This window comes from Jaculus jaculus, chromosome 16 (assembly GCF_020740685.1).
Source record: "Jaculus jaculus isolate mJacJac1 chromosome 16, mJacJac1.mat.Y.cur, whole genome shotgun sequence".
In the NCBI taxonomy this organism is placed as follows: Eukaryota; Metazoa; Chordata; class Mammalia; order Rodentia; family Dipodidae; genus Jaculus; species Jaculus jaculus.
In genome coordinates this window covers 21,852,916-22,429,631 of record NC_059117.1, presented here as the reverse complement: position 1 = coordinate 22,429,631, position 576,716 = coordinate 21,852,916, and the positions used below count along the sequence as shown (strand labels likewise).

General features: G+C 40.3%; 5 protein-coding genes, 1 non-coding gene and 1 pseudogene across 52 annotated transcripts; 5 read left to right on the top strand and 2 right to left on the bottom strand.

Moving 5' to 3' along the window:
• Positions 1–16,839: 16,839 nt before the first annotated feature.
• Dnajb9 (DnaJ heat shock protein family (Hsp40) member B9) lies at positions 16,840–21,406 on the bottom strand. Its single transcript, XM_004652858.2, has 3 exons — positions 21,266–21,406; positions 18,653–18,878; positions 16,840–17,585 (listed from the first exon to the last, which is right to left on the bottom strand). Exons 2-3 carry the CDS (start codon positions 18,867–18,869, stop codon positions 17,134–17,136), a joined length of 669 nt encoding a protein of 222 aa, XP_004652915.2. The 5' UTR covers positions 18,870–18,878; positions 21,266–21,406; the 3' UTR covers positions 16,840–17,133.
• Positions 21,407–21,686: 280 nt separating this feature from the next.
• Positions 21,687–27,493, top strand: Thap5 (THAP domain containing 5). Of its 2 annotated transcripts, none has more exons than XM_004652859.2 (3): positions 21,687–21,861; positions 25,207–25,399; positions 26,018–27,493. In XM_004652859.2, exons 1-3 carry the CDS (start codon positions 21,782–21,784, stop codon positions 26,882–26,884), a joined length of 1,140 nt encoding a protein of 379 aa, XP_004652916.1. In that variant the 5' UTR covers positions 21,687–21,781; the 3' UTR covers positions 26,885–27,493. The 2 variants fall into 2 exon arrangements, with proteins under 2 accessions (XP_004652916.1, XP_044991861.1); XM_045135926.1 differs by having other exon boundaries at positions 21,837–21,861; positions 25,207–25,277.
• A 46,939-nt stretch (positions 27,494–74,432) lies between these two features.
• Positions 74,433–113,447, top strand: Pnpla8 (patatin like phospholipase domain containing 8). Of its 2 annotated transcripts, none has more exons than XM_045136019.1 (10): positions 74,433–74,567; positions 84,300–85,450; positions 85,591–85,740; positions 88,061–88,212; positions 91,762–91,856; positions 94,551–94,722; positions 97,594–97,651; positions 100,527–100,721; positions 105,024–105,219; positions 111,118–113,447. In XM_045136019.1, the coding sequence occupies exons 2-10, from the start codon at positions 84,392–84,394 to the stop codon at positions 111,390–111,392; spliced, it is 2,352 nt and encodes a 783-aa protein (XP_044991954.1). In that variant the 5' UTR covers positions 74,433–74,567; positions 84,300–84,391; the 3' UTR covers positions 111,393–113,447. The 2 variants fall into 2 exon arrangements, with proteins under 2 accessions (XP_044991954.1, XP_044991955.1); XM_045136020.1 differs by having other exon boundaries at positions 74,476–74,567; positions 84,436–85,450.
• A 24,625-nt stretch (positions 113,448–138,072) lies between these two features.
• Positions 138,073–430,325, top strand: Nrcam (neuronal cell adhesion molecule). 45 transcript variants are annotated; one of them, XR_006633805.1, is made up of 34 exons: positions 138,073–138,091; positions 193,739–193,898; positions 277,404–277,481; positions 348,374–348,575; positions 350,645–350,674; positions 353,723–353,828; positions 356,055–356,251; positions 357,823–357,945; positions 362,254–362,424; positions 362,907–362,963; positions 364,816–364,927; positions 368,422–368,606; positions 369,766–369,897; positions 379,528–379,671; positions 382,676–382,787; positions 384,068–384,234; positions 384,338–384,485; positions 386,097–386,221; positions 386,612–386,641; positions 388,161–388,262; positions 393,172–393,369; positions 393,467–393,537; positions 394,493–394,718; positions 395,240–395,355; positions 398,958–399,162; positions 400,967–401,089; positions 401,840–402,025; positions 402,985–403,020; positions 409,483–409,608; positions 410,791–410,943; positions 417,040–417,171; positions 418,344–418,422; positions 422,757–422,818; positions 427,842–427,941. XR_006633805.1 is itself a non-coding variant. In XM_045135566.1 (33 exons), exons 4-33 carry the CDS (start codon positions 348,470–348,472, stop codon positions 428,077–428,079), a joined length of 3,915 nt encoding a protein of 1,304 aa, XP_044991501.1. In that variant the 5' UTR covers positions 138,073–138,091; positions 193,739–193,898; positions 277,404–277,481; positions 348,374–348,469; the 3' UTR covers positions 428,080–430,325. The 45 variants fall into 45 exon arrangements, 44 of the variants coding, with proteins under 44 accessions (XP_044991501.1, XP_044991500.1, XP_044991498.1 ...); XM_045135566.1 differs by lacking the exon at positions 422,757–422,818 and having other exon boundaries at positions 350,657–350,674; positions 401,840–402,016; positions 427,842–430,325; XM_045135565.1 differs by lacking the exon at positions 422,757–422,818 and having other exon boundaries at positions 350,657–350,674; positions 427,842–430,325.
• LOC123455405 lies at positions 329,532–329,630 on the top strand (annotated as a pseudogene).
• A 19,394-nt stretch (positions 430,326–449,719) lies between the features above and the next one.
• On the top strand, positions 449,720–556,504 carry Lamb4 (laminin subunit beta 4). Its single transcript, XM_004652675.2, has 34 exons — positions 449,720–449,753; positions 459,256–459,413; positions 464,916–465,051; positions 467,747–467,820; positions 469,130–469,318; positions 470,075–470,138; positions 470,307–470,521; positions 472,555–472,675; positions 474,375–474,563; positions 480,626–480,805; positions 484,099–484,208; positions 486,962–487,041; positions 487,803–487,957; positions 495,553–495,716; positions 496,297–496,461; positions 497,697–497,812; positions 499,167–499,287; positions 505,222–505,399; positions 507,322–507,465; positions 510,071–510,302; positions 510,751–510,908; positions 513,466–513,690; positions 514,572–514,792; positions 519,955–520,051; positions 527,651–528,026; positions 530,568–530,728; positions 534,211–534,413; positions 535,018–535,221; positions 538,999–539,143; positions 541,226–541,433; positions 544,713–544,851; positions 549,245–549,418; positions 550,644–550,797; positions 555,987–556,504. The coding sequence occupies exons 1-34, from the start codon at positions 449,720–449,722 to the stop codon at positions 556,124–556,126; spliced, it is 5,430 nt and encodes a 1,809-aa protein (XP_004652732.2). The 3' UTR covers positions 556,127–556,504.
• LOC123455434 lies at positions 504,505–504,581 on the bottom strand. Its single transcript, XR_006633908.1, has one exon. It is a non-coding gene; the product is annotated as a small nucleolar RNA SNORD55/SNORD39 (small nucleolar RNA).
• Positions 556,505–576,716: the final 20,212 nt, after the last annotated feature.

Here is a 576,716-nt window from a genome sequence, read left to right as displayed (position 1 = left end):
AGCTGAGGTGACTGAAATCCATTATCCATGAATTGGCAGAGTATAACTATCCAAGTAATTCCAGTCATTAGACCCGATACAAACACAGAAAGCACTAACCTAGTACATATAATGAAAGCAACAGAAGAGAAATGAGGTCTGAAGGGCATGTAAGTAACTTGTGTTTTGCAACAGGGCCTAACAGCATAGCTGAGGCTGGCCTGGAACTCACAAACCTCCTTCTTCAGCTTCCCAAGTACTAGGATGCACATGCATGTCTAGCCTAGGAAGGATTTTTCATTAGTCTTAAATAAAAAATAAATAAACCTACACATACCAGGAGGTTCTTATGTGCTACAGAAGGGGAGGGTTTTGCATACTAAGGTAGAAGAATATCACTGTTATACATTCCACATAACCAGAAGTCACTTTTGAAGACTCAAGATAAAAAGATCTTTGTGGGCAGTAAGAAGAAATGACACAATGAAATTTGAAGAAAAAATGGTTGAACCTGGAACAGATCATTCTCAGGGAACTCACCCAATCACAGAAAGATTATCGGCACATGGTCTCATTCATCTGTGGCTCCTAACCTGAATCTACCCGACATGCTGACATGCCTAATAAGCATCTCGAGGACCGGGCAGTGGGGAGGGAGGGGAGGGTAAGTGGCCTCCACACTCACATGTGTGTGAGTGTGAGTGTGCACATGCACACACACACACACACACACAAAGATGGTTGCAATAATGTCTGCCACTATAGACTCTAAATTTATTGGACCAAATTTTTTTTTTTTTCTTTTGGTTTTGCCAGGTAGGGTCTCACTCTAGTTCAGGCTGACATAGAAATCACTATGTCATCTCAGGGTGGCCTTGAACTCATGGAGATCCTCCTACTTCTGCCTCCTGGGTGCTGGGATTACAGGCATGCGCCACCACACCCAGCTCCCAAAATGATAATGTTTTAACAGATTATCTTCCCAACTAGCTGACTTCCACATGGCTGACAGACAAAAACCCTATCCTCAGAACTGTGATGAAAACAAGATGGTTGGTACAAATATGCTGACTCTCCGACTCACACATAGAAGCTGCCGCAATGGTGCGGCACGTGATGATTCCCAAACATGAATCTTGTATCAGTATGAAAACACAGGACTCTGGAGAGGTATGTTTTCATAGATATCAGGAATGCCCAAGGAAGAGAGGTACCAGGCAGCCATGCACAACTGTGAACAGGAGTTAAAAATGAGGAACCTGAAGGCTGGAGAGATGGCTTAGCGGTTAAGCGTTTGCCTGTGAAGCCTAAGGACCCCGGTTCGAGGCTCGGTTCCCCAGGTCCCACGTTAGCCAGATGCACAAGAGGGCGCACGCGTCTGGAGTTCGTTTGCAGAGGCTGGAGGCCCTGGCGCGCCCATTCTCTCTCTCTCCCTCTATCTGTCTTTCTCTCTGTGTCTGTCGCTCTCAAATAAATAAATAAATAGATAGATAATTTTTTTAAAAATATGAGGAACCTGAGAAACTAATGAAAATCATCCACCTCTCTCCCCAAGGAGTTTGTGCTCCTACTAGCTAACCCTTCTGCTTCATCTACTTCCTTCATTCTGATTTGACTTATTGTCATCCCCCGCCCCAAAGGGGAGAAAGCATGCACCACGTAACAATAGAAACAGAGCAGTGAAAGACAAAGGGTGGAAAAGTCAGAACGTTAGTCATCATCTGCAGCCCTGCAGCGCGTCTCTGCTGTCTGTAGCGATGCCTCCACCTAGTGGGGAAGCAGAGGCGTCCAACACTGCTATTTGCAAGTATTGCGAAAAACTCAACCTCCCATATTACATTTGGCAGTTCTTCTAAAGCTATATGCCAACTAAATCATGCTTGACAATCATATTTGTTTCTGGCCACTTAATTCACTCATTTAGTCCAGTAATAGATATTAACAACATTATATTCCCTACAGTGATGCAAACAATCACAGGCATTTGTAATGTTCCACCTTCTGCTGTGTCACAAATGCTAATGCATCAATGAAACTAAATGAAAAAAAAAAATCTGTCCTTCAGGCAGTCAGCTAAATAGAATAAGGGTTATTTTATCTTCTCTCCTGGTAATACTGGGGGGAAATGAAGAATCTCGATGTTTTGGGGAGAAAAACATGTTTAGCCTGGAGCAACATATTTATTGCTCCATCTGATTAAAACGAATGCCATATTCAAGTCAGCCAATGCATACCAAGTGATTTTTAGAATAAGTAATTGCTGTACTGCAGTGTGTACACTTTCCATGTGGTTTATAATAGAAAACCCTTCAAGATATGTGTAGGATCACATCTGACACCAAGTCACAGTTAACAAGTAAAATTCAGTGTCCAAAAGTTTAGACTATAACTTCCCTGTGAACACTCAGGAGTAGCTGAATAAATAAGAAGGACTGTCTGGCAAAAATGTTTTTGAGTGCTACTAGTATGTTTTTTGTTTTTGTTTTGCTTTGTTTTACCCCTATTAGTAGTATTCTTCCACTTGAAGTGAAACTGAATTTAATTTTTCTGCAATTTTCAATACATGGTAGAAACTATATGCAATGTATAAAAGTCACAAATCAATTTCTAATTAAAACTTTGGAAATCTGAAGGCCCTGGCCTGCCCATTCTCTCTCGCATGCCCTCTCTCTCTCTCTCTCTCTCTCTCTCTCTCTCTCTCTCTTTCTCTTTCTCTCTCTCCCCCCCCTCTCAAATATAAATTTTAAAAAAAAAATTTTAAATCTAAAGAAAAAAAGCTTTGGAAATCTGATAATTATCTTTATTAATGTGGTACTTTAGAGTTCAGTGGAGAAAAGAGAAGAAATTGTAGATCTGAGAATGGAATGAAAAGGAACGTTTTCAACAAACTACCACCAGCAGGGTTTATAGAGGGGAGACTTGTTAAAACCCTACTGAAGGATAAATTAATAGTCTTGTATGATGAGCTACATCCTTAAGGTAGCAGTCAACAGAACATCCTCAGAAATGAGGATTAAAGAGGTTAGAAGGGCCTGGGCCTGTGATAGTCACTGAGATAATAGTGGTCAAGAATAGACCATGTGGTCTGCATAGTTAATTGGGTATTGCTCAAAGTGGAAGCATGTTACAAATGCTTAACGACAGTTCTCAACAGAAACAAGAGCAGGGCTTAATGCTAATGGGGATAGCGTCAAAAGGAGAAACACATGAACTTCACTTTACAAATCTACCAGCAAAAGAACCATTGTCAAGATTTGATAGTGATGTTTTTGTTTTTAATTTTTTGTTCATTTTTATTTATTTGAGAGCAACAGATAGAAAGAGGCAGATACAGAGAGAGAATGGGCACACCAGGACCTCCAGCCACTGCAAATGAAGTCCAGATGTATGTGCCCCCTTTATGCATCTGGCTAACGTGGGGAATTGAGCCTCGAACCAGGGTCCTTAGGCTTCACAAGCAAGTACTTAACCACTAAGTCATCTCTCCAGCCCAATATTAATGTTTTATATGTTGTTGTTGTTGATTTAATGTGGTTACTGAGGATTGAACTTCAGTTCTCATGCTTGCAAGGCAAGAACTTTACCAGCTGAGCTCTCTCTCCAATATTAATAACTGCTTGAAAACAAGTGACTTTAAAAGATTGTAAGTGAATAAAAATCAGAATTGATATATTGATTACTTATAAGAAAAATTTGAGATATAAAGTTGTTCCATGACATGCTAGTTATTGTCCAAATCAAAATAAGTCTGGTTCTGAGCTGGAAATTTAGCTTAGCAGTAAAGCTCTCCAGGGTGGTAGTTAGAACAAAATGTCTCCACATTGGCATATATGTTTTGAGTACTTGGTCCTCACCTAATGGCAATTTTGAAAGGTTGTGGCTGCTTTGAGAGATGGAGCCTTGCAAGAGGTGGACATTTATTTCTTCCCACTGCTTTGAAGATGTGACCATGCTTCCTACTCAGGCTTGCTATGCTTTTCCTACCATGATAAAACTTCCCCTCAATACTGTACGCCAAAATAAACCCTTTTGTCCCATAAGGTGTTTGGGGTCATGTGTTTTGTCCCAGTAATGAGGCAGTAACTGCAACATCCAGCAAGCATGAGACCATGGGTTTGATCCAGAGCATCAGCAAAGAAAACATATTTGAATTGCCCACTGCACACTGATGGGATGGGTCAGCATCACCATTACTAGACAACATACCTGGGAAAGGTACACTAATTCTTGGACTAATGTGGTGACAGCAGAAGGACAAGCCACATCTGCCATTGTTATTATTGCTGCTCCGTTTTGCCATGAAGCCCTGGATTTATGTTCTCCATGGAAAATTGTCATTTATTTTCTATAGCAGCTGTGACAAATTATCAGTCTTGGTGGCCTAACAGCAACGCAAATTTTATCACAATTTTGGAAGTCAGATATCCAAAATGGACCTCCATGGTCTAAAACCAAGTTGTCTGCCTGTCTATGCCCCATTCTAGAGCCAAGGGAGAGAATCCATGTCTTCCATCCCCAAAGACTGCCATGGCAGGTTATTTTTTTCCACAAAGGTACCATCTCTCAGGTTCTAACTCTTTGGCTGCCTGTTCGGCGTTCACACTGGGCCCACCTAAGTAGTCTAGAACCCTTTCATTTTGAAGTTAGCTGATTATAAACCTTTACTCTATCTGCAGCCATAAATTCCCTTTGCCATAACTGAACATAGTCATAGTTTCTGGGGATTAGAAGGTGAACATTTTGGGGGACAGATGATTCATGATGTTCACATGCCAACCTTCCCCTACTGCCTCACAAGCTCTCTTTGCACATCAGGGTGTACAGGAAAACTAATGGATTACCCTGCTGTGCCCCAGCATAGCACTGGGAAGCCCTGGAGCCAATGCCAACTAGAGGATTGGTGGCAAGTACTCACACTCCTGCTCTTGAAACTGAGACACCTAGGAACAATGTCGAACAGTGAGATAATGGGAAAGAAAGTTCTGCCATCCAGTCATCAACCTCTGCTACATCCTCACAGCTTCAGAGGAGCCCCCTCTACACCAGCCCAGCCATCCACCAGACCAGAGTCTTGCTATATTGCCAAAGCTGGTCATGATCCTCTTGTCTCTGTCTCTCATGTGATCACAGGTAGGTGTCACTCCACTCACTTCCATATTTTTTCTAATTTATCTTTATTTTTATTTATTTGAGAAAGAGAGAAATAGGGGGAGAGAAAGAAAGAATGAGCATACCAGGGCCTCCAGCCTCTGCAAACAAACTCCAGATGCATGTGTCCCCTTGTGCATTTGGCTTACGTGGGTCCTGGGGAATCAAACCTGGGTCCTTTGGCTTTGTAGGCAAGCGCCTTAATGACTAAGCCATTTCTACAGCACCCCCCACCCCACTTCCATATTCTTATTTAAGCATTAGCTTCCCTTGAGCCCTTGTTTCCTTCTTCTCTGGGGCAAGCCAGAGCAACTACACATTGCTCCTGACATATATTTAACAAAGGTCCACTTCAGTGGCAAATGCTAGAATTCAATTCAAATTGGCTTCAGAAAGATTTTGTTACTGTTCTTTTGCTTTGCTTTGCTTGTTTTTGTCTCAAGAGAAGCAATAGTTTGGGCATAGCTGAATCCAGGAACAAATAGCGCTCAAATCTTCCTTGAAAACTTTTTCAGATTCCCGAAAATAATCCTTGGGAAACAATCTCTTCTTTTAATGAGACCAGCGGGAACACAGTTTATAGATTACATGGAGATTTCTTTAGATCTAGTATATGACCCATTTCAAAATATCTTAGAAGTGCTAGAAAACATGAGACTATTTTGTTTGTAATGACAAATAATATACCATTTATAATGGCTCGAAAATGAAATGCATGTTTGTCACTGTGTCAATACAAATAACCCAAAGAAATTTCAACAGGAAAGATTTATTGTTATAAAGGTATTTTAAGAGATAATTCACACATCACCATTCCAGCTTTTAACTTCTTGATTTAATACGTTTATTTTTCAGTTTTCCTCTGAGTTTCTTATATCTGAGGGACTATATTATTAGTACTCAAAGATACACCAATATTGTTATATAAGCTGACATTGTTTTCTTTCAACCATAATGTCTTATTTTTAAAATATAGCTATGGGATGACAGTTTAGACAATAATATTTAAACTGAAAATTTTTATCATATTAAAATACCTTAAAGAAACATAATGACAGAAAACTTACACCAAAGAAATGTTATTTTAACTTTAAAAACAATTGGTGGGTGCCTAACTCAATATAGTAATAGCTTTATGAAGCAAAAATATCATTTATTTCATATAATCATAATGTCCCAATTCAAAGTCACCAAAATTGTCATATTAAGCAAAGTATTTTGCAATGTTTCAGAAAATCAGATTATGAAGAATCTGCATCTCATAAGACATCTAATGCATTCCTTCACTAAACAGCAATTGAGAATTTACTCTGGGCTGATCACAGAGGTTACATCCCTATGAGCAACATCCCACTTTAATCTCAAGCTTTCTAATGTGCATAGCAAAGAGAAACAAAGTAATGCAATGTGTGTTGCACTTTGCATCTTTAAGGTTGTGACTCTCTCTCCCCAAATTGCTCTTCTAGTAAATTTTATCCCCTGCTCAATTCTGTGGGGAACACTATGTAGCCTTTGCTTATGATGTGCCCTTACAGTAAAGTTTAAATCTGTCCTTCTTTAATTAAAGGGTATATCTAGTCCAGAATTTCCAACAAGCATCTCACATTATTTAGACTTAATTAGATGCTCCTTGACAGCTTCTGATCATATATTTTGTAAGTACCTCAAAGTATATCTGCTTCTTGGAGATGTTCAGTGTAAATTTTCAAATTAAAGGTTCTGAAAAGGAACTAAGGAGATGGTCAGGTAGGTAAAGTGCTTGCCGCACAAGCATGAGTTTGGATCCCCAGTACCACACAAAAGCTAAGCATGGCAGTGGGGCCCTGTAATCCCAGCACTAGGGAGACAGGCAGATCTCTAGGGCTTGCTAGCTAGCCAAACTGATGAGCTCTAGATTCAGTGAAAGACCCTGTCTCAAAAAGTAAGGTGGAAAATTACTGAGAAAGACAGCTCATGGCCACCTCTGGCCTCCACATTCTCTCATGTCCACCCACACCCCTGCATACATACCCATGCATGTCACATACAAAAAATAAAATAAAATAAAAACTCTGAAAAGTTTTCAGATAATTAAAAACAGAAAAACTTCTGAAGCCCAGAGTTTGCTATTCTTAACTATAGAATTTTTATATTTCATAGCACTTTGCAAAAGGGTGGTTTACAGCTATTCCTTTACAAAAAAAAAAAATGTTCCATAATAAAATCATTGAAAATTTTTTGATAAAATTCTAATATTTAAGAAAATGAATGTGAAATACACATTTCTATAGTATGTTCTACTGTCTTCACTTATTCTATTCTTACATTCAGAACACATTTTGTCTACTGGTACCACCCTATTCACTTATGAGGTATGCATTAAGTGCAACAAAACTGGACATTGTCTTCTTTTTTCCAAGTATCTACATCTTTTTGTTCTGAAGTATAGATCAACTCCATCATGCTGAATACTAACTACATTAAACCAGTGTGGTATCATATTCCCCTCCCCTTATTAGTGACAGAAAGTGCAACCCTAGAAGGCAGATTGCTAGCATTCACAATTGTCTGGCTCTAACTTACCCCATAATCTCATGGAAGATTATACTTCTAGATCCCTTCTTTTAGATGGTATCATAAGACTATAGCTTACCAGTGAAATAAGATATATATACATATATGTCACTGCTGGGCCAAAGAATTTGACAACAAGAAACTATTACTTATTTCCTTCCACAAAGATGTCTCACATAGTTAGCAAAGCTTTACTGATGAATCAGCATGGATATCCATGTCATTGTTTGGAAGAGACACCCGGACCACTGCAGAACATGTCAATAAGAACAAACTTTAGTAGCTTTAAATCACTGAGATCAGGATTGCTCTATGTTGATCATCATATCCATCTACCCACCCCAAAAGGGAACAGAGATACCCTCCCTGAGAGGGAATGTAACATATCTTTCTCTGTATCATAGATCCTACATATATGTGAGCACAGATGAGCTATACATGTGTCAAGGAATAAGAAACCATTATTACCCAAATGACAAGAATGAATACAAATAACTAGATACTATTCATATTGTAAGAATGATTCTAGATATGTGACAAGCACACAGAGCTGAATGAGACATCTACGTCACCTCCTACAAGGCTCGGGGAACAGGGTGGGAAAGGAGGTGACTATCATTACCTGCACAATACAATATTCCATTGTGACTGGTAGAGAGCGGCAAAAAAGACAGCAGAGTAGAACAAGAATTAGAAATAAGAAGGGGTTTCATGGAGGGGGGTGTGGAAGAGAGATTAAAGAAGATAGGAGATTATGACCAAAATACAGCATGTACATGAATGTCAATAAAGCTTTGTAAGAGAATGAGTAGTAATAATAGTCATAAGAAAAATGCCAAGGGAAAATTCACTTAAATATGAAAATTATGTAACACTTTTAAATAATTGCTTGGGTATTAGCAGATTTGAGTTATAACAAGGTAAATTGTGAAATATTAGCAGAGAATCTTATTTTAGTGACTTTTCCCTAATATATTTAGTGATTCATGTAATGCTTCTTCAAATGATTATGGGAAATTATATTTAAATAACAGGAAATTAAGTTTTAAAACTTGAATAAAGCTGGCCATAGTGGAGCAGACCTTTAATCCCAGCACTCTGGAGGCAGAAGTAGGAAGATATCCATGAGTTTGAGGACATCTTAAGACTCCATAGTGAATTCCAGGTCAGCCTGGGCTACAGTGAGACCCTACCTTGAAAAACAAAAACAAAACCAAAAATACCTTGAATAATGTGAAGTGTTTGCAGTACTGGTTGAAACTAATTTAATACTTGATAATCCAATGACATAACTCACAAAGACTGTGATGGGGCGTTCCTGGGACCTCAGGAAGCACAAACTAATGGAGAAAAGTAAAAACGGTTAATTTTCAGGCTAAGGGTAATAATCCAGGTGTAGATTTGACTCCGTGGCAGCCAGTTTAAAAGTCAAAGTCAGTATTCAAATACATAAAGGAAATGTAGGTTTGACTGTGGCAGAGGAAGGCAAAGTACTAAGAAATGAAAAACAAAGCATTTGGTCAGATAAATGGGTGATGAAACAACCATTTCAAGACAGAAAAGAATAGCCTTGACATTGATGAAAAGAGACAAAGGTCTCCAATACAGTGAACACCATTCAGTAAGTAATTTCTCTCGATAAATGTTCACATAATTACCTTACTTATACACCATTCATCTGGGAGAGATTATGCATGCCTTTAATCCCAGCACTAGGGAGATTGAGGTAGGAGAATTGCTGTGAGCTCAAGGCCAGCCTGAGGCTACATAGTGAACTCCAGGTCAGTCTGGGTTAAATTAAGATCCTATCTTTAAAAACCAAACTTAAACCATTCAAAGATATTTTGGTACACAGATGTTAAATAGGTAGCTAGGTTTACCTGCTACCTGAATAATGGACTACCAAGGATTGCAACTTACTTTTATGCCTCAAAAGATTCATAAAGCTTGTCATATAACTTTAATATCTGTCCAAAATAGTTCTAAAAATAGATTATACAGTATTTAAAGTGAGCTTAGTTTCTAACTGAAACAAAACTCACTAATCATGCAGAGATGAGAAGCACCCAATACTCATTAAAAACTTACTCTGATGAAAAAAAATATGATTAAAAAATAGAAATGCCCAAGCCTACTTATTTTTAAGTTTCAATATTCAACAGGTTGGAGAATATACATTATTCCCTCCATCAGGTTTCTTTTTTCCATAAAGGGCATGTGGTATGAATTAGTGTTTATATTTCCAACAGGGTCTTATTGTAGTCTTATCTAGTCAATAATTTGTTTGGTTGTGAGTTCAAAAGCATTTTACTTCTACTCTTCAAGTCACTGCTCATTCACCTGAGCACACAGCATGAGTTTTTAGAGGTCTGTTAAAGTAAAATTTTGTAGGGAAACTTCTTATTTCCCCACCAAATACTGCTCATTACTTTGCAACTCTTTCTAAAAAAAAAATCAAAAACAAAAATTCCCTGCACGCTATTTTAAAGTTGGTGTGTTTTGTTCCTCTCCTCCTGTTCTTAACCTCCCTCCCTCCCTTCCTTTTCACCCTTTGGTATGATTGTTTTTGATGTACTTAGGGATAGAGCTGGATAGGAAAAGAAAATATTTGTCTTCTCCCACAACAGACCATCTCACCAGTACTTAATAGAAACTTTGTTGTAAAAGTTTACATCAGAAATAAAACCAGTAAGTTTTGACTAATTCATACATGGAAAGTAAAAAAAAATAATAATAATTCTTGAGATTTTTTCTTAGACAAATTTTGTTTTTCTGGGCTGGCCACTGAACTCAGGCCCTTGAGCAGGTTGGCAAGTGTTCTATCACTGGGCTCCATTCTTGGCCTTTTAGTGTTTTTTTAATATTGCATTTACTTGTAAGCAAAAACACAGACAGTATAAGACAGAGACATAGAAAGAATGGGTGTGCCAGGGCCCTCTAGCCACTGCAAAGGAACTCCAGATGCATGCACTTTGTGCAACTTGCTTTATGTGGGTACTGGGAAACTGAACCCAGGATGTATGGCCTTGCAGGCAAGTGCCTAGCCTTGTGCCATCTCTCCAGCCCTATGTTAGTATTCTGAGCTGTTTCTGTTACCCATTGTTTTGCACGCTCAGTCTAAGGACATTTGTATAGGTATATGTGTGACTGTTTGTTCTGTCCCTCACTGAACATACATGCCTCAGTTCATGACTCAACTCTCAAAATGTTTGACACCACCAACTGCTAATAGTAGTACAATTAGCCAAAGGATTACCACAAGGATTTGCCTTGTATTCTAATAGTAGTAATTTGGTTCTTGTATCCTCAAATACTGTCTGTTGGTAATAGCAATGACTTTGCTGAATGGTCATTGTCTGTGTAAAATAGTCCTGAAATATTGTTATTCAAGTTACTATAGCAGTAATCAAGGTATGTTGATGAGACAAACACTAAAGGAGACAACAATGAGCTCTGAGAGGACTTGTATTTTTCAGTCATAATTAATCCACAGGCACCACAAGGATGAGATGCCATCTACTTTAAATATCTGGTATGTGTTCATTCCAAATATTCATTATGATTATTTTCACTCAATTTTATTCAGTCCAGTATTCCTTACTGTGGTACCCTTGGACATGGTTAAGTGTACATGATAAAAAACATTAGGTTCCATGGCTCAGTATGTGACCACTGGGTACCTCTACCAGAGATTCATAATATAAGCATATTGAGAGCTATAAACTCACTGTCTTAATCTGTTCAGTCTAATCTAACAAAATTCCATAGATTGGATGGCCTATAAAAGGCGAACTCATTTCCCACACTTCTAGTAGCTAGGAAGTTTAAAGGAGTTGCCTGGTGAGGGATTTCTCCCTGATTCAGAAAGCTCTCTTCTTGTGTTAAGACTTTTTGTCACTGTAACCAAATATCTGAGATCACATCTTTAAGAAAGTGTCAGTTTAGCTCCAAGCTTCACTCTACAGTTTCATGGCTTGTTTCTGGGCTTGTGGTAAGGCAGGACAGCATGGTGGAGCAGAGCTGCTTACCACATGGCAGGCAAAGAAACAGATGGGAGGGCTGGGGACAAGGTGTATCTTTCCAGCATATGCTCCACTTTGACCTGCTTAATCCAACTAGGCCCCATCTCCCAGGAATGCCACATTATGAATCCATCATGAGACTGCATCCATCCAGAGATTGATCCACTGATGGAGTCACAGTCTTCATGAGCTAATCACTTCTCAACAGCAGCATTGGCTGGGGGCCAAGCCTTCAACACAAGGGCCTTTGGAAGGACACTTCATAAACAAACAAATTACTCGAACCTCACATGGCAGAATGTGCCAATGGTTTCTCCCACCACTCTTACGAAGGCACTAATCCCACTCAAGAGGCCTCTGCTCCTTTGACTTTATTCACCCCCTAAAGGCCATACTTCCTAATGCTATCATCTTGGAGGTAAGGATCTCAACATATGGATTGTGAAGACACATAAACATTCAGACCACACTGCTCACCTATAAAGAAATATTAGTCAAGACTTGACTATTTACATCATTTTTACAAATTTGAACCTTTTTCTTATACAGTATTGTTTCATAGTATACTTAATTATACCCTGTAGCACATCATTCTGAAGAACAGCTGTTGCTATACTTGCTGAAACTACTGTCTGTAAAACTTTTGTCCAGACATAATCTCATTATAAACTCTTCCAAATAATTCCAGAGTCCTAACTTTTGTGACTATTATTTTAAAGCTGATCCATTCAGGAACCATCCCCACCCCCCACAACTTAATAGAAATTGGTCTTTTTTGTTTTGACATCTCTGATGTTGGGGGGAAAAATGGTCCAGGCTGATCATTTGCCAGATCATCAGCAGCATTTTACAAGGCTAATTACTTTCTACTTCTCTGTTTTAGCAACTCCAGGATGGACATTTCCAGTTCAGCTCTCTGGCAAACACCAGAAACATCTTCACCAATTATCATCTCAAACTCAGTTATGTCCAAACTAAACTTCTTTCCCTCTTAAGTGTCTTTTTCATAAAGCTTCCCCTATCTTAAAGATGTCTTTAGTTACTAAAGGTTTGAACTTTGTAGGAAAGTAGACCTGCATGGTGACAAACTTAATAGTTTGTATAGCCCACTTACTTTGGTTAGTTGATACATCATGTGATGAATACTTGTTCAGTTATTCTACCTGATGTCATTACAGGGGAAGAAAGCCTGTAGTAAACACATGAGATTAAGATAAGAACCTATGCATTTATTGATGCAGCATTCTACCAACAGTCTGATAGTCATGAAGTTTTGAATTGTCTTGTCCCTGGAATTACCTTTCTTTGTTGGGACTTCTATTCCTCTTTTAAATATCTTTTTTCTTGACTGTTATGTAAGACTGCAGCAAACAGCTGGTAGCTGAGAACAGTTTCTTTAGCAGTTAGATCTCCTTTGTGAGTAGAATTAACAATTCTGGCTAAATTGAGATAGTTCAACAGGAAAACCCATAGGTATGTGGTTGGCATACAGAAGGTACTCTTCCCCACATCTGCCAAAGCAAAAGGCTTTCTGTGTGGAAACAGAACACTTTTTTTTTCTCCCCTTATCTCTACTCAATAATACCCAAGTCCCTTCACCGGAAACTTGTAGGGATAGTAAACTTTCCAGAGGTTTAGTCCCTAACTGGAGAAAAAGTTATGTCTGTCAATTATTTACCAAGAAAATAGCAAGGGTTCCAAAGACAGTTCCACAAAGTAACATAATTAAACTTGTAGTTTAAGAAATCAAAGCTTCTCCAAGTCCTTGGCTGTGGTTTTTCTATGCCTTCTTGCCCAAGTTTCCTCTTCTTTATATCCCCCTGGAATATCTCAAAAACTTTTGCCTTTTGCTTTCCAGTTTTACCTTCATTCTTTTTCTGCCATTTCTTTGGGGTTAACTCACCACTATGCCTATACTCAAGCTGCCACCTGGAACCAACAATGCCAGCAATAAATATAAAACAATAAATATAAATTTTCAAAGAACCACTCCATAGTAAAATTGGCACCAATCTACCCTTTATTCTCCTAGGCAAAGATCTCATATTCTCCTGGTAAGCTCTGTAGACTGCTTAGCAAAAATTACTTCCAAAGAACCACCTTACAAATGTACAAATTGTTTTAATTCTTGGGACAGGACCTCATTGTATAGCCCAAGCTGGTCTCAAATTTGAGATATTCCATTTGAGATATCCCTGCTTCAGCCTCGGGAATACTGGGATTATAGGCATGCATCCCTATACCCAGCTAAGAATGTAGAAATTCTTTTATGAAGAATGTGCAAACTCTTGGGCTGGAGAGATGGCTTAGCAGTTAAGGCATATGCTTGTGAAGCCTAAGGACCTGGTTCAATTCTCCAGGTCCCACATAAGCCAGATGCGCATGGTGGCGCATTTGTCTGGAGTTCATTTGCAGTGGCTGGAGGGCCCGGCGCACCCATTCTCACTCACTCTCTCTCTTTTTCCCTCTCTGACTCAAATAAATAAATATAAAATCTTTAAATAAATTGTACAAACTCTTGGGCTGGAGAGATGGCTTAGCGGTTAAGGGCTTGCCTGTGAAGCCTAAGGACCCCGGTTCGAGGCTCGGTTCCCCAGGTCCCACGTTAGCCAGATGCACAAGGGGGGGCGCACGCGTCTGGAGTTCGTTTGCAGAGGCTGGAAGCCCTGGCGCGCCCATTCTCTCTCTCTCCCTCTGTCTTTCTCTCTGTGTCTGTCGCTCTCCAATAAATAAAATAAACAAATAAATAAAATAAATTGTACAAACTCTTTACTGGGTAATGTGGATATAAGAATTTTTTAATTAAGTAATCTGAATGTATAAATTTTTAAAAATATATTTTTAATTATGAGTGGGGGGGGAAGAGTATGGGCACACTGGGACCCTTCCACCACAACTTCCAGATGCATGTGCCACTTTGTGCATCTGGCTTCATGTGGATACTGGGAAATCAAAGCCAGACCATTAGGATTTGTAAGCAAATCCCTTTAACCATTGAGCCATCTCTCCAGCCCCCCGAGTATATCACTTCTTTTAAAAAAAAAATGTATAAGTTCTTAACTGGTTAAACTAACTCACATAAAACTATTATCATCATATGCTGAGCACATGCCTATAGTATTTAATTCAAGAATTATTTAACTGAGTTCAAAAAAAGTCCTATGAAAATTATACAGAAGGGAAAAAATTGATAAAGATACTACTTTTGTAGAAAGTATTTAGATATTTTACTGGTCATTTTTTGAAATACAGAACTTTCCCACTTTCTATCTTTATGCATTCAATCCACAGAAGCCATAAAGTAACTTACTGGGTAAACAGACTGGCAACCAATTTCATTCTAATTATTTATACACCAAACAACTCACATACACAATCTCTCAACTTCTCTATTCTATCATAACTAATAACTTCACTTCAACATTAGGAAATGTACTTAGATACCTCTAAGTACCCTTAGTAGTTAATCATATATTAAGATTGTATGATTCAGGGACCATTTTTCCTTGAAAAAGTTATATCAAATAGCCAAAAGAACGGTTTTAAAAAATGGAACAAATAAGGATTAAAACAATTGTACAGGGCTGGAGAGATGGCTTAGCAGTTAAGCACTTGCCAATGAAGCCTATGGATCCTGGTTGGAGGCTCGATTCCCCAGGACCCACGTTAGCCAGATGCACAAAAGCATCTGGAGTTCATTTGCAGTGGCTGTAGGCCCTGGTGTGCCCATTCTCTCCCCCCCCCCTTTCTCTGTCACTCTCAAATAAATAAAAATTAAGAAAACATTTTAAAAAGTAATTGTACAGACTTGAGTCAAAAAAAGATAAATCAGACTAATATAAAGTATCCTTAATGTGGACTTAAAACTGATATATTTGAGTCATTTGTCTTAGTAGGCTATATATGAACCTTTTCCCAATAGAGCTATTTTCTTATTATCAACAAAAAAGTAGTAGGTACAACTTCCAGGGCGGGCAGGGAAAAGCACATAAATTTAACAAATTCATTTTCTTAAAAATTCTCAAAGGGCTAAAAACGTAGCTCAGTGGTAGAATGCTATCCTGCCATGCACTGTGGTCCTAGAGTCATCCCAATAACAGCAAAAAGAGGAAAAATTCTCAAAAGTAACAATCATGACAGCTTGTGCAGTCTCTGCTTTTCCTCAACCAGGCCTAATTAGGAAAGAATTGGTAGCAGAACACAAGCTCTAGGAACACAAAGACAGATTAGTTAATAAGACTCTTCAAGCTACCAAATGTGAGAAGACATTTAACTACCAAATAGCAATAAAATAAGGGCCTACATTACAGGGTTTTCAAGTTAGACAATATAACTTAATGGCCTCTGATCAGCATATGCCCCATTGCTTTATATATCCTTCAGAATTGCACCCTTCTGTGGGTAATAAAATGACAACAGAGAATATCAGGCTGTAAATATTTGTATTTCTCTCACTCACACACAATATTATATGAGACATTACTAGTTTTAATATGCATCCATAGGACTAATACTCATATGGAGTATAATGGAAAGTGCAGAACTAAAGTCTAACTGCAAATAAAAAGCACACATTTCTTAGGATTTAAAAAATATTGCACATAATAAGGTTGCACAGAAATTACTGGCTGCTTTCACAAAAAGAATGAGGTATTAGTCAATCTCTAGATAAAGATAAGTGCAAGGAAGAGGAACTACAAACACAGACAAACCACATAAATTCATATTAAGACCTAGAGTCAACAAAAAGTAAATGTGGGAAGATTTTAAGTAGCTATGATTTCAACTTATAAAATCATTAGCCAGGCATACACATATAAAACAACTCTTGGTAGTATTTCTTAAATTTTCAATCTCTTCAGCATAACTGACTATGAGCAATACAATCATTTCCTTTAGCCAAATTCTTTCAGGGGCAATTAAACAAGACACTGGTCTCCTTTTTTCAATGACTCAAAGAATTCCATACACATTTAACAACCCAAGCCAGATGCTACAGAGCATGCAACTTTAAATTAGCAAAGGTTTCACTACAAAAATCATTCAAGTTCACACAATTTATGTCTATAATAACTTTTAAAATTTAAGGTTTAATCTTTATGTATGTATCAGACATACTCTTTTTTTTTTTTTTTTTGGTAAGAAATTGCCATATTAATAAGCCCAAGAGTAAGTAAAGGGGAAAAAAAAAAGATCTTGTAAATTTTTTCTTAAAAATAACTTTCCTAATTAGGAAAAATAATAGATTTTTGTCTACTAGCAGAATATGGCTGAATTTGTTAAAAACAACTTAAATATATGTAATAGCTGTATCAAGCTGTGTGAAGTAAGTGAAATCATGCACTTGTCAAAATAGTTCACAGAAAACTTGTCTTGCATCAAACACACTGAGGAGTTAACTAGGTGGGCTTAGTGAGAATAGAAAAAAAAACTATTGTCCCGAACAGTCAGTATATGTAGTAACCATATTTCCTCTTCGTTGAGTGACAGTCCTGCAGTGCTTGCTAGATCCATGAAATCTATTTTCAGTCTGTACTGTGTGACGGTTGTTGGTATCAAAGCCATTAAAAGAAAACATTTTCTCCATATCTTCAAACATATCATCAAACAATCCACCTCCAAAAGAAAACTCCTGAAAATGATGCCTTTGTCTACTGGAGCCATCCTGATGTGTCTGGAAGTGACTTTCAAAGTGCTTCTTAGAGCGAGTGTTTTGGTTTTGACCAAAAAAATTAAAGTCTTTAAATAAGTCATCAAAGTTGAAGTTAAATGACTGCTCAAAAGGACTTCCACTACTTCTTTGTCCTTTACCATTAGTAAAAGTACTGTGTCCAAGTGAATCATACTCTTTCCGCATATTAGCATCCGAGAGTGTTTCATATGCTGAAAGAGATAATAAAAGCCTTTTAGTAACTGAAGGTTAAAAAAAAAAAATCAAATTACATATATTCAAACCTCTTTAAGTACATAGTTTCAACTATATTTTAGGAAGAATTCACATCTCAATACCACAAACATAACAATTAAGCTACAATGAAAGTTACAAAATAAGGCAAGGACTTTGCCTTTTTTACTGCTGTATTAACAATGATAAGCACACACTTGTTGAACAAGTACCCAGTATTTGTTAATTGCTACCATTATCACAAATAATTATATGGGCAACAAGTACAGGTTCTTTAATCTCTTATTTGTGCACAATCATTATTTGTATAAAAGAGTTAAATTACCAAATATAAACTATAAGAATTAAGAATTTTCACGGGGATAGTAGTTAAGGTGCTTGCCTGTAAAGCCTAAGGACCCATGTTCAACTCTCCAGATCCCACATAAGCCAGACACACAAAAGACAAGTGCAAGGCCACACATGTCCACTAGGTGGTGTAAGCATCTGAAATTCAGCATCAGTGGCTGAGGCCCTGGCATGCCAATTCTCTCTCCCTCTCTCAAAAAGAAAAAAAGAAAGAATTTTTACTTCCTAACTAGTTGAAGTCAATGTTGAATTCCAACTCCCTAGCCAGTTACCTCTGTATTCCATTAACTACTAAATGTTCAGGATATGCAACTAGTGAAGTCAAATGTGCTTCCTATTTTTAAAGATGTAAGGTTCAGAAATGTGGAACAAGAGAAGAAACTTTGTTTACATTAATCTACATTCTTAGTAAGATACTGTTCCTGAGTTAAAATTTCTGTCTGCCTAAAATTCTTTTTTAGAGAGAAATAGTGCTTTCATAAAATAAAAAGGGAAATATTTTCAACATTTTAATTATATGTAATCAATAAAATTACTGCAATTCTTTGAGAACCAAAGAATCTATGAAAATGAACAAAGAATATCAATATTTTCATAATGCAAGTCCCAATAACCCTCCCATCTCCATAAAAATCTTGAAACACACACATACTTCTCCAAACTTCTTAATACTATTAGATCTCAGGATGTTATTTACCTTCTGCAATCTCTCTGAATTTTGCTTCAGCATCAGGGTTCTTATTTTTGTCAGGATGGTACTTCATGGCCAATTTGTGAAAAGCTTTCTTGATTTGACGTTCTGAAGCAGATTTTGGCACACCTAAGATATCATAGTAGCTTTTTGAGGCCAGAATTATTTCTGTTATCATTAAGATGCAGATTGCAAAGATGAAAACTGACTGAGGAGTAGCCATTTCCAGTACCTAAAAAAGAAAAAGAACAAACTTACCCCACAGAAATTATCTTAAAAGACTTTTTTCTTTAAAAGCAAATTTAATAAAGCATTCAGGTTATGTGGTAACTCAAGATAGTATCAAATACTATGCATAAAGCATCACAAACTTAATTCTATTGTTTTGTTAGTTTTAATATTAGTGATTTTGTCTATTCAGCCTTTGTGTTCAACTCCTGAAAAGAAAGCAGAATGAGTGCTTCCTAGGGAAGATTTCTACTAATTTAGACTTCCCAGGCTATTTACCTTGGTAATGAACTTTTTAAAAAATGTTTTTGTTCACGTTTATTTATTTGAGAGCAACACAGAGAGAAAGGGGGGGGTAGGGAAGGACGAGGAACAGAGAGAACAGGCGAGCCAGGGCCTCCAGCCACTGCAAAGGAACTCCAGATGCGTGCGTCCCCTTGTGCATCTGGCTAACATGGGTCCTGGGGAACCAAGCCTCGAGCCCAGGTCCTTGGGCTTCACAGGCAAGCGCTTAACTGCTAAGCCATCTCTCCAGCCCGGTAATGAACTTTTTAACTAGGAAGTTAAAGTCATTATTACTCCCTTCCAAATACAATTGTTTTTAAACTCAAGATAGCATCTCCCCCAAGTTGCACAAGCTTGTCTAGATCTCCTGATCTTTTTACTCTAGCCTTCTTAATGCTGTCTCTGCCACCATGCTTAGCTTCAGAATGTTATTTAAGGAAGACTTTAAAATTAAGATGTTCTGCTTAAAAAAAAAAAAAAAAAAAAAGCTATGCTTACATTTGTGTCAATCCAGAGTAAAATTAGTTATAGGAAACTTTAGGTCTTGTGGAAAGACAAAGGTAAGAAAAATGTTTCTCCATTTGGTGGAGTTCTATCCTTAAAACAAGACTGGAGAAACAGGTTAAAATATACTTGCCTGCAAAGCCTAAGGACCAAGGTTCAGTTCCCCAGTACCCATATAAGCCATTTCGCAAGGTAGTGCATGCATCTGGAATTCCTTTGCAGTGTCTAGAGGCCCTGCTCCCATTCTTTTCTCTCTCTCTCTCAAGTAAATAAATACTGTTTTTTTTAAAAAAACTATTTTAAGCCGGGAGTGGTGGCGCACGCCACCTTTAATCCAGAACTTTAATCCCAGAACTCGGAGGCAGAGGCAGGAGGCCAGCCTGAGACTACACAGTAAGTTCCAGGTCAGCCTGGGCTAGCATGAAACCTACCACAAAAAAAAAAAAAAAAAGCTATTTTAAAAAGGTTAAGACAATTTGGGGATTATATAAATGTAGGCCCCAAATGCTTAACAAATTTAGTTTCTGCTTGAGACTCACAATGGATGAAATTTAAGATTTCTATTAAGGCTACTAAAGAAATGAACTACTAGCCGGGCGTGGTGGCGCACGCCTTTAATCCCAGCACTCGGGAGGCAGAGGTAGGAGGATCGCTGTGAGTTCAAGGCCACCCTGAGACTCCATAGTGAATTCCAGGTCAGCCTGGGCTAGAGTGAGACCCTACCTCGAAAAACCAAAAAAAAAAAAAAAGAAAAAGAAATGAACTAGTTTGACGGAGAAGTGAATTAGTCGTAGACTCTCCAAACTTCTCAGTAGACAAAAGTGCTTCCTTTTTTTAAGACGCTAAAAAAAAAGTTTTGAGAATTCTTGATGATACATAGTTAATGACCTGGAACAGAATGAAGTACACTTAAAAAGAGAAGTATTGTAATACCAGAGTCGTTAATAACAACCTATGATGACACAGGCGGCTGACGAAAAGACAGCCTGGCTTGCAGAAATCTCCTGCCTTCCTCTCCTGTGGCCATTCCAGGAGTGCAATTGCAGGTGGATTACGTTTGTTTTTGTTTTCGGGGTTTTTTTTTTTTTTTTGCTTTTGATTTCTCCCCCCTCGGAGATACTCATGGTCACGGGTACCAGGGACTAAGAACTAGCCCAGGGCTGAAAGAAGCCCGCCAGAGCGTGTCGGGCGGACGCCGGCCGCATCGCCTGCCGGGTGCTCCCTGGTCCAAGGGCGGCTACCAAAGTGACCGCGGGGCACCTCGCCGGCCGGTCCACGGCTGACACGTTCACTTGCGGGGGAGCTGGGTCAACTTTGCCCATCCAGTTCATTGTGCCAACAGGGCGACGCCAAGGCCGGACCACCCGTGCCCGTGCAGGGACTCCCCGAAGGTGACACTCAGCTCGACCCCCAACACTCTCTCTCACACACACACACACACACACACACACAACCGCCCTGCCCAGCTCGGCTTCCGTCCGCAGCCCGGAGCCGTTTCGTCGACGGACGGACCCCGCGGCCACGAGCGAGCCGGGGAAGGCCGGGGATGGGGGACGCTCGGAACCCCACTCCCCGCCAGCCCCGCGGGGCCGCGAGCCTTACCCGTCCTCCGGCTCGCTGCTCGTCCTCCACACAGCGCACGGCTTCCGTCGGCTCCCGCGGCCTCTCGCAAGCACACCGACCTCTCGTCGCCGCAGCCGCCGCGGACGGACGCCGCGTCCCCCGTTCCCCCGCGGCCCGCTCCACTCACTGGCGGGCGTCCGCGTCTGGCACCACCACCTCGGGGAGAAGACCTACACGAAACGCTTCCTCATTGGCTCGCGCCTCCCGCCCACGTGACCTCGGCGCGCTACGCGCACGTGGAAAACTGTTGTTGCCGTTAGGCCTGTGCGTCACTTCCGGCAGCACTCCCACTCATCCCCGCCCCCTGCAAGAGGGCGGAACTAAATGACGGCGGAGGCGGAAGTGAGTCGACGATTCCCGCGTTGGGCACGGGGGCGAGGTCACTGCGCAGGCGCAGTGGCTTGCGCAGGCTGGAGTTGCGGCCCCGCCTTAAGCGTATAGAGCCTGGCTGCGCCCCCCGCGGTCCCTGGTCAGCCGGTGCTTTACGCTTACGTGATGCCCCGATATTGCGCAGCGATTTGCTGCAAGAACCGCCGCGGGCGAAACAATAAAGACCGGAAGCTGAGCTTCTATCCGTAAGTGGCCCGGTACCCAGAAGCATCTTCCATCCTCACCTTTACGTCTTGTTTGGAGCCGGGGAGAAAGGGGCTGACCCTGAGCTGTCACCTGTTGAGTAAATAAACGAGCGCCGCGTTTCCCTTGGCTCGTCATCGCCCGGGATGGGCAGTCACAAGGACACCTGTTCGCTGGCTAGGCATTCCGGGCCCCTCTGAGTGTTAACGCAGGCGTTTAAGACCGGAAAATTTGCGCGGTGCTCGGTGATTTGCAGAGTGCTTGGCCCGCCGCAGCTGAACTCATTTCTTTTTAAATAAGCATTACCACGGTTGCAGCACTTCGAACCTGCTAACCTTGGTCGCACGGGTTGTAGGTCATCCCATTTTCCTCCTGAGAAAACTGAGGCCAAAAGTGATTGACTAACCACGAAGCCTCAGAACTGAAATTACAGCCTGTGTCCTATTTTTGTTGGTACTGATAACAGGATAGTTAAGTTTATTCTGAATGATTCAGATCACGAAATGCTTTCCTGGAGCTATGTAAGTACTTACTGTTGCTCAGCAGATTAGGCAAGAAGTGTGTCTGGCTGCAAAACTGGACTTTCCAAATTCAAGTCCTGGTTCCATTGCATTGTACTTGAATGAACAGCAAATCATTTAAGCCTTTAGTGCTTCATACTTTGATTTGCGAGGAAGTGATGTTTTCTGGGTGGGAAGGTAAAACAGTACTTGGAGGAGATACGGCCTTGATACAGATGAAAGCACACTTAAAATAATTTCCTTTTTTTCTTGTATTTAAAAATAATTTCACGGGCCGGAGAGATGGCTTAGCAGTTAACTGCTTGCCTGTGAAGCCTAAGGACCTTGGTTCAAGGCTAGATTCCCTAGGACCCACGTAAGCCAGATGCACAAGGTGGTGCATGCTGGAGGCCCTGGTGCACCCATTCTCTCTGTCTGCCTCTTTCTCTCTCTGTCTGTCACTCTCAAATAAATAAAAATAAACAAAAAAATTAAAAATAATTTCAGGATTGGAGAGATGACTTAGTGTTTAAGGAGCTTGCTTGCAAGTCTAACATCCCAGGTTTGAACCCCCATTACCCACATAAAGACAAATGCACGAAGTGGTGCACACGTCTGGAGTTGCTTACAGTGGCAGGTGGCCTGCCTTGCCCATTCATAATTATTCTTTCTCTCAAGTTACTTAAAAATAATTTTAGATGGAGTTAACCTAATTGTTTTCTACTTCCCTCAAAGTTTTACTAGTTATTTTGTGTATTGCAGTTTACTTTGGTTCTGGAGCATTCACTCACTACTACCTCAGCTTTCTATTATCTCAAGTAATGGGGAAAAATTAAGAGCCCAAATAATTCACATACTATGGCTATATTGCCATAACTGTTTCCCTTGAATCCCTTCCAGGAGATGCAGAGTGATATTTGGGAGGGAAACAGTGGAATTCATGGCCAGTTGATGGGTAAATATTATGATATTGTTGAGATATTTGAGAGCAAGGGGGCCTCACTACCCATTTAGGTGGAGTGGCTGAGGCTCTCCAGTTCTTGTTGGATATTAAGGAGGTGAGGAGCATAAAAGAAGACTTTACTAAGGAAAGTATAGACAGAGGCTCCTGAGAGTGGGAGTGTTTCCCATAAGAGAGAGAGAGGGGCTGGAGAGATGGCTTAGTGGTTAAGCGCTTGCCTGTGAAGCCTAAGGACCCCGGTTCGAGGCTCGGTTCCCCCAGGTCCTACGTTAGCCAGATGCACAAGGGGGCGCACGCATCTGGAGTTCGTTTGCAGTGGCTGGAAGCCCTGGCGCGCCCATTCTCTCTCTCTCCCTCTATCTGTCCTTCTCTCTGTGTCGGTCGCTCTCAAATAAAAAAAAAAAAATAAATAAATAAATAAATTTTTAAAAAAAGAGAGAGAGGGTTGCAGGATTATGGCTTTGGAACTGGGAATATAAAGGTGGAAAAGGCCCTAAAGTGTCAGGATAAGCGTCCTTAGAATTCCCACCAGCATTGAAAGAAGAGAACTAGGAAAGGGAAGTTACAAGTAGGCAGACTCAGCAGTGAGGATTTTAGAGCCCTTGTACTAAGGAAGGGGCTTCTGCAGGTTTAAGCCCATTATCTCTCGTTAAGGGGAAATCTCTGTTTCCTCTTTAGCATGTCTGTAGGTGAAGAGTGGTGTCTTTCCCAGGTGAGTGATTGACGGATTCTTGGGACCAAAGAATTTTGTTCTTCTGGACAGGAGATGGGATGCTGTAAGCAAAATGTCTGTTCACCAACAACAACATAAGTGGCTCTAGCACTGAAAAAAGCTTGTTGAATGAATATTTCCCAGACTTATTTGGCCTTGAATTTGAAAAGTTGTTTGAAATGATAACAGATTTTTTAAAACACTGAATTAGTTTTTGTAGACCACAACGGGACTACTTTTTAATATTTTATTTATTTGAAAGAGAGAGACAGAGAAAAGGAGGCAGACACAGAGTGAGTATGGGCACGCCAGAGCCTCCAGCCACTGCAAAAGAATTCCAGACACATGTGCCACTTTGTTAATCTGGCGTTACGTGAGTTCTGGGGAACTGAACCTGGAACTTCAGGCTATACAAGCAAGTACCTTTAACTGCTGAGCCATTGCTCCAGCCCCAAAGGTACTATTTTAAAGGAAGAAAAAACATTAAATGAATTGTTTTTCATCAATATGTGGCAAGCCTGGGCAATACAGTGAGATTCTGTCTCAAAAATAAATAAAACCTATTAACTAAAAGAACATATAAGGCCGTAATGTTCCACACTGCTTAAAATTATAGACAGAAATCCATTTGATTTGTCATATTAGTTTAAGATACATATAAAGCCAGGTGTGGTGGCACATGTCTTTAATATCAGCACTTGGGAGGCAGAGGTAGGAGGATCACTGTGAGTTCAAGGCCACCCTGAGACTACATGGTGAATTGCAGGTCAGCCAGGGCTACAGTGAGACCCTACCTCGAAAAAAAAAAAAAAAAGATACATAAGAGTGGGAACATATAAGTTATACAACATTCTTACTTCTAGGCAAGCTATACAGTTAATCCATAGGAAAGATGAATACACTTTATCCTCTATAAGCAACACATTTTACTTGAAGAAACACAGGTGTTTTCCAAGCTATCTTCAGACAAAAATTTTGACTGCATATTGTGCCACTGACTGCAGAGATGATATGACTACAGTTGAATGAACTTCCTTGTTTGGGTAGGGAAGATTGCCTTGATTTTATAACCCTTGACAGGTAGGTTATCTAAGCATATATAGCCCAGGAATGTGGCAAAATTGTAAAAAATACATCAAAGTTTTCCTTTTTCTGTCTTTTTTTTAAATTGCAGGTTTCCTCTACATGACAAAGAAAGACTTGAAAAGTGGCTAAAGAATATGAAACGAGATTCTTGGGTTCCCAGTAAATATCAGTTCCTTTGTAGTGACCATTTTACTCCTGACTCTCTTGACATCAGATGGGGTATCCGTTATTTAAAGCAAACTGCAATTCCAACAATATTTTCTTTGCCTGAAGACCATCAGGTATTGAAGTTGTGGGGGGGGACAGGGTGGTGACGCTGACTAGAGTGGCACATTGCAGGAACAATTTTTGTACATAGTGATCAGATAGAGAAGATAGATTTGTTTTGGGGAAATGTGAGAGAAAAGCAACACTAACTTGTACTTTTATTAAAAGTAGGACAGTTTTTTAAAAAAAAAGAAAGTAATTGGGATTATAATTAAAATATGTATATGTTTGAAAATTGTCAAGTTTAAAGATTTTTTTTTTGTAAGCATAACTAAGGAGGCTGGGTAGGTAAGTGCTTACTGTACACACATGATGAACAGAGTTCTGGCTCCCAACACCCATGTAAAAGCCAGCTATGATGGTATACCCCCAGAGCATGGTGCCTAGATAGTCTAGCTGAATCAGGATAAGACTTTCTCTGAAAAAATAAGTAGGAGAGCAACTGAAAAACACTCTCATATTCACCTCTAGTCTCCACATGTACGCGCGCGCGCGCGCACACACACACACACACACACACACACACACACACACACACACTTGCATAGTACTCAGTTATAGTAAAATAGCAATATATTGAGAGTAAATCCACAAGAGTATTTTTTTTAGAATTTAAAAATATTATTTTCTAGGAAAAAGACACTTCTAAAAAAAAGGCTCAGAAGAAGAAACTGGGAGATGAAAGAGAAATGTGCCTAAAAAGTAAATCTGAAGAATCATTTTTATCAAATGAAGCCAAGAAAAATATAGTTAACATACAAATACTCCCTCAGCATGCAGAATTACTTGATTCACCTGCCATGGTGAAGCCACCAGCAGCAAAACTAGGAATGATGCAAAATAATATGTTAACTCCTAATCTAGTTAAGCAAGATACTGAAAATCCAGAATCTACCTTGGAAGCCTCAATACACCAAGATGTAGGTGTAAGTGGTTTTTTCACATCCTCTGCAAATCTAAATTCAACAACTATTACTTTGACAACTTCAAATTCAGAAGGTATAATTACCAGTCATCTTACTAATCCAAACTTTATAAATAATTCTGCGGAAATTATGTCAGCACAGGAAAATTCATTCTTCTTCAGCCCAGCTGAAGAGTTAAATACAAATAATGAATCTGTTATTGCCATTTTTGTACCCACAGAAAATTCTAAACCTTCAGTTAATCTTTTCATACCAGCCCCAAAAGTAACCATGACAATGGAAGACACAGACACTGAAGACTCCTTCTGTAAGGATGTAGACCGTGATGCAGAAGTTTTACAAATTGAACATTCTTACTGCAGACAAGACATGAAAAGGGAACATCTTTGGCAAAAGGTCTCTAAGCTCCATTCAAAGGTCACTCTTCTGGAGCTGCAAGAACAACAGACTCTAGGAAGGTTGAGATCTCTGGAAGCTCTTGTAAGCCAGCTAAAGCAGGAAAACTGGATATCTGAGGAAACTGTCAAGATTATAGAAAACCACTTCACAACATATGAAGTCACTATGATATAAAGAGGTTGTAAGGCTACCATTTTATAGATGCTTTTTCCAGCTAAACCAAATCATGTTAAGTGTTTTTTTTTTCCTGTAGATAAAGTTCTTACACCATGAAAGTGCACTAATGTTACTTAATTGCATCCTATTTTTAATATGCTTACTGTAAGATGAAAAACTAGTTGTTGGGCTGAAGAAACATTTTTATACTTGATAATTTTCCAAATTATAATTAAATTAAAACAGTAAGATTTAATTTATAAAATGGGAAAAACTACATTGTTAAAACATCCCAGACCAGATCAGTTCTGGTTCTCTCACTGGCATATCTGACATGAGCAAGATGTTTATCAAGCTTGAGCCTCAGAGGGCTGGGGGATGTAGCTCAGTGACAGTGCATGTGCCTAGCTTGTGAAAGACCTTGGGTTTGTGCAGCACTGGGAGTAGGAGAGGACCCTCAGTCCCTAATCTGTAAAATAAGGGCACATCTAGATCATTAAGAATCTATTTATGGGCTGGAGAGATGGCTTAGCGGTTAAGTGATTGCCTGTGAAGCCTAAGGACCCCGGTTCGAGGCTCGGTTCCCCAGGTCCCACGTTAGCCAGATGCACAAGAGGGCGCACGCGTCTGGAGTTCGTTTGCAGAGGCTGGAAGCCCTGGCGCGCCCATTCTCTCTCTCTCCCTCTATCTGTCTTTCTCTCTGTGTCTGTAGCTCTCAAATAAATAAATTTTTTAAAAAAAGAATCTATTTATAGTTCCCTTTCTATTAAGATACTTTACATAGAACAGATTTTTTTTTTCCCCATAATATGTACTTGGTAGAACTTGGCTAGAGTTTCATACTATTAGATGAACTCTTTCCTGTGTTCTTTGACCATTTGGATGTATTTACACATCCATATTAAGGAAAATACCACTATTAGAATTTTATTTCAGTTGAAGTAAGCTCCTAAAAGAGATAATTTAAATTTAAAAGAATATATATTACAGTATTTTATCTATGTGGACCATTATAATACATTGCCATTTAAGTTTCTCAGTATCCTGTATTTATTAAATTATAAATCAAAAACTTGATGAAGTTAATATTAAATATATATGTATTAGGAATCATTGTATCAATTTCCTATTCTACAGTTTTAAAGTGTGTGTGGCTATTATTTTTAAATCCAAAAAATAGTGTAGTACTTAATATTATATATTCCCTCTATGAATATTTTAGCAAAATTCATAAAGAAAAATCCCATAGTTAAACAGTTATGATCTTATCCTAACAGAAAGGTTTTCTTTTTTTTAGGACAGAAATATGATGGTGATACACATCAAAATAGTTTGTAGCCATGCTAATATTAAGAACAATATGTATAAAAGCAAAGACTCTGTTGTAACAGCATGAACATGAAAGACTTGCTTCCTGAAAATTGGCAGTCAGTATAACTGAGTATGTTACTGCCTGTAGTGTTAAGTTCCTGTCAGTCATAGTTTTCTTGAGTGTTAAATGAAAAGTACTATTATCTAAAAACATAGGTTTTAGAATTCTGTAATGTAATCTATGTTTTTAGACCTGAAAAATAGGAGGTGCTCAATAAATTTTAGTTGGCTCTGAATCACAGATATGCTGATTATTTTGTAAATGGGCAGTGATTATTATTAGCCATTTTCTACTTATTTCTTCAAATTATAAAATTAATTAATACTATGTGACTCAGTTAGTGGAAAAAGTATTGCAAGTGTTTTTATTAGGTGACTTTGGGGTAAAACACTTGAAATTAAGTGTTTCCATGTTGCATGTTGCTAATACATAATTTAAAATAACTAATACAAGTGACAATAACCTTGGGTGTACATCAGACTAATTTGTCTAAAGTTACACATTGTTCAGGAATTATGTATGTGTCTAGGAAAGTAAAAATTTTTCCTAGTTCTCAACCCAATTAACCTCAAATGTTATTTACATATCTAGCCTGCTTCATTTCTTCTTTGGACAATTAACAGGAAACTAAATCTTACACATGTCACCCATCTCCATATCATAGTGGATTCTGCTATTAGGTTCTTGCCTATAGACAAAAACTATAGTTAACACTGTCATCCACCTACTGTTGAATGTCAGATTACATTCTGTTACTTATAAAATAAAGCCAGATTTGTTAGCATGGTGTCTGTGATCTTTTGTACATACTGTGTACATACTGTGTATCCTCGTGTCCGCTTATCTTACTCCCTAGACTCAGCCAGTCTGGCAGAGTACTGCAGCTTTGATAAAATTGTATCCATGATTTTCAGTCATAATTTTTTTCCCTCTACTCATACAGGACTTTTGGTGTTTTTGGATTTTGTCTTTTTGAGACAAGGGTGTCCAAGCTAGCCTACATCAGCCTCCTGAGTGCTGAGATTAGAAACAAGCATGCACCATCATTCTTTTTGTTACAGTATGATAGTATTTGCTTTATGTCATGAGTAGCTCTCTCACTAGATTATAGGCTTGTTAAGACTATTCCCTGTATGCTCTTCCACAGTATGACCTTGCTGCCCTCATGCAGGTGGAGTTATGTCTACCTCCTTGAATCTAGGTAGATTCTGTGATTTGACCCATAAAATGTAGAAATTACGCTGAAACTCCAAACTTGGCTCTTAATTGGCCTGGCATTGCCCATATCCTTTGGTATCCTTCCTCTTCAAAGGCCAGATGCTGTGTAAGCTGTTCATCACACTGAGATAATACTGGAAACACCTGTGATGCAAAGAGGCTCTGAAGGACACCACAGATTCTCAAGGGTCAGCTGATCAGAAAGAAGCCAAATGTAGCCGAGTATGGTAGTGCACACCTTAGTCCCAGCACTGAGAGAGGAAGGGGCTGAGATGGGATGATAACTGTGAGTTCAAAGCCAACCTGAGCTAAAAATGAGCTCTAGGTCAACCTGGGCTTCAGTGAAGCCCTAACTCAAAAAGCAAACAAAAAAAATAAATCTAAGGGATGGAGAGGTTGACCAGTGGTTATTGCCTACAAAGCCTGACTACCAGGGTTCAATTCCCCATTGCCATGTAAACCCAGGTGCACAAAGAGGAACATGCATCTGGAATCCATTTGCAGTGGCTGGAGGCCCTGGCGCACCTATTCTTTGTCTCCTCTCTCTCTGCTTGCAAATGAATAAGATATTTTTAAATCTATATGAAAGAAACCAAATGCAGTGGAGACAAACCATTTAGCTGAGTACATCACACATTCCTTAACAAATGTGAGCAGAAGACTTGTTAAGATCATAGTTTTGTGATGGTTAACTTGGCAATAATGGATAACCAAAACAATCCCATCTAGATTGCCTTTATTCTTACTGTGTTTCTGTTGATTCTTGTTTCTCCTATAAAACTTCCAACATTGCTCTTCTATTGTTCTCACCTAGGCTACGTTCCTGGTTGAACTAAAATATCTTTTATCCTTTTCTGTTTGTACAATAGAACCTTGTGCGAACAAGGTTTGACAGTTAACAAGGTAAACAGAGGCTCTAACTGGAAGAAATCAAACAAGTGGGAAGATTATTTGAAATCCAGCACAACAAACTTCAAATGGCAGTGTTAACTCTGTCTAGTAAATCCTTCCTCTCCTGCCCTACCTTTTACTCTGCCAAGGTGATGATCTCACAGTTCATAGAGAAAAATTCAGGTGGGGGATGGCTCAGTGGATAAAGCACTTGTCATCAAAGTGTGAATCCCGAGTTCAGATCCTCAGACCCAAAACAGAAGCTAGAAGCTGTGGTGGGCTTCTGCAGTCCCAGCACACTAACAGAGAAGAGGCAGAACGTCCCCCAAAGCACAAGGGCCAGCTAGCCTGGTGAAGAACCAGGATGGGATGGTGAATTGCCATCCCTGCCTCAAAATGAGGGGAAGTGCAAGGTGAAGATAAACTTGAAAGTTGTCCTATTACTTTATGTACGTGTGGCAGGCACAGGCCCACACTCAAGAACACACACGTATACAAAAAAAAAAAAAAAAAATTGTGCCAGGCATGGTGGCACACGCCTTTAATCCCAGCACTCAGGAGGCAGAGGTAGGAGGATTGCCGTAAATTCGCAGCCACCCTGAGACTACATAGTGAATTCCAGACCTGCCTGGAATAGAGTGAAACCCTACCTTAAAAAAAAAGAAAAAAGTATACGTGTGTTGGAGTTTGAATTGAAATGTCCCCCATAGTACACTTGTTCCCCAGCTGATGGCACTATTTGGAGAAGTGGGACCTTTAGGAAATGGAGCCTTGCTGTAGGGAGTGGGTCACTGGAAATGGGACTTGAGGTTTCATAGCCTATGCACTCTACTTCCTGACTGGACACAATGCAGCCAGCCAACTTTCCACTCCTGCTGCCATGTGCTCTTTGCCATGACGAGCTATACTCTGGAACTGTAAACTGAAATAACTCTTCCCTTACCTACACTACTTCTTGTTGGATGTTTGGACCCATCCAGCAACAAGAAAAATAATAAAATGATGTATGACCTAAATTTCCTATTTTGAAGCACTAAGTTAGAAGTTGCCTGTGCTTGGAGAAAGAGAATTCAAAGAAGTAAAGTTGAGTGAGAATGTATGTGCAGGGTCCTGACAGATTAGATTAGTGTGCTCACAACACCACGCAGCTCTTTCCTCCCTGTGAGGATGCAGCAGGAAGAGCCAGTACAAGCCAGCAAGAGAGCCCTCCCAAGAATCATGTGATCTTGCTCTTTGGGCCTCCAGATCAGCAAGAAAATAGTTTCTTTTTTTTTTAATTTTTTTTTGTTTATTTATTTGACAGCAACAGACAGAGAGAGAGAAAGAGGCAGAGAGAGAGAGAGAGAGAGAATGGGCGCGCCAGGGCTTCCAGCCACTGCAAACGAACTCCAGACGCATGCACCCCCTTGTGCATCTGGCTAACGTGGGTCCTGGGGAATTGAGCCTCGAACCAGGGTCCTTAGGCTTCACAGGCATGTGCTTAACCACTAAGCCATCTCTCCAGCCCAGCAAGAAAATAGTTTCTTTAGTTGAAGCAAGTCTATGGTGTTTTGTTGTGATAGCCCAAGCTGACGCTTGTAAGTCAAACCAATGAACTATTATACAATAGTCCAAGCTAAAATGTCTGTATCATTCAAAACAGTGAGCTATTACACAATAGTTCAAAGCTATGACATCTTGATAATTCAAAAAAGCAATTGCACAATAGTTCAAATCAACTGGAGTCAAGTACCTAAAATGACATTCCAAGAGTTTTCAAGGTTCAAGAGGTTTGATAACAAAATACTACTTAATTTCATTTAAGAATATAAAAAATTATAAGTTGTATGTGTTACTATAAAAATAACATGTGTGTCTCATGTAGTTAAGGGCATGTTGGTTTAGAAATAATACCACTGAGAAAGCTAAAAGAGGGGCTAGATTTTTTCCTTTAAAAAAAAAGTATATGAGGGCTGAGGAGATAGCAGTAAAGTACTCGCTGCAGCAACATGAAGACATGAGTTCAATCCCAAGTATTTACATACAAGTCCCAAGCATGGTTGCAAGCTTGAAGGTTGAATTCTCAGGACTGGGGAGGCAAAGGCATATATCCCTGGAGCTTGTTGGCCCCCCAGTTTATCCCAGTTGGTGAACTTTAAGCTAATGAAAGACTCTGTCTCAAAAAGTCTGTCAGGCCAGGCGTGGTGGCGCACGCCTTTAATCCCAGCACTTGGGAGGCAGAGGTAGGAGCATCACTGTGAGTTCAAGGCCACCCTGAGACTACATAGTGAATTCCAGGTCAGCCTGTTATAGAGTGAGACTCTGCCTTAAAAAATCGAAAAAACAAAAATAAAGGAATAAATCACAATGAGTGCCTATCAACAGAAGCAGCTCCAGGAACAGGAAAGGCAGTGACAGTGGCAAAAGCCCCAGGCTTACTCTTGGATTAAGTGAATCCAAGTGTTAGTATTTATAATTATAGGACAATGCCATCACTGGGCAATTTATGCTTTGACTGTAATGGTTTTGTTATTGTTATTTTCTTGTTTAAAACTATATAAAAGAGAGAAGTGGGCAGGGAAATTACCTGCGACAAATCCAAGAAGGCGCTGTGGTACTTAGAATAATGCCCCCTCCACCACCACATACACACCAGGGGCTCCACAGCCTGGTCTCCAGGATTAATGAATGTTACCTTACATGGCAAAAAGTACAAAGATGCAATGAAGGCCATGGACTTACAAATGGGAACGGTTATCTTGGCTTACTTGGTGTGCCCAGTCTAATCACTTGAGTCCTTAGAAAGGGAGGGCCTTTTCCTAATGGAGTCAGAGAGATGCATTCCAAAGAGTCAACCCACTTGCTAGCATGATCTAGGAAGGAGCCCAGAAACCAAGAAACACAGCAGCATCCAAAAGCTAGAAACAGCTCTTGGTTGTAGCCAGCAAGAAAGTGATAACCTTAGTCCCATAACTACAAAGAACTCAATTCTGCTAACAATCTAAACAGAAAATCTTTCAACACCTTGATTTTAATTTAATGAGGCCTATACATTACTTCTAAAGAGTTCTGTTGTTTTAAGCCTCTATGTTTCTGGTAATTATTAACAGCATCAATAGGAGACAATTTAGTTACTTGATTTATTTGAGATCAGGTTTCCTCATGTTTGTTCTCCCCAAAATACCTTGAGTGAACCATCTTAGCTTGACGGTTAATTCACCAAAGACAATTTTCTTCTTGAAACACAATTAATGTTTTATTTGGAGATTGAAAATATTTAACATAAATGGAATGATTTGTAAACTGTGAAAGGCTGTGGAAATGTCAGACATTAACATTTGATTTTTTATAAGTATGAAAGTCAAATTTTTTTATTATTTTATATTCCTCTATTTAGTCCCAATATATACAGAGTATAAGATCCATTACTGCCCTCAGAATGAAAGATGTAGCAGTAATTTCTTCTAGATCTGCCTGATGGAATTCAATTCTTGTCACCTGGGGTAGACAAGAGGTAAAATAAACCATAGATTTGCTCTTAATAATGACATTTCTAAAGTCAAAATATTTCCTAGCACATGAAGTTAGAAAGTCAGTATATATAGCAGAACAGTATATATAAATATTTCTCAATGATAATCATAGTGAATATTCCTCAGTTTGTGAATGGGAGGAAATAAAATAATGGTGGATAGATAGACTAGATAAAAGGAGAATAGATAAGTGGATAGACAGATGGATAGATGATAGAGAGATGATACCTGATGGATAGATAGATAGAAAATAGATGATTTATTTTAATAATTGTGCTTTCCTATAAAGTATCCAGGGCTGCAAACTGTAAAGAAGAAATTGGGTAAAGATGGTTGTATAACCCCCAAACCTTTATAATCAGAAGTCTTGTGAATTGAGTCTGGATTTCTCATCCCTTTTCAATAAATCGACCTTCATTTCTAAAGTCCCTCTTGTTATACTGTGTCAGGAATCAAGAAAATGCTCATAAACAAAGTCATATTTTCTTGTTTTAAATTTAATAATTTATTTGTAATTTATATTATTTATATTAGAGAGAGAGAGAAGGAATGGCTGTGACAGGGGCCTCCAGCCTCTGCAAACAAACTCCAGATGCATGTGCCACCTTGTGCATCTGGCTTATGTGGTTCCTGGGGACTTGAACCTGGGTCCTTAGGCTTTGCAGGCAAGCACCTTAACCACTAAGCCATCTCTCCAGCCCCCAAATCAGATTTTCAACAATATAGACCAAAATACTATGGAATGTTCTCCACAATTTAGTGTTTCTGCCATTCTTCCCACTGCTATAATGCAGGTAAGGTTTTTGTTAGTAATTAAAGCCATAGTAATATGTGGAAGTAATAATGCAGAAGACTTGAGTTAGGGTTCTTTTTGTTACAAGGAAGGGAAACTCAATCCATTTCAGGAAAGGGAACAGGGAAGGGAAGGAGAATGAAAAGGATTTAAAACATCTCCCAGGAATCCAGAGAAAGGAATTGCAACTGAGCTATGTCACATGATAATTGCCACAGGAAGCCATCATGTCAGCTGCCTCTCAATAATACCTGTCCATTAACTCTCTTCTAGACAAATCTTACGAATTTAAAGACAGTGCCCCTGCATTATGAACAAAGCTTTACCTTTGAGTCATACTATTGATTAGTTAGATCCTTCAGTTTACAATTCCAAATTCCCAACAGGGGAATCCATCTTCCATCTTCCATTTATTTATTTATTTATTTATTTATTTATTTTCTGATAGAGCTTCACTCTAGCTGAGGCTGACATGGAATTCACTATATAGTCTCAGGGTGGCCTCGAACTCATGACAATCCTCTGCCTCCCGAGTGCTGGAATTAAAGGTGTGCATCACCATACCCATCTTCCCATCTTCCTTTTTTAAACTAGTGAGGCAAGTAAGACTAAGAATTAACATTCCTTAGCCGGGCGTGGTGGCGCACACCTTTAATCCCAGCACTCGGGAGGCAGAGGTAGGAGGATCTCCGAGAGTTCGAGGCCACCCTGAGACTACATAGTGAATTCCAGGTCAGCCTGAGCCAGAGTGAGACCCTACCTCAAAAAACAAAACAAAAAAAAAAAGGATAGAAAAAAAAAGAATTAACATTCCTTGAGTTTTATAGGCTGCAAATGCACCTGGTGAATAGTATGGGGAAGGATCACATGCCACAGAGCAGAACTCACCACCTACATCATTATTTTTGTTTTGTTTTGTTTTGTTTTGTTTTGTTTTGTTTTGTTTTGTTTTGTTTTGTTTTGGACAAGAAGCAATTTCCCTTAACAAGGAGGTTTTGAGTGAGCAGGTAGGTGACTGACTTTTTTAGTTCTATACAGCAGTAAAATGTGAACCATATGATATGACATTTGTATACCATTTTAATCTTTGGTAACAACTTCCAGTAGCTTCATTTCTCTCCTTGAACTTGCAATAGCATTCTTAGCTGTTACTTCCTAGAAAACAGGGCATTGCTAGATAAACACAACCTTATGAAAGTAGACTCAAAACAAATACAAATTTATCAACTAAATACTTTTTTAAATTATTTATTATTATTTTTATTAACAACTGTGATTATAAACAATATCCCATAGTAATGTCCTCCCCCCCACCCACTTTTCCCTTTGAAATTCCATTCTCCATCATATCTCCTCCCTCTTAATCAGTCTCTTTTATTTTGATGTCATGATCTTTTCCTCCTATTATGATAGTCTTGTGTAGGTAGTGTCAGGCACTGTGAGGTCATGGATATCCAGGCCATTTTGTTTCTGGTGGGAGCATGTTGTAAGGAGTCCTACCCTACCTTTGGCTCTTACATTCTTCCACAATAGACCCTGAACCTTGGAAGGCGTGATAGAGATATTGCGGTGCAGAGCACTCCTGTCACTTCTTTCCAGCACCATAATGCCTTCTGAGTCATCCCAAGGTCACTGCCATCTGAAAAGAGAAGATTCTCTACCAAAAGTGAGAGTAGCATTAATATATGGGTATGAACATTAAGAGAAGTTCTTACTGGGCAGTTTGATGAGGATAGTATATACATTTAGCCAGATAGCAGCAGACGTTACACCTCTAGGGCTCATGGCTACCCCTGTTTTAAGTATTCAGTGTCAGGAATGTATTCCCTCCCATGGAGTGGGCCTCCAGTCCAATTAGAGGGCAGTTGGTTTCTGCCATGACAGATGTCCCAATATTACGCCTGTTGGCTCATTTGGCCTGGCTGGCAAAATATGAGTTGCAGTGTCCACTGTTGAGTATCTTCACAGGTAATTTCTCTCTCTCCCACTTAACTGCGTACAGAATGGCTTCTTCCAGCTTTCTGTCAGCTGATCTACATGGAGGAGGTTATCAGCACAGTTCCAGCAGGATTTCTCAGTGGTCTTGCAGCCCAAGTATGTGGAGTCTTCAGCAATAGGGTCTTACCATCTATTTCTGGTGGAAAACCAAGGGCCTCAGCAATGGCCTGTAATGTTTTGGGGCCATCAGGGATCTCCCTGGCCACCAACTCACTGGAAGGTATCCCATCCCTGGCACTAAAAATTTTCCAGCAACAATCTATGGCTTGTGAGTGTTCCATTGTCCAAAAAAGTAGGTTTCCTTATGATTTATTTATATCCTCTTAGATTTTGATTAGCCCTTCCTCCACCTTTCCTTTACTCATTCTCTTCCACTGACCTCACTTGGGCCTTTTCATCCCCATTAATCTATTCTTGTACTTACATATATACAATACCATCCTATTAAGTTCCCCCTCCCTTCCTCTTTGCTACTGAGTTTTCTTCCTACTCACACAGAAGTCCAATCATCTGTACCTAGGATCCACATATGAGAGAGAACACGCAACATTTGGCTTTCTGGGCCTAGGCTACCTCAGTTAGTATAATTCTTTCCAGATCCATCCATTTTCCTGCAAATTTCATAACTTCATTTTTCTTTACCCCTGAGTAGAACTCCATTGTATAAGTGCTCCATATTTTCATTAACCACTCATCACTTGAGGGACATCTAGGCTGGTTCCATTTCCCAGCTATTGTGAATTGAGTGGCAATAAACTTGGTTGAGCAAGTATCTCTAAGGTAATGAGATGAGTCCATAGGATATATGCCTAGGAGTTCTATAGCTGGGTGATATGGTAGATCAATTTTTAGCTGTCTTAGGAACTTCCACACTGATTTCCACAATGGCTGGACCAGATTGCATTCCCACCAGCAGTGTAGAAGGGTTTCTCTTTTTCCGCAGCCTCGCCAGCATTTATGGTCATTTGTTTTCATGATGGTAACTAATCCGGCAGGAGTGAAATGGAATCTCAATGTAGTTTTAATCTGCATTTCTCTGATGACTAGGGATGTAGAACATTTTTTGTTTTGTTTTGAGAACTGTCTATTTAGTTCCATAGCCCATTTTTTTTTAATTTTTATTAACATTTTCCATGATTATAAAATATATCCCATGGTAATTCCCTCCCTCCCCATCCCCACACTTTCCCGTTTGAAATTCCATTCTCCATCATATTACCTCCCCATTACAATCATTGTAATTACATATATACAATATCAACCTATTAAGTAGCATCCTCCCTTCCTTTCTCCACCCTTTATGTCTCCTTTTCAACTTACTGGCCTCTGCTACTAAGTATTTTCATTCTCACGCAGAAGCCCAGTCATCTGTAGCTAGGATCCACATATGAGAGAGAACATGTGGCGCTTGGCTTTCTGGGCCTGGGTTACCTGACTTAGTATAATACTTTCCATGTCCATCCATTTTTCTGCAAATTTCATAACTTCATTTTTCTTTACCGCTGAGTAGAACTCCATTGTATAAATGTACCACATCTTCATTATCCACTCATCTGTTGAGGGACATCTAGGCTGGTTCCATTTCCCAGCTATTATAAATTGAGCAGCAATAAACATGGTTGAGCATGTACTTCTAAGGAAATGAGATGAGTCCTTTGGATATATGCCTAGGAGTGCTATAGCTGGGTCATATGGTAGATCAATCTCTAGCTGCTTTAGGAACCTCCACACTGTTTTCCACAATGGCTGGACCAGATTGCATTCCCACCAGCAGTGCAGAAGGGTTCCTTTTTTTCCACATCCCCGCCAACATTTATGATCATTTGTTTTCATGATGGTGGCCAATCTGACAGGAGTGAGATGGAATCTCAATGTAGTTTTAATCTGCATTTCCCTGATGACTAGTGACGTAGAACATTTTTTAAGATGCTTATATGCCCTTCGTATTTCTTCCTTTGAGAACTCTCTATTTAGCTCCATAGCCCATTTTTTGATTGGCTTGTTTGATTCCTTATTATTTAACTTTTTGAGTTCTTTGTATATCCTAGATATTAATCCTCTATCAGATATATAGCTGGCGAAGATTTTTTCCCGTTCTGTAGGTTGCCTCTTTGCTTTTTTCACTGTGTCCTTTGCGGTGCAAAATCTTTGTAATTTCATTAGGTCCCAGTGGTTAATCTGTGGTTTTATTGCCTGAGCAATTGGGGTTGTATTCAGAAAGTCTTTGCCAAGACCAATATGTTGAAGGGTTTCCCCTACTTTTTCCTCTAGCAGTTTCAAAGTTTCCGGTCTGATGTTAAGGTCTTTAATCCATTTGGACTTAATTCTTGTGCATGGCGAGAGAGAAGAATCTATTTTCATCCTTCTGCACATATATATCCAGTTTTCAAAACACCATTTGCTGAAGAGGCTGTCTCTTCTCCAATGAGTATTTTTGGCATTTTTATCGAATATCAGGTGGCTATAGCTACTTGGGCTTACATCTGGGTCCTCTATTCTGTTCCACTGATCTACATGTCTGTTTTTGTGCCAGTACCATGCTGTTTTTGTTACTATGGCTCTGTAGTATAGGGTAAAATCAGGTATGGTGATACCACCAGCCTCTTTTTTGTTGCTCAGTATTATTTTAGATATTCGAGGTTTTTTGTGATTCCAAATGAATTTTTGGGTTGTTTTTTCTATTTCCATGAAGAAAGCCTTTGGAATTTTGATAGGGATTGCATTAAATGTGTAGATTGCTTTAGGTAAGATTGCCATTTTCACGATATTGATTCTTCCAATCCAGGAACAAGGGATGTTTCTCCACTTTCTAGTGTCTTCTGCAATTTCTCGCTTGAGTGTTTTAAAGTTCTCATTGTATAGTTTCTTTACTTCCTTGGTTAGGTTTATTCCAAGGTATTTTATTTTTTTTGATGCAATTGTGAATGGGAGTGATTCTCTGATTTCATCCTCTGTGTGTTTGTTGTTAGCATATATGAAGGCTACTGATTTCTGTGTATTTATTTTGTATCCTGCTACATTGCTGTAGGTTTTGATCAGCTCTAACAGCTTGCTAGTAGACTCTTTAGGGTCCTTTATGTATAGAATCATGTCATCTGCAAATAATGATAACTTGATTTCTTCCTTTCCAATTTGTATCCCTTTTATGTGTGTCTCTTGCCTTATTGCTATGGCCAAGACTTCCAAAACTATATTAAATAGAAGTGGGGACAGTGGACACCCTTGTCTTGTTCCTGATTTTAGTGGAAAAGCTTCCAGTTTTTCCCCATTTAGTAATATGTTGGCTGTAGGCTTGTCATAAATAGCCTTTATTATATTGAGATATGTTCCTTCTATTCCCAGTCTCTGTAGGACTTTTATCATGAAGGGATGTTGGATTTTGTCAAATGCTTTCTCTGCATCTAATGAGATGATCATGTGATTTTTGTCCTTCAACCCGTTTATGTAATGTATTACATTTATAGATTTGCGTATGTTGAACCATCCCTGCATCTCTGGGATAAAGCCTACTTGGTCAGGGTGAATGATCTTTTTGATATACTCTTGTATTCTGTTTGCCAATATTTTGTTGAGAATTTTTGCATCTATGTTCATGAGGGAGATTGGTCTGTAATTTTCTGTTTTTGTTCTATCTTTGCCTGGTTTTGGTATCAGGGTGATGCTGGCCTCATAGAAGGAGTTTGGTAGAATTCCTTCTTTTTCTATTTCCTGGAAAAGCTTAAGAAGCAATGGTGTTACCTCTTCCTTAAAAGTCTGGTAAAATTCAATAGTGAATCCATCCGGGCCTGGGCTTTTTTTAGTTGGGAGATTATTGATAACTGTTCGGATCTCCATGTTTGTTATAGGTCTATTTAAGTGATTAATCTCATTTTGATTTAATTTAGGTAGGTCATATAGATCAAGGAAATCATCCATTTCTTTCAGATTTTCATACTTTGTGGAGTATATGCTTTTATAGTATGTCCCTATGATTTTTTGAATTTCTCTGGAATCTGTTGTGATGTTACCTTGTTCATCTCTGATTTTATTAATTTGTGTCTCTTCTCTCTTTCTTTTAGTCAGATTTGCTAAGGGTTTATCAATCTTGTTTATCCTTTCAAAGAACCAACTCTTTGTTTCATTAATTCTTTGGATTGTTCTTTTTGTTTCTATCTCATTAATTTCTGCCCTAATCTTTATTATTTCTTCCCGTCTACTAATTTTTGGTTTGCCTTCTTCTTCTTTTTCCAAGGCTTAAAGGCGAAGCATTAGGTCGTTTACTTGCGACCTTTCTAATTTCTTAATATAGGCACTTAAGGCTATAAATTTACCTCTTAGAACTGCCTTCATTGTGTCCCAGAGATTTTGGTATGTTGTGTTCTCATTATCATTTGACTCTATAAATTTTTTGATTTCCTTTTTGATTTCTTCATTGACCCACTCATCATTTAGTAGTGTATTGTTTAGTTTCCATGATTTTGTGTATGCTCTATAGCCTTTCTTGCTACTGATTTGTAGTTTAATTCCATTGTGGTCAGATAGAATGCAAGGAATTATTTCAATTTTCCTGAATTTGTTAAGATTTGCTTTGTGTCCTAATATATGGTCTATTTTAGAGAATGTTCCATGTGCTGCTGAAAAGAATGTATATTCTGCAGCCTTTGGATGAAATGTCCTGTATATATCTGTTAGGTCCATTCCTTCTATGACCTCATTTAGTCCAGATGCCTCTCTGTTTATTCTTTCCCTGGATGACCTGCCAATTGATGAGAGAGGGGTGTTAAAGTCACCCACCACCACTGTGTTTGGTGTTATCTGTGACCTTAGTTCTAATAGTGTTTGTTTGACGAATTTGGGAGCCCCCATGTTAGGTGCATATATGTTTAGGATTGTAATGTCCTCCTGTTGGAGTGTGCCCTTAATCAATATAAAGTGACCTTCCTTATCTTTCTTGACTAACGTCGGACTAAATTCTACCCTGTCTGATATTAGGATAGCAACCCCTGCTTGTTTTCTAGGCCCATTTGCTTGAAACACCATCTTCCAACCTTTCACCTTAAGATAATGTCTATCCTTTGTAGAAAGGTGAGTTTCTTGGAGACAACAAATTGTAGGATCCTGCTTTTTAACCCAGTCTGCAAATCTATGTCTTTTCGTTGGGGCATTGAGGCTGTTGATATTAAGAGATATTATTGAAAGGTGTGTATTTATGTTTGCCATTTTTTTTGTGTGTGTGTGTTTCTGGTTCTACCTGTGCTCTCTTCTGTTAACTGGTATTTGAGTATAGCTTGTTTTTTCTAGGTTCCTTATATGTGTGCTTTTCCTTTTGTTCAGCATGGAGGATTCTATCAAGTATTTTCTGTAGAGCTGGTTTTGTCTTCAAATACTCCTTTAACCTGCTTTTGTCATGGAATGTCTTTATTTCTCCATCTATTTGAATGGATAACTTTGCAGGATAAAGTAACCTCGGTTGACAGTTGTTATCTTTCAGAACTTGGAATATATCACTCCAAGCCCTTCTGGCTTTAAAAGTTTGTGTTGAATAATCTGCTGTAATCCTGATGGGCTTGCTTTTGTAGGTAACTTGATTTTTCTCTCTAACTGCTTTCAATATTTTTTCTTTGGTGTGTGTGTTTGGAAGTTTGATTATAATATGGCGAGGAGAGGTTCTTTCTGGGTTTTGTCTGGCTGGGGTTCTAAAGGCTTCCTGTATCTGTATTGGCACCTCTTTCCCAATTTGGGGGAAATTTTCCTCTATGATTTTGTTGAAGATGCCTACTATGCCTTTGGAGTGGAGTTCTACTCCTTCTACTATGCCCTGAATTCTTATATTGGATCTTTTCATAGTGTCCCGAATATCTTGAAATTCCCACTCATACTTTTCTATAAGTTTGTCTTTCTCTTTGTTGGACTGCATTAGGTCTGCCACCTGGTCTTCTAGCTTAGATATTCTGTCCTCTCCCTCATCCATCCTACTGGTGAGATTTTCTACAGAGTTTTTTATTTCATTAACTGTGTTCTTCATTGCTAGTAATTCTGACTGGTTTTTCTTTATTATTTCTATTTCCCTATTTATGTCTTGTATTGCCTTCTTTATTTCATTAAATTGGTATCCTGCCTCTTCTTTGATTCCTTTGATTTCCTCTTTGATTTCTTCTTTGATTGTTTTCATGTGTTCTTTGACCTCTTTGAACATATTTATAATTATTCTTTTGAACTCTTTCTCAGGCATTTCCTCTAACTCTTTCTCACTGGAGGACATTTCTGATGCATTAATACTTTTAGGTGGATTTATATCGTCTTGCTTTTTAGTGTTTCTTGTGTTATAATGTATATATTTTTGCATCTTGGATTAAGGTAATGCTTGGATTTTCTAGCTAGCTGTGTATTCTTAGCTATATCAATTGATTTGATGTAATATATTTTCAGGGTAGGACCTTAAGGTATTAGGTGTGGCTCTTAAGACTCTCAGAGTATCTACAAAGATGTTCTTAGGGGTTGAGTTTCCCTGCTATAGGAGTATTCAAGCAGGCTGAGTGGAATAAAATACAGGTAGATTCTAAAATTTAACTAAACACTGTACACATTCAATCAAAAACAGCCCCGAATATGTATGCAAGAGTAATTATTATAATGACCAGATCCTCTATCAACAAAGAGGTTTAGATTTCTGGTCTGAGGAGGGATCCAAGTCAGCTTGTGACCAAGTGAGACCCTTCCCTGGTGCAATCCCAGTTACCTTGGGTGATTTTGGTCTCAGTCAAGTTGCTGCCTGGGTCGTCGGGCTGCTGTTCTGATTTCTGGAGCTGGGCACTTGCTTTTCCTACGGGGCAAACCGAGCCACTGCTGCTGCCTCTGCTGCTGCCGTAGCTGCCACCACCGGAGCCACCACCGCTGCTGAAGCTGCTGCTGCCGTGTCCACCGCCGCTGCTCCCCCCGAAGCCGCTGCTGCGGGATCTGCCGCTGCTGCCGCTCCTGGGTCCGCTGCTGCTGGGGCCGCTGGTACCGGTGCTGGAGCCGCTGATGTTGCTGCCGAACTCTGCTCCTGCTTGGGTCCCGCTGTCAGCCCAAGTTGGCATGGCCGGGTCCCCAGCCGCTGCTGTGTTCGCTGGAGCTGGGCTCAGGTGGTGGGGGAGGGGAGGGAGCCGCGGCTGCTCTGGTTGTCTCGCTGCTCCACGTGTTCTTCTACCTCGCGGTCTGCTCCTCCGTTGCTCGCTGCCGCTCTCCCCTCTTGTTTCCCGAGTTGTGGAGAGCGCGGTGTGAGGGGAAAATCCCGCACCTGGCTTTTCCTGCAGCTCGAGCCGCGAGTCTGGCGGCTTTCTGCTGCGCCGCGGCTGCGGCGGTTGGCCGAGCTCCATAGCCCATTTTTAATTGGGTTGTTTGATTTCTTATTATTTAATTTTTTGAGTTCTTTGTATATCCTAGATATTAATCCTCTATCAGATGTTTAACTAGCAAAGATTTGTTCCCATTCTGTAGGTTGCCTCTTTGCTTTATTCACAGTGTTCTTTGCTGTACAAAATCTTTGTAATTTCATAAGGTCTCAGCCATTAATCTGTGGTTTTATTGCCTGAGTAATTGGGGCTATATTCCGAAAGTCTTTATCAAGACCAATATGTTGAAGAGTTTCCCCTACTTTTTCCTCTACCAGTTTCAGAGTTTCAGGTCTGATGTTAAGGTCTGTAATCCATTTGGACTTAGTTCTTGTGCATGGAGAGAGAAGAATCTATTTTCATCCTTCTATAGATACATATCCAGTTTTCCCAGCACCATTTGCTGAAGAGGCTATCTTTTCTCCAATGAATATTTTTGGCATTTTTATCAAGTCTCAAGTGGCTACAGACACCTGGACTTATATCTGGGTCCTCTATTCTGTTCCATTGATCTACATGTCTGCTTTTGTGCCAGTACCATGCTGTTTTTGTTACTATGGCTCTGCAGTATAAAATCAGGTATGGTGATATCACAGCCTTATTTTATTTTTGTTGCTCAGTATTGTTTTAGATATTTGAGATTTTTGTGATTCCAAATGAATTTTTGAATTGTTTTTTTCTATTTCTGTGAAAAATGCCATTAGAATTTTGATGGGGATTGCATTAAATGTGTAGATTGCTTTTGGTAAAATTGCCATTTTCACAACATTGATTCTTGCTATCCAAGAACAAGGGATGTTTTTCCATTTCCTCATTTCTTCTGAAATTTCTCACTTGCGTGTTTTAAAGTTTTCATTGTAGAGATCCTTCAGTTCCTTGGCTAGGTTTATTCCCAGGTACTTTATTTATTTATTTATTTATTTATTGGTGCAGTTGTGAATAGAAGTGAGTGTCTCTGATTTCACTCTCTGTATGTTTGTTGTTAGCATATCGGAAGGCTACTGATTTCTGTGTATTTATTTTGTATCCTGCTACTACCAATAGATAATAAAAGTAAAGTATTATTCACTCTAGCTTGAGGTCTGGACCATTTGAAAGCCTCCAAAAGAGCCATTGACTCCCCTAACAGGGCAAATCTTTGTGTGTGCAGCCATTTTTTTCTACAAAGAGTTATACCTTTTTTTCCCAACAGGATTTCCTGTATCCCAGGCTGGTTGGGAACTTGTTATGTAGCAAAGATGACCCTGTGCTACTACCTCTAACTCCCAAGCACTGGGATGCGAGGCATGTGCCACCGTGCTCAGCATAGTTGATGACTTCTATTTGCTTATAAAAAGAGATAAATGAATCTCTAATATTTCAGTACTACTTCTTAGGACACCAATACTTTACATTTTATCTTGTGCCACTCTTTACAGAAATATAATGCTATTTCCATAGATTATTCTCTAAGGCCCTGAAATGTGGAAGTGGGAGGGCTGCTATTGTATATTTGAATGCACAGATACCATCTCAGCTTTGTGATTTTAATTAATCAGGAATAGAAGAGGACTCAAAGAACAAGTGGCTCATATCCAAAGCAGGATGAATAAATTCCTCAGAGAATTCTTATGAATCTTAGACCAAAACTACTTCATAATTTTCTGGGAATTAAACTGTAATGTTCAAGTTACTATATGAAATGTCAGAAAAAATAAATTCTTAAGTATTCCTTTGGATCACTGAAAAATAATATGTAAGTTCAATTCTTGTTTCTTGGTTGCTGAAATATTCAAAATGAGAAGCAATGAAGCAGGACCCAATTTCAGAGAAAAGCCTAATCTTTGGTTTGTTTAGCGCATGGTTCAGGTTTTCCATTAATAAAAACATGTGATGTTTAAATATATAAAATAGATTAGAATGTCACAAATGTGAAATGAGGTTAATTTTATTGCGTTTGGAGTCTTGGTTCATCTAGATGAAAATTAATTCAATAGCAGGACACTAGAATGTACCTGAATTAATGATGAAAAATGTCAACCTATTCAGCAATGGTGTGCTATTAAAATATGAAGTCTTTGAGGGAGTAAGAAGCAGCAGGCAAAGAACACTCTTTTGAAAGATCAAACAATCCTCAGAAAGTAATTACACTAAAAAAAATTCTGCTTTTGAATGTTGATTAATATGTTAAACAAATATTTGTCATCTTACTAAAAAGCTGTGCTTTGGGAATCTATAACATGTTTTAGCATATCAACTTTACCTTCCAATGTAGTTTCCTTCATTTAGGAAATAATAAAATACAAAGAGAACAATGATTATGATGTAGGAGGGACATAAAGTAAGAAGTCAGAAGATTAAGGAAGCCGACGTGCTTTGGGATATAACCTAGTCTCCTTTGGGAGTAGCTCACAGGATCGCCTTACTGAGTGTCACCATAGCAAGGCATTTCAGAAGAAGCATACCATAAACAAAACCATCAGGGTAATTGGAATCCAAACCAAGGCCTTTGTGTACTAAGCAAGTGCTGTACACCTGAGTGGGTGTTGTGGGCACTTGTAATCCCAATACTCTGGATACAGAGATAGGAGACTCCTGGAGCAAGCTGGGTAGTTAGACGACAGGAATCACCACATAATCCTATTTTTAACTGCAATATAGAATAATTTTTAAAATATGGAGAGATGGGCACTGGGAAGACAGTTCAGTCAGTAAAAAGTGCTTGTTTCCCAAGTGTAACAATCCAAGTTCTGATCCACAGTACACCATGCCTTGGCATAGTGGTATGTGCCTGGAATAGTAGCAGTAGAGGAGAGAAGACAAGAGGATCCCTGGGGCTTGCTGAGTAAGTTCAGAGAGAAACTTTGTCTCAAAAATAAGGTACTGGAAAAATAAATAAATAAGCTACTGGGCATGGTGGTACCTACTTTAATCCCAGCACTAGGGAGTCAGAGGTAGGAGGATCACTATAAGTTTGAGGCTAATTTAGTATTACAGAGTGAGTTCCAAGTCAGCTTGGGTAGTGAGACCCTACCTCATAAAACCAACTGTTTTGTGCTTTACAAGCAACAGACTGGTTCACAAATTACTTTTGGTAAAAGCTGAACAGCTAAATTTGGCTTAGCCTAAATTCAAGTACTTGGAAATTCTATGTGAAGTAATTGAGTATGTCTATTTGAGTTGTTAAACTTCATTTTGATTTTTTCATGCAGAATAATTGTATGGTAATGGAAAATAAAATCAATATCTAAAGTCAGTGCTTTCTTTACTACCCAAGGAAGGATCATCCTTATTGGAAAATCTCATTTTAAAAAGATGGAGTTTGTTGCCATCTTTTGGGGGCCTATTGGAACTCAATACAAGATCCAAATGGAGGCTCTGGGGAGATGGTTCAACTGGTAAAGTACCTGCTTTATGTTGGGACCTGAGTTTGGCTCTCCAGAACACATGTCAAGCCAGATGAAGTAGCAAACAATTGTAATCCCATTGCTCCTAAAATGAGATGGCAAGTAGACAGGAGAATCGGTGGGAGATTGCTGACAGCTAACCTGGCATATGCCAGAGTTAAGCACTAAGAGATCCTGCAGCAAACGGGGTAGAAGAAGAGGAGCAGTGCCTGAAGTTTCCCTCTGACCTCCATGTGCATGCAGTGACACTCAGTGACACACACACACACACACACACACACACACACACACACACACCTAAAATGAATGACATTCTCCTATTAATTAACTAGCTCTGTTTAATTCAGTTTTAAGGTCGCATTGTCAAATGGCCCAGATTACTGAAACTGGTGCACAGCCCATAGACTCTAAAGAGAAACTGGCTGGAATGACTTAAACTTCCAGCTTAAGTTTACCTCAGGAAGATCACTCTCAAGGTATTTTTCTATTGCCTTACCAAAAGTCATTAGCAAGAACATAGATTTATAAATGCAATGGTTTGCAAATACCAAAAAGCATATATCCTAAAGCTTGATGTCTAGATAAGTTCATAATGATGACCACTTTAGAAAGTTCATTTCCCCATACAGAGAGCTTATGTTGGTAATAGAACTGCTTGTAAATGGCAACCATTGGTGGGAAGTAGAAAAGCTATATCACTTGAAGCTAGCAAAGCAAGAAGCATTTTACCCATTGGGCAGACCAAATGGGTTTGCCATTTACAATTACACTGTGATACAATAAAAGCTTTAATAAAATAAAAGCTACTTTGGATTATTATTTTTTCATTTTTTATTTATTTATTGTTTTGTTTTTCAAGGTAGGGTCTCACTCTAGCCCAGGCTAACTTGGAATTCACTATGTAGTGTCAGGGTGGCCTCTAACTCATGGAAATCTGCCTCCTTAGTGTTGAGATTAAAGATGTGTACCACCACACCCAGACTTACCTTAATTTTTTAAATATAGAGCAAATATTATATTATGGAATATTTCTGCACAGTGAGAAAAGCTGTTACTTTTTTTCTATATCCTGGAGAGCTGGTGAGTTTGCTGTTGTTGCTACTGCTCTTGTTTTTGTTGTTGTTGTTGTTGTTGTTGTTGTTACAGTGCTAGGGATGAAGCCTAGAGACCTGTGCAGACTAGGCAAGCATTCCACCTCTGAACTTCACTCACAGCTCATTTATTCTATTATCAACAAATCTTTAAAGAATACCTATTGCTTGAAAGAACATTGCTTTATAATTTTTTTATTTACATGCAAGTAGAGAGAGCTAGACAGAGAGAATGAGCACGTTAGTGCCTCCAGCCACTACAAACAAACTCCAGATACATGTGCTTCTTTGTGCATATGGTTTTACATGGGTACTGGGGAATTGAACCCAGGTCATTAGGCTCTTCAGGCAAATGCATTAACCACTGAGCTATCTCTCTAGCCCCTGAAAGAACATTTCGATGGTGTGACTTAACAGTAGTATACAAACAAAATAGTATCTATACTCTTATTTTTTAATCTATATTCACATTTTAACTTTCAAAAATATGTGAGTCAGTATTATGAAGAAAAATAAATCAATATTATTGAATAGAGTAGAAGATGTAAACTATTGATGAGATACTCAAGGACTGTCCCTCTAGGGAGGTGACATTTCAGCAGAGATATAAATGCAAGGGAAATTCATGGTAATATCTGTGACTATCCCAGGCAGAGGAAAGAACGAGCGTCCTTCCTTGGCTTATGCTCTGACTACACTCAGGAGGTTAATTGGATTTAGTCAATGAAGGCACTGGCACATGTTGACCCCCTTCATGCCATGTTGTGGAGGTTGGGTGCTTCACCTCCCAGGGTGTCCTTGCATACACTCTGTCCTCTGCAAGTGCTATAATATTGCTCTCCAATTGCCCCTTCATACATGGCAAGGTAAAGAAAGACTCTGCTATTACCAACTCTGACATACCATGTACACTTGATCCTTAGCTATACCCTCTAAATTCTATCCACACCCTTAAATAATCCTTTTAAAAATAAAGGCACAGGACCAGAGAGATGGCTTAATGGTTAGGACATTTGCCAGCAAAGCCAAAGGACCCAGGTTCAATTCCCTAGTGCCTATATAAGCCAGATGCACAAGGTGGAGCATGTGTCTGGAGTGTGTTGTTTGCAGGGACTACAGGCCCTGGTGTGCTCCCCCACTCTCTCTCATAAATAAATAAAATATTTAAAAAATAAAGGTACAAATATATATTATGAAAAGTTCAGGGATCTACTGTACAACTTAAGGACCATGTTAATTGTAGATTTTTGTCACAAGAATGGATTTTAGGTACCCTTGGCACCAAAGGGGGTATCTAGACCCTACTGCTGAAGACTCCAGATGCTTTGGTTTCAGGATACTGAGAAATCAAGCTAGAACTAAGCAGAATGCCTCCTTCCTACCAACTAGCTGTCTTAATGCTAGAAAGTACTATGCAGCTGACTGGGAGAGAAAAATCATCAACATTCATAACCATCAGTGGACCCTGCAAGCTATACAAGTGGTCAGCCATGCAATATTTACCCTCTAGTGCAATAGTGGCATGTTGGTATGGTGTACCCAACATCTCCCAGATTGGCATTGTGACCTACCCTATGGAAGTGAATCCATGCCTGATTCTTAAAACCTAATCAAATCTTATGGCTAGGAAGGTCATAGCTCTAGAGAGGTAGTGGGGGTAGGGAGTTACTACTGGTATTTGGCTAAATTGATATCCTGTGCCTACCAAGTTTCCCTTTAAATACTTGTTTAATGCTCCTATGTTAGTGCTACTCTCACTGTCGGTTAGAATGGTAGTGACTTCTCGGGAGATTCAAAACTCATCAAAGTGCTCAGAAGAAAAGATACCCTTGAAGGCTCAGGAACTATCTCAAAAGACGTAGCAGAAAGAATGTAAGAACCAAAGAATGTGGAGGAGTGCTTCGAAATACTATCTTCCAGATATAAAGTGGTCATTGCATTCATGACGTCATAGCTGCCATCATTACCTGAACAAGACCTGCATAATGTTGGGCTTTATTAACATGTTGTCATGGATGATGAAGGAAGGTGGGGAAAAAAAAAACATCAAAATGGAAGAAGGAATAGTTATAAATAAGAGCAGGCTTAGTGGAGTGCTGATGAGGGAGAGGCAACAAAGGAGAATTGCAGGGGTAGATTATATAAAATTTTAATAATAAATGGATATTTCAGAGGATAAGATAGCCCAAGATAATTTTGCTCCCAATTTGTAACATTCCATGCCTCTAAAACAATTACGGAAGTTTAATAAGTCAATCAGCCTTGTAGAATGCTAACATAGGGGCTTTTTTTTTTTTCCTGGATACTGTACAATTCCCCCAGTCGGTTAAGCATCACATTTTGTGCATGTAGAGTCTGAAAAGTTTTATGTCCCACAATACTAGGAAGAGACATTCATAACATCTGATAAAGACGAGGCTGATGAAATCAAATAACAATATAATGTTACTTTCATTTTCTGTTGAACAAAATGGTCTTTTTCATATACAAAATGGTTTTAGTGATAAGGATACAAACAAGATGTCAGACTTATGAGAAATCAGAATTCCATAGGTTTTAAAGTCATAACAAAATCTCACTTTATAATCAGATAGGGAAATGGGACTCAAATGGGAATCATTTTGTAATATTGCCTGTCTGATTCTCATTTAACCAAGAAAATGGGTCTTTAAGTTATAAATGCCATAAATGTTATTGTCATTGGACATTAGTTGTTGTTTTTTTACATTTTGGATAAGAAGAGTTAACCCAGGTTCTTTGGGTATTCCTAATATGAGTCAATAGGGTTAAAGTTTCTTAAAGATAGCTAGAAGACTCTATGCTATTAGGATTTTATATTTTAACTTTTTTTTTGTTTTATTCTGTTTTTCAAGGCAGGGTTTCACTCTAGCCCAGGCTTACCTGGAATTTACTATGTATTCTCCGGGTGGCCTTGAACTGACAGTGATCCTCTACCTCCCAAGTGCTAGGATTAAAGGCATGTGCCACCAAACCCAGCTCTATTTTAACTGGCTTTTTGTTGTTGTTGTTTTGTTTTTTTGAGGTAGGGTCTCATGTTAATCCAGCTGATTGAACCCAGCTAAGATTATTTTTATTTTTTTCTTAATAGTAAGAAATTTATTTGTTTGAGCTATAAGAGGTTAGATCTACAAATTTGGTATCCCAAAATGGAGTCCTTTTGGAAGATTTAAAATATCTTTGTCAATTTAAAGACTAGCTGTTTTGGTCCAAATTATACTGAATAATGAGAATGCTCTTACCAAGGGGGTAGAAAACATTCGAATCTTTTTTAAACATTTAAATATTTAAAGATTTGGTTAAAGTCAGGTAGGAGGTATTGGTAAGCAAGCAGCCATAACAAAATGGTGATGCCATCTCTCTATAATTACAGAAGTTTAAATCAGCCAATCAACCCTATAGAATGTTTAATATAAACGTGGCTTCCCCCCCCCAGAACCGAAGACCTTAACGTGATTCTGAAACTCTGAAATTGTAAGTCCTTTAAGATATAGGCAATCACTTTCTGAAAAAGACTCAAATAACTCAGGAAACACTCCCAAGAACTCACGGTGGGATTGCCTGAAGCTAAAGGCTTCTGCAGGGTAAAGAAAACAAGCACCCAGTGAAGAGACAACCCACAGAATGAGAGAAAGTCTTTGCCTGTTATACATCTGACAGCTAATTAATATCTAGAATACAGAAAGAGCTCAGTTAGCTATGGTGTTTGCAACTGTAATCCTAGTACTCTGGAGGCTGGGTCAGAAGGATCACTATGAGTTCAAGGCCAGCCTAGGTTGCAAAGTGAGACCCTCTCTCAAAAACAAAATAAAGAGGGGCTGGAAGGCCGGGCATGGTGGCACACGCCTTTAATCCCAACACTCAGGAGGCAGAGGTAGGAGGATCACCATGAGTTCCAGGCCACCCCGAGACTACATAGTGAATTAGTGAATTCTAGGCCAGCCTGGACTAGAGTGAAACCCTACTACCAAAACCAAAAAAAAAAAAAAAAAAAAAAAAAGAGGGGCTGGATAAGGCTCAGCAGTTAAGACACTTGCCTGGAAAACCTAATGACCCAAGTTCAATTCCCCAGTACCCACATAAAAACTAAATGCTCAAAGTAGCTTACATCTGGAGTTCATTTGCAGCAGCTGGAAGCCCTGGTATAACCATTCTCTCAGCCTCTCTCTCTCTCTCTCTTTCTCTCTCTCTCTCTCTTCTGGGCATGGTGGCACAAACCTTTAATTCCAGCACTTAAGAGGCTAAGGTAGGAGGATGAGTGTGAGTTAAAGGCCAGCCTGAGACCACATATTGAATTCCAGGTCAGCCTGGGCTAGAAGGAGACAGTACTTTGAAAAGCAAACCAAAAAAAAGGGGGGCGGGGGGAGAAAGAAAAGAAAAGCAAGGACCATTCTGGTACCTGCACTCCACTGCTCTTGCACCTTGGCTGGGCTCCTACGGGTGTTGTGGAGGCAACCTGCATGTCCTGGCTTCAGCTACCAGAGGCCAGGCAACTTTTCTCTGAACTTCTGGACTGTTCTTATAGAAACAGTGTTTAGTTCATGCTTGCTACCTCGTTTCTCTGACAATTCCCAAACATGTTGGAGCTGGGAGAGGGGCTGAAAAAATGCTTTTGTGAAGAGTGCACTCCCTTGGCTCCCACTTTGGATGATTTCATACTTTAACAGAATACCCAACATTTGTACCTCAAATGCAGACTATGTTGAGGACCCTTTGATTGCATTCTCAGATATTTCACAAAAGAAAAAGAGAGCAGCCTGGAGTGGTCTGAGCCATGCTTCTCATAAAGACAGGTTATAATAAAAAATTAATATTTGGAATCTATTTTCTTTTTAATCTACTATAGTGGTCAGGGCTTACGGGCCATGGCAACCAAGCAACAGAGGACACTGGAGCTACTGGCTCTGTCTTAGGACCTTTTAGCAAGGAAGTGCCTGAAAAACTGAACTAGGGGGCATGCAATGACAATATTATCAGTTAAGTCTAGTTCTAATAGAAGATGGCTAGAAATTCATAATTACCTGATAATCTAGTTTTTATGTAGAGAACATGTAAGGGCAAATAGGAGAAAACACTCTCTGATCACAGTCTGGAGATATCAGATGTTGCCTGGCCATCAGATTCTAGTCAATTTGTTTTTGTTTCCAACAATAAAACTAATTTCAGGATCTTTTTGTGACTTTGTAGAAATATAGGAGTAAAAATACGAAAGTATTTAAAGACTGCTCTTGGTGTGTGTGTGTGTGTGTGTGTGTGTGTGTGTGTGTGTGTGTACAAGAATGTGGAAGCCAGAGGTTGAAATTGGGTGTATTCCTCAACTGGTCTCCACTTTATTTTCAGAGGCAGTGTGCAGAGCCCACCCCACCATTTTAGCTAGTCTTGCAAGCCAGTTTGCCCTGAAAACAAGATCCCCAGTCTTTGCTTCCTGCTGGGATTACAGATGAGTCTGCTTTCACATGTGTGCTGAGGATCCATTCCAGTCCTCATGCTTGTGTGACAAGTACTTTATCAACTGAACCTCATCTGCTCATTTTGACCCAATTCTGCTATACATTTTAAATTGTAGTGGGCCCTTGATAGTGTTGGATAGCTATGACATCCTTTGTGGAATCTGGGATGCTGCGTTTGGTCAGTGTTAAAACACTGGTTACTGATGATAGCCCTCCTGTCTCTTGTAAAATTTTCTCTAAATGATAAATATTTTCTCACTGTAGCTCTTAAGCTGGGGCTATAGAAAAGACAGACATGCTTGCAGAAATACTCTGGATATGAAGAAAAGAGGGCCTGGTAATGGCTTAGTAAGTAATAGCACTTTCTAAAAACATGAAGGCCTCAGGCTGCCTGAGTTCAATTTTCCAGGACCCATGGTTTAAGTTGGGCAGGTTACATGCCTGTAACCCCAGTCCTGTAGGGAGAAGACACCAAAGAATTGTTGAGGCTTGTGGCAGCTGCAGATTCACAGAGACTCTTATCTCAAAGAAATACACAGATGAATGATAGAGGAAGGCATTCAACATTCTCTTCTGGCCCCCACATGCCTGCTACCACATCTGCATATATAAGTGCATACAACACACACACACACAAATCAATCAATCAATAAATACTTTAAATTAGCCAGATCCAGAAAGGCAAATATCATGTGACTCATAAGTTATGTGTGTGCAAATAACAAAATGAAATTAAAACTTGAAGAAGGCTACTTGGGAAGAAAATAGGATGAGCAGGTTATATAACAGGGTGATGGAAATACACAGTCAGAGTACATAATATACTTGAATTAATGTGTCATTATGAAAGTACAGCAAATATCCACTAATAAAAATTGAAAAAGTTACAATAGATGAACACAGTGGTGCACACCTGTACTCCCAGCATTCAAGATCTGAATTCCAGCCTAAATGTACGCAGAGAAGTGTTGAGCTCTGGCTGTGCCTACTTGTGGTGTTGGCTGTTTGGTGGTGTCTCTCTGCTTGGATCTATGAATGGGAGCCAGCTTCTTCTACCATTTGATGGAACTTGCCCTGGGTCTGTAAGCTTGCAATAAATCCTTTCCTCCTGTACACTATGTCTGATTCAGATGTTAATCCCGTCAACGGTGAGCTAATTACTGCAGAGTCCTTGATGAAATAAGACACTCTTGACTAACACATTGTGATACAATAGAGTTGTTTTACTTCCTCCTCTAAGGTACGTCATAGTTTCTAAATAGTTCAGCTGTCGATAGGCTTGCTTGGTGTACTCTGAAGTCTCTGACTCATCTACTTCAGCTGACTTTCCTACAGAGAACTAATATCCTCTGTCCTATACTTTTTCCTGTTCTATAGGTATTGAAAGTTTGTTTTAATCTGAAGTCTCTTCCAGCTTCCTCATTTTTCTCTAGAAAAATCACTTCAGGTCTCTCTAGAGCAGTAACTCCTCAACCCCCATGTGACAATATCTTCATTTAGCCAGAAAACAACTGTAACTTGAACATTCAAAATGGACTAAATTTAATTTCTCTTTTTATCTGAATTATATTGCACTATAAATAATCACTTGAAGAATCAAAGCCATTAGAAGTGTTTAGCCATTCAAGCACATTGTCATCAATACCATTTCTTTTTATTGAACTTAAGATCTACTATCCTCTTCAAGTAATATTGCAAGAAATCCTATGTGCACGACAAGAGCACTTATCACATAAGCTATGAGTTCAATTCTTAGCCACCATGTAGAAAGCAGAAGAGTATGTGAATACATTGCATGGATGGATGCATGCACCTGTATACACTGTGTTGTAGCCAGCTCCATGTTGCTGTGACAAACTTTCAGCCAGACACAGTTTATTGGAGGAAAGGATTCAGGGGAAGTTCCATCAATGGCAGAATAAGCTGGCTCTCTTTCATAGATTCAAGAAGGGAGAAACCACCAAACATCCAGCATCATAAGCAAGAAGTAGTACTAACCAGAGTTCTAACTGTTCTCTCCACACTCTTTGGCTGGAATTCAGATCTGCCCTCAAATACACCTCAGGGCTGACCTCCAGGATCTTCCCTCAGTGACACCTCCTCCATCCAGAAAGTTGGAGACCTAAGTTAAAAGTTTAATTTTAATAAAACACCTGAGTCTATGGGACCATACATTTACACTATCACACTGAAACAACCATATTCTGGACCAGATCCCCACAGACTCATGACCATCTCACGATGCAAATTGTTTTCAGTCCACATTCAAAGTTTCCCATAAGCTTTATGAACTTTAATACTGTTTCAGAGTTCAAAGTCCCATCAGAATTTAAGGCTGCCTCTTAACTGTGAATCTTGTAATCAAAACAAGTTACGTACTTATAACACATAATGGCACAAAGCAAACATTTCCATCATTATAAGGTATAACAAGGAGAGACTGAATCAATACAAAATCAATAGCCATGAGGTGAACATCAAATATCTGCAGTTTAAGCCCAGCATCTATAACCAGTGATGACAGTCTCTTGAATTCCTATTTCCACTCCTCCATCTGGGTTGAGGATCCAGGAAAACTTCCATCCCAAGCCAACAGTGCTCCATGGTAGCTCTTGCACAGTCTTGGTATGTCCAAAATATCTTCAGGTCTCTACTGCAAACCATGGTCCATCCTACAATGGCCTTACTGGCCTCTGTATATGAGGACATCATCCTGTTTCAAATGCTACATCTCTGTAGCAGCTCCTGGAACTCTGTCTGTGCACTTCAAGACCCAATTCCATGCATTTTTCATGCTTCCAAAATCAATACCAGGTGTGTAGTGGCACAGACAATTTTTTAACCCAAGGGGGGAAATATCATCACCTTGAAGAGCAGGTTTCTTCCTTTAAGTCATTTCCTTTCAAAAGAATTTGCATTCCTATTGAGCCTTTTCTGGGGGAACTTGACTCAACTCTGGAATATTGTCTATTGTTTCAATGCAAAGCAGTTTACCAATCCTTAACTGTGGTAATCTGTTTAACAATCATAGCTTTAGCAACCTAAAACAAAACTCTGTGCCAGTAACTTTAAATTTGCTTGGAGTTTTCCAACTTTAAGTCATGTATCTTTCAGTTCTGTATCTTCCACCAAACACACAAGTCTGTTACTTTTAAATTCAACCTTGATTAAACTCTTTGGGCATGGATAGCAGAATACAGCCAGCCTTTATGTCAGCAGCTCAATTCCAGCAAAGTTATCTGTCTTCATTCCTTCCCCTTTGAAAGTTCATAAACCAGCACAATTCTCTCTGTATTTATAGTATTTTGAAATTCTCACAGAAATAGCCTATAAAATTTGGCTTACTGCACTGAGAGGCTTCTGCAGTCCAAAGCACCAAGTCCATTAACATTCCTCCAACACAAGTTACAAAAGACCAAAATCCACATGGTCAGATACATCCATAGCACCATCCCAACCCTCTGGTACCAAATTTTGTTGTAGTAAGGACAAACATCCAAGCAGACACAGTATTGGGAGGAAGGGATTTATTTAAAGCTTACAGATCCAGGGTGTGGTGGTTTGATTCAGGTGTACCCCATAAACTTTGGTGTACTGAATGCTATGTTCCCAGATGATAGAGATTTGGGAATTAACACCTCCTGGAGGAAGTGTATTGTTGGGGGAAGGCTTATGGGTATTATAGCCAGTTTCCCCTTGCCAGTGTTTGGCACACTCTCCTGTTGCTATTGTCCACCTATGTTGGCCAGAGGGTAATGTCCACCCTCTGATCATGCCATCGTTTTCCCCTGCCATCGTGGAGCTTCCCCTTGAGCCTATCAGCCAAAATAAATCTCTTTTATCCAGAAGCTGCTCTTGGTTGGGTGATTTCTACCAGCAATGTGAACTGGATTGCAACAGTAAAGTGGTTCTGAGGAGTGGGATTGCAGCAAGACACCTGACTGTGTGGTTTTGACCTCTTGGAACTGATTTTCAAGAGGAATGTGGAAGGAGTTGAAACCTTGGCCTAAGAGATGTCTTGCAGTGCTGTAAGTACAGCTTGATGGACTATTCTTGTCTGTGCTGCAAGACCTGAATGCATTAAGAACTATGGACTGTAAGGTTTGGCTTATGAGGGTGAGAAAGACCTTTGCTTGGACTGGGCTAGCAGTTTGTGTGAGAAGCTTGCTCTTATGCCCACATCCTGAGAAGTTGTGCAGGGTTGCTTTGCATAGAAATAAACTGGTGTGAGCAGAGGGATATGGCACAGAAAGAAAAATATTTGGATGAATTGCTGCCCATTCAGCTGAAGTTGGCAGATTACAAACTTTGAGATTGGGCCAGCTGACCTGCACTGGGGCAACAAAAGAATGTAGACTCTTTTGAAGAGGGCGGAATGCTGAAGGACTGTCCTGCTTTTCTGTAGGGAGCCAATGCAGACGCCATTACAAGATGATGCTGGCTTCCCGCCAGTCTTGAGGTAAATACTTCCTCATTTAGGCAGCAACCTCCCTTGAGGTTGTGCATGCACTTGATGCACCTTGTCCTGAGCCTATCCTGTGGCTCCTGTGGGTGGGTGAGCCTATGGCAGCCAATCAGCAGGCGTCCCATAGTATTCTGCCCTATAAAAGCAGCTACACTCCTGGGCCCCTTGCCCCTCGCCATCAACTTTTCTGTTAACCAAGAGGCTCTCCAATAAAGTGTGATCGAGAAGGATCTTTGTCTGGTGGTCGTGCTTCTCCTGCGGGTCAGGGGCTCGCCGCACTTTTCAAAGTCTGCTTTATCCCACCCTGGATTAACAAACTGGCACCCTACCTGGTACTGTGGAGTATACAAAATGCAGGAAAGAGAGCACCATTGAGCTTGTAACATAGTCTTGTGTTTTGGAAATGGCCATGGGCAGTGTGAAGCAGGTTTACTGGATGCCTGCATGGAGACCCCATGGGACCATGAGGATCAATTGTGGGTTGCAGTGGAGACCCAGTGGAGATGCCAGACCATGAGATGGCTGCTAAGGAAAGCTGCTGGCCCCAGCGAAGTTTTCTAGGTCTGTGAATATCCTAGCTAGAGGGATGGAATTGGAACTCCAGAGTATTGTTGCTGGTTAGAATTATTGAATTTGGAGATTTGTCACTGGCTAGAGTTGTTGGACTTGAAACTACAGGGTTTGATGTTTGCCCTGGTTGTTTTAAATCTTGTATTGGCTGAATGTTTCTTTGCTATGTCCAATGCCATCTTTTGCAGTGTTAATATTTATTCTGTTTATTTATTATGGGTTTTTTTTTTAGTATTATGATTCAGTTAAAAGATCTTGGACTATGAGGATGTATGAACATCATTGAAATTGATAAAAAAAACTATGAGTTTTAAAGTTAGATGAATGCATTACATTTTACATCATGTATGGTTATCAGTTTATGGGGGGCCAGGGGAGGAATGTGGTGGTTTAATTCAGGTGTCCCCCATAAACTTAGGTGTTCTTTTTTTTTTTTTTTTTTTTGGTTTTTTGAGGTAGGGTCTCACTCTAGCCCAGGCTGATTCACTATGGAGTCTCAGGGTGGCCTCGAACTCACGGCAATCCTCCTACCTCTGCCTCCTGAGTGCTGGAACTTAGGTGTTCTTAATGCTAGGTTCCCAGCTGATAGAGATTTGGGAATTAACGTCTTCTGGAGGAAGGGTATTGTTGGAGGAAGGCTTATGGGTATTATAGCCAGTTTCCCCTTGCCAGTGTTTGGCACACTCTCCTGTGGCTATTATCCACCTATGTTGGCCAGGGGGTGGTGTCCACCTTCTGTTCATTCCATCATTTTTCCCTGCCATCGTGGAGCTTCCCCTTGAGCCTATAAGCCAAAATAAATCTCTTTTTTCCAGAAGCTGCTCTTGGTTGGGTGATTTCTACCAGCAATGTGAACCGGACTGCAACACAGGGGAAGTTTCATCAGCTATGGAGGAAACTGGCACCTTTTCTCAGATCCAAGCAGAGAGAAACCAGCAAGCAGCCAGCCTCACAAGCAAGCAGAAACACTAACTGCCAGAGCTCTAACTGCTCTCTGTACTCCCTTGGGCTGGAATTCAGTTCTATACCAAATACAGCTCAGGGCTGGACTCCAGGATTTGCCCAGAGTGATGCATCCTCTAGCCAGATAGCTTCAGACTAAAGTTACAAGTTTATTTTTAATGTACCACCTAAGTCTATGGGTTAGATATTTACACAACACATTCAAATTACCATACTATGAACACACAGATCACACACAAAAAATCAAATGAAAGAGTGATCTTAACTGAGTTTTATAAAAAGCAATCCAGGAGCTTCTTTATATCTCCATTAATTTGATAACAGCATGCCAACAATATAAGCCTAATTTATTGAGTATACACTTTGTGTGCACAGCACTAAGTTGTATAGGCACACCACACTTTATTGTACTTCTCTTTATTATACTTTTACAAATTGGAGATTTCTGTCAACCTTGCTTTCAGGAGATTTATTGTCACATTTTCTTTTCTGTTTTTTTTTTTTTTTTTTTGTTTGTTTGTTTTTGTTTGAGGCAAGCCCAACAAACTGGAAATGCAAGAGAGCAAGAGACAGGGAGGGAGTAAAAGAGAGAGTATTGGCTTGTCAGGGCCTTCAGCCAGTACAATTGAACTTCAGATGCATTCATCCCCTTGTGAGCACGTGTAACCTTGCATCAGTGTGCATCTAGCTTATGTGGAACCTGGAGAGTCAAACATGGGTCCTGAGGCCTCACAGGCAAGTTCCTTACTCGCCAATCCATCTCTCTAGCCCTCACATTTTCCAATAGCTTGCATGTACTCTATATCTCTGTGTTACAGTTTAGTAATTTTTACAATACTTAAATGGTTTTACTATTATGAATCTTATTTTTGGTTGGTGCTCTTTGTTGATCATATTGGCACTGCTTTGAGTTCCATGGACTGTGCCCATATGAGATGGTTAATTTCACTGATTAATGTCATATATGTTCTGACTGCTCCGCTGACTGGTTGTTTACACCTCACTCCCTCTCCTTAAGCCTGTCTATCCAGGATATACAATAATGAAATTAGACCAGTGACTAACTCTAAAATGGATTCTAAGTGGTCAAGTGAAAGGAAGAGGCTTTCTATTGAAATAAAGTTAGAAATGATTAAGCTTAGCGAGGAAGGCTTGTCAAAAACCAAGGCAGGCTAAAAGATTTTGCCAGTTAGCCAAATTCTGAATGCAAAAGAAAAACTTGTGAAGGAAGCTCGAAGTGCAACTCCAGCATGATGACAAGAAATTAGTTACTTCTTCAGCACTGTGACAAAAGCAACTTCAGTAAGGATGGGGTTAATTTGGCTCACAGCTTCAGGGTAGAGTCCATCACAGCAGGGAAGGTGCGGCAGCAAGAGCCATGCTACTGTGGCGCAGGCAGTAGGGCGAGGCAGCTCGTCATGTTGAGTCCATCAGCAGGAAGCAGAGAGATTAATTCTGGTGCTCCATTTTCTTTCTCCCTTGTATTCAGTCTTGGTCCTCAACCCATGGAATAGTAGGTCTTTCCATTTCACCTTTCTAGAAACACCCTCACAAACACACCCCCCCAAAATTAAGCTGATTCTAAATCCCATAAATTGACAATCAAGATTAATCATCTCAAGCCTTATGGCTGATACAGAGGAAGTTTCGGCTGTCTGGGTAAAAGATCAATACAACCATAATATTTCCCACGGAAAAACCCAATCCAGAACAAGTCAGTAATTCTCTTCAGTTTCGTGCAGATGTGAAGAGACTACTAACCACATGACCCATGAGGTAAGAAAGAAGTCCTCTCCATAGCACAGAGCTGCAAGGTGAAGCAATTGCTGTTGTAGATGCTGATGGTAGAAGATAACTGATTAAGGCAGATATATTAAATAGCTTCCATAGCTTCTGAGTTTCAGGATGACACTTGTGAAGAGCTAATGAAGGTGGTGACTAAGTTGAAGTGACTACTCATTTGCCATTCTGAAAATACAAGGACCCCTTTATTTATTTATTTATATTTATTTAATTTATCTATATTTTTTTAATTTTGAAGCAGGGACCAGCCCAGGCTAGTCTCAAATTCATGATCCTTCAGCCTCCGCTTACTGAGTACTGGATTATAGTCATGGACCACTCCCATCTGAGCTATGACCCTTAACAATTATACCAGATCAGAATAGAGAAGTGGTCAGTATTTTCCTTTTTAGTTGATGTTTAGATTATACCGACTTATTCATGTTTTCTATAATTATCCTGCCAAATGGGAGCATAAGATCCATAACTGAAAATACTGAACATGAAATGAACATGTACTAAAGGTCTATGAAGTGCTGTAGGCATTTTATTTTGTACAAAAGTCTTGATGCGGGGCTGGAGAGGTGGCTTAGCAGTTAAGCACGTGCCTGTAAAGCCTAACTTTGTTCAAGGCTCGATTCTCCAGTACCCATGTAAGCCAGATGAACAAGGTAGTGCATGCATCTGGAGTTCGTTTGCAGTGGCTGGAGGCCCTGATGTGCCCATTCTCTCTTTGTCTCTCTCTTTCTCTCTGTCACTCTCAAATAAATAAAAATAAACAAAAGTCTTGATAGAAACCAACTGCTACAAAGACATTGTTTCACGTCCAGATGAATCATCTAGGGGCACTAAATGTTTTCAAACATATCAGATAGTACATCTCATGAATCTGTTTAAAGTTATTTAAGTGGGAGGAGAGAGAAACTGGTGGATATTTATTTCAGAGATTTTATGCTTTGAAATATAGGGTATCCTTCACATTTTTCAGATCATTAATGATAGCAATAATCTAGCTCTTTATGTACTTACTATGAAATATAGCACTGAAGCCAGAATTTTAAAGAAGTGTTCCTGGGGCTAGATAGATAGTTCTGTTGTTAAAAGCACTTCCTATGCAAGTATGAGGGCCTAGAATTGGTTCCTCAGGATCAACATAAACAGCTGGGCATTGCCATGAGCCCCAACTCTGTGGAGAAGCAGAAGTGAGAATCACCAGAGCTTCCTGAAAACAAAATGGCAAGCTCCAAGTCAGTAAGAGACTCGGGCTCAAATAAGAATGGGCAGAACAATGGAGTGAGACACCAGATGGTCCTGCTTGGGCATCACAGGTTAGCATATCCCAATCTATGGGAAGAAACAGATATTTAGAAGGCATTTTGAGGGACTGGAGTAATGGCTTAGCAGTTAATGCATTTGCCTGCAAAGCCTAAGGACCCAAGTTTGATTCCCCAGGACCCATGCAAGGCAGATGCACAAGGGGGCACATGCATCTGGGGTTCATTTGCAGTGGCTACAGGCCCTAGCGCACCCATTCTCTCTCTGTCTGTCTCTCTTCTCTCTCTCTCTCTCTCTCTGTTTGCAAATAAACAAATTTTTAAAAATTTTAAAAAAGAAAGCACATTGACTGATTAACCACAATATTAGGTTACCCCCAGGACCATAGACTTTTGGCCTGATTTATAGTACCAAGAAACACTTCTCTCCTATGGAAAAACCTCAAATCAAATTGAAAAGCAGCTCTTTACTCACAACTCTCATGTCACTATTGCACAAATGCATGGGCACATCTTGTCTGACGGTTGCTTATGAAGCACACAGAATGCACAGCCAGTAGGGAGTGAGCTTCCAGTTCAGTTCCAACTTGATTTCTCTATGTCCCATAAAGCATGTGGCATTTTCAGCAATAGGAGCCTACCATCTAGTTTGGGTAGGTAACCAAGAGCAATGTCAATAGCCAATGTTGTCTTAGAGCCCTCTCTGACATCCCTGACCAACAAATCATTGGAAGGTACTTCATCCCTGGCATTAGGATTTTTGACTAATGCCCTATGGCTTCTAGAAGCATATAATTATTTAGAGGGCTGAAACTGAGACATAAAATTGTGAGTAATTTTCTCAATTAAGTTGCAAAGCTAGAACTGGAGCCTCAGTCAGCCTCACTCTAAAGCAAATGTTCTTCACAAGTACTGCACTTCCCTGACAAATCTTGAAGCTCCCCAAACCATCAAAAGCATTAAAGGAAAAGTGCTACTTGGGGCTGGAGAGATGGCTTAGTAGTTAAAGCACTTGTCTGTGAAGCCTAAGGACCCAGGTTCGATTCTGCAGGTCCCAAGTAAGCCAGATGTACATGGTGGTGCATACATTTGAAGTTCATTTGTAGTGACTAGAGGCCCTGGTGAACCCATGCTGACCCTCTGTCTCTCCCTCTCTCTGTCTCAAATAAATAAATAAAATCAGAAAAATAAAAAATAAAAAAATGAAGTGGTACTTGCTGCACTGTATCCTCACTCCAGTTAATTCATAGTTCCAGTATTCATACAACCAGTATTGATCTGCTTGCTGCATTGTCGAGCCTCTTTTTTTTCCTGCCTAGTATTCCTTTCCTCTTCTGGCCAAAGCTTTTTCCCAAGACAAATTCTGTGGTTCTGTGGGAACTATTGTTTTTTAAATTATTTTTTTCCAGAGGCCCAATATGTTAGGGCACTGCTGAAGCACTTAGAGTAGCATGATCATGCTGTTCAATCACTGAACCTCATTTCCTGGCCACAGATCACAATGCTTTTCAATGATTGGAATGGATTTTTTGAGAGTATTCACTGGCTGAAAAAGGGAAGTCAGCAAAAGTAATTACATAGACAGTAAGTATGTTACCCAGTAAGTAGGAAGATCAGGACTCTAATCTTATCTTTGAAGTTAAGTGATTCAACTTCTGATACTAGTTTATAAGAAATTGTAAATAAAGCCGGGCGTGGTGGCGCACACCTTTAATCCCAACACTCGGGAGGCAGAGGTAGGAGGATTACTATGAGTTTGAGGCTACCCTGAGACTACATAGTGAATTCCAGGTCAGCCTGGGCTAGAGTGAGACCCGGCCTTGAAAAACCAAAAAACCAAAAAAGAAAGAAAGAAATTGTAAACAAAATTGGATACTGGACCATTTTTAGATTGTTTTCCTGAATTTTTCATTTTATTATTTATTTGTAATAAAGGAGAACTGAGCACACCAGGGCCTCCTACCACTGCAATTGAACTCTAGATTCATGCACCATTCTATGCATATGGCTTTTTGCAGGTACTGGAGAGTCAAACCTACGCCATCAGGACTTGCAAGCAAACCCTTAACAGCTAAGCCATCTAACCAGTCTTTTTCTTGAAAACTTTTTTTTAAATTTATTTTTATTTATGTATTAGAGACAGAGAGAGGCAGAGAGAGGGAGAATGGGTGCACCAGGGCCTCCAGCCACTGCAAACAAACTGTAGACGCATGTGCCACCATGTGCACCTGGCTTATGTGGGACCTGGAGAATTGAAGCAGGGTCCTTAGGCTTCACAGACATACGCCTTAACTGCTAAGCCATCTCTCCAGCCCATTTCTTGAAATTTGTAACTGGATAAGGAGACTTATGAATAAGTAAGGAAAAAATAACTCTCAAAAATATGAGCTAAAGATGTGAAGATGGCGCAGTGAGTAAAGCACTTGCTGCACAAGTGCAACGAGCCGAGTCTGGGCCCGAGGACTCACATAAGGCTGGATGTAGAAGCAAGCACCTGCGCATCTGTCCTCCCAGCCATGCTGTCATGAGATGAGAGGTGCAAACTAGAGAATCCCCCAAGCTCTCACAGGCCAGGCTCCCGAAATTAACAGTGGTGAACAGCAAGAGACACAATGGCAAGCAAGGCGGGAGGTGAGGACTGATCCTCACGGTGGGCCTCCGACTTCCACTTGCACTTCCTAGCATATTTGTGCCTACACATGAACACACATACACACAAAATATTTTTTAAAATATTTTATTTATTTATTTTAGAGAGAAGAGAGAGAGAGGAAGAAGCAGAGAGAAAGAGAGAATGGGTACGCCAGGGCCTCCAGGCACTGCAAAGGAACTATAGACACATGTACCTCCTCACCCGCCCCTACCCCCACCCCGTGAATCTTATGTGGGCCCTGGGGAATTGAACCGGGGTCCTTAGGCTTCGCAGGCAAATGCCTTAACCGCTAAGCCATTTCCCCAATCCACACAAAATATCTTTAAAAATTATCTTAAAGTAAAATGCAACTCAGAAGCAAAAGCAAGTTTAACAAAATATAATGTGTCATTAAGGTTTAAATTTTAACTCTTGTGGCAAAACCTGAGATTTAATTATTCTCAGAAAATTGCCTCAAATGACTGGCCTATTTTTCCACTGGCTGAGGCCCTCTGGGTAATATCCTAACAGGAAGTTAGATAAACTGGTCTCAAGCCAGACAGAAATCTTTCCAGTACAAGGGTAGATAGGAAAACTTTAAAGTCATTTTTAAGGAGGAGAATGAATGTTTTGTTAAGAGGCCAAGGAAGAAAACCACCTAACAACAGTGCTCATCACCTCCTTCATATCTTGCCCTCACTATGCCAAAAGAAATCTACTTCAAAAAAAATTTTACCATATTGAACATTCACCTTAAAGTTAGTGACTCAGATTGCCTAGAAGATCAAGCCCAATTTCAGCTTCAACTCTTTTGCAACCCTTGTATTCACCAGCACATGAAATACACCATCACTTGTGCATGTACATCATGGTGAGCATTCATCATATTCTTATCTCATTGTCTTTCACCACGATGTCCCTTCTCCCTGTAAAGCGCTCTTCTCTTCACCTTTACTCTATCCACGATTGCCATTTACCTCCCTTCTAATGTCATCTTTTAAGACTTAGCTTAGAAGTTCTCTTCCCCAGTATGATTTTTAGTAAATATTTTGTGCCTGGGAGGTAATTATTTTATATTTTGACTTATTTATTTGAGAGAGGGAGAATGGGTGCACCAAGGCCTCCAGCTGCTACAAACGAACCCAAGATGCATGTGCCACCTTGTGGATCTGGCTTATGTGGGTCCTGGGAATTGGGTCCTTTGGCTTTGCAGGCAAGCACCTTAGCTGCTAAGCCACCCTTCTCACCCCTCAATATGTTTTTATCTTGAGTTCCATGTAGGGTTTTCAGCTCTTGACTTCCATTGAATCACTGGTGGAAGTGCATTACTAGGCACTTGATAAGGTGAAACCAATGGTTCCAATTCACTCAAAATGCATTTCCCAAATATTTATTAAATACCTCCTAAATATCAGGCCTTGTTGCTAAGGATAAAAATAGATAAAATCTTTGTCTTTTAACTATATGAAGCTAATTATATTGATTTTCTATTACCACTGAAATGAAATACTACACTTCTAGTGGCTTTCCAGATTAGAAATTCAGGTAGTGAGCTGGTTCCCCTACTGTGGGTCTCAGAAGGATGAAATCAAGGTATCAGCTGACCTGAACTTTCATTTTTTTAAATTTTTAATTTTTAAATATTTATTTGAGAGATAGAAAGAAACAGGCAGATAGAGAGAATGGGTGTGCCAGGGCCTCTAGCCACTACAAACAAACTCTAAATGCATGAGCCACCTTGTGCATCTGGCTTATATGCGTACTGAGGAGTTAAACCTGGGTTCTTAGGCTTCATAGGCAAGCACCTTAACCATACATCCACCTCTCCAGTTCCTGACCTGGGCTTTTGTATGAAGTTTCTAAGAAAAAAATGTGCTTTAATGTTTGCTAGTTAATAATTAGACCCATTGGTTTGTATAATAGTCTAATAAAGTAATTTCTTAAAAAAAAGTTTACTGAATTGATGGAAAGTTCCTTTCCTGCTGCTTGTTGGCTGTTAGCCTAGATCCTCTTTTGGCTCCTTAATGCCTTTATGAATTGACATTCCCAGAAGAAAAAAAAAAAAAAGTTGTACCTGGGTTAAAGGTTGTACACAGCTGACTGACTAATTAGGGTCTCTGTGATTATAAAGAACTGTAATATTGTAGATCTGTACCCGAATTATCTTGAGGTAACTTTAAACACCTTAAAAGCCATTCATTGCTCCCTTCTGTGCTTAAGCTAACATTTTTGTGACTATCAGCAAACTTATTTGAAATGTACTAACAGACTGCTAGGTTTGACCAATCCCAAAACTAAAAGTGTCACCAGACATCTCCTGAGATCTACAGCAGATTTCCTTGCTGGAATCTGATCTGCTCACCAGTATATATGAAAAGAACCATCATGTATGATTTTCCTTTTGTAGCGACTATAGAAGTTTTAAAAATATATTTTATTTATTTGAAATAGCAAGAGAAAGAGAGATTGCCAGGTATGGTGGCACACTCCTTCAAGCCCAGCACTCAGGAGGTAGGGGTAGGAAGACTGCCATGAGTTCATGGTTACTCTGAAATTACATAGTGAATTCCTGGTCAGCCTGGGCCAGAGCAAGACCCTACCTTGGAAAACAAAAGAAAAGAAAAAAAAAGGAGAGAGAGAGAGAGAGAGTTGGCATGCCAGAGACTCTAGCCATTGCAAATGAACTTCAAACACGTGTGCCACCTTGTGCATCTAGCTTATGTGGGTGCTGTAGATTTGAACCTGGGTCCTTAGGCTTCACAGGCTAGCACCTTAACCACTAAGCAATCTCTCCAGCTCTCTGACTATAGAAACTTTATGGAACACGGTATCTAGGGAAACCTAAATCTGTGTTCTTAAGCTGTGGTCACTCATATTTAGCTCCAGAATAAATTTTTCTAATCCTTTTGAGGTGATAGTACATTTTTAACCAAAATTTTCACTAACCCCTCCTTTCATATTGAATCTTACTTCGTTTCTGCCACATCCCTGTTCTTTAATGGGATAATGTGATTATATTGGGCCCACATGGGTAATCCAGGATAACTCACTTTCTTGAAGTCTATGGCTTTAATCACATTTCACAAGTCCCTTTTTCCATGTAACATAATTCACAGGATCCACAGATTGGTCATTGACATTTTTAGTAAGTTATTATTTTGTTTACCACACTTACTCCTATAATTATTTTTAGCATATCTCATGTGTAATTAGGGAGAACATTACAACATGAGAATACATTTATTTTGCCTACACTATTGAGTTTGGCTTGAACAATAAAGACTAGAAGTTCTTTGAAGAAGTTACTGTAAACAAGACCTTAATAGAAAGAGGGATTGATAATGGGTATAGAAGTGAGAAATATCTGGACTATGTACAGAAACAAGTGAACTTTATAAACAAATGCACATAGCAGTAAATGATATAGCAGCCACGTGGATATCTGTTTTACCTGGCTGCAGAATGTTGGCTTAAGCAACTACTGTATTTATCATTATTCCAAGTATGAACTGTTTCATTAAGGCATTAGTCTGCTACTAACACACAAGATAATCTCTTATTTTGTGCACTGCGGAAATTTATTTATTTTGGTGAAATTCTCTTTTTTCTGAAAAGTTTGCCTTATGGTCAAAGAATAATAAATTGATTTTATTTTCCATTTTAGCATAGCAAAATAATGATTTGAATAAAATTAAGTCAGTTCAGTAATACATAATTTTAAGAGCATACCAATTGTTGAGTAATATGCTAGATCAGAAGACACAAATATAATTACCTTATACCCCTTGCCTGTACAAAAATTTCCAGCAAATAAATGAATACATTACAATGCTGTGCAGTGAGGGCAATACATGAACAGGTAGAAAAGTAATTTACTAGGTACACCAATAAGGTATGAATTTTCTAGCTGAAGTACAGCTGTGTAAGAGAACAGGATAGAAGGGAACTTGAGCCAAGAGGAGGGACAGAGGAAGTAATTGTGCAGGGTTTTGCAGAAGTACAGGTGTAGCCGGGTAAAGTGTGGTGGGCAAGAGGTGAGAAGCAAAGGTTGGAAGACAACAGGATCAGTGCTTATCAGGCCTGTGTGCCTTATTTTGTTGAGACGCAGTGCTTGCAAAAGCTTCTTAACCTGGGAAAACACATGATTGGATCTGCAGTTTTGAAAGAAGGCTCTGGCTGCACAAGAAACAAGGTTAGAGGTTAGTTAGAAATTGCAGAACCTGTTTAGGTAAGACAGACAAACAAGGAGGCAGCCGGGACTCAAGCAGTGGGGATGACAATGTGGAGCTGAAGAAAGTTGCAAACAGTGAGGCAGTAGGATCCATCAAGCTTCAGGATTAAAGGCATGGTGGTAGTCAGGAGAGGAAGAAGCAACAGGAGTTGAAAGTTGCTTGGATATTTCTGACACAGACGGACATATAGATATTTGATGTTATCTAATACAATGAATGAAAGCAAAGGAGGAAGTATGGCCAAACCTTAGTATCCTAAACAGCAACAAGGACAGAGACCCAGCTCTACACTGTAACCTGTAACAGCCAGAAGGATTCCCTTAACATTTTAGTGATGTCAGACCTTAGCTGTGATGCAGAAAAGAGTTACAGATATAGATGTGTGTATGTGTCTGTGCATGTGCGCATACTTGTGTGTGGGTGTATTACTAGTGGTCTTGTCTGGACTGGATAGTTCTAGGTTACTGGTATCTTACTGAAAGAACTGGAAAACCTCACACAGCAAAGCAGCAGGAAATTTTCTTTGAAGAGACAATGACAATGCAGGACAAGGAAGCAGCAGAAGACAGCCAAGTTACTCAAGAATATCCCATTACTGCTTGCAACTTTCTTTTCCTCCTTCAGGTTGCTAGGAGTGGGGTATGAGTGGTTTTGTCTGGATTGGCAGCCTTGGTTTATGTAGCCTTTGCGCACTATACATGCCCTTTCCCATGATGCATCTAATTTTAATCATATGCACAACCAATCATACTTAGGAATAGGATGGTAAATAGAGGATTTTCCCAAAACTTCCCTCCAAGGACACGGTTTAACCTTTGCAGGCACCCAAAGTCAGTCCAGTTTGGATTAGCCTCTGGTTCTTCGTTATATTATAGGATGTGTCTGAATTGAAAGTAACAACAAAAGGGAAAGTTGCTAAGGAATTAGAATGCGTTACCAAGGCAGAGTGACTAGTTGCTTTGTTTGAAGAGGGGTGTATTTATGATGCTCAATGCAGGTAGGGATCTCCACTATATAAAAGTTTTATTTGGAAAAGGGTATATGTGTAAATCCAAGCAGAGTCCTGATAGCCTGTTTGCCTGACTCAGGGTGAGGGTGTGTGTGTGTGTGTGTGTGTGTGCATGAATGTGCACACAACTGTGTGCCACTGGACACCTGTGAGTGTTTCTCAGACATGCTAAGTTTTGTAGAGACAGAACATTTCATTAGCCTGGAATTCACTAATTAGGCTAGATTGGATAGCCAGCAAGCCACGGGGATCCTCCCATCTTCACCTCCTCAGTGCTGTGAATTACAGGCACACTCTATTGCTTGTTATTTCCTCAGGCTAATTTAATGACACTTTGATATACTTATTAAGCACACAGGTTAGGAGAAGGAAAGAGGCACTGGGGAAGAAAAGAAGACACACCTGACAGGAAGAGTATGGACTTCTCTAAGAAAGACTTGCACTTCTTTCCTTGTCTTTACAATAGTCATACATAAGATTTTGGTGAGTTTTCATGCTAGTATCTTGAAAGGTCTGCTAAGGAACATGGTTAGTCTGTTATCAGCTTGATCAGATTAGGAATCAAGGAACAGACTCATCTCTTGGGCAGTTCTAGGAGAATGTTTTCTGGAAAGACTGATGAAGAGAGGAAGACCTTCCCCCCCCCCCACAGCCCTTTGGTGGTGGACTATATATAAAATAGCTCCAGGAGACCCCAGGGCCTTTTACCTGGCTGCTTGTGCTGCGTGCGTCTACCCTATGGCTGCTATCCTTTTCCAACATGCACTGAAGACCATGGCTCGCCAGGAACATCTGAGGCCTTCAGTGCCGTCCCAACTGCTGAGGAATTCAGCCTCAGAGACTGAGCAGCTAATGAGTTCAACTCTCCAGCTTGCAGAGCTGTTGGATGGCAAAGCCAGTATGTTGTAAACTAATCTAGTAAATTCCCTTCATAATACATATTCATTCTTTAGAGAACCTAAATGAATCACAAGGTGGATCCTGAGCTGAATCTGGCAGGATCTCAGTTCATAAGGTAAAATTCTAGATGACAAGGATGCAGGAAGGTAGGCTATCTGCATTATAAACAAAATAGTCTTGAGATCCCCAGACATTTTTGGGATGAGGCTCTACTTCTTCAGCCCGGTTGTTTGCTACTGTATAGATATGACGACACTATTAGCTCTATGTCTGCAACATTCACAGAAAGTGCTACGTTGTACTGGAATTTTTGTTTAGTTAGTAAGATGCTTCAACCAGACTCAAGGATGAGGAGTTCCTTTCCCTTCCTGTATTCATACTTTTCCCTGTCTTTCTATCCTGCTCACTTTAATGCTTTTGCTTAAATGGGTGCCATCCTTGGGCTTCTAAACTCAGTGTTAGCAAAAAACTTGTAGATCAGTCTAAAAGGAAACTACTCCCTTGATAACTGGTCATCCTCACCTGCCTTCAGCAAGAATCTGGTTAAGTCTGTTTAGCAAGAGTGTCTCATCTTTAATGTCACCTTTTAGTAATTTCCCATCGACCACTCCCTTTGCTCATTGGTTCTAGCCCAGCTCTATTTCTTTGCCAGAGCCTGCCAGCTGAAAGGGTTCAAGCCTGATGGGGAGTGAGGATTAAGGAAAGACAGAAGAGTGAAAGCATGGACCCCAGTCCAGGGCTGAAGCAAGGCCTCTAGCCAGGACTGAAGACACAGTTTATTTCACAGCATTCCTTTTTATATCCTTTTACAAACAGTTTTTCCATGGACAAAGATTTTATGAGCTTTACAAGTTTCTTATCAAAAAACCTTCACGGGCTGGAGAGATGGCTTAGAGGTTAAGCGCTTGCCTGTGAAGCCTAAGGACCCCGGTTGGAGGCTCGGTTCCCCAGGTCCCACGTTAGCCAGATGCACAAGGGGGCGCACGCATCTGGAGTTCGTTTGCAGTGGCTGGAGGCCCTGGTGCACCCATTCTCTCTCTGTCTCTCTCTCTCTCTCTCTCTTTCTCTCTCTGTCTTTCTCCCTGTGTCTGTCACTCTCAAATAACTAATTAAAAAAAAACCTTCCCATTACAGAGTTTTTGCATTTCAATCATTTCTCAGTACAAAGGACCAGCTGAAGATACCTAATCTTGCTTACAGGAAGGCTGCTATGGTTATGCTAATGTCTTGCTGCCAGCCGGCTTCCTGGACACTGAAGATACACAATCTTACTTACAGAAAGGCTGCTATAGTTTTGGTAATGTCTAGCGGCTAGAAGCCCAGGGCTATGGATACAAGTCCAGCCAAAATGGCTCCTGACATTTCTTGTATTGAGACTTGAGGCTCTCCCTGTTGTAACAGACTTGAATAGTCTTTGCACCATTTTAACAAATGCCAGAAAACTTTAATGGTCAAAAATCAAGAACTAAAGTTAATGCCACACTCTTCTAAGTTTTAATTTGTGGTATATATCCTTTAACTATGGCGAAGTTAGAGAACAGGTTAACCTAATGCATCGCTGGGCTTTGCTAGCAATTATGATGGACACAGTTCAACTTCTTTGCTCTCAAATTACTTCAAGCTCCCTCTCCACTCTTCCTCCCGGGTTCCCCCTCCCCCCTGCCAGTCTTTCTATCTAGCCCCATTGGCCTCAAATTTACAATCCTCCTGCCTTAGCCTCCCTAGTACTGGTTTTCCTTAGTGGGAAAAAAAAAAAAATAACAGTGAGTTTGGCAGCTCATGGGCTTCTCTTCCAAAATTATTTACAATTATCATCACAGGGGTGGAGAGCGCTTTGGCACTGAGCCTGTAGAAAATGAACTTTATGATTACAGAATCTAATGTTTTTTGTAACTAGTTAATGCTAGAATTAACGAGGGGTGGTGGCACATACCTTTAGTCCCAGCACTTGGGAGGCAGAGATAGGAGTATTGTTGTGACTTTGAAGCCAGCCTGGAACTATACAGCGAGTTGTAGGTCAGCCTGCGTTAGAGTGCCTTAAAAAGAGAGAAAGAGAGAGAGGGAGAGAAAGAGAGAGAGAAAAGAAAGAAAAAAGAAAAGCAAACACCTGACTCATTGTGGGTTGTAGTCTGTCTTCTTGGTATGTATAAAACATCGGAATTCGAACTGAAGGTGAACTATGGGACCATTGGTGGGCAGCATGTTATCTTCAACAGGACCATATATGTAAATGCGCTTTTAGTGACATTTAGACCCGGTGACAATACCTACAAACTATGAATAAATACGTGACAGGCTCATCACACCCAGAGAATGAAGGTTAACGCAGCCCCACCCCACCACCCAGGAAGGAGGGGGGCACAGGCCACGGGCAGGGTCTTCAGGGACACGGAGGCTCAACTCGGCTGAAAAACAACAACAGCAAGCACCCTCACGAGACCACAAAAATAGGACCCCCCACTTCCCTGCAAAAAAAGGGACAAGCGGCCCCTCCGCCAACCTCGCAACTCTGGGCGCATGCACACAGGCTCTTCCTCCCGGAGCCAAGCTCCACTACGCATGCGCCGAAAGGTGATTGACAGCGTACCCGACGTCCCGGTAGTCGCTGACTACCTTGCGTCACTTCCGTGGGGCGGGGCGCAGCTCAGTGGGCGGGGCGCCGCGGGGTGGGAGGAGCTCGAGTCACGCCTGGAGCGTCTGTTTGGCTTGGGAGTCCGCAGGGGCGGTTTGCACGTCAGTCCTGACGGGAGCAGGTCGCCGCCCGCGGCGCGAGTGTCTACGGCCTGCATCCCGGTAGGTGACTGCGAGGAGGACGAGCGTGATGACCGACAGGCTGGTGGCTCCGGGTGGCGGTCCGGCTGCGGGGGAGGTCTCCCTGTGTGCCTTTGCGTGGGCGTCTCCAGGGTCCGGCTCGGGGAGAGTCCCGGCGCGGAAAGACCAGCCCCGCCGTTCAGGGAGGTGGCCCGACGCCGGAAGCGGCCGCGGGCTCGGGGCTGGGCCGGGAAGGTGGCCGCGTCGTGGGCAGCCTGTCCCCGTGGGCGTCGTGGTCCAGCCGCGCTCTGTTTGGGTTCCGCTCGCCCCGCCCCCGTCCCACCCCCCACGACTCAGGGCCGGGTTTTTCCGGATGTCGCTGGCCTAGGTGTCGCCTGTCTCGTTCCCTGGTGGCTCTTTTTCACCACGGGCTTCTCGGCTTCACGTCGCCCTTGACTTGTCAGCGCGCACCTTGGATCCCCCTCCCCCCTCCACCCCCCGATTGCTGGAGGCCTCGGCAGCTGGAGATTTGTGCGCTTTTTTAAAGGTTGCAGATGCCGATTGAATCACCGGGTTGCGTTAACCCTGTGTCATTGCTGGGCGGGGCGGGACCTGTTTTGCACGCCCAGTACTTTAAAGAAAAGTGAACTCTTCCAAGGCACATCTTAAGAGAAGTGACTTAAGGGACTATCCTGGAGCACTTTTTTTTAATACTGCTTTTCTTTTTTTTTTTTTTCAGGAACAGTTATTTTTTGGATCCGCAGTCCTAATTGTTGAGAGCTCAAAAAATGGCAAAAAAATATATATCATTACAATAATGAAATATTAAGAATGTTAAAGTCTGAGGGATTTTTAAAGGATATTAAACTGAACTGAGAGCTTAGGCTTCCTGAAAGGCAATTATAGTATCAAGTTCTCTTGACATTTTGTTTAATTGTGTATGCAAACTAGCTGTCCCTAAAATGTAAGAACATTTTGTTTCATAGTTTTCACCAATCTAACTTTGTACTGCTGACCATCTTTTTCTATTTCTGTATGACATCTAAGTTAAAATCTTGTGGGCAGTGCTCGTTTATGTATCACTTGTTCCACACGCAAAGTTGCTACCAGAACAGCTTGTACCTTGGAGTTGTTTTTCCTCCCCTAGTGGAGGCTGGGATTTTGCTGAAACCTGCGGGTTACTTCACTTGCAGAACTTTGTAGCTTTGTAAAGAGGTCAATTAGAACTCTTGACTCTAGACATCTTTCCCAACATTTTTCAGTTCTGATCTTTTATGCATTCCTCCTGTATTTTATTCTGTTTGTTCATTGCGTTAAAAACAAAAAACAACCTGCTGCTAGATTTTAAAGGAGGTCTTTTCCTCGGGCACTTTCTTGTTTGCTTGGAGTGTTTACTTCTTACTTTTTTCTACTCATTATTGTTCTTTTCCGACCAACAGTTTTAATTCGACACCCGAGGAATACTAATGAACCTGTGGATATATTGAAATGTCAAGGAAAATATAGGATTCATTTGTATTTAAACCTTTATCAAGAGTTAGGTGTTTTTATCAGGTTCTTTGATCTCTGAATACTTCTATTTTACTTTGGTAAATCCACCTGGTCTTAAGGGTTCAGCTGGCATGGAGCACATAAATCTACAGTTTGTGTACACTTGAGTGCCCATTGTAACTTCATTCTGTAGTTCAAAAGAAGATTTTTTTTCCTTTATATGAAATTGGCTGTGGTTCAAGTTTTTTTTCTTATTCATAGGAAGAGATGGTATTCCACCTACACATCTTACTTTAAAGAAATCTTAGTCTTGACACCTGTTACTCCTTATCCCATTCTTTTTTCTTTCTCACAGTCATCTCTTCTGCTTTTGTTTCATAGCCTCTTTCTACTTCACAATGTGGCTCACAGTAGCCCACTTCTCCATTTTAGTACTGTTACTTAATTCAGACCCTTGTTACCTTTTTGACTGCGTTATTGCAATCATTAAGTGACATCCTTAGCTTTCATTCATTCCATCCACAATTGGGCTTGCACCTAGCATTTCCCTTACTAAAATTTTTAGATTTTTTTTGGTTAAAACTCCGTTCCATTTGCTAACAGTAAGGCACAGTCTCTCCATCCTGTATTTACGCCTTTGCTGCATTTATACTAGTTTGAATCTTCCTTGCTTGCTCTTTTCTCAGAACCACTCACTTTTACATCATTCTCCCTATTGTTGCACTTTAGCTTTAGTAATGGCAGTTTATTCCTCTCAAAATAATTTCCCTTGCTTTTTTTTTTTTTTTTTGGTTTTTCAAGGTAGGGTCTCACTCTAGCCCAGGCTGACCTGGAATTCACTCTGTCTTCTCAAGGTACCCTCGAACTCACAGCCATCCTCCTACCTCTGCCACCCAAGTGAGTGCTGGGACTAAAGGCATGCACCACCATGCCTGGCCTCTCTTGCATTTTTAGTGTTGTTATTTGGTTACAGTGAAACTTGCAGATCATCTCTGTGTCAAGTCATTTTTCTTGATAATTGTGGCTTCTGAGAAAGTGTATTAAAATCTCTCATTGTGTTCGTGAAATTGTCTTCCTGTAATGGTTCTCAGTTTTTGCTTTATGTTCTATATTTCAATGTCAACTTAATAGGTATGTATTCATAATTAGATTTCTACTGGTGATCTCTGTGTGTTTCCAGGTTCTTGATTCCCTATTCAAAAAATTTGAAAAGATGCACATCAAAAGTAAACCATCAAGGAACTTTATTAAAGAGTAAAGCTTTATTAGAGAGTAAAGAGAATACACTGCCAAGAGGGCAAATGGCCTTCTCATATTTCTCCTTCAGTGTGAGGAAAGGTGTATGCTTACTGCCCAAGCCAAGCAGTGTCCTGGGCTGCTCAACTATTTTCTTATGCAAGATGATTGTATCTTATTGGAAAGAAGCAAGGCAGACTGTAACAGTAGTCTAAGTGTGTTTCTGCCCCAGTCTTAGATCGTTACAGTGATTCTTTTTTCCCTTCAACTGTTGCCCTTGCTGTTCCTAATAGAAAATGCTCACTTTTGTCTCCAAAATGTTGCTTGCCGTTTCTTCTAATTAGAATGGTTTTTCTAGCTTCTCTTAATAATCTGCTCCTCACTTCATTCAGATCACCACTAAAATCAATTTGTCTGACAGTACCATCCAAAATGTTGGTTTTTTTTTTTTTTTTTTTTTTTTGGTGTGTGTGTGTGTGTGTAGTGTGTGCATGTGCAGATGTGTGTGCCTCCTGCTCGTGTGTGGAAGCTAGGGGAGAATGTTGGATATCCTCTTATCACTCATCCTAATGTTTCCCTGAGATGGAGTCTCTCACTGAACTAGAGCTACTGTTTTCAATCAAACCATCAAGCCCCAGTGATTCTCGTATCTCTACCACTACAGACCTGGGTTACAAGCATGTTTAGCCATGACCAGTTGTTTACATGGGTGGTAGGGAATTAAATTCAGAGCACATTGGGCCCTCAGAAAGTGCTGCAAGTTCTTGCCTGCTGAGCTGTTTCCCCACCTAATAGTATTCTTTATGTCATCCTTCTCTGCAGACAGCTTCAATTCATAGCACTTCTTATTCTGACAAGACACACTATTTTAGTTACTTGTAAATAAATTGTCTTGTCTTACAAGACAAACAGGTTTGAGAAGTAAATGGATCATTTTTAGGTTTCCTGTTTAATCCTATGTAAATTTTCCTTAAGAGCCTTTTTTACTTTATATTGTTTAGAATATCATTATCCTCAAACCTTTATTTTCAACCGTTGTCATTAAACTATAGGTATGTTTCAGAGCTAGTATGTAGCTGAACTATTCGTTTCTGAAATTTTACTATCCCATTTTACTTTCTATTTATTTTACTTTTTATTCTTTTGCCTCTGTATTTTTATTCCTTCTGTTGTGTCTTTGAACATTTAATCTTACTTATTTCCTATTTTAAAATCTTGGTTACACATTTTCCTTTTGGCTGTATTTTCTGATCCTCTTTCTAGGTGATGGTTCATTTCTTAGCATGTTTTGTAATCTTTCCTAGTTAATATTCAGTGGTGGTTTTCTAGTGTGTGAGTCCATTGCCCAGTATTTTGGCAGTGCCATTGTGTGGTTGTTCTACTTGTCTAGGTTGGGATTCGATGGTTAGCCAGCTCTAACCAGTTTTTATTTGCATAGGATCTCACCACGGTGTAAGAAATATGACTGTAGAGCCAGGCCGGTGGCTAAACCTGTAGATTACTCCTCACTAGTTTTGAGCAAGTCTCTTAATCCACAAGTACTTTAAATATCATTCGTGTGTGTGTGTGTGTGTGTGTGTGTGTGCGCGCGCGCGTGCGCGCACACACACACCCCTTATCAAGTATTGCTATGTGGTGGAAGTTGCAGGTTGTTATGTTACTGGGCTTATCACATTCATTTCAAGTTCCCAGAAGCTTAGAGCAGTGAGCTAGGAAGGCTTGCGTCTTTATGTTCTTCCCCAGCACAGCTAAGTGTTTTAAAATAATATGTGCACATGCAGTATACAAAGGAGGATTTTATTTTTCTTTTATGTATGTGAGAATATACACATGTGTGTGTGCTCAGGCACTCATACATACACGTGTATAGGCCAAAAGACAATCTTGGGTATCATCTGTAGGAAAACCGCCAATCTTTAAGACAGGGCCTCTCATTGGCCTAAAGCTTACCTATTAGGCCAGACTGGCTGGCCAGTGGGCTCCAGGGATCATCTTTTCTCTGTCTCTGCAGTGTTGGATGTAGGTTTATGACTCCACATCTGAATTTTTTTTTTCTTTTTCTCACTTTTAAGTGGTTTGCATGCATATGTATATGTGTTGGTATGTGAATGGGTACACACGTGTGTATGTGCATGTGGAAGCCAGAGGTTGATGTCAGGTGCCCTCAGTAAATATTGTATTTGTTGAGACAGGAGCCTTCACTGAATCTAGACCTCACCAGCTAAACCATCTAGCCAGTGAGGTAGTACTTTATTATTATTATTATTATAGAGAGAGGTTAAAAAAAAGGGCAGGTAGAGAGAGAATGGGCATGCCAGGGCCTCCAGCCACTGCAAGTGAACTCCAGATGCGTGCACCCCCTTGTGCATCTGGCTTATGTGGGTCCTGGGGAGTCAAACCTGGGGCTTTTGGCTTTGCAAGCAAGCGCCTTAACCACTAAGCCATCTTTCCACCACTCCCCCCTTCTTTAAATACTTGGATGTTGGGGATTGGAATTCAGGTGCTCATGTTTGCCAGACAAATACTTTAATAACTGTGCTATCTCCCCAGCCCTAAGAAAGAATCTTAGTTTAGTTTTCCTCTTGTCTCTTCTTCATATAATCCATGTGCTGCCATGAAACATTACTTGGAACTCCTGAATGTACTCTGTGTGCTTTCTTTCTTACATGTGCTTTTTTGTTGCTGTTTTCTTAAACATAATATGCATTTTTCTCCTTCCTTTCTCATATTTATAAACAAATTTCTTTTTATTTTATTTTATTCATGTATATCTTGCAAGTCTGAAACTCATGACTCATGATCCTCCTGCCCCAGTGCCAAGTGTTGAGATTACAGTTTTTTACCATTATACCAAGAGCTTTTATGGTTATTTAATTTTTTTTTATTTATTAGAGAGAATGAGAGAGAGAGAGAGAGAGAATATGAACAGAGGCAGATAGAATGGGCATCCCAGGGCCTCCAGCCACTGCAGACATACTCCAGATGTGTGCACCACCTTGTGCATCTGGCTTATGTGGGTCCTGGGGAATTGAACCTGGGTCCTTTGGCTGCACATGCAAATGCCTTAACATCTAAGCCATCTCTCCAGCCCAGCTTTTATGGTTTTAATTGAGCATTTCATAGTTCCATCTTTTTCCTTTTCTAGAAAATTAGTCATATCTTTTAAAAACAATTTTAATGATTGCCCTAGAGTTTAGAATGCACACTTACAACTAACCTAAATATAGTTTAAGTTAGCATTGCTACTTCACAAGAACCTCACAGTAACAAAGAAACCAAAGTTCCTTCTTCCTCCTTTATATCATCATTTATTTCATCAATTTATAAGCATACTTAAGCCCTTAATCCTACAAATATGGCCAAATAAATCTCTCTTTTTTTGGTACATATCAATTATGTAAAATGATGGATTACATTGTTCACTTTCATACATGTTGTGATATATTTCAGTGCTGCCTCCCTTATTGCTCCCTCTTACCCTCCCTTCCTCCTTGTCCTGATCTTCCTTTGCCTCAATAACTCCTTTTATTTTCATGTCTGTCCTCCTGCCCCCAAGATTCTACATGAGAGAAACCTTGTGATTCTTGCTTTGTAAGACTGACTTATTTTGTCTTGACACAATGAGCCCCGTTACCAGCTATTTTCCTACAAATTGCATTAATCTTATTTTCTTTATGGCTCAATTATACTCATTTATATTATATTGTGTATATATTTATTATGTTCTGAGCAGCCAAGCTGATTACATAACTTAGCTATTGTGAATGATACCACAATAAACAGGCATGGTGGTCATCTGAATTGTGTCTATATTTTCATTCCTTTAGGTATATATCCAGTAGTGGTATACCTGGACGTACAGTAGTTTTGATTTTAGTTTTTTTTTTTTTTTTTACAAGGAGGTGGGGGGGAGAAATGTGCATGCCAGGGCCTCCCACTGTTGCAGACAAATGCAGGCACCACTCTGTGCATCTGGATTTACATGCTGGGGATCCAAACCCAGGCAGTCAGACCTTATAAACAAGTGTTTTTATCCACTGAGCTATCTCTCCAGCCCTGCTTTTAGGTTTTTTTAAAAAAATTTTTAAATTCATTTTTATTTATTTATCTGAGAGTGACAGAGAAAGAGGCAGATAGAGAGAGAATGGGCATTCCAGGGCCTCCAGCCACTGCAAGTGAACTCCAGATGCATGCGCCTCCTTGTGCATCTGGCTAGCGTGAGTACTGAGGAATCAAGCCTCGAACCAGAGTCCTTAGGCTTCACAGGCAAGTGCTTAACCTCTAAGCCATCTTTCCAGCCCCTGCTTTTAGTTTTTAAAGGAACTTACATCGTGGCTGTTTTAACTCCCATGGAGGCTATACTAATTTATATTTTCATCAACATTGGACAAGGATTCTGTTTTCCCTGAGCCCTTGCCAGGATGATGTTTTATTTTCTTGGTGACAGCCATTCACAGTTTTCTTTCTTTTTTTTTAAACTTTTAAAAAAAATTTTAATTTTTTTTTAATTTTAAAATTTTTATTAACATTTTCCATGATTATAAAAAAATATCCCATGGTAATTCCCTCCCTCCCCACCCCCACACTTTCCCCTTTGAAATTCCATTCTCCATCATATCACAGTTTTCTTAGTGCCCATTGTTAGAAGAGTTTTCTCTCAACATGTATTTCTGGCCCCTTTGTCAAGAATCAGATGGTTATAGATATGTAAGTTTGTTGTTTTTGCTTCTTTACTCTATTCCAGTAGATTTTATGCCAGTGCCATTAATTTTTGTTACTATAGCAAAATATGGTACATTTTGAAATCAGATGTTGTTATGCCTCTAGCATTACTCCTTTTGCTCAGGATTGCTCTGGATTTTGTACATATTTAGGATTTGTTTCAGTTTCCTTAGTGTATGTCATTGGTATTTTTTTCTTTTTATTTATTTATTTGAGGGAGAGAGAGAGAGAGAGAGAGTAAAAGAGGCGGATAGAGAGAATGGACATGCTAGGGCCTCCAGCTGCTGCAATCAGATTCCAGACCTTTGCACCTCCTTGTGCATCTGGCTTATGTGGGTCCTGGGAAATCGAACCTGGGTCCTTTGGCTTTGTAGGCAAGCGCCTTAACTGTGAAGCCATCTCTCCAGCTCGTCATTGGTATTTTGATGAATTGAATCTATAGTGCCTTGAATCTGTATTGTTTTTGGTAGTATGGCAATTTTAATGGTATTGTGCTGATTTATGACCAGGTAATGTCCTGATAATGTGTAGTGTCCTCTTTAATTTCTTTTTTATTGGGGGGGAGAGGAGTATTTTTTATTTTTCATTGTAGAAGTCTTTTCTCACACTTGTGTTGTTTGGTATACTGCTAGGTGTTTTATTTGGGGTTTGTTGTGAATAAAATTCATTTCATGTATTTTTTTTTCTTCCCAGGTTCATTATTGGTGTGGGGAAAAGCTATTGTTGAGCTAGGCCTGGTAGTACAGGCTTGTGATCCAGCTGTTTGGAAGGCAAAGAGATGAGGATTGTCAGGTCAAGGCCAACGTGCTACAGGGTGAATTCAAGGCTAGCATGTCCAATTTATTTTAAGTTCTTAACTAATTTATTTATTTATTTATGAGAGAGGCAGAAAGAGAGAATGGGCACACCAGGGTCTCTAGCCACTGCAATGAATGAACTTCAGTTGCATCTGCCATCTTGTGCATTTGGCTTTATGTTGGTACTGGGGAATCAAACCAGGGTCCTTACACTTTGCAGACAAATGCCTTAGCTGCTGAGTCATCTCTCCAGCCCAATTACTCACTTTTTAAAATGATTTTCTTTCATTCTTGTCCGACATTTCATCTACTGTAATGTTTTTGGATTTAGCTATTGAACATTGTACTTTTGGAGCAGATGTATTGCCTTGCTTTTTCATATTTGTATTTTCCTTCCTTGAAATTTGTGCATCTTTGAGTTGCAGCCTTCTCTACAGTGTGCTCTGGGACACCAGTGCGTTGGGTAGTGTTAAGTTTATTACTTTTTGTGGTCTAGTTTTGTATGACTGCTTGGCTATGAGTCATGAAATTTGAAGCAGCACTTAGTGTGTCAGGGTCTGAGCTGAGCGTGCTCTGCGGGTCTCACAGAGTGAGGTCCTTAGGCTTAGCCAAGGAGCTGAGGTGGGAGCAGCAAGATGCTCTGCACTCTCTGGTGCTTTGGGCTATGGCTGGCTTCTTGTCATTTGTGAACTCAAATTCCCAGGAAGAAACCACATCTGTGTCAAAGTTTCTTCAAGACTGACTGGCTTATTAGAATCTCATTATTTTGGAGAGTTATGTTGGAGATCCAGGGTCAAATTACCTTGGTCAATATGCTTGGGACATATGCTGCTATTCTTGGCTAAAATAGCTGTTTTTATCAGCATTTTCTGATGTGAAGTACTTTTCATAATTTTATTGTTTGTAAAGATTTTTCTATGACTGTTCTACTTTCCAGTTTATTCATTTTAAATGAGAGTACTCTTGTGTACGTGACTTGTAGTTTTGCACCTCTTGCATGTTACCTATTGCATGCTTTTCCTTCTTTAATGAGCAGTTATTACTAGATAGGAAAATATTCTTCATATTGCTAATTCCTGCTTTAAGGTAAAGAGGTTCCTTACAAACTTATTTGTGGCCTCAGTATCTAGTGCCAAGTCTGGTATAGATTAAGCGTTATGAAAATGATTTGCAGTAAGCAAGGTAAAGAACTTGCTCTTGTCTCCAGAGTACTTAAGGTCTGATGCTTATTGACCGACCTAGTCAAGATTGTAAAACTAATAAAGAATAATTAATATAATCAGAAAAACCTATTATGAAACTTTCCTAAACTATTTTTCCTAATCCTACTACTCACATTCTGTTCTCATGGACTTCTATACTAGAATGGTTAATTGTTTTCTATTTGCTTAAAAATTAAGTCTGTGTTGGAAATGTATAATTCCATCTTTTTGAAAGAGTATATTGACTGTGTCTCAAATAGTCCTGTATATTATCCTCAATTTTGACTTTTAATTTGAATTCTGATCTTTTCTTTTTACCATTTCAGGTAAGACCATGAATTATGGAATTTCTTAAGTGAAGCATTCTGGAATTAAATGAGAGAATGCCATATAGAAAAATAAATGATTTTTTAAAGTTATGTCTGTTAATTTGACTCTAGATATATATATTTACCTCCTTAGTAATGCAAGAAGTCTTTGTGGGACACAAAGAAGCAAACAGCTGCATTTTGTGTGTTTACCTAAACATCAGTGGAGGATAAGCCAGGTCGGTGTTCAAAGAGATTTTCATGCAAGCAAGATAAGATGTAAATGGAGTAAAAGGGAAGCCCGTTCTAGCAGTACGCACTGGCGCTCTCTGAGCAAGGATGGCTTACATTTTGGAATTTTGAGACTTAGTACTTCTGCTCCCAAGGGACTTACAAAAGTAGGCATTCGTATGTCCCGTATTAAAAGTACTTTGAGTTCTGTATCAAAGGCTATTTTTGGCAATCAAAATGAAAGGATTACACGTTTAACTCAATTTAGACCAAGTTTTCAAATATTTAAAAAAGTATCAGATAGTGGCTGGTTAAAACAAAAAGATGTTAAACAAGCCATCAGATCTCTAAAAAAATATAGTGACAAAGCAGCAGAAAAGAGTTCTCTTGCAGAAAAAAAAATTTACAGCACAGATAAAGAAGAAGATTTTGGTAAACAAAGCCTGTTTCATTATGCATCTGGTATAACCTCAAAATTTGGAGATTCATTTTACTTTTTATCAAATCACATTAATTCATACTTCAACCGAAAGGAAAAAATGTCTCAAGAAAAGGAAGATAAACAGCTCCAGTACAAACCAGAACCTGAAAGTGAAAAGCCTGAAGAAGGGAAACCTGTTTCTCCTAGCCCTGGCTCCTTGACCAGTACGCCAGGCTCGGAATCGTCCATGGATGCTGGGAACAAGCCTTCAAGTCCAAGTGGGATGCCAGAAGTCCTTCCTGTATCTACAAAGCAAAGTATTGCTAACTTCCTTTCTCGTCCCACTGAAGGGGTACAGGCTTTTGTAGGTGGTTATATTGGTGGACTTGTCCCCAAATTAAAGTATGATTCAAAGAGTCAGCCAGAAGTACAGGAAGAACCCACTAAACCTGAACAGGCTGTTAGCAAAGACAAAAGCGCCGAGGAGAAAAAGCATGTATCTCTTCAGCGAGAAAAGGCAAGTTGTTCCTCAGTGTGATTTTAAGTTGCATTGATTTTGATCAAATGTAAAAACTTTTATTTCCTAAGGGGACTTAAGAAACAACCTTTTAGAGTAGTTTTTTATTGTAATTAGATACATTTAATATGTCTTTGTAGATTATTGCAAGAGTGAGTATTGACAATAGAACTCGAGCATTAGTCAAGGCACTGAGAAGAACAGCTGACCCAAAGCTTTGCATTACTCGAGTTGAAGAATTGACTTTTCATCTTCTAGAATTTCCTGAAGGAAAGGGAGTGGCTGTCAAGGTAATTTCTTTAATATTGTTTTACCTTGAAATAAAAATGCTAATAAACCTTTTTAAGCTTTTATTTGAATTTTTTGTATTTTATCGTATTTAGTGTATTCAGGAATTTCTTCATTTTATTCTGTGATACACATGCTAATGAATCCCTTTCATTCTGTGGTTTAAATTAGGCTATTAGTGTGAATATTTGAGACTAATATTTATAAGATAGAACATAAATATCCATATGTTACTTACATTGCCTAATAGTCCAAATTTTCTTAAGTACATGATAAGTATTTTATTATGAAGTTACTTGGGAGGCTGAGGCAGGAGGCTCACAAACCAGACTGACTATATTACAAGAGCCTGTCTCCAGAAAAACGTAATTAATATACAAAACATTTGCTGATTATTTTCCATGGTCTTCTCATGTTTGAGATCCTAAAATTTTTACTAACTTAATAAGATTGATTTGATAATCATTAAGCAAACCACCTAGTTTTGCTTGTTATTGAAAATAGTGAACAAAGAAGTGTTAGATCCTATAAATAGACTGTTTTAAAAGAATGCCATAGAAGACAACTAATGTAGTTGTCTTTCTATACCTGTACTAAGTTGACTTTTAATAGTGACTTATAAATATATAATAATAGAGGTTAAAATTTCACTATTTTTAGTCAGCCGTTCAGAAAACTGTTAACTGAGTTCATGCTTTTTGATAGTTACCTTGCTGAAAAAGCATTTAATTCTTCAAATAATGCATTCTTCAATAAATTTATATTGTATAATATACATATTATGATATATAGCTATACTATCTAATGATCCTAAAGTTTGACTATCTTTCATATTTGTGTAATATCTGACCTAAAAGATAAATTTACCAAATGTAGTTTTCTATATATTTCACATCTTAGTGATAAACAGAAAATAGAGATATAAAATAAAATCACTGTTCAGTCCACCCAGCTGCTATAACAAACTGTGTTAGACTGGGTAGGGTACACATAACAGAAATTTATTTCTCCCGGTCTGGATACTGAGATGCCCATGATAAGGTGCTTATAAATTATGTGTCTGGCGAAGGTTTATCCCTCACGTACTGTGACTTGTGGAAAATTCACATTGGAAACGGGGCCAGAAAACTGTTCCTTTCAAATACAGGAGGTAAAGTCTTCATGACTTTATGCATTTCCCAAAAATCACTGGGTACGAAGTACCTTCATAAGGATTTTATGAGGGACATTAACATTCAGAACACAGCATATGCTTTAAAACTATCTCATGCAAGCATGTTATTCAAGAGCAAAACACATGCCTTTGCAAGTATATGGAGTTCATTGTCAGAATACATCCATATAACCAGTGCCCAGAGGAAGAAAGGGAACATTACCAATGCCAAAGAAGTATTCTTTATCTCTGTTTACTAATAGTCTCCCGAAGAGGTAACCACAGATTAGTTTTGCTTCATTGTATGGTTGCCTTCTTTGAATCAGTGCAGTCATAGAAATCATTGGCAACATGATAAGTAATTATAAATTGTTTTTATTGATTGACTTTATAATTCATGGTATACCTTTTTTGTATTATTAATGAATTTTTGGAGAATTATTATCTTTGAGGCAGTCTCACTATGTAGTTCAGGCAAGCATTAATCTCACTGTGTAGCCCATGCTGGAATAATGTTATCTCTTCTCCTACCTCTGCCTCCCAATTGATAGGGTTACTGGCATGACCAACATATCTGGAGGATTGACCTTTTGTATTGATCAGGGAAATTTCATTGTATGTTATAGCAATAAGTTTCCAGAGACCTGTGTCTATTTGTGTGTTTCTTACTTGCTGATATATTCTTCTACTCTGTGGCTTACCTTTCATCCCATTTTCTGTTAGGGGAACATGATAACCACTATACTATGAAAACAACCTTCCATTTTCTGTAAACTGATTTTATAAAATTTAATTTATTTCAGTGTATATGGATTTTTCTTTGTGGGCTGTGTAAGATATTTTTGGGTATCCTAAAGTGGTATTCCATTTTCTTCTAAAATTTTGTTTTTACCTTTCACACATGTTTTTCATTAGAATAGATTTGATTTTATTATGTGATTGGTTGTATTATGTGTAAAAATTATAAGACACATCCAATTGACCCCAGAATTATTTTTTGAAAAAATTTTGTGATAATTCTCTTTGAGGCTGAATATATGAGTCTGATTTGCACATAGGATTTTGTTCCATTGATATGTTTGTCTACTTTGCTGAAGTACTGCGCTACCTCCATCATTGTAGTGTGTGATAACAAAAGTAGCAAATTACATATTTTCTTCTCATTACAGGAAAGAATTATTCCATGTTTATTAAGACTGAGACAAGTTAAGAATGAAACTCTTCAGGCAGCAGTTAGAGAAATTTTGGCCTTAATTGGTTATATGGATCCAGTGAAAGGGAGAGGAATCCGAATTCTCACAATTGATGGTGGAGGAACAAGGTGAGGCTAGAAGACTTCACAACTGAGTCAACTGATTGAATACCTCCCATGTTATTAGAACTGACTTAGCTCTTGGGGACACTTAAGTAACAAAACAGACAAAATCCATGTATGTCTTCATGATGTTTGCATAAGAAGAAAAAAGCAACAGATGAAAAACCAAAGCTATGCTGTTGGGTACTAGGGAAGAAGGACAATAAAGCAAAGGTAGGGTTACAAAGTAATGGCGCTGTTTTCAACATTGTAGTGACTGACTTAGTAAAGGACATTAAAATGCCTGTTTAAATTGTGAGAGAAGTAGAGTGAAGAAGTCATTTGTGACCAGTAAACATTTGCTCTTATTTTTATTTATTTATTTTATGAAAGAGGGAGAATTTTTGCATCAGGGCCTCTAACCACTGTAAATGAACTCCAGACACATGTGCTACCATGTACATCTGGCTTATGTGGGTTTTGGGGAATTGAACCTGGGTCCTTAGGCTTTGTAGGCAAGTACCTTAACCACTAAGTCATCTCTCCAGCCCAATATTTGCTCTTATGTTAGAATAAGCATTTGTTAGTCATGGGAGAGGAAGTTAGGAAAACCTAGGAATGTGCTAGCAGGAAGATCGGGTTGGACCAGCAGTCCTTTTGTCCCATAGAGGACATTGCCAATGTCTGGAGACACTTTGGTTGTCACACTGAAGTACTGTCACATCTGCTTTGAAGAGGACAGTTACTGCTACACATCCTGCACTACACAGGGTAGGTCTCCAAAACAAAGTGTTAGCCAGTCCAGTCTCTACTGCTGCTGTTGAGTAACTTGAGTTTAGGGACATTGAAGAGAATAACCAGAAAGGGAGGTTGGTGTTGAAAGCAGTAATATATGAGGAATTGTAAAATAACCCACAGGCTTGCCTTCAACTCATGAGCCACTTCCTGCCTCCCAGCCCAAGAGTCTTTCTCTTTTATTGTGTGTGTAAGAGAACCTGGTTGCATAGTGTTAAGCTTGTAGTAGAAAACTGGCAAATGTGTGTGTGTGTGTATACACATATATACACACATACACATACATATATGTGTGTGTGTGTATACATATATACATACATACACACACACACACACACACACACACACACACACACACTTTTTTTTGAGGTAGGTCTCACTCTGGTCCAGGCTGACCTGGAATTCACTATGTAGTCTCAGAGTGTCCTTGAACTTACGGCGATCCTCCTACCTCTGCCTCCCAAGTGCTAGGATTAAAGGCATGCATCACCATGCCCAGCAAAAAAAAAAAAAAAATATATATATATATATTATATATATATAATTTTTTGTTTATTTTTATTTATTTATCTGGGAGTGACAGAAAGAGGCAGAGAGAGAGAGAGAGAGAGAGAGAGAGAGAGAGAGAGAGAGAGAATGGGCGCACCGGGGCCTCCAGCTACTGCAAAGGAACTCTAGATGTGTGCGCTTCTTGTGTATCTGGCTAACGTGGGTCCTGGGGAATCAAGCCTTGAACCGGCATTCTTAAGCTTCACAGGCAAGCACTTAACTGCTAAGTCATCTCTCCAGCCCCAAGTTTATATCTTTTAAAATTAATTCTGAGTAATTTATAAATGTTGCATTTTTTTCCCCTTTTTAAAAATACTAGATTTTTAAATAATCCGTCATATGCACACACAATTTTATTGGTAGTTAAGGAAAGAATATAACTCAAAAATTTAATGTTAACAATATTTTGATTTATTTTCTTCAAATGTTTTTCTGTGTGAATATGTACATGGCACACTTAGTTGCTATGTAAAATGGATATCACATTGTTGAATATATTTTATCCAACATTGTCTTCATTTCTTCATGTCTTACCTGTAATTAATAATGTATCTCTTAAAAGCCATCTCCTTACCTTTCTTCAAATACACACTATTTGCCATCATTTAAAAAAAAATTTTTTTAAGGGCTGGAAAGATGGCTTCGCAATTCAGGTGCTTACCTGTGAAACCTAAGGACCCAGGTTATATTCACCAGTACTAATGTAAGCCAGATACACAAGGTGGCACATGTGTCCAGAGTTTATTTGCAGTGGCTGGAGGCCCTGGTGTGCCCATTCTTTCTCTTTCTCTCAAGTAAATAAAATATTTTTAAATCAACATTTTTGGTTTTCTACTATAACTTTTAAATATTTCCCAGTGGCTTTCTGTTGGTAAGCATCAAAGCACAATTTGAAACCCCACTTTTATTTTGTGGTGCCTGACTGCCATTGTGTTCTAGAATTGACCTGCCAGACACCGTGTATTGGGAACAGAATTTTATATTGTTTGTTAAGAATAACTAGACTGAACCTCCTGTGCTGTTTTGCCACTTCCTACTCCCCCCGAATTTGTTTACTGCCTTGGACAAAGATCTAGAGATGGACAAAGTGAGCAGCATTAACTCTTCATGTAGAAAATTGTCCTACATTTATTATCTGACTTGTGAGATGTACAAAATACAAATAATAGATATACCAGTGGTTATGTAAGACCCCCAAAACGAGGACCCCACGCTCTGCCCGGATATGGCGACACCCCAAATCACTCACGAGAAGCGATCTTGATGCAAACTGCAAGAGGATTTTATTCCAAGCGCGCTGGGGCCCACAGTCGTACACCGCACAGGGGTAGAGGACTGCAGAGCCCCGAATGCAGGAATGGGACAGTTTTTATAGGGTTTCTAACAAAGCCTGTGCATTAGACCAATCATTTTTTTAATATCAGGAGCCTGCAGGGTGCGAGCCAGTCAGTTTGTGCCACCCCATAGTTTCTAAGCCAATTAGTTTAATTTGTTCAAGCCCCTCGTGGACCAATTATTCTCTTATGACCTTGGTGGTCAGCATTTGCGCAGGTCCTTGGGTGGGAGTAAGCAGAGTGTGGTATCAGTCTCGTATGACCTTGGTGGTCTGAGGCAGGCTGCTACAGCTTATGGTGTGAGCTACTAAGGCTTACAGTGTGGGCTATTAAGGCTTATGGTGCAGGCTATTTACAGAAACCAAATAAGTGGTTCACTTCATTATTTATTTCCCATCCTTGAGGGCTATCTCATGCCCTTTTTACCTAGTTTTATATTAGGAGCGGGCTCTGATATAATGAGAAGAGGGATTCTTTACTTGCTTCCAACAGAGAGTAAAGCCTGGAGTTTGAGGTATGCAGGGGCCCGCTTAAGCTCCCTTTGGAGCGTGATAGTATTTCTGGGCTTCTGAATTCTTGGGCCTTTCAGTTACCTATATGAATAAAAGAAGAAAACAGTATATGGCAACTCAAGTGTTTTCCAGAGTTGAAATTAGCACAGCAATAAAGAGCTATTGATATATATATCTAAATGTGCTTCCATTGCACAGCTTTTATATCATTTTTAGATACTAGATTTTGAAGTAATATTGAAACTTTTGTCAGATAGTTTTTACCAATGCTATACTATTTACATGTTAGCATACAGACTTTAAAAGCAATTTATAGAATCATTTTATTAAATCAACTGACTTTTTCTTGAACCAAGAATTCTCATTTTGTATTTCTTTCTCTACAGGGGTTTGGTTGCTCTTCAGACACTTAGGAAGTTGGTTGAACTTACTCAGAAACCGATTCATCAGCTCTTTGATTACATTTGTGGTGTAAGCACAGGTAATTGTTATGTAGAAGTGCTGTGTTCTGGCAGCACATTATAGAAAAGAACTTTATACACAGGCTTAACATGTTCATTCTCTGAAAAGATTTATATTAGTATCATGGTTTTCTTGTTTGTTTTGTTTTGGTTTTGGTTTGGGTTTTTTGAGGTAGGGTCTCCCTCTAGCCCAGGCTGACCTGGAATTCACTGTATAATCTCAGGGTGACCTCGGACTCATGGCAATCCTCCTACCTCTGCCTCCTCAATGCTAGGATTAAAAGCATGTGCCACCACACCTGGCTAGTTTCGTGTTTTGATGATAAATGTCATTTAGTTAGTTTAATACAGTTTTAAAATGTTTATTATAAGTACGTTCCCATCCAAAAGTAGTTTTTAATGTGCTTTTGCATTGTTTTCAACAAGCCACATTGACAAGAATTAGTAATTGCTGCTGCTTGGCATATTCATAATAAGGAAAGTGATAAAATGAAGGTACTCATGGTACTTCAACTAATAGAAAATGAAAGATGGCTTTGGTTTTGCTTTTTATCAGGTATATCTCTCAGTGAGTAACTTGCCTCTTGTATAGTTTTTATGCATTTGTTTGATGCCAGAATTTGAGGTGATAAAGTGTCTGGTTTTACCAAGCTACTTTTAAAAATTGTAGATGAAATAGATATGAAATTGTAGTTTTATGTTCCAAAATCACTACACACATAACCAGAGTGTTCATTGCATTATTAATGCTGAATATCCCTATACCCAAAGGGCATGTCAGTTGATGTTCATTTGCTGAGTCAGAATAATGGGAACCATTGCAGTCTGATTCAGAAACACTAAGGTGAGGAATCAGTGGACCCCAAGGTGCTGGCAGGTATAGGCTATATTGGAATAAAGGAAGAAAACCAGATTTTCTTACAGAGGTCTTTTATTATGTCAAGAATTTTTTTCTTTACAGATTTCTTTTAATACATTAAAAATACATTGTAACTATTAAAATAGGGAAATAATGCATGTATCCCAAATTTATTTGACTCTGGGAACCTTTTAAAGAGCAGTTTATCATGACTAATGTTTTTTAATTAAAGCCATATTTTAATTAAACCATTTTGTTAAATTTTGGAATGGTTTTAGAAATTCAGACATCTACACATATCTGCAGACTAACTTCTTGCTTTTGCTGTACTTGTTAGAAGTCTACTGTAGTAATAAGAATCTCCAATCAGCTAGACATTCATGAAGAAAATGATCAGTTTACATAATGTGTACATTTCTACACTTATTACAACATAGTTTTCCATTGCACATCCTTAGTATATAAGGACTTTATCATTTTATCTTTCTTTCTGGTTTTATGGGGGTGTTTCAAGGTAGGGTCTTAATGTAGTCCATGCTGACCTGACCTGGAGTTCGAGGGTGGCCTTGAACTCATAGCGATCCACCAACCTCTGCCTCCCAAGTGCTGGGATTAAAGGTGTGAGCTACCATGCTCAGCTCTCATTTTATCCTTCTTTTTCCATTTTGTAATGTATTGTATATGTATGTTGTTTAAACCTGTGATTTTTATGTACCTATTTTAAGGGTAATATCTTTACTAGTATAATAAATTTAGTGTTTGAACATCTGCCCATATTTATAGTAGTTCTTTTTAAAAATAAATAAATAGGACTGGAGAAATGGCTTAGCAGTTAAGGCGCTTGCCTGCAAAGCCTAAGGACCCATGTTTGACTCTCCAGATCCCACATAAGACAGATGGAGAAAGGTGAGGCAAGCACAAGGTTGCACATGCCCACTAGGTGGCACAAGCGTTTGGAGTTCAGTTGCAATGGTTGAGTCCTTGGCGCACCAATTCTCTCTCCCTTGCTTTCAAATAGAAAAAAAAATTAATTAAAATGAATTAACATGATTTTTAACCAACTGTTGTGATTATTAGAAATTTTCTAATAATCTTGAAGAAATTTTCTACAAGTAAAATGTATTTGTATAGTTTGTGGCATAGCAACATAAGTTGTCTGATCTTTTACTGGAATAATAGCAATTATGATAAAGAACGTAATAGTTTTAAACTACATTATGATAGGATTTCATATTGATTTCTTTGTATTTTATTGCCATCCCAGGTTAAGTGGTGATAATAAAGGTCATCCTTGCTCCTTCTCCCTTTTCTCTTTAGTTCAGTTAGGCCAGTTAGAGCCACTAGATGGCAGTGTGAGCCACAAATTACAGTTTGCACTTGAAATCCACTATTTTTAAAGGAGATCTAGAGTATCTAATTTCTTTAATTACATTGGTTTTAGGACCAACCTGATGGAGTAATTGCTTAATAAATTGGTGAGTTGGAAAACATACTATGTTATATCAAACTAAGTAATTGTTAATGTTAGGTTTGTATTTACCATGATCTCATATATTATTTCAGTATAAAACAATATATTTTTCATATATTTTAAAATCAGTATCATTACCATCTTGGAATGACATTTACTTAATCCTCTTGGGATCTGATAAAACCTTTTATGTGTTATTCCAGTACAGTGGACTTGGGAATTTTAGTTTATCCCCATTTCATAGTTTCATAGATGAAAAATTGGTCCCTGCTAAGTTTTTGTTCCACATGTCTCAGGTAGAAGGTGTCCAAGCCAGATGTGGACAGTGTGTAGCTGTAAGTATAGCAACACCACTACTAATAAACGGAGAATTCTCTCTTTCAGGTGCCATCTTAGCTTTCATGCTAGGATTTTTTCATATGTCATTGGATGAATGTGAGGAACTTTATCGAAAATTAGGATCAGATGTATTTTCACAAAATGTTATTGTTGGGACAGTCAAGATGAGTTGGAGCCATGCATTTTATGACAGTCAAATGTGGGAAAAGATCCTTAAGTAAGTTATGATTATCTTTACAAATATTATATAGGTATTTATGTATACTAAAATTTGTAAAAAACAGGAAATACAAAGAATATTACTAATTTGTTAATCCATATAGTCAAAGATAGCCATTACTCTTTTAATGAGTCACATTCCAATCATAAATTTTTGGGTTCATGAGTGTAAGGTTTGCACGTACAAGTTATAATTGCCTTTTTTTAGCCATTTGTATATAGATCATATTTACATACTACTGTTTTACTTGATAGCTTAAAGCTTTTTCTCAAGTCATAGTCTAAAGCAGCTGATGATTTTAAAATTTCTTCTCAAATACTACAAAACCAAAATTGTAAGTGTAAAATACAAGTTTAAAAATACCCCAATCCTATTGTTGAAAGCTACAGAACTTATATTTCCTTTTAGTGTACATTAGATATATTTTAGGTATATTTTGTATATCTAAAATTATTTTGTAGTTGTAAATTTGTATTCTTTGCTCCTTTTCCAACTTTATTGAAACCAATAACACTTTAAGAAGACTATCACATATTCCAGTATGTAACGGCACCATATTTTCCTGATGATCACTTGTATTTATGATATTTATGGACGAGCACATCTATTTTTAAATGTGTTTTTATGTGTTTATATGTGTGTATGCATAGTATATGGTGTGTGTACAGATGTGTGTTTCCTGTGCACACCTGTGTAGGTAGAAGAGGACATACATGTCCTCCTGTGTCACTGTTCTGCATTATTTCACTGTGACAGTATCTCTTACTGAACTTGGAGCCTGCTGGGTTTTGTTGTTTGGCTGACCAGGGAGTCCCAATGATCCTTCTCTCTCTACCCCGCTCAGAACTGGAGTGACAGCTCTTTACATGGGTTCTAGAGTAGAACTCAGGGGCTCATATTTGCATAGCAAGTGCTTTTTACCTGCTGAGCCATTTACCTAGCTCAGTTTTCATATTTTTCTAAATATTTTTGTGATTAAGAACAGTGCTATGACAGAAAACTTTTAAATTTCTGCCCACATTCAGAATGTAGCAGCCTTGTCAGTTTATAAGAAGCATAATCATTCACTAAAATGTTGATATTTTTTTAGCATTGGAAATAGAGAATATATAAAGAAAATGATGAAAGTAACAATGTCTTACTAAGAATAATAGTACTATTAGCATTTCTTTTTAGAATTTATTATAGCCAAGCATCTGTGGGTACTGGGGAATCAAACCCAGGCTGTCAGTTAAAGCAAGCAAGTGCCTCTACAGCCCTAATTCTTTTAAGTCATCTGAATTTATCTTGGTGTGTATTTCACAGGTTAAAAAGCTGCTTTTCTCAAATATTACTTCAAATACCCCAATAGCATTTTTAAAAATTTTTTTTGTTCATTTTTTATTTATTTGAGAACGACAGACAGAGAGAGAAAGGCAGACAGAGAGAGAGACAGAATGGGCGCGCCAGGGCCTCCAGCCACTGCAAATGAACTCCAGACGCGTGCGCCCCCTTGTGCATCTGGCTAACGTGGGTCCTGGGGAATGGAGCCTCGAACTGGGGTCCTTAGGCTTCACAGGCAAGCACTTAACCGCTAAGCCATCTCTCCAGCCCCCAATAGCATTTATTTTTTACTTTTTTCAGGAATTTGTTCACCACTTCTATTCAGGATTTGTTTCTTTTGTTGTTGTTGTTCAGAATCTATACATTTGTTTGAACTTTGTATGTTACTCTTTCTATGTGTGTCATATGTTTGTGCATTCACATTTTTGTTTTTGTTGTGTGCATGTGTGTACAGGTTCACATGCAAGAAAAACAGCCTACAGAGGAGATTCAGGATTGGGGCCCTAAAACAGAAACCTTTACAAAGTAGAAATGTTTGCTGCTTCTTTTAAAGAAACATTTTATTAAGGATTATGATGTAAGCTGGGGAGGTGGCTCAGTTGGTAAAGCACTTGCTATCAAGTAGGAAGAGATGAATTCAGACCCCCAGCACACAAATGTGGGGAGGCACGTGAAGAGTCAACTGTAATCTCAGTGTTCATCAAATGGGCACAGGATCCTGTGTCAATCTGGCTAATGGTAGGTTAGCCAGTTGTTGAGCTCTTAAGTTCAAATGAAAGGCCTTATCTCAATAAATAAGTAGAGAGTGATCCAAGTAGACACCTGATATCAACTTCTGGGCTCCTCATATGTGTGTGTACACTGCATACACACAGGCAAACAAAACACATTGTGGATCCAAGCTCAGGTCCTCACACTTGTACAGCAAGCACTTACCCAGTGATCCCTCTCCCCAGCTCCTATATGAGGCTTCTTAATGAAATAACTAATCATTTTCCCTTCTTTATCAGAATTTGGTTAACTGTTTTCATTTAATCTTCCAAGTGAACCTTTATTACATTGAAAATTTTCACTAGAAATGATGTGAGAAGTATCAGTTATATTGTGGAATGCTGACATATTTCCAATTGTAAAATCATTCTCTCCATTGTTGCAAATTAAAAATGTTATTTTCTAGTGTTTTATGTCTATTAAGAAAAAATAATTTGCACCAGTTTTCATGAAATCATAATACTGGCTTAAGATTATTTAACTGTGCTTTAAAAATTACTGTAAAACCAACTTATGAATTATGAAATTCCTTTTTATTTTGATATTATTGATAGTATCTTCATAATACTGAATAGTGTTTGACATATATTAATTGGATTATAAACTTCTCAGAGTAGGTGGTTAGGCTTGCTTGTTCGTTTCTTTCTTTCTTTCTTTTTTAGCACCTTGTAGCATTTTAGCAAAGCTATTGGCAAGAATTAAGTAGTGTATATTCTTTGATCCCTAAGACATTAAATCCTTTTTATAAAATTCATTTATTCTTTTTTGCTAAAGGGAAAGAATGGGATCTACACTAATGATTGAAACTGCAAGAAACCCTTCCTGTCCTAAGGTAAGTGGTATATCTCTTAACAGATCATTAAAGGGTTTGGTGAAAGCATTTATTCTGAGAACTCTTTTTATTAAGAAGAAACAGATTAGGAATATCATCTGATAGCTGTTATTACTTCCTCATTTATTGGGCCATTTTATTAACATACAAAATATGATCATTAGGTCTTTTTGTATGTGGTAAAAGTATAACAAGCTTGAAAACATGAAATTAGGAGTAAAAATAAAGAACAATTATTTTATGGTAATTACTTTATTAAAATCTAGTGATTTAAGAGAAATTGTAACATTTCCCCTCCTAGATTTTTATAAAGAAATGTGTCCACCTATAATAATATGATTATGTTAAATTATGTTAAATGGAATCCAAATTAAAAAAATATTATTACTTAAATAGGTCATTCTTCATTTACTCATTTTTAAATATATGTACTGAATTATTGCTTTTTAGTATATTTAATTAATTTATTTATTTGAGAAAGAGGAAGAGGGAGAGAGAGAATGGCATGCCAGGGCCTCCAGCCACTGCAAACTCCAGATGCATGTGCCCCCTTGTGCATCTGGCTTATGTGGGTCCTGGAGAGTCGAACCAGGATCCTGTGGCTTTGCAGGCAAGGGCCTTAACTACTAAGCCATCTCTCCAGCTCTCATTTACTCATTTTGTGGAACCTGATTATCTGAGATTCCTCTAAGTCAATTGTATCTAGTAACACCTGACCAGAAGAGCTTATGGAAAGAAAGGATTTATTTTAGTCTTACAGAATCCAGGGAAACTCCATCAATGGAAGAAGAAGCTGGCTCACTTCATAGATTCATGGCAGAGTGACACCACCAAATAGCTAGCAAACACAAATAGCCTGAGCTCAGACTGCTCTGAACACTCCTTATGGCTAGACTATAAGATCTGCCCCCAGCAACACCTCCTCCTGTAGAGCTTTGCCTGCTGGAGACTCAAGTTGCAAGCGTAATCAAAAATACTTCAGCTATGGGGGACATACATTCAAAGTGCCACAGATGGATACTTTAGATATGTTAGGAAGTGCATGAAGACAGGGAGTTTACACTTCTTGAGGACAGTGCAGTTGTTAAGTAATCACACAAATGGAAGGTTTTCTGAAAGAATTGCTGTGGAGCATACTGGCTCTTCTCTGAAAGCATATGCTTAAAGGGACATAAGATAGTGAGACATGAAGACTGATGAGCAGGAGCACTCCTAACAAAGGTCAAAGAGAATGACCTGTACAGAGGACCCAGAGAATTCTGAGAGTAGAATTGCAAACTGAAGACTAGAGCCAGAGATCCCAGAATAGCATGGGAGGGATGAGGCCAGAATAGTAGACAGATTCCACCATGCATTGACCTCAGAACACAGTAAAGAAAATCCCTGGTTCTTTGTGTTTGGACTCTAGGATATGCTCTACATCTCCTGTGTGTCCCTCTGTATCTCTAGGGCTTTGTGTGTGTGTTTTGTTGCTTCCAAATTGTGAAAGTTGTCAACTTTGAGTAAAAGAATAGTTAAGAGTATGGAACCTGAGTTGTACCAAAAAGTACTTTGTTTATACTAGCAGAGCAGTGACCCACTCGTTTGTACCCACACTTTAATCTGGTTTTATTTATATACTAAATACAGAAAGACCCTTTGGGTTTTAGTGAATTGGAGTCACAATTACTTATGTAAATTTAGGTTGTGACTTTTGTTTATTAAATAAAGCAAGCAGGGCTTGACATGGGAACGAAAATTTTGCTCATATCAGTACCTTTCTGCTTCAGTATGTTTGTATTGGAGATCACCAACAAGTATGACACATTTTACATAAACTCAACAGATATCTATAGAGTTTGAAACAGGGAATGACTGATGTTAAGGTTTTTAAACAAAATTATTTTTGAGTTACTGAGTTGAATAACTATGACCTGAAAGCCTTGAGAATTTGCACTGCTTTCAGAGAGCACAGAAACAGAGACTAACCAGTAAAAAAAAAAAGACCCTGTGAAAATGCTGTATTTATTTAAGTTTTTCTTAGTGTTGCATCAGTTGTTACTTGAAACTATAAATACCTGCATTCTTTATTTAAAATTTATTTTTATTTTTTTACTTGAGAGGGGGAGAGAGAGAAAATGGGCATGCCAGGGCCTCCAACCACTGCAAACGAATTCCAGACACATGCACTTGTGCATCTGGCTTATGTGGGCCCTGGGGAATTGAACCAGGGTCCTTTGGCTTTGTAGGCAAGTGCCTTAACCACTAAGCTATCCCTCCAGCCCAATCCTTACATTCTTGAGTGCCTTTTAAACTCAAATCATGCAATCAAATCCTCTTTTTCACTGTTCTTTTCTAATGTATTTGTCAGTGGTTGTATCTATTATTCCATAAAAGAAAATTACCTATCTTAGAAGATCTAGTTCTGGGCTGAAGAGATGGCTCAGCGGTTGAGGCATTTGCCTGTGAAGCCTAAGAACTCATGTTCGAATCTCCAGGTCCTGTGCAGCTGATGCACAATGACACAAACACACAATGTCGCACTTGTGCACAAGGGGCACATGGGTCTGGAGTTCATTCACAGTGGCTGAAGGCCCTGGTATGCCCATTCTCTCTCTCAAACAAAAAGTAAATAGTAAAAAAGATCAAGTTCCTTTGCTCAGTATTTTTTGTTACATATTGATCTTGTTGGAGTTCCATATTACACAACTAAATAAATTTCATTTAGCTGGGTATAGTGCCTCCACTTGTAATCTCAGCACTGGCAAGTTGGAGGCCAGTCAAGGCTAAAGACTGAGACCTTGTTTAAAAAAAGAATAAATAGATAAATGTTGTACTGTTATAAGTTCCAGATATTGCTGTTTATAGTCATGTTGTCTACTTTATAATTGTCCAGGTAGCTGCTGTGAGCACCATAGTAAACAGAGGAATTATACCAAAAGCCTTTGTATTCAGAAACTATGGTCATTTTCCTGGAACCAACTCTCATTATTTGGGCAGCTGTCAGTATAAAATGTGGCAGGCCATCCGAGCCTCATCTGCCGCTCCAGGCTACTTTGCAGAGTATGCACTAGGCAATGATCTTCATCAAGTAAGTTGAATGTATAGCTGTCTTTGATTTTTCACATGATTATAAGAGTCAGCATTTACTAGCTATCACCAAACTTCACCAGGATCAATAAAGGAAACTTCTTCATGTTTTCATATATGCCAAAAGATGCACAGTTCAAGATACTTTTATTGCTTGTTTTTCTGTAATAAGCCTTTTGGCTTCAGAATATAGTTAGGAAATTTCTGTTCTATATTACATACTGTAATTAATAACCACTTAAAATAATGTTGATTTAAAATGACATAATAGAATTATAGGATTAGTTTCATATACATGATATTCCTCATTTGTATGGCAGTTTTGGAGAATAGCTTGAAGGAGAGGATGTAGTAAGATAATAAAAACTTTTAAATATTTTATTTATTTACTTTTTTTTGAGAGAGAAAGAGACTGGGGGGTGGAGGAATGGGCAGACCAGGGCCTCTACCCACTGCACTCCAGATGCACGCACCACCTTGTGCATCTGGCTTATAGAGTACTGGGGGATCGAACCTTAGGCTTTGCAGGCAAGCTCTTTAAGCCATCCCTCCGGCCCTAAACTCCTTCCATAGCTGTGTGCTAGGCACTTATTTAATGCTTTCTGTGTGTTGTATCATTTATTGACTGCTACTTCTAAGATAAAGCTATTCCTTTTACAAATCATAAATTATAATCTTTAAAAAGGTTAAATAATTAGATTAGTACCAAAGCTGTTAAGTGACAGGATATTTGTTAATGCACTGTTTCAAATTTATTGTTAAATTACCTGTGACTTTAAGTATTCTTTGTCATTGTTTTTCTGTATGCAGTCTACATATCTTGAAATTTTTCTGTCAACTTTTTCCTACTAGTTATGGGAATTTCATAACTTATACTAAATGGTAAAAATAAATCAAATAAAGATTTGAGCCAACACTTCCAAAATAATGTAATTTTATTTATATGTTTAATTTTCATATAATGTCTCACTTAAAGTCACACCTGAAGGAATCTTAATCCTAACATTCTCTCTAGTCACCATAGTGTGTTTATTTGATATTCCCTCTTTCTTTTTTTCTCTCTCTCTCTCTCACACACAAATGTATTTGTATATGTGTGTGTGTGCCATGGCACACATGTGGAGGTCAGAGGACCATTGAGAGGTGTCTGGGCTTCACCTTTTTGGGGATAGATTCTCTTGCTGCTGCCAGTGAACTGCCAGACTGCGAACATAGGTCACACTAGCTGACCTTTGAGCTTCTGATTCTCCTGGCTCCACCTCCCATTGCCGTAGATGCAGTTACGCCACAGATGCATGTGCCACTTTGAGTCTGGCTATATGTGGGTGCTGGGGAATTGAACCTAAGCCAGTAGGCTTTGAAAACAAGAGCCTTTAATCTCAGTAATCTACCTAGCGTAGATATTCAGATATATTTTGAGAAAAGAAATATAATATCATTGACAAGAATTTTCAGCCAACCTTGAAAGCTCATATATAGATTGCATATACTGTGTGTTGCTATGTAAACATTATACTTTACCTGTGCTAGTGTTACATCAACAGATATGTTCATCAATTTTGTTTCCTTTTATATTTTGATACTATGTTGCCATGTCATAAATATAAAAATAGCTTATTGTTTTTAAAACATAAAGCGGGGTGTGGTGGCACACCTCTTTAATCCCAACAGTTGGGAGGCAGAGGTAGGAGGATTGCTAGATTTTCAGGCCAGCCTTGGGCTACAGAATGAGATCCAGGTCAACCTGGGCTACAAGTGAGACCCTACCTTGAAAAAAACAAAACTATATATATAATAGTTAAGTTTATTAGTGATAACTTTTATTATGATTATCATGCTATATAATTTAATTGAAAGTCTTTTGGGGGGTATTTTGAGGTAGAGTCTCATTCAAGCCCAGGATAACCAGGAAATCGCTATGTAATCTCAGGCTAGCCTCACTGCTGGTATTAAAGGTGTGTACCACCATGCCCAGCCTCATTGAAAGTCTTCAATAACAAAGCTATATTTTGGTACCATGTATACTTCCAAACTTGGAAGTTATTTCACTTTCTCCTCTGTTATTTATTTATTTATAATGATCCAGGTTTGTAACCAGAGCTAGCTTGGAATTTGCTACATAGTCTAGGCTGGCCTTAGTTTACAGTCTTTCTATCCCACATCTTTATTTTCATCAAAGAGGAAGAAGCAGTTCTCCTTTTTTACAAATACGTGTATTTAAAAGCTAATAAAGCACTACAGTGGTTCCATATCCACTTCACATGCACCATTGATATCTCTCTTTATGCTTTGCAATTTTTGTATTGATGACCATAACCTCGCAGCTTATTTATTTTTTAAAAATATTTTATTTTTATTTATTTATTTGACAGAGAAAGAGAGAGAGACAGAGAGAATATAGGCATGCCAGGGCCTCCAGCTACTGCATGTGAACTCCAGACATGTGTGCCCCCTTGTGTATCTGGCCAACATGGGTCCTGGGGAATCGAACCTGGGTCCTTTGGCTTTGCAAGCAAATGCTTTAACTGCTAAGCCATCCCTTTAGCCCTCTCTTAGTTTATTTTGAGCTACAGATTAAAACATTGTCTTACAGAAATTTTATATAAGGCATATAGCTACATGACTAAGATTATACTTTCACGTCCATCAATGTTCCTCCAGAGAAAAGTGAGACATAGAACTTCATAAGAATATTCAAATGGGATCCAGAGTCTGAGAACCTATTTAAGTAAATAATTTCTTTATTAGATATATTTCTTTTTCCAAGACTTGAGGAAGAAACTGGATATTTTTCCCCTCAAATGACAATTGAAAAGATTGGTAGGAATATTCTATTCAGGGGCTGGAGATGGCTCAGTGTTTAAGAGCACTTCCTGTGCAAACATGAGAGCTTGAGGAGGTCTGGGAGATAGCTTAAGTTTGATCTTTAGGACCTACGTAAACTGATGGGTGTGATCATGCACATCTGTATCCCCAGTCGTGTAGGGGAGCAAAGACTGGAGGATTTCCTGAGCTCATGATAAAACAGCAAGCCCAGGATCAGTAAGTGACTCCAGCTCACGTTAAGAGCAAAAGAGCAGATTAAGACGCTCTCTTGTGTCCACCACAGGCAAGTGCACAGAGTACCACATGGACACATACACTTCACTTATTTACATTTTACATGTTTATATTCAGTGCTTGGAATGCAGAAACCTAAAATGATGAAATTTTACATAAATCTTGCAGGTAAAGAGAGTTTTAGCAGGGGCTCGGGAAATTACTAAGTGGTTAAAAGGGACTTGCTTGCAAGGTTCAGTTCCTCAGCCACTCACATAAAGTTGGATGGGCATTTGTTTGCAGGGGCAAAGACTATGGTGTACACACAAACACAAACACACACATATAATAAACAAAATTTTTAAAAGAATTGCTATTTAAAAAAAAGTGTTGGTCTGGAAAGATTGCCTAGTGGTTAAGGTGCTTGCCTGAGAAGCCAAAGGACCCAGGTTCAATTACCCAGGACCGATGTAAACCAGATGCACAAAGTGGTACATGTGTCTGGAGTTCGTTTGCAGCAGCTGGAGGTCCTGGTGTGCCCATTCTCTCTCTCTAGCAAATAAGATTAAATAAACATTTTTTTTTAAAAAGTGTCTTTGCAGAAAGAATCTGCCTGGTACTTATCAAATTATGCCTGTATCAGGTCACAGCTAGCAGTTTCATCATAACTAGACAAATATGTGAGTGCTTGCTCAATTCTAGGTACTGTTTTAGCTGGGAAGAACATAAAGGTTTTAGTAATAGCTAGCATACCAATGTGCTTCACGTATCCTGCAATTACACAGTAAATGGCAGTTGAACAACACAGATGTGAATGTAAATAATTACAGAATCAGGTGATAAATTCACGAATAGAATATTCACATGGTTATCACAATGTTAGCTGTTCTCTGTAATGAATGTTAAATTGTTTAAAATACAACTCTTGGGCTGGAGAGATGGCTTAGCAGTTAAGTGCTTGCCTGTGAAGCCTAAGGACCCTGGTTCAAGGCTCAATTCCCAAGGACCTACTTTAGCCAGATGCACAAGGGGGTGTGTGTGTCTGGAGTTCTTTTGCAGTGGCTGGAGGCCCTGGCACGCCCATCCTCCCTCCCTCCCTCCCTCCCTCCCTCCCTCCCTCTCTCTCTCTCTCTGTCTCTCTATCTGCCTCTTTCCCTCTCTGTCTATTGCTCTCAAATAAATAAATAAAATTAAAACAACAGTAAAATACAACTGTTGTTTAATTTTGTTCTTGAGAGTTCTGTTTTTAACTTGTGTTTTGAAGGATGGAGGTTTACTTCTGAATAACCCTTCAGCATTGGCGATGCATGAGTGCAAATGTCTCTGGCCAGATGTCCCGTTAGAGTGCATAGTATCCCTGGGTACTGGACGTTATGAAAGTGATGTGAGAAACACAGCAAAATACACAAGCTTGAAAACAAAACTTTCTAATGTTATCAGCAGTGCTACAGATACAGAAGGTGAGTGTGTTTTGGTGCTACCTTAAGACATCATCTTATAGCATTTAGTTGTTGGTAAAACACAGTCTTGACCATGAAAAAGTATGTGGTATCTATTTTGCGGGCTCAAGAAGTAATTGGAGCAAGTATTTTGTTGTTTGCTTTTTTCATGCCCTTTTATTTTTTATTTTTATATTTAAAAAAGATTTTATTTATTTGATTGAGAGAAGGAGAGAGTGAGTAAAAGAGGCAGACAGAAAGAGAACGGGTTCGCCAGAGCCTCTAGCTACTGCAAGGAATAAACTCCAGGTACATGTGCCACCTTGTGCATCTGGCTTTACATGGGTACTGGGGAATTGAACTTGGGTCCTTAGGTTTTGCAAGCAAGTGCCTTAACTGCTGAGCCATCTCTCCAGCCCTTTTGTTTGCATTTTAATACATTTTTATCCATTGTTCATTAGAAACAAAACAATTTCCAGTCCTTCAGGTGAGCACATAGACCTGAACACCAAAGAAAACGGGGCTGAAGAGAAGGCCCAGTACTTGCAATACTTGCCTCCAAAGCAAATGGAGTGCATCCTAATTCCTAGTACCACAGAGGTTTTCTTTAATGTTCCCTCTTTATTTTGTTTGTTTGTTTGGTTTTTGGTTTTTTTTCGAGGTAGGGTCTCACTCTGGCCCAGACTGACCTGGTATTCACTATGGAGTCTCAGGGTGGCCTTGAACTCACGGTGATCCTCCTACCTCTGCCTCCCGAGTGCTGGGATTAAAGGCGTGCGCCACCACGCCCGGTTTTCCCTCTTTATTTTAAGAATATAATATACTAGAACTTTGCTGGGTGTGGTGGTGTACGCCTTTAATCCCAGCGTGAGTTCAAGGCCACCCTAAGACTACATAGTGAATTCCAGGTCAGTCTGAGCTAGAGTGAGACCCTACTTTGGGGAAAAAGAAATATATATATATCTCAGAACTTTACTTCTTGTAGCTTCCCAGTATTAACTGTCTAGCTGAGACTGTCCTTCACCCCAGGAGTCACATACCTCACCTTCCTTTTTGTAACAACACTCAGCTTTTCTGGGCAAATGGTGATCAGCAGTGTCGGCCAGCTGTAGCCCATGTATGTATGCATGATTGTCAGGACTGTGAGTGAGACGAGGCGTCACTGCGGGACCTTGAGTGACAGGACTACAGTGTCTTGTAGACTAAATGACTACTCTGGTTATGAGCTCATGAGAAAAGCCTGGTAAAAGGCAAAGCACTTCTCCAGAGATCTGACCTTGAAGTGTCCTCTGCAAGTTGAGGGCTGAGAGCGCTGGAGGACTGGGCAGGTGGCTCTCCTCTCCTCTCCCTCACTTAAAATTTTTTTTTCCCTCTCTCTTTTTTTAAAAAAAATTTTATTAACATTTTCCATGATTATAAAAAAATATCCCATGGTAATTCCCTCCCTCCCCACCCCCACACTTTCCCCTTTGAAATTAAATTCTCCATCACCTCCCCATTACAATCATTGTACTTACATATATACAATATCAACCTATTAAGTATCCTCCTCCCTTCCTTTCTCTTCCTGTTATGTCTCCTTTTTAACTTACTGGCCTCTGCTACCAAGTATTTTCCTTCTCACACAGAAGCCCAATCATCTGTAGCTAGGATCCACATATGAGAGAGAACATGTGGCGCTTGGCTTTCTGGGCCTGGGTTACCTCACTTAGTATAATCCTTTCCAGGTCCATCCATTTTTCTGCAAATTTCATAACTTCATTTTTCTTTACCGCTGAGTAGAACTCCATTGTATAAATGTGCCACATCTTCATTATCCACTCATCAGTTGAGGGACATCTAGGCTGGTTCCATTTCCCAGCTATTATAAATTGAGCAGCAATAAACATTTCCATGCCCTTTTAAAATGACCCCAAAGAGGTTACTCCCTGCCTTGAAGCTGTTGCCACTTTTGCCTGCCGATGGCTGGAAAAGTATCTAAAGCAATCATGGCACCAGAGCCTACATGAAGACACCAGTTAAGAAAGGGAAAATTGGGGTTGGAAAGATTACTCGATGGTCAAGGCACTTTCCTGCAAAGCCTAAAAGACCCAAGTTTGATTTCCCAGTACCCACATAGAGCCAGATGCAGACATTGGTTGCACACATCTGGAGTTTGCAGTGGCTAGAGGTCCTAGCACACCCTTTCTCTTTGTCTCTCTCCTCTTTCTCTCTGATTGCAAATAAATAAATGGATAAATAAAGAGTTTTCTTAAAAAAAGAAAGGGGAAATTAACAGAAGGCATCAAGTTGGTTCAAATGTCTGCATAGTAACAGTACAGGGTCAGAGAATTTGATGATTACTAATATGGAAGTGAGCTGGCATTAGAGTACATTCTTTTTTTTTTAATTTTTTTGTTTTATGTTTATTTGAAAGTGACAGACAGAGAAAGAGGCAGAGAGAAAGAGAGAGAGAATGGGCACGCCAGGGCTTCCAGCCACTGCAAACAGAACTCCAGACGCATGCGCCCACTTGTGCATCTGGCTAACGTGGGTCCTGGGGAATCAAGCCTCGAACCGTGGTCCTTCGGCTTCACAGGCAAGTGCTTAACCACTAAGCCATCTCTCCAGCCCTAGAGTACATTCTTGTTTCTACTCTTGCTGTCCCTATAGTATGTTCTCATATTTCACCCTTCTCAGAATCCTTTTGGAAAAAATAGAACTTCATTTATGGGCAGTGTGGTTGTCTTTGTTGATAATCATAGAAACCTAGGAAAATGCTATTTAAACTAAAAAGTGAGTTTAGCAGAGTTGAAGAATATAAGATTAATAATCAAAATAAGTTTTATTTCTGCATACTTACAGTGAACAATTGGAAATTGAAATCAAATAGGTATATAGATCAATAGATAGCATTTATAATAACATCAAAAATATTAAATATGTAGGGAACTGTGTAGCAATGAATGAATGGTGGAAGGAAGGTGACTAATGAGGGTAATGGGAGAACCTTATTATCAAATTACAGTCTGTTCATGCATAAAACATCTAAAAATGAGGGCTGGAGAGATGGCTTAGTGGTTAAGTGCTTGCCTGTGAAGCCTAAGGACCCCGGTTCGAGGCTTGATTCCCCAGGACCCACATTAGCCAAGATGCACAGGGGAGTGCACATGCCTGGAGTTTCTTTGCAGTGGCTAGAGGCCCTGGCATTCTCTGTCTATCTGTCTCTTTCTCTTTCTGTCTGTTGCTCTCAAATAAATAAAATTTAAAAAAAAAATCTAAAGATGATATGAATGGTAGAAACTGTAAAACACTACTAAGAGAAATTAAAAGTCTAAATAAATTATATAGGCCATAAAAATGAATTATAAATATTAATATTGTTAAGGTGTCTCATCACAAGTTAATATATTGACTCAGTGTTGCTCTTATCAGAATCCAAACAGACTTTTAAGGTTATAAAATGTATATGGTTCCTAAATTACTTGAGCTAGCCAACATAAACTGGCAAAAGAAAGAAGTTGAAGAGCTTATTTTCTGTATTAAAACTCTAATAAGTAGGAAACTGGTGTTTAGATGGAGATAGACCTATAAGTCAATGGAATATAACCATCAGGAAATTGATCCATACCTGTAAACTCAAAAGCTTTTCAGAAGAGATGCTGAGGTACTAACTCAATGAAAAATGACAGTCTTTCACAGTAAACCATTCTGGAATAGTTTGGTAACACACCTAGTATGTAAAAATACCTTCAGGCTGGAGAGATGGCTTAGTGCTTAAGACACGTGCCTGTGAAGCCTAAGGACCCGGGTTTATTTCTCCAGGTCCCACATAAGCCAGATGTACATGGTGGCACATGCATGTGGAGCTTGTTTGCAGTGACTAGAGGCCCTGGAGTGCCTATTCTCACTCTCTGTCTCCCTCTCTCAAATAAATAAATCTTTTAAAAAAAAAAGAAAAAGAAAAAGAAAAATACCTTGAAGAGTTAAAACTGTACAATTTTGTATAAATACTAGATGACCTTGGGTAGGCAAAAAAATTTTGAATAGGATGCTAAACACATGAACCAAGAAAGAAGTTAACAGAGAAATTAAATTTCAAGTCAAAAATTTTGCTTTTCAGGATATTCTTAATAAAATGAAATATCAAGTCATAAACTGAAAGAAAAAGGAAGAGAAGGAGTACAGATGACTAATAAGTACATGAGATGCTTCCCAGTGTCCTCAGTCACTAGCTGAAAATTCAAACCACAGGGAGTACTCCACACCCTCTAGCATGTCACTATTTTGAGTAGTACATGGAATTTCATCCCTAGAGTTTTATCCAAGAGAAGTGGAATAATATGTCCACACATAACCTTAGTTGAAAGGCTGGAGAGATGGTTGAGTGGAGAAAGTACTTGACTCCTAGCTAGGGTGGGGACTAGAGTTCAGAACTCTGGCACCTTGTAAATGCCAGATGAACCTGCTGGTCTGCCTGTAATCCCAGTTCTCAGGAGGTGACAGGATCCTTGAGGCAAGATGACTAGCTAGACATGGCGAATAGGTGAGCTCTGGGTTTAAAACCAGGTAAGAGACTGCCTCAGGAATAAATTGGAGAACTATTGAGGAAGACTTCTGTCATTAACCTCTGGCCACCCTGTGCATACATGTGTGTGTGTGCATATGTACACACACACACACACACACACACACACACACAATTTAAATAGGTAAAGAGCAGCTAAAAAAATAAGTTGTACATGTTTATATTTGGGTTATTCCTAATAGATCAAAATGAAGAAAAAATAAGAACTGAAGGGAACAAATTGTATTAAGGCCATACAACAAAATGCTACTCAGCAGTAACTCATACTCATGATATGCTATAGTGTGAATGAATCTCAAGAGCATATGTTGGGCTAAAGAGAAGGCTTAGCGGTTAAGGCCTTTGCCTGCAAAGCTGAAGGACCCAGGTTTGATTCCCCAGGACCCACATAAGCTAGATGCAGAAGGTAGTGCATGCATCTTGGAGTTCATTTACAGTGTCTTTTTCATATCTGTCTTGCTCTCTCTCGTATGCCTCTTTCCCTTTCTCACTCAGATAACTAAAAACATTTTTAAAATATTTTTTAAAATAAGTAATAAGTAAGAAGAACTTTAGACTTGTGATTCTATTTGTCTGACATTCTTGAAGACAGAGTCCAAGGGGAATCCCCTGTAAAGAGATGCAACAACCTTTGGAGTGATGGCACTGTCCATGATTTGTTGTGGTAATTACACAAGTACACATTTACAAAATTTGTCAAGCTATACAATTAAAAATGGTGATTTTACTTATGTAAATTCTACCTCAGTAAAGATGATTCTCAATAAGTGAAACAAAAGGAAAGTTGAAAAGCATTTCAGTAGAGAGGAGACACTTGTCAAGGCTTTCTTAAGTTAGCTGATTATACAAAGTATTTGGAAAGTGAATTTCAGCTTGTAGTCTTGTATTTTCTGGTGCATGTGTGGATGTATGCATGTTCTTAGATGTGTGGGCACGTGTGTGTGCAGGCATGCATGTATGAGTGTACACATGCGTGAGACTAGAGGACAACCTTGGGTACACTGTCCACATCTTTTTGAGACAGGGTCTCTCTGTGGCCTGGAGCTCTCCAGTTAGGCTAGACTGGGTGGCAGTGATCCTGCTGTTCCTGCCTCCCCACTGCTAGGATTGCAGGGGAGCACCACCACCAGCGTCTTACATGCGTACTGGAGATCAGACTCAGGCAGGCACCTTGCCTACAGAGCTGTCTCCCCAACCCCTACTGTTAGTTTGAGTGGTAAAATAAAAGAGACTCTGTCATGTGTCTAAAATGAAAATGTTTTTTAAATAAAGAAACATTAATGAGTCATTGCAGAATAACTCATTCTAAGCCCCCCTTTTTACCCATCTCATCCCTTCTTTTGTCTTAACAGAAGTCCACGTAATACTTGATGGTCTGTTACCTCCTGACACATATTTTAGATTCAATCCTGTCATGTGTGAAAATATACCTCTAGACGAAAGTCGAAATGAAAAGCTTGATCAACTGCAACTGGAAGGTTTGAAATACATAGAAAGAAATGAATATAAGATTAATAAAGTTGCAAAAATATTATGTCAAGAAAAAACAACTCTGCAGAAGATAAATGATTGGATAAAGTTAAAATCTGACATGTATGAAGGCCTTCCATTCTTTTCAAAGTTGTGACGAGTATGTGCACATGCTTTCATAAATGAAGCCCTGTTCAGAAAAATCCACTGAATTGAGTAAGGAGTTGGGAGATTCAGCATGGAATACTTAGGAATTCTGGAGAATCCTGAAAAGATGGTGCTTTGATCAGCCTGCACAATACAGAAGTTATGTTTGGTTACCAGAATTAAACATGAAAATTGGATTTTTAAGATGTTAATAGCTAAACTTTAGACATTTTATTATTGTACTGTTTGGTTTTAGTAGATATTGGTGTTAAATTGTTTGGTGTTTAAAAGTTTATTAATATATGTGCCAAACAAGAAACTGAAAATATACTATGTTCTTTTGCTTTTGTCATCATAATCATGTTGTATTTATACAATCACTGATTTTCTTTCATGTGAAAAAGTGAATTTCTTTTTGCATTCACACTACTTAACATTTTCAGTAGCTGCATTCTGTAACCCATATGCTACCTTTCACTGTAATTCATATAAATAACTGTATAAAAATAACATTCTCTCTTAAAGTACTTTTACATTTGAAACAGGAAAGAACCAAATACATTTTCTATTCAAAATTTGCTTCTTTTAAACATTGCTTGATTAAAAGAGTGGTGAATTTTAATTTTCAATGTGCAGACCTTTCACCCTTTAAATTTCAAGATAATGCTATGTGTTAACTTTTGTAGATATGGCAGTATCCTTATCATTTGCTGTTACAAAATCAATTGAACTTACTGAAGACTATTCATGTCATTAACAAAAATAAACTATTGAAATACTTTGTTGTTAAAAGGCTAATGTCATTTTAAAATTTTGTATTGTACATAATGTGGCCCCACCCATTTCTTGTAGTATTTGAATCCATCTATCTGGAGTAACATTTAAGGAAAGAAATAAATGGCTTTTTAAAAATTAACTCATTTAACAATCTGGATTTCGTAAAAGTTAAAATAGATAAAATGAACTTGAGACATTGTTTATTAAACATATTCATCTGTGTTGTGTTAGTTCTGCATTGCAATGAAAATCCTTATACCTTGTGGAGATTTCTCAAGGTCAGTGAAACAGGTAAAATATTCTTCATTTTAAACATATAACTGATGCCCAGATGTCATGTTGCTGCTCTGCATTCTTGAGTCATCAAGGCAGAGATGTGTTTCAGAGAGCTCTGGAGGGAGGACTGTCTGCCACTCAGTCCCTCTATTTATGATCTTGAGGAAAGAAGACTATCCGTCTGAGATGAGCTGTTTCATTTGTAAAATGAGGAGAGCTAGGTGTAAAAATTTTAACCTTTTCCTTTTTAGGCATAAGGTGAGTAAATAGGCCCCCAGTATTTCTGAGTATGTGTAAAATAATCCTTTCATACCACAAGTCTATGCAAATTTTTATGCACTTAGAATAACTTATAAATGTAAGAAAAATATAAATAATTGGAAGTCTGAATATTTGGGGGAATTATAATTAGCATATTTCAAGCACAATAAACTAATATTTGTGCACCTGAGTTGACATACTTGTACCTTATCCTGAAGCTACTCTTTCCCTAACCTGCTGTGTAACAGGTTCCCTAGGTCTTGTTTGTGCTTGATCAGCTGTCATTCTCTCAAATAGTGCAGTGCACATTGTGTTCTTGTCACAGCTTTTGTCTACAGCCACACAGCGTGGTCACAGTGTCAGCTCTCAGCCCAATCAAAGGTAAATCCCTTTGTGTAGTACACCAGTTTTCACTTGTTTTGTCCCCTTTTGTGCTTGATGATAATTATCCAGAGATAACTCTTACCTACAATAAAGTCTACATTTGTCCAAGAGTAACCTTAACAGTAGATTCTGCAATCTACAAAAGAAAGATGCAGACGTAGAAATGAGTTTTCAGTGCTGTGCAGATTACATGTCTGCCTTTGTCAAAGAAACAAGGAAGAATAATGTGTTTTATGAAATGTAAATTCTCCAATTATATTAAAAAGTAGAATTAAATTATTTCGATGCTTAGATCTTTCTTGTCTCAAATCTAATGTCTTTAATAAATGATGTGCTGGTGTTAATTCAGTACTATTCTTGATGCAGATATTATTCATATTATTCATTTATTTATTATTTATCAGAGAATGAGAATGGGCACACCAGGTCCTCTAGCCACCACAAATGAACTCCAGGCACATGAGCCACCATGTGCATCTGGTTCACATGGGTTCTGGTAAGTCAAACCTGTGCTCTTAGGCTTAGAAGCAAGTGCCTCAACCACTAAACCATCTCTCCAGCCAAAGCCCAAGGTCCGAGATATTCTTTTTTTTATTATTATTATTATTATTATTATTATTATTAGTTTTTCAAGATAGGGTTTCACTCTAGCCCAAGCTGACCTCGAATTCACTATGTAGTCTGAGGCTGGCCTCAAATTCATGGCGATCCTCCTTACCTCTACCTCCTGAGTGCTGGAATTAAGGGCGTGTACCACCATGCCTGGCACTTTTTTTTTTTTTTTTTTGGAGGTAGGGTCTCACTGTAGCTCAGGCTGACCTGGAATTCACTATGTAGTGTCAGGGTGGTCTCGAACTCACAGCAGTCCTCCTTACCTCCACCTCCCAAGTGCTGGAATAAAAGGTGAGTGGCACTATATTTTAATAAAGAATAATGTCTGTAGCCAGTCATGGTGGCACATTCCTTTAATCCCAGCACTTGGGATGCAGAAGTAGGAGGATTGCCATGAGTTCTAGGCTACCCTGAGACTACACAGTGAATTCCAGGTCAGCCTGAGCCAGAGTGAAATCCTACCTTGGGGAAGAAAAAAAAAAAAAAGCACCTCAGAGTTGCCTCCACGGGCCCAAGGCCTAGATGGGAGTTACCTAAGAGGGTAGAGAGTACCCTGGGTGGGTTGTACTTGCACTGTACCCTTCGTATCCAATGTCTCAGGACTCTTAGAAGAAAGGAAGTCACAAAAAGCCTTCACACAGGCTGCAGGGATTGAGAGGAGTGTTCAGTTTAGGTGATAGGAGGGAGGAGCTTCATGGGAACTTTTCCCACCCAGTAGGTGGCAGCAGCTACTTGTAATAGAGCACTTGTAACAGAGCTAATTTGCTTAAGTATCCAGAGCTCCTAAAGTTCAAAGGCCAGAATTGTCCTAGCGCACTGTGCCCTAGAACTAGTTGTCATCATTGGCAATGTTGGCACACTTCTATAATCACAGCATGTGGGAGGCTACGCCAAAGGATTAAGAGTTTGAGTTAGTAAATTGTAGGCTAGCCAGAGTTACATAGTGAGACTGTCTCACAAAGACCATAGAGATGTAGAAGAGTTGACAGAGCAGGGAAGTGGAGGGGAGATGAAGAACAATTCTAATCATTTGTAAACCCTCCACAAGCATTAGTGCCATTAGCTAGACTAAGCACATAGCCAACATTTGAGTGATTACTGAGTACCTGGAACTGGAATAAAAGTTTTTCAGGTTGTCAAGCCTGACTGAACATACTTGTTGCTTTCTTAGAGGAAAATAAAAAAGGTGGCTAAGATGCCAAAGCTAGGAAAAGGTAGGAATAGGACCAGCCCACTCTTGGCAAAGCTGTGTCCTGTCCTCTTTCCCACAGTGTCTTCCACAGGAATGTTGTGAAGGTATTTAAAGTCCAATCTTCTGAACTGAATCTCCTGAGATTTTGGGTTTAGTAATTGAGGAAAGTACCTATCTCAAATGATACCTCAGTCCTCATGACCTCAAAAAATTTTTTTGGATAAAAAGAAAATTAGCCCAATGTGAAATTATATGGGTATTGCTACAGGTCAATGAGATGAACCTCCAGACCAGATACATTTATGGAGGAAGGGATATTAATTTGAAGTTTACAGATCCAGAAATTCCATAATGACAGAAGGAGTTGGCCCTGCTTTCACAGGTCCAAGCGGAGAGAAAGGGAGAGAGAGAGAGAGAGAAACCACAGCATACTTCAGGAACTCCAGGCCCTTTGCATATCTTCAGATTGGAAGTTCTAATCCATCACCACACCTTAGGGCACCACACCTTAGTGACACTTCCTCCAGCTAGGTGGCTGCAGATACAAACTACAAACTAATAAAACACTGAATATATTGGGGGTCATTCATTCAAACTAACACATTCTTCCACTGGTCCCCAATAAATTTAAAACCATCTCATATTATAAGTTATATTCAGTCCAATTTCAAAGACCCCTACAGTCTTGACTAACATAAGATAGTTCCAAAGTCCCAAGTCTCCTCTGAGATTTAAGATTTTCTCCTAGCTGTGAGTCCTATAAAATCAAACAAGTTACATACTTTCAACATATCATGGCACAGAGTACTTTCAACTATGCTATGCTATAAGGCATAACAAAGATAAACTAGATTAATACATACTCAACACCCATCAAGCAAACATCAGACTTCTGCAGTTCAAGTCCAATATAACCAAAGACTGACATGTTCCAGATTTTTCAATTTGGCCCCTATAGCTGGGGAGAGTAGCCAGGGAACATTTCCACTCCAGGCCAACAGTGCATTTCATGGAAGCCCTTGCACACAACTGGTATATCCAAAATATCGTTGGTCTCCATGCAACCATGGTCCATCTTCCAAAGGCTTATCCGCCTATCAGGGTTATCATGCCCTGCCTCATGCCACATCTCAGCAGTGGCTCCTGGAATCATGTGAAATTCATTATCACTCCACACATTTTTCATGCTTCCAAAACTAATACCAGGTGTGTAGGACAGAGCCGTATTCTTAATTCAGGAATGAAATAAATTGTAAACTTGGAAAGCAGGTTCCTTCTCCACTCAACTCTTTCCCAAAAGAGTTTGTATTTCTATCATAGTCTTTCCTCAGGCATCCTCTCCGTTGTCTTATTGTAAAGCAGTCGGGCCATCTTCCTTAAGATTACTAATGTGTTGACAATAGCATCTTCAGTAACCTAAAACTAGTCTCAGTGCCTGTAATTTTACCTTGCTTGAGGGTTTTGAACTTAAAATCTTAAATGTTTCAGTCCAATATCTTTAGCCAAGCACATCAGTCCATCAAAAATTTAATCAATCAAACTCTCTGGGCCCTGGGCAGCAGAATGCAGTCAGCCTTTATGCTAGTAGCCCAGTTCCAAGAAAGTCCTCTGTAGTCTTTCCTTCCCCTTAGAAAGCTCATAAGCCAAGCCTCCAAGTTCAATACTGTCTGCCCTTAGCATTCTCAAACTCTCATCAGAATAGTCCATATAACTTAGCTTACCACTTCAGATGTCTTCAGTTGAAAGCACCATGTCCATGCCCATTGCTCCAAAACAAAAGTTCCAAAATACCAAAATTCACATGATCAGATTCATCTCACCCCACTCCTGGTGCCAATTTCTGTAGCAGACAGCTACAGGTCACTGAAATGAACCTCCAGATCAGGCACTTTTATGGAGGAAGGAATATTTAATTGAAGCTTATAGATCCAGGAGAAGTTCCATAATGGCAAAAGGAGCTGGCCCTGCTTTCACAGGTACAAGCAGAGAGGGGTGGGGGAGAGTGAGAGAGAGAGAGAAACCATAACACACAGCACACTTCAGGTATTCCAGACACTTTGCAAATCTTTAGATTGGAATTTCTAATCCATCACCACACCTTAGGTCACTACACCTTAGTGACACCTCCTCCAGTTAGGTGGCTGCAGATCCAAACTACAAACTAATAAAACACTGAATATATTGAGGGCCATTCATTCAAGCTACCACAGGTATACTTCATGTCTTTGTTCATCAAGCCTGGGCTCCATAGCTCATATAGGGGTTCTGACTAGCTCTGGTTTACCCTGCTGTATAGAAGGACTTGCAGGTGTACATGAGGCAGAGGAGAGGTGATGTGGGGCACTACTGGCATGTAATACTTGATTCAGAGATGGTGAATGTTATGCAGGGAGCTCCTCATAAGGGTTAGCTCTCCCAGCAGCATGCCAGCATCCCATACTTTCAGAAGCTGGGCTGTTGGTGCACAGAATGCATGCAATGAATTTCTCTTCAGGAAACTGAATGTGTACACATTGCAGAGTTAGGATGTATAGAACTGTATGTAAATTTCCATTCTGGTTCTGTCCCAATAAATTCTTTTCATGTTCATTGCTCCATGTTTTATTCTCTTGCCACGTTTAAATACAACAGAACTATTTGCTTACTTTTACTTTAGCAGCAAATCTATGGCAATTACTCTGATGACTAGGAAATAGAAAGGATGGGGCACACATTCAAAAGCAGTTTGTTCTGTTTCTGGCAGGAGCTAGCTAGCATCCAAAAAAGATAAACAGAGTACAGATGTCCCTGAGCTAAACTGGTTGCATGTGTTGGTGCAAGGGTTTGATAAATGTGTCAATGAGAAGTCACACTGATCGCTTTGTTCACTAACCTTTATTCAGCTGATGTGAATGGTTTCCATTTCATCATAATCCACAGATACTAATTGCTAATTTGGATAATTAGTTTGTTTAATACAAAAAATTAAGCAGATGTGATGGTGCATGCCTGTAATCCCACCCAGCACTTGGGAAATCAGAGGTAGGAAGAAGGAACTTCAAGCCAGCCTGGGCTACATAATGACTGTGAAGCAAACCTGAACTGTGGAAGACTATCTCCAGATAACTTCAGTAAATGGAAGATTGTGATGTTGACTTACCTTCAATGTACAAAGCTTTAACAGGGTGCTGGAGAAATGGTTTAGCAGTTAAGGCACTTGCCTGCAAAGCCTATGGACCCATGTTCAACTTTCCGGATCCTTCATAAGCCAGACACACAAACATGCAAGCCTGCACATGCCCCCTAGGTGGCAGAAGCGTCTGGCATTCGATTGCAGTGGCTGAGGTCCTGCTCATTAATTTTCTCTCTTTGTCTCTCTCTGTCTCTCTTGCTTTCTCTAAATTTTTAAAAATATTTTTAAAAAGATACAAATCTTTAACAATGCAACTCCTGGCCTCTAAGCAATATATATTATGGGATGTATTTTAAAGATTTCTGTCTGGGGCTGGAGAGATAGCTTAGTGGTTAAGACACTTGCCTGCAAGGACAAAGGACCCAGGTTTGATTCTCCAGGACCCATGTAAACCAAATGCACAAGGTGGCACTTGCATATGGAGTTTGAATGGCTGAATGCCCTGGTACATCCATTCTCTCTATTTGCCTCTTTCTTTCTCTCTCCCTCTCAAATAATAAATAACTTAAAAAAAAAAAAAAGATTTCAGTCTGGTTGACTAGAACAGGTTAGATGGTCCAAAATGAAAGTTTTAGAAATAGTTGTAGACAACATTTATTGTCATCAGTGTTCACAACAACCTTATGAATTATAAGTATCAATCCTGTCTTATGTCATAGGGCTGGCATGATACAGTGAGAAAAGTTATACTTCCTATTTTCTCAGTACCAATGGGAAATTATGACCCACCATATAAATATGTCTATAATAATCTTCCCAAAATTATGCATTTCATCTAGAACTATAAATGTCATAACATCTTTTCAGATGCTATATTATGATCAAATCTACACCACATTTCAATGCTGGGATAGGGTTAACATGCTTCTCCCAGATCAAAATAAAGTACCTATTTTGTAAACAATAAAGTGTTTAACACATGCTTTTGCTTGTATATGTTCTTCTGTCTTTGGAGAAGACAGTGATTATCAACAACCCCCTGGACATCTGAGAAGAAAGGATAGACATATGTTACACTAATTGCATTCCCTTGTGTTCCCAACACACAATGATTTCCAAAAGATGTAGCATTTCAAGAGGGCTGTCAAAATAATTTTGAAAGGATGTGAATTCAAGGCCAAACTGGTGGTGCATGTCCCAGCACAGGGGAGATAGGTGAAAACAGGAAGAGGGCTTGTGAGTTTGGGGACAGCTTGGGGTACCTAAGACCAACTCTTAAAAAAGAAAATACAATTGAAAATATATTCCACTTTTCAGTAGACAAAGGATATTAAAAAGGAAAAAACATGAAAGTGACCGAATGTTCTGTAAAGATACATGTCTTTGGTATTCACCTGTAACACTTATTCACAAAAATGGAAGTTTTGCCGAGGGTGGTGGCACACACCTTTAATCCCAGCACTCGGGAGGCAGAGGTAGGAGGATCACTGTGAGTTTGAGGCCACCCTGAGACTACATAGTGAATTCCAATTCAGCCTGGGCTAGAGTGAGACCCTACCTCAAAAACAAAAACAAAAACAAAAACCCACAAAAAGGGGGTGTTGTCTTTCATTCTTTTTTGTTCAGTTGAGGTACTATTGGGAAAGGGAGTGTTCCAGGGTCACAAACAAGCATTGTATGTTCATGTTTATAGTAACACACATACTCTAAGAAATTCTTCGTAGTCTTTCACATTGAGAAAGTTAAAACCAATGTAATTTACACCTCTCTGAGCCTTTCACATTTAGTCTTAGCACATGAATTTTTCCTATAATGCTAGTGGAATTGAGTCATTTAGAACTATTTTGTATTTCTCAAGCATTGAAATTAGTCTTGTGCATCATCACAGGTGCTGTGATTTTGCATGAACATGTTTGTTATCAGGATACAGTTAATCTATACACATCTAAACATGTCTGGCGCATTAATTTCCTGTTTTGTTAAGGATAAAATGCTCAATGCTGATACTTGAAACTGTAGAAGCAAAAGGAATTTATAGGCTATGATGCAAGTATCTGGTTTTGTAGTGGACAACATGACAAAAGAATTATATTTTTCGAGTATTCTGGTGATGGGTAAGTAGTGTAGAAGTCTCACAGGACAGAATGCTGCAGCATTTGTAGGTTTTGAGCCTAGAAAAGCGGTGATGTCCTGCTCTTCAGACATCATCTTGGGTATTTGCAGCATGAAAGTTGCACAATATCATTCATCACAAACATAATCAGCTCAATAAGTCAGGCCCCTTTCAGACAATAAAAAGGTCAGATCACAGAGCCTGTCATTTCTTTTCACCTAGTGCCTGAGGTAAACATCTACATGGCATGTCTTATATCTCTACAGGGACTCAAATGCGACCCTTCTGAGCACAGAATAAAAGCTTTCTTTTGTCTGAAGGTTTTTTGTTTTGTTTTGTTTTTTTCCCCTCTGAGCAGTGACTGCTCATTCTAAAACCTTTTACCTGGTCCCCATCTTTGTATTCTTTCCCATCCTGTCAGGGTAAATCCTTTTATTGGGCTACCTTGTTACCTAGATCCTTAAAGACAGACGTCCTTTTAATAAGTTCATGTCAAGGTCACATTCCACCTTCAATGAACAATTACTATAAATATGTATAAGCAACACATTTGTCATTGCATGTGGATTTATTTTTCTTTTTAAAATTCCTAAACGTTCTTAAGACATGCTCACTCATGCTATTCTAACAACTGTCTTGTGATTTTTAGCACTGAAATATATAGTTATGAAAGTAATGTATGTTTCTGAAACTGTGTCATAGATCTAAGTTGTTCAACACTCCCTCTCCATTCTGAAATGATCATGGAATTATTTCAAACAACCTCATTATTTTGCACTATCTTTTATTATTCGGTTATATTGTGATATATGATGCATTGCTAAAAGCATTTGAAAGTAGTACAAGTTGAGCATCCCTAACCTGAAAATCTGGAATCCAAAACCTGCTTCCACATCAGAATGCAACAAGTGGAAAATTCTGTACCTGATTCCATGTGACAAGTCACAATGAAAGCATGTACTAAAATTACCTTTGGGCTACATGTACTTGAAAATTTTTAAATATGAATAAATTTTGTGTTTATATTTACATCCTATTCTCAAGATATCTCATTATGTCTATGCAAATATTCCAAAATATGTGAAGTTTAAAATTCTTATGGTTCTGAGCTTTTGCATAAGGAATGTTCAGTCTTTATTATAGTTTAGGGATATAAGTTGAGGATCTAAGTGATGCGTCATGGGTTTTGGCGAACAGTGCTCTTGCAGCACTCAAATGAGTCATCTCATGTTAGCCGCTTCCTTTTTCTCTGAAATTGATTTGAAAATAGAGCAGTATGCATGAACACTGAAAGCGCAGGCTTTAAATATCTATGCCTAAAAGATACCTTAATATTTTCAGCATATTTTATCTGTCCAGCAGCTTCTAAGTGTGCAGATCATGGCATTTCAAATGAAATCAGTTGGCTGTGAAGAAGTATATGCAGGGCCTTATTGTTTTTAGCACCTCAGATCTTTTTTTCTTTCTTTCTTTCTTTCTTTCTTTCTTTCTTTCTTTCTTTCTTTTTTTTTTTTTTTTTTTTTTGGCTTTTCGAGGTAGGGTCTCACTTTGGTCCAGGCTGACCCGGAATTAACTCTGTAGTCTGAGGTGGCCTTGAACTTGAACTCATGGCGATCCTCCTACCTCTGCCTCCCGAGTGCTTGGATTAAAGGCATGCGCCACCACGCCCGGCTTCAGATCTTCTTTTTAAAAATATTTATTTATTTCTTAGAGACAGAGAGAGGGAGAGATTGAGAGAGAGAGAGAGAGATCATGGGTTTGTTTGTCCCAGTTCTTTATCCATGTCTCCAAAAGTAGTTGGAGTTCTAGAGTAGCTTGTGTCCTTGTCACTGTGAAGGCAGTGAGACAGTTACGACCCTTGCTGTGGTCATAGCACTTTGATGAATACAATCTAGACTAGTGTTTACCCTTTGGTAGGTGCCATGCCACTCGTGTGGGGTTTGGAGTCAGCTAAACTCCATGAGAAGCATGCATTTTAGACAAGATAGGGACTTGGATGGGACACTCAGAGGAGGGGTTCGCATATCACCAAAGATTTCCTTCAGATTTGCATTTTCTAGGTAGACTACAACAGAGTAGGCTTAAGTCCCAGAGCCAATTAGGCATGGTCCACAGTTTCTTTATTTTTTATTTTAAATATAATTTATATATTTATTTGAGAGAGAAAAAGAGAGAGAGAGTCTGGGTGTACCAGGGGCTCCAGACACTGCAAATGAACTCCAGACGAGTGCGCCACCTTGTGCATCAGGCTTAGATGGGGCCTGGGTAATTGAACCTAGGTCCTTAGGTTTCATAGGCAAGTGCCTTAACCACTAAGCCATCTCTCCAGCCCTGAATCATATTTTGTGTTTTTTAAATATATATTTTTTAAAATTGATATTTTCTGTACTTACAGATAATAAACCATATTTCGCTCCTCTCCCCTCCCCATTTTCCCCTTCACAACTCCACTCTCTGTCATATCCCTCCCTCTCTCCATTAGTCTTTTATTTTGATGTCATTGTCTTTTTCTCATAGTATGAGGGTCTTGTGAAGGTATTGCTAGGTACTATGAGGTCATGGATATCGAGGCCAATTTCAGTCTGGACTAGTGCATTGTAAGGAGTGGTACCCTTCCTTTGGCTCTTATATTCTTTCTGCCACCTCTTATGCAATTGGCCCTGAGCCTTGGAGGGTGTGATAGAGATGTTTCAGTGCTGAGCACGCCTCCATCCCTTCTTCTCAGCACTATGTTGCCTTTTGGATCATCCCAGTTGTCACTGACATCTGAAAAGAGAGGCTTCTCTAGCCAAAAGTGAGAGTAGCATTAATATATGAACATTAAGTGTAGTGCTTTCAGGGCAGTTTTGTGAGAATAATAAATGCATTTAGCCAGACAAGAGCAGGCTTTATACTCCTAAGGCATATGACCTCCCCTTCTATAGGCTTTTGATTAGGTTTTCAGTAGCAGGTATGTATTCCCTCCCATAGAGCAGGCTTCCAGTCCAATTAGAGAGCAGTTGGTTTCCCCCCTCAAGCCAAACTAGAGGCTTCCAGTGCTCACTGTTTTCACTGCTGATGACTTCTGTCTCCCATAAGGCTGTATACAGTGCAGTTTCTTTTTTCTTTTCTAGATTTCAGTTGGCTGGGATACAGGGAGAAGGTTTTCTGTTCAGCACCAGCTTGATTTCTCAATGACTTTACTGCACAGGTATGTGAAGTCTTCAGCAATAGGGTCTTACCATCTCATTCTCATGGGAAACCAAGGGCCTTGGCAATAGCCTCTAATGTTTTGGAGGCAACAGGGGCCTCTCCCTGGCCAACAACTCACTGGAAGGTATCCTATCCCTGGCACTGAAAATTTTCTATTAACAATCTATGGCTTCTGGAAGTGCCATTATTCAAGAGAGTAGATTTTCATATATCTTATTCAGAATATCTTGAATTTTGATTGATCTACCCCCACCCCTCTTTTATACAATCTCTTTCCCTGACCTAGCTTAGACTTTTCCCCTCCCTATAATCTGTTCTTCTGCTTACATATATACAATACCATCCCCTAAAGTCCTCTCTCTTCCCTCCTTTACAGCCTTTTTGTAGCTTATGAGCCTCTGCTACTGATTTTTGGTTCCAGCTCACACAAAAGTCTATACATTGGTAGCTAGGAACCACATGAGAGAGAACATGTGACATTTGGGTTTCTGGGCCTGGGTTACCTCACTTAGTATAATCCTTTCCAGATCCATCCATTTCCCTGCTAATTTCATAATTTCATTTCCTAGCTATTGTGAACAGAGCAGCAATAAACATGGTTGTACAAGTATCTCTAAGGTAGTGAGCTTGACTGCATCCAGTCCACTTCCCACAGAGCCTATTCCACTGTCAATAAATGTAGAGATGGTGTCACTTCAAGGTGAGTCAAGGCCACATAGCAGGAAGTTTGGAAAGTGACACATGTTTCCAGAAAATACCTGCATTAATTTTTGTTTTCCTGGATCTAGAAATTTGATTTTCTTAGATCTTCTTACCATATAGATCTTTTCTTCACATACATACATGTAGCAGATGACAAAAGTCTACATGAAGCAAGAGGCAACAAGACCATCAGTGGTGCCACACAGTCAACCACCTGAATAATAAATAAACAAAGGGTTGAATCACACTTTCAGTGTCAGTCCAGGACAGAAACTCAGTGATTCTAAAGCTACAGAAGAAATATAAGAAAATACTGTTTGATGTTGGTGGTTATAGGAACAAAAAAGAAGCCCCACATTGTACAAGTATTTTTGAATTACATTAATTGTGGTTTGAATGCAAAATGTCCTCCATAGGCTCATGTGTTTGAATACGTGGTCCCTTGCTGGTGATTCTGTTCGGAAGTGGAGTAGGTCACAGGATGGGCTTTGAAGTTTTGTAACCTCATGTTCACCCTCTGCTTCCACCTGCTAATGTGATTGGCTGGCTTCCTGCTTCTGCCACCATGCATACTCCATTTTGAAACTTCTACTTGAAACTGTGAGCTGAAAATTAACCCTTTTCTTCCTTAAATTTCTTCTGGTCAGGTATTTGTTCACAGCAATGAGAAAGTAATACATTCATAAATTATAATAGTTAATCTTATTTAAAATGTAAACAGAACTATTCATCTACGTCATTTTTACAAACCAAATCCTTTTCTGGTCCCATATCCTCTAACCTCCTCATAGCCAGGTCTAGCTAGAGGTCATCAGAATTGAAGCATCTCTGCTTTTTGACCACTTTTCACCACAGCTCAAAAAAACGCCTCATCACTCCAGGAACTTCTCTGCCTCTAAGGTTGCCCATGGTGACCAGTCCTCCAGCTGACAATGGTTTTACTTCTTCTCTACCAGTCAGTAGCATTTGATTCCATGGACACTCTCCTCCTTGAAATGTGTCCTCCCCTCCCCCCCCCACAAACCTTTTCTAGAGTTTCCCTCTTTAACTTCTATGTGAGCTTTGCACTTCCTCAGCAAAGACTCCACAGGTCCTCAGCTCTGCTTAGTCCTCACTAGGCTCCCTGAGAAGCCTCCTCTTGCCACTCTTTCAACTATTTAGCAAAATTATTACCTAGATATTAATATCCAAATGTGGAATTTTCTAAGACATTTGGCTAATACAGAAAAATAATCTCAGTGTTCTTGGCCAAAACTTAAGACAGCATTAGTCATTTTTATGAAAATTTTATTGTTCTAATGAATCTTGCTTCCTTTCTGCCCACCCCCAACCTATGGGAAAATAATTAGGATTAGATACATTTATGTGTAAACTATGACTGAACAGAATTTACCTGAATCCAGAAGCAACCTTTTTACCCTTACAATAAGCTTTGTGACAACAGTACACCTATTACATTTAGAAAGTAACTCACTGAGGAATTTTTCTTAATAAATGGGGGTTGGGAGAAAGAAGGCAACAAGAGAACTATGTACCATATATTTAAATGTTTAAAATTTAAGACCTGAACTCAAGGTCAAGGTTTGGGTTTAGAAATCTTGGACTCTGAAGTTGTCTGTCAGAATGTGGTGGTGGGAGAACCAGCCCATTGCTAAGTTCTAACTTAGTTCTTGGGGTTTTAGAACCCTCCAGTTCATTCAGGGAAACACTTCAATCCATGTCCAAGTTCTGCCTCACCTTGCTAACAGGCCATACTGGTGCACTAGCCATCTGTGAGGCCACCAGATGCACACACCTGCAATACAGTATCATAAACGGTGAGGGAAAGTACTTTTACAGACCCTAATAGAAATATTCCCTTTTTGGTAGATAGGTGTGGTCTAGAAGGGATGGTATAGGTACTAGAACAACCACCAAAAGGCTTTCTAATGTACTGTTCTTGCTCGATCCTGTGGATATCTGACTCACAAAAAATATTGGAAGGTCTTAGGCCCATTATCACTACTCTCATAAAGCAAGACAAAATAAGACATGTTGACAAATGTGTCAGTTACATTCTCATTGCTGGGACAAAGTACTAAACAAGAAGCAATTTAAGGAAGGAACAGGTTTATTTTTCAGCTTACAGTTTTGAGCAAAAATTCATCATGGCAGGGAAAGTCTGGGAAGGCTGAGTAGGAAGTCTACATTCATCTCATGCGAGCAGGGTTGTGGGGGGAGAGAAGTGAAGCCGAAGGGAGTTTAGGGGACCTTAGGCAGAATAGGAAACAGGTTAGGGAATGCAGCCAGTCTTTTTGTAAAATTAATCCCAGGGCAGAAAACCATGAAAGCAATAGTTGGGAGAGAAAAGAAAGAAAAGTTAAAAGTCAGCAATCTTAGTTGTCTTGGGGTAGAGGCTAATAGCGTGGGCTGAATCCTGAATTCATCATTACCACAGCAGGAAGGAAAGGAGGGAGATCACATCCTATAAAACCTCATCTCAGAGCCCACCCAGAGGAACTTCTAGCTGGGGGCCCCACCTTTCCTCAAGGGACTGCTTTGCTTGCAATAAAGTTTGCTATTTCTGCTTCTCTATTTCTGAGTTTGTGTTTCTAGAGCTTCCAAGGCCCCCTGACCATTGGGAGATGGGGACACCAGTTTATAACTGTATCATTTCATTTTTATGAGGTACTTAGCAATAGTCAAATTCTAGACAAAGTAACTACAATGGTGGTTACTAGGACACTCAGAGAGTTATTTAATGGGTATAAAGCTTCAGTTTTATAAGATGAAAAGAGTTCTGGAAATAGAAGGTGGTGATGGTTACAAAGCAATGTAACAGTGTTCACTTCAAATGCTAAAGATGGTCAACTTTATGTTATGCGCATCTTACCATCATCTTAAAAATATTTTGAAAAGAGCTTGAAATTAAATTCCGACCAAGCCCTTAAGGAAAATATAAATAGAAGTGCAGTGTTAGTTTATATTAATTGAAGATGATGCAACAAAACAGCCAAATATTAGAAAGCCATTGAGTTACCCATTTATATGTGAAGCATGCTCTTTCCTTCCTCCACAGTGAATCTATCTTTACTGTACCTGTCATCTGCTCCCCTTAAGCTAGAAATGAAGGGCATATATCAACAGTGGCTCTCAGCATGCTTCCTGTTCTTGATGACCCCATTTGCAATGGCTGATTGCACACTGACCTTGACCGGCCTTAAATCTATACAGCACAACTGTTGTTCATTTCTGTAGATAGAAACTGTAGGAACAGTTGTCTATAGGCACATGCTTATTATTGTTTAAAAATGTTCCTCTTCTTTGCAACTTGGGTCCCCAAAGTTGGGGGTGTGTTATAATAGTGACTCATGTACTCCCAGAGGAGAAAACCCACATATGGCAGCCATAAAGGTCACATTTTTTCTCCATTTGTTGGCATGTTACATTCTTTAGATAGGTATACGGATAATGTGTTGCTAAGCAGCAGGCAAGGGATGGATTTCAAATTCTGGATTCTGTTTGACACTTGCCCAAATGGCACCAGGTTGGCACACAGAATTCTGTGGTTGTATGGCAGATGGCCAAGAGAAGCATGGTAGAGCAACTGGTGCCTTGAAACTGTGGAAACTTTCCACTTTCCACTGGTCAGGTAACTATAAAACTACACATCACACTATTATATATTATGAATGTAACTGTACATCCTGTTATTATCCATAGTGTGTAATTACCACCCACTAGGAATATTTAAGAGCTGTGGGCCAGCTGAGACTGTGGCTGGCAGCGGCTCTGAGTGGGACACAGTGGTCAGTTGAACTGGGTGCAGGAGCCAAATGTGATTTCATTTGGAAGAAAACATTGTGGAGGCTAACTTCAGACAGGTCACTTGTTTCATTTGTCTCACAATTGCTTCTTTATACAGCACTATATATATATCTTATGACTATGGCAGTTGTCTCTTTCCTGTCCAGGAAATAGATTTAATTTGTATGGGCAGGTGCAGAATCAGAATACTAAAATTCTCTTAAACAACTAAGAATTCTCTTAAACAATCAGTGAGAAATTTAGCAGCTTAACAGCAGAAACATTTCTTCCAGCATCTATGGGTCCAGAAACGAAGCACAGCTTCATTGAGTCCTCTGGCTCAGGACCTGCTAAGCGTGTGCAACTGAGGAGTCAATTTGGACAAGAGTCCTCTCAAGGCCTGGCTGGGGAAACATTGACTTTACTAACTTGATACTTGCAGCATTCAGCTCCTGTCTGGCTATTGGATCAAGGGTCTCAATTCTTTATAGGCTGCTGACCAGAAGCTACTCTCAGTTCCAGGACATCTGAAACTCTTGATTTGTCATTTCACATCATGGCACCTGGCATCTCTCAGAGCAAGAACACAAAAGAAAATGACAGAGGTCAGAGCCGTTCTGTAACCTGACACCAGGAGTAACACCCACTAATGTAGTCATTTTTGTTCATTAGAAGCACATCACTTGGTCTAAGCTTCACATACTATAACTTGAATCTGGAGTGTTCTCAAAGGGCCCTGTGAAAGACTTACCTCCCAGTTTGGTGCTATTGGGAGGTATGGAACCATTCAGAAGTAGGGCCTATTGGCAGGTCTTATAGCCATTGGAGCTGTGCCCTTGAAGGGTATGGTGGGATCCACCCCCACCAAGGTCTTCCTATATATTTTGCCTTGAGCAGTTTTGCTTCACCCCCCCTCCCCCAGCCCGCACTCTGCCATGGTGTGGTGCCACAGGCCTAAAAGCAATGGGCCAACTCATCATGGGCTGAAGCTTCTGAACATGAACATTTATGTTTATAAGTTAATTATCTTAAGTATTCATTATAGTGACAGAAAGCTAACTAATATAAGACTCAAGGGAGAATATTGCCCACGGGCCAGAGCACAGAAAAAGATGGTCTGTGTAGGTTGTGAACTTGACAGGATTTAAACTCACCATGGAAACAAATTTCTAGGAGGGTCTGTGAAGGATTATTCAGAAGATTAGTTGAGATGGAATGACCTAACTGTTGGCATCACTATTCCATGAACTGGAGTTCTGGACTGAACAAAAGGAAGAAAGCCAATTGAGTGTAGCAGTCAGCTTTACATGCTGGGATCAACTTCCAAACCAGGCACAGTTATGGAGAAAGGGAATTTATTGAAACTGACAGATAAAGGAGAAGCTCCCTAACAGCAGAAGAAGCTGGTCCACTTTCACAGGTCCATGCTCAGAGAAAAATGGGACCAACATCACCATAAACAATCAAACTTCAGGAATTCTAGCAGCACTCAGGCACTTTGCATATCTTAGGCTGGAATTCAGATCCACACCGAGTGTTGTAAAGTGAGCAAAACGTTATATTTCTCTACATTGCTTTTTACCTAGCTTAGAGAAAAATAGAAGTCACTTCCTTGTAGGAGCTCATAAATGGAATGAAACACCTGTTTAGTTTAAGCACATGGGGATGAAAGATGAACAGGAGGCTCTGCTGGTCTGAATAGCATTATCCAGGGCCTGCACTGTTGAGCAAAATCCTTAAGAGCAGATAAGTGGAGACTACTGGTCACAGGCCTATCTCACATCCCCCAGGTGCTTTTTATTACTGACCAACAGACCTGCTTACAAGTTCCTTTTGTTTTTTTCTTTCTTCCCTATCATCTTCTAAGATGCACCAAATTCCCCACGATGTTTAAAATTACTTTTATGGCTATAACTGTCACATGTAAATTGTGATTTATTGTTTAACTCCTGTTTTTTTTTTTTTCTTCTATAAACATCCTGTGGTTATTTCCAATAAAAGCTGACACTCTAAACAGTTTGGGGCTGCACCCTGAGATTGACCTCTGGAGTGCAGATCTAGTATACCAGACTTTCATTTTTATTTTCTTTCTTTTTTTATCCAATAAAACTTTGCCTCATATTCTATGAGTTGATGGCCTTACCAGACCCCATAACAGTGTCACCTCCTCCAGCCAGGTAGCTGGAATTCCAAGAAGCTTTAATAACACTCCTGAATCTATTGGGGGTCAGCTATTCAAACTACCACATTCCGCCCCTAGTCCCCAATAGATTCAGTATCATCTCACACTGTAAATTGTATTTAGTGCAATGTCAAAGGTTTCCACAGTCTTTACCAACTTTGGATAGTCCCAAAGTCCTAAGTCTCCTCTGGGATTTAGGATTTTTTCTTAGCTGTCAGTCCTGTAAAACCAAACAAGCTATATACTTTCAGCATATAAAGGCACAGAGTAAACATTTCTCACTGCTATAGGGCATAACATGGAGTGACTAGAACAATGTAAACTCAACAACCATCAGGCAAACATCAATCATCTAGAGCTCAAGTCCAATATCATAACCGGTGACTGACAGTCTCTAGATTTTCCAATTCTGTTCCTCCAGCTGAGCCGAATAGCTAGGGAAAACTTCCATTACAAGCCAGCAGCACCTCATGGTAGCCCTTGCACGGTCCTGGTATATCCAAAACATCTTCGTATCTACATGCAAAGCATAGTCCATCTTCCAAAGGTTCCACCAGCCTATCAGGGTGATCATGCCCTGTCTATATGCCACATCTCAGCAGCAGCTCCTGGAACCGTGTACACTTCATAATGCACTCTATGCATTTTTCATGCTTCCAAAAATTAATACCAGGTATCCAGGACATATCCATATTCTTAATTCAGGGAATAAACTGAGACCTTGGAGAGCATGTTCCTTCATTTTTTATCACCTTTCAAAAGAGTGCATTTCTACTACTCAGTCTTTCTGGGGTCTTTCTCAGGCATTTTCTCCATTGTTTTAATGTAAAGCAGTTAGGACCCCTTTGTTAAGATTGCCAATGTGTTTGACAATAGCAGCTTCAGCAACCTAAAACCAGTCTCTGTTCCAGTAAAATTTCAACTTGTTTGAGTTTCTCCAATTTTAAATCTTAAATTTGTGAGTCCATATCTTTAGCCAAGTACATCAGTTCATTACAAATTTAGCCTTGATCAAACACTCTAGGCATGGGCATCAGAGTGCAGCCAGCCTTTATGCCAGTAGCCCAGTTCCAACAACAATCTTTTCTGTAGTCTCCCCTTTCCCCTTAGAAATTTCTTAAGCCAAGCCTCCAAATACAATTCTCTCTCCACTTAGCATTTTCAAACTCTAATCAGAATAGTCCATAAAACTTGGCTTACAGCTCCAGAAGGCATCTTCAGTTTCAAGCACTAAGTTTCCAATTTTCCAAAAGACCAAAATCCACCTCAGCAACTCCCACTCCTCAGTACCAAATTCTGTAGCAGTCAGCTTTACATGCTGGGATGAACTTCCAAACAGGCACAGTTATGGAGGAAGGGAATTTATTAAAGCTTACAGATAAGAGGGGAAGTTCCATAGTGGCAAAAGGTGTCCTGATTTCACAGATTCATGTTGAGAGAAGTATTTCCACCATCAAGATAAGCAAGAACACTTCAGGAACTACAGCAGAACTCAGGCACTTTGCATTACCTTAGGCTGGAATTCAGATCTGCCCCCAGTGACACCTCCTCCAGCCAGGTAGCTGGAAATCCAAGAAGCTTTAATAAAACACCTGAATCTACTGGGGGACATCTATTCAAACTACCACAGTGAGCACCATTATTCATCCCACTTTCTCTGCTTCCTGTGGACTGAATGAGATCAGCTACCATCATGATTTCCCTGCCATGATGGACTGTAACCTTAAATTGCATGCTGAAATAAACCTTTTCTTAAGATGCTTTTGTCAGGATATTCGTTGCAGCAACAAGGAAAGTAATGAATACAGAAAATTGCTATTGGGAGTGGGTCCTTGCTGTAACAAACTTGAGCATGTGGTTTGTATGCCCTTGGGACTGGTTTGTGGCCAAACTATGGATAGAAAACTGCTAAATGTGGTTTAGAGGGTGGCTTAGCAGTTAACGCACTTGTCTGAAAAGCCTAATGACCCAGGTTTGTTTATCCAGTCCCTACTAAAGCCAGATACAAAAAATGGTACATGCACTTGGAGTTCATTTTCAGTGGCTAGAGGCCCTGGCATGCCCATACTATTCTCTCTCTCTCTTCCTCACCCTCCTACAAATAAATAAATAAAAAGTTTTCAAAAGAAAACTTCTAAATGGGCCATTCTGGAAGACAAGAATACTGAGAGAAACATGGATAGTGGAGGACTGATTCATGAAGTTTTAGAGGGAAATAAGAACTCTATCAGGAACTGGGCTTGAAGCAGTTTATGTTATATGTCAGTAGAAACAAACAAACAAATAAACAAACAAAAACTGGCTGCATTCTATCCATGTCCTGAGAAGTTCAATGATGCTGAACTCAAAAGCAATGGACTTAATTGTTTGATGGAGGAAATTTCAAGACAGGATATCTTTTAGACTGGTGTTGAGAAAGTAGCTATAATTATTATAGAGATTGGCACTAATGAAGAGAAAATAGCTGGGCCAATAGGGAAACAGTCTTGAGGACAAATCTGAAAATTGCAATTCACTTGAAGGAAGAAAGCCTAAGTTGGGGAGGTTTCCTACTCAAACACACCCATCTAGGAAAAAGTTTCACCAAGGACAAACTTGGAAATGGTCCAAGGGGGCCAGGCTTCATGTTATCCATGCTGGTAGCAGAACTTGGCAGTGTCATTGATGTGATAGTGGTTTTGGAGGTACACTTGTACAAAGTTGAGGGAGTCATGGAGTATTTCACCATAGTTCCAGAAGGCTACTGAGTCCAGGCAATTGTAGAGTCAGAGTCTCTACAAGGAGGCCATGAGAAGCCACTGTCTGAAGCTACAAAGATGAACTGTAAATCGTGACTACTGTAATGTAGAATGAAGACCATCCGATGCTGGAGATGTCAGAATCATAGGATGTCAGCCAGGGAAAGCTGCAAGACAGAGGTAACAAGTGCTATAGGCAGAAGAGATGGGTGAGACTGCTCCAGCCAGAATTAGACAAGTGGAACTACCAAAGACCTTTGGAGACCAGATGTTTTTTTATGAGTGCTTACTCAGTGCCAGATGTGAAGCTGCCACATTTAGTTTTCCCTGGTGGGTTTTGGTCTTGCTTTGGTCTAATTTTTCTTTGCAGTGCCCCAGTTCCTCCTTTTTGGAATGGTGACAATTATTCTCTGTCCTGGTATATTGGAAATATGTAGTTTATTAAGTTATAAGGGATCTCAGTTAAGCAATTGCTTTGAACAGTTTTGGGGCTATTGAAGTTGGACTAAATACATTTTGTACTGTGAGATGGCCAGGAGTTCATAGGGAAAAGGGGGTGGAAAGTTAAGTCTTAAAAGTGTGTAAAATATGTGTGAAAGCCGGGAGTGGTGCCACATGCCTTTAGTCCCAGCACTTGGGACACAGAGGTAAGAGGATCGCCATAAGTTCAAGGACACCCTGAGACTCCATAGTGAATTCCAGGTCAGCCTGAGCTAGAGTGAAACCCTACCTCGAAAAACCACACACACACACACACACACACACACACACACACACACACACAGTGATATGTTTGAGTTTCAATTGTTCAAGGGATAGATTTGTGAAAATTAGTCTGGGTTTTCAACTTGACAGGATTTAGAATCACCATGGAAATTAATCTCTGGGAATATCTGTAAGAGATTTTCTAGATTAGATTGAGGTGGGAGGTCATACCCTCTTTGTGGGTGTCACTTTTCCATGCCTGGCATCCCAGACTAAAAAAAAAAAAAAAAAAAAGCGAGCCAGGCAGCAGCATTCATCTCTGTTTCCTGGCTGACTGCATGTGACCCAGCTGCTTCACGCCTTCCCTGCCATGGACTGAAACCTCGAGCTATAAGCGAAAATAAAACCTTCCTTCCTCAAATTGCTTTTGTCAGGGCATTTGTCACAGCAACCAGAAGAGTAACCAATACAGCGACTTAGAAGCTAAGCTGTCCATCATAACAACTATGTTTCTTGACAACATTAGATTATAATACCCTTTCAAATAGAGGACCTTTTAAAATAACTGCTTTCAACATCTCTGTCAGAAACCATAGGATTTTGAGATAATGATGACATTGATCAAAGTCCTTTTGGTAGCAAATCACCTTGGGTTGATGCTGCTATAGGAACATTTCTTTCATGTGCCAGTCTTTCTGAGCTAGAAATCAGTCCGCTTTCCTTCTAGTTTTACTAGGACATTCACAAAAATTTCCTTGGTTACCACTAGAATCATAAAAATAACACCACTAGAAACAAATTTCCATGTTCATCTAGCCTTATTTTCATTTCACAGGGTTGGAATAGGTAGAGGAGGAAAGTCTCCTGCTGATGAACACACAGCTGATGTCTAGTGTACCTTGGACCATGCTGGGTTTCAGAGAACTTGAGAACAGGTTTTAGGACTGAGCCAAGTACACAGGTTCCTCTGGGGAGGCTGAAGCATGAATGTGGATTAGGAAAATTCAGGCGAAAAGTTAGGTAAAGGAATTAAAAAGGAAAAAAGGAGTGGAAATTTTCTAGACAGAACCAAAACAGACTAAAAGAGAAAGGCATACCACTACAGGTACCACTGGGGGGCTCTGTGGCTTTCTGAAGTAGATGCTTTAATGCAGTGACACTCCGATTCTTCAACCAAACAACACATTTTGTGTGCTATCGCTGAAAGGCAGCATGGCACACTGGTCAAGACCTTGTGGGCTCCAGAATCATATCTGAATCCCATCTCCTTGAATCCAATTTCTGCTGCTAGTTGTGTAACTTTTGCAAAATACTGAGCTGTTCTTGCCTCATTTTCTGAAAGGAAGGTGATGATACTACACACTGCATGGAACTGTCACTAGGTTAAATGAGTTAATACATGCAGAGGGTTTACAACAGCCCTGGGCGCGTGCAAAGTTCTGTTGTTACTGAGCAAGAAGGACAACAGACTGACATCATTCCCAGTCTTTATCTAGGACTGGAGATGGAATAAAGCTTGGGACAGGGCACAGGGGCAGAAAAGAAGGGCTGGGGAGAGGAAGTTACAACAGGGGGAATGAGGAGGTGATTGTGCCTATCTCTGGCAATGTGCAGCCACATCAGAATGTCTGGTGTGTCACCATGCAAGCCAAACAGCCTGCTTTAGAAAGTCCTTTGCTCATGCAGGCATCCTCCTAATCCTTTTTCAGATCATTCTATCCCCTCCTCCCATGCTCTCTAAATTTCAGCTTCTCAGGCTGCAGCTGTTTGATTCTGCCTGCTGCTCCTCCTCTCAGGAAACTAATCCCCAGCCATGTAGGGTTGTGATACAGTTGAAACAATAAACTGGAAATTGAAGCCACGTAATTTCATATTATTACAACTTTTATAAAATTTCAAAAAAATTTAATTTTAATTTCATGCTGTCACTGTGGTTCCCACTTCCTCCAAATAATCTCCCTTCCCTGCCATTTTTTATTCATGCATATATTTATTTGGCAAGCACTTTACCAAACAATTGCTGTTCAAATTAGAATTTGCTAAGTCCTAGTTACTATCCAGTGCTTTAAATTGCCCCTCATAGTAAGCCTGTGTGTCAAAGTTATTTTACCCACAGAGATGAGGAAAGGTATTGTGGGAGAACCTGTCAAATCTGAGATCCAGCCATACAGAGTAGCTCTGTATCCTAGGTGATCACAGAGATCATGGAGATGGACCTGAACCTCCCAGAACTTTCTTTTGTCTTCCCCATCCTGGCATCATAGTCCAGTACTAGGACCTAAAGAGAAAGACGAATTCCAAGCAGAAGTTGAAGGATCAGAGGAGGGTCTCTGAGACTGTAAACACTGAGGGATCCAAGCACTGTTGTGTCATTGCCCAAGCAACAAACTGCTATAAAAATCGAGCCAAAAACCTAAGAGAAAAAAAAAAAAAAGAAAGAAAAACACCAGAATGTGGCCAGGAAATCAGTCACAGTGGCTGAGGTGAAGGGATAGCTTTGGCGCATCAGAGAACAGAGCAGGACATAAAAATACATGCAGTCATGTCCCAGGACTCAGCAGTTATGAAGGGATGCAAAGTCCTTCACACAGGCGGGAATGGTGAAGTGGTGCCAGTCACTGTGGTTAGTTTGCAGCTTCATTTGTCTTGATGGGAAATTGGGCCCAGCAAAAATAAATATGTTGTCTTCAAAGAAATGACTTTTCAAGAGCTAGACATGGAAAAAGATTACTAAAAGATGCCCATGCACTATTACAATAAAACACACAGGGACTCTGGAAAGAATTCACAAAAGTGTTAACAACTTACTTGAGGCTCTAGAGGGTGGAAGAACATAATTCTATGTAAAGGGTTCTCACCTACAGAGGCTCTCTTCATTGGAAAGAAGTCTACAAGTTAGGGGCAACTTGGAAAGCACACCAGAAAGTCTGGGATTTATTTTATAGACAAAAGAAAGCAGCCTAGGTGTTTAGATGAGGGTATCATGTAATTGGTTTTCTTTTTCTCCCATCCCCACCTCATTTTTTTGGAAACATATTTATTGTAGAAAGAAATTTGGACAAGAATTGAGAGGTGTGAAGGTCCTAGGCCAATTGTGGTGGAAAAAGGACCAGGCTTATAAAAGTGAGATGACTGAGGAAACTGCATGAGCAAAGACAGAGTAGCCAGAGATGATTAACACCTCTTGAGGAAGAGAAGGAGTCAGCTTCTGTGTGAGGTAGGAGAAAGGTGGTTAAGTCTATTCCAGTGCACAGATGCACAATGTAGGTTGAAGTGAAAGTTCAGGTGTAAGCAAGGCGCTTACAGTGTTAGCACTGTAAATCTGGTCCCAGAAGGACGACTCTGATCCATTTTTAATACCTGAATTCCACCCTAGTACCTGTTTTGGAGGCTGAGGTGTGGGGGCTGTCGCCAGGCTTCCAAGAAAATGTTTTCTTGAATTAAATTAGAGAAGCGAAGGAGCCTGCTGGGAATGACCAAGCCAGACCCACACAGACTTGCAACTGTGTCTGCAGACAGGAGTTTACCCAGAGCCTTAAGCATCAGGCTATAAAACTCAGGCTGGACTCAGAGCAGAGTGGACCCCGGGGCGTGAACTGTTCAACTGGCCAGGTACTTACTCAAGGTATGCATGCATGCATGCATGCATCTGTATATATCTTAAGTTTCATTCTACATAACCCCCCGCCAAAAAAAAACCCCAGTTATTTCTCTAATACTTCCAAATCTAGAGGAAAGCTAAGAAACAGAAACCCAATTCCTACGGCCAGTGCGAGGACTATATGGAAAGAACGGTTTATAAGAGCATAATAATAAAAAACTACCCACCCTGTCCTAAGCATCCCCAACTGGAGTGTCAAAGGCTTTGCATGCTTTCAACGGGCAAGAGCGGGAGGGAGCGAGAGAGGGTTTAAGAAAGGAGACAGGGAGACAGACAGAGAATATCATGGACACCTAGACCTAGGAGAGTGGCATTTAAACCCTCCTCTTTTTTTTTTTTTTTCCCCCTTCCCTGGAACATCTTCGGTAGCGAAACGCCGGTCCCTCACGTCCCGGGGATCGCTCCCGCTCCTCGCGCCCCGCACCGGCCCCGCACCACGCCGAAGACACGCCGCCCGTGGCGCAGGGCGGCTCAGGTGCGGGGCGCGGGGCGCGGGGCGATCAACGCGCGGGTGGGGAGGGGGGGCGCGGGTGTGTGCGCGCGGGGCCCGGAGCCCATTGGCTGCAGCGGAGGCGGGAGGCACCGGGGCCGGGCGAGGCCGGGAGGACCGAGGAGGGGCGGGTCGAGCGAGGGAGAGCGAGCGAACGAGGGGCGAGCGGAGGGCGGGGGCGGCGCGCGCTCGGGTGCCTCAGACGCGCGGACTGACGCGAGGCGGCCGCAGGCGGAGGAGGCGCGGGGCTGAGGCGCCGGGCGCTCGGGCGCGCGTGTCTGTGCCTGGGTGTGCGTGTGCGCGTGCGTGCGTGCGCGCGGGGACGGCCGCGCCTCGCCTCAGGGCTTCCCCGCGCGGGGCCGTGGCGCTCGGGCTGAGCGGTGGGCGCGGCGGCGGCGGCGGCGCGAGAACGTGAGTGTCTCCGTGTGCGTCGGGCGACGGGAGGTGACACTGTCTCGGGCAACGGAGGCGGGCGCGCGGGAGGGAGGCTGCGGCGGGCTCCCCGGCGAACAGCATCCGCAGCAAGGTGGGGGCGGGCTGCAGAAAAACTGGTCGCCGGACTCCTCGCCGGGTCCTCAGGCGCGGGCGCCCTGGCTGGAGAGAGGGACGCCGGTGTCCCCGGGCCGGGGGAGGTGGAGAGGGCAGAGCCAAAGCGCCCGCCGACTCTCGGGGACCCTTGGCTAACTTCCTCCGCGCTCGCGTCCCCGCTCACGCTTTCCAGGAAGCCCCCCCCACCCTCATCCGTGCCCCAGGGTCTCCGCCGTGGCCACACGGGGGACACCGCAGCCGACAGGCGACTGGGGCCCGCGCGGGCGGCTTCCGGGAATCGGACCCTTGCTCCCATCCCTCGAGGGCGCCAGGGCTGCCCGTCCCCCCGCCTGGCGGCACCTGCCGGCCGGCGTGGAGCGGCGCGGGGACCGGCCGTGCGGGGGTCTGCGCGGCGGCGCGCGCGCGCGTCCGGGTTCCCCCCCCCCCGCGGACACCTCTGGGCGTGGGCTTTGTTCGCGTGCTGGCCCACACCTGAGCGCCCCGCTGAGTTCGAGGGCGAGGGCGACGCCCGCTGCCCCGCTTGAGTGCGTGCGACGGGGGAGGGGGCTTTGATGGCCCCCCCCAGGTGCGGACTTTGGGGGAGTCTTGGCACCACACCCAAGCCCTCCGTCCGCTGGGGACCTGCCGGGGGCTGCTGGGCTAGGCTTGGAGCTGACTGCAAAGAATTCTCCCTTCCCCGTCCGTCCGGGCTTCCAGAGGTTGGATCTGGTACCAGCATCGCCCCAGGATGCAGTGGCCTGAGCCAGGGCTCCCCCGCGATAGCGATACAGCATTCATCTAAGCTGCGAGCGCCATCTGCGTCCGGCGCCGCCCCGGTCCCCCTCCTGGCAGCGCGGGTGGGCGCCGCAGCATGCTAGTCCTGGGCGGTGGGCGGCTCCCGCGCCACTCCTGGCCCTCTAAGCTACCCTACCGCAGGCGGGGAAAGGGGGGATGCTATGGGATGTCGCGGTTGGCTAAGCCTTATTCTCTGGGATCTCCCGGTAGCAGGTGCCTTAGGAGTTCCCAGGGTCCAGGGGACTGGTGAGCAAGCCATTTGCTTGCTCCAAGGCCACCTTTCCTCCCCAGGCTCTGATTGGCGGTCCCTGGGCTGTGGTGTAAGCCAAGGGAGGTCTCCAGGCAATGTGACTTGCCTACTCCACCCCCACTTTTTTCCCTCTCTTTAGGCAACAACCGCTTAAGCCCTTGGCTATCCCGTGCGGAGATGTCTTGAGAGCAAACGTTCCTTTCCTAACCCAGTTCCCAGGGGTTAACAGTCCAAAGTGCGGGTCTGAAGGCTGGGACCTTCACCCTCCCAAGGCTCTTGGAGGCAGCGGTGGAGCTCAGTGCAATAGGGCAGGCCGCGTTGGTGCCGCACCAGGAGCTCCCTCTGGGGTTGCTCTGAGAAGGTACACAGTGGCCACTGAATACAAACTGCTTGGGATGCGCCACTTCTGTTGGGACTGCCTTACGCTATCACTAAAATACAGTGGTAATAGCTCCTGAGTGAATGAAACCTTCCAGAATCGCTGAAACAGATCTAAGCAAACGAATCCTTTCTGCTTTAATGAGAATGATACCCAGTACATATTTTCGAGAGTTTCAGGTGAGCACTGCACGTCACTACATCATCGCACTTAATTTCCACAACCCCGTGTCAAAATAGGAGACGGTGGTGCCAAGACCACATAGCTCGCGAGTAGCGCAAGTGGGATTAGCTTTTTTTTTTGGCCCAGCGCTTTACCATCCTAGTCTGTGAACATGTGGCCTTCTGGAGACTTCTAATTTAGAAGAAGTCTAAATCTGGAGTGTTCATCACCTGGCAGGTACATTGCAAGCCCATTTCATTCTGACCGCTGCCGACTTTTTAGTAGCAGGCAATACTGTTTAAAAAGAATGGGCTGTGGAATAACCTCTTAGGCTCTCTTACGCCCTCTGCTCCTAGTTCGTTTACATGCTCCTGTATCCCTGTTAGCTTTTTATGTGGGTGTTAGCCCACAATTCAGTCCATTGCAGTCATTGAAGTGTTCTTCATAACCAGGGCCCCTCTACAATTACAGAGAGATTATGTATATGTATGTATGTGTATGTATGTATATGTATATATATATGTGTGTGTGTGTATATATACATACATGCATATATACATACATACATACATACATACATACATACATATATATTCAAAGAGGGGGGAAGAGGTGCATCTATGTTGATGGAGGCCAAAGATTGACCTCGGCCATCTTCTTAGCCCACTCTTCACTTGATTTCCTGAGACAGGAATTCTCAGTTGAACCTAGAGTTGGCTGACTGGGCTAGTCTAGCCGTAGACCCCTGTCTGCACCACCTGAGTGTGGAGATCACATGCAGGCCACCACACCCACCCAGCCTAACCAGTTCTTATGCTTGTGCAGCAAGTAAGTACGTTCTTATCCAAAAAACCCTCTCCCCAGCTGCATAGCATAATATTTAACAAAATGTCTCTTATAAAAGAAAAGGCACACATTTCTATTTGCCAAATATTTCTGTTTCAAGGCTCAAATCCTGAATGCCCTTTGTAGGCTGTTTTTCTTACATAAAAGTTACTCCTCAAATTGTAGGCGGAGCTTAAATAGAAACGTAGAGCAGAAACCCCTTTAATTTCCTAGATATAGGACAATGTGTAGCAAATTTATCAAGATACTTCATGTTCACTAGTAGACAGAATATGAACAAAAGTAAAAGCAGCTATTTCTGGCATAGCTATTGGAACTGTTAGAATTAGCCAATCAATTGGAAAAAATGATTTATTTTGCACTTAGTGTGACTGGTGATCTTCCTTTAATTTTCAACTTTATTATAGGAAAGCAGCTAAAACATTTCACATATTCTTGGAATTGTAATGCTAGAACAGAACTAAGGAAACTTTGTACCTAACCGTTTGAATTTTCAAAGCAGTGTGATGAGGTTCAGAAAGGTTTCCCAGCCATGTAATGCAGGGTATGATAGGTCTTGGGATTGAATGCCAGTGGCCTTAAACCATATTGTTGTTGTTAAGCAAGTCATCTTTGGAAATGCTACTTCCTGTGAGATCCATGTGATGATAATGGTGGAGTGTGGGAGCTTCAGAAGTGAGTCAGAGGGTATTGAGAATGCATAAGAGTTGGGTTGTACACAATTTCATGTCAGTTGATGCCTTGGGGCAGGTATCACTTTCCTTATCAGTTGAATAGAATCTGTAGATATATGACATTATGTAGATGCAAAGGTGCTGTTTAATGGAGTACTACATGAACCTTTTTTTCTAAAGATCATTTCAGTCACTCTCAATTGAATTCATTCATTCATATACATGGCCTTCTGGGCTGTGGGGAGACAGTGATGACTGCAAGGGCTTCTGACCTCGAGGAGGTTAATTCTATCATATTACATATTTTTCCCATACCATAAATGTACAGCTGGGTGAACTCGCAAAACTGAACAAAATAATGTAGCTGACACATCCTGGACCACAGGATAATGGCCATCCAAGAAAGGCCCCTTTTGGCCCCTTCCAGTCACCATTGTGTCAAAGGCAACTACTGAATACCACCCAGGCTGGCATTCTCACCATGGCATCATAAAGGTCCAATGTGCAGCCTATATTAGTGGCTATTGGAGTCTCACCTCATTTCTGAAGAGCAGTCTCCATCTGAGAAGGATGGCAGCCTGGAGCAAACTTAAACTGGAACATAATATTCTCTGAGTGTTTGCATCCAAAAAGTGCTTCTTGGTCAATTTTCAACTTCTGGAAGGGCTGACGAAGAGGAAATGGTTTGAAAGCAACTTAAAATTACTAAATATTCTTAAGTGTTCCTTTTATTTTAAATGACATGCTTTCTTACTTGAAGGAGCCCTGAATTTTCCTGGCGGGTAGACACAGAAAATATACCTGAATGCTAATGGCAAGACTCTAATGTCTGGCTTTATTTAACTCCTTGTCTGCTTGGGTAAATGTGACGCTTGTTTAGTTTTTTTTTTTTTAATTTTAATTTTTATTTATTTATTTGAGAGCGACAGACACAGAGAGAAAGACAGATAGAGAGAGAGAGAGAGAGAGAGAGAGAGAGAGAAAGAGAGAGGGAGAGAGAATGGGTGCACCAGGGCTTCCAGCCTCTGCAAACGATCTCCAGACGCGTGTGCCCCCTTGTGCATCTGGCTAACGTGGGACCTGGGGAACTGAGCCTCGAACTGGGGTCCTTAGGCTTCACAGGCAAGCGCTTAACCGCTAAGCCATCTCTCCAGCCCAGCTTGTTTAGTTTTAAAATGCCTTTATTGGCATTAGAGGATGAAGTCCTCCTGACCCCAGCTCTGTTAAGGTATACGTGGCAAATAAAAATTACACATAATTAAGGTGGACATATTCATCAGCTAATGTTGCTTTACGTTTTTTGCAGTGAAAACACTTAAGATCTACTGTTTCAGCAAATTTCAAGAGTACTCACCATTTTGATCTCCAGATTTTGTTCCTCCTACCTAAGAAACTTTGTACCATTTTGTCAACATCTGTCTATCCCTCACCCACATCCCTTTTCTCAGTCTCTAGGAACTATCATTCTATGGGTGTGCCACTGAATTTATTCTTCTCTTCTCTTCTCTTCTCTTCTCTTCTCTTCTCTTCTCTTCTCTTCTCTTCTCTTCTCTTCTCTTCTCTTCTCTTCTCTTCTCTTCTCTTCTCTTCTCTTCTCAATCCTCCCCCTTCTACTACTCCTTATTTTTTCTCTTGCCTTCCTTTCCTTTCCCCTCCCTCCCCCCTCCTCTCCTCTTTTCTTTTCTCACTAGTAATTGTCCGCCCCCTCTTCCTTCTCTGTCTTCCTCTCCCCTTCCCTCTTTTCTTCCCTCCTTAACCCTCTCATTCCCTTCTCTTCTGTAGTCTTCACTCTTCCCTTACTCCTCTTTCTCATTCTTCCCCTCTACTCCCCTTTCCTCTCCTCCTCTCTTCTGTTCTCTTCCTCATTCTTCTTTCTCTTCTACTCCCTCCCCTCTTGTCTTCCCTTCTCTCTCTCCTCCTCTTTTTACCTATTTTTAAATGTTATTTATTTATTTATTTATTTGAGAGAGAAAGAGAGAAAGTGAGTATGGCCTCTTGCAACTGCAAACAAACTCCAGGTACACCGCCACTTTGTGCAGCTGGCTTTACATGGGTACTGGGGAATTGAACCCAGTCTTATCAGGCTTTTCAAGCAAGTGCCTCTAACCACTGAGTGATCTCTCCAGCTGAGTGTATTCAGATTTTTGTTGTTGTTGTTTAACATGGTAGGGTCTCACTCTTGCCCAGGTTGACCTGGAACTCACTCTGTAGTCTTGGGCTGGCCTCAAACTCATGGCAGCCCTTCTACCTCTGCCTTCACAAGTGCTGGGATTTTAGGGGTAAACCACCATATCTGGCTTCTTTCCTATTTTAGATACAGGGTCTTGCTATGTTGCCTAGGTTGGCCTCCAATTCAAAATATTACTGGTTCCACATCCAAAGTGTTGGTGTGGGCTACCAGGCCTAGCTACTGAAGTTTCTAAGAATGAAAAAAAAGTACCAAAATCAACAGGCCATTATTGGTTTTCCTTTTCAAAGTGAGAATGCTACCCACGAGAGCAACATGCTGGAATGGCATTACCTCTAGCTTTAGCAACTAAGTGCATTTGCACTGTGGGCACCCATGACCACTGTCAATCCCCAAACTGAAAACCTGTGTCCATTAAACAATAACTCCATCTTCTGTCCCCACACTGTCTGGAAACTGTTATTCTCCTTTGTGTGTCTGAGTGTGTGACACTGCATGTATGTCATATGAGTGAAAACATATAATATTTGTCCTTTTGTGACTGGCATAGTGACTTTAGGGTTCATCCATGTAACTCATTCTGCATATATGCCAGCCCCCTGTCAATGGACACTTGCATTACTTGCTGCCCTTGAGTACCTGTGTGATGCTGCTGTGACTAAGGACAGATGCATAAATATGTTTGAATGACTGCTTTCAGTTGTGTTGGATTGGGAGGTTGGATTATCTGATAATTGCATTTTAATGTTTTGAGGAACTACCATATTGTTTTCTGAAGCTGATGCATCATTTTACATCTCATGAACATATGGAAGTGTTCCCAGTTTCTCCACCAACCCTCATGACCTGCTGTTTCTTTGTTTAATATATTTTATTTATTTATTTGAGAGAGAAAAAGGTAGAGAGGGAGGGGGTGATAATGGGCATGCCAGAACCTCCAGCCACTGCAGACGAACTCCAGAGGCATGCACCCCTTTATACATCTGCCTTACATGGGTCCTGGAGAATCAAATGGTGATCCTTTGGCTTTGCAGGCAAGCCCCTTAGTTTCTTGATAAGAGCCATCAAAACAGGTATGGACTGCTGTCACTTCTTTTTAAAAAATATTTTATTTATTTATTTATTTATTTATTTGAGAGAGAGAGACAGAGAGAGATAGAAAGAAAGAGAGAGAAAGGCAGAGAGAGAGAGAAAGAGAGAGAGAGAGAGAGAATGAATGAATATATGGGCATACCAGGGCCTCCAGCCACTGTAAACAAACTCCAAATGCATGTGCCCCTTTGTGCATCTGGCTTATATGGGTCCTGGAGAATCTAACCGGGATCCTTTGGCTTTGCAGGTAAATGCCGTAATCACTAAGCCATCTCTCCAGCCCTGCCACTTCTATTTTTAAAGCTGTAAATTAATATAGCATATATTATAAAAAAGTCACTAACAAGATTTCCCAACTTTGTGATTGAAGTTTTATTAACCAGGAGTTAATATATGAGCCCCAACAAGTATTGACGGACTACATGCCTTGTGCAAAGCATGAAACAGTAGCATGTGTTTGTCAAGGTCCAGGATGAGGCAGAACTGGTAACATACATGCTTGGTGATTTGTAACATACTGAATTTGGACTGGTTATATCTGTACAGTGCACTTGTGCCAAGAGGATGCTTCTGCTTTATTGATTCACAGTGACATTATTATTATTTTAATCCAGATCAAGAGCAAATGTGCCACAGATCTGAAAATAGATAGGAATATCTTTATGCCCAACATTAGGGATATGCTGGAATTGTAAATCACAGCTCTGCATTGGGCATTTCTGCCTACCACTGAGTCTTCAAAGACGACAGCATAAACCCTTACCACCCAATTATAATTGCTTAGCTGAGCTCATAAAATGATGTGGTGTCAACTTAATTGACCTATTTTACTGGCCTACAAGATTGGAATTCCAAATTAGAAAAAAATCATTTTAATAGTCTGATGTGTGATTTTTCTTACATGACTAAAATATTAGTGAGAATAAGTAATGCCAGTGGTAAAGGAATTAGACTTACAGCCAACAGTCTTCCACTGCACATACCATCTAAATGCCTTATTCTACTTTACAAAAGGGATGGCTCATCTTGTATTATGTGTTCCTTGATTTCTTTCTCTGTACTGAAGCATATTTTTATTCATGTGAGAATGACAGTACTTGCTACTAAGCAAAAATGACACTAAAGTTCTTGTAAAATGACAACTGGAAATAGAAATTTAAATATATATGTATTCATTTGTATAGACTTATATTTTATGATGGGCATGGTGTATTGACTCAAAATCCATTCTAACCCGAAAACTATTCTCAGGGCAATATGAGGGAACCCTGTAGGAGGTCTTCCACTGGGTGATATGCAACGAATTTGATTCATCTTCCTCAAGTGGGCTGTGAGCATTCAAAAAATTCAGTATATGTATTCATCATGTAGTGCTCTTTTTTTTTTTTCAAATTTCAACTTTAAAGCTAATTCCATGCCATTTTTGAGTGCTCTTAGCGTTTGAATAGTGTGATTCGCAACATACATTTTTGATGAACATTACAAACTCACGTTAAACACCACGAACATATTCTGTCAAGGGAAGGGGAAAAGAAGAGGACGAGTGCTAATCTTCCACTAATTATGCCTCAAGGTAAGAATGGACTGTGAAAGAGTTTCATCCTGGAGGCTTTTTTTGGTTCTTTGAGGGAGGATGGCTTGCAAGCAAACAGGCTTCCAAAGCCTGGTGCGCCTTTTCAGTCCTTTACCTCAATAGAGAGCTGAAAGGACAAGAGAACAAAGGAGGCCTGTTTTGCCTGCCCCACTTGCTGGGCTGTTGTCTTGGCCCTTTTCAGTGAAGGAGGGGGGAGCTGGGTCAAAGTTGAAGAACTTTGAAAAGGAATTCAAGCTTCATGTCGAAATTTGAATTATAGCTTCAGTTTGAGTGTCGTGTAGATTAGTTTGAATTGAAAATTTTGAATCTGTGGAAGCTTAAGTGACAGATGGTGTTGGAACAACGTACATAGTGCTGGATGGCATACCCGTCATGTTGAGTGCCCAGGCAAGGCACCCGAGAAGCATCCAGTTAACTGACAAAAGTTTGAACACTGTAGGAAGTGCAGTTGGATGCTGCAGAGAGCATTAAGACATTGGACTGTGTGAATTAAGGGAGGCCGCTGCGTCGGGCGTACACTCAGATGTACTTGTCCCCCTCTAATTGCATTGCAGATATTCTCTTGACTCTTCTGTGGCTTTCCCCTCTACTATTTGATTGAATGAATATGGAAATGCCCAACCTTGTAAAATTGTATTACAGTATTTTGGTATGTCTACAGTGTATTTTGATGTACGAGGTCAATTTGTTATAAATATTGGCTAGTGTATTTTTCCTATATGAATAGGTTTATGAAGAGTGATTTTGGCTTTTGGTTCTAGTGGGAGCATCACTCATATTTGACATTGAAATTGTCAATATAGCACATGGTTTCGTACTTAAGTGGGGTACGTAGCATCCAATTAAACAATGTTTCAGCTACAATAATAATAGAGCTACTAAGAAGTGTATATTAGTGAAATGTAAACTAAATTTTAAAAATTGGGGGTAATTTGAAACTTTTGTTAGCAGTCTATAAAACTGCTACTAGAAATTGAGAAATTGCTATACAAAGTTGAAAACAGCAAATATTTGCTTTGGCATCTTTGACTCTTTAAATGACTCAATGATATCTAGTCTCTTATTATGGTGTTTATAGCATGATTATAGATATACACTTAATACAGTGAAATAAATATTTCTACTTTCAGGGAAATAATACTGGTATGGAAATAATGTGAACAAACACTACAGAGGAAATTCATAGATGATATTATAATTCAAACAAAAACTAATTGTGTTCAGAATTGGTCATATTCATCTATGTGCTATGATGTGTGCTTTATAAATTTTATTGAAACTGCATTTTAATATATCAATAGATGAAAAGGGGTTTACAAAACTCTGTGGATACACACATGCACTTACACATGTATTTCTAGTAACCATTACTATGATGCAAAATTACAGTGGATGGCATGAGCTATCAAGGGTTGACTTCTGTTTTGGAGCTATGAGGGGATTTAGTAAGTAGCAGAAAATAAGAGAGTTCATGGACTAATTCCTTTTCTGGGACTGTGAATGGGAAGTTAGAGATGAGGGAGTTGGAGGGTTCTGATGGAAGGAAGACTTGGGTGGGTGAGTTATAAAAATTGTGAAATTCTAGAGATGTGTCACATGCAAAAGTAGAGAGAGGAGCATTTTAAAATGGGCATAGACTGAAGAGCTAAGCTCCATAAATATAATAATGTAAAATCTGAAAGAAAGGCAGAATAATAAAAAAATTATGATTTTCTTGCTAGGAGAGAATAGTCTCTGCTACATAGTGTCCAATACTAAATGCATTTCATTTTATAACAGCCAATACTAAATATTTTAGGGAATTTTTAAAAATTTTTTTGTTTATTATTTATTTATTTGAGAGTGACAGAGAAAGACGGAAAGAAAGAGAGAGAGAAAGAGAGAGAGAGAGAGAGAGAGAATGGGCACGCCAGGGCCTCCAGCCACTGCAAACAAACTCCAGATGCGTGCACCCCCTTGTGCATCTGGCTAACATTTTTCCTGGGGAATCAAGCCTCGAACTGGGGTCCTTAGGCTTCACAGGCAAGCACTTAACTACTAAGCCATCTCTTCAGCCCATTTTAGGGAATTTTTAATGTTTTTTTTTTTTTGTCCATGGTAAGAGTTCACTAGCTCAGACTGACCTGGTACTCACTCTGTATCCCTAGGCTGGCCTTGAACTCACAGTGATCCTTCTACCTTTTCCTCCCGTTTGATTTCATGAAACTCTAGACCAGTGTGGACATTGACACAAGAATAACTTTTAAATTAACATGTAAAATGAAATAATGAATTTTACCTTTAAGAGAAATATAGAAGGGGTTACATAAGCATGAGGCCTTGGTTTTGATCTTCAGAACCCACATATATGCTGGACATGGTGGCATGCACCTGTAATCTTCGGGCTCAAGTGGTGGGGTCAGGTCGATCCCTGGGTAAGCAGGCTAGCTAGAGAACGTTAGATATGTGAAGCTGAATTTAGCTGGTCCACTTGGGATTATTATTTATGTCTAAGAGGAGCCTTCAGTTTTCACAATGATTTTATGAGTGATCTCATAAAATATTTCAAAGTTCAATTAAGGAGCAAATTTTCAGTAGTATTCAGATAGAGAATTTATTCAGTGTGCAGAAAGAACATAGCATAATAGAGAACCAGTGAAACCCAAGCAAATAAGGCTAAATCGAAGTAAAGAGGGAGACAGGTGGTAAATGAAGAAAAGTACTTCAATTGCATGAAATATTTGATATTGGCTGTAGATAATATTGAGGGCCATGTCTCATGTGACAAAGTAAAAAGGATAACTAAGCAGGTGTCTGAATACACTGGGCTTGCTCATAACACAGTTCTGTCAGCGCTCCCAGGGGTTTGGCTGTATAAACCAGTCTACTCTGTTCTATGGGAGTCTGAGCTGTCTTTCTCCTTGCGCATCACGGTATGCATGCGAGAGCCCCATATTTGATGAATATTCAGGTGAGAACAAGAATGAACAACTGAATGCCTTAGTGTTGTCAAATGTCAGCCTGTCTGATGGAGTTTTTGTTAGTAAGAATGGAAATGAGATCTTGTACTTAGCCCTGGTTCAAAGACAGGTAAAACCTAGACAATGAAAAATCAAGCATTTATAGTTTCATGCCTGGATTCTGTAGACTGTAACTTGCTTCCTGCTTCCAAGTTAAGCATTTGAGCAGGCAGGTGAAGTCATTCAATCCAGAAGGGTACAATTTTAAAAATGGCCACAAGTGGATCTTAAATATACTCTAACCTCAAAGACTTCCTGTGTAATTCTCTATCTTTGCTCACTGAAGATGATTCCATATTTGCACGAATCTTTCCTTCCCTTCCCTGTACTGTCTGAAGCTGTTGCTTGTCACTTCCCCCTGGAGCGGTCTGAGTGGCTGCACACTGATTGAGTTAATCATTTTCTGAGATTACGTTCCACTATGTGAATTAAAGAAATTGGAAGTGAGGCATACAGGACAGAAAGGAAAAGTGAGAGGGTACACTTGGGAAGCAGATCAGAAGGCTCTGGCTTCACTCAGATTTGAGCAATTAAGGTCCAACATAAAGGTTTCTTCATATTTATTCCAAGATGTGAATTGAGTCACTGCATGTCTTTTTCCATCTAGGTGTGGGTCACAGGGATGTCATTCAAGGCAGAGGTGCCATGTGGAGAGACAGCTATAGCAAAAAAGCTACACAAACTGATGAATGAGATGTTGAGAAATACCAATCTACTCCACATTGATCAGGACACCTCATTCTACAACATGGCTTTGGAAACGTTGTCCAAGTGCTTCTCTTCCTTTACTAGAAAATGAATGGAAAATTCAGGCTTTCTCATCACCCTATCCTACCTCAGAAAGGCATATAACTATAACAAAAGGTGACAAGAATGAAAGCGCAGAGAGAATAATCACATAAATCTATGTTTTTATTAGATGCAATGAACCAGTCATTTTTTTTTTCACCATGGCATTCTGGCAGATTTGCCTCAGGAATATGTATGTATCATATGTCCTTAGCAATAGCTGTATCTACTTGATTTTGAATAAATACTCTTGTTCTGCTGTCCAAGAGATTGATACCCTTAACTGATGCTGCAGATGGATCTTTTAAAAACACAAACTATGTTCTTCATTTTTAACAAATGGTCATTATGTATTTGAAGTATGGAATCAAGATGATAAAATAAGATTAAATTTAACAAATACTTTTCCTCACTTATATTTAATGTCAGTAATAGACTTTGGAAATCTAATTGGTTTTATTTCAAGTCATAATCCCATTTATGTATCTCAAAGGGCAGCCTGCATTTTTTTGTATTAGCCATGACTAACGAGGGACCTCACAAACCAATAAAACATGATACAATTTTAATACATTAAGTTGATCTAGCTTGCAAACTGCATATACTTAGAAATTTGATATAAATAGAAATATATGCAGTGAGACTTATGGACAGCTTGGGTCATATCATCATGGTATTTTACATTCATTCTGTTTCTGTGATCTTCAAAGAGATGAGTACTGAAAAACAGTAACCATCAAACTGGGTTGCGCACTGGGGCCAAAATATGTATATGTGTGTGTGTGTTTTCTGGGGATTAGACCTGTCTATGGCTTCATGGATGCTAGGAAAGTGCCCTACCACTAAGATAAATACCCAACTCCCAGAACCTCAGAATATAACCTTGTTTGGATATAGGGTCTTTACAGTTAAAATGAGATAATTTAGTTGTGCTCTGGCCCAGCATGACAAGTGTCCTTATTTCAAAAAAGACAACTTGGAGAATGGTAAGTGGGAGAAAGCCAGGTGAAAATGAAGACATAGATTTGGAAGCCAGGTAAGACCAAAGATTTCCAACAAAGAAGATGGACATGGAGCACAGTTTCTCTCACATCCCTCTCAAGGAACTCATCTTGTGACACTTGATCTTGAACGTCTACTTTCTAGAACTGCGAAACAACACATTTATATTGTTTAAGCTCCTCAGTTTGAGGTACCCTGCCACAACAGCCCTAGCAAGTGAATATAGAATGCAGTAGGGAGTTGACTGTACCCTACCAAAAAAAAAAAAAAAAAAAAAAGAAGGAACTATAGCTTCTCACTTACCTATGACCCTATATCTATGTCTGTATCTTTATACACTGTGGGTACCAAAGGGGTAAGTAGATACAAATCAAATGTGTAGGAAGTTGGTATTCTTTGAACTAAAGTACATACATTCCAGAATTTTGGGGACAGTGTTATTTCTACACTAGACATGAGGTTGGTAGTTTAACCAGTTGGAAATGTTTCTTATTAATGATCAAGTTGACCTCTCCTTGGCTGTCTCTGTTGGGAGTAAATTGCCATCACCTGGGAATGTAAGTGGCTGTTTGCTGAAGTGTCTGCAGGTGCCTGCTGCTCTCGCTAATCAAAAGGTTCCTTGGGCACAGTAGATGATAAGGTTGCTGAGCCTGATGTGCTGAGGGACTTGGTGCAGCCTTGGATGAGCTCCACACAACTTCACTCTGTGCTTTGAATTTTGCAGCTCACAATAGCTGGGCAGCACTGCTGACTGTTGGGAGAAGCAGGCTTTCCAAGAGCTTCGGAGCCAGCTTGTATATTGGTTTGAAGATGGAGTAAACTCTGAAACCATTTCAGCTGGTCCTTTGTGATATGTGGTGTTGATGGGGGCCCTTCATTGTCACCAGTGATAGTCTTTCCTGTCTATGAAGATCCTATGTTTAATGAGCAGCTACATCAAAAAATGAGCCTAGTTGTTTTAATAATACTAAAGGAAGATTTGGTGGGCAGATTCTTGGGAAGAATGCTAGGGACTGTACCCCTCTGTGTAAGTTAGCGATTCCATTTTAACATATACCATTTGCCAATTTGTTTTTCTCTTGGTGATAATAACTTTTCCTTGCTATCGATTGAGTTTATTTATGATCCTTTTGGGAAGGCCTAATGAGACTCCACCAGAATCCAAAAGGAAATAATTTTAAATCATGACTGCTTTAATTTTTCATCTTCTCATAGCTTTCCTTTAACATTCAAGGCAGCAAGGTACAAATTGATCTGGTGAAATGCTGAAGGCCCTGGAATAGAAGCAGACTGCAATTAATAGTTGTGTCTGAAAATCAAGGTCTCAGTGTAAACTGGATAGATCTTTTAAATATTTGTCTTGAAAGAACTTTGTGAGGATTGTTAGAAGGTTTATGGATTTGGTGAAAGAATCAAGTTTATTTGCAAACATACTCATACAGAACAGCAGTGTTTCTTTTATAATATCTGGGATAACTAATACATATATTTATTTATATAATATATGTATAAGTATAAAATATAAAATTTTTGTATTTTATATATTATTGTAAGAATATAAAATATATTTATATATTATACAAACCTGTTATATTATTTGTAGTGATTAGTCCAGGCATGTTTCACTAAACTAATACTTTACATTTTTATATACTAGACCACTCATCTTATTCCATTTTCAGATGAACAGTTCATCTTGGAAAACCAGTTATGGCTAGCTGTACCTGCTCTGGTCAATATCTAAGCATAATTTCAGTTCTTCTCATTCCCTGGCTGGCCTGCACCACACAGTTCTGAGTGGGGCCACTCATGAATATGCATGTTTCACACACCTGTGACCAACAGATCTCCCATCAAGGAATGGCAGAGTATCAATTACTTGAAATGGATGACTTGTGACAGCTGCTGTCTGTAGCTCACAGGGCCCCATTGCCCTGCTCTGCTCTGACAGCTGCATATCACATCTCACAGTTACACTACCTCAGCTACCTACATGACCAGAACATTAAAATAATAATAATAAAAGGCCAAGCCTGCTGATCCCTTCAAGGTACTACTTCATGGGCAGTCTGCTTCTGAAGTATTATATATAAACATACCTGTGAATTTTTGGAAATGAGGTCACCATGTTTTTTGACAACTTACTAATACATAATAATCATCTCAGACATTTATTGTTACTTTATCATAAGGAGCACCTTACATAAATTCTGATTTAATCTTCACAAAATACATTTATGTCAGAAACTGGCAAATTTTGTTTTGCCTTGTTTTTCTGTAAGCAAGTATCTGTCAGATACTTAATATGTTGTATTTGTAAGTTATGAGGTCTTCAGAAATAGTCATAGATAATACATAAATAATGAACATGGATATGCTCCTATAAAACTTCTAAAAAAAATTGGTACTAGATCAGATCTGGCCTCCTGGGCCATCATTTTCTTATGTAGGTGGTCCATGTGGTACATAGTAAGGTAACAGTAGTATATTTAAAAGGAGGACCTTTATTTCACTGAAGAACATCATGAAGAAGAATTTCTACTGCATTTAACATAAAACCCTTGAAAAAAAATTCCAACATCTCTTTCTAACCTCCACCAACACATTCTTTTTTGTATTATGTCCATGGTAACAGTTGAATTTTGGATTAGAATAACAAACCTATGAGGTAAATCATCCTGTTGACCTTGTTGGGCTTCCCCAAAGGAAATTAATGGTGCTTCCTAGTGTCAAGAAGCACCTCTGGGGCTTGAGAGATGGCTTAGTGGTTAAGGTGCTTGCCTAGAGAGCCTAAGGACCCAGGTTTGATTCTCCAGTGTCCACATAAGCCAGATGCACATGGTGGCACATGTGTCTGCAGTTCATTTGCAGTGGCTGGAGACCCTGGTGTACTTATTCTCTCTCATTCTATCTCAAATTAATAAATAAAATGTAAAAAACAGCACCTCAAATAGAATCACAGTAATGTACTGTGATTTAAATTTTTTTTCTATTCTATTTATTGAAAATTTTGCATTGCAAGCTCTTTAATAGTTCTTAGAAGGAGCCAAAATCAATTTTGTTTCAGACAGAAGTTCAGAAGACACAAAGTATCATAAGCAGCCAAACTTCAGGGATTTTCCCAAGGTTTCCATTAAGAGCCGTAGAGCTCACAGTTCCTCACCTCAGGGAGAATGCAGTTTAATGTGTGTAGCTGACAAAGGGTGGTCCTCACAGGACTCATTGGTATTTTGCATACTTTGAGAGAAGCTCACAATGCTGTCTCTCCCTCGTAGAGAAATCAGAGAGTGACAACTCTTGTCTCAAGGTAATTCTATTCTCTTTGGAAAGCTGAAGTCTTTCAATGCAGTTGAATCAATTCATTACCAAAAAAATCTCACTAAGGAATAAAGCCCAGCTAGCAGAAAAGTTGGCCACTGTGCCCATGTGAAATAGTTACTATAAATTAGTTGGTAAGAAATTATTAAATTATGGTTGGCGGACATAGAAAGCTTGTTTATTTTGAGTCGTTTCCTGGCAATGGTAGTCTTAGATGCAGTTCATTTAATTTGAAAAGTATCCCAGATTTGAAAATGGAATTATAATGTAATAATTTTTCCTGGTATATTTTTACAGCTTTATTCTTATAGCATAAAGCTCATCCATGACATAATAAATTTATAAATTTTGCAGGTGTGGCTAGTAGAGTTGTGAGATAGTTTCTAAGGTTCTGTCCTCTGGTGTTCATACCCTAAATCATCTTTCCCCAGAGTATGTGTGGAACCTGTAAATAAGATGATATGTTAATTAATTCCATAATTATATGTCAGTCATAAGCGGATTTGGCAGATGTAATGAAGATTCCTAGACAGTTGATTGTGAGTTAATGGAAAAGGAGATTATTTGGGATAGGCCTGAATAAATCAGGTATAAGTCTGAATGAAGGACTGCCTTAAGGGATGCTGTCCTGCTGGCACTGAAAAAGCTAACATCTCCATCATGAGTTCTTTTTTTTTTTTTTTTAATTTCTGAGGTAGGGTCTCACTCTAGCCCAGGCTGACCTGGAATTCACTATGTAGTCTCAAGGTGGCCTCAAACTCATGGTGATCCCCTTCCCTCTGCCTCCCAAGTTCTGGGATTAAAGGTGTGCGCCCCCACGGCACCCCACATGCCCAGCATTGTAGAGTATATTCTTATGTATTTATTAGCTATTGATGTATCATGTTCCCTGAAATGTCTGTTGTTCTGCCAATGTTTTCAGCTAAATCATTTTTTATTTATATTGAGTGACTTACATATATTTTATAGACACAAGTTATTAGAAAAATGATTTACAAATGTTCTCTTTTTAAAATTTATTTGCAAGCAGAGAGAGCAAAAGAGAGAGAGAGGAGAGAGACAATGGGTGCACCAGGGCCTCCAGCCACTGCAACCAAACTCCAGATGCATACAGCACTTTCTGCAGCTGGCTTTACGTGGGTACTGGGGAATCTAACCCAGGTCTACAGCCCCTCTTTTACTTTTTTATTTTGAGACAGGTTCTTACTAAGAAGTTGCCTTGGCAGGCATCAAGGCAAGGAATCAATCCTCTTGCCTCAGCCTCCCTACCTCCTGCCCTCTTAAGGATGGAATTTCACTTAATTGAGACAGTAGCTTCATTATATCTGTGGGGTTGGGTGGGTTGTCACTTGCTTACAGCATTTACAGATAACATGGAAGTTCTTACTGGAAAGCAAAGAGGAATACCCCCAGGTTGCATAACTTAAGCTGCAGTTAGTGTGGGGACACACAGAAGCCTAGTGGACTAAGCTAAGCTTTGACAGAGTTCCACTGGGTGGTTGGGACATTAGGCTGAGAAAGACTATGCAAATTAGTAGCAGAGACTGGTGGAGACCAAGTGACCCACACACTCAGGCTCAGTGGAGTGTACACACCCCCTCACACCCCCTCATATAGCTTGCACTGCTTTATAGTTGTCTTTAGGGAGAAAAACCTCACTATCTTAAATAGAAGCCCTCTTCATAACTTGGGTGTGTATGCTTGCATACATGCCTGTGTACATGTTCATGAAGTCATTCATCAGAATGGATGAGCTCAGAAATAAGTATGAGATACATACATGATCCCATTATTTGTAGGATCTGTTTGTTTTTAGAAATGTAGTATTCCAGGTTTTACAACTAGAGAAGAGAGACTGACAGTAGCCAGACCTAGATTCAACCCAGTTGCCACTGCCTGCAATGACTTGTAAACTTCAGATTAGTTCTTTTAACTTTTAACTAATAACCCCATTTTCCCTATTAGTAAGATGGGGTTTATAAAGACTAACTTACGCAATTAAAACCATGAGGGAAAGGTCTAGCGCTTAAAGAAAATCCCCAATATACATCAGTTCAACTATGGAGTATCAAGTGATTACCACTGACTTCTATTGATTATTTTTTCTCTAAAAGAAAGAGACTGAGATATTAGCACCTTCCCCCCCAATAATTAGAAAATTAGGCTTTTGAAAGGAAAGGGTGCTGGAGAGATAGCTTAGTGGTTAAGGCACTTGCCTGCAAAGCCCAAAGACCCAAGTTTGATTCCCTTTGGCGGTTTGATTCAGGCATCCCCCATAAACTTAGGTGTTCTGAATGCTAGATTGCCAGCTGATAGAGATTTGGGAGTTAATGTCTCCTGGAGGAAGTGTATTGTTGGGGGCAGGCTTCTGAGTATTATAGCCAGTTTCCACAAGCCAGTGTTTGGCACACACTCCTGTTGCTGTGGTCCACCCTATGTTCATGTTGTCATTTTCCCTACTATCATGGTGATTCCCCCTTTAGCCTGTTAGCCAAAATAACCCTTTTTTCCCACAAGCTGTTCTTGGTTGGGTGATTTCTACCAGCAATACGAACCTGACTGCAACATTCCCCATTACCCACGTAAAGCCAGATGCACAAGGTGGCACATGCATCCAGAGATTTTTGAAGTGGATAGTGGCCCTGGTGTGCCCATTCTCTCTCTCTCCCTTTCTTTGTCCTTCTCTCTCTGCTTCTTTCTCCCTCTTAAATAAATAAATGAAAGAAAGGTTAGATAAACTGGGACTGAGTTACTAGAAGAAACTGAGTCTTAAAGTGAACATTAAAGGATACTGAATTAGGAACTATAGGAATGCTGATGAGATAGACATTGGATTATGAGGAGAAAAAAAGCTAGGTAAGAAAGAGACCAGTAACAAATCTCTGCCCATGAATGGTCAGCTTCATCTAGGTAGAGAGATGGCAGTGTCACTGCACATTGAGTCTTCGCTACCTCAGAACCACCTTGTCCAGTGGTCTGCTCATGGCACCCACTTTGACTTGACATTCTGGGATGTAGCCCCTGTCCTGTATCATCCTTTCTCATTCATAGACATTTTTCAAAGACCAAATGGATTTCTGTGTGTGGGCTATCAATATAGTTATGGCAATGCTGGCCTGTGCTGACCTTCCTGTGAACCCTCTAGATGAGGAATGACACTATATTCAGAGACCACACCTATTAAGGGTTTAACTTCTTTCCATCCCAAGAATAGTTCTTGCTTGAAAATACACTTAGATCCAGGAAAGATACCTGCTGTGTCACCTCACTCACTTGAGAGATGGAAACCAAGGTCCACAGAGATCAGTGACTTGCCCAAAGTCGCAGAGTGGATATGTGGTAGAGCCAGCATTCAACTCCAAACCCCTGGTGTCAAGATGGGCCTACTACCTGGATTTTCAGTGTTTCTCAATAGACCTAACTATGCAGAGTGACAACATCCAGGTTCTTTAAAATCTTTTCAACAAAACAAGAGCTGTTTGTCTATTTATTTGGGTAAGTGGACTAATGAATTTAAGAAAGATTTTCAACAAAAATCAGAGGAAGTATTTCAGAAAAACCACAGCTAAATATAATTTTTAGTTTTGTTTAGTTCTATGGACAGTCTGATATACAAAAGATTTATAGTATCCCTCACACACTGGCTATATAGCCCATAAAAGTGACTGACTAAGGCCTTCAGGTACAGGGTTTCAGCGCAGACTAGAACAGCAGGTCAAGGATCAAGTAACATAAAGTCAACATCATCCCTCCCCAGATAATAAGTGGCAGTTAACACCCCAGGCATTTCATTTCTTAAGTAGCCTGAGAAGCAGTATTTTCAGAACACACACACACACACACACACACGCACTTGCATGCACGCACACATCATTTAAAGATAGGGACATGTTCCAAGAAGTGTACAATTAGCGAATTTTATTGTTAGGACATCATAGAATGATTTTATATAAACTTAGGTGATATAGGCCTGTAACTCCCTTTTGGCCTCTTGTTGTACTCTATAGACACAATAAACATGAGGTGTATGAGACTGATGCTGGCATAACATGATATTTAACAACTTTTAAAATAGTCATGAGTATACTCTAATAATGATGAAATGTGTACTACAATAAATTCATAGACCAGTAACAATTGCTTAGTTTCATGTGTTATGCAGTGTATGTAATTGTATATGTTAGGCTTTTATAAGACTGGCAATGCAGCAAGTTTACACCAGCATTACCACAAACTCATGAAGACTGCATCGTGCTACAATGTCAGGATGATCACCCTGTCTCCCCACAATAGGGATTTTTCAGTTTCATTTGAATTGTATGGACTATCATATATGCTGCCCACTGGGTGAAATGCTGTTTTACGGCACAGAGATACATATTCCCCACAAATACTTCATCATCATTACAGATCTTATACTTGGTCACCAGCACTCCTGCTTTTGGCCCATGGCTAGAAGACTACTGGGCTGAACTTCTTGGTTCTAGCTGTTCAGCAAGGGATGAGGAATTCAAAGGCAAGCAGACGTGTTGTTTGCTTTTCAAACTTTCTTATGTACCAGAATCACTTGTAATCTTACTACAATTCTTAATGTTCAGGTTTAGTAGGTCTGTGGTGAGACCTGATCTGAGATTTTTCATTTCTCTGTGTGTGTGTTTGCGCGTGCGTGTGCTTGTGCACATGTGTGCCGTGGCATTTGTGTGGAATTCAGAAAAGAACCTTGAATGTCAGTCCTCACCTTCTACCTTTTTTGATGTAGGGTCTCGCTCTCCTATTTCACCTTTGCATTCACCAGGCTAGCTGGCTGCTGAGCTTCTAGGAGATTCTCTTGTTTCTACCTCCGTTCTAGCCCTAGGCATGCTGCAATTACTAATGTCCACCACAGGATCCCACTTTACTTGTGTTCTGGAGGTTCAGACACACATACCCATGATTGTATGCCAATTAGTTTATCCACTGAGCCATCTATCTACTCTGCTCCAGATTCATCATTTCTAATAAACTCCCAAGTGATGACAATGTTGCTGGTCCTAGACCACACTTAGTGCAGGTCCTGGCTACCAGACCTGGCTCCATGAAATAGGAACCCCTGAGTTTCCTGCCCAAAGAACCATCCTCTACATGGAGGACCTATATGTGTCTCTGAACTGACTGCTGCTGGCATGCATACAACCACAGGCCACAGAGGCAGCTGGGAAGTAGCTAGTGTCAGGGGAGCAGCAATGCACTATGGGAATTGGATAAATATGGAAACACAGGTTGGAAAGCTTATAGACTGTGGCCTGGGATTCTGACCACAGATGCTTAAGACCTCTGGAAGTGCAGAACTGAGATGATGTGGGAAGAAAAGGGAGTCTTCATTTGTAATCTTGCTTCAGCTTGTGAGTACCTCAGAAATGTTTGGGTGAGGTTATTTTATTTGGGGCCAAATGCAATATAAACAAATTCCAGTTTTTCTGTTCTCAATGCTATTATTGCCATCTGAAAGCGGGCTTACTTCCCTTTTATCATGAACACTAAATTCTTGAAGTGCGTGGACAAAGTATCAACAGGTTGTTCATGGTGTTTTGATAACTATGGGCATTCTCCCCTTTTCTGACTCCTTAGTGCTGGGGCAAAGTGTGTCAGCTAACACTCAGTGTTTGCTAGGCTTGTTTCAATAGCAAGAGGAGGCTGGCCATATTGTGTAGTTTGTTTCTCAAACATCTGGAATCACAGCATTTGAGGATATAAGGCAGGATGGTGGTGAGTTTGAGGCCACCGTTGACTACACAGTGAAACCATGTCTCATGAAACAAATAAACAAACAGCATGGCATAATTTATCAAATTCTAATTTTATCTCTGAAGGTCCAGCGGAAATAACTAGCAATTGCTATTAGTTGCATCTTTAGGGATACAAATTAGAGGGTCAATGCCATTCACTTTTTCCTGACTTATTCTTTTTAGATTGTAGTAAATTGGACTGAGTAGACAGGAAAATGATTAGTGGTTGGGATGGTAAATGCTCTGTAAGGACAACCCCATGCAAAACAGTGGTCAAATGTAGCAAGTGACCCGGTGCCTCCACATTAAAATTCTAATATCTAGCCTTAGCAACACTTCCTCTTGCCAGTCTCCTTCCTCTCCTGACAGTCTTCTTCCACCGACTCCAAGGCTTACCAGGGTAGGCAAAGAAGTGATAGGTACCTAACCCAGTTTGCCACATGAAAGCCCATTTACCTTGGCCTCTGCCTTTTAGTTTGGCTAACATAACCCTAAATGAATCTTTTAAACTAACTTCTGGCAATATTGTCTTGGCTTGTTTTGTATTAAGCTATTTTTTTTTTCTCTAATCCTGTGGATTTAATGCTACCCTTGTCTTCTGCTCTTTTGATAGGAATTATGACTCATGATCAAAACTAAAGACAGTAGTCAATTGTTCAGAGTTGCTGTAGCCTTTGACCATGGTGTCATGCAGGGGCTGTACTTCCCAGAACCACTGTATGCAGTGAGGGGTGCTGATGTTGGCAGCCTGGTCAGAGCCCGTGGCAGGACAGTAGCACAGTCCGCTGGGGAGAGTGCTGGGTGAAGTCAGTAGGCTTTGGCTAGAGTTCAGTCTGTTATGAAATGGGCAAGTCCAGTTCCCTGAACAGCATTTCCCTCCTGACATAAACAGCAAGGAGCTTTCTTCTTAGGATTATTACTGAGCTAGAATGGAACATGAAAGGTAGTAGTGCATGCTGGTAGATTATTCACCCAGCAAACATGTACATGCCAGGCATGAGTTACTCTTACGAGTTTGCTAGATGATCCATGAGTGGGGTCTCACGGATTCTTAGTGAAGAGGATAAGCCCTAAAGCAAATCCTTTCAGGACAATGCAGGTGAGCACAGAATTTCAGCAACTACAAAATTCTGTCAGAGATCAGAAGCGGCCATGGCTTCTTATGCCTTGTGGAGTCATTAAAACCAACTAAGTGGTCTTTGAACTAGCTTCTGAAAACAGCAGAATTTGCCAGACAGAAAGGCGTTGAGAGGGCATCATGGCAGGGGCTCACCTATTCACACAAACACAGAGAATGTGCATGACATATTTTGCTGGAGTAATTGTCTGTATGCCCTTATGTGTAGGAATCTGATAGCTTCAAAGTTTAGCATTTCTTAGCTCACACTGTGCAGCTCACCCACTCTGCTCCCCAGCCTAGGCCGACTTCATCTCAGCTCATGACAACCTGTTCTTCCAGCTGCTTAGGTCAAAAATCCTTGAAGGCAGACCCTGTTCCTTTCTTTATTCAATGCTTCATGTCTAACTTGTGGGAAAATCCCTTTCTCCCTCCAAACATCCTGAATCTCGCCACTGCTCAGCAGCACCACCAGTTGTGTGCTGGAGCAAGCCCTGTCATCTCATGTCCGGATGGCTGCAGGAGCCTCCTGTTCTTTCTGCCTCCACCTTTCTGCACCATCTTATTTTCAACCTAGAGAACAGGACCCCGTACATTAATGTCAGATCCTGCTACTCTGCTTGGGCGGTCATGGTGCACTGTGATAATACTGCTCAGTTCTGTTTGATTTTCAGCTTCCCTTGTCCTTTCTCCCCGCTTTTTTTTTTCCTTTCCTTTTGTGCTAGGGCCTCAGTGTCATTTTAACTTGCAGCCTTTGTGAGTCTGTCCACAAGCTTGTATAGTCTTTCACAAGCCAAAGGTCACAAGTGCAGCCCTGATTCTCTACTCCTTTGGGCAGCAGATTGGTTCATATATTTTTCCTGAAAACATGGACTGTGGGGACATAGAGCACAAATACAGAAACATTGGAAATGTTCATTAATGAAATATATAAATTTATTTAGGCATAACTGATGGAAAGTAAATCAATAGATTTTTTCTTACCAAATATAGTTATATTAGCCAAAATTACACCTAAAGACTATCTTCTTTTCTTAACTACATGCAGAAAGATGGTGGTGGCTTTTTTTAATGATAGCATGATGCTCTAACTAATGTCAGCAAAGCTACCTATAGGTTTTATATCCCTTCTATTTCTAGGAAGGCTTAACATGTTTCTCTTTGTGCTTCATCTTGTCCTCTCTCTGGTCTTAGCCATCTATCACAAAGCCCATTTGTCATCAATGACCCATGACCCCTTCTTATTATATATACTTAAGAAGGTCAGAGATCTTAACTCTGTGCTAAAGGAGACACTTCATTTCCCTAATTTGCAGGTTGTGAGACCACAGGGGAATCTGAAATCTTGATTGATGATTAACTGCTCAAATAACATGAGACATGGCAGCAAAATAGTTAAAAACAGAAATCAAGATTGGATTACCTCTGGTAGTTTCTCAGATTTGGCATTTATCTCATAAACAGTGATTTTCATCACAAGCCAGTATTTTCTTTCTTGACAAAATATTGGTAAGATTGAAAAAAAAAACTGGTGGTAATCTCTTGATATTAAGACAATTTGAGGACCTGATATCTTTTGATTACACACACACACACGCACATGGTATATGTGTGTGTGTTTATATAAATTATGATAGAGTTCAGCCAGTTTGAATGAATGAGCATGGTAACAATAGATACATCCCTTTCTTTACCTCAAAGGTAAAATTGGTGGTACTTGTAATTAGTAATCCTCATTTAAAAATGTAGTGAAAGCAAAAAGCCCACATCTCTAAAACATTGGCTTAGAATCATGGATATCTTAAGTTTAACAAGATGTAATTATATTTATGTTGTATGCCAGGTACATTTGAAAAGTAATTTACTTTAGAAATTAGTTTTATATGTATTTGCTCCTTTGATTACATGTGACTATCACAAAAAGCTTTACCAGTGGGCTAGACAATCATATCCCAACTGTACAGATCAAGTAAAATCATGTCTTGCTAAGGCCAGGTTGTGGTTTAGTAAGAGGACTAGCCAGTAAGGCAGTTTTTCTCCTTGTCCTCTTTTTTTTCCAGTTTTTATTTGTTTGTTTGTTCTGTTGCTTCTGCCAGTTCAAATCTTCTTCTCCAGTGAACCGTGCAAATAAGTCTCACAGAGCAGTTTCCCAAGCCTGTATACCACCAGCATCACCTGGGGACTTGCTACATTTGCACATCCCCACTTCTGTCCACTAAACGACCCAGTAAGAAACTGTGGGGTTGGAATTCACTAGTATGTTTCTAACAGTTTTTTTTTTTTTTTAAGGTGGAAGCTCAAATTTGAGAACTGAAGAATACATTTTTTTGTTGGTTAAAACTTGGGGGAGGCAATTTATCCAGTGGTAATCTAATTAAGAGTTGCTCATGGGAGTCACAGGGAGCATTTTCCTTCTAGGAACCCATCCAGTTGAGGAGAGAGGACTTGCACACTAGAAACAATTACATCTCTGTGTATTGCTCACTAATTAGGCTGCAGAGAAGAGAGAGAGAGAGACAACAAAAACAGAGGGTCCTCAGGGAGGCGTGTGTTCTCGGGAGGTGACAATGGTTGGAGAAGGCTTTCTGGGAGAAAGGGAAATGGAGATGGTTATTGAAGTGTCCTAGGATATGGAATGAGGAGGCCAGAGTGAGAATCCCAGGTGAAAAGTAATTTGTGAAATACTAGAGAACTCTGGCTTGAATAGAGCAGAACTTTTTGGCTAGGAACAGAAAGAGGCAGATTGGATAAAGAAGACGAAATTGTGAGGAACTTCTTTAGTCAGAACATGACACAGTATGTGTAGTGGGGAGCCATAACTAATTTTGACTTCATGATTGAGATAATGGGCACTGTTTAAGGAACATTGAACTGCCATATGTGAGCAGGATCCATATGTAATTTGAATACCCAAAAGTGTTTTGCCCATTGTTGTTCCTTTCCTAATATATTTATGGGTTTTGAACTAAAGCTTGGATTTACAGATATTTGAAAGTCAATATATAGCCCACAATTATTTCTTTTGGGTTGTGGCAGTAATTACAAATGGTGTTTGCTTAATTAAATGAACACGTTTGCTCTTTGTTTAGACCAAATGACAGGTGGTCTTCATCTGCTGATGGAAAAGCCTTGCAGGCTTTCTCTGATCAAAAGAGCTGGCTTTCCTCTCCATCATGATGGGCCTTTTCAGTTTTTAAGTGAAGATTCAGCTCCATCTTAAATGAAGCTTCCTTCTGCTCAGAGCAAGAAAAGTGGTATAGACGTCATCTGGCCAGAATAAAGTTGTCTTCCCACATGGAATAAAGTTAAATTCTTTAAGAGCTATAAAGGAATTTGGCTAATTATTTTACATAATGAAATTAACAGGGAACATGTATCAAATACTCACTGTGTTTAATCCTTGTATCCAGGGCATAGCAAGATGAAGGTCCCCATGATAATACCTAGAATTTGTGGGCAGATTTATGCACAGTCATAAGAATCTATCAGCTGAAATATACTTGTGTAACTTCAGCTCATAGATGAACACAGAATGAGAAGTGTAACCATGTCCTGTTCACAAAGATGCACCTGTCTTCTTAGCCACATGGACATAATGAGTTCAGAGATGCTGTACCCCTTGAAAACGCCAATCAGTCCTTTAAAATAATGCACTGATGTCATTCTGGTATGGCACATAGTTTAGAATGTCTTTCTCATAAAATAAGATAGCCCTTGAGGGCAGCTGCTCCAGACTCCAAAGACACCAGAGGCAAGAGCAGCAATGAGAGAAGCCAGAGCTCTGCTTTCCTCTCTTCCTGAGGGCTGAACTGCTCTCTACCCATTTCTGCTCACAGTGTTCTCAGTGTATACAGTGTCAACAGTTTGTTTAAACTCTGGTGGTAGTGAGAACGACGCATGGTTTGCCAAATATGGTCAGTGGAGCCAACAGGCCAATATGAGAATTCTGTGTATTTGGGTGGCTGCTATTTTATGTTTTGCCTTACAAATTTGAATTTAGATCTATTGGAAGGACAGTGTATATCTCAATTATATGTAAGAACAATAACTGATCAAAGGTGATTACTGAGGTAACTACCTTGCTGGAACACATACTTGGATCTTGACTGATTTACATAACAGACTGTAAGGATAATGGCATGCTGTAAATTGAGACCTCAAAGCTATCCCAAACTCACAAATAAAATGCACCAATTAAAAATGCTGTACATAGCTGGGCATGGTGGTGCACGCCTTTAATCCCAGCACTCAGCAGGCAGAGGTAGGAGGATTGCCATGAGTTTGAGGCCATCCTGAGACTCCATAGTGAATTCCAGGTCAACCTGGGCTAGAGTGAGACCCTACCTTGGGAAAAAAAATACTGTACATAGTCACTTCTGGGGTCAGATTTTTTTTTTTCACTCAGAGTTGTAGGAGAGGAATTGGAAAGTTTAGAGTTAGGTAGCCATACTAACATATAGACACTCAGTGTCTATAGAAAAATATGCATAAATAACTTGGAAATATATTTGAAATAAATTGTTAAAAAAGAAATTGTCTTAATGGGTTCACTTCTTTGTGCTGTTCTATACCATAAATGTCCTATGTATTCTTTAAAAAAACTATAATCCGGGCTGGAGAGATGGCTTAGCAGTTAAGCGCTTGCCTGTGAAGCCTAAGGACTCTGGTTCGAGGCTCGGTTCCCCAGGTCCCACGTTAGCCAGATGCACAAGGGGGTGCACGCGTCTGGAGTTCGTTTGCAGAGGCTGGAAGCCCTGGCACGCCCATTCTCTCTCTCTCCCTCTATCTGTCTTTCTCTCTGTGTCTGTCGCTCTCAAATAAATAAATAAATAAATTAAAAAAAAAAACAAACTATAATCCTACTAAGATTCGGCAATAATGGCTCTTCCCCTTTTGGGTCATGATTATTTTTAGAACTTAAGAAAAGCAATGACATCTCACTCCAGAATATTGATTAAATGCACGTGCATGTCAAAAAAATTCATGAGGGTCTGGGAAGACAGCTCAGCAATTAAAGGTGTTTGCTTGCAAAGCCTGCCAGCTTAGGTTTAATTCCCCAGCTACCTATGTAAAGCTAGATGGGCATTGTTTGCAGTGTCAAGGGACCCTGGCACCCCCATGCATGCAAACAAATAAATACTTTCTTTTAAATTCTTTGAAATTGGGATGGTAGGGTTCATGGGCTTCATCAGACCACACTGTCCTCAGGCAGTCACTGAATGTTACCTGTGCTAGCTCTGCCGCACCCTTGAGAGAGCTGAGAAAGTCATCATCAAAACACTTTTTCTGCAGCTCTAATCTCTCATCAGGAAGAAGAACCCTGATTGAGAAAGCCAGCAGATAAAAGTAATACGCTCTGCCATGTATATGCTAACTTTAGTTATTCCATTGTTTCAAAGTAACATAGCATGGGGGTTTCATAATTCTTTGTGTTTTGAAGAGTCAATTTCCAATTTTTACATTGGAATAAATCATGTTCAATTGCACTGAGATGACTATTGCTCAGACATTTTGGTGACCTATGCAACGGTTAATGTTACCTGCATTCAATTTGTAACATCAACAAAAACAGTACAATCCCAAACTGGAAAAAGTATGTGGTTTGAAAAATGATGTGCTTTAACCTACTATGTAAAGGTCTTTATTTTCCTTCCTGAAAGGTGGCATGCCCCCTTATTTCAGTGATTAGTCAACACATTGTAATTGTCAGTTTGAAATGTCAACTGAGACCTCACTGACTTCTTTTCTGCAGGGTTCCTTGGAAGCCAAGACACAAGCAGTTTTTTTTTACAAAAAAATTTTTAGATGCATTTTTATTTATTTATTAGAGACAGTGAAAAAGGGGGAGAGAGAGGGAGAATGGGCGCACCAGGGCCTCTAGCCACTGCAAACTCCAGATGCATCCACCACCATGTGCATCTGGCTTATATGGGACATGGAGAATCGAACCTGGGTCCTTAGGCTTCGTAGGCATCTGCTAAGCCATCTCTCCAGCCCCAAGACAAAAGTAGTTTTATAGTACCTCATCTTACTGATCAGAATGGTTAATATCTCAGTTCATTTCAAAGTGAGAAGTTTTACCCCTTCTCATTGTACCCTTTGATGGTCCACTGCTGACAGGAAACCTGATAGGTCCTCACCAGGTCAGTCAATGCAGCTAAATGTAGGACCTGAGATTTGGTAGCTGTGAAAGGCTAAAGTTTCTTTTCTTTTACATGAGTGCATGAATCCAAGAGCAATGGGCTAAAAGTGGTATTAGTGATTGACAAGCAGAACAACTGCCCTGGGGCACCTTTGGGGTCCGTGATGTGAATGCTGTCTTGAATGGGAGGGAGAAGCACACAGACAAGATACTGACAGCAGTAGGTTTAGACCTGGGATTTGTCACTTCATTCAGTAGGGCAGATCTTTGAGATCAACTTCTAAGGAAGGGATTTATGCTCTCTGATGTGAACGTATGTCAGTGCCCTGGCTTCTCTGTAGCTAAGTGTTCTGCTCTTGGTCTTTTCCACTCCAGCCTAGTGAGGGAAGATGGCAGCATCTCACCCACAGCGGTAGCCTGAGTGCATCAGTCCATTCTTAGGAGAACCCTAGGTGATAGTGAAGAGGTAAGAATCCGTTTAAGGAGGTAAAGGGGACCATGTTTTAACAGCATTGACATGAAGGCAAAGGAATGCATTATCTGGAATACGGATTCTTGTGTGGTGGCTGATAAGAGAAGCCACTTGATTTTGTTTGGGACCCTCAGCAATTAAACTTCTGTCACTGGCACATCTGAATTCTCATGTAAAATAATTCAACACATTCCACCACACTTGAGTTTACTTTTTGCCTCATCATTCATTCCTAATTATCTCCCTCTCTCCTGTCTTCCTTTTTGGACATTTTGAAATGAGTTCTTACTATGTAACCCAGGCTGATCGTGAATTTACTGTGTAGCTCAAGATGTTCTTGTATTCACAGTAATCATATTGCTCTAGTCTCCCAAGTGCTGGCATTAAAAGCCTGTGAAACCACATGACAGTAATAACTACTTTTTATGTGCAGGTCCTACTTTCCCTTCTGACCTGGGTGATTTAGTGCACTGTTAAGAGATCTCTGCTGGGAGCTGAGTTGTTTTCTCTGCCTTCCTCCCCTCCATACACAGTTGACCTTGAATTTTCCCCCTGTCACTCTCCCTTTCTTCTCGCCTGCCATCTTTTTTTTTTTTATTTTTTGGCTTTCATTTACTTTCATCTCTGAATCAATATAAATCCTCCCTTTTCCCTCAGCTACCTTTGTGCTTTGTGTTATGCATTTAATAATTTCATGAGTAAAAGGGGACATAAGGGCATGGCCCACGTGTCCATTCAGCCTGAGAAATGGAATAATGGAAATAGAGTTGAAGTCTTGTCCCTTTCTGTAGCTCATGCCTTCCTCCCTAGAGGTCTCTACTCTACTTCCCATCCTGTTTGGCTTGTTCTGCAAAGAAGGGAGGGTGCTCTCCCTGTGCTTGGCATGCCCAGCAGCATTTTCTTGGCAACTAGAGCTAAGGAGAGGCAGGGACCTGAGACGAGAGAACCACTCTCCACGGTGTGGTAGGAGCTGGAACAGGTAGGAAAGTTTAGTTCTGTTATCATACATGGTGGCTGGATTGCTTCTCATTTGAGGGTCAGTTTTTCTTGCTTCTCTTGTACTTTTGGGTAGGAAAATGTCAGTGGACTTCTGTAAAGACATTCTCAGTGCTGGCCCTGTCAATGATAGGACTCTGTTCATGGTAACATAGAATCTCCTTTACCCTCATGTTCTCACTGCCTCTTGCTTTTGGATTTGAAAAACTCCACCCTACTCTGTAATACATTGTTATGTCAAAGGTGATCTGTATCTTTTAAGTTAAAATTTTAAGTTAAGGAAACACATCACCCAAGAAGTAGGTGATGTGTTTTATACTCTCTACATCTCGATATGTTTAAAAGATTTTACACTCACAGAAGTGCTTGGGACGGAGAGATATAGACCTTACCTAGACCTCAATTTGGACTTTTGGCTAGTGGCCTTACACAAGTTACTTAATTTTTTAAGCCTTAATTTTTAATATGTAAAAGTGACGGTATTAACAATACTGCCTCCCAAGTCCTTTTCTGAAATGAAACAGGTGCTTACTGCAGGGTTTGGCATTCAGAACTAGATAAAAGCTAACCATGTGTTACGGTTTGAATGTGAGTTATCCTTTGAGGCCCTTATTGATCCCCAGATGGTGGCACTGTTTTGTGGAGCCTTGCTGGAGGAAATGGTCACTGGGGTGGCCCTGAGATTTATAGCCTAACCCACTTCCTGCTTCTCTGAGATGTGAGTGTGAGTCCACCACCATGAAGGCACCTGCTGCCATGCTGTGTGAGTTACTTTCTTATTGCTGTGAACAAATACTAACCTAAAGAAGGAAAGGGTTTATTTCCAGATTACAGTTTCAAGGAGACGTCTGATCTTGGTGGGAAGGAAAGGCAAGAGCAGGTTAGCTTGTTACATTGCTTTGGCAACCAGGAAGTTAGAAAGAACAGTAAGTGAAGCCAGGCTATAAAATCTCTAGGCCTGCCCTCAGTGACACACCTCCTCAAGCAAGGCTCCTCCTCCTAATGGATCCACCCAAATGTGCCACCAGCTAGGGACCAAGTATTCAAACCCATGAACCTATAAGAAGCCATTTTACATTCAAAGTACAACACATGCCTCCCATGCTATGATAGGTAATATCCCTGTGCTCTTGAGCCAAAGAGAAACTCACTTAAGTTGCTTCAGGTCAAGTATTTGTTCTCAGTAATGAGGACGCTATAATAACAGCATTTAACATTTACTTTTTTGATATAATATAGAATTTGAAGGCTTGTGTCTGATATTATGGTGGGGGTGAGATTTAGAAAAGGGGAAAAAGATTTTGTTGAAGTACCGGGGAGACATTCACATCTGTGCTATCTATGACCTGTCCCCTTGCTACAGTGGAGGTTTAAGTCACCACTTTTCAGAGATCTTTTCCTTTTAGTCCACTCTTCATGGTGCATGTAAGCATCCCTCTGTTTCTGTGGAAGGAGCTGCCACTATTCTGTTAGTCAAATATTTCTTTGCTGCTAGATCAAATGTGATTAAATATGGCATTAATCTCCATAGGGCAGGACAGAAGACTATAAATTCCCAAGATCTCAGTAAGTATATAAAACCACAGACTTCTTGAAATAAGCTGGGTAGATTGGTCAGAAAAGCAAGATAATTGAAGAGCAAAGCAATTTTCTCTGTCAGTGGTTATTGCCCTATTGATTTTCCTGAGTTGTGGATTGAACAGCTTCTGTTCTCTGTCTGATGTAAAAGGAAGACTTGGCCTACCTTTTTTACTTAACAAACAAAACGAATGCCGTACTGCATCTACCTTTGTGTTCTGCTGTTTTTCTTCAGGAAATTTTGTTAGTAAGATGACAATAGTAGCTACTTCATGAATAAATGCTTTCATAGTCTTTTAAAAAAATTTAAGGTTCATGCTTTGTTTATTTATTTATTAGAGACAGAAAAAGGGGGAGAGAGTGTGAGTGAGAATGGGCATGGACATGCCAGGCCCTCTAGCCACTGCAAATGAACTTCAGACGTATGCGCCACCATGTGCATCTGGCTTATGTAGGACCTGGAGAATTGAACCTGGGTCTGTAGGCTTTACAGACATGTGTGTTAACCACTAAGCAATCTCTACAGCCTGTTTTCATATTCTTTATCTTGATTCATATTCAGAAAAGCCCATTGCTTATAGGTTTTAATTACATTTCTCATTTAGGAGGTTTAGTTTTTCTAATATTTTTCTACAAATGAAAGAAAATGTGTTCTTTCCATAAATATCTTCTTTCCTTTCTGTAGAAATTAGAAAGATCTTGTGATGAATTTAACAATTCACTGATCATAGGAAGGCACAGTTATTTTCTACATATTTCCTAGTTTCTCCATACTGATATTCTCACTGAAAACTTTTGACACAGTATTCGTTGTTGACTGATGAAAGTTTTCTCCCAACATTTGAAAATCTTTTCTAAATATTTCCTTATTTATTTGTTTGACAGAGAAAGAGGGAGAGGGAGAGGGAGAGGGAGAGGGAGAGGGAGAGGGAGAGGGAGAGAGAGAGAGAGGGAGAGAGAGAGAGAGAGAGAGAGAGAGAGAGAATGAATGAATGAATGAGAGAGAATGGGCATGTCAGGGCCTCCAACCACTGCAAACTAGCTCCAGATGTGTGCACCCCCTTATGCATCTGGCTAAGGTGGGTCCTGGGGAATTGATCCTGGGTCCTTTGGCTTTGCAGGCAAATGCCATCCCTCCAGCCCTTGAAAAATCTTTAAAAAATAGTTTTAAAAATTTATTCCAGAGACAGAGAAAGAGAGTATGAGTACGCCAGGGCCTCTTGCTGCCACAAACAACCTCTAGATGCATGTGCCACTTGGTGCATCTGGCCTTACTTGTATACTGGGAATTAAATCCAAGCCTGAAGGCCTTGCAAGCAAGTGCCTTTAACTGCTGACTTATTTCCCCAAACCTAACATTTGAAATTATATAATCATTTATTTTTAAACCTCTTAAAATAATATTTGTGTATTCACAATAAAATTGCATTGCCTATATTATGGAATAATTATTAACATATATGATTATAAGACGTAAGCATTCATAAATGATTTTTGATATCATAGACAATACTTTGTATGTTACGTCCAAGACATATGTTGCAAATTAACTCAGAGTTGCAAATATCAAGCTGAAATAACTTCTGTCACAATGTTTTCAGTTTATTCCATCTCATGTAACACAAGATTATCATTCTTTCTCTTTTTTTTTGGCTTTTTGAGGTAGGAATTCACTGTAGTCCAGGATGACCTGGAATTCACTGTGTAGTCTCAGGGTGGCCTCAAACTCACGACGATCCTCCTACCTCTGTCTCCCGAGTGCTGGGACTAAAGGTGTGTGTCACTACGCCCGGCTTGTTATTCTTTTACATTGCTTTGTGCACGGTCTCTTTGCGCAGGTGTTTTCTGTCATGTTGAACTTCTATAGAAGTATATTGACGTAATGAATTCTTCTTGACTGGCTGTGTAAGGTTGCTTTTTTTTTTTTTTTTGAGGCTCATGTAGGTAATAATTGTTTTTTTTTCTTTTTTACCATTATGTTTTTCAGTTTTTAGTTGATAAGCACTTGTTTCTATCAGTATCATTTTACTATATTGCATGTGCACACACACACACACACACACACACACACACATGCACACACACGATTCTTGCATAGAGTAAGCTCTGAGCTGATCATGATGCCAGATGATGGAAAGAATGTGCAAGTAAGGATATCCAAGCACTGATTGATGGAGTCTCTACCTTTGATAAAATTTCTAAAAAATGAAACCAATGAAATAGGAAGAGAAGTGAAACACACCTTAAAAATATGAGTTCACAATATAAACACACACACAGGTGTGCAAAGTGTAAAATAAGTAGTTGGAAAGTAATTTACAGGAGATGAGCAATATCTTGTGATTTGGGGACTTGTTCTGACTTCTTTCTGGAGAGCTGAGAAACTTTTCCTCTTCTAAAAAAGTCTCCAGTGTTTCTTAAACATTTACGGGCAGAAGAAAGGTAGATAAAAATTTGTTTAGTAGGGTGTGGTGCCACATACCCATAATCACAACACTCAGGAGGCTGAGACAGGAGGATTGCCAAGATTTGAAGGCCATCTCAGACTACATAGTAAGTTTCAGGCTAGTCTGAGTTACATAATGAAGCCTTGCCTCAAAAAAAAAAAAGTGACAGGGTATGGTGGTACACACCTTTAATCCCAGCACTTGGGAGGCAGAGGTAGGAAGATCACCATGAGTTCAAGGCCACCCTGAGACTACATAGTGAATTCCAGGTCAACCTACCTCGAAAAACAAACAACAAAAAATCCCAAAAAACCAACCAACCAAACAAACAAAAAAGTAAAAGGAAGGAAGGAAGGAAAGGAGGGAGGGAGAATCTTTTTCTCTTTGTTTCTGAATGTGCAACTTATGCCTTTAATCCTGGTGCACGGAGGCTGAGGTGGAAGGATTAGAAATTCAAATCCATTGTGGACTATATAACCAAGTGCAGGGTTAGCCTTGGCTACATAAAAAAGACCCCTCCAACAAAGCCAGGGGCTGGGGACCCAGCACAGTGGTTAAGCACTTACTGAGCATGCTCAGTCACCACCACCATATACCAAAACCTTGTCTGCTTTTATAATTAAAAGATTAGCTATGTATATACAGATCAGTCCAACCATTTATTCATAACACACAGATTGTTAATTTTAGCAAGATATTAGTTCACTCTTTGGTGAAAGAAGAGTAGAAATCTTCTCAGAGTAGAATTGCTTAAAAGCAATACACTCCAGTGATCAAGTTTCCACCAAGGTCTACTGCAAGTGTGCGCAAGAAGCAGACTTTGCAGACTGTCTCCTAACATAGATCACGGGGAGAGGTAAATATTGACAAAGGTCAGCAAAGATAAGATCAGTACATTTAAGTCCACTCTCTTCTCCTTCCTTGATTGTGCAGTCAGGGAGAGATATTTTAAAAGGATGTTGCTGGGCTTGGTGGCGCATGCCTTTAATCCCAGCACTCAGGAGGCAGAGGTAGAGGGATCACCGTGAGGTTGAGGCCACCCTGAGACTACATAGTAAATTCCAGGTCAGCCTCGGCTAGAGTGAGACCATACCTCGAAAAAAGAAAAAAAAAAAAGGATGTCGTTTTGAAGATTCAGGTCCTTGTAAATTAAACACACATACCCAATGAAATCATTGCGTGAATGTTAAGTACCAGTTTTCTTGGTTTGCTAATGAATAACTAAACCATGGCTCTGTCTTAACAATGGAAAAGGCAAAGTGAAATGTGCTCGGTGGTTTCTGTTTTAGCTTTGTAACAAACTCCTTTCTTACCTTTGGGACTCAATGCCCACTGGGCACTTCTGCCCTAATATCAAAACCTGTTCTCAAGAAACAGTCAACTTTAATCTATCATTGCAAACTTAAATTATTGCTTACCTGCTTTGATTTAAGCTTTATCTCCAGATATACATCAACCTTTTTTTTTTTTTTTCCCAAATCTTAGTCAGGGAAATGTTGGATATTGGCACTACTTAAGAGAAAAAAGGGTGTCTTAAAAATGAGAACGCAGGTGAGGTTCCATTCCTCTATATCTTATGTATGTCTTATTTATTATGATCTTATTTAATACATATTTTAGAATACTTTGCCAAGCTCATTACTAAAGGATCAAAGTTGGGCATGGTGCTGCCTGCCTGTAATCTTGGCATGAGGGAGGTTATGGTAGGAGGATATTGAGTTTGAGGCTAGCCTGGGCAATGAAGCAAAGCCATGTCAAAAAAATAAGGAATAAAAAAGAAAGGAAGGTGGGAAGGAAGGAAAAAAGAGAGGGAAGAAAGAAGGAAAAGAAAGAAAATGATTGCTAAATAAGCACAGACAGGAACATGCAACTTTTTAAATATATTTTGTATTGGAGACACTGAAGGCTGAAATTGCTGGCAAGTAGGTAAATAAGAAAACAGCAAAGTAGAATGAAAAAGTGTCATATATCTTCCTTAAGATGTGAGAAACATGTTAAGCAGAGGAAGATGTGCAAGAGGAAATTATATATATATATAGTATATATTTATTAGTATATAATATATATTAATTGACAACTTCTATACTTACAGACAACAAACCATGGTATTTCCCTCCCGTCTCTCACTCTCCCCTTCATAACTCTGCTCTCTGTCGTATCCCCTCCCTCTCTCAAGTAGTCTCTCTTTTAATTTGATGTCATTGTCTTTTTCTTCTATTATGAGGGTCTTGTGTAGGTATTGCTAGGCACTGCGAGGTCTTAATGTTAGCTTTTAAGGAGAGTTGTGAGTTGAGGACAGTACCTGAGACATGAAGGAAGGAATCAAACCAGAGAGATGTGAAAAGAAACCAGTATGGCAAGCACTAAACAGTATAAACACCCTCCACTTGTGGTGAAACTAACTGAGTATGCATATACCCTGTTAGAGCCTCTTACTACCATAAGAGCTAGGGGATTTTTTTTTTTTTTTTTGAGTGATGGGTAGAAAAATTCACTTCTGAAAAATACTCCAAGTAAATGTTTTGAATTCTGAGTAGAAATTTTGTCCCATGATCTTTGCTTGCCTTTAACTTATTGGACTTATTTCTTGTGTCCTATTCAAAAGGTTCTTCACTAATGGTGAAATAAGCTTCCATAATGGAAAGTAAGCAAGAAAAGGATCTTATATGATTGGATTGTTGAATATTGAAATTGTACTAATATCACTTTAATCCATCACGTTAAATATCAGTCTTGTGGTAATTTGAAAATAAGAAAAGTATATGGTATATGTTCCATGTGCTTAGTTGTTCAGTAAGTGCTGCACATGGATACACACGCACACATGCACACACCATCAGAGGTTTATGACAGATAAAAATCTCTCCTCCCAGCCAGTGTGTGGTGAGACAGTGGTGCTGAGGACCTCAGAGTGGAATGATACCACTTGTCCTATATGTTATCATGGTCTTCAGTAAACCCTTTGACTAAGGACCCAGCAGTCATTGTCTTCCCTGGAGACACTCCTCTGCATGTAATCTGTGAGTAGGCTTGTCTTTCTTCTTAAAATGTGTTTGGTATTATGTTGTGCTTCATGGACACACAGAGCTCTTCTATTTGGTGAGAGAATCTCCACTTCGGGAACACTGTTAGCATGTCCTGTTGCCCTGACCTTGAACTGTGGGGAAGAAAAAAGAAGTATAGATCTGTAGCAGCTACTGCTCTGAATAATCCAGGTGACCACAGTTCTCCCAGGCACCTAGAGGCTGTTTCCTGCGCGGTGTGTCCCAGGTGTCACCTTGATGAACTCTGAGTAAGAGCAGAAGGGTTTCCAAAGGGCCTGGCTTTCCTTCCTTGGCTTGCATGGGTGTGGCTCCCCTTGGACCGGAGTTAGTGATGGAGACCTTCCCGGCTAAAAGGCTGAGAGACTGCAATTTGGTGTGACGACGCTATTGCAGTCTGTACACAAAATGTTGGGAAGTTATGGCAGCTGCAAGGCTGCCCCGACACTGGAAAGATGTTAGTGAGTGCTTTTCAGCTAGTGATGTTTCAAAAGATAGGCACACCAGAATTACCTCTGCAATTATGAAAGAAGAAAAGAGCCATTTTCCTAGTACCCACAGGTTTGGAGACCGAGTTCTGGACATTTGAGTTAAGATTCTATAGGTGATTAAGACATGAACTTTCAGTTCAGTTGCTAGGTTGTTTACCTTAGTTACCAGAAAATTGCCTCTTTTCTCCATGTCAGTTGTAATAAGCTATTCTTGGCTGCTAGCTTTAAGGCTTAGAAGTACCAGTATTATCAAGTTGTGAGATGCAAAATGTGTAACAAAAGCAAAGAGCCATGAAGCTTTCACTCAATAACTATTTAAAGGAAAATTAGAAATTTGAAATAAATGGCCAGTAACAATAACAGCATCTCAAAAGTGATGTTCTAAAAACAGGAATTTCTCTGGAAAAATTTTTTTTTTTCTGTAACGTTATTAGCTAACTGCTGGGGGAAATGAACAGTGTGGAGCAACTGTGAGAGGAAACTGTCATAAAGCCCATGGTTCATAAAAGTAAGTCTGTTCAGTTGCAGAGGTAGAAAGACCCATAAGAAGCCTCTCCAAATTGTGAATGGCAGTGTTAGCTAATGGGATGTGTGAACGGTTCTGCAGTGATTGAAATTTCATTCAAGTTTCTTTTCCTTTTTACTGGTTTCATTCTGCTTTGTTGGTGGATTTCCCATGCATTCAGCAATGTGGACATGAAATTCAAACCATGAAAACACATAAAAATCAAAGATTTTCCCTGGAATATTAATGTATCTAGGAATGGAACGATATTGCATTATTGTTTCTTTCTGAAGGTAATAAGCATTTAGACATAAAATAAAAGGCAAAAGTATTCCCCCATGATTGCCTTCTGGCCAGATCATATGGCCCGCTGCCATAGAAACATCTCTCTGATCTCAGAAATGATGACAGGGCATAGTTCGTGGTAAAGCATGTCCCTTTGCCACGTGCCCATGATTCAACGTTTTCTTCTTTTCCCCATGAGGCGGTTCAGTCCAGCATTGTCAACCATGTCAGGTTTATGGGACTGTCTCAAAACATTAGTAAAACACTGACAAACACAGAAACCATGACACTATAAAAGAATATGCGTTGGATCTGCCGAGTGTGGTGGTGCGTGCCTTTAATCCCAGCACTCAGGAAGCAGAGGTAGTAGGATCGCTGTGAGTTTGAGGCCACCCTGAGACTACATAGTGAATTCCAGGTCAGCCTGAGCTAGAGTGAGACCCTACTTCAGAAAACCAAAAAATTAAAAAAATAATAAATAATAAAATAAATGCATTGGCTTTCCAGTTCTGCCAGACTCTGGAAATTACATTTGCAGTCTTACATAAAGTGTTTTGGCATCAGATCTCCTGTAGGTATATTTCTTGCTGGATGAAGATGAATCTCTTGGCCATGCTGATAGAAAAAGGTGGATAGATGGCCCTGTTATGTCCAAGAAGAGTCATTTTTCTAGAGTGGAAAAAACAAAATGTTCCTGAAATGTCTGTGGCATCTCTCAGAGGAAAGGAAAGTTTGTGGCAGAAATAAAGGCAGAGAAGGCCACTACAAAACAATCTAGAGTAAATAAGAAACCACGTGGGAGGAACTGCATTGAAGCCACAGAGCCTTCTCATCTCCTTTTTATGGGCACAAATTAGGATGTGGGCCAACCACTTAACTAAGAAGCATTTATGATTTCTTTTTATCATGCTTTGCTTCTTTCCTGCCTTGTCCACTTCTTGTCGCATCAGGTCTAAACTTCCTTTTGATGTTTTATGGAGTTGTTTAATAATATTACTCCCTTCCCTCAAATTTGCAACACTTGTGAAATAGCATAGAAAACTGAGATTAATGTTGAAAGAGAAATATTTGCTAGCTTTCTTACAGTGAAAGCCAACAAGGAAAAGTGATGTGGGGCCAGAAAGGGTTCCCTGGTACTTCTCCCCCTTAGATATTCTCACCCTTGTGATGCCCTCAAGACTGCTGCTCTCCCCAAGCCCTTCTTCTGGGTAAGACAGTCTCCAGGGGTTCTCTTCTTTTCTCCTTTGCCATGCCCTCTGTTGCAGCAGGGCTAGGTGCTGGCTTCACTAAGGTGACCCTTCTCCGGGAGCACTAGGGAGAACCTGCAACAGTGCTCCCTACTTCCTCTTCTTAGCCTTTTTACATCTTCATTTTTGTGTGGGGTGGGGATGTGCATGTGTGTATGTTTGTGGGTACACATGCATGTTTTGCTTGTGGAGGTAATAGGTTGACATCAGGTGTTTTCTTGGGTTTCTCTCCTCTTTCATTTTACTGAGGCAAGATCTCTCACTTGAACCCAGGGCTCACCAAGTCAGCTAGTCTAGCTAGCTTGTTTACCCCAGAAAGCCCCTGTTTCTGCCTCCTGCGTGAATGCTTGGATTGCAGGTGGGCTGCCAAGCCCACCCTGCACTGATGTGGGGACTAGGGGTCCCAACTCCAGTCTTCACACTTGTTTCAGCAGCACTTTATTCATGAATATCTCCCCAACCCACTCAGACTTTTTTTTAAATTTATTTTTAATTTTTTTTAAGAGGTAGAGAGAGAATTGGCATGCCAGGGCCTCAGCCACTGGAATCTAACTCCAGACACTTAAGCTACCTAGTGGGCCTGTGTGACCTCGTGCTTGCCTCACCTTTGTGCGTCTGGCTTATGTGGTATCTGTAAAGTTGAACATGAGTCCTTAGGCTTTGCACACAAGCACCTTAACTACTAAGGCATCTCTCCAGTCCCCACTGAGACTTTTTAAAAGCTCCTTGACCCCTGGCGTCTGCTGTGGATTAGTTCTGTTTGGTCTTCCAGGATGCTATCAAATTTATTGTGTACTATGTCCAAAGAGCACTATTTAAAAAAAGCTATTCTATTTTCTAAACCCTTGCACAATTTATTCCTATATTATGTTCTTTTTTTCCCTATCATTCATTTTGTCCTTTTTACTTATGGTTACATATGCAGGTGCCTTGCCTCCCCCAATGAGGTCATAAGATTGTTGTGGGTAGGGTCTGTTTCTTCTATACCTCCTTTGTCCTCTTTCTCAGGAGAGTCCTCCAATGCAGTATTTTATGAAGATAATGTGCTTTAGCTGGAGTTCTCTAGAAAACAGGCAAAACTCACAGAGGTTTTATGGGATAGTACAATTCCAGAACAGCAGATGTGAGGAAAGACAGCAAGACAAGCACCGGGAAGTGTGCTAGAAAACTGCTTATAGCTTCTCCCAGAAACATGGCCTGTTGTTCTGTGACAAACACTGTCACTATCTCCAAGTACCAAACAGGTCTTTGAGGCCAAGGCAGGGACTATATCTAGCTCCTTCTTGCTTCTTAGTGATCCAGGATCTCTGATTGAATTTTCAGTTGTTCTGAGGTTGTGTCCCCATCCCTGTGACCAGCCTATGGGAAGCCATATCCTGTTCTTCACAGAGAGTACTTAATTTGGATCTAGAAGTAGTTGGAGCAGCCAGAGTCTCCACAGTAACAGCTTTGTTGTATTGTGGACCAGAATCGTGGGAGCTCCTGCCATGGTGGACACGATAGACTGAGCCATTACAGGAGGCAGAGGCAGCTGCTGGTGCTCGGAGACAAGGAGGCAGGTATGCGGCCAAAGCAAAGTGTGAGGAGACACAAGTCTAAAAGGCACTAAACTTGGGTCCAATATAAAACTCAGTATATCGATATTAACTGGATAACCTAATATCATAAATGTTTGGGTGAGGGTTGAGGCTCAGAGGTAGAGCTCTTGCCTCGCAGACCTGAGGCCCTAAGTTCAATTTCCTACCACAAACAAACAATTACATGAAAGATATTCTGACTGTTTGATAAATCTTATTGACTTCTTTTGGTTACTTTGTCTCTTATGTTTCTACCTCAGTGGACCTAGTGAGAGATGGAAAAAGTGGCTTAAACCCAGTTCAGGCTAAATACAGTCATGTTGAGTGATGAGAACAGAAGTGCATGAGTCTGAGGCAGTTAACTGAGGATGGCCTCCTGGAGGAAGTGAGTTGTGAGCTGTTGTTTGAAGGCTATAGTGATAAAGATTTGTAAGGAGCAAACAGTTGTCTTCCAAGCTGTCATGGAATCTCAGTTAAAATGCCAGGTCTTAAGGCAGATTTTATGTATTTGCTGTGATAGTTCAATTAGGTTATCTTTTGCAAAATGTCAGAACCAACTAGAAAATTGCTATTTATACATTGGCAGAAATACAAAAAGTATCATTTTGCTTTGAGATTGAAAAAATTAGATCTGATGGTGTGTAGCACTGTAGGAGGTGGAGAGGCTACATTTCTTAGACATTCATTTTTGTGTATAAATTCACAACCTTTTTGGAGGGCAACTGGATTTTAAATCAAAATTTACGATGCAAATAATTATTAACCCAGAAATTTCACTTGGGGAAGTCTAGGTACATAAAACTTATGTATTTTCATTGTAGTTTTGTTTCTAATAATAAAAATGGTTTTAACTTAAATGTTTGCCACCCATGCAGTGCTAACTGGGGAGTGGGTCAGAAACTGAGGTGCATGAATGCTGTGTGATTCAGAATACAGGAGAGAATCTCAAGACATCTTGTCACACTAAAAAAGCAAGCTGTAATATATCTTACCAAAATAAAGACAAAAATCCCTACCTGAAGATGAGGCTATAAAGGCACCTTTCCTTTTTATTCTGTTTACATCTGCATGTATTCAAACCTTAAGGGGAAAAATACACCAGTGTAGCGGTACATGCCTATAATGCCAGCACTGAGCCCTGGGAAGCTGAGACATAAAGATCTCAAATTCTAGGCCAGGCTAATAGTGAGATCCAGCCCCACCTCCAAAAGGTACCATCCTTCAAGTAGAATTAACCTTGATCTCCCAGAGAAGGTTGGAGGAAATGTTTATGTTAGTGTTCAAAGAAGGAGGGGGGAGGAGAAGAACGACAAGTCAGTTACAGGTAACTTTGTGCCGATCGCATTCACACCACATTTAAGATAAGGAATTGTTTTATAAATTGGGAAAAAATCCCAACTAATTTTAAAGGCCTTTGATAGGCTGAGATAGTGGAAAATCAGGAGTATCAAAAAGTATAATGAAATGATTCATTTTATTGCAGAAGGAAAACTTCTTTGGAATTAGTAATACTGAAATGGAACAAACTGACTTTATGTACAGATTAGTAAGACGTATTTCTTTACCTTCCTGTTTTAATCGTTTTTGTTTATTTTTTATTTATTTATTTGAGGGTGACAGAGAGAGAGAAAGAGGCAGATAGTAGAGAGAGAATGAGTGCACCAGGACCTCCAGCCACTGCGAATGAACTCCTGATGCACGCGCCCCCTTGTGCACCTGGCTTACGTGAGTCTTGGGGAATTAAGCCTCAAGTGGGGGTCCTTGGGCTTCACAGAAATGATTAACTGCTAAGCCATATCTCCATCCCCCTTACTTTACCTTTCCTATTGACCTAGGTAGAAAATTTGAGCTTCAAAATTTTGAGCCACCCAGGGCAGAACCCACTCTTTACTGTCCTAGACAGGGGATCAGGCACTTAAACCTCCCTCCATCCTTGTAAGAAGACTTGGCCCATTAGAAGGTGACCTGTTACATCCTTAAACAGCTCTGCTTGTTAGAAAATTTTTAGCACTTGACTGAAGTAAAATCTACCCTAGGCAAGATTTACCTCCAATACACACTAGCATGAGCTTTACAAATTGATAGAGGCCTAGTCCCCAACCTAAACCAATTAAGCCCTTGGGAGTGCAGCCCAAGCCGCAGGGAGTTTCATGGGAAGCTAGAACTGCCAACCACTGTACACCCTCTGGGAAGCCCATTAAAATTTTAAAGAGTACACTTAGGTCTTAGCTTTTTCTCTTCTCCAGAAAATAATCTGGTCTCCATCAGCAAAGGCTGGTAATATTTGAAAAGCATGTTATGATAATACAAATCCTTACTGATATCACTATGACAGTACATAAATATAACAGTAAGAAATTTGCTCAAATACAGTCAGAGTGACTAGAATTGCATTACAATAAAACAGACCATAATATATATATATATAATTTGTTTGACAGAGAGAAAGAGAGAGGGGGGGTGAGGGAGAGAGGGAGAGAGGGAGAGAGAGAGACAATGGCTACACCAGGGCCTCCAACCACTGCAAACAAATTCCAGGCACATGGACCACCTTGTGCATCTGGCTAACGTGGGTCTTGGAGAATTGAACCTGTGTCCTTTGGCTTTGCAGGCAAATGCCTTAACTGGTAGGCCATCCCCCCAGCCCCAAAATAGACCACATTTTTAAAATTCAAGGGATATTTAGTGTGCATGCTGCTTTTTGTCTCTTCTTGAGTGGTATGTTAACTGAAACTTCTGTGCAGCAGCAGCATGTAGACTGGAGAGGCTCCTGTATCAGGACCCCGTGTACTGAGCAGGTTCCTTTGGGTTGGCTCTGTGTTTTTAGTGGTTTTGTAACAATTTCAAAACAAATTCAAAGAACTAGCAGCAATGAGTCAGAGATGAAATGCATACTTGGTTTGTCTTATAGGAAAACCAATCATTTAAATACAAGCCTTTCTAAAAAAAAAGTATATACAAAATAAATTTAGTTTAGTAGTGAAAACTAGAAGTTATGACATGAGTAACATTGGAATCTATGTTTCCTTTGAAAAATTATGCATGTAATTTTATCTGGCAGGTTAAGACAAGCAGCCTGGTGTTCATAGTTCCCCTAAGGTTTGAGGGGATTTTTTGCATGGGAGAAATTTGCTGAAGTTAAATTCAGTTCTCACTGCCAAAGTGAGAGTCTAACTCAGGTCGCTTCCAAGGTATTTTTCACACTAATAGAACGTGAGTATAGGAAGGGAAGGTATTGTGGCTCCTCCAAAGTGGGGTTCTTACACCCCTGAGCTGGGCACTGAAATGAAGATGGGTGACCCACCCTGAAGGTTCCATGCCTGACAACTGGAATGTCTTGGAAAATGGCATCAGGAGTGGCTCAGACATGAATCTAAGGAAAGACAGAGCAGCCAGGAAGTGTTAGGAGGAGTCTTGAGTTTAGTATGGAGTGGTGGCCATCCCAAGCTGTTGGTACAATGTATAGAGCTGGTTACTGAGCACAAATGTCTGCTTGGTCTTAATACCACTTTTTTTTTCTACAAGAGGCATGAGTACTTACAGCTCAGCCTTTTGTTGCTGGTATGCAGCCAGTGGCTTCCTCAACGCTGAGGTGGTGATGGCAGCCAGCGGTCAGGAAGCCATGCCTGCTAGAGGTTGACATTTCTCTTAATTCTCTGTGCGCACCAACCCCAGCCTGCCTGGGCTTCAGCCTTGATAAGAAGCCCTTTAGTGTGTGTGGTCTGTGACTCCTCAGCATCCTCCTCCTCCTCCTCAGAGGGTGTTTGATGTCTGTGTCACTGCCAGCAACTCTCTGAGCAGGTTACGCCTCCCTTTCCCAGCAGAAAGCTCCATCTCAAATTTCATCTGGCAGAGCCTTAAGGAGAAGGGGGCGAGCAGGCATTGAGACAGACCATGACTGAGAGGGCCACAGCTGTCCCACTGCTTCCCCCACAATCCTTTTGGTGAACTCAAGAAGAGAGATTCTCCTCAATGAGGGTCGGCTCCATTTCTTTTTCTCTAATTCCTTTCAGAGAGTGCTTAGCTTGGTGTGGAACAGAGCCCTATGCCATGGCCCCTTTCCAAGCTGGGTGAAGTTCCAAACTGTACTCTGTGCCAATACTAATTATATTCGGAGATTCTCATTAATAACAGAGTAAAGACATATGTGAGCTAATATTGAATATTAATTTCTCTAATAAGAAGGCCAAGCCATTTTATTACAAATATGATGCTATCTTTTATTTGAAGATGAAGACACTGGCATGGAGCCTCACCTGTCAGGAGGCAGCGATGGTGCCTCTGGCAGGAAGCTTCTAATTTTCTGGGACAGCTTTCCTAGCTTTTACTTAAAAGCTTGGGCCCAGTTCAGTGCCTTGGCAAGCAAAGCCAAACCTCTTGGATTTAAATGGCACTCTTAGAGAATCAGTGATCATCCAATCGGGCCACAGCAGGCTTGCGTCTACAATTTCTGTGTTGAGTTTTCCATAGATAAATCAATATTTAAACTATGGTATATGTAATCTAGTTTAAACGTTGAGCTCTTTGAAAGTGTCACTTCCATGCATATGTGCTGCTTACCATGATGCCAAGAACACAATAGACTCCTACAACTTTAATTAAAGAATTATTAGACCACATTAAAACAGCCTCTGAGGTTGCTCGCTCTATCCAGGGGTTGTTGGCCACTGACGTCCCAGGTGCAGGAGTGGGGGGAGCAGGGTGAGTGTGTCGGGCAGTGAACCACTTGGGAGACAGTCTGATGGGTAGCGGCTTTGTCTCATTTATTCAAAAGGGGAGCAGGTTTATAAACATTTGGAAAAGGTTGAGAAGACATATGCAGACTATATGGTGATTGGATACATGGGTTTATGGGTTGCTATCTAATTGGCTGGTGTTGGAAGGCAGAAGTTGTGAGGGAGAAGTTGCATGGGAGATAATAGAAGTGGTGGGAAAAGCTACGTGACTTTAGCCACATACTGGATGGCTATAGCAGCAGAGAGAGTGTTTACTACCATATAAGGGTCTCTTGGGCAGCTGGTCACAAGATCAGGAAGGGGGGGGGGGTACAGAACCTTAGACTATGGAATTCTCAGGTGCTTTGGGATAGGAGGGAGGGCCTGCCATCCTGTTTCCTCTGGGTGAAGATGTGGCACACTACCATCGCAGGAAGGGAGGGCCAGCTCTGGTGCCAGAGGATAAGGCCGCCTGCAACCCCCACAGCCCAAGGCCCCCGGCATGTCTGACAGCCCAGGTCAGCTTTCTCACAGTCCCAGCCTGTGTTTAGCAATGCCCGGCAAGTCCCTAGATTTCTTTGCTGAATACAATTTTATTTTAATAATTTTAGTTCTTTGATGGAGAGAATGGGTACATCAGAGCCTGTTAACACTGACACTGTAAACTTACTCTACATGCATACACCTCTTTGTGTGTCTGGCTTTATGTGGATACTGGAAAATCAAACCTGGACCAGCAAGCTTTGTAAGTAAATGCCTTTATTTGCTGAGCCATCTCTGCAGCCCCTGAAATTTTAAAACAACTTTTCTAGAGAATGTTAAAAAAAATACCATCTTGTTAACTTTATATCAATCTTATCAGTTTGTGAGTTCAAGTTTAGAGTCACTATATAGTAGATTAGTGGTTCTCAACTTTACATTAATGCCTTCTTGGGATGTTCACCTAAAACCAGCAAAATGATAATTTCTATTATGGGTTTTAGATGTGTGGGATTCTAATGTTTCAACAACTTTATTAAGGTATAATTACATTACAATTATCTTCAAGTGTTTAAAACAGACAATTTTGATAAGTTTTAACCTGTTTAGCTTCCTGTGAAACTGTCACCACATTCAAGATAATAAACAAATTATCTGTGGCTTTAAAACCTGCTCAGATGTGTTGGGGAGATGACTGGTTAAAAGTGTCTGTCTGCTGCATGAACCTGACAACCAGAGTTCAAATCCCCAGAACCCATGTAAAGCCGGGCACAAGATGTGCACATGTCTGTAATCCTAGTGTGCCTACAGCAATGGGAGATGGAATTAGAATTCCAAGCTATGAGTTTGTTAAGTGATCACTCCATCCATGTAGACAGATGACTCATGAAGCTACAGATAATAGAACAAATGTAAGAGCAAGTCTATCTTGGGAAAAGGTGAGAGCTAAGAGGGAAGTTGCGCTCACTCTGCTCTTTCATAGGCACCTGTCCTGAAACCCTCTTAGTACAGTGGACTACCAATCCGGATGAGAGAAATGGAGCTTTGTGGTTGAGTAATGCTCCACATTATCAATAGTATAACAACCATACTGGCTATTTTTCAGCCAGAACCTGTAAAATAGTGCATCTTCAGAAAAAAAAAAATTCCTCAGCAAATAGAGATAATGCTAATTGTCCAGTATTGATTAAATAGAAATGTTTTCTTTATATGGTAGAAAACTGTGCAGACACCCAAACTGATTTTATAGGTTTAGTGAGTTGGGAGAGTTAATTAAGTATTGTCAAGACAAAAGGCTATTAAATCAGTGTGTGCTAATGAATATGATTTTTTTCTAAAAAATTTTGAGACAAGGCTTTTTATAGCCCAGGCTGATCATGAACCTAAGATCTACCTATCTATAATTCCCAAGTGCTGGGATTATAAGCATGCATGACCACAGCCAGATAGTCAGATATGATTTCCATTATTTAAAATATGTATACACACTCATATATGTGTGTATATATATATATATGTATATATATATATATATCTCCACATACATACAGAGAACATTCAAAATATTTAAAATTATATTTATTTATTTATTTGAGAGCAACAGACAGAGAGAGAAAAAGGCAGACAGAGAGAGAAAGAATGGGCCAGGGCTTCCAGCCACTGTAAATGAACTCCAGGAGTGTGCGTCTCCTTGTGCATCTGCCTAACGTGGGTCCTGGGGAATCAAGCCTCGAACCGTGTTCCTTAGGCTTCACAGGCAAGCACTTAACCGCTAAGCCATCTCTCCAGCCCTCAAAATCTTTTAAAAATAAAAATTTTAATGCATATTGCAGGCAAAATGAGACACTTGGAAAACATATACAGAAGTATTGACAATTGTTATTTCTAGTGGTGGGAAAATATATTTTAATTTCTTTTTAAATTTTTTGTGTACTTTTATATTTCATACAATGATAGCACTTTTTAAAATCAGAGACAATAGAAGTTATTTAAAACTCAGTTGCAAAATTTCCCTCAACTAAAAGTAAAATCCTGTCTACAACAATCAGCGCCAAAATGATAAAAGAATATACAAATTATTACCATTCTAGCTTTGAATGAGTGTGCATTACCCAGTAGTCATTCAGTGAATGTTTCATGAGCATTTGCATAAATGACTGGAGCTAAGTAAAATAAACAAACCCCTGCTCAAGTTGGAACTAGTTCAGTTTTTTTTTTTTCAGAGTCATCAAAGCAAATTTGTTTTATTTATTCTATTAAACTCCAGTTTGGGGTTGTGAGGCATTTGTATTACTGTTGAAGTGTGTTGGCATTTCATTTCATTTTGACTGACTCCAACTGTTTCTCAGAAAGAAGACTGGGCAGTACGCAAATAAGCAGTTCTCTGTACATGGGCCCACTTTAGAAAGTTGCAATCTGACGTGCCATGAATATAGGCAGCTTTTTTCAGGCTGAAGGAGTTCACATGTTTATGATGTATGTGACTGTACAACAGGCTATCCCTCAGTTCCTGCATCTGTCTTTTTCTTAGCACTCTGCACTGAGCCTTGGCTTTGTTTACTAATTTTGTCAACTTGCAGCTTCCATTCTCTCTGCTTTTCCTTATTGTCTCTTTATTTTTTGCCTATGAATGTGCCCAATTTGCCTTTCACCCCAAAATGCTTTTTATCTGTCCTGCTCCCCCCCGGAGTTATCATTCTATTTCTACTCCCCCCCTTTTTTTCCACTGCCAATATCTCCAAGAGGTTGTTAGTGTTTACTGCCTGATTCTGGCTTGAATTCTTCTCTCCCTACCCTCCATAAGCACTGTACCTAAGTCTTCATGATGTTTGTGTCAATTACACCCTTACCTACTATGTTATTCTAGGTCAGGCTTTTCCTATTTGATGCATATCTCCTTCCACTTCTGAATTCCTAGGAAGACAGTAGGCCCTATCAGGACTGATTTGTAAGACCAGAGGATGACAATGGAAAGATTTAAGCCTGGCTGGGTGGCCCCAGCCTATGACCTCAGCTTTTAGGGAAGATAAAATAGGATTTCTAGTTCAAGGCTTGTCTGAGTAGGGGAAAGTTCAAGGCCAACCTGGACAATAAAAAAGTCAACAGAGGACTATAAATATAGCTTAGTGGTAGAGAGTTTGCCTAGCATGTGTGACATCATAGGTTCAATCTCCAGTACCACCACTACCCCCATTTTTCTTACATGTACACATGGAAAGGTTTATAGAGGCTCCCAGATATTTCCTGGAACACATTTCTACCAAGTATGCTGTGTTTTTGGCACATACCTCACACTTAAAGTTCATAGCCCTTTCAAACCTAACCATACTTTTCATTTTCATCTAGTGGCTTTCACTTCTTACTAAGGTTTTGTGTGTATTCTGATTGTTTTATTTCAACAGATATCTTCAAGAGCATGCCACAGCATAGAGACCTGGGTTCATATGCCAGCTCCAACATGGACAAGCTGTGACTTCAGGATAATTACTAGACTTCACTGTACCTCAATATTTTTGCATGGAAAATCACTGTAGTAATATCCGCTGGTGAAGTTAGTGTGAGAATTAAAAGAGAGATTATTTGGAAAGCCCTTAGCCATGGAGTTTACTTACTAAGTACTGGAACATTCTTCCTTCTTTTCTTTTACCTGTGGACATGCTCAGAATAAGGAAGGTGACTTGAGGAGTGAGTACTTAAGCAGCCAGTGAGTTTATGTAATGCAAATTTGTGTCCCATCAAATTACCAAATCAATATATTTCATGAGTCTGTTGGACATTGCCTCCTAGCTCACAAGCCATACATGCAAAGCCATGAATGCCAATGGTCCATATTTTCTGCTGTCGCCAACAGGTGTGATCTATCCAACACATATTTTAAAATAACAGAAAATATACATAGCAAGTACTAAAGCAGATGGTATTTATATGCTGCAGGCATTCTGTGCTGCTAAGTCACCCACATGTCCACAGTGGAGAGGAAGGAAAAAAAACTACATTTCCTTCTTTTTGGACTTGCCATCTTTCATCTCTGATGCCAATGTCTTCTCACAGGATTTACAAGAGAAGAAAAGTCTCACTGTTCTGGAAATGCCAGAGAACGTTCCAAAACTTGCTTAGCTTTCTTCCTAGCAACAGATACAACAACTTCCTCTACATTTCTTCTGGGTGGCATGGCTCTCACAGGGTTGATCAGTTTCTGTCACCTGCAAAGCCATACATCCTTGGGCCATTGGCCCAGTTTTGTTCCTCAGTTTTCTCATCTGTCAGATGGGGGTGATCAAATGATCTTATAAAATTGTTAGGAGGATCAAATACCCACCAGCTGGATACAGCATGGAGTAGGCAGTCAATATGCTTCTGTGTGGTCATCTTACTCACATAAGTCATAGATGGACCTGTGGGTTAGTGGGAGGAATGTGAACCAAGAATCACAAGACACCTAGAGTCCTGTGTAATTTATTACCGAGAGGCTATCAAAATATATGTCACTTACTTATGAGAGAGAGAGAGGGAGGGAGGGAGGGAGGGAGGGAGGGAGGGAGGGAGGGAGGGAGGGAGGGAGAAAACATCAAGAGAGTGTAAGTATGGGCATGCCAGGGCCTCTGCCCCTGCAAATGAACTCTAGTCACACGTGCCACTGGTATATGTAGATACAGGGAAATTGAAGCCCAGAAATTGAAATTGTTAGGCATTGCAAAAAAGCAACTTCAATTACTGAGCCATCTCTCTACCCCCTGAAATTTATTTTTTAATATGTAGAGAAATATTCTTGTTTTTCAGTACTAAACGAGAATACTTTCTGTGGAAAAAAAAAATCTCCAGACACCATTGAGCGCAAAATGGTATTATCTCTTACCTCTGTTTTGAATAAAAGCTTTAGACTTATTTGTCAAAGTGCAAGCACTTCTTATGGCTTGCAGGAACTTGCCTTTGGTGAATCAAGAACAAAAAAAAATAATAATTCAATATTGCTGAGGAAAAAGAAATAATCCAAGAAGTCTGCCTGATCAATAGAGGTGATGTGAAATCCACTCCTCATGTGTTCTCATGTGTTCATGTGTTCCCAACAGACACTCTTGAACCAGCCTTGGGAGGATCAGGGGTTCCCAACTGGAGCAAGAAGGAGTTGGGCTGTTCTCAACAGGACACTGGTCACCTGAGAACCAGCAGCTTCACAGCCTGACAATGATGCTTAGAGACAGAGACACTAAAAAAAAACCCAGAAATGGGAACTTTAAGAGCCCATGAGGCTTTTTACTGTAATAAGAGATCCCACGAGGATTACTGAAAATGAAATTAGACAATGCAATTGAGATCTTCTTAGAAAAACAGTTTCACTTTGGCAGGGGTATACCAGATGACCTAAAATGACAGATTCTGCTAATTTCCATGATTGCCTCAGGGAAGGTTGAAACTAACCTGGCTCAGTTTTTGTAATATGTTTCTCAAACATAACTTCTTGGTCTACTGCACAGGTAATTACTGTAACCAAAGAGTTCATGTTGCCAATTATCTCAACGGTGGCCTTATTTTCTCTTCTGTTGTGCAGGCCTAATTCTTCTGGGTTTGGCAGTCTTTAACCAGTAAATTTTAAAATCTTTATCCAGCAAACAAATTGCTTGGTCTGTCAGTTTATGTAGCACTTTTGTATCGTCAGAATAATTTGAAGTCCCTTTGGAACACTGGTAATTTTTTATTTTTAGTAACAGTCAGGATACTAGTATAAATTTATTTTTATTTATTAACAATTTATTGTTTATTGCTTGCTTTTATGCTATTGTAGCATGAATGTCATTCTCAGTGGTATGCTTCTCTAATTTGTAGGTAATATTAAAGAGATAGGTGTAACAAATGTAAGAGCAGAATGTGAAGTTAAGAACTTGGTTAAAAAAAAAGACCTATGAGGTAGAGGGGTTCACTATACAGCTTCCTGTCAGGATCTGGGAGGTAGGAAATTGTCAGGGTCTTAGGTAACCAAAGGACTCTCTGCTCCTCTGTCTCTCTTCTGTATTAGTAGGTTGCTCATGCCTGCATATTCAGTAGGTTTTCCTGTGACTCAAAGTAGCCTGTTCAAATCCCAGAGAAACCTATCTTGATGGACTTGGCTGGCTGTCATCTCCTTTGTGGGACAGAAATCTGTGCACACAGCTTCCTTCTGTGCCATTTGCCCATATCTGAGGTGCTTCTGAACCTGTGACCCATCCACTGGCCACCTTTGCTAAAGAAACAACTAGCTCCTCTTTTTTTTTCTTTTCTAGACAGTGGGCTGTGGTTGATGTATTTGACATTGAAGTGAGAATCTGGGTATAATTCCTAGGGACAAAATTAGAACCAGTCAGTGACATGTACAGCAAGAGAAATTCATTGCCATGTAGAAGTCCTAAAACATGGAATAAATCACTACCAAATTTAACCTTCCAGCCTCCTTCTACTCTCCCAAATTGTGTTTCTGTTTTTCTTGTATTCTTTTCTTTTCCAGGGTATCCAATGAAAACTTCCTTTTTATATTAAGATGAGCCATAAGATAATGCTGATGCAGTATAATTAAGATAAGCCCAAGGTATCGGAAACAGTAATGGTTTTGCCTTGGCTTCTTGCATAAATCTCTTTTATATGTGAAAAATTTATAAATTAAATTTTATTGTAGCAAATAGCAATTTGCTGTACAATGAAAGGAGATAATCTACAGAATGTAATGTATTGGAGCAGCAAACTGCCCACAGGTCCTACTTGAAGATGATTGAAGATAAGTCTAAGAATGTTTGGGAAAAGTTCTCCAAATGTATTATAAATGATGTCCCAGAGGTTTCAGTTCATTAAGATGCACATATCAGATGGGCTGAGTCATTTAGGGTAGATTTCAGTGATGACTGTTCTGGTCGTTGTCTGAGCTAAAAGAGTGTAATTAAATCTCAGCACCCAGCTTTTGCTAATTTGGAGTTGTGTTTGTGTGCATTTAGGGGAGAATGAGTCCATGAAATATTAACCCTTTGTCAAGCAATGGAAATTAGTTATCTCCTGAGACAAAATATGATATTACCAGGGAGATGCTTAGGTTGCATCTGTTCCTGCTTTTCAATGTAAGAATGGGTCCACACAGATAAGATAAGTAGACTATAAGGACAGAGTGGTCTTGCAGCGTCTGCCTGGCTGCCATGTTTCTATAAAGTAATGTACGGTCACGGAAACCAGCTTTGTTAAAGTCCAAGGCCACCATTTTTGAGATAAAATTTAGCTCTTTTGGCATCGATTTAATCATTTATAAACTGAGGGTGATACATGTACCTGGACGAGAGTCCTCTTGGGGACTAAAGCACTTCTTGGCACACTGTCTAGCTCCTACACAGTGCTCAGCAGTTCAGCTTCTAGAATTACTAGCTTTATTGTTCCGTAAGGGATCCAGAAAGCCAAGAGCATCTTCATTCTCCAGAAGGTAGTGTGACTTTGTCTTCTTTGTCTTCTGCTCTTCCTCAGCCCTGCCTGAACCAGAGTTGTGTCCAGGCTCCAGCTCACAGTCTGCTTTTATTCTCCCCACACATCCATCCCACTGCTGCTACATTGCTTGGTCCTTGTGTACATGACTGTACCACTCAACCCTCAGTTTCATCCTGATGACAATTGGGAAACTATTTTATAAAGTTTTAAAATTTTGAACTCTATTAATTAAAACTGTATGTGTTTATAAACAAATGAGCTGTTGGGTGCCACAAGTATAGAGAGTTATCAAAAACATCCTCCATGATGTTTTTGCTTTGGAAAAAGTACTGATGCTTGGGTACTACCCCTCCGGAGATTCCGATTTAATTAACCAGGGATTTGTGTGTACTGGTTGGGTTTCAGCCATCAGTATTTTTTTTTTAAGCTCCTCAAGGTACTAAGTGCAGGTATGATTGAGGAGCATTTAGCAAGCCAAGGTCATGCTGTTGTTGTAAAGGCAGTCTAGAACTCCTGGCTTCTACAAGTCTCCCTGCAAGTCCTGGTTCAACAGAAATTTTCTGAACAATTATTTCTGTGACTTTACTTTTTCTCATAAGAGAAAGGTATTAAATAAACACACTATTCAAGCCCTTCTGTTTGTTGGCTTCCATTTAATTAAGGCTTCATTCTGTGTATTTCTGCCTTAATCTTATGCTGTTTTCTTACAATGGTGTGTTCAGCAACCCATTTATTCTCAGGTGCTTTCTTTAATAACTGCCTTCAAAGCCAACTCTAAAATGTAATTGCATTGCTGAGTTCCTCCATGACATCGTCAACCTTGATCAAATCCCAAGTTCTTCATTGTTTGTTCTTTTCAGCCTGTATTAGTTTTTTCCAGACTTGCTTGTATTATGTGATTGTAAAACATGGTGTGTTCCCAAGAAGTATTTGAGCAGACTACAGTCAAGTGCTTTCTTTTTCTTTTCTGTGTACAGTTATTTCCTGCTATTTAGAAGTGATTCAAATTTCCCTGCCACTCTGAAGAGTAAATGGAATTAAGTTACCTTTTTAAATTAACCGTGGCTTTTAAATTGCTTAAAGTTTCTTAGATGTGGTGATGTCCATAAGAACAATAATTCTTGGTAAAAAATTAATCATAGAATTTCATATGTATTAAGATTCCCTTGATAGTTTGTTAGGATGGTAAAATAAAATCTCAGGTTCCTGGAATTAAACAACCCTAAACAATTTACCTTACCCTTTGTGTTGTCTTGCCTTTCCAGAAATCTCCGTGCTATTCTTCCTCGAAGACGCCAGTTAACCCTTGTTTGCTGAAGACTTTGACCAAGGCTGCTCTCAACTTTTAACATCAACTTGAGGAAAGACTGGTTTTAGAATTCAGGAAAACAGTGGAAGTTTCTTGGCCCATTTGACCTGCCGAAGGTGAGAACAACTCACTACTCTTTATTCTTAGAAATTTAAATTAGCTGGTCCACCTTCCAAAATCTACTTCTTCAAAGAAATGAGTAAGTTCCCGAAAGCTCTCTGCAAACCTTCAGATTTTCTGTTTGGGGAGAATTTTTGTTGATAAGAAAAAAAGCAGCTGGGAATTTAAACCAAATGGGAATTTATTTGAGTTTTTATCTATAAAGACAAGTTTGAACACACACACACACCTTGAAAAAAATCAAGAGCAGCTGTCAGAGAAAAGTCTTGTGAGTTTGGGATCTGTCATCCTTGGTATGTGCCTATTTGTCTATCTGGGGTTGGGGTATAAATTCTGTGAAAGAACTTTGTAAACCAAGAGGTATTATTTGCATAAGAAAGCCAAAATATTCTCATACCCTTCAGTTTTTCCTCATAGTTTCATATATCTCTGGTCAGTTCAGTAAAATGTTGTAGGCTCCCAAGAAGCAAAGATGCTAATTCCTTTGAGGACTATCTTGTTAAATGCTAGTGATAGATATGGGCAGCTTCACTGTGGTACAGGTGTCCTAGGAGTGAATTAAGGAGTAGAATAAGCATCAAATGCAGCTTGGGGCTGGAGGATGTTGTATGGTAAAGCAGGCTTCCTGGAGAGGTAGAGAAATGACTTTTGAAAGAACAGAAGTTATCCAGGTAAAGAGCAGGGGTAGAGACCACTGCAGGCAGGAGCAATTGGATGGGGTATAAAATCTGCATGTGAAGCAGTAAACTATTTGGGGTTGTGGAACCATGACGTCTCATGTATGTGTGTATGGTGGGGGCAGGAAGCACTGAGACACTGGAAGTCACTGGCATTTCAGTGGTACAACCCTGTAGTGGGTATAGAGTAAAGAATCAAGTGGAGGAGCTTGGTGTGGTGACACACGCCTTTAATCCCAGCACTCAAGAGGCAGAGGTAGGAGGATTGCCATGAGTTTGAGGCTCCCTGAGATTACATAATGAATTCCGGGTCAGCCTGGACCAGAGTGAGAGCCTATCTTGAAAAACCAAAAAAAAAAAAAAAAAAAAAAAATCAAGTGGAGGTGATGACCTAACTTCCTTCTACTAAGCTCTACCTCTTAAAGGAGGTGGCTCCTGAGCCTTTACTCTGTGAGATCTAAAGAGACATCTAAGATCCAAGCCATTGCCTGGGAATGCAGCTTGGTTGTAGAATGCTTGCCTAGCATGGGTGAGACTCTAATTTCAATCCCCAGCTCTACAACATCAAAAACAAACTAAAAAAAGTACTGGGATTCAAACCAGGTAATAAACAAGTCTTTTTATAAAATATAAATTTAAAATTTTATTTAACCCTTCAATATTATTTTTCATATCCTGAAGCACAGCTTACTACACTATCAATTTCCACTTTAACATTATTTGGTTATTTGTATATGTAGTTCCTGACCTTATTTTTTCTTGACATAATAAATTAGGTTGCTTCCTAAGGACTGGTGTGTTGACCTTTTCAGTTTGTTTTAAAAAAGAAATTTAAGGGCTGGAGAAATGGCTTAGCAGCTGAGGCTTGCCTGCAAGACCTAAGGACCCATCTTTGACTCTTCAGATCCCACATAAGCCACACATACAAGGTTGCACAGCTGGAGCACACGTCTGGAGTTTGATTTCAGTTGCTGGAGGCTCTGGTGCACCAATTCTCTCTGTGTGTCTCTCCCTGGCTCTCATGCTCTCTCTCTCTCTCTCAAAAAATAAAACAAAAAAAATTTAAGCAATACTTAAAAACAGTGCAAACCCTAAATTTTATTTTCTTGCATAGTACTTCCAGAAATTAGTTAAGAAAGGCACTTTGCTTGCCAATGTGTCATTCGTTTTCAGTATTAATCATGATAGTTTCTTGTCAAATTTTCACTTTCATTGCCTTGTGCAGTGTTTATGTAGTACTTATGGGAGACTAAGCAGGGTTTTTCTTGCATTTTTCCATGGGGTGGTATTGGTCCCTTGCTTTGGGTGTTCCCAGGATCCACCCTGCACATGGTGAAGGGATCTGTTATAACAGAGGCCTTACTGTTTGAGAGAAAGTCCACCCTAGTTTTAGACTATTGAAATTCATTACTCAGAGCCTTCTTTGAGGGAATGTCATGGGTAAAAAATTTTAAATTCAAATACTACTTACAACTGTGCTATTTTGAGTGAATTTTTAAAAATTTGTATTTATTTATGGGAGACAGAGGGAGAGGGAGGGAGAGAGAGAAAGAGACAGAGAGGAAAGGAGGGAAGAAGGGAGGGAGGGAGGGAGGGAGGGAGAGAATGGGCACACCAGGACTTCCAACCACTGTAAACAAAATGCAGATGCAGGCACCAACATGTGCATCTGGCTTACGTGGGACCTGGAGAATCGAACCTGGATCCTTAGGCTTTGCAGGTGTGTGCCTTAACTGCTAATCCATCTCTCCAGCCCTTTTGAGTGAATTCTAATCTGATTACTGGTCATAATTAGCTTAATGACCTTTTTCCTTAAGACTTACTGGAAAATTATAGTCCTACATTTTACTCTTTGAAGTCCACTTTATTATCATCATTCCAATATCAGTTAATCACTTTCATTTTCATACACAGAAAATTAACTTGAAGCAAAATTGACTTTCTTCATACTAGTCTCATGAAACACACTCTGGGCTTATCACCCATCGTTTTTTTCCTCTTATTTCAAACTTTTACTCGACTGTGGAATAAGTTATCCAGGTGTCTTAAGTAAGAAATTGAACTTAGTAAATCAGTTTACACTAATGGCAGTTGATTTGGTTAATCGTTCTACAGTTACCAAGGAGATTTTGCTATAATGCTTGAGGCTCTGACTAATGTTTTTTTAAATTTTAATTTTATAATAATTAATTTTTTAACATGAATTTTCTTTCTTTTATCCCTCATAGTGGCTTTTTCCTAAGGTGAAGGATGTAAACAGATTCAAACAGCTTATGCCAAAATCCCAGTTTAAATTTAGTGTTTTTTACAACCAACACTTTGAAGCAGAAAGTATTTCTGATTTGGTCAATTATGCTTAAGTCAGCTGTTAATTTTATGTATAGAAAATGAATTTGTGGAAATGCTGAGCTGGTGTAACAGAAATGACAGCATATGCATACAAGTTGTAGGTTGACAATGAATTGTTCTCTGAAATGCACAGTGTGGTCAGTCTTCACTATGAAACCAGTGGGCTGTAAGTCAGTGTGTGTGTACAAAACATGATTCACTTGTCCCAGAAGCTTCCAGGAATAAAAGGAGCTTCCACTCATTTATGTGCAGGGCACACGGAACATTCCTCCCTGTTTCAGTCCTCTCTTCCCTCTCCTATCTCTTTATTCTCTTTATGAGTGCTTTTCTGTCTCTCTCATGCCTCTGTGTTATACACACAAACTTGATTCCCCTGAAACACAAAGTACTTGAGCAGTTCTGTCTGTAGAATTGGCAGCGGAGGCAGCATGTTGTGGATAAGGGATGAGAGCTATGGGGAGACACTGGTTTGTGCTAAATGTTTACTTGGCTGTGTGATACAGAACCGTGTGAACAAGGATTACTAGATACGGAAAGCGTTGCAGACTGCACACAACATGGTATGATGGCTCTGAAAGGGGAGGTCAGCTCTCACCACTGTGTGTGTCTTGATGGTGTTTTCCTTATTGTCTTACTATGGGTGAAGCCCAGAATATGACAATTTTGGGTGACTGCTTTCTGCCATTTTCTAGGTGAGCATTGCAAGGATCCAGTGTAACAAATAAATGAAGGAAACACATATAATTTATGTTATGTTAGTTTTGAGGTTGTTAGTTAAAGGCATTTAGAGTTTGAGGTCATCATTCAAGATTGCTTCCCTTCCTCATACAGCTAGAGCACAGAATCCTACAAGAAAAGTTTTTTTTTGGTTTTTTTTTTTTTTTGAGGAAAATTATTAGAAAATAGAAACCCTGGGTGAGTTGCCAGGATGACACTTGTGAGTGGGTAGGATTCCAACAGGCTCAAATCACATTTAGCAGTAAAATGTGTTCCCATATGCCCTTCTGTAGTGTAGGATTTTACAAAGAAAGGAGAAAGGAAATGCTGATCTACTAACTTTTGGTACAAATTCAATCCCACTATAGAGGCTGTAGACTTTGCATCAGCAATTTGTGCACCATTTTGGTAGAGGACAATGACAACGGATGTTTAATCAGATAATGTCCTGCAGCATTTACATTTTCACTCTCCACTGCCTTTTGTTGGTTAGGTACTTTCAAAATTATCCCCCATTCAGGTTTATTATTAACTTTTGAACTCCAGCTACTGCACTGATATCTTGTTGCTCATGCTAAAACAAGAATGGTGACTAGAGAATTTGTTTTTTGCATCAATTGATAGAATAGCAAGCAACATAATAAGAATTAATGGCTTTGCACTTTTTCCCATAATATAAGCTGGATTCATTATCCCTGGGCTGTCTATTACAGAATCATGTGCTAATAAACCATTTTTTCCAGTTGCTGATTATCTGGTTTATTAAAAGCTTCTACCTAATGGATAAATAGATAACAATAAATAATATATTTTTAGCATAACCTTTAAGACATTTTTAATTGCTCTCATTAAAAATGGAAATAGGATAATTTAGTATTCAGTGATTCTGAAAAATGTTGCCTTTTTGTTTTGTAAATGGAAGAAAAGAACTCTTATCCACATTCACTTTCTTTATAACTAAATTTCATCTAGTATCTTTGTGTCTACATAGACCTTTATGTGCTTTTCTGGAACCTAACAAATCATTTCTTTCATTAAATAGATAATTGTGCATTAAAAAATTTATATTTTTATCAATTGTATCAATTACCATAGATTTTGATTTTGCTGTGTACCATCTCTTTATAGTATGCATAACAATAAGTTGGCCATTTGTACACAATGTAAACTCCTTTGTGACTTTGATCATGGGAAGACATTATATAAATTTTAATGAAGGACTTTGAAGCAGCCATAGGAGGTCTGGAGCTTTGGAGAATAAATTATTTTCAATCAATTAGTTGCTTAGAAATTGAAGAATAAATACGGGATAGACTTTTTTAAAAATCTTTTTATTGGCAACTTCCATCCTTAGAGACAATAAACCATAACTTCCTCCTCTCCCCCACTTTCCCCTCCACAAATCCACACTCCATCAAATCCCACCCCCTCTCTATGTTAATCTCTCATTTACTTTGATGTTATTATCTTTTCCTTCTATATGAGGGTCTTGTGAAGGTAGTGATAGGCACTGTGAGGTCGTGGATATCTAAGCCAATTTCTGTCTGTATGATTTCATTGTAAGCAGTCCTACCCTTCCTTTGGTGCTTACATTCTTTTGGCCACCTCTTCCACAGTGGACTCTTGAGCCTTGGAAGGTGTGATAGAGATGTTTCAGTATGGAACATTCCTCCTCTGTCACGTCTTCTCAGCACTATGGTGCCTTTTGGGTAATCCCAGTGATCACTGCCATCTTTGACACACTTGTACTTGAATCTTGTACATGGAGAGAGATAAGGATCTATTTTCATCATTCTATGTATAAATATCCAGTTTTCCCACACCATTTGTTAAATAGGATATCTTTTCTCCAGTGTATATTTTTGCCATTTTTGTCCAAAACCAAATGATTGTAGCTTCGTGGATTTACATATGGGTCATCTATTCTGTTCCATTGATCTACGTGTCTCTCTTTGTGCCAGTGTCATGCTATTTTTGTTACTATAGCTTTGTAATATAGCTTAAAATCAGGTATGATAATTCCACCATCCTTATTTTTGTTGCTCAAAATTGTTTTGGCTATTTGAGGTTTTATGTGCTTCCAAATGAATTTTAAGCTTTTTTTTTTTTTTTTCTATTTCCATGAAGAATGTCATTGGAATTTTTATGGGGAGTGCATTAAGTGTGTACATTGTTTTTGGTAAGATAGACATTTTCATAATATTGGTTCTTCCACTCCAAGAACAAGGGATGTCTATCCATTGCCTTGTGTCTTCTGCAATTTCTTGCTTGAGTGTTTTAACGTTTTCATTGTAAACATCCTCCACTTCCTTGGTTAAGTTTATTTCAAAGTACTTGATTTTTTTTTTTTTTTTGAGGCACTTGTGAATGGGAGTAATTCCCTAATTTCATCCTCCACATGTTTGTTGTTAGTACATAGGAAAACTACTGATTTCTATGTGTTTATTTTGTATCCTGCTACATTTCTAAAAGTGTTTACCAACTCTAACAGTTTGCTGGTAGAATCTTTAGGGTCTTTTATGTATAGAATCATATCACCTGCAAATTAAGATAATTTGGATCTTTTCCTTTTCAATTTGTGTCCCTTTTATGAATGTCTTTTGTCTTATTGCTATAGCTAAGACTTCTAGTACTATATTAAATAAAAGCAGGGTCAGTGATCACCATTGTCTTGTTCCTGATTTTAGTGGAAAACCTTCAGGTTTTTCCTCATTTAGTATTATGTTGGTTGTAAGTTTGTCATAAATAGTCTTTATTATGTTGGGATAAGTTTCTTCTATTCCCAGTTTCTGTAGGAATTTTACCATGAAGAGATGTTGGATTTTGTCAAATGCCTTTTCTGCATCTATTGAGATGATCGTGTAATTTTTGTCCTTCAGTCCATTTATATAGTGTATTAGATTTATCCATTAGCATATGTTGAATCACCCCTGCATCTCTGGGATAAAGCCTACTTGGTTTGGGTGAATGATCTTTTTGATATATTCTTGTATTCTGTTTGCCTATATTTTGTTGAGAATTTTTCCATCTAAGTTCATGAGGGAGTTTGGTCTGTAATTTTCTTTTTTTGTTCTATTTTAGTCTGGATTTGGTATCAGGCTGATGCTTGGCTTCATAGAAGGAGTTTGGTAGAATTCCTTCCTTTTCTATTTTATGGAAAATCTTGAGAAGCATTGGTGTTCATTCTTCCTTGAATTCACTAGTGAATCCATCTGGGCCTGGATTTTTTTAGTTGGAAGATTTTTTTTTTTTTTTTACTGTTTGGATCTCCGTACTTGCTACAGTTCTATTGAAGTGTGTAATCTCATCTTTATTCAATTTTGGTAGGTCATATAAATCAAGGAAATCATCAATTTCTTTCAGATTTTCAAACTCAATGGAGTATATGTTCCTAAAGTATGTCCCTATGATTTTCTGAATTTCTTTGGCATATATTGTAATGGTACCTTTTTCATCTCTAATTTTATTAGTGTCTTGTTTCTCAGATTTGCTAAGGGTTTATTAATTTTGTTTATCCTTTCAAAGAACCAACTCTTTGTTTCATTGATTCTTTGTATTGTTTCTATTTCATTAATTTCTTCCCACATACACCTACTAATTTTTGGTTTGCCTTGTTCTTCTTGTTCCAAGGCCTTAAGGTGAAGCTTTATGTTGTTTACTTGCAACCTTTCTAATTTCTTAATATAGGCACTTAAAGCTATAAATTTCCTTATTATTATTGCCTTCATTGTATTCCAAAGGTTTTGGTATGTTGTATTGTCATTTGATTCTATAGAGTTCTTTATTTCCTTTTTTGATTTCTTCAATGGCAAATTCTTCATTCAGTTGTGTACTCTTTAATCTCCATGAGTTTTTGTATGCACTATAGTTTTTCTTGTTGCTGATTTGTAGTTTAATCCCATCGTGATTAGATAGAGTACATGGAATTATTTAAATTTCTCTGTATTTGTTAAGATGTGCTTTGAGTCCAAATATGTGGTTTATTTTAGAGAATGTTCCATGTGCTGCTGAGAAAAATGTGTACTCTGAGTCCTTGCCCCTATAAATGACAGAAAAAGACAAAGGCATTATAAATCAAGAAGCAATGAAGGATAACCACAAAATATAGCTTATTTAAGAATGGAAACTCTGACCATCCATTGGAGTTTACACATAACCTGCCCTGGCATGGAAGGTGCAATTAGCACTTCCAATGCAGGTGTGCATACCAGGCTTTTTGGGTAGGTATTGAACTTTTGTAAGTAGGCCCTGTTACGTTTTGGGATGGCTTTGGTTTCAAGTATGCAGCATGCAGCTTGGGTCCCTCTTTACTGCACTGTGGGCTCAGGCAGGCTAGCTGGGTCGGTGGGTCCTCTGCACTGATTGCCTGTGCTGGGTGCTGTGTGGTTGAGTTCCTTCCCAGGTCTCCAGTGGGTGGGGGAGGGGAGCTTTGGAGGGTGCCTGAAGGTTGTACCAAAGCTACATAGCTGATCTTCTTCCTCATGCACCGCTCAGCAAGTTCCTGTTATCCTCCCCTTCAGGTTTCTTGAGTTTGCGAGGAAGCTGGTATGAGTGGAAAATCCCTTCACCTGGCTTCTCCTGCAGCTCAAGCAGAACCTGGTAGTGGGTGTGGTCAGGTGCCACTGCTGGTACCACTTCTTTCTGCTTCAGTTGTCTCTAGAATCTCTGGATCTCTCCTCCTTCTCTGCTATGGTTGACAATTTATTATACACCTTCAGTTTTTGGTGTAAGTGTGTATTTTGCTGTTTTTCTGCTTATTTCTCTGTTAGGCTGCTTTGGCATGGCGCCTACACCACTATCTTACCTAGAAGTCCTGATGTAGATTTTTTTAAAAATTTAATTTATTAGTTTTCTTTTCAGCAAATACAGGCAGTTTGGTACCATTGTTTAGGCTCATCCATGATCTACCCCCTCCCATTGGACCCTCCTTGTTGATGTAGATTTTTAATCTTAAATGTTCTGTTAACATCTTGAAGATAAAAGGGAGTTTCTAAATTTCTGAGTCCATTGGAATTTGCATATTTTCTTCATGTATCTTGTCAAATAGGAGCAGGTGGAGACAACATTATGTACAAGAGAGGACAGTGTACTTGATTCCAGTACCTGGCTCTGGTCTCGTAACAGCCACAGATGAGCTGCTAACATCTCATAAAACCGTGACTGTAAAGGTTCCTCTGCATGTCTAGTCCTTGCATCCCAAGTTACATGCAAACCACAGTGACCTCATTTCAAGGGCATCTAGTAGACCAGAGGGCTCACTCCCACTAGTGTAGACTGAGGGCCCATCACTTCTTCACCCAAAGTGGCTCTACTTTCCTCTTCTCTCCCATTTGACATAGACATACATGCATTTTATTTATGATTTCACTGGATGAATGGGTCCAGTGATAGAAGAAAAAGTTTCAAAGATATCTTTATTCATGCTTGTAATATTCTCAGTACAAGTCTGTGCAGATGCTTGATTTCTTTCTGTTGCAATCAAGCTGAAATTCTTCAAGTGACTTTCTATCTCCAGAAGAATAAAATGCACAGTCCTTACCCTGGCCTTCCAGAACTCCCTTCTAGTGGTTGAGCTGGACTTCTGCATCAGTGGGGTTAGCCCCAGCATTCGAATATAAAATTATCTTGCTCTGGGTATTCAGTACAGTGCCTGAGACTAAGCATGTGATCACAAGTGACAAGTACACTTGCATTTCCTTTGTGGGATTTTACTCAGTTTTAGCATGGTCCTTGTTTTAAGCTACCATCTCGGCTACCGAAACTATCCTCTTTTGAGCATATCTCAAAGCACATGTGTAGCAGATATCTTATTACTAGGACAAAACATCCCACCAGAAGCATCCAAGAGTGTTGTAGTACTGTGACATCTGCTTCCCTCAGGAAATATAAGTGCTTGGATCATTTCAAAGTGTACATTTGTAATGTAATATATGCATTTAGACAAGAAGATAAATGTATTTTGGAAATAAATTTCAGCAACATGGATGAGAATAAAAATGAACTGTCCTTCATGAATAGCAACATACTTCTTGCTTACAACCAGATGATTGATGTTGTTGAAGTTCAGCCTCACATTAGATGAGCAAGTGAGTAGATATCAGACTAAAAATCTTGGAGGATATGCCCCCAAATCCCACTGTGGCAACCCCATGGCAGACACAAAAGCTCACATCTATAATTCACATTTCAGTTTTGACACCCATGTTCCTAAGAGTGTGATCTACATTTCAGTACAATGTACAACACCTGGAGCTTTTTAAAAATTAGACTCCAGACCCCAGCCTAGAACTCCTGACTCAGGATACTTGCTAACCAGAATTCTGGGGTTCCGGTGTTCTTTAAAGTTAGAGATGTGTTACAATCTGAGGATAGTTTAAGCCTGTGAGGTACAAACATGAAAGGTAATTTTTTACTCCTATCATTACCTTCCATCTTATCTATCAAATCTCTTTGCTTCTGAAGAGATTTTACAGATCTGATAGATTTCTAGTTACTGTCAAGTTAAAAAAAAATTAAATGCAGTCTAAGTCATGTTTTAAATTTTAGATTCATGCAGAAATAAAAGTTTTCCTTCTCACCAGCCCAACTTTTGCCTCTAAGCAATTTTGTGTATGTGTGTGTTCACCAACATTTTCTTCAACTCAGTGGACCTCGTCCAAGCCTTTGCTCAGCAGTATGTTGTGAGAGTGCTCCTTTTTCAGAATGAGGAACTCAGTTGCTCCACTCAGTGAGCTCAGATGGGAAACCAGCCCACAGCACACATCAAACAATGAAGAAATGTCCGTGTTCACTCATCTTATGTCTCCAGGTTATCAACCCAAAGGTGGTGCGGGATTATCTTTGCACAGACCAAAGTTATGGAATTATGAGACATACTTGCTCATTTGTTTTTTTCGTTGGTGCTGGGGATTGTACACAGGCAGGTCTTGCACACCAGCACTCCACCACTGACCTTCTTCCCTAGCACTCTACTTCATCAAAAAGAAAGGCTTTTTAAAGCTCTTTTTTTAAAAAAATATTTTTTAATTTAGACTGTCCATTTATCTTTTGCTACAAAACCAGGCATTGGATCTCTGTCCTGGGAGCCAAATAACTGCCTTGGAATGTTAAACAGAACTCAATCAAGTACATGGGGGCCATGTTCTTTAGCATTCCTGGCTTGTGTCTCCCTCAGCCCCTGCTGTAGATTACACCCAATGTCTGACTCCTCATTTTCATCCTGAATGGGAAAGCTTCATTTTCGCTTTCCTGCTGCTCCTCTATGTCTTGTTTGTTTTCACTTTAATGTGACAAGAAAAGAAAGCTTTTGTCTTTATTTCTAGTTAGCATTATTCATGAATATTCATTGGCAAGTTTCCTTCCCAGCTACTATTTTGTAATGTGTTCTCTTAAAATCAAATCTCAAGTGAAACATAAATTTGCTTGTTACTTTCATATATTTGGTTTGTTAGTCTTTATTGTGTAGGTCATGAGCCAGTCTTCATCATTATGAGAAGGCACAGGTTGTGTGTGTGTGTGTGTGCGCACACGTGAATGTGTGTGCACATGTGTTGTGTGACTTGAGCTCAGAAGTGAGTAGATGGGACAGGAGTGGAAGGAACATTTCCATAGCATCCTTAGGACGCTGTGGTAGGCCTCACAGACAGTGTCTCACTTACCTTCACAGCAGCACTGTGAGACAAGTATAGTTATGCCCATCTTACAAGCTATGAACCAAAACTTGGGGAAAGTTGGTGATTTGTTCTAACTCATAAGGTAATTACTGAAGGAAGATGAGCATGTGGTGAGATGCTGGAAAAGCTCTTCTTTACTGGTTGTTTTTTGAAGTTGATGGTGCATTATTTGGAAATACTTGCTTTACAGAATGAATATAGTTTGTGTATTATGGTTTACAAGTTCTTATGTAAAATGCCACTGACCCTCCAGCCCTTTATCTTTAACCAGCTTTGCTTAATCCTGAGGCCCAGCATTATTCTTCCATGCCAGGAGCCTGACCAGTATCTCTGTGGACTGCCCTTTCAGTTGGCATTTTCTTAAGTGGGTAATACCAAAGTAGATGGTAATCTGTTTCCATGAACTGTCTTCTCACTTTTCAGTAAGCCTTGCTTTCTGGATAAGTGGTGGTGCAGCTCTGAAGGGTCTGACAGGTTCAGTGCGGCAGAATGTGTGATTTCCCATTCTGGGGCCGTGGGGCGGTGGCTGCTTCTTCAGGAACCTCCTGTTAAGTCATGTTCCTAAACTTACCAGCCAGGCAGCAGGTCTCTGTGCTGACTTTTGTTCCTGGTTGCTACATAGAATTTCCTGGGTGTCAGTCCTTAATCCTTGTAGTGGCAGTGACAGAAGAGCCCACCCGGAGTGCCCTCCTGCCTTGGGTAAGGGTGGGACTGTCCTGAACAAAACCAGTGGGAATCAAGTCTTTACTATCGTCTGAATCTTTTGGATTTTTTTTTTTTTTTTCAAGGTAGGGTCTTTGGCTATAGCTCAGGCTGACCTGGAATTCACTATGTAGTCTCAGGCTGGCCTCAAACTTGCAACAATCCTCCTGCCTCTCTGCCTCCTAAGTGCTGAGATTAAAGGAGTGCACCACCACGCCCAGCTTGAATTTTTTTTTTTTTTTGATGAAATGCAAAACGCGATTTTTCTCTGAATACAAAGTGAAGGCTCTTTTTTTGGAACCCAGTAACATTCATGGCTGTCTTCTCTTTTAGGCAAGAGGTAATTAGACTTCCTCTGCAATTTACCAAGTGCTGTAAGATGTGCTATAAAAAGAAAAGACAGGAGTATTTTTAAGTAGTACTTATTTTCCTCTTGTATGTTAAAGTAATATGTTGTTCATTGGAAACAATTTGGAAAATGAAGAAAAATATTACAAGAAAATAAATAATACAAGCAAAACTATATTAGGTTTAATATGTTTGTTTCTCATACCAACACACACACATAGATATACATGCATATTTATCTTCTTGCAAAATATTTTGTTGATATTGGCCCATGGGTTATTAACAGCAAACATCTTCTGTCTTTTTAATTATTTCTTTGTTTTTGCAATGGAACATTATTCATACACAAAAAGAATGAAATTTTATTCAAGAGTATTTGTTATGGAGACAGCCTAGACTTGCTATTTGGTTGCTACCCTGGAACTTTGCATAAGTTACTTAATCTTTCTGTGCCTAAATTTCTTATATTCAAAAATGGCATAAAACAGATATCACTCATGGAATATTTTCAGAATTAAATTGTAAAGTGTTAATTACTGTTTTTGGAAATGATTATATATGCAAAGTAAAAAAGGAATAAACACAACCAACCAATATAGAAAATATAAAATTATTTTATTCCTTGATTCCTTCCTCTAACTCTTCCCATATAACCATTTAACTACAAAATTTTGAGCTTTGTATGACTCACATCATACTAAAATTAACTTATCCTTGTTTATAAGATTTACTCGAGGTGACTTTGGCAATGATAACAGTATTCCATCTTGTGTACATATCACAATTTTGTATCCCTCTCAGTTTTTAAATGTTATGTGATTAGAAATGATGCTGCTGTAAGTACTCTTCCACCTGTCAAAGGTGTGAACATCCTTGTGCACATGTCAAAGTTTATTGTATTGTTTTTCTTTGAAAAGAGATTTGTTGCTGGGAATATGCACCTTCTACTTGACTAGTTAGATGGGGCATTTTTTTTCAAAGTGCTTATGCTGGTATACATACACGTATACAAGAAGTGTGTGTGTAAAGAATGAAAAGCATATAGACAATGTAGCTTTTGTTCTGTGGAGCTAATGACTTTTCTCGGTGTTCATATGTGTGGGTGGTATGCATATATGTGTAAGCATGTTTATAGGTATGGGTGCAAGTATGTGTGGGTGTATGTTCGTGTGTGTGTGTGTGTGTGTGTGTGTGTGTGTGTGTGTGTCAGCCAAGGTCTCTCAGTAAACACAGAGCTAATTGATTTAGCTAGATTAGCAAGTCCCAGGAATCCTTTTATCTCTACTTCCCTAGTCCTGGGATTAGGAGCACACATTGTCATGCCTGGCTTTTACCTGGGTGCTAAAGATCCAAACTTGGGTCTTTTGCTTGGGTGGCAAGCACTTTACTGACCATGCCATCTCCCCAACTCTCTGTCTTTCCTTTTTGATGGCTTAAGATATTTTTTTTTCCTTAGACCTCCTGAAAGGCCTTTAGTTAATTTTAAAGATTTTATTGTGTATATCTTAGCATGGCCCCCTTTTGGTATAAGCTAGAATTCCTATGTCACTGGATTCAAGTCTTTTATTAGTTCTGAAAAAAGTATAGCCATTAAGAAAAAAAAAAGAAAAAAGAAAAAAAAAGTATAGCCATTACTTCTTGAACATTGCCTCATTTCTGCTTATTGCCTCTCCTCCTTTTGAATTTCTCTGTAGACTTATTGGGCCATCTTGTTTTATTTTCTTTGACTTAGCTCTTCTTATATTTTCCATTTTTTCCTCTTATGTTTTCCATTATATTTGCTTATGCTATGAGTACTTTCTTTAGTTCTGCTTTTGAAAATATTACTACTGTCTGGCTATATCTGATAGGAAGCTTACCTCATTTATTGATTTAATATTTTTTTGTGAAGTTAAATAATCTTACTTTTTATTATTTAGACCTGCTTAATTGCTTTTATAACATCTTACATTATATGATCTCAAATTTTAAAACTTGTGATGAAAGATACAATTTCCATCTTGAAATCGTGTAGTTAGTTGAGTCAGGTGCATTTGTACTTGTGCCGGAACTCTCTAGAATCCTTCCTGTTTCAAAACTAAAATGCATAGCTATTAAAATCTCCCCTCTTTCCACCACTTGACACCTGAAATTCTACTTTTTGTCTCTATGAATGAGGCCACTCTGGGTACCTTATGTAAGTGGGATCATACAGTATTTTTTGACTGGTTGATTAGAATTAGAAGAATTAAGGCTTGTTCCTACTGTAACATAATGCTAGAATGTTCAACTTTTCAGTGGCAGTAATATTGTAGGGACTAGTAACTGTAATATCTGATGTTCCTAGGTGTCTAGATAGAGCTGATGTGTTCTACTGGTTTCCTTTCTAGTAGCTTCTTCCCCTGGGCTTTTAAAGTATTATTTAAGAGATTAAAGTAGATTAAACTTGATCTATGAGTCCTAAGACATGTCTCAAGGAGGATTTTAATTTTCTTGGTCAGGAGTAAGATCCCTAACTAACATGTTAGCCATTCAGGTTTGCTGCCTGACTATCAGGCTCAGCTGTACCTCACAGGCATTCTCAGCCTCTACCAGCATTGACTCCAATGCAAGTCAGGTTTGTTGTTTGCATTTCTTCTTTCTCCATTCTTCTCTGTAATAATCTTTTCTTGTATTTCCAGTCCCATCTGCCCTTTTCAGCTTTTCTTTCTAATATCCTCTTCTTTTCATCCACCAAATTGCCTTGTTTGGCTATTGGAGATTTTTTCTCTTTGGAATTCTGAAATTTCATTGTATTTCCCTCCTTCCTTCCTCCTTTCCTCCCCCTGCTGTCTCTGTGTGTATGTGTGTAATCCTGTATTCATTCTGTTCTCTGCATCTAAGAGTTAGCTGGCCTTGTGTGTGTTAGTTACTTTGTGTCACTGGAACAGTACCATATAGAAACAATCTATGAAGTGAAAGATTTTGGCTCCTGGATTAAGAGGGTTTCAGATCATCATGGCAGAAATGTGGTAGGAACATGTATGTGGCAGAGGCTGTTCAACTCCTGGAGGACCAGGTGGGTATGACAAGAACCATGGGGTGGATATCCCCTTCAGATACTGCTCTTATTTCCACCAGGTAGGCCCTACAGGGTCCCACAACCTCCAAACACAGCATCACCAGCCGAGGAACAAACATTGAAGCCATGAGTCTGGGGAGTCATTTCAGATTAACATAGCATCATCTCTTTTGAAGAACTCCTAGTCGTATTTCTTCACCTATTAGTCCTCCCTCAACTTCACTATTTTCTTTCTCTACAGTTCCTATTACATACATTTGTGTTTTATTTTTATCATCCATAATTCTCAACTTTTTCTTTTATTTTTTTTTTTAATTTTTTTGTTCATTTTTATTTATTTATTTGAGAGCAACAGAGAAAGAGGCAGACAGAGAGAGAGAGAGAATGGGCGCACCAGGGCCTCCAGCCACTGCAGACGAACTCCAGACACATGCGCCCCCTTGTGCATCTCGCTAACGTGGGTCCTGGAGAATTGAGCCTCGAACCGGGGTCCTTAGGCTTCACAGGCAAGCGTTTAACCGCTAAGCCATCTCTCCAGCCCAACTTTTTCTTTTAAAATAAATTCAAATCTATTGCTTTTGGAGGGCTCTGCTATAATCTGGTAACTTCAGCTCTGAAGTCTAATTCTCTGATTCACTCCTCTTATTTTTGTCTTATTAGATAATTAACCTATGCCTTTATCTTTTAAATTTAAATCATATTGTTGAGTTAGAGATATAGCTTAGTTGGTAGAGTGCTTATTTAGTACAAACATAGTCTTGGGTTGTATCCCTAAAACCAGGTGTAATAACAACATACCTACCTGTAATACAAGTACTCTGGGAAGTGGAGGTAGGAAGATTAGGAGTTCAAGTGAGTTAGAGTTATTTAGTGAGTTTGAGGTCAGCCTAGGGTACATGAGACAAATAAAATAAATTTTTTAGGGAATTCTTTTTTGTTCTTTCTAAAATCTATTTCATTTTTCATAGTTTCATGTTCTTGGCCTATATATTCAAGTCCCTTGTTATTTTTCTTTATAAATCATGTAACACACGCTGGTCTCAAATTTGCTGTGTAGCTGAGGATGACCTTGAACTCCTGATCCTATGGAACTTTCGCCTCCTAAGTAGTGGGATTAAAGATGTATGTCATCATGCCCAGCTTTATGCAGTGCTAGGGATCAAACCCAGGTTTTCGTGCAGGTGTTACTTAAGCATTCTATTAATTGAACTATATCCCCAGCCCGATAGTGTGTGTGTGTGTGTGTGTGTGTGTGTGTGTGTGTGTGTGTGTGTGTGTGTGTTTGAGGTAGGGTCTCACTAGCTCAGGCTGATCTGGAATTCACTATGTAGTCTCAGGGTGGCCTTGAACTCATGGTAATCCTTTTACTTCTGCCTCTTGAGTGTTGGAATTAAAGGCATGTGCCACCATGCCTGGCTAATCTTTTTTAATGGCAGAAAATGATGTTTTGATTCCAGTAATTCCAACACATAGCTGTATGTCTGTATAGTGTATTCTACTGATTTTCACTCATATTTTATGTTGCTTTTTTGTTATGAAATAATATTGTTGGGACTTTATCTGTGAGAATTCTGTAAGGTTTTGTTTGGGGACTCATTTCTGCATAGGAGATTTGGATTTGTTTCTGAAGCAGAGAATACTGCTTCAAATTAACTTGTTGGCTTTGGGTAGAAAATTTGTTTGGCTATGTAGAAAGTATAAATCTGAACCCAAACCTTTCCAGGGAGAATTTTCTTCCTACTTTTCCAAAGGGATACCCTTTATGGAACCAGGCTTCACATAATTGTCTCTCTCCTGACTGAAGCATACCTTTTTGCCCACTCCCACCTTCCCATAGTTCATGAACCCCAAAACTCTAATTATTAGCAATTAAAAAATAAGTACTGACTTCAGTTCTGGCCTAATTTTTAGACTCATGCTTTCCCTTTTCTATTACCCTTAGATATTTCCTATTTAGTTACTTATAGCTCAGCGGTCTTCTATCAGCATATCTTTCATTTGTGGTTCAGTATGTCTAAGCATTTGTTGACCATCAGAGTAGTCTGCTACATTGCTGGAGAGGAAAATTCTGAGCATGTAAAATGCTACCAACTCTCAGCAATATTAGAAACAGCACCTCTGCGATGCTGGTAAGTAAAGAGAGTACAGGGCCTGCTTGTCCTGGGTGGACTGACGGGCTTTGGTATTGTTCTCTACCCCAAAGCTTTTCCAACTTCTCTAGGTTCAAGGTCATAATAATACTGTGGGACTGCATTGCTTTCTGAAATGTTGTCTCCATTTTCTTAATTTTATCTTCCCCATTCTTAACTGGCATTGTCCAGCCTTAGTTTAATAATTTCCCAAAAGAAATTCAGTGTTCTTAGTGAAGATATTTATAGTAAGCTCATTGACATTCATTGCTGACATCTTTTAATTATTCTTTTCATATGTCTCTCAAGTCAGGAGACTGTAAATTGGGTTCCCAAGTGTGAAAGTGTTACTGCTGTCTAGGATGTATTTTGTTTGCTAAGCAGCTTCCTGACTTCCCCATGAATATCCTGAAGCTTAAGTTTTGTTTTGAGAATACAGTAAGCAGACATGTTCGTTCGTTGTGTTCAAGACGTGCTGCCATTGCCCTTAGCAAGTAGTGCTGGTGATACATTCTCTGCCCTTTCACTTGTGCTGTTCTGGAGCCATGCTGTATTTGTAAAGAGTTGCTCTAAATATTTTTCTTGGCAATGTTTTCTTGGCAAACCAGGAACCAGCACAAGGGTGAAGGAGATAGACACAGAGAACAATCAACTCCCACCAAACCAGATATCCAGAGACACAGAGGCTCCCAAGAGCTCAACCCTGAAGCAGACCTAAAATGAACCCAACATGGCTCAGGGAAATTTGCGGAAGAGGGGCGGAAAGAATGTCAGAGCCTCATGTTGGGTCATGACACGCAGAGACATTTACTCCTACCCAACATTTAAGGCTAACCCCATAATACACCCATATACCCAAACAAGGAGGGTCCCTATGGAGGGAGGAGGCTAAAAATGGTACCAACTTGACTGTATTCACTGAGTACAAAAATTTTAAAAAAAGCAAAAAGTATGTTTTATGTAACTATGTATGTTTGCTGGTTTTACTACTATTTAAGATAGAACACAAGTCAGGCTTGCTGCTGTACGTCTGTAATCCTAGTACCTGAGAGGCTGAACAGGATGATTTCAAGTTCTGTGCCAGACCCTATCTCCAGAAAGGAAAAAGAAAAATGAACTAAAAGAAAACACAATATGGAGAGGATTCAGGATGCTGTTATCAGCTTCTCTATACTGGCCTTGCCTAATCTTCAACTGGGCTTTAACTGGGAAAGGGTTGCTTAGAGACTAAGATAGGCAGCCACCATTGTGGTTCACATTTGCTGCTTGGTAGGTTTTGAAGTGACAGAACAGGCATGCTACCTCTCCAGCTGGAGCTACTACATTCCATTCCCCCTTCCAATACACTAGTCCACACTCATCTTTCATATAGCAAAACTAGTCTTGACTAATTTAAAGTCAGTTTGTGGGGAAGACAGTGGCGATCACATACCTTCCAAGATGACTGTGGGTCGGACTTGGACATGGACAGGAACCAGGATATCTCCAGCAAGTAGGAAGCAGGAAAGAAAGAAAGAAAGAAAGAAAGAAAGGAAGGAAGGGAGGGAGGGAGGAAGGAAGGAAGGAAGGAAGGAAGGAAGGAAGGAGGAAGGAAGGAAGGAAGGGAGGGAGGGAGGAAGGAAGAGAAAAAAACAGGATTATTTTGCAGCCAGAACAATCTTATCAATCTTAGCCTTTTCAGTCTTGTAAACATTCTGCTCAGGATTTGAATTCCAGGCAGCTTTTTAGTTGAACAAACTTGATGGGAAAGTTCTGAGAACTAAATTCAGACCCCTCCACATGACATTCAAGGTTGAGGTAATTCCTAGCAAGACATGTGTTGGTGTTCATAGAAGTGAGGGTAGCAAACACTGACAGATGTCTACCCCAGACTGTGTTTGACTGCTGGAGGGCTTGAGACAAGAGAGGCTTACCATCACAACAGGATTAGCCATCCATCATACAGCTGATTAATACAGTCAATATAAATATTTCTGGGATTTCTTAGTAATTTCAGGTATATTCTCTTTTTTAAATCCTTTTAGTCATCAATAATTCACACAATTTCCTCTAGTTTGGACAGTTGATAGTGCTTAAGCATTATATGTTTTGTACACCAAATACAATAGACAACTTAGGTCGGGGATAGTGGAATAAAGTGCCTTGGGCACATGAGTTTTATGAGTTTGCTGATTTGAGGATTCTTGCTTTGACTGTGTAACAGATCCACTGGGGACTCAAAATAGGCTATCGTTTGAAACATCTCCAGAGAGACCTTTGATAGCCATTATTCATCTCTTACTACCTTTTCCTTTACATGACCTAATGAGCACCTTCAAAACTATTCTTTAAGTCAGTCACATGCGCAGTAATTTGAAGCCCTTGGTAGTCATGAGTGAATGTGCTCATATTAATAGTGAGCCTTCATTTGAGTCTGCAACATAGAGAGATGCCTTGATTACTCAAAGATATTGTGACAGATCATTCTTTGGAAGACTAAATTTGGGTAATTCTATGGGGAGGTAAAATAGATGTTTTACATATAGAATTATTCACTCATTCAGTACTCAGATACTGAGCATCTTCTATGAGCTCTGTGCTGTAGTGAACAATTGCCACTCTTGAGTACCTCATGGTCCATCAGGAGGAGGCCCATGACCAGCTTACATGTACTACTGGCTAGTTGCTCCTAGGTCAAAATCAGAGGACTTATTTTTATTTATTTTTTATTTGTTTGTTTGTTTTCTTTTTTTGAGGTAGCATTTCACTTGAGCTCAGACTGACCTGGAATTCACTATGTAAACTCAGGGTGGCCTGGAGCTCACAGAAATCCTCCTATTTATGTCTCCCCAGTGCTGGGATTAAAAGGACTTGTTTTATGTATATTAAAAATGGGCTAAACCTACTGTGACAGCAACCTGAGATTTTAATATTTTGGGTTATGGAGAATGTGATTCTTTACATCTATACTACTCCATGTCCAGACTTTCCATAAATATTTGTATCTAAGGCTATAGAGTTTTTATTCTTGGTAATCAGTAAGAAACAAAACAAAGAGATATCTTCTTAAGAGGACTGCTGAGCAGAAACCACATTATTTGTGATGTCTTTGAAGCCCACAGACACCTCTGTAAATTCTTCCTAAGTTGTTAACCACAGTTTATACCACCCACTGTGCACTCTGATGTCTGCTTTTGTTACAGTGTCTATTTTGCCTCATGGAATCTTTTGGTTTATAGACTTTCTTTTGAATTTGGAGCAAGAAATTTGTGTCATCCCTATAACCTCAATATTCAAAACATCCTTCTTACATAAAGCTCAATAGAAGTTTATTGAATTGAAATTTCACTTGAGCCAGGTCTACTAGTATGTCTCAGCTACTTGGAAAGACCAGGAGGATTGCTCAAACCCAGGACTTCAAGTCCAACCTAAGCAATATAGCAAAAATTCTCTCAGTCTCTTTTCTCCCTTACACACATGTGTAACTTTACATTAGATTCATTGTCATTTTAAATATGTTTAATAACTAGTCTGAGTTGAGCAGACTCAGAAACAAGTTTCATTAAGAAAGCACTCCAGGGGCTGGAGAGATGGCTTAGTGGTTAAGCACTTGCCTGTGAAGCCCAAAGATCTTGATTTGAGGCTTGATTCTCCAGTACCCATGTAAGCCAGATGCACAAGGGTGGCACATGCATTTGGAGTTCGTTTGCAGGGGCTGGAGGCCCTGGTGTGCCCATTCTCTCTCTTTCTCTCTCCCTCTCTCTCTCTCTCTCTTTCTTTCTCTCTCTTCTTCTTTCTCTGTCATTCTCAAATAAATAAATAAAAATAAACAAAGCAAACCTTTAAAAAAGAAAAACAAAGCACTCCACAATAAGCCCAGATGCCTTATTGTCTCTTGTCACAGAAAATTGGTTACGACAGTAGTCAGGTAGTGTCATCCCCTTGCTCCAGATAAAACTACATTAAGCACTGAGGTGCTTTGGTCTGGATCTTCTGAGACAATAATGTGGTCATTGGAATGATACCCTATATAGCAAACCGTTTGTAACAGACTGGTCGTGCATGCTAGATTTTGGTTAGCTTTTGTTCCTCCTGATCAAGGTATGATGATAACTTTTAGTGGGTGTGAGGAAAGTTTCATACAGCATAGATTCTCTGGAAAATGAGTGACATTGACCATTTTTTCATATACCTATTTATCATTTGTATAGCTTTCTTGAAGACATGTCCACTGCTCCACCCAGGATTGATCACTAATATGCTTTCTTGTAGTTTTAGAGCTGTAATTACTAATAACTGGGGTTTCCTGCTCTTTGCCTACATTGTTTTCAAGAATAGACTTTGTGATGGTTTGAATGAAAATGCCCCATAGCCTCCTATGTTTGAATACGTAATCACCAATTGGTGGTGCTATCTGCGAAGGTGGTGGAGACTTTGGGAAATTGACCCTTGCTGGAGGAAGTGTCACTGGGGATGTGACTTGGGATGTAATAGCCAGCCCTGCTTGCCACATTCATCTTACTCATGCTACTTCCTCCCAGCTGATGTGAAAATGTGATGCCCAGCTATCAGCTCCTGTGGTGCTTTCTCTGTGATGATAAAGCTTTCCCTTCAAGCTATAAGCTGGAAATAAATCCTTTCTTTCCGTAAGCTGCTTATGGTCTGGTGTGTTTTTTTTTCCCCCAGCAATGATAAAGTAACTGCTATTGCCTTTAAATTCTAAGTCTTGGTTATTTCAATAAGGGGTTTTCCTTTGTACTACATGTATAGCAAAAATACTTGAGCTCTGCTGTACTTGATAATGACTACATGAAACAGTTCTCTGTCTTTTTTGGTCTGAATGTTTTGCTTTTCAGCTTTGCTTAGTGGCTATATTTTTTTCTGCTCTTTACTGTCCATTTTGATGGGAAAGACATTTTGAAATGTCTGGTAACAGGCTGGGATAGAGCTCAGTGATAGAGTGCTTGCCTAGCATTGTTTGAAGCCTTGGATTCAATTCCAAGAACATATCTGGCAAAACAATTACTATCTAAAAAACTGTACTAATACATGTTCCATATTTAGAATAAGTTAATATGGTTGCCATGGTATTTCCCACATAAACATCACAGATTGCTCTGACAAGAACATGAAAACAAGACTTGTGAGTTCTAAAGCTAATGGTTATTACTGGGATGGGCCAAATGCTTTTGGACTTGAGATGATTGTTAACTTCCTACCTTAAATATGGTGAGGAGTGATGATGTTTACAGTAGTGTCTGCAGCACTTTGCATTCACATCAGTAGTGTGCAAGGGTTCCAGTTTCTCTGCATTCTTGCCAATACATTATTTTATGGGGTCTCTTGTTTGTAATAGCCATTCTAACTGGTATGAGATAAAATAGTGTTGTAGTTCTAATTCCTGTTTCCCTAATGATTGATAATGTTGAACATTTTTTCATATGCCCATTAACTATTTACATGTTTTCTTTGAAAAAATTTCTACTGAAGTTCTTAGCCCATTTAAAAATCATATCAGTTTTTTTTTTTTTTGCTATTGTGTTGCATTGAGATACATGTTTTCAAGATCAATCCCTTATCAGATGTGCAGTTTATAAGTATCTTCTCCTTTATGGTGGGTTGATTTTTCACTGTTTGCTGTAAATAAGATTTTGAGCATGTATAGCTTCACTTGTTAAATTTAGTTTTGTTTCCTGTGCATTTGGTGTGTATCTTCTCCCTCAGGGCAGTCCTAAAGACACTTACTCATGCAAGCATTGTAGGCTTGATGCAAATTTCTCTCTGTGTGCTCTAGGAGCTGTACAGTTTGGGGTCTTACTTTTTAGATTAATTCATTTTGAATTGATTTTTGTATGTAGTGCAAGATAAAAGCCTCATTTCTTTCTTTTGCATGTGAAGATTCCTGTTTCCCAACACCATTTGTTGAAGGGATATTCTTGCCCTGTGTATATTCATTGTACCCTGTTGACAATCAGGTAACTGGATCTGAACATGACTCGTTTTACTCTTTGAATTCTGCATGTTGTTCTCTATGTTTCTCTTTATGCTGGTACCATGCTGCTTTGGTTGCCATAGCTTTGTAATGTATTTTGAAATCAGGAAACATAATTCATGCAGCTTTATTCTTTCTCAACATTGATTTGGCTATTCTTGGTTTATTTTAGTTCTATGTGAATTATGGAACATTTTTCTAATTCTGTAAAATGTGCCATTGAGATTTCAAAAAGGGTTGCATTCAGCCTATAGATGATTTGATTCAATGTTAACAAATTATGTTAATGAGTGAGACTAGTTAGCACACCCAAACTGTGACGTTAAATGCTTTTGCTCACATAGCTGTTTCCTTGCCCTGAAAAGCATTTTCTTTTCCAATTCAGAACTGACCACTTTTCACTAGCCATGTCCAAAGTGCATGCCTTCTACACACTTTCTCCACTTATGCCAATGGTGCTTGGGATCCAGCTGAATAAGGGATACTCTACCTTAACCGTTTATCCATAGTGGTCATTCTAATGCTTTTGCCTAGCGATGCTCTGTAAATGGTTGGTACAAAAACACGCTTCCTTGTCCCAAACATTTAAGCATACTTTCATAGCATCAACTTCCTTTAGTCCCCTTGAACCTATGAAGAAAGGTACCCTGAGGCCAACCTGGAAGCATGTGTGTCTGTGTGTCCTCATTGCTCTAGTTGGGCATGTTGTCTTTCTGTTCTTGGTTACATATTTCATCTTGAGAAAAAGCATCATTATTGCTTTCCCTGGCTTTAAGAGAACTGGAGTGCTATTTGATGGTCTGGGGTGCCTGAGTACACCTCAGCACTTCCATCTCCTTTCCTGTGAGATGTCTAAGGCAATCTGCTTCTGTCTCAGCACAAGGAAGCAAGTTCTATGGTGAACAAAGTTCTGCTTCACGGGTTCATGCTGGGCTCAAGCACATAAACTAAGGCAGAAGACTAGTAAACTGGGCCAGAGCTCATGGCTCTTGCTTCGGGTTTTACTATCAGAATACCCTGAGACTGTTGATCATGCAGGCCACATAAAGCAAAACCCAAAGGACCAGTGGTAGTGAACACTTTTCCATCCCTGGTTAGGGGGTTGGAATAAATTTGTAAAAGCTCCAAATTACTTCATTCACCAATAAACATGGTTCTGAAAATATTCTGAAATTTTAGCTGTTTAAAGTAACATTCCCTTTGCACCTCTCCCCGCCCCCGCTCTGGAAGTGTAAGAAAGAGAAATGAAAGAAGAGTTAAAACCTTTTGACCCTCCTTTCCCCACCTTAGCAAATGTACTAGTAATCAGTGAAGGAGCATGTTGCTGGTTAAAAACTAAACCTACAGAGTGAGCTTACTTTCCCCAAGAAATGACCAAGGAAGAAAATGATAGTCCAGTTTTTACTTTCCTTCATTGCCTTCTTGCTGTCACACCTGGCATTTTTATTACCCATAGGCCTATTTTCTAACATATGCCAGATAAAATTGGTTCTCAAATTTATACTGCTTACAGACCAAGAGTGAAAAAAGAAGTAAATTTGGGTTACTTTTAATTTTTATCTGAAAATGCAGTCATTATAGGAAACAGAAGGTCATTTCTCTTATTCTATCTCATTCAAGTCTATCTTCTGTAACAGATTTCTCAGTTTTTTTTTAAAGGAGGAAATCCAATTTTGGCAGGTAATAGTGCATAGACATAAGCAAATTTTTGGTGGCAGATGTAAGCAGAACATAGCTGGAGAAAAATCATCAATCTGAGTGCAAGCATATATGAATTCTGTAAGGTGTGAAAAAGTAGTTATGAAAGATATGATATTTTAAGCCTGGGAGTGTGGGTGTGTACCATCTTGGATGGGCTTAAAATTAACTACAGTCTTGAAGCTGGAACTTGTATATTCAGTGTGGGAGATGTATTACAGAAATAGATACATCAAATGTTGGATTTTTACCCATTCTTCTTTTGCTATTAAACACATAAAAATGCTTATTTATTATAACATCAAGAAAATAGAGGCTAATGAATGAGATATTTAACTGCTGGAAAAATATTATAATTTTATTGTTTGTAAGAATAGCATAATTGCTAATTTGTTGTCCTAGGAATTAATGATGGCATTGTTTTATATTTACTTAATCAGTCTCATCAAAATCATTGATCTTTATAATTCATACTATTTTGGGAAATGGTACTTTTAACAGTGGGACCAGAGCATAGTGGGAGTCAGTAAGTCATATACAAAATCATTATTTGTTGCCTTTTCTCTTAATACTTCTGGGAGCTCTGAGTGACTTCATATAGAATGTGATATATAAATAAAAGATATCCCCTAGGGGTTAGCTCAGTGGTAGAGAGCACTTGCATAGAATGCATTAGGCCCTGGATATGATCCCCAGAACTCTAGAAACAAAACAAAACTACTAAAACCTTCCAACCAACTATACAATAATGTGTCCACACCCACTTAACTCATGCCCAGTTTGTTTGGAACTGCTTTAATTTGGGATTTCAGAAAACACTGGCTCAAGGTTTGGTCATTACTAAGATTATAGAGCTACATTGAGTTCCTTCCCAGTACTTATGTGCAGCATTTCTGTTTTTTAAAATCTTTATGAGAGAGCGAGAGAGAGGGAGAGGGAGGAGAGAGAGAGAATGAATGAGAATGAGAATGAGAATGAGAATGAATACACCAGGGTCTCCTGCCACTGCAAACGAACTCTACGTTTATGTATCACTTTGTGCACCTGGCTTTACGTGGGCACTGGGCAATCAAGCCCAGGCTTTGCAAGCAAGGGCCTTTAACTTCTTAACCATCTCTCCACTCATTTGCATCATTTCTTTGAGACTTTGAGATGATTTTATATTGGAAAACTAATGGTTAATCTTGTCAACCTAATGGAATTTAGAATCTCCAAATAATCTGGGCATATCTGTGAAGGATTTTCTAAATTAGGTTATTTGAGGCAAGAAGATCCAACCTAAATGTGGGAACACCATTTGATGGGCTGGGCATTCTGGATGGCATGCTAGAGAGAGCTAGCTGGGCATGGGTGGCATTCATCAGTCTGCTTTCTTATTGTAAACTGAATATAACCCAGCTTCCATGCCTTCTCTGTCATGAAGAGCTATAACTTTGATCTGTAAGCCGAAATAAACATTTTCCTTAGGTTGCTTTTGTCAAGCATTTTTTGCTGCAGCAAAGAAGAGGGTTAGTAGTAGAGAAAAGTGATATGAAAAATGGAGCTGTTGCTGTGATAAACCTGACCATGCCGTTCCTAGGACTCTGGAACTGGTCTGTGTAAGAGTTGGGAAGTATGGGTAGGAAAAGTCCTTGGATATATAACTATAGTTTAATGGACCATCTTGGTGGGAGCTTGGAAGACAGGGATACTGAGAGAAGCTGAAGCTCATGAGATTTCAGAGAGAAACTAGGATTATCTCAAGAACTAGGCTGGAGACAGTTCATGTTATATGTCATCACTGAAACTGGCTGCACTCTACCCATGTCACAAGAACTTGAATGATACTAAACTCAAAATGATTGGAGATATATATACATACATATATATATAATTTTGTGGAGGAAATCTCAAGACAGAATACCATCCAAGAGAGTGTTGAGAAAGCAGTGGTAATTGTTCTAGAGACCAGCACCATCGAAGAGGACCCTTCTGTGCTGCACTAGGACAATGGCAAAGCTGTCCTGAGGGCAAAATACCATCTTATGGAAAGGAAGAAAGCCTAAACTGAGGAGGTTCCCTACTCAAACACAATAACTTAGAGAAATGTTTCACCAAGGTTAGCCTGGAAAGCATACAGGCTGTTGCAGCTATGGTCCAGGCGTTATCCTAATCTGACAGCATAACTTGGTAGCATCATCCACATGGTAATGGTTTCAGAGGCATGGAGAATGGACGGTTATGGAATAGTGCACTATGATTTCAGAGAGCTGCTGAGGCCAGACAGTAAACATCAGGATCACAGTCTGTGCAAGAAGGCCTTTGAGTAAAGTTATGAAGGTGACCTGTAAGTTGTAATGGAGACCCCAAGGAGTTGTATATGCCAGAACCTGGGACTTCTGCCAAGGAAAGCTTTAGGTTTAGAGTGGATCTGGTCCAAGAGAGAGGGAAGATATGAGTGCCACAATCATCGGAACTGAAGGGGTGGACCTACCTAAGCTCTTTGGAGCCAAGATGAGCATCTAGGGCTCATGATGGAATCATCTTGACTCCAAAGGATTTGGAATTTAATTTCACTGGGGTTCAGTATTTTTTGGCTTGATCTTTCTTTGCTGTACCCCTATTTCTCCCTTTTGGATTGGGAACATTTTTTCTGTGCCATTTTTATTGGAAATATTTAACTTATTTATTTATTGGTGCAATAGGAGTTCACAGTTAAGAGATTGGCTGAGTCTTAGAATAGACTCTGCACATAGACTTTCAGACAGTGTTGGGACTGTTAATTATGGGGACTTCTGAGCTGGACTTAGCACATTTTGCATTATGAGATGGCCATGAGCCTATAGGGACAAAGGGTGGGAGTTCTATGGCTTACAAGTGATAATGCTTTTGAGTGCCAGATTGACAAGGGGTAGAGCTGTGATGTCTAATTTTGTCAACTTGATGTAATTTAGAATTGCCATGGAAACAAATCTTTGGCCATGTCTGAGGAGTTTTCTAAGTTGAGCTATTTGAGTTTGGAATACCCAACCTAAATGTGGGCAGCTTCATTCCATGGGCTGGGTATTCTGGACTACATGAAAAGAGAAGAGAGAGGGAGAATGAGAGAAAGAGAGAGTTGACCCCAAGCGTTTATTGCTCTCTACTTCCTGATTGTGAACTGAATGTGAGCAGCTATCACAAGCTCTGCTACCATGCCTTCCTTCCCATGATGGACTTTACCCTCAAACTGTAAGCTTAATAACCCTTTTCTTCCTTAAGTTCCTTCTTGTCAGGTATTTGGTTACTATAAGGAGAAAATAACTAATACAGAAAGCTGTAGACAAATGGGATTGAATTTCTCCTCAAGTGTAGAAGATTGGCAGCCTCACCAGAATGAATGTTTCAGTTTCTAACTACTTTCTAATACTGAATTTAGTTTTTTAATCTTTTTTTTTTGTTGTTTGTTTTTTGTTTTTCAAGGTAGGGTCTAACTCTGGCTCAGGCTGACCTGGAATTCACTATGTAGTCTCAGGGTGGCCTTGAATTCACGGCGATCCTCCTACCTCTGCCTCCTGAGTGCTGGGATTAAAGGCGTGTGCTACCACGCCCGGCTTAGTTTTTTAATCTTAATGGTCATAAATAAATTTTTTTAAAACCAGTGTTCATTCACATGAAATTTTCAAGTGAAATTGATTATTTTATTTATGAGATAGCATTTTCTCGAAATGATACTAACAGTCAAGTTTGTGCCCTCCTGTTAGATTTTTTTGTTTTGAATACCTGGCCCATAATGACTTCAAAGAGAATATATGTCATAGCTAATCAACAGATGAATATTTAACTGTAAAAAGTAAGTGAGTTAATGTGGGAGAATTCAAAGAGGGACAGCTAGTTTAACTAACATTACGATATGCCATAATAAGGTTCTTATACTCAGAATTTCTTAACCAGCAGGAAAGGAAGATCTCTATAAATAAAATTATCTGAAATCTAGGGAAGAGAACAATTCCTATACACATGCAAGGAACAAATAAAAAGTGACTGTTTACAAATGATGTTTAAAGAAGTAGAAAAATAATGAGCTACCAGCATCTGCTGATCTCTTTAAGAATGGTTTTTCACAGACTATACTTCACAAAATACTTTTTTTTTTTTTCGAGGCAGGGTCCACTCTAGCTCAGGCTAACCTGGAATTCACTATCTAGTCTCTGGGTGGCCTCAAACTCATGGCAACCCTCCTACCTTTGCCTCCCGAGTACTGGGATTAAAGGCATGTGCCACCACACCTGGCTTTTACAAAATACGTTTTTTCAAGCAGATGTTACCATTAATTCACTTTCTTTGTAAAAAATATTTTATTTACTTATTACTTATTTGAGAGAGAGAGAAAGGTGTCGGGGGGGAGACAGAGTGGGCACACCAGGGCCAATATCCACTGCAGATGAACTCCAGACACATGTGCCACTATTTACATCTGTCTTATGTGGGTACTGGGGAGTCAAACTTGGGTCCTTAGGCTTTGCAGACAAGTGTTTTAAATGCTAAGCCATCTCTATATAGCTCAGCCATTACTCCAGCCCTCAATTTCTTTATGTGTTGCTCAGTTTTAACATTTAGTAATTTAAGTAAGGATTACATATTGCTGTCATAAAATGTGTATTTTATAGGCAAATATAGTTACAAATTAGATAGTAATTATAATCCTATGAAAATGAAATAACAAACCGGGCATGGTGGCACACGCCTTTAATTCCAGCACTCGGGAGGCAGAGGTAGGAGGATTGCCATGAGTTCAAGGCCACCCTGAAATGACAGAGTTAATTCCAGGTCAGCCTGGACCAAAGTCCCTACCTCGAAAAAATAAAAAAAATAAAAAAAAATAAAAAAAAGAAAATGAAATAACAGCTGAACTTAAATACAACAAATTTATAACCTTTGATAATTCTGCAATTTCTGACATGATAGTATGAATATGTGGTAAGATAAACAGTCAAATTAAAATTGTATTTATTTTCAGTATTACAATCTGGCTTTTACTGAAGAATCTTTAGTTTGGTTTCACAGGACAGTAAAAGGAATATAGTCAGAATTTTAATTATGATATATTACCTTTTTAAAAGCCCAAATTCCTTTTCTAGCTGATAGTACTATAATTCAGAATTGAATTTCATGTTTCCTAAGTGGCTCATGCTCATTGTCCTGGAGAGTCTGTATGGTAAGTTGTTACACATATTAAAGTATATCTCTGAGTAAAATTCCTGCTGTGGTTTCTATATCACTGTGCCTTTTGGAGTATAAATACCTCAGAATTGTATGGTTTCTCAAGCTATTTGCTTTGCTGTACACTTGTTTTTGAGTTTTTGTTTTTTTTTTCTTTCTGGTTTGAGGAATCTGTTCAGTGTCATGTTTGTTAGATCAGCTGGCCCTCAACACTACCAGGAACAAAAAGTCATGCAAACAGATGGAGAAACTTAATTTTCAGTGAGTAAAGGATTCCATAGCAACATTTGAGTGAAATATATGGCTGGTCACATTTACTATGTTTGCTGCTGCTACAAAACAAACATACATGCATATGTGATCTGGAGAGAGACATTTATAATATATGCTGATCATCTCTCCATTTTTGCAAGATCTTTTCTCCTTTTCAGAGGAGAATTCTTTTTTTTTTTTTTACTTTATTTCAGAAATGCATGTGTGCGTGTTTGTGTGTCTGTGTGAGTATGTGTACACATATGTATGTTTGTGCGTGTTTGTGTGTCTGTGTGAGTATGTGTACACATATGTATGTTTGTGTGTGTTTATATGTGTGTGTGTATGTATGTATGTATACTTAGCAAGTCATTTTGCTTTTAACAATGTTTAATGGGCTTCATTTTGTAAGCTAAATCATATTTTAAAATACTTACGCATACTTTCATGAGTAGAAATGAACCCTTCAGAAACTTGTTTCAGGGCTTAGGTCACATATTCAGCAGTAGTGAGGGGAGTGTAAAAGTGTGACTCCACATGGCCTAGGGAGTTGCAGGAAGTGCTGATGCTAAATATACCTCAGTGGGATCTAGGCAGAACTTCAAAAACCTGGTAAGGATCAAGATAAAAATAACCATTTGATTAGCCTCCTCTCTCTGGAAGAGAGTCTGCCTCAAATACTGAATGTGTTTTTGTCAAACTGTATATATGTTGCACATCTCTGTTCTAAACTCTGAAATGCTCTGATGTTCAAAACTTTATGAGCATAGACATGCCACAAGTAGAAAATTTCATGCCATGAAACTTAATTTTTGTACAAAATTATTTTTAAATATTGTGTAAAATTGTCTTAAGGTAATATCTGTAAGGGAGTGTTGTAAGCCATTTCCTTCAAGTTGGAATACTCAGTCCTGGAGGGAGGCTTATTTGACTCATGAACCTCTGAAACTTAACAGGCTTAGTGTAGTAGTTTAAATATGAAATGTCCCCTATAACCACAGATGCTAATGATTCTTATACTCAATCCCTAACTGGTAGGGCCTTTGGGAGGTAGCACCTTACTAGAGAAAGGTGTGTCATTAGGAGGAGCCCTTGAAGTTATCAGCCCAGTTACAACTCCTATATTCAGACTACTTCCATGCAGCTGTGCGAAAAGATGTGAGCCAGTTTTCCTGCTCATGTGACACTTTCTCCACCATGATTAAAGTTCAAGAGTGTAAGCAGAAATAACCCCTTTCCTCCCATAAAATGCTTCTGGTTGGGTGTTTTGTCCCATTAAGATAACTACAGCACTCAAGAAGCTCAGAAAGTTAGAAGATTCACAAAAACTCTCTCGGTGTTTATATAAGCAGTAAATATTTGCTAGTGAAAGGAAGCCTCTTTGGTAGAGAAGCCTGAAGTTGTTTAGGGAGCTCCTATGGTACAATTTTCCTGAATAATCATGGGCTTTTCATTGATGCAGCTGTTACTGAGTCACCCCCACTCCTTCAAGTAACCCTTCACCCATGCTTCTATAAGTAACTCAGTTAACTCATAGGTGCACCAAGCTGGACCTGGGTGGAAACATGTTTGTTCATACCCTCTCAGGAAGTCATGGAACAGATGTATATGAATCATGATAGAATATTATTTTTAGAATTGAATACTATTTCCCACGAGTATGTATATGTAATATTCAAAAAATCCAGAAACAAATCTGATATTTGAAACACTCCAGGTATTCCATATAAAGGACACTGCACATGTATAGTGATTAAAAGGCATAACAGTAATCCTGAGGCAGAAGATCCTGAACTATTTCTCTAAATGTGAGAAAGTTAAGCTTTGTGGTATGTTAGTGCTTGCATCTTTTAAAAACTACAGTTGCTTGGCATCAATAGATAAGGGATATGCAATTTATATAGTAATTTTTAGCAATGAAAATATTTTATTTGGCTTATTTCTTCATTTTCAGTAAATGAGGACATGACACCCTATATTTGAATAAGCACTGTTTTTGACTTCTCAACAATTTTTTCTTATAACACATAATCATTCTTTCAATTTATCTTTTGACAGGTAAAGGTAAGAATTTCCTTTAGTTCAAGCAAAGAAAAATGGAATTTAGAAATAAGAGCATTTTGCAAAAATGTTGAATATGAAAATTTCCACCAAAGTCCCCAAATCCACCTTTGCTCTTCTCTTGTCAGACCTAGGGTTTCAGGTATGTTGTAGCTGGATAATCCTAAGAGATCACTATATTTGTTTAAAAAAAAATGTAATGGCTCCTTCAGGACCCTAGATGCAACCTGTGTTATCAATTTTACAAAACCAGGCCTGAAACCCAAGGTGCCTTGTTATATCCAACGTTCAGATGTGTTCTTCAAGCTTTAATTGGGTATATGTTCTCAGATGTCTTTTAAGATGCCACAGAACAGTTCAGATGTGTTCCTGAGGCTTTGGTCAGTATACATTGTAAGAGAAAAAAAAAGTTGGGCACAGGTTTTATATTGGTATTTTTACAGGTTTTGAGAGTGATGGAGCCTTTCTCTGCTTTGGATGGTCTTAGGTAGGGGGTTAGACACTCAACTGTCACTAAACTCCTTAAGCTAGTGGCTGTTGAATTCATTGACTTGTGACCAGCAAAGAGTGATAAATTCAGACATGGCCAAAGAGTGATTTAAATAAGGGCTTATTAGAAAGAACTGGAGGTAAAGCAGAAAGTGAAACTAGAGCAGAAGAGCTCCCAAGCGAGGAGGGGTTCACAGCACTGGGCATGAATGGCGATTTTTATATCCTTGGGGATGTAAATTAAGTATCAAGTGGGGTTGGATTGGACTGACTACTCTGAATGTATGTAGATTGATTACTTTTATGTGTAGGCCAACTGACTTCCTGGTGAGTCAGCATAAGTCAGGGCTTTTAAATATTTGGAAGTCATTGTCCTCAGTGTCTGACTCCTTCACCCTTGTGCTGATATCAGATTCACTAAGAAAGCAGCAGTCTTGTTCATTTCCCCAATTCCTCTGTGGTTTCAGCTAAGGTGGGGATGAAGTACACTGGGTGGTTTATCTCCTCATATCCAGCTCCCATCTAAAAAATGAGAAGCAGATTCTGCAAAGGAGAGTGAAGTCAGCACAGTTATATGGGATAACCATTATTAATTTAGAGAAACTCTAAAGGGTGTAGACCCTCTTATAGCCCAAGATTAGTGGGAGCTTCCTCTGCAGTTTCTCCTAGGCCCTGGCAGATGTGGTTGATGTGGCATGTCTAGTGTTGGACAGTGTGCTAATCTTGTCTTATGGATGGATCTTAGTTCTCTTCCATTTTCTCTGTGATCTGTAAAATAAAGCAGATTCTTGAATCAAGACTGAGAGAAGCTTGAGTTAAAGGGGGTGTGCAAAGTTATTTGAGAGCCCACACTTCTCCAGAGAGAATGAGGGCTTCTTTCTGAAGTCTGAGTTTCTTGGCCATGGGATTCTGACTTTGTTTCCAGTATCAGATATGAATTCTGTCCCACTGAGCGAGCCTCATATCCAATTAGAGAACAGTTGTTTACCCTCAGAAGCTGTGTGCCACTGTTGCACAGGTGTGTACTTCTTATCTGGCTGGTTGATTTTGTAGTCTGCAGGGCCCCCTGCTTATTCATACTGTTGGTGGCCCTTGTCCTCCAGCGACTCCCATAGGGCTTTCCAGCATTATGCAGGCTAGCCAGGAAAGAGCTAGTTTCCTTTTCAGTTCCAGCATGATGTTTCGAAGGACAGAAGCTTTTTGATTATAGTAGTCAAAATATTTGATTGGAGACGGGAGGGCACCTTTCTTTTGGGCCATCTTCAGTGTTACAATCTATGACATCCATTTCCATAATTAATCAATAAAGCCCCTTTTATGTTCCCATATTATTCCAATTAATCTAACTAACTACCATATAATCCAGGAAATGGTATTTTAATATTTGGAATTAGGTAAATATGACTGTAGATTGTTTTAACAACTTTTAATAACTGCTATTTATTTACTTCTTAGATATAGCTATTCCAAGGTACAGACATGATATGAGGGATCATGCATTTTGATGTGTTTACTCTCAAGTTTACTTTAAGATCTCCCAGGAGTCAATCAAAGACAATAAAGGATTAATATGATATATAGTATGTCAAATAGGATATAGGGGCTGGAGAGATTGCTCAGTGGTTAAAGGCGCTTGCTTGCAAAGCCTAACAGCCTGGGTTTGATTTTCTAGTACCCATGTGAAGCCAGATGCAAAGTGGCACATGCATGTGGAGTTTATTTGCAGTGGCAAGAGGCCGTAGCACATCTCTCTCTGCTTGCAAATTAATTAATATGCTTATAATAGAAATTAAAATCAATGATATGCTTTTAAAAGCAATTGCATATAAATTTCATTTTCCTTCCACTGGGCCTCATGAAATTATCCATTTTGAGTATCTGGTTATTTTTAATGTCATAGATGAGTATGAATGTTTTGGAAACAGAAGTCACAGTGAATTTGGATACCTTGATCTTCTCATCCCTCCCTTGTAGGGCTGCTTAGAGGACTAAGTAGCATATTTAGATAAAATATATAGTTATCGCTGCATGAGCCCATTTTCCTTCATCCTGTGTTTCATATCTTCTCATAGTTGGCAGCCTTCATGAGAATACAGGTATTTTTTACATATTGTCATTTGTTTTCTCATCAGAATCTTTTATCTTTAGTTTATATTTTATGGCTTTTTTTCATCTTCTTTTGGATTTTATTTTCAGCTCTTACAAGTCTTCATTTCCCCTCAGGCATTTGTAAGTATCTTGCTCTCCTTAGCTTGTTCTTACTCATGGCCCATCATTATTTTTCTTATTCCTCATCTGTGTTGTCACCACTGGTATTAACCTATCCCTTACGTCTGTGCCCACATAGCTTAAGTTTTAGTTTCAAAGGCATTGAGGCACAGACACAATGCTCAGTGTTTAATATTCAGAATTTTTCACCAGTATCAGAGATGTTGGTGAGTGTTTTTATGGTTGATATTTTATGGACACTTGATGTATGCAATCACTGTGTTAAGTTCTACCATTTTTACTTGTCATTCAGTACTAGCATTGTGTGACAGAAATTTTAATGTCCATTTTACGTATGAGGAAACCAAAACAGCAAAATTCAGCAACTTGAGCAAAGAGGGAGAATTTCATCTGAATATTACACTCTGACTCATTCAAGAAGCACAACTATTTACATGTAGCCAATCATTTAAAAATAAACAGTCAGAATGTATAATTTCATGAGGCTTTTACATCAGAGGCTCAATGGCATGGTTAGAAAATGTGTTTGTAATTTTGTTGATTGATTGATTTGGGCTTTTCAAGATTGGGTTTCATTCTAGCCCAGGCTAACCCAAAATTCACTATGTAGTCTCAGGCTGGGCTTGAGCTCACAGTGATCCTCCTACCTCTGCCTCCTAAGTGCTGGGATTAAAGGTGTGTACCACCACGCCCAGCTGTTGTAATTATTTTAAAATATACTTCTACCTATACTCTTTTAGTAACCAGAGAATGATACAAAATTATGAATCTTATATATATTAGGATGGTCTTTCTTTGTGTTGCTAGAAATATACTTGAGAGTGGGTGATTTGTAAAGAATGGAAATTAATTTCTCACAGTTCTGTAGGCTGGGAAACTTGAGGTTAAGGTTTGGCAGGTTCAGTGTCTGGTAAAGACTGTTCTTTACTCCCAAGATGATGCCCTGAACTTTGTGTCCTGACTTGGCAGAACAATTGTAAGACAATGAGCCCACTCTCTCAAGTCCTTTTGTGAGGCCCTAATTCCATCTTTGAGTGTCCCACCCTCAGAACTTAATTCCTTTTAATACCACTGCAAATTCTACTTCAATTTTGGAGGACACATTCAGGCCTTAGCAATTCCTGAAAGGTTTATGCATTATTTAAATATCCAACTATTAAAAGCATAGTTTTGGATCAAAAAATCCTACAAATAGCCAAAGAAAGCATGTTTTTACAAAAGAAAATTATATCATTTTTGAGTTAGTAAAACAATTGGAGCCATGATAGATTTTACAGCACCCCTTCGTTCAGCCTTGGTACTTGATACTCATACAGTATGTAGCGTTAGTAACCAAGAAGGGGCCGCTGCTTCTGAGTGAGCTGCATGACTTTATCCTGCGTGTGTACCTGTCTGAATACAAAATGGAAGAATAAATTCATAATTCATATGCTACAAACACTTTTATATTGCCTCTGGTCTTAAATGTTCTCACCATAAAGAAGTAAATGTTAGGTTCTAGATATTTTAATTAGTCAGTTTGATCATGTTACAAAGTATACATGTTTTAAAACATCACATTATGCCCCATACACATATACAGTTATTATCTACCAATTTAAAGTTAAGTTAAATTTAAAAAGTAAAACTTAAAGACAGTTGTATGAAGTAAACTAGACACTGATGAGAAATAGGATTTGAGAGGCTAAAGTACAGTGAAATGTAATGCTTTGGCTTTGGAAAATGCCATGCATAAATCCAGTTCTGTTTCAGTTTCCTAGTCTTTAAATGCAGGGAATAACACCCATCTATTGGCTTGCCTATGAGAATTAAATGCATGTTGAATGAACAATTACCAGTCAGTTGCCATGTCGTGTGTCTCTTTGCAGACATTACTTCCCAGCACCATCAACACTGAGGTACATCATTGCTACATTTAGCTCAGAGTCAGCTAAGGGCTGGTTGGCTTTACCAATATGCTTTTCTTGGTAACAGATATTGAGATATAATTCATGGAAGATGCACTTCATTTTTTTTTGTGTGTGGTATACATGCGTGTGAATGCACATTCATGTTTGAAGGCTCATGTGTGTTTAAGTGCATACACATGTTATTAGGATCATGCATTAGGAGACCAGAGGTCTTCCTTAGTAGCTTCCTACCATGTTTATCTTTCTGTTTGTCTGCCTGCCTGTCTGCCTGCCTATCTATCTACTATCTATCTATCTATCTATCTATCTATCTATCTATCTATCTATCTATCTATCTATCTATCATCTGTCTATCTATCTATCTATTTTGAGAGAGAGGGAGGGAGGGAGGAGAATTGGTGACCCAGGTCCACATCCACTGAAATTGAACTCCACTTGTGCCACCAAGTGGGCATGTGTAACCTTGCACTTGCCTCACCTTTGTGCATGTGGCTTATTTAGGATCTAGAGAGTCAAAAATGGGTCCGTATGCTTCACAGGCAAGTGCCTGAAACACTAAGCCATCTCTACAGCCCAAAGATAGCTCTTTTAAAAAAATAATCAATTGGCTAATGTAGTAGACAACCTCAGTTAACTGAGATGAATTTTTAAACTAGCACACTTATGGAGGAAGGGATATTTATTGAAGCTAACAGATCCAGGGGAAGTTCTATAAGATCAGAAGAAGCTGGCACACTTTCACAGGTCCAAGCAGAGAGAGAGATAAAAAGCCATACCACAAACACACTTTAGGAACTCTAGGTACTTCACATATTTTTAGATTGGAATTTCAAATCTGCTACCACACTTTAGAGCTAGACCCTAAGATCTGCCCAGTGATACTTCCTCCACTCAGGTGGTTGAAGATCTAAATTACGAACTGTAATAAAACACTAAATATATTGGGGCCAGCTATTCAAACTACCACAACTAATATTCAATTAGACATGTGCCATGGTATGCTAATAATTTTCCTATTGCTATTCTATGAATATCTATGTCTATCAAAATTTACATGTTCAAATATTAAACTCTAAGATGATTTACTAAAGGGGTGGAAACTTTGTGAGGTCATGGAAACTTTTTTGGTCATATTAAATTACAGTGAAAGACCACTATCTGTGACCCAGACAGCTGGCCTTCATCAATGTAGTATCTATGGACACTTTGATCTGGGACATCCCAGCTTCTAGAATATGAGAAATATATTTCTGTGTTTATTCATCACCCAGTTTGTGATATTTTTTGTTAGCATCTATAATGTACTAAGACATTTACGGAAAGACATTTGAGTTCCTTTTAGTTTTGGACAACTATGAATAAAGTTTCTATAAAAATTAGTATGTAGGTTTTAATGTTGGCATGCTTTCAGCTCAATTGGATAAATACCTAGGAGTATAATTGTTTATTTGCATGGTATATTTGGGTTCTCTGCAAAAACAGAACCATTAGGAGCTAAATTTATTAAGAAATTTATTGTAAGCAATGGACTTACACAATTATTAAAGGCTGGAAACTCTCAAGACTTCAAGGATGAGTCAGTGAGATGGACCCAAGAGAGCTTATGGTTTCCTTCCAGTCTGAATGCGAAGAGAGAAATGATGTAGTTTCTGTCTGGAGGCCAACAGTCTTGAGACTTGGAGAGAGCCAATCCTTCAGTTCAAGTCCAAAGACAAATTAAAATAAAACCTGTCTCAATTTAAAGCTGTCAGGAAGAATTCTCTCTTACTATTTGGGGGGTGGGGTTGGGAGTAGATTAGAAGTGTGAGGGCACTCAGCCTTTTTGATCAATTCAGGATTTTAATTAACAGTGAGTTCTCCCCTATTAGGGCGGGCTATATTCTATACTCAGTTACCAATTTAAATGCTCACGGTCACGTGGCTCAAACACTTAATTGGTTAAAGAGCTTGTCTCATAAATGATAATCTTATCTAAAACACCCAGAATGATGTTTGACCAAATACCTGGATATCTCATGGTCCACTTAAGTTAACACATATTAACCATCATACCTGCATGGAAACTGTGTTTATGGGAACCTGAAGATATTGGCATCTTCACCAGCATGAAGTTGTTGTTTGGCCTCTTATGTGTTTTAGTTTGAAATTCCCTAGTAACAGATGATGAACATCTTTCTCCATGTTCATTTTCATTTATATTGCCTCTCTTATGAGGTTTCTCATTAAAACTTTTGTCATATATATGATCTATGAACACTTTCTTACATTGTTTAAGGCCTCTTTTCCCTTTGATGACTACTATGGTTTCATTGTGCCCTCCCCCAAATTTCATATGTTGGAAACATAATCCCTAAAATCTTTCGTTATAGTTATTTAATAGGAGGGACCTTTGAGAGGTGATTAGGCTATGAAGGATCTTCCTCATGAATGGATAACTGGGATTAATAGATTATGACAGGAATGGCTTTATTATAAAAGTGAGCTCTCTCTGGCACGCTTGGTGTATCCTACCATCTGATGCCTTTCACACTGTTATGATGCAATAAGAAGGCCCATACCAGATGCTAGCCCATGCTTGTGGGCTTTTTAGTCTTCAAAACTATGATCTAAGAGAACCTCATTCTTTAAAAATTTTATTTATTTATTTGCAAGGAGAAGGAGAGAGAGAGAGAGAGAGAGAGAGAGAAAGCAAGCAAGCATGGGTGGATGAGGACCTCTTGCCATGACAAATGAACTCCAGACACATGCACCACTTTTTGCATCTGTCTTTATGTGGTTACTGGGGAGTCAAACCCAGGCCATCAGGATTTGCAAAGCAAGTTCCTTTAGCCGCTGACATTTCTCTATCCAAAATCTCATTCTTTATAAATTACCAGGCTGTGGTGTTCAGTTCTAGTAACAGAAAACATACCAAGACAATGGTGACCATTTTTTCATTTTGTCTTTTGTGTTATTGGTGTCATAGTTAAAAAGCATTCACCATGTATATATATATATATACATATATATATACATATATATATATATGTATATGTATATGTATATGTATATGTATATGTATATGTATATACACATCCTGACACAGCTATTGAAAGATTACTTTTGTTTCTCATTGAATTGTCCTGGCATCCTTGTTGGAAATTAGTCACCCATAAAATGTAAGGGACTATTTTTGGACTCCTAATTTTGTTTCATTGATCTACATGTTTGTTCTCATATCAGTATCACTCTTGATTAGTGCATCTTTGTAATTCAAGGTTGCTTGGGTATTCTGTGTCGGGGAGGGGATATTTATGGTTGTCTTTGGCTTTCTCTCTTCTTATTTTTTCCTTAGCTGATGAGTTTTGTAGTCCTTTACCTATTTCAAAATCATTTGAATCCAATCCCTTTACATATTTCTATATGTCTTATGTCCATGAATTGTTATCTGACATTGTTTTCCACAAACTTTCATATATTAAGAATAGATCAATAATTCAGTTGTGATATTATTTTTCCTGCTTGAAATGTTTTAGTACATGTATGAAACTCAACACATGTTGAGTAAAAGAAGTCAGATACAGTATATACTGTGTAAGTAGATTTTTATGACATTCAAAAACAAAACACTAAGCTATATGAATAAAATTCAGAATATTGGCTTCTACTAGAGAATGGAAGGGAAATAGATTTGAACAAAACACTTGGAATATTGTAGATGGTGGAAATGTCCTATATCTTGACTGAAGTTATCTTACTGGAAACACACACATCAAACTAGCCCCTCAATATATGTGCCTTCCTTTATTTGCAATTATACCTCATTTTTTAAAGTGAAAAATAAAGTAAATTTTGCCCTCAGCTCAAACTCCTTGTCATTCATATATTTTGAAAACTCTAACACCTTTTCCTTCTGTGTCCTGTGTTCCAGCCAAATGAAATTCTCTTTTTCACACAGCTCTCCTTGCTCTCACTTTCTTTTAGTTGGGGATGTCTCTCCATTCTTCTTAATAGTCATCACTTATGAACCTGAACCTTCTTTAAATCGACATTAGAGGTGGCATCTTGCAAGTTACATAATAGAGTCTACATCCTACTTAAAATGCTGGAGTAGGAGACACAGTGAACTACCAAATACAACAGCAGATGAGAATGACTTCAGTGGCTTTCAGGACAAATTATACTTAGGTAAATTTTTTTGGGAAAAAACTATGACAGACATAACAGACCCTGGAATAATTTCTCAAGTTTTCTATGGTCTTTTAAGTCACTGGCCTCATTTCAGCCCTCCCACCACTGGGATGTTTGGGATGTTCTTATCTGACAAGCCTTCAGACTTTGTCCTCAGGCAGAATTCCCTACCAGGACTTCTGGCACACTGATGTACCCAGAGTCAGTACTTGGTTTGTTTTGTTAATAAACAAATTCTCCTTGATAGGAGGGAAGACCTCACTGTATGCAGAGTAGAGGCTAAAGGTGGAGTAGGCCAAGCTCTAGCCTTAAGCAGCCATGGAACATGAGAGCCTGGCCCAGCTCAAGAAAGGCAGCTTTCAGGAGGGCAGTAGTGCATCGTGGACCGTGGGATTTGTGGGTGCTGCCAAGTTAACATCACCTGACAATGGCAAACCATTCCTGTGATTTTTACCAAACTATACCCTATATCACCCCACCTTCTCTTTGTGGAAACAAAAACCTTTATAAAGGAATGGTGGGACAATGGTGGGAAGCTTTTAATCCTTTAGAAAATGAAGCTAAAAAACATTTGAGGGGAGAAAAGAGGAATGCTTGTTCGTCAGCACTGCCTTATTAAGCTTTTTTGTGCACATGTGGAAGCCAGAGGACAGCCTCAGGGCCATTCTCAGGCTGTGTCCACTGGTTTTAAGACAGTTTATCACCAGCCTGGAACTTGTCAAAGAGGCTAGTCTGGATGGCCAATGAGCCCAGGGATTCACCTGTCTCTATCTCCTTGGTAGCAGCCCAGCACCTCCCTAGCCCCTCTGCAGTGCTGGAATTACAAACTTTCTTGCCACTATATCCAGCACTTACATATTTTAAAATGTGGGTGCTGAGAATCAAGCTCAGATTGTAAGGGTCGGAGAAAGATCCCAGACTTAAATGGTATGTAAAAACAAAGAGCGTTTATTCTGCAGGATCAGCCAGCATCCTTGTGTCAATCATTCATACAAAATGGCAACCCTGAGAGGCGCTCACAGGCTCCTTTTAAACACAGCTAGTGGAATTTTGGTGGGCTTAGTCTTTTTTAACATGATTGGCTAATTTGAACAGTAACTTACTTATATTCTTTTGATTGGTCCTAAGGTTTTGGTGGGCTAGGTCTAAGGTAATTCCAGGCAGGTTAGGTAATCTTTAAAATTATTGGCTAGGTAAGCAGCAGTTAAAGTTGTGCATCTGTGATTGGTTGGGGCAGAAGTCACAAAAGGGACATGTCTGGGCATGTCCAGGAACTGACTCAGCCTCTGGGAGGCTATCTTCTTGGCCACATGTCAGGGCAGACCCTTTCCAACACTCCTGCCTGCCTTTCTGAGAAACTGAAACTTAGGCCTAGTTAGAGTGGCACCTTATTGAAGCCTGTCATGGCGTCAGTTTGGTCCCTTCACAGATCTTCATGCTTGCAAGGCAGTGACGTTACCAACTGAGCTGTTGCTCAACCTCTAAACTTTACTGATATGATTCCTTTCAAGATTTTACATTCTGTCAGAACATGTCAGTTCATATGAGTAATAGGTCCTCCCTACTCCCTTTTGTCACCTCACATACTGTTTACAAGGTGTGGGGAGACCTGGCTGGCTGATGTAGTGCCGCGTCTGCTTTCCTCCCTCCTCTTCAAATAGAGCACCTTTTATGCAGAAGGAACTTGACCAGGGAAACTGGAAGGTTCTGTTCAAAATCTCAGATCATTAGGTAGGATTTAGTGGACAGAGGGTGGTATGCTTACTAAAGGGAGAAAAGAGAAGATGAATTAGTACCTCCCCAAACCTACCTGCAAAATATGTGTAAGTCCAAATGAAGAGAGAAAGTTTACCTTTCACAAGATGTGTACCTCACCTCACATAAGGTCAAAAAACAAAATTACAGGAAATTCTAAGCCTTTCATTGGCTCTATGTTGAGATTCTAGATTCAGGCAACATTCCAATTCCATTAAAGAAAGTAAGTGTACCAGTGGGCTGAGCAGAAGAGGTGGGTTTTACAGAGGGAGAATGGCAGGAAGCAAGCTGAAATAAAGTGTATTGGACACGTGGAGTTATTTTCCTGGATAGTTAGTTAAAAGGAGACAGAAATAACTGATTAGTTAACATCAGGTTAGTTTTTGTAAGGATTAAAGCAGAGGGAACTTAATTATAGTGCAATTGAAATGACCAATTTAGGAAACTAGTGTATTATGTATGGATTTCTGTTTGGTGGCATGGAACATTAGCACGGATGACTTCATTCTGAGGAGCCACTGAGTCATTGGGACCCAGTACAAGGGCTTAGTCTAAAATAATGGCCTCTTAGAATGTTTACTTAACAGAAAGAATGCCAGTGTTTTAATGCTACTGTTTCCTGAAGTGATTTAAGAAAAATAAAATTCTGATAAAAAAATAAACTTTTGAAAAATGCAAGCAAAACGAAGGCCTAGAAAGTATCAACTTTATGCTTCAAATATTGTTTACAGGGAAAATCTTTTAATTAGGACCTTTTTATCTATTTCCTGCCAACACATCATAGTTACCTTTGGCAGAAACACATAACAGAACACCATAGACTGGGTGGCACAGCCACCAAATGTTTTATCTCTGAGATCAGGGTGACATCAGAATTAGGATCTGGGAGGGCCCTGTCCTAGTTTGTAGATAGCTGCCTTCTGTTTGTAGCATAACATTACAGAATAGAGAAAGGGGCTTATCCCTGCCTGCAGGCCCACCCTTCTGACCTAATTTCCTCCCAAAGACCCCTCTCCAAAGACCACCACATTGGAAATTAGGGTTTCAACCTATGAATTTTGGGAGACACAGATATTCCATTCCAAGTCTTCCCTGCCACATTACTTCTGGCTATTGTGATGGCTGAGAATCATAGGTATGTCTAGGCTGGACTTAGATCTGTTCCTAACTTGAAGCCTCTGAAAAGCTCCAATTCACTGTGATATATATGGCATTTATAAAGTAGTTAATTCATGCTCTCTGCCTTCTGTTTGATCTATATAGATATATTTTGGTAGGCTGAAATAATTTTTAAACCTAAAATGTTTTTTTACAGATCTTGGTTAAATGTATTTTTATGCCATAATCTTGTAACATTTTTTTTTTTCTGGGCCATTTGAGCAAAGGAAATATGTATCATTTTCTTCTTAGTTGGGCTTCTAACTAATTGCTTATAAACCACACCAGCTTTTCACCCTTTTATTTGTACATTGGTCATATATAAATATGTTTGCATTATTGAAATTATCAAAATTTAAGTGATGTTATCTTTATCCTCTCTGTGGACCTCACCTTCTTCAAACTTATGCTTCTCAGCGATAACAAGTTCTAATTTTGTAACTGTCCTTCCAAATGTTTTCTCTTTATATCATATTTGCACTTACAGAGCTGTAATGTAACTTTGTATTTTAACAGACATTTTTGTATATTGTGCTATGTTATTTTAGTATGTATTTTAACATTAATAGTCATTGGTGCACAGAACCGGGATCACTTCCTAAAATTTTCTTGTAACCAGGAATATTTCTGGAATCTCTCAAGTATGTCTTACAAGAAGCACTAGTGTTCTTTTTGTTGAATAGAAGTGGTAGTAAGAGGCATCCTTGCCCTGATCATTGATTAGTTAGTTAATAATAGCTCAGATTGGCTTTAAACTTGCTAAATTGCCAAGATTGGCTATAAGCTTGTGATCATCTTGTCTTAACCCCCCAAGTGCTGGGATTGCAAGCATGGCCTACCATACTTGGCCTGTTTTATTTTTATTTTTATTTTCCAGATAGGCTCTTACTCTAGTCCAGGCTGATCTGGAACTCACTACGTAGTGTCAGGGTGACCTCATGGTGATCCTCCTACCTCTGCCTTCTGAGTGCTGGGATTAAAGATGTGCACCACCATGCCCAGCCTATTTGGCCCGTTCTTAATTCTAAATACAATAATTCTAAGATGTCACTAAACTATAGTGTTTTCTGTAAATATCTGAGAAACTCTTATGAGATTAAGGGAGTTTTCTGTTTCTAGTTTTTCAAAAGCTTCATCTTGAGCAAGTATTGAATGGAACTGCTTAACCAGATGAATACATATTTTTTCCACATTTAATCTTCTGGTGTGAATTACTCTAATATACTTGCTAAGGCTGAACCATTTCTATGCTCCTTGAAAGCCTCATTTTATATTTATAAATTTTATGCATTGTTGGATATTTCATTCAGTAATATGCAGTGAAAATACAAGTTGATTTTAAATTTAGAAAACAAACACCATCATTCCTTCAGTACCTGTCAAATAAAACATTATTGGTAAAAATTTTATAAAATGTTAAAATAAAAACACTACATCTAGATTTTTATAACTAAACCTGAAGCTAGTCCCAGTAATTTGAGCTTAATAGTTATAATTCATTTTTAGGATTCCCTGATTAATGTATTATTTTGAGGAAAATATATACATGGTAACTTTTCCTCAGAGGAGAACCTGAAACCTAAATATAGTTTATGACCAATCAATATAACATGGAATTACGGGACTGAGGTAATTGCTCAGTGGATAAAGTGCTTGCTATACAATTGTGAGAACCAGAGCTTAGATCCCCAGAACACATAGAAAAGCAGAACATGGTGGCTCACATGTCTGTCACACCAGCCTTGAGGTGGGCAGCATAGAATTAGAAGCTCACAGGCCTGCTAGCGTGGTGCATGCAAGGGTGAATGATAAAGAGATCCTGCTTCAAAACAGGGTGTTAGGTGAGAACTTACACCTCAACTTGTCCCCTGACATCTGTGTTCATACCTGCACACACATAAATTAACTAATTAATTAATATTAAAAATTAAAAACATTTAAAAATAAATTTTAGAAATGGAATTATGATCCAGCCATGATACCAAACACCTGTAATCACGCTCAGAAAGTAGAGGCAATTGGATTGTGAGTCCATCCTGGGCTACATAACCAAACTCTGTCTTAGAAGGGACAGGGGATAATGGACTTTTGTAAGGTGGTTGTACTTGCTGTTTTTTACAAGTCGGCCACTTATTAGTGCATGAACACAACGTTCCTCTTCACAATGGAGATAACACACTCTTCTGTATCCACTGTGGCTGCTGGAGATGCAGAGCGGCTTTGCAAGTCAAGTGCTTCATACACACAGTGGCAATTACACAGTGAAGAACTCATTCATTCATCAGTCCATTCATTGTTTTCAGTATATAATTGCTGTACACCTGCCATATGTTTGTTCTAGGATCTGGGACATAGCAGAAAACAAGACTGAAAGAGGTCCTTGTTTTCATCAAGTTAACCACCTACTATCAAGGAACTGATAATAAATCATGTAGAAAAGTAAAAGGAAAATCAGTGACTGTTTCCATGAGATTTGTGCCTTACAGAGATCCCTATGGTGTTTCATATAAAACAGACTGAAGGTCAAAGGAGAAGTGGAAGCGGCTAGGATGTTGTTTTAGTCTCCAAGACAAGAAGCAACAGTAGCTTGGAACAGCAGGCTAGGACAGAACAATCGTGGATTTGGGCTTTGTTTTGGAATCATAGTCAATGGGATTTGCTGGTATATCAGTGAATGTTAGGGTTCTTAAAAAAATGTCCATCATTGTAAAGGTGTTTGTTGTTGAAATAGAGAAAGGGTATAAAAAAAAGAACAATTCAGGATGACTCCTTGTTTGAGATTTGAAACAACTGTGTTTTGCTACTTACTGAAATCAGAAGGTTTAGAGAAGTTTTTTTTTTTTTAACCAAAATAGAAAAAAAGTTGATTGTCAATAAAAAACTAACCATTATTTTTTTGTTACTTGTTAAGTAAAACATCATCAATTAAAAAATATGGATTTTTATAGCAACTGTGCCTTATGAAGAATCTATTGTCTCTGTGGAACTGTAAATATAATTTACATCACAGGCAGAGCAATCATTTTGACATCAGAAACATGTGATATCCCATATTTACATTCGTGAGTAGTTCTAATGTTGGTTTTTCTAGGGTGGCGTGTGTAGGAAAATCCTCCCTGACTTTAATATAGGACCCTGTGAAGTAGCTTTTTGATTAGACTCTGCATAAAATTTATATATATGCCACTCACTAGAGATTAAGTAATTAAGATGCTCTTAATATTGCAGAGGAAACATTACAGCTTTCATTATTTTAATGGACTGGTAGACTGTAGAGATTCGACAATAAGAGATAATATCTTACATTCCAAGGTAGCAAAATTTATAACTTTGTCATTTGGGCTACCTAATTTTGTAAAATTTTGATGGCCTTTGCAGAAGTGAATGGTCTTGGGTCAATTCTTAGAGAAAAGAACATTCTTAAAAACAATAGCAATCGTCTCTGTAATGGTGGCTTTGTTGTTAGTGCCACTCAAGCACTGAGGACAGGCAGGGAGTGAGTGGTCTTTTAATCTCTGCTTTGAGAGGGATCCCTGAGGCCCTAAGGCACTCTCATGATGGGGGCACAGCTGTCTGTTTTCTGTGAGTGCTGCTTAGCAGCCTCACCATGGGTGAATAATGTGTCTGTGCAGTCCACATCATTGTATTACAGTGTTCATCCTGGAAAGACAAAAAGACAAATATTTTCTTTTTTTGATCTTACATTTTATTTTGTCCTCAAAATACCCTTTGTAGGCTTATTAAAAACCAAAATGTAATCAGCATGAACTGCTGTACAATTGAGTTATAATGACTGTTTCATCTTAATCAATATTTAGTGAATGATGTGAGCCTGTCATATTAGCTGCAAGTTCAGGATGTCCTCTGTGATTGTTAATCTTCACTGTCAACTTGACTGGATTTTGAGCCACCTGAGATGTTTGTGGGGAGCTCTTCTGGGTATGTCTATGAGGGTGTTTCCAGAAAGGATTAACCTTAACTGAGGGAGTACAGGTATCCTGATTGTGAGCTGCACCATTCCAAGGACTGGGACCCAGTCAGAATAAAAGGGGGGAAAGGAAGAAGCATTGAAACACTAGCATTTTTGATTCTTTGTCTCTGATCAGTCAAGAAGCACATGACTCCAGATGCCATAATGTTCTACCCAAGTACACCAACCCTGACCTGACAGACTGAGCCCTCTGAATGCATGAGCCCAACAAAACATTACCTTTCCCAAGTTGTTCTTCAGGTATTTGTTCCCAGTAATTAATAAACTCTCCATGAGTTCAACTCTGTTGCTGCTTTGTCAAAAAATAAAGTGAAGCGGATAAGGAGATCCCAGGTCCTCCAACCCCAAAGTCAATCTAAAAACCCCATGCTCAGTGAAGAAAGCTCAAATCCAGCCGTTCCAATTGGATTGTGTCTTCTTGGGCCCAGCAGTGTTGCCTTTGGCTCCCAGTGTCCAGTGTTCCAGTGATGAAGTTAGTGCAGTATAGAAAGGACCTCAATAGCTTGTGTACCTGGGGAATAAACTGTGGCTTTTGAAGGTAGGTGCTACTATCCCCACAATTGTACCTGTGGTTAAGGATTTTCATAAAACAATTACTGTGTCCTAGGACACCAGGGAAATACTGGGGTAGTGAGCAAAACAGACAGGCTTCTGAACACAGCACATGTCCTATTGGGAATTCAGATCAACAACTGAAAAGTAACCTAGTTTCTATAATATCATGAAAATTAAAAAAAATGCTGTGAAGTACAGTATGACAAGCCATCTACTATAAGGTGATCTAATGTTAATGATGTTTAATTATGGAGGAAAGAGGGAAGGAGAAGGGGAGGGTGGGAGGGCAGGAAGGAAGGAAGGAGGAATAAGAGAGGTGCAGAGCAAAACTTTCCCCAAACACTGCCCAATATGTATCTTCATAGTTCATAGTAGCTGCCCCTGAAGATTTTCCCAGTTCTAAATTTCTGCAAACCCTGTCCAAAAATTTAAGACCAAGGAGACTTTTCCCTTCATTTATTATCCCAGTGACTTTTAAAAAACGTTATTTTTGGTTTTTGTTCTCTTCAGCCAGAGAATACTTTTCCCTAAAGTATTCCTTTTGTCCTATCATCCCCTAAATCAAATTTTTCTGAAGTTCCTGTTCCCAGCTGCATTCCCCTTGGTTGTCACATGAGGTTTTATTTCTCAGTCCTTCCTCACAATCCCAACCTCTCCTAACAGAGCTTATTTATTCACCCTGATCAAGGCTCATTGTCACCCCACTGAGTGTTTGCCTCGCTCTTGCCCTCTGCAGTTTCCCTTTACACACACACACACATCATCTCTGTTACAAAACATTACATCTCAAATCTATATTTTCCTCTTTCTCCTTCTTTATGTTTGGCACTTTACTATACAGGAGACAGAACAGATCATAAAATAGCAGTTGTGCATAGTAGTTTACACTTATTTGTTCATTTCTTTGTTGATTTAAATATTTTTATTTGTCTACTACAAAAGAGAGAGTGAGAACGAGAGAGTGAGTGAGCGAGCATGGATACATCCATGCCTCTTATCACATCTGGGTTTACATGGATATTGGGGGAGGGGAAAAGAACGAAAGGAGAAGAAAATGGGGATTCCGTGATAGACTCTGTCTCAGGGAAACAAGGCAGAAGCGGAAGACTGATAGAACAGGACACCTGCCATTTTCTTCTGGCCTCTGCATGCAGGCATCTTCACATACTCAAGCATATAACACACACACACACACACACACACACACACTCACTTAAAAATGCTATTCCCAGCCTCAACATGAAGAAGCACGATCTGCTGTGAAAGATGCATGTATGCAAACACCCTCGTGGGATGTTAGTGATTGAGAGGTGCAAAGAGCCTGAGGGTGGGGTCTCCGGCAGGGCAGATGTGCAGAACAGAGTCAGCTCAACGAAACTAACAACTCTCAGGACCAAGGAGAGCGCCAGTGCATCCAGCCTAGAGGCATTCCTCACATTTTTGAAGCAGTGTAACCCAGTCTGTGGGGCTCTGCCCTTATGGCAGAAGCTTCAGGCTTAAAGCAAACCACACCTCGCCCTAAGCCTGGATCCTTTTCAAGTAGGAAAATGCTTTGTCAGCTCATGAACTTTCAGGGCTTGAGACTTAGTTAAGAAATATGCATCCATAAAGGGATATTTTTGGACCAAATCATCAAAAGGTGGTTCGTATTCTATAATTTGAGTTGGAGATCAGGACTTTATTTTATTGGAATTTTCTCTCTGGGTCTTGGGGGACTGGAGTGATTCTTGACTAGTCTCTTGTGCTGCTCACCTGACATCTGGAATGTTATTTATGAATGCCTTGCCTCCCTAGAAGATGTTGTAAATTTTCTAGAGTACCACTATCCAGTAGAAACATAATTTGAGCCATATATGTAAGTTTAAAATATGTAAGTCACATATATCAAAGTAAAAAGAAACAGGTGAAATTGATTTTACCCATTAAATCTAAACTGTTACTGTGTGATGTTTAAAAAAAAACAAAACCTTAAGCAACGAAATGTATTATGTTCTCTTTTTTTTAAATCAATTAAAAAATATCCAACTAATACATACTCATTCAGTACATTCCATTGCAGACTGGCCACATTTTCAAGTGCCGGGTTGCCAAGTGTGGCTACTGACTGGTGGACTAGGCAGTAAGCTGTTGATGTTCAGTCTTTTGTCGCTTAATATTTCTAAAAGTCGGCCAATATATCACACAGAACTCCCATTGCTCTGTGAGTTGATATCAAACCTAGTAATTTTGGTCCTCTATGAGTAGGAGGTAGGAGGAAAAAATAATTAAGTTTCAAAATAAATTTGTATATCATTTTTAAAGTCAACCTTATAGATTTAACCAGCTAAGTGGTCATATAGTAAGTACAATGATGACAAATTTTACCACACAGTGTTCTTTAATAATGAAGGAAACTTATACTGGATAATATGCTTATATTTGACAGAAGCAACTGACAGTATGAAAAAAGCGTACTGTGTTGGGGTGAAAAGAAACACACAAAACAAAGCACGTGAAGTCAGCATACTCACAGAATTTTAGTTTCACTTCTGCCTCTTGTTAAAGTAAATTTTCTTGGGTTGGAGAGATGGCTTAATGGTAAGGCATTGCCTGAAAGCCAAAGGATCCCGGTTCAACTCTCCAGGACCCACATAAGCCAGATGCACAAGGGGGCGCATGCATCTGGAATTTGTTTGCAGTGGCTGGTGCCCCTGGCATGCCCACTCTCTCTCTCCTCTCTCTCTCTCTCTCTGCCTCTTTTGCAAATAAATAAAATACATTTAAAAAATAAAATAAATTTTCTTGACAGATCACACAGTCACTCAGGCTGTTCTGGAACTTACTATATAGCCCAGGCTAGTCTTGAGCTTGCCCTGATCCTTTTTAGCCTCCTTAGTCCTGGAATGAGCCACGATGTTTTGAATAACTTTAAGTACTTAAGTAAATTAATCTGTCTACCCTTCAGTTTCCTCATCCATAAAATGAAGGGATTGGATCTGATAGTTCTAAATTCCTTCCCCAGCTTCTAAATTGTATTGACATTGCCTCTTAAATAAATTCCATGGCCATTCTCTCTTTTCCATCCCCCATGGCTCCACTTCAAGGCTGAATAATTTCTTACCATGGCTAGTATCCCCTAGCAACTTCTCAAATATCTCCTGTTCACACTGCTATCCAAGTAAGGTTTCTAAATAAAACTCAGATCATCCATGTTTAATGGCCACAGTGGCTCCAATAGCTCACAGTAGTTGACATGACTTTTATCTTTGAATCCTGGGCTCTATCTCACATATCCCTTGTTCTAGCTTTGTGAACAGTACAATTTTCAAGGCATAGCTTAGCTTTTAGAGACTGCCTTCATTTGTTTAGACCACTACAGCAAAATATCATATACTGGGTGACTTTATGTCATAGTTCTGAAGGCTGGGCTGTCCAAGATGAAGGTGCTGGCTGGTGAGGGCTCTGCTGTCCTCCTGCTTTGCAGATGGCTGCCTTCATGCTCATCCTCACATGGTGGAGAATGGGTGAACATCCCTCATGTCTTCTCATAATCCAACCATGAAGACTCCACTCTCTCGAGCTGTTACTTCCGAAAGGTCTTACTTTCAAGCACCATCATGCTGATGTGTAGGGCTTCAACCTGAGTTTAGGGAAACTTATTGGATTCTGTCCTGGTGACACAGTGGAAAACTCCACCCCTGGCCTTATGAATCAGTCAAAATCAAGATATAGGCACAATAAAGAATATTGTGTAAAATTACCTTCAGGCTTTGTATGGAAGGCATAATGAAATGTAAATGAATGTCATGTTTATACTTGGGTCCCATTCCCATGATAGCTCACATTCAAATTTTGAAGAAGTCTAAAATTTGAAACACTCTTATCATAACTATATTAGATAAAAGATACTCAAAGTATAATATAAATGGCAAAATGATACATTTTCTAATTTGAATTAACTTCACTCCTTTTGTTCTATATAAAGTATTAAACCTGTCAGAGACCCACATTGGTTAGCTCCTGTATATCAGCTCCTGCTAGTCTGTTTTACTGAAAGTCCAATGAATTGAGTCTAATTCTTTTGTCTAAGTAAAGCCAGCAAGCCTCCCATTGTGGCTTCTCCCTCTCCTCCAGTCTTCATATAATTATTTCATATCACTACAGAGAGCAGGAGTGATGGCCTAATCTCTAAAATTTATTTTTGTTTAAAAATAAAGCTACAAATTTATTACCCATAAGTTTCTCATTATCCATGTATACTTTTTCCAGCTATCAGACAAGGTATATATTTGGGTATGGTGGTGTACATCTGTAATCTCAGGACACTTTGGAGGCAAATGCCAGGTGGGCAATGCTTCAAGACCCTATGGGGAGGAGAGAAGAGGAATATAAGCTAAGCAATTTCTGTGGCTCTTTGCACTGTAAAATTTCTACCTATCCCAAATGCCCCTAAAATGCTAAAATCCACATACTAGTCATTCATTTACACAATAACCACAGTAAATATTTAGGAGGTTAGTATTTAATGGAAATAATATATTTAGAACTAAAAAGAATAAATAGTGTTAATTTTATAGAAACTTGGCCACTGTAGAAGTTTCTGTGACTTTCACAGAAAAAACATGTATTATGGAAATGTCAGATATGCTTATCAGCTTTACTATGTAGTAATAAACATTTACTATTAATGTTTTTATTATTAGTACCTCATTGGAAAAACCTATCTTAAGAGGTTTATAACTCATTTGCTTATTTTAACTAAGATTATTTGTTTAGAAATATACCTGTCATTATTTATTTATAACTGTTTAATTATTAAAAAATTTAATATGAAAATTGTCATTTTCAGCTAAAATGATTCAACAATCAATTCTCCACCTCGATTTTACAGTGTGTCTATAAAAATTGAAGGTCATATCAAGAAGCTAAGAGAGCTTGAGTTTAGTGGACCTACTTAGAATAAGGCTGGTTTCCTCATACAAAATTATGTAGAATAGTTTTTAAAGTTTCTGACAAAACCTAGAAGGATAAAAAAATGGTTGGTGAGCAGTGTACACAGTTTGGAAGCACTGGAAGATGTAGAAAGACATCTAACTTCTAATGTACATGCAATCAATATTTGGGATTTTTAAAACTTTAAAATATTATACTTGTTAAGGCTATAAATTTTAGCTGTTAGCTTCTATAGTTTCTTTTAAATCTACTAATCTTTCTGGTTTGCATTCTGTGAAGAAACTTGTAGGCTTTCCATTATCTTATTTTTGTAAACACTGCATCTATTCTTCTGGGTATGTACAAATGGCTGCTAACATGCAGAATAACAGACGCTTCACCACAAAAAGCATCAAATTGGATTAGACAGCCAAGAAGGAGCACTTAGCGGGTGGAAGAAGCTTAAGGTCCTGTCATGGATTTGCCTGCCTCAGTTATGCAAATGAATTGGCAGGCATTAGACAAGCTTTTAAATATAAGTAATTAACTACAGAAAATAAGGTCAGCAAAACCTTGAGCTAGAGAGAGAGTGTTTGAATGGAGCAGAGGTCACGGACCATGAGCAACTCATAGAGCAGCACAGAACAAGCCTGGGGTTGCATCTATACGTAAGGTCAACACAGATCACAGAGATGGAGGCAGGACCCTCTCAGAATCAATGTCTGGATTTGAAAACAGGTAATTAAAAAATATGCTTTTGTTTTGTTCTTGGTCACCACCTAGGGTAGATGTCTGTCACTATTTATGGAAAAAAAAAAAAAGAGGAGAAATAAAGAATTAGACAACAAAGGGCAACTGTGGGCTGTTTTTAGAGAGATGCTGGTCCCTGTGTCTGTCCTGTGTATGCATTGTGGTCTCCCCCAGGAAGGTGATTTGAAATATGGAAAATAAGTCAATTACAATAGTCAGGTTCCTGTGCCTCAGCTGGAGGAAAGAATACAGCTGAAAGCCACTGAAAAGCACTTTCCACCTCACTCCTCTGGACCTGGCTCAAAAGAGACAAAAGGAAATATCTTTAAAGACTTCTGTGTGAGATGAGCAGCTAGATGCTGTCTGTATCCAAAGGATGGAAGAAAGATCAAAATAGCCAAGTCTACCATCTTATGAGCATTTCCAAAAGCACTTTCTCTCCTTGGCAGCCAGCCCGCCCACTCTTGTGTCTGCAGTGAATCCTTAAAAAAGGAATCTGGCAGAACATGAACCAGCCAGGTGAGGAATTGGAAGCAATGCTTTCTACTCTCTTATCTTTTATGAAGGGGTAGAAATAAAAACTCTTCTGTCTGTTCTGTGAAGGAAAATACATCAGGGGCAGAGCATTTATAGCTTTTATGATTTTGACTTGAGTGACATGGTCAATGTAAGGATTAATATAAATGTGATAGAGTTGTTTGAAACAGGGTCCACCGAAACTGACACCATGGTATGTACATTAGCAAATTCTAGCTCCACAATTTTATTGCTGTGTGATTTTAAGCTAGTTAGATAACTTCTCTGACTTGTGGTACCTTCTATAAAATGGCAATTATAATAAAAACTACATCATAGTGTTATGATGATGATTAAATTAGTTATGAAATGTAAATATGTCTAAAATGGTGATAGAAGGGTTTCATATATATATTATTTTACATATTATATATATATATATATATGCAAAAATGATCAGATTTTTCTGTTTCCTAATTTGTCACTTTATTTCTCATTCCTCATGTAACATAAATTGCCTAATATCAGGGGAGTCCAAATTTATTATTCTCTGCTTATTAGATGCTATTTTTCATTGTAAAGTTATCTGAAGAAGTTTAATGGAGAAGATAATATCTGGGATTCCAACCTTCCTTTAACTGAGTGACAGACACTCCATATGGGGTTTCTCATCTTGGGTGGGATTGTGACCTGTGATTGTGATTGGGTCACTGCCAAGCTGGTCACAGGCAGCCAAGCCCCATGTTCAGCAGCTCTGTCCTCAGGCCACAACCTTTTCTTCCTCAGTCTTACTCATGCCACCTACAACAATGCTCTCATTCCTTCTCAGAGGTTGGCAAACCTCTCTTCATTTTCCTCTTCTGGATATTTTCTTACTGTGCAAAGGATGTTTTGATCACAGTGGGCTGTACCAATGTCATCTAGAATATATGCTATGGTGGGGTGTGCAGTTAAAAAGGAAAGGAGTCAAAATTTATTTGCAGAGTGCAAAATAAAGACAGAGGATTTGAATGAAAAAGAAATTCTAAAATTTTAAAGGTTAACATTAATTATTTAGTAGGGAGATAACATTTTGTATATAATATTTCTTTTCCCGAGAGTCTGTGAATAGGATAGTACTACTGGAACCAGTGATAAATGATAAAAATGCATTTTGAAGATATAAAACGTCTAAGATCACAATCTTGTAAGAGGACAGTCAGAATGTGACATAGAGAAATGATCTGGTAAGGCATTGGAAACATGGTAGAATACATGAGAGAGAGGACACTTCTGAGGGGAAAGGAAAATAATGCAGATGAGTGAAAATGGTGGAATGAATAAAAGACCATTGAAGGACAGACAAGTGGAGTGATAACATGTGAAGAACATGTAGAAAGAACTAAATATCTGTGCCAATCAGTATATGACAGGTAAAGATGATTCTGTTTGACTTCAGTGAGCATGTTTTCTCCAGTTACATGTAAGCCCATGCACAGAATTATGTGCAGAAAAGCACATCCACTTACCACGTCAGATATGCACTTAGGCCTTACATAGGAATGTACTATGTGTAAAGTGAGGGGTTTGTTTAGAATTACAAAAATAACTTAGAACTCAAGTTGGAAATAAGAGAACTATATTTGTTGTAGTACTGGAGATCAAACCCAAGAACTTTTTTTCATTTTTTTATATTAAGATGATTTTGACAAGTTACCCAGGTTGGCCTTGAACTTGTTTCATAGCCCAGGTTACCTTGAACCTGTGTTCCTCCTGCCTCAGCCTCACAAATATTGAGATTATAGGTGTGTATCACTATGGATGGCTGAGAATTATATCTTTAGAGAAGCTATATGTAAGACAATGTAATTGTCAGGCAATAAAGTCACAGGGCCGAGGGGACAGTTCTTCATGGCTCAGTTCTTCAGTTACATCTTTCAGGGGATAGGTTCATTTGTGGAAAGAAGACTAATATTTAGGCAAATAGAAAGGAGGTGGGAGAAGAAGATGTGTTTAGGGCCATCATCACAAACCTATTTAGCTGGAACTGTTTAAGATTCATGTCTGATAAACTGGGACTCATAGGTAGGAGCTGCCTCCCTCTGTCTGTTCGCTCCCATTTTTTAATTTTAATTTTATTTTTGTGGTGCTATGAATCAAACCAAGGGCCTTGAACATGCTAAGAAAGGGCACTACTAGTGAACTGCATATCTTGCCCTTATTTTCTCAATGACTTTAGCCTTCAAAGATTGACTTATAATTTATATCATAGCACTTTTATTCTTTGAATTTGTCTGATGAATTCTCATGCATATAAAGTTATAACTTGCTAAAAAGATCTTAATGCAGTGGTGTATTAGACATTTGGTTTTTAATGCGTGTTGCATTCTATCTTGATATAAGCATGAATATCATAAAGAAGGTGCATGGTAGTGCTTCAGGGGTGTACTGGAGAAGGAATTTTGGCCCATCAGTGCTGTTGTTAAAGGCATCTTGTCTTGATTATTTTTATTTGCAGGGATTCTTTTCTTACAAAATCATTTTTAACAGTACCGGAGTTCTATTTTTTTGTTTTGTTTTGTTTTTCGAGGTAGGGTCTCACTCTGGTTCAGGCTGACCTGGAATTAACTCTGTCATCTCAGGGTGGCCTTGAACTCATGGCGGTCCTCCTACCTCTGCTTCCTGAGTGCTGGGATTAAAGGTGTGTGCCACCACGCCCGGCTAGAGTTCTTTTTTAAAAGCATCTGTTTGTGCTCTAAACAAGGTAGGACATGAGGCAGTAAGGCAACTGGAACAAAGAAAAGAGGTGAGAGTGAATAAATGTGAGATGATCTTATCTAGTCAACTTCAGTGTTTTCGTGGTACACAGGTTCAGAAAGAATCCAGTTTCTCATGTTCTCTCAAACCAACTAAAAATGTGTTAATTTACCTCAAAACCATATTTATTTTTCAGTCTCTAGCTTTAACTGGACCTCACAGTGCCCTTCTAGAATTTTGGCATTTTGCCTATCAGTAAATTATGAAAAAGCAGTAGGATGCCAGGCTTCTGTGTCATCAAACTATCTGTGGGGTTCCTGGGCCCTGTATTTACAGGAACAGATGACTCCTGGGGCACTTCCACCAAGTGACCTGCCATTGAACTTGTCCTCATTCTGCAAATCTGCAGCTCTGAGAAATGCATCCTTGGATGCCCACAAGTGTGTGGTTATAGTATAACATGTCAGCGTAGAGGAAAGAAACCTTTGCCTAATTCACAGTTTATTGGCTATGTTAGCAAAACTTTCTCTCAGGCAACCAGCTAATTGACATGTTCCTTCTTGTAAAGAAATTCAGAAGAAAAGCACTCATTATTTTGCACCAGGAGAGCCTACAGAGAACTGGCAGTGTAGGTAACCTGGGGCAAATACAAAAAAAACTGGTAAACATTGATAAAAATAATAATTATGAGGACAGGATAGTAGTTCAGGGCAGAACTCTTTTACTCTGAAAGAATGTTTGGAAGAATCATTTGTCTTCTCACTCATGGATTGATTTACTTTTATATATTAAAAATACTAGTATATCATCCACTATGTGCTTGGCATTCTTCAAAGTGATTGAATATTAGCTCATTTTATCCTCATAACAAATTTCTGAAACAGGTGCATTATTTGCATTTTACAGATGAAGAAACTGAGACACTCAGCATGAATATCCTACACAGGCACTATGAGGTTGTTTTTTGTTTGGCACTATGAGGTTGTTTTTTGTTTTTAATGCAAGACAGACCAAGCAAGAGAGAGAGAGAATTGGCATGCCAGGTCCTACAGCCACTGTAATCAAACTCCAAATGCATCTGCCACCTTGTACACACGTGCAGCCTTCTGCACTTGTGGCAACTATGCGTCTTACTAACATAGGACCTGGAGAGTCAAACATGGGTCCTTAGGCTTCGCAGGTAAGCACCTTAACTGCTGAGACATCTCTCCAGTGCCATTATAAGTTTTAAGGAAATACATTTGGGTTAGAAATTACTTTCAAAACTGAAATTGATCATATCCTCATAAATATTTAGATACTTTTTTGCCACTGCAAACTCAAGACACATGTACCACCTTGTGCTTCTGACTTACTGGGTACTATGGAATCAAACTGGGTCCTTAGGCTTTGCAGACAAGTGCCTTAACCAGTCAGCCATCTCTCCAACCATTGTATTTTTACGTTTAAATGAAATTGTGTCGTAGAAAGCAAATCTAATATTATATACTTAAGCTTAAATGGACACCAAGTTCCATCAGGTAGAAAATCTGTTAAATGTCAGCTGTGGAGAAGTCTTAAAAATCTGAGAGATCAAATATGGGAAGAAAGCAAAATCTAGATTTCAGTGCCATGCATTGGCATCTTTGGTCCCCCAAATGAGAGAATGTGGTACGCAAGAAGATAAGAATTAATAACCTGATGAGTTTAAAATAAGGCACCCAAAAATTATAGTTTAGAAGACAGAACTGCTCTCATGACTTCAACTTTTCTTAACAAAAAATTAGCTGGGAGTAGAGTTCATGCAAAGGGTCCTTTCTACATGGAAAGATAATGACTGTGCTTTAGTGGGACATTACCCATTTTTGTCATAAAATGACAGATTTGATAATGGATTTTGAAGAGCCTGTTAAATCCAGTACCTTTATTTACCAAAAGAAAAGAAAATGTTTTGAATAGCCCACAGAGCAGTGCAGTTGCAAAGGCGTGGACACAGTGGGAGCCAGAGCAAGAAATGGACTGCAGAGGCATTTAGTGCTAACGGGTCCGAGGCTGTGGTGAAGCAGTGTGCCGAAGTAATTCCGATTAGGCTCGGTCAGTCAAGCTGCATAATCGGACTCGTCTCTGCCCCATTCAACCCTCACTGTTCCAAGCACAGCCACAGTTCATAGCACCGTCTGAAGCCGACTTCACACTGCTCTTTAAATGCAACATCCTTTCAAGTTGGCATGTGTGCCAATTGCTAACTAGGCAAAGTAAAGGTGATGTTAACTTGTGCATGGAAAAACAGGAAAATTCTATTTTCCAATGCAAATGCTTATTTATTTTTATTTATTACAAAAGAATGGATTAGAAGATACGAAAATGGGCAGTGACTATAAATGACCCTCTCTGGCCTGTTATCAGCAGGATGTGCTGCATCAGTGACCAGACAGCTGAAGGCTGCCTCTTTTTTTTTTTTTTAAACCAGTAACAATACATGCACAGAGCAGCAAAGACATAACCAAAAGGAAATAGCTTTAATACCTGCTACTTGCTTTATATTTCAGAAGATTAAGGGATGAATCAGAAGATTATTTTTAATTTTTCATTAGTATACTTCCATCCTAACTGGGACATGGTAAGCAGAGAACCAGATGTTTGGTGGAAGAGCAGTCCAGAGTTGGATATTGCCTCCGCTTGGTCGGGTTTTGGAAGTTCCGGGATCATAGCTGTTGATGATCCCTCTCACAGTGAGCATTGAAGTAGATTATGTTACAGGTTGATTATGCTTTCATGAACAAAGGCATTACTCTAAATAGGTTTCAAGGAATGCTGAAAAGAATTTCAAAGAAATCTATCTACCCATTGTTTAGGACAGTCACTATGTTCACATGGAACGTATTTTTAGATTTTTCTTAGAAAGTGAATGACTGTCATTGAAAATACAGGAAATGGGTATTTAAAGCTTGAATCATAGCTGCTGAATGACTTATAAATCTGCTTCTCTTAAAGTTTTTCTAGAGAACCCTAAAGCTTACACGGTGCTGTCAATTCAAACAAAGCAGGTGGCTTTAGGCTTTGTGGCAACCCCACCACTGTACTTAATACATTAGAGAATGTCTTCCATTTTTTTAAGGTTTTCTCAGCATGAAATATAATCCTAATTTATCTAACACCCTAATTAAAACACTAACTCACTAGTTTTTAGTTGTATATTTATCAATACTATCTGATTTACAAAAATATGAATTACTAGCATTTAAAAATTCTTATGGCTTGGATGGGCAAGTACTAAGGACAGTGGAGAAACCAAAGGCACACCAAAGGGGACTGAAACCAAGTAGTACTTAGGCCTAAGAAAACAAACAGTTTTAATATGTATTTTTGTGAAGATCTCACATTGTTATTGAAATGAAAAAAGATTCTAGGTTACCATGAAAGCAAAGTCAAAAATCACTACTGTCTGGACAGCAAGTGCTGCATGTGTGTAGTATCGATTCTGAACTGCAATAAAGAATAATAAAATAAATAATAAATAAAATAATTTTAAATAGCCAGATAGCACTTCCAAAAGGCTATTTTGAGCTAATTTTATTTTAGGGAGAAAGAGAAACTATGTAATAGCCTTTCATTTTTCCCCTCTGCAGGTGAAAATATGGTAATTTCTTAAAACAATATTGCTGAACATGACCTACTGTGTATTTTGTTAAAAATTTTTGATCAACTGAACAGCTCTTTCTTGCTTCTAAATGGATAAGAGGAAGTGCTTAACCCCATTGTATTGCCACAAAGCCCAGGGGATCACCCTGGGAGGCCTGAGCAGCTTTGGACTGGTGGTCGGGGAGGGACTAGAACTACTGTTACTGCACGTGGGCCAGCCACACAGGGTGCGGTCGCCAGGGCTTTTATCTGCAGCACTGTGCTTACATGGACACTTTGCTTGAGGTTTCCCTTTTGCCACTGGGAGGAAGGGGAAGCAGTAGGATAGCTTCATCTGCAAGGTAATGTCTGGGCTTGTTTGTCTGCAGAGCAAAATAATGTTCACAGCATTGCTTACTGAGACTGGTTGATTTTTGTTCCTCTTCTCAGCTGTCAGTCTAATGATTTGTTTAAAGCTAGAGCCAAAATTATCACTGTGTTCAAACCACAAGGATGTGTCTGGAGTTTTCTGCCCTCTGTTCTTTTATTTTAATTTATTTAATGTGTTGATCCAGTGATTGGAGTCTGTCCCAAAAAATTGATGTGTTCTTATTATTCCTTGTGTGACTCTTGAAAGGGAGACTTTGATGGATCATTGGCAGAAGGATTTGATTTGAGTATTTTTAGCTGCAATATGTGAACATATTTTAAAGAAAATGCTAGTAGGTTATATTTGCTATTAGGGTAAATAAACATGCTGTTTATTTTGAAATTTTATATGTATTTTGCCATGCTTTGTTTAGATATTTTTTAATAGTCCCAAGGACCATTTTTATATTACTTCCAAAACATTTCCTCATCAGGGTGTACTCTCCATTATTTTCTGCATTCCTGAGATTTTAAATAATATTTTCATATAATATGTTCTGTATACAAAGTGTAGCATAAACTTGTGCATGTGTTTTTATGATTAAAAATAGGTTCTATTGTCATTCTCTTTTCACTGACTTGAGAGTTTCCCTCAAATTTGTTGTACCAATTGTTCTGTATTTCAGAGAGGTCAGTAGGCAATACATTGAAATAGCTGGATTAGGGACACATTTTAAAGAATACCATAGTGGTTTTATTGCTTCAGCCATGAAATATTCTCAAAGACTGTCTATAAGATTATATTCAGTGTCTTGGAGATTTTTAAGCTTTGTGAAATAAAATATGAGGGTTGGGGGTATACCTCAGTAGTAGATCAATTGTCTAGTATACTCAGGGTCCTGGGTTTGATCCCCAGAGTGTTTATAAAAAATATTGAGGGCTGGAGAGATGGCTTAGCGGTTAAGCGCTTGCCTGTGAAGCCTAAGGACCCCGGTTCAAGGCTCGGTTCCCCAGGACCCACGTTAGCCAGATGCACAAGGGGGCGCACGCATCTGGAATTCGTTTGCAGAGGCTGGAAGCCCTGGCACGCCCATTCTCTCTCTCCCTCTACCTGTCTTTCTCTCTGTGTCTATCGCTCTCAAATATATAAATAAATAATGAACAAAAAATATTAAAAAAAACTTTAAAAAAATATATTGAAAAAGAAATTGGGTATGACTGTACTAATGCAACCAAGCTACTGTATTATAACCCAAAGTTCTGTATACTTAGAAACACCTGTGAAAATATTTATTGCATCCTAATATGAACGAAGCAAGTATATTAAAAGGTATTACTATTTTTCCCTAGGCAATATTTCAATGGGCAGCAACATAATATATAATAAGAATAATACATAATAAGCATAAAACAATAAATAATAATATCACATGAGAGTCACTATAAAATTGTTTGTAGTACATTACCATTTGTGCTATCTAGTTTGATCCTCTTAATTCCCCTCTGCAGGAGAGCTGGTCTCAGCCACATCTTAGAGAAGATAAGATTTAAAGAGCCTTAGTGGTATGACCTGAGCTGTCCAGCTAGGACCATGCAGAGCTGAATCCCCACCCAGGCATTCAGACCAGTGCCCAGCCCAAAACCCTGTGTTGGCCCCATGTGCTTGATGTTTGCTTTAATGATCAGACTGTTTGGACTAAGCCTTTTAATAGAAAGTCTCTGGCAACAGCTGGTGTTAGGTAGATTTAAAATAAAACCAAAGCCTGTTTGTCTGGAAAGTGACAAATCATCAGAGAGAAGAGGGGGAAAAGATACCCAAAATACCTGCATGTCAATAAGAGAAGTGTAAGTTATGGGCAACATAATGTATGAGGTCCATGCTTCTGTCTTCTCTGCTCCTTCAAAATGAGAAGGGGGGGAGGACAGGGATGAGGTTAATGATGGTACCAACATGTGTTGTTTACACACTGAGTATGTACATAACTAATAAGGAAAAACATGGTAAAAAAAGAAAAACTAACTAACTAACTAACCATATATATATATACACACACATACATACACACACATACATACATACATACATACATACATATATATCAAAGTACAACAAAGGTCCCTTTTGTGCCACTCTTTCTTGTCCCTAGTTTCTTTTGGGAAATTCTCTATGCTTTGTCACACAGGCCACTGTTAGTTACAAAATGAGAATCTATGGAACTTTCCACTGACTTTATATTCACATTTTATTTGCATAAAAATAAATCACCTCTATAAATCTCCCCTTGATAATATATGGCCTAGGACATGGGTTTACTTGAATTGTATATAGTATTATTAGGTCTGAGTAGATGGTTCAGCCATTTAAATACATTTGGTTTTAAAGCCTGCTGGTCTGAGTTCAATTCCCCATCTACCCACTCATTTACATAAAGCTAGATAGGCATTTGTTTGCAGTGGTAAGAGACCCTGGAATGTATTCATGGGTCTACATGCACTTGCACACACACACACACACACACACACACACACACACACACGTGTGCGCACGCAAATAAGCAATAATAGCACTTGTTTCTGTTACTGAGTTTTATAGTCGCTTGCCAGGCTTCTATTTGTTCTAATTTTTCTTTTTAAATATATTTTATTTATTTATTTTAGAGAGAGGGAGAGAGTGGGGAGAGACAGAGAGAGAAAATGGGCATGCCAGGGCCTCCAGGCACTGCAAACAAACTCCAGACACATGTGCCACCTTGTGCCTCTGGCTTATGTGGTACTGGGGAATAGAACCTGGGTCCTCAGGCTTCACAAGAAAACACCTTAACTGCTAAGCCATCTCTCCAGTACCTGATTTTTCTTTTTTATAAACTTTTTTTTTAATTTATTTGAGAGAAAGTCAGAGAGAAAGAGGAAGACAGAGTAAGTATGGGCCTATTAAGGACTCCTGCAACTGCAAACAAACTTCAAATGCACATGCCACTTTGTGCATCTGGCTTTATGTGGGTATGCGTGAAGAATCAAACCCAGGCTGTCCAGATTTGCAAGCAAGCATCTTTGACCTCTGAGCCATCTCCAGCCCTGTGAAATTCCTTATACTGCAAACTGCCCTCAGAGTTTAGTTCTCCCATGTTGTCACCACACTTCTCTGATTTTTTAGATTGTGCTTTGGTTTCCATGGCTTCTTCTCATTTTTCTATGAAAATCTCTGTATGGATACTATATTGTGTCCTGGTTAACTTGAAAGTCATTTGAAAACCAAAATGCTTTGCAAGCTTTGACCCTAGCTGAACTGCTTGCTCCCATGTCATTCCTCTAAGTAAGGCCGTGGGAATACTCTCTTGCCTTGTTTATTCTCCAGTGCTCAAAATGTCCTGATTAGTAGAAAGTCCTCATTCACTGTTGTTAACTTTGACCGCAACATAAACTTTCAAGCCAGTTTTGTGAATCCTGTTGTGTATGATTTTTTTGAACACCCTCAAAATGGAATACTTATTATGCTATGTATCTGTTTACTTATATGGCTCATTGGATATAATTTTATGTGTGTAGATTTTATGTGTATGTGTTTGCTTTTAAATTAACAGCTGTTTATGACTACGGAAGGTTGTAAAAACACTTTAGAATGACCATGTCTGAGAGATGATTTAAAAATTTCTAATGGTAGATGAAAGGCAGACATGGTGGTACACACCTATAATATCAGCACTTGATTACTTTTATTTTTTATTTATTTGAGAGCAACAGACAGAAAGAGAAAGAGGCAGAGAGAAAGAGAGCTAAAGCCACTGCAAACGAACTCCAGATGCATGCGCCACCTACTGCATCTGGTTTATGTGGGTCCTGAGGAACCAAGCCTTGAACAGGGGTCCTTGGTCTTCACAGGCAAGTGCTTAACCACTAAGCCATCTCTCCAAATCAATCTCAGCACTTGAGAGACTGACCATGAGGTTTGTCATGGGTTCAAGGGCAATCTGGGTTACATAGTGAATTTTAGGCCAACCTGGGCTAGGGACCTAGACCCTTTCTCAAAAAAGAAAAAAACTACAAAATTATACTGAAATGCCTCCTTATCAGATCTTTCTCTACCAAAGTAAATGTTCAAAATTTAGAACAGAGATAATTCACTGAAAGTAAGAATTTATTGGCAAAGGTCATGTATGAACTGGAAGTTCTCAATCTTAATTATTCTGAAAAGCTAAGAGCCAGGTCAAGAATGAGGGCTCTTTCATCTGCCTAGGAAGGTACCATGGGTACAAGGGAATTCTCTGCTTACATATCTCTCCTTCTCTGATAGTACTGAGGTTACCAAGGGTTTTTCTCATGGGTTAGTGGCAAAGACTAAGGCATTTTCTTCTTTTTCCAGAATCTGCTCTTTGGGAGGTAGTGCTTTGTCCCCAGCTTCCTGAGGAGGAAGGAATTGTACTCTCCTGCATGGGGAGCAGAAGGTCTGCTCCTATCACTGTAGATAATCAGGGTCTCAAGGCTCTACTTCTCCTGGAACATGGCATCTTATTAAATTGGCTCTAACTAAGTGAAAAGTACTAGGTCTTGTGCTGGAGAGAGTGTTTAGTGGTTAACGCGCTTGCCTGTGAAACCTAACGGCTCAGGTTCAATTCCCCAGTATCCACATAAGCCAAATGCAAATGATGGTGCATGTGTCTGGAGTTCATTTGCAGTGGCTAGAGGAGGGCCTATCGCACCCATTCATTCTGTCCCCACCATCTCTCATACATAAATAAATTAGTTAATTTTAAAAAATCTTAGTTCTTGATCACAGAAGTTAAAACCAAGGAACATGTCTGGATAAGATATTTAAAATAGCACACGAAAGCTTCTCAATAGTTTATAAAGCCCTGTGTTTGATTCTCAGTACTCTCCCCTATCCCCCCACAGCCCCCCCCCCCTACAGCTCAGATTCAGGTAGATTAATATAAGTCACTGAAGGAAGCTGTGACCTCATCCTGGACTTCCTTACCCTATCCAGTCCCTTTTCATCCCCCAGCCCCACTGTGGAGGGAAGAGTCCACTTCACCTTATCTGTGTGGTGATGCAGGGCCTGGGGAGGTATGCAGGGGGGTTTCTTGGCAAATCACTGGTGTTTTGGGAGAATAGCTTGTGGGCTGGTGTGACTACATCCAAATTTGGCATGTTTTGACCCTTTCTATAATGATTTGAAGGAAAAGACTTAAAGCACAAAAATTTCCTTAGAGACTAAAGTAATCCAAATTAGGAATCACAGGTACATGAAAAAGAAAGATGTGTTTGATAAGCATGCTCCACTATCGTCCTCTCTGGAATGTTAGAGAGGTCTCTAGTGGGGGCTTCCTGGTTTCAATATTGGCTTCCTGTCACCCTCTTCTCAAAACTGACTGTTCCACCCTTCCATAGTGAAGTCAGATAATGGCACTCAGTTTGGACCCCTTGAGGGATTCCTATGTCACTCAGAGCAAAAGCCAGAGACTAGGTTCCAGCTCAGGATACCTGTGCTGTCTCTAGCTCTGCTGCTCCCACTTCACCTTCTCTGAGTCTCCTTGCTGTTCTCATAAGGCAAGTGAACTCCTGCCTTGGGGCTTCTGCACCTGGCAGAGCCTCTCATCCAGCATGCAACATGCTTCTCCATGGCCCTTTCTCAAAGGCTTTTTTTTTTTTTTCTCACTGTTGGATTCAAAACTATATCCCCTCTTCATCTTTGCCTGCCTTTTCTTTCACTGGACTTTATTTTCTCTTCTAACATGCTACATTTATTTACTTATTTTTATTTACTATGTTTCTTCAAACCATAGAATGTAAACTATGGGGATTTCTGCCTGCTATCTGTAGCACCTACAACACTTGGCAGTTCATAGTAAAACTTGTCAAATGAGGAGTGACTTGTTGGAATTTACACAGAGAAGAATACTTAATTTATCTAAGAGTATCACAACACTGAGGATTGCTCAATTAAAATAAAAACAACGTGTTCATCAGGTTTCTGTTCAACAAGGTGGGGCCATTGGGGAGGGGATAGGTCACAGATGAGCCTAATAATGGTACCAAACTGCCTGTATTTGCTGAATAGAAAACTAATAAAAAAATAAAAATAAAATAAAAATAAAAAGAAGCTAAAAAAAAAAACAACTTAAAATGAAAAAAAAAATGTGTGTTGTGTACAGTGTGTGTGTGTATACCACCCTCAGCTTGTTTCCTAGACATTCTAGAAACCTGGTTTAGAAGGAAAGGTCTTGGGTACTTCCAATGTCATGTTCAGATACTACCAATGCTAGGGATGGCAAGAAGAAAATACCAAAATAATAATAATAAAATAGAAGTAGAAATAGAAATTGGTTGCTTGCTTCCATTGTAATGATTTTCAAAGTGAACGAACAGAATAAGATATATACTAACAAAAACTTTCTGTCTCTGAAAATGTCAAAACTTCATTCACATTCCAATCTGTGTGATTTTTGAAGCCCAGCAATCGTAGGTCACAGGTCACTTGTACTAGCATAGCTCTCACTTTGTTAATCTACCTTTGGCTAAACCCCTAAATTCTGTATCACGATAGTGGCCTTCCAATGGCAATAGAACCAAGCTTACATAACACCAGCAATGTTTATAGACAACTCCTACATGAACTGTCTCCAGAGACATTAAGGGATGGGTCAAGATTGTTAACCCCATTTTGTACACAGAGAAGAAGTAATTTTCCTAATGTTGCCTAGTAAGCTATTAAATTCATAATTTTTGACTGCTTTATTTATAAATAGTGGCCTAATATGGCACATTACATTACAGGTGACTTCCTTTGAATGGGTGACTTCATATTTAGACTTAGAGTTAGTGGCCCAGAACTAATAATATTACAGATTTTTCTATGACCAGGATTTGTAAACTTAAATTCTGAACTTTTCTTAGAGAATTGAGTGAACTGAGACTCCCAAGTCCACTTTGATATTGACCAGTATTGGGCTACTGTACTCTGACAGTGCTATGGAGAAATCCATGAGGCTTGGCTTAACTGTGCTTGGGGGACCTATGAAGCTTATATCCATTGTTTATATCCTGATGGAATTTGTTTCTTAATGTTTAGAGAGTCCACTTGGATGAAAAGAATCAATATAACTAAAATTACAAAGAAGTACTTGCATAGATCAATAAAAAGAAGAAACAAATTCTCACTGGGTAGCTCGGGGTACCAACCAGCGTCAGGGGAACACAGGCTAAAATCACCAGAGATACTACATTAGAGTCAAACTTGAACCCCACTTTCCTTCATTTCTTTTCTTTTTTTCTTCATTTCTTTTGTACTTATTTCATTTTCTTTCCAGAGCAGTATTATGAAAGACCTCAAATTCAGTTTGGTGGGCATGTCAAATATTCAGCAAGTTGTAAATAAATATAAAAATGAAGTTTCTACTTATAAGTTCATGTCAGTAGTGAAAGAGGACTAGAAAATGGAAACACCTGAAAAGAATTTGGAACCAAAAGTAACTGTTTTTGTCAAGAAGGAAGGACTTGTCTTTGTCTAAATGCTGGAAAGTTTGTCAAAACTTCTTCTCATTTTGTCTTTAAAATATGATATGCTGGGACTGGAGAGACGGTTAAGTGGGTTATAGTGCTTCCCATGAAAGCGTAAGTGATGGAGGGGTCACCCAGTATTCTCCACTGGCCTCTGTGTGCACAGGGTGAGCATATCAGATACACACACCACACATACTGTGCACACACACAAGCCAAAAAATATTGGAAAGAGATTTTTTTTACTTCTAGTAACAATGATAAAAAATTAAAATTATAGTTTCAATTAAAATTTTATCTCCCTTCTTTTCCAAGGGGTTGATTCATTCTCCCTTACTGTGGTTCCTAAATCTGCTTTATTTTTATCCCTGCCTTTAAAATCAGTTTTACAACTGTACTAACTCAAATAATAAGTACAAATAAATATATCAGATAGAATATGAAGCACAGTTTTGAATCAAATAGATAAGTTAATTGGGCATTTAAATGTTTGTTTTAAAGAAGAATGCTACAGTTCAAATTTTTAAAACTTTTTAATCCAATTATGTTAAACATTCATTGGGCTAAATATAAACAGATTGAACAATAAAATTTAATTTCTAGGATTTTAACTGAATCATATTAAACTTTAAAACTAAGATTTTTCAGCCTGGAGAGATGGCTTAGTGACTAAGCACTTGCCTGTGAAGCCTAAGCATCCCAGATCAAGGCTCAATTCCCCAGGACCCACATTAGCCAGATGCACAAGGGGCGCATGCGTCTGGAGTTCTTTTGCAGTGATTGGTGGCCCTGGCACATCCATTCTCTCTCTGTCTCTTTCTCCCTTTGTCTGTCACTCTCAAATAATAAACAATTAAAAAAAAAAAAACCAGATGTACCTGAGGCTAAGCCTCAGAAAATAGTGATGGTGGGGGCCTCTTCACATGAAGACTAGATTCCATCACCCATACAACCAAGAGAGTTTGGGTAGTTTATGATAAAATGTGGCTAAAACATCCTTGCAAACATTCCTTTGGCTATATGCATGTATGCTTAGGACAATTATTGCAGACTGACATGTCTGCACGGAGTAAGAGAAAACTGTTGAGAGGGTAAATTCTTTAAATTATATGGGTCAAGTCTATAAAATTTTTCTGACCTTTGGTAGGTAGTCTGGAAGTTGCTGTGCAGTGTAGGAGTCAGATGGGCCCATTGTACATTTAAATCTTGGTATTTCCTATTTCTGCTTTTATCCCGAGTTTGAAATGCACAGTCTGTCACCTACTTACTGAACACTTGAGGTCTGCATAAATTAATGACCCTGTGGTTATCCTGATGACAGGAGCTCACCTTATCTGTGGTTTCATAATTTATCCGAGGTCAACTGAAAATATTAAAAGGAAATTTCTAGGAATATGCAGTTTATTAGTTTTATTTATTTTTTTCTAATTTTATGTATGTGTGTATGTATGTATTTGCATGTATGCACTCATGTATGAGGGCATGCCAAGGTCTGCATCTGGCTTTATGTGACCACTGGGGAATTGAACCTGAATTGGTAGGCTTTACAAGCAAGTGTCTTTAACCACTGAGAAATCTCCACAACTCCTCATTAGTTTGAAATAATGTTTATTAAAATGATATATTGCTTTGACTGTGTCTGATTTCTAATCTAAACTTTATGAGAGGTGAGTGTGATAGGAACAAATATAGTATACTTAACTCTCCATATTCATGGGCTCTGTATCTTTGAAATCAACCAACTGTGAATTGAACCTCTTCTGAAAAATTGCCTTCTCTACTGAGCATGATCAACTTGCTAGTCTTGTCATCTTCCCTAGATAGTACAACATAGACACTATTATTTATTTATGGAATTTATATGATGTTAGGTATTACAAGTAATCTAGAGCTGATTTAAAGTATATGAGAAGATGTGGTAGGTTCTGGGCAAATGCTGGGCCATTTTATACAAGGATTTGAGCATCTTTTTTTTTTTTTATTATTCACAGGGAGATCTTTGAACAAATCCACACAAATAGAGGGACCATAAATTCGTAGGGATTGGTTCCATTTAAGGTTACAGGCATCCATGGAGTATTAGAATATATCTTCTATGGTTAAGGAATAATTATTATACATCTAAAGATTGGAATTTTTCTTTCTACCCTACCTATCTTAGTATCTAGTCTGTGATTTTTCCAATCTAACAAAATATACTAGGATTGATAAACATAGTTTGAAGAAAGAATGTTTTGTGTGTTTGATATTTTTGTTCAGGTTTCTTAAATATTAACCACACTGTTCAATACTTAGTTAAACTTCCCCTTGTCACCTTCTGTGAGAATAAAGGATGCCTAAAGAATAATATTTTGTGAAATTTAATATGCATTATTTCTTTTAACATATGCTTCTACTGTTTTTTCAAATATCGACAACTTAATTACCAGGCTTGCAAATTAAGATTACTCACTTTTAATCAAATTTGGTTTTGTTAGTAGATTATATCACAGCATCTTAAGAGGCTACATTTTTGATCAACACCAAAGAATTAACAATTGGAAGTCTGCTTATAATTTCTTATTTGATCATGATAATTATTTGATATGTTAAGTATTACCTTTCATCTGAAAGCCTGAAAGTGTTTCACCTATTTTTATAAGTACTAGAACTCACTCTTCATTCTCACCTTCCTTTTCAGTAGGTAATTTTAAGTCTTTAGAGCAACAAAATGAGTATTTTCTCTGATTAAGTCTTTTCCCAACTCCAGAGTATCAATGGCCTCCCATTCCATGTAAAATAAATGCTGAAGGAGCTACAGGGTTCTGAGTGGATAGGCCTCAGGCTGATTCTCCAATCTCATTCAACCATTCCCCCAGCCTCCTTGCACCAACCCTAGAGGTTTGGCTCAGCCACTCTTTCTTAAGGAAAGATTGACCTCAACTAAGCCATTTCCCATTTCCATACACTCTAGCAGAACTACATGCCTCTGCCCCATCAGCACTGATGATTTAGTTCATCTCTGTGATGATTTGACCAATATCTGATTTCTGCACTCTACATAAGCCTCATGAAGCCAGGTTTGCAGATGTTTTCATTGCCTGTTTTTACCATTGCATTTCTGGAGCCCATATCTAGCTTGACAAATGATAGATACTTAATGTCCATCAGTGTGTTCAAGGCATAAGAAGCAGTTGCTCTGGGAAGGGGCACTTTTCTATTTTCCTCACTATTGTGTCCTCAGTCCCTGCAACAGTGCCTTCTGGCTATGGTAGTTGCTTATTAACTATTTTTAAAATTAGCGTTTTACTGATTTTTCAAGGACATAAAAAGTATTGATAGAGGAGTTTAGGGTATAAGTAGGACATTTTCCAGCAACAATCACATTATTTCCACATCAACTAACAGAGTTGAAAGTCCATAACTATTTATTTTATTTTATTTATTTATTTTCAAGCAGGGCTTGGAGAGAGAGAGAGAATGGGTTTGCTAGGGCCTCTGAGCCACTGCAGATAAACTTCAGATGCATGAACCACTTTGTGCATCTGGCTTTATGGAGGTATTGAGGAATTGAACTCAGGTTGTTAGGCTTTGCAGGCAAGTGCCTTAACCATTGAGAAATCTCCCCAGTTACAGTTCATCCTCCTATGAGCCCATAAACATACCACCATATACCATTTACTGTGAAACAGTCCAATAACATATATGACAATATGATTGATTGCCCGGCACTAACAACAATTTGCTCACTACTGGTTATTTGCATCAGCTTTTGAGGTAGCAAAGGATACCATCTATGGATGGTCAGTATTCACCTTGTTTAATTTTAATTATCAAGGGGGTATGAGTTACTGGGGTTCTTTTTCTGAAAGGCAAAGCATGGCAAACATTGATTCCCCTCGAGTTCCTCTCAGGATGGGTCCTTCCATGCTTCCATCTTTTTTTTTTTTTTCCTAATGAGAGAATTGAACCCAGGGCCTTGAACCTGCAAAGCAAGTGGTCCTTCAGCTAAAACTCCTTTTTAAATTTTTATTTTGGGACAGAGTCTCATTAAGTTGTCCAGGCTGGCCTTGGATTTCTCATTGTACTTTAGTAGCTGTGATTGTAAGTGTGTGTCACCACAACTAGTCCATCCTTATTTTTAAAAGGCATATATCAGACTGGAAAGATGGCTTAGTGGTTAAGGTGCTTGCCTGCACAACCAAAGGACCCAACTTTAATTTCCAGCACCTGCATAAGCCAGATGCACAGGGTGGTACATGCATCTGGAATTCCTTTACAAAAGCTAGAGGCCCTGGCATGCCCGTTGTCTCTCTCCCCCTTTCTCAATCTCTCCTTCTCATCTCTTTCTCTCTCTCAAATTAATAAAAGGCATAAATCATGGAGCTGGTTACAAGTTCACGAAGTCCTACAAGAGTAAAATAAAACAGAGGGTAAACTTGGGGCCAGAAGTCAGGAGGAGAAGGGTCTCTAGAACCCTGGTCACTATCTGGTTGAACTATTAGCTGTAAATGCTTTTTTAAAATTTCAGTTTATAGTTTGTAGCTTGGCTTTATTGTCATACCAAACTAATGCAGGCTGTTGGGTGGCAGTCTGATATTTATATATTTTATATAGGGTTTCATTCTAGCCCAGGCTGATCTGGAACTCACCCTGGCCTTGAACTCATAGCACTCTTCCTACCTCTGTCCCTAAGTCTTGAGATTCAAGTCATGCACCACCATGCCCAGATCCAAAGATAATCTTAAAAAGGCAGTTTTCCCTTTTCTCTCCAGTTAGTAAGTATGAATGGACTCAAATTCAGTCCAAGGAACATGTCAAAAACAAGAAATTGCTGGGCATGGTGGCACACACCTTTAATTCCAGCACTCAAGAGGCAAGGGTAGGAGGATCACCACAAGTTTGAGGCCACCCTGAGACTACATAGTGAATTCCAGGTCAGCCTGAGCTGCAGTGAGACCCTACCTTGAAAAACCAAAAAAAAAAAAAAAAAAAAAAAAAAAAAAACAAAACAAAAAAACCCCAAAAAGCAAGATATTTAAAAAAGAACAGATTGGAAGTTAGCCAATGATTTTGCTGCTGAATTTTTGTCAAAGCCAAAGAATTCTTTAAAAAAATATGTTGCTACCATTTTACAGTGATAAAGGAATAAGACTATTTTGCATGTGACATAAATACATAAAAGTACAGGTATTTACACATGTTATTACATGTAATAGTTTTCAGAGTAGATGTTATAAAAAGCACTTCTCAGCTATATTTATAACAGAAAATTATTGTCACAACTGAAAACGGAATTGGTCTGAGCTTTACTGGTAAAAGGCTCCATGTTTCAATTTCATATTGGTGCCCAAGAGTGGCTTTTAGAAATCATTCTCTTACTACTTTAAATGTCTTTACAATTGTGCCATAAAATATAATACTCTTGCCTAATGTGTTTGCAACAACACAATTCCAGTTATAGTGAATGTAATGGGTCCTTGTTTTAAAACCAAACAAAAAATACAGAAAACAATGTATGCCAATCAATAATGGTTCACTTTAGGGCAGTTGAACTGCCCTATTTTGTTTTTGTAGGAGTGGCTAAGGCTAGTATTCACCATTCTGAATTATTGATTTTTTTGTTCTATACCATTGAATTACTTTTATTATAATTGGTTTATTATGTGTGCAACGGCTTTTGGGTTTCTTGACTTTTTTACCCAGATGCCATTCATCTTTTCTGAAAGCTGCTTTAAAAATGCATCAAATTTCTTCTTGACCTTTTGACTTAAGATTGGTTTTATTTAATAGGATAAGGTGATTGAATTTTGGTGAAAAAAATTAAATTGTTATGTGGTTATTGGTAAAAACAGTCCTTAGCAATGATAAATTACCCTAGTCAGTTGACCAAAATGCATTTCCAAGTGATAAAAAGCCATTGAGGCAGTTGTCACAGCAAGAGTAATGAACGTAACAAAAATTCATTTCCCAGAAATGTTTGGCATAATTGCTGACATAATAATGCAATTAATACGCAGTCTTTCAGTGGTCCTTGCTTGAGGGTTTAAGTGACCACACAGAGGTTTGAAATGTGGCAATTTTTTATTGGTAGTACACATAAGGGAGGGCGAAATAATTTCCTCACATAATACAATGGAACCATAAAACTACTTTTCAGAACACTTTTTCCCTGAACTGAATTATGTTTAAAAAATAATCAATGTGTATCAAAAAGGACTTGTTCCTTTCTTTTCTATTTAAAATTTGTATTCAAAGGCATCTTCTTCCATATCCTGCCCAGCAGTGTAATCATACCAGTGCCTTTTGGGAAATATTATTAATACAGAGTACACTCGGCAGGGAAACTTAGAAAGGCAGTACCATAGGAGATATGGAGGCTCTGAACTCCAGTGTCCAGGAGGAAGTGGGGCTTGTGGGAGCTCTAGTTCTAGGAGGAGACCTTCACACCAACAGACAGCCATGGAGTGTTGCCACTCAGGTCCGTCCTGCAGCTCTTGACTTGGGTCTAACAGTCTTCCTTCTCAACCTTTTTTCTTGGCTTCATGCCTGTCTGTATCGCACCATATTCTGGAAGCTTCCTTTTATTAAAAACTTCTTTTTATAAATAGCCGAATTATGTTGAGATATGTTCCTTCTATTTCCAGTTTCTGTAATTAAGGCTATTTATGACAAACCTATAGCCAACATAATAAAGCTAAATGGGGAAAACCTTGAAACTTTTCCATTAAAATCAGGAACAAGACAAGGGGGTCCACTTTCCCCACTTTTATTTAATATAGTACTGGAAGTCTCAGCTGTAGCAATAAGGCAAGAGACACTCATAAGAGGGATACAACTTAGAAAGGAAGAGACTAAATTATCATTATTTGTAGATGATGATTCTATGCATAAAGGACCCTAAAGACTACCAGCAAACTGTTAGAGCTTACAGACACTTTTAGCAACCTAACAGGATACAAAATAAACAGACAGAAATCAGTAGCTTTCTGTATACTAACAACAAACATGCTGAGGAGGAAAACAGGGAATCACTCCCATTCACAATTGCATCCAAAAAAAGTACCTTGAAATAAACCTAACCAAGGAAATGAAGGATCCCTCAGTGAGAACTTTAAAACATGCAAGTGGGAAATTGCAGAAGTCACAAGGAAATGAAAAGACATTCATGTTCTTGCATTGGAAGAATCAATATTGTGAAAATGTCAATTTCAAAAAACATCTACACATTTAATGCAATACCCATCAAAATTCCAATGACATTCTTCACTGATGCACAAATAACTCTCAAATAACCAAAACAATTTTGAGCAAGAAAAACAAGGCTGGTGGTATCACCATACTTGATTTTAATCTATATCAGAGAGCCATGGTCACAGAAATAGCATGGTACTGGCACAAAACTAGATATGTAGATCAGTGTAAAAGAATACAGGCCCCAGATGTAAGTCCAGGAAGCTACAGCCACCTGACCTTTGACAAAAATGCCAAAAATATCCATTGGAGAAAAAACAGCCTCTTCTACAAAAAGTGCTAGGAAAACTGAATATCTATTGTAGAAGGATGAAAATAGATCCTTATCTCTCTGCATACACAAGAATTAAGTCCAAATGAATCAAAGACCTTAGTACAGACTTGACACTCTTAAACATCTACAGGAAAAAAATTAGGGAAACCCTTCAACATACTGGCATAGGCAATGACTTTCTAATTATAACCCCAGTTGCTCAGGAAAGAAAACTACTAATCAACCACTAGGACCCCATAAAATTACAAAGCTTTTGTACAGCAAAGGACATGGTGAATAGAGCAAAGAGGCAACCTACAGAATGGGTGAAAATATTTGCCAGCTATACATCTGACAGAGGACTAATATCCAGGATATACAAAGCACTCAAAAACTAAATAAGGGTTAGAGGGATGGCCTGGTGGACAAAGTGCTTGTCTACAAAGCCAAAGTACCCAAGTTCTATTGCTCAGGACCCATGTAAGCCTGATGCACAAGGTGGTGCATGCTTCTGGAGTTTGTTTGCAGGAGCTGAAGGCCCTGGCACTCCCATTCTCTCTTCCTCTCTATCTGTTCCTCCCTCACTCCCAAATGAATAAAATAAAATAAAAAGTAAGAAATCAACCCAATTAAAACATGAGCTGTGGAACTAAATAAAGAGTTCTCAAAAGAAGAAATACAGATAGCCTATAAACATCTAAAAACATATTCTACATCCTTGGCCATCATGAAAATGCAAACTAAAACTACTTTGAGATTCAGTCTTCCTCCTTTCAGAATGGCTATTATCAAGAAAACAAATGACAATAAATGCTGGTGAGGATGTGGAAAAGAGGAACTCTTCTATATTGTTGGTGGGAATGTAATCTGATACAGCCATTGTGGAAATCAGTGGAGGTCCATGAGACAGCTAAAAATAGATTTACCATATGACCCAGCTATACCACTCCTAGACATATATCCTAAGGACTCTTCTCACTATCTTAGAGATACTTGCGCATCCATGTTTATTGCCACACTATTCACAATAGCTAGGAAATGGAACCAACTTAGATATCCATCAACTGATAAGTAGATAATGAAAATATGGTATATTTATACAATGAAGTTCTATTCAGCAGTAAAGAAACATGAAATATGCAGGGAAATGGGTGGACTTGGAAAGGATTATACTAAGTGAGGTAACTCAGGTCCAGAAAGCCAAGCATTGCATGTTCTCTCTCATACGTGGATCCTAGCTACAAATGTTTGCACTTGTATGTGAGTTGAAATAAAACTTGGTAGCAGAGGCCAGTAAGCTAGAAAGGAGCTATAAGTGAGGGATGAGAGGAGAGTATTAAGGGGATGGTATTGTATGTATGTAAGTAGAAGAACAGATTATTGGGGGTGGACAAGCCTAAGTGAGGTCAAGGGAAGAAACTGAGTAAAGAGTGGAAGGAGGGTTAATAGAAATCTAAAAGGGTATGAATAAGTCATACGGAGACTTACTTGTTTGGACAGTGGCATACCCAGAAGCCATAGATTGATTACTAGAAAATTTTCAGTGCCAGGGATGGGATACCTTCTGGTGAGTTATTGGCCAGGGAGGTCCCTGATGCTCCCAAAACATTACAGGCCATTGGTGGTTTCCCACCAGGAATAGGTGGTAAGGCCCTATTGCTAAAGACTCCACATACTTAGGCTGCAGGTCACTGAGAAATCCTGCTGGAACTGAGCTGATAAGCCCTTCCCTATAGACTAGCTGACAGAAAGATGGAAAAAGTTATGCTGCTTGCAGCTGAGAGAGAGAGAGAGAGAGAGAAAGAGAGAGAGAGAGAGGGAGGGAGGGAGGGAGGGAGGGAGGGAGGGAGGGAGGGAGGGAGGGAGGGAGGTCATCAGTGGAGATAAACAACCATGGACACTGTCAGCCTCAAGTTTGGCCAGCCAGGTCAAACGAGCCAATTAGTACAATAGTGGCATGTCTGTTATTGGGGAGACCAACCACTCCCTACTTGTACTGGAGGCCTGCTCCATGGGAGAGAATTTATTCCTGACACTGAAAACCTACAACAGGGGTAGTAATGATCCCTAGGGTATAACGTCTGCTGGTGTCTGGCTAAATGTATATACTATGCTCATCAAACTTCCCAGTAAGCACTTCTCTTAATGTTCATACCCATATGTTAATGCTACTTTCACTTTTGGTTAGAGAAGCTTCTCTTTGCAGATGGCAGTAACCTATGGGATGACTCAAAAGCCATCATAGTTCTGAGAAGTGACAGAAGAGTGCTCAGCACTAAAACATCTCTATCACACCTTAAAGAGCTCAGGGTCCATTGTGACAGAGGTAGTGGAAAGAATGTAAGAGCCAAAGGAAGGGTTGGACTCCTTACAAGACATTCTTCCAGACACAAAATGGCTTGGATATCCATGACCTTGCAGTTAGCCTGGTACTAAATACACAGAACCCTCTTCCTAGGAGGAAAAAATGATGACATCAAAATAAAAGAGAGACTAATTCATGGGGGGGGGGAGGAATATGATGGACTGTGGAGTTGTAAATGGGAAAGTGAGTGGGGGAGGGAATTATCATGGTTGATTCTATATAATTATGGAAGTTGTCAATAAAAAAAAATAAGAAAAAACTTTTTTTTGAACTAGGATGTCACTGTCTAACCCATACTTTCCCTGCAACTCAGTATCCTCCTACCTCCATCTTCCAGGTGTTGAGATTACAGGCATACACCAACATGCCCCATTGTTTTCTTCTTAGATCTTGGTTACATTTCTCATGTCTAACCTTATTATCTCTCGGGGTCTTTAGATTCAGACATAAATGGGATTAGTAGTCTACCTGTATCACTTACTAGATGTATGGCTCATGTCATTTATATAGTCTTTCTGGGCTTCAATTTTTGCACCTATGTCAAAGAGATATGATAATTATTTCATAAAATTGGTATGCTAAGTGCTATGATATGGACAGAGTCTGGGCCATAGTAGCATCTCATTAAATATTAGTTATCAAATCTTCAGGAAAATGACAGTAATTACATTGATATATCTCTCACTGCTCAACACTCCAAAATCTATCTATAACTATGGCTATCTGTGTTTGGATTTTTAGCAATAGCCTCACAGCAATGTATTCAGATATTCAGACCCAATCGTGTGTATTGGGGAAGAGTTATGGTGAAGATTCTTTGAAAGGAGTTGGTCCAGCAAACTGCGTCACTCTATACCTCTATTGATATTACTCATATACCGGAATTTGTTTTAGAAACGACTTTAAAAGCAAAAGAACTAGCTGTTCTTAAAAGCTGCATTTTCCTAACTAGACATAATCACTTGGAAGTAAAGAATTATAGTGAGCTTTAGCCAGAGGTCTCAAAAATCCTGACATTGCACTCTGTCCATGTACCAAAAAGAGATACTTGTAGTAGAGACAGTGACAAAGCACGACAAAGCACAAATGTCTTATCAGGTGGGGCTTCGGTGTCAGATCCCAGGGCAGATTTCTTTCTCACTAAGACGGGAGAGGTGACAGGCCATTTCCCTTAGTGAGGCTTGGTGTGAGTGTAAGCAGAGTACTTTCTTCATCAGGCAGGCCTGAGTCCAGGAAGCCCACACCAGGGTTGGACATTAGCACTGTTGTGTACAGAGGAAGGCTGGTCCAAAGTGCCCATCAATAAAAGAGGAAAAGAACTCAGAGTGGGCTTCCCCTAATACCAAGTCCTGCCCAGGGCTGACCCACTCATCTGAGGTCTTGGTAGGGCCAGAAGTACAAAGCTAACTACCTCAGAGGAGGAATGATGGAAAGAAGCAATGAGAAAAGAGGCAGAAAAGAGGGAAACAGATGTTTCCACATGATGACCTTATAAAATTCCACCTCTAAAGGTAAACTCAGAAAATTAAAGTAAGTAATTTCACTAAATTATTGCACTAATAAGTATAAAACATGTCCTGCTAGTATTACATGTCATGGTCCAAATAGTATGCTTTTTTTTTCATGGGTATGTATGTATGGTGTTTGGGGATGTGCATGTGTATAAGTTCACATGTGTATGTATTTGTATGTGGAAGCCAGAGGCTGATATCTGGTATCTTCCTCAGTTGCTCTCCATTTAATTTATGAAGACACAGCCCCTCACTTGAATCCAAAGTTCACTGACTCACCTAGTCTAGCTAACCGTCTTCTTCTGGGGATGCATTTTCTCTGCTACCCAAGTGCTGAGATTGTGACCAACCACCATACTCACCCAGTATTTATGTGGATGTGACAGATCCAAACTCTGGTCCTCACACTTGTATGGCAAGTATTTTATACATCCATCTCTCCCAGCCTCCAGTCAGAATTCTTAATATTAAAGTGTTTCCATTTGTGTATCTTGATGCATCTCATGGAGGAATCATATGTTTGGTGGTTGAGGGTGGACCTCAGAAGGAGGCTGGGAATCTTGTTATTTTCTAAGATTCCTCTGCAGTTTCCCTTTCCAATTTCCATCACCCCTCAGTTACCCGCAATACTGACACATTTTCTTTTCTCTCATCTAAAGCCTTATGAGTCACCCATATGCACAAGTCAACCATATGCACAAGCTGTAGCATAGACTCCTAAAATTGTTTGGTGCACAGCACAGCACAGCCATTTTGCCTGTTGCTTCATTGTTCTGCAAGTACACACACAACTCACTCTATCCTTCTGTTTTCTTACGTGCCTTTAAGTTTCTACTTAGTTGGCACCACCCAAAAATAGTTATCCCATGGTTTCCTTGTAGAATTAGTTGTTCTTTCTTCTGTAATCTCACACTACTCTCTAAATTCTAGCTGAACAGTAGCAGGTGGTATTTATATTATTCCCATCAACATGCAAATTGATATTCCTAATAAGAAGAAACATGTTTTATTCTTTTATGTTTTATGTTTACTCATTGTATTCATTACCTGTCTGTTAAAACAAAAACATAGTAAAGGCTCAAATAAGCCAGGCATGGTGGTGCATGCCTTTAATCCCAGGACTTGGGAGGCAGAGGTAGGAGGATCACCGTGAGTTCGAGGCCATCCTGAGACTACAGAGTGAATTCCAGGTCAGCCTGGACTAAAGTGAAACCCTACCATGAAAAACCAAAATTAATTAATTAAAAAATAAATAAAATAAAATAAAAATGCTCAAACAAATCTGTTGAATTATCATTGTAGACATAGCTTCAAAATTCTTGTAGACACTCTCCTACACAACTCTAGAGTTTTTGGTAAAAAGTAGGAATGAGGATGAGGGCTGGAGAGGTGGCTTATTAGTTAAGGTGCTTGTTTGCAAAGCCAAAGAACCCAGGTTCGATTGCCCAGTATCCATGTAAGCCAGATGCCTATTCTCTCTTTCTCTCTCTCTGCCTCCCTCCCTCCTTGCCTATAATAATAAATGAAATAAAATAAAATATTAAAATTAAAAAGTAGGAATTAAATGTCCAAATGTAAAGGAAAGAAAACCTTTAAAGTTGGTTTCAATTCCAAGGAAGAGTCACTAACTTCCATTAACACTAATATATCGTCCTGATAAGCTATCAGTGTATCAGATGCAATGAGAATCTAAAGAACAGTTTTAAGTGTAATTAACACAAGAGTAGGAGATTTTTTTTTGTAACAAGACAGAAAATATTTTATAACCCATGCATAAATGAAAACAGCTGAAACTACTATATGCCTTTTCATTTTATCTGTAGAATAATTTTGCAATTCACAGTAGTCCTAATATTTGAGTGTAGCCCAGACTCCCTGAATTAACACTTGTTTCTCTTCTCTGAAAGATGTTTTCAGAGGTTGGTAAAATGGCTTCTGTTTTCAAAAATCCCAAGTCCAAAAGGACACAAATACTCCCTTAGAAAACCTCGGGTGTCACTGAATTGGTTGTTTAAAAATGAAACATAATGTGCTCAGTGTGATTGTTCTACTCCTCACCCATGGTGTCCTTTTCTGGCTAATTTTTAGAGGGATGTTTGCAAAGGAAACAGACAGGACAGGGAAAGGTGAGGTGGAGATCATAGTCTAGAGCTGCTCAAAGCAGGCCCTATGCATTGCAATGGTGGAATTTTTCCTCAGATTCTAGCTGTTTCCATTACTCTTCATAACCTTCATTGAGAACTTGTGTCCTATCATATATAGGCAAAATAATTTCTATGCTACTAAACAAGATTTTTGTAATAATTATAAGTAAGGACATATCTTGTCTACCACATGCATATGTGCACACAGGTGCACACACACACACACACACATATGTATGTATGTATGTATGTATGTATGTATGTATGTATGTATAATCAGATAAGCCTCTATGCAGATACTGGAAACAGGAATAAGACTGGTTTTTCAGGTTGCAACCTATTAGTAGGATCTCCAGCAGACTCCTGGTCATCTCTTAACTGTCACTTTGATTGAGGCCAGCAGAGATGTTTTGGCGAATGTATTTGTAATTTGTCTTCTTTGCAGAGCTCTCTCTGTAATTGTGCTTCCCATCAGGGACTCGGTTGGCTTAGTGTATTGACAGTCAGCTATGATTGATGACAACCAACGTCTCGTTAACATTTTCCCCACTCTTCAATCCACAGAGCAATGCTAAGGTGACCTTTGGTTTAAAAAATTAAGAGAAAGGACGGCCTCTTCAGATAAGAACACCTTCTACAAAGGTAAGGTCTTCTTAAAATATTTAAATTTGTAAAGGGAATTAAGCCATAAAATTGTGATTATGTACTATTACTGCCATATTTAATACTTCTCAACCCAGAGAGCATGATGAAAGACAGGAAGGAAGAATGTAGATGCAAGAACATTTATCATATTGCTTGTCAAAGAGGATGGATCAAATACATAGTGAAGAAAACCAGCCCTTCATGTCATTTTATTGTGCATTAGTAACATTTTTATCTTACTACAGTATGAATCATGAAGAACAGAAGGTAACATTGTTAAAAAAAAAGTTCCTGAAGGCACTAGTGTTTAAAAATGATATAGTACCATGTACAAGAAAATCATTTTATTTTGTATTTGGTCATATATCAGAAGTCTGAGAACATAGCATCCTTCTGTATTTTTTCCTTGTTTTACAATGAAGTCCAAATAATGAAAAAGGTCAGTTTTGAAAGTTGAAATATTTCTTTGAAATATGTTTTCTTTTTGCTTTGTAAATCTCTTTCCCACCCCTTGTTTCCCACTCCCACCCTCCAACTGCCTACCTCATTCCAGTTATGCCATTCACGATTATCAGCTGTAGAACAGACCCTGCCTGGCCAGTGGTGCTTTCTGAAAGGCCATCTGTTATAGTACTGAGCTTGATGAAAAGAATCTCAGATGGAGATCACAAACACAGTTCGGACAACTATGCCTCAACCAATAAGAGCTTCCTAAAGAAATTATAAGGATGCCATTGTTTGGATATCTAGTCTGTACCCCATAAGTTTGGTTAAACAAATGAATTCTCCTGTATTTATCCAAGAAAACATTGTATGTGTGATTTTGAGGTTGTAAAATCCTCTTAGCATGCTGTCCCTTGTTCTTAAGAATTCTAAAGTTGATCCAGTGAGATGTCATTTTGTGACGAGGAGGAAATAATTCATTCTCCAGCTGAATTTGCTTCCATTGTGCTGTATTGAAACTGATTTCCTACACATGAGATTCCCAACATCAGTGTTTTGGAGATGAAAGTTGCTTTGTAAATCAAATAGCACGTACTGTTTTGTATGAGTAACGTTTGAAAATGGAGGTTAGCAAAGGCCAATAAAACTGATAAGTGTAGAAAATAATTGCAATACCAAAAGCCTAAACATTGCATGTTTCCTGTAATATAAAGGCCTCCTTGTTAATGCAAAATTACATCATTTTATAATGTTCTTATGTGCCCCGCCCTCAAGTGTTCATACTTCATTAAATAACAAACACCTGCAAGGTAAAGTAATGGAATAGCAAACTCTGACCATTCAGAGATGTGGAACACATTTATATCAAATTAAGATGGTTCAAAATTAGGAACTAATAGTAATGGTGTTGAGTAGGGTGGCCTGCTGATACAATACTGGTATCAGTGACAAGGCCCTCTGGAGGTGGTATCTGGCTTGTTTCCTACGAGAGGCAAAGGCAAGAGCTTTTCTTTGGATGGTAGCTTCTGGTGAATGGGAGGGAGGAAATGGGGTACAAAGGCAAGAAAAAGGACCACAGGGAACAGATACTTTAAGGAGACAGCAACGGAGCATAACCCCGTATGGGTGTTACCCCATTTTCTAACACACTCAACCATGGCTCTAAGGGAATTTTCCTGGCAGGGTGAGGTATTTTTCTCTTTCATTGAATAAAAGGTAGCTGATTTAAAAATCAATCTTCTAACAAACTATCAAGGCTGAATTCTGATTTTCTCAATACGTACTTTTGGTTGATCTGATGGGTTAGGCCTTCAAGTGACTAATGAGAACTTGGTAGTTTCTGTAGAAATATCTCTTCTCACTGGCCAACATCAGATACTGAGCACCTTCCTCATATCTTTCTCTTGCCTCATAAAGACTCATTGAAACTTCTGGAATTTCTTTATTTTATTTATTTATTTATTTATTTTGGTTTTTTGAGGTAGGGTCTCACTCTGGTCCAAGCTGACCTGGAATTAACTCTGTAGTCTCAGGGTGGCCTTGAACTCATGGTGATCCTCCTACGTCTGCCTCCTGAGTGCTGGGATTAAAGGCGTGTGCCACCACACCTGGTTTATTTCTGGAATTTCTAAAGCCCACCTATTCAGAATGTCCCAGGGCTATTCAACAATTGGCCTCTGACACCAGACTTAGAAAGTTGGGGAGTGGGGAGCAACTTAGTTTGTAGTTAAAATTTCCACATTCATTCAGATGCTGTGGTAAGTAAATGATGTAAGCTACCAGAATTGTGGACGTCCCCTGCAAACCCCACACTCATTCCATTTCCTTCTTAGGGAAGTACTACCTACCTCTTCGTGTCTAGTGTTGCAAAGAAAAGAAAACAGTACTGATGTTTGTCATTGACGCTAATATGTAAATTTTCTCCGTGGAAAACCGCATCCTGTTTGATTTGAAAGCTTTAAGTAAGAGTGAAATCTCAGTAATGCACCAGAGCAAGGAACAAGGACATCTTGGAAAGCACTCTTTAAAATTGATTTTGTGGCAGTGGCTACATCAGTGTAAGCTGGGTATTGTAACCACAGTGCATCACAAGAAGAATATGCCCATGGTAGGCTATGAAGCATGTCCCTACTTGGCAGGCTGAGAAAGAAGAAATTATAACAGGCTATTGGAATTATTTATCTATTGTTCTTAGTTGAAGTCATTTTTTTCTCTTGGATTTGCAGCACTAAACTTTTTAGTTGTTTATTCATCTTAGGAAATTGTTGTGTTCTGAATAGATAGTACAACTGCCAAGAGCAGAAAGAGTTTATCTTATAATTAAGTTGTTTTTTTTTTAAAAAAAAATAAGAACCAATATTTTATTAGAAAGCCTAAATGGGAATATAATTTTAGTACTGTTTAATAACAAAGGGATCTATCAAACTTTTGTTCCATAGGATTGTTTTGAAGGTGAGAAGTTTTATCACATGCTATGAGATGCTAGTAAAAGCCAGAAGACATAAAACATTCGCAGAAAGTATACATGCCCAACAAAACTGGAGATTAAAAGCTCATGGATAAATTTGTTGCCCTGGAAAGCCTATAATTTACAAAAATAAATAAATGAAACAAGACAGAAATGGAAATTGAAGTAAAAAAATATTTGCCTCCTTATTGTTTTATAGAAGTTGGGGTTAACTTTATGTTCGGTCATCCAAAAAACCAGAATAACCTTTTATTTTACTTAGCCCCTTCCATCTTTACCCTGTCCCATCATAAGAGTAAGCTTGAGGTTTTGATTAAGTAAATGATCTCTTGAAACCTGCTCAAGTCCCCCTATGGCGATCTTGGCCAACTTCCTCACAGAGCAGCTACTCCCCACAAAGGATATCCTTCTTGGAAACTGAATGACAATACAGTGAGAAGCATTCTGTTTTTCCGTTCTGGGTACTTCCCAGCTTTTCAAGTCTATGTGGAGTATGAGTGATGCTGTGTGTACTAGCACACAGATTAAGTGTTTATGTATTAAATTTCATGGACACTGTGGGGAGGTTGAATTCTAATATGTTTACTGATAATTATCTCTAAGCTATAATGGCATCAGTAATTGAGACGCCTCTATCAATTATATTCTCCCCATTATTATCCAGTCCTTATTATTCTTAAGACACACACCATTTTTCTCTGAGAAGCCTCCCTACCCTGATCCCACTACTCCTGGTGATCAGTCCTATAGTTATTTGTGAAAGCTTTGAAAGAGGACTTGCAAGGTGTCTCAACAAAGATACTGACATTTACCATAGGGGATGTCTGGGTACATGGTGATATAATGGCTAGAGGGTTGAAATTACGGTTTTGTGGCAGCAACAATTACTGCTAGTATTTAGTAAGGAATCTTGCAACTTTCATAGATCCTTCCCTCTCCTCCCACCACAGTCTAGTGCAGAGAAGTGTCTTCTTAGAAACTGGAAAGAGAAAACTGCCAGGAAATGTCCAGCAGCATGGCCCTTGAACACCACAGGCTGATGCAGTGAACTTTGTGAAGAGCTTTTGACAGATACCAGCTGGTGTGTATTTGTTTCCCCTCTTCATTTCTGGCTTATAGCTTCTTAATGTTTTCTGGGGTCACCAGAATTAGAGCTAGTGATGAGACAAGGCTACGTAAGTGGGCCATGTTTTAATTTTGAAGCACACTGAAGTAACTAGAACAGTGCTATCAAACAGAGGGGACCCACTGTCCTGTTACCCTTGATCCCATCAAGTGCTGTCTCTAGTGAAATACTTTTCCCTATAAAAGGAATTTCGGGCTGGAGAGATTGCTTAGTGGTTAAGCACTTGCCTGGGAAGCCTAAGGACCCCAGTTTGAGACTCGATTCCACAGGACCCAGGTTAGCCAGATGCACAAGGGGGTGTTCGCATCTGCAGTTCATTTGCAGTGGCTGGAAGCCCTGGCGCGCCCATTTTCTCTCCCTTCCTCTCTCCCCCCTCCCTCTTTGTCTGTCGCTCTCAAATAAATAAATAAAAATAAACAAAAAAATTAAAAGGAACCTCATTCAAAATGATAATAATAACTGGTACCTCTTCTACACTTGTCACCAAAACTATCAATAAGTGAACTTTCATAATTGTGAGGTGTGGTGCACTGTAGGAATGCTAGCAATCCCCCCATAACCTCCCTGCACTCCCCTCATGTTCAGTATCATGTATACTTGGGAGATAATCATGTGTGCCTAGGTGCTGGGGGTGTGTTATCATTCCCCTTCCTTTCAGCATCTGGGCATTTCATCCCTGGCTGCTTTGGGAGGGTTGACTCCTGAGAGGAAGGTTATCTAGGGAACTACCCAAGAGGAAAACGAAGCCCAGCAAGGAGCAGGAGGCCAGGCCAGCCCCTGCTGGCAATACAGTATGTTACTGTCACAACTGACTGCATACACAAATAGATACTTGGGTTTTGTTTGGGTCTGGTTTGGCTTTGCTTCATTTTTCCTTTCATAACAGCATTCATTTCTTAAGGCAAAGGAAAAAAAAATCTCTTGGACAGATTCAAGTTTTCATATTTGCAGAAGGCATTTCTACAGCTTTGTCAAACTTAGCTGCTCTGTAAAGATTCTTTGTTTCTGATTGACTGTTGTGGCAAGGAAGTGAGTAAACTACTAGGAATATAGGAGAGAATGATTCCTATTCAAAAAAAGGAGCGGGATACGGTGCACGGAGCCAGTGTTGAAAAGGGTTTTGTATTTTGTAGCATGATGGAAATTCACATTCAGATCGCTGCTCTGTGTTATTTAGCATGCTACCGTTAAACAATGGGCTGTGCCAGCCTTCACGCCAGTGTTGATTAATGCATCCCTTGAATGTGTTGATTAATGTGTTCCTCGGATGCCTCCTAAAGCTGCCACTGCAGCTGAGGTGTGTCCAGCGTGCCTCCTTGCTGGCTGCTGCCTTGTTCACATGGGCTCATTTGCACATGGGTTACTTCACAGCACTGCCTTTATAAATCAAAGGAATGCCCTTCTCATAAACCAACGCATGGTGGCATTCCCTTGTCCACTGTGTAAACCTATTCTTAGGTTCATTTTTGTTCTTTTCAAACTTCTTTTCTAGAGAAAAGGTTGGCAGTACACACAGAAAGCAGTTTGAACTGAATAATAATGAAGGAGATATGCAACGGGCCAGAGCATACCTCTAGACACTCGGCGACCTTGGCATCTTCATTGGAAAGCCACTTTTCCCTGAGGCACAGATTCCATCAGCACGGCCAGGGTTATTCCACTTCATTCAGGGCTGTAATTTCTCTTGCTGTATTCTGAAATCCCATTAACCACAAATTTTCTGATAACATGTCTCCAAAAAAGCTCATCTTTTTTTTCTTTTATTATTATTATTATTAACAACATATTTGTAGGGATACATCATTTGTTGGTACCCTCTTATTCCTTGCCCCTGTCCCCGTTCCACTAGGACCCTCCTCAGTGGGGTCGCAGGTATCCCTGTGTGGTTGTGGTTTATGCATTGTGGGAGCAGCAGTCATTTTATAGGGAGGGGAATGCCTCCGGGCATGATGTCTCAACCTGTGGCTCTAACAATCTTTCCGCCTCCTCTTCCACAAAATTCCCTGAATTGTGGTGGGTGAGTTTTACGTCTGCTTCAGTCTATCCATTTTTCTACAAATTTTATTGTATCATTTTTTTTCTTACTGCTGAGTAGAATTCTATTGTGTAAATGTGCCACAACTTGATTATCCATTCATCCAATGATGGGCACCTGAGTTGATTCCACTTCTTAGCTATAATGAATTGAGTAGCTATAAACATGGTTGAGCAAGTACCTCTGCAGTGAAGCATGGAGCATTTAGGATAAATACCCAGTAATGGCATAGCTGGGTCTGTTGGTAGCTCTATGTTTATCTCCTTTTCAGGAATCTCCATATTGATTTCCATAGTAATTGTACAAGTTTACTTTCCCACCAGCAGTGGATGAAGGTTCCTCTTTCCCCACATCCTCACCAACATTTATTATTGTTAGATCATTTTAAGCTTGGAATGGTGGTGCACACCTTTAATATTTTATTTTTATTTATTTATTTGCAAGAGAAAAGGTGAGGGAAATAGAGGGCAAAAGAGAGAAAGAGAATGGGTTTGCCAGGGCACACCAGGGCCTCCAGCCACTGCAAACAAACTCCAGATGCACACGCCACCTTGTGCATCTGGCTTACCTGGGTCCTGAGGAATCAAATCAGGGTCCTTTGCTTGGCACACAAATGCCACTAAGCTATCCCTCCAGCTATCTCCAGTCTATTTTATTGACACCTTTGTCAAAGATCAAGTATCTATAGTTACTAGACCAAAGGTTTGGGTCTTCAGTTATGTTTCATTGGTCAATATTTCTGTTTTTTATGTCAGTACCATGCTGTTTTTGTTGCTGTGGCTTTGTAATATAGCTTTAGGTAGGATATGGTGATACATCCAGAGGTGTTTTTTTTTGCTGATGATATGTTTGGATATCTGAGACCTGCTGCCATTCCGTATGAATTTTGAGATCATTTTTTTCCATCTCTGTAAAGAATGATGCTGGAATTTTTATTGGTATTTCATTAACTCTGTTAATTGTCTTTTTTTTTATTATTTATTTGAGAGCGACAGACACAGAGAGAAAGACAGATAGAGGGAGAGAGAGAGAATGGGCGCGCCAGGGCTTCCAGCCTCTGCAAACGAACTCCAGACGCATGCACCCCCTTGTGCATCTGGCTAACGTGGGACCTGGGGAACCGAGCCTCGAACCGGGGTCCTTAGGCTTCACAGGCAAGCGCTTAACCGCTAAGCCATCTCTCCAGCCCGTTAATTGTTTTTGATAGATTGAAAATTTCACAATATTGATTCTACCTATCCAGGAGCATTGGTGGTCTTTCCATTGAAGCTCATCTTGAAAGGGTTCTCATTGATTGAAAAAGATGTCAGAGGGTTTTATGTGTGTGTGTAATTCGTTGAGTATCTTTTACTGACTTCATGAGACATAAGAATGCTACTACTACTCTGAATACTTTCTTACCCTTTAGTAAGAGGACTAAAATGCTGGAAGAGCCATGTTTGATAAAGGTGAGAGGGCCATAGCATAGAAGAAAAGACCCAAGACCCAAGGGTGACAGCCTTCCCTGCTGTGCCTTGTGAATCTAGCTGTATAGGGTTTTAACAGAGTAAATCATCCATTCTAAGCAGAAAGATGACATTTAGCACTGAGAAAAATAAATAAATTCATTCTGAACAAGACTGGATTTTTATGTAATAACTACTCTATGAAGCTACTAAATGAAGAAGCAGTGAAATCACCAGTGATTATCTCATTTAAACATTGGCATGAAATTAATGGTGAGGGATGCCATTCTGATATTTTGAAGACTGTGACTTCAATTAGAAGTCTTTTTTTTTTCTCTTAGAAATATCACTGACAGGACCATTCAAATGTTTAATTTGGAAGCTCCAAGAATCCACAACTTCTGTTATTTGATTACTAACAGTTAATTCCAAATTCATTATTATTTTAAAATGTTGGATTATGTCTGTCTCACAAGAATACTTGTAGGAATGGGAAATGAAAATAAAATATCAATATATTCCTGTGGCTCTTGCATGCATGAACCTGTCTTTTGGAACTCAAAGTACAAAGAATGTGTGTTTTAATTATAGCAATGCATTTGGTAAAATCTTATTTGTAATTTATGAGTTTTCAGACAACCTTTAATTATGTGCCATACTTAAAAGAGAATGTAGCAAAATAACTATGTAAGGGGGAGTTCGCATTTGTGATTAGACATGCATTTCTTGGTTTGCTTGAATTCCACAAGAACTGATGGGGTAAACAAAGAGAAGCAGTGAACATGATTAATCCATTTGTCTGCACAACTTTTGATACTGTACTGAATAAAAGCCAGCTGACAGAAGCTGTTAGCCTGGTGACTGAAAGGCCATAGGGACAAGTTATAAAAGGAGAAAATGATCCAACATGGGGAAGCACAAGGAAAGTGGTTCCTTAAGTTTCTGTTTGTGCTTATTTATTTAGTTTAAAAAAAAAAAAAAGGAGAAGTTGTAGCTAATGTCCTTTCCTAAGTGGCTTTGTTAAACAACAATAATAAATAAATAAACTGAGAAAAGTTGAAAAATATAACCAGGCAAAACTACCACATTTAAATGATTTAAATGACCTGAAAAATGTATCTAAGTTCTTGAGAAATATTTCCCTGGCTTAGTGAATACAGCTACAGATATGCTTCAATACGAAACAGTCTTCATGTTGATTGGGTGTATAAAATAATGATTATGTTTAACTATCATATGTTTTGAAAGGCATTTGAATACCTTCCTTGTTATGGAGGAGTAGGAAATGTGAGTACATTCTAAAAAGCCCTTTGAACCATCATGGATACCTAGTTCATACTCTGTAAACATTACTTGAAATGAGTCCTTGCCATCTACCCAAACTGGAATTCACACCTGTTTTCTCTCTGGGTTTTCCTGTGTCCTTAGTGGTAGTTAATTGCACAGAGAAGCTTTATGTCAAATTGATAGACATTTTCATTTTCCTGAAACAAATTTTTGAATGCTAACATTTTCTTCCTGAGGCCAGTCCCTAAGTTCAGTGAGAGAATAGATTTCAGATAACTGCATTATAATGGACTTGTTGATTCTATTCAAGTGATTTTAATTACTGCAATGCGTTTGCTTTGATCTAGTAAGTGATCCGATTATTTAAGTCATAGAAAGGTCTTCAATTTAAAAGGGCAAATAATGAACAGCTTCCTTTTAGGAAAGAGATTTCCCTCTGCTGATAGTAAATGGCATTTCTCACTGTATCATATTCAGTAACCATTGGATAGGTGCCCATACTTGTATTAAAACTCTCATAATTTTATTGTTGGGAAATCAAAGTTTATTTTGAAGTTATTTACATTTCACCAATAAAAATAAAATGCTACCATATAGAACATATTTTAATGCTTATCTTGAGAGTATAGTCATTAACAAGGAAGCATTTGATGGCTTTTTATGTGCTGTAGAGGAAACTTGAGATGTTTTAGGAACACACAGCAGCCATAAGTGGCTCTTGCCCTTTATCAACTTACACTGTTTAGTTATATACACATAACTCGACTGTTTACTTACATAACTCTCTACTGGGTAGATACATGAAAAAAAAAAGCATAGAGCGTCACTGAAGTATGTGATCGAAGCTAAATGTGCTCTTGAGAGTTCAAAGGATGGTGATCACTAAGTCTGAAAAACTGTTCAAGGTTTATGCCTTTGGACTTGGACTGATAAAGAAGAATGGTTCTAAAAGTGGTTCAGAAAAGTGAAAAAGAGTAGATGACCTCCAGCACCACACATAAACACATATATAAACAAATGGAGAAAATAAAGCAGGAAAAATGACAACTTAGTGAACAGGAAGTGAGTAATGGTATTTTCACAGAAAAAAGACAAATAAACAAAAGCAGAAAGTACATGGAAAAAGTAATTGAAAATAACTTTGGAGATATATCTTTGCCTTCCTTTCTGTGAGTGAATAAACATTCATGAATGAATAATTGTCTATAGTTCACACATCCTCCAAGGCTAAAAAGTGAGATATATTGAAATTAACAAGACACAATAATTATAATATGGTGTACCTGGTCCAAATCATATGCATATATATGTGCATACATACACACACATACATATGTGTGTATATGTATTCATATGTACATGTTTGTAAAGGCTGATGGTGATGTTAGGACTCATGTCATAACTCTTCATGGGGGCAAGAGACAAGGCTATGCCCATGTCCTAGTAGAGTTGCTAAGTGAAAGAGACATCTCATATTACGTTGAAGTGGACATATATGCCAGTTGGAAATGAGGAATGAGGAAAAGCAATACCTGACATCTGGTGTCAGAGTCTGGGTTGGTGATAATGTTATGAACCAGAACAGAAAATTGCAAGAGAGGCTGATTTTCATAGAGTTCTGTTATGGATATGCTGCATTTGAAAACGTCTGTGACCATACTACAGTGTTTGAATTGAATTTATTTAGTTGTGAACTTAGGAGATTCTTGAATGAATGTAACATGTGTCCAGCATTGAATTGAAAGGGCTAATTGGACATCTGTATTTTAGAAAACTTTGATGAGAGAACACAAAGGAAGAAGAAGGTGGTTAGGCAACTGCTGCTTTGGTAAAAATATCATGGTGGGCATGCCTTTAATCCTAGCACTCAGGAGGAAGAGGTAGGAGAATCACTGTGAGTCTGAGGGCAGCTTGGGAAGACAGAGTGAATGCCAGGTCAGCCTGGGCTAGATTGAGACTCTGCCTCAAAACAAAACAAAAAAATTATGTGTACTGAGATCCCAGAACTAGAAGGAGCTGTAGGTATGGTAAGTAGAGATGCCAAGAGTCATTCAAGTAGGTGGTTTGTTATTTTGTTTAAATTTACCCAGAACATTAAGTATGAAAGCAATACTCATTGAGACATTGCTACCTTTTGGATCCCAAGAAACTGGATTGGCAGTAGTAACAATCAACTATTTCTGTTGTCTTGAGAACTGGTTTACTTCTAAGAGAAGGAGATGGATTCCAGGGACCCCATGCGAAGAGAATTAATGCCATCAATCATCTCCAAGAGAAGAACTGGCTGTAGAAACCTAAAGGTCAAAAATTCTTATTAACTGAAGGACCCAGATTTCTTTCAAAGAGTGATATGAATAAAAAAAAAAAAATGTTGCCAAGGGCAAAAATGAAGGGAAACAGTACAAAGCATTCCCAAGGGTACTAGAAAGATTTTTTGAAGCAATAAACCTGGGACAATATTTCCTTCTTACTAAACAGACAAATCTGAGTCAAATATATGGAGAAGGAGCTGCACTATTTCTCCTATTTTTTTTATTTTTTATTTTTGGTGGTTTTGTTTGTTTGCTTGCTGTTGTATCATCACTATTTGGAAAGATACATGCCTAATTATTGAGGTGGTAAGTCTGTGAAGCACTTCCATCTTAATAATTCTTTCTGATTTCAGATTCAGGATAAAATGCAGTATAACCCTAGGGCATGTACAAAGATGAATCACAAGGCTCAAAAATATTGTCCTAAAGTATGCATTGAGTACAGAGGGAATCCATATGCATTATGGACAAATTCTGCCATAACTAATGCACCAAATCATAAATTTAAATGCCCAAATAATATATTATATTCATAAATTTTTCATGTCGAGCTCCTAGGTATTTCTTAATCACACTCATACACCACTGTCTATTGACGTCTATTCAACCTTTCAAATGAAAAAGCCACATTTTTAAAAAATTGGACAATTATCAAACCCTTATTTCCCATTTATATGGGATAGGTAAAAAGTAAGGAGTCAAGGGAAATAAATGCCCAAATCTGACTTGATACACCTTATGTTTGTCTCATCATAGTATGGGATAGTGGAAAGTCATGTGGTCCATGTCATGGGGACACCCTGCTTGTGTCTTTATCCAGATCATCCCTTAGCATTTTGTTGATGCTGAAATTTTGCATGTGCCTGATGTCAATTCTCATTAGTTCTTATCCTAAAAGTCATCTTACTGGTCTATGTGGGCCATGGAATTTCTGTTCTGGAGAACTATTTTAATAATTATTTTCATTTCTATAGAAGTTTTTGGTGGAAAAAAAATACAAGTGATTTGTTTTCTACACTGCTTGGCAATGTTCTGATTCTGACTGACAAATAGCTCACTTTGGCATCTGTAATGAATTATATTTGTCATTTGTCTTTAAACAGTTTCCTGGTAAAAGAATGGGGCACGTTTGTTAGGATAGACAGCACTTTATTTTTGCACTGTTCAAATTACCAAGAATTCTTTATAGGTGATGTTAAAGAGTTCATTACAATTTACTTCACTTTTCAATCAAAATTATCCTTTCTTTGCTTGGAATTACTTACTTGTTTCATTTACTTCTTAATTGTAATTGAATGTCTACTTCTCTTTATAGAAAGTAGGGAATCATGTGAAGTTTACTTTTTTTAAAATAATTTTTCTTTATTTTTATTTGAGGCAGTGAGAGAGGGAGAATTGGCATGCCCAGGGCCTGTAGCAACTGCAAGCAAACTCCAGATGCATGCACCACCTTGTGTATCTGGCTTACATGGGACCTGGAGAATTGAACCTAGGTCGCTTGGCATCATAGGAAAGTGCCTTAACCGCTAAGCCATCTCTCCAGCCCCAAAGTTTGCTTCTTTATTCTTTAAAAAATTATCTTAATGTAGACTCAAGAAAATAAATTTAATTTATGGGAATTTACATTAAAATAAGCTTTAATTGGTTTTTTTTGTTTTTTGAGGTAGGGTCTCTCTAGCCCAGGATGACCTGGAATTCACTATGGAGTCTCAGGGTGGACTCAAACTCATGGCAATCCTCCTACCTCTGCCTCCCAAGTCCCAGGATTAAAGGCATGTGTCACCATGTCTGGCAAAATAAACTTTAATTTTTGAATAAAGTGTAAAATAAAATGAGTTTTCTTTAAAAAGGTCTTTTGTTACTGAGTTGATTGCATCTTATAAAAAAATAACAATTTTAAAACATTTTTCCAGAATTGAGCTTCTTTTGACATAGAAAGAATTTAATACCCACAAACCAGCAACCTAATTTAAAAATTAATCTTAATGTAAATTAGTAAAAGAAAATGGAGAAATTTCAGGTTGTAAAGCTATATTTGATATAAAATTTTCCTGGTTTCTTTATTACTCAAATATTTCTTCCTCTTCACCATGGGTCTCCACAAGGCTCAGTAATTAGCACTTTTCTTTGGACATGCTCATTTGATTTGTGCAGTTCATTGCTGCCCTGGCTTAGCACAATATGAAGGAAAGGCATTTTCTTGAAGCATATTTATCTATCCAGGGCGCATCTGTCTTAGTCTTCTTTGTTTTCCTGGCATGTGTATGACATGATGAGCCTTTTTCTTAGAAAATAGATATTTATTGTAAAAATAGCATCTGGGATCCTCTAACATTATATTCCATAAAGACAAATTAGTTTAATTTCATATAATGTATTTTAATTTCTTCCCAATGGTGACAGCTCCTCTTCAATATTTAATAAGACAAAATTAACATAGTGCTACATTCACAGTTGAAAATAATCAAAATAGTCCCTAAGCAGTAGTTTTTAATACCAGTGGATTTTTTTTTTCTTGCTTTTAGTCTGTGCCCATAAAAAAATGTTAGCAGAAGCTTTGGGAAGGATTACATTTGTATGCAGGCAGTAATATGCTTATGGTAGATATTCTCATTGATGCCTATTCTAAAAAATACTATTCTACTATAATCATATTACCACTTACTGATGCTTATAATGTGCTAGTCATCCTCTGAGTACTTCCATATTTTGCTTCATGTTATCCTCAGAGTGACTATATATATATACATGCTTCATTTAGCGATTAAGAAATTGAGGTATAAAATTAAATGAATTTCCTTGAACACAAGCCTTGTAAACTTGTAAAGCAGAGAGTCTAACCACTAAGATCAGGGTACACATGTTTCACAACATCCTTGTCTGGGAAAGAAACATGTCCACTGTGATGCTTAAGTAGTTCATAAGCAAAGCACTTGGCTTCAGGAGTTCTGGTCAATGTGCTGTGTGTACATGACAAATAAGGTCTCATATGGAAATTAATGCTGTTACCCTGCTTCATACTGAATAATAAATCCAAGGCTGTCAAAGTGGTTGCCCAGCACCTGTGGTTCTAAAACCCATCTCATGTTCATGAGCAACCTGGGGAACAAATGAGGGCTAACAGAAAGAGGAAATAAACTCTAATCCAAACCATGCCATATGGTGGGAGTGCTTGCCTGCTTCAAGATGGTTTAACAGTGCTATTGGGCACTCTTCTCATCTCTTTAATGTGCGTCTGAAAGAAAGTTATTGTTGAAATTGAGTGTCAGTATGGTTTGCTCAGAGGTTATTACTTTTGACCACAGTAACAGAAATAGTCATAATAAAAGCTTGCTTAGGGACTGGAGAAATTACTTAGTGGTTAAAGGCATTTTCCTGCAAAGCCAAAGGATCCCAGTCCAACTCTCCAGGGCCCATGTAAGCCAGATGCACAAGGGGTGCATGCATCTAGAGTTCGTCTGCAGTGGTTGGAGGCCAGGCTGTGCCCATGCCCATTCTCTCTCTCTCTCTCTCTCTCTCTCTCTCTCTCTCTCTCTCTCTCTCTCTCTCTGTGTGTGTGTGTGTGTGTGTGTGTGTGTGTGTTTGTGTCTGCCTCTTTCTTTCTCTCTCAAATAAATAAATTAATTAAATATATCTTTAAGAGCTTGCTTACCATATCTTGTTTTGTTTTGAGACAGGATCAAAGGGATCCTCTGCCTCAACCTCCCAAGTAACCGAGACTAGTATATGCCACTGTGCCTGGCAAAGTTTGCTTCTGTACCTTGCTCCTTCCTCATGCCATCTTCCCTTTCTCTCCTGGAACCCAAACCATGTTTTATTCACTGAAGACCTTAAAGGCAGCTACATGTCCATTGCTTCTCAAAAGTTAATTACTTCAATAAAAATGTCACTATGAAACTTACTGCTTTGTACAACAAACATATAATAACTGAAAAGAATTCTCACAAACTTACCCATGAAGAATCTCCTGTGAGGGAGTTCATTAAAGTTGCATAAAACATGATAAACACATAAAAATAAACAATCTTTCTACACACCCCAAAATGAAGCTGTAAACAACAAAATCAAAACCCAGCTATTGTTAGTATTTACAGAGCTCTGTTCTGGAGTAAACGTTAGTTAGCCTTCTAAGTCCTCTTCCCAACTAGGTCTCTTCCCTGGCCTGCCTTCAGCAACAGATTTTGCCAATTTGGCAAGAAAGCCATACTTTTAATATCTATATCCTTCATAGCTGATAACATTCCTCATTTTCTCCTTTTGAAGTGCAACTCACAACCTGCCTTCATCAAGAAGCGCCCTGTCAGTAGATGACTCATTGCAGCAGTTTTCCATCCATAGGCCCCACATTCTGAGGCTTGGGTATCACTCCCCATTTTTTTTTCTTTTTTTGCCACATTCAGAGTTGAGTCTTTTCTCATATTGAAAAGCAAAGTTTTCAAATAAAGTATTCTTTACGAAAAAAAAAATTGCCAAACTTGGTGTTGCATGCCTTTAATCCCAGCATTCGGAAGGCAGAGGTAGGAGAATCACTGTGAGTTTGAGTCCAGCCTGGGCTAGAGTGAGACCCTACCTTAAAAAAAGAAAGAGGGCTGGAGAGATGGCTTAGCGGTTAAGCGCTTGCCTGTGAAGCCTAAGGACCCCGGTTCGAGGCTCGGTTCCCCAGGTCCCTCGTTAGCCAGATGCACAAGGGGGCGCACGCATCTGGAGTTTGTTTGCAGAAGCTGGAAGCCCTGGTGCACCCATTCTCTCTTTCTCCCTCTATCTGTCTTTCTCTCTGTGTCTGTCACTCTCAAATAAATAAATAAATAATTTTTTTAAAAAGAAAAAGAACAAGTTAATTGCTATTGGCTATAGATGTGACATCCTACACTTGTCTCTGACCTGTGCCCATCCTGAGCCACTGCTTGTGTTGTTGTTGTTTTTTACTTTTTGGCATACTCTCCCACTCCTTCCCAGGCTGACCTAGAATTCACCCTGTAGCTTAGGCTGGCCTCAAACTCATGGCCCTCCCACCTCAGCTTCCTGAGTGCTGGGATTGCACGTATGAGCAACCACACCTGATTCTGTGTTTGGGTATTGAAAGAAGAATCTGGACTTCAAGATCTGAAGAAAGGAAAATGAAATCCCTCACTTTTAACTCCGTTGGTAAAATTGCATAAAGACTTTTCATCTCTTTAAGGGCAGATGAGTCCCGTTCCATGTGTTCTTTACGTCACCACACAGTAACACCATCTGTTCACAAACCCCTGCATCCCTAGGCTGTACTCATTTCAGCCATGACGTCAAGGCAGGGTTCATGATAAATATACGTACCTTCTCTTTAAATATGATCATTAGTAATAAAATATGGCATTGCCACATCAGTTTTATTGAAATCAATATTTAACTTCATGAATGATCAACCCAGCATTTCAGTCATCCCTGTGTCTTTGTACAAAACCAAAGGACTTACCCTGACCTCAACTCTTATTCCCCTCTCTCACTCTGCTCCAGGCTCATTGTCCTCCCTCGTGTGCAGCCAGGCACACTCGCGTCCATCTCGTGGCCTGTGTGGTTCCGCTCCTGTCTCTGGAGCCCTCTCCCTGCATGTGCTCCTCTAGCTCACTGCCCTTGTCAGGTCATTGCTTGGACAGGATTTCCTGGTGAACTATTTCCTGATCCTGTGGCAAGCAAGTACATTGCATGTGCATGCACGTACCTACACCCTTTGAGAACTCTATGATTAGTTTTTTTTCTCATAATACCACCTAATAAACTATATGTTATTGTTTATTGTGAAATATGTAAAATATTTTTATATAATATTTTTTATAAAATTTTTTATATGTAAAATATAAGGTCTATGAGGATAGGAACTTCATCTCATGTTTATTAATACATCCTAACATCTAGAATCTTGTCTGGCCTATAGTTGGCGCTTAATTTGCTCAACAGTGAATGAATGAAGTATGTCTTACAAAATTTTGTCAGATAATAGCATTAGGTAAACAAAGCCTGCCTGCATTCTTTGCTAATGCCCTGGCTCCCCAAGGTTTGAACATGACATACTTTGGAACTCGGCTTACTCACAACTTCTGCTAGCAGGAAGAATGGTTCTTATGCCTTTCCATTGTTGAAATGCGGAGGTGGAGCTGGAAAACAATCAAAAGAAATGTTCCTTTCATTTTTTGAAGCAAGTGAACAAATATAGCATTTGTTTTTCAGAGAACAAATGCTCTCCGAAAAGAACAGAAACTGTTCCCAAAAATCTTTGAAGTATGTGGCTGATCTTTTAACAAGTAACCAGGGAAGCGAGTATCCTAGTGACAAACAGGCTGTCTTGGGCTGAAAGCTAATCATAAGTTTACAAAGACTGATTGGGCATTTGGCTTGCAATACTAAGGAGGCTCTAAACAGGCCCAGTTTCAGGGATTTTAAGTAAAAATCTTTATCCTCAAAAATTTGTATGTTTTGTCTAGTACTATCTTTTGGATTAAAAGAGGACATTGCTGGGAATATAAGCAACATTGAGAATTCTGCTAAAGTCGTGGTCGTTTCTGAGGTGGAAATGTGTATTATGTAAGGGGAGAAATTTATCATTTTTTTTCTAGAGTTGTTCCTTCACTATTCTGTTTAATTTGCTAGTGTTGAAATAGAAGATGGCTGGGTGTGGCGGTGCATGCCTTTAATGCCAACAATTGGGAGGCAGAGGGAGGAGTATTGCTATAATAAATTTGAAGCCACCCTGAGACCACAAAGTGAATGCTAGGTCATGCTGGGATACAGCAAGGCCCTACCTTGAAAAAAAAAAAAAAAACAAAACAAAACAACAAACAAACAAACAGGTTTGAGGTGTAATGATTGATACCTGTAATCTCAGTATGGAAAGTCCAAACCAAGGAGTCAAGAGTTCCAGGCTATCCTGGGGTATAGCATGAGACCCTATCTCAAAAGAAAGGGAACAAAGGAAGGAATGCAATTCTACGTTTGTTTAGTTGGTACTTTATATATGAGAAACTGCACTTGGTACCCTTAGTCACCTGTATGCCTCTATACTTTCATATATGCCTGGGACTTCCAGTCTGTGTCAAAATGAAACTTTTCATGTCTCATCCCCATGCAGTGCTGTAGGGCTCCAAACCATAGTCATTTCATCCATTTTCAGCCAAAGGTATCAGGATGGCCAGGTGTGGTGGCACACGCCTTTGATCCTAGCACCCAGGAGGCAGAGGTAGGAGGATCCCCGTGAGTTTAAGGCCAGCCTGAGACTACATAGTGAATTCCAGGTCAGCCTGAGCTAGAGTGAGACCCTCCATCGAAAAAAAAGTTATCAGGTTGTTAAATTAGCTGGTTAAGGAAAGAAAGCCAGCAGTTGTGTAAGGAAACACACACACACACACACACACACACACACACACACACACACACACAAACCTGTACGGAACCACAGAGGAACAATCTCAGCTCCACAGTGTTTCTGAGACCCAGCTTTGTTTGCTGGTTATGGGGATAAAAGTATGCTACCTGTGTGAACACGTGTGGTTCTCCAAATAGTACCCATGTTTCCTTCATCCTGACATGTGTGGACACACATGAAACAGAAGTGCTGGTTTCTACCGGGTGGAATCGAGTAAACGCTGAGCTTGTTGCAGACCACTGGAAGCGCTGAGGTAGCACAAAGAGCAACACAGGCTTTTCCTACACAGAGTCCCTGCGTATAAAACAGAGACACTGAGCGCTTGGACAAGTCCTGGCTCTCACCTCTCCGTGCCCTGCAGAGGCTCTGCTCAACTATGCTGTCTGCTGGCTGAGGACACTGGCTACAGAGCGACTTTGGTGGCTGCCACAAATGCTGCTCTCCATCCATAAAGGGACAGTTCAGCACAGGTTTTTAAGTGCTCAGACTCAAGTCAGACTACCTAGTAAGATGGCATGAGTCCTGGCTTTGCCAGCAGCAAGTAAGGTTGCATAGAGAAGGTAGTCTGAAGATGTGTGTTGCCCCAACATTCTTAAGTTGAAACTTATCCACCAATGTGCCATTGGATGATTAGGTCACAAAGACAGAGCCCTCTTAGGTGGCATCCATGCCTTTATAGAAGAGACTCCAACAGCTGTCTTGCTCTCTCCACCAAGCAGAGGACATACTGAAGTACAGTCTATGAACCAAAATTTAGAGCCTTGCCAGACACCAAATCTTCAGGCACTGATCTTGCAATTCTTAGCCTTCAGAGCTGTGAGAAATACATTTCTGCTTAACTTATTTTTATTTTTATTATTTATTAACAACTTCCATAATTGTAAACAAAATCCCATGGTAATTCCCTCCCTACCCCCACTTTCCCCTTTGAAACTCCATTCTCCATCATATCCCCTCCACCTCTCAATCAGTTTTTTATTTTGATGTCATGATCTTTTCCTCCTATTATGATGGTCTTGTGTAGGTAGTGTCAGGCACTGCAAGGTCATAGATCTGGAGGAGCATGTTGTAAGGAGTCCTACCCTTCCTTTGGCTCTTACATTCTTTCTACCACCTCTTCCACAATGGACCCTGAGCCTTGGAAGGTATGATAGAGATATTTCAGTGCTGAGCATTCCTCTGTCACTTCTTCTTGGCACCATGATGCCTTCTGAGTCATCCCAAGGTCACTGCCATCTGAAAAGAGAATATTCTCTAACCAAAAGTGAGAGTAGCACTAATATATGGGTATGAACATTACTTCTATGTGAGTAGGACTAAAACTCAGTAGCAGAGGCCCGTAAGCCAGAAAGGAGATATAAAGGGAATAGAAAGGGAGGAAGGGGTATTTAATAGGATGGTATTGTATATATGTAAGTAGAACAGATTAATGGGGGTGAAAGGCCTAAGTGAGGTCAGAGGAAGAGATTGATTGAGTAAAGGAAAGATGGAGGGAGGGCTAATCAAAATCTAAGAGAATATAACTAAGTCATATGGAAACCTACTTTTTTGAACAATGGAACACTCAGAAGCCATAGATAGTTGCTGGAAACTTTTCAGTGCCAGGGATGGGATACCTTCCAGTGAGTTATTGTCCAAGGAGGACCCTGGTGCCCCCAAAACATTACAGGCCATTGCCGAGGCCCTTGGTTTCCCACCAGGAATAGATGGTAAGACCCTATTTCTGAAGACTCCACATACTTGAGCTGCAAGGTCACTGAGAAATCCTGTTAGAGCTGAGCTGAAAACCTCATCTTTGTAGACCAGCTGACAGTAAGCTGGAAAGAGCCACACTGCATGCAGTTCAATGGGAGAGAGAGAAATAACCAGTGAAGATAATCAACAGTGGACACTGCATGCCTGCTTTGGCCAGCCAGGCCAGATGAGCCAATGGGTGCAACAGTGGCATGCCTATTATGGGGAAAACCAGCCACCCTCTAATTTCACTAGAGGCCTGCTCCATGGGAGGGAATACATTCCTGATACTGAAAATTCTACAACAGGGCTAGTCATGAGCCCTAGGGATGTAACGTCTCCTGGTGTCTGGCTAAATGTATATCCTATGCTCACCAGACTGCCCAGTAAGCACGTCTCTTAAATTGCTGTTTTTTGCAAGCCACCAACTTTAGTTAGGTATTTTGTGATAGTAACCCAAGCAAATTAAGATAGTGTAGAAACTTTACTTTACTTTGGGCCTTACTTTCCTTGTCTGTAAAATGTAAAAACATTTGATTTAGAGAGCTGTAAAAAAGTTATCATAGGCAAAGTACCTAGTACAGATCATGCCTTCCTTTAATAAGTTATTGTTTTAAAAGAAATAGCTAAGCCTAGTCAAACAGTCCTCTAATATTGTCCGTTGGCTGAGACCATCAGGAGTTTGAGGCAAACCTGGGCTACGTACTGAAATTCTACCTCAAAAAAATAAGGCGGGAGAAGAAAGAACTAACTAAAAATCCCAACTGATATACAATTCTTTAGTTTTAGGAGAGAAAAAAGTAAAATAAGTGAATTTAATGAGAGCTGATAAAAGCATTGACAGTCTAGCAATTATTTAATCACTCTTTCTCCCACCCATGCTTAACCCTTGTTGTAATTAGCAGTTTTGTTCCAAATTATATATGTAGTAATTGTGCCCCATTTTACTGTGGACAAAAAGGTTTTTATGTATGGTTATGCAAATGTGGACTTTAGGGATGTAAATTGTATAATGAGCCAGAAGTTAATGAACAGGAAACTGCACATGAATGAGGCAGACACGTTGGCACCAGAGATGGCTGTGGTGCAGGAAGTATGAACCAAGCATGTCCAAAACAGAGGAGGTGGTTCAGGAGAGGAGCACTGCCCCTGGACCCTCTGAGAGTAGTCTTGAGGGCCTGCCTGTCGAAGGAAAATAGCGTCTCTCTCCACATGCTGTACCAATAGTTTGTGATGAATTAACTGGCCATTGACCTTCCCTTTGCATGAATGTTCTGGGTGTCATTTATCTCAGCCCTTCATTGTAGCTACTTTGTCTTGTTTACTCTTGGTCCAACTGTATGCTTCTAGTACCCTAAGAGATTATAAATTTCTGTCAGGAAAGGACATTGTCTTCTACTTTATATCCCCTTCCCAGAGAATTGCCACCTAGCTACATGCATGTGTCTAAGAAAGATGCAACAGGAAACTGAAAGCCAATTATGGATTTCAAGCAGGAGTAACAAGGGGTGTCGGAGAAGCAAAAAGGGAAGGTGTGGTGATCCCCAGATTGGAAGCAACAACCACCCCAGGCTGGAGCCCAGGGAGTTGCTCTAGCCATTACAAGTAGGTGGAAGAATCTTGCATTTGGTTCCGAATCCACGAAGAAAAAAGCACTAGCCATTCCTGGGCTACTAAAGAATAGAATCACAGCAAACTGTTGGTTTCTTTGGCAACCACCATCAGCCGCCTTCTTTTAAATGCCAACCCATGAATCCTCTGTCTTCATCATGATTTCTTACTTCCTTTCAGTGTTCTATTATGACCTGGATCTTAAATGCTTCCCAAATGCTCATATGCTAAAGGTCTTATCACCAGCCTGGGCAGCTACTGGGACATAGTAGAAACATTAGGAGGTAGATTCTAATTAGAGGAAGTTAGGTATTGGGGGCATACCCTTGAATGGGATATTGCAATCCCAGCCCCTTCCTGTCTCTTACCTTGGTTCTGGGCTACCATGAAGTGAGCAGTTTTACTCTTCCAAACACAGCCCAACATCGTGTGCTGCCTCCTCACAGGCTGAAAAACTATGAATCCAGGTGATTATGTGCTAATATTTCTAAAACTATGAGCCAAAAAACCCCCCAAAATCATGCCTACTTTTATGTCAGTTATTTTTTCACAGCTTCATAAAACTAACGTGACCTCCATGGAGCAGAATCTAATGGAAAAGGGACTGGTAAGATAGCATGGGAAACCTGGATTGTGAACTTCCAGCTCACTCCTATAGTACAAAGTTCGAAGGGCAGGTGTAACAGTGAAAGACAGTAGATAAAAAATAAGCACACATTATCATAGAAATAGCATTGTTCTTTTTTAAGTTGAAATCAAGCTCTCTAATCTGATAGTTATCACATGATTCTTTTTTACAAGTTTCTCACTTGTTAAATGAGAATAATGATAGTACTGCCTCAGAGTAATTGAACTAAGTCAGATAATGCATATGTGAATCATTTAACAACATAAAGATCTATGTGAATATTATTCTACACAGACCTTTTGTCAATTGCCTATTTCACTGCTTATAAGACAATCACCAAGGCTATTTTTATAAACTGATAAAGATTTCTCCTAGTCTCATGATTTACTGCCTGCATTTAGGTTTCTATGACCTAGAAACACATTACTAAATTAGAGATGTGAGCTCAGTATTATTTACCAATTTAGTAGATTTTTTTAAAATTCTAACAGTTCTCTTTTGATGGGTCACCTCCACAGATAAGCAGCTGAGCCCTCTTCACAGCAGGAAGGAAGAGCCACTAGCCTTGGGTTATACAAACGAACTTATTAAGAGGATTTATAAAGCCATCTAGTTAATCAGAAAGGAGGAGAGTAAAAGAACCTTTCTTAGCCAAGCACTGGTCGCCTGCTGGACAATTAGAAGCTCAGTTTTCATTATATTCTTGTTGTCCTCAGTTGGGGTCAGGCGTTCAAGCAAGGATACAGCTGGTGGGTGGATGCTGTAAGGTTGTTAATTAATCACAAGGGGGTGTAAACCAAGGGTGAGGCATTCGTTCACACTGCTTGGTTTTGCATGGCCCCTGTTCCACTGCATTGACCCGCATTTCCTAGCCTGACCTCTTGTTGGACTTCTAGGAATTGTTGCATGTTGGGCCCTCCTTTGCAAGTTCCCACTGGGGATTTCTTTTAAGCAAATTGTTGATTTTGATTTTCATTGAATGAAATCATGTTTGGTTTCTTTTAGATATTTCAGAATAAAACACTAGTTCACCCAGTGTGGGAGAGATTTGGACTTAGTCTTTCAGCTGTTTTACAGTAACAACAGCTGATCTGTACACTTTCTGCCACAGACACTGTTCTAAGCATTTTATGCTAATTCAACTAAGCTTCATAATCGCTCTGCTACAGGGAACTGTGATTCCCCATTTGTACAGATGAGGAAATTGCAGTGCACCACCTTGAATGACTTGTTATTGTTAAGTGAGGAGCCACGCTTTGAGCATCAGTCTGGTTTCTGTGTGTGTTGTTGACTGCGAGGAAGTACTCTCATTCACAAAACTGAAACTTCTTTTCTGTCTCTGTTTATTTAAAGAATGCTCATCTTACTATACCTAGCATATTAATACTTCTTTACTTTATTTTATTTTTTATTTGGCTAGGGATATACCTGAGGGGCCTCGTATGTAGTACGAAAGTGTTCTTCCAATGAGTTGCACACCTAGCTCTCCCTGTTATATCGGCAGTCCGCCCTTGTGCTGGTCATCAAGTCTCTAAGGCAGACCGCGTCAGCGTTTTGAGATTACATTTTTTGATATTGGTGTTATTTCCATACTCTAACTTACTGAGAATTAGATTTTCCAGAAATCTTCCTTACAAATAAAGAAATACCTCACATGGAAGGATCAGAATAGTTGTCTGGTGCCAGTGGAAACTAGGACATGAACTTCACAGATATGGAAATGGGCCCAGAGGGATCCACGGCTACTTAGCAGCAGCATAAGGTCTAGACAGCATCTGGCCCTGGTGTGTTTCTTTCCTCCTCAGGGTCCTGCAACCATGCAGCACTTTTAAATTACTTGCTACCAGTTTAAAATAGCCCATTTCATGGCAGAACTTGAATTTCTGGGTAAGTGCGTCTCTAGCCACAGGCAGCTGGAATGGGGGTGTCGGGGCAGCAACGCCTCAGTTGAGCATAAGCAGCATTCCTCCACTGGGCACATTGAATCTTTAGCCTTTATGATGTGTTTGCATATGAGACCTCCAGTTCAAGGCAAATGCTTCCCAATTCCTAGGATGCCTTCCCTTTGTAACCCCACATCTCTTTTTTAGAAAAATTGTAGCCATTTAGAATGCAGACATTTTGGTGTGTTGTGTGTAGTATAGTGTATGTAGTCTACTTTGTGTGTGTGTTTGTGTGCGTGCGTGCACGCACGCGCGCACATGTGGTGTATGCAAGTGTTTGTGCACGTGGGTTACAAGCCCCAGGGGAAAACTTTTGGTGTCCTCCTCTGTCACGTTTGGTGTCTTCCTCTATCACATTTGTACCTAATTTCCTTAAGATAGAATCTCTCACCGAACCTGCGCTGGCCATCTTTTGGTCAGCCTGGCTGACCAGTGAGCCCCAGCCATCCTTCTGCCTCTACCCATCCTCAACGCCAGGGTTACAGGTATGGCCATGCCAGTCTTTTTAAGTGGGTGCTAGGAATCAAAGTCAGGTCCTCATGCTTGGGCAGCAAGTGCTCCTGCCCATTAAACCATCTCTGTAATTCTAGAATTCAGATTTTTAAAAAAATGTCAGGTTGCAGGTTTTCTAACAGAGAAATAAAGTTGTGTCTTTTCCTCAATGTTTCATCCACTCATCACCAGAGAACTGAAGATGATTTATTAGTTTCAAGCAAGGTCAAAAGAAACATTTAATCATTCTGTTCACTAACATGCAGAAAATATATACACAAGTAATAAAAATATTTGAAACTCAATTAATGATACTGTCATTAGCCAGTCCTCACAATTATCTGTCAAGACATTTAAGAAACAATGAGCTATTTGGAATTGACTTGTCTTTCCTTATGTTGTTTTATGTCAGTCATTATATTGTGCTAGTTTCTAATTATATATAATCAGGCTTATGACCTCTGAACATTTTCCTTGCAATATGGCTATTTTTAATTAAAAAATAAATTACATAATGAAACTAGTTGTTTAGATGATGCATTATAATTACTCAGAAGGGAGTTACATTTAGTAGAATTTATCCAAAGTAAATGCAGGAGATAATATTTCTACAGCCTGTTTAATTTAAAACGTTCTTGTTGGACAGAATAATTTGGTGTTGGATTAGGGGTATGTGAAGAAGTTGCCCAGAAACACAGAGCACTTCTTTTGATCTTGTATATTTGATGTGCCAACTGCAAAGCAACTAGATTGTGGATTTGCCAGGTTTCACTGTGGAACTGTTGGAGATGGGATGACTCCGAGGCGGCATTGCTCATGTTCGTGTCCAGCTTGCTGTCAGAAAGTGTCCAGCTGTGAGCACTGTAACTCCAGCTTTGCTATGCCATTTATCTGGCAACAGAAACCCCATTTGCAGTAGTTAGCTATCTTTTTTATATTTGCTATGTCCAACAGTGTTGCAGAGCTTGGTGGCTTCAGTGGCTAGTTGATGACAATCAGCAGATTCTAAAGCCTTTTTAAAACTCTGAAAGAACAGATAATGACAACACACAATGCTGAAGTGGTGAAATAAATGATAGATATTCAAATGTTGATGCAATTTTGCTTCTAATAAAACCATCACACTTCATTTTCTTTGATTAGCTTTTTCAAGTTTTGACTGTAATTCTTTATTGTTTAAGTGTGGTAAGATGACATTCAGAAAAACATTACTAAATGAAATCTGTCAGAAATATTTAGGCAGTTGTAATCACAAAGAGGAGAAATGCTTACTTAGTTTTGTACTATTGACCCTGCTGTGTCCTATTTAGTGGCTAATTCCACTTCTAAAGGAGAAGGATTTACATGATACCTTTTGTAAATGCAAGAAGAAAATGGTATTTAGTTTTTGTGTCCACTAGAGATGGTGTTCAGCTGACATAAACCTGAAAAGGGATGAGTTCATCATAGTAGTATTTTTGCTCAGGACAAACAAGTCTGGTGATCAGCAACCAGGAAAACATGGCACTCAGCAGATCACCTTCAGGGCATGTGGTCCTTTTGCTTCTGGTTTTTCCTTTCAAAGGAGTATCCCTGCTGCTCATTCTTTCCATTTAAGTATGTGGTCACCTCCACATTTTATGCATGAAGATGGGGAGGGCATGCAGACCTTGTGCCAAGATTATTTTTCCAACTGATAAATGCTTCAGCTAACACAAGTGTTGACCTTTGACACTGAGGTTAAGGGACCGTTTGAAATGTGATGAAATTAATGTTTATGACTTCCTATCATCTACTCTACCAAGTTCATATTCAGTACTATCATTGGGTTGTCCTAACTGGAGAGTAAACCTCTTCCTCTTCCTGGGCTTTCTTCTTATAATGGATGAGACCCCCACCCCATACATTTTGGTTTTGTCACAGTGGTTTGTTCTCAGTGTTAGTCTGTATCAGAGTCACTTGGAGGATTTATTACAATACAGATTTTAGTCCCCACTGTAAAAGCTTCAGATTCTGTAGGTTTGAGAGGGCCAACAAATCTACCTTTCTAATAAATTCTGAGGCAAAGTTGCCCAGGTGATTGGAGACCACACTTAGACCACAGGATTAAAGAAATTTATATCTATTAAGGATCAGGAATTCTGTTTCTGAGGAATTTTTAGAGAAGGCTCTAAATAAAGGCTTCTCACTTTTATTAAATGTACAAAAATTTATTCTGTAATTTTTATACAACAGCTATTTAATTCTGTAAGAAATTATAAATATTGCCTTGATTAATACTTACAAGTCGTTTTGGAAACAAAGTTGTCAAAAATCCTAGGAATCATTTATATTTATAAAAATTTCAAAAATATGATCCTTTTTTGGAAAAGTAGATTATAAAATATGGAAGAATTATAGAATAGGGAAGCCAACAAATATATTCATTGAAGAGGAAGAGCAAAATGTTGAAAACATATTATTTGAATTTAAAATACAAATTGAATATAAAAAACACATATACCATTGTTATCAATGTTTCCAAAAATTATAAATTCTCCCCACTAATCTGAAATAAGTCTACTAAAGACTGTACTGATAAACTCAAAATTGTCTTATCATGCAATAAGAAAATCATTTATATAATCCAGCATTTAATTCCAGATTATCTTTTTCATCTCATCCTTATGATAGTCTCACTATCTCATGAATTTTACAAAAGTCCATATTTCAGAAGTGACATTCACTGGGTTTCTTAGGAGGACTACAGGATGAAATTTTTGTATTTGTTAGGTATCCTTTTGAACCTTACTGTTACCAGGTCAGAATCATGTCCAAATATTGAGCACCTATAGAGTCTGGGGTTTCATCCTTTAGTCTGTCCACTTGGGTTCATGTCATCTTCTCCCCACCTTCTGTTCAATGAGCTAACAAAGTTCCTCCTCTTAGTGAACTTGTTATCTTGTTTTGCTAGAAATGTTATTCATGTAATAAATGTCAGTGTGGGAAATAAAAAAAAAAGTTCCTCCTCATGTTCACTTAAAAATCTCTTTTGAAGTATAATGCCTTTACCTCTTTTTTTTTTTATTAAATAGTTTTGTATTCAGTAAATACAGTCAGTTTGGTACCATTATTAGGCTCATCCGTGACCTACCTCCTCCCCTTACTCCCTTCTTGTTGAGGTATATGGGTCATGCACTGTGGAGTTAGCCCACAGTTATGGGTAAGATAAATGTCTCTTTTTGTGACATGGTTTTGTGGTTGACCTCATAACTGCTTATCTCTGTCTATATTCTATCTAAAATACTTTTACAAAAGACTTTTGGGTTTTCCTGTTCTTTTTTTTTTTTTTTTTTTTTTTTTACTTTAACTGGAAAGCGATTTTATGTGCGAGTGAGAGGGGAAAGGCCCCCAGGAGATGCAGGGTAAAAACCATGCAGCCCGACACACCTCCAGTGAGCGGCCACCCCACCCACCAGTTCTCAGACTCGGTCCCTGTCTCCAGCCTGTGTGCCCAGGGTTGGGGGGAAACTGTGGAAGGAAGAGCCTGCATAAACTGTCATCACAGCCCAGGCCCCTTCCCCAAGTTAGACATGGGGTTAGGAAGGGCGGGAAGGCAGCAACAGGTTTTCCTGTTCTTATTTTGTGTTTCCAAAATGAACTTCCTCCCCTGTCAATCTCTTACAGAAGTATTTGATTTCTTAAGTAAATAGCACAGTGTTTTTTTTTTTTTTTTTCATTCAGTGTCATAGCTAGTGTATGTCATGGATAGCTTTTCCAGCTAAAGATCCTTAGGCTTTGCAGGCAAGTGCCTCAACCACTAAGCAATCCCCCAAGCCCTGATTGTATATTCTTGATTTACAACACTGGTTTGTGTCCTATGAACACTGAATCCTAGACAACTTATGTTTCTGGGAAGTCCCATTCCCACTTACCTCCTAGTCCCACACCTGCTGCTCCCCTAGAAATGCCTGAAAAACCACTTTACATAAAAACTGAGACCCAAGGTCTAAATCAAAACCTCTGAGAAATAACTCACATCTTCACCAAAGGCAAATATAACTGCCTAAAATATAAAACTAACAAGTAAGTTCAGTATTCACGGTCCAAGTGGGATCTTTTGGTGTGGGGGTGGGAGGGATTGGAACATATTCCATACTGTGGTTAGAAAAAGTAATACAGAATTTCTCTTGGCTTCTGTAAATTGATAATTTATTCTAGGAATCATAGAAAGAGTAGAAGTAATAAGTTTAATGTGCTTTAAACTGCCTATCAACTTAAGGAAGGATTTGTGTTTCTAATATAACATGTTCTTAAGTAATGATAGAAGACTGCAATAAATGTATGAATTCATGTAAAATGAGCTGAAAATAAACTTCATTTTGAATCCAAATGAATTGCCTAGACACACATATTGGGTTTATTTTTTTTTTTAAATTCTCCAAGTGCTGTGCCAAAGTACATTTTCCATATATCATTGAATAGTTACTTGTTAATAAATACATTTTAATGTGAATGTACTTAGTAAAAAGCCTTAGTGAGCAAACTTTCTTCATGTGCCCTATAAAAATTTACCATTTAGAGTTACTTAGGATTTAAGAACTAAGTGTCCTGGAACTTCACTATGGAAGGTATGTGTGGTGGTTTGAATCAGCTGTCCTCCATAAATTCATGTGTTCTGTATGCTTGCTACCCAGCTGATGGCAACCTGGTAGGTGGATCCTTGCTGGAGGAGGTGTGTTGCTGGAGTGGGCTTTGAAGTTTATGAGTCCCTAGCTTGTCAGTGTTAGTCAGTTCTTGCTACTGCTTTCCACCTGCTGAGGCAGAAGTGATGTCCAGCTGCTGCTCATACCATGTTTTCTCCTGTCATCATGGAGCTTCTCCTCGAGAGTGTAAGCCAAAGAAGAAATCCTTTCAGCACCTGTTTGGGGTCTGGTGCTCTATCCTAGCAATGGGAAGGTACCTACAACACTGTAAAAAAAGAACACATTTGCCTCTATAGACACTGAAGTAGAAAGGGAAGAGCTTTGAGGATTACAAACTTTGAGTCAAGTGTCTGAAAAGTGGGAAGAATGATGCTTACTTCAGAAGGTTTGGGAAGAATAAAGTAATGTACAGAAAATACAATGAGTAATGTGTCATGCATAAGTCATCTAACATTTTCTTCCATTTGTAAATCTCTCACTTTTATGTTCTCATTTTCTGATTGTCCTGCTTCTCTTCCTCCTCCTCCTTCTGATTTTATTTATTTATCCTAATGGATTTGTTCTACTTAGGAACCACCTCATTAAATCTCCATCCTAGTGTTTGCTTATAAGGATGAACCAAATTTCTGAAATGGTTATTCAGAACCAAAACCATATTCATGGATAAGGCTGATGAGTATTGCTGTAAAGTAGTAGACCTCAAGCCACTGTTGCTAGCCAAATCTGGTTCTCTCCATTTCTTTTTAATGGTCTATCATCTAAAAGTGGTATTTACATTTTTAAATGATTGAAAAAGAAAAAAGAATAATAATGTTAAAATTACATGAAATTCACATTTTGATGTGTAAAAGAAAAGTTTTCCTGGAACACAGCCATATATACATAGATATATAGATGTATAGATATATAGATATCTATATAAATAGACAGATATAGATATCTATATAGATAGACAGATATAGATATCTATATATCTATACATCTATATGGATAGATAGATAGACAGACAGACAGACAGACAGACAGACAGACAGACAGACACACATATATATGTTTAGTATTGTCTGTGGTAGTATTGTCACATAATAAGGTCAGAGTTAGGTTGCACAGAGACTTTATAGCCCCCAGCACCTAAAATATGATGATCTTTTAGTGACAAAGTTTGCTGTTCTAAAGAAATGAAAACTCTGCGCATTTTAATTTGGTTCTGAATTAGTACAGAAAGGGGAGTATCAAGGAAGAAGTAGCTGGGTTAGAATGAGCTTTGAACTTCCGAAGTTTAAAGTGTGAGATAGAACTTTCCAGAAGAATTTATGGCAATTCTAATATAATTACACACAGGCACAAAAATCCATCTTTATACTTTATACCAGACAAAATTTAGTGAATGGTAACTATAGGCAAAGGAGCTTTGTTAACAAGCTGCTTGATGGAAGCTATGGACAGTTGTAGCTATGAAGAAATTAAGATGCTGGCCCAGGGAAGACTGGTAGAGTAAGTTTCCACTGAAACCAGCCCTATGAGCAGTCTGTGTCTCCAATTTCAGAAGGCATCTAAATCTTTCCCCCTCCTATCATTAATCTGTTATCCCTGGAAAATTCACTAACTCCTCTGAGCAAGCTGGGAATTATATTGTTTATTTTGAGAACAAACCAGATCAAGTATCCACGTTGAAACCCATCGTAGAGTTTTTTAAATAAACAGGTCGAAACTCATCACATATTCCCTGATAGTGCTTTCTGGTGGAGCCAGCACTGGTATTTGTGAATAAATGCAAGTTGTTCTTAAGTTAATTACAAAGAGCTATTCCTAGGAGGATTGCTAGCATAGTACTCTACTGTAAAGGAATGGCACCGGGGACATAAATAAGGGTGGAAGGTCAGAGTTCTTGTTTTCCTGCATTCATGTGGAAGATACGATGCAGACTGGTATCCAGTGACTGAGACTGAGGGAAAAGACAGAGGAATAAAGCTATTAGGTGGACTTAAAGCTCAGATGGCCCTGCTAAACAAGCCAGTGAACTTAATAAAAGAATGCTGTCTGCCAACTGCATTGGCATTCCTGACTTCGTGGCGGCATCTAGTTCATTCCCTCTCCCAAAGTTTCTTTCGCCTATTATACACATTGCCATTTCAGTCGTTCAGTGAATAGATGAATGAACCTTTCAACTGCACAACTCTGACTAGTCAGTCATTCATTCCATGGAGTGCTAATTACGTGCCAGGCGCCGCGCTTAAGTGTGTGAGGTACAAAGTGCAACAAGAAGTATGTCCTGCCCTCCCCAGCAAGGCGCTTGCAGGCTCCCAGTGGAGACAGACGTGTAAACAAGGGTGGTGAAGTATGGTGGGCTTCTGCTAGATGTCTGTGTGAATGAAACTCTCATTCTGAGGACAGATAAGAAAACTAACAGTTCTTCTTCTGTATAAGCCGTGATCTGAGTACCACAAAAGGGCATCTGATTCAGACAGTAGCGTCTTGAAAGCCTTCCAGGCTGATGTATTGAGGAGTGAAGAATGAAAAGGACACGCATATGTGCCAGACAGGAGAAATAATATATAAATAGGCATAAAGGCCTGAGTTAGAAATAATATGCTATGGCAAGTGCAGGTGGGTGAAGATGGCTAGCTAGCACAGGTATAGGTATGAGGAGATCACATTAGAAGTAAGCAAGTGTTGGGCTGGAGGGCTGGCTTAGCTGTTAAGGCATTTTTCTACAAAGCCAAAGGACTAAGGTTCGATTCCCCAAGACCCATGTTAGCCAGGTGCATAAGGGGGCACATGCGTCTGGAGTTCATTTGCAGTGGCTGAAGTCCCTGGCATGCCATTTTCTCTCTCTCTTGCGCACGTTCCCCTCCTCTTTCTCTGTCAAATAAATAAATAAATAAAAATAAAATATTGAGGAAGTAAGCAAGTGTCAAATTAAACCTTGGAGCTTCAGGAGCTTGAGCAGGGAGGTACAAAATTGTGATTTGGGAATAATGCTCCAAAATCCACGGGAGAATAGACTGGAGGGTATTGATGGTGGGGGTGGGATGCCTTCTGAGAACTTTTAGGCTATGCAAGTGTGGCTGGTGAAAGCTAAGGATAAGAAGAAAGGCTCAATTTAACTGGAGGTCTGCTCCTAGCAGGGGAAAGGAGAGAGGCATATAGATGACAGATGTTCCAGCCTGGAGTCTTAACTCAAGAGTGGCTCAGTAACCATGTGTTTGCATATGAGAATTAAAAATAGGATAGAAAAGAACTCTGGAACTGGAGACTTAAAAACTGTGAAAAAAATCAGAAGCACATTAGTATGTTGGGCATGTTGAATGAAGAGGGGCTGGAAAAGGACATTAAAGGGCCAGAAAGTAAAAATGGGTAGCCTGAAGGAGATCAAGAAATGTGGGCAGCAACTAGTCAACAATGTCACATACTACAGAAAGGTCAGTCACAGACCACAGTACAAAATGTCCTTCACTGGTCCAAGAACCTCGTGTTTTAAACATCAAAATTCTCCTAGAAGTGACCTCAACCTTCCTTTTAAAACTTGTCACCTTTTCTTTTTGTTTACTTTAAAGTATTCTGTTCCCTGTGTGTGTCCCCTAGTTTGCCTGTCCTGCTCATTTCTTTCATTGAACTGATACTTCCGATGCCATTTCCCTCCATTTACATCAGTCAGGTATTAATCTCCTCTCTCTAGACACCGTAGCACTTTTTCTCAACATCTCTGTCTCCAAGCACCCTGTACCTATGATAATTCATACTATTGTTTTATTGTATCATTTTCTGCTTAGTTGCAAGTTATGCAAATCACATTTGAAGAATGTTAGTGAAACAACTATTAGACTATACTACAGACATAATTGTGTTTCATGGATGACTGAAAAATTCCTAAGACCAGCCCCCACCACAAAACCTTAAAACTTTTCAAAATATGAAATCAGAAAGCCTGACTGATAGTACTCTTACATTGTACATTCTCATGGACAGTTTTACAGGCAAGTATGCTTAGTAAGAGCATAGAAACATTTGGAAACAGAGATAATCCAAATTGACTGCACATTATAATCCTCTGTGTGTGTGGGGGGTCGGTTAAGAACACTGGTACCTCAGTCCAGCCCCCAGAGTTTTGGGTTGAGTTGACAAGGCTCCTGGCTTGGGAGTCTTCAAGACCATCTGGTGATTCTAATGTGCACTAGAGATTGAGAACCAGAGTTTTTAAGCTAATTTGCATTTGAAGATCACATTGTTTTTACCTATGACTTACTGTTTTGCATAGAAGTTTGTGTGCAGATAGAAAGCAAAATGTTTGTTCTTAACCGTAGTATAGTCTTTCTTTCCATCCCTCTTTATGCCCCAATGCACAAAAGAACAATCCTCAGAGGATATAGAACAGAGTTCTCATCTTTGTCAGGAGGAAACTACTGATTTCTTTTATTAATATGTTGCTCTGGACAGTTTCCAGCAAACAACAAAATATCGAATCCACAAAATGTTCATGTTGAACTTGATGGAAAAGGCATTTGACTCTGTATTGCAATGTTGCAGTGCACTACTGTTGTTCAGAGTACAAAGGCCCCCTAAAAAATTTTGTTCTTGGTAAGTCCTAACTAAGCAAAAACTTTTTTTAAAAGGTTGATGGATACTACTGCCCAGGTGTTAACACATTTTGAGCAACCATATCTCCAGAAAATGTTTATATATTTTTTTTCTTGAAAGAGAAATGAAAGAGAAGAGATATGCACTCAAAATATCCATTTGTTCAAGCCAGATCATGCTGTACAACTATAGCTGGTATCTTATTTATTTATTTGAGAGAGGAAGAGAGAGAGTGTGCATGGATGCACCAGAGACCCTTACCACTGCAAAGGGATTATAGATGCATGTACCACGTTGTGAATCTGGTTTTATGTGAGAACTGGGGAGTGAGACTTAGGTCAGCAGTCTTTATAAACAAGCACCTTTAACTTCTAAGCCATCTCCCCAGGTCTATAGCATGTATCTTGTAATAGAGAGCAGTGATGAGTTCCTGCTTACCCTCTCTGATAAAAGCATAATTTTTCTCCTTTCATTAGAAATCATGTACAGTGGCATATTTTTTGTGTGTGGTATGTGAATATATGCACGTTCATATGTATATGGGTGCGCATACATATGGAGGCCAGAAGTCAATGCCAGGTGCCTTCGTCAGTCACTCTACACCTTACTTTTTTTTAAAATATATTTTATGGGCTGGAGAGATGGCTTAGCGGTTAAGCGCTTGCCTGTGAAGCCTAAGGACCCCGGTTCGAGGCTTGGTTCCCCAGGTCCCACGTTAGCCAGATGCACAAGGGGGCACACGCGTCTGGAGTTCGTTTGCAGAGGCTGGAAGCCCTGGCGCGACCATTCTTTCTCTCTCCCTCTATCTGTCTTTCTCTCTGTGTCTGTTGCTCTCAAATAAATAAATAAATAAAAATTAAAAATAAATAAATAATATAAAATATATTTTATTTATTTATTTGAGAGAGAGAAAGAGGCAGAGAGAGAAAGAGAAAGGGAGAGAATGAGCATGCCTGTGCCTCCAGCCACTACAAAAGAACACCAGACACATATGCCGTTTTGTGCATCTGGCTTACGTGGGTCCTAGAGGATTTAAATGGGGATCCTTTGGCATTGCAGGCAAATGCCTTAACTTCTAAGTCATCTCTCCAGCCCTCCACCTTACTTTTAAGGCAGAGTCTCTCACAGATGATAGAGCACACCATTTCAGCTAGACCAGCAAACCCAAAAGATACTTCTGTCTCTGCCTCCCCAGTGCCATGATTATAAGTATGTGCTGCCACACATCACCTTCCTGTGGATTCTGGAGAGCTGAACTCGTGTCCTCAAGCTTGTGTGGCAATTATTTTACCCACTGAGCCATCTCCCCAGCCTCTCTTTTTTCTTTATGCTGACTTTTTATACCAGTAAGTTATGTATATATGCATTATGGACAAGCTGGCTGCCTGTTATTTAAAGTATTTTCCTACCTATTTAATTTTTGGGCCAAAAGAGCAGGACTCACAGAGCTATGAGTTGCGTGACATAGCAACTTAGTTTTCCCACGATGGCCCTCCCCTCTTGTACTGTGGAGCTTATTCAGTTCCCAGAAGAAATCTCAGACACTCACTGTACTCAATTGTGTTTAATCAAAAGTCTTCCAGACACTTGAACTCAAACACTCTCTTACAGTTCTTAGATGCAGTTTACATTAGTCACAGAACTGCCAACTTTATTCAGAGCCAAGGACTAGCTTCTTCTCCAGCTCAAGCATGCTGGAGTGAGCAGAGCAGCCCCAACTCACAGCCCTTCATTCTGACATCTCCCCAGTTCTCTGGAGACACTGCATCCCCACCAACTGCCATGGAGGCTCCTTAACCTGCATTTCCTGGTGAGCAGAAACGACACATCCCTCAGCCTTGAGGCAGCCAGCTGTATGCCTCCAGCATCCCTTCAAACCCTTTCTAATATCCAGCCTAAATAGTCTGCCCATGAAGCCTTTTATATTTCTAACCCCCAAATAACTTACCTTCCTCTCAGTGTTTATATTCCATGGCCCATTCATGCTTGTTCTCATGCCATTTCCCCCTCTGTTCTCTGTAGTAATTTATGCTGCAGTGTCCTGACTTCTGTTGGACTCAAAGCCCCTTCTGAATTCTGATCATTCAATATTGCTATTGCCCACAATAAATGGAATTAAGTACTGAAATATTCAAACAAAAAAGGCCTTTATAAAACGTGTATTTAGATTATCATTGTATATAATATACTGAAGACACAAGAAAATGGCTCAAATACTTATTTAATGGCTTTATTCACTTCACCAAGTTAAAGGGGAAAAGTAGATCTATGCTTTCATAATATTTAATATATTATAAAATAGAAATGAATACAATCATTTAAAGCAATTTATCTGAAATAATCCAAGTTGTTCTGTGAAATAATTGCCATATGTAATGTGCTATACCAAGGAGCAGGCAGCAAATTACTTATTTCCCATACCCAGGAATCGATATCTAAAGACTACTGGGACTTTAGAGGGACAGATTTTTCAGCTATTAAGTATAATCAGTGTCTTTAAGAGCTTTTAGCATAATAGATGCATTACTTCCCTGTCTACCTTCCCTGTCTGCATGTTCATTATTTTGTTATTTTTTTTAACCTAATATTAGTGAGCATCCAGACCCAGACTACAACCCAGGTTATTAAATATTTAAGAAATCATATTTAGATTGTGTCTTCGTTATAACAGCTGCTAGCTGCATCACCAGAGCCTTTATTTCATTATGTAAAACACAATGGTGTTGCTATTCCCCTTCATCCAATTAAAGTGAACACATGGATCAAGCTGTGTCCACTAACATGAAAGAAACTAAATGGTCAAACATAACTTTATCATGATTTTTGAAGCAGTTTGTGAGGGGGAAAAGCCAAATTGAGAAGCAAGTCATTTTATAATACATTTTTTTACTGACCCAAGAGAATTTTTATTGCCAAATAATGATCTCAGACTTTGACAGTTAAACTGTGCAGTTGGTATACCAAAGGTGCTGGCTCCTAAAAGAAGCATCGTAATATAATATAATCTTTTGTATCTCTCTAACCAACATGTAAAACCAGAAAGTGTCTTGCCATCTCTACTTGAAGAAGATGGACCACACTGCGAAGTAATAACCTGTGTACATAGTCTTCAAATTCACAAATGTATCCAAAAATCATCAATGGTATAAGACAAACATGAAGATTAATAATACCATACCTCTGCAGTACTGGCATTGGCAGTTGACAATTTTAAAGTTCATTTTCTCCATAGAAACAAAGTTATCTATTGACATGATTCACTGTAGGTATGAGGATTAGAAACACATGATCCTGCTTGGATGTGAATATCAGGTGAATGGCTAGTCCCCTGCACTAATCAAGTAATTTGTTCTCGGACAACAATACTTTGGAGGCTAATGTCGGACTAAGATGAATTACAAGTTATTTCTCATAGACCTTTGTGGGGATGGGGGTCCTGACCATGAAACACTGCAGTGTGATGTGTTTTGGCATTTCAGATATGCAGAGCGCAGAGGAGGAGAAAATTAATTTGTAGCTCATTATCCACAATTTTTTTTCCCTACGGTTTGAGGTATTGAGATTGCTGTTTAAAAACCCTTTCAAAGGCTGGGAATACAGCTTAGCAGTTAAGGTGTTTGCCTGTGAAACCTACGAACCCATGATTGACTTTCCAGATCCCATGTAAGCCAGATACACTCAAAGGTGAGGCAAGCAAAAGGTTGTACATGCCACTAGGTGATCAAAGTATCTGGAGTTCGATTGCAATGGCTGAGGCCCTGGCATGCCAACTCTCTCTCCACCACCTCCCCCCCCCAAATAAAAAAAAAGAAATAAAACACTTTCAAGGCAATGACTCCAAAATTTTCCATCAAAGAGGAGTACTTTTGTATTTTATGTGCAACCTGAAGAGTGCAACTGAGATGCAGTTTGTTTTCGTTTTACTAAAAGGGAAGTGACATAAATAGTTTTGTTTTTCATAATGACCGTAGTAGTGAACTCAAATAGTGAGCTTTATTTATTATGATATTGCTTTATAAGGTATATATAACAAACTTTACCAGATGAAATGCTTTAACTGTTCTGGAGTGGGTCATAATTATAAGCAAAATTATAATGATAGTTAAGTACTTCTTTCTTCCCCTCTATTTCCAAATATTCTAAAGAATAATTTGGTACAAGTAAGTGCTAATGTTAGGGAATACAACATTATCACAGTAGGTTGTATTGCATAGTATATATAGATGCTTTTATCATAGATGTCAAATATGACATATAAATTAAGTCCATAACTGATATTTCTATGTAGGCCAACTTTTAAACATTTTTTGTTTATTTTTATTTATTTGACAGTGACAGAGAGAGAAAGAGGGAGAGAGAGAGAGAGAGAGAGAGAGAGAGAGAGAGAGAGAATGGGTGCTCCAGGGCCTCCAGCCACTGCAAACAGAACTCCAGATGTATGTGCCCCCTTGTACATCTAGCTAACGTGGGTCCTGGAGAATGAAGCCTTGAACCGGGATCCTTAGGCTTCACGGGCAAGCACTTAACCATTAAGCTGTCTGTCCAACCCTAGGCCAACTTTTTAAAAGCAATCTGTTGCAGTTTGCAGAATCCAACCACACCTCTAATTATTCATTGGTTAACAGAGAAAGTGTTACTCCTTTCATGTGCTTCAACATGGCCCTGAAGGGATAATTTCCAGGAGTGGAAGGAAAGACCAAGTATGTAGTGATCTTGGCAATGCTTCATCCAGGGGGACTATGGTGATTTCATGGACAGTACAGCTGTTTGCCAGCCAGTTTTACCTTTTTCCAGATTCCAGAATACAGTTTTTCAAAAGCTGCATGTGAGGCTTTTGTTTCATTCTTAATACTCTGTGATTTCAGTGGTTATTTTTGTTTCTTTTGTGTTTGTTTTTGTTTTTGTTTTTTTTGAGACAGGGTCTCATATGGCTCACATTGCCTCCAACTGACTTTATAGCCAAGGTCCTTGGTAGCCTTATCTGCCCCCTCCCACCCACCTCCAAGTGTTGGGATCATAGGCCATCATGACATCCAGCATTTTTTAAAATTTATTTTTAAGGGGTTTTGATGAGATAAGATTTTGGTATGTTGCCTTGACTGGTCTGGAAACTGTTATGTAGACCAGGCAGGTCTTGAACATGCTGTGCTCTCCTGTCTCTACCTCCTGGATGTTAGGATTATAGGTGTGCACCACGATGCTGGGTTTCAGGGGTTCTTTAAATATTTTTATTTATTTATTTTTGAAGGAGAGAAAGACAGAGAGAGGGAGAGAGTAGGTGCATCAGGGCCTTGTAGCCACTACAAATGAACTCCAGGTACATACACCAACCCATGCATCTGGCTTATGTGGGTTTGGGGGAGTCAAACGGGTCTTCAGGCTTCAAAAGGACCCTGCATAGGCAAACACCTTCACCACTAAGCCATCTTCCTACCCCTTGGGGCTTCTCCTCAAAGGTCATTGTAGCACAAATGAATAGGAAAACTGACAACTTGTTGAATATGCTTAGAGCAGGAGCTCTTGGGCAACCTGCTAATTCTCCTTTGAGAAATAACTGGAGAAAGAGAGACAGAGACATAGAAAGATGGAGAAGAGAGGATGCAAGGGGGTTTTCACATATATAAAACATCTCATTTAGTCTTCACATATGATTCTCTGATCTCTCCTGCTGCTGAAGATTGCCCTTCATTTTGGTGAGAACACTCTGAATTCCTAGGATCTTGACTACTTAGTCCAATCAGAAAAAAAATAGTTTGATTTTGAGCTACTTTCAGAGGAGACCAGCTCTTACGCCGGAGGCTTACATTGGGGCTTTCCATTCCCATCTTCCCATTATTATATCTACAGCTAAGTTGCTTGGATACAAAAACTACCTGGAAAGACTTAAGACCTTTGTCTTTGACAGTAAATGTCAGTCCTGTGGCTGCTAAAGTCAAATGTGTGGCTAAGATGCAAGTTGCCTGTGTCCCATGCTGCGACAGTACTTTGATTGCTTCCTTTCAAACTGTCTCTGCCCACAGTTATCCTCACAATGAGTTACAAATAGCACTCATGTGCTCTAGGAAGCACAAGCACTGCAGTACAGAAGTGCCCTCATGGGTGAAACCTTCCTCCATATCTAAACTATATGTATTTTTATTTTATATTTTAGGACCATAAGTGTCCAGAGGCCTATGGAACAATTTACAGAAATTTTGAAATATAACCTATGATTCCATTTGATTTGTATGTAAATTTTGCAACTTCTTTCATCAAAATAGTAAATGAGTACAAAATAAAATTAATAAGCTGAATAACCTCAAGGAAAATCCTACTGTTCTTACCTTGGAGTAATCAGTCTCACTCCATATATGTTAGTCGTTCCATACTTTTGACCAGGAAGCCTATTGAGATTAGCACCACTTAGATAAGAACCTGACCTCTTACAGTTCTGTGCACACATGTGTTTCTACATCGTGTGGTACAGTGGGAAGAGTGCAGCTGTTCCAAGCACCAGACCCTCTCTCAGTTTCAGCCTCTTGTATGACCTTGGCATGACACACATCCACACTTGCAGCCTCATTGTCAGTACCTGTGTCATAGGAATGCAAATTCATGATTCCTTTACTGGAATCTTGGGGATAGATAAGGTTCAGAATTCAAGACTTCTTTTTGGTTTTTAATTTTTCTTAAATATTTTATTATATATTGGAGAGAGAGAGACATAAAGAAAGAGAGAATGGGTATGTCAGGGCCTCTAGCCACTGCAAACAAACTGCAGATGCTTGTGCCCTTTATGCATCTGGCTTACATGGGTACTGAGGAATCAAACATGGGTCCTTAGGCTTCACAGGCAAACACCTTAACCACTAAGCCCCAAATTTTTGATATTGAAAAGGTTAGAGGGCACATATGTAAATGTTATACAGCACCTCCATCAGGGTCTAGAATGTCATCCTATCATGAAGTATATTATCACCTGTTCAATAAAATATGCATTTATTTTTTTCTTAGTGGGCTAACTAAAGACTATGTAGGCCAGCCATCTTTGTCACCAAAATTTGCATTTCAGGGCTTTTGGATAAATAATTACTAACTTCTACTGTCCCCTACTTAGAGAGAGTGTGTTTTGCAAATAGCAGTTACTCCACAATGGTAATTTTCTTTAGGTAAATGAAAGATAAGGTGGATCTCATCTCTTATACAGACTGGATTGTTACTGAAGAAATTCTACCCAATATATCTCTGATTCCCATTGGATTTTACACAAAGCCACCTTTAAAAAGGATGGTGAAATTCACCCTTCAAGAAAATGTTCACAGGAGAGCATAAATGCCTTTGTGAGTAATTTTAGATCAGATATGTTGCTCTCTTCTGAGATGATTGATAAGATAGAATTATAGATTTAGAACAGGAAATGAGATTTTCATTACACATAGTTAAAATTAGTACCAAGATATTTTTAGCTTTTTCTCTATTTCAACATAATTTGTCCCTGAGGGGATAAAATCAATCACTTCACTACCTCAGCTAGGGTGCTAGAAGAGCCTGCAGAGATTTATGTGTGTGCCAAATGTCACTAGTTGGTCTATGTTCTGATGGAGCTTCACCCCAAATCTCAGGACCCTGGGCTACCATGGTTAGCATGAAATATTTTATAAGAACTTTTTATAGTAATAAAGTGAAATAGTTGTAAATTATCTAACTGAAAACAAATGAATGAAAAGTTCATGTTAACCTGTGTAATGTCCCTCAGTTTGTTAAGTTATAATCTACCTTCTTAGATGGAAGAGAAAATGGCACAGGAATATATTTAAATAAATATCATTGTGTCCTAGCAGGAGAGTCTCTTTTTTCTTCTATGACATTTTTTCTAAAATATCTACCTTGTTTGATTATACAATAAAATTATTTTTTGTATGTATTTGTGGTATGCATACATGTGTGTATGCATGTTCATATGTGTGAGAGTACATATGTGGGGGGTCCATATGTGTGTATGATGCATGTGGAGGCCAGAAGGCAACCTCAGGTGTTATACTCAGGAATGCCTTCTACCTCTTTTTTTTTTTATTTTTATTTTTTATTTTTTTTTTTTTATTTATTTATTTGAGAGTGACAGACACAGAGAGAAAGACAGATAGAGGGAGAGAGAGAGAATGGGCGCGCCAGGGCTTCCAGCCTCTGCAAACGAACTCCAGACGCGTGCGCCCCCTTGTGCATCTGGCTAACGTGGGACCTGGGGAACCGAGCCTCGAACCGGGGTCCTTAGGCTTCACAGGCAAGCGCTTAACCGCTAAGCCATCTCTCCAGCCCCTTCTACCTCTTTTTGAGACAGTCTCTCATTGGCCTGGAGCTCACTGATTAGGCTACACTAGCTGCCTACGCAGCCCCAGGGGCCTGCCTTTCTCTGCCTCACCAGCACTAGGATTATAAATTTACCCCATGATGCTCAGCATTTTTATGTGAGAGCTGGGGATTGAACTCAGATACTTGTGCTTGTAAAGCAAGCAATGTACCCATCAAGCTATCTTCCCAGCCCTAATTTTTTTCCTTATGTATGTGGCTCATGATATATTTATAAAGAGTGACTTAGAAAAAAAATTCCCTTCTTTGAGCAACTTAGTGATTCTTTTTATTGTGGAAAATATGTATGTAACAGAAACTTTACAATGATAACTATTTTTTAATTTTAATATATTTTATTTAGTTCTTTGAGAGATAAAGAGGTAGAGACTGAGAGAGAGACAGAGCGAGAGAGAGAAAGAAAGAGAGAGAGAGAGAAAGAGAGAATGGGCTCACCAGGGCCTCTAGTCACTGCAAACAAACTCTAGATGCAGGCACCCCCTTGTGCATCTGGCTTACATTGGCCCTGGGGAATCAAACTGGGATCCTTTGGCTTTGCAGGCAAGGGTCTTAACCACTAAGCCATCTCTCCAGCCCCATGATAACTATTTCAAAGTGTACAATTTTGTGGCATTAAGGATGTTCACATTGTGTGGCCTTCACTAGAACTTTTAATTTTCCCCAATCGAAATATCTACCCATGACACTTACTCTTCATTCTCTACCTCCAACCCCAGCCCTAGCAACCTCCATTCTACTATCTCTAAGCATTTCATAAGTCGAGATACCTCATATAGGTGGAATAATCCAATATATGTCCTTCTGTGACTGGCTTGTTTCACTGGACATAATATTTTCAAGAATTATCCCTCTTATAGAATATGCTTGAATTTCCTTCAAGGCAGGATACTTTTCCAGTGAGCCTATAGAACACATTTTGCTAATCCACTCATCTTTCAATGAACACTTTGGTTGTTTCTACCTTTTGGTAGTGCTGAACGATGCTGTCATGAACGTGTACATGGGCAATGTCCTGATCGTATTTACTGGTTAGCAACTATGACACTCTTATACAAAATAAATCTGTTACAATGCCAATTTTGTTATTTAAGACCTCAGGAGTAGAACTTCAGTATATGTAAAAATTTTGAATTTCAGATTTAACTCTGAACCGCTGATACTTAACCTCTTATGTATCTTTGTCTGTCAGCCTCCTGTAGTAGTCACCTCCTGTTGCAGTCAAGTTCACATTGCTGGTAGAAATCACCCAACCAAGAGCAGCTTGTGGGAAAAAGAGGTTTAATTTGGCTTACGGTCTTGAGGGGGAAGCTCCATGATGGCAGGGAAAATCATGGCATGAGCAGAGGGTGGACATCACCCCCTGGCCAACATAAGGTAGACTATAGCAACAAGAGAGTGTGCCAAACACTGGCATGGAGGAACTGTCTATAACACCCATAAGCACGCCCTAACAATACACTCCCTCCAGGAGACATTAATTCCCAAATCTCCATCAGCTGAGAACCTACCTGAATCAAACCACCACAACTCCTCTCTTCTGGGTCAAAATGCATGACCTGACTGAAAGCAGCTTATGGAAGGAAAATATTGACGTCTGGCTTATAGTTTTGAGAGGAAGTTTCATCACAGTGGGAAAAGCATGACCAGTTCAGAGCAGGGAGTCACATCTTGTCACCTCAGCTTGGAGGAAGTGGCAAGAGTTAGCTAGCTAGCTATTAATACCTATCATGAATGAACTAATAAATCCTAAGGCCTACTCCTAGTAACACACCTCCTCCAGTAAGGCTTCAACTCCCAAGGCTTCCATCAGCTGGGCTTGTCTATGAGTCTTAATGACAAACACATGAGACTAAGGGCCATTCCACATGCAAACCACGTACCTCTACCTGAAATGAGCCTTGAAAATAGGGCTCCAGGTTTCTTTTCTAGTGAAGAACCATCATAGGCATCTACAGTGTTTTTATAGCAGGTTAGTTTGAACTTGAAATCCAGGACAGACCAGACAGGAAAATTATTGCTTTTCTTATTGAGTTATTTAAGAATCTCAAACTTGTTCTCCTTGCTGCCAACCAGATAGATCCTTAGAATATAGCAATAATAAGCCTGGAGAGTTAGCTTAGTGGTTAAGGCATTTGCCTGTAAAGCCAAAGGATCCTGGTTCGATTCTCCAAGACCCACATAAATCAGATGCACAAAGGGAGCATGCATCTGGAGTTAATTTGCAGTGAATGGAGGCCCTAGCATGTCCATTCTCTCTTCTCTCTCTCTCTCTCAAATAAATAAATAAATAATATTTTTAAAAAGAATATAGCAATAACAAAGACTTATGAAATTGGGGAAACTGCTCATAATACCATAATGTCTCTGAGATGAAAAAATCTTATTATGTGGTGAATACACTGTAATTACTATTTCAGGAATTCTTGCTAAGATTTTGTCTATAGTCAACACCTGCCCTCTAGCTCTCCCTTTCTGCTCCTACAAGAACTGTGGCGATGAAGACAGGATCCAATAGTTACAAAACTGAATAGCATCTAAGTCCTATTTTCAGTTTTAGTAAAAATTCTAACTTGCTTTTACCCCAGTTTGTTTTTATTTGGGCATGTAAGCCTTTTATTATTTACCTGACTAACTGATGGAATATGCCATTCAGACACAAAACCCATAACTTCTTATTTATTATCTTTTAATTGTATTCCTTCTGTTGGATATATGTCATCTGGCAGCATTGGAGTGTGACCTGTAAGAGGCTTTGTCTCTTATCTTCTATGACATGTGGATCTCCTCATCACCCATTCCTTCCCTTCCCTTTATGCCATTGATTCTGCCTATCTCAGGTAAAGTGAACCCCAAGACAAAGAAGGGGACATTGATAAACTCATTACACCTGTGTAGTGATCAGATCAGAGCTGTAGAGAAGAGTCCTTTGAAAATGAGACTGTGTGCTATGATAGCTAAAAACCTCTAAGCTATATTGAGCCTGAGACAAAAAGAAAAGAAAAAAGAAACAAATCAGCAATGCTGATCCTCTATTTAAACTTTGTGTTTTGTTCACATGGATGTTTTGCAGTAAGTTTTTTTTTTTTTTTTTTTTGACTGCTGCCTGAAGATATTGTCTTTATCTTCGCAGACATGTGCACCTTTTAGACATTTTCAGAGCATACAGTGCTTGATGGGCTTGTGCTTTTCTTTCATGAAACCTATGGCAGGCACCTCTGAAGGTCTGCAGTGTTGGTCTGTGTGGTACTTAAGCAAGCCTCATTTAGTAAATGAGGCTTTTACCCTCATTTACTAAAGAACTCCTTATGTAGCATTCAAAGGACTGCACAATCAGGCAGTCTGGTCCATTGTCAAGACCCCACTTTCAAATTCCACTGGTCCTTTTAATGCCTAAGGGGCAACCTGGCTTCCTGTCCACATTTATTTCTAGTGTGATTTTAAGTTCTCTTCATAATAATCATAAAAAATCCAATATACTTCTTTTCTAATCATAAAAGTACCTGTGTATATAGGTGCAGGCTAAAGATTAAACCTTGAGCATGCTTAATGTACGCTGTACCACTGAGCTACACTTTCAAAGAGTCTCATCCCCTTATTGTGTATGGCAAGGGTCCTGCATTTACACAAAGCACACCGAATGAAAGCACAAAAAGTAAACAGAAAAATCCACCATTGAAAACCAGAAGAAACGTGGTGAAAATGAATTGCATTTACTCAAGATAATAATCTTAAAAGGTTGAATGCAAGTTTAAAGTATTGAAAAAAGAAAACCCTTGATGCACACTAATCTATTCTATAAGACTGGGGGGCAGCTGTGTGAGCTAGCCAGAATTTAATTATCTGTATAGATTTCTAGCTAATCAGGTGATATTTTTGTTAAAGTAGATTCTATGTATGAATATAATAACTGCCCTAGGGAAAATACTGTTATGCCATGGAAGAAAGGAGCTATATCTCAGAATGAATAATTTTTTTTTCTTAATTTACCCTCAAGCTTTGAATTAACAATTTGTAGGAAGGAGGCCACTTGACTGGAATTAGCATTCTCCTTTGATGAACTCTTTTAATATTCTATCTGAGATTACACGCTAAGTGTCTATGTCTCTTGTAAAAAGCCCAAATATACAAAAATTTAAATGTAATTTTCTAATTCAAATAAAGTATAAGAAATGAAAGCAGTTTCCTTTTTAAAATGTGTAGTTGATGATCACATAGTAAAATTTGACTGGTTTGAAGCATTTGTTGTAAAAATCTTACTTTTGAAGTAGAATACTCTATATAAACAAATGTAGGCAACAGTCATTATTTACCTTTATAGTCTCCTTGGAAATCATGGGATCCAAAGCCAGTAGCTCTCTATGAGGGTATGGGGTGATCTGTCAAAAAGTAGACTTGCCATATTACATAGCCACACAGTGTGCCCTTCTACAATGGCAAGCAGCAGATAAATCAAGGGATTGTTGGTAAAATTCTCCATGATCTTCTCACACATCTTACAAGTAGTAATGCTGATTGTCCTTTGTATGTGATACTTTTTTTTTTGTTTATTTGTTTATTTGTTTGTTCGTTCGTCTCTTTGGTCTTTGTCTAATGAATAGCCTTAGAGGCACAGGACAGCATTTTCCTCTGAAAGAAAATGCAGGCATGCTTATCGCCCACTATAAGAGGTTATGGCTCCCAAGCTTAGGGTTCCTCTCCCATAATGCAATCTGCTACCTTTACAGTATCACTAGACACTCTTCATGTCACCATGAAGCAAATGGAGCCCTCAGAACCACTGGCTACTGCTATTGTTGTACATAATTAAGATTTTGATCCAAGAGACATATGCCCTCTACTAATAGCTATAAAATTGTAGCAGGCTAACTTGTCAGCTTGTTAAATGGGGGAAGAGGAAAGACCCTTAAATTTTTTTTTTAATTTAATTTATTAGTTTTCATTTCAGTGAATACAGGCAGTTTGGTACCATTATTTAGGCTCATCTGTGATCTACCCCCTCCCATTAGACAAGACCCTTAAAATTTTTAAAGAGAAAAAAAGATGAAGGCACTTTTCTATTTATTTATTTATTTATTTACTGGGTTTTTTCAAGGTTGGGTCTTCCTCTAGCACAGGCTGGCCTAGAATTCACTACATAGTCTCAGGGTGGCCTCAAACTCACGATGATCCTCCTACCTCCGTGCTCTGAGTGGTGGGATTAAAGGTGTGCACTCCCATAGCCAGCTTGGTGGAGGCTCATTCTTTTCTCTCTGTACTTGGTCACAAGAGGGTAGTTGGAGACTTAGAGATAACATAACCTGCATACAGTGTATAGATTTAAAAAAAAAAACTGTTTCAGATGGCAAGAGATTCTAAGTATGTGTGATTTCTAAATATACAAGGTAGTGTAAGTCATAGAGAACAGTAAGTATTTCTCAAGTAGTAGGAGTTTGTCTCTTGGTGAAGATTTTGTGTGTCTAGTAAGACAGAGGACATGGGTTCTGATCGGAACTTTGGCTCAGCTTCCCTCTAGAAACGCCATTTAAATTTACTCAGGACCTGCATGATATAGAGTAAACCACGTGTGCGGTGGCTGCTTACTCTTGGGCACAGCAGCTATTTATATTCCTCAGCTAAATACTAACAGCTCAGTGAGCCACTATGTCCACACCTCACCATCCCTGAACTCCAGTGTCCACATCATTATGAGGGTTGTAGTAAAACATTTCTTCATGTCTGCCTTACCAGTGTGATACATCTTTAGGAAACATTCATGCTACACTAGGTGTGAATGTGGAATTTATCCAGAATGGTTGAGTTAAGGCCATGCTATCCCAAATAGGGGAGCTGAGCTGGCATGTGGCTTCTATTACCTGTTATCTCACCAAATTACAAATCACAAAGTCTCACTGAGAATAATGTGGGGAAAATCTACAATGAACACTGTGGAATGATACTTCCCTACATAGGAAAATATTTGGAAATATATATTCAATGCAAGACTGAAAATAGAAAATTATATGAAGTACAGTGGAAACCAGATTAGATAGATGGGGAAGGAGTATTTCAAATAATTTAAACATTTTACATCTAACCAAAATGCTGATTATCTTTAGTGCTTTCACACTACTTGGGTTTTCTTATTTGCTTGTTTTGCTTTCACCACCAGTTTCTCTTTATATCTACTTTCATCGGCTAAATATCAATGGAGTAATTTATTGCAGTAAGTGTTGAAAATAAAGAAATAGCCTAAAGGAAAATTCTCTGATCAGGATACTGTACCAGTGACTTCTCAAAGATGCTCTGTGTAGGTATATTTTTGTAAACTCTATGTCCCTAAGAAAATTCAACCATGAGTGCTGATTATTTATTATATGAAGAAACTGTTTTTAAAATGTGAGCATTTTAGGCATTAGGAGTTTCCAGAGTAAATCTAAATTCTGTTGCATAATCAAGAAGTATGACATGAAGATGAGGTGTAAAACTGATTACCTAGGAGGTGACCTGAAAAGACACAAGGGGACCCCACCCCTGTGTTCAAACACATCTTATGAGGACAGACCTCAGTAAAGCTGTGCTGTCAATTATCTGTGTCTCACAAAAGGCTGTTGAAGGTCCACCATGTGCAAAGTGGTCTACCATCACTCTGGAGTCAAGGATAACTCCCTCAGGGGCAAATATTCCATTAGGCTTTATCACAAAACTTCAGAGTTTACTGCAAGATTCAGGGGAACTGTAAAAAACACCCAGCTTCCAAAAAGTGAGAAAGGAAGAAATGTTGGGAATATGCCATCAGCATTGTCATATAAGTTTACTTCCTAAAAGTAGCTCTGTCTCCTTTACCTAGTTGTAAGCCATGGCTGTTATGCGCTCAGCTCTGAACACCTTTCCCAAGGTGGAAGAGATGAATCACAGGCTACAGAGGGTACACAGGTACCACCTTTGCTTCTGGAAGTATCTGGTGGTTTCAGGCTCAAATGTCTCAGCTCCTCTTATCTGTCAGGTCAGAGATCCTCATTGTTCATATGATATTTCAGGGAAAAGGAAGTGTTGAAATAATAATATTTTCATTATTATATTTTCCTAAAAGAGAAAATGTTTTCTTCAAAATTCACAGAATTAGAATGATGACCTAGTTCATCTAATAAGACAGGAAGCAGATTCACTGATTTCTGGTTACAAGGTAACTCATGGAAAGAGAGTTGTAACATTTTTATTACAGGACTAGAGACAACATCTCTGGTTTAAGTTCTACTTCAAAATCTATAAAAGCAGTAAGTTTCTGTTAGCATAGATGATTGATGTCAGCTTTAATTAAATAATGTTATCAACCAGTATGGGGCATGCTACCTGTCTGATGTTACAGTTTTTTACAATGGTTTGTCTTTTTTTTTTTTTTTTTTAGAATAGTCATTTCAAGTACAAATAGAATGCTTCTGATGGTTGCTGATTTTCCTTTCCTACATTACTTTTTTTTTTCTTATTAAGGCAAGAAAATGCATAACTAAGCTTGTAAATAATCTATCCACAATTAGCAATGAAATAATGCAGCATTAAAAATGTCTTCATAGGGCTGGCGAGATGGCTTATCAGTTAAGGCACTTGCCTGTGAAGCCTAAGGACCCAGGTTCAACTCCCCAGAACCCAAGTATGCCAGATGGACATGGTGGAACATGCATCTGGAGTTTGTTTGCAGTGGGCAGAGGTCCTGGCATGCCCAATCTCTCTGTTTGTCTCTCATAAATAAATCAAAAGAAAATCTTTAAAAAATGTCTTCATAGGCAAATAAAGAAGTTGTATAGGCACAGATAAAGTTGTAAGTCATATCATATTTTCATGTACATTGCAGTTGATGTGATAATGTTATGGTATATCTTCAAAAGCACCTAGCAATGCCCATTGGGAAGAGAACATAGGAAGACCCAGTATAGCCTAAGGCAAATAAAGTTCAACAACTGTTCAGGCTGCTGGACTAAGAGGAAGCCTCCTGGCCCAAGTCACTTTCAGCTGTCTGACATTTGTTCCTTGCTGGTGGCATCCATCCAACATGAAAATGAGCTTTTCTGATTAAGCCATCCCGTAAGCCAGTAAGCCAGGCTCTGCGGAGTGGGTCAGATGGGTGACTTCTAGTGTCCTAAGTGATGTCTGTGTGACAGTTGTGCTCGTGGCAGGAGTAGGGGCTTCGGAGAGGCACCCCATGATATGACACAATTACATTGCCCGGTCATGGCTGGGAAATGAAGCACCTGCCAGATGGTGTTGGCAGGAAGTGGACAGGCCCCATTTCAGCACTGCCTGATAAGGAAGCTCAGAGTGGCGCAGTCCACAGCAATGGGCTCTTCTGTTACTCTGCACCTGCTAGCAACAAGGCCAGACTGTGTCACTCTCAGGCCAAGGATTTCTTTCAGTCTGTTCTTTGTAGTTAGGATAATTCTTGTCCAACTACTTGGAGAGAAAGGATATCAATTCTCATTACCACAAAAAGGAAAAAAATATCACCAAGGAAAATCATACAGTTCTTTTTTCTGAAGATATTCAATGAGCAGAGTGAAATGAATCAAACATAAAATAGCATGACTTGGCTGCTTCTCTTAGAGCATGTAATGAAGTTTGGGGCTTGCTGCCATAAGGCACACAGCAGTGATGGTTCCTAAGGGGTCACTGAGATGAGTCATCATTCTGAATAAGCACCATGGAAACTGAGGTCTCTCAAGGATCTCCTCGGAATTTGTAACACCCACCTTCCCTCTACAGCATTCCCCCAAGTCAAGCTCACATATGAGTTTGGAATGACGTTAAGACTGTCTGGTGAAGGTTTCACGAGGTTGTGGCTTTTGTACTTCTGTATGGAATGAAGGAATTTGCACCAAGAGTACCTGTAGTTATTTTTCCAGAGGGACAAAAATAAAAAAGTAATCTAACAGGATTCACAATGGAAGTGTGCAACCAAAAGGAAGAAGAAAGGAGAAAAAAAATCCAGCAAGATAAGCCATGGAGAGGGCTCAGCATCTTGTGCTGTGAGCGGTGGCAGAAGAAAACCAGATCAAGAGTCTTAGGAAGAAGCAACTCAGGAAGACTGAGACTGAACGTCTAGTTTATCTGCCTTGAGCAAAGCTGTTCCTGCTGCAGGGAAAAGTGTGGAAGAAACAGGATGCTCAAGACTTTCAGTAATCAGGACTTGCTACTCTTCACATGGTATAGAAAGATCATGGGCTTGGGCATCGTAGCACCAGCTTCAAATCCTGGTTTATATAGCAAGAGCTGTAGGATCTTACATGACTTCTCTGGTCTCTCTGTACCTACTTCACTGTATAATGGAGAAAGTTAGAGACCTTGCCATTGTATATGTGGTGTACACACATGGATGTACTGATTCGGTGTCCTGCATGCTTACCTGTGGCACCCTTTAGGCTTGCCTGCCACAGCTTAAGAACATTAGGGGTCCCTCTCTATCACTCATCCACATGCTTTTGCTTGCAGTGGAGTCTCTTAGTGATTGCATTATTTTGAGATTCTTGTGCATGACTCCCAGTGATTCTCTCTGGTCTCCACTTTCAACAGGACTGGGCAGCACATATACTAAAATTGGAATGATACAGAGATTAGCATGGCCCCTGTGCAAGGATGACATACAAATTCATGAGCCGTTCATTTTTTAGGGTGAAAAAAAATATCCAACATGATAGCCACTAGCCACCCACATGTGGCTAATGGGCACTTGAATAGTTGATTTTGATTGACTTTTGTTCATTTGAATGTCAGTAGACATATGTGAGTATTGTCACTGCTTTGGACATCATCTTCCAAAAGTTGACAGCTTGATAAGGTTCCAGAGCAGGTGGACATGATGCAGGAGAATGGGAATCAAGTACAAAGTGAGATGTATTCCAGGTGGAAGAAATGACAGTGAAGGGCATGGAGAAGATTTGTAACAACCAACAGTAACAAGAGAGGCTATGAAGGTGCTGTCACTGTGGGATGTGTAATTTTACAAGTTGCCATTTGTGAAAAGTCCGCTAATCTCCAGACACGTGGCTATACTCGGAGCATGTTGCCTCATTTTTCTTCTTAGCATTGTAGGGAGGTGTGCATTAGCCCCATTTTATAGGACAGGAAACTAAGGCACAGCATGTTTGTTGTTTTTTTTTTTTTTAATCTAATCAATGCAACAAAGCTTCTAAGTGACAAAGCTAATATTTAAAACCGGTTCTGGCTCAACAGCCATCCACTTTATCCCTTTACCAACTGTGTATACCACATAGTGAGCTTGGACTTTTTGTCACTGTAGGCAAGACAGTTCTTAATTGGGGTTTTCCTAGGCGGGAATAGAATTATGTGAAAATAAGGGGCAGTGGTTAAAAGGACTTTCCAGAAAACAGGGTGGACCCCCTGGGAACGTAGACTGGAAAGAGAAGGAAGGGAAGAAAAGAGAGTTCCTGGACAAGAGCATGGTAATAATTGACAAAGCACAGTAGACATTCTGTTATGGTCAGAGGGGCTTATTGCCATTTTAGTGGGCTCTAGGCCAAAAGGATTGCCCTGTGTATTTTGCAGCCTGGCAGAAATGGTGTTTATTGGGAAAGGAAATTGGTGAAAATTCTAATCTCAGCACACACTCAGCCCCTTTCTTCTCCAACAGCCAGAGGCTCAGGCTCCTGTTCTGAATAAGGAAGTAGACTTCACAGAAGCTGAGTTTAATTTGATACTGGGTCTTGTGAATCTTAACTTTTTTTAGTAGCTTCTGCTTCTCTTGTTGAGAGTGTTTATAAGCCTCAGCAAAGCAATGTGGAGACAAGGAGGAGGCAGTGCACATGTGAAGAAAGGGACAAATATGTTCATCTGAGGCCTGATGAAACGTCCCCTCTTCCTAATTTATCTTTACTCTCCACTTGCCTCAGCTAAGCTAGAAGAGAATATGAAGTTAAAAATACTTTTGATGTGAAGGCAAGTTACACAGAGATGAAGCTTAATATATCATATAAATTACTTTGAGAAAAACTCAAAATTGTCATAAATGCTTATTAAGGAATCCATTTGCAGATGCTGATAGAAGTTCTTTATAAAAAGGACAAATGTAACTTCTTTTTATGGATGTTATTTATTTTCATTAGGATAGGCTTCTATCTATATTTCCTCTCTTAAAATCTCTTTTAGTAATTCAGTTAGACTCATATACTGACTTAATGTCTGCCATTTCCTTAAGTTTACTTAGTTTTCTCAGATTGATTTAACTTATGTAGGTCAAAGATGAATGTCATGGTGTGGTGGTTTGATTCAGGTGTCCTCAATGCTAGGTTCCCAGCTGATGGCAATTGGAAATTAACGCCTCCTGGAGGCAGTGTCTTGTTGGGGGCAGGCTTATGGATATTATAACCAGTTTCCTCTTGCCAATGTTTGGGCATACTCTCCTGTTGCTGTTGTCCACCTTATGTTGGCCAGGGAGTGTTGTCCACCCTCTGCCCATGCCTTTGCTTTCCCCTGCCATCATGGATCTTTCCCTCAAATCTGTAAGCCAAAATAAACCCTTTTTTCCCAAAAGTTGCTTGTGGCCTGGTGATTTCTGCCAGCAACGCGAACATGACTGCAACACATGCATAAAACCATTTGCCAATGGACATAGACAGGGATGTGTCCTGAAGAGTGTCGTTATTGGGAAAATTCAGTGTTCAAGTTATCATTTTTTTCTTCTTTAACAGATATATTGAGGTATAGTTTGAAAACTACAAAATTCACTCATATTAAACATATTAAAATGTACCTTGGGCTGGAGAGATGGCTTAGCGGTTAAGCACTTGCCTGTGAAGCCTAAGAACCCCAGTTCGAGGCTTGATTCCCCAGGACCCACGTTAGCCAGATGCACAAGGGGGAGCACGCATCTGGAATTTGTTTGCAGTGGCTGGAGGCCCTGGCATGCCCATTCTCTCTTTTTCTCTCTGCCTCTTTCTCTCTCTATCTATCGTTCTCAAATAAATAAAAAAAAAAACAATTAAAAAAAATAAGATGTATCTTATACAACTGTAGTGTAGTGTTTAGCTATGCGGTCTTCAGCTCCATTTCATTACAGCCTGTTGCCATCAGCTGGGAAAGGGCCCCCTGCCGGGGTGCAGTCATTCTACCTTCCCAGATAGTCACTGAGCTGCTTGACTTTATGTGTGTGTCTTTCTACAAACTTCATAAGGAAATCATGGGCATTTTGGACTGAACTTCTTTCTTAGTTTTGAGGGGTTTACCCATGGTACATGCTGTTGCATATACCAGTAGCTCATTCTTCCTTACTGCTGAGTTTTAGTCCATCATGGAAATATGTAACATGTCATCTATACTTCTGTTAGTTCATAGATACTTGGACTTTTTTACAATGCTGATTATTATAAATACGTCTGTGTGCATTTGCATACAAGTCTTTGAGTGGATTTTATATCGTGTACAGACCTAGGAATGGAATGACCATGTTATAGAACAAACAAATCTTCAACTTTTGAGAAAATTAGCAAATTATTTTCAAAAGTATCTGTACATGAAGATTCCAATTTCTCCACATCCTCACCAGTCCCGAATATTATCCAGGATTGGTAAATATAGCTGTTCAAATGTATCTATAGTGGCAGTACATTGTGGTTTGAACTTATATTTGCTAAATGATAAATGACACTTGGGTATCTTCTCATATGCTCAGTTGACATTTGTGTATCTTCTCTAGAGAAATATTTATCTACATGTTTTGTCTTTTGGGCTCTTTGCTTATTTTTAGTTGTCAAAGTTTTCCTATATGTTATAGGTATGTTGATATTAGGTATATAATTTTTAAATACCTTTTCTTTTTAGTTTATGGGATGTCTTTATAATTCTAATGATGTCCTTTGAAGATTCAAACATTTTTAACTTGAAGAACTGGGGAAATGGCTCCATTGGTAAAGGACTACAAAGCCTGTCAGCCTGGGCTTGATTCCCCAGCCATCCATATAAAGCTAGACACACAAAAAAATAGCACGAACTTCTGGTGTTCATTTGATGGCAAAAGACCGTGGTATACACACACACGCACACACACCCACACATACAAATAAATAATAACAAAAAGAGAGATACTGTCTCAAAAAAGGAATGGGGGCAGGAAGGAGGGAAATGGTGGTACTAACATATAATGTATCCATAAACTTTCTACTTGCTAGGGTTAGAATTATAAAAGCTCATATATATGACACTTAATTTATAATTTTATTCTTATGGTATCATTTCTAAGAAATTTACCTAACCAAGGCTATAGAGCTATTCCTATATTTTATATCAAAGACAGAAAAACTACAGTTTCATTTTTTTTTAACAACTGTGAGTCGACTGAATGCCACAACAAGGGGATTTGCAGTCTGTTATTTTATGGTTTAGTGGTTGTGGTAAAGAGAGGTGGCAGGAGGCTGGGTATAATGCAGTCATTATAAATAATTATAACTTGCCCCCAGCAGCCTTATGCCATGCCTACTGCTGAGCTGTTAAAGAGCATTCCCTCCTCCCTGTTTGCTGTCAGTCTCTAGACCACCCCCAGCCTCAGGCAGCCATTGATCTCTGCCGAAGTAAGTCCCAGATGATTGAGCTGAATTTCACTGAGCCCTCTAAAGTCCCCTGCCCAGTCCACGCTGTATGTTACTTTTGAAAGAAAAGTTCTTAATTCACTACACCCGCTTTGTTAGTACTTTGAAACTCATCTTTGCCATAATTACATCAAAACTCACTAACACAGCATTTCAGGACCCTTGCAACCAGGCACTATCTAAACATCTCTGCCTCACACCCTTTTTGTGTCCTTCCACCCATTTAGATATTTGTCAGATGCATACCTTGGGGCTTCCATGGAAGCTATGGCCCATAGCATCCCCCTCTCCTGCCTGGACTATTCTTGTGACTCTTCTGTGGCTTTCAAAGCCCCTCTTCTAAAGCAGAAGTGAACATTGTCTGCTTCATGCTCCCGTAAGGCTCACAATCATTTCCCTTCTCAGACACCTCATTTTCCTCTCCCAAATGCAGAGCTGAGCACTTCCAGGGTACATATTTTGAGCCCTCTGGTGGACAGGAGCAGGATTTTTGGTCATTTCTTCTGTCTATTCCTGAGCAACCCCATCCAGTTCATTTGAAAACCACAAGCATCTTCCTTGACTTTGTGGATGTCTCCAGGTTCTACCTACTGTCCCCTTTGCTCTCAAATGTCATTTTTAAAAACTTTTCTTGATCATTGTTTTTATTAGTTTTGTACTCAGTGTATATAGTCAAGTTGGTAACATTGTTCACCTCCTTCCTGTCCTTCCCTCTCCACAAGGACCCTCTTTGTTGGGGAATATGGGTCATGCATTGTGGGGTTAGCCATCAGTTATGGGTAAGAGGCAATGTCTATGTGTATCATGACCTGACATGTGGCTCTGACATTCTTTCCACCCCCCTTCTTCCATAAATTTCCCTGATTCATGTTGGATTTATTTTAGGTCTGCTTAAGTGATGAGGTCTTGGGAGCCTCTATGTGTCTGGATATCTGGTTTGATAGGAGTTGAGCATTCTGTGAGTCTATCTCCTTCATCCTTGTGCTGGTACCAGGTTCACCAAGAAAGGAGCACTCTTACTGATTTCCCCAATTATTCTTAGTTTTAGTTGGGGCCCTTTTGAGGTGTGATGGGATGGTTCTGTCCTTAGAATCTGCGTCTATCTGAAAAAGAGAAGCAAATTATCCATCAGAGAGTGAAGTTAGTGCCAGATAAATGGGGTAACCTTTGTTTTTTAGAGAGAATTTAATAGATGTAGGCCCTCTTGTAGCCCATGATTGCTGGTAGCTTGGTACTGGAGAGCGGGCTCATTTTGGATATGGTTCTGACTTGATTCCCAGCTCCAGCTTTGGGATCCATTCCACTGAGCAAATCAGTTAGCCAAATCAAGAGCAGTTGTTTTCCCATCATGATTGTGTGCCACTATTGCACTTGTGTGAGCATCACATCAGGTTATTTGCTGATGAGTAGTTTAAACCACAAGTTGATTGGACAGATATTGGTCATTTTCTCCCAGTTGCTCATGTAGCACCTTCTGGCACTAGACGAGCTAACTATCTGTGGACTGGCTCTCTTCCAGCTTCCAGCCATGTACTGTATGTTCTGTACCAACAGCAAAGGTCTCTTTGATCAATAGCTAATTGTGGATGATAGCCACATGCTGGTACTGGGAGTTACAGGTCAGTGACCAAGAAGAGAAGGAAGAAAAAGATAAGTAATATAAGAGATAGAGAGAGGAGGGAGACGAGGGAGAGAGAGAGAGAGAGAGAGAAACAGAAACAGAAGATTAAGGTTAGTCTTTATCGTACCTTCTCCAGAGCCTTGTGATTCCGGTGTTCTTTCTATGGGCCTGCTGAAGGTTCAGCCATTTAGTCTGTCTTTTAGGATGTAGAATTTAATAGTACCATTGCCATTACAGTCTAGTTTTGTGTCTCCTACCCCCACCCTTGCCCTCCCCTCCCCACCCACCCTATTATTCTTGATGGTCTGACATTCTGCCTGAATTGTGACCTTTAACTGGCCTTCTCATTGGATTTTTTCTTGGGGGGGGGAGCAGTTAGGGAAGGGTGATGATGACGATGATGATGTGTCTCTCTCTCACTCTGTGTGTGTGTGTGTGTGTGTGTGTGTGTGTGTGTGTGTGTGTGTCCCAGAACATGAGAAGAGGTCCAAAAACAACTTTCAGATGTTGATCTTCATCCTCCACCTCACTTGATGCAGGGTCTCTTGTTCTCATTGTTGTTCACTGGTGTGTTTGCCGGAGAAGCTGGTCCACAAGCTTCTAGAAAATTCTCCCCATCTATGTCTCCCAACTCACAGCCATTTGCTGGGATTACAGAAGCCCACCATGGTGTCTGGCTTTTTACATGGAATCTAGGGAACTGAACTCTAATACAGTGGATCTGCGGATCCAGTTCCCCAGCCCCAGCTGCTCATTTTTATACTCATGTGCTCTGCCAGGCTGGTGAGTGGACTTATTCCCAAGATATTGCGTAACTGGACTCCCCTGAACACAGATCAGTGAGTGATGCCCAGAACCAGAAACTAGTGCTCAGCCTTGCTTGAGAGACCTGGCCCACTCTTCTTTGCCCAGACTGACACGGCCTGTTTTTTGGCTTTCCTCCCTTTATTAAAATACTAACATGTGAATGACACTCATTTCTCATTCCTGCCTAAGCAACCTCCAACAATTTGGTTCTTACCTTTTTTTTTTTTTTTTTCTCTCAATTCTTAGTTTTGTTTCTCCATCTGCTGGTGCATCCTAATGGCTATCATTGTGGGTAACCAGTATATAGACTCTCTTTACACACTACTTGGACTCTTGTAACTTGGAACATTAGGGGGAAGGGAGACTTTAGAGCTGTCCTAGGTATAAGCCCTTGTCAAGAATAGTCTAAGTAAACCTTTCCCTTGAGGTATTTGTGGTATCTTTAATTTGCTTTAAAGAAATTATCCTTGTAATATTGTATTTTATTTTTTGAGGTAAGGTCTCCTGCTAGCCCAGTCTGACCTGGAATTCATTATGTAGTCTCAAGGTGGCCTTGAACTTACAGTGATTCTCCTACTTCTGCCTCCTGAGTGCATATTGTATTTTTCAACTCTGCTTTGTGTGTGTACATTGTCATAATTTCTGAATGAAAAAGATAAGAATAATCTCATATCTTAAAATGTATTACATTTCTTCATTCAATATTTTGTCATTGTCTTCCTGTCTCACTTTTTCTTCTAATACCCCAACTCTCTTTCCAGAAGGATATATATATTTGTCTTTAAGATATAAGTGCTTATTTTTATTTATTTATTTTTTATTAGTTATGTACACTGTGTGTATACAACCATGTGGGTACCATCATTAACCTCCTCCCTGTCCTCCCCCCTCTGCAGGGATCCTCTTCATTGGGGAATGTGGGTCATACATTGTAGGGTTAGCCATTAGTTATGGGTAAGAGGCAATGTCTCTGTGCATAATGTCCTAACGTGTGGTTCTAACAATCTTTCTGCCCCCTCTTCCGCAAATTTCCCTGAGCCATGCTGGGTTCATTTTAGGTATACTTCAGTGATGAGGTCTTGGGAGCCTCTGTGTCTCTGGATATCTGGTTTGTTAGAAGTTGTGTGTTCTCTGTGTCTGTCTCCTTCATCCTTGTGCTGGTATCAGGTTTGCCAAGAAAGCAGCACTCTTGCTCATTTCCCCAGTTACTTTTGATTACAGCTGGGGCCCTGTTGAGGTGTAATGGGCTGATTCTCTTCTCCAGATCTGTGTCCACCTGAAAAAGAGAAGCAAATTCTCCAATAGAGAGTGACGTCAGCACAAGATAAATGGGATAACCATTATTATTTTAGAGAGAATTTAATAGGTATAGGCCCTCTTGTAGCCCACAGTTGTTGGGATCTTGATAATGGAGAGTGGGCTCATTTTTTGGATATAGTTCTGACTTGTTTCCCAGCTCTAGCTATGGGTTCCATTCCACTGAGCAGATCCATTAGCCAAATCAAAAGCAGTTGGTTACCCACCATTGCTGTGTGCCACTATTGCATTTGTGTGAGGATCACATCAGGTTGCTTACTGCTGACTAGCTTATACCACGAGTTGCTTGGAAAGAGGTTGGTCATTTTCCCCCAGTCTCTCATGCAGCTCCTTTTGGCACTAGATGATGTAACTGTCTGGCAACTGACTCTCTTCCAGATTCCAGCCAGATCACTCCATGTTCCATACCATATGGCATATGGTGTCTTTGGCAGTAGGGTCTTGCCACTAATCTTTGGTGGGTCATCAAGTACTCTGACAGAAATTTCTCTTGTTTTGGGAAACCTTGTAGATCTCTGATCAACAGCTCATTGTGGATGTGAACCACATGCTGGTACTGGGAGTTACAGGCCAATGCCAAGGCAAAGAATGAAAAAGAGTGGTAATATTAAAGAGATAGAGAGAAGAGGGAGAGAGAGAAACAGGAGAAGATTAAAGTTAGTCTTCATCATATCCTCTCCAGGGCCCTGTGATTCAGGTGATCCCTCTAAGGACCTGATGAAGGCTCAACCATTTTGTCTGCCTTTTTGAATATAGAATTTTATGGTACCATTGTCATTTGGGTCCAGTTTTATGTCCCTCACCCCAACTCTTACCCTCCCCTCCTGCCTCACCATCCCTAAGTGCTCATTTTACCCACAAAACAATCTATAAAAATTCAAGTGGAGAAAACTCTTGGATACAGTAATTCTAGGTTTAATGTTTTCAGTCAACTTTGATATCAGCCAAAAAGCTTTTTTTTCCTGATTCTTCCAGGGGGCTAAACAGTAAAACAAAAAGCACTCTCTTCCTTATGGTGTTCCCAAATAATGACAGTTCCTTCACACCATTGCAATGGAATTCACTTTTTAATGGAGTGAGTCATGGAGGAGATAGTGGGAAGAGAATAGTCATTGTGGAAGTGGTTCCCTACAGTCCACTCTTTGAGCACAGACAGCAGAATGTTCCAAAGCTTAATCAAACTGTTGTATTGATTAAATCTTATAATATAGAAAATGTTGCTTCTCACATGCATGTTTTTGTATAGTAAGCTTTTACAGAGAACATACCCTCCTGAAGGGTTACTATTTAACTTCCTGGAAACTGCATTGCATTCTGAATATTCACAGTAAAGATACCCTTCAGAATAAATCTGACAAGTTTTCTTGCAAGCAAATGGCCATTCATTGATTTGCTTATTTTTTAAATTCAGATTTTCACCTGGCCTGCTCGAAAAAAAATGAAATGTACCAGGGATTATATATTTCATGTATTGCTTCACTGTTTTACTGATAAATCTTTTGTAGTACGAAATGCATGTCAGTAAACGGCTGAGATTTGTTCCTGCAAAGTAGCCTCTGGCTGGAATGAAGAATTTCCAGCCAATGGATTTATGATAATATACCTTCCCCCAGCACTAACAGCAAGTGGAAAATATAATTATTCATGTCTTGTCAGTCTCCATTCCTTACCTTCAAGGTTCTGTTGTGATTATGCATGGCCTGAATACCTTAGTGAAATTTATGTTGAAATGTTGCCATGAGGATTCTAATAATCTGTGACATGGCAAGAGTGATGTCCCTTACAGATGGTTAATCTGGACTCAGTATCCAGGCCCATGTTTGAGGAAAGGATAAATTGTAGGAAAAAAAAAATTCAAAATATGTAGCTGGGAGAAAGATAGAGGAGGTGGCTTCAGTCAGCTAGTACCCATACAAGCCATCAGTCCCAGTGCCCTGTCTCATCACTGAGATAAAATGTGAGATGTCATCCTGTAGAATGTCACCTCTGAGGCTTTCTGTGGCACTGCCAGTGGTGGCTGCTAAATAGTCCACATGCACCTTGATGTCTGCCAGACTTTTTGACTGAAATCACTAACCATATCTGGACAACGAGTAGCAAGCAAAAGATGCATGTATCATTTCTGATCAAAAGAAGGTAAAAGTGGGAGAACATAGGGACTTTGGAGCCACATGTTGAAATGGTAGTATCACAAAATAGTAGCTTCTGTCAGCTTTTGGAGAAAAAGGACTCACATACCCACTGGACAATAGCATAAGTGAGCAGCAACACTTCTAGGTTAATTTCTTGTGGCAGTATGTACAAGTGAATTCCCTCTCCTACCCATTTGCTTCCCTGCTCTACCACCCCGTCCACCACTAGGAAAGCAGCACACATTGAGATGCTGCCCTATGTCCCATATCCCTGTCACAAGTGAATGATTTTATCCAAAAAGATTAATAGTAACTTTGAAAATATGGCATAACTTTTTTTTTTTATAGGAACAGTCAGCCAAGTACTCCATAATGTCCTTTATGGACTATTAAATGGCTCCCAGCCGCCCATGTTTGCTTGAGGGCTAGATAAGGTGTAGTACATTTAGAACAATAATGTCAGCTTTGTTTTGATAAAGTTTTTAATGAATTGCACCTTATCCTTTCAGCTTTGCAGTGGTGTTTGTAGAAACCTCAGTTGATAGGAAGGTAAACAGTGCCACAGCTGGTTTTGGTGGCAGTACAGATGTTTTTAAACATGCCACTGTCACAAAAAATTTGCACTTTTCAGACTTCATAATGTGGTTCAATGGATAAAGTACTTGCCACTCAAGTGTGAGGGCTGAAGCTTGGACCACTGGCACCCATGTAAATGCCCACTGGGCGATGGAGACAAGGGATTTCCAGAGGCAAACTGGCCAGCTAGATTAGCTGAATTGGTGAACTGTAGTTCAAGTGAGATTGCATGTCTCACTAAATAAAGAGGAGAGTGATGGAGGAAGATACCCTATGGCAGTATTTATCCTCCACATGAACAAATAGTTATACACACACACACACACACACACACACACACACACGTGTGTGTGCATGCACACTGAGACATGTGAACAATACATGCATACAAATAGAAAATTGGAACTTTGTTTCTTTTGTACTGTATGAAGGAAAACAGTTGGAAAGTAGACCTTGTGATGGAGAAATAAGCCTATCTCAATGAGTTGACCTTCTTTCTTCTCCTCCCTCCTTTCAGATTACTGTTTGGTGAGAGAATGAGAGGAATAGAGCCAGGGCTGAGCCACCACAGTGCTACTGTGACTTATGCAGACAGGAAGGTAGTAGGTGAGATTAATGGCCCTCAACTCCCTCACCCTGTTCTCTAGCTTAATTTTCACTTTTGTACATTAGAAGTAGGTAGCCATGATCTACAGTCATTTTAATATAAAAAATTCATGCTAAACTAAGGGTCATGTTGATTCCTGAGTATGATTATTGCATGAGGCATAAGGACTGGAGTTAATAGTTCAATCGGTAGAAGTGCTTATCTGGCGTGGGCAAGGCAGTTCTAGACCTCAGTAACACAGAAACCAGGTGTGATGGCACACATCTGTAATCTCAGCAATTGAAAGGTAATATCAGAAGGTCAAGGTCCTTAACTACATAATGAGTTTGAGGCCAGCGAGAGCTATATAAGATCCTGTCTTAGATATACAACAAAGTATCCCACAATTCTGTGACTTAAACAACAATGTAACTACTTCTCACAATTCTGAGAGTGGTTTTGTTGTATATTGTATGTTGTTAAACTGCTTCCTCCTGGGAGTTAAGCTGGGATCAGAAAGCCCCAAATGGTCTTTTAGCTCCCAAAGTCTCTCTCCACTGGTCACATCATTATGAGTCTAGTTCAAACTTCCCAAAGAGAACACTGCATAAGGATAAGCTCTGGTGTGCACATGTCCACCATGCCTCCACGTGGGTAACACTTGTCAGAATTCCAATGGCCAAAGCATGTTATATGGACAAATCCACAGTGACTGACTGTGAGAGGGGACACAAGGGGAGGAATGCTAGGAGGAGGGCTTCCTGGGGGCCACTAATGTAGCACCCTGCCCTCCATGTCAGTGAAGTTCTGCTGTAGAATATGCAAATGAAAGAAAAACAAGACATTTCAACCAGCCACTTCCTGCCTACCTTCACAGAGAATTGGAACATGATTGGGATAGCAGACCTAGCCTGGGCACCATACCAGAGCAAGAGTGGCAGGTGCTTGTCACCTGTCCAGTTTCTGTCCCATCAATGCCATGGGCACTCAACAATGCATCTACATTCCTACTGATCTTGGCTGCCCTGGCTGCATTTTGCTTTTGACACCTTGCATATCTTCTGCTTACTCATAGTTGCTCATGCTTCCTTGCCTCTGTCTGACCTTTGGCATTTGTTCCTGTTCCAAACTGCTACATCACTCTCTTCCGGTCTCACATTCACCCTCCCCATGAGAAGGGCATTTGTTAGCACTAAGCTTGTCACTCCTTAGTCCCTCTAGTCACTAAGTTGTCACACAGGCTCTACCCAGCTGCCTGCCTTTGTTCAGACACCCACTGTGATTCCTTTAGCCTTCATCAGGATGGAGCAGTTAATACAGAGAGACTGTGAACTCAGCAGGCATTCAGAATAGTCTCCTCCCTTCTCTTAGCTGATTGTGATTGGATTAGAGATGAGGATAAGAAGGATCTGCCATTTCTTTTTTTGAGAACAAGTCTGTTCTGTACAACTCCAACCATCCTTTCTTTCCCAGTCAGCTCTCTCATCCCTGAAGCCTAGTTCTGACAGCTGCCATCAGATACCTGGCTGGACACGTGTGGAACAGGTGCGGTCTTGCTTGGGTTGTTAGTAGTCTAACAAATATAGACTTTCCATTAACCATATTTTATTTCTTGTCTTAAATCTCTTCATTGCATCATTATTTCATGTTACACTATTTCTTTTCTTGTTCTTGCAGTGCTGGGTAAAAGAAGTATCAAAAGGTCAGTGTCTATAGAATTCCATGTCTTATAAGTAGCTAGATCTAACTGCAATGACCAAAAAGCCTTTTATAATTGTTATAAACTCAAAATATCATTAAAATATTAAACTAAAATATTGTTTAATATTTTTTTCTGCTTAATGTGTGAAATATTCACAAAACTTGGTTATAACAGTTACCTCTCAAGGAAAAAAATCAGGGCTTCTGATCATTTACCTTGCTTTAGAAGTTATTTTCTACCTGTGAATGTTTCTTTTCCTGGAAAGTTTCTTGCTATGTAGCCCAGGCTAGCTTTAAACACTATCGTTCTTCCTGCCTCTCCCTACCTGTGGTGGTTTGAATAGAATAGATGGCCCCCAATATATTCAGTTCTTTATTGTTTGTAGTTTGCATCTGCTGGCTACCTGGCTGGAGGCAATGTCACTGGGTGATCTTAAGGTGTGGTGGTGGGTTTCTGATTTCAATCTAAAGATATGCAAAGTGTGCCTAGCTGGAATTCCTGAAGTGTGCTGTGGCTTTTTGGCTTTTGGCTTGTACTTCTCTCTCTGCCTGGTCCTGTGAAGGCAGGCCAGCTTCTTCTGCCATTATGGAACTTCCCCTGGATCTGTAAGTTTCAATAAATCCCTTCCTCCATAACTGTGCCTGGTCTGAAAGTTCATCTCAGTGAACCTAAAGCTGTCTGCTACACTACACAAATATAAAATTAACTTTTTTATTTTATTCATTTATTAGAGAAAGAGGCAGATGCAGAGAAAGAATGGGCACATCAGGGCTTCTAGCCACTGCAAACGAACTCCAGATGCATGCACCCCCTTGTGAATCTGGCTTACGTGGGTCCTGGGGAATAGAACCTGAGTTCTTAGACTTTGTAGGAAAGTGCCTTAACTGCTAAGCCATCTCTCCATCCCTAAAATTAACTTTAAAGCTGGGCATGTTGGTGCACGCCTTTAATTCCAGTACTCGAGAGGCAGAGGTAGGAGGATCACTGAGAGTCCAAGGCCACCCTGAGACTACATAGTGAATTCCAGGTCAGGCTGAGCTAGAGTGAGACCCTACCTCAGAAAACCAAAAATATAAAAAAAAAAAAATAGCTTTAAAAAATTTATTTATTTATTTATTTTCAAGGAAGGAGAGAGAGAAAAAACTGGACACACCACTGCTGCTATAGATGGACTATCTTTATGTGTTCTTCACATGTGGTATGTATGTGTGGCCATCAGCAGTTGACTACCAGCCTGCATTACAGTATCTTCATCAGCAAATGGGATTCTAGAACTTGTATTTTAGTGTTGTTGGGAAGAAGAGGGTAACCACTCAAGGAGGAGGCTCAGTGTGATGTCTGACATGGGAAAGTGATCACTAATGGTACTCACTGTTACTGGTATTATCCCACCCTCCATCTATTAAACGTATATATTTATGTACACAAACATACATTTGCACACACACACACACACACACACACACACACACCTGGTTTCTGGGATTTTAATAAGTACCAAACAAGCCAATAATTTATTATGATCTAAGGAATGAAGACTTGGAGCTATCATTAGGATGTATCCCATCATCATCTATTATTAAGGGACACATCTGTTAATTGTCTACCTTTCCTGATGTACTTTTCATGTTAGTTACCAGATTCCTGTCAAAAGCTCTACTATAAGATTCCTTGGGCCACAAGCATACTCCTTAAAGCCTCACACAACTTGTCTCACTTTCGGAAGATATCCATAAAGCCTCTGTAGTCCCATTACCCCAGAAGACTTTGTCTTGAGATCCTCATGTGGTATGTGCTTGTGACGTTGTTGAGGACGTCTTTCTAACTTTCCCTCCATATACCTTCAGATGCAAATTTGATTGATTCAAAAGCATACAAATGGAGTAGGGATAGCCATTTCTGTCCCTGTTCCTTGTGGTAATTAAGTTAAAATGTAAAAAGTGATCATCCCCGAATTGACTACTGGAAAGTAATCCACATAATGCCACACTCAGTTGGTTATGTAGCCAGCAAGGCCATCACAGCAATATCTACTATGTCCCAAGTTGTCTAGACACGTGGATGCTTGGTTTACTGGCTTAGAGACTGTGCATCAGGTTGTGTGCAGAGGCGTTGAGCCACTCGTGGTGAACACTGAAAAGCACAGAGAAGAAAGAATGACAAAGAATGCTTGGCCTCCCCATTCTGTTGGAAAGCTGACTGTTTTTAAATTTTTCACTTTTTATTAGAGAGAAAAAGAAAGCCCCAGAGAGAGGGGTGGATGGAATATGAGCATGCCAGGGTCTCTAGCCGCTGCAAAGGAACTCCAGATGCATGCATCACCTTGAGCATCTGGCTAACATGGGTACTGGGGAATTGAGCCTGGGTCCTTAGGCTTTGCAGGCAGGCATCTTAAGTGCTAAGCCATTGCTCCAGCCCTGACTTTTTAAAATTAAAATAACTTCATCTTTCATTTGAGAGAAAAATAAGGTTCTGTTTTAATTCTAAAAATAAAACTTAAATCAGCAGCAGAGCAACTACTTTTCTTGGGTTTGGTGTGAAATCTTTGCCAAAACTAGATTTTTTTCCTTTCTTTTTTGAAAAATTTAGTAAATCATAATCTGTGATTTAATGTGAATTTGTGCTCAAAAAACATAAGTAATCTTGAATTGGATATCTCTTCTGGTGATGAAAATTATATTTTCTTTCTGTTTCTCAAATTCTTTTGTTTTTAATGGAATTAAGCGGAATGTAATACTAAAGGTCTTTTCTACCTTCTTGGTCCCTTTAACAGCATATTTGATTTTAAGTATCAAGGTTATTTACCATCAGAACATACAATAATCTTATTTAATAAAATTTTTTTGTAATTTTTAAGCCAACATAGTTCTTAGCCTAACTAAAACTAATGTGCGTTTTCATATTGGGATTTTCTTTCTTTCAATATAATTACATAAAGAATTTAGTTTTAGGGCTGGAGAGATGGCTTAGCGGTTAAGCGCTTGCCTGTGAAGCCTAAGGACCCTGGTTCGAGGCTCAGTTCCCCAGGTCCCACGTTAGCCAGATGCACAAGGGGGCGCACGCGTCTGGAGTTCGTTTGCAGTGGCTGGAAGCCCTGGCGCGCCCATTCTCTCTCTCCCTCTATCTGTCTTTCTCTCTATGTCTATCGCTCTCAAATAAATAAATAAATAAATAAATAAATGAAAAACAAAAGAATTTAGTTTTAGTCTATGATTTTCATTTAAGGGGGAATTACCACCATCTTCCAAGGGGACATACATAGCAAATGGGCTTTTTTGGGGGGAGGGCATTGACAGCAATATTGAGAGTGCTAAGCAGTGGTTTTTTCTTTGTGGTCCATTCAGAACACATTACTGTCACTGAGAGGAAGCTCAGTTTTCTGTAGCTTATTTGATTTTCAATTTGATTGAGTACTGGAGACGTAATGCTCTCTTTGAGCAGTTGGAGTTTCACCTGTGAGGGCATGAGTAGGAGGAGCGGGTAATTTTCCAGGGCCAGGATCCAGAGGAAAAGCTGGACCATTGCTCTGTCCTCACCTAAGAATCTGTGCTAGGGGTGATTTTGTGAATAACGGTACCCACTTACAACCTCTACGGAGATACCACATCTTCAGGTATTGCAGTTCTTGATCTCCCAGCAGTGTGATGACTTATTTACTCGTGTCTTTATGTAAGTAGTCTCTCCGTCTTTCTACAAGTTTTGAATTTCTTATTATAATGTATTGTGAGTTCATAAATAAACACTAATTCCATGTATACTTGAAAGGGTAAAGAAAGTTGACTGATACTTTCTTTTATATGAAGTTTGTTTTATGGTTTTCTCTGTGTGGACAGTTAAGGCATCCAGGTAAAAACCATAGCAAGTGAAGAACTTAAAAATTGCTTGTAGCTGCTTAAGGTCTTACCAGGCATTACACTGTATTAGGATGGATTTGGGAAGTGTGTTCCCCAGCACCTGTTCAGATAGCTAGGCTCTTAAAACTAATTAGCATGGTGCAAAAATAAGTATGTGATGGTGCAGGAAGCAGATATGCCATGGTGTAGGAAGTCGGTGTGCCATGGTACTGGAAGGAGGTGTGCCATGGGGCAGGAAGCAGGTGTGCCATTCATGCTTCAGAGTGTGGGTTTGCTATTTTCTCTCAATGCATGTTGGATATAAGATCTATTGGGTTTAGTCCCTCTTTGTCATCTATGTTTATTTTCCCTAAAGCTTTTGTGTGAATTCAAAATTAGCATATCAACAGCACAATCAGGAGAGACCTTAGTAAATGTGGCTGGAATGGTAGAGTTGTGCCTCGACTGCCGTATGTTTTGGTCTGAAGCAATTCAGTGAGCTTCTATACTCACCTCTCAGTGCTTCCTGAACATGAATGTTTATATGTGACAATAGAAAAGACAAATTATGAGATCTTAAATGAAGCCATATATTTTGGATCTTGGATTCACAAAAATATTATTTATATAATACCTATGTATAAGTTACCTTTTTTCTTTGCCTTTCAAAAACTGTCCTACTACATAGATGTGTGTATATGTATATATGTATCATGTGATATTCAAAACAGTAGTGTTTAGAAGTAATGGTGAGATGATTTCTAGTCTAGGTGATGAGCTAAGGTTTCTTGGAGAAAACTTTCTAATCTCCTTATGAGGAAAAATATGACTTAAATAAGTAAATAGGGTAGATTCAAATGTAAAAGGGTAGAATAAAGAAAGATAGGAAAATGGAATAATTTGAGGAACACTGAAGGATTGATATAAGAAGGAAAACAGGAATCATTTTTCAAAAGTTATATGAAACTGGAAGGAAACTGATAGGATAACTTGAGACTAGATCATTTAGGTTTTTTAAAAGTGTATTTATACTTTCTACATAGAATTCTTTATTTTGCAAGAAGTATCCTATTATTTTTTAACAAGATTAGAATCGATTCAGTTGCTAACAAAACACTTGTTATCAGTATTATTTCTCTCTCCATACATTTAAGCTTGGTTCCATACACTGAAATGATAATACAACTTATTTGACCATGCTGTCTAGATTTTAGTCTGAAAATCTCAATGTAAGTATAAGTATAGCCTGGGGCAGACCATGTTCAGACAATCTGAATGCGATTATGTATGAATACATATGGCGTGTGCACGTGTATATGTGCTCATGCATACATCCCATGACCACATGTGCAGAGGCCAGAGGAAGCTGTTGGATGTCCTCCTCTATCACTTTTCTTCCTTATTTCTCTTAGACAGTGTCTCTCACTGAAACTGGAGATCCCAGTTTTTCAGTTAAATTGGCTGACCAGAGAGACCCAGTAATCCTGCTGTCTCTGCCCACCTCATCCTAGGTCTATAGGCATATGTGGCCATGCCCAGCTTTTTACATGGGTGGTGGGGATTGAGCATAAATCCTCATGTTCATACAGCAAGCACTCTTTACTCACCAGCCCTGAGGGTTTTTTAAAAATTTATTTGAGAGTGCAGTGAACTTTGCGTGATAGATGCTATATGTATGCTCCCCATATTTAACTTGAAAAGACCCTTGAGAAAAGAAATTAATTAACACAGTTAAACACAGTAACTAGTAAGGAAGGCCTGGAGCTCAGAGCACATGTCTGTGACTGTAGTCTAAGTGAGATTTGGGAATGAGCTGAACTGCCACTTTTCAGTGTTTTGAGTTTGAAGGAAACTTGCTTGGATCTTTCCCAGACATCCTCTTTAGAATGGAGAAGCCATTAGGCCTCCTCTCAAAAGTCGCTTAATAACCAGGTTTTACTGTCCTATTAAGAAAGAGAAGATAGCCTCTGAGAACTTTCAATACAAACATTTAAAATGGGAAAAAAAAAATAAAGATAAGAAGAGGGGCAAATTTTGCTTGACATCATCACAATTTTTTTTGGAACTCATTCTAGGTGACTTATAAATAAATGATTATTCTAGTCTTTGAGAGTTAAATATTTAGAAGTTAGTTCCCTTTTAAGGCTCATGTATAATAAAGAGCTGATTTTCTGAGACACAGCCTTGCACTCTTCTTTTAATCCTTTATAATTACTATTCTTATCCCATCCATTTTCAGTTCCCTGCATGAAAAATAATTTAAACGCTGCACACAGATCTTTTGTGAAAGAAGAAAAGGAAATCCAGTGTGTGGGTCTCAGCAGGAGTAAAGCTAATGCAGCTTAAAATAATGCCGAAAAAGAAGTACTTATCTGCAGGCAGAGTGCCCCTGGTTCTCTTCCTGTGCCAGATGATCAGTGCTCTGGAAGTACCTCTTGATCGTAAGTATTAGAGGTTTAATGCTCTCGGGACAGGAGTCACAACCTCCCCATGTTTACCATCACCCTGGACCATGTCCATAAAGAAAGTGCCTGTGTGATACTGAGAAGCTAATTAAAATGAACTTGGCTCTTACCTTTAGCACATGGTACAGATGGTTATGGAAATGACCAGATATGCTGTCCCCTCTTTTTCGTTATCTCTCTTCTCTTTCAGATGCCTTTTGTTATTAGGGTGTTAGTGACCTGAGAAGGGGGGAACTTGTGTTGTTTCCCTGAATTCTGTCTGCAGGTGGGATTTTTGTAGAAGTAGTCCTGCAAAAAACCATGTAAACCACTTTGCAGGATCCCTATTTACCTCCTTCCCAGAGCTTTTCCCTTTCATCTACTGTGCCTTTTCTGAAGAAATGGGAGCATGGTTCCTCCAACTCTGCTTTCTTTATCCTCAAACCACCTATATTTCTTTTCTCTTAATTTAGAAAGCATACTCACTATTGTTGGCTCCTAAGTAGGAATTCACAACTAAGAAATGTGTCTTATGCACAAGCCTAGTGAATCTCCCTTTTGGCCTAAACTCCATGATTAAAGATGTAAAATTTTGAGGAGACAAAATATGTACAAAAATTTTAAAAAGAAGCAAACAATAGTTACTTCATTTAGCTCACTGTTTTCTTCCCTCCGCTCCTCCCAAAAATATGCAGTATACCCTCCCTGATTTAGGTGGCTTGTTTGTGGAAAAAAAGAGATAATTTTAGGTTCCAATTGGTTATTTTCCTGCAGCAGAAAGCAGAATTTCAAATCTACACAATTACTGTACTTTAGAATTGATTTATCCTTTATCTGTAATCTGCATGACCTCTTTAAAGCCATTAGCTTCCTGACTAGAACATCTGTTTGGCAAGCATTCTAAGGTGCAAGGAAGATTGCATTTTCCTGGGGTTATTCAATTGCTAGGATACACTTTTTGTCAAAGAAGTTGCAGATGCCGGTGGGAAGACATTAAGAAGAGATGGGGTTCACTGCACACTTTGTTCACTTCCTGGGCTGTGTTTCTGTGGTCTAAAGTACAATAAAATGCAATATTTTCATTTTAAAATATGTTCAGCCAATGGCCTTAATTTCTATTTAAAAACCTATATTTAGTTAAAATATATATTTTCTCAAGCCCATTGGGACAGGAATGTCTGTGTAGGCCCTTGCTTACTTACCCTGGAAAGAGGTAGAAGCATGTGAGGGAAATGCTTTTGTTCCCTCTTGTGTTAAATGTACCCCCTTGACCTGACTGCTCAAGCTAACCATCAGGGAGAATCAGGCACATAGGGCTAATTCAGTTATCACAGTTAATAGAGAAGATGCAGAACCATGAAGGAAAAAAAGGTCATGGATAACCCCAACACTCCTCCATTAACTTCTGCAAGTCATCATGATAAGCAGTGTCCTAGAACCACTGGAATTGCATGCAGACACGCCCCTATTCCACACACTTTCTCCCATATACCAGCTGTTCCTTGGTATGGTAACCAGCATACCAGAAATATGCCAACAGTCTCAAATGTTCAAGTACTAACTTGGAGAATGACCACTATAGAAAATGTAAAATTTTGAAATCAGTGTTGGATTTGACTTGGAGGGAGAGTTGTAACAATGGCCTATTATTACATATTATTATCATGTATACATAGTGATGTCTGGGATAATAAGATCAGATACTACACAGCATGTGACAACTCAAATTAATTGTAGATTTCAGCTGTTTTTCAAATTGAGCATAATTATCGGTCCAGCACAGTGCGTATGGGATGGAACTAGCCATTCCTATTCCTGGAAGAATCGTTTTTCTGCCTGCAGCACTGCTTTTGTTTGTCCATATGCTTATGTGAGAGACTGCTGTGGGAGCACGATGAATACCGGTTTCTTTCTCTTCCAGCTTCTCAACTGCATCTTCCCCCACATGGGTCTTTGGGTCAAATCAAATAGACAAAAATGCCCCTTTTATTTATAAGGCTCTAACATTCTCATTACTAACATTGGATTTTCTTTAATCTTGTTTGCCCACTCACCTGCTGATATTGATGGGAAAAAAGCAAAACTTCTTGAAGACTGTAAGTGTCTTTCTGTAAATTCCTAGGCAGTGTAAAATGTGGCTATGTCTTTAGTCTTTAAAGTAATACTAAGAATCAAGTGTACAGTTATGTTTTCTGATGTGTGTGTGTCTTTAAACATGTGTGTTTGATGACTGTAGCTGAAAATTGTATTTAAGTATCAAGGTGTGAATAAAGTACCTTAACTGTGTGATTTGTGAAGACTTGGGTATTAATCTTTTATGAATCTGCTGTTCTACTGACATCCATGCTTCATTCACTTCTGATGTAACTCAATGAGAAAATCCACATAATTTTATAGAGAATGATTATTTGGTTTTAGATGTTATTGAAAGCTTTGGTCTTGTAGAGTCTTTTAGGTGAATGCATACTGACACTTCACCCCAGACAACTACTGTATTCCTTCTTTAATGCTTTGGCCCCCAAAATTGGGGAGACTACTGTTCCTAGGTGCTATCAATAGAAAAAAGCAATAAATTAGAATATTGTTTGAAATATCCAAACGGCAAGCAGTTCTACTCACATTGTTTGTTAAGTGGCTTGGTTTAAGTAAATTTCTTCTGCTTCTGACAGCTGGCCAGCATTTATCATCTAGTAAAAAAAAAAAATAGTCCAATTTCAGGCATTTGGAAAATCTTCTTTGATATTGGAGTACAGAGAAAAATAATGTGAAATCGCTTACTGTTGCTTATACTATAAAGCATTTATTAATTGTCACATGACCTAAGCACAGTTCAGAAAGGTACCTCTAGATGGTAATCCCCTAACACATAATAGGGGCATCTAAGCAAGCACATCTGCAGGTACATGAAGAGAAGCTGTCATGTAAAGTCACCAAATTTGCATCTCTGTCATTTCTTCCCCTCCAAAACAAACAACAAAACTAAACAAGGAACTAGACAGAGTCATTCCTAAGAATCCCTCTATCACTGTCTATGTTCAACATTTTGTGCATGTGGAATCCCAAGCTCCCTTGCGTTATCCAAACCCTGTGTTCCCAGAGCCTAACGATTAGTTACTCAAAGATGACACTGGCCCAAGTCAGAGTGATTATGATAATATTAACAAGCACCATCAGATAGTTCCAGTATTGGCATCTACTAAGAATTTTCCACAAATTATGTCATTAAAACCCAGCTACTGTGGGATATAGCAATGAGTTTTAAGCCTCAAGTTTCCTCTGAGAGATTATAGAAGTTAAGAAATCTGCCCAATGTCTCATTGCTAGTAAGAAACTGACAAGGTGTAACTAATGGACCAAATTACTAACTAGCACTGGAAATTGACAGGTTAGAAGAAGGAAGTTTCTGTGTGTATGATGGAGGCTGACAAGAGGAGCTGAGTTAGGTAGGTTAGGTAGGGGATGAGAAGGGGACAGGATATTATTAAAAGGAAGGGAAGTTAATACTGACAAGTATCCAATATGTAATTGATGAACATTAAAGAGTTTAGTTTCTGATCATATTTTAGATGTTGCTTAGATATTTTGTAAGAAATACCAACTGAACTGCAATAGACTAAAGACAAGGCAGAGCCATATGTACAGATTTCTTACAAAAATTTGTGTGTGGGACTGATAAACTTGGCCCTGGTAACACTTAACCTAAACCAAGGCAGACAAGAGCAGGGTGGTTATTGGACTTTGGGGAATGCTTCGTTGGTAGATGGAAGGATGGAAGCATTTTGTAAAAGGAAATAGAGTATGGGTAGAGAGGACAGAGGAAATCCAAATGATTAGAATGTCAAATATACCAGTCAAGGAAGGGAAAGGGGGAATCCATTTGGGGGTCTTAGAGAAAGTTGTCTCATGTAGGGGAAAGCATCCTGAAATAGAGTCATTGTATTGTGCAGATCTAGAAATACCATGCCACCAACTATGTGGCATGTGCCAAGTTTCTCAACCTGCTGGCATTTGAAGTCAGCTAAGTCTTTGTTGTGGGAAACTGGCCTGTCCAATATGAGCAGAGTAGAGTCATCTCTGGCCTCTAGACATGTCAATTCCAACATCACCCCATTTGTGGCCATGAAAATTGTCTCCAAATATGGCCAGATACCTCTGGAATGGTAACACCAAGTTTCTTCTGGTTGCAAATCACCACTCTATGTATACAGCTTCCTCTGGAGTTGTATGTGGCAGTAGCCAAGCAGAAACTCATCAAGAGAGTTGGCCACTCTTCTCTGCTTTGTAAGTTCACAATTGAGCCACTTTGCCACTTGAAGCAACAAAAATGGAGGTTGAAATAAATAATTCCTACAGCCCCTCCCTGTTCTAACCCTGTAATTCTGATGGCACAAGTGGAAAGGCATGATGATCTTAAAGCTACATGCAGAGTACTGAAATCTCCAGAGTGCTTTCCTTAGGATTGTTCTGGGACAAAACCATTTCCCTTACAATATCGTAGAAAAGGATCAGATAACATTTTGCAGAGTGCAGTGTTCTAAAGAGACAAAACAGTGTCTCCTTAGAACAGAGAATTTAACCTCATTGACCTCCCAAGTTCATCTACCTCCTGGCTCTGATAATGCTTGTCAAACCTCCAACTTAACAATGGTTTTAATAGTAGCTTCTCAAGTATATGTGTTTCCAACATATATTAATTTTCCTTAGCACACCTAATGGACTCTAAATCAGTTTCTTCTTCCTAAGACTCAAAATCTACCTTGTAACTTACATTGGAAGACATCATTTGACCCAAAAGGACCAAGAATTTCTCATTGTTACATCAGAAAAAAATGTTTTGATATTAGGATTGTATTGGCAACTATTTTCCCAGACTTTTAATGTGGGAAAATGGACTTTGTCAGTGTGTGTGTGATATTACCAAAAGGACATTATGCCTTGACTTCACAGTCTTAGGTGAGTTTTGGTAGAAATCCTACTGAAGTTTTCTTTCTTTTTTTTTTTTTTTTTTTCTGCCACAATAGAAAATACTAGAAATAACATGGGACAAAGTTAGTCTAAGGCAAGTAAGGAATATATGAAGAAGGGTTGCTATCATGATAGTAAATTATTTATTTCTTTACATTATTCTCCCTTCTACAACTAAGTGGTACAGCCTCCAACCATCACGCAACAGTCTCCAAAAGACTACATTATTGACCCCCGGGAGAATATTGTCATCCAGTGTGAGGCCAAGGGGAAACCTCCTCCAAGGTGAGCGTGCTTTATACTTTTTGATAATACTGACAACAGGCCCAGTGGCAGCTCTGAATAGAATAAGTGGAAATTAGATTAAGATAGCCCATATAGAGCAATTTTCTTTTTAGTTGGATATTTCTCAACATAGTTGACTATCTTACTCTCACTCCTTGGTTTATTTAAACAACTTCCTGACTCATTTGGTTCTTAAAAATGTTGAAGTTAACTTATTTGGTCCTGCATGTAGCTAAAGTATAAGTTCGTTATTTTATCTCTCACAATTTGTCTTTCTTAAAACCCGCATTTATGTATTTTCATATTTATGCTTTTCTGAAAATGCTCAAAATTTATGTGGGGATGTAGAAGGGCCCCTTTAATCCCAATTCTAACACTAATGGCCTGATCACATGGATAATCCATTTTCTCTGAGCTGTGTGTCCTCATATGTTAAAAAGAAAAAGAACAAATAGAATTTGAGATGATGTCCAAGAACTCTCCTATCTCCACAGAGGTCTATGAAATAGCTCTAAATTATTTCTCAAACTTGTCAGGAGCACTCATCCTGCTCTACATAGACCTTGACATGAACACTACATAACCCAATCCTATCAGTACATGATGGGGTTGGAAAACTGATGCCTCATAATGCTAGAATATTTACCCAGGGTCCAACAGTGTTTAATTTATAACCAGTAATATATGAGAGGACTAGAGAGTTTGGTTATTGAATGTAATGATTTAATTATTATTACTACATTGTAACAAATTAATAACTTTACTAATTATTTGATATTATAGCTAGATGCTATAATTCATAAAAAATAAAATGAAAGTTTATAGATATTTTTGGTCCAAGCTTATTACAGATTTTATTAAAGTATCCCCTGATTAAAAAAAAAAATTACTGGCTGTAAATATCTATGGGTGTCAAAACATCTGCCCAAGGTTTGCTCAAAAACAGTATCCTGCCATATTAGTGGAAGCTGTCTCTTACATAAGCACTAATGGGATGTCTTTCTATCGAGCCCCCTACATCTTCATGCTATGTAAGGCCTCCTGTCCTGTAACACTGTATGGCAGGATTCATCCTCTGCTGCATTGGTGATGATTTGGGGCTGTAGGAAAAAGCTGTCCTGTCCATTGTAGGATATTTAGCAGTGCTGGTGCCCTCTGTCCACCAGATACCAGTGGCCTCCACCACCCACAATACTTCTTGCCCTACTTCTGATAATCACTGCTGTAAGGATAAGCAAGGAAACCCAAGTCATCCTATAAAACACTGTGAAGCTTAGAAGTTTAGGCCTCTGTATCATCTTGGAAATCACTGGTGTATGACTGTTTATGAGTACTTGATTACATGAACACTGTGACATTTACAAGAGAGCATATGTTATAACCAACACAGCTGAGGAAAAAAATCTTCATTGGCAATTTGGCATACCTTCTAAAGATTCACAAAAATTATCTCTACAATTAAAAACTCTAGGGCTGGAGAGATGGCTTAGCGGTTAAGCGCTTGCCTATGAAGCCTAAGGACCCCGGTTCAAGGCTCGGTTTCCCAGGTCCCACATTAGCCAGATGCACAAGGGGGCGCACGCGTCTGGAGTTCATTTGCAGTGGCTGGAAGCCCTGGCGCGCCCATTCTCTCTCTCTCCCTCTATCTGTCTTTCTCCCTGTGTCTGTTGCTCTCAAATAAATAAATAAAATATGAACAAAAAATATTTAAACAAAAAAAACTCTAAAATTACAGTTTATATGGAAATTCCATTTTAATAAATAATGTATACCTGTCATCCTCCTCCCAAATATCAGTGTGTATTTTAGTAACATGAAACAGGCCAGTCACTTATAGATAATACTGGTGGAGGCTGTTGTCACATTTCACCCCAGACCACATTTTTATAGACAGGTTATCAACTCTATGAACAATGGAGTTTACAATAAAAATGCTAATAAAGGTCAAAGAGGGTGTCCTAGGGGACCTGTTTCCTATATTTTCTTAGAAAAAATGACAGGCAATTTGTATTAAATTTGAGCTGATTTTAAAGAAATATATGCCTGAAAATATATAACCAGAAGTTTTTTACAAGTCATGGTTCCATGCACCATCTAGAAGGGTTCTAGAAATAACTTTTAGGTTTCACTATTCAATAAAAGGGCAATAGGTCCCTAACTAGGGCCTAGTTAAAAAGTAGGTAATCCTATTTTTCTAGACCACTAACAACTTAATGTGTTGGGCAGCTTTTCCTGGACGCGTAATGGAACTCATTTTGACATAGATAAAGACCCTTTGGTCACCATGAGGCCTGGCTCAGGAACACTCGTAATCAACATCATGAGTGAAGGGAAGGCAGAAACCTATGAAGGCGTCTACCAGTGCACTGCAAGAAATGAACGTGGAGCTGCAATTTCTAACAACATTGTTATCCGGCCATCCAGTGAGTGAGACTTGTCAAGCAAGCATGACTCCCTTAAACTCACCTCTGTCACATCATGCAAATATGACCTCAAGAAAACAGTGATACTACTTCTAACACTCCTACTTTGTTTTCCTTGAAAAATACTGACTTTTGCTTATCTTCCCCTAGCAAATTTCCTCTACCCAATACTTTGCCAGTCCCTGTGTATCCAGGTCCCTCGTGAAAGACAATAGTTAGAAAAGTGTTTCTTACCTAAATTGATCTAATTATTTATTTCTAACATAGCTTATTATGAGGTACAAATAAATTCATATGGTATGAGTAATAAGGTAGTATCTTTTAATATTTGTTACAAAATCTTACTGAAAATATAGTGTCTTCACTACCTTATTATTTTGACTGTTTTTGTGGTGTTCAGTACTAAAATCGATCAACATCTTCAACTGTATTTAAAGAATAGTAACCATCTTCAGTTATGATTATTTTGGAGCTTTTTAAAATTTTTTTTATTTTTTAAATTTTTATTAGCATTTTCCATGATTATAAAAAAATCCCATGGTAATTCCATTCTTCCCCCCACCCACTTTCCCCTTTGAAATTCCATTCTCCATCATATTACCTCCCCATCTCAATCATTGTACTTACATATATACAATATCAACCTATTCAGTACCCTCCTCCCTTCCTTTCTCTTCCCTTTATGTCTCCTTTCTAACTTACTGGCTTCTGCTACTAAGTATTTTCATTCTCACACAGAATCCCTTTAAATTATACATACATACATATATATATATACATATATATATATTTCATAATTTAAAATTTTGAAATTACTCATCAGTCTTTCCATTCATGTAATTAATGACTGCTCATTCTTTTAATTCTTTGATACACATATATGCATAAACAGTTCTCTCCAAAATACTAGTATAGAACATTTTATGACTTTGGAATATCAAATATTTTTCTTATAAATCTTAGAAATAAGAAAAAAATATATAATAATATTACCTAACAAATCTTTTGACACTTACATGGTTTCCATTCTCAGTGAAGAACAGGCTTGGGTCAAAATTACATGTCCTTGGTCTGGAGAGATTGCTCAGTGGTTCAGGCTCTTGCCTGCAAAGCCTAACAATCTGGTTTGATTCTCTAGCACCCACATGAAGCCAGATGCACAAAGTGGCATGTGCATCTGGAGTTTGTTTGTGGCAGCTAGAAGTCCTGGCATGCCCATTCTCTCTGTCGCTCTGCCTCTCTATCTCCAAGCAAATAAATAAATAAAAATAAATTACATGTCCTTCTAATAATATGTTACTGTCAATTCTTAGGCATGGAATCTCAAACTCAATTCATATTATCCAATGCAGTGAATGAGAATTGTCTTTTTTTTTCTTTTATTATCTTTTGTTTTATTTCATACTTTAACACTGTAGTTAAAAATCATTTTCTCATTGCTTAAAATATAAATTCCATGTTACTATGTTCCAAGACAGGTTTGACTTTCTTTGTAGTACTGTGCCCTTTTTAGAATTTTTCCATACAGAAACAACACAGAAGCTCATTTCTCTTTGTTTCCTATTTAACAGGGTCACCACTGTGGACCAAAGAAAAGCTTGAACCAATAACACTTCGAAATGGTCAATCATTAGTGCTTCCCTGTAGACCTCCAATTGGACTACCACCAGCTATAATATTTTGGATGGATAATTGTAAGTGTTACAATGAAAACCTTCTTCAAGAGCCTTACTTGCTGTCGTGTAACACATTGCTTCCTCTTGTGACCCATACAGCGCTCACAAAATGTTTTAGAGATGTTCAGGAAAATAGCTTCTCACTGAAATACACAGCACGCCATTCATTCATTCGCCCACTCCTCTCTACTGAGTGCGGACTCTGTTAAGTAGCAGTGGTGTATATCATGTACTGCTGTAAATCAGCCCAGCAAATGCTCTGCACTGCTGAGCTTGTGTTCTGCACATGAGCAGAAGTGAATGGGGAAGGAAAAGGGGGTGAGCGGAGCAACAGATGCATCTGGAAAATCCATATTCTCAGCAATAAGTGTAATGAAGGAAATGAAAACAATCTTGAGCCCAGTCCAAAGGGAATGAAAGAGCAAACCAGTCACCTAAATATCTGTGTTGACAGGGAGGGAGCACAGGTGCAAGCCCTACAGGGTATCCCTGGGATGTATAAAAGCAGCAACCAAAGTGGCCAAACTGAAAGAGGCAAGGAGGGATGAGAGCAACTTCAGGGAGTCACAGGGGTGCAATGAAAAGGGCTTTGGCCCTTTCTCCAAAGGAGTGAGTTTACCCAAAGTAAAGGCAGTAGTAATAGTACCCCCTCTGCTCATGGGTAGAGAGTATGGAGAGCAAAAAGAAATGGGGAGGAGATGGGGATGTGGCTAAGTGGTAGAGCATTTGCCTAGAATGCACAGGCCCTAACAACACACACACACACACACACACACACACACACACACACACACACGTGTGAGTGAGGCAGAGAGACTGATTAGGGGAGGCAAGGATTGATACTGACCTGAACTTGGGTGGTAGCAATAAAGTATTCCAGACTTGATGTATTTTCTGAGGTAGGGATGGGAGCATGAGGAAAGAAATGATGGATAAGCACAAATAGGGAGGAAAACAAGCTGTTGTGCATCTCTGACCATAGATGTGGTTTACTGGTCCCCTACTAAGTACCAGTTCCTTTACTAAGAACATCATATGGGGCTGTTCCATTAATTTTCACAACCATGTGAGACATATCCAATTATATTTTCTAATTTGCTGATGAGGAAACTGAGGCAAACAGAAATAAATCCATTCATTACACAATTTCAATTTTGTCTTCCCTGTCCTTGTCTTTGATAGCAGTATCTCTTACTCTTACTCTTCTGCCTCCAGAATCCCTCTGCTGTTAGGTAAGCATGTTTCCTTTAGAAGCTTACCTTAGGAACTGAGGGACCAGAGCTCCAGGTGTGACAAGTGTGTAAGACAGGCATGCCCAACGCGAGTCAGAGGCACATGAGCCCAAAGTATGAGCCAGGACTGTAGTCAGCAGTGTATGAGTCCCTAGTGCATAGCTAGCGAAGGGGCTGGGTAAGAGAACTTATAGAATGAGATCCTGGAATGGAGAGCAGAGCCTAGGAACAGAGACCTCTAGAGGCTAGGGAGAGCCTAGGGGAGCAGATTAGGTAGAACACAGGGAGAATGGTATCCCAGGGGCAAGGCACAGAAAGCCTGTCAAGAAAACCATAGAAATTGTCGAATACTGCTGGGAGGCCAGATAACATGAGTGAGGACTTAAAAACAACTGTTGGATTGGCATGAAGATCAATGTGATCTTGACCTGATGTAGAACATTGGGAATGAATTTAAAATATGTATGCAAAACATATTCTATTCTCAGAGGTCTGATTTCCTATGTGAAACAGGCTAAAAACATTACCAAGGGAGAACATTTAGCTAACACTTCATTTTTAACTCATAAAAGTACTCAAAGAAGTATCACAAAGACATAGAAAGAAATATATAAACAAATAAATATGTGAAGATATTCCTTCTCTTATAGTGTAGTTTTATGCATTTTTGAGAATAAGCAGCAAATCTAGAATAAATGAGTGGTATGTGGCTTTGACAATAACACTCTTCAGTTATATCTTTCAAAGTTCAGCCCAGTATTTGGTCATTATTTCTTATTGAAAAATTGTTTCCCATCTGCTTAATAAAGAAATGTATCATTTAGAAACTCCCATACTAATCTGAATACTAATCTGAATATATTTTCTGATTTTCCCACATTGCACAGCTGTGTGTATCATTTTATACATTTTTAATGTGCCAGCATACCTTCAACCTTTCAAATGGAATTGTATCTGGAATGTGAGAAAAGCTAAAATCCAGTTAGCATTCTTGAAATATGCATTATAAGATTATTCATATCTCCATTTCCTAGTATTATACAAAGAAATCAGAAAGCAGACTCACATCAATACAATGAAGTCCCATTGTTTTATATTTAAACCAACAACAACCATCAGTAATACAGAAGAGGGCTGGAGAGATGGTTTAACAGTTAAGGAACTTGCCTGTGAAGTCTAAGGACCCAGGTTCAATTCCCCAGGGCCCACATTAGCCAGATGCACAAGGTGGCACATGCATCTTGAGTTTGTTTGCAGGAGCTAGAGGCCCTGGCACACCCATTCTTTCTCTTTGCATCTGCTTCTCTCTCTCTTTTTGTCTCTCTCCTAAATAAATAAATATATTTTTAAACACAGAAGAAACAAAAGACAATAAAAGTATGCTTGTGTTTAGCTCCTTACATTCATTAAATATGTATACACCCTTTTTGGTTTTGGGACAGTGTCTCCCCATGTAGTCCAGACTTGCCTCAACTTGAAGTTCTCCCCACTCAGCCCAACAAGTAGCTAGGGTTACAGTCATGTACTGCCTTGTCCGGCTCCAATGTGCATTCTTTTTAAAAATGCATTCCTATCTAAGAGGATTAATAGTTTAAGAGTATGAGCCAAAGTCCAGTCTTAGCCCAGAACTTGGTTAACACAGGTAATCAATGATGACTTGTCAGCTCTGACCCCACATTTCCCTGCTTTTCCTTGCCTGCTGCAAGCAGGCTTTTCACTATGATTTTGCATTTTGTGAAATGTTAGGTCAGGCACCTGCCACAGGAAGAGCACATTTGTTTGACTCAAACTGAAGAAATCCTGCTAGAAGACATACCACCTGGCCTGAGGGGGCTGGGATGTATGATTTTCCCCACTTCCTATCACTTAGGCGCTGAACTGTCACAGCTCAGACTGTGAACTGACTCAGGAACTTTGGGATGTATTTTAGCTGGCCAACTATAACTTCACACACAGATCAGTGAACCCCACCTGCCTCTATCCCTCATCCACAATGGAAATCTCTTCATGCCTATGGCTAGACAGTCCCTTAAATGGTCCTTAAAGGAAGTAATCAGTCATGCTAACACTGGAATACATGTCTTTCCATGTATCTGAAGGAACCCCTAGAAAGGGTGAGGCACTGTTCCCATCAGAGCTCTAGCAGTGGACAAAGTAGATGAAGGAGTCTGCCCTCCTGTGGCTTAAATTCTAGTGCAAGGAGACAGGCAATATGCCATAAATATGACAAGCAAAAGATGTACTGCATCATAAGAAGATAAGTCATTCAGAAAGAAAACAAGCAGATCAAATGAGAGCAACTGAACTTGGCTTCTAGGGAGCAGGTCATAGCATTGAAAAATGACATCATCACACCCCACCATTAATTACGATTTCCTGCTTGACTCTTCCATGAGGTGGTGAATTCACACAAGGCTGGGCTCTGGGGTGCCAGGCTCCTTGGTCAGGGCCTGGTTTGTATGTAGATGTAATTCACATTAACATCATGGCAAACTTCCTTAAAGTGTTTTCTAAGTGTAATTAGAGACTAATTCAGATATTAGGAAATATGTGAACCTCTTTTGGAACTTTGTAAAATTCTTTGTTTTATTTTTATTTATTTGTTTGAGAGAGAGAGAGAGAGAGAGAGAGAGAGAGAGTGAAATAGGCAAGGAAAGAGAGAGAGAGAATGGGCGCACCAGGGCCTGCAGCCACTGCAAATGAACTTCAGAAGCATGCATCCCCTTGTGCATTGGGCTTACATGGGTCCTGGGGAGTCGAACCTGGGTCCTTTGGTTTTGCAGGCAAGTGCCTTAACTATTAAGCCATCTGTCCAGCCCGACTTTGTAAAATTCTCAATGAGATATTTCACTGTATACCTTTAATCTCACCTGTGCCTCCACCCCCAAGAAATTAGGATTGGGCAGGTATAGTGGTGTGTGTTTGCATCTTTAAGAAACAGTTGTTTCTTTTCCTCAATGAGCTATAAAGAAGTACATATGTATACATATTCAAGTGAGGGGCACACAGTTATTAATAGATATGTTTGTCTTGCTGAGTTTGGGAATGGCCACTTAACAATGGAATGATCTAAGATCTGTCTGTCTTTCTCCAGCCTTTCAAAGACTTCCACAAAGTGAGAGGGTTTCCCAAGGTCTGAATGGCGACCTTTATTTCTCCAATGTTCTCCCAGAGGACACCCGGGAAGACTATATCTGCTATGCCAGGTTTAATCACACTCAAACCATACAACAGAAGCAACCTATTTCCGTGAAGGTGATTTCAGGTAAGAGTTCAGGTTCCTGGATTACTTAATTGATGTTGATACACATGTGCCAAATTATTCACCATTAAATACAGTACTGACTCTGAAGTAAACAGGTTTAGTGACCAGGAGAATGCTAGTGTGAGATGACTATAGTGTTGGATTATGTGTGAGAAAGAACACACGTACCCTATACTGTATTTTACATTTTCTCTGTGATTGCCATTCTGGTTTCCATGGCAACCCTCTGAATTGTGTGTGGTGTTTTCAGCATTGGCATGTGCTATGCTCCACAGTGCCTTTTATTGGCAGTCCTGCTGCTTAAGGAATAGGGTCACTATTACTGGTTGGGGGTGGCTGAGTGAATAGATGTGTTAGTCATGTATGATGCCAAGTTCTGTGTGTACCCGGGAGGGATGGCTCTTAGCGTTTTTGTTGGCCAGTGGTTTCTGACCCTTCTCCCCTACTTTTGCACCCTCTTCATAATATTCTGTTTATTTCAGTGGATGAATTGAATGACACTATAGCTGCTAATTTGAGTGACACTGAGTTTTATGGTGGTGAGTTACGGTGATTGTAACTGATATTCTCTCCTTCATTGTAGACTGTAGTTCACTAACTTCACCTCCATGGCTATTTAACCTTATTTCTATATGGAATTTCTAGTTGTGTGTTTAATACCACTGTGTAAATGTGCTTTTCTTATGAAATTTAGCTATAAACTTTGAAGCACGTCACTAAAACATTTTCCATGATGTATGTATAATAATGAAATTTGTTTTTAACTGTTTTCATGTAAAGAACCATTTCACATGATTTAGAAAAAAATCTTCCATGTGTTCAGAATTGTATTTCCATTTTTTTGTCTTATTAATGAGCTTTTCTCATAACCTAGGCAAGAACTGACTGGCATATTAACCTCTTTGAATACTGTCTCGTCAGAGCCTTTAGCAACTAACATTGTGTGGATTTCATAATCAATCATTGCATCACTCTTCATCTTTCATTTAGTGAAAATAGCAACAGCATTTCTCTTAGGGTTTTTTTTGTTGTTGTTGTTGTTGTTGTTTTTCGAGGTTTGAAATTCAGCCAATGTCTTCACTGGAAGTAAGCTTTAAAAACAAATAAGCCATTTAGCTTCATTCTTTGAAGTTAAAGCAAATTTGATTTCCTTAAAAGAAAAGTGTCTCTCAAGTAGCGAATGTCAATGAAAATAATGGGCTCCGGATATGGAGTCTTCTTAATTATGTATAAGGCAGAATATCTTCTATATTCATTTTTCATCCCTGATATATGAACATTACAGAATGTCACAAGGCACAAGTTCTGCCTTTACATCTTTTATTTTAATATAGTTCCATAAAATGTGGGACTATCATCACCAATGTGACTTTAGAAAACTAAGCACCCCTTACACAAATCTCTAAATTCTAAAAATTTAAAACTGTGACTTATTTTTTTCTTCTGAGAAATGAGTGACTTATCTCTACCTTTTCATTTGTTTTATCATAAGTATCAAATAGATGTATGATTAAAAACAGTGAATACCTACAGAATCTTGGGGTTTTTTTTATTTCTACTTCAATTTTTTGGAGTTGCTTTCAGAAGATAAGGCTGTAGTTTTTAGAAAAGTCCATATAAAAGAAGGTGGCCTATATGAACATTCCTAAGATCTACGACTTGGACCATCATTTATTTTGTCAGCGAGACAATTAATTTCCATTTGTTTAACTCACCTATTATCCCTCTTTATTTGTTTGTTTGTTTTTTCTAGTGCTTGGGACCAAACCATAGCCTTGTGCATGCTAAGCAGAGGTCCTACTACTGGGTCATTATGGTCCAAGACCCTCTGCCATTGTTCTTAATTTATGGCATGCTGTTTGCCAGACTTCTACCAATAATTCTTTACTTTTGTTTTATTTTTACATACATCTTGCCATTGGTAAATTTTGAGATACCAGATGAATTGGCTATAATATTATATTTAGTCTAAATCAAAATATCTTTTCCACATCTTTCTGAAAAAAAATCTAATGTCTTTGCAAAGACAATCAGTTAATTTTTTTCTTTGAGCTGAATACTAATCCTTAGTGGATGCTTAGCTTGATAAGCTGATTCCCCCTCTATGTTGATATGTTGAAAACTTACTAGCCTGCATAAAATTCATAAAAAAATCCAAATAAGAGAATCCAAATAAGAGACATATATAAAAGGAAAACATTCTCACCATTAGACCTTATGCGACAATTTTTTGCCACTTCTGTAAGGCAGAGAGTATGTATACATAGCTTAGAAAATTTCATTATCAGTGGTTTTGAAATGGGATTAGAATTTTAGACAGTTTTTTGGCAGTGATAATATTTCTAGAAATATATTCATAATGTTAATGCACACTAATTTTCTTGTTTGCAGCTAAGTCAAGTAAAGAGAGGCCACCAACATTACTAACTCCAGAAGGCAATGCAAGTCACAAAGAGGAGCTAAGAGGAAATGTGCTGTCACTAGAGTGCATTGCAGAAGGCCTGTGAGTTAAGACTTTCTGTCCTGGTGTGCACAGTTCTTATCAAAATACAAAAGACTGACAGAGGCAATCATAGCTTCATAGAAGGAGCCATTGTTTCATATTATTAATTCCATCAAAATAAGAAGCAGTTATTATCCCTGAAGTAGACTGCAACTAATGTTATTGTTAAAATATTTCACTTTCGGGCTGGAGAGATGGCTTAGCGGTTAAGCGCTTGCCTTTGAAGCCTAAGGACCCCAGTTCGAGGCTCGATTCCCCAGGACCCATGTTAGCCAGATGCACAAGGGGGTGCACGCGTCTGGAATTTGTTTGCAGTGGCTGGAAGCCCTGGTGTGCCCATTCTTTCTCTCTCCCCTCCCCCCCCGCCTCTTTCTCTCTCTGTTGCTCTCAAATAAATAAATAATAAAAATGAAATAAAATATACCATGGGGTATTGTAAACAATCATGGAAGTTGTTAATAAAATTTATTATATATATATATATATGTATATATATATATATATTTTTTTTTTTTCACTCTTACCCATTCTCTAACAACAGAAGCATACAAGGCATCTTCCATCCTGGCCTCAGAACTGGCACATGGTCCTGCCTTTGCTTCCTGTTGGCAGGTCAAAAGTCTGCCATAATTCTTTGAACTGCACACCTCAGAGCTGACATGCCTTTAACAGGTTTTACCCAGATACAAGCGCAACTGTTAGGTTGGGTCTACATTATAAGCCAATTTCTACATTGTTTTTGTTGCACATAAAAGTGCTGTGGTACTAGCACATCTGCAGCCTTGGGTGGAATCCCAGCAGACCTATGCTGTTCCTGATCTGGCCTCTGAATGATAACAAATTCTTTCCTTTATCCAGGAATAATTTTAGGAAGCACATGGAGGCCTCTGCTGGCCAAGTCAGGAAATCTCACTACACATGACAGTTTCTTAGATTGAGAACTAACAAAACTTCCTTTACATATATATGTGCCCCAAATCCATCTTTCCCACCAGAAATTTTTCAAACTTCCCATTTTTACCAAGTTATTTAATATTATATATTAATTTTATATATTATTTAATATTATATTATTTAGTATTATTGAGAAGTACATCCTCACATTTTAGTCACTTTTCTTTCCACATATATGTTTTCTTTTTCCAAATTGATTGGAACCAAAAGTATTTTAGATTTCATATTTTTGTGGCTTTTTGAATATCAAGATAGACTTTGCCAGTAAAGCCCAACTTGACTTTAGAAATGTTTCATGCTTTTAGAGCATTTCATGTTTTCAGATTAGGAATGTTCAATCTGTTATATAAAATATAGCTGTGAGTAGGAAATTTCAAAAATTTTTTAAAACTTTGGAATGTCAGACTTCCGGTCAAGATGGCGACCGCCTAGCTGCACTACAAACAACAAGGGAAAAAAAAGATAGATGCAGATCCTAAGAAGAGAGCTGCCCCAACATACCTCAAAAGGGGCCCAACTGAAACTAAGGACAACTGGCGAAATAAGCAAGGGTGATGTTTTCCTGTGAACTGGATACCAGCACAAAGGGGAAGGAGACCAACGCAGAGAAAAATCAACTCCTACCAAATCAGAGAGCCAAAGCCTCAGAGGCCCCCAACACCTCAGCACTGAAGCAGACCAAAAATGAACCCAACATGGCTCAGGGAAATCTTGCGGAAGAGGGGGCGGAAAGAATGTCAGAGTTACATGTTGGGTCATGACTTGCAGAGACATTTATCATACTAATAACTGGGGGCTAACTCCACAATGCATGACCCATTTTCATTAACAAGGAGGGTCTAATGGGAGGGGGTAGATCACAGATGAGCCTAAATAATGGTACCAAACTGCCTGTATTTACTGAAAAGAAAACTAATAAATTAAATTAAAAAAAAAAAAAAACTTTGGAATGTTGAGAAAGATTTAGTCTCTACCACTTATAAACCAGGAAGAATTAGACTTGTAGCACCAAAATATTCCTAGTTCTTAAAGATGGCTCAATACAATGGCTGCTTTCCAAAACAAATTGATGGCTGTGTGAGCTACAGAGTATGAATTATGCTTCCATCCACAGCCCCCTCTCACCTCAGATCATCTCAAACACAAACCAGTCTAACTATAAGGAAACATCATGTATGGTCCAATTCCACACAAATGCAGTTCTTCAGGTTTTCAAAAATTATTCCATTTGTAATGCCTTATATAGTCACAGCATGTTGTAATTTTAGAAACTATGTTATCAAGTTTAAATACTCAGTTATTCTTGTTAATCCAGACAAGCCAAACCAAAACCAATGTTACAAACTGTCATTTAATCCCTCTTGCATTTCTAATGACAAATAGTGAAACATCCTGTGGGTCTGGATCAGCCTTTCTTCCCATTATCTTCCCAACTCACAGTTAAGTGTTTAGTGTTTACTTAATGTTGGTGTTGAACAGATTTTTCATCTTACATGCATGGAAACCTCTAAAGTCTTTGGATCAAGACAAGTCTTCTTCTCCCTATTAAGTTACGTAGGGACACAAAAACCCATGGAATTCAGTACTGGAAGGTCACAGTGCAGTTTAAGGACAGAGCTGCAATTTTGAGGAAGATCTAACTCCAAACAGTAGTCTGGCTTTTCAACAAGCCAACTGTCTGAATTTTCCTTGTTTAATAAATAAGAAACATAGTTGAATGGGAAGTGATATGGCATAATATTTCACCCTATCCTTATCCATTGAAATAATAATATTTTAAAGTAGTACTAATGATGAAGTGAAGGAAAGAATGCAGATTATAACTTTACTTAATCACATCATATAAAATAGAGAAGTCCATCAGTGGGATACAGAAGTGTGTATAAAAGTCCATGGGCACAGAGATGTATGTGAGCTCTTTCACTGTACATTTTTAAGTCTAGCAGCTGATTAAAATTTATGACTCAACATGACTAATTTAATAGCAATTTTTTATTAGCATAATAAAGATCTCCAGAAATGCCTCACTGACCAGAATTTTGAAGAAAGCATTGGGTCCCTTCAGTAAAGTAACCCATGCTAGCAATACTACAGCACTTACAGTGTGGGCTAGAGAGATGGCTTAGCAGGTAAGGTGCTTGTCTGCAAAGCCAAAGGATCCATGTTCGACTCTCCAGGTCCCATGTAAGCTGGATACAAGGTGGCACAAGTGTGCAAGGTTGCACATGTGCACTAGGTAGCACATGCATCTGGAGTTTGATTACAATGGCTTGAGGCACTGGCACACCAATTCCCTCTCTTTCTCTTTCTCTCTCCCACTCTCACATCATTTTTTTAAGGCCAGTCTGTTGGACTTGCCTCAAAAAAAGTATGTGATAAATTAGTATAGTTTGAACATTATTTATAAAAATGTGATACTAACTCAGATAGTTATAAATTTGTCGTTACATAAAGAATCTGTTATAAACACATGAAAATTCAGCCCCAAAGCACTCATACATCAATTTGTTTATAACATCATTATTTATTTATTCTTTCAGACCTACTCCAATTATTTACTGGATAAAAGAAGATGGAACACTTCCCATAAACCGGACACTTTATCGGAACTTTAAGAAAACCTTGCAGATCACTCATGTTTCAGAAGCAGACTCTGGTAATTACCAATGCATAGCAAAAAATGCATTAGGAGCTGTCCATCATACCATTTCTGTCACAGTTAAAGGTATGTGGTTATCTAAAATGTATTTTTCTTGCTTTTATGAAATGCTTAAAAAATCTTCAATATGTTCTTCTGTAATAAGTATAAATTTATATCAACATTCGTGACACCTTGAATCTTTTTGCATTGCTGCTGAGAACACATCCAAACCAGTTTAAAAAGCCACTCCTTCAAATCTTCCTCACAAAAGACCTGCAACTGACAAATTAAAAGGGATTATGAAAATAGAAAATCCTATTGTAGTCCCACAGTGTTAAACTACTGCAAGTAAGATCCACCAAGAAATGCCAAAATTAGTGGGTGAAACTTTAGGAAAAGGCAGAAGATTGGCATAGCTTCAAGGTCATAATGTCTCCCCAAAAATTAGTCACTGGGGAAGTTTTATTGTATATCTACTTATGCTTTAATACTCCTTCCTCTTGGAAGATGGTGGTAACTTTCTCCCTTGAAAGTGAGCTGCCCTAGCAACTCTGTTAATTAACAGAGTATGGGATGCAGGAGAGTAGTAACTTTGCAGCAGGAACATCTGTCAGACACCACCTCAACCAAGTGATGAAATTGAACGTCACTAGTAAGTCACTATGATCCTGTGTCCTCCCTGGAGTGGAGCAATCACAACTCTAAGATTCTTCTTATGACCACAAATGTCAAGTTCATCATTAGAAAATATCAAACAAACTCACGTAATGCATTCTACCAAAACTGACTAATAGTCTCCAAATATGTCACGAAAGATAAGGCAAGACAGAGAGAATGCTTGGTGAAGGAGGTTTGACCAGGTGCTGCAGTGTGTTATCCAGGACAGGAGAGTATTCATTTCTTGTTTTGACAGTGGTAGTTTGGTATCATAAAATGATGATATTAGAGGGGCCTGAGTGAAAGAGTATGGGAACATGTTTGCTACTTTTCAAAAAATGAAAGATTATTGTTTCCTGCTTTTATAATTATATGTAGTCTACAGGGCTCAAAATTTAAATTCACATGCCTCTTTATTCTTTTGAAAATCTAGAGAATTTTTATTTCATTTCATTTTCACTGTAAAATTAAAGACTCATAAAATACTATTATAAGAGTATCTACTATTATAAGAGTTGAGTATATGTTCTTCCTCCAATTGTTATTTGAGTTGGGTATTTTGTCTATTTCTCTTCCTTCACTAAAGCTGCTCCATACTGGATCACGGCTCCTCAGAATCTTGTGCTGTCCCCAGGAGAGGACGGGACCCTGATCTGCAGAGCTAATGGCAACCCCAAGCCCACAATTGGCTGGTTAACAAATGGAGTCCCAATAGAAAGTAAGTTTCCTTAGCTCCCTCCAGATATTTTCAAACTGTATCTACAGCTCAACAGTGACTTCATGGTGATGAAAAGGTTCAGGTACGAAGTGCATGTGAGGTAGCGAGGTAATCAGATATACCAAATTGCCCATTTTGATAGTTTGTGACAAATTTATGATAATAAAATAATGGTATATGTATTGATTGGGACTTAGAAGTCTGTCTTCTTTTTAAACTCAGCTTATAATAAGAATGAAAGGGTCAGATAAAAACACCAACAAAATGTTCAGATTACCTTCTTTTTAGAAACATCATTGAAACTGGACAAAGCAGACCAGGCCTGTGTCAGTGAGTATGACAAGAGGAAAAAGCACAGCTGTCCTTTGTTGAAGAACTTTCAATCCTGGCCAGCTGTCCCCAAGTTCTTCGACCCTCAAGTTCACGGTCCATGTTATCTAAAGAGCACGTCCCTTAGCCCTGACCTGATGCAGAATACTCAGTCGTGTCGGATACTGCTGTGATCACCTTGCAGGGACGCTTGGTGTACTGCCTGTGCTTGTCGTCCTCAGCCACAGTTCTAGTCCGTTCCCAGCTCCTCGCTGGCCAGCTTCCCCATCCCACAACAGCCTCTCAAATTGTGACCACAGGCCTTTCCATGAATTCTGTAACTCACAGTAAAGACTCATTTTATAACACTTGATTAGAAGCTTGGGAAATTAGAAGAGGACTATCTCAGATGAAAAAAAAATCTAAAAATGAAGTCAGAATTGCACCTCACTGTTCCTGGGCTTCTAAGCCATGGCCAGGAAGAGAGCCTACCAGGTAGCCTCTTCCTTCACCCACCCTCCCTGAGCTCCTCCCAACAGGAGGTCCTTGAACATTCATACCCCCCCCCAAAGGTTAGTCTTTCCCTTAGATCCAGAGAGAAAGACAAAGTCAATATCTGCTCCTAAATCAGCCATGAGCTTAACTCCTATGATCATGATCAGATAAAAAAGATCTTTGCTCACAGTCAAGGCCACTTTCACACTTATTCACACAACCAACTGGCTCCTGCTTGTCTCCAACTCAGTTTCAACATAACCAAAAAATCCATGGTCCCGACTTTCCTGAAACTGCTCCTTCCCTGAGGTGGATCCAAAACTGGCCCTCAGATTTAATATTGGAGAAGTCCTTGTTTCTCATCAGAAGGCATGACAACTACAGCTTTAGACTGAATAATCATACCCTGTTCCATGAGTACTTGTTGAAATATTTTTTGGAGCTTACTTGTATCACAAAGCATAATAGTTATCACATACTTTGAAGTAGACAATCTGTGTTTACTATAAAAGGAAATATGGTCCTGGAAAAAAAAAAAAGATTCTAACAAGGCCAGAAAATGGATATTCCTGCTCCCAATTTCCTAGGTCAGGACAAGCTGCAGATATTATTTTGTGCTCATATATCAAGAAGCTGTTGTCACCCTCAGGGGATCATGTGTGACAACTAAGAGAAAAGGTAAAAGAAAGCCCAGCACTACAAGAAGTTTGGTGATACAGTTATGATTTTCTTAGGAATACATTTGAAGAGGGAGCATGCTCAGTACCTTTGCACTATGTGGGGTTTTTTGTTTGTTTGTTTGTTTTTGGCTCAGAAATTAGCCGGGCGTGGTGGCACACGCATTTAATCCCAGCACTCGGGAGGCAGAGGTAGGAGGATCACCGAGAGTTCGAGGCCAGCCTGAGACTACATAGTGAATTACAGGTCAGCCTGAGCCAGAGTGAGACCCTACCTCAAAAAACCAAAAAAAAAAAAAAAAAGGAAAGAAAGAAAGAAAGAAATTACTTGTGATTTGTGGAAGGTCAAGTGTTAGACTCAGCAAAAACACAGAAGTTGGGGTGGGGATGGACTTCTGTCTAGCCATTCAGAGGGACAACAAGAGGACTAGGGCATGTCGGAGAGATAAACCCTGCAGCGTGGTAGTGGGTACGCAATCCTAAACAGGGGAAATTGAGACAGATATAGGAAGTTAAATAACGAGACTGATCATTTCTCTTCATCTGTCTATCATCCTCCCAAATTGGCTGTCTTAATCTGTTCCTGCTGCTATAACAAAGTAGCTCGGGCTGGGTTCTTTTTCATGAACGACAAAAATTTTATTGCTAACATTTCTGGAAGCTGGCAAGTCAAGAGGAAGGTGCCCAGAGAATTGGCTCCTGGAGCTATTCCTCCTAGAGCCACCTTCCATGTACTCGCATGGTGGGCGAGCAGACCATCTCCCTCAAGTTCCAAACATTGTTTGGAAGAGAGTGCTATCCTCGTCAATCACTTGTCAAAGGACTTAACTCTCCCTTAAGACTGCTTCCTTGGGGGTTGAGTTTCAACATATGAGTTTGCTGAGACACAAATATTTAGACCATAGCTGCATCAGCATAGATGGCACCTTTGAGGAAATCTTGTACTCTACTTGCATTAAGAGCTTTGAAATGACATCCACATACACTGTTCTTTAAGATGAAATGTTGGGGAGGGGAGTCAATCAAAAAAGGCCTGCTTTAGGGAGAAAGGAAGATAAATTAGGCTCTTCTGCTGTAACCCCAAAAGAATAGAAAGAGGGCAAAATGTCTCCAATCATATTCCAAATTTGTTTGTTTATTCTATCCCCAAAGTATCCCTAAAATTCCCTTAAAACAGAAAGAAAAGGCTATGGAGATGTAAATTCTAAAGCTTCTACAAATCCACAGGTACTCTGACCTTTGGTGTGTATGCCTCAGAGCAGTCCCTCAGGTGGGCAGGCAAGAGAGAAACACTCCCCCATAGGCAAAAAAGAAAAGAGAAGAGAAGAAGAAAGGGGAAAGGGAAGGAAGGAAGAAGAGAAAAAAGGAAGAAAGGAGTGAAAAAGGAAGGAAGAAAGGAAAGGAAAAGGAAGGAAAGAGAGGGAGGAAGGGAAGGAAGGAGAGAAAAAGGAAGGAAGAAGGGGAGGGAAGGGAGGAAGGGAAGGAAGGAAGGAAAAGCAAGGATCCTGGCCACAAGGCTGCCCTGTGGTGCTGGGAGCAGCTGCTGTTCATCTCTGCCAAAGTAATAGAAAGCTTCCGTGAAGCTGGCCTAGCTAGAAGTACAGGGATTGCTGTGTGGACATCTCATAGCTGAAAGGTGACCCTGCATGGCTCCCTTGCTGTGCCCCACCCATGGTTCATGGACAGCTTTTGCTGAGTGGCACTTGAGTGGAACACTATCTTAAATGGCTAACTACATTGAAGCAGGCCTCCTCCAATCCAAAATAAATAATACTGAGTGAAGAAGTAAACTGAAACAAAACAAAACAAAAAGTCAGTTTCAGGAGGCTTATGCTGCTCTCCTTTCCACTCTGTTTAGTAGTTAACCCATGAACTTAGAAAGGCCTAAATAGAAATATCTTTGAAATTTGGGGACCATTCCAGAAACGGGACTGGTGCTCTTCTATAGTTTGCTGAGTTGTATACCGTAAAAGCAGCCAACAGTGCTATGCCACAGAGGATAGCAGAGAAGCACAAAGAGGCAAATGTAGGATCAAGATCAAGGTCTGCCGCAGTGCACAGTGGTGCTGGATGAGCAGGAGAGGGGATTGTTCACCTTCATTGGTGCCTAGCAGGGGCTCCAGAAGCTGGCCAGAGCCCAAGCTGGCTTGTTGGCAATACCATCTACCCAAGAGAATGCAGAAAGTGTGGGTGGACCAGCTGCTGTGGCGAGGAGTCCAGGAACAGCTGTGCCTCGTGCAGTGGCAGTGTTGTCACCAAGTGCCTGAGGTGTGTCCCCTGTGTTACCCAGGAGGGGGGACATAGTCAGGAGCTCATACTGCCAGACACACATCCTACTGCTCCGGATGGGTAGGTGATTGCCAAGGACACTGGCAGCCTCCTCGTCTTTTCAAGCTCTGGTTATGAGTGCAAAAGGAGAAGCAGGGTTGGGGTGAGGGAGGGCTCAGGCTGGAGTTCTGCTGGAAAAAACATGATGTGGATTTTTGGCCATGCACATCTACTATTTTACAAAACTTGAAGGGTTAAATTCAAAAACTTCTGGGCTGCTATTTCAATGGCTTCTAAATCTGCGTCTCACCCAGTCAGCAAAGTTACTTAAAACTTTCCTTGACACAAGTAGACAAGCATATCAAATGTGGAATTTACCCCCAAAACATTCAGAATGGATTCTTAAACAATTACAGAATTCAGAAACAGAGCTAGAAGAGCTGGTGCTGAAGAGGTGACTTTACAGTGTGATCTACAGCATCTGAGACGACAGCGTGAGGGTAGAATTTGGGCTATGGCGAACAACTTGCTACCATCATTATACTCTCTCCCCAGGAAGTGACCCTTGGGACTTCAAAGTCACCCTTGGATGAATATTCCTACATCCTTCCTTCTCTCATTTGTCTTTCCACTGGAGTGCCTGCACTATCTTAGTGAGAAGTCCCCAGCCCAAGGCCCTAGACACCGTGATCCCTGTCTATCCAGGGAGGTAGTGGAAAATCTCTCAACGCTTGTAAATCTTTAACCATCCCCCATATGAGCTGTGTTAGAACTCAGTGTCTCCTGCAGGAACACATAAGTTCACACCATTTGTGTGTTAAAAGGCTTTGTTTCAGATGTAAGGAAGAAAAAAAAAATGTATGAGGAAGGTCAGAACTCTTACTACTACCACACATCTTACTCACATTGAAGGGAGAGAAGGAAAGTCAGTAATTCATGAAAACTTCTAGAAGCATAGAAGCCTAGTCTAGACTATTCCCATGAGCTCATCCAGGCATCTGCCTTCTTCCTTTACTCAAAAGTAAAGAGTTGTATTAGCCTCTGTGAGGGGATAAAATAAGTAAATGGAATGGTAAAACTTTTTATATTCCAGGTAATATTTATAAAGTCCACCAAAACAGAAAATCTGCACATCAGTTTCATTTAAACAAACCATTAAGTGCTTCTCTCTATATTTTTTCATATCTAAACTACATATATCATATAATACTATCTGATTTACCTATTTCATAAAGTTCTTTTTTCTATATTTCAAGTAGTTATACAATAGGAAAAAAATTTAAATATTGATAGCATTATAGGAAAGCATTTCTTGTAGCATTCTCATTATCTAGATACTGGCAATATTTATAAACATCAAGTGAGTTAGATATTTTTAAAAAATGTTTTCTGAAGGCTGTCACACCAAGTCTGGATCTCACCCTTGGGGCTTTGGGTTGTAAGTAGGGATTAATTCTATGCTCTTAAATCTTTCTCCAGTGTTCATTTACAGTAAATGCAGTCAGTTGATCCCAGAATTAATTATTATTCCTTCAGATCATTTGAGTTTGCAAGCTGGCAAGTTATTCCCACCCAGTAGCCAGCACACAGGGTCCAAAGATTTACCATGGCTCCACACTAGTGATTTCATTCTGTGTCCAGCTACCCACAGAGCTACCATATGCTGCTACGGCAGTTCTTGGGTTTGTTTACTTCTTTGTAATAAGTGCTTAATAAAAATGTAGCCCAGACCTCCATGGAGAAAAATCTGCTTATCCTTACCCATTACCCATACCTGCAATACAAGTTTGTTTTAATCCCAAGTATCTTGCTGAAAGTAAGTTTCTGAGCAATGCTCCATTTAGCAATGAGCCAGATAAGTCAGATGACTTTCAGGTCAAGACTACCTTCCCAGAGAGTTGATACTGAAGGAAAGTGCAACTCAGAGCTAAAGGAATGCTTTATGTTCATACCTGGTAAGTCTCTACTTGAGGAAATTGTTCTCCTGGCATTTCACTTGAGTTCTACCTTCCGTAATCATAGCAGAGAGACGTTTATTGTATTACTGTGGCACAACACATGCACAACATAAAACCTACTATCTTAGGGCTGGGAACAAAGCTGAGGTTCAGTGCTGGGTCTAGCATGTGGAAGGCTCTGGATTCAATCCCCAGTACCCAAAAATACTACCTTAACAACTTTGAAATGTACAATAGAGGAGTACAAATTTTTTCATCTTATAAAAATTGGAACTTTTTATCATTAACTATCACATGGTTTTGTGATTGTTAAGAGGTCCATGTATCCTCAAAGAATGCAAGAAGCTCTCCTACAATCTGCTACCCGGGCAGAGCGATCTGGCCCAGCACTGTGTCCCACTGCCTGGCATATCTTCAGAGGCTGAGTCAGGGTGGGCATATGGTTGACACCAAGAGTCCAAACACTGAGTGCCCAAGTGCAGGGCTTACAGATGCTAAGAATAATCCAAGACAAAGAGTCTCAAGAAATACTGCCCTGTGTTCCAGCATGCCTTGCTGAGAGTGTGTGTGTTAGAAAACCCCAGTGATACTGACTTGGGATCCCAGACAAGGAACATGGGCTGCCTTGATTTACATCACATTCTCAAGACCCACAACTGCTAGCTGTACTTTCAGTTCACTTATTGGGCCAGTGTAATATCTGTCCTGTGCTGTCATCTGTGGACAAAGTCTGTGCCCCATTGAAGGAATTATGACTTTTCTTGGTCTTTTGGTTGGAAAAAACATACTACTTAAGGCATTTTGGAAATTTTTAAAACAGAAGCAGCAGATGTAAGACAAGGAACAAATTCACAGTATTCTTGACATACTCCACTCACTAAACAATTTTGGGTAAGATTTCATACATTAACCACTGGTGTGAGCGACCACAGTATTGAACAACTACTTTTGTAAGGATGTCTATCATGCCTGTTCACCCATGAGAAGCGTCATTTAAGTTGGAGTTTTAATAACCTTCATAAGCTGATAATTTGGTCTATATTTCAATTTATGGTACATTGCTAGAATATTCTCATCTGAAATATCTAAAAACCTTTGGTACTACAAATGTAATAGAATGCATGGAAGGCAAGATAGTAGCCCACAAAGATGTCCACATTATAATCCCCTGGAACTTGTGACCATATTACCTTACATGGCAAAGGGGACTTTGTTCATGTAGTGACAGTAAAGAGCCTTGAGATTTGGAGATTATTCTGAAGTTTTAGCTCAGTTTAATAAACAAGCTCTCAAAAATGTCATGCCTTCCCTGGCTGTGGTCAGAGAGAGACGTGGTTTGGAAAAATATTCAGGGAGACACAACAGTGATGCCTCTGGTGATAAAGAGACTAAAACACAGACCAGGGAACGTGGGGATCTTCCTCTGGAAACTGCAGAAAGGAACAATGCCCTGCTGGGGACTGGTTCTAGCTTAGTGAAATCCACATTATGCTTTCAGTCTACAGAACCAAATGGCACTGAATGAGGTGCTGCTTTACAGTGACAGATCTGTCCTAAATGGATGTGGCGGGAGAAAATTGTGGGCTTATCACTGAGTGTGTGAAAGGAAACAAAGATGAAGAGCTGTGGTTTGCTTTATTTTTATTTGAGTGAGTTAGTAAAGTACAGATAGGCCAAATAGTTTTCTCATGCGTATATGAGGTTGTCGCGAGCACTCTCAAAGATGATTGGTTGAGAGGATTCCGCCCACGAAGGTCAATAATACTCAGACACTGGTGTACTCGCAAAGGAGTTTACTGGGATGAAAGTCACACACAAGCAAGTCCAAACTATCACAACTAATATTATAGCTAATATAATATATAACCAAACTATATTCATCACTACTAACACAAGAATATTTCTAACGAGTCTAACATGTATACAACCTGATAACGCGAGACTTGGGACACAGTAACGCGAGACTCGGTCGCAATGCGAGACTCGGTCTGCGAGATTTCTGACGCTTTACAACCTGGTGGCGCGGGTCTGTGCTCCGACTTTTCTCTCGGTTCGCGGTGTTTCAAGAGGAGTCTCGGTCGTTCGGACAGCGTGTTGGGCAGATAAATTCAGATCGGTGATGCGTCTCGCAGAGGTCTCGGTCCGGACTGCTGAGCAGCCGTTCAGTCAGTCATAGTGTCGGGAGGACTGGGACAACGGCTGCTGAGCAGCTGGGGTTTTTATATTTTCCACTACTTATCTAGGGTTCCACACACACCTTCTGCTAATCTCTTACTATGTCATTGTACTCAGCTTACTCTTAGTTTTTGCTTACAAAGTTTGACTTTGCATTTTTACTCTCATACACAAAGAAAAAAAAACTTATTTATCTAAACTGTCCCTGGACCATATGCTGGTCCTTACATGCTCATAACAGAGGTCTGCATGCACGTGTTTATGAGTGCGTATTCATATGGGTGCACATGAGTACATTGCATATGTATGTGAAGGCCAGGTGACAACTCTGAGTGTGATCCTCAGATATGCTGTCCACCTCTTTCTAATACAGGTCTCCCATTGGCCCAGGGCTCACCAGTTCTTCTAGACTAGCTGGGCAATGAGCCCCAGGGACCCTCCTGGCTCCACTGTGATTACAGGCATGCCTCAGCATGCCCAACATTTATGTGGCTACTGGGGATCAAACTGAGGTCCTCATACTTGCAAGGCAAGTGCTTTACAAAGTGAGCTATCTCAGTTTTATTTCATAATGATAATGGAGTCTCAATATAGTGATATAGTGAAAGTGTCCTAGCAATACATCCTCTCTGATCACCAAATAAAAGGAAGTGTGTTTAGAGTGTGTTAGAAGCAAAGTCCTCTCATAGTTGCCAAGTGCAGTTTCAGAGGAAGGGGTGCTGTTATTTAGTTTTGATTTTGATCAAAGAGCTAATGTAAGGTCACAGCCTAGGAATTTAGCACTCAGAAAAAGGAATTTATCTGTAACAGCACAGCACTTCTAAATTGTTTGGTGTGCCTGGGACTAAATCCTCACGTATTATATTACCCAGCCAGTTTTATCCCACTTCAGTAAGGATCAATCCTGGTATTAGCGCTTTTTTTAAGTACTTGAGGGATTTATCTTAAAAGGTTGTCTTTACGAGAAATTTAACTAATTGATTTCTCCATTAGCCTCAGGAATTTCCAAAGCAAGGAAACAGATATGTTCACATTGACTAGCCCTACACTTATTGATGCATGTGTTCATTCATCTAGTTGTTTCAAGGAGAGATTCTTTTAAAAGGACAGATTCAGGGCAGGTTCGGGGCTGTAAAGATGGCTTAGCAGTTAAGGCATTTGCCTACAATGACAAAGGACCTAGGTTCAAATTCCCAGGACCCACGCAAGCCAGATTCACAAGTTGGCACATGCATCTGGAGTTCATTTGCAGTGATTGGAGGCTCTGGCATGTCCATTCTCTCACTTTCTCTCCCTCTCTGCCTCTTTCTCTCTCAAATAAATAAAAATGAAAATGAAATATTGAAAAGGACAGGTTTGAACTAACCAAAAGATTTCTGTAATTTTAATACATTAACTAGATCTGTTTTCATCTTTTGATAATTAACTAGACTTGTAGACCTTTCATAAACAAGACTGTTTTCCCTGAAATTGCAATATTCACCTAAGTATGAACTTTGTTTTCTGCATCTCTTCAAGAATGTTCAGTGCTACAGAATCGATCCACATACAGCTAAGTGAGCACTGAGCCAACACACATGCTGACACGGGATGACTAAATTCTGAAGAGGAAGAAAGAACGGTTTCTGCCTGAATTCTCATCTTTTTAACACTGCATGTACCTAGATTAGTCTGCCTTTCTTTCCTACTTTAACATCTTTTAAACAGAAAGAAATATATATATGCTGTCTGTTTCTGCACCCAAACAGTTGCTCCTGATGACCCCAGCAGGAAGATCGATGGAGATACCATTATCTTTACACATGTCCAAGAAAGATCAAGTGCAGTTTATCAGTGCAATGCATCTAATGAGTATGGATATTTACTAGCAAACGCATTTGTAAATGTGCTCGGTAAGCTCTCCTTCTATTAAGACATGGAAAATTAAGTTAATGACTGATGTTGTTTTCTGTTGGTTTAGCAAAAATTACTGCGCATCTGCAATGTGCAGTGCATAGCATTTGGAGCTATAAAGAATGTATGAAAGTAGAGAGGCTATAAACCATATCTGAAAGGATGTTATGGTCTGGTTCTTAATATCCTTTCATAACAGTTCTTATATTGGCAAGTTCATCATTGTAGAATAATCAGATAGTCTATTCTGTTCTCAGGTGGTTAGGCCATCAAGTGCCTCTAAAGGAAAGTATGCTTGTTTGCTATTAGCACTTAAATATTACTTCTATTCCTTCCTTAGAAACTGACAAGTTCATAATTCTCATTTTAAAAATTAAAGAACTATCTTGTTGCTTGGGCTTTATCCAAGTCACAGATGTACATTTACTTAATTTGTAAAGTATGCTCATAAAGCTATGACATAACTCAAGCAATTCTGAAATGGTTGGCGTTTATGAACACCGTACTTCTCGTATTGAGCAAAACTACCAAAAAAACGCATTTGTCCAAACTTAGGTAATAATTGTTCAGAGATGGCTCAGTTGGCAAAGCGCTTGTTGTACAAATATGAAGAGCTGAGTTCTGATCCCCAGAATCCACCCTACCAAGGTGTGGTGGTGCACAACTACAATCCCAATGCTAGGGAGGTAGAGATGGGAGGATCCGTGGGGGGGCAACTGGCTAGCTAGATGAGCTGAATTAATGAGTTCTAGGTTCACAAGAGATATTGTCTCAATAAAGAAGGCAGAGAGGAACAGAAGGGGACATCTGACATTGACCTCTAGCTTTCATGCCCATGTGAACCCATACACATATGAGTGTGTGCGCGTACACACACACACATACACACACACAAAGGAAAAAAAAGTTTTCGTGGTACCAGAAATAATACATGAATATGTTAAGATTAGTGTACTTTTCCAAACAAAATTAGCATAAGGAAGCCAACCAAGATTAGGTCATTGTCCTTATGTGTCACATAAAGGTCATTAATCATATGAAAAAGCTAAGCTATTAAGATATGTAAGGAATTGAGGAAGCAGTTTTGACTTCTGTGGGTTTGTGTGTGTGTGTGTGTGTGTGTGTGTGTGTGTGTGTGTATGTGTGTGTGTGTGTGTGCTTTACTTCTATTAATTCAACTGTTTTAGTTTCCATATAGAAGTATCAATACTATATTTGTCTTTCTGAGTCTGGTTTGTTTTGTTTAATTTAATTTTGCTTAATGTCCTTTAGATTCACCAGTGTCCCCAATGGGCAGGCTCCTCTCCTCATCTAAGGCTAAGATACATTTGCTGTGTGGTTTTTTTTTTTTTAATTTTTTTGTTACTTTTTTATTTATTTATTTGAAAGTGACAGACAGAGAAAGAGGCAGATAGAGAGAGAAAGAGGATGGGCGCACCAGGGCCTCCAGCCACTGCAAAGGAACTCCAGATGGGTGTGCCCCCTTGTGCAGCTGGCTAACGTGGGTACTGGGGAATCAAGCCTTGAACCAGGGTCCTTGGGCTTCACAGGCAAGTGCTTAACCACTAAGCCATCTCTCTAGCCTATGCTGTGTGTTTTTGATAATGTCCACTGTGATGTATATCAAGTGACACATGACTGTGGTTAAAGTTTTCATTTCTCTGACTATTAGTGATACTGAACATTTTTTCATACACCCATTGGCCATTTTTTATTCCTATATTTTGAGAAGTATGGATTTGGGTCCTTTGTCCCTTTTAGAAGTCAGAGTATTTGTTTCTTAGTATTGATGAGTTGCTTGAGTTCCTCTCACATTGTTTGGGTTTTTTAAAAACTTTATTTATTTATTTGCAAACAGAGACAGAAGAGAGACAGAGAGAGGGAGAGAGAGAGAAGGAATTAGCACGTCAGGGCTCCAAGCCCCTGAAAATGAACTCCAGACACATACACCACTGTGCATCTGTCTGTTTGTGGGGAATCAAACCTGGGTTGCTAGCCCTTGAAATATTTTATTTATTTATCTATTTACTTGAGAGAGACAAAAAGGCAGATAGAGAGAATGGTCATGCCAGGGCCTGTAGTCACTGAAAATGAACTCCAGATGCATGTGCCACCTTGGGCATTTGACTTTACATAGGTACTAGGGAATCAAACCTGGGTCCTTTGGCTTTGCTGGAAAATGCCTTAACTGCTAAGCCATTCCTCCAGCCCTGCTTCATATTTTCATATTATCCCTTAACAGATATGTGGTGTGCGTATGTTTTCTCCCATTCTGTAAGTTTGTCTCTTTACTCTGTTGTCTTCTTAGCTGTAAAAAGCTTTTGAGTAACCTCTGTTTTTCAGACACCACATTCCTCACACTGCTTTTCTCTGCCAGCTTGTGTGTTCTTCACCTGTGCTATCCTCTAGAGTGATGAGGGGTCATTCATTCAGCAGACATATACTGGGCTATTGATTCCATGCCAGATAGTGTGCTGAGGATAACATGGTAAAAAGTCATATCCTGGCCTGAAGAGATGGCTCAGCAGTTACAAGTGCTTTATTGCAAAGTTTTAGTACCTGAGTTCAATTCCCTAGTACTCATGAAAATCCAGATACACAAAGTAGCACATGCATCTGAAGTTTGTTGGCAGTGGCAGGAGGCCCTGGCGTGACCATTCTAATTCTCTTTCAAATCAATAAATAAAGTTATATCCCTTAGCTACAAAGTATTCAGAGAATCTTAGGAAGTTTAAATGACTTAATAATTAAATATCATGGGCAACACAAACACGTAAATCTGTAATTACATAATGCCAGAATAATATGTTGAGCATGTGGTAGAAGGAGGAAACCTGTAGTTCTTTTTTCTTCCTTGAGTGACTACTGTTGTCGTAAACACAGAACATAAGGTATGCCTTATGTTTTGCCATAACCTTAATGGCCTTAAAACAAAATATTATAAATACACTATAAGCTTAAAATATGTTTAGTATTTACTGTGCCTTTTTAAAATGTCTTTAGCTGAACCACCTCGAATTCTCACATCTGCAAACACACTGTACCAGGTTATTGCTAACAGACCTGCCTTATTAGATTGTGCCTTCTTTGGGTCTCCTCTGCCTACAATTGAGTGGTAAGTGATAACTTTATTTGTTTTATAATACTTGCTTTTGCAAAAAAAAAAAAAAAAAAAAAACTTCATCTTTCTGATAATGGTTGGTTTTAGTAAAAAGAGAGAGAGAGAGAGAGAGAGAGAGAGAGAGAGAAATGTAGTGCACAACCCATCATACTATTACTTGTTGAATCAATTCATTCATTCACAGAGATTATCAACTACTTGCTCTGTGCTGAACACTTTATATGGATAATCTATTACCAGCATAGTGTATCAACTACAAAAGTAGTCTTTTTTTTTTTTTTTAATTTATGGCATCTGTGTCTTAGCATCGCATGAGACTTTGTGAATAATGTCTGATGCACTGGTTGGGAAACATTTCCTTGATAATAAAATGTGGGGGTTATGGACCACTGCCGTATGAATTGGTTTCCACCAGTAAGTACCTCTGCTACTTCCTGACCGCCCATCCGAGCTCTCCTGTGTCCTTGCCCTCCTCCTCACACACTAATTCTGGGAGGAGGCCTCTAGCAGCTGCTGGCTGGCTTGCTTTGGAAAAGCTGGCAGAGGTAAGGCTTGGATAGACAGCTGCTGAAAATGCGTGAAGGACCATTTGAACAGTCATGTACTGATCACCAACTACTAAGATGAGAGTAACAGGAGGTTTAGGATTAAAGGGAAATCTCCCCGTCCTGACCTTAACAAGAGAAAAGAGAAACATGGATGCTCGCGCAGATTTCCTAGCGAGGACGTGAGATTAGCACTTAGATCACAGGTTAACATTTCCTCTTCCCTTTTCATCTTCATGTCTCCCTGGTGACATGCACGCTTCCTCTGAACACTTACTACTTTCAGAAATGTGATCCTTGGAGCCTTGAAATGAAAATCTTCTTAAAGTTGCATCCTGAGTTGCAAGCATGGTACAGTTGGGGAAAAATAATTTTTAATAAATAAGCTTATTGGCTATTTTAACACCAATCTAAGACAATAGATTGTTTGAGTCAATTAAGAATGTCTCAAAACTTATGTGATTGTAGTTTGTCATTCTAATTAAGCAAACACCATTTATTATTGAATGCTCCAGTGTTATGTCTTGTCTTTAGATTTTCCTCTGACACATAAGCCTGCAGTTTTTAATGGGCAAATTCCAAATGCATTTAACTCGACCCTTTTTTTTTTTTTTTTTTTTTTTTTTTTTAGCTACAGAACACTGTTGTGCCTTCCTTGAATGTGGTTATTTTGTACTTGACTTCAAATTATGATGTTTTATTCTTACTCTCATGGTTTCTGTAATGAAGGTTTAAAGGAGCTAAAGGACGGGCTCTTCATGAAGACATTTATGTTTTACATGAAAATGGAACTTTGGAAATTCCTGTGGCCCAGAAGGATAGTACAGGAACTTACACATGTGTTGCAAGGAATAAGCTGGGGGTGGCAAAAAACGAAGTTCACTTAGAAATCAAAGGTAAGAGAAAGGTGATGAATGAATTTTTTTTTCCTAGTATTATGTTACCTTGAGCAAATTCCCCAGCTGTGCCAAAATGGTTAACAATAACTTTGAATTTTAGACCCTACCAGGATCATTAAGCAGCCTGAATATGCAGTTGTGCAAAGAGGGAGTAAGGTGTCCTTTGAATGCAAAGTGAAACATGATCACACCTTAATTCCCACTGTCATGTGGCTAAAGGACAACGGAGAGCTGCCCAGTGAGAAAAGGTATTTGAAGAGGATGTCTTCTTCTCTTGTTCTCTTTTTACAGGGCTCTTGAGCTGAATGTTTATTGTGTAGTGACTTAATGGTGATGCCTGCAATCTCTGGGGTCTGCTATCTGAAAAATACAGACAGACACATTTGAACCCTAACTGTAAAAATTCAAGCCTAAAATGGAATTAAATAACTGAAATAAGACCCTGAGAATGTTGGTCTATCTTTGTGTGCTGGTCTCCTGTGTAATTTAGGATAGGAAAAACCCTTCAGGCTTTGAACAATGTCAATTGTTTTATAACTTGAGCAATCTCAACAGATGTTTTCATTCCCACTTTATAAATAAGCAGAAATACAATCTCTGTAATCATCAGAGTACACCTGAGTCCTTGCAGTATTTTAAAGGACACTGGTTTTGAATTTGAACACTGGGATTTCTTTGATTTTACCTAACACCAGTAGAGGGGAAATTAAAGAAAAAAAATCAAGTAAAGTATTTAAAGGGACATGTTATAGTCCTTTATCTTGGACCAGAAGAAAGATCACGACATTTTCCAACAAAAGCCCTCAGTTTGACATAGTAAACACAGTAAGCACACAGGGTTGGGTATGTGAGTTAAGCCATCGCAGTAGCTATGGGAAATGCCCCCTAATAGGAGTGATGTGTTCAGATGGAAGTGGTTTCTGTGGTTTGTCTGCAGCTAACCCAAACCCATAGTGCCTAAATGGTACCCTGCTGCTTGTTAATAAGCCCGAGAGGACATTCTGTCCTTCCCCTCTGTGTCTCCAGAGTTCCCATTTGGGCCAAAATGTCAACTGGTCGATTTTATGTGTGAAATCTGAGTTGATAATGAGAAGGAAATATGAAGAAATGCCCATCGGGTTAAATCAGCTGAGCTTTGACTTGAAAATTACATGAAAAAACAGCTTGTGATTAACATGGCCTCATGAAAATCATAAATGAATCTTATATGCATTGACTTTTGATCCACTGAACAATTCTTTATGTCCATGAGTAACTAGCAGAAAACTTAGTGAAGATTGCTGACCTAATGACAGAATAGACTACTATATGTAGCACTTACTTTCTCCTGTGAAACTTTATGCATTTGGCCACAAAAATGACAAAAATTTCTGCAGTAAATATTTTTGTAAAATATTTTAATATATTCCCTTGGTTAGAAATTGAGCTGAACAAATTATTTTCTAATATTTCTTAGCAGCAGAAGCCTGAATCATGCATTCTAGTGCTAGTAACTGTGGAGGGGCCCCTCTCATCTCAGGATACACCTAAGGGCTTTTATCAATTTGTTTTGTGATAATTGTACATATTTATGGACTACCATGTGATATACAGATTCTAAGACTTGAGGTTCCACAGTCCTGATTGGAAAACATTATATGTAGTGTCCTTCCTAAGCCAAGATTCAAATTCATCCTAGTTGTTTTCTAGGTTGAATAATTGATAAGCTGATATGTGTTATGTAGGACTTTGACTCAGATTTGCTAATGTGTTTACCATATTTCTCCTGTTAAGATCACAGTTCCCTTAATGCTGGTAGAGCAGTCATCATCTGTGGTGGAATGCCATTTTCAGCTGTTCTGAATGTGTGATATTCATAGGTTCACTGTTGACAAGGACCATTTGGTGATAACTGACGTAAGTGACGATGATGGTGGGACCTATACATGCATGGCCAACACAAGTCTGGATGATGTCTCTGCCAGTGCCGTGCTCAGGGTTGTGGGTAAGAATAAAGGATATAACATACTCAGATGCTCTCTGTTACATAGAAAGAAAAAGTTGTAATTATTAAATATTTCCTTTCTTGTGTTTTTTACTTCTTTCAAAGATGCCTTTGAGGTGACAGTTGCAGTGTAATTATGCTCTGTAGCAGACTGAGATAAAATGAGCATGCACATAGGTAACATTTTGTAAGAAAGCTGTGGAAATTAATATAATTTTATATACAGTTAAAGGAGTTTGCACTTCTAAATTGTTATTGCCATGCCTCATCGCTAAGCATAGGGCTTGATTTTATTAATGGGATTATATGCAGTCTTTATCTTCTTGTGCTATCTTGTATGTTTCCATTACTAATTTTAATTAAAATCCTTTATATTAATATCCTTTCTAGCTCCTACTCCAACTCCAGCTCCCATTTACGGTAAACTAATATGAGTCTTCTATTTTCTGTCAAACAATTCACACTTACAGACAAGATTACTTTCTTTTCTCTATTGTACCACTGTATTTCTTTAAAGATAAAAGCCTTTGTTATATAATTATCTACATTTCCTGCCGTAAATTATTTCTTCCTATAAAAGTATTCTGTTTTATCAAACTCCCTTTTTGATAACATTTCCTTCTGCGGTAGCATGATTTATTGAAACCCATCATATTTTTTCATTTATCTATTTGAGAGAGAGAGAGAGAAGGAAAGAGAAAGAGGCAGATAGAGAATGGGCACATCAGGGCCTCCAGCCACTGCAAATGAACTCCATACGCATGCGCCCCCTTGTGCATCTTGCTTATGTGGGTCCTGGGGAGTTGAACCTGGGTCCTTTGGCTTTGCAGGCATATGCCTTAACCACTAAGCCATCTCTCCAGCCCATCATCATATATATTTTATAAAATGAAAATAAAATCTTATTTCTTATACCATTCTACATATTGGGTTTTACTTCAGTCTACTAAATTTTTTTTAGGAAAATTAAATATCTTTTGAGATTCCATTTTTTTCACTCTAATAAAGCTTTTATGTCATTCTTTTATCTTATGAATATTCATCCTTTATTTATTTTTTTAAAATTTAATTTATTAGTTTTCTTTTCAGCAAATACAGGCAGTTTGGTACCATTGTTTAGGCTCATCCATGTTTAATCAATTGGTACAGGGTACCAATTGATGTTTAGAACTACCTCATTATGTTTATTTAACATGTACACACAAAATTTAATTTTTGTGGCATAGCCTCAGCTAGATTTTACATATTTTCATGACTATTCTATATAAAACTGGCCCTTTACCTGATGAGAAAGAAGGGCTCCCATGTTTATGTAGCCTGTAGTCCCCCATGACTTGGGGAAGCTTACAGAATCAAGGTCCAGAAAGCCCAAGTGGAGAGTATTTGCTCTCTGAATCTAAGAAGTGCCCTGAGAGGAGGCAGCCCTGCTTCTAAGTTACCTTTATCCAGCACACCTCTGCATGCTGAGGGCTCCCTGTCTTTAAGTGTAAATAATCCTCAGGATCCTCCCAACCCATCATCCAGCATGTCTCACACATCCGCGCATCCTTTAAATAGTGCATTTCATTTGTCATCATGTTTCCCACGTGTTAGTAATTCCGCTCTGCATTACCTTCTATGTCTGCACTCATGCCTGTTTACACAAGACACACACTGAGAGTGCTGATGAACCGTACACATCTGCTCCACTGGATTTGGCTACAAATTATTTCATCTCATTTGAAAAGCAAGCAGGCAGAACTCCTTCATGAGCTAGCTTGGGTATGCTCATGTGTTCCCAGCAACCTCAGTTGTTTCCCTTTCATTGCCATTGCATGCCCACTGACCACCAAGTGCGCTGTGCCTTTAAGGTGTCTGCTGTGTGAACAGCATCACAAATAAAGGGGAACCTCTTTAAAATGCATGGTTAACCATGTGTGTTTGTGTTCTTCATCTCCAGACGTCCCAAACCCTCCCTTTGATTTAGAATTGACCAACCAACTTGACAAAAGTGTTCAGCTGACATGGACTCCAGGTGATGACAACAATAGTCCCATTACAAGTAAGTGGTATTACTTGCTTTACCATAGATAAACAATGTCAACTTTTATTGACAGTTTTCATGCATGAAGGCAATGTAATTTGATCATAATTTTCTCCCAATACCTTCTTTTGTCCACAATCATCCATACCCCTTCACTAAATTCTTTCTTTTGAGATAGACTCTGTTATTTTTAAGTCTTGTTCCCCTCCCCCATCATCCATATCTAGATATTGTTAGATCAATTTTATGGAGGCAGCAATGGATCTATGCTATGAGGTCAAACTGTACCAGTCACTTCATGTCTAGAAGATACTGTCCCAAAGTACTTCTTCCCATCTTTTGGCTCTTATATTCTTTCTGTTCTCTCTTCAACAATATTCCCTGAGCCTTGGAGGAGGTATTATAGATGTTTCATTGAGCAGTGAGCCCTCAACTTTCACTTAGTCCCAGACTTTTGGCAAGTTTTGAGTCTCCCCAAAAGTCATCACCATCTGCAAAAAGAAACTTTGCTGACCAAAGGTACAATCAGTATTAGTCTATAAGGGTAAACGTAATATAAATATTTACAGAGCAATTTGATGAGCATAGCATATCTGTTTAACCATTCAACAGTAGTGGCTTCCCCCCTAGGATCTATGACCTTTATAACTATAGGCTTTGGGGTAGTTTTTTAGTAACAAGCATGTATTCTCTCCCATAGAGTGGGTCTCAAATACAATCAGAGAGCAGTTGATTACCCCCATACAGGTCATGCAACTGTTGTACCAGTGGATACCTCTTGACTGGCTAGTCAGTTGTGTAGCAAGCAAGGTTGATCAGTGGTTGGGTAAACCTGTGGAATTTTCTTACCCAACAGCATACATTGTACTTTCTAGCACTAGGCCAGCTAGCCAGGAGGAAGGAGGGTTACAGCTCAGTTACAGCTTGATTTTTTTTTTTTATTGTTCTGCTATAGTTAATGTCCAGCTTTGAAGCAGTATTTTATAATATGTAACTGTAATTCCTCATGAAAGTATTTTCTGGCATCCTCTGTGTCATTACTGAGAGAATATATATACTTGTGGCTTTCTTCAGAGATGGAGTTATTTCTGGTTATAGCTTCTGATAATGGCATAATTAGTTGCTGGAAATTAATTAAGCAAATGTACTGTCATTTTTTATTTAAGATATATAAGAATCACCTTAAATTTCTACCACAGTAGAAAGATAAATCTTAAGTTAGTCATTCATTTGGGCCATTAGGTCTGAGAGAAAGGACAATACAAACAGACACAGTCTACACATCAGGGAATTTTCAAGTAAAGTTACTAATTAAGCCCACAGTTTGTAACAGGACTAGTTGTAAACATAACATATATTAACTTCCACCCTAGGTCTCATTTTTCCCACTTCCCTCTGCTACAAAGTAATAAATTCAATATTGGCAGCTCCTTGTTTTGATGACATATCTGAGGGAATAAAATCAGGTGAGAGATCAGGCCCTAAGGAGACAGAAAGCACTTAATAATTTAGAAAATAGGTAAGCTTAGATGATTGTAAAACTAAAGAGATACTAGAGGAACCAGATACAGTTTGTAATGAGTCTGAACTTCACCATTACCTTCAATGTAGACTTTAGGAAGACTAACTGCCCTTCTGATCACAGTTTAAGGTTATTCCAGAATCACAGGTGTAGAAGCTTTCTTTTTCACCACTGGGACAAAACACCTGACCAGAAGCAGCTTATGGAAGGAAAGGCTTTTATCATAGTGAGGAGAAACCATGGCAGGAGCAAAAATCCAGGCGTCACATCTTCCACAGCAGCAGGGATAAAGTAGAGAGATTGAGCTAGCTAGCCCTGGGTGACAAGATCCCAAGGTCCACCCAGTGACACACCTTCTCCAGCAAGTCTCAACCACCTAAAGGCACCATCAGCTGAGAATTAAGTGTGAGGCTTAAACCCATAAGGGTTTTACATTCAAGCCCCCAGAAAAGGTGTGTTGATTTATTGCACCTCCTGGCAAAGCAGAATATCTGCTGTAATTTGTTTATCTATTGGTTTGGTTCTTTTTTGGTTGTACTTGGGGATCTTCCTTAGCATCCTGATATTGAGGGCTCCAGTACCACTCAGAGACAAGACAAACTGTTATCACAACTACAACAATGTTAAACTGTGCATGATCTAGAATTACACTTACAATCCTTTGAAACCAACTAATATGGCACCAATGACCATAAAACAGAGAAGGGCACATCTATATAGTGTTCTTTGAGATTAAAAATTATTTAGGGTCTGGAGAGATTGCTCAGTGGTTAAGATTCTTGCCTGTAAAGTTCAACTCCCCAGTAAAGCCAGTGACATAGGTGTCTGGAGATCATTTGCAGTGGCTGGAGGCCTTGGTGTGCTTGTGCTGGTGCTTTCTCTCTCTCTCTCTCCCCAACTCTGTCTCCTGGGTATGGTGGCACATGCCTTTAATCTCAGCGCTTCGGAGGCTGAGGTAGGAGGATCACTGTGAGTTTGAGGCCAGCCTGAAACTAATTCCATGTCAGATTCCATGTCAGCATGGGCTAGAGGAAGACCCTATCTCAAAAAACAAACAAAATATTTAGGATAAATGTGTAAATAGTAAATGAATGATAAAGGAAGTAGGTGAGGAAAGAGGAAAATAGAGGCAAAGCAAGATTAAATAAAAGAAAGGAAAAAAGAGGAGTAATGGAAAAGAATGTTATAAAAAACAAACAAGAGATTAGAAAATGATTTTTTTAAAAGTTGATGAGGATATAGCTCAGTTGGTTATTGATCAAAATAGGCTGAGTCTCCCAGATAATTCAACCTAGTGTAGGCTCATTAGGGTACATGGAGACTCATGTCACCTGTATTAAAATGATGCCATTAGGTATCAAGACATTTCTGCTCTTACATTTATTTAGTGGATATTTCTAAAGTGCCAGTTATGTGCTAAACACAATTATAAAACATAATAGCCCTTATGAGCTTATAGTTTAGATGAGACCAACATGACAAAATTCATATTATTCTTATTTTGTAAAATGTTATATGAGGTGTTTATACAACTACATACACATAAATATGTATAATGTGTGTGTACAGATGCATAGATATGTATATATTTGTATACATACATGCAAAAACACTCCTCAGTCTACCTTCAAGAGAATAAATGGTCATGGCTTGAAGTAGAGTGAGAGGGTGCTGAGGGATGGTCAGACTTTGGATATCTCTTAATGGTACCATGTTACTGAGAGTGTGAAATAAACAGAAGAGCCATGAAGGACCCCTGGGGTTTTGACTTGAGTTGTCACTACATCCACTATAATAACTGTAGTTGACAGTGGGCCATCCAAGCCTATGCTCAGGAGAGCATCGTGTGTTGATGAGACTGGAGGATGCCAGCAAAGGAGTGTAGACTGAAAGAGCTCCAGTCTTAGCTTTGGGCACTGCAACACATACAGTATTTCTAGTCCAGCTTTATGGTTACAGTTCACATAATGTTCCTTAGCACATAACAGTCACCTGATGACTGTCTAAATACTTATGTTTTTACAAAGGCAAAATTTTAGTACATACAGAAGATATACACTGAAAAGTGCATTTTCCTCCCACTTCTAACTGGTAGCTCCTCTGACCACACCAGTGTTTTCAGCATGCATATTGACAGGAAATCTGTGCACATAGGATATAGTAAATCTTTTTACTTTTATACAAATGTAGCATCCAGCATGTACCCCTCTATACCTTGCATAATTTCATTTAACAATGCTTAGATAGTATTGGACCTGTCAGCACATATGGAGCGTCCCCATTTATTTATAACACAGAAGTCCATGCACACTATTCCACTGTGTGGATGGACTGTACTTGGCCAGTACATCCTGTAGTTAGACATTTAGCTTGTTTGTAACGAGGTTGCTTCAATTGCAAATAATGCTGCAATGTGAATTCGTTTTCATATGTCTTTTAGCCATAGGCATGAGCACATTTGCTCAAAATGAATAGCTAGCCAGGTGTGGTGGAACATGCCTTTAATCCCAGCACTTAGGAGGCAGAGGTAGGAGGATCATCGTGAGTTCAAGGCCACCCTGAGACTACATAGTGAATTCCAGGTCAGCCTGAGCTAGAGTGAGACCCTATCTCAAAAAAAAAGAATAGCTAGAAGTACAAATTCTTAAGGAGCATCTGGGTCAAATGTTGTTAAATATTTGAAATTGTCCTGTATAGAAGTTGTACCTACAAGGTCTGAGAACACTTGTTTTTCCTTTCCCTATGTGTCACACTCAACAAAAGGTGTTCATCATTTGATTGGTTTCCATATGCTTAATGAAAATCAGCACCTTAACTGTACTTACTGTCGTTTATTCTGTTATTTAAAAAACAAAACAAAACACTTTTTCAAATACTTGAATTTTTATTTGGATCTATGAATCAGTTCTTTTTTTTTAATTTTTTTTTTTTTTTTTTGAGAGCGACAGACACAGAGAGAAAGACAGATAGAGGGAGAGAGAGAGAATGGGCATGCCAGGGCTTCCAGCCTCTGCAAACGAACTCCAGACGCGTGCGCCCCCTTGTGCATCTGGCTAACGTGGGACCTGGGGAACCGAGCCTCGAACCGGGGTCCTTAGACTTCACAGGCAAGCGCTTAACCGCTAAGCCATCTCTCCAGTCCGAATCAGTTCTTAATAGTTCTAGCTACACTAAACTCAGCATAATATAAAAAATACCAAATATTATCACATGTATCTAAGCACTGAGAATAGTGAAAGAGCTATGAACTCAAACTAAATTATTCTAAAGGGATTTTTCTTGAGAGTAACTAATTCATGTTCAGCTGCTCTTGATTGACTTGGAAGTTATCACTGGCACCCTACTCCAAGGTGACTCTGGATTCACAGTCTTGGTGGTATGTGGGGGTATGTCTGTTGTGTCCAGAATTCATCATTGAATATGAAGATGGAATGCATGAGGCAGGACTGTGGCACCACCAAGCTGAAGTTTCCGGAACACAGACCACAGCCCAACTGAAGCTATCTCCTTATGTGAACTATTCCTTCCGAGTCATGGCAGAGAACAATATTGGGAGGAGCTCACCCAGCGAGGCATCTGAACAGTATCTCACAAAAGCCGCAGGTAAAAATGGGACTCCTGGGATATGAAATAAAACACAAAGAGTTTCCACACCTTTAGAGAAGCCAAGCTTACATGTATGTGGCTGCTTAACTTCTAGAACCAGATCAAAATCCCACGGCTGTGGAAGGACTGGGAACAGAGCCTGATAACTTGGTGATTACATGGAAGGTGAGATACAAAGCCTTAAGTTTCCCCCCAGTGCTTTTCAGAGTAAAGAGAAGAGGTTTAAAAAAAAATCCCATTTAACCCATTCCTTGTCAAAATGTGTATCTTTATTTAAGAGGTAGTATGGTGTCCTAGTTAAAAAGTTTGATCTCTGGAGCCAAAATGAACGGGCCCAGGTCCTAGCTTGGCTACGTACAGTGTGATCTGAAGCCAGCTAAAGCCAGTGAGCATTGAGCATGGTAACCATCCATGATGGGACTCCTACCAGAACTACTGAGGTTAAATGAATTAATACAAATGAAATATTTTAAAAATGCCTCATACATCTATATGCTCAAAAAAAAAAAGCAAGCTGCCGGGGGTGATGGTGCATGCCTTTAATCCAAGCACTCAGGAGGCAGAAGTCTCAGGGATTACCACCCTGAGACTACACAGTGAATTCCAGGCCAGCCTGGGCTAGAGTGAGACCCTACCTCAAGCAAGCATACATACAGAAAAATACAAGCTTCTGCTATTGTTGTGACAGAAAACCAATTGGAAAACATTCATTATCTTCATTATCACCATCATAATAAAGAGGAAAAGAGCTTCCAAATTTCAGTCTCCAATAAGATGGACAATGATGAACCATCACACAAATAGAAACATGTAAAATAATCTAGAGAACTAAGGTAACTAAAATACATTTAAGACTCAACAGAACTTGGCTACAAAGCCTCTGACTTTGAAAGGTCTGTGTGTTTCTACTGCTTTAAGATTGCAGTTTATAACCTTTGAGATGTTGATCCCAAACAAACTTTGAATCTCATCACAAATGTAAAAATATAAGAGGTCTCTTGAGAAATTGGTTAATAGCTTGTTTTTTAATGTCTCAGTGCTCACTTGCTTCAAGTCTTAGAATTGGATTTGCTGTTCCCATAAAAGGTTGTACAGTCTGTGTATTTGGCTTTTTTCATAGCCTTTAAATGGTTTTGAATCAAATGGGCCTGGCCTTCAGTACAAAGTGAGCTGGCGCCAGAAAGATGGTGATGATGAATGGACGTCTGTGGTCGTGGCCAACGTATCCAAATACATTGTCTCTGGCACACCAACCTTTGTCCCATACCTGATAAAAGTTCAGGCCCTGAATGATGTGGGGTTTGCTCCTGAGCCAGCGACAGTCATGGGACATTCTGGGGAAGACCGTAAGTATCGTCTGCTGTTTCCTTTCTGTCATTCCCCAGCTGAACAGACCTATCAAGGTGTAAACTGAGACACTTTGATTTGCAAGGGAAGGTGGCAGCAGTCATTTTGCTTCTTTGAATTTAAACAGCCTTATGTAAGATATAAAGGTTCAAGGCTAGTGGTATAGCCTGGTGATGGAGTGCTTACTTAGCAATCACAAGAGCCTGGATTCAACACTCAGAACATGAAGAGGGTAAAGAAGGAGGAGTAAGGAAGAGAGAGGAAGGTAAAAATCAGGTCTATAATGCTAAAGGGGTATCTTTCCATTAAAAAAAAAGGCTGTCCTATTGAAGTCAGTAAACAAGTACCAAAAAAACAAAACTGTACTTTTAATCCTTAATGACCCAATGGAATAGGATTCTACAGACTCTGTAAATACTGTGGGACATGCTTCAGCCCAAATTATTAGAGATAGTAACATTTTTGCTTGAACTGAAAAATAACATTGACACTTGTGCATCCTTCCCTGTCCTTTCCCTAGTCCCAATGGTGGCTCCCGGGAACGTACGTGTGAGTGTGGTGAACAGTACTTTGGCGGAGGTGCACTGGGACCCAGTACCTCTGAAAAGTATCCGAGGACACCTACAAGGCTACCGGGCAAGTGAAGGGAGACATTCCATGTTCTTTTCTTACTAACAGGGTCTTGGTGAATGCTCCCTGCTGCACACGTCATATCATGTTAAAGTTGTTCGGTTGTTTTTCTCATGAACTTATAAACTCAAGTTACTTTGTGTTTTGTTTTGTCTCACACCATGTCCAAAGAATCTCAGCTTGAGTTAACTTGAAATCTTTATCTTGCAAAGTGAGAAAAATGATTTCTATTAATTTTCCCAGAAGTCATCTAACATTCTGCCAACTAAACAATATGTACAAAATAAGGCAAACTATTTTTAAATTAGTTTACAAAGTAGCAGGTTTTGTACGTATAGCATGTTCACGCGTACTTAGTTTTGGTTGACCATCACCCCAGCGCCTTATCTCCCTGTCCCCCAGCCCCACCTGTTTCCTTCACTTGCAAATCACATGCGTTCTACTACCGCCCCCAGGCCTCCTCTTTCCCCATCATGGTCCCTTTCTAATTTCATTCGCACATAATACACATGCACAAATTAGAAGCTAGGCTCTGCATATGAGAGAGAAGTATTTGCCTTTCTGAGAAAGGTTTGCCTCAGTATAAAATTTTTCATTTCCATCAATTTTCCTGTAAATTTACAATTTCACTTTTCTTTATGGATGACTGTACCACATTTTCATTATTTACTCATCAGTTGATGGACTTCTATCTCTGAGGTAGGATATAGAGTCTTTTGAGCATACACCCAAGAGTAGTGTAACTGGGTCATATGGTAGCTCTGTTTTTAGCTTTTTGAGAAAACCCAACACTGATTTCCATAATGACTACACCAGTTTACACTCCCACTGATGCTGAATAAGGTTCTCCCTTCCCCTACCTCCTTGCCAGCATTTGTTGTCATTTGTTTTCTTGGTGATAGCCATTCTGTCGGAGGTGTGATGAAATCGCAAAGTACTGTTAATAGGCATATCCCTGGTGGCTAAAGATGCTGAACATCTTTAAAATATTTATTAGCCACTTGTATTGCTTATTCTGAGAATTTTCTGTTCAGTTCCATAGCCCATGTTTTAATTGGACTGTGCTTAGGTGTCTGAGATTTATGAATATTCTAGATATTAATCATCTGTCAGATGCATAGGTGGCAAAGAGAGTCTCTTCACTCAGTTGACAGTTTCAATTTCTGTAGAGGGGCTTTTTGATTTTCTTTTTTTTTTGGTTTTTCGAGGTAAGGTTTCACTCTAGCCCAGGCTGACCTGGAATTCACTATGGAGTCTCAGGGTGGCCTCGAACTCACAGCGATCCTCCTACCTCTGCCTCCCAAGTGCTGGGATTAAAGGCGTGCGCCACCACGCCCGGCACGGCTTTTTGATTTTCATGAGATCCCATTTTTATGTTTGTTGATTTATTGATTATTGGCCTTATTTCCTGAGTGATTAAAATCCTACTTATGATATCTTAAAGTGTTTTCTCAACTGTTTATTCTAGCAGTTTCTGAGTTTTTCAGGTCTTACTTAAGGGTCTTTGATCCATATGGAGTTGATTCTTGGGTATGGAGAGAGATAAGGATCTAGTTTATTCTTCTACATGTTCCAGTTTTCCCAGTGCTATTTGTTTAAGAGGCTGTCTTTTCTCCAGTGAGTATTTTTGGCACATTGTCAAAAGTTAGATGGCTGTAACTATATGGTTTTATATCTGTCTCTTCCGTCCTGTTCCATTGAGCTGTGTCAGTTTTGTGCTAGTACCATATACTGTTGTGATTACTATGGCCCTGGACTATAACTTGCAATCTGGTGTGATAAGCCTTCCAGTATTATTCTGTTTGCTCAGGATTGCTGTGGTTATCCAAGGCCTTTCATTCTTCCAGATGAATTCTAAGATTTTTTTTTTCTTATTTCTGTGAAAAATAGAGTTGATATTTTGATGGGGATTGCATTGAATCTGTACATTGTTTTTGGTAAAATAGCTACTTTCACAATATTCATGCTCAAAATCTGAGCTTGTGAGGTCTTAATATCGTTCGGTATCTTCTTCAATTCTTTCTTAAGTTTTTATTGTATATGTATTTCATTTCCATAATTAGGTTTGTTCCAAGGTGATTTTTAATCAATTGTAAATTAGGTAATTCCTTCATCTCTTCCTCAGAATGTTTGCTGTGGCATATAGGAGAGGTAATGGTTCTTGTATGTTTATAAGTTAAATGTGTAGCCTGTGAGGCAAACTAAGTGTTGTTTTTTTTTTTTAACCATTAAAAGTTTTATTTGATTTTTAAGATAGTCATTAATGTGGAAATTTCCCCAGGATTGCAAACTTAAGTTTTAAAGAACTAGAATATAACAAATTCCACCTAGCTTTACAGTAATATGGAATAGATGTGTTAAGCACCAAAACTATCTTGATAATAATTTAGGTATCTTAAACAATTATTATGGTTTAAGACCACATAGTCCTAACTGGGTCATTCAGATGAACATTTTTGTTCTCTTGAAGCACAAACTGCTTGTAGATTTGACTGTGTACACACACATACAGCTCACCCCCCCAGAGGACATGTTTTGTACTACAGAAGTTTATTTTCTAACATTGGCCAGATTTATGCATCTATATTGACTTAATTTGAGAAATGCCTTTAAAGATATTTTTTAAAGATATTTTGAGAAATGCCTTTAAATTCCCAAGAAGCATTTAAGAGAACTTAACAAACATAAATTTGGCCTTTTGCCAAAGTTAATCAACATATTGCTTATCCATCTCTCTAAAACCTGTGTCTGCCACTTAATACAAAGAAAAATATTTTTAATGAAACAATACAGTGTGGCATAATGGAATATACTGCTGTATAGGGTCTCTGTAACTTTGAAAAAAAATCACTCAGTAATGTGTAAGCTTATCTGTCTGTTAGCAAAAACAATAACAATAAAGACAACAATTGTAAAAGTCTAACCATGGTATTTAGGATTATATTAAATGATATATTGCCCACAAATACTTATCTTTTAAAAAAAATTTTGTTTATTTATTTGAGAGTGACAGAGAGAGAAAGAGACAGATAGAAAGAGAGAGAGAGAAAGAGAGAGAATGGGCATGCCAGGACCTCCAGCCACTGCAAACGAACTCCAGATGCATGTGCCCCCTTGTGCATCTGGCTTAGGTGGGTCCTAGAGAATCAAGCCTCGAACTGGGGTCCTTAGGCTTCACAGGCAAGCGCTTAACTGCTAAGCCATTTCTCCAGCCCACAAATGCTTATTAACTCTGGCAGAATATATAAACACTGGACAGTAAATGTTATAGCAGTTAAACATTTCAATACATGTTATAATCATCCGTTTTCCTCATATTGTGGAGTGATCTGCATGGGTCTTGTGGTCTTTCAGTTACTTCTTTTACACTTCTCCAATGAAAGGATAGCCTACCTTTGTCATGTGGTCTTAATTGTTTCATCATTATCTGTGAGCATGTATCCTCTTGCCTCAGAATCAGTACCCCTCAGTTTTCCTCACTTTTTTGTAGAAGAACCAAGGGAACTTTCTGAAAAAAAAAAAAAAACCCATATCAGTTTATCTTTTGTGAGCATTGGGAATCTGGCTAGCTCCCAGTGCATCTCTGATGTTCAATCTTGCCATTTCAGGTTTACTATTGGAAGGCACAGAGTTCATCTAAAAGAGACAGACGCCACATTGAGAAGAAGATCCTCACCTTCCAGGGCAGCAAGACTCATGGCATGCTGCCAGGGCTGGAGCCCTACAGCCACTACACTCTTAATGTCCGAGTGGTCAATGGGAAAGGGGAGGGCCCGGCCAGCTCAGACAGAGGCTTCCACACTCCAGAGGGAGGTACGGAATGGACATCTAGAAGTGTGTGGAATGGCCTTAGAGGTTTGTCATGATAGAGGGGCTCCATTGTGAGTATTGTGGAACCAAATGTGATTTTTTTTTTCCCCTGGATGAACATAGTACTCACAAGGCTAGCAAACTGTCATTCATATCTAGTATATGAATATCTAGAAGGCTTCAAGCCCCAAAATGCTAACCCCCAAATGTCTCCTCCCTTTCCTTAAACATTTTCCCCACCCTTTTTGCTATTTGAGACCCTGGTGAATTGATGTTTTGGTCATTATATTTCTGCCCTGTGTCACACCCTTCAACTTCATTAAGCTTCAGGAACCTGGTTTGAAAATTGTGAGAACTAAAAGGGAGAGTGACGGGAAAAAGATCAGAAAGGAAATATGTCTGTGAGTTTTAGCTGATTCGTATAGCCGCTTTCTTAGTGTATTTGTATACTTAGTTGGGCTGAGCTATAAGGGTGGAAGTCTTGCATCAACGTGGTGGTATGCATCTGCATTCCCAGCACTCAGGATGCTGAAGTAGGAGGGTTGATCAGAGAGGAAGTAGTGTGACTGAAGTCACGATGGTATTAGATAGCACAGCTTCTACAGCAAACCACAAGTGTGTGGCCAGTGGTGAGCAAAGAGATAGGGTGACTAGGGAGGCAGCATACCATGCATGGTCTCAGGTGCCGGGGATACTAGCTTGGAAGCCAGAAGTTCCCCGCCTGCAGATTGGGGCAGTCCCACAGAGGTCACTACAGGCATTTAAGGAACTCCGTGAACCTCCTGAAACATACAGTGCAAAATTCACATGTATTTTTCTAAGGAGAGTGGTTGATGCCAAATTCTCAGAAGGGTCTGTGATCCTTGAAAGTTGAGAACCACTTACTGTTTGAAGACACTTAGAAGCCTGTCACTGTGTATCATGCATGAATGTAGGTCTGGGCAAAGGAGAGAAGGAAGAAGGAAGAAGAGGAGAGGAGGAAATGGATAAGGTTGAGATTAAGGAGTGTTGGCAGGAACTAACATCCCAGGAAATAGTGAAAATGTTGCAGAGAGAGAAGGGGGTGTATGCGCAGGTTGATCCCATGGTTTCTGGCTAGAGTGAAGGAGGGACTATATGCCATTAGTAGGTTCGTAGGAAACAGCAGGGAAGGCAGTCATCCTGATGAAAAGCAGCTCCAAGCCATTATCCTCTTGAGGAAGTGGATGGATGAAGATCAGGCACGTTTCCTCTGGTAACTTGACAGCCTCTGCTGTAGCAAGCCTAAAGCCCTTAGGTCTTCTCCAAAGCCAGGGCTGGGTCAACATTTGTAGCTTTTGTCCTGTGCCACCACACGCTGGGAAGTTGTGAACTCCTGGGATAAGCATGGCTGTGCATCTGGACAGTCTGGCCTAGACCCAAAGCCCATCAGACTGGGTGTTCTGGACATTTGAAGACACGTGGTATGTAGGGAAAACAGCTCATAGTGGCCCAAAGCACAGCTGTTTCCTGTCAAAGGACTGTCTCCCTTAGCAATCAGTTTGCTTTTATAACCCAAGTAAGCTCTGTGCCCTTTAAAACAGTTGATCTGAGTCCCCGTAAAGGCATTATATATTTTGAGAGAATGGTTTTGATGAACTTAAATAGAAATTGCAAGAGAAAAAGATGAGAGTAAGTTTCTGTCATAGGTTGATGTTAATATATTATCAACTGAATCAAAACAAGTTATCAAAAACCAAAGCCTTGATTAATTATATTAACAGGTTACAATATGTACATTTAAAGATGTTTAAAAGCGTCTGTGTTGTCTGTTTGTTCTCATTAAAAGTCCCCAGTGCTCCCTCATCTTTGAAAATTGTTAATCCCACTCTGGACTCTCTCACTTTGGAATGGGATCCACCAAGCCACCCAAATGGCATTTTGACAGAGTACACCTTAAAATATCAGCCAAGTAAGTCTTCTAGAAGAGGGGAAGGAGAAATAGACCGCGGGGAGGTGGTATGGTTGTATTTTTGTGAGACACGGTCTCATTCTAGCCCCACATTATCTGGCAGTCAGTAGCCCAGGCTGGCCTGAAACTCAAGACTACCTCCTATCTCAGCCTCCCCAGTGCTAGAATTAATGGTGTGCATTACAATGCTTGGGTGGGAAATATGATTTAAAAAATAGCTGCTATTCTAAAATATAAGCTAATTGTTTCTTAATATCTTTGGAATATACTTCAGATACTACTTTTAAAGAAAAATATTGTGTACATTATTGATAACAAAGGTCTCTTTATAATAAGACAGACTGATAGGGATAGAGCCCTAGCATTAGGTTAAGCTGCAGTTATCTCTAAATAGAATATAGCAGTAAAGTTCCTTTAACACAGGATGCTAAAAGAAAATTTGAAATTATTAGCAATGTACAACCCTACCATCAAGAAAAGAGTGAAAATGCTCTTGTAATTGAACCATAAAATTCCCTAGTTTAGAAGCCAATGGAGCATAAAGTTCCTTTTGTTTGAAAATATATAAATATTATAGCATTGTTAAAAAAAACTGTTAAAGGTTGTGATTCAGTTATGTTAGCCAAAGAATGAAAAGAATTTCAAAGGTCGTTGAAAACCGCTCTGCAGTTCAGTTGAAACAATTATTTACAGCAGTATTCCTACACAAAGTAACAAGAAATGCACTTGTTTGTTACTTCTCATTGACAGTTAACAGCACACATGAATTAGGCCCTCTGGTGGATATAAAAATTCCTGCCAACAAGACACGTTGGACTTTAAAAAATTTAAATTTCAGCACTCGGTATAAGTTTTATTTCTCTGCCCAAACGTCAGCAGGATCTGGGAGTCAAATTACAGAGGAAGCGATAACAACTGTGGATGAAGGTAAGATGGGTATGTATAGCATCCATATAATTATAATTATAAATATCATGTCATCTTGATCATCTACTGATAATTTGTATCTCCTGTCCTGGAGTATCATCTTACCTAATTAACACACTTATTTGTTATTTCTCATTCTGATTTTCAAACTCAGCTATTTTGTTTACATTGAAAAACTACTTGGTGTTAATTTTTAAAGCCCATGGAAAACTTTTAATCTTATATTAAAATTTGGAGTGGGAGTAAGAAATTACAATATTTGCTACACTTGAATCCAAAGTTCAAGGTAATGTTTCTCCTGTGTTTAACTTTATCCACATACATACAAATGTACATATATATGAATACTCAATAGTCACATATATTCACAAAGATATACATGCCTATGTATAATTCAAGTTCTGGTCCTAATTCACTGAAAATAATTTGCTAGTCTCCTTATTGATTTAGACTCTCTGGCAGGAAATGAAAACCATTATTAAATATTTTACTTATACTTGACAAAGGAACTTTGTTTTGATTTGTATGTTATCTGATATGGAGGAAACAAAATAATTCCATTAAGTGAAATATTCTTAAAAGTCATTTTGAATATTTTTAATTCATTGAAAATGATCAAAAGATTGTAAAAGTCTTTCTGGTTTTGCATGTCTCTGAATTATAAAATTGCTTAAGGATTACTCATTTGATTGTCTTCCATAGCATATAAAATTGACATTTCTGTCAAAAATTGGTTCAAAGCAGCTGGAGCCTTATTGCATTAATGCACCTTAAGTAATGTGTGTATTTAAGTTTGGGGGGAGTCTGGGGACACCAACACAGTCTTGTCCCCTGCTCCGGAGGTGCTAAGCTTCAGTCTTCTTGCATGCTTTCACATTCTAGTAAGAGCTTTTTGATATCACTGTACATGCTCATGGATGTGTTACATCTAACTACATAGTGTCCTATTTCTGTTTCCCTTCATTAAGCTGGTATTCCTCCACCTGATGTAGGTGCAGGCAAAGGTAAAATAACTCATCTGCATGACTTTATACCTGTGTGAAATTTGCAATGCTAACTGTGGGGAAGTGCAGCATGGGTAACAACGAGAAAATAAAGTATACTTGGAGCCACCAAAAAGAACATCTTGGCTGATCATGGCTTTGAAATTAATTTTTACAAGTAGAAAGCCACATATTAAATTCTTCCAATTTTTTTTTTTTCTCAAGACTTATCCCCGGTGCAAATCCAAATCTTAACTTTTAAGAATATGATTTTGGCTGGGTCAGACAGGATCAAAACTGAGAACATGTCACAGAGCCTCCATATGGCCACGACACATACCAGGAGTTCAGAAAGATTAGTCCTGCAATGAAAATAGCCCATAAGATATCAAGTCACTGGCCTTCCAATGAAATCTGATCTGCCTGCACCCATCACACAGTGTACACTGCACTGGCATGACACCATATATTTTGGAACCTCAGTTTAGCAATGTCCTACAACTGGTTTGGGACTAAGTCACTACGTGTGAGTGTTCCAGTCAGCCTGCATGCTGTGCTCAGCTGTGTTTCTCCATCCTGTCTCCCCTTTCCCCAGTTTCCCCTTTCTGAACCATAGCCAGTGGGCAGCACGTATTCTCATTTAGTTCTGACGGCTCAATGCATCTGAAAGACTTGCTGAGAGAATGAATGGTGCTTCTTAAGTTACATGCTTTCCATCTACACTAATGCCAGGGATCAATTTTGGACCCCTGGCTGTTGGTCCACTAGTCATCTTTTAGAGAGGCACTGTTTCCAAGTGAGGTACCCACAGTCAAGGCTTGTACCAAATAAATATACATGGGAGTGATGGGGGGGGGAGATAAAAAATAAGACTTTTGTCCTGAATTATTTAACTCTTGTAAGCTTGGGCTTTATACATTTCTGTTTTCTTAGAAATTTGGTTACATACAGAGCTTTGATGAATTATGAAGTGTATATAAGATAGATTTTGGAGGAACTGAATAAAAATTATAGCCATTTTGTCACCTTTTTATTTATTTTGAGAGAGACAGAGAAAGAGGTAGATAGAGAGAGAGAATGGTTGTCATCTTAATAATGTTATATTTGTAATTTTAGACTTGAAAGAGTGAATTTGTAAAATCTCTGCCACCTATGTAGATTTATCCTGTCTCATATATATGCCTTTTTCTGGAATTAAGTATCAAGTAAAATTATTAGTTGTTTTAAATTTTTTTAACTATAAGGAATGATGTACTGCATTACAACTTTAACTGAAGCACTAGCTTCTTTCCGTGTGCAGCAAAGGTGTCCCCATGGCCACAGCCAGTGGCAGCCAAAAAGCTTTGCTCCCCCAGGGCTGCCTGGGAAACAAGTCTGAGTTCCCATTGGCTGGTCATGTTAGAAGAGGATTTTAATTCTATTTGTACTAAACTCAAACTAGGCCTGGGAAGATAGCTCAGTGGTTAAAGGATCTGGCTTGCAAAGCCTACTAGCCTGCAGTTCAGTGCCCCAGTACCCACATAAAGCCAAATGCACAAAGTGACACATGGATTTGCAGCTTGTATGCAGCAACAAGTAACCCTGACATATCCATACTTACTCTTTCTCCCTTACTCTCTACTCATAAATACATAACAAAAATATTTAAGGAAATAAATAAACTCAATTGAAATCTTTATTAAAGGAATTTTGGTCATGTATTTAATATTACTAAATTGAACGACAAATTATTTATGAGTATAAAACAAGCACAATGGAATGTGTGAAGGTTTACTAAGTCTCCAGTATCAGATCTGATGGGTCTTAGATAAGAAAAGAAACAATATTGAAATGAGACAAAGAAAAAAGTGACTCTGAGCTTATTTTCTGTATTGCTTTTTTAGTTGTTCAATGACAATTAAATGTTGCTTACAGAAAATAATCTCTATTTCCCTACTCCATACAAAGATTCTTTCTGAAGGAGGAAAATAAAAGTTCTCCACTGCCCTCCCAAGTTTTAATTTTTAATGTATTTTATAATCAAGTTTAAAGCAGTATAAAAGGAAATGAATAAAAGATGATTAAGTGGAAGAAAATCTTGGGGATCTCTTCAGGTAACACTGTCTAGCTGTTCACAGTGGCTCATGCCGACAACCCCAGCACTTAGGAGGCTGAGGCAGGAGAATCACTACTTCAAAGCAAGCCTGGGCTTCATTGCAAGTCCCAAGACAGCCTAACATATAGTTAGACCCTGTCTCAAAAAAACAATCAGTAACTAATATATTTCATTACAAATTGTGGCTTCAATTAACTTCTGTCAAAGAAGAGAAATAAGTCCAAGTTTATATTTTTAATTTTCTTTTAGACTTTGGGTTGTTTATGAAACCCAGAATTTGAAATGCAGAATTACAAAAGAGTTATTTAAACCATGAAATAGAAGCCGGAGTAATTCAGTATTGTGCCATCCTCACCTTGTTTGAGTGTAGAAATACTCTGGATCTTCAGCAGATGTTTATTTTTTATCCATTCCTTTGCCTGAGTCAAACTCTCAATATTGATATAAGAATTAAAATAGATGGCATGGGGCTGGAGTGATAGATGGCTTGGCAATTAAGGCACTTGTCTGCCAAGCCTAATGACCTGTTTGACTCCCCAGATCCTGCCTAAGCCAGATGCATAAAGATGAGGCAAGTGCAAAGTTACTCATGCCCACTAGGTGGTGCAAGTGTCCAGAGTTCAATTTCAGTGTCTGAGGCCCTGGTGCACCAATTCTCTGTCCCAATCTCTCTCTCTCTCTCTCTCTCTCTCTCTCTCTCTCTCTAAAATTAAAATTAAAATTGATTGCATATATTTGTTCAATTTGTTTATCTCTTTAAGTGATTTCAGAGTCTGAGGTTTTAAAAGCTAGACCAGTGAGGACATCTGTGAAACTGAAAACATACAGAAAACGGATTAGAATTATGCCCCCATTAGTTCTGGTAGATCAATGCTTCTGACACCAGTGCTCTTGACCCCAACCATCAGAAGAGTTCTGTTAGGATAACTACTTGGAATTCAGGCATAGAGAGAAGCTTACCTGGTAAGGAATGGGGCTGCATGCTTTCTCAGCAACTCACTGAGCTATAGAACTGAGCGGAGACATGTACTGAGGAGCGGCAAGTGAAGCACCCTCCTTGTGATCTGCTCTCACTGCATGATTTTCCTAAAGACACAGTAAACAAAATCAAGTTTAAGATTTGACCTTCGTTTGGCCTGAACAACAAAACAGTCTACACAAAAGCATTTAAAAGTTCAGTCAGTACTCCAGCTAATGTCTCCCTGACACACACAGTATACTAGCTTTCTACATGACGCTGTGTATCAGGAACATAAAACAGAGCCTGCCTTTGGCATACTTAAAATGTGGCTGTAAGCGATAACCAGTATTTTGAACAAAATGCTACCTGAACGTATAAAAGGGAAGTATCTACTTGGCCAAATAAGGTCAGGGAAAGCCTCACAAAGAAAGTCCTATGATACTGGGCCCCCAAGCCCAATTTTCTCTGATGGATGAGTCATGGGGTTTGGGTTTAAGTCTTGATAGCAGACATAAGCAAAGGCACAGTGTTTGGAAGCATGCAGAACTCATGTTGGAGCCAGAAATGTAGTATGTGGAAAAGAGAAGCTTCTGAAATATGACTAGGGCAGTTTGGAGATGCCAAAGATAAATAGTTCTTAACAGCCATGAATACCTTACTAAGTAATTGTGCTCCCTGTGGGTTGATATAAGTCATCCAGGTTTTACACAGAGAAATAACTGGATCGAGTTTGTCGTTTAAACAGCTCACATGTAGGTAACCACACTGCATTGCTGGTTATACATAAAGATACCTAGGAAACCATAAATAAGAAATGACAGTGGATCCCCTAGTCTGCTGTAGCATAAGTACTCAGAGGATATCTGTTCAGTGAGTGAGAAAGTAGGTAAGAGGGGGCTTACAAGAAGGACACTTAGAATTCTCCATTGTAAAACTGGCCAAACAATGTAACCTTAGGAAATTGTGATCTCTTAAATGGGTACTCTTAAGAAAAAGCTAAATATGAATATTCACTACAGAATACTTCAATATTAACTACATCTAATAATATATTAGATCTCTAAAATGTATTCATGTTGAAACTGGAAGTTAGTACCCTTTGACGGTATCTTCCCATTCCCCCACCCCACTCCAGCCCCTGGTGCCTGTCTTCTACTCTCTGGATGTCTATTTAACTCTTTATTTTTGAGGCAAGCCCAACAGACTGGCCTTTTTGATGAGAGTGAGAAAGAGAATTGGCACACTAAGGCCTCCAGCCACTGCAGGCAAACTCCAGATGCATGTGCCACACCTTGTGCACATGTGCAACCTTGCATGCATGTATCACCTTGTGTATCTGGCTAATGTGGGACCTGGAAAATTGAACATGAGTCCTTAGGCTTTGCAGGCAAGCACCTTAACTACAAAGCCATCTCTCCAGCCCCTGTTTGACTTGTTTTTAGTTCCATTTATAACATTTATAAATGATTTTTTTTCCTGTATCTGGGTTTTCTTCTTTTGTGAGGCTGAAGAAAATTTCCTCATATATCTACCATTTAGCTATAACCACTCATCCATCAGTGAACACATCCATAGTTTTCCCATCTTGGCTTATGAAGACAGCTGCAGTGAACATAGGAAAACTGATTCATCTTCAGGGTATTGCTTTTGTTTCAATAAAGCTGGAAGCAAACAAAAAAAAAAAAAAGGAAAGGAAAAAGCAGAAAAAATGGTTCAGAGAAGAAAGTCTAGGAAATAAAGAGACCAACCATAGAAACCACAGTTTTAGAAAAAGTAACTAAATGCTCTTTGACTAGAATTATTTTGCTGTTATTCTGCTTTGAGTAACTTCTATAGTTATTTCAAGATTAAATTCTTTAGTTCTGTAATTCCAAAAGAATTGAATTTTTTTTTTAAATTTATTCATGTGTGTGAGAGAAAGACTGTATGGGCATGTCAGAGTCCCTCAAAAGAACTCTAAACACATGTCATTTTGTGCATCTGGTTTTACATGGTACTAGGGAATCAAACCTAGGCCAGCAGCCTTTACAAGCAAGAGCCTTCAACCACCAAACAATCTCCCCAGCCCCTAAAAAATTTTTTAAAGAAGTTATTAGTTTGCACTAAGTTTGGTGCCAATGATAGTTTGCACACATGACCATATGTCTATTGATTGATCATACTCTTGTCACTATATAAGAAGAAAATGTCAGAAAACTAAAACTTTCTGCATAATTCAAAAATCAGTTTTTTCTCTGCTGTTTCCTTGTGTTTACATAAAGAAGCACAAAATATACATGAGTATAAGTGTTGAATTATATTTCAGAGGTCAAGTATACATTTAACTTCCCTAATATTTTTCATTTGTTCATAAATAAATGCTATTTTATTGCATAGCATTCAAACACAGAAGTCAAATTCCTAAGTTACATAACAAATTTTACAACTTAACTTCAGAATCTGAGTAAACTCACTGATGTTTTCTAATTTAATCCCCTAGTATATTTTCTCAGGGATAACAAGTGGGTTTTATATTAACAATATAAGTTTAAATATTTGTAAAGTCATTTTTGTTTAAACTACTGAGGTAGGGGTGATAAAATCATTAGCCTCCTGTCATTAAAATGCCACCTTCAACCAATACATTACAGTCTTCTTTACTCTGTAACAAGCATGCATGTCAGTCTTCAGACTTCGGATTTTAAAGACGTAGCTAGATTGTAGTTGGCTTTTTTCAGAAATACTATGTAGCAAACACCAGATTAGATTGTCAGTGTCTGGAATATATCCACTGAAAGCTCCTAGTCCTTTCCTTTCTTCTTTCTCGACCTCTGATAGAGCACATTTGGAAGTTCCTTTTGCACTTTCTCTTCCGGCACATCCTAACTATTCAGCATCCTTTAATGTGGGCATTTCTCAGCTCCTCGGAATCTCAACAAGGTCACCAGCTAGGATTCTAAGGAATATTCTTTCTCATCCTAGCAAAAATTCCCTTAAAACCTGTAGCATACTGAGAGGCTAAATGGAACTGAAAAGTAGACTAATAGTATGGAGTTTGACCTGGAAGTCTCTGACATGATGTAATGACTTCTGTCCTTGAGACTGGTCAGCAATCCCCAGTGTCCATCAGTAAATGAAGACTGGCATTATTAGGACTGCATCCAATGGACTACAGTTTTCATTGTTCAGAGCCCATATGCTAGAACTCATTTAATAATTCCATATTTAGTATTTTATATATACTTTCTAATTATTACAAAGTTCTGATTTTTACAAAGTGGAAAAATCTTTCTGCAATATAAGTAACCTGAAATTTTCAATGATACATTTTAATTTAATTTTATTTGCACAATTTCAGAGTATTGCACTTACTTTCTATGTGTATGTATGGTGCTGCAATATGATTGTTTGTTTGTTTGTTTGTTTTATTTTTCTATTGTGTATTTAGTTCAAGCTGTAACTCTCCGGATCAGCAATCTTACTGCCGCAGCTGCTGAGACGTATGCCAATATCAGTTGGGAATATGAGGGACCAGAGCATGTGAACTTTTATGTTGAATATGGTGTAGCAGGCAGTAAGAAACAATTTCTTTACCCTGCTCTTAATTTGGGGGGCACATTTCAAGAGAACAGTTTTAAGGATTTAAAATTTTATGGCTCACTTTGAAAAATAACTTGACCAAACTAAGTGAATCAAAAGTATTTTAATAAAACTACAATGAACACCAGCTTCCTAATTTTTATGTAACTAGGGATCTTGTTATATGTAATTAAAAATACAAAACACAGGCTCCATTACATGCTATTTTTCATATTAAAATTGGTTCTACACACACATGTAAACAAGGGTAAAAATGAGTAAGTTAAAAGTTACAAGTAGGAAAGAAGACAAGTTTTTTTTTTCAAATTAGACCTTGAAATAATAGAAATCAAACCAACTTAAATATATTTGTTTTATCCAAAGTAACCCAGCAAAAAATTGTAAGAAATTACATAAAATTAAAACTTTATTGGAACATCCATTCTGTCTCAATATTTGTTGTGTTTCCAAGTAAGGTTTTCTACGTATATCATGGTCACATCTTCTGAGAGTTGAGGATATTTTCAGTGATGGATGAAAACACAGGCCCTTCCTTAACAGTGTGATATATGTATCACAAAGCCAAATGGTCAGTGGATGCTTGAAAAAATGTCTGGCAAATGTTGGGCATAGCTTGACTGTTTATGTTGGCTTTAATCATGCAAACAAGTATTTTTAGAAATGACTGTCCCTTTAGGAAAACCAACACTTAGAAAATAATGAATTTACAAAACTGATAGATTTAAAGGCACTTAAGTTTACCAAAGGATTCATTTTGGTGAAAAGAACAATTCTTCCCATAGCTCACTGAAAATATATGGTACATCAACGTTCTTTTTTACAAAGATCATTAGAGAAATTCAGTCCATGGGCATGCAGCAGATAAGGAAATGTCTTTTGTGTTTAAAAGAATAATTAATACAATGGAAATATAAACAACTAATATAATGGGAATATAAAACAGCCTAAATTTCCAGCAACTATTTCTTTGAGGAAATTGTCAGGCAGCTCTTTGTGTTAATTTGTTTACTTAACATGATTATAATTACCTAAAATGATACATTTAAGCACCCTAGATTTTTGTCTCTAGCTTATAAATTAAGAATTTCTTGAAGAATTAAGTGACTTCTGGTCCCTTTAAATGTTCAAATTTGTTGTTTTTGTAAAATTTCCATAGGCAAAGAAGAATGGAGAAAAGAAATTGTAAATGGTTCTCGAAGCTTCTTTGGGTTAAAGGGTCTAATGCCAGGAACAGCATACAAGGTTCGAGTTGGTGCTGAGGGCCACTCTGGTTTTGTGAGTTCAGAGGATGTGTTTGAGACAGGCCCAGGTGAGGCACACACCACAGCAGTTCTGGCTCATGGTCAAAGTGGAAGCCACCAGACACTAGTTGGAGGCCAGGGTTGGTGGAGCTGTGTTATGAGTAGGGCTGTGAATGGCTTTCTGTGGGGCCATGTTGGGTTGTGAGTTTGGGGTTTTAATCAGGTTTGGCTGTTTGAATCAATTGATTTATAGAGTTGGGCAAGTCATCTTCCAATCATATTGCTGTACAAGCCATTTTTTTAAAAAAAAAACTTACATATGATTTTAACATGTTATTTAGATAATTCAACTTTTATTTCCAAATCAAAAATTTCACTGAGTTTAATTTAAATTAATGTTTAAATGCTTTATAAATTGAGATGAGTATGAGTCATACTTCTTTATATCAAAATGAACTACAACCCAACAGAACCCTGAGCTTTGCTTAATGACTGATGTATTAAGTTTGTACAGAACAAGAAATTGTATAATACTTATATTGCATTTTATTGCAACAAACTTACTTTCCTATATTGTATTTAGTTTTATGAATATTATTGAAATACACTAGTATAGAATTAAAATTTCGAAGGCAAAGAGAAATGTTCATGTAAAATGCAAGAAAGTTCGTATTTTTCCAAAGAAGGAAAAAATTCCTGCTCACTTAACTTTAAACACAGGTGTAGTACGTATTCATACATTCATCTTATGTTCAGTCATCTCATGCATTCTTAAATGAATATTACGTATCCCTGTAGGACCCAGAGGCAAAATGAATTCTTGTTGTTTCTTTCATTATCAAAACATTATGACTTTAAAGCAGTTTCCTATAATTTAAAAAATATTCACCTATGGGTAGGTTTCAAAACCAAAGCTTACATGCTTTAAAAATACATATTTGCACAAATCATAATGGTTTAAGAAAAAAATCACATTATTTTGTTCTTTATATTTTCATATCCACTTATATACATAGTCCTAGGGAAATCCTGTATTAAATCTAAAAGGGAACACTAATTGATTTACAGTTTTATAAAAATTTTTGTTACTGATAGTTTTTTTTTTAATTCCAAAAGCTAATAGATATATAGCTAAAATCAGAATAATAATAATTATTATGGTAGCATGTGGTCAGCTCTGTTATATATCTGGCTAGTAGTTTTCTCATTCGGTGCTTACAACAGTCCTATAAAGTGGCACTGTTACTGCCCACTTACACCTCATGTTAGCATTCAGAGGAGGACGGCCTGTTTAGTCACAGCTGCAGCACCACAGAGCAAGGATTAGAGGCCGGGCCTTTGAACACCAAATGAGAGGCCCGCATTACCCCTACTGTACATGGTCACAGAGAGCGCATGCAAGAGAAACAGCCTTCCTTAGAAACAGTGGCTTCCAGCAGCACTTAGTAAATTTATTCAGCCCTTCTGTACCCCAAAGGCTCTATATATCCCTGACTTGCACATAAGGTAGATAACCCTCAAATTCAACTTACAGCATTTTTTTTCTCCCTTTATAAAACAAAAGAAATCCCTTTAAAAGATCATCTTTTGCTTCCCTACTAGCCCAGCAGCAACTGCCAAGTCATTTAAAATGAATGCTGTGCAGGAATGTGCCAGAGATGGTGGGACACAGCAAGGCCAGAGGCAGTTTTATATATTCAGTCATATAACAACTAAGCAGGATTAAATACTGATTAGATTCTAGTGATGCCGAAGCAAATACTGTTAGCCTTCTAGAGCTCTCTGTTTAATATTGCCCATCTCCCTCCTCCCAGGTGACAGTGCTGTGTCCTTGGGGCTGTAGGAAGCACTCCAGTGTGAAGTCACACTCTTTACTGCTCTTGCTCCTCCCTCCCCCAGACTAGGTTTTGAGGTACCAGATGGCAGTACTTTATGTGAATATAACGTTAGGCTAACTTTCTAAGTGTATCCATGAGCTGCTCCTATCTCTTAAGTTTCTGTAACATCAGGAACCTACTCTCATCTTTGTTTTTTATTGACAACTTCCATAATTATAGACAATAAACCATGATAATTCCCTCCCCTCCCCCACTTTCCCCTTCACAAATCTACCCTCCATCATATCCCCTCCCCCCTTCTCAATTAGTCTCTCTTTTATTTTGACTTGTTTCATTCCTCATGACATGACACAACTCCACCTTCTATAATCTGGATATTGAAGGCAGATTTCTCAATTTTCTCCCACAACACACACTGTAAAACAAACCAAACGAGACGTGGGGAGCATATGATACTGTGCTTCTTCCCCGTGTCCTGGCATGCTCTCTCACTAGGACCAACCCCCCCCCAACTTCCATCCTGCCCCTCAATCTCAGAGCCCCTTTCTCATGTCACCAAGTATTTAAAGCAGATTTGTTTTTACTATGCTCAACACCTTTTTTTGTCAGCTACCTCCCAAATTTTTGTTAACGTTGAGTTTTTCCCCCTTTTCTAATCATTTCTAACTATTTTAACTGAAGAAAACATTTAAAAGATATTTTTATTTATTTAAGAGAGAATATAGGCAAACCAGGGCCTCCAGATGAATGTGCCACTTTGTGTATCTGGCTTTTTAAAATGAGGGTATTGGGAAGCTGAACCCAGAAATCAAGTACATTTGACCACAGAGCTATCTTCCCAGCTCTGAAAAGAACATTTTTGTATGCATAGTGGATTATTAATAAGGTAGAACAGCCGGGCGTGGTGGCACACGCCTTTAATCCCAGCACTCGGGAGGCAGAGGTAGGAGGATTGTTGTGAGTTCGAGGCCACCCTGAGACTCCAGAGTGAATTGCAGGTCAGCCTGGGATACAGTGAGACCCTACCTCAGAAAACCAAAAAAAAAAAAAAAATAGAACAAATAATTATCTCTCTCACCCTGTCTCTTCCATGTTTATCCCATGATTCTGAGTACTAAAAGTACCTTCCTCAGAAACTTCCCAGGACAACATTATTCACTGATCAATAAGCAACATGAGAGCAGAAGGTTGGTGCTGAAACGAATTTCTAGGCCAAAAGCAGACTTCACTCAGCTGCCTTGTTTCATCTTTGCAGTCTTTGTATGTGTTAGTTAATCTGCCACTTTCTGGGTCACTCAAGTTATGATACGTACATACAGTTTTATTGTAGAAAATTCACCTAAAGTAAATACCTTTCACTTTTCAACCCATGCCTAATGCCCACCTGTATTGGTTACTTCCATATTGTTGTAACCAAATTCCTGACAAGAAGCAATTTAAGGAAAGAAGGGTTGATTTGGTTCATGGTTTGAGGTTACAGTCCATGGTGGATGGGGAAGGCATGGTGGTTGGAAGGAGTTCACAGATGTGACAGCAGGAACCCCAGGCTATTTGCTCACATCTAGGCAGACCTGGATATTGAGAGTAGACAGGAACCAGAGCCCAGCTGTCAAGTCGCAAATCACATGTCCACTGACCCACTCCTCCAATGAGGCTGTACCTCCCAAAGGTTCCTCAAAATACAGCCCACTAGCTGGAAATGAAGTGGGATACTTCATATCAAACCCACTGAAGCTCAGAGCCTGGAAGGAAAAGACCCATAGGTTTCATCTGCATGTCTGTGTCTGTGCGTGTGATCTGCATGACTTTGGTTCTGACCTTTTTTTTCTTTTCTTTTAATTTTTCAAGGTAGGGTTTCACTCTAGCTCAGGCTGACCTGGAATTCACTATGTAGTCTCAGGGTGACCTCGAACTCATGGCGATCCTCCTACCTCTTGCCTCCCAAGTGCTGGGATTAAAGGTGTGTGCCACCACGCCCCACCCTCTGACCTATATTTTTACATGTCACACACAAAGTGTTTGACCATCCCCTGAGGAGGCTCCAAGCCTCTTGTCATTTTGGGTTTCAGATCCTTCTCTACATATGGGACGTCAATAGACTTAATTCCCACTTACAGAATTTCTGTTTTATACCAACTTCTGGAGGGGGGGGGTGTATTTGTATGCATGTACATACACCTATTCACTTATTGTGTCTAGCTAATATTAAATAGTGTGTTAGGAAAGTATCAAATTTTTAGCGTAGTGGCAAACAGCTCAAAGTCACTTGGGATGTTTACTTACCACCTATTGAGAAAACACCCAGTTTTTGCATAGCTCCTCAGACAGGAACTCAGGTCTGGCAGTCAACATTTTTGTAAGATGACACCCACGCTAATACTTGAGGCTTTTGTATGTTTGTCTTGTAAGTTTCATCGAGGTAGATGAAAAATGTAAATACTGAGACTTTTCATGACAAAGCTATTTGTTATTAAGCATACTGAAAACAGAGACTCCTTTAGTCAAGGTGACTTTTGCCACTTGGTTTCAAGCTCAGTTTTGAGTAAAAAGTACACAGGCACCCTGTGGATATTGACAAAATACATATTATCAAAGAAAATGTAATGATGAACATTTCAAAGAACATTTTTTTTTACCTGACTCAGTACGGAAAGTCTCTAAAGCAGTTTGATCTGTGCTCAGACATTTATTTGCACATGGGACGTCTGAACATGTTTTCAAGAATGCATTCTAGCAGTCAGACATAACATCTGAGGAGTGTGCTCTCTGAAGCCAGGCACACACGGTCCCTGTCTGAGGCATGCTCTTTTCTTCGCCCTCTTTGGAGATTGAATTATCCTGATACCTACCTCACAGCATTGTTGTGAGGATTAAATGAGATCCTGCCCTCATCACAGTACTGACTAATGCAGTAATGATCTGAAATTGTTAGGTGTCATCAATATCACTACGCCATTCATATAAAAGAGGGGGCTGTGTATATTTGAGTTCCATACATATGTGGTTATGTACAGCTCAATCCCCTCTTGAGGCACAAAGGGCTATTGGGGAAAGGCTGTTGGTCCTTGATTTTACTTCCACATAATTAGTTTATGTTTCTCATTTTATTCCTTAAACATATCTCCAGACTTTTTTTTTTTCATTCCACTTCACATGTGCTTTTAACCATTTCATTTTTCTCCCTATCCTTTCTGCGGAGAAAAGGAAGTGGTAAGATGCTGGTTTTGCTACATGTAGAAAACCTGGTATACATGTAATCATGCTTATTTCTGCATACAGAGATCATATACATCTAACCCAACCATAGGAAACTTTCACAAGAAATTCAGTCAGAGTAAAATCTTGATATAAGCATGCTTGTGAAGTCAAAAGGAGAAAACTTTTTACATTATTTATTATGGTCAAAAAAGAAAAAAAGAGCCTTGAATAAATGATTCATTCAAATTTACTTAAGCAAACACACATGGGTGTGTCTGAATAGCCACTAATGCTGCACTTTGTCCCATATGATTGAAACTTTTTAATAATACAAGTTTCTTAGCAGGTTTACAAAGTGTGAGTAGCTAAATAAAAGGGTTCACTTTTTTTTTACCCAAATAGAATAGATGGAGATTTAGAGAAACTGTATATATGTGAATGAGTATTTTCTCTTCAATCTGCTCATTTATTCCAATAATGGTTGTCTTGATCAGGTTATATTTTAAAGTCTTTGAGTACCCTCTACAAATTAACAAATATTTGTCCTTGGAGAGTAAGTAGACTTGATATTCTCAGAATTTATATTAGAATTGAAATGTTATGTAAAGTAAGAAGTCTGGTTTCTTGTGTGGGCCATTTTCTCTTTAACAAGATCCAAAACAGTGAAAAATGGCAATAGCAATGCAATGATATTCTAGCCTCAAAAATGGTTTATTTTGAAGGAAAAATACTCCATTAGATCTATACATTCTATTCTGTTGAAAATTCAGTTTTATATTCTTACTGTAGTTAATATACAGTTTATCCTATAAACAATGGATTTTTAATTGGCTTGAGAATATATTTCTACTGAGAATGTGTAGTTGAAGTAACTGTGAACACAGTGTTTAGAGGGAGGTTAGTAGCACTTAGTGTTATTAGAATTCAGATTTCTCTATTTGAATTTTTAATAATTTTTTTCAAAGTAAATTGTATAATTTCTGAAAACCAATAGATTGCAATTTGGGGCCATATGTAAAGTGTATAAGTTCATATACTATGGTAATATTTTTTTTTTCATTTCAAGAGACCAGAACACTCACCCTCCCATTAACTCATTCCCACCAACACCATTGAAATGTTTTCCAGCAATGGCAAGCCGACAAGTGGATATTGCAACTCAAGGCTGGTTCATAGGCCTAATGTGTGCCGTTGCTCTCCTTATCTTAATTCTGCTGATCGTTTGCTTCATCAGAAGAAACAAGGGTGGTAAATATCCAGGTAAGAATTCAGGTTTCTGTGTGAGTGTGTGTATGTGTGTGTGTTTTCATGAGAGTGGGTGTGTATGGATGTTTATGAGTGGACTCAGATGCATGGGGTGTACGTGTGTGTGTGTGTGTGTGTGTGTGTGTGTGTGTGTGCGTGCGTGCGCACACGCACACATGTGTAAGTACCATGTGGAGGCCAGAGCACAAGACCAGGTGTCATCCTCAGGAATATAATCCACCTCCTTTGAAGGGTCACTCATGGGTCTGGAGCTCACCAATTCACCTAGGTTGACTGGCTAGCAAGCCCCAAGGATCCGTCTGTTTCCACCCCCACCCCCCATGGAATTGCAGGTACACACCACCACTCCTAGCATGTTAACTTAGGTTCTGGGGGTGAATTAGGTCCTTACACTTGTGAGGCAAGCACTTTACCAACTGAGGTATTTCCTCAGCCCTTAAATTACTTTATAATACTGCATAATTACCTACTAAAGAATCATACAGATAGGAACAGTATATCTTCAGAGCCATAAATTTGAGTTTTCTGTTCAAATTGTTTTGATCCCCTTTTTATGGAGTGACAACCTACTCATTGTTAAGGGTATTTGGAGAACAAATCTGTCTGTTCTCTGAGAAAGTACACAAACCTCTATAGCCAGTTGGTGGGAGAAGTGGGGAAGTATATGAAATCTTCCAGGAAGAGTAATACATGAACTTTGTTGTTATATTATGGTATGTGATATTACTGTCCCTAGAAGGTTGATGGTTTATTGTATTTTGTAGATTTGAAGAATCTATATTTTCTTTACCTAACCATGTTCCCTTTACTTACAAGAAGAAAGGAAAAACACCACAAAGAAGAGATCCAAGAAAGCAATTTGTTCCCATAGACTTAACTAATAATTAGATTGGTAAAATAGGAAGAAATCTTAGAAACTTAAAAGTCGTTCCTTACTCAGGTAAAAGACTGAAGTCAACTTTAGGTGTTAACAAATGTTAATTCTAGTAGATTACCTCAAAATCATTGAAATTTCAAGGATATTAATGGCCACATGATGTACAACATCTGCTTGAGTAAAGAGTACTTTTCTTCTGCAGCCTGTGTCACTTAGAGTACCAACTTGGCAAACTTTGAATGAGGAAGTTTGGGATCAATGGATACTAATATCATGTTAAATTTTTTAGTTAAAGAAAAGGAAGATGCCCACGCAGATCCAGAAATCCAGCCAATGAAGGAAGATGATGGAACTTTTGGAGAATACAGGTGAGCCCCTGCTTCTCCTTGCCCTATCCAGGAAGGCAGAGCCTGCAAGTGTGCACCTGAGGATGAAGCATGGGCCATGCCGGGTAGTTCTTATTGTTGCAGAAACACATCCATACAGAAATGTTTACACAACCCTCGTGATTCATCCTCATTTTTTATTAAAAAATAAAGCTCCTTTGCAGGCATAAATTTGGAGTCAAAGTATCTTCTGTTCTGTTCTATTTCCCAGAGGCCCATGCAGTATTGATCAGTTAAGCAGTGCCACTGTGTCATGCTGAGAAATAAAACAAGGACCCTACATGACCTGCATTGCAAAGGAAACATGCTTTTTTTTTTTTTTTTTATTTGAGAGCGACAGACACAGAGAGAAAGACAGATAGAGGGAGAGAGAGAGAATGGGCGCGCCAGGGCCTCCAGCCTCTGCAAACGAACTCCAGACGCGTGCACCCCCTTGTGCATCTGGCTAACGTGGGACCTGGGGAACCGAGCCTCGAACCGGGGTCCTTAGGCTTCACAGGCAAGCGCTTAACCGCTAAGCCATCTCTCCAGCCCAAGGAAACATGCTTTTATAAAACCAATTTAACAAGACTTCTTTTTGTTCATTTTATTTTTTAATGTTTTTATTTATTTGTTTGACAGAGAAAGAGATAGAGAGACTGAGAGAAAGAGGCAGACAGACAGAGAGAGAGAGAACATGGGTGCACCAGGGCCTCTGGCCACAGCAAACAAACTGCAAACTCTAGAAGCATGTGCTACTTTGTGCATCTGGTTTTACATGGGTACTGGGGAACCAAACCCAGGCGTCAGCCTTTGCAAGCAAGTGCCTTAAACTGCTGAGCAATCTCTCCAGCCCTCTGTTTTTGAGACAGACTCTCATCATGTGTCCTATGCTGGCCTGGACCCACTGCATAGTTTAGGCTGGCTTTGAGTTCATATTCCTTCCACCTTAACCTCCCACTTGCTGAGATTATAGGCATGAGTAACCACAACTTGCTTTATAATGAACTTTTTTTTTTCATTTTCTCTGGTGCTGGGGATCAAATCCAGGGTACATACAAGGCAATCAGTCTACCACTAAGCCCTAAAACTTTAATCTCAGATTTAGAGCTGCTTTTTCTTAAATAATACCTATCCCCTATCTGTTTAATCAAAGAAAAGTGATGAATAGGTTGTTTTAGAAAATGTTGATTAAATATCAGTCAGACTATGTTAATTCACAGAATATTAAAAATATGTTCTTTTTAAAATTTGAGTTTTTGAAGCAGAGAGAGAATAGAGAGGGAATGGGCACACTAGGGCCTCTTGGTACTGCAAATGAACTCTTGATACATGAGCCACTTTGTGCCTTGGGCACTACATGCATAATGGGGAATGGAGCCCAGGCCATCAAGCTTTGCAACCAAGTGCCTTTAACCACTGAGCCATCTCTCCAGCCCCAAAAATGTATTCTTAGCTTGACTTCATCATTTTAAGAAAAATGGAGCTGGACAGATGTCTCAAATGTTAAGGAGCTTTCCTACAAACACGAATGACCCAGGTTAGATTCCCCAGAACCCTCATAAAGCCAGATGCACAAAGTGACATGTGCATTTGCAATTTGTTTGCAGTGGCTAGAAGCTTTAGTGTTCTTTCTCTTTCTCTTTCTCCCCCCCCCCCACCTTGCAAATAAATGAATATATTTTTAGAAAAGAAAAAGAATTAGTATAACCTAGAAGCTAAATTAAAAATCTTATTTGAGATAGTATTCTTGCTTAGGTATTACAGGTGTTTTTATAGGAAAACAAGAAATGATTGTTTTAGATATACTTAAAAACAGAAACAAAAAAAATATTCTTGTATTTAAAAGATGAAGATTCAAAGATAATTCTATTTATAAAATGCTTTTCATACCTCAACTTTTTTATTATTTTTTAAATATTTTATTTATTTATTTGAGAGTGACAGAGACAGAGAGAAAGACAGATAGAGGGAGAGAGAGAGAGAATGGGCGCACCAGGGCTTCCAGCCTCTGCAAACGAACTCCAGACACGTGCGCCCCCTTGTGCATCTGGCTAACGTGGGACCTGGGGAACTGAGCCTCGAACCAAGGTCCTTAGTCTTCACAGGCGAGCGCTTAGCCGCTAAGCCATCTCTCTAGCCCACCTCAACTTTTTTAATAAACTTCTTGACTACATAAGATATATTCTTTAAATATGTACAAAGCTCACATTGAGGTCCTTTTAGCCAGAAGAAAATACTTGTAAAAGAAAAGACTTTAGTATTGTGATTTCCAGGTCAGATTTATTAATAAGATATTTGTATTATTACCTGTCTCTGAAGCTCATTTTTGGTATTTCCATATCATTGGTGTGAGAGATAAAATAATGCCAAGGATGAGAAATGTAAAACTGAGAAAACCCATATAGTTCGAAAAAATAGATTTCATACCAGTTTCAGTTCCACAAAATAGATTTCGTAGCAGTTTCTGTGTGGGTGTGAGGAACTGTTTGGGCCTTTTTGCCTCAGCACTTTTGTCAACAGACAGCAGTATGGTTTCTAAAAGTTCTCAGAATTTCTGTGTTCATGATACAGGGAAAAACATGTCTAGTGAGGGCTGTCCTCATATCAAGTGATGATGTTGGGCCTGAAAGGGTGTGATCACCTCAGGCAGCACACCCCCCACCATGCCCAAAAGGTCTCCATAGCACGTCAGGGCAGCCTACAGCATAACCCAGCTCAGCTGTGTCTTACCCTGGAGGAGTAGAAATCTTCGCTGATATTATCCACTTTTCTACCTATTTCTCCTGCAAGCAGGTGAGCTGATAATTACAAAAGAACTTGTGTATACAGTTCTTGTGGCTATAATTTCATACAGAGATGCACACCACTCCCTTATTTACTGTTATGAAACTACATCTTTGATATAGCCTTGTGAAATTGTATGTTTGCATGAATTGTCTAGAAACCGTTGCACTTCATACATTCTCCACTTGGTGGCAGATTTGCATTCTGCGTTATCATGCTTACATGGATGTGGCAATGCCCTGCTTGCCTCCTCGATCTCGAGTATCAATTTGCTGTTATATTGATGTGAAGCCAGAACCTGTAAGAATGTGACTTTCTCTAGGTAACTATGCTAACTGCACCATTACAACATGGTTAAAATAGAGGCTGAGTTTTGTGAACCAGCTTGGAAACAAAAGGCTGTTAATTTTTCTTTCTGTTCAGCCCTAACTTGTGATTCCTTCATGATAACTTTGTCTAAATCTCAGATTTTGTCACCTTCAAAGTAATACAAGTTCAAGGACGAGATGAACTTTGAAGGTTTTTCTTCTAGCTGTAAGATTTCCATGCTGTCTATGAGTGAGCTAACAATTTTCAGCATGGTTTGTGTCCAGGGCAGTCTATAGCAAGTATTTGGCTACTGGCTTCATAATCATTATATGACTGACATCTGTTTGCTCATCTTTCTTCCTCTCATTAATCCATGAGTGCCATGCTTATGAAGCATTTTCAAATGGCTGTCTTTGGTATTTTCCCTGACTTTCTAAGGACAAGAAAGACTTTTCATTTGGACCAAGTGCTAACCCAATTGAAGTGAAGACAAAAACACTTGTCACACATGTAATGACACTGATCCTAGAGGGGCCAAAGGAACTAAAATTCTGATGAGTGTCTTTCTTACCTTCCAAACACAACTCAGTGGTATTGTTTTCTTAGTGGAGCTTAAAGTTTGTGAGGCCAACTCCACATGGGAGATCACTGTACCAAATTCCTAGATAACCCTTTGTCATAGGTGTGGTTTTGTCCGGTGACTCCTAGACACTACCTCAAAATTATTTCTCTTTGGCTCTTTCTACTTAATGCAAACAGCAGACCTTTGTTGTCTGAGATGTCACAATTGATGAAAAACAGTACCAGGATTTTTATACAGAATCTTTTAACAGTGCATTTGAGTGCTTTTGTTTTTCCTTAAATCGCCAGGGTCCTGTCTCTGCTTTGCACCTTCTGGAAGTTTTGAGCTCTGCATTACTTACTGATTTTATTCTCTTGCCTTCAGAAAGTGATAATGACAGTCACACATTGACACACATGAAATTAGGACTATTGCCTAAATGTGAATTCTGTTTATGATTCATTCTCCAGCGTAAGAATGGAAAGCTTTCTACCTGGTTGGTGCTGAGCCAGAGGACTTTTCATAGTGCAAAGAGGGATAGAACTTCAGTGGCAGCCAAATGTGATCTTTTTTTTTTCCATATGTTATAACCCTGTGCCCTCACTCAGACACCCACCCCTACACAGTTACCTCTCGCAGAAGCCTGTAGCTTTCTTTGTTTGTCTCTTTGATTATACAGACAGTAGGATCTGCATCCTTACTAGCATGTAGAAAAATCAGAGAAACAATGCAGCCAACTGTGTAAGTATCTCCTTATTCTTTAGCTCCATTCTTTTTAAAACTAGAATGAACCTAGGTTGTAAACCATGTGCCATTAATTTAAACTCATGACTTACCGTAGAAATGGAGGTTTTGCCATAGAATATTGTCATTCGTGGGACCATGGACCTCCTGCACACTTCCCAGCCTGTGCTCAAAGCTTGGCTGATGCAAAACAGCATTGCATTTGTTACATATTTTAGATTTATTCTGCTCACAAATAAGAGCTGTTTTGTAAGCAAAATAAATAATGATGAGCTTTTACAGTGTGAATGTCAATAAAACTGTGACATGGTACGGCCATGGTAAAGCTGTAGCAACAGAAAAAATGCAGACATAATTATCAGATTTGTTATTCCTGATTTTTTTTTTTTTGGTATCCATTTAATGGGTGTGCATAAACCTGAACTAGTGGGGGAAAATGAACTCCCGAAAGTATATTTATAGTGGTAAAGAAAGAAAATAGATTTTAATGATTTGTCTTACCATTGTAAAATTAAAGGAATGGGAAAGTTGGATGCTAAGCTCTTAAAGAACCTCAGAAATACTCATGTTTACCTCTGTTGTTATTTTACCATGAATTCACCCAACCACTATCCATTACCTTCTGAATGCCAGGCATTAGGATTATTAAAAGCAATAGGATTTGGTCCCACACTTGCAGGTTGTAATCTAGTGAGTCACGCAGGAAAGCGAAAGCACAATTTGAGCAGGGTGTGAGAAGTGCTATGACATGCTAAGAAAGCTGATGCCTTGGTGTGCATGGAGGAGGAAAGGAATAAAGGGACTCTTCCCAGAGGAGTGGGGAAGTGCAGCTTTCATACTGTAGTGTGAAAACGTCTTCTCATAGCATGTGAACCTTTATTTATGAATGTAAGCACCAAGAATATATTCTGCACCTCTATATACTATTTTACAGCTTAATTTTAACATGTGGGCTAACAATTAATAACCAATATCTTCTCTCCTTAAAGTTCTCATAAAAATGTGGGTAGGTTTTTATTTGTTTTTATAAGCCTTTGAATACTGCGTCATTGAGTATGTATTTGACTTGTAAATTATCTTCTGTAACTTTTTAATTCCTCTTACTCCTACGGGTAACTTCTCAGACTTAAACTTGACAATGCAGCTTCTTTTGGTATGGTTCCAAAGCAGCCTGTTTACTACTTAATTTCAAAACTCGTCTTTGAGTTGGAAGTACAGGTGAGCACTGATGAGGAGCTCCCTCCAGACTTGTGATTTTCATCAGATCTGGAAGTGCTATCTGACCATGTTGCACAGGGTGTAGGGAAATACCTCCTTCAGGTGGGCGCTGGGGTGGAGAGAAGAGAGAATGGGCATGGACTCAGGTCTGCAGAGCACTGACCATGTGCTTACCACAGTGTTTACCATAACTTACTCTTTCTTAGCTAGATTCTGGTCACTGAGGTACAGTATTACATCATACTGCTTTTTTTTTTTAATTTTTTATTTATTTATTTGAGAGTGACAGACAGAGAGAGAAAGACAGATAGAGGGAGAGAGAGAGAATGGGCGTGCCAGGGCTTCCAGCCTCTGCAAACGAACTCCAGACACGTGCGCCCCCTTGTGCATCTGGCTAACGTGGGTCCTGGGGAACCGAGCCTTGAACCGGGGTCCTTAGGCTTCACAGGCAAGCGCTTAACCGCTAAGCCATCTCTCCAGCCCTCATACTGCTTTTTAAAGGCTAGTCATCCAATGATATTGCTGCCTCTGCACAGCTTTTCCTAGTAAGACTCTGCGGTTAGAACTCCCCTCTTCTTCCCTTCTCTGCTCCTTAGCGCAGCCCTGAAGCCAGCGGGGAAGAATGTATACCTCCAGAGGGCCCTTCTTAGCTGGTCACCATTCATAACTGATAGAATTGTGCATGGAAAATTCCAGGTGAATCTGTGGACAAAATCATTAGAATTATAGCAGAGGTTAACAGTGTTGTTTAACCCCAAACTAGCAATATATCTACATGTGCCAGCAGACACTAAGAAAATAAGATTTTAAAAATGGTTCTACTTATGAAAGCAGAGAACTGTCATGTAGTTTTTTCCAGTGGTATCAGAGCTTGTATCCCATTGCTCTTGTCAGCTTGTCTACAACCGTACCAAAATTACACTGTCTGTCTCTGTCTGTTGTTTGTTATTTTAAGTCATGGTCTCACTATGTAACCATGGTTGACTTAGAACTTGTTATTGTAGACCAAGCTGGGCTTGAACTTGTGGCATTCCTCTTGCCCCTCCCTCCTGAATGCTGTATTTACATCTAGTCACATGTATAAATGTCTTCTTCCATTTACTTATGTCTTTAACCACTTTGAATAAAAGTTTTGTTTTATTCACAGGGATTTTACACATAATTTTCTTTCCTGGTGCATATTTTATGGTCTCATAAATGGTTTTTTTTATTTTAAAGATTTATTTTATTTATTTATTAGAGACAGAGAGGGGGAGAGAGAGAGAATAGGTGTGCCAGGGCCTCTAGCCACTGCAAACGAATTCCAGCCATATGTACCACCATGTGCATCTGGCTTATGTGGGACCTGGAGAATCGAACTTGGGTCCATAGGCTTCACAGGCAAACACCTTAAATGCTAAGCCATCACTCCAACCCATAAATGGATTTTTAAAATTTTTTCACATTCCGATTGTTTGCGAGATCATAAGTTAAGAGTTTATGTTAATATTTTATTAAATGGCACTACTAAAGTCTCTTTTTATTCTAATATTTTCTTATAGAGTCTTCTGGAGTTTTCACATCTGTGATATCATTCATGAATAATAACAACAGCCTCTCATTTCTTTCCTTATTTCTCATCACATTTCTTAGTGCTTCCAGTGCACTTTTGCTTAGAAATGTTGATAGCAACTGGACATGGTGGTGTGGCACCTGTCAGCCCAGCTCTTAAGAGGTGGAGGCTTGGGGATCAAGACTCCAAGGTCAGCCTTGTCTACATAGCAAGTTTATGGCCAGTCTGGGCTTCAAGAGTCTCACGGAAGGAAGCAAACAAACAACAAACAAAAGTGCTGATAGCAGCCACCCCATCGTCAAAGTCTCCATATTACCCGTCGAGAAGGATTTGTGCTCTAGGTTCTTGTACACATCCTTAATCAGATTGATGAAGAGACTTTCTGTGTCTGGTATATTAAAGATTTATCCTAAGCAGTGTTGAGCTTTGTCACATACCTGTTTGTAAATCTACTATGATGATCCTAGATTTTTCTGTAGAAACAAAAAGTAAACTGAATTTTGTTTGCATGCTAAAGCAAGCATACATTCCTAGAATAAATCCATTTTGAATTTGATATGCCATTGTTTTGAGGCAGGGTCTCACTTTAGTCCAGGCTGACCTGGAACTCACTGTGTAGCATAGGCTGGCCTCAAACTCACAGTGAACCCCCACCCCAACTCAGCCTCCCAAATGCTGGGGTAAGATACAGCTAAAGCAGCCACTTTGTTACAGCAGGTCCCACCCTACTTCTTTAAGCTATTATTGGGTATCACTTGTATTTTGCCCTGTGTTTTTGTGCTTTGAAAGAAAACGAAATACTGGGTTGTGTTGCTGCCTTTGTCTTTGCTGTCATGGAAAACATTTTCCCTGGTGAACAGACAACAGACCAAAGTACAATTGCACCAAACCACACTTGGTGAACCAATGAGTTCATTGGGGTTGCTTATAGAACAGGGTGGGAGGTTGCTTAAAGGAGCAGTGGATAACTCAAAGGCAGTCATGTCACCAAAAAGCCCACTCTAGCACAGGCAGTGACTCAGGAAGCTGTGTCTCTGGAGCTCAGTGCGCAACCTGCGGGCAGCTCAGCTGGTCACTCTCTTTATGTATCTTTATGGTGGGGTCTTGGAACCTTTTTCCCAGAATTGGTGACTTCTTGATTCTCCTCAGCTTCCTTCCTCCTTCCAGGAAGGACTGTTTCAGTTCAGAGGAAATTGCTATACGACATTATCTTTGCATGAGTGTTACCAATTAAGAAATAGGTCAGTGGGCCCATTCAGCTACAGGACCATATTGTGAACATTATGCGAGCGTAATGCTTACTGTTTTGCTTCCAGAAATAGCGTGTAGGGGTTTAACAGAGAAATAAGTAAAATAATAATCTAGTCCTATGGAGTTCTGCTTAAGTAGACTTCTCGGAGGCCCCTCTGTGGGCCTGCTACAGAACACGCAGGGAGGTGACTGGGGGTTGAGATGTGGGCAACATGGACTTGTTTTTCTATGTGGAAGCACTCATACTCTTCAGAGCCTATTGACAGCACAGTACAGTACACAAAGTGTGTTTTTGAGTTAAAGTGTGTCTCTTCCTGAATTAATAAACCTTTACTCACTGACTAAAATTTCAGGAAAAAATACGATGTCCTTTCAGCCTAAGGATTTTGCTTTTCTTCTTAGGCTATTCTCATTTGTCTCTTCTGCATCCTTTTAATGGGATTTGTAGGTCTTTTGAAAGGTAAGGCTGAAGTTTACAAATCTGGCCTGTACTTGATAACAAATTATTTGAAATGCAGAATTTTGCTTCTAATGGTTCAGGGGGAAAAAATCCTTATTTCACATTTAACCAAAATCATGATCCATTCATATCCAAGAAATCAGCAATAGTACACAGCTTAACATACTAACTTTGCTACTTGTCATAATAGTTCCTCCGCACCTTTGAATTCGAAACAATGATGGTTCTCAACTCTCCTCAGTTCTTCCTTTTTAATGCTTGTGATTGTTTCGGGATTACTTTCAAATCGGCATCAGAATCATTTATTGAAATTAACCTGCACAATTGGAAAGTCATCCTCTCTACTGAAGACCATGATTCCACAAGCCATTTCTGTGCCTGACTTCCATTCCAGCTCCACCCTGGTCATCGGAATCCACCTGGTGGCTAGAGAAGCTCAGGATTCCATATGCTTTTTCATAATTTGCATGCATGATTTTTACACATAAGACATTTCACCTAACAGCCAGTCTTACCTAAATGTTTCCTCCTTTTTCCAGCGATGCAGAAGACCACAAGCCTCTGAAAAAAGGGAGTAGAACACCTTCAGACAGGACTGTGAAAAAAGAAGATAGTGACGATAGCCTGGTTGACTATGGAGAAGGAGTGAATGGCCAATTCAATGAGGACGGCTCCTTTATTGGACAATACAGTGGTAAGAAAGAGAAGGAACCAGCTGAGGGAAATGAAAGCTCAGAGGCGCCTTCTCCTGTCAACGCCATGAACTCCTTTGTTTAATTTTTAAGCTCTTTGCCAATGTCTCACTTCTGTAGAATGTTTTCATAAGCACTTCTTCATCAGCCCTCTCATACTCTGAACATATGGGTGGAAAGTATACTTTCTGCTGTATGTTGATATTATGAGAATAGAGTAAGAATATAACTCAGTCAAGCGATATGTTAATGTGAACTGGGGCTCAAAGTGTATACTTTTTCATTCACCAAACTGATAAAAATAAGGAATATCATCATCAACAGAACACGTTATTTCCTCTTCAGGATATGACTCACTAAGATGCATGACAAGTGCTACGCAGTGAAGGGACATACCTGCATCTATGACTGAAAGAAGGTTTGATACTTTGCTTATGCTCCCCTCAGCTGAACCCCTAAATATGAATTCCGTTTTCATTGTCAAGTGTTACTGTAGTATTCTCTAGAACCTCAATGTCTTTGTGGACATTGTCGTGAAATTGGTGACTCTGTGTCTAGCTGTCGGTAGTCTTTTTGGGGAGACTGTTAGGAACAGTGTGTACAGTCTGTTCTTTCTACATGCGTTAACTATGACAGGTGCGTCTGCTCACGCTCACTGGGGCTCTGTTACTTGCTCTCTGCTCCTGTGCTCCGTAGGCTTCTTAACCCTTCCTGCAGCAGCAGCAGCAGCAGTGTTCGACTTCTTACCTTAGCTCTATGGTCAGTTACTGTTAGGCATAGACGATGGATTTTACAATACATTCAGGCGTTTGTACCATACTAAAAGAATCAAAGGCAAGTCATACAAATCACATTTCCAAACTGATCCAGGAAACACAGGGCAAGACACGTGCAGTGCCTTCAGACAGTAACCGTTCCCTAACTCCCACACTCCGTATCAGCTGATACGAGCAACTCCATCCTGAGTTACTGTCATTGTTTGGAAAGTAGCTTTTTAAACGGCAGAGATAATGAAACCCAAAGTGCTAGGGGAAAAGTAAATAAATGTGCAAATAAAAATAATGAGTTTCTATACCCAAATACATAAAAAGTAAGCTTTATCATCAGCTGTTGCACATGACAATTTGTGGTCTTTTGTGGCTTCCATCCAGGCAAGTGACAGCCAATTTAAAAAAAGAAGAAGAAAAGACATCAATGTGGTAGAAGATTGATTAAAACAAATTAATACAAAGCAAAGTGTGCCAAAGTTACATATTATTTGCTAAGATTTTACCTGTATGAGCTAAGATGTTACCTGTGAGCTCTCAAAGCTCTCTACAGCATCCTGCAACATGTATGCAAATCGCAGCGGGCACACTTCAGAACCAGAGAGGCCTGGCGAGTGTTTAATAGGCCAACAGTCAAAGGGTTCACCTCTGCAGCTTAGAAATAAAGAAATAAATATCCTATCATAGTCACAATCAACATCTATTGAATGGTTTACCTCCAAGATGAAAATCTATAACAACCTATGGTTGAAGGAATGCTCAGTTTCATTTGCCAATAAATTGGTTTCTCATAACTTGCATCAAGTTTAATTTTAAGTAAAGCTTTTTATATGTAGATATTTTGTTGAATTTGTAAATATACTTAAAGTGTAGGAGCTATATGCTTATAGGTGTTGCATATAAATAAACATGCAAACTATGTCTATGTTGTACTGTATGAGAAGTAAGCTAATTAATTAATGCAGTGTGTGGGACTGGAAAGCATCTACATGCATTTTGTGGGGTTTTTCTTTCTTTCTTTTTGCTGTGAAACAAGTAGTGAACCTTTCCACGTGTCATGTGAGCAGGTTTCTAGCTGAAGTCATCAGAGCTTAGCCTAGGGAACCACGTAGGGTTAGTCGCAGGGCATCTTTGGTGAATTCAGATAAAGCATAGTTGGACAAGTCCCAGGACAAGATGACTCTACGTACTTTCATGTCTCCGTATCCACTTTCACAATCAATCTATTTATTGGAAATACAAAATAATGAGACAGGCTTGCCTTGATACTAGAGAGCACAAAGATAAAAGTTCCTTTTAATTTGTTGGTGGTTTGAAAGAACAATAAAAATGCCATTTTTATGCTTCCATGATAGATGCTAAATTTTTTTGTGCATGGAGTCACTTCTGTAGCAATGCAACAGATTTTGTATTAAAAATTTAAATGTGGTTTCAAAGTCCCTCTTTCTTCTGTAATTTATGTTCTAGTGGAGTGTGAATGTCCACATAATGACATGTGTAACAGTACAGGCAAATGTGACTTGATTTCCATCAAAAAGTGACTATTAAACAGTCTTGATCTCTTTGTGATTTTTAACTTTTTTGGACATATTTTTCCAAGTATCTTAAGCAATTTTGATTTTCACTTATAAAAGGAAAAGAATATTAAACAAAAGTGAATGTAATATAAAGAGCTAATAATATAGTATCATAAGAACATTTTTTAGGAAAAGCAGGGATACATATTATCAGTCTTTTGAACAAAACAAAAGCCCAAGGAATCAGGTGCTGCCTTCTTTCTCAAGGCCTGAGTCCTCAGAGCCCACAGTGAGTACCTGTCTCTGGCCTGCAGAGACCTCCACTCCGCTTAACCACAAAGTAGATTTCTTGACATGCCTGCTTGGTTAGATAGCTGGAACTTTTGCACACTTATACGCATGTCATCCATTCTCTTCTCTCCAGCTTCATTCTTCTAATTGTCTCCAAACTATCCTATCTCTACAAGTTACCTGACCCTAGCAGGTTCCCGTGTTCCATTGTGAGATCCTTTCTCACAGGTGTCTGGTCCTCTCACCATACCCAGGAGACCTGATGGCTCAAGGCCGCCCTCCCTTAGCACTATTTGAATAGCACGTTATGTACGTGGACTGAAGATGCTTAGTTTCTTCCCCATAGAGGCTAGGCTCTCTCTCTTCCCCACCCCACCGTGGACCAGATTCATAGAAAACAGCCTCTCTATATCATGTCACAGCTCTGTGGCAACAAAGGCGTGACCATGGGAATCAATGATCCATTGCTAGTATAAACTATCTAGTTCACATGGTTTTAATGTTCTATTTTGAAAATGGCTTGGGGGATGAAGGGAGTCAAGGAACAGAGAAGAACCAATCAATACCCAGTGGATCTCTCCTGCTGAGACTTTTCTACATCTGACCGCCAGAGGGCGCCCGTGCTTTATTCGGCATAAAAGAAACGAAGGTGTGAGAGACCTGCTTCTGGACACCTGTTGCCAATCATTTGCAAATCAGACGCTGGTTGATTTGATGGCGCAGAAAAATGATCCCCGCTGCAACAGGGGGGCATGGGATCTGCAGCTTTCTATGGTGAGTTCACAGCTTCCCGAGATTAAGCACGGGCCATGTAAACCTTTTCAATCTCTCTCCTGTGAATCGCGCCTTGGGTGGCTCCGTAGTCTCCGCCAGGGTGGGATGGGGGAGGAGGTGCCCCTGGAGTACCACTGGGTATCCTTGTCGCTGCTGCACCAGAGGGAACTACCTTGTGATGGCCTTTTTTTCCCCTCCTTGCTCCTGAAGTTGACTGCCACCACTGATGATGTTGTTTTGTGATCTAATAACACACAGCACAATCTAAGCACAGACAGCTCTTATCTCTCATGTGTGGGGGGGGGGAGGAAGGAGGGAAAAATCAGAGAATACTACTGTAACATGCAGTGGCTGGGTCAGGGGGGGAAAATCACTGACCTAGAGAGACATGAAGATTAGCTTTCTACCTCTGTCATCTGCTAACAGCCTCGCCCTGTGTACACGAGCCCCTAATCTCTCACCTGCTTCCTCAGCAAGACAATGGCAGGCAGCAGATGATTTCTAACACACCATGCTGCTCAGATCCTGTAGCTCCTGGTAACAAAGTGAAACAAACAAACCTCGAGCCCCCTCTACAGAAAGGCATTTTGCTAAGCGGGGAAGAGAGACAATGAGCAAAACCAGATGTGGTTCCTGCACTTGTGGGGCCTGGAGTCCTGTGTTGTGTGTGTGTGTGGGGGGGGGTGGGTGGGTGGGTGGATGGATGGATGGATGGATGGATGGATGGATGGATGGATAGATGGATAGATAGATAGATAGATGGAGAAAATGTTCTGGGAACGGAACTCAGACTCGGGCCCTCATGTTTGCAAGGAAGCACTTTATTGACTGAGCCGTGTCCCCAGCTCCAGCTCTCTTTGGGACTCTAAAGCACACTACCATGTTAAGTACAATTCAGATCACTGCACTTAATCTGTGAGCTAGCCTTGTCTCTAAACCACCTGAGGAAATGGGAATTATGTAGCTGATGAGATTAAAAGAAGAAACTGGGCTATTTTAATAATAGTAAATAAGTGGCTAAACAAATTTTGCTATATGCACCAATATTCATTCCATGAACACCAATCAACAATAACAACAAACTCCTGGCAGAGGTATCACATTCCAGCAAGTGGAAGAAGCTGACTACAGAAGTTCTGTTTACATGAAACACTGGAACAGGTAAAAACTAACCTATAATGTCAGAAAGCAGATTGGTGACTGCCAGGGACTCATGGATTGGAAGGGATGTATCTTTAAAGAAAGAAAAGTAGTGGGAACTTTGACAGATGCTGGAAACAGTCTGTATCTTGTTTGTGGTGATGGTTATATGTTCATTCATCAAAACCATATGCTTAAAATGAGTTGTTCTTTACTGTATAAAAGTTGTATCATAATAAAGTTAAATCTTTTTTTGAAAAGAAAATAAACTGGACATAAGTGACTCCTCTCCTTCTTGGCTCCCTCTTTCTCTGTGGTCTACCTACTCAAAGAGAGGGGCAGGCACCTGGGTCTGCTTTGTCCTCATGTAACATACTCACTCGAGTTCTCAGGAAATGGGCAGACTATAGCTAGTTTCTTTGACATAATATAATATGAACTGCCTTTCGCCCAGTTCCGATAAGGTTCTTGTTGCCTTCTGAAACCTCATGAATGAAGTCTCCAATACCCATGTTTCTCTCAGTATTCTGTCTTCCAAACTTCCACCACACTGGCGCCATAAGCTCTGCTTACAGCATTCAAGGGCTTCTCTAATCCAGAGTCCCAAACTCTTCTATGTTCCTTCTATAAACCAATCCCAGGCAGGTTTATCACAGCAACAATCCCACTTCTCAGTGCCAAATTTCTGTATTAGTTACTCTACTCGTTGCTGTAACTGAATGCCTGACATCAACTTAAAGAAGGAAAGGGTTGGTTCTCACTTTCAGTTTCAAGGAGATAGATTCCACCACAGCTGGGAAGGCATGGCAGAGGAAGAACAGGAAGCCAGGTGGTCACATTGCATCCAGTCAATGAGCAGAGGACAAATGGAAGTGTGCCTGAGCTACAAAAGCTCAAGGCCCGCCCCCAGTGGCCCACTTCCTCAGCAAGGCTCCACCTCCTAAAAGCTCCACAACCTTCCCAAATAGTGCCATCAGCCGGGGACCAAGTATTCAAATATATGAGCCTATTTTAAAATTTTACATGCAAATCACAGTTGCCTTCCAAATGCAAACATACCTTGTGGTGTCTGCCTGCTTTAAAAGCCTTTTTAAAACATTTAATCCTCTTTATTTAACATGGAGTACAGTGTTAAAATGGAGAGAAAAAGAATATAACTAGCCTGCCTTCAGTACCTATTAAATGCCAAGAACTATATAAGGTAATGTACACCATTCCTATTAATATTCCTACCAATACCCCAAGGTAACAACACTCTCCAAAGATTACACAGCTGTACAGGAGATCTAGCACATGAACACAAATGTGTCTGACTCCAATGTCAAAGCTCTTTCTCTCTTTAAATTATGTATCCTTAAATATAAACTACATAGAATTTTAAGCCTGATATCTAAAGTAGGAAAAGAGTAAGCCTGGGGGGGGGGGTCTGTCCAACTATAAAAGACTAATACTTTTTAATCAAAGCTTATTGCTTTTAGATGCCAGTATAGATGACCCCAGGCCAAAGGCTATCTAAAAATAAATAAATAAATAAATAGAAAGAAATAGGATCACCTCTAGGTACCTGTGTTTGGAGCAAGTCTAGTTTGGAACAACCTGAGCTAGGACTCACGTTGATGTAGAGGAGAGACCCACATCTTTCTCCTTCCAGATTGTCCTATGTGGAGAACAACGTGAGTCCAGCCAGCTTTCAAGGATCCTCCCAGTTCTGAAAGCTGCCAGCTTCTCCAGGTGCAGAGCTAAAGCCTGCTCGCTCTCCCTTAGACTTGCAAAGGTTTTATGAAGTCCTTACCCTGCTGGGACATGCTAGAAGTTGTTAGGGGTGTTTTGAGATGAGTACTTTCCATGGAGATGGGAAGGACACCTGAGGCTATGAAAGCCGAGCCGAGCCAGCTCTGTCCGGGGGAGATGCAGACAGAGACTTTGGGACCTCAGCTCTCTACTTTCTCAACCAACGCGGACTTGCCTCTACCTTACAGGAGAATGAGAGGAAGAAACACGGGCACATATGGAGGTTTGGATTGGCAGCCCTGCACCTAGTTACTCCATGAAAGAACCGGGTCCTGCATCGAGCAACGCTGACACCTCTGAGCCCAGTACTGATCCAGTCAGTGTTCAAGAAGGACAGCAAAAGTAGAAGCAATGATCTTTAAACCCACTTCAGAGAAATTGGAAAACTAGGTGGCTTCATGTCTGAAAACTCACCCTAGGACCACATGGTGTGGTAGTACATTGATTAGGATTACAAAGACAGATGCCACTGTGAGCTGAGGAAGAGGATTCTCAAAAGAGGACTTAAAAACATGGATGGAGGGCTGGGTAGATGGCTCAGCAGTTAAAGATGGCTAAAGGTGGCTTGCTTTCAAAGTCTAATGACCCTGTTTCAATTCCCCAGTACACACATGTACAGATGTACAAAGTGGCACATGCATCTGGAGTTCATAAGTAGGATCAGGAGGCCCTGTTATGTCTCTTCTCTCTCCCTCTGCCTCCCTCTCTCTTTCTCTCTTTCTCTTATCTTTCCCTCTGCCAAATAATTAATTAAAATATATTTTTAAAAATGAATGGAGTCAGGCATGGTGGTACATATCTCTAATCCTAGCACTCAGGAGACCGAAGTGGGACAGTCACCATGAGTTCCAGGTCAGCCTGGGCTAACATGAGAGCCTGCTTCAAAAGACTCCTCCCCCCCAGAATGAAAGCAAAAAGGCAAGATTACAGAAAGAGGAAATGATAGATAGAAAATACCCTACCCTCAAAGAAGGTCACACATACTTAGATACTAAAGGTTAGGGCTTCAGTGAAGGATGAGGGACATAACACATGGGTAAATGGGAATTTAATCCTGGTGTACAGGATTAAAACCTCCTGTAGCTTCCACTGTTTACCAGCTATACAGGGGACAGAAAGAAGGTAACTGGTTTTGAGGAATTACAATTTGTAAACAGGACTATGGCAGTTGGAGGAGGTATCAAGTTCCACATAGTCTCAGGTCTGGAAACAAAATTCCGAGGTCATCCAAGTGATGACAAATCCCCAAACAGAACAAGGCTAGAGCGTCTCACCTGAAGCCTAAGGAGAGTCCAAAGATGCAGGTAGAAGTCAATGCAGAGAGGGGACACCTGAAACAGTGCAATGCTTAGCTCCTAAAATGTGATTAGGGCTTTTGCTATTCTTGTTACTAACTATATTTGGTACCAACACATGATGTGTTTATACAAAATTCTTAATAAAAAAATTAAAAATAGAAATGCTGAAATCAATTAGTTGATATTTATGTAGTAATAATTTCATCTCTACAGAATACAATTTACATCTTCTTTTTTAAATATTTATTTTATTTTTATTTATTTATTTGCTAGAAAGAGAGAGAGAATGGGTACACCAGGACCTCTAGCCACTGCAAACAAACTCCAGATACATGCATCACCATGTGCATCTGGCTAGGTTGGGTACTGGGGAATCAAACCTTGGTCCTTTGGCTTCACAGGCAAGCATCTTAACGGCTAAGCCATCTCTCCAGCTACCCCCCATTTATATTTTCATGAACAAGAATCATTTTCATTTATGTCAGAACTCTTAAGACTTTCAGAGTTGTAAAACAAATGCATGAAAGACAGACATAAACAGGAAGGGTGTGTGATAAGAAGGACATCTAAAAACCTTCCTATTGATATCCAAGAGTTTAACAATTTCTCTGGCAAAGTCCAGTATAATTGGAGGGAAAGGTTCTGAGATGACCAGTACTGCTGTTCACCATCTGAGATGGACCCCAACAATCTGGCCTTTCCTACATCTTACTCCACTGGATCCTATTGCTTCTTATTCTAGGAGAACTAAAAGAGATGTCAGTATCTGTGTGATCATGGACCAGTCACTCAACTTCTCTATGCCTTAGTTCTTCATCTATACAATGAGAAAATTAATACCTACATCACAGGGTCCATGTGGGGGGTTTATTTTAGTAAGTCTACATTCACTGAAAATTTCAAGTGGGCTAGAATGACACATAACACAAAGCCACTTTACCAAAGAACAAAACAAAAGAGACCCAGCCAAATACCATGGGCTGTGTTACAGTCAGGTTCACATTGTTGACAAATCACCCAACCAAGAGCAGCTTGTGGGAGAAAAAAAGGTTTGTTGTGGCTTACAGACTTGAGGGGAAGCCCCGCAATGGCAGGGGAAAATGCTGACATAAGCAGAGGGTAGACATCATCCTCTTGCCAACATCAGGTGGACAACAGCAATAGGAGAGTGTGCCAAACAAAGGCAAGGGGAAACTGGCTATAATATCCATAAGCCTACCCCCAACAATACACTGCCTGCAGAAGGATCTAATTCCAAAATCTCCATCAACTGGGAACATAGCACCCAGAACACATAAGTTCATGGGGGACACCTGAATCAAACCACCCCTGGCTCCCCATAAACTGATAATCATCAATGATGTAAAATGCAATGCATTCATCTTTAAAAGTCCCCATAGTTTTTATTCTAATAATGATCAAACATTCCCATAATCCAAGATCTTCTAACTGAGCCATAAAACCAAAAAAAAAAAAAAAAAATCCCCCAAAACTCATAATGGCACAGAATACACATTCACATTGCAAAAGATGGCATTGGACATAGCAAAAAAATATCCAGCCAATACAAGATTTAAAACAACCAGGGCAAACGTCAAACTCTCTAGCTCCAAGTCCAACAACTCTACTCAGTGACAAGTCTCCAAGTCCGATAATTATAGCCAGCAACAAGCCTCTGGTGTTCCAATTCCTCCAGCTAGGCTACTCCCAGTCCTGAAGAACATCATCCTGGACTGACAGCTTTCCTTAGCAGCCATCTCGTGTTCCAGGCACCTCCACTGGGTCTCCACTGCAACCTATAGTCCATCCTCATGGCCCCATGGGGTCTCCATGCAGGCATCCAGCAAACCTGCTTCACACTGCCCATGGTCGTTTCCAAAACACAAGACCATGTTGCAAATTCAATGACTTCATCTTTCCTGCATTTCTTATACTCTACAATACCAGGTAGTGTGCCAATTTGTTAATGTGGGGGTGGGGAATAAAGTAGACTTTGAAGAACAGGACATTCCTTGAGCATCCAGGCCCCTTCAAAAGAGTCTACATTCTTTCTGTTGTCCCAATGCAGATCAGCTGGCCCAATCTCAATGGTTGTAATCTCTCTTACAATTGCAGCTGAACAGGCAGAAGTTTGGGCCCAAACATTTCATTTTTTTCTGTGTCAGATCCCTCTGTTCACACCAGTCCATTTCTACACAATGCAACCCTGCACAACTTCTCAGGATATGGCCATATCAGCAAGCCTCATGCAAACTGCCTCTAGCTCAGTCCAGGCACAGCTCCTTTTCACCCTCATAAGCCAAACCTCACAGTCCATAGTTCTTAGTGCATTCATGTCTTTCAAGTCTGACCAGAATAGTCCATCAAGCTGTACTTACAGCACTGCAAGGCACTTCTCAGGCCAAGGTTTCAAACTCTTCCATATTCCTCTTGAAAATCAGCTCCAAAAGGCCAAAGCCACACAGTCAGGTGTCTAGCAGCAAATGACAGCACTCCCTCAGTACCAACATTACTGCTGTAGTCAGGTTTGCATTGCTGACAGAAATCACCCAACTAAGAGCAGCTTGTGTGTGGGGGGGGGGGGAGTTTATTTTGGCTTACAGAGTTGAGGGGAAGCTCCACAATGGCAGGGGGAAATGACGACATGAGCAGAGGGTAGACATCACCTCCTTACCAACATCAGATGAACAACAGCAATAGGAGAGTATGCCAAGCACTGGCAAGGGAAAACTGACTATAATACCCATAAGCCCACTCCCAACAATATACTCCCTCCAGAAGGCACCAATTTCCAAATCTCCATCAGCTGGGGACCTCACACCCAGAATGCCTAAGTTCATGGGGGACACCTGAATCAAACCACTATAGGCTGTGAGAGTGGAAGAGATAGAGGGTGATGTAACATGGAGGGTGATGTGAGACAGAGGTGATTTGAGATAGAGAATGATGTGAGTTGGTGGTTAATGGGAGATGGAGGGTAATGGGAGAATAAGGGAAGGGGAGGGTGGCTGTAGACTGGTGTGTGGCTTCAGCTAAGTTACTTTACTCTCTAGATTTTACTTTCATTAACTTGAAAATAGAGGATTCAGACTTTATTTCTAAGTCCTTGCTGTGTCTTCTATTCCGTGACTGCATGAACAATTTTTGCATAGCAGAAACGCATCTTGGGGCTAGAGATGTAGTTCTGATGGTATAATACTTGGCTAGCATGCATGAAACCTTTGATTCAATCCACAGTACCACATAGACAAGATGTGGTTGTACCCACCTGTGATCCCAGTGCTCAGGAAGTGAGGCAGGAAGATTAGGAGTTCAACATCATCCTCAGCTACAAAACTTATTTGAGGCCAGCCTGGGCTACATTAAGACCCCGTCTCCAAAGACAAAAAAGAAGAATGTTACAGTTTCACCCTGCTATTGCTAATGTCAATTTTCGGTACAATTTAGCACTTTCTATAAATGTTGAATTCCAACCCCCCCTTTGTTTTTTTGGCTTTTCAAGTAGGGTCTCACTTTAGCTCAAGCTGACCTGGAATTCACTATGTACTCTGAGGGTGGTCTTGAACTCACAGTGATCCTCCTACCTCTGACTCCTGAGTGTTGGGATTAAAGGCGTGCACCACCACACCTGGCTCTTGGAAACACATTTTTAAAAATTCTTATAGAAGTTATAAAAACAAATGGGGAGGCCTGAGTCCTCTGCTCTCCTTCTGTGTGCTGCATCTACCTCAGGCTTTGTGACCAAGACCCTGTCCAGCAGATTCCAGGATGAGTAATCCAGGACAACCTCAGGACCATGCAAGCTACAGGGACCTTCCCACCCTCCACTGTTAGTAGGAATGAATCAAGGAAGTTGGTTATTAGAGGATACCAAAGGCAAATCTACCACGTGCATCTCTCCAGCTGCTAAGGGGCTCTGCTGGGTCGCTGAGGCAGCCAGAGGTTGCTCCTGTCATGCCTGTCAGAAAGGGGTTTTGCTGACTCTGCAGCCTGTCCCACAGCCATCTGTCCTTTCACTGGTCGGGCAGCCTGAGTCAGCAACATTAAGCACTGGGATCTTAACTTTCATTCAGGCTCACCAAACCTTATGATAGCCTGAGGCTGCTGGGTCCTGTATTATTCCATGACTGTGTTACCAGTGAATAAACTCCTCCACACGTCCTGTCAGAACCTGTAAGACTCCTCGTGCCCAGTGAAGCCTCCACAGCCCTCGTGAAATTGCCTGGACTCTTTAGCCGCAACTTTCCTGGGCTGCAGCTAGGTGTCCCCTGGGTGGAAAGACAGGTTAGGCCACAGCAAGTCTCAGCAGTTCTGACAGAAATAGAAAAAAACATCTTCCCAAACTTGCCTGCAGAGAAAATACCTTGTCCTAAAGAAGTAATGAAGCCTTGAACTTCTCTTTAATTCCACTTGAAGCCATTGAGTTGAAGAGTTGCAACAAGTTAAATTTGATGCGCAAATTATATATAATGGAAGTTGTAACTTTTTCAAATATTTTTATTTATTTATTTGAGAGGGAGGGAGACAGAAAGAGAGTGTGTATGGGTATGTTAGGGCCTCCTGTAAATGAACTCCAGATGCATGTGCTACCTTGACTATCTGGCTTCACATGGGTACAGTGGAATCAAACCCAGGCCTTCAGGCTTTGCAAGCTTTTTAAAAGCCTTTAATCCATGAGCCATCTCTCCAGCCCCATAAATTGCAACTTTTGAAGGTTCTGTGACTAGAGTGACAGAGATAGGGTCTCACAGCAGCTGTAGTTAGGTGCTTGCTCCCGTGACTCAGCCTGTCCTCTCACTATTTCCAGAGGAGAGAGACAACAAGTATTAACAGTGAGAGAAAGGAGAAAGCTAGAAAGATACTCACCAAAAGATTCCAGATATTCAAGTGACCTTGGTTTCTTCTTCAGATGTCTTTCTGTTGTCTGATTTACGTAAGTAAGCACATATCATTTTTTTTAAGGGAAAATACAATAAAATGGGTTTCTTTTTGGAAAAAAATGAAAGATGCCAACACTATTTAAAAGGAAGTGTACTGAGAGACCACTTCTGATTCAGTGACAGATTGGCCTTTATGTTCAATGAGCAAGTTATTTTTCTTGAAAATCTCTCCCTATTAGACAGCATTCCATTCCTAACCCTACTCATAAGTATTAATTAAGTCATTGTGAGAGAGAGATAGGTACTCCAAGAGAGAAAACAATTTACAGGATAATAAGCTATGGAGATCACTGCTTGAAAGCAATTTTGGAAACTTAAACCATGCTATCATTTTGAATTTCATTATTAAGCTGGATATGTAGGCATCGAAATAGGATTAAAAAATCATTATAGGGCTGGAGAGATGGCTTAGCGGTTAAGCGCTTGCCTGTGAAGCCTAAGGACCCCGGTTCGAGGCTCGGTTCCCCAGGTCCCACGTTAGCCAGATGCACAAGGGGGCGCACACGTCTGGAGTTCGTTTGCAGAGGCTGGAAGCCCTGGCACACCCATTCTCTCTCTCCCTCTATCTGTCTTTCTCTCTGTGTCTGTCTCTCTCAAATAAATAAATAAAAATTAAAAAAAAAAACATTAAAAAAAATCATTATAAACTACATATGACTTAAATGTACATATTTCAAATGGAATAAAAACACTATGAAATGCCATTCAAAATAAATTTAAATGCTATGTAAACATCTGTGTTTTGTATAATCATTTAAAAGTCCAAAGTAAAAAGTAAGATGGAACTAATGAAATAAATATCAAACATATTGCTTGAGCAAACTGAAAACTCCATCAATTTCACTCACACTACTGGCTGAAGTTTCTGTGGGAAAACTAAATAGTAGCCTTTGGCCTCCTAGTAACTGCTGCATTGTGGACTTGTGACTTGTCTAAATAAATGAAACAATTAGCTCAGCAAATGCTATCTACAAACAATCCTCTGTACTGAGTTTGTAATGGCTGTGGTTCCTTCCTGCCAAACATTTGCTGTCTGGTGTCAGAAGTGAGCAGATTAGCCTGACCTATGGAGAACAATTAAAAGCAGCAGTGACATCTATCTAAAATACAGTTACAAAAAAAAAAAAAGCAGTAAATAAATAAATAAAAAGTTAAAAAATAAAATAAAATACAGTTACAAGCATTCACAAATATCATTTAAAACCTCTCAAAAAGCTTAAATCATTTTAAATTGTTTGGGTAATGTTTGTTAAACATATTCTTTAATATGTGAATGCTGTGTAAATAAATGAGTCTCTCTTTGGCCCCATTCATAATTATTAATAATTCTTCTATGGAGTATTCTCCATGAACTTCTACAAATCCCAAATATATCTTTCTAATCAATCAGTAAACTGACCCACTGAAACCAGAAAGATTTGGGATGGATATTCTGATATCTTGACAGGTGAGTATAATGAAGACTCTGCCTTAGAAAACCTTGGTTTAAGCAAAATCAATTCAAAACCACATGGGCCCAGATTGTTACAAGAAAGTTTCAGTACCAGGAGTGGGGTGCCTTTCATGCAGTTGTAAGTTATAGAAGCCCCAGATGCCCCCCCAGAACATATAGGCTATTGTCGAGGTTCTTGGTTGCCCACCAGAACTAAATGCTAAGACTCTATTGCTGAAAACTTCATATGCATGGGTTACAGGATACTGTGAATTCAAGCTGGAGCTAAACTAGAAGCCTCTTCCCTGTTGACTAGCTGTCATAATGCTGGAAAGAGCTATATAGCCTGTTGAGGAAGAAAAGTAGCTAAATGTTCACCAGCAGTAGACCCTTCAAGTTCTACAGCTGACCAGCCAGGCCAAATGTTCCAAATGTGCAATGGTGGCATGTCTGTTATGAAGGAAAACAACTGTTATCTGATTGTACTTGAGGCTGGCTTCCCAAGAGGGAATTCCTGCCTGGTACTGAAAACCTAATCAAAAGCCTATGGCTGAGGGGGACTATACTGCTATCTGGCTAAGTGAAATTATTATGCCTACTAAACCACCCTCCCAATATTTATTATTATTTCCATATATTAATGCCAGATTCAAAATTCATCAAAGTGCTGAGAAGAAGTGACAGTAGTATGTTCAGCACAGAATAAGACATCTCTATCACAGTGTCCAAGCCTCAGGGACCTTGTGTAAGAGATGACAGAAAGAATATGAGAGCCAAAGTAAGGGGAGGAGTGTTTTGCAATACTGTCTTTCAGACACAAAGTCACTGTGGTATTCATGGCCTCACAGTGGCTGACACTACCTACAAAAGACCTGCATAGCAGGAAGGGGAAAAATGATGACATCAAAATAGAAGAGAAACTAGTTGGTAAGAAGAGATTCAGTGAAGGTGGTATTAGGGAGGAGAGAAAGAAAGGATAGTGGGAGATGGGAGAATATTATGATCATGTTAATATAAATATAGACGTTGTCAATAAAATGAAGAAAAATAAAACATGAGCTTCCATGTTACTTAGACCTGCAGTTCTGTGTGGTCATATTTGCAGAATCACAAGGTAAACAAAGTTGTGGGACATTTAGGATGATCTCAAGCCATTAAGCACTGGTCAGAGCCTTGGAAAAAATCAATAAAAATATATTCCCTGTTGGGCTGGAGAGATGGCTCAGCAGTTAAGGTGCTTGATTGCAAAGTCTAACAAACCTGGTTTAATTCCTCAGTACCAATGTAAAGCAGATGCACAGAATGGTGCATGCATCTTGAGTTCATTGGCAGCAGCTGGAGGCCCTGGCATGCCCATTCTCACTGTCTGTCTCTCTCTCTCTCTCTCTCTCTCTCTCTCTCTCTCTCTCTCTCTGTGTGTGTGTGTCTCTCTCTCTCTCTCTCTCTCTCTCTCTCTCCTTGTACATAAATCAAAGAAAGAAATATTTTAAATTAAAACGTTTCCTGGTCCTGGGAAGTAGATTGGGGTGGGTTTGGAGGTGTGTCCATTTCTAAGTAACAAGCCCTCTGACTTAGTACATTTTATAGTTGATAATTATGAAGATGTTTCGAATCACCCTAGAAACAAAGCCAGTTCAAAACATAAACAGAGCAGAGAAAAAAATATCTCCATATTATCCCTGGCAGTTAAAATTAGTTCTAGCAGGCTAGAGAGACAGCTCAGTGGCTAAGGCATTTGCCTTCAAAGCCAAAGGACCCAGAACCCACGTAAGCCAGACGCACAAGGTGGCACATGCATATAGAGTTTGCTTGCAATGATTGGAGGCCCTGGTGTCCCCATTCTCTCTATATATATGCCTCTTTATCTGTCTGTCTGTCTCTCTCTCTCTCTCAAATAAATAAATAAAAATAAAATTTTAAAGAAATTAGTTCTAGAGAAAACAAGAATACTGGCTATAAAAACCCAGCTTTATTTTTCTCTGTATACAAAGTGTGCATACAAGTCATGTGTAAATTACAACTTAAGGTAAGCAACTTCACAGATCACTTCTTTGGGCAGGTTTTGGAATACCTCTGTCTTTTTTTTTTTTTTTTTTTTTTTTTTCTGCCCTTTGGTGCCTCAGGGAGAACATTCTCTACTTAAATCGACTCTCACTTTCAGGTGTGTCTTTCCACACCCTGGTTGCTGCCTGGGCTGCTACACATAGACATATGAGGATCTTGGTACGTCTCTTCCTCTGCCTTGCTGGTAAGCTGGCTCTTTATGTGTTAAGAGATGAGTTCAGCAAGTTCAGAAGTTTTTACTTACAAGGGGAATCATTAGCAGGGTAAAAAAAAGTAGAGTATTAATTATAATTATTACATTTACAGAGAAAGATAAGGTGATGTTTATGCTCAAGGTTGCCGCAGTGTGAGACAGTACCGATAGGAAAGCTGATGTTTAGTCTATAGAGAGTGTGTGTAGGACTTGGAGCCTTTCTGGACCATGCAGGAAGCCTCAAGTGGTATAGTCAATGAAATGCACTAATTTTCATCAGGGCAAGTCATTATGAAGATATGACTTGTGACAATTTAGAAACTGTTTAAGTGCTCTAGAACTCTATATTTTTCTGATTTTGCTAGTATCCTGAATATGCATAAATACTAAATGTTAAGAAAATCATGATGCTTGAAATTGCAAGGAAAGTAAACTTAACACTGTGATGTGGTTTAAGGAAAAACAAGTTTTGAGATATCTAATAATTCTTGACGTAATATGGGAAAAATTTGTCACACAAATAAGAGGATGTTAAACATAAGACTTGTGTGACTTGGCATATAAAATAAGTAGTATTGCAAGCATGTCGGAACTACCACGCTCATGACACCCCTCCCCTGTGCAGCACGTTACTGAACGGTCCACAGAAGTGATGCACAGTAGGAGAAATGGGAGTGGAGAGCAGGCCCTTCCTGTGGAGAGGCCTTTACCAACCACGATTACAACCTGTGGGTTTGGTTGCTGGGCAGCTTGCCATCTTATGACCCTCATGTCTTCCTCTATTTTATCCAAATTGCTTCTTCAAAAGAAGAGGAAACTTTGACAAGACTTTAAACAGACACAGCCTTCAAGTGTGGGCTGAGGAGGTAATCTCAGTCAACACTAAGTTAAAGAAAATCCTTTATTTTTATTTATTTATTTATCTGAGAAAGAGAGAGAGAGAATATGAATATGGGCACACCAGGCCCTCCAGCTGCTACATGCAAACTCCAGACACTTGTGCGACCTTGTGCTTCTGGCTTACATGGGTCCTGAAGAACCAAACACGGGTTCTTTGGCTTTGCAGGCAAACGCCTTAACGGGTAAGCCATCTCTCCAGCCCCATAGTCAGTAAGTGAAATGAACAGCAATGACAGAGGTTCGTTGTGAGTTTAATATGTTTTACAATTATAGAGCAAGGCTTCTCTAGCAGCATTTGTTAAACCATTACCAAAATGCAGCCAGTGCTTTTGGAAATACACTTAACACTGTTCATCCAAAGAAAGGGTAAATGTTGTTTGTTAGTGCCAATCATTTTTACATATAGTCACTTAATCTTACCAATAAAAATAGCAAAGGAAAAAAAAACTGGCATGTAGTCCCTGTGAGGCTTCACAAATGGCAAGCCAACCAGAAAAGCAGCACCCCTTAAGTTTACGGCTTGATGAAGGAAGGCTTGGATGAGGTCCCCGCAGTTCCTGAAGCCGTGGTGTCTGTACGGCTGGGACTTCCTTCATAAAGTCTGCATGTGTGAGTTCAGATGATAGAACCAGAGGTTGTCAGCTTACTACAACACTCATGTGGATTAGAGCCCAGCTGTCTTAAAACGGGAACTAGAAAATTGGGAGGAAAAGGAACACTTTCTGGAAATGAAGGATGGCATCATAAAGCCCATGAGTAAGGGCATGGGAGCCTCTTGCAGGGGTGCTCAAACTCAGCACTGTTGCTCTTTCTGGTTGGGTGATGGTTTTAGGTACAGGCATGCCCTATGAATTGTGGAATATTCCACAGCACCCCTGCTTTCTACCAGCTAGGTGCCAGCAGCTACCCCCTCTCAAGCTGTGGCAGCCCAGAATGTATGCAGACATTGCCTAGTGGCCTCTGCTCGTCCAACAGAGCTGTGGACCTGCAGCATGTAATGGTGGGACTGATCACCCGCATCTTTAGCACAGCATCTGCCACAGAGCACGTTCTCTCTGTTAGCCACCCCTCGAGCAGAGGCCACTCTGATCTTCACCAGGTGGACTTTAAGGTGTTCAGGACAATGGTTCTCAAAACTGACCTTCCTCAGAGTCATGAGGAGGCTTTGTGAAAGCACAAAAAGGCCCAATCTGTGAACAAGCTGGTCCTGCACCGGGGACCAGTTTTGCATTGCTAATAAGTTGCCAGCTGCTGCTCCTAGGCCAGTAGGATCACCAACCCCACTGGGTATATTCTGGACTGAGTAAGGGTCCCAGAATCTGGGAACTTTATCGTTAAAACCAGGAAAGTTCCAACAATCTCAAATGAATTGTTGAACGTATTGAGTCAGGTAGCACAACAAAAGAGACACAGTTAATAAGGTAAAACCAAAGGGGCAGAGTGGAAATTTACACTTTGGAACTAGAGATAGAGCCATCGAGAACAGCCCTCAAGTATCTAGCCTGAGCAAGTTCAGGAATGGTTATGGGTGGACCTTAACTGACCTAAGAGCTTGAGTTTGTCATTTTTACAGTGCTGGGGGTCAAGTCCAGGCTTTGTGCAATGCTGGGCAAGTCCTCTCCTCTCCCACTGAGCTATATCCTCAGCCCCAAGACGTGTGTGTGTGTGTGTGTGTGTGTGTGTGTGCGTGTGTGTGCGTGTTCTCCTTTCTAAGTCCCAAGAACTCAGTATTCCGTACCACTCCCATTTTCCGATCAGGAGAACTAGATCATGACCCAGAGCTGGCAATAGTTGCCATTTAGAATCTGCCCTGTGAATGGATTGCTATGGAAGTGAAAAAGAAAAGTCATGGTATTTCCAACGTGCAGTGTAACTGCCCCTAGGAACCCAGAGCCCAGGTCATGTCAGGCACAGAATCACAATTTACACACAGATCATAATCTCACTGATTCTTTAACTGAAGTAAAATTTTCAAACTGCCGGGATTTGATTTGGTTTGGCTTGAGACAACATTTCATGTAGCCCAGGCTGGTCTTACATTTTGCTGTGTAGCAGAGGTTGACCCTAATCTCTTGATCTTCCTGCCTCTCCCTCCCTAGTGCTGAGACATGTGCACCATCACACCCAGCTAACCTCTGCTTATTCTGCTCATTGTTTTAAAAAGGCCAGCTTTCCAATCCCTCTGCATGTTAGGACAGAAGAATACTGGGAGGAGTTCTGAACCCAGGACAGCATCAGGATTGGGAATGTTATCAAAAGTATTGGTTAAAAGGTGGAGGGATGGTTAAAATGGCTGGGCTTCTCGATTCCCCAGTGCCCACGTAAGCCAGATGCACAAAGTGGTGCATGCATCTGGAGTTAGTTTGCAGCAGCAGGAAGCCCTGACTCACCCATACTTGCTCTCTTATCTCTCTAGGTCTCTCTCTCTGACTCACTCTCTCTCTATCAAATAAATTAATTAATTTAATTTAATTTTTTTAAAGTATTGATCTGGCCCAAGGGAAAAGCAACAGGAAATAACAGCTTAGAAACTGCTCAGGTCCATGTGGCCTGAGCCATTTTCAAAGGTTCCTCCCTGCACTAGGCAGGGCTCCGTGGCATTTGATGTCTTAGTCCTAAACTGCTCTCCTGTAAGAGACAGGGCTCATTTCCAGATGGGCTAACTTCCAGTTAGTCATTTCTTATGACATGAGACTTCAGAAATGAACCCCAGGCTATATAACGAGCTTGGATCACAGAATGAGAAATTTGCCTAAAATCAGACATTTCAAAACAACCATAAAAGCCTCCACTAGAGGCTGGCATTAGAATTTAGGAAGGTGTCCTTCAGGGCCACGAAAGCAGTGTAGAAGAGGGTTCAAAAAACAGGAAGTGATACATCTGGCTGGAGCGCAGAAAATGTTCCTGCGAGGAATTAAAAATGTGGTACTGCTAAACAAACAAAGATTCATTAGGAAACGCCTTGAAGGCTAGAATGCCAAAGTAGTCTCATTTATAAATGCATGAAAAAAAATGGTTTTATTACACTCACCACTGTTCAAATAATAATGTAGGGCTGGAGAAATGGCTCAGGGATTAAAGGCACTCGCTTGCAAAGGCTGGCGGCCTGGGTTTGATTCCCCAGTGCCCACGTAAAGCCAGATGCACAAAGTAACACTTACATCTGGAGCTTTTTTGCTGCAGCAGGAGGCCCTGTTGTGCCCATTCTCTCTCTCCCTCTCTCTCTCTCTCTCTCTCTCTCTCTTTCTCTTCCTCTCTTAAATAAATAAATAAATATTGTTCAAATAAAGTAACTAGGTACAATGTTTTTTTTTTCTTTTTAAGCTGACACATATCTAAAATTTATAATATTATAGCCAACAGCTTTGGTTCATAGTTGTTTCCATAGGCCTTTGTGGGACTATCAACTGGGACAAACTTTCTTCATAGCACTTAACAGTAACATCAGAAACATTATATACATGAGCACTTCAGTGCACAAACATGCATGTATCCAGGTAGTATGTAAACTTGTATAACTGTATACCACATACAGCTATACACATATTTTATATATGCACATATATGTCAGTTGGTACACACATATTTATTGATCCATTATTTATATGCACTCCATTTAATATGTCATAGGGAATAAAGAGACAAAATAAATACTATAGAAATATTAAAGACAAAGTACAGATTAATTAGAATTTGGTGTCCTACATTCAGAAGGATATCATGCTAGAATTTCAAACATGTGCCATTCAACTGTTGAACTTTCTTTCTTCCCATCCTGAGGTTCATATATACAACAACCTGTGTCCAGACTCCCCACAACAACGACGTGGGGTGGAGGGAGGGCCCTCTCCTGAGGAATACAGCCAAATCTACAAAGGGAAGATAAGCAGCTTTGCTTTCTAGGAGATCCTAAGTCATTTGGGTACCCAGGCAGGATCTCCCTCTAGCCCAGGCTGGCCCTGAACTCACTCTGTAGCCCAGGGCACCCTCAAACTCATGATGATCCTTCTACCTTAACAACCCAAGTACTGGGATTAAAGGTATGAGCCACCACATCCAGCTCAGCCTCTAATGTAAAAACACTGTTGTTGGTACAGAAAGAGGTCTAGGTTATATTGATTAAAGCAAACGAACTATATGATATCATGTTTGAGAACTACTTGCCAGGAAAAAATTATACTACAGGAAAATATTAACTGATTTTTCTCTAGGCAGCAATACTACATGTAATATCATCTCAATCTTACCTGTCCTCTTGAAGTTTCTATTTTTTCCCCTATTATGAGTAAATATATGATGCAGATTCTTAGGAAAAAATCTGAAGAATGGACAAGAAGTAGGTTAAACTTATATGTGCAAAGGAAATATTCTATATATTATCTCTTATAAAGTACTGAATTCCATGTTTTCAAAATGACAAAAATGATTAGCAAAATTTGTTAAATTTTATATGTTCTTATCTTTTAAAGAGCACTGCAGATGTTTCATGTCTTTAAACAGTATAAGCCATTAGACAAATCTGGAGACATTTAAATAATATATGCTGATTCTATCAGTGACTGACTTTAGCCTATTTTTAACCTAGCACATTTGAATTTAATCACTTTCTGAGGAAAGAATGCAATTTCAACTGACCTTTATTCTACACCTTGGTAAGTATTAGCTGTCAGAATCCATGTTCTGACTTATTAAATCATCCTAAAACATTTAGTACTTTATTTTTAAAACATTATATTTAAAAACATATGCACTTATTTTTTTCTGTACTGCCATAGTCTGTTGTATTATCATGTTAAACAACTGGAAAATTACATTCAAATGTACCCAATATGCACACATAGTAATTTCAGTTTTGCATAGATGGAAGGCTACCATGAGCACATAAATAAGAAAAGTAAGATTAAAAAAAATAACAAAAAAAAAAGTAAGATTAAGATACAGAAGGAGGACTAGATGGACGGCTTAGCAATTAAGGCACTAGCCTGCAAAGCCAAAGGACTCAGGTTTGATTCCCCAGGACCCACATATGCCAGATGCACATGATAACACATGCTTCTGGAGTTTGTTTGCAGCAGCTTAGACCCTGGCATGCCCATTTTTTTTTTCTCTCAAAGAAATAAATAAAAAGATACAAAGGGACACCAAATAATTTCAGACTCTTAATATGCTGCTTTGAATGCCACATTTTTCCCAGTGATGAGGTCGTGTAGAGAATTCTCAAGCTATTTTACCTCTTCTAAGTAAGCAAACAGCAGAGCTAAGCTAAAGAGCCACCTTTTCCACGCTTGTGTTGTCTTTAATAAGCTGAGAATAATTTGCATTAATCATACAGAAGATGTTTCCAGCAATTACTGTTTTTGATCCTGACTTTTCTATAACAACCCTGCCTTTGGATACTGAATTCTAACTAAATTGCTTTGAATCCTCTCTTCAAAGAGTCATCCTGATTTTTTTTTTTTTTTTTGAGGGCAGTAAACTTTTAGAACCTCACCACTTAATTTCACCATTCCCAAACCCGGAGGTAATTTCTCAGATTCCTAGTTAAATTAGCTGTTAATGGAGCAAAGAAGGGCAGCAACAGATGGTGAGGGCTTCTCTGTTCTCTGCTGCAAATTCCCTGCCTTGGAGGGAGCCTCAGCCTATGGAAGCCCAGACACTGAACCACCTGGCCCTCTGTTCATAGTCCACGTGCATCCCAGGACTGTAAGGCTTGAATCTGGCCTCAGACCTCCAAACAGTTGTTCTAATCTACAGCTGTCTTGGGAGTTTTGGGCACTAAACCATTTTCCAAAATCAGAAGAGGCCAACATTGGGGATCCTTCTATCTTCTTGTCTGCCTCTGTCCCCTACAGCTTGCAAAGGTCTAAGCCACTCACTTGGGTGTTGACAGAGCTCTCATCAGTCAGGGAACCCCTCACTCTGGGTGGGAACCCTGAAAAATAAGTGCCCTTAGTCAGAAAAGGTTCCACTGTAATGAATCTTGGATTCCAAATCAAACTTGCCTTACTTAAAACCAAATCTCTAGGGTTGTCTGGGATCAAGCTTCTATCCATGAAGACCCACACATCTTCAGCTTGGACATTTTCTGGCTCATGTTTTGCCTATTCATTGCCAGTTGGGTGTGTTCTAAGCAGTAGTTTGACTGTGGGTGTTTATACATGTAGTAGAGCCTAAAAAAAAAGAAAAAGCAAACAGTATCATCATTCTAAAGGAGAAGAAATCATTAAAATTCATGGGCTCCCAGGTTTGGGGAATTATATGCAAGGTGGAAGCCATATATAACAGATGGTCCTTATCACCCATGATCACCAAAAGTGTGTGGTGCACAACTGTGTGTATTTACGTCCTCTACAGCTCTGAAGGGAACTCTATATGAAAGCATCTCGCATGGTTAGGAAAATTATAACAATATGAAAAATTACCAAATCAGAAAAGCTATATAATGGTAGTTATTGTTAAGGCATAATCCTTGAATTTATGGAAAATGTTCTGTACTTTGCTTCATTTTATAAATTTATTTTGATAGCATTCTACCATCATCTCTTACGTGGTTTTTGAGGACTGAATTGATTTTTCCAAAGATGCAAGCATCTTTATGCCCTCAATAACTTCTAACCCACTGCTAATGTGATAATTTGACAGTTGTCAACTTGAGCCCAAAAAGAATCTCCAAGTCTGCATTCAGACATGAAGCTTTTTTTGTGTTTTTAGCAATTTTGTGTGAAGTGTTCTAGACTAAAAGCTATCATTTTCACTTGGGTTATAAGAAGAATTTTCAGTAAGTCCTAGGATATGTCTTCTGAAAAGTTCATACCTGATCACAAGTTTGGCCAAGCCAGGTTATAAAAACATGTTACATCACTAAGGCAACAATTCTAATAAAATAATTCAGGATGTAACTTGTCTAAAGGAATACATTCCTGGAAGGTAAATCTTAGTTAATCTACATATATCATCCATTGAACTGTTATACCTGACCTTGTTTTAAGTCTTTAAACACTTTGTGCCTGATAATAATCACAAAATTTTTAATATTATTTTATTCAGTTATTTTGAGAGAAAGAGGCAGGTAGAGAGAGAGAATGGAGCATGCCAGTGCCTCCAGCCACTGCCAACGAACTCCAGATGCATGTACCACCTTGTGCATCTAGCTTATGTGGGTACTGGGGAATTAAACCTAGATCCTTAGGTTTCGTAGACAAACATCTTAACTGCTAAGCCATCTCTCTAGCCCTTGATGGAATGTTTTTGTGAAGAATGTATACATGATTTTCAATAACCTGTAATTTTCTAGGTCAATATGAAAGAAGGAAATCCATTGAATGTAAAATAAGTCCATGGAAAAAAATTCTTTCCTTATGTTTTATAATTGAGAAATCTGAGGTAAAAAAAAAAAACTTGTTTGATAGCATAGTAATTATTTTTCATCACAGAATCATCCCTTTCTTGTCTGCTGAAATAAGGCTTGCCATAATTTTAACGTTTCAAGTGACAAGTGCCTAAGGTCAGGTGAAGTGTCAAGTGTGATTATCTCAACATCAGATTTACTTGGTTCATCATCCAGGGGTCAATGTGATTTTGGGTAGCAAGGCCCTCACCCTAAGCCTAAGTGTTTTTGATTTTAAGATCACTGTAAGTTTGCAAGCAATTGTAAGAAATGCATTTCCAGTGAAATTTCTACTCATATAATTTGCCATTTTCTCTTTTGTTATTGTTTTGTTGCGATTTCCTTCTTTCTTTCTCCCCTCACCTCCCCTGACATTCCTTTCTCTCTTCTCTTCTTCTTTCCCTCCTCCTTCTCCTCCTCCTTCTCACTCTCTCCCTAGGCCTGATTGGCTTTTTAATGTTGAGTTGAAAGAACACTTCCTATATCCTACATAGAGAAGCTTAGTTTTATATGTGCCTTGAAGTTCTATTCTCCCAACTATTGTTTATCTTTTTGCTTTTCAGTAGGTCCTTCTCAAAGCAAAAGGTTTTAGCTTTTATAAGGTGCAATTTCCTAATATTTGATTTGGCAGATCATGCTTTTATTGTCTATTCTAAAAATCGCTTGCCGGGCTGGGCGTGGTGGCACACACCTTAATTGCAGCACTCAGAAAGCAGAAGTAAGAGGATTGACATGAGTTTGAGGCCACCCTGAGACTACATAGTGAATTTCAGGTCAGCCTGAGCTAGAGAAGACCCTACCTCAAAAAACAAACAACAAAAAAATTGTTTGCCTAGTCCTAAAACACAAATATTTGCTCCTGTGTTTTATAACAGCTTCGTAGCTCTAACTAAGTCCATGGCCCATCTTACTTATAAGCTGCGAAGTTGTGGGTTTGGCTCATCATTTGGCCTGTGAATGTTTATTGCTCCAGCAGCATGTAGTGGAAAAGCAGTCTTTTGTCTGTTGAGTTGCCTTTGCACTTCACATATCATTTGGTCATGTTTTTGAGGGTCTGTTTCTGGGTTCTCTATTCTTTTACATTGATCAAAGGGCATCATGTAAATGTTTACTGTAGCCACATTGCCAGACTTGACATCAGACACACTAATGCATTCTGCTTCATTATTTTTAAATTTTTTGAGCTATTCAAGGACCTGTGCTCTTACATTTAGAAACTATTTTATTTTTATAAAATTACCATGTCCCCATGTCCCTGGGCTAAAGAGATTGCTTAGTGGTAAGGCACTTGCCTGAAAAGCCTAAGGACCCAGGTTCAATTCACCAGGACCCATGTAAGCCAGGTGCACAAGATGGTGCATGTGTCTGGTGTTTGTTTGCTGTGGCTAGAGGCCCTGGTGAGCCCATATTCTCTCTCCATCTATCTATCCGCCTCTCTCTCTCTATCTATCTGCCTCTTTCTCTCTCACTCAAATAAATAAATAAATTTTTTTGGCAGGGGAGGTTTCGAGGTAGGGTCTCACTCTAGCTCAGGCTGACCTGAATTTCACTATGTAGTCTCAGGGTGGCCTTGAACTCATGACGATCCTCCTACCTCTGCCTGCCAAGTATTGGGATTAAAGATGTGTACCACCATGTTCTGCTCAAATAAAATATATTTTTTGGGCTGGAGAGATGGCTTAGCGGTTAACCGCTTGCCTGTGAAGCTAAGGACCCCGGTTCGAGGCTGTGTTCCCCAGGTCCCACGTTAGCCAGATGCACAAGGGGGCGCACGCATCTGGAGTTCGTTTGCAGAGGCTGGAAGCCCTGGCGCGCCCATTCTCTCTCTCCCTCTATCAGTCTTTCTGTGCCTGTCGCTCTCAAATAAATAAATAAATAAATAATTAAAAAAAAACATTTTAAAATATATTTTTTAATTGCCATGTCTACAATTTTTTGGCATCCAGAATCAAGCAAGACTGTAGTACTTTAACTAAATTAGAAATGACACTGTACCGTTCAAATATACATCTTTAAAAAAATTTTTTTTGAGGCAAGCCCAACAGACTGGCCATTTTTTAACACAAGAGAGCAAGAGTGAGAGCAAGAGAGAGAGAAAGAATTGGTGCACCAGGACGTCCGGCCACAGCAGTTGAACTCCATATGCACGTGACACGTTGTGAGCATGTGCGGCCTTGCACACTTGTGTCACCTTTGTGCATCTGGCTTACATGGGATCTGGAGAGTTGAACATGGGTCCTTAGGCTTCACAGACAAGTACCTTAACTGCTAAGCCATCTCTCCAACCCCCAAATATATAAGTTCAAAGAATAGCCAGATGGGATAGTGCAAGTCTTTAATCCCAGCACTTGGGAGGCAGAAGTAGGAGGATCGCCCGAGTTTGAGGCCAGCCCCTGGGACTACAGGAGTGAGTTCTAGGTCAACTTGGGCTAGAGTGAAACCTGCTTCCAAAGAAAAAGAGTGGAAGGAGGAGGAGGAGGTGGAGGAGGAAGAAAAGGAGGAGGAGGAGGTGGAGGAGAAAGTAAAGGAGGAGGAGATGACCAGCTGGACTGAGGGATTGACTCAGTGAATAAAGCACTTGGCACCCAAACATGAAGACCAAAGTTTAGATGACAGGCATCCACACAAATGCTGAGTGGATGCCGTGGCCACTTGTAATCCCTGCCTTTGAGAGGCAGAGACAGAGTATCTGTGGGACAAGCTGGCTAGCTAGAAAAGCTGAACTGGCAAGCTATGGGCTCACATGGGAGACCCTGCCTCAGTAAATAAAGAGGAGTGTGATGGAGGAAAACACCCAAGGTCAACCTCTGGTCTCCACATGCACACAGAAGTACACACACACACCCATTTCCATGTGCACACACAGCCACACACACAATATATGTAAACATGCATGTATGCATACCACATGCACATACATATGCATAGGAAGAACAACTATTTCTATAATTAGCTATTCATAAAATATGACAGTGGACTCTTCCTCTCTGTATACTCGACATTATGTGTGCTAGCTTTAGAATCCAGTAAGATTCTATTTCCTTTTACTCATTCATCTCAATCAGCCTGTCTACTAATGGCAAGAACTAATTCAGACTGCCTCACATGCCCTCTCCCCCACCCCTGTATAGAATTAACACTCTACTTAGAATGGCATAAATGCTGGTCCATTTGCATATAGAATTTTCTTTGTTCCTTGTCCCGACTTGATGGCTTTCAAATATGGTTAGAATTTTTGTACACCAAGCCATATATTTTGAACGTGGAGATGTTGCATTAGTTTTGTTTTGTTTTTATTGTTTTTTTTGAGGTGATATGAATTAATGCCTATTCTCCCAAGATAGAGCACCAATGAAAGATTGAAGGAACAATTTCATTTGGGTCTAGTTTGGTGGACCATTAAGTTTACTGGGCTCATTTGCAAAAGCCTGGGTGACTCCTAACAGCTGCACCGGAAAGTCTCACCTTAACATTGATGATGACTTCCTCATATGTACACAGATGGAGCTCCTCCCTTCGAGCCTCTGTAATACACTCCTAGAATCTCTGAAGGCCACACAGAGAACTACATAGAGCTGGAAGATGGGGTCACAGGAGGGAGTAGCTCAAAGCTAAAGACTGTCCCCACCCTCTACCATGAGGACACATCTCCAGACCCAACCTCATTGCAAGTGTCTTGCAGATGATCACAGCTGCTCTGATAAGGTGGCAATAGCTGAATGCTCAGAGAATGGCATGCCACAGCAGCAGGCCGTTTGTAAAACATTCAAGAGAAATTTTGATTACATATGACTTCCAAGTAAAATCAGTTCCTGAAATTCAACTTTAAATCCATTCTCCACGTGACATATGGTAATCCCCCCACTTCCAGAGCTACAGGGTTGAATGGAAAAAGTGAAGAATATTGAGATTAGTATTCTCCAAAGTGTTTTCCAGGTGTTACATGGAATATTAATTTAGGCTGTCTTACAGAAAGAAAACTTTCATGAAATAAATTTGAGATTAAACAACTTTAAAGAGACTTTTTTCTTACTCATAAGTACTTTTTAGTGACTTTAATATGCAAGAAAGAATAACAGAATGCAGTGCAGTATCTGTCCAAGTATTTTATATTTTGTTTTCTCTCTTTTTTTTTTTTTTTTTTTTTTTTTTGGTTTTTTTGAGATACGGTTTCACTGTAGGCCAAGCTGACCTGGAATTCACTAAGTGGTCTCAGGGTGTCTTTGAACTCACAGCAACCCTTCTACCTCTGCCTTCCGAGTGCTGGGATTAAAGGTGTGCACCACCATGCCTGGCTCTTTTTTTTTTTTTTTTTGTAATAGAGAATTCTGAAGATCTACAGTTCTACACATTTTAGAAAGATTTGTCTATAATCTAAATCAGCAATTTAGATAAATTGGAACATTAAACATTATGCCTAATGCCACCCAGCAAACAAAATTGGGACCAGTCTTCATATATTAATAAATATAATAAATTTAAAGGCCTAAAATCTCTTTGTCCATGCTAAATAGATAAATAATACCCAAGTATAGTTATTAGGTATATCTAACTGTTACCAACCTCTGCTTTCTTGGCTATTCCATAATTTCATCTTCATTCTATCTTAGAATGATATAAAGTAATACTTTTAATTTATTTATTTATTTATTTATGTATTTATTTATTTGCGTATTTAAGAGTGACAGACAGACAGAAAGAGAAAGAGGCAGAAAGAGAGAGAATGGGCGCATCAGGGCCTCCAGCCATTGCAAACAAACTCCAGGTGAATGCGCCACCGTGTGCATTGGGCTTACGTGTTTACTGGGGAAGCGAACCTGGGTCCTTGGGCTTCACAGGCAAGCACTTAACTGCTAAGCCATATCTCTCCAACCCCCTGAAGTAATATTTTCATATGATTCAATGAAGTAATATTTTCATGATTCAGTGTCACCTTTCCCTTAGAGTCAAATAATTCCTTGGAAATTGAACTTTGAACTATGGTTCAGAGTTTTTAGATGTCTTAACATCTTGGTATCCTGATATATTATTGTGTGTTTTCTTCTGTGTCTCTAATAAGAGACACATTTGTCTGAATGTATAACTCACAGCCTGTCCAGATGTTCTGCTTAGTTTTCTGATGTTTTTGCCATTATAACAATTTTATTTATTGATTTATTTATTTTATTATAACAATTTTTAAGAGGAAATGGAAAATAGACTACTCTGTGGCTGAAATTTTTCTAATCAATGGCAACTAAGTCACTTAAGTTCTTTTCTATCTAGGACTTACTGGGTTTGAGTAATTTGCTACTATTTTTAACAGTGGCTTGATATACTTATGACATAAACTTATAGTTTTTCTAAAAAACTTAACATTTTCTCTGGAACTTAGCATTTAAACATAGAATTTTAAAAAATAGAACTTTTTGTGAGTGCGGGAGGGCTCTGATTTAGTCTGGTTTGATTTGAGCCAGCATTCCATCAGGTTAGTCCAACCTTTTGATATTACAACACACATTGTCATCTACAAAGTTCACATTCAAGAATCACACAATCGAATTACAAAAAAAAAATTAACATTTTAAAGGCTGGAGGGATGGCTTAGTGGTTAAGGCATTTTCCTACAAAACCAAAGGACCTGGTTTGATTCCTCAGGACCCACATAAGCCAGATGCTTAAGGTAGTGCATGTGTCTGGAGTTTGTTTGCAGTGGCTGGAGGCCCTGGTGTGCCCATTCTCTCTCTCTGTCTCTCTCTCCCTCTCTCTCTCTCTGACTCTCTCTCAAATAAATAAAACTTAAAAATAATTTTTAATTAATATTTTAAATAAGTTTACAATTTTGTGTTGGGCCACATTGTAGATACACCCAAATCTAAGCTACCCTCAACCTCAGCCTCCCACATGCTGGGATGGTAGGCATGCACCACCACACTTGGTCTCTAAAACTAGTTTTTAACCACAGCCTTAAGCATATCACCTCAGAGGGTTCCCACACAAAGTGAAGAGGACATTCAGTGGCAGCTGCTGCTCTTACCTCTCTCACAAGAAAATCTCTTCACAGCAGATCCATTGCACAGCAAGTATCAAAATGAGCCATTTTCCTTGGAATTCTGTCTCACTTTGTCCCAGAGGAGCATAATTTTTCTCATAGTGTATCTGAACCAAGCAATCCAGGTTATTGAGAGGGTTCAATTGAATTGATTTAAAAGGAATTATTTTCACAAGGAATCCTTAAATTGTATTTATTTTGTATGTTTTGGACCACAGATGTGACAGGCCACACGTTAGAATTCTCCTTCCTTGAGGGTCCACGTGACCCACAAAGAATTCCCAGTAAAAGGAGGCTATCTCAGACAGCTTCCACAAAATAGAGCCTGGCACAAGGATCTGTGTGCAAGGAATTTGAGAAGGAGCTCTTGGAAATAAGACAAGGAATTTCAAAGACACAACCCTGCTGGAGTCAGGCTCCAGCCAGATGCCATAGAAAAGCATGAATGTGCCATGGTGGTGTCCCCAGCCTGAGGCAGTTATGCAAGCCCTTTTGGTCTGTAACCATCACTTACTGGCTTCAGGCTGGTCCAGGCCAGGAAAGGGGACACCGATAGTGAGATCTCCAAGGCTGTGGGTTCCCATCAGGCTGAGAGGGCACTAGCAACATCCCTAGCCAGGGACTCAGTGATCCACAGAACTAGTGTTATAGAACCTAACTTTCTAGCTTAACTGGTTTGGGTGCTTTGGGCTATCCTGGATCTACCTGCTACACAGCTGTCTCTGTTGTGTTCAAGGCTGGCTTACCTACTCAAAGACTCATGAGGAATGCAGCAGGGGTGCCTGCCGTCCTGCCCCTGGCAACCTCCTGGTGGGCCGTAGTGCACAGCTTACAGCGTCTTCTACATGTGGGCTGAACGGAGCTCAGAAATACTGCATCCTCGGCTACCTGGAGGTGAGTTGTTTCCTTGTTTACTTACTAGGGCATTATTTAATCACTGATGAAGCTTGTTTTTTTTTTTTTTTTTGTTCTTCCCATACCAGTTTGAACATTAAACGAGACCATTCATTGAACTCAAAGTCTATGAGATTCCAACTCTTCAGAAAATATGAAAGATCTGTCTAATTTTCCATTTCACCTTTAGAGTTAGACCATATGTCTGTCACTTTATTCATTGCTGTGACCAAATACTTGACAAGAAACAGCTGAAGGGAGAAAGAGTTTGTTTCAGTTTACAGTTCCAGAGGTACAGACTATCATGGCGAGGAAGGAATGGTGGCAAGACTGCAAGCAGAGAGCAAACAGGATGAGGAACCAGGCCATAAAACCTCACGGCCCACCCCCAGTGACCCACTTTCTCCACATCCTCAAAGTTCCATAATATCCCCCAAACAGTACCACCGGCTGGGGACCAAGTATTCAAGCCCATGAGCCTATGGGGACATTCCCCATTCAAACAACAAAAGACCAGCAAAGCCCTTTTGGTTCAGTCTTTGAAGGGAACTACCATACACTGCACTTGTCTACTTATAAACTGCGCTTGTCCTAGCCACACCCATTGAGTGAGAATGATAAACTCCTTCAGAGAAGATATCTCAGGGCCACAAGACTGTATTCTGAGCATGAGTCCCCAGTGCTCTATCTTACATAGGCAGGAATGGGACATAGACTTTGTCTAGATGATACAGTCAGATTGCCTAACGACCATAAATTCCTGATGTGAACCTGTTTTGTGCTTCCCCCCCATCCTTAAAGTCAATTCTTTTAAAGGGCTAGTGACTTTTGGGGAGGGTGGGTTTCCTCCCTATGGACTGACATGGCAAGCACCGAAGGTCATATGAGTTTCATACCTGCTGGGAACCTGAGGTCATCACGTCCACCTCTTAACGAGAGGATGTGCAGGAAGGACATTGGATAGAAGCCTAACGGTAATAGCCCAGGCTCTTCCATGTATTGTTTATTTAGGGCAACTTGTTTAGGTCTCTGGGAAATGCATCCTATTCTAACTGGCTTCTAGTAAATGATGACAGCTATAAATAAGTAGAGACAATACTTGGGGGCTGAGAGCTATTCTAAGTTTGGGAAGCACTTACGTAAGGAAGTGACTTCTCTACATGTACAAAGGAAATTACATGGTGGAAATTGTGCTCAACTTTAGGCCAAGTAGATGGACTATCCTTAATTGACCATGCTAAACCCAGGGCCTCTTGGAGAAGAAGTGGTTCTCCAGCACGGCGTTCGATGCCTCTGACCCCTGTCATCACCTGTCCTGTTCTTCATTCAGCCTCTGGCATTTGCTTACTGTTGTCATGAGCCAACTGCTTTGGTAATAATGAGAAATCAGTGCTTGTCTAGCTCAGTTACACCAACAAAAAGGAAAGTAAATCAAAAAACAAGCCGGACGGACATGGTGTCACACGCCTTTAATCCCAGCACTCGGGAGGCAGAGGTAGGAGGATCACCATGAGTTCAAGACCACCCAGAGACTGCATAGTGAAGTCCAGGTCAGCCTGAGCTAGTTTAAGACCCTACTTTGAAAAAAAAAAATCAAAAGGCTCTTTTTGTCTAAAGAATGGCAAATAATTTTTAAAGTTTAGAGGTAGAATAAAGAAAGCCTCAAATAATTCAGGCTGATAAATAGGGCTAGAACTTGGTTAGTGTTGCAGTCCGGTTCGCATTGCTGGTAGAAATCGCCCAACTAAGAGCAGCTTTTGGGAAAAAGAGGTTTATTTTGGCTTACAGGCTTGAGGGAAAGCTCCACGACGGCAGGGAAAATGATGGCATGAGCAGAGGGTGGACATCACCCCCTGGCCAACATAAGGTGGACCATAGCAACAGGAGAGTGTGCCAAATACTAGCAAGGGGAAACTGGATATAACACCCATAAGTCTGCTCCCAACAATACACTCCCTCCAGGAGGCATTAATTCCCAAATCTCCATCAGCTGGGAACCTAGCATTCAGAACACCTAAGTTTATGGGAGACACCTGAATCAAACCACCACAGTTAGATAAACTTCTTGCAAGATAGAGAATTGTTTTCCCCATCCATTATCTGAAAAAGAGCTATCCAACTAAATATCTCCAAATTCTACATGTCAATACTACCCTGTTGCATTTCCCAAGCTGGGACTCCCACATTCTTGGCCATGACAAAGCATCCTACGAGCCATCCTGGTGCAGATTGTGATGTTAAAAACGTCTGTAGGAAGACAGTCTATGGGATGCGAGTTAAACATTCAACCTACTAACTTTCATAGTGTTGCTGGAAATACTTTGAAAACATGTCATTTTTTTTTTTTTTACTTTATTTATTTATTTGAGAGTGACAGAGAGAGAAAGAGGGAGAGTGAGAGTGAGAGAGAATGGGCGCGCCAGGGCCTCCAGCCACTGCAAACGAACTCCAGACACATGTGCCCCCTTGTGCATCTGGCTAAAGTGGGACCTGGGGAGCCAAGCCTCGAACCGGGGTCCTTAGGCTTCACAGGCAAGTGCTTAACCACTAAGCCATCTCTCCAGCCCACGTGTCATCTTTTGATGAGATCACAAGGCTTCTGCTTTCTAGGGCCTGCTTGGCCCAAGCTCACTACATGATGATTGGGCAACTATAGTGCTTTCATTTTTAAAGGGTGTTTTGATTTATTCAACAGCACTTACGGTAGCCAGTGATTCTAAAATGCACTAATGACATGGTGCCTTAAAGGGCTGGTTCACTCTGAAACACTCATTCAAATCATAACTCAGTTAACAAATTTTATTGAATAGATACTAGATGAAAAGCACTGCTAAGTAATCCACACATAACAGTGTGCAAAGTCCTTGTCCTTGTTCGACTTACATTCCAATGTTGATGGTGGGAGAGATAGCTTAGTCCATGCAGTGCTTGCTCTGCAAGAATGAAGGCCTCAGTGTGATCCCCAGAATCCATATAAAAAATGCCAAGCCTGGTGGCACATATCTGTAATCCCAGCACTGAGAAATCAATGACTGGAGTTTGCTGGCCAGCCAGTGCAGTGTAACTGGTGAGCTCCAGGCCAGTTCTCAAAAAGAGGTAGTCGGCATGTCTAAGTAATGACATCCGAGGTTATGCTCTGGTCCCCACGTGCATGTGTACACGCTAACACAGGCAGGCATCCACACACATTTCTAATGCAAACACAAATTCTAATGTTGGAGACAAACAGTAAATCAAGTACTGCTTACAACAGTCTTAAGTACCAGTAAAGATTCGGGAAATGGTGGCTGAAGAGATGGCTTAGCAGTTAAGGCGCTGGCCTGCAAAGCCAAAGGACACAGGTTCAATTCCCCCAGGACCCACGTAAGCCAGATACACAAGATGGTGTGTGTGTCTGGGGTTCGTTTGTAGTGGCTGGAGGCCCAGGTGTACCCATTCTTTCCACCTCCTCCCTCTCTCTCTCTCTCATAAATAAATAAAATAAAATAAAACAGATTCAGGAAATGGGCCAAAGAATGAAACTCCTTGGTAGAACATTTGTCTACTGTCACTTTTCTCATTGCTGTGACAAAAATACCTGGTAAAAGCAACTTAAGAAAGGGATAAATTATTTTTAGCTCCCAATTTGAGGGCACGGCCCACTGTGGCAAGGAAGATACGGCAGCAGGAGCAGAAAACAGCTGGTCACATTCTACCCGCGGTTAGGACACAGAGAAAGTTGAATGCTGGTGCTCACACACTTTCTTTTCGACGTCCCATGCGGGGTCCCAACGGTGCCACCTGGTCTTAGAGTCGGTCGTCCTACCTCAGTTAACTCAGTGCAGAAACCATTTCACAGACATGCCCAGAAGTTTCTCTCACAGGTGAGTCTAGATCCTGTCAAATTGGCAATATTAACAATCACACCTACTTGTAAACATGAAGGTTTGATTTCATGGTACAACAACAACAAAAGAAAGCGCTTAGAAAATGTATATAAAAGGGCAAAGGAGGGAAAGTGGCAGGAGATCGTGGGGTGGGGAGGAGTCAGCCTTTTAGATAAGATCAAGAAAAGTCTCTTTAAGAGGGTGTCATCGGTAAACAGGGATCTGAAAGAAAAGAAAGTGAGAGATCTGAGAGTATTGGGGAAGGAGACTAGCTTATGCCAAGACTCCCTGGCAAGAGGGTTTTCCATGTGCTTGATAAAGAGCAAGTATGGAGTTTGGTGATATCCTAGTGAACAAACTGACAACAGTTGAGAGTCAAAGCGCTGGCCAGACCGTGCTGTGTCCTGAAGCCAGAGTAACGATACAGTTACTGTATCAGTATACTACAGTTGATGCCCACCGGGTGCCTGCCCGCCCAGGACCAATGCTGTTGTAGATGATTCCTGACTCCGAAGATTACAACCAGTAGCCTCTGCTTCCTGGAAGCTTTGCAGATTTCTCCTTCTGAACCTCTCAAAACGTGTTAACCAAGAGCAAGTAGGCCGGCCGTTGGGCAGTCCCTGGGAAATCTTGGGAGAGTAGGAATCTAGGAACAGCTGTAAGCGGACACACTCATTAAACAGCCTGCCATCTTCGAAACCCATCCTGAGACAAACTCGTTCCAGTTTACTAATACGACATTCTAGGCTGTGAGCCCAGGACGGTGGGCCTCTTGGTGGTGAGCTGAACGGGAATCCTTTTCCTAAGTTTATGAGTGTGACATAAATATCTTTGTTGTGGAAGCTTTCCTGCCAGAAAACCTGTAAAACCTGAGAGGAAAAGGATGACTGTGACAGATAAACTGGTGCCCAGCTATTTCATTTATTTCCGTGCGTGTGTGCTTTTGAGAATTATAGTGCATGTACATGTGGAGGTAAGAAGAAGAAAACCTTGGGTATCATCCTCAGGAAAGGGGACCATTCACCTTTTTTGTTTTTTGAGACAGTGTCTCTCATTGGCCTGGAACGCTCTAAGTAGGCTGGACCAGCTGGCCAGTAAGCCCCCAGGACTCCCCTGGTCCCCACCACCCTGGTATCAGGATTACAGGCAGACACTACCACGTCTGGTGTTTTTTTATACTTTATTTGGGTACTAGAGATCAGACTCAGCTCCTCACATTTGCTAGGCAAGCACTTTCTGATAGAGCTATATCCCAGAACTATTTCATTAATTTCTTGCCAAATATTTCTGAGAGAAATAATTCTAACTTAAAAAGATTGGCATGATATTTCTCTACAGTTTAACTTCCAGAGCATCTGCCTTTCATATGAGTAAAAATGAGTTAAACATAAATTTGAGGAGTTTTCCTTAAATGTATAAGCTTATAAAATTTTTGGCTCATATTTTGACTTATTTTGTTATTGTATTTAAGCACCTATTGATGGAAAAACTGATGTCCTGTTATTTCCTCTGTTTTTTTTTTTATTTTTAGTCAGATTGAAAGATTAAATATAATGAGTACAGCTTGTTCTTAAATTCAGGTCAACAATCATAGTTGCAATTCTTTATTTTTAAGTTTAATGATGGTGTCTTCCAGGGGGAACAAAAATGCTTCCTTTGTGACTCCCGTGCTCCGTACAATCCCTACACTCAGCCCGATAGCCACACCATTGACAATGTAATTACAAGCTTTGAAGCACACAGAGAAAAGAAATGGTGGCAGTCTGAGAACGGTATGATTAAGTTGCTTTCAGACTTTCATTTCTTCATATTTTAATAAGATGCCTCTCTCCTTGTATAATTTTAACAATGTCATGGCAAGATGTTGTCCACCAAAAACGTGAAGCTTCCTGTAAGAACAAATTGCATTTTCATATTAAGAAAGAATATTTTCCTGTAGGTAAATCAAAGTGCATTTAAGCACATTATTCAGAATGTTTCCATCTTTCCATGTGGAGCAAGTAAGGAACCCTGTGTCATTTTGTTCTTTGTTAAGATATAAAAGAATATTTATGAAGTGTTGGTAAATTAAGCCTAATATAAAACACACTGATAAAAAATGAACACCAGCAGAGGGCTAAGAATGAACACAGGAGGCTTTCCCTCTTCACTACAAGACAGACGAATGGAGAGAAAGAACGGCTTACTTCTCTGTGCAAGCCAAAGATTAATGTGAAATTTGAATTGAAAGGATAATTGGCAGCTGATCGAGTTTCTTGCTTTCCTGGATGCATGCCCATCTCTGTGAAGAACAGCTGTGGTGTTGAGATCCACACTGGCCACAACCATCTGTATTTTCAGAGGCCCATTGTAAGTGTGGACAACATGGGGGACTCCTCTCAGCCTACCCAGCCTTGGGCCTTGCGGACCACCCCTTGCATCCATGTGGGGTCACCCTCACGCCCAGTGGCCTCTGTTCCTTGGCCATAAAATTATTCCATTTGCCATATCTCTATGTGATACTTTTGTATCTTCAGAATCCTAAGCATATTTTTTAAATATATTTTATTTATTTGACAAAGAGACAGAGAGAGACTGGGCCTCCAGCCACTGCAAATGAACTCCAGGCGCATGTGCCACCTTGTGCATCTGGCTTATGTGGGTCCTGGGGAATCACACCTAGATCCTTTGGCTTTGTGGGCAAATGCCTTAACCGCTAAGCCATCTCTCCAGCCCTAAACATACTTCTTTTATAATACTCTATACTATCAGAGCAAACTGTGAGGATAAAAGTACATATTTGGACAAGTATACCTTGAAACTACTTTCCTATATCATCTGTTCAACAAATGCATGATTGGTGTCAAATAAATGTCATTTTACTTAGCAGATCCTTGTGAATCTTATCTCTGATTGGTTCTGTCACAGTGGCCCATCTTCATTGATGAATGAATAGTGTCATTTATGCCTAATAGCTCTTCTGTCCAAAATTTGTTCTATTTGTCCTCATGATGGGAATGCCTCTTTGTCAGACTGATTATGCAGAACAGGAGTTCTCCACAAAGTGCCTTGAAGTTTCTTTTGTTTATTATTTATTTATTTATGAGAGAGAGAGAGAGAAAGGGAGAATGGGTGCACCAGGACCTCTAACCACTGTAAATGAACTCCAGATGTATGTGCAACCATGTGCATCTGGCTGTATGTGGGTACTGGAGAATCAAACCTGAGTCCTTAAGCTTTGCAAGCAAGTGCCTTAACCACTGAGTCATTTCTCCCGACCCTCCACAAAGCGCTGTGGAGAGGGGAAGTGGAGAGGTGGAAACCCCCATCTGGGAGGTGGCTATGGGGCAAAGCTTTCTGCAGCCACCGACCCTGAAACTGTCTCTCCACCATTCACCACAGCCCAGCACTGTTGGGTAGCATGGCATTGCCAGGTCACATGACTCCTAGATACATGTGACCACTAAGCACATGAAACACAGCCCATCCAAACTGAGCTGTGTTGTCAGTATGAAAACACCCCGATTTCTAAGATGTAAACTGGGAGGAAGCATATAACAAAACATTACCAATTTTTAAAATATTGATTACATGTTGAAATGTTTTTGACATGTTGCTTTTTATATTATCAAAAGTCAATCTAAGCTGTATGCCTTTAATCCCAGCACTTGGGAGGCAAATGTAGGAGGATCATCATGAGTTTGAGACCAGTCTGAGAATACATAGTGAATTCCACATCATCCTGGGCTAGAGTGAGACACTACCTTGAAAAACTAAAAAAAAAAAAAAAAAAAAAAAAGAGTCAATCTTAACCATTTCTTTGTCCATTATTAAAAATACATGCTAGAAATTCTTATTATGTACACAGCTCATACGTGTCCTCTGTTGGCCAGCGTAGCTCCGGGGGGTGCGGCACCTTCATGGTGTCCAGCTCAAGCAGGTGCATGTCGAGCTGGAGATGAATGAAGGCTAAGTGGCTCAGCATAGACATCCTGGCAGGATTTTTGTCACCTCCTCAGTCACAGGATAGCCCACAGATACCCACTCCAAGGGGAAAATTCCAAGCTGTGTTGTATGCTAAGTGACAGAAGTCTAGCTCGGGTGACTGTTGGCAGCTGTTGAGAAAAAGGGGTGTGTTGTTTTCCGTGGGGCTCGGGCCTGCTAGCTCCACTTTCTCTGGGTTTGCTTGCATTCAATGAACCCTCCTTTCACTGGCAGGAAATGTCAGGAACTCCCTGTGGCATGCGTAACACTGCCACCGAGTGGCCATATGTGTTACCTCCCAACCCTGCAGGTGGACAGTCAGGGTAGAGCCTACACTGCTACACTGCATGGATCTCCTGGGACAGTCCTCTGCTGGGGAACGTGGGCCACCAGGCATGTGGGCTTCTCAGGGATTTGATCACAGTAGCCGTAGTGGGGTTTAACATAATAAGCAGGGATCTCTCAAAAATCACTGATTTTCTTCTCTCTGTTTTTTTTCTCTAGGTCTTGATCATGTCAACATCAGGCTGGACCTGGAGACCCTGTTCCAGTTCAGCCATCTTATACTGACCTTTAAGGTGCAAACAGCCCTGCAGCCCACTTTACCATTCCCAAAGTGAGGGGTGTTCAGCTGGAAGTTTACTTCCTGGCTTCCTTACAGAGAACAAAAGCCAAAATAGGTCCAGGTCCAAATTTTGTCACCTATGCCTTGTTCTTGAATGAATTAAAAAAGAACACAGTAAACCGGGCGTGGTGGCACACGCCTTTAATCCCAGCACTTGGGAGGCAGAGGTAGGAGGATCATCCTGAATTTGAGGCCACCCTGAGACTACATGGTGAATTCCAGGTCAGCCTGGTCTAGTGCGAGACCCTACCTTGAAAACTCAAAAAAAAAAAAAAAAGGAAGGAAGGAAGGAAGAAAGAGAAGGAAAGAGATTGTGATCATGAGGGGAATTAAAATCAGTCTAAGGATGGCCACATACAAGAGCCAGTCATTTATCACTTGCCAAAATTCTAACTTCAATATCAGGCTGTAATTAGTTTTTAGCAATAAAAAAGTGTATATAAGACAAAAATAAAACTGAATAAAAATCACCAGTTGTTGCCCCTAGTCGTGGATGCACACAAATAAACAGAAAACGGTAACACAAAGTAGTGATGAGTACAGAAAGGCAGGTGTGATTAGAATGCCGGGGAACGTCGTTGAAGAGGCTCCAGGTGCTTGAAGCAATTGAGGTATAGTTCCCTGATGGGCTGAGAAGGATGTTTAAGAGTTTGCCTGAGGAAAACTATTCTAGGTAAAGAGAACCATAGGAAATTGTTATAAAAATGTTAATATTAACTTTTCAATTTTCATGCCCTTCTCTCATTAACAGTTCACACAGCTATAAGTGTTTTCAAAATGTAGTTAGATTCTGTGGGCTCGTAAATGCCTGGAATGGAGTCTAGGTATATCAGTTGCATAGTAGATGTTTAAAAGATATGCATAAAGCTTAGAAGTAATGGAATTGAAAATGTTTGAAGTAGGGGCTTCAGAAATGGCCTAGTGGTTAAGGCACTTGCCTGTGAAGCCTAAGAACCCATGTTCAACTCTTCAGATCCAACATAAGCCACATGCACAAGGTGATGCAAGCATGCAAGGTCACACATGTGCACAAGGTGGTACACGCGTCTGGAATTCGATTGCAGTGGCTGGAGGCCCTGGTGCGCCAGTTGTCTCTCTCTCCCTCCCTCCCTCCCTCTCTCTCTCTCTCTCTCTCTCTCTCTCTTGCTCTCTCATTTAAAAAACAAAGGCCAGTCAGGTGGGCTTGCTTCAAAAAAAAATTGACATAAATTATGGAATCTGCGTTTGTAAGCCATTTCTAGTTTTCCTTGCTATTTTTGTAGACCTTCCGACCTGCTGCAATGTTGATAGAACGTTCCACAGACTTCGGACACACCTGGAAAGTGCTCAAATATTTTGCAAAAGACTGTGCTGCCTCCTTTCCCAACGTCACAGCTGGCCAGGCCCAGGGAGTGGGAGACCTTGTTTGTGACTCCAGATACTCAGACATTGAACCTTCAACTGGGGGCGAGGTACCACTTCTTTCCTTGGATTTATATTATTATAAATTAAACATTTTTTTAAATGTGACTAACTTAAATATAGGAAGAAGTGTAAGTAGTATTTACTTAAATATAAAACTTTATAGAGTGTCTAAATTGAAGAGTACCTAAGAATGATAACAGATGCATTATCAGCAGTAACTGTGAATGCCACACTGAAAGACTGAAATCTAAACTGGCCACCGTGGCCTGGGACACCCAAAGGACAGGAGACCCATTTCCAAGCCTTGCAAAGCAGACAGCCCTGCAGCGTCCCTGAGCTGGCTGTCCCTGTGCCTGCTGTGCAAACACACCCAAGTAGAATCTCCGAGAACCTCCCTCTGCACCACGCTGGTGACTGACAGCGGGTCAGGGTGCGGCTCGAGCAGAAAGAAGCGTGGCAGAGGACAACTCCAGGTCCAAGCCAGTGAGGCTGTCTTGCCTGATCCCCCATCCATCCATCCTCACCCAGCCCAGGAGCCTCCCCAGCAGTGCGGTCTCCACGCCAGTCCACATGGACACCCAGGCGCCGAGCACCAGTGGTGACTGGCTGATGAATCCTTTCCCGTCATCTTTGTTCTTGGTACTTTGACCCACGCAGTAAACCGCGTGATGATCTACATCCTTCACCCGCTGGGAGGCAAAGGCTCAGCCTTCTTGCCAAGTCAAGGTTTCTTCTCTAAGAGAACATTAGACAATTATGTTTTGGGCTAACGTACTATAATTTTATTTATATTTGTCTTACAGGTTGTTTTAAAAGTTTTGGATCCCAGTTTTGAAATAGAAGACCCTTACAGCCCCCAAATCCAGGGTATGGATTGCTTCACGTTTTCTCATATCCTTTCTCCACATGTTGTTTCAGTATGCCCGTTGTCATTGCATTTCCACGGTAGGCTGAGTGGGTGTCAGTCAAGGAGAGCCCCTTCAACCTAAACAGTTGAATCATGCTTTTGTCCATGGTTTTACTTTCTTTCTCAAGACCTTGTGACGTTAACAAACCTGAGGATAAACTTCACCAAGCTCCATACCCTCGGAGACACTTTTCTTGGAAGGCAGCAGAATGATTCGCTGGATAAGTACTACTATGCTCTGTATGAGATGGTGGTTCGGGGAAGCTGTTTCTGCAACGGCCACGCCAGTGAATGCCACCCTATCCAGAGGGTGCGGGGAGACACCTTCAGTCCTCCGGGGATGGTGAGTTGTTGATCCTAAGAGCCGTCAGTTCTCTTCTGGCTTTTCCCGTCCTGGTGCTGAACATAGACCAGACATCTACGTGAACATCGACAGCTCCTGGTAGTGCTAGTGTTGCACTGAGGCAGATGTCACTAAGCATGCTCCTATGGCCGCCAGCGACCTTGCAGTTCCTCCAGCCAGAGGTGTCTGTGGATTCTGCCACCCGAGGGCATCTTTGAACTCATGAGCAGAACTTAGGTGTGTTTTTTTGTTTTGTTTTTTTTTGGGGGGGGGGTTCTTGTTTTTGTTTTTGTTTTTTTCTGAGATAGGGTTTTACTCTATCTCAGGCTAACCTGGAATTCATTATATAGTCTCAGGGTGGTCTCGAACTCATGGCTATCCTCCTACCTCTGCCTCCTGAGAGTGCTAGGATTAAAGGCATGCACCACCATGCCCAGCTTCATGAGCAGAACATAGAATTTATGATTTCAGGGTATCTCATCTTGCTCCTATTCTTGTTATTCCTTTTGTAGGATATGGAGGGTTCTCAATGTGAACTGTAATTTCACATTCATTCTCTCACACACACACACACAAAAAAAATAAAATGTATTGAAGATTGGGTGTGAACCCTATACTGAAATCTAATGTGTTTTAGTAATATCTTGGATGGTAAAAACCCACCAGCCCCAAGTGACATTCTTGTGCTCTGAACAACCCTCAGTACTATAGCTTTCTCATCCTTAGCACGAGTCCTCACAGGCTGATGTGACAGAAAAGGTACTTGCTGTTGTGGCTGTTGTTGTTTTGTAGTACTGGGTATAAACCCCAGGGCCCTAAATATTCCAAGCAAATTTTCTCCCACTGTACCATATTCTAACCCAAGAGGTGTGTGTGTGTGTGTGTGTGTGTGTGTGTGTGTGTGTGTGTGCGCGTGCAGGGGCATGTCTGCTAAATCAACTTGAGTTTGTGTGTTTGTCTGTGACCGAGTCTTATGTATTCCAAGACAGGCTTGAAGTCCCTATGTAGCTGAAGCTGGAGTTGAACCCCTGACCATCTTTTCTCCTCTTCCTGAGCCCCTGGGTTATAGGTGTGCACCACCATACCAGCTTGGAGCTTTTTAGTTATTAGTGGGAGTCATTGCAACCACTGCTCCTTCCCACACAGCCACTTGTGTTTCTCTGGAAGCACAGCTCCTCTCTGTGGACTGTGTAGAACAACTTTGTGAAGCCCCCAAAGGGTCACATCCTTCTCCAGCTCCTTCCTTCTTCTCTAACTCCCTGTCTCCCCTATGCTCCCACCAGCCCAAACTCGGCCTCCCCATCCTGCTCTTCATCATTCTCAGAGCTGCAATAGGCCACCCCAAAACTAGAATTCAGAAAAACCAAAAACAGAATTCTGTTTGGTCACTAATTTTTGAAGTTTTGAAAGTATAGGGCTGGGGAGATGGCTTAGCAATTAAGGCCTATAAAGCCTAAGGATCTATCTAGGTTAGATTCCCCAGGACCCACATAAGCCAGACGCACAAGGTGGTACACGCATCTGGAGTTTGTTTGCAGTGGCTGGAGGCCCTAGTGCACCCATTCTCTCTGTCTCTTTCTCTCTCTCTCTCTCTCTCTCTCTCTCTCGCAAATAATAAAACATTTATTAAAAAGAAAGTTTTTATTTTAAAATTTTTGTGTTTATTTGAGAGCGACAGACAGAGAGAGAAAGAGGCAGATAGAAAGAGAATGGGTGTGCCAGGGCCTCCAGCCACTGCAAATGGACTCCAGATGCGTGCGCCCCCTTCTGCATCTGGCTAACGTGGGTCCTGGGGAATCAAGCCTCGAATGGGGGTCCTTAGGCTTCATAGGTAAGCGCTTAGCCACTAAGCCATCTCCCCAGCCCAAAAAGAAAGTTTTTTAAGTAATAGAAGATTGAGTTAATATTGTCACAAGGAACTAAGAGTAAGAGCATACCCATGGTTTGTGACTTCATTTTCCATTTAAATAATAACTCCCTGGTTCTCAACCATATTCCCAGTATTAACACTCTTTCCATCCCCCACAATGCAGGTTCATGGTCACTGTGTCTGCCAGCACAATACAGAAGGTCCCAACTGTGAGAGATGCAAAGAGTTCTTCCAGGATGCTCCTTGGAGGCGAGCCGTGGGCCGGCAGGACAGTACTTGCAGACGTGGGTGAAAAGAAGCTCTCACTGACTGACTGTGCTCTGTGTAGTTCCTCTGTGGGAGGCACAGGCCACAGAGGGGATGACTCTGTGGCTGCAGTGGTGGGGTAGCCTACCTGCTTCACACACCTCTAGAACAATCACCAGCTTCAGCAGTCATGCCCCAAATTATTTTTTAAGTGAAATAACATGCTTGTTGCTTGGCCTAGTGTCAAGGAGGGACAGAGAATTTGTAATGGGAAAAAAAAAAAAAAAACAGTCAAGGACAGGGCAAGTCTAAGCATCCAGTGAACACTAAGTTTGGTCCCAGGACCCCCACCACTTTCTCACATAGTTATCCATGCCATGAACGTGACCTTGACCTTAAGCACATGTGTAGAGTGACAGGATGACTGAGGTCCAGGATTGGGTGTGATGGACTAGGATGCTCTTTATGAAATATTCACAAGGGCTGGAGAGATGGCTTAGTGGTTAAGGCATTTGCCTGTGAAGCCCAAGAACCCAGGTTCAATTCCCCAGGACCCACATAAGCCAGTTGCACAAGGGACACACACATCCGTAGTTTGTTCACAGTAGCTAGAGGCTCTGGTGTGCCAATTCTTTCTCTCTCTCTCTGCCTCTATCTCCTTCCATCTCTCTCAAATAAATAAATAATTTTTTAAATAAACAAAAAAGAAAATGTATGCACAAAAGAATGAAAAATGGATAACATTGCCAGATGTGGTGGTGCATGTCTTTAATCCCAGCACTTGAGAGGCAGAGGTAGGAGAATTGCCATGACTCTGAGGCCACCCTGAGTCTACACAGTGAATTTCAGGTCAGCCTGGGCTAGAGTGAGACCCTACCTTAAACAACCAAAAAGAGAAAAAGAAATATTCATGATAACAAAGTATTATTTTTAGATCATGTTTGCAAGGCCTCTGAATCTTGATGAACTCATTAGTGAATTTCTCTTCCCAGACTTAGGCTAGAGGGAATGAAAACAGAATTAAATAAAAAAAAAAAATTCAGGGCTGGACAGATGGCTTAGCAGTTAAGGCACTTGTCTGCGAAGCCAAGGAACCCAGGTTTGATTCCCTGGGTCCCACATAAGCCAGATGCATAAGGTGGCACATCCATTTGGAGTTTGTTTGCAGTGTCTGGAGGCCCTGGTGTGCCCATTCTCTCTCTCTCTCTCTCTCCAAATAAAATAAAAAGTTTTTAAAAAATTCAGCACCTGTGACAGTCACAGTAAGCAAGACACAGCAGAACACAGGCAAGCTCAGCCGTTCACAGGGACAAACCACCAGGAGCAGTGCAGACAAGGAAATTCCTCCAGCAGACGGTGGGGGCCTCTGCTCCTCTGGTTGAGCCCCAGATGGGATAAAAATGACCTGCGGCCGCCTCCCAGCTCTTGTGTAGGAAAGATACTGAAGGCGCTCAGCTCCAGTAGTTCTTCAAGAAACCCAGTGCCTATAAGGTGTGTTTCAGGTTCAAAAAAAAAAAAAAATTCAAATTTACAAAGTGTAAGTCAGTAAGAGTAGTCTTTTACTACTTTTTACATCAAAACTATTTCCCTCTGTGACTTCTAGATGACCTCAATGACTTTTTTGCTGCTGTTCCACAATTTCAAAAGGATGAATTAAGCATTTAGGGACCACATTTCGCATGGGGACGTGGCTCAGCAAGCCTCTGGGCTCTCACACACCTTCCTCTCCCTCCACAGCGTGCAACTGCAACGGCCACTCTGACCGCTGTCACTTCGACATGGCTGTGTACCTGGCCAGTGGGGGCCTGAGTGGCGGGGTGTGTGAGGACTGCCAGCACCACACCGAGGGGCAGCACTGCGACCGATGCAGACCCCTTTTCTACAGGGACCCCCTCAAGGCCATCACGGATCCTCACGCATGCCTCCGTGAGTGTGCAGCCTCACCCAGGGCTTTCCGTTTGTCTGATCGAATTCTGGTCTTGGGGGTGCCTTGCCTGGTACCCGCTCTGCTTAACTGGGTCTCCATATACACTTGGGCGGTGGTGGGGGGGGGTATCATGCAAAATCATTTCAGTTTTGAGTGTTTTCTTTCTCCAAACACGTTGAGCCAAACCTTGGCTGGTCCTCCGGGTCTTGTAGAGGATCCATCACGGGGAACCAGGAAACTAACTTCTTGTTGAGATTTGTACAGACTGCGTAGGCCTGCTTCTTCCATTTTCATTTCCGTAGAGGATGCCTCCCTAGAAATACAAGAATACTTATATTTGCTCATTTGTCTTCTGTTGCTGCACTAACATTCACATATGTTGCAGTCAGGTTCGCATTGCTGGTAGAAATTACCCAACCAAGAGCAGCTTGTGGGGAAAAAAAAAAAGGTTTATTTTGGCTTACAGGCTCTAGGGAAAGCTCCACAATGGCAGGGAAAACAATGGGAATGAACTGAGGGTGGACATCTCCCCCTGGCCAACATAAGGTGAACCATACCAACAGGAGAGTGTGCCAAAGAATGGCCTGGGGAAACTGGCTATAATATCCATAAGCCCAGCCCCAACACTACACTGCCTCCAGGAGACGTTAATTCCCAAATCTCCATCAGCTGGGAACCTAGCATTCAGAACACCTAAGTTTATGGGGACCCCTCACTCAGACCACCACAGCATATTTACGACCTTCAGCACATATGCAAAGACTGTCCTTAGGAGGTGCTGACCAAAGGGCTGGAGAAATGGTTCCGTGCCTAAAGCATTTGCCGCCCAAGCATGCGTACCTGCCTTTGGACCCAGAGCCCATCAAAGCAGCCAGAATTGTGGTTCTGCCATCCCCGCAGCATGCCACAGAGAGATGGGAGGCAGGGTCAAGAGAGGTTCCCAGAAACTCGAAGCCCAGCCAGACTGGTGAATGGAGCTATGAATAACAAGAGACCTTGCTTCAAAACGAGATGGAAGGCAGGAACTGACTCCTGAAAGTTGTCCTCTGACCCTCACATACATGCTATGTCCTGCACAAGCCTACATGCCTGCACTCATACACATGAACACACACACACAAAAAAAAAAAAAAGGAAGGAAAGAAAGGAAGAGAGGGAGGAAGGAAGAAAGAAAGGAAGAAAACTAAGATGGAATTTCTGAGCCATGGGCTGCATTCTTCTTAAACCTGATTCGATGTGTTGAATTGTCACCCAGGTGAGTACCCGTTACTATGACACAATAGCATATGGAACTTCCCATGTCAGCTCTGGGTTTTTTTTTCTAGTTCCAATTCTAATCTTTGTTTGATCACATTTTCATGGCTAATGAAGTGATATCTCATGATAGTTTTGAATTGCATTTCTCTTCACAAGTGAGGCTACATAAGACCAAATGCCAATTCCCCAAGTTGAAGGTGGCACTCTTTGCCAGGGTTATGTAAATACAGGGATGACACTTCATACTTGCATGAACCTGAAAGTGAGAACCTCCTGAAATTTCACACCCTAAATGCCTCCCCTTCCTCACTCTAACCCCATCAGTGTTCTGTAATATTGCTTAATACCTGATTCAACATACCCAGTGTCAGCCACGAGGTCTGAGATCTAACTCTATTTATAAACTAGCAAGTTAGCCTTTCATAGATGATGGTAGCAGGTGTGACAAAGGACATTATTTATTATTCATGGCCCAGCAAGTAACAGATCACTGCACTGGCCTGGGTTCCCTTGTATATAAATCTCAAGTTCCAGAGATGCCAGGTGAACATGCACAGCCAATGCATTTATATTACAGCTAGAGAATGAAAAAACACAGTTTGAAAGATCCATCGGTTTCCAGCCAGAAGAAGCAAGCCTGCACTTGACGCAGGGGAAGACGCTATCTCCTCCCTCCTAAGACAGGGACCGAGGAAGGAACAAGCAGAGCCTTGCACTGTACGTCAGGAAAAGCATCCAGAATGCCTGGGAGCTGGTACCCAGGAAGCCTGCTTCGTACACTATACCATTAGTGTAGTTAACACACGAGAAGAGGAACTGGTGGTAAAACTGTAACTTTGAGGTTGTCTTAATCATAATGAAAGGAAAGTCTGGTACAGATGCAGTTCAGTAGTGAACTGAATGCATCCAGTGTCCTAGATTTCAAACTTTAACTTATCACAGTGCAGACAAAGCATCAAAGGAAGGTTTCACTCAGACTACTCAGTAGGCATCAACATGAAATTTACCTTTCATGACCTCTTCAAAATTTGTATACAGAAATGAAATAAGTAAAATATCCTCTAGAGAAATTTCCGAAGTGCCCTTAAAGTTATACCAGAATCTGTATACACACACACACACACACACACACACACACACACACACACACACCTTATACCATACCACTTCACACTAACTTTTAAGAATATTTTATTTATTTATTTATAGAGAAAGAGACTGCTAAAGAGATTGGGCACACTATAGCCACTGCAAAGGAACTCCAGATACTTGTGCCACCTTGTGCTTCTGGTTTATGTGGGTCCTGGGGAATCCAAACTTGGGTCCTTTAGCTTTGCTGGCAAGTGCCCTAACCATTGTCTTTTCTCCAGCCCTTTAAAAAAATTTTTTTTATTTTTTTATTTATTTGAGAGTGACAGACAGAGAAAGAGGCAGTGAGAGAGAGAGAGAGAGAGAGAGAGAGAGAGAATGGGCACACCAGGGCCTCCAAGCCACTGCAAACAAACTCCAGACATGTGCACCCCCCTGTGCATCTGGCTAACGTGGGTCCTGGGGAATCGAGCCTCAAACCGGGGTCCTTAGGCTTCACAGGCAAGTACTTGACCACTAAGCCATCTCTCCAGCCCTTAAAAAATATTTTTATTTCACACTACTTTTATGAATGTGTAAAAGCTGAATGTTTATAATAGGAGACAAAATTGCTCTCTTGGGTAGAATCATGGAAATACCAAATTTGGAAATAAGTAATCTAGGGATCTAGAGACTTGGAAATAATAAACTTAATGTTTTTAGACATAGCAACAAAATTTATTTCTTAAAAACCACTCAGTATTAACTTGGTAGTACTTTGGGGGGATAAGGAAAGAAAGCTAGTACACCCCAAATGAAATTCAGGTCATTCTTTACAAACAAATTTTCCCATGAGAGGCAGATGAGGCGCTTGTGACCAGCTTCCATGATGAGACTCCCCAGTTTTCTCATTGTGTATACACAGATGATGTGAATTAAGCAGATTTATTGACTTTCTCATATACTTTTCTCTAAGCTGTCCTTGTTTGAACCTAAATATTTATATGAATAAATTCCAGGCATAAGAGATGGCCAGTTTTAAGTCTTCTATAACAAAAGCATAGTCAAGTGTGGTACAGAAAAACAAAAAACAAAGATTTGGTAATCTCAACCCCTCATCGTAAAAATTTTCTGGAATTAAATTATGTGACATCAAGATGTTTTATTGGGTTTCCAAAGGCTGGGACATAGGATTATTTCAAAGAAAAGTCATTATCCGTTTGCCCTGTCCCAAAGGCTACTTCTGTGCATAATTGAATTATGCTCTGGAATTCTGTGCTGACCCTTTGGAGGGGCCTCCCAAGTAAAGCGGAGCTTTTTCCTTTTAAAATGGATCCAGTTTGTTCTTTCCTTTCTGGAAGCAACTGGCTTTAATTAGAAGAAAATGATGGGGCCTTTTTGCTCCAAGCTAAACAGAGCCCAATGCTGCCTTTCCATAAGACTTTTATCACAGTCACAATCTAATAGTAAACAAGACAAACTTGCAAGAGTCTGTCAGACAATTAAACATTTGCTTCTATGACACCAAACAACTGCACTGAGCGATTTTCCTCACTGACTCCCTAACCCACACGGTGCTTATGCCCACACAGTTTCACACTTGAAAGCCAACGCCTATGCCTGTGAGCAAGCTTGGCTTTTAAAACAAAGATAGCCTTTTTAAATGTTTATTTATTTATTTTTTAAGTGGATGGTGCTGGGGAGATGACTTGGTGGTTAAAGGCACTTGCTTGCAAAGCCTACCAGCCTGGGTTCAATTCTCCAAATCCACATAGTACCATATGCACAAAGTGGCACGTGCCTTTTCATTTTTGGTGGCAAGAAGCCCTAGCACAACCATTCTCACTCTCCCTCTCTTTCCCTCTGCCTCACACTCTCATGAATAAATAAAAAATACAATATTTTAAAAAGTGAGGTCCCTTAGAAACACAGCATCACAAAGAAACAAGAGGCCTTGGCAGTAACCCAATACATCCCACCACAGTGGTCCTCTGGTCCTAAGCTACAGTGGGCTTCCTTGACCCTCCAGACACTTCTGCTGAAGGGGGACATATTGGGGAGCCCTGCCTGACAGGAAGTTCTTCCCTACACTCAATCAAGATCTACTTTTCTTTCTTTCTTTCTTTCTTTCTTTCTTTCTTTCTTTCTTTCTTTCTTTCTTTCTTTCTTTCCTTCCTTCCTTCCTTCCTTCCTTCCTTCCTTCCTTCCTTCCTTCCTTCCTTCCTTCTTTCTTTTGTTGTTGTTGTTGTTGTTGTTGTTGTTGTTGTTGTTGTTGTGAGGTAGGGTCTCACTGTAACCTAGGCTGACCTGGAATTCACTATGAAGTCTCAGGCTGGCCTCAAACTCACAGCGATCCTCCTTTCTCTGCTTCCCAAGTGCTGGGATTAAAAGCATGCACCACCACGCCCATCTAAGATCTACTTTTCATCGTTTCTCCTTTAATTTTTGTTCTGACCACTGGAATCGTTGGTACTCTCAGCAGCATTTTCCATATGATGGCCCTCTTTTGCGTGATTCATATTGATTTTTAAAATATTTTTATTTTAGAGAGAGAGGGAAAATTGGCCCACGAGGGCCTCAGCCACTGCAATTGGACTCCAGATGCTTGAATCGCCTACTGGCCTGGTGAAACCTTGCACCTGTTTCACCTTTGGTCATCTGGCTTATGTGGGATCTGGAGAGTCGAACACGGGTCCTTAGGCTTCACAGTCAAGCGCCTAAACTGCTAAGCCATCTCTCCAGCTCTCATATTGATTTTTTTAAGTCTCTCCTCTTACTGATCATTTGCCACAGGCAAGTGTTCATCTTTGTTTTCAGACTCTTAGCTACACTTTTGCCTCACCAACCTATTTGTAGAAAGGAAACATGGATATGAGTGTGTCGTACTGTTCTTCCTTTTCTCTCTTGTAGGCGTTCCAGGAAAAATCAAAAAGAATCATAACATTGTCCCTGTGAATTTTTTTTTTCTAGGATGAAGAACAGACATCTTTTAACCATGTTTCAGGTCTTACTTATCTCTTGACCTTACTTTCACCTTCTTCTTGACTTTTTTCCATTTATTATTGTTATAAAGTTGAAAGCCACATAACCTAACACTAACCATTTAAAAATGAACAACACTTCACTGACACAGGGTTGTGCCACTTTTACATCTGCCCCATGCCAAGACAATTTAATCGCTTCTAAAAGAATTTCTCCACTCGTAAGTCTCAAAAAAAAAAAAAAAAAAAAGATATGCAAGGCTGGGGTGTATCTCAGTTGGCAAGATGCTTGCCTAGTATGTTCGAATTTGATCCCTACCACAGCATAAGCCTGGTGTAGTAGCACATGCCTGCAAGTAATCCCAGCACTTGGGAAGTGAAGGGAGAAGGATCAGAAGTTCAAGTTCATCCTTAGCTATATAGTATATTGGTACCATTAGCCTGGGATATGAAAATAAATAAATATAAGTAATAAGTAAATGAATAATAAAATTAATTCTTCTGGTCCCCTGGCTTTAAAATCACTTTAAAGTTTTTTTTTTTTTGTTTTTTTAAGTATATGGATGGAAGTATTCAACATTTTATAAGGTCAGAAATCTGGTAAACATTTCTGACCCGCCCTTTAGCCACTAGTCTAACCATATAAATATTTAATTATTTAAACAAATAGCCCTGACACGGGTAAAGTGCTGTGCTTACATTCAGGTTTCCCGTAGTTTACAGTTAACTAAAATGATGCATTTCTGTGGCCCTAGCTTGTGAATGTGACCCTGATGGGACCCTCTCTGGAGGCATTTGTGTGAGCCACTCCGATCCTGCCACAGGCACGGTGGCCGGCCAGTGTCTGTGTAAGGCGAACGCCCACGGAGCCAGCTGCGACCAGTGCAAACCCAACCACTTTGGACTAAGTGGCTCCAACCCCCTGGGCTGCCAGGGTAAGTCAGCGATCAGCTGTCAAGCTGGGCGCGTGTTAAAGCGTGTTTCCGTTTCGCCCTCACATTCCTCATTGCGAACAGCTAAGAAGAGACTGCGTGGTGAAAAATGATACAGCGGCACCCGCAGACTTTAGGAACTTAGCTAAGGGTGGATGGCTTTCTCTATGGTTTGCTGGGGTTTATCATATAAAAGACCAGTAGAGGGCGCTAGTATTTCCTGCCCTGGAATAAATGGAGGAAATCCCAACCCCATGAAATTTAACGCCAAACTGTGAAACCACTGGGGGGAAAAAAAAAATCCTATACTTGTGTAACAGAGTGTAATAGATTCTCCTCTTGGTGACTGATTGCAAGGCCAAAAATCCTGACCAGAGGGTAAAAGAATGAAGAAAGATTTGTTGTCTGCAGCAGATAAAGAGAACCCTGGAGTTACTCCAAAAGTAACATCCTCTTCCCACGTAGGAAGTTCAGGGAATTTATTTGGGTCACCTGCATATATTCATATAGGAAAGTACTTTAGGGCAGGCATATGCCTGAACATGCTTAGCTCAAGGTCATAGGAGCACAGGTTTGGAAGGTTAATATGTGAGCAGAAATGCTTGGAGGCCTGCTCTGTTTCTGTTACCAGAAAAGTTTTGGCTGAAACAAAAGGAAAGGATGCTTTGAAGGTGTGTTAATGTAGCAGATTGTCTGTATTAGGGACAGTATCTGACTTGCTTAGCTGCTAATACTAGAACTCTGACTACATATTGATTTTATTGCATTATGCATTGTTATAGTTTTCTTGGGCAATCTTCAACGGGTGACTTGGTTTTCTTTCTTAAATTACTTTTCCCTTGTCTTCTCATGCCCCTCCTAATAATGACTCATACTTCCTCTAGCACAGAAAGAAAAATTAGAAGCAAGGGAGGAATGAAAGGAAAGTAGAAAGAACCTCAGGGTCAGGCTGACCGTTGCCTGTGAGAGCAGGGAGCCGTGGGCCCCTGAAAGCCTTACAAATACTAGATTACCCTGGGAAGACCGGGATGCAATTTCCTGTGAGTCACAGCAACCCAAACCTTGCTTTTTCACAGCTAAAGAACTCATTTAGCATGTTTGCAGAGAAATAGGATGACTCTTTGTGCCATAACTGCTCTTCGTGAGTTTGATGGAAAATTAAATGTCATGATAAAGAAATTTTCTCATCAGACCAGTTTTCCATCACACCTTTAGCACTCCAGATACCTCCCTGGTTCGCTGACTAAGAACGATTATGTCCTTGGAGAATAGGCTGAACATTGTTGGGGGAGGGTTATATGTGTGTCACGGCTTTATTGACATAATTTGTACACCTACCCATTACCCCTTAGTAAATAGAAGTCAATGATTTTTTGTATTTCCAAAGTTGTTATTTTAGACTATTTTCTTCACACCCAAGAAGAAACCCCACTTCTGGAAAATATCTAAAAGAATTGAAAGCAGAGGGTTTTTTTAATTTTTTATATTTATTTATTTGTTTGCAGGCAGAGAATGAGAGATAAAAAGAAGAGAGACAGACAGAGAGAATGGGCACACCAGAGCCTCTAGCCACTGCAAACTCCAGAAGCATGCTCCACTTTGGGTATCTGCCTTACATAGGTCCTGGGAAATCATACTTGGGTCCTTAGGCTTCACAGGCAAGTGCCTTAATTGCTTAGCCGTCCCTCCAGCCTGAAAGCAGAATTTTGAAGTGATGTCTGTACACCTATGCTCATTCAAAATAGCCAGGTGAGGATAAATAAAATGTGGCATGCACAAACAAAGGAATACTATTCAACCTTTAAAAGTAATGAAATTCTGGCACATACCACAACACAGCTGAACTTAAAGGACACAATCTTGGAGAAATAATTCCGCTTCTCTGAGGTACGTAGCCAGAGTAGTCAAGTTCATAGAAATAGAAAGTAAAATGGTGGTTCATGTATAATGGACTGAGGTAAGAGAGGAGAATTATTGTTTAATGGATACAGTTTCCATTTTGCAAGATGAAAAAAAGTTCTAGAGACTTTTTTTGACACAATGATGTGAATGTACTTATGACACTAAACTGATTGAGATGGTAATTTTTGTTATATGTGTATTGCTCAGAAGAAAAGATCCACATACCTTCTAACTACCACCTCTGTATCCCACTGTCTCTGCTGCCCCCCCCGGCCAAGCAAGAACCTCTCCCTGTCACGATCCAGTCCCCAACTCTGTAGCCATACGAAAGGAACCATAGCACGTGGTCTTCTACCACGGACTTCTTTCACGTCACAGAGTATTTTCAAGGTTTGCCCACACTGTAGCATGCGCCCGTACTTCGTCATTGCTGGGCAGTATTGCACTGCTTGGATAGGCCACATTGTATGTGCCATTCATTAGGTGCAATGAGTAATATTGATCATCAACTTGACAAGCTCTAGAACCACCAAGCAGATAAACCTCTGAGCAGGTCAGTGAGGGAGACTGGTTAGTGGAGGTGAGAAGACTCACATTAAATGTGGTGCCACTATTCCATGGGATGGAATTCTAGACTCTATAAACAGGAGAAAGGAAGCTGGCTACCAGCATTCATCACTCTCTGCTTCCTGACGGTGGACCCAACGTGAACAGCCATCTCACGTTCCTACCACTATGACGTCCCTGCCCTAAAACTGGAAGCTGACATAAGCCCTTCCTTCCCCAAGTTGCTTGGTTTAAGTGTTTTATCACAGCAATAGAAAAGTAACGGATTCATTAGGTGATGGACATTTGGGTAGTTCCTTTTTTCCTTGCAGGGGAAGTGTATACATTGCTCTGGTCACATGACTTCTTAGCCTTCATAACATAGGCAGGTTTTAGAAATGTCTGTAGGTAAAGGAGAAAGAGAAGATGGAGAATGGAGAGGAAAGAAAAAATAACAGAGACATAAGAAAGAGGGGGTGATGGGTAGGCACATCTGCCAGAGTAGGGATCAGTGGTGGTAACCATGACTTTTGGACTTCTGACTCACCAGGTCTGGCTCAGGAGAATGGTGCCAGTATTCCAGCTTACACATCCTCCTACACCAACTTGGCTCCTTCTAATTGCCGTCCAGTAGGAGTCCATAGGGTTCTGGAGGTGTTCCATGAGAGTCCCTCTGTGGAGTTGATGCAGTACTGTGAGCATGCACCCAGGACGACAGAGGACCAGCAGGGCAGGGCAGGCTGCTCTGTGTGCTGGCTGCGCCTTCTCCCAAGCGTGTCAGCTATTAATGGCATTTCTGCATGTGGAGGAATTAAGAGTAAGAATAATTGCATATGCTACACTTTCAGCCTGCAACTGTCACCCCCTGGGCAGTCTGCCATTCTCCACCTGTGATGCGGATACAGGCCAATGCTTGTGCCAGGCCCATGCCACCGGACCACGCTGTGATGAGTGCTCTGTAGGTATTTGCTTGTATTTTCCCTTTGATGTGGTGATGCAGATTTCTGCTGCCCATTGCTTAGAAGAGGCTTGGTTTTATTAACTGCTTCCCTTGTTCCATTACATGTCATTACCCCTATGGACTGAGGCTCTGCACTACAGAAATTGGCAAACAGGGCACACCAGTCTCTCTTGCCCTCCTTCCTTCTCCTCCTCCTCCTTCTTCCCTTCATTCCTGCAGAGAGCCAGCTGTTAAACATTGACAAGCCCCACCACCGAATTGGACTGAACTGGTCCAGCCAAGATTATAAGTTTATGTATTGTTTGTTGAGAACGGCAGGCAGTAGACTATGCATGTACCTCCCTATTGAGCCAAAGACTATACAGCCTTTCTGTTATCTCATGCATATAATTCTCCCATCGCCCCTACCACTCTCTACCTAAAAATAATTTAGATGGGATCCTAACATAATAATAATAATAATAACATGGACTAAAATGTATTTTAGAATCTTGTGAGAAATAAACTCTTGGGGTTTTCACAGACACTACTAAACATATGAGCATATATTCTAAAATTAGTCATTTTCACTCCACAAGAAATGGATCCTGGAATTGCGGAGTTCAAACCCCACTCTTCGTTTCTTTGTTCTCAAATCTTGGCAGTCCACCACAACATTTTAGACAGAGCAAAACAAAAACTTAACCTAATAAAAGAACAGTGACCTTGATGTGCCTGAAGAAATGTAGCTGGCAAATGAGAAACATATGCCTATGAGGAAATAATTTTGTAGTCATTTTACTGAAAACACATTAGGACAGCAGAAGAGGTAGGGGAAGAAACCAAGGAAATAAACACGAAGGAGGCACTCTGTCAGGAAGGTCAGGTGATCTGGAAGCTTTCCATGGAAAGACAAAGGTCAGGGCTGGAGAGATTGCAGAGTGGTTAAGGCGTTTGCCTGCAAAGCCAGAGGATCCCGATTTGATTTCCCCAACACCCACATAAGCCAGATGCACAAGGGGATGCATGCATCTGGAGTTCGTTTGCAGTGGCTGGAGGCCCTGGCACACCCATTCTCTCTCTTTCTCTCTGCCTCTTTCTCGCTCTCAAATAAATAAAAAATACATTTTTTAAATAAAAAAGATGGGAGGCAGAGATAGAAGGATTGCCATGAGTTCAAGGCCACCCTGAGAATACATAATGCATAGTGAATTCTAGGTCAGCCTGGGCTAGAGTGAAACCCTACTTTGAAAAAAAAAAAGAAAGAAAGAAAAAGGTCAGTCACACAAAGCTGTGTGATGATCGTGCATGACAAAGGACATGTCACATGATGACGACATCACTGAAGACACCAGAGCAGATTATGTCAGGCAAACCTCAGAACCAGGCCAGCATGCTCGCTGGTAGGTTGATTGACACATGAGTCACACAGACTGTCTGCAGGAAGAAAGCAACTGAACAGGGTTCATTCTGCGGGAGTGTCCACCAGGTGACCCTCACCCACACCCAGCTGATGGTGCCACGAACTGTCCTGAATGACCAACATGCAAGTAAGCCTTGGCCCACAAGCAGTTTCCCATGCACATCCTGAGGGATGCAGTTCACCTTTTCTTTTTCCTTAAGCAAAATTTTTGTTTGAGGAAAGGATGACAAAAATCCATTGCCACATTTTCTGCACATAGGTCAATGTTTACTATTTAAAATATTTTAAGTAAAACAGCATGAAATTTACCAAGATAACTAAAATATGGGTCTTGAAGACCCTTCCAAGCGAATCTCATGCCTAGTAGAATCTGCATTTTGTCTGTACACATTGAATTGAGGTCTGAGGAGGAAGCAGTCTAAGAGCATTTCTACAATCAGAGTTTGAAATAAAACAGTTATCTGTATCTCAACAGCTGTTTGTCTTGCATGAAGGTCAAGATGTTGCAATGGTGAAGTCTTGAACCTCAGCGTTGACTCACACAAGCGGGTTCATATTGTACCAAAACAACTGGTTTATGAATGATTATGTCCACGAACTTGTGAAGTGCATAGAATATCCCCAGACACTTCAGTGCAGTGGAAGTAAAATCTGTAGGGATTGTTGTGGTAAGGAAATCTGTGGGATTTATTAGAAACTGCACATAGTAGCCAGGCGTGGTGGCGCACGCCTTTAATCCCAGCACTTGAAAGGCAGAGGTAGAAGGATCGCCATGAGTTTGAGGCCACCCTGAGACTACATAGTGAATTCCAGGTCAGCCTGAGCTAGAGTGAAACCCTAGGGGTTGGGGATTTAGCTCAGTGGATGAGTGCTTGCCTAGCAAGCGCAAGGCCCTGGGTTCGGTCCTCAGCACCGAAAAAAAAAAAAAAGACAAAATCACAAAAAGACCAAAAAAAACAAGGGAACTAGAGTGCAACCCTACCTCAGGGAAAAATAAAAAGAAAGAAAGAAATTGCACATAGGCCAAGAGAAGAACTTCTGAGCAGCCTTAAATGACCCATCTTGAGCAACATCTGGTGCTATTAACGGGATTATTGGCTTCCACTGTATTTCCCCTGAAATAGTATATGGACGCCCCTCTGTCCCTTTCACTCAGTTCTGGAGATGGGGGAGAGATGTGTCCAGGGAGATCCGGCCGCAGTGTGTGGGCAAGGAAGGCTGCTTTGCGCCGGCCAGCTGGTTAGGGCACTTAATATGTGGGAATGACATTGTTGTGTTTTCAGTACTAACACTTCAGAGCAGCAAAGACCTTCACAGCTAGACCCAGCTGAGCCCTTTCTTCCTGCAGGTCGGATACTGGGGCCTGGAGGACCATCCCCATGGGTGCTCTCCCTGTGACTGTGATGTTGGAGGTGCTTATTCTAACGTGTAAGTCAGTAGCGTGGATGGGAAGTTTGGTAGCAGCATTTCTTATTTCCACATGAGAGCACATTCTATTCTGATCTGATCTGTTTTCACACAGAAGGATTTTATGCCATGACAAGCAAAGAGTGTTAAAATGTAAGGACCTTGAGATGTCACTGCAGCCCATTTGATTTATTTTTATTATTTATGTATTTATTTGACAGAGAAAGAGAGAAAGAATGGGCACACCAGGGCTTCCAGCTACTGTGAGCAAACTCCAGATGAACACACCCCCTTGTGCATCTGGCTAACGTGGGTCCTGGGGCATCGAACCTGGGTCCTTTGGCTTTGCAGGCAAATGCCTTAACTGCTAAGCCATCCCTCCAGCCCCAGACCATTTGATTTATTTGGCTTCAGATTTCAAGAATGAGAAAAACTATCCTTCTTGGGCTTCCCCCCATGAGGCTACATGGATGCCGGAAAATATGTGGCTTGACCTTGCCAGCTTTGTGTCCTCTGCAAAGAGACATCTGGCATTCCCCCTTTCCCAGTTTTTAGAGCAGAACCAGAAACTTGGAGGGAATAGGAGGCCTCTTGGGTTCCCTGGACCTGAATTTCTTTTACAGGACCCGTCATGTCCAGCCCATGGCCCCTCAGCATCCCCAACAGGATAACTGGTAGATAATCTAAACTTGGATCAGAGGGTTGGGGGCACCTAGCCCAGCATGCCCACACCTTCACCCTCAGCCCCTCCACACCCCCTCACGATGGATTCTTGCCTTCAGGTGCTCCCCCAAGGATGGGCAGTGTGAATGCCGCCCGCACATCACTGGCCGCAGCTGCACAGAACCGGCCCCTGGCTACTTCTTCGCCCCTTTGAATATCTATCTCTATGAAGCAGAGGAAACCACAGCCCTCCAAGAACTGGCGCCCTCGGTCCGTATATGTCATCTCCTCCCCGTGTAGACTTCGTTTCGTAACAAGTCAGGGTCAGGGAACACATACAGTCTGCGCGGGCACTCATGTCTATGACTTGTGCTCGATCTAAAACGAGACTGTAGGTTCCATAAATCTTGATGGCCGAGCCTGTGCTTTATCTTTATGTCCTTGTGGTAACACAGCCTGGAACAAATTGTCGTGGAATCGATCCATTGGGCTCACTGAACATTTACTTCCCTGTCTCGACTCTGGTGACACAAACTACAAGGGGACGGCCATTGCCTTGACTCGGTTTGTACCAGCGCCTACCACGGTACCAGGCAAATAGGAAGGAGCTTATGGAAATCTGATAGTAAATGGAAGTACATAAGATTCTCAAGAGCATGCCAGGAAAGAGTGACTCAAAGTGAACATCTTTTTGTTTTGTTTTGTTTTTGTTTTTCGAGATAGGCTTTCACTCTAGCCCAGGCTGACCTGGAATTCACTATGTAGTCTCACGCTGGCCTTGAACTCAGGGAGACACTCGTACCTCTGCCTCCCGAGTGCTGAGATTAAAGGAGTGTGCCACCACATCTGGCAAGGTGAACACTTTTAAGGAGAGAAAGCATTTGAAAGTCAGTTCTGAAGGTAAGATTTGGATAAAGAAAGCAGAACTGGTTCGAGGTCCTACTGTCCAAGTGATTTCCAGCAGTCTCTTTCTTATCTAGTCAACTGATGGGGAGAGATGGCAGTAGCCCTCAGGAAGCTTGGAATTTGCTTTTGGAGTGACTGGAACTGAAGCAAAAGCAGAGGCCTTGCGTTGTCCCTTATACACCCAGTGGAGGTGGACAGGATCAAAATGAAATAGTCCTCTAGCCATGTTCTTCCTCAAAGCCTTTAATAATACATTGTTATAATGGCAACCAAACAGAAATCCAGGGGAAGGGGATGCTGGTCGTTAGTCTGAGGTGTTAATTGTACGTAAAATAGTTCGCATCTTTCAGGACAGAAAATACAAGCCATGGCTGGAGGTATGTCTCAGCTGGTAGAGTGCTTGCTTAGTATGCATGAAGTCCTGGTCTCAACACCCAGCCCTGCAGAAACACTGCATGGTGGCACACATTTGTAACTCCAGCACTGGGGTGGTAGAGGCAAGAGGATAAGCAGTCCAAGGTCATCCTCAGCTACACAGTGAGTCTGAGGCTAGCCTGGGTTACATGAGACCTTGTCTACACAAGAGGAAAGAAGAAAGAAGGAAGAAAGGAATAAAGAAAGGATGGAAAGGAAGAAAGAAAGAAAGAAAGAAAGAAAGAAAGAAAGAAAGAAAGAAAGAAAGAAAGAAGGAAAGAAAGAAGGAAAGAAAGAAGGAAAGAAAGAAAGAAAAGAAGGCTGGAGGAATGGCTTAGTAGTTAAGGTTTTTGCTTGCAAAGCCAAAGGACCCAGATTCAGTTCCCCAAGACCCACATAAGCCAGATGCACAAGGTGGCACATGTGTCTGCAATTTGTTTGCAGTGGCTGGAGGCCCTGGCATGCCCATTCTGTCTGTCTGTCTGTCTGTCTGTCTCTCTCTCTCTCTCTCTCTCTTTCTCTCTGACTCTCTCAAATAAATAAATAAATAAAACTTTAAAAATCTTTAAAAAGAAAGAAAGAAAACACAAAGCAAACATTACCTAAAATACATATACACATTATTTACTTACTGATAACTGATTGAACAAGATAATTTCATGAACACTAATATAGCTCTCAAGCAGGGGCATGAGTAGAGGGTCTGAAACAATATTGGTCCTTTTTACTAGGGGATGCTGTCACCCCTGATGTGAATCCTTATTATTCCCTCCATAGCTTAAAGGAAGAAAAGGCGTGTGTGTGTGTGTTTGTGTGTGTGTGTGTTAGTTTTAAAGGCAACAATAATTTTTCTTCTAAACTGAGTGAATTCACCATGTAGTCTTATGGTGGCCTCGAACTCATAGATATCCTCCTGTCTCTGCCTCCTGAGTGCTGAGATTAAAGGCATGCGCCACCACACCCAGCTCAAGGACATGATGTTTAATCATAGTGAACAATCAGCTTAGGTGCCATGGAACTCTTTGCACATTCCTTTAGCACATTTTTATTGGTGTGCTTACTATGCTGTCACTGAAGTATTTATTTATTTAAAGCTCTGTGCTTTACACTTTATGTATATTACCTCATCTAAATCTCTAGACAGCCCACGTGTTCTCATCTCCAATAGCCAAATCAGGGAAACATCATAGAGCCTGAGAAACATAGCCAGTCTTGTTAGGTGACGGGCAGCAGAGCTTGGATTTAAAGTCAAGTACATCAGCTTCCAAAACTCTGGCCCTTAACCCACCAAGGCATAACCCAACTACCAATATAATGCTGAGAGTCTGGACAGTATAAAAGAGGATTAGTTAGGAACCTGGCCTCAGGACTTCTTTCCTACCTGACACTTTACTGACAATGGCTCAGATGGAACAGGATGGGGGCAGTGCGACGGCATGTGTCAGGACTCCTGAGCCGTGGGATCTGTTGTTATGAATGCGCTTCAAACTTGTGCAGTGCGAAGGTTTATGTTGACTGCCAGGTTGACAGGACCTAGAATCAATTACTGAGGGTAGTCTCTGTATAGGCCTGGGAGGGATTGTCTTGACTAGGTCAACTAAGGAAGATTCACGTTAACTGTGGGCACCATTCCATGGGCCAAGGTCCTAGAGTATATGAAAAAGGACTAGCTCAGCGCCAGCCATCCTCACTGAAGAATGAATATAACCAACTGCTTTAGAGTTCTGCTGCCATGCCATGCCTCCCCTGCCGTGATGGACCATGACCTTGAAAGCTAAGCCCAAATGAGCCCTTCCTACCTTTTGTTGTCTGGTATTTTGTCCCTGCAATGAGAAGCAGTGGAGACCTGAGACTGGAAAACCAGGGATTTTAATTGCAGAGTAGATGAAGAGACAGATTAGCTAGAAAGTTGTGAACATTTCAGAGGGGAAATGGTTCGAGCGTATTCACAAATAGAGAAAGGAGTTAAAATAGGGAAGAAGTGTTGCAACATGAAATCACTGTCTCCTGCAAAGCTTAGAAGCTACATGTTATGTTTTGGGAAGTGGGTTCCATGGAAGCTTCCTTGAGGAAGAAAATGATGTGATGAGTATTTCCCTCAGTGTTGGTGCAAACAGACTAGCGGAAGAGAGGTCCAAGTTGGAGAGGAGAGCTGACTGCAGTTGTATGGCAGGAAATAAACAAGGATGCAGGTTCCGAGGCAGCAGGGAGAAGGACTGGAGATGGGGCCATAAATGGACTGCATCTTAAAGACAATTCTCTAAGAAAAATTGTGATTAACTTCCTTAGTAGCTCATTAGAGGATGACATATGTACGTGTGTGTATAAGTATGTGTCCTTGCTGCTTAAATGTAGTCTGCAGATGCACAATACTGGCCTTCAGGAGCTCATTAGAAGATCAGCTCAGCCCCATGTGGGACTATTAAGTCGGGTCAGTGTGTGAACAAGATCCCAAGTGATTCCTGTGGCTGTAAGGAAGTGCTGATTAATTTTCGTTCCAAAACAACTTGAAAGAGAGGAGCAAGGAATGAGTCACTGTTGCAGCTACCTTATTGTTGCTGGGACAAAACCCCTAACCAGAAGCGGCTTATGAGAGAAAAAGGTTCATTTAGGCTTACAGTTACAAGGGGAAGCTTCATTGTGGCAGAGGAAGCTGACTTATTCATCATACAGCCACAGCAGACAACAGTCAATATGAACACACACAGCTAGGCTTGTCAACCCCAAGAACCCCCCCCCCCACCACACACACACACACAATACATCTTCTACAGCAAGGCTCCACCTCCCCAAAACTCCACGAGCTGGGGACCAAACAGGAAGCTTAACCAAAACTACCTATGTCTATGAGGGGCATTTCCATTTAAACCTAGGATACTTTGCCTTCTTTCTGCCCCTGAAGCATGTTCTGGTTCAAAGAGAGATCTTGTTTCCTGAGAGCTAATAGCACCTCACTTGCTCAGTTGCACACATAACACACTTCACTTGCACTAATGTAAGTCTCAATGAACTCCTAGACCTAGGAGGTTCACCAGAGCTCTGAATCCAGGGAGCCCCATGTGTGAATGGGCAGAAGGAAGCGGACTCATACTGTGCACATTCCTTCCCAACAGATGCATGTGCCGTTCTCCCAGGAGACTTCATTACTTCAAATAACTTCAAAGTGAATGTTATGATTTGTAGATGGTGACAGCAGAGCTTAAACCATGGGGCCTTTCTCAGTGTGGGATCATAAGTAGCACACAGGTGGCATGTTCACAGCACTGGTCCTGCCCATTTGATTCTTTTTTTTTTATTTTATTTTGACAACTTCCATAAATATAGACAATGTACCATGATCATAATCCTCTCCCACCACTTCTCCTTTCCCCTTCCCAAGTCTCCCTTCCACTAAATCCCTTCTTCTTTCCAAGCAACCTGTCTTCTATTTTGTCTTGTGAAGGTAGCACCAGCCGCTGTGAGGTCAAGAATTTCAAGGTCACTTTGTGTCTGAAGGACAGCATCGCAAGCATTCTTGCCTTTTCTTTGGCTGTTATATTCTTCCTACCACCTCTTCCATAATGGTCCCTGAGCCTTGTGGAGGTGATAGAGATGTTTCACTTAGTGCTGAACAGCCCACTGTCACTTCTTCTTGGCACTCCGTTGAGTTTTGAGTCAGCCCAGTGGTCACCATCATCTGAAAAGAGAAGCTCCTCTAACCAAAAGTAAGAGTAGCATTAACATAAGGGTACAATAATAAATACTGAGAGGGAAGTTTAGTGGTCATAATAAATCACTTAACCAGATGAAAGTCGTAGCCCTCCCCCCAGGGATTATGACTTCCCCAGCTATAGGCTTTTGCTTAGGTTTCAGTACCTGGCAGAAAGTCCCTCCCTGGAGTAGGCCTCAAGTCCAATCAGAGAGCAGCTGGATTTCCCCATAACAAACATGCCACCGTTGCACCACTTGGTACATTTGGCCTGGTTGGCCAGCCATAAAGCTTGCAGTATCCACTGCTGGTTAACATCATTGATGACTTTTCTCCACAAACAGGCTTATCTCCTTTTCACAAAGGCACAGCTCCTCCAGGAGCCTGACTGACCACAATAGCTGGAAAATTTACAAAGAGGAGATAGTAAAACACCTACCTCTGTCTATTACAGTTGCTGCCCACGTTATCTATCACTGACACTATCTCTATCGCCCTCCTTTGTCTCTGCCCACTATCCCTTTCTCTTGTCTCCATCCAGCCTAGATTCCTCTTACCCTCACATCATACTTCTAGGTGACGCGACTCAGGCTCTATCCCTCAGGGATCTGAGCCTCTGTTTCAATGTCCTGATCAGGTCAGAAGCAACAGAAATGTAAAGAAGTATCAGAGATGCCCCATTGGACAATCTTAATGGCAGGCATATCCCTCGTGTTCCCATTATACAGTAGCCCTGCTCCTTCTCATGACTACCCACCAACTAACATGGGGACCCTCGGTCCATAGGCTTAGTGTTGGCAGAACTCTATTCTTACCCAATAATAAAGTCTTTCTCTCTCTCTCTCTCTCTCTCTCTCTCTCTCTCTCTCTCTCTATATATATATATATATATATATATATATATATATATATATGCATATTATATATACATACATAGATACTTAACCAGATCTATGTATATATTATACATAAACTTTATATATATTATTATATATTTATATATTAATATATAAATAATATTATATATATGTATATATATATATATATGTATATATAAAAGTTCTAGAACTGTAGAGCCTAAACTTGTAAGAACAAGAAGCTCCAGTTCCCATGGTCATCAGGAATAACTAGAGAGTGTGGCTGATCCTGCTTGGTTCCCAAACTCATGGACTTTACCTTGAGACACATTATCACACAATAGCCATTGGTTTAAGACTATGTGACGTAAAAGAAGCCCCCCTCCCAAGCACATAGGTGCCATTCCAAGCAAAGTTAAGCTGACATTACAGCTGCGCCTTGAGGGTGCTCCATCCCACTCACGTCCTCAGTCATCACCTGGGTGGCAGGGTTTTTGTGGGGAGGGTGGATCCCAGAGTCACAATGCGACGTGGTACTTCTTTTGCTGAGAAGTGAGTCTCTTGGGCTGAGAAGATGCTATATTTTTACCACCTTGATGGATTAGCTACTCTGAGCCCTCAGAAAGCGGTGCTGGCCACTGCTCTGCCCCACAGTTAGAGAGAGGTGTGGAAGTGCTACTGTTCCTACTGTGGGAAGACTACACAGCATGGTACTTTCAGTATCCCTCAGTGCAGGGCTTTAGTGTGATATTCCATCGAACATGTGGATGGTCAGACCCTTTGGGACTGTATTATGACAGTAAGCAGGAGAATTAACACAGCTCCAGAGCAAGACTGTGAACATACACTATTGCCCATCCTAAAGGAACATAGGTAACAGTTTTAGCAATTTTCCCATTCCTTCTTGCCAGGGGGCATCAGTACAGTTTATACACAGGGTCTTCGTTGCCAGTAGTACAGTAAGTTACCCCTAAAATTACATCTCAGTGTCTACATAGACCAGCAAACTGTTAAATAGTAAGATCAAGTGCCCTAGACACCAGAGTCAGAGGCATAAACTTCAGGCAAAGTTGCCCAGCTCCTTGAGACATTAGGGCCAGCCTTTATACCCTGGTGTCTATCAGTCACTGACTATGACCTGGTTCCCCAGGGTTTGTGTAGGGGATTAGACAGAGTTGTGACAGTGTAGTTCTCCACAGTTCTCTGTGAAAGGGAAGGTCAACCCTGAGCTGTTAGCAGCAACTGGGGTGTGGGTGTACCAACCAAGCAAAGATAGTTTTTTAAAAATATTTGTGTGTGTGTGTGTGTGTGTGTGTGTGTGTGTAGGCATGCCAGGGCTTCTTGCCACCACAACAGAACACTAGACACTTACACCACGTTTCTGAATCTGGCTATGTGCATGACGTGGGAATTGAACTTGAGCTGTCAAGTGAGTGTCTTTAATTGCTGAGCCATCTTTAGAGCCCCTATAGAGTAGTTTTGAAATGCTTGAAAAACATTGCATAGGAATCAGTTTTTTAAAAGATTTTATTTATTAGAATCAGAGAGAGGGAGAAATAAGAGTGAGAATGGGCATGCCAGGACCTCTAGCCACTGCAAATGAACTCCAGATTCATGTGCCACCATGTGCATCTGGCTTACGTGGGACCTGGAGAATCAAACCTGGGTCGTTAGACTTCACAGGCATGTGCCTGGGTCCTTAGGCTTCACAGGCATGTGCCTTAACTGCTAAGCCATCCCTCCAGCCCAGGAATCACTTTTCATAGCTCTCTAGTCTATTACAGCCTCTTCTGAAGGTGGGGTTTCTTATTTGTGTTTCTGTCTCCAGTGCAAGGCTGCACACACCTCTGTGGCCAAGCCTCTGTCCTGTTCTTGATAGCCTTCACCCAGAGCCTGGTACTTAATTGGTACCGACCAAGCATTTATAAATGAAGGGCAGCTTGGGTAGATCACAGAGCAACTTGAACTCCAGGCTAAATACTTTGAGCATTATTCTGTTGGCAGCCAAGAGGAACTTGAAATGCTCTGTTGGCAGCAGTATGGAATACGTACCGGGCCAAGGACAGGAAGTAGAGGAAAGCCAAGAGCTATTGCAGCAACACAGGCAAAAAGGAACAAGAGGCAGCATTCGAATGGAGGCTGTGATTGTGGACAGGAAGATGAAAAAAGTAATTAAAGAATATTATCCCCACGATCCAGATGGCCTCAGGCTTGCAGCCAGTGTAGAGACCAGCAGGGATTCTAATCCATCCAGTGTACTAGTTCTGTACTTGCGTGTTCTCAGGCAGATAGAAGAGGAACATTCCTCATGCTTGCGTGGATGAAGTCAAGACAATAAATCCATGTGGGTTTCTCAATGGCATGCACGAAAAGGCAGAATCTGTAGCACAGCCAAGAGAATGTTCTTTTGCCTACATATTTTAGCCAGAGCTCCATAATCGCATCTGAGAAAACCAAGGTTGTTGGTATGTAACATGCTCAGTTCGTTAGCTCATGGGATACTTAAAAATTTAAATGGGGGCCCAGTGACCCCGCTCTTGCATCCACCTTTCCATACACTCACATTGATCCAAAGCTGCAGCTGCACACATGATTCCCAGCTGGATTCTGGACTATATCCAAGTTGGGAAAGTTTATTCATGACTCAGCTAAATCATATACACACCAGTAAATATTTTTGTTCCCTGATCGTGTCTAGGCCTTAACTGTAGGAAAGCAATTTACATTCTCTTGGTGACTTGTGGCCAGGTGTCTGCTGTGCATGTTGTTTTCCGAGAGCCGGTTCCTGGAAGCCCTGTGACATGGACTGGACCTGGGTTCGCCAGGGTTCTCCCTGGGGCTGGCTTGAGATTTACAGTCAACCACATTGCTCTTCCCGGAGACTTCACCATTGCTGTGCACTATGAAGCTCAGGTATCTGTTGATTCCAATCTCACATTGGTGGAAAAAGCAGGGAAATAGGTTCCCAAACTGTCTGTGGATCAGATTTGCTAGAAGAGGTTCACCACAAAATGATTTGCAGGACGTTGAACATCTGGGAAGCATTACAAACCAAAAAGGTTTCCTAAAGATACAACACTGTGAGCCGGATGCACATTCGCTTTATCCATGGGGAGAAACTGAACTTCCAAGGCATGTTTGGGGGACCGGGTTTAAGGAAGTGGCAAATGTTTGTGTAAGAATACTAAATAACACAAAGTTTGACCTCCTGAGTAAACTAAATTCATAAATCAACATACATATAGAGATTCAAACTCACAAGGGATGAAACCAAAGCTTCCATTTGCATTCAGATATTACCCTGTGACGAGAGAAAGACTAAGAGCAGATGGTCTCTCTTGTCTCCAACTACCACCCCTCACTTCTTGAAAGATATCTGAAATTGAATAGGTACCAAATTATAACAATGCTTGATCTAGATTCCTAACTCTTCCTGGGGTAATCGGAAAGCCAGCCATCTCCACTGAACAATGTTTCATGTGGCTGGAGGGAGGAGCAGTCTAAGAGACCCCAGAGCCTCTCTGGGGACCATATTCTGGAGATAGGCCCTGCATATCACATGACCAGGGCTGCCAGGCCATTTTGAAATGCTTCATATGACATAATTCTCTCTCACTTACAAAAGCAAGTCAAAGATTTTCAGTGGACTTTGACCAGCTGAGTCTGAAATCCATTCAAAAGGAGCAAATATGTTTATTTATTCATAGAATATATCCCTGACAACTCAAAAGAAAAAGAAAAGCTTTTCCAAATTGTAAGGTTCTTAGCATATAGCTAATTATTCATATTCTCTCTCTCATATAACATTTTATGAAGGATTCCAAATGGCTCTTGTATGATCCAAAGCCCTGATGATTACTCAAGTCTTGAGGAAATAGGTTGAAGATTAGCCCTGTCAGAAGGGTTAGAGGTTTTTCAGGCCTGTGAGCCATAGACAGAATCTTCTTCCTGCTTGGATAGTAATCTAGATGCCAGAAAGCCAGATGTAGGAGAGAACAACACAGTCATCTTTCAACTCCAGCACCATTTTCCAAGTGAGCTCTGGGTTACAGATTCAACTCCATGCACCATCTATTATGGAGGTGGGTATGGGGCCAAAGTGGTTTCATTTCCTCATACTGACATGCTGTAATGCCCTGTCTGTCTAGTCTGCAGCTGACTGGACTGTCCAGATCATGGTCAACGCCCCCGAAGGGCACAAGCACTGCACACACAAGATGCCACAGCAAGCTCCTCTGGCTTTTGCCTTACCAGCAGCTGCCAGGTATGCTTGGGAACTGACCTCAAGTAAGAAAGATCTCTTAGAATTTGAACCATATATCAACACTTTGTAACCAGGACTAAATGGGAAAAACAGAGCCATACCAAAGGAATCTGTCGCATGTACTGCGTGTGCTACACTATGCTTAATATTTAGTATGATGTTTAATTTTTGTAGCAACTCAAGGAGCTAGACTATGTCTTCATTGGAGGAAGGAGGAATTGAAAAGAGTATTGAGATGACCCAACTAGCTCCCATCTCTAACATATAGCAGAAGAGATTCCCAGCCCAGAGAGCCTGGCTCTGAGCTTGGAATGTTCTTTTTCCACTCCCCAGATGCTTTTGAAATGTGATCAAGTAAAATTCTGCAAAAGTAAAATATTCAGTGAAGAACTGACAATTAGATGAGAGTCTGGAAGGAGAAAGATACTACTTTTTAAAATTTTTTATTATTTATTTATTTATGGGTGTGCCAGAACCTTCAGCTGCTGCAAACAAACTCTGGATTACGTGTGTGCTGGAGAATCAAACATAGGTGTCCTTTGGCTTTGCATGAAAGAGCCTTAACCAATAAGCAATTGTTCCATCCCAAAAGCTACTCCCTTTTTTTGTTCTTTTTGTTTTTTTTTTGGTTTTTTTGAGATGGGGCCTCACTCTAGCTCAGGCTGACCTGGAATTCACGATGTAGTCTCGGGGTGGCCTCAAACTCACAATGATCCTCCTACCTCTGTCTCCCAAGTGCTGGGATTAAAGGCATGAACCACCACAGCTGAAAGCTACTACTTTTAAAAAAATTTTATTTTTATTTATTTATTTATTTGAGAGCAACAGACAGAGAAAGAGGCAGATAGAGAGAGAGAGAGAATGGGCACCCCAGGGCCTCTGGCCACTGCAAATGAGCTCCAGACACATGCACCCCCTTGTGCATCTGGCTAACGTGGGTCCTGGGAAATTGAGCCTCGAACTGGGGTCCTTAGGCTTCACAGGCAAGCGCTTAACCACTAAGTCATCTCTCCAGCCCTGAAAGCTACTACTTTTGGAGGCTACTCATTTTATCTCATCAGATTAGAGCAAAATGCAAGAGAACCCCTGTTGATATTAACATGATAGCTAGGAAATAGCCTGTCAGTTCCATGATGTCTCTAAGTCAGGACAACCATAGCCCATAGTTTCTGAGACTTTGCAGTTTGGCACGGTCATGCAGCAGAGCCACACAGGCTCTCTGAATTCTCTGCCCAGCGCTGTTGCAGACCTGGGCTTTGCTTGCCACAGTGGGAGGCTACCGAGTACCGTGGCCACTCAGGTAATACTACTGTACTTTCGTTACTGAAATTTTGCTGTATTTTTCTTAATACAGGATAAGGCTGCTTCCCACACCCATCTGTTTAGAACCAGATGTGCTGTATTCTATAGACCTCTACTTTTCTCAGCCATTGGAAGGAGAGTCCCAAGCTCGTCCTCACATCTTGGTTGATTCGGTGAGCATCTCTGAACACTGTGGGTGTTCCTTCTCAACGGAGTCCTGTTATAATAACTATGTTTTTAGACTCTGGAGAAATGTTTCTTGAAAAATATAAACCTATCTGTTTAATTACATAAACCACCCAATAGCCACTGGAAGTTGCAGACAACAGCATGCCCCAGTAAATGGCTTTAAGTATTTTCCTTTTTGTAGTATTTAATCTTCATAGCATCTCTGTGAGGTAGGTGCTATCATTATTTCACAGATGGGGGCACTGAGATGTGAGGCCACAGTGCTAGTGAGTGAGAACTCAGGAAAGAAGGTCACACTGCCAGTTTCCAGACCTCCAAGCCACTATTGGCATTTCAGGAAGCAGCTGGTTGGGGAAATCCCCCCCACGGTACTTATTGTTTTGAAAGTTATCCAATGTCTATATCCTATGCTTTTGTGTTATTGTAACCCAGGTCTGTAACAGTTGCACAGATTTTGTTTTTTTTTTTTTTTTGCTCTCAAATTTCATTATAAGCAGTTTCATCTGGTATTTGTGTAGTGTTCTTAGCATTTATATGATCTGTGCATGACGCTTTGAGTGACTCCTGTGAGTATCTGTCCCCTACATCTGAGCCATAGATGCTCATCCCAAACCTCTAACTCTAAGCTATGTGTGGTGGTTTGAAAGAAATGTCCCCCCACAGGCTCATGCATGTTAAATACTTGTTCCCCAGCTAGTGGCAATTTGGGAACATCGTGGGGCTTTGGGGAGGTACAGCCTCGCTGAAGGAGGTGTCACTGGGAGCAGGCCATGGGATCTTGTAGCCCAGCCCAGCTTGCTTGGGCCAGCTCACTCTTGCTGCTTCCTCCCAGCTAATGTGATAAAATGTGACACTCCATTGTCTTCTCTGCCATGCTTTCCCCGCCATGATGAAACTTGAAAACTGTAAGCCAAAATAAACCCTTTCCTTCCATCGGCTGCTTCTTGTCAGGTATTTTTGGCCAGAAATGAGAAGATAACTAGTACAGCATGTACCAGACACAGACTTGCCACGGGGCAGGGTTTGGGTAAATTCACCCTGAGCTACTCACCTATTATCCAAACCACGATTGTATAGCCGGCATCTATGTTCATGACTATGTTTATTCAATACATGTTTTTACTTTTTAAATATTTTTATTTTATTTATTTATTTTTAGAGAGAAAGAGGCAGAGAGAGGGAGAGAGAAGAAGACAGGGAAAGAATGGGCACGCTAGGGCCTCCGGCCACTGCAAATGAAGTCCAGATGCATGTGCCACCTTGTGCATCTGGCTTATGTGGGTCCTGGGGGATCAAACCTGGGTCCTTTGGCTTTGCAGGCAAGTGCCTTAACTGCTAAGCCATCTCTCCATCCCTTTAATAGACATTTTGAAATGATGTTAAGTATCTTCCTACTTTGCCCAAGGCTTATGGCTCCTAAAACCATTTGTTAAATTCTTTCCTGAAAGGCATTTCCCCCCCAACATTGATTTTCAGAATCGTAACTAATAGATGAAACTCTTACATCTAGCTGTCTTTCACATCTCTTCCCAATGATGAGAAACACCCATCACTGGGAAGGATGCAATCACTTTAGTTTCAGTTACCAGTGCAAGTAATGTATAGTACATGTTTTATAGGGCACTGGTAAGCACATCCCTGGGGCTCACTGTCTAAAGGGAAGATGCAAATAAGCAGACAACTATAGCCGTGGGGTGTGAGGTCCTGGAGTTGTAACGAGATACTAGCCAGAGCAGCTCAGTGTAGCTTGCACAACGGTTCTTGGCCTCATTTGATCTAACGCCCCAATGGTAGGCAGTTTTCTGTTACTACAACAAAATACATAAGATGATCAGCGTATGAAAAAGAAAAGTGTATTGGGGTTCACAGTTTAGAAATGTTTGTTGGCCGTGTTCCTGTTGGCATAGCTATGGTGGAGCAATGACACAGCATGGCCGAGGTGGAAGAAAGAAGAAGAAAAGGCCGGAGTCCCAGCTGTCCTCTTTGAGGACATTCCTTGATTGCCAAAAGATCTCTCAGTAGGACCCAGCTCTTACAGTCTCTACCACCTACCTCTCAGAGCTACTGCAGAGGACAAGCCTTTAACACATAGGCCTTTGCAGAACTCTTAAGGTCCAGACTATAGCTCTCCTAGTTTTATTATAGATGTTTGCTCACATTCTTTTGCTATCCTAAGATGAAATTTATGGGCAGTGTAGATTACCTGCATACCTAACTTTTAAATGAAGCAATATAATGTGCTAAAATTAATACAAAAATATTAGTCATTTATACTTTGGTATGTATTGCACAGATGTATGTATGCCAGAAGGCATAATGAAGTAGAAGGGTGCTCCTACGTGCAGAAATAGTATATATGAGGCAGCCATAAATGCAAGCATGTCATATAAGTGTTTAAAAATCATAGACTTGGTCCCTCGAATCGGGTGGTTATAGAAAAAGCTGTAGGAGACATGAGATCATTTTCCATTTTATGAGAATGTCTAGTATTTCTGATTTCCATCCACTAAAGGCAATAACACACCACACCCAAACACTTCCCACCAAAACCACTCCAAGGAATCTTCAAAATGCTCCCTGGAGGGAGGAGCCTACCACATAGAGAACTCCTGGACTGGGAGGATGGGGAGTGAGGGGTAGAGTGAAAAGGGAGGAAGTTTAGATTTTATCCAGAAGCCACACCAAAGCTTTAAGGAGGGATTGTCTGAACAAACTACACGTAAGAGAACCATGGTGACTATAGTGTAGAAAATAATTGGCAGTTAGCAAAAATGGAAGCTGGCTCATGTGGCTACCACTATAGGAACATGGGAGGGAAGTTACACACTGGAAACATCTAAGAAGTATGGATGAAATGGGAAGCGTTGGTGACCAAGAAGCAGGTGGCAGGGATGGTATTTTCTTTCTCCATTCCCCGTGTGGCAGGTGGTGGCATTACTTAGCAAGAATACATACAGCAAGCACAGAGAGAAGCAGGTTCAGGCATGCCTATCTTTGGGTGCCTGGGGCACAGCCAGTGAGTGATTTGATTGGTGCTGATCTGGAGCCATCCATTGAGACATGTGCAAGAGATATAAATTCAAATGCTAACCATGAATGGCTAGTAACCACCAATGGCCAGTATAGCCAAGGGCGCTAGGGAGTGGGTATACAGTAAGGAGGGGACTGATGAGAGAACCTGAAGAACCCCATTATGTGGGAATGGTGAAGGAATGCATTGTGTTGTCTTGTAGAGTGAATGTGAAGGGAGGCAGTGGTTTGGTAAGAAAACAGATTTTCAAGAAATCTGGCTATGCAGAAGTCAAGGGACACAGGTGAGTCAGTGGTGGGGTGAATCCACAAGACTGAGGTGGCTCACAGATGGGAGAGTCAGAAGAACCTCAAATCAGCTGAGAGGAAGAAGTGGAGATAAGAACAGAAACTGGTGGAGTTTTCTGGCTGTAGGGATGACAGCTGGACCCAGTCTTCCACTGTAACATTTCTGTCTTTGTAAGCTCAGAGTCAGGAAGGGGTTAAAATCCACAAGCTAGAACTTGTGAGGTGGGAAATAGTAAGCTCTGGTAACTTTGTTGATCCATTTTCTCAGTGAAGTAAAAGAAAATAAAAGGTGAACTGGAGAGATGGCTTTGTGGTTAAGGCACTTGCCTGTGAAGCCTAAGGACCCATGTTCAACTGTCTGCATATCACACATAAGCCAGACACATAAAGTTGAGGTGAGCACAAGGTCACTCATGAACACTAGGTGGCGCAAGTGTCTGGAGTGCCATTGAAGTGCCTGAGGCCCTGGTGCACCAATTCGCTCTCTGTCTCTCTCTCTCTCTCAAATAAAAAAATAAATAAATAAACAAATAAAAGGCTATGTCATCTGCCAAGAGTTCAGAGAGAGTGACAAGGCAGGTTGGAGGAGCTCATGACACAGTGGTGAAGTCACTTAGGGGTGAAATCCCATCCACAGCCATGACAAAGAACAATTATGGAAAGACAAAAGGGTTACAGCGAAAGGCCATGGCAACTGGCTTCAGTGTGTACAAAGCAGGCAAGACCAGGGATGGTCATCTGGGCTACTATCTCCAGTTTCCTAACGAGACCTGCTGAACAAAAATCTGTTCGCAATGCTGGACTGGACACCACATGTTCAAAATGATCATCTTAATGTGTTCACTAGGACACTCTATTCCATGTTGTCCAAGGCCAAAAATACACATGTGAAATAATATTGTAGGTCATGACTTAAACTCTTCTGAAAATTAAGCTGAATAGTCTTTCTTAATATAGGCATTAAGCCATAGATGATTCCCTTTGAAAATAAGCTTATGGTAGAAGATGCATGCATTTCCATAATGGCTGTATGGCCTGTGCCACAAATCGCAGAATGAATGTATGGATTTTTTTTGTAACGGAGTGTTAATTGGTATTACATGGATATAGGACCAAATGTTTAATTGACAGGAAACAGTAAGTTTGAAAAGTGCCTTTCTTGGAAGACTTTTCAGAGCCTGTAGCATGTTGGTTGAGACTGTGAATATCTAAGATGGCAACATAGTTTAGTATATGCCACCACCTGTGTACACGAAACTGAAAAACCTTTAAGGGAAATTTTGTGAAATAGGGTTCCAGTGTACTACTGTCTCTAGGTGTGTCCAACCTGGATCCCATGAGCCACACGTGTCCCAGACAGATAGGAATTCAGCCCAACAAATTTGTCATCTACAAACCAACATCATGCTGCAATGTCAAAAGTTTGGACATTCATTGAAGCCATGATTTCGTGTGTGTGTGTGTGTGTGTGTAGTATGTAGTATGTATAGTGTGGTATGAGATATGATTTGTGTGTGGCATAAACGTGTGTGTAGATGTGTGCGCCCTGTGCACATGTTTCTGGAGAGCAGAGGAGAATGTCAGCGAATGTCTTCCTCTATTGCTCATCGTCATATTGCCTTCAGTCTCTCCCTCGACCTAGGGCTGATGTTTTTGGTCAGTGAGCCTCAGTGATTCTCTGGTCTCTGCCCCCTGTAGGACTACAGTGACAAGCATGCACGCCCACGGGCAAGTTTTTACATGGATATTGGGGGATTCAAAGTTGGGTGGTTTGGGTCCCTCTCATGCCGAAGCAGCAAGCACTCTCACCCGCTGAGCCTTCTCCCCTAGTTCTTCATGCTTCCTCCATCCCCCCTGCACACATGTGCACGTGCACACACACACACACTCTGAGCACTCTAAGGTTGCCTTCCCCCCCACACAGTCAGGAGTCTGAAGCATTACCAAATTGTCATCATAGAACCTCATGGTTTCTTAATGTATCACAAGTAGCCTAGTTAAAACTCTTTCATCCCAGTGTAGTATCTCATGCCTTTAATCCCAGCACTTGGGAGGCTGAAGTAGGAGGATAGCTGTGAGTTTATGGCCAGCCTGAGTGCAGAGGGAGCTCCAGGTCAGCCTGGAACTAGAGTGAGACCTTGCCTCCAAACAACACAACACAAAACCAGTCTTTCAAATACGAGCCAGGCAAAAATAGCACGTCCCTATAATTCGAACATTTGAGAGACTGAGACAGAAAGATCACCAACTCAAAGCCAGTGTAGGCTGCATAAAAGAGCCTGTTTCAAAGAACCAAAAGTAAGAGAAGCCTTTCAAATGTAAGACAGGTTTATTAGTAAGAGGCATCATAATAACAATAAAAAGATAAAAACTTTTATTTTCTTTGCCATGAGTCAATAAATGTAAATACCTAAAGATTTCTTAAATAATTGAAAATCATAAAATCTTAAGCCCTGGGCAAGTTTAAGGATTGGATGAAGTGTCTTTCTGAGCTATCATTATCAGAGATCTATTTTTTTCTTTTCTTTTCTTTTCTTTTAATCCAATGAGACTCTTAGCAGAGAGTTTGAACACATCTTCTTTTCTCATTATGTCAAAAGCTTGGCCTTATTCCCCACCTCAGTTCACTGGAGGATTTCTGCAGAAAGCAGGACATGAAGGAGGAGGAGCTGTACAACTGTGTTGAAATTGCCTCAGAAGTGGGACCTCAAGTGCTCCCTGAGGCGTGTGAACGGCTCATCGTCAGCATGTCCGCCCAGCTGCACAACGGGGCGGTAGGTGAGTATCCACTTCAAGGGCTCTCGACAGAGGCCCTGAGAGCTCTCCACATGTTTTTTGGAACATGGGCAAATCAATTTATTTTAGCATCTATTCTAAAAATCCACATCCCATTGGCCAACCTATCAGGTACCCGAAGCAACGCCAACCCAGTGGCATCATCATGTGCAGCATTAGAGGGTGAGCTTGCTATTCCTAAAACGTTCATTTGGAATCCTATAATTTGACGCCTGGAAGGAACTGCAACAAAAGTGCTTCTCTTAATAAATGATATTATGAAGGTCTAAAGACATGACATCATTTGCCATTCACTTAGCTGTAGCAGAGGGTTTCTCAACCATGGCACTATTGAAATTTTAAGCAGGATAATACTTTTGTTGTTGGGAGGCTTCCCTGTGTATAACTGCATGATAAGCCTCATCCCTGTACCAGGATCATCTCTTCCAAGTTATGGTATTCAAAAAAAATATGTTCAATGCTGGAGAGATGTCTCAGTGGTTAAAAGCACTTGCTTACAAAGCCTGATGGCCTATATTCAAATTCTCAGTACCCACATAAAGACTCTCTCTCTCTCTCTCTCTCTCTCTCTCTCTCTCTCTCTCTCTCTCTCCTCACCATTCTCTCTGCTTACAAGTTAATAATAAAGTATTTTAAAAAAGAAAAAAGTGTCCAAAATTTGTCAAATTTCCCTTGCCAGGCAAAATTTGGCCCCAGTTAAGAACTGGTGATATAGAGGGGTAGTCAATTTGAGAGCCTGGTTTTCCCAGTTCCCAGACAAATCCTTTCTCTTTTAAGGTAGGGCTTGCTATAGGTTCAGCACATCTACCAACTCATGAAATATATGAAATAGGGGAAATAATAGTGCATGTCAGTTTCTTATCACCATAACCTGTGAGAAGTAACTTCAAAAGGAAGAAAGAGGGCTAAGGAGATGGCTCAGCAGTTAAAGGCACATGCTTGCAAGAGGAAGGAAGATTTATTTTGATTTATGCGTTCAAAGGTTTCCATCCAAGTCAGTTGGCTCCATATGGGAGTCGGGGACTGGTGTGAGGCAGAGCAAAATGACAGAAGGGCAAGATGGAGCAGAGCTGCTCTCCTCATGATAGCCAGGAAGGAGAAAGAGGGAAGAGAAAGGAGAGGAGAAGAAGAAAACAGAAGACAAAGAGGAGGAGAGAGGATGAGGAGAAGGAGGAGACAACAAGAGAGGAGGAGGAGGAAGAGAAGGAGGAAGCAATGAGGGGAGGAGAGGAGAGATGGAGGAGGAGAAAAGAGCAGAAGAGAGGAGAGGAAAGGAGATGAGAGACAGGAAGCAGCCCAGAATGAGGATGAAGTGTATCTTTCCAGGGCACCCCAGTAGCCTACTTTCTTCAATCAAGCTCCACCTCCTAATGTCCGCCACCTCCCAATAAAGCCATCAAATTACGATCCATCCTCCCATGAAGACAGAGCCTTCATGATCAGTCACTTCTCAGAAGCCCCACCTTTGAGCACTGCTGCATGGGGAATCAAGGCTTCAGTGCATGGGAAGACATGAACCTGTGGCGATAATTCACATCAAAACCACAGCAGTAGGCTCCAGCCCCAACACACACACACACACACACACACACACACACACACACACACACACACACTAATCCCACAGGAATAATGGCATCAGAAACATCAATTGTTTTAAACAACTCAAGTCTTTCATGAACTTGCTTAGTAATGCCAACTATTGTTTTAGGTACCTCGCAGGTATAATTGTCTTTGAGCAGTGCCAGTTGTTCCATGAGCAAATTCTTTATTGTCCCCAGTTAACAGCTGAGGTAGTTGAGATTAGAGAGGTACTGAACAAAGAAGAAAACTACAGCTGCTAAGGGATAAGGTACCTCTCTGCCCCTCCCTCAACTCTTCCTCCCTTCCTTTGTTTCCTGCAGCCTGCAGGTGCCACCCCCAGGGTGCTCTTGGGTCCAGCTGCAGCCGGCTGGGAGGCCAGTGTGAGTGTAAGCCTCATGTGGTGGGACGCTGCTGTGATAAGTGCTCGGCGGGAAGCTACAGTCTGGGGCCTCATGGCTGTCATGGTACGTAGCAAGAAACACAAAGGGAAATGGGCTTGTCCACAGCCTGAGTGTCTTGAAGGCAAGCAAAGGGATGTGGGAGGTTTGAACTGGGAGGACATTAGGGATTTGACTGCATCATTCAAAGTCTATGTAGATAAAAATGTGCTGAAGATTTTTCTTCCATATGTCAGCCATCCACTGGTCAATAGGCACTATACAGAGCCCTACTGGGAGCCATAGGCAAAAACAAAGGGAAAAACATGCTCCTGATAGTTTGCAGTGTGTATTGAATGGGAAATAGTCCCCGTGAAAGTGGGAACACCTAAGGAAGTTGGTCATGCAACCCCACCTTTCTGATGTAGCCTGTAAACCCAGTATCTGGACAGGCTCAAGCAACTGTGAGATTGGAAGGTCATGAAAGGCACAACACTGCTGCCTCAGGTAACACCTGTAGGTGTTTCCGCTGAGAAAAATACGATTTCTGGTGCTGGGGTCTCAAACAGCCTTGCAACCTCTCATTAAGTGCATACACAGAGTCCCAACTTCAGTTGGTATCTCAGCTCTTGTGGTTGTACCTTCAGGGTATAGCGTGAGTTCACTTGACTCAATGCACACCATTAATGGGAACATTGCTCTCCATAGAAACTTCGCTGAGGAGCCACACAAACCACAGATAGGCCTCTTGTTCCTTTAAAGTTGGGGAGAAGCCCTTCAATCATGATCCACAGAGATGGACTCCTTCCTGGCTATTGCTTGGGCCTGGATTCCTACCAGCAGACAGTACAGATCTAGGCCCATTATTGCTCTTTCCTCTTTTCAGGTTACAAAGTGCTTAAGATACACAAAGGGACCTCCTCAAAGAAGCAAAGATTTCCTCTACATATACCCTTATCAAACCATTAGGCTTTGTATTTTTGTAGGGAAGATGGGATCAAAGGACTCCACACTTTACCAGAAAAGGATGAAAAGATAGGGTCACACCCTAAGAAGGGTTCTATTTATTATTATTATTATTATTATTATTATTATTATTATTATTCACCTTCCCAACATTAAATTTTGGCCTATCATACAAGTAGAGGTTTGACTCATTGAAAATCATTGTTCACTTCATTTTCTCTGTACAAACGACCAATGTGCTTGCTCGGGGACCCAGTTGTTCATACTCGGCTACCTGATGAATGGACCAGTGACTCATCAGTTAACAATCATTTACCTGGTAACAGCAATGCCAAGCTTTGTTTGGAGGACTGTTTAAATTGATTTTATATTTTTTATTGACAACTTCCATAAATTGTAAAAAAATATCCCATGGTAATTCTCTCCCTCTCCCCACTTTCCCCTTTGAAACTCTGGTCTCCATCATATTCTCTCCCCTTCCCAATCAGTCTCTCTTTTGTTTTGATGTTATAATCTTTTCTTCCTATTATGATGGTGTGGTGTAGGAAGTGTCAGGCACTGTGAGGACACGGATATCCAGGCCATTTTGCGTCTGGAGGAGAACGTTGTAAGGAGTCTGACCCTTCCTTTGGCTCTTACATTCTTTCTGCCACCTCTTCGGCAATGGACCCTGAGCCTTGAAAGGTGTGATAGAAATATTGCAGTGCTGAGCACTCCTCTGTCACTTCTTCTCAGCACCATGGTGCCTTCTGAGTCATCCCAAGGTCACTGCCATCTGAAAAGAGAAGGTTCTCTAACCAAAAGCAAGAGTAGCATTAATAGATGGGAATGACCATTAAGAGAAGTGCTTACTGGGAAGGTTGGTGAGCATAGTATATACACTTAGCCAGATAGCAGCAGAGTTACACCCCTAGGGCTCACGACTTTCCCTGTTGTAGGTTTTCAGTATCAGGGATGTATTCCCTCCCACGGAGTGGGCCTCCAGTCCAATTAGAGAGCAGTTGGTTTCCCTCATAACAGACATGCCACTGTTGCACCCATCAGCTCATTTGTCCTGGCTGGCCAAATTTAAGGCTTGTAGTATTCACTGTTGAGTATCTTCACTGGTGATTTCTCTCTCCCCTATTGAGCTGCATGCAGCATGGCTTTTCCCAGCTTTCTGTCAGCTGATCTACATGGAGGAGGTTATCAGCTCAGCTCCAGCAGGATTTCTCAGTGACCTTGAAGCCCAAGTATGTGGAGTCTTCAGCAATAGGGTCTTACCATCTATTCCTGGTAGGAAACCAAGGGCCTCAGCAATGGCTTGTAATGTTTTGGGGGTATCAGGGACCTCCCTGGCCAACAACTCAATGGAAGGTAACCCATCCCTGGCACGGAAAATTTTATACTAACAATCTATGGCTTCTGAGTGTTCCATTGTCCAAAAAAGTACGTTTCCATGTGATTTATTTATATCCTCTTAGATTTTGGTTAGCCTTCCCTCCACGTCTCCACCTTTCCTTTATTCAATCTCTTCCCCTGACTTCACTTAGGCCTTTTCACCCCCATTAATCTGTTCTTCCATTTACATATATACAATATCATACTATTAAGTGCCCCCTCCATGTCTATTCCCTTTATATATAATCAGAGGACATTTTTAAACCTACTTTGTGCACCTGGGTTGGAACCAGGAATGCAGTACTATTTGCCCTCCCCCCAACATAATCCTCTTTGCTTTATCCAGAATGTCACTGCCATCCTGAAGGCTCCAAGAACACAGTGTGTGACCAAATAACTGGTCAGTGCCCCTGTCACGAAGAGGTGGCCGGTCGCCGTTGTGATCGGTGCCTGGCTGGGTACTTTGGATTTCCCAGGTGCCTCCCGTGCCCTTGCCATGGGTTTGCTGAACTTTGCGATGCAGACACGGGGTCATGCTTGAACTGTGGAGGCTTTACAACCGGAAGGAACTGTGAAAGGTATGGGATTCACGTGTGCCTTCATTTTGAGATCTCTGCGTGCTTGTTCTGATTCTTCAACAGAAGGTTTCTGAGTGAAGATTCAGCAGCATCTAGGTGACAATGATGACTCCAGGTGGGGAAGTCATGTCATCAGGACAGCCAGAAAATGTCAGATTAAGTCAGTCACACACATGCCTTGCCATCGCTTGTATATTTCTCAGATGTGACACACGTAAGTCCCAAGGAGTTATTATCTGTTATACTGTGCTTAATGAGTATGCCTTGAGATTTCCAATATAAAGCAAAAAAATAAAAAATAAAAAAGAGTTATTTCACAGAGCAATTGAGCATCCTGTAAAATACTGAGCCTGGGGAGTTGTGTTGTCTTAAAACATTCAGATTCACACTGGCCAACACCCGAGTGTTTCTGGGAACATTCTGGTAATAACGGAAATTGCCTTGACAGGTGCATCGATGGTTACTATGGAAATCCTTCTTTAGGACAGTCCTGTCGACCTTGCCCATGTCCAGATGTTCCCTCCAGCAGTCAATATTTCGCCCATTCCTGCTACCAGAACCCTTGGAGCTCAGCTGTGACCTGCAATTGTCTCCAAGGTTACGCGGGTATGATGCTCACGTTTTCTCCACCCCACCCTGCAACTTGAAAGCATTCACAGATTTGTGGTTTGTCCGCCTTGGGCATATGAGTAGTGTAGATTGTAAGTAACTGGTAAGAAGGGCTCTATTTTCTAAATTGGTGCTTTACTGAACAAAGAATTTGAATCATTCCCAAAACAATAACAATTAAAAACTCATTCCACTGAGCTATATTGTTTTAAAAGGTTTTAGCAAATTCAAAAGTTTGTTTTAAAGATAATCGTCACTGAGTATGGTGGCACACAATTTAATCCCAGCACTCAGGAGGCTGAGGTAGAAGAATCACCATGAGTTTGAAACCAGCCTGGGCTACAAAGTGAGTTGCAGACCAGCCTGGACTACAGTGAGTCCCTGCCTCAGAAAAAAAAAAAAAAAAAAAAAAAAGGAAAATATGATCATCACATGTTATATAAAAAACTATTATTAAGTTGTATACATATTACATACAATATAAATAATTTTAAGGGCTGGAGAGATGGCTGAGCAGTTAAGAAGTTTGCCTGCAAAGCCAAAGGACCTTGTTTTGATTCTCCAGGACCCATGTAAGCCAGATGCACAAGGGGGCACACACGTCTGGAGTTCCTTTGCAGTGGCTGGAGGCCTGGGCGTGCCCCTTCTCTCTCTCTCTCTCTCACACTCTGTACCTCTTTCTGTCAAGAATAAATAAATAAAATATTAAAAAGAATTTTAAAAGCTTAATTAGCCAAATGCCTTCTTTCTTTAATTCTAAACAATGTATCTGATATTTTACAGATGTAATTTTTTAATGTCTTGAAGCATTGATTTAGACATTGTGAAGATACTTGTAAGTCTGTCTTTCCTTTTTTTTTTTTTTTTTTTTTTGAGATAGGGTCTCACTCTTACCCAGGCTGACCTGGAACTCACTCTTTTATCCCAGGCTGTCCTTGAACTCATAACAATCCTCCTCCCTCTGCCTCCTGAGTGCTGAGATTAAAGGCATATGCCACTGTGCCCAGCTTGTGTAAGTCTTAATTCTAAATTTGTATCTCTTGCTCAGTCAAGATTTTGTTTTAAAGAGTTTAAGCATGAACATATAATAACATAAGCAAGAAAAACTTATTTATAAAGTGTACCCAATTTAATCTAAGAAAATGTGGAAATATTTTCTTCAATATTAACTATCACAAAAACAAATTACATGACTTGTTCCTTATTTGTCATATCTGGGGTTGTAAATGCCTTTGGTTAGTTGTTTGCTCTTTCATTAATCCGAGCACAGTTTGATTTATCAGTTTTTTGGTTTTATTTCTGTTTTTATTTTTTGGTTTGAAGCAGGGTTACACTGTAGTCCAGGCTGGCCTTAAACACATGGAGACCCTCCTTTCTCAGCCTTCTGAATGCTGGGTGGCAGGCGTGAGCCACCATGCCAGGCTCGGTTGGTTAGGTTTTAAAACTTGGGACCCTCTTTGGCTAAGAGTATTTCCAAGTGGAGAGACCAAAATGTGGACAGTAGAACAGCTGCAATTGCCTGGAGGTTGGGAGGGTGAAGAGTGTAGGAGAGAGAGGTGGCTTCCCCATGCCATGCTCAGCAGAAACAGCCCGGGGGGGGGGGTGTCACTCCCTCAAAGCGCGCTGCCCAGCTACTTTTCAGTGCCTCCCTCAGTCTGTTTGGCTGTTTCGTTTCCATTCGAGTTCACCTCTACCTTGAGTGGAAGTTCAGGCTGCCCCAGAGGGAGCAAGACCCAGATGAGGTTGGGGTCCTAGGTCCAGGAGACTAACTGTGCTTAAATAAACACGTAGAAATCATGTGCTTGAACTCCTTCGTTGTTTTTTTCTTTTCTTTTCTTTTCTTTTTTTTTTTTTTTTTTTTTTGAGGTAGGCTCTCACCCTGGTCCAGGCTGGCCTGGAATTAGCTATGTAGTCTTAGGGTGGCCTTGAACTCTCAGCGATCCTCCTACCTCTGCCTCCCAAGTGCTGGGATTAAAAGCGTGCGCCACCACACCCAGCTCCTTCGTTTTGTTTTTTTTTTTTAATTTTGTTTTGTTTATTTTTATTCATTTATTTGAGAGCGACAGACAGACAGACAGACAGACAGAGAGAGAGAGAGAGAATGGGCGCGCCAGGGCCTCCAGCCACTGCAAACGAACTCCAGACGCGGGTGCCCCCTTGTGCATCTGGCTAACGTGGGTCCTGGGGAATCGAGCCTCGAACCTGGGTCCTTCCACTTCACAGACAAGCACTTAACTGCTAAGCTATCTCTCTAACCCTCCTTTGTTGTTTTTGTTTGTTTGTTTGTTTGTTTGTTGTTGTTGTTGTTTTGAAGGGGGAAAAAAAGACTAGAAGCCATTCTTCACCAAAGACATTTTAGCTCTGAATAACATTCTCATTCTCTGAACAAATAATAAACCAAGTGAATGTTTTCACTTACTTTAGAGCACTTTTCCTTATTCAAAGGGTTGCCTTGTTACAGGAGCCCAGGCATTCTCTATTGGCAGACCCTGTCCAACCTTCCCAACATTCACTCACACCTCCTCTCGTTCCCTTTTTCCCTCCCGTCTTCCAGGTGTTCAGTGTGGAGAATGCGCTCCTGGTTTCTATGGCAATCCGAGAGTTTCAGGACAGCGCTGCCGGCCGTGTGAGTGCAACAAGAACATCGATGTCAGGGACGCAGAGTCCTGCAGCCGGGTGACAGGGGAGTGCCTCAGATGTCTGCACAACACCCACGGGCCACGCTGCCAGCTCTGCAAACCAGGGCACTTTGGATCTGCCCTCAATCAGACCTGCAGAAGTAAGTATGCAAAGCTTCCCCGGGGCGGGGCTGGGAGAGGGCATGTAGCTGGATGGCAGCTTAGAAGGGTGCTGTCAGCTCTCCCGGGCTCGTTTCACGTAGGCCAGCGCTTGCACGCAAGAGCAGCTCCCGCCGGGAGACCGCGTGGTTGCGCTGAACTTGTCTGCAGGACACAGTGCAGGCCATAGTGAGCTCAGGTGCAGTTGCAATGTGAGCGCTGGTGGTGTTCCTTTCTCTTCTGGGGCTGTTGTCATCAGCACTCAGGCTTGTGGACTCAACATTGATGCAGATTCCTGCGCTGCACTCCAGACCCACTGACTCAGAACCTCTAGGAACAGGGCGCAGGAATCCGCACACCCTATGGCTAGAGTCATCAGACACCAACAATGCCTTTCACATTTCCATACACATGCTCACAGAGACAACCCAAGAGATAGAGCAGTAGTCAGAAGCTGTGATTAGAATGAAAACAAACAAGCAAAGTTAATCAGGTGACCTTATTAAAAAGTAGAAAGTTCCCTGTGTGGAAGACAAATATCTGAGTCCATGGAAAAATAAAGTGCTCACTTCCCGGGGACATCTTTACTATTTCCCTTTACCCAGGCCACGTTAGTAAGCCCTTTCCCCCAGACATTTAAACAAGTGAGGCTCACAGACTTTCACTGCGAGCTCCTGCAGCATGCCACGCGGAATTATTGTCGGGGAGATCAAGATACAGTGAAGAGGTTGAACCTGACGAGGAGTGTTTAATAAATCCTGTACTGCCACAAGGTGTTTCTTCTTCGAGTCCTTCAGAGAAATGTCTACAGAGGTGTTTGCTTGGGGTGTTAAGTTGCCAGCGTTACCGAATTTGCCTCTAACAACAGCCTTATTTTCCCCAGGATGCTCCTGCCATCCTTCAGGAGTGACCCCCACCACATGTCCCCCTGGTGGGGAAGCTTGCCTCTGTGACCCCATCACAGGAGCATGCCCTTGTCTGCCACATGTCACAGGCCTGGCCTGTGACCATTGTGTTGACGGACACTGGAACCTGGTCCCTGGCAGAGGATGTGAGCCATGCAACTGTGACCCCCACACCTCTCGAAGCAGCCACTGTGACCAGGCAAGACATTTTAAAACTTTCCAAGTGCACTCAGAGTAAGCATAAATGGTGAAACATGGTTTCCAGATGTGCACCAAAAAAAAAAAAAAAAATGTTTTCTTGATGGGTGTAAATTAGTTGACCTTAAACAGAGATAAAGTTGGAATTTATTTACCCAGGAAGTTATGTGTTAATGTCATACTTAAGTTGGTTTTTTGGTTTGTTTGTTTGTTTTTCAAGGTAGGGTTTTGCTGTAGCCAGGCTGACCTGGAATTCACTGTGTAGTCTCAGGGTGACCTTGAACACATAGCCATCCTCCTACCTCTGCTACCTTAGTGGTAGGGTTAAAGACGTGCGCCACCACAGGCAGCTGCATGCTTAGATTTTGTTCTGTCCTTTTTGTTTGCTTGTTTGAGTCTATTCTGTGAAACTCCTTTCACACTGGAAGGGATGGTGGAGGATAAACGATAATTTTAGGAAAAAAAATTAGAAAACAATTATTAAAAGCCAAATACATAATATTGAGATGGGGACTTAATTGAATCAAAATGCTAATTTAAGAAGGAGGAGTCTTAGATAGGCATTGAGGTACATGCCTTGAATCCCAGCGCTCAGGAGTCAAAGGCATGAAAAGTTAGAAGCCGGACTGGGCTATATGGTGAGACCATGGCTCCAAATATGTGTATACTCCAACTTCAGCTCCATTGTTTAACTTATTCAAAGGTTAGATCTTAGAGAAACAAGAGAATGGGCACACCAAGGCCTCTAACCACTGCAAACAAACTCCAGACATATGTGTCCCCCTGTGCATGAAGCTTTACACGAGCACTGTGGAATCAAGTCCAGGTCCCTAGGCTTTGCAGGCAAATGACTCAACCACTGAGCCATCTCTCCAGCCCCTAAACTTTTTATTTATTTATTTATTTTTTGTGAAAAGTCTCTCTATATATCCCAGGTTTACCTGGAACTCATGATCTGATGAACCTTCCTCAGATTCCTGAATCCAGGCACAGCTGTAGGTAATTCTACATAGAATGTATATTCTCGTTCTTTTCCTCCAATCGTCCCCAGCCAATCCACACAAACATACCATCACCCTTTTCAAAAGCACAGGCTATTTTATTTTGGAATACATTTGTGAGATTATGAAGATAGTACAAAGAAAATGTACATCAATTTTCTTTATTAATCAGTATTTTACATTAATCCATGCACTTGCCACAACTAATGAGCCAATGTTAACATATTATCATTAACTAAATCATCTAATTTATCCTTAATTCCCTAATTTTTTACCTAATGTTCTTTTCAGTTTTGAGACCTCATCCACAGCTCATTGCAATAAGATATTGTGTCTCCTTAGGTTGCTCTTAGCTGTGACAATTTCTAATTTCTTAGACTTTCCTCATTCTTGGTAAATGTCTGTTTGGGGGATTATTTTGTAGAATGACTCCATTCACATTTTCTATTTTTCTCATTACAATGGGGTGCTGTGTGTGAGAAGAAGAGCATAGAGGCAAAGTGACCATCTTGCATGTTGCTAACTGTCATTGACAGTATGACTCTTGACAGCTAGTAGAAGCAGTGTTCATCAGGTTCCCATGTCATACAGTTACTCTTCCTTCCTCCCCTACTGTATTCTCAGAAGTTACCATGCACACCAACACTTAGTAAGGAGTTGTGGCCACTTCTTAAGGGTAGAGTATCTCCATGAATCAATGGAATTCTTGTGCACCTCAAATTTGCCCATGATCCCTCACTTATTCAGCCATATATTTATATCATTGTGGACTCATAGGTGTTATACTGTACTATAGATCACATTACAGCACTGTTTTGTTGCTCAGAAACCAAAATCCAGGTATCAGATGACCACGCCCATCTGACATGCTCCCCTCCACCTTCTGTCGCTGCAACTGCCAGCCGTGAAGTCAGTGAGTGGAGCTCCACATGGGTACTCACTCGCGAGGGACTCTTCCTATTTACAACATCACTGTCTGGCATGCTTCGTAGACATCTGGAGAAACGTATTTGTAGCAGCACTCAATATAGAGTTCATCCATGAGTCTGAGGGCAGCCAGTGACCTTGGAGATCAGATAGCACTAGTTTAACCCCAAGTCCCCTCATGACAAAGGTACTTTGTGTTGTTTAGTCCATGATAACCTCTTGAGGAAGTTTGCTCTCTACAATCAGGAAACACTTTCTTCAGCGTATAGAGAACACATATGGACAGTTAAATTCCCAGCTGTTTCAACAGCCACTAGTAAATATCTCTCTGTTAGCCAGGAGGTGGTCTCTAGCACATTCCCACAAAGAGATCCAAGTACGCTGTCCAATATTTTGATCAACAGTTTAGATGGAGCTGGAGAAACAGCTCCTTGAATTTGCAGATGCAGCAAAGCTGTGAGCTAATATGATAAAGACAGAACCTGAGGCCAGATTTCCTAACAGGCTATCCTGTAGGCCAGAAACAAGAAGAAATGTTAACAGGGTAAAAGTAAAGTTGTGCAATGAAGTTTTTAAATTCTCTGGCATAAAATAGGTGGGAGTAATAGCCTGGCATGAGCTCATGTGAAAATAGCTGTGGATTTTCATTGTGTGAAGCTTCAAATGAGCCAGCAGTGTCCAGGGCTACCCCAGAAGCTGGGCCTGTTCAGGCTGGAGAAGTGGGCATACCATGCCCAGGTTCAGCACAATCATCGCCCTTTTATAGGCTCTATTGGCCCCACAGTTCCGGGGAAACTCTTGTCATTTTCTGAGTACCAGATGCATGTGCATCTGGTTTACATGGGTCCTGGGGAATTGAACCTGGATCCTTTGGCTTTGCAGGCAAGTGCCTTGGCCACTAAGCAATCTCTCCAGTCCATATCTTTTTATTTGCTGTTTTTAAAGTTTTAGTTAAGTTATCATCTACAAATTTATTAGTTACAGTGTGATGTTGGTATATAAGATCAAAATTAGAGTAATTAACATGCCCATAGTTCAAACATTTATCACTTCTCAGTGCTGACAACAATTAAGAGCTTCTTTTTAATTTTATTTCATTATATTTATTTTTTAAGGCAAAGTCTCACTTTAGCCCAAGCTGACCTGGAACTCTGTAGCCTGAGGCTGGCCTTGAGCTCTGATTCTCGTCTGTCCATGCTGGGATTAAAGTCATGCACCACCATGGCTGGCTCTCAGAATCCTCTCTTGTAGCTAGTTTTAAATACCTAATTACTGTTAGCTATGGTCAGCCTACTGTGCTGTATAATACACTAGAATTTGTTCCCCTTATCTTATTTCCTTTTAGTATACTATCCTTCCCTCTCTCTACTTTTCTCAGCCTCTGGTGACCACTAGTCTACTCTCTATTCATATGAGACCCACTTTTCTTTTTTTTACTGGAGTACATGTGAGTAAGAGCATGCTGGACTTGCCTTTCTTCTAAGTTCCACGTTGCAAACACAAAGTAAAATGTTGAAGTATGCTTCTAATGGTGTGGCCACTGGTTGCCAATGCTTCAGAAAATTACCCCATGCAATGCAAGAAACCCTAATTAAACTCACAAGGCCACAAAAATGACATAAAAGTATAAGGGGGACTTGTTGGGAAGAAGAAAGGGCTCAGAGGGAATGGGAGGGAGACAATAATGGGGCTGGATATAACACAATACATTATATGCATGTACGAAATTGTCAAAAATTAATTAAAAACAAAAAAGATCAAAAATTATTTTTCTAAAATAATTTGTCTAAGGGTAGACAACTAGAACACTAGAAGGAACCACACTATTGTATGATGAAGGCCTGAGTGAATTAGACACGATCAGCCTGAAGCAGAGAAGTGAGGGAGAGCCGAAACGGCCATGTGTGGCTGGGGAAGAGAGAGGCTGCCTGCTCTGTGCGATTCCGTAAGATGCGACTCAGAGCAGTGGGGACCAGTTACCAATAGGCAGATTGTACCTGAGTATAAGAACGCACTGCGCAGCAGTCAAGAACAACCATGTACATGACAGACTGCAGAAGCAACTCGCTCCCATAAGTCCTTGTACTTGAGTAAGTGTAGTGGAAACTCTAAAGACAGATCAAAGCTTGGTAGATGTGGTCGCTTTGTGGACCTACCTACTTCTTCCCTGGAAGTATCCTTACAGAGCTGATGTTTAAGCAAATTGGTCAAGTATAATTTTGGAGTCCTACAATAGTGATTTGCTTTTGCATTTTCTTGTGTGTGTGTGTGTGTGTGTGTGTGTGTGTGTGTTATGCAGGCTTTGTGCATGTGAGCACATACACGCGCAGATGCACATGTACATGTATGTGGAGGCCAAAAGTTGTACAATGTCTTCCTCAGTAGCTCTCCACTTTATTTTCTGAGGCAGGGTCCCCCAGCTGAAGCTAGAGCTTGCTGATTTTGCTAGTCCAGCTAGCCTGGGGACCCCTGTGTCAGCCTTCTAAGTGCTGGGATTCCAGATGGGTCGCCACACCCCACACCCACTGAGCATGTTCATGGGTGTGGGTGCTCTGAGCTCCAGTCTTCATGCTTGCACAGCAAGCACTTTGTCTACAGATCCATCTCCCCCACCTCTCTTTGTCTTTTCTGCTGCTATTTTCCAGCCCTCTCTGTTTTTAGGTCAGCTCGCCAATAGTGCAGCCAGAAAAGAACAAGAAAGTCCATCCTTCTCCCCAAAACATAATTGGCTGTCATTTAAATGATTAATTATAAAGTCCAAAAAGCTGTCATTTTGTGGAACAAAACACTAGCCCAGTTGGTAAAGGTACACCATACATTCCACGATGGAAACACTGCTCGCCAAATTAAGGGATGAGCGCTAGATCGGGTCTCAGGCCTCTCTCCCTCTGCCTCTCACAGGGAACTCCCATAACTGTAGAGTTAAGGAATGTGGCCTGTTTCCCAGTGTGTGTTTTGTTTTCATTTACATCTGTGTACGATATCTCCTAGTCTGGGGCCACCTGTCCCTCAACAGCTGGAAGCAGGCAGTATCTTCAAGACCCTGAGCCAAAACACATTAACTCATGATCCCTGGCGGTACCGGGGGTGGCTGCTGACCGTGGGAATGATTCCTCTTTACCCTTTGCACAGCTGTATGTTCTAAATCACCAGAAGAAAAATGTTGTCTATGAAAATGCATGTTGTTTTCGGACTGTAAAGTTTGTCAGTTCCTCACCTGCACCTCTTCTCACAGCTTACAGGCCAGTGTCCATGCAAAGCAGGCCACGGTGGGACAAGCTGCAGTGAGTGTGCAGACAATTATTACAGAGACCCATTGGGGCAGTGCATCCGTAAGTACTGGAATGCCAGGACCTACCACCAACATGCTACGAACCTGAGTTTCAAAGATGTTCATTTGACTGTTGCTTTTAGCAATGCAGACAAGAGTCGCAATGTTTAATCCTAGCTCTAAGAACACTATTTTGCAATCCTAGAAAAAGATTACTTTTCTTCTGTATTAAAACTTTTAGCCTATATTGAATGTTAGCCTAGATTAAAAGTCATAGCCCTTATTAAAATCCTTCAAAGTCTTTATTACAATGAAACAGACCTCTAGGGTCATGATTTCTAGCCAATTTTCTGCTACTTTGAAGATGGTCGAAGAGAATTGACCACTGAACTGAAAGGTCATGGGAGCTAGGTGATAGGAAGCCAGAGGAATGTGTCCTCAGAGTAACTATCATGCCTCTGGACCTGTCACATAGTCACTTATTGACTTATTTAGTATTAATAGATTGTCTGCTGGGTACTATAGATAGTGTTTTATAATGAGGGGATGCCCTAGCCTCTTAAAGTTCATGGTTCAGTGCCCTTCATTCCACGAGGTAGCCCCAGTTGTAGGAGTTAGGGCATCCCTAGCCTAGTGAACTTTCTGCAGGGAGGGTGGTACTCAGCACCCATGCTGTTCAATGAAGGAGCCATATGTAACTGCCAAGCACTTCAAGTGTGGTGCTGTAGCTAAGGAAAGGAACTGCATATTTCTGAATTTTATTTATTCCAAGTGAGGCACATGTGGTTTGTGGATATCATATTGGGCAGCACAAATTGATTTTTGCTTATTCATTAAAGCTTATATTCACCACCAGGTGTGGTCGCACATGCCTTTAATTACAGCACTCAGGAGGCAGAGGAGTTCAAGGCCACCCTGACACTCCATAGTGAGTTCTAGGTCAGCCTAGACTACAGTGAGACCCTACTTCAAAAAAAAAAAAGTTTACATTCACAGAAAGTCAGTTTAAAGAAGCACTAAATGAGATGGGTCACCCCTACATTGCCCCACATGGATAATCTTCTCCATTCCCATATAAATGTGGTCGTGTGGCTAAAAATATGGCCATAATTCCTTTGTCCTATTAAACTAACTACATGTCCTCACTTGCTACCTCCAGGTTACACTTAACTTGATTTTTCTAATCAGAACTGCCCATTGTTTTTGACTTTTTATTGAAAACTCCCATAAGTAGAGACAATACACTATGGATCATAACCCCTCCCACCATGCCCTTTGCGCTCCCAAGTCCCCTTCACTGAATTCCTCCTTCTTTCCAAGTAGACTCTCTTCCATTTTGATGCCATCATTTTGAAATTTAATTTTTATTGACAACTTGTATACTTACAGACAACAAACCATGATATTTCCCTCCCCTCACCCATTTTTCCCCTTCACAACTCCACTCTCCATCATATCCCCTCCCTCTCTCCATTGGTCTCTCTTTTATTTTGATGTCATCATCTTTTTCTTCTATTATGAGGGTCTGATGAAGGTATTGCTAGGCACTTTAAGGTCATGGATACCGAGGCCAATTTCTGTGTGGACAGTTGCATTGTAAGGAGTGGTACCCTTCCTTTGGCTCTTACTTTCTTTCTGCCACCTCTTCAGCAATGGATCCTGAGCCTTGGAGGACATGATAGAGATGTTTCAGTGTTGAGCACTCCTCCTTCTTACTACTATGGTGCCTTTTGGGTCATCTCAGTGGCAACTGCCATCTGGAAAGAGAAGCTTCTCTAACCAAAAGTAAAAGTAGCATTAATATATGAATATGAACATCAAGCATAGTGCTTTCAAGGCAGTTTAGTGAGAATAACATATGCATTTATCCAGACAAGAGCAGGCTTTATACCCCTAAGGCATATAACCTCCCCTACCATAGGCTTTTGATTAAGTTTTCAGTACCAGGCATGTATTCCCTCCCATAGACCAGGCCTCCAGTCCAATTAGAGAGCAGTTGGTTTTCCCCAGAGCAGACATCCACTATTGCACCTGTTCGGTCATTTGGCCTGTCTGGCCAAACTTGAGGCTTCCAGTTTTCACTGCTGATGATTTCTGTCTCCCATAGGGCTTCATGCAAAGCACCTTTTTTCCAGCTTTCAGTTGGCTGGTCTACAGGGAGAAGGTTTTCAGCTCAGTACCAGCTTGATTTTTCAGTGACCTTGCTGCCCATGCATGTGAAGTCTATAGCAATAGGGTCTTACCATCTGTTGCTCGTGGGAAACCAAGGGCTTTGGCAATAGCCTATAACATTTTAGAGGCAATGGGGACCTCCCTGGTCAACAACTCACTGGTAGGTATACCATCCCTGGCACTAAAAATTTTCTAGTAGCAATTTATGGCTACTGAATGTGCCATTATCCAAAGAAGCAGGCTTTCCTATGTCTTATTCAGAATGTCTTGAATTTTGATTGACCCTCCCCCCACCCTTCTCTTACTCGATTTCTTCCCCAGCTTCACTTTGGCCATTCTACTCCCTGTAATCTATTCTTCTACTTACATATATGCAATACCATCCCCTAAATTCCTTCATTCCCCTCCCTCCTTTATAGCCTTTCTCCAGCTTACTGACCTTACTGAACCGACTTTTTTGGTTCCAGCTCACACACAAGTCTAAACATTTGTAGCTAGGATCCACATATGAGAGAGAACATGCGATGTTTTGCTGTCTGGGCCTGGGTTACCTCACCTAGTATAATCATTTCCAGATCCATCCATGTCCCAGGAAATTTCATTATTTCATTTTTCCTTACCACTGAATAGAACTCCATTGTGTAAATGTACCACATCTTTATTATCCATTCATCTGTTGAGAGACATATAGGCTGGTTCCATTTCCTAGATATTATGAATAGAGCAGTAATAAACATGGCTGTGCAAGTATCTCTAAGGTAGTAAGAAGAGTCATTAGGATATATGACTTGGAGTGCTATAGATGAATCATATAGTAAATCTATTTTCAGCTGTCTCAAGAATCTCAACACTGATTTGCACAAAGGCTGTACCAGATTACATTCCCACTAACAGTGTAGAAGGGATCCTCTTTTTCCACATCCACACCAACATTTATTGTGATTTGTTTTTTTGATGGTAGCCATTTTGACAGGAGTGAGATGGAATCTCAAATTAGTTTTAATTTAATTTGTATTTCCCTGATGACTAATGATGTAGAGCACTTTTTTAGATGTTTATATGCCATCTGTATTTCTTCCATTGAGAACTCTCTATTTAGTTCCATAGCCCATTTTTAATTGGGTTGTTTGATTTCTTGTTGTTTTGTTTTTTGAGTTCTTTGTATATTCTGGATATTAATCCCCTGTCAGATGTATAACTGGCAAAGATTTTCTCCCATTCTGTAGGTTGTCTCTTTGCTCAATTCACAGTGTCCTTTGCTGTACAAAAGGTTTGTAATTTCATGAGATCCCAGTGGTTGATTAGTGGTTTTATTTCCTGGGCAATTGGGGTTATATTCAGAAAGTCATTGCCTATGCCAATATGTTGAAGGGTTTCCCCTGTCTTTTCCTCTACTAGTTTCAGAGTTTCAGAGTTTCAGGTCTGATCCACTGGGACTTGATTCTTATACATGGAGAAAGACAAGGATCTAGTTTCATCTATCGACATATAAATATCCAGTTCTACCAGTACCACTTGTTGAAGAAGCTGTCTTTTCTCCAAAGAATATTTTTGGCAATTTGGTCAAAAATCAGATGGCTGTAGCTGCCTGGATTAATATCTGGGTCCTCTATTCCATTCCATTGATCTACGTGTCTGTCTTTGTGCCAGTATCATGCTGCTTTTGTTACCATGGCTGTGTAAGATAGCTTAAAATCAGGTATGGTGATACCACCAGCCTTATTTTTGTTGCTCAAAATTGTTTTGGCTATTCGAGGATTTTTTTGTTCTTCCAGGTGAGTTTTAGGGTTTTTTTTTTTCTATTTCTGTGAAAAATGCCATTGGAATTTAAATGGGAATTGCATTAAATGTGTAGATTGCTTTTGGTAAGATTGACATTTTCACAATATTTATTTTTCCAATCCAAGAACATGGGATGTCTTTCCATTTCCTTGTGTCTTCTGCAAATTATCACTTGAGTGTTTTAAAGTTCTCATTGTAGAGGTCCTTCAATTACTTGGTTAAGTTTATTCCAAGGTACTTTTTTTGTTTTGAGGCAATTGTGAATGGGAGAGATTTCCTGATTTCATCCTCTGCATGTTTGTTGCTAGTATATAGGAAAGCTAATGATTTCTGTGTGTTTATTTTGTATCCTGCTATGTTGCTAAAAGTGCTTATCATCTCTAACAGTTTGCTGGTAGTCCTTAGAGTCCTTAATGTATAGAATCATATCATCTGAAAATAATGATAATTTTATCTCTTCCTTTCAAATTTATGAGTGTCTCTTGCCTTATTGCTATAGTTAAGACTTCTGGTACTATATTCCTTTTATTTCTTCTATGACTTCTTTGAGTATAGATAAAATTAATTTTTTCAAATCTTTGACAGGCATATCATCTAAAACAGTCTCATTGGGGAAGGTCATTTCTGATGGATTTATAATTTTGGGTGGGATTGCATTGTCTTGATTCTTTGTGTTTCTTGTATTATAATGTTGTGATTTTTCCATTCTGAGTTGATTTGTTGCTTGGGTTTTATAATAATCTGCAGTGCATTTAGATTTGGAAATCCAACATGATGTACCTTCAGAATAGGAGTTTAAGGTGTCAAGTGTAGCTCTTGTTCTCTAGTCCAACCATAGATGTAATCCTAGGTGTTGAGCTTGCCTGGTATTCAAGTATTCTAGTGGGCTGGGTAGAGCAATTTACTGGCAAATTCTAAAATTAATCTGAGTAATATACACATCCAATAAAAACCAGCACAGAATATGCAAGTGTGGGGGTTGAAACAAACAGATAACCTTATAAAGCCATAATCCCTAAGGGTATGTGTTGCTCTACATCCTTAATCCTGCCATCTGGGTGGTTGAAATTTCTGTTCTGCAATGGGCTCCAGATCAGCCTGGGTCTGAGTCAGACCCTGCCCCCAATAATGATATAAGCAAAAGACAAAGGCCCTATAAATCTGAAAGCATCAAAGGCAACAATAGTTAACTCTCAAATACAGCTTAATTGAGAATGGTAAAGCCAACCAAGAATATGTAACCCATTACCTGCCCTGACATGGAAAGAGAGATTGACACTTCCAGTGCAGGCCTATGTACCTGCTTTTTCAGCAGTTGACCACATTACCTTTTGGAGTGGCTTCCAATCTCACCAATGCTGAGTGCCCACCTAGGTCCCTCCCTGTTGTGCTGTGGAGCTGGTGCTCTGATCAGCTGTGCTGCATGCCCTGCAGCTGGGGGCTGAATGTGTTATTGGGAGGTTCTGATGGTTGGGGGATGGGAGAGTGCAGGAAGCCTGGAGTTGTACTGGAACTGCTCAGCTGGTCCCACCTGCATCTCATTCAGTCGCTTCTTAACTGACCTCAGCTGTCTCCCCTTCAGGTTTCTTGACTTTGCAAGGAGGCTTATGAGGTTGGACAAACCTGTTGTTGGTTTCTGCTCACGCAGCTTGGCACCGGGCAGGTGTGTGGAGCATGCTGATAGGGCAGATCAGGGCCACAAGAGCCTCAACGGGATTCTGGCCATTTTCCTCCTTTCTGGTGGATCTTGGACTCTCCTGCTTCTCAGCTGTGGCTAATAAAAAAGGTATACACAGCTGGGCGTGGTGGCACACGCCTTTGATCCCAGCACTCGGGAGGCAGAGGTAGGTGGATCACTGTGAGTTCAAGGCCACCCTGAGACTACATATTGAGTTCCAGGTCAGCCTGGACTAGAGTGAGCCCCTACCTCGGAGGGAAAAAAAAGTATACACCTTCACTTTTCAGAAGAAGAGTGTATTTTGCTGTGGTTTTGTTTAAATCCCTCACCAGGCTGGTTTGGCATAACTCCTATGCTGCCATCTTATCCAGAAGTCCTTTGATGTCATCATTTTTATGCAGGTCTTGTGTAGGTAGTGTCAACCACTGTGAGGTCATGAATACCAAAGAACTACCCATTTTCAAACCATAGAGGAGGGGTTGAGGATGGCAGAGCACTTGCCTAGCATGAAAAGCCTTGAGTTGGATCCTTATCTCTGAAAATAAAAATTTTTAAATGATAAAAAATTAAATAAGAGGGAATTTTGGCTCTTGGAAAATTAAATCTTGGCTGCTATTCTCGTGTCCCTCTAACATTTCAATAATCCTACTTTATTAAAATCCTTGCCTCTCTTATAGTGAAGCATCAAGGGAAAGTTTGCAAATGGTCAGCTCGGCCTTCATACCCCACTGAATTCATGGGAGGAGCAGCTTGTGAGGGAGGGGAAGCTTGGCTTCCTGGGGAAGTGGCGTAATGCTGCTCCCAAAGGCTTCTTGTGGAGGCCCGTGGATGGAATCTGCATGTGCTGGATGGATGATATCCAGTTGAGCAACTTAGTTCTCATCATTTTTTTAATTTGTAATTGCCATTATTAAGGCTGTAGTTTCAGGGATCATGTCTGTCACTCATAATTGCCATCATTTGTACTGAAGCTGTCAAATGCTTGTTTCTTGCAATAAATCCAAAAGCATGGGCTAGTGATTCCTACCCTTTTGGAAACTGCAGTAACAGCAATAACTCTATCTTCAATCATCTGGTTTTATCTGAAATGTTCTCAAAGTGCTGTGGTGATGTCAGGATTTTTTATTTTTTTATTTTTTGAGGTAGGGTCTTGCTCTAGCCCAGGCTGACCTGGAATTCACTATGGAGTCTCAGGCTGGCCTTGAACTCACAGCGATCCTCCTACCTCTGCCTCCCAAGTGCCAGTATTCAAGGCATACACCACCATTGCGAGCAGCTTTTTTTTTTTTTAAATTAAGACAAAACTACATTGAATTTCTCCTTTCCCGGGATTTCTAAGAATGAAATCATCTTATGTAATATAAGGAAGCTGGGGCTAATACCCCCAGCCTGGATTGTCTAAGCATTAGTGAGGCTATTGAAGGTGTTAGAGCTGAAGCAGCCTTGGAGGTGACAGCTGTAGTCACCAGTGGGCTGGCCATTGTTAAATCCATGTCTAACAGATGAGGACCCACATGTGCATACTCACAATAAAAACTGCATGTAATCTTTTCCATGTAGAAACCATGAGCTAATTTTCTAATGGAATATAGAGAAGCAGGATAGATTTTAGTAGCTGAAATCATATTTGTCTCTAAAATTGTCTCCTTAGAAACACAAGTTTAAAGTCAGGAGTGACAGTATAGACGGACAATCCCAGCACTTGGGAGGTGCAGATGGGAGTATCAGGAGCTCAGGGGCATCTTCAACCACATTGGGAGTTCAAGACCAGCCTGAGCTACATGAGATAAAAGACGGAAAGAGAGTGAGTGAGAGAGAGAGAGAGGAGAAATGAGAGAAAAAAAGAAACTATGAGAAAGGGAAAAGGAATAGAGAAGGGGAGGAAAGGAAATGAAAAGAAGGAAAGAAGTAGAGGAAAGAAAACATGAGTTGGGAAGTGCCCCAGAAGAAAAGCAGCAAGGGCTTGACTCTCCGGCGCATCGTAAATGAACCAGGTAACATACTCTGCCCCTTCTCTCTTCTCCTTAGCATGTGACTGCAATAAGGAAGGAGCTCAGAAGCCCGTCTGTGACCCACACACAGGCATGTGCCGCTGCCGGGAGGGTGTCGGCGGCCAACGGTGTGATCGCTGTGCCTGGGGTCATGGCCAGGAATTTCCTGCTTGCCTTCCATGTCACTCCTGCTTTGATCAATGGGGCCGAGCCATTTCTTCCCTCTCCAAAGCAGTGCAAGGGTTAATTGGGCTAGCTGCTAGCATGGGAGATCCAAAAGAGAGCCCGCCTGGCTGCGAGGTGGACTTCAAAGGCCTCAGAGAGAACATGTCTGCCATAGAGGAGATCTTGAGACATCCTGTTTTCTTAGATGGAGAATTGTTAAAAGTCAAGGATTACTATGGTTCTACAAGGTAAGACTTGTGTTCAAGAAATAGATACCCTAACTGCTAATGGTCCCTGACTAGTGCTGAATTTTCACATCCCCAGCCTTAGAAATGTGCTTATGAGCTAGGCGTGGTGGCACATGCCTCTAATCCCAGCACTCAGGAGGCAGAGGTAGGAGGATCGCTGTGAGTTTGAGGCCACCCTGAAACTACATAGTGAATTCCAGGTCAGCCTGGGCCAGAATGAGAACCTACCTCAAAAAAACAAAAAAGAAAGAAAGAAAAAAAAAATAAAAAGAAATGTGCATATGTTGGCTTCGAAAATTGATCATCATTCAGCTAATAGCCAGGCTTTTAATCGTGTTTGTCTTCCTGTTTCTTGCGTAGTTAGGATAATGTGTGGTTTTTTTTTGATGCCATTAATTATAGTGGAAAGATAGTTTAAAAGGCTAACTGTGGGACTGGAAGTATAGATCAGTGGGAGAATGCCTTCCTAGCATGCACAAGGTGATGGTTTCATCCTTAGTACTGTAGCAAAAGTTAAGAAAAAAATAAAAAAGCTTGGGGCTGAGTAGCTGGCTTAATTTAGTGGTTAAAGTCACTTGCTTGCCAAGGCTGCCTGCCAGGATTCAGTTTCCCAGTACCCACAAAAAGCCAGGTGCAAAAAAAGCAGCATTTGCATCTGGAGTTCATTGGCAGCAGCAGCACACACACATACAAATAATAAATAAATAAGCAAGTGACATAGGATGAAAAAAACTTAATAAGTAAAAGGTTGATGGAGAAACTCAAATCCAGAAGAGCTAAAAGACATGAAATTGGTGTGCCTATACTTAAAATGCACACAATCTCACCTAAAAGACATGAAATTGAAAGTATAGTAGTTCCTAATGCAAATAACATTATTTTTCATGGTGTACTCAAAGGACATTTGCTAGATCTTCCCAAGATCTTCCGTTGTTTAGCAGCCGTACATTACAATTATTATAACCAGCATGACAATTCTTTCAAAAATAACCAGATTATTTTTCTTATATAGTACCAAATCCATTTGTTTTTATTCATCAATCATATCACAAGATTCTATTGGCTGCTCAGCAAACTACAGCTCAGATCAGATGCAACAAAGGACCCATTCTTGTGGATGAAGGGCCACTGAACCACAAAAGGGCCACCACCCCTTTGTGGCTGCTGGCCCTCTGCAGAGTTACATAGTCATGACAGATACTCCTGGCGGGAAAGCCAAGGTGACGTGGTATATCTTCTACCCTTGTAAAAGCACAGATTCTACCAAGAATCTCTCAGAAGTGAGGCTAGATGGCAAAAAGGCTCACCTTGCCCGAAAAGCTCCTAAACTAAATTGAAGCTGTAGAGCTTTTGTGTCATGTGCATCATGTGTGTAAACTATTAGCCAGTCAATATCTGTAGGAAACTATTCCAGAAGTATACGGCAATTGTTCAAAGGCGTGCATGGGCTGGGCGTGATGGCGCACGCCTTAAATCCCAGCACTCAAGAGACAGAGGTAGGAGGATAGCTGTGAGTTCAAGGCCAGCCTGAGACCACATAATGAATTCAAGATCAGCCTGGGCTAGAGCAAGGCTCCACCTCAAAAACAAAATAAAGAAAGAAAGAAAGAAAGAAAGGAGGGAGGGAGGGAGGGAGGGAGGGAGGGAAGGGGAGGGGAGGGGAGGGGAGGGAGGGGAGGAAGGAAGGAAGGAAGGAAGGAAGGAAGGAAGGAAGGAAGGAAGGAAGGAAGGAAGGAAGGAAGGAAGGAAAGGAGGCATACATGGAAGAAAACGCAAGCTACCTATATAATTCAAAGCAGGGGCCGTAGCAGCAGGGTGCAGAGGAGGGAGGGAAGGTACTGGTTAGTGCTCTGCCTGTGCTCACCACTAGCTTCATACCCCATATATCATATCCCCGGTTTGCTCCAAGATTGACACCCATCTGGAAGGACGTATCCACTATCGACTTGCATCAGGGGCACCTGCTGAAGTGGAGCAAAAAGGCTTGCCCCATCAAAGAGGAAGAGGAAAACACACACACACACACACACACACACAATGCCTGCTTGACAGTTAGGAAACTTCCTTGTCTCCCCTGGAAAATCAAAGTTAGGAGTATTCCAAAATAGCACGAAGAAGGACATCATTGAAGGCAGATTTATTCTAAAGGAAGAACTGACTTTACCCTAGGCCAGGCAAGGTGTTCTGTTCTATCTGATGTCGAAAGCCTACCATAGACCATTTCTTACTAATTGCTTTTAAATGAACCATGTCCGGATATATGTGCTGAGATGCAAAGCAGACGGGGCATGGTAGACAATGGAAATTAAAAGATTAGAAAAACCTTTTTTTCTGCTAGAACTTAGATATTGGTTGAAGTTTAAATGAGTGCCAAAATAGTCCAGAAAGCTAAATTAAGAGGGAAAGATTGAACCATTAACAGAATTGCAAACACAAATGAAAATGATATGGAGAGGATTTGTTCTACTTGCGGACACCTAATAATCACCAACATATCAAACATACAAGCTGCGCCACATTTGCTCTCATTTCCTCCAACAGAACACAAATCATGCAACTCCAAGAACAAATGCAGACAGTGTATGGAGCACAGGATCTGAAGGAGACCATAGCAAGAATGAGGGATGAAACAGACCTCTTACTTGAGAACCTTCAGGAGGAAATGGATTTGCAGTCCAGTGTCCTTAACGCGAGCACTGTGGGTAAGAGGGGAGATGTGCTTTGACAGTTTCTGCAGAAGTGTGACGAACTCCATGGCGCATTCCACGAGTGAGTCACCCCGGGCTTAGCACCGTGACGCCCGAGCAGTTCACAACATGCAAACACACCCATGAAAGGTATTATTTGTACATGGATATCTCAACTTTTTAAGCATTGTGGAGCCTAGAGAGCATTTGCTCAAAATAACAAATAAAGATAATAAAACTAAAACCCAAGACAAGCTAATGCCAAACACTGCAAGGAGTCTTGAGTAATGAGTAACAGAAATTCTGGTCGGCTGGGGAGGAGGAAGTACTGGGCTGAGTGGTGGTGTGCTTGTGAGCAAATGTGAGGTCCTGGGTTCAATTCTCAGCACTGACAAAACAAAAAAAAAATCTAATGTGGGAGCTGGAGAGATGGCTTAGAGATTAAGGCACTTGCCTGCAAAGCCTAATGACCCAGGTTCAATTCCCTAACACCCACTTAAAGCCAAATGGACAAGTGGCACATACATTTAGAATTCATTTGCAGCAGCTGGAGGCCCTGGTGCACCCATTCTTTCTGTCTGTCTCTCTTCTCCCCCCCCCCATTCTCTCTCCCTCTCTCCCTCCCTCTCTCTCTCTCTCTGCTTGCAAATAAATAAATAAATAAATAAAATTTTAAATATTCTTGTGTCAATAAGCAGTAAGATAAGTTTCTATGCTTTCCTGGGTATAAGCCACTCCATTTCCAGCAACCACTTCCAGAAATCACAAATGCAAAAGAATATGAGGAAAAAAGAGCTAAACACAATATTTCTCATGAGAACTTTGTTGGGGTAGGTGTCATACAACATTCTGGAAGCCATTAGCTCATATTGCATAGTTCTTTTAAAATTAAATGTGAGCCATGCCAAAGCCGAGACCAACTTGTAGGAAAAATGGAACTCTAAAGCAAAACTTTGGTTAACTCATCCCCTGTTTGGGGTGACATCTCCTGGTCATTGTGGTGGTTTGGAGGGGCAGGGAGGCACTACCTGTTCTTCCCAAGAGAGGCAATGCTGAGTTTATTCCGACAGGCACAGGGGACAAGCAGTCATGTCCAAACATAAACATTGGCTGCTCTGCCTTGCTGACTGCTTGGTTTTTGTCTGATCTTGACTCAAGAGAAAATCATAAACAGCAATTAGGAATGCTTAATTTCCCTAAAGGAATGTGTAAATTTAATAAAATAAATGCTGATAAAAATCTATTAAGGATGCTCAAATTCCCCGTAAAATGAAATGAATTTAGTGATTCCTAATCTCTAGCAAGGTATTCATTGAAGGGATTCATGACCTACCTGAAGTTACAGCCCATGCCAAGTCAAAGCAAGAAAAATTGACCCATGCTGGTTCCCTCAAATTTGCCATCCAAAAGCCACGTAAAAGCTTCTGGATGCCTGACACTGTGGGCGGTAGAGACAGGGTGATGAGTTCAACCAGCTCCTGGCCTTCAGTTATTCCTGTGACTGGGGAGATGGGTTGGAGCACCTCACACAACATTAACTACTGACTTGGAAGCACACAACAAGAAGAGAATTCAAAAAAAAAAAAAAAAAAAGGCGGGGTGTAGGGACACACGTCTTTAAATCCAGCACTCAGGAAGCTGAGGTAGGGGATTGTTATGAGTTCAAGGCCGGTCTGAGACTACATAGTGAATTCCAGGTAAGCCAGGGCTAGAGCAAGACCCTGACTCAAAAAGTAGGGGCTGGGAGCTGGAGATATGGCTTAGCAGTTAAAGCACTTGCTAACAAAGCCAAAGGACCCAGGTTCAGTTCTGTAATAACCATGTAAGCCAGATGCATAAGATGGCACATGTATCTGGAGTTCATTTGCAGTGGCTGGAGGCCCTGGTATTCCCATCCCCCCTTCTGCAAATAAATAAATAAAAATATGTTTTTTAAGTGAACTCTTTCAGGGTTTGTTAGAAAAGCCTTCACGGAGGAAGTAGCAACTGAATGGATATAAATTTGCAGATAAATAGAAACAGAATCATCCCAAGCAGTAGTGACATGCTTTTATGTTTCTCATAATCAATGAAAAACATGATGCCTTCAAAGTGCGGCAGTGGTGCGATCAAGAGGAGCTGAGATAAGGTGTGATCGTCTCGTGCAGAGATCATGATCGTGCAGGAAGGAAAAAATCGGGACCCTTTGTGGCTAGTTCCTAAACCATGAAATTGCATATAAACTATGAATAAGCTATGAATTCATTATAAATAGGGAAAACAGAAGTGCTTAGAACACAGGCTCTAGAGTCAGACCACCTGGGTTCAAATCCTGACTTCAACTCTGCGTGAAGATCAGAGGCAAAGAACCTCATCAGAGCCCCTGCTCTCTATCTTTCATTTTTAGTAACATTTTTATTTATTTATTTGAGAAAGAGAGAGTATGGGTGCACCAGGGCCTCTTGCCACTACAGATGAACTCCAGATGAATGCACCACATTGCGCATCTGGCTTTACATGAACTCTGGGAAATCACACTCAAGCTGGGAGGCTTTACAGGTAAGCACCTTTAAGTGTGAGCCGTCTCCCCAGCCACTGCCTTCACTTTCTTACTTGCTGAGTGTGGCCACACTAATGTGCTATCCAGTGTTTTGGAAAGACTGAGAAAGAAAATTGATGAGAAATACAGGTACCTAGAAAACAAAGCACTCAGATAGCCTGAGCCACTGTTACCAGCCTCCACTCAGGGCTCGGTCACCACAGCCTAAGGGTGAATCCTGCCCACAGTTTCACAAATCAAATCTCTTTAGAATACAACCTTACCTATTACTGCTTTCCCTCTAGAATGACATATATGAGTAGTTGTTACAGAAATAGAAGAGCCTAAAACATTAATTCTCTGGTCCCTGCAGAAATAGTCAATTTCTGCTCTAGATAGTGAAGCAAGCCTAGCTGAGTTATCACATTAGAGTTTTATATAAATGTTTATAATGGTACCTTATATTTGTGGCAATTTTGTACACTATGTTCATATTGTCTCACAAATTGTTATAAGCGATTTCCAGATTGCAAGGCAAAAGCAAAACAATTGCCTAATTTGTTCAAAAACACGTGCAAGGCCAGGACAAGCCCATCTTTTGGGCCAGAAGGTGGAAGCCCTGTCACTACTGTGTCCATTTCTATTATGCTGCATCTAATCCTTGGTCATCAAGAGCACAGTCAAGGAAGTAGCTGTGACCCTTTCTTTAGCAAAATGGTGCTTGCCTCTAGTCCCAGCACTTGGGAGGCAGAGGTAGGAGAGTCTCAGTGAATTTGAAGCCACTTTGTGACTACATAGTGAATACCAGGTCAGCCTGGGCTAGAGCAAGACCCTACCTCAAAAAACCAAAAAAAAAAAAAAAAAAAAAAAAAAAAAGATGCATCCAAGACAAGGGCCAAATTATGGAAAGATTATCCTGATATAGACATAGTCCTTTGTTTTCACAAAATTTCTTTTTTCTCAATTTGTGTTGCTGTAGACTCCTTAGAAAATATCACAAAGTATTATCGTATATCATCAGCTGCTGAAAAGAAAACAAATGAAGCTACCACCACCATCAATGACTCTGAAAAGACCAGGAGCAGCTTGCTCACCATTCTAGATACACTGACCTCAAAAGAAAATTTGTTGGAAAAATTAAAGCAGGTTAAGATACCAGATATCCAAATACTGAATGAGAAGGTCAGTATTCATAATGGCACGGCAAGCACGGGTATTTCCTACTGGGTATGCAGACCTCTTCAGTTATATTTCCCTGTCATATGTTTCACATTATTAAAAAGTCATATTAATAAAGGTGTATAGTTATATAAAACATACAATGGGTAATATTTTTGTAAAATATACAAATAATATATAATTATATTTTATTTCAACAATTTATGATAAAGTGTCAAGATCATCACTTGATTTTATCTTCTTATATGATTTATTGCTTCCAAAATGGCACAGCAACTGGGCATTGTCTCCTCTTGCCTCACTATAAGTTAAAAGTAATATATATTTAAAATAATAAAAGTTAAATTGATACTGAAAACCTAAAATTTAACTTTCTCCTAAAGTAAGTAAATACAAAAAGATAATAAACACAATATTGAGAAAATATTTATTGTGTTACTCAGGAAATATTTAATATGCCAACCCTGGTGTACAAAGTATGAGCCCAGTAACGAACCTCGAATAGAAAACTAATGTTTTGTTGCAGTTAACCTGGGTGGCATTAGAAAAAAAAAAAAAACAACTCTTCCAACAAGATGCGTTTTGACATTGTTCATTCTCCTGCAAGGTGTGCGGGGAACCAGGGAACCTGCCCTGTAGTCTCTCGCCATGTGGGGGCGCTCTCTGCACCAGCCCCAGAGGACACAGGCGCTGCGGTGGCCCCAGTTGTCATGGCGCCCTGACCCTCTCAAGGAAGGCCTTCCAGCAAGCCCGGGAAGCCGAGTCTGTGATTCAGAATTTGGACAACCAGGCTCAAAGGTTGAAGAATCAGGTAAATTATGTCTTCTCTTGCTTGATTTGTGATGGCGTAACATTTTTTTTTTAAGTGCCATTTAATTTGAAATCATGAAAGGCTAGACTCTACACACTAGGTGTGTCCTAGTGACTGAAAAATATACCCTTGTAAAGATTATGATATACATATGAGTGTAGACTTTAAAGTGTGCGTATGTGTACAGTGTGTGCACGTGTGAATTTTAGATGTATTACCATGGGTCATAGATTTCTATGAACACGTTCTTTTCTTAAGCAAATACTTAATAGCAATGTCAAAACACACCCTTGAACATTTGAAGACTATCTTTCAAAGCAAAGAATGATTTTCCATAAGTTCAAGAATAGATTTGAAATTCTAACATATGTAAATTTTAATGATAACAATGTTGGAACATACTTCACAGATCCGTCCTGTGTTGGCAAACATGTAGATATATATATATGCTAACGTGTGTGTATAGTATGTGGTGTGTGTATGTGTGCGTGTGCACAAGTAGGTGCAGATGTATGCACAGGCGTGCAGAGGACAGACAGAGGAGAGGGTGGGCTATCCATACCCTCACTCATCCATGTAGACAGAGTCTCTTTCAGAACTGCTGCTTTTCACAAGTCCCAGTGATTCTCCATACTCCACAGGTTGGGGTTACAGGCGATAATGGTCACACCAGCTGTTTAAAGGAGCCCTGGGGAATTGAACTCAGAAGGTTTGGTATCCTCAGATGCTCATGCTTATAGCAAGCACTGTTACCCACTGAACCACATTCCCAGCCCATGATAAAGTTTTTAAAAAATTTAATTCCCTTATCATTGAATTGGTAATACTTTTAAATTATCTCACTTTTCTGGTCATATTTATAAATTACTATCATTTTTAATTACCAATCTAGCTTTTATTTGGGGAGGAAGAAAGAGGGGTTTTGTTTTTTTGTTTGTTTGTTTGTTTACAGTGCTGGGGATCAAAGGCAGGACCTCATGGATGCTAGGCAAGCGCCCTGCTACTGAACTACACATCAGGACTTTGTGTTTTCAAGATGTACTGTATTGTTTGGTTCTGAAAATGCTATTATTGCATACAACGTAGAACCTTTGATGAAAATCAAAGAGTTTAAAAGGCTGCAAGGAGGCTAGGGGAATGGCTTAGCAGTAACAGCGCTTGCCTGCAAAGCCAAAGGACCCAGGTTCGATTCCCCAGGATTCTCCAGAATCCACGTAAGCTAGATGCACAAGGTGGTGCAAGCATCTGGAGTTCATTTACAATGGCTGGAAGCCCTGGTGCACCCATTCTCAGCCCCCTCTTTCCCTCTCTCTCTCTCTCTCTCTCTCTCTCTCTCCTTGCAAAGAAATAAATTAAAAATTAAAAGAAACTCACAAGCCATAGAAGCCAAAAACTGGTAAAAAGAAATTACAAGCAACAAAAGCCAACTCCCAAACAAAAAGAAAATGCATACAAGAACATCTGGGATAGCTTACTTAGAGAAAGATGGGCCCCACTTGGGAATGGGAGAGGGTACAGCTGAGACAAACAAATACATCTGCTGGCCTTGCCCACTTACTGCTGAGACCATGTTCTAGGGTAAATATTTGATGAACCAAGCTGGAAAATGTCCCTATACATACTGGATGTTGAAACTTTTGTTTTACACGATCATGATTTTGTATCGATACCTAGTTTGTCACTTGTATATGATTCTCCACTGATTTCATAAATATGCATTGACAAAGTGGTCATGGTATTTGTAACCTCACAGTGGCTGACATCACCTACACAAGACCCACATAATAGGAAGGGGAAAATAGTGACATCGAAATAGAAGAGATATTAGTTGGAAAGAAGGAATTCAGTACATAGGGGGATAGGAGATAAAGAAAGGAGAGGGTGATGGGAGAAGATTATGATGATCATTTATTGTCTAAATGCATGGGTGTTGTCAATAAGGAGTTTTAAAAAAAGAAATATGCACTGAGTACTTGCTATGAGCCAGGCATTGATCTGGAATTTGGAGATACAGCAGTAATTATAGCGATATAAATTCTCATTTTGTATTGAGTGATTAAGAGTCCTTAGCTGTAATTTTAAGCCATTTTCATTCACTTTCTCAAAAAAACAGACCTTTCCCACACTGAAATGAGCCTAATTGTTGTTCAGTTTTTGTTATTAAGTTAATCAACTGCGCTGAGCTGTCAGTGTTAGGTGATAACCTCTGATGTCCGTGTTAGCAGAAAGTGGTCTAATCAGTGCCTAAGTGGGAAGCCTGGAACAGGACAAGTGGTGAAGAAATGATGGGTTTTTTTCTTCCTGATTAGAAGTGGGAAGAATGCCAGGGGAGATTGTGAGGAGATTCTCGAGAATCAATTGTGACAGGAGATGGACTGCAGAGATGTTTTCATAGTGAAGAAATTGAGCAATCTCTTCTGAATATGGCATTAGCTAATCAACTGTGCGAGTTCACTGGGATCCCTTGGTGCTTCCCTGTTTACAGTACATATTTCTGAAATTCCCATTTTACTGCTATCCAGTCTGAACGCTATCCATTTTAGAGACAGTTCTACAGAACTAAGGGTCAACTCTCAAAAAATTAGAGATCTTAGTCTTATAAAAGTGATTATTCTTTTCGTTTTGAGCCACCATTTGCTAATGACTCTAATTTTATTTATTTATTTATTTCACAAAACATGGTTGGCTGATACTAAGTAGGTCATTTTGTGGGGAAATAATAGGAAATCCCTTCCTCAGTATGCTTGATCCTAATTAGCCCTACTTCTGTCACAGTTAATTTACTCAGTAAAGCTCAGCTTGTTGGTGATATTGTCCTATTGCTTTTTGCTGTTCTCAGCCCCACCCTCTAATTGTTGAAATCCCAAGAAAAAGTCCATGACCTTTCTCAAATAACACAATTAAGGCTGTGCACTTCTAGTTGATGGTGAATCCATCCCAGCCTTCCTCCAAGGGCATAGTGTTCAGAATTTATCTGTGTAGCCCACTCCTGACTCTAGCTCATCTATTAAAGGAGGAATGCTTTCTTGTTAACTTTCAAAGAGAGTGCATTGCCTGAATTTGAGGAATGTTTAAAATAGTAACTATTTAACTTACATAAAGAAACTATTTTTTTCAGTCTGTTAGAAATGAGTGACCAGGGCTGGAAAGATGGCTTAGCAGTTAAGCGCTTGCCTGTGAAGCCTGAGGACCCCGGTTCCAGGCTCAATTCCCCAGGACCCACGTTAGCCAGATGCACAAGGGGGCACACGCATCTGGAGTTCGTTTGCAGTGGCTGGAGGCCCAGGTGTGCCCCATTCTCTCTCTCTCTCTCTCTCTCTCTCTCTCTCTCTCTCTCTCTCTGCCTCTCTCACTCTCTAATAAGTGAAATAAATGTTTAAAAAAAAAAAAAAGAAAAGAAATGGGTGACCACTGAAGGTAAGTAGTCCCGAGTAATTTCTGTGGAAGCTATTGGTATTTGGCAATGCTCAAGTTTGATTAAAACCTGATTTGTATTAGAGATGTATATTGGGAAATTTCATGACTACTTGATAAATTTTGTTTTCAGATAATAATTTTGATATATAACAATATTTTAAAATGTAAATTGAGGTTATTAAGAAAATATAGCAGTGAAACAAATTAATAATTGCCTTTTAATGAGTCCTTTAAAGTGAACCTAGGGTTCTGGACTTCTAATTTCTAGTGGTAGTTTTATTTGGCCCAGCAAAGTCAATAATTATTACAGAACTTGCTTAACTTTTGTGTGCTTTCTTCGTTGATTTTTTTTTCCTCTAGATCACAAATATAAGTAAACTGGCAGAAGTTTCAAAAAATAATACCTTACAGTTGAGTGAGAAACTGGAAAATATGAAAAACCAAAGTGAATTTGAGAAAGAAGAAATGAATCTCTTAATCAAGAAAGTGAAAACATTTTTGTCAGGTAATTTTTTAATATAAGGGTGAATTTTTTTGGTCTCTTTTAAATAAATATGCCCAAACATCATAACCAATTCCAACCTATAATAATCAGAAATGCATGCCTAAATCAGAAAAGAGATGGTAGTGTCCTTGGTTTTGAATTCTTCAATGGCAATGTTTGTGCCAAAAATAAGGCTTTCTCTCTTTCATTAACTAGTCTTAGAATTTAGTTAAACTCGAAAACAAATGTACTTGTTGCTTAAACTCATATATATATATATATATATATATATATATATATATATATATATGGTATATGTAATACAAATATATGTATATATTTAATTTTATATAATATATATAATATAATACATATATGTGTATATATATATTTATACTCTTTAATCTGCTTGCTCCTGCTCCCATTTCCCTGGGGCCCTCCTCAGTGAGGTTATAGTCTTCACTGTGGGTCACTGAAGGCCTCCATCTGTTCCTGTGAGGTGGAGGAAACATGCCTCGGGATATTCCTACCCACTCTGTGACTCTTACAGTCTTTCCGCCCCCTTTTCAGTAATGTTTCCTAAACCATTGCGGTCCCATTAGCTGTCTGGTTTAGTGTTGAGTGTTTTGTAGCCTCTGGATCTCTGCTTTGATGGGTTTTGATTGATCACTGTATCTGTCACCATCACCCTGGAGCTGGTCATCAGACTAGTGGTAAGAGTAGTCTGCATAGCTGGGTAGGCGTGGTGACGCACGCCTTTAATCCCAGCACTAGGGAGGCAGAGGCAGGAAAATCACTGTGAGTTCAAGGCCAGCCTGGGACTACGGAGTGAATATCAGGTCAGCCTGGACTAGAGCAAGACCTACCTGGAACTCACCCTCCCCCGACCAAAAAAAGATTAATATTCAAGTTCCCACTTCCTCTCTGCAGTTTCTCCTGGCCCCGGCACAGGTGGCACCTCTGGTGGTAGGCAGTCAGCTGTCTTCTTGTCTTATCAATGGATTTTGGTTCTCTGCTTCCTCTGCCATCCCCTGAGTTTCCCCCATTGGCTCGCTCCCAGCCAGCCCTGTTAGCATAGTGTCTAGCCCTGGCGCTAATCCCCAGCACTCAGTCCATCTCACAATGGCCTCAGGCCCTGCTCAGTCCAGAGCTTCCCCTGCTTGGCTCCCTCCCAGGTAGCCAAATGGCGTCATCATTTTGATTTTGAAGGAAGGAATTACAACATGATGGCTCTGTTAGATCCCTTAATGTCAAGCTTCTTTGATTTTATTTTATTCTGACAAAAAATAAACAAGGTATGCCAAATCAAATCCAGTGTCAAATACTGCAGTGAAGAGACATCTAAAAATTTGATTATTAACTATTACTGGTCTTTTCATGTTGTTGTTTCCCCACTTTGTCAATGGTCCTGAGGATCAGATCAAAGTCTTAGTTCCGTGTGGGTCTAGCATTGTGCCATGGGCAGTAGATGGTCAGTCAGAACCTGAAGAGTGACCAATATTATACCACATACCTAACCTTCCACTTTGGTTCTCAAATGAGAACAGCTTAACTTTTCCAAAAAGTAACTTATAGCTTTCTTTTAAGTTTCTTTGTGTTTTTCACAAGGTGGTCTGCTCTGTCGTTACATTCCCTTCTCAGAACAGGCCTTGGAGTAGAAACATCTAGAATCGTCACCCAATTGAATGGTAATGGAGGGTCAGTATGGCTTGTGTCACTCACGTTCAAACTCCACACCTCCCTTCTGTCCGATTCATTGTATTTTAAACCTTAATAACGAGCATCTAAACACTTGCATTGTTGTTGGATATATACTTCAACAAAGAATTTGCAGGTCATGTTGGAACATATACCCAATCCAATGCTTCCAGTCTTTAGTTTTCCATTTTTTCTAGCAAGCATTTGCTCAGTGTGTGTTCTGCACCACACACAGCACTTCTCTCAAAAAGAAGGAATGAAAATTAAGAGGCCTATATCCTAGAGGCACATTGCCAAGTGCAAGTACATTTGAGTTCGAGTTCATGGTGGTCACATGAACATGGGGCCTTTTTTTTTTTTTTTGCTAAGGGAGCATAATCATCTGAAAGCTACCTCCTTCTTTAGAGGAAAGCGTGCCTCCAGAGGACATAGAGAAGGTTGCGAATCACGTACTTGACATCCACCTTCCAGCAACGTCACAAAATCTAACCCATGCACTTGACAAAATACAGAAACTTATGCAACTCTGTGAGGACTATGGAACAGATGAGAGGAGGTTAAAGAAAGCAGCGGGTGAAGTCCACAGGCTTCTGGTGACGGCCAAAGAAGCTCAGTAAGTACAGGGTTAGTGTTCTCACCACTGTAACAGGAGACCTGCTAAAGGCCATCTGAGCAGCAACAGCCCGGGAGCCATAACATGCAAATGAAATCACCCTCTGATAGCTTGCATCCTAACTGAAGGCGGAGCTCTTGGTTGGAGAAGCTGGGCAAGCCTCTCTGACTTCCCCAGACTCTAAATGCCTTTCCAGTAGTCTGAAAGTTTGGACTACCAATGTGTACCAGCAAGTGATAGCCATTACTTATATGCCCATCAAAGGTGGTTGGAATAGGAAATAGTTTTTTTTCTTCTTCCTCTTTAACTATTTTTGATACCAAGTTTATTCGATTAAACAGTACTTTGAAAGTCTAAATTTAAAAAGTCCACGCTAAAAACCTGTGAGAACAATGACCTCCTGTTTTCTGTCATAGGCAGAACTTAGATTTAAAATTATATGTGTGTATAATTTATATGTGAGGGAGCTATCATGCAACTAGAAAGGGGATCATGGGAAAGGAGGAAGAGATTTTAAGGAAGGTAGGAGACAGGGATGGTAATGGACTACATGTGATAAGAAAGCAGAGGGCTTTCCTCCTGCTGCTGAGCAGAAGCTCTTCATACTATCTCCTCTTTCTCTTAAATGAAGGAAGTCTCTCTAAACTTAAAAAAAAATAACTAAGAAAGTGGAAACAGGGACAATCTAGGGGAAAGAGGGAACCAGTCAAGGGGTTAGAAGACACAGGAGGGTGGGCTGGAGAGATGGCTTAGCAGTTAAGGCACTTGTCTGCAAAGCCCAAAGACCCAGGTTCAATTCCCCGGTACCCACATGAGCCAGAGGGACATGGTGGCACATGCATCTGGAGTTTGTTTGCAGTGGATAGAGGCCTTGGTGTACCCATTCTTCCTCCCTCCCTTCTCTCTCACATAAGTAAATAAATAAATAAATAAAAATATTTTTTGAAAAAAAGACACAGGAGTAAAGGAAGAGAAAAAAAGAACAAAGTATAAAGGCACTGTGTATGAAAATTTCATAATGAGCCCCACTACTTTGGATACTAATTTTAAAATTTTGAACAAAAATTTTAAAGAAAAACTAGGATAGTAGAGACTAGAAGAAATAGACAATACGAAATGAGTATGTACATACAGAATTAACTCACTTTTGCCTCCTTTTGCACTGCTGAGTTAGCCAAACATAATAACAAAGGCATCTTGAGGAGCCTGGTTGCTGTGAGTCACCTCGCTAACTGCGTGATGGTAACACCAACATCCAGCACCATTTTTAGATGCTCAGTGGAGTTGAGACCCGAGCCACTCTCACTGTCTCAGTGTCCACTCTACAAGTGCAGTGTGCCAGATGCAATGCCTTGGAGAGCCCAGCCCCTTCCAGATTCGCTATTTAACAGCAGGAAGATTTTTGCAAGCAAAGCAATTGCAGAACTATTAACAGTCACGTACTGTAAGCTGTTCTAAGTAACATGCAGAGATGCTGGCAGCGTGCGATGGTGGTGCTTTTAAAACCAGATGCACAAGGTGACACAGGCATCTGGAGTTTGGAGTTTGTTTGCAGTGGCTGGAAGCCCTGGTTCTCTCTCTCTCTCTCTCTCTCTCTTTTTTCCTCTCTCTCTCTCTCTCTATTCCTCTGTCTGTTGCTCTCAAATAAATAAATAAAAATAAACACCAAAAATAATTTTAAAAAGAGAAACAGGTAAAAGGCTATCGGAGGAAGAGGGGCTCAGTCATGAAAAAAATGCTAGGAGAGGGGCTGGAGAGATGGCTTAGAGGTTAAGCACTTGCCTGTGAAGCCTAAGGACCCTGGTTCAAGGCTCGATTCCCCAGGACCCATGTTAGCCAGATGCACAAGGGTACGCACGCGTCTGGAGTTCGTTTGTAGTGTATGGAGGCCCTGGTGTGCCCATTCTCTTTCTCTCTGTCTGCCTCTTTCTCTCTCTGTCTGTCACTCTCAAATAAATAAACAAAAATGAACAAAAAAAATTTTTTTTAATGCTAGGTCAGAATGGTCAAATATCTTAAAAGGTGAGAGGATTATTGGTAAATTTCTCCCTTTGTATTTTTAAGGCACTTTTCAAATTTTCTATAATGATTAGTATACTAAAAATTCTAAACAACATGCATTTATAATACTGTGTTTGTGCACGTGTGTGTGTGTGTGTGTGTGTGTGTGTGTGTGTGTGTGTGTGTGTGTAAAATAAAAGCAATGAAAACTAGTACCCTGAGAATTTTACTGAAATGAGATGATGGGGTGGGGAGGTGTATTTGGAGGACAAAAGATTCCTGAAGTTTAGAAAGTGTCATCTTTTTAGATGACCACTGGGGGCTAGAGAGATGGCTTAATGGTTAAAGTACTTGCCTGTAAGGCCAAAGGACCCCCAAATCGAATTCCCAGAACCCATATAAGCCAGATGCATAAGGTGGCCCAGGCATCTGGAGTTTGTTTGCAGTGGCTGGAGGCCCTGGTGCGCCCATTCCCTTGCTCTCTATCTGCCTCTTTCTCTGCCCCCTCTCTCTCTCTTTCTCAAATAAATAAATAAATAATGTTAGATGACCACTGGGAGAGAGGATGGGTTGAGTAACCAGGGGCTATTTCACAGTTCAGTGAGCTCTGCTCTGGGCCCAAGCTCCTCTAAAGCTGTTTCTGCAAAAGTCCATCTGGAGTTCTGCTCACCCGGGGTTATTCTGCTCAAGGCTGCTTTGAGCCGCCAGGACTAAGTGTCTGATGGATGTTGACTTAAGGTGAGCTCCTTTCTGTAAAATGGTCTGGATCACTGGGAATGCTTGTGATTTTAACCTGACTGGGCCCCTGAGTTGCTGGAATGTCAGCCAGCGAAGCTTAAGTAACCCAGAATAAACATCCTGAAATGTAGCCCATAGGTCCTCAGGTCTCTCTCTCTCTCCCTGCCTCCCTCTCCCTCTCCCTCTTCTCTCTATATGCCCCTTTACTCTCCCACCCCCCACTCCAAAAAGGACTTAGGAAATGCTGCATGTGTTTGAAAAATCAGAGAACTGGAATTGACTGATGACTGCTTTCATGTGTGAAAAAGCCTGTATCTGGAGAGATCTGAATCTACTGGATATGCGAGTGTGTTGTTAATGACATCTAAATATACCTATTTCTCAATGTGAAGACTTCAGCATTTTGCCTTGCGTGGGAGGAATTTAAATCGACTATAAGTAATTCAGTCAAGTTTTCGGTTGAATCAAGTGAACTCTCGAGGTGATAGAAATGAATAATTGAATATTTATCTAATTTGATATGTTAATATCTTACCGTAGGAAAGCCGCAGATGGTCTATCAAACCTTGACAGAACATTAAACAAGTTGCAACGAGCTCAGATCACTCAAGGACAGGCGAACTCCGCTGTCGCACAGCTGACTGCTGAGATGACACAAATGGCAAACAATCTACTGCAGGTATTAGTTAAAAATTTTTCTTGAAGCTGGGCATGGTGGCGCACACCTTTAATCCCAGCACTCGGGAGCAGAGGTAGGATCACCGTGAGTTTGAGGCCATCCTGGGGCTACTGAGTGAATTCCAGGTCAGCCTGAGCTAGAGTGAAGCCCTACCTTAAAACAACAACAACAACAACAAAATTCTTGAAACTAACCTGAAGTAGATTTTGAGGGTGGAAAAAGCACAGTTGTTTTATGCACTTCAACATTGTATTTTCTTGCTGGTCTGGCAGGATTACTATGAGGACAAGTTGTGATTTTTGGTAGACTATCCAGTTAATTTCTACATTAATGTAGATGATGTGTTTAATTAATATTCTACAGAGTCCTCCCAAGCATGACCATTTCTGGAAGTGGCAAGGTGGGGGGTGTCACCATCAGCTTGTGAGGGAGAAAACCAAGACTCAGGGAGGTTATGTGACTGACTCAGGTCACCTGGCTAATGTATGTTGATTTCAAGAAAAAGTTTCTCCCTGCTGATAAGGAGAAGAGGCTTTTATTTTTTAATTTTATTTTTAGTTTTGGTTTTTTGAGGTAGAGTTTCACTATAGCCTAGGCCGACCTAGGATTCATTATGTAGTCTCAGGGTGACCTTGAACTCATGGCAATCCTCCTACCTCTGCCTCCCAAGTGCTGAAATTAAAGGCATGTGCCACCACACCTGGCTTTTTTTTTTTTTTTTTGAGAGAGAGAATGCCAATGAGAGAGGAAAAGAGAGGGAGAGAGAGAGAGAAAAAATGGGCTCACCAGGGCCAATCGCCCGTATAAACAGACTCCAGACGCATGTACCACCTTGTGTATCTGGCTTTTGTGGGTCCTGGGGAATCAAACCGGGGTTCTTTGGCTTTGCAGGCAAATGCCTTAACCACTAAGCTGTCTTTCCAGCCCCAACAAAAGGCTTTTAAATTCTCACAAGCCACAGAAATAAAGGATTCTGGAGAGATGACTCAGTGGTTAAAGCATCTGCTTGCAAAGCCTAACAACCTGGGTTCCATTCCCTAGTACCTAGTAAAACCAGATGCAAGAAGTGATGCATGCACTGGAGTTCATTTGCAGTGGCAAGAGGTCCTGGGACACCCAGTCATATTCTCTCTCCCCTCTTGCAAATAATATATATATATTACATAATATTATATATATATTATATATATGTGTATGTATATATATACACATATATATAGAGAGAGAGGGGGGAGGGAGGGAGGGAGGAAGGGTTCCTTGTGGCAAGGTTGAAGGTTGTAACTCAACTTGCATGAGTGCTCATCAGCGTACCCTAAAACTGCAGCAATATCCCACCTAAGAGAACTGTCCCATGCTGAATGTGATGGAAGTGAGGCCCTGCCTGGTTTAACCGGGCAACGATGGTGCAGGGGGGAGAGGACGTGATCCCGTGGTGTGCTGGATCCTTCTCTGGTATAGTTTCTGCTGACGGGATCCACAGTTTCCATCTACGTTTCCATCTTCAGCTGGATTCGGTAGATCTGCCATAGGTATCTTGAGAAGAAGCTCAGCGGCTGGGTAGAGAGCTCAGTCATCATCTTTGCTTTGCTGAGGACCTGAGCTCAATCCCCCGAAATGGTATAAAAAAAGTAAAAAGAAAAAAAGAAAAACAATGCAGGTGAGGCTAGGAAGATGGCTCAGCAGTTCAAGGCACTTTCTTGTAAAGCCTGCTGGCCCAGATTCAGTACCCCAGCCACCCCAGGCATTTGTTTATAGGGAAGAGACCCTAGTGTAACGTGTGTGTGCATATGTGCATGGCATGCACACACACACATGCAAATAAAGAATTACATAAATAAAATTTAAAGCCAGGTGTGTGTAATCACAGCACCGCAAACTCTGGGACTTGCCGGCCAGCCAGTCTAGCCTAAATAGTTTTATGTCAGTGGACGACCCTGTCTCAAAAAAGATGAATTGTGCCTGAGGAATGACACCTGAATTTGTCCTCTGGCCTCAACCCCCCCATACACACCATCGTGTGCGTGCACGTGCACACACACACACACACACACACACACACACACACACAAAGCAGGAAGCAATGAACAGGAGGTAAAGTGATTTTGTAGGAAGAGGTTGTATACATAGGGGAGCGAAAAAAGGGAGGCCCCTAGATTTCCCTTCCAGACACAAGCTCTGGAACAGGTGTGGGCAAGTACAGCCATGACTATGTTGCCTGTGGCAGCTTCTGCCCTGTAGTGGTTCAGAGGCATCTAGTTGCAGCACAGACTGTCTGCACCACAATGTGTAAACATTGACTACCTATCTCCCTCTCTCTCTCTCTCTCTCTCTCTCTTTTTTTTTTTTTTTTTTTTGAGGTAGGGCTCAGGCTAACCTGGAATTCACTATGTAGTCTTTGGCTGGCCTTGAACTCACAATCCTACCTCTGCCTCCCAAATGCTGGGATTAAAGGCATACGCCACCATGCCCGGCCCATCTGTCTCTTTACAGAAAAAGTGTGCAGATTCCAGCTCGAGAAAAATCCCTTCATATACCTAAGGGTACAGATTTCCGTATCTAAAAGCATGGTGGGCCAACACTCTAAGGAACTCTTTTAATAGGATAGAAGAACTAAAATGATACATGAGGGTGTCGGTGAGAAACTGAGCTTATCCTCAGAGGCCAGAAATGACAGAAAAGCTGATCAAGCACTCACCTGTCAAATCCATGTTTTACAGTCTTTTGGATTTATGGTTATGTCACACACACACATACACACACACACACACACACACACACACACACACACACACCTTGCCTGTAGGTATGAGAGTTTTCTCTGAGGAAACTGCCATCCATAGCTGGTTCTCTTAGGAGTTTGGGATTAGAATTCATTCTACATAGTCCCAAAAGTCCAGGCTAAAAATGCCATTTAAAGCGATTCTGGGGGCTGGAGAAATGGCTTAGTGGTTAAGATGCTTGCCTACAAAGCCTAAGGACCCAGGTTCAGTTCCCTATTACCCACATAAGCCAGATGTATAAGGTGGCACATGCATCTGGAGTTTGTTTGCAGTGGCTAGAGGCCCTAGCATACCCATTCTCTCTCTCCCTCTCCCTCCCTCTCTCTCAAATAAATAAATAAAATATTTTAAAGTCATCCTGGTTGGGTAGCATTCCCAGAGGCCCAACAGTGGCAAACAGAAATCCCCTCTGAAGGAACAACCTTAAACAAAGCCTCCAAGAGTAATCACCGAATTCATAAATATGTTGCTTGAAACGAGAGTTATTATAAATGATAAACCAGAATGTAAGGCACTGTGGATAGCACCATTATTGGATATAATGATACAAAGTAAAAATGTTAACTGTTTTATTATTATTTTTGAGGCAAAACCAAAGACTTTTTTTACCGAGAGAGAGAGAGAATTTGTGCACCAGGGCTTCCAGCCACTGCAATCGAACTTCAGACATGTGCGTCTGTTTTTAAGAAAATCAAAGAAGTAATAAAATATGAACAATAAACAAGAGACACAAATAATTAAATAGGTGCTCTAGAAATGACAGACCTGGTCATTGAAAGAAAAGAAGCAAATATACAACATTTGTTGTTGTGTATAAGGAGGAAAGCAGAGATGTCACCTGCCTGAGTCAGAGAATTTGAAAACATGTACTTTTCTTTATTCAAACAATGGATGCTTTATTGGTAAAAATATAAATAAACTAGGACTGTGTAAATTAAACAACCTGCTTTAAAGCATAATTTTTTTTTTTTTTGGTTTTTTTTGAGGTAGGGTCTCACTCTAGCCCACGCTGACCTGGAATTCACTGTGTAGTCTCAGGGTGGCTTCAAACTCATGGTGATCCTCCTACCTCTGCCTCCCGAGTGCTGGGATTAAAGGCGTGCGCCACCACACCCGGCTCTTAAAGCATAATTTTGAAGTTATAAATCAAGCTATAAAAATACAATATTATGTTTTCATTAGGTTCAATGTTTAAATAGTGTATATTGTTAGAAATACTATTGTGATGTCCAGCAGACAGTCCTTAGGAATATGTGGGATGACAAAAGTTAGCCTCAGGATAGCAGCTTCCATGGGGGGTGGTCACAATGGCAGTCGCACCACCAGCACTTTCTCACGATCGCTGCTAGGTTCCTCAAACTGCTTAGGAGGGACACGGGTACTTGTCATATTTTCTTTTAGGCCCTTTTGTGTATCTGAGTCTTCTGTTAAAACTTTTCTTAAAGAAATGCAAAAATACCCGTAGCAGCTTATTTTGCTTTCCTTTACGCTCACCTCCTCTCACCCCCGACCCTCCCAATTTGGAGTTTGTAGCCTGGATTTGCTGTTTTGTTTTGTCTTTCATAAAAACGACTTTCTTTTTTTTTTCTTTTTGATCTCAAAAATGGCAACAGGCTGAAAAGCAAGCCAAGGACATGAAGAACCAGCTGGACTTAGCAAAGCGCCGGTCAGCGCTGGAGGACGGGCTGTCCCTGCTGTGGACACAGTGGCAGAGGACCCGGGAGCAAGCAGGCCGGGCAGAGGACGAGGCTGAATCTGCCCTACGCCAGGCTGGGGGCACCGAGAAGGTCATTGTCCCACTGCTGACTCCAGTAGTAACGGCGCTTCCTGGAAGGCTAACCCTTCAACCTTACGCCCTTGTGCCACCCAGCATTTCCATCCGTGCTGATCCGCACCCCACGGTGCATGTTCACGGGGGGGCCAGACGCACGGAAGGCCTTGTGCAGTGGAAGTTTGACCCCGACCCCGTAGAAGGCAGAAGCTCCTGACTAGCTTATGTTAGGGTTTCCTTCCCCCACCTGCCTGTCCTGGAATTCCTACTGGTGTCCTCGTCACATCGTCTAAAACCGAAATTGTTCTAAACTTACAGACTTTCATAACTTATGTCACCAATCTGTGCGGGTATGCATTTGCCCTTTAATTCAATCACAGAACATACAAAGAAAACAGCAAACGAGAGGCACGGGGCAAAGAGCATAGATCAAGTTACGAACGCCAGTGCAAGTTAATTAAATGGCTGTGGAAAGTGCCCATTCATTTCAGTTGCTGAAAGAACCTATCAAGTCTTCTTCTTAGCAGGAAATCTTCATTGGTCACATTAATATACTCGCTTACACAAAGGGAAAATGTTAGTTTCTACAACAGGTCTGTCCTCTTGCTTTGAATTCCTGATGTGGGAGGTAAATTTTCCATTGCCTGGGGCATTGGGAACATTTTTCTACAGAAGACATGTTGAGAAAAGGGGCTTCCTGCTGCCCTCCCCACACCCCACCTCCATCCTCCCTGCCTAACTCTGGCCTTTAGCTCATCTTCTTCTCACCGTCTAGGTTGCCAGGCGTCAAGGGCTTCCACTCCGGAACAAGCATCACGCTCTTCCTGCCTCCCTTCCTCCCTCGTTGCTCTCCTCTATTTTGCCAGCCATTATAAGGTATCCTTGATGCTTCTAAATCTTCACCACTTCTCCTTTCAACTTGAACATACAGTCCTTCAAACCAGAGAGTTGTCAAGGTCAGAGTTGGGCTATTTCTGTCTTCACTGCTTCCCAACTCAACACAAAATACCTGGTGCCTCACAGGTGATTGCAGCACTATGCAAAAAGAACTAATACTCTAGAACAAAGAAGTTTGTAATTAATTAAACAGCTTCTGCGCCCCCCCCCCCCAACAGAAGTGACTTAAGAGCACCGGCTGGATTGTATTTCCCTCTGCACTCACTCTGTGAAGGGCAGTGGGAGAACCTTCGGCGTGCATGTATGCGTTAGAAGTATTTTCTGACGGGTGGCTCTGTTTATAGGCCTTTGTCAAGCTCAGAAATCAGTATGCCGCCCTTCAGCAGAAGACAAGCGCTGCTGGACTGAACAAGGAAACCATAGGAAGACTCAATCGACTCAAAGACGCTGCAGCGAAACTGGCCGGGGACACAGAGGACAAGATACAGAGAATAGCAGGTACCATTCTTTCACCCACACTGCCACTGTGACAGACAGTCCACCTCCCTGCTAGAACGCACACCCACGTCAGTTTATCAGCAACACCACTTAGCTTCAAATAAGCCCACTGAGGAGAGAGAATGCAGTTCCCTTTGCACTACGGGGATAAAACCCCTGACCAAAAGCAGCTGATGGTAGGAAAGGGTTTGTTTCAGCCTCAAGTCTGAAGGGAAAGGATGGTAGCACTGCTGGAAGAAAGCATCGAGTGAGATGAGCTACGACAATGGGGCGCTGGATGGAACACCCCTAAGTCCACACCCAGCAACACACCTCCTCCAGCAAGGCTCTACCTCCCAAATTGCCACCAGCTGGGAACCATGAACTCAGAAGACATGAATTGATAGGAGACATCTGACTCAAACCACCACACACAGGGAAGTTAGGGTTCCTGGTCTCCTGATGGAAGGTTATAATGAGCCTATTGTATGGATTTGCCAGAGGGGTAAATGAGAGACCACCTTGCCTTAATCAGGACAGATTCCCTTTAGCCATCTTAAAATGTCCTTTCTCCAATTCATTGTTCTCAAATTAGAGGTAAGTTATCTGAAGACATTTCTACTTGGGAAGCCAGTAATGTTGCTAACCCTGTTACAAAGCTCAGGATGACTCCCCAAAACAGTTGTGCTGCCCCAAGTGTGAGCAGTGGGGGCGAAGAACTGCCCTGGCCTCTGCTGCCCATACAAATAGCTCCTCTGGGGTCGCTCTGACCTAGACTGTATCACCTGGTATAAATAAGTCTGTAGGTAGTAATCCGAAAGTCATCATTTATCTAGACAAGAGTTTTGATCGGAATGAGAATTCTGATGGTCACAGGTCTAGGAAATACAGTATGTATGATCCAAAAGTGAATCAAAATATTTGTTTCTACACTGATAGTCATGATCTTTCTGAACAGACGATATTCCTAAAACACCTCTATTGAAGACAGCGTGTAGTATTACTTGCAGTCATATTTATTGCCTCCCAAAGCTTGTAAACTGATGATGTTTTAAAAATTATTTTATTTATTTATTTGAGACAGAGAGAGAGAGAGAGAGAGAGAGAGAGAGAGAATGGGAGCACCAGGGCCTCTGGCTACTGCAAATGAACTCCAGACACATGTGCCACCTTGTGCATCTGGCTTTACATGGGAACTGAGGAATAGAACCTGGGTCTTTTGGCTTTGCCAGCAAGTACCTTCACCATTGAGCCATCTCTCCAGCCTGGATATTCTTTCAGAATACAAATCTCCAAATATTAAAACAAAGACAACTTAGTTATATGTGCTTAACTAGACTTTGACCTACCAACCACTTATACTAGAATAAGGGGGAAATGAAGCTCTAATGTAAGTACACCCAACATCAGGGGAAATGCATGCCAAGCTATTCCCAGTAATTACCTCTGGAGAGATGGTGAATAAGTTAAGTTTACCTTTATATAACTGTCTTAATAGCAAAAAGCTTATGGGTATTTTTTTTTTCATTTTTCAGCAGTTTCCAAAAATTTTTAAAGACAGAGTATTTTTATTTCCTTATATTCCATAGCCCACACCATGGAGATCAGCTTCTATTATTCTCAAATCTTGGTCTTTAACTATGGAGGCAAAAAAAAAAAAAATAAAAAAGGAAGAATATTTCTGTCTTAAATTTTGAGATTTTTTTTTTTTTTTTTGGTCTTATTTTCCTTTGAGTCAGGGTTTTATTCTAAGCCAGATTGACCTGGAACACTCTATATAGCCCAGACTGGCCTTGAACTCATGGTGATCCCTCTACCTCAGCCTCCCAAGGGCTGAGATTATAGATGTGCACCATTGTGCCTGGTTGTGTCTTATGTTTTTTTGTTTTTTTTTTAATTATTTATTTATTTATTTGAGAGTGACAGACACAGAGAGAAAGACAGATAGAGGGAGAGAGAGAGAATGGGTGCGCCAGGGCTTCCAGCCTCTGCAAACAAACTCCAGACGCGTGCACCCCCTTGTGCATCTGGCTAACGTGGGATCTGGGGAACCGAGCCTCGAACCAGGGTCCTTAGGCTTCACAGGCAAGCACTTAACCGCTAAGCCATCTCTCCAGCCCATGTCTTATGTTTTATGCCTGAATTGTTTCCACTTATCTGCATTAACTAAAATTTATAGCTCAGAAAATTAGATGAGAAGGAAGACTTAATTTAAGATTTAATTAAATAAACTTCTGAGTAGTCTCTGATCTTTGAGAGGCCTGAAACAATACATTCTGCTTTTTCTCTTTTAAGGCAATACAATAATACAATTTAATACAATTCTACAAGATAGAAAAATAGGGCATTGATTTGGCTTTCATCCTATCGTCACTTGAGAAGGGCCCGATCACCTACCTATTAGAAACAGATGCACACAGGGCCCCTGAGAGAGCCTTGGACAACAAATTAAGACAGTGGAACAGAGACACTGGCCTGAAGAACCTTATCAGTCAGGGCACCAGCAAGATACAGAAAGCATGTTTGCCTTCATCTTGGATGAGATACTCACAACTGAGTTATCTTGGATGAGATACTCACAACTGAATTATCTCCATCTAGTCACTGTGTAGCAAGCCACGCAGTATTTGATGTTTAAAACAATGGTCACAGGGCTGGGGAGATGACTCAGGGGATATAGTCTTTTGCCAAGCAAGCATGAAGACAAAGTGCAGGTCCTCAGCACCCAGTTAAATGCCAGGCAGGTGTGGTGGCTCACCTGTAATCCCAGTGCTCTGGAGGCAGAGCCAGTGGATCCCTGGGACCAGGCTAGCTAGACTAGGCAAATTGGCAAGCTTTGGGTTCAAGTGAGGGACCCTACCTCAGTGAATAAAGGGGAGAGCAAATGAAGTTGCCTAATGTCAACTGCTAGCTTCCATATATACACACCCACGGATGCACATGCACACTCACATACATGTGCATTCCCACCTATGAAAGCATGCATATACCCACCACACACACACACACACACACACACACACACACACACACATAAATAAATAAATAAATACAGGGCTGGAGGGATGGCATAGCAGTTAAGGCGTTTGTCTGTGGAAGCTGAAGGACCCAGGTTCAATTCCCCAGGACCCACGTTAGCCAGATGCACAAGGGGGGCACACATGTCTGGAGTTTGGTTGCTGTGGCTGGAGGCCCTGGGACACCCATTCTCTGTCTGTTTCTCTGTCAAATAAATAAATAAATGAGAACAATAGCCACATCTTTTTTGCAGTGGTTGCCTAGGTAGTTCTTCTGTAGGGCCCACCTGCATTACTCAAGTAGCTGCCAGGTCAGAGGGCAACCAGCAGTGACTGAGACGTGGCACCCACTCTTTCCACATGACCTGTAATCCCTGCACGGCCGGCTGGCTCAGGATCCCTGAGAGTGAGAGCAGAAAGTGCAGGCTGACTCCAGAGTTCGTACCACATCACTTCTTCCAGTTTCCACAACTTGTAAAGTCAGCTCAGGTTGAAGTGCATAGCAGGGTGAGCGGCAAGTCGATTCTACACCTCGACAGGGGGAACCGTGAGGGACTCAGGGGAATTTAGGGAACTGGCTGCGGGTGTGCAGTGAGAGGCCATCGGCCTGTAGGAGCAGGAGAAGCAGGAAGGTCACAAGAGCCCTGTGACCACTGGAGCATCAGGGCCGAGCCCCGCAGGAGCCAGGGCTGGGAGATGAAAGGGTGTCCAGAAGCCATGCTGGACAGGGATGGAGGTGGCTGGCTCTTCCCAGTGCGATCACTTGTCAGCACATTCCACTGGCCAAGTGTGAATGAAAGCAGACGTGGAGGGAAGCCGGCTGATGTCATCATGGAGGCCAAGCTTTCCAGGACAGAGAACAGGATGGAGGATGGACCTGGTGCAGGAGATGAAAAGTAGCCTGCCTGGTCATATGAATTTACCTGGAAGAAGAAACAGAGTGGTCTGCTTTTTTTTTTTTTTTTTGCAAGTATGTTCTAGTGTGGCATCCCCTTCTCAATCCCAAAGACCCTATATTGGAAAGTGTCTACTGACAGACCACTCAGGACCATCTGCATCGGCTCTTTAGTCTGTGCGCGGTGCAGACTGTTAAAAAATTCTTTTTTATGTGCCAAGTCTGCCTTAGCAGGCTCTCGCCTGCTGCTTTTCGTTTTATTTCCTCAGGATGACAGCATATTCACTTTGCTGTCTAAGCTAGCCTTGCAAGTACTTTTTATCTTCATTGGAAAATCACATCTTCAGAGAATAGTTTCAGATTTCCTTAGCAATCTAGCCCTTTTCTCTAATGCGTGCTAGCCTGACAGTCAGTCCAAACCTCAGTCTTCAGGTGTGCTCACACCAATGAAGGGAAGCCATTTATTTTCCTGCTTCTAGAAGGTCCACTCCCACCTTAGAGCAGGGTTTCTTTGCCCCCTCATTCTGTTGCCTGTAACTCTCTATACCTCTTGTATCCCTTATCCTGTGTACTAGAAACCTCAAACATTTGTTGGATGAAGAATAAAGGAATACATAATTGAGTGGATTGATTGGTTAATCAATAAATTGATCATGAGCAAGAGTTAAGCCAAGAAACATATCATTCAGGGATTTCAACGTCAGCAAGAATATTTTTGAAAAAAAATATGGAAAGTTCTGAAAATCACATGTTTAAAATGAAATTAAAATAGTAAAAACAGGGCTCAGAAATGGTTTAGTAGTTAGGCATTTGTCTGCGAAGCCTAAGGACTGAGGTTCGATTCCCCAGGACCCACCTAAGCCAGATGCACAAGGTGGCTTATGCATCTGGAGTTCATTTGCAGTGGCTGGAGGCCCTTGAACACCCATTCTTTCTCTATCTGCCTCATCTTCCCTCTGTCTTTTTCTCTCTCTCAAATAAATATTTTTTAAAATAGTAAAACAAAATACTTTCTTTTGGAAATAAAGCCCTACTACCACATCTGATCAAGGCTGTTATATATCATTTTATTTCTAGTGAATAACCAGCTGTAGCCTTTCATCTTTAGATATAAATTTTTAGACAAACATGTCAATTTTCTTTGATTTAGGTGAAAACCTTAAAATGTCAGATGACAAGAAATATGTATCCATTGACTCAAAACACCTAACCAAGAGACACACATAGCCCTGCTTATAACATGGACACTGATGAAAAGCCCAACCAAATGGCCATACCCTGTTCTTTTCATCTTTCAGATTTAGAAAAGAAGATCAAAGGCTTGAGTCTAAGCAGACAAGAAAAAGATGATCAACTGAAACAATTGGAAGATCAAGTTGTTGCCATTAAAAATGAAATTGTGGAGAAAGAAATGAATTATGCCACCTGCTATAATTAGGCAGAGCTCAAGTGCAAAAGCTGGTGCTGTGTTGACAGCATCTGACGCCCACACCAGGGAGCTGTGCTGAGCTGGTGATTCACTAAGGCCAGCCCCTCCACCCACCCGCGCCCACACCCGCTCCTCACCGTGGACCTGCTCAGCGTGGCTGGAAGGAGGAACTGGGTCAGAGAAATGTCACATTGGTGCCACTTCATACTGCACACAGGAAAGGAATGAGATTGTCGCTGGCTTCAAAAACCCTTCCTCTTAGTCTTTTTCCTTTCTCCATAATAAAAATAATCAGGGGCTGGAGAGATGGCTTAACAGATAAGCACTTGCCTGTGAAGCCTAAGGACGCCGGTTTGAAGCTCGACTCCCAGGACCCACATTAGCCAGATGCACAAAGGGACGCAAGTGTCTGGAGTTCGTTTGCAGTGGCTGGAGGCCCTGGTGCATCCATTCTCTCTCTCTCTCTCTCTCTCTCTGCCTCTTTCTGTCTGTTGCTCTAAAGTAAAAAAATAACAAAATGATAATAATTGGTATCTATGACAAGTAAAACCTTAAGTTCTCTACATACTAATCATTATTTCTATCATATGAACCTAAACATTTAATAAAGATCTCTGATATTAATAAGGATAGACATGGTTGACATGTAGTAGTCTGTCCTGTATTTTGTTTAGATTTGCTTTTACTTTTAAATAGTTACTTACTTTTAAATAAAATGCATACAATTCAAAATCTTCTCTCAGCCAGAGGATTTTATTTTTTTCCCAAATGGCACTGGAACAATCTTTAAAAAAAAATAATACTGGGGCTGGAGAAATGGCTTAGCAGTTAAGGAACTGGTCCACAAAGGCAAAGGACCCTGGTTCAATTCCCCAGGACCCATGTAAGCCAGCTGCATGAGGTGACCTATGTGTATGGAGTTTGTTTGCAGAATCTGGAAGACCTGGCATGCCCATTCTCTCTCTCTCTCTCTCTCCCTCCCTCTTTCTCTCCCCTTGCTCTCTCAAATAAATAAATAAAATATTGAACTACTTTTCATAATTTCTTTGTGGGTATTTTTACCCATAAAACCTGCTGCTTATTCTTAAAAGACTGGCAATCATGTTCTTATTGTTTAGTATAAAAGGACAGTGTACGGTTTCACATTCCTCACTTTATTCTGCATTGTGATTGATAATAAAGCCCATGCTTCTGTTTGTGAATGCTGTCATTCAGCAGGGTTATTCCAAGGGAGCCCAGCCTTACACTTTTGAATAAGAAATAATATACATCAATTGAAGTATGGAAGAGGAAGGTCAGCTGGAGCCATTTCTATGATTCATAAAGTGGGATTCAACAATGGGCTGTGAGACTGCAAATGACGATGAAAGTGGTCAGAATGTAGGTCATTAAGGAAAATTGCAGAATGTACTTCTCAGCAGATCCTCAGGGAGAGCCAGAAATTTCCACAGTAAGGATTGTGCAGAAAGGTCGCTTGGAGTTTAGCACTGCAATGCTCCACCTATCCAGCACAGGGACTTTTACGAACGTCTGCCAAAGAATGATGTAGAAAATGACCCAGAGAGTCAAAAATTTGAACTGTTCCAAAGTCCAAGTTCCTTATTCCAGGGTTATGGAGCACACTCCTGCCTTGCCACTGGGATAGCAACTTCCAGCTTTGTTCACATGATAGAGAAAGCATGTCTGTTTGTTTGCTACGCAACACTGAACGACCCTTCTTTTTGGTGATCAGTCTGCACAAGGAATAGGATCTGGACGGTGGGAAGGCTGAAACTGAGAAGAGTTTCCGTCTGCTGGCCAGCAAGACTAGCTGGCCATAGAGTTCTATGGCAGCAGGAAAATCTCCAGCTATGAAAGGGGCCAAGTGAAAATGCAAGACAGTTGTTCATGTCAGCCGACGCCAGGCTCTGTGGCCTAAGGAGATGGGGAGTGGTGGGGAGCTGTGGAGAGGTCGCACTCATACCTGGTCATACTTTCTAGTGGATGATGTTTAAAATAAAAAGCTGCCATTTTCTTTTCATTTATCTATTTAGTTTGGGCTTTTTTTTTTTTTTTTTCAAGGAAGGGTCTCACTCTAGGCCAGGCTACCTCTATACCTTTAGGCTGCCCTTGAACTCACATCAATCCTCCTTCCTCATCTTCCTGAGTATTAGGACTAAAGGCATGTGCTACCATGCCAACTTGGCTTTCTTAACAAATAAAGACATATGTGAAAAATCTTATTCCTCGGACTGATACTTGATTATTACTTGCTATGGCAGTGGTGCAAGATGTGATCGAAGCAAGACTCAGCCAATCAGGACCACTTACACACTGCAAAGTAACTGGTGACGTGTATCAACGCTGAGACTCGGCACTGCCGCTGTCGGTGCTGCATGTCAAGAAATCACCTTGGCCACCTGGGGACATGGCTCAGTGGACACAGTGCTGGCTGTGAAAGTACGAGTTCAGATCCTCAGACCTCATGTAAAAGCCAGAAGTTGTGGCAGGCTTCTGTAATCCAACCATACCTCTGGAGAGTTAGGAGGTAGAGACTGAATTTCCTGGAAACTTTGCGTGTGTGTGTGTGTGTGTGTGTGTAGGGGAGGGAGGGAGAGGAAGAGAAGAGAATACCTCAAATAATGTGTAAGCCAAGTACTGACACCCAAAAGTTGTCTTCTGATTTCCACACACATGCCATGGCACATGTGCGCCTGCACTCACATGAACGCACACACACCCCAAAAACTACTCTGATCTTAGAGGAAGGGAGGGGGATGAGTAAGAACCAAGTACAATGACGTGTATGAATGAAAATACCATGGGCTGGAGAGATGGCTTAGCGGTTAAGCGCTCACCTGTGAAGCCTAAGGACCCCGGTTCGAGGCTCGGTTCCCCAGGTCCCACGTTAGCCAGATGCACAAGGGGGCGCACGCGTCTGGAGTTCGTTTGCAGAGGCTGGAAGCCCTGGCGTGCCCATTCTCCCCCCACCCCCCAGCCTCTCTCTCTCTCTCTCTCTCTCTCTCTCTCTCTCTCTCTCTGCCTCTTTCTGTCTGTCGCTCTCAAATAAAGAAATAAAGAAAAAGAAAATACCATGAGTCGGGCGTGGTGGCGCACGCCTTTAACCCCAGCACTCAGGAGGCAAAGGTAGGGGAGTCTCTGTGAATGTGAGGCCAGCCGGGGACTACAGAGGGAGTTCCAGGTCAGCCTGGGCTAGAGCGAGACCCTGCCTCAAAAGCAAAAACACCAAACCAAAAATAAATAAATAATACGCACAGAAGCCAGGCATGGTGGTGCAGGCTTTCAGTCCCAGACCTCGGGAGGCTGGAGGTCAGAGGATCACAGTGAGTTTGAGGGCAGCTACAGGGTGAGGAAACAGTGAATTGCACGTCAGGCTGAGCTAGGGTGAAACCTCGCTTTGAGAAACAAACAACAACAAGAACAAGAAAAAGGAAAGACTCTGAACAGCTAACAATAAAAAAATCCAGCTAAATATTGTATTACCTACTGAGCTCCTGGTTACAAATAATGGAAAGCAATGATCACTTACTGAGCAGGAAGGGAGTGAAGTGAAAGGCCATCTGATAGCACCCTCAGAACTGAAGCCATGGCTGGAGAAAATGTAACCAAGAATAGCTGTGCTTCTAGGAACATGGCCAACGTCACACCTTGGCAGGGCTGAGGCCGGAGCACACGCACCATGGTTTATGAAGACACATAGAGGGTGGAAGGTCATTAGGGCCCGGGAGCCTCTGAGAGCCATCACCAGGCAGGGGTCATCAGGGAGAAGGTGGTGGTGGTGAAATTTTTAGACTGAGGAGGAAGGCTACTTATCAGGAGTTGCGATCTTTGATCAGTGGACGAAGCCAGCTGTGACAACCCACAGGGGATCTTGAGGCATCCATGCCCTGACATCATGTCATCCTCCCTTATCCAGTCTCTCACTGAGTGATATTTCCATGCAAATCAGCCATCTGGTGCAGAGAGCAGGCATGGTAGAGATACAGGAGGCTCATCTGGGTTAGAACTGCAGCCCCCCCCCCCCCAACCCCAACCACCGCCTAACAGTCACTTGACTTTGTTCCGTTGAACCAGCTGAAACAACATTTTTATGAATATCTTTGGGACACTAGGAGACCCCTAATCCTCTTTTGGCTCCTTACAACAGTCCACTCTTCCTACAGCATGGGGAAGGTGGGCCACCAGCCAGATGATCGTACAGATCCTGGTTTGTCCCACTCTCAGAATCTGCATTTCCTTCAGCTGTGAAATGCTACTTTAACATTTCTACTCTCCTTCCCAGGCTGGCTCGGCTAACTCCTGTGAAAGGCTCTGAGGAAAGTGAGGTCCTCAGAAATCCTTTAAGTCGTGATTAATACATTGTGTAAGTTACTCTATAGAGTTCCGTCTGCTGTGAAATCCCAAACTTGGTCTCCAGCTTGTCTCAACCTCTCTCTCTCTCTCATGTAACCCAGAGACCTTTCTGCAAACTTCTTCCATTGTCAGCTGCCTGATGCGCCTTATCTGGCTAGCCAGATAGTACGTTCCAGGACAACGCAGACTATGTGTTCAGTCACGTTCCTGTCCTCTGTGGAAGTGATCCCAGTGTGGAGCCCTTTAAAGAAATGCTGATTCACTTATACTGTCACTGAACTAAAAATTTTTTTTAACTGCCATATGAAACAGGTTCACCATATGATTCCAGCCCTCTGAAAGTTTATACTGAGAACAATTAAAATCTTTTCATCTCAAATCTTGTTGGAAATTCTGTCCTAACCCCAAGCTGAAATTCACTATGTCATCTCAGGGTGGCCTTGAACTCATGGCAATCCTCCTCTGCCTCCCAAGTGCTGAGATTAAATGTGTATGCCACCAGGCCTGGCCTAAAATGTATTTAAAACAAAAGAAAGAAAGAAACTCAAGCCAGCAAGTCAAACCATCGTTAAAATCAAGAAATACTGATTTAGGGCTGGAGAGATAGCTCAGCTTGTTTGCAAACATGAAGGTCTGTGGGGTTCAATCCCCCAGTACTTACAAATAATATTTCTGCTTTTCTTGAAGATTCTTCCTGAGTGCCCCAAACCAAGCTCACACAGTACTTCATCCTTGCTCTCTCCTTTTCCCTCCCACACCTAGCCTCCTCCCTTAGCACTGTGTCATGCTCCATGACTACAGGGGTTTGAGTTGGGCACACTGCTGCTATTTTCCAACTCTCTTGACCATCAACTAGGGTGAATCACTTCCCGAGTAAAGTCAGGGCCTCAGACAGTCACCAGCTATGTTTCCTGAGCAGAGCTCCCTGTACCAAAAGAATAGGTAGCTTTTCCCTTCCGTTTCAGAAGACTTCATCCAGAAAACTCATTGTGCTGAGCAGCTAAGAAATAGAAAAATTGGGCTGGAAAGATGGCTCTGTGGTAAAGGCATTTGCCTGAGAAGCCTAAGGCCCCAGGTTTGTTTCCCCAATACTCACATAAGCCAGACGCACATGGTGGCGCATACGTCTGGAGTTCATTTGCAGTGGCTGGAGGCCCTGTCATGCTCATTCATATTATCCCTCTCTCTTTCCCTCTCTCTTTGTAATAAATAAGTTTAAAATGAAAAAGAAATAGAAAAATTAAAGAGCACATATGAAACATTCATGAAGGCTTATGTCCATAAACTCTTAAGATTCAATATGAAGTTTATCTATACACAAATACTACACGCAGTGTTCTCAGGAGCCTTATCAAGCCCTGCTGTGCATACATGCTTCAGGTGATAGCCTTCTTCTCTCCTGCCCTGCCTGTAAACAAGCTGGAATAAGACACTTTTTCTTTTCCACTCGCCTTATACTGTTGACCAATGTCTACCCAGCCCTAATCCTGTTGCTTTGCAGCAGTAAAGAATTTAAGAACCCTAGTGACCTTAGTTTTCTGAGAGTGTGGAGGCTGGGAGCAGCCAAGCCACAGGCCCATGTTCACTGGGAGGGAGTCCCTGCTTCCCACCCTCATTTCTGCCTTGAAAACATAGAAAAGAAGAGGAGAAGAGAAGAGAAGAGAAGAGAAGAGAAGAGAAGAGAAGAGAAGAGAAGAGAAGAGAAGAGAAGAGAAAAGAAAGAAGAGAAAAGAAAAGAAGAGAAGAGAAAAGAAAAGAAAAGAAAGAAGAGAAAAGAAAAGGGTCAGCCACTCCCCTTTCTGCAACATGAAGCAGTCTATGCAGGACTCTCTTTGCACAACTGGCTAGTCTGTCAGCACCCTGCATTTCTCCGAGGAACAACTTCAGCCTGTGAGTCACCGCTGCTTTGCTAAGATGGTGAAGTGGTCACTCTAGCCGGGCTCTGCTTCCCCACCAACCTGTGTGCGCATCCTACCAACAGAATGCACTTTCAGTTACACAGGCCAATTTGTCAAACATGTATCAGACCATACCAAGTTTTTGACCAGAGATATTTTATTTATTTGAGAGAGAGAGAAAGAGAGAATGGGTGCGCCAGGGCCTCCAGCCTCTGCAAACGAACTCCAGATGCGTGTGCCCCTTGTACATCTAGCTAACATGGGTCCTGGGGAACACGAACCTTGAACCGGGGCTGTTAGGCTTCACAGGCAAGTGCTTAATCACTAAGCCCAATGAAGGACACATTCTTAACCAGAATGACTTAGCCAGGGCCATACAGCTAGTTGGTGGCAATGCCAAAGGAGATACAGTGAGAAATAAACTCTATGATAAGGCTCCTCCTACTGCATCCTTTCTTTTCAGACAACTTGTGCTTTTAACTGGTCTTGGGCCCTATTAAGTGAACCAGTAAATGTAGCAGCCTGTTTTCTTATTAATTTTTTTATGCCAATGATCTGTGCTAGAAGATAAGTGTTTTGAACATATGATAAGTGCAGGCAAACATCAAACTAGCTAACCAAATAGTTTATCTTGGAAATATTATTAAACAGAAATGTGTAATCTTGCCAGGCATGTGCTGGCACACGCCTTTAATCCCAGCATTCAGGAGGCAGATGTAGGAGGATCACTGTGAGTTCGAGGCCAGCCTGAGACTATATAGTGAATTCCAGGTCAGCTTGGACTAGAGCAAAACCCTACCTCCAAAAAACAAAAAATGTAAGATAACAGAAGGCCAAATTTTAGATACTGAGTTGTATGTTACAAAATGTATTTAGTCAATAAAATTTATTTGATGATGTAGGAAAAATACACTTAATTACTAAAATAACTACTGTGTTAGGAACACTAGTTCCTAACACAATCAATATCTAGAACATTCCAAGAACTGAAACAGCAACCAGATAACTATACTTTTTATTTCATTATTTTATTTTTATTTTGGTTTTTCGAGGTAGGGTCTCACTCTAGCCCAAGCTAACCTGAAATTCACTCAGTAGTCTCAGGCTGGCCTTGAACTCATGGTGATCCTCCTCCTCTGCCTCTGAAGTGCTGGGATTAAAGGTGTGCACCACCACACCTGGATACCATGCTTTTAAAACTGAATATCTTAACTCAAAACTCTGCTGGGTCTTTGTAGACAGAACCAACTAAGAGTACGCCTTTCTTACAAACTGTCTAGAAAGAATTAGAAATGGAAGTAAAATGGGGCCCGTAAATCTAAAAACCAAAGCAGTGTTTGAAAATTCCAGAAATTCGTGCCATGGGAAGAAGCTCAAAGCTTGGGAAAGCTGTATAAACAACCCGTATCTAAAGATAAACAGTTGGGGATCTTTCTAACAGTCAGGTTTAGCTGTGTGCTGGGCTTCCTGCACTGTGACGCATGGCAGGCGGGCAAAGCATGAATGGGGGAAAACCGAGCACTCAAGAGGAAGGGCACAAGGGCTTTCACTTGTAAGCAGAAATCTAACATTTCTTGTAAATCAGTATTAGATGTTAATTTCTTTAGACATGATTGACATAGGCTTTGGGGGTTTGTTGTTTGGTTTTAAAATTTTTATTACCCATGATGAGGACCAAATGCATGTTTCATGCATACCACACAAATGCTACACCCCAACGCCAGACTTGCTATTGCAAATCATCATTTGTCCATTTAAATGTCCCAGTTTTATTTTTCAGGTCTCCAGACTGCCATCATTATTTTAAAAAACTATTTTATTTATTTATTTGAGAGGAGAGAAAGGCATATAGAAAGAATGGCATCAGGGCCTCTAGCCACTGCAAACAAACTCCAGACACATGCGCCACCTTGTGCACCTGGCTTTACATGAGTTCTGGGGAATCAAACCCGGGTCCTTTGGCTTGGCCAGCAAGTGCCTTAACTGCTAAGCCATCTTTGCAGCTCTGCCATCATAATTTGATACAGCAGATGCCCAGAAATGTAGAATGATTTCTAAAAAAAATTTTTTTTCAAGATAGGGTCTCACTCTGGCCCAGGCTGACCTGGAATTCACTATATAGTCTCAGGCTGGCCTCGAACTCACAGTGATCCTCCTACCTCTGCCTCCCAATGACTGGGATTAAAGTCGTGTGTCACCACACCTGGCTTTAAATTACTTTTTCTTAACAAAATAAGTTTTCTTTCAATCTACCTTAGGGAACAAAAATAATGTGCAAACGATTTGAAAGATTTGAACACAAAGATACAAACCCAAGCCTCAGAAAGGGGGAAAGACAACAAACTGTTAACTCTGAGTACAGCTTTCTGTGCTCTGAGTGGAATACAGTGTAAAGGAAGTAGTTAACAAAAATTAATGACAGGTCTATAACATTACATGCAAATCCAAACAAACTGTAACACTCGTAAAGCTCCTTGGCACAATGTGCCAACACTGTTAAAGCCTGTAGCTGCCTATCTAGGTCACAGCCTATCAAAGTGAACCCGCTTCTCAACATATAACGTCTTTTCTGAGGATGTAGCCATAGGAAACCACCTTATCTTTTTAAATAATATGTCATTAGAACAAGGGTTTTAGATGTTTATTATAAGGGAAAAAATCATAAAATAAGGAAAAATAAGCAGCTATCATTTAATATTTAGGGCTACCCAGAAAATTTCTGGGGGGTTCTCCATTTAATTCCCCAATAATTATACTTATGTATAGGGTATGTGTATATATATGTGTGTGTGTGTATAATTTTTTATAATTGGAACCCACTTCTCTCCTTGCTCCTATAGAAATAGGTACTGTTTGTTTTTAGTTGTCTATAATGTGTGTGTGTGTGTGTGCACATGTTCATGGGCTGGGTCACATACTGCGCCATGAGCGTGGACGGAGACAATCTCAGTTGTCATTCCTCATCTTCCACACCGTTGAAGGTCTCACTGTTCGCTGTGTGTGCTAGACTAGCTGACTCATGAGTTTCCATGCAATCCTCTCATCTCTGCCTCTCTTGCAGGCACGCTGGGATTACAGAAGCTCAGGTTAGAGCATCTGGCTTTTATGTGGATTCTGGGGATCCAAACTCGGCCGCTCAAGCAAGTGCTTTGTCCACTGAGACATCCCCAGCCCGTTTTAGGCAACTATTAGGTATTTTGGTTACATGATCTGGCATAGTTTTTTTCCCCATTCTTAAAAATGGTTTATTGTAGAAAATTGTAGGTATTTGTTCTAGTAGAGAGAATAAGAAGTAGGCTCCACATCAGTATCATTGGCCTGATGTAGTGTTGTTTTTTATTTGTTTGTTTGATTTTTGATTTTTCAAGGTAGGGTTTCACTCTAGCCCAGGCTGACCTGGAACTCACTCTGTATACTGAAGTTGGCCTGGAACTCATGGCGATCTTCCTACCTCCTACCTCTGCCTCCCAAGTGCTGGGATTAAAGGCATGTGCCACCACGCCCAGCTCTAATGTAGTTTTTTTTTTTTTTTAATTTTATTTATTTATTTGAGAGCGACAGACACAGAGAGAAAGGCAGATAGAGGGAGAGAGAGAGAAAGGGCGCGCCAGGGCTTCCAGCCTCTGCAAACGAACTCCAGACGCGTGCGCCCCCTTGTGCATCTGGCTAACGTGGGACCTGGGGAACCGAGCCTCGAACCGGGGTCCTTAGGCTTCACAGGCAAGCGCTTAACCGCTACGCCATCTCTCCAGCCCTCTAATGTAGTTTTTATTTTTATTTTTTCCTTTTGTTTGACAGCTTCCATACTTGATAATTCCCTCCCCCACTTTCCCTTCACAAATCTACACTACGTTCTATCATATCCCCTCCCTCTCTCCCTTAGTCTTTCTTTTATTTTGATGTCATCATCTTTTCCTCCTATTATAAGGGTCTTGGGAAAATAGCGCTAGTCCATGGATATCAAGGCCAATTTCTGTCTGGTCAATTGCATTGTAAGCAGGCCTACCCTTGTTTTGGCTCTTAAGTTCTTTTTTCCTTTTTCTAACATTTTTATTTATTTGCAAAGAGAAAGAAAGAGAGAGAGAGACAGAGAGAAGATGGGCACTCCAGAGCCTCTAGCCACAGCAAATGAACTCCAGAGGCATGTGCTCCCTTGTGCATCTGGCTTATGTGGGTACTGGGGAATTGAACCTGGGTCCTTTGGCTTTGCAGGCAAGTGCCTTAACCACTAAGCAATCTCTCCAGCCTTGCTCTTACATTCTTTCTGCCACCTCTTCTGCAACGGACCCTGAGTCTTGAAAGGTGTGATAGAGATGTTTCAGTGCTTCATATTCCTCCGTCATTTCTTCTCAGCACTACAACATCTTTTGGGTCACCACCATCTGAAAAGAGAAGCTTCTCTAACCAAAAGTGAGAGTAGCATTAATATATGAGTGGCATAAAAATCATTTTAAATACCCTTCTAGTTATGATTGTTTTGGATTATTTTCAGCTTTTTTTTTTCCTGCAACAAAACCACATTGTAAATATCTTTATATGCATAATTTGGTGTGATTTTTTTTCCAGTGTGGTCTAAGGTGATATATATTTTAAATTAAACATTTCATATTACCTTCCAGGAAAGCACAATTTGACCTTCTCAGTAATGATTTATGTTAGTGTCCTTGTGAACCTCATTACAGATAAAGCAGCTAAGTCTCTGGGACATTGACTTGTCATTACGCTGTCACCACTTCAGCCTCTAACACAGCTGTGAACACCGGGTTGCCTCGTGACAGTCTCCACAGAGACCACACTCCTCATTAGAGCAGACAGCAGTCAGCGCACAGTGTGTGCTGAAGTGATATAAATTCATGTTCCAAGTCACAGCAAAGTTCTCATTTTTTGTGCTTCCTAGTGCAGGAAATGAAATGTGTTATATGACTTTTTAAATTTTTAATTAATTTATTTATTTGAGAGAGCAAGAGAGGGAAAAAGGCAAATACACACACACACACACACACAGAGAGAGAGAGAGAGAGAGAATGGGCCTGCAGATACTGCAAACGAACTCCAGACACATGAGCCCCCTTGTGCTTCTGGCTTACGTGGATCCTGGGGAATTGAACTGAGGTCCTTTGGCTTTGCAGGGAAACGCCTTAACCACTAAGCCATCTCTCCAGCCCCTATATGAATTTTAAATCTTGCCATGACTCATTCTGGTGAAAGACTTGTTAATGACCTTCCCTCCCAAAGCTCAGTGGGGGTATTCCCGGACATCTAGTCCCCCATTCCTGAATGCCCCCGACAAGCAACTGTCCGGTGGCAGCTCCATGCACACTGATGAGAAACTTAAGATGCTCTCAAGGCACTTTCTGTGCAGCCATAGAGAGACTCTGTTCATACACTACCTGTATAGACAGCAGAAACTCATGCACACCTCCAGTGTGTTATGCTCGGCGCTAGCACCAGGGACATAGCAGTGTGTGCAAGAGGTGAGGCGACTGGCTTTAGGGCACGTCCTTCTAAAACAATAAAGCTCCTCTCTAGTAGGCATATGTCCAAGGATTTTCTAGACCTGGGCCAGGGGATTGACAAGGTTTCACATGTGAACAGCCACCAGAGCGGGGCTGACTATGGATAGAAGGAAAAGCTGGCTTAGAAGAAGGCATTCCCATAAAAGAAACTAGCAGCATCAAGAACAGGACTCTAGAGGCTGGAGGGACAGTTTAGTGGTTAAGGCGTTTGCCTGCAAAGCCAAAGGATCCTGGTTCGACTCTCCAAGACCACGTAAGCCAGATGCGAAAGGGGGCAACGCGTCTGGAATTCGGTTGCAGTGGCTGGAGGCCCTGGCGCGCCCATTCTCTCTCTCTCCCTCTCTTCGCCTTTCTCTCTCTCTCTCCTTCTCTCTGCCTCTTTTTCTCTCTCTCTTTCAAATAAATAAAATAAAAATAGAGTTAAAAAAAAAAAAAGAACAGGACTCTAGTTGTAAATAGTTGACGCTCAGGCTTGGGAGGGGTGGCAGTGGGGGAGGGGAGCTGATAGATGCAGAGTGTGGAAACTGAAGGGAGGTTAACCAGGGAGCAGATGTCAAGGGCCGGTATACTAAGGAAGGCACCTGATCTTCGTGCTCTTTCACAGGTAGGAAACTGAGGCACACAGAGGTCATGACACCATGCTTCCACTCCCATCATATTGTTCAGTAAATTCGCTCATGACTGGTGAATTTTCGTTTCGCAGACCTTTGGATTTTTCATTTCAAAGAAAGAATCCAGACTACGTCAACATTTTCAACCCATTTTCTTCAAAGTTTACTTGAACTGCAGAAGAGATTTTTGGTTAGAATTTTTAAAAATTATATCACCACAAATACATTCTCTTTGCTTAAAAAAAAAATACAAGACCAAAGTCTGCTTTAACTCCCTCTCCAAATATAGTCCCTGTCTTCCCCCTAAAGCACCTCCTGTTTATGTCTCTTTCTAGAACTTTATAACCATCTGTTCTTATATAAATGTGTATATTTTCTTTATAGAAATAGAAAATTGTGTTTCGAGGGTGTTCTACACTGGAAGAGTGCATACTTACACACCTGAGGGCCTGGGCTTCATCCCCAGCATTCAAAAAAACAATGTTTTCCCATCAACTTAAAGTGTAACCCTTTATTTTACTAATGTCATATACTCTTGAAGTAAGCCTGGTTTTCCTTCTGTGTGGAATATCTGCCAGTTAGCTGGGCGTGGTGGCGCACACCTTTAATCCCAGCACTCAGGAGGCAGAGAGGTAGGAGGATCGCCTTGAGCTCAAGGCCACCCTGAGACTACAGAGTGAATTCCAGGTCAGCCTGGGCTAGAGCAAGGCCCTAACTCAAAAAAAAAAAAAAAAAAAAAAGAGAACATATACCAGTGTATGTGGCAATGCTTGGAGGATAATAGGTGCTCAAGGAATGCTACACTGCTGATAGACTTAAGGTCCTGACAAGGTTGGTAGGTGAAGATGCCAAGGTTAAAAGTCAGCCAAATAGTGGTGACTATCACCACCTGGGTAGCTGAGTGGATTATCAGCCCCACATTTTATGATTTCCACACAGAACCACAGAGAAATCCCTACGACCCAGCTCTCTCTCTCTCTCCTCCCACATACCCCCCCCCCATCTTTGGCTAGCAGAATCCTAGTATCTGAGGCAGCACCTAAGCCTGGAGTGAGCCCAGGCGCTGGCTGCTTTCTGGGTACTGGGTGGGCTGGCCTTCCTCAGAATGACAGGGTGCCTTGGCAGATCAAACAGAGAAGCTGTGCTGAAATCCAGGGAGCAGCCTCTTCTTTCAGACAAGGGGCCTTTTTGTACAGTTAATTCTTGTGGAAAGCCAAGGACACTCTGGAGTGAGAGGAGGCAAAACTGCTGGTGCTTGAGAGAGGGGCTGGCTTCTAGAGCATTTCCATCACTTCTGAAAGGCGCTCAGGGCAAAGCCTGTTTTCCCAGGGAGCCAATACTGAGCCATCAACAGCAGTGGAGCGATTAGCTTGCTAATGAAACCCAGTTTCCTACATCACCCCAGGTAATAATTAACAACCCAACACTGTATGACAATCTAATCTACTCTCTTGGCTACAAACCTATCATTCTGGGCATCTGGTACTGAGACATGGCCAGGATCTAACTCCTTTAACATAAAGAACTGGGCAGCTTTTTTATTTTCTTCACATTTTTTTTTAAAAGTTTTTTGGTTCATTTTTTATTTATTTATTTGAGAGCGACAGACATAGAGAGAAAGACACATAGAGGGAAAGAGAGAGAATGGGCGCGCCAGGGCTTCCAGCCACTGCAAACGAACTCCAGACGCGTGCGCCCCCTTGTGCATCTGGCTAACGTGGGACCTGGGGAACCGAGCCTTGAACCGGGGTCCTTAGGCTTCACAGGCAAACGCTTAACCGCTAAGCCATCTCTCCAGCCCTTTCTTCACATTTTTAAATATTCACCGAGTCCCAGCGCACAGCACCAGGAACTGTGGGAAGAAGTGGGGAGAACCGCAAGGACATCTAACCTTGACCTTTCTTTTTCCTTTTCTTTTTCTGCTGTGTATGTATACTGTGTGTGTGTGTGTGTATGCGCACACACGTGTCTACCATGAAAAAAAAATGGTGAAAAAATTGAAATACTTACAAGTTGAATGTTTTCTCCTCTCATTTTTTCCCCCTGAATTTTAACATCCCTAAAAATATGGAGAAAGTACCATTCATTCACTGAGATAAAATTTTTCATGGTCATTAAAGTAAAATTGTAAGTAGACTGATTTAAGACATAAAGTCATGGGCTGGAGAGATGTCTTAGTGGTTAAGCGCTTGCCTGTGAAGCCTAAGGACCCCAGTTGGAGGCTCAATTTCCCAGGACCCACGTTAGACAGATACACAAGGGGGCGCAGGCATCTGGAGTTCGTTTACAGTGGCTGAAAACCCTGGTATGCCCATTCTCAGGCACAACTGCATCACAACACCTTACACACCCATCTCCTGCTCTCTGTGCTGGCTCCAGTCTTGGGCAGCTGGCACCGTTTCAGGCTGGCATCCACGTAAGTCCAAGTGCAGGGGTAGGAAAGGCTTTCTTTCTAGGAAAGTCTCAGAGTCACCATAAGTGGGCACTCTGAGTTTCACAGCAATCACTGAGACAATCACTGGAATGGGGGCGGAGGGAGCACACCTGGTTAGCCTGGAGCCCATTAGCCTCATCCAGAACACTTGGTTGAAACCGAAAGGATGAGTCCCTCGAGGAAATCCAAGGGGTGTTAGCAGATGAAGGAAGAATGAACATCAAGGCGAGCCAGGACAATGGCCTCCATTCTACAGTCCAAGACTTAGCATGCCACATCCTCTGCCTGATATGGTTTCTGTATCACAGGGGATGTCAATAATGACTTCTAAGTGATCTCTGGAGCAATGACAAAGAGGCTTATTCAATATTCTTTATTCATCCAATAGATAGATACTCAGTGTCTACAATATACTACAAGGTAATTGTCATATGTATCATAAAAGACATACACAGAGGGCTGGAGAGATGGCTTAGCGGTTAAGCGCTTGCCTGTCAGGCCTAAGGACCCCAGTTCGAGGCTCGATTCCCCAGCACCCACGTTAGCCAGATGCACAAGGGGGCGCACGCATCTGGAGTTCCTTTGCAGTGGCTGGAGGCCCTGCACGCCCATTCTCTATCTATCTATCTGCCTCTTTCTCTCTCTGTCTGTTGCTCTCAAATAAATAAAATAAAAATAAGGACATACACAGAAAAGTACTCTGATACCTGCTCTAAATTTTATTTTTGGTGCGTGTGTATGTACATGTGTGCACAGTGTGGGTACCGAAGGTGAGCCCACACACACACGAACAACACCTGATGTCCTGCTATTGTTCTGATTTGTTTCCTCGAGACAGGTCTCTCACGGAACCTGGAGCTTGCCACTTTCTGGTCAGGCCGGTTGAGTTCCAGTAATACTAAATTCTGGTCTCAAACCGTGAACCCCTGAGCGCTGGAGGTACAGGGGATGCATACCCAGCTTTTTACACAAATGCTGGGCACTGAACTCACAACTGCAGAACAAGGACTTTTACCCACCGAGCCATCACCTCAGCCCCTTGTCCTCAATGTTCTTGGTTACTGAACTTCACTGCTTCCTCCTCAGCCTGTAACATCTTCAAAAGTCAAGAGAGTCGAGCTGGGGAAATGGCTTAGCAGCTAAGGTGTTTGCCTGCGAAGCCGAAGGACCCCGGTTCAATTCCCCAGGACCCACATAAGCCAGATGCACAAGGGGGGGACACATGTGTCTGGAGTTCATTTTCAGTAGCTAGAGGCCCTGAAACATCCATTCTCTCTCCATCTCTTCCTCTCTCTTCCTCCCTCAAATAAATAAGTAACAAAAAATTGTAAGTCAAAAAAGTTGTATTAACTATAACACACACAGGAAGAATTGGCTCATAAGTGAATCTGAAAATACTCCTAAAAATGAAGTAAGCTGGATGGTGATTTCTTTTTCTCTTAACTAGAAAGAAACTAATAGTGTTCATATTACTTTCTTCTAAAGGTGGACATGCAAGACCTGGGGACATTTTCTTGTATGATGAATTTTGAATCTTACAAATATACTTCAATCTAATTTTCAGAACAGCAAAATTCTAATACTTTTCATGAGAACAAGGTTGTGTAAATAGTCAGGTTTTAAGATCTAAAGATCAAAGTCTAGAATGCAAAGTCCTTGTTGCTTCACTGTCAATAAGAATGTAAACTGAGGAATACTTGGCATTTTAAAACTACGAAATGAAATCCAGCTGTGGTGGCGCATGCCTTTACTTTAATCCCAGTGCTCAGGTGGCTGAGGTAGGGGGATCATTACAAATACTACTATAAATTTGAAGCCATCCTGGATTAGAAAACACAAAAACTAGGGCTAGGGAGAAAACTCAGCAGTAAAAGACACTTGCCTGTAAAGCCCGTCAGACTGGGTTTGATTCCCCGGAAACTACGTAAAGCCAGATGCACAAAGTGGCACATGCATCTGGCATTCCTTTGCAGTAGCAAGAGGCCCTGGTGAACCCATTTTCATTCTCTCTCTCTCTCTTCTCCCTCTGTATTTCTCTCTCATAAACAAACATATAAAACACAAAAACCATAAAACAAAGATGACCTTGAAAATGATTCTTGGTAGGTTCTTTTTTTCAAATGAAAGGGAGATAACTGTCCCACATCCTTTGAGACATAATAGTCCCCAATTTGTCATCTTATTTGTCATTCAAAATGCAGAGAATTCCCCCCGTGAAGACCACCTGATACAGAGACAAGTAATATCAGGGAAATAGGAGTAAGGAAAAAGAATAAGAGTGTCACCAGTCAAAGTGATGTCTTGCACAGACTTCCTAGCAAGAGATTCATGCTAAACTTGGAACATCTTCAGAAATCAAGGAAGTTGTGTAAAATATAACAGGCAGGAAGCATTCGTTCATGTGTAAAATTTGGATGTGTTCCTAACATGAGCTCACAGGGCAATAAAATGTCTCTTTCTCCTTGACTAGAAAGAAATTCATACTAGGTAGCTAGAAGGTAGACATTTATGACTTAAGGAAGTTAAAATATATACCAGCCTCCACTTTGATTCAAGAAACATTTATTGAGCACCCATAATGTGCTCCATGGTATGCTAGCCAATATTAGTACAAAAATGACTGTTACACAACACTTGTCCTTGCCTCACTGTCTCTTGAGAGAGATAGCACCTAAACACATAGTTACAGTGTTGTGTCATATATATGGCATTGGTCTCTCACATGATTCTGGAAGACAGAAGGACTCATGTAAAAAGGTGTGTGGAAGTGAACCTACAAAGATGTGCAGTGAGCCCGGTGTGGTGGCACACAACTTTAATCCCAGCACTTGGGAGGCAGAGGTAGGAGGCTCGCCATGAGTTTGAGGCCACCCTGAGACTACATAGTGAATTCCAGGTCAGCCTGGGCTACAAGGCTACAGCCTAGGCTACTTCAACAAAACAAAACAACAACAAAAACAGATGTGTAGTAGCTCATGAAGCAGAGAGGGTCCCTGTGACAGAAAGTCATGAAGGCACACGATATTTCACGCATAAAGACAGACAATAGGAATCCCCTGAAGACTTTTAAAATTCATTTATTTATTTGAGAGAGGGAGAGAGAGATGGAGAAAGAGAGAGAATGGGTACACCAGGGCCTCTAGCCACTGCAAATGAACTCCAGATGATGCATGTACCTGGCTTTACGTGGGTCCTGGGGAATCAGACCTGGGTCCTTTGGCTTTGCAGGCAAACATCTTAACCACGAAGTCCTCTCTCGAGCCTCCCCCGCCCCAAAGACTTTTGAATAAAATAACATGATCAAGGCTGTACCTCTGAAAACTCCTGTGGGTACTGGAGAGCAGCTCTCTGGTGAGGGAAGGATCTAGAAGTAGGAATAACAGCCAGGGGCTCCTGCAGGCATTCAGACAAAAGACTAAACGAAGTCGGAAGGCTGGATAATGGTGCTGGAGCGATGCTCTGTGTTGCTAGGAAAGCAGGCATAGCAGGACCTGGTGATGGGGCCCAGGGAGTGGGTGGAGGAGAAAGAGTGTCTCTGCTTCTCAGTCTGGGCTGGCTTCATGGAGATGTGATTTGTATAGTCCTAGGCTAGGTCCATACCCGGCTGTCACCATCTTTATTGATAATAAAGGGGTCCCTCCTACATTGGTGTCCAGATGGGCACAACTCATCCTGTTCTATGAGGGCTGGTTGGAGAGACGAATTCAGCCACAACCTCTGCGAGTACTGTGAAAGTCTGAAGGAAACATCCCCTGGAGGTTCATGTGTTTTGAGTATTTGGTCCCCAGCTGGTGGCAATGTGCAGAAGGAGGTTCGTGGTTGGGCGTGGGCCCCGTGGTTAATTGGTGCAGGCGGGCCGGCTGGGTGTTAGCTAGCTAGCTCAGCGGACCCACTTCCTTCCCCGGCTGCCTTGCTAGCCTACACCTTCCCTGCCGTGACGAAGCTTCCCCTGGAACTGTGCGCTGTGATTTAAAAAAAAAAAAAAATGCTGCTTCTGGTCAGCAGTTTTGTCCCAGCAGTGTCCTCAGCTGTCGGCACCAATTTAGGGATCGAAGATGCTGGTCAAGAGAAATGGAAGAGTCACAATCCAGTGGGAAAGTTTTGGGACTGTGTCCCAGAAGCCGGGAAGAAAGGAGTCTGAAGAGGAGCAGCCTTTAGCATGTGCCCCCCCTGAGGTCAAAGAGGACCTCAGCGGGGAGAATTGTGTGCATTGTCCCAGCCATGAGAGGTACTGGACAGCTGCTAAGAAAAAACGGTGTGGCGGGGTGGGGTAGGGGTAGGAGGTTGCTGGAGAGATGGCTTAGTGGTTAAGGCATTTGCCTGCAAAGCCAAAGGACCCAGGTTCAATTCCCCCAGGACCCACATGAGCCAAATGCACAAGGTGGCGCATGTGTCTGGAGTTCATTTTGCATTGGCTGGATGCCCTGGTGCACCCATTCTGTGTCTGTCTCTCTCTGGAAGCTGGACGGCAGCGGGATGAACGAGGAATGGTGGGAAAACGGAACCCAAGGGTCAGAGGCTGGGCTGCGATGTCTGACCGAGAGGATGGAGGGGTGTGGGCTAAAGGTAGGGCTCCTTCCAAGTTGACCTAAGTTTGGAAGAAACGGAGGAATGTCTGCGAGAGCTTTGATAAGAGGAAGTCCCAGGTGGGTTTGGAGGTAGGTAGACACTCGGCCCCCTACGTATACATATAAACAAGTTTAAAAACACTCCAATTTATTATTATTTTTTTCCAGTAGCATTATATAGACTCAGGCTACTAAATGGCACTGAAGATGTGGAACGCTTTGCAAGGAGAGAGGACACTGACGAGAGACAGGTGACAAGGAGGACTCTACCATCGCGGCGCAGAAGCCAGTCTCATGAAAGAGGAGGTGATGGTGATGGTAACTTGTGCGGAGGAAAAACTAAGATAGAAAACGTTGGCCTGAAAAGCTGAGCAAAAGGAAAAAGACCCTCCCAACAGCCAAGGGCCCTGTGGGCTGCGCCAAATCTCTCCAAGCTGCAGCCGGGTGAGGGCTGGCTGAGTGAATAATTAATGTAGGTTTCTGAACTCCCAAAGCAGTTTACTCTATGGTCTAATGATTAAACTTCCCTGAGCCTGATTTCACTGCAGCTAAGTTAAATACTGACCAATTAGGCACTTAATCCCTTCTCCTTGAGATGCCTGGACTGACTACACTCCCCTCACTCCAGGCACATTTAACGCAGGACTAAGGAAAGGTCTCTGACTCCATCCATGGCTCAGGGGAAGTGAATGGGGTTAACTCTTAGTAACGTAGTGGGGTCTGGCCCCCCAGCCGTTTATCCTCTCTCCATCCCTCAGGAAATAGGGGAGCTTCTATTACCCCCCCCCCCCGTGAACCACCCCGGCCACACCCTGTGCTGTGAGAGAACCTCCTCCTTAGTTCCCTCTCCTCTCCTCCCCATTTGGGTGCGGTGGGGGCCCTGGCGGGGTGTCATGAGGATTGTGCTCTGTAGAGCACGGAGACAGGTTTCGTAAAAAGCTCTCGTTACGTGGCTGTTCCGCCTTTCCAGGGAAGTCATTAAGGAGATTGTCGTATAATAAATTATCTGGATTAAAGTCGTGGCTTGGATTCAGGTAGGCCGTAGGCTGGTTGCTTGAACAACTGAGTAAGTCGGTGCCACGACCCCCTGGGTAGCAGGGACTGTGGGCGGATCTTCAGTTAAATGCGTGCGCAAAGAAGGCGCAGGGTGGAGAGCGGCTTCTCTTCGGAGGAAATCCGAAGACGCTGCTCTCGTCGCCCCCACCCGGAGCCCTGGTCC

What these genes read in the sequence shown, in the direction of transcription:
- Dnajb9 (XM_004652858.2), bottom strand. Translation starts at nt 18,869, where the DNA reads ATGGCTACTCCTCAGTCAGTTTTCATCTTTGCAATCTGCATCTTAATG. An exon ending in ATTCAGAGAGATTGCAGAAG is followed by an intron (nt 17,586 to 18,652) that starts GTAAATAACATC and finishes TATCTCTTTCAG; the next exon opens with CATATGAAACACTCTCGGAT.
- Thap5 (XM_004652859.2), top strand. Translation starts at nt 21,782, where the DNA reads ATGCCCCGATATTGCGCAGCGATTTGCTGCAAGAACCGCCGCGGGCGA. An exon ending in CGGAAGCTGAGCTTCTATCC is followed by an intron (nt 21,862 to 25,206) that starts GTAAGTGGCCCG and finishes TTTAAATTGCAG; the next exon opens with GTTTCCTCTACATGACAAAG. An exon ending in CTTTGCCTGAAGACCATCAG is followed by an intron (nt 25,400 to 26,017) that starts GTATTGAAGTTG and finishes ATTATTTTCTAG; the next exon opens with GAAAAAGACACTTCTAAAAA.
- Pnpla8 (XM_045136019.1), top strand. Translation starts at nt 84,392, where the DNA reads ATGTCTGTTAATTTGACTCTAGATATATATATTTACCTCCTTAGTAAT. An exon ending in TATCTCTTCAGCGAGAAAAG is followed by an intron (nt 85,451 to 85,590) that starts GCAAGTTGTTCC and finishes ATGTCTTTGTAG; the next exon opens with ATTATTGCAAGAGTGAGTAT. An exon ending in TAGGCAATGATCTTCATCAA is followed by an intron (nt 100,722 to 105,023) that starts GTAAGTTGAATG and finishes TGTGTTTTGAAG; the next exon opens with GATGGAGGTTTACTTCTGAA.
- Nrcam (XM_045135563.1), top strand. Translation starts at nt 348,470, where the DNA reads ATGCAGCTTAAAATAATGCCGAAAAAGAAGTACTTATCTGCAGGCAGA. An exon ending in CCTCTGCCTACAATTGAGTG is followed by an intron (nt 382,788 to 384,067) that starts GTAAGTGATAAC and finishes TCTGTAATGAAG; the next exon opens with GTTTAAAGGAGCTAAAGGAC. An exon ending in GAGCTGCCCAGTGAGAAAAG is followed by an intron (nt 384,486 to 386,096) that starts GTATTTGAAGAG and finishes TGATATTCATAG; the next exon opens with GTTCACTGTTGACAAGGACC.
- Lamb4 (XM_004652675.2), top strand. Translation starts at nt 449,720, where the DNA reads ATGCAATTTCAACTGACCTTTATTCTACACCTTG. An exon ending in ATCTTATACTGACCTTTAAG is followed by an intron (nt 467,821 to 469,129) that starts GTGCAAACAGCC and finishes CTATTTTTGTAG; the next exon opens with ACCTTCCGACCTGCTGCAAT. An exon ending in GGGGCCTCATGGCTGTCATG is followed by an intron (nt 507,466 to 510,070) that starts GTACGTAGCAAG and finishes TGCTTTATCCAG; the next exon opens with AATGTCACTGCCATCCTGAA.